General features: G+C 30.0%; 32 protein-coding genes and 7 long non-coding RNA genes across 125 annotated transcripts in view; 22 read left to right on the plus strand and 17 right to left on the minus strand.

Moving 5' to 3' along the window:
- Positions 1-297, plus strand: part of LOC105837097 (FAD synthase) — a 22418-nt gene extending 22121 nt beyond the window's left edge. For both annotated transcript variants that reach the window (XM_012681591.3, XM_036290397.1), the window contains one exon: positions 1-297. This exon is cut by the window's left edge and continues 1348 nt beyond it. The gene's annotated coding sequence lies outside the window, so the exon portion shown is untranslated.
- Positions 1-14653, plus strand: part of LOC105836233 (opsin, ultraviolet-sensitive) — a 14763-nt gene extending 110 nt beyond the window's left edge. Inside the window, exons 1-5 of the mRNA XM_036290399.1 lie at positions 1-1857; positions 3782-3997; positions 7588-7969; positions 12384-12568; positions 14201-14653. The exon at positions 1-1857 is cut by the window's left edge and continues 110 nt beyond it. Coding sequence (XP_036146292.1) covers positions 1634-1857; positions 3782-3997; positions 7588-7969; positions 12384-12568; positions 14201-14303 — 1110 coding nt within the window. The 5' untranslated portion in view covers positions 1-1633 and the 3' untranslated portion in view covers positions 14304-14653. The remainder of the gene's footprint in view (positions 1858-3781; positions 3998-7587; positions 7970-12383; positions 12569-14200) is intronic.
- Positions 1-102283, minus strand: part of LOC105837836 (potassium voltage-gated channel protein Shab) — a 113574-nt gene extending 11291 nt beyond the window's left edge. Inside the window, exons 1-11 of one of the 5 annotated variants that reach the window (XM_036290396.1) lie at positions 101825-101966; positions 101420-101510; positions 98096-99415; positions 73760-74606; positions 62628-62929; positions 35633-35716; positions 30591-30908; positions 27855-28070; positions 24813-25032; positions 17958-18353; positions 10946-11171 (exon numbers count right to left, since the gene is read on the minus strand). In XM_036290396.1, coding sequence (XP_036146289.1) covers positions 11164-11171; positions 17958-18353; positions 24813-25032; positions 27855-28070; positions 30591-30908; positions 35633-35716; positions 62628-62929; positions 73760-74606; positions 98096-99160 — 3456 coding nt within the window. In that variant the 5' untranslated portion in view covers positions 99161-99415; positions 101420-101510; positions 101825-101966 and the 3' untranslated portion in view covers positions 10946-11163. Of the gene's footprint in view, positions 1-10945; positions 11172-14898; positions 16613-17957; positions 18354-24812; positions 25033-27854; positions 28071-30590; positions 30909-35632; positions 35717-62627; positions 62930-73759; positions 74607-98095; positions 99416-101419; positions 101511-101824; positions 101967-102147 lie in introns of those variants that run through there. The other 4 variants (XM_036290393.1, XM_036290392.1, XM_036290395.1 and 1 more) reach the window with 4 other exon arrangements.
- LOC114254296 lies at positions 65595-68944 on the plus strand. Its single transcript, XR_003625668.2, has 2 exons — positions 65595-66959; positions 67260-68944. It is a non-coding gene; the product is annotated as an uncharacterized LOC114254296 (long non-coding RNA).
- LOC114255058 lies at positions 102258-117370 on the plus strand. 2 transcript variants are annotated; one of them, XR_004964210.1, is made up of 4 exons: positions 102258-102380; positions 102982-103233; positions 108140-108299; positions 116089-117370. It is a non-coding gene; the product is annotated as an uncharacterized LOC114255058 (long non-coding RNA). The 2 variants fall into 2 exon arrangements; XR_004964211.1 differs by lacking the exon at positions 108140-108299.
- Positions 109387-125151, minus strand: LOC105839605 (probable tRNA N6-adenosine threonylcarbamoyltransferase). The gene is made up of 4 exons (XM_012686038.3): positions 124650-125151; positions 119038-119479; positions 117572-117750; positions 109387-109674 (listed from the first exon to the last, which is right to left on the minus strand). Exons 1-4 carry the CDS (start codon positions 124762-124764, stop codon positions 109403-109405), a joined length of 1008 nt encoding a protein of 335 aa, XP_012541492.1. The 5' UTR covers positions 124765-125151; the 3' UTR covers positions 109387-109402.
- A 405-nt stretch (positions 125152-125556) lies between these two features.
- LOC105839604 (serine/arginine repetitive matrix protein 5) lies at positions 125557-141916 on the plus strand. 3 transcript variants are annotated; one of them, XM_012686037.3, is made up of 5 exons: positions 125557-125720; positions 127227-127445; positions 132039-132800; positions 136580-136734; positions 141353-141916. In XM_012686037.3, the coding sequence occupies exons 3-5, from the start codon at positions 132039-132041 to the stop codon at positions 141759-141761; spliced, it is 1326 nt and encodes a 441-aa protein (XP_012541491.1). In that variant the 5' UTR covers positions 125557-125720; positions 127227-127445; the 3' UTR covers positions 141762-141916. The 3 variants fall into 3 exon arrangements, with proteins under 3 accessions (XP_012541491.1, XP_028044610.1, XP_012541490.1); XM_012686036.3 differs by lacking the exon at positions 125557-125720 and adding an exon at positions 126085-127107; XM_028188809.2 differs by lacking the exon at positions 127227-127445.
- Positions 141917-150294: 8378 nt separating this feature from the next.
- On the minus strand, positions 150295-156624 carry LOC105828276 (60S acidic ribosomal protein P1). The gene is made up of 4 exons (XM_012666526.2): positions 156398-156624; positions 154389-154539; positions 151988-152089; positions 150295-150411 (listed from the first exon to the last, which is right to left on the minus strand). The coding sequence occupies exons 1-4, from the start codon at positions 156467-156469 to the stop codon at positions 150398-150400; spliced, it is 339 nt and encodes a 112-aa protein (XP_012521980.1). The 5' UTR covers positions 156470-156624; the 3' UTR covers positions 150295-150397.
- Positions 156625-157436: 812 nt separating this feature from the next.
- On the plus strand, positions 157437-165832 carry LOC105828275 (PRKCA-binding protein). 3 transcript variants are annotated; one of them, XM_012666521.3, is made up of 5 exons: positions 157437-157619; positions 157737-157800; positions 160627-160945; positions 163743-163938; positions 164201-165832. In XM_012666521.3, the coding sequence occupies exons 2-5, from the start codon at positions 157745-157747 to the stop codon at positions 164899-164901; spliced, it is 1272 nt and encodes a 423-aa protein (XP_012521975.1). In that variant the 5' UTR covers positions 157437-157619; positions 157737-157744; the 3' UTR covers positions 164902-165832. The 3 variants fall into 3 exon arrangements, with proteins under 3 accessions (XP_012521975.1, XP_028050948.1, XP_012521977.1); XM_028195147.1 differs by lacking the exon at positions 157437-157619 and adding an exon at positions 157884-158086 and having other exon boundaries at positions 164201-164901; XM_012666523.3 differs by lacking the exons at positions 157437-157619; positions 157737-157800 and adding an exon at positions 160339-160480 and having other exon boundaries at positions 164201-164901.
- A 4879-nt stretch (positions 165833-170711) lies between these two features.
- Positions 170712-212025, plus strand: LOC105834051 (DNA (cytosine-5)-methyltransferase PliMCI). 4 transcript variants are annotated; one of them, XM_036290229.1, is made up of 17 exons: positions 170712-170730; positions 171209-171286; positions 172792-173272; positions 178120-178498; positions 178586-178903; positions 179714-179869; positions 182816-183278; positions 186226-186419; positions 192385-192799; positions 198187-198519; positions 202060-202211; positions 202428-202762; positions 202845-202956; positions 203963-204112; positions 205501-205667; positions 208627-208867; positions 211281-212025. In XM_036290229.1, exons 2-17 carry the CDS (start codon positions 171226-171228, stop codon positions 211650-211652), a joined length of 4329 nt encoding a protein of 1442 aa, XP_036146122.1. In that variant the 5' UTR covers positions 170712-170730; positions 171209-171225; the 3' UTR covers positions 211653-212025. The 4 variants fall into 4 exon arrangements, with proteins under 4 accessions (XP_036146122.1, XP_036146121.1, XP_036146120.1 ...); XM_036290228.1 differs by lacking the exon at positions 170712-170730 and adding an exon at positions 170793-171055; XM_036290227.1 differs by lacking the exon at positions 170712-170730 and adding an exon at positions 170796-171006 and having other exon boundaries at positions 171080-171286.
- Positions 180579-196268, minus strand: LOC118646719. The gene is made up of 2 exons (XR_004964175.1): positions 193353-196268; positions 180579-180721 (listed from the first exon to the last, which is right to left on the minus strand). It is a non-coding gene; the product is annotated as an uncharacterized LOC118646719 (long non-coding RNA).
- A 2841-nt stretch (positions 212026-214866) lies between the features above and the next one.
- On the minus strand, positions 214867-246523 carry LOC105832220 (nose resistant to fluoxetine protein 6). 4 transcript variants are annotated; one of them, XM_012672960.3, is made up of 13 exons: positions 245568-246523; positions 240189-240433; positions 234729-234922; positions 234450-234550; positions 231433-231657; positions 227871-228084; positions 221790-221955; positions 221619-221698; positions 219304-219399; positions 219107-219236; positions 216349-216523; positions 215170-215312; positions 214867-215104 (listed from the first exon to the last, which is right to left on the minus strand). In XM_012672960.3, exons 1-13 carry the CDS (start codon positions 245794-245796, stop codon positions 214952-214954), a joined length of 2151 nt encoding a protein of 716 aa, XP_012528414.1. In that variant the 5' UTR covers positions 245797-246523; the 3' UTR covers positions 214867-214951. The 4 variants fall into 4 exon arrangements, 3 of the variants coding, with proteins under 3 accessions (XP_012528414.1, XP_012528415.1, XP_012528419.1); XM_012672961.3 differs by lacking the exon at positions 219304-219399; XR_001138723.3 differs by lacking the exon at positions 216349-216523 and having other exon boundaries at positions 214963-215104.
- Positions 246524-247080: 557 nt separating this feature from the next.
- Positions 247081-259395, minus strand: LOC118644070. Its single transcript, XM_036290231.1, has 4 exons — positions 258957-259395; positions 252379-252709; positions 251612-252172; positions 247081-250054 (listed from the first exon to the last, which is right to left on the minus strand). Exons 1-4 carry the CDS (start codon positions 259089-259091, stop codon positions 249354-249356), a joined length of 1728 nt encoding a protein of 575 aa, XP_036146124.1. The 5' UTR covers positions 259092-259395; the 3' UTR covers positions 247081-249353.
- Positions 253472-253851, minus strand: LOC118646720. Its single transcript, XR_004964176.1, has 2 exons — positions 253762-253851; positions 253472-253657 (listed from the first exon to the last, which is right to left on the minus strand). It is a non-coding gene; the product is annotated as an uncharacterized LOC118646720 (long non-coding RNA).
- A 2365-nt stretch (positions 259396-261760) lies between the features above and the next one.
- LOC105840166 lies at positions 261761-270585 on the minus strand. Of its 2 annotated transcripts, none has more exons than XM_012687028.3 (3): positions 270391-270585; positions 266876-267112; positions 261761-263498 (listed from the first exon to the last, which is right to left on the minus strand). In XM_012687028.3, exons 1-3 carry the CDS (start codon positions 270446-270448, stop codon positions 263278-263280), a joined length of 516 nt encoding a protein of 171 aa, XP_012542482.1. In that variant the 5' UTR covers positions 270449-270585; the 3' UTR covers positions 261761-263277. The 2 variants fall into 2 exon arrangements, with proteins under 2 accessions (XP_012542482.1, XP_036145394.1); XM_036289501.1 differs by lacking the exon at positions 270391-270585 and adding an exon at positions 267237-267384.
- A 5506-nt stretch (positions 270586-276091) lies between these two features.
- Positions 276092-282811, minus strand: LOC105840167 (U1 small nuclear ribonucleoprotein A). 3 transcript variants are annotated; one of them, XM_012687030.3, is made up of 4 exons: positions 282652-282811; positions 282224-282497; positions 276433-276891; positions 276092-276304 (listed from the first exon to the last, which is right to left on the minus strand). In XM_012687030.3, the coding sequence occupies exons 2-3, from the start codon at positions 282458-282460 to the stop codon at positions 276433-276435; spliced, it is 696 nt and encodes a 231-aa protein (XP_012542484.1). In that variant the 5' UTR covers positions 282461-282497; positions 282652-282811; the 3' UTR covers positions 276092-276304. The 3 variants fall into 3 exon arrangements, with proteins under 3 accessions (XP_012542484.1, XP_036145393.1, XP_036145392.1); XM_036289499.1 differs by having other exon boundaries at positions 276147-276891; positions 282652-282810; XM_036289500.1 differs by lacking the exon at positions 282652-282811 and having other exon boundaries at positions 276143-276891; positions 282224-282481.
- A 3876-nt stretch (positions 282812-286687) lies between these two features.
- LOC105839507 (transcriptional activator protein Pur-beta) lies at positions 286688-332014 on the plus strand. Of its 2 annotated transcripts, none has more exons than XM_012685860.3 (7): positions 286688-287453; positions 292124-292174; positions 314416-314534; positions 317064-317166; positions 319911-320041; positions 320320-320547; positions 325227-332014. In XM_012685860.3, exons 1-7 carry the CDS (start codon positions 287417-287419, stop codon positions 325470-325472), a joined length of 915 nt encoding a protein of 304 aa, XP_012541314.1. In that variant the 5' UTR covers positions 286688-287416; the 3' UTR covers positions 325473-332014. The 2 variants fall into 2 exon arrangements, with proteins under 2 accessions (XP_012541314.1, XP_012541315.1); XM_012685861.3 differs by having other exon boundaries at positions 286695-287453; positions 319911-320029.
- A 2570-nt stretch (positions 332015-334584) lies between these two features.
- Positions 334585-336507, plus strand: LOC105829609 (deoxynucleotidyltransferase terminal-interacting protein 2). Its single transcript, XM_012668614.3, has 2 exons — positions 334585-334871; positions 335782-336507. Exons 1-2 carry the CDS (start codon positions 334772-334774, stop codon positions 336450-336452), a joined length of 771 nt encoding a protein of 256 aa, XP_012524068.1. The 5' UTR covers positions 334585-334771; the 3' UTR covers positions 336453-336507.
- Positions 336508-338318: 1811 nt separating this feature from the next.
- Positions 338319-344798, plus strand: LOC105835328 (nucleolar protein 14 homolog). Its single transcript, XM_036290176.1, has 7 exons — positions 338319-338928; positions 339007-339984; positions 340067-340916; positions 340985-341114; positions 342227-342394; positions 342487-342989; positions 343224-344798. The coding sequence occupies exons 2-7, from the start codon at positions 339138-339140 to the stop codon at positions 343468-343470; spliced, it is 2745 nt and encodes a 914-aa protein (XP_036146069.1). The 5' UTR covers positions 338319-338928; positions 339007-339137; the 3' UTR covers positions 343471-344798.
- Positions 344799-347115: 2317 nt separating this feature from the next.
- LOC105835486 lies at positions 347116-349003 on the plus strand. 3 transcript variants are annotated; one of them, XR_004964170.1, is made up of 3 exons: positions 347116-347669; positions 347934-348009; positions 348095-349003. It is a non-coding gene; the product is annotated as an uncharacterized LOC105835486 (long non-coding RNA). The 3 variants fall into 3 exon arrangements; XR_003625260.2 differs by lacking the exon at positions 347116-347669 and having other exon boundaries at positions 347835-348009; positions 348095-348333; positions 348414-349003; XR_004964169.1 differs by lacking the exon at positions 347116-347669 and having other exon boundaries at positions 347834-348009.
- Positions 349004-350128: 1125 nt separating this feature from the next.
- Positions 350129-351736, minus strand: LOC105835493. Of its 11 annotated transcripts, none has more exons than XM_012678826.3 (3): positions 351581-351736; positions 351050-351227; positions 350129-350970 (listed from the first exon to the last, which is right to left on the minus strand). In XM_012678826.3, exons 1-3 carry the CDS (start codon positions 351637-351639, stop codon positions 350134-350136), a joined length of 1074 nt encoding a protein of 357 aa, XP_012534280.1. In that variant the 5' UTR covers positions 351640-351736; the 3' UTR covers positions 350129-350133. The 11 variants fall into 11 exon arrangements, with proteins under 11 accessions (XP_012534280.1, XP_012534281.1, XP_012534279.1 ...); XM_012678827.3 differs by having other exon boundaries at positions 351050-351221; positions 351581-351728; XM_012678825.2 differs by having other exon boundaries at positions 351050-351339; positions 351581-351719.
- Positions 351737-353468: 1732 nt separating this feature from the next.
- LOC105838585 (vinculin) lies at positions 353469-391927 on the plus strand. Of its 15 annotated transcripts, none has more exons than XM_036289982.1 (20): positions 353469-353896; positions 357145-357252; positions 357472-357617; positions 357698-357974; positions 358112-358312; positions 358399-358639; positions 358746-358978; positions 359160-359180; positions 361849-362215; positions 367270-367698; positions 369802-369893; positions 371897-371990; positions 374180-374218; positions 375543-375614; positions 378508-378534; positions 379026-379150; positions 379735-379974; positions 380916-381006; positions 381202-381237; positions 391714-391927. In XM_036289982.1, exons 1-20 carry the CDS (start codon positions 353840-353842, stop codon positions 391881-391883), a joined length of 3066 nt encoding a protein of 1021 aa, XP_036145875.1. In that variant the 5' UTR covers positions 353469-353839; the 3' UTR covers positions 391884-391927. The 15 variants fall into 15 exon arrangements, with proteins under 15 accessions (XP_036145875.1, XP_036145876.1, XP_036145878.1 ...); XM_036289983.1 differs by having other exon boundaries at positions 375546-375614; XM_036289985.1 differs by lacking the exon at positions 378508-378534 and having other exon boundaries at positions 353470-353896.
- A 2548-nt stretch (positions 391928-394475) lies between these two features.
- LOC105838582 (transcription initiation factor TFIID subunit 8) lies at positions 394476-400239 on the minus strand. Its single transcript, XM_012684247.3, has 6 exons — positions 400044-400239; positions 399677-399923; positions 395611-395897; positions 395066-395216; positions 394795-394938; positions 394476-394711 (listed from the first exon to the last, which is right to left on the minus strand). The coding sequence occupies exons 2-6, from the start codon at positions 399804-399806 to the stop codon at positions 394545-394547; spliced, it is 879 nt and encodes a 292-aa protein (XP_012539701.2). The 5' UTR covers positions 399807-399923; positions 400044-400239; the 3' UTR covers positions 394476-394544.
- Positions 400240-401448: 1209 nt separating this feature from the next.
- On the plus strand, positions 401449-406259 carry LOC105833737 (2-aminoethanethiol dioxygenase). Of its 3 annotated transcripts, none has more exons than XM_028194737.2 (3): positions 401449-401697; positions 401843-402204; positions 405503-405907. In XM_028194737.2, exons 2-3 carry the CDS (start codon positions 401920-401922, stop codon positions 405905-405907), a joined length of 690 nt encoding a protein of 229 aa, XP_028050538.1. In that variant the 5' UTR covers positions 401449-401697; positions 401843-401919. The 3 variants fall into 3 exon arrangements, with proteins under 3 accessions (XP_028050538.1, XP_012531145.1, XP_036145900.1); XM_012675691.3 differs by having other exon boundaries at positions 401452-401626; positions 405503-406259; XM_036290007.1 differs by lacking the exon at positions 401449-401697 and adding an exon at positions 401742-401760.
- Positions 405712-408295, minus strand: LOC118646640. Its single transcript, XR_004964148.1, has 2 exons — positions 408162-408295; positions 405712-405865 (listed from the first exon to the last, which is right to left on the minus strand). It is a non-coding gene; the product is annotated as an uncharacterized LOC118646640 (long non-coding RNA).
- Positions 408154-427283, plus strand: LOC105832562 (E3 ubiquitin-protein ligase MARCHF5). Of its 11 annotated transcripts, none has more exons than XM_036290003.1 (7): positions 408154-408302; positions 414228-414446; positions 414519-414687; positions 415441-415646; positions 420459-420777; positions 422759-422942; positions 426789-427283. In XM_036290003.1, the coding sequence occupies exons 1-7, from the start codon at positions 408227-408229 to the stop codon at positions 426942-426944; spliced, it is 1329 nt and encodes a 442-aa protein (XP_036145896.1). In that variant the 5' UTR covers positions 408154-408226; the 3' UTR covers positions 426945-427283. The 11 variants fall into 11 exon arrangements, with proteins under 11 accessions (XP_036145896.1, XP_036145898.1, XP_036145899.1 ...); XM_036290005.1 differs by having other exon boundaries at positions 414537-414687; positions 415438-415646; XM_036290006.1 differs by lacking the exon at positions 426789-427283 and adding an exon at positions 423251-424149 and having other exon boundaries at positions 415438-415646.
- A 7318-nt stretch (positions 427284-434601) lies between these two features.
- Positions 434602-452845, plus strand: LOC105831892 (glucose dehydrogenase [FAD, quinone]). Of its 4 annotated transcripts, none has more exons than XM_036289997.1 (11): positions 434602-434894; positions 436048-436247; positions 436323-436434; positions 438001-438135; positions 438204-438319; positions 438396-438563; positions 442304-442457; positions 448299-448456; positions 450207-450384; positions 451412-451616; positions 452589-452845. In XM_036289997.1, the coding sequence occupies exons 1-11, from the start codon at positions 434747-434749 to the stop codon at positions 452815-452817; spliced, it is 1803 nt and encodes a 600-aa protein (XP_036145890.1). In that variant the 5' UTR covers positions 434602-434746; the 3' UTR covers positions 452818-452845. The 4 variants fall into 4 exon arrangements, with proteins under 4 accessions (XP_036145890.1, XP_036145893.1, XP_036145891.1 ...); XM_036289998.1 differs by lacking the exon at positions 434602-434894 and adding an exon at positions 434960-435096; XM_036289999.1 differs by lacking the exon at positions 434602-434894 and adding an exon at positions 434966-435131.
- Positions 452846-454224: 1379 nt separating this feature from the next.
- LOC105831893 (RNA-binding protein 7) lies at positions 454225-457620 on the minus strand. The gene is made up of 2 exons (XM_012672348.3): positions 457359-457620; positions 454225-456782 (listed from the first exon to the last, which is right to left on the minus strand). Exons 1-2 carry the CDS (start codon positions 457440-457442, stop codon positions 456174-456176), a joined length of 693 nt encoding a protein of 230 aa, XP_012527802.1. The 5' UTR covers positions 457443-457620; the 3' UTR covers positions 454225-456173.
- Positions 457621-459417: 1797 nt separating this feature from the next.
- Positions 459418-461748, plus strand: LOC105840311 (28S ribosomal protein S18c, mitochondrial). Its single transcript, XM_012687216.3, has 3 exons — positions 459418-459618; positions 460151-460358; positions 461490-461748. The coding sequence occupies exons 1-3, from the start codon at positions 459484-459486 to the stop codon at positions 461579-461581; spliced, it is 435 nt and encodes a 144-aa protein (XP_012542670.1). The 5' UTR covers positions 459418-459483; the 3' UTR covers positions 461582-461748.
- A 1411-nt stretch (positions 461749-463159) lies between these two features.
- LOC105835988 (zinc finger protein 184) lies at positions 463160-475488 on the plus strand. Of its 3 annotated transcripts, none has more exons than XM_036290161.1 (7): positions 463160-463798; positions 467012-467780; positions 470185-470391; positions 472452-472676; positions 473154-473416; positions 473600-473993; positions 475034-475488. In XM_036290161.1, the coding sequence occupies exons 1-7, from the start codon at positions 463329-463331 to the stop codon at positions 475289-475291; spliced, it is 2586 nt and encodes an 861-aa protein (XP_036146054.1). In that variant the 5' UTR covers positions 463160-463328; the 3' UTR covers positions 475292-475488. The 3 variants fall into 3 exon arrangements, with proteins under 3 accessions (XP_036146054.1, XP_036146056.1, XP_036146055.1); XM_036290163.1 differs by lacking the exon at positions 463160-463798 and adding an exon at positions 463805-464088 and having other exon boundaries at positions 475034-475291; XM_036290162.1 differs by lacking the exon at positions 463160-463798 and adding an exon at positions 464126-464642 and having other exon boundaries at positions 475034-475291.
- LOC105835990 (bifunctional peptidase and (3S)-lysyl hydroxylase JMJD7) lies at positions 472590-482181 on the minus strand. Of its 5 annotated transcripts, none has more exons than XM_012679713.3 (5): positions 482004-482181; positions 479590-480069; positions 476035-476275; positions 475753-475946; positions 472590-472665 (listed from the first exon to the last, which is right to left on the minus strand). In XM_012679713.3, the coding sequence occupies exons 1-4, from the start codon at positions 482062-482064 to the stop codon at positions 475757-475759; spliced, it is 972 nt and encodes a 323-aa protein (XP_012535167.1). In that variant the 5' UTR covers positions 482065-482181; the 3' UTR covers positions 472590-472665; positions 475753-475756. The 5 variants fall into 5 exon arrangements, with proteins under 5 accessions (XP_012535167.1, XP_028051042.1, XP_012535166.1 ...); XM_028195241.2 differs by lacking the exon at positions 472590-472665 and adding an exon at positions 472957-473302; XM_012679712.3 differs by lacking the exon at positions 472590-472665 and adding an exon at positions 474270-475201.
- Positions 481937-503619, plus strand: LOC105835989 (solute carrier family 26 member 6). Of its 12 annotated transcripts, XM_036290167.1 has the most exons (13): positions 481938-482074; positions 482188-482303; positions 485208-485483; positions 485545-485744; positions 489733-490005; positions 492750-492925; positions 493019-493183; positions 493643-493747; positions 494359-494492; positions 496137-496299; positions 496379-496579; positions 498290-498538; positions 499652-500089. In XM_036290167.1, exons 4-13 carry the CDS (start codon positions 485642-485644, stop codon positions 500087-500089), a joined length of 2007 nt encoding a protein of 668 aa, XP_036146060.1. In that variant the 5' UTR covers positions 481938-482074; positions 482188-482303; positions 485208-485483; positions 485545-485641. The 12 variants fall into 12 exon arrangements, with proteins under 12 accessions (XP_012535161.1, XP_036146060.1, XP_036146058.1 ...); XM_036290165.1 differs by lacking the exon at positions 485208-485483; XM_028195234.1 differs by lacking the exons at positions 481938-482074; positions 482188-482303 and adding an exon at positions 484926-485056.
- On the minus strand, positions 484013-489543 carry LOC105835993. 2 transcript variants are annotated; one of them, XR_004964167.1, is made up of 3 exons: positions 484828-484969; positions 484249-484728; positions 484013-484153 (listed from the first exon to the last, which is right to left on the minus strand). It is a non-coding gene; the product is annotated as an uncharacterized LOC105835993 (long non-coding RNA). The 2 variants fall into 2 exon arrangements; XR_004964168.1 differs by adding an exon at positions 487402-489543 and having other exon boundaries at positions 484025-484728; positions 484828-485178.
- A 1094-nt stretch (positions 503620-504713) lies between the features above and the next one.
- On the minus strand, positions 504714-513805 carry LOC105835994 (phosphate carrier protein, mitochondrial). The gene is made up of 6 exons (XM_012679718.3): positions 513658-513805; positions 513386-513569; positions 509839-509999; positions 508500-508736; positions 505569-505865; positions 504714-505303 (listed from the first exon to the last, which is right to left on the minus strand). Exons 2-6 carry the CDS (start codon positions 513537-513539, stop codon positions 505076-505078), a joined length of 1077 nt encoding a protein of 358 aa, XP_012535172.1. The 5' UTR covers positions 513540-513569; positions 513658-513805; the 3' UTR covers positions 504714-505075.
- Positions 513806-516370: 2565 nt separating this feature from the next.
- On the plus strand, positions 516371-532541 carry LOC105829663 (protein cereblon). 4 transcript variants are annotated; one of them, XM_036290172.1, is made up of 8 exons: positions 516371-516576; positions 517138-517203; positions 520342-520433; positions 522335-522679; positions 525079-525331; positions 527656-527801; positions 529648-529844; positions 531612-532541. In XM_036290172.1, the coding sequence occupies exons 1-8, from the start codon at positions 516516-516518 to the stop codon at positions 531763-531765; spliced, it is 1314 nt and encodes a 437-aa protein (XP_036146065.1). In that variant the 5' UTR covers positions 516371-516515; the 3' UTR covers positions 531766-532541. The 4 variants fall into 4 exon arrangements, with proteins under 4 accessions (XP_036146065.1, XP_036146067.1, XP_036146068.1 ...); XM_036290174.1 differs by having other exon boundaries at positions 517138-517184; XM_036290175.1 differs by having other exon boundaries at positions 516371-516572; positions 517138-517184.
- Positions 532542-538135: 5594 nt separating this feature from the next.
- LOC105840886 (protein krasavietz) lies at positions 538136-545207 on the plus strand. The gene is made up of 8 exons (XM_012687970.3): positions 538136-538292; positions 538772-538843; positions 539717-539997; positions 540760-541064; positions 542320-542563; positions 542642-542861; positions 544598-544759; positions 544846-545207. The coding sequence occupies exons 2-7, from the start codon at positions 538783-538785 to the stop codon at positions 544747-544749; spliced, it is 1263 nt and encodes a 420-aa protein (XP_012543424.1). The 5' UTR covers positions 538136-538292; positions 538772-538782; the 3' UTR covers positions 544750-544759; positions 544846-545207.
- Positions 545208-547367: 2160 nt separating this feature from the next.
- LOC105840885 (putative U5 small nuclear ribonucleoprotein 200 kDa helicase) lies at positions 547368-564291 on the minus strand. 2 transcript variants are annotated; one of them, XM_012687968.3, is made up of 6 exons: positions 564097-564291; positions 563424-563587; positions 560636-561155; positions 558781-559027; positions 554883-555210; positions 547368-553465 (listed from the first exon to the last, which is right to left on the minus strand). In XM_012687968.3, exons 1-6 carry the CDS (start codon positions 564139-564141, stop codon positions 548368-548370), a joined length of 6402 nt encoding a protein of 2133 aa, XP_012543422.1. In that variant the 5' UTR covers positions 564142-564291; the 3' UTR covers positions 547368-548367. The 2 variants fall into 2 exon arrangements, with proteins under 2 accessions (XP_012543422.1, XP_012543423.1); XM_012687969.2 differs by lacking the exon at positions 564097-564291 and having other exon boundaries at positions 560636-561011; positions 561074-561155; positions 563424-563483.
- Positions 564292-565231: 940 nt separating this feature from the next.
- LOC105840275 (serine--tRNA ligase, mitochondrial) lies at positions 565232-574957 on the plus strand. Of its 4 annotated transcripts, none has more exons than XM_036290378.1 (5): positions 565232-565534; positions 566897-567630; positions 569357-569524; positions 572063-572179; positions 572561-574957. In XM_036290378.1, exons 1-5 carry the CDS (start codon positions 565469-565471, stop codon positions 572901-572903), a joined length of 1428 nt encoding a protein of 475 aa, XP_036146271.1. In that variant the 5' UTR covers positions 565232-565468; the 3' UTR covers positions 572904-574957. The 4 variants fall into 4 exon arrangements, with proteins under 4 accessions (XP_036146271.1, XP_036146273.1, XP_036146274.1 ...); XM_036290380.1 differs by having other exon boundaries at positions 572063-572208; positions 572561-572730; XM_036290381.1 differs by having other exon boundaries at positions 572063-572204; positions 572561-572730.
- A 1038-nt stretch (positions 574958-575995) lies between these two features.
- LOC105832902 overlaps positions 575996-576716 on the plus strand; it is a 25356-nt gene continuing 24635 nt past the window's right edge. The window contains exon 1 of the mRNA XM_036289336.1: positions 575996-576716. This exon is cut by the window's right edge and continues 474 nt beyond it. The gene's annotated coding sequence lies outside the window, so the exon portion shown is untranslated.

Below are 576716 nucleotides of genomic sequence, written 5' to 3' on the forward strand. Positions count from 1 at the left end.
AATAAGGAAGCGGTGTGTGTGTGTGTGTGTGTGTGTGTGTGTGTGTGTGTGTGTGTGTGTGTGTGTGTGTGTGTGTGTGTGTGTGTGTGTGTGTGTGCGTGCATGCGCGCGTGCATGCGGGCGTCGCGAGAACGAGATAACAAGAAAACGTGATCTTGAACTTCGCAGGCGACCCATGATATTTAATTTGTAAGTAGGCTAAGGTTTAGTTAGGTTAGAAGATAAGTATAGCGTTAAGGGTCATTTTTTGTAATAAAATTGTAATTCTAAGAGAAATCAATAAAGATTATACATACAGTATTGTCACCATAAACTTAAACAAATATCAATAAATTTGCAATAATACAATGTTGCTGTATTCATCTAGCATTGTTCCATACAAGAAATTTTATGTTTTATAGAAATGAATATATCACATTATATTTTAGTTAAATATTTTTATTTATAATTATTTCGTACGTTTGGTTATCGCCAATGCAATCTGAAAGAAAATTGGCATCTTTTATATTTAAATATTGTAAAAAATTATTTTATAGCATTTTATTATTAAAACATATGTGATTGTATGAATTATATTGTTACGCGCGAGCCCGCGGAAATGAAAGAAACACTTAAGAACTTTTAAATCGGGCAGCTTTATTCCGAGCAATTACAGAACGCGTCCGACAAGGCTCGAGACCGAGATTAGACTCCTTGTTGATAAGCGTTGCCAAGAGCGTGACAACTGACAACGCTCTCGGGAAAATCAATATATCGATCGGCTGCAGGACAGCTGAGTCGCAGTCGCGGAGTATACCGGGCGACGCTCGTAACAATATTATAAATATTTGATATGTATAAATATTATATACTTAATGATGAATATATTCATGAATGTATTATATATATTATAAATATTTTAACATAAAAGATTTTTATGATAATCGATTTCTGTTTGGATCATATTGGCTTTAATCAAATATACAAAATATTTAAGTGTAGTATATATAAAATTAATGTAATATATTTATTTCACTGTAAAACAAAAATAATTTTATATGCAACAGTATTATTGTTGCTGTTAAATTTATTATTGCTGTCAAATTGTAGCAACAATTGTAGCAACAATAAAATATTCATTTTTTTAGAAGATTGCAATGAAATATCATAGCAATAAATGTATCAAAGCTCCCAGTCCTGAATTGCAATGTTTGCAAAATGTCAGCACAACGCTATTTCGATACACGGCATTCATCCGGAAGCCTTTCATGATAAGAAAATCAATGCCTGTGAAAGTCTCAAAAGTAGTACATATTCTTATACTTATATGTAATTTTGTAAAATATATTATGTTTGACAGAATTCATTGAGTATTTTTTTTAATTCAAGAATGGAATCTCAAAAACTATCCAATCACTTGACGCTTCAATAAAGATTCTGCTACTGACAAATACACAGTGTAATAGTAACTGACACAGAATAGCAGCAGTACAGTGACTACCAGTAAATTGAGGATTATCTTCGTTTGATCTTATTGGAAGCCATTTAAGCCTGGATTTAGATGGATTAAAGTTCTGTGAATGTGAATCATTGCAATATATAAAGATCCAGTAATGTAAAAAAGTGAAGTAAAGCTAGAAACTGATAGTTCAAAATGTTCAACGGAAGCATTCGTTGGGAAGCGAGAGTTTTATCAGCGGGATTACCACGATTGCTGGGATGGAATGTTCCTGCTGAAGAATTGATCTATATACCGGAGCATTGGCTAATCTATCCTGAACCGAATCCCTCCCTTCACTATTTATTAGCCATTCTATACATACTTTTCACCTTTGTAGCATTACTCGGAAATGGGCTGGTTATTTGGATATTTTGTTCGTAAGTTTTGATTACAGCAGTTGACAAGTACTTGTTTAAGTATATATAAGTAATAATATTGCATTAATACAAATTTCAACAATAATCAAACTATATCAAAATATTTAAAAAATTAATAAAATTTATTTTTTATAATTGAAATAAAACTACAATATAAAAGACATGATTAAAATTGAAAGAAAACTAATGAATGGTCACAGAAAAATCTTGGTGAACAATAAAATATTTCTTATTACCCAGATAACAATTCGTGCGAGGTCATGTTACCTTCATAGCGTAATTATCACACAGTGCATGCACGAACGCATCATGCTCGCTTCACGGAGTGATTTGCGCGCATAGAAGGTCGCACTATGCCATCACATGTGATTACACGTGTGATGGTACGGTGACGCACACGTGATGGCATAGACACACACAATATTTAACCTTACCTAAAATTTAAAATTTTATAGAAGAAAAAAATATTAGCTCTTTTAAAGAAACGGAAAAATTTTAGATATTAGGTATATATATCCGCGCGCGATTTATTATATTATAATATTTAATAACAAAATGCCCGCATTGCAATTAAAATAGCATTTTTTTAAAGGATTAATAAGCGGTTTTCGATTGTAGAATAAAATGTGTCATTGGTGCAATCCATAGTATTTATCCATAGTATTTTTAATTACGTCAATTTAATACTTACTACTAAGTATTGAATATTTAAAAGGAATGTTATTTAAAAATATAATATACATATAGTCATGTATAGATCATTAAGACATACAAGTTAGTTTTTTTAGTATAACTAAATACCATATAGATTATTTCTCAAGACATTATATATGCATATATGTAGAAAATATATTCTTTAGTAACTAAATTTCAATAAGAGAAAGATTGGTACATTGTGTTTTTCAAATTACCGATTACGTACATAATTTTCATTATTTTCGATATAAAAAGTATATAAGATTACTAAATCTTTATCTCTGTAGTCTCGATCTGTATTGATAAATTAATATGGAAAAGCTTTTGTTGTTATAGGTTGAAAATTAAATAATAATATATTACAGTATATGTTAAAAGTTTTGTTAAATATTTTCTGTTGTACTAAGAAATGTTGTATTAACATATGATTAAGAGAATTAATTGAAAATGCAATAGCTACAATAACATTGTATAAATAATATTTTTAACAATTACATTTTGTTAAATAGTATAGAAAATACAAATATCTTTTCATAGTGTTGAAACTTGCATTATTTCTAGAAACATCTTTAGTTGTAGACGATATGTTTCGTATTTTATATGTGTAAATTTATAAAATTTTGAGTGTTTTTAATATAAGGATTATTTTCTTTATGATGTTTTGTATAAAAATAATGATAATATGCGCATTGTGTATTATGCAATAATACACTATGTCTTACATAATTCTAAAATTGTCATGTATATGATGGTTACTTTAAATGTCTTAAAAATGTCATGTTATGTCATGTTTTTTAATGTCTTTATGTTTATAAAATATATATATTGTTTTCTTTAATTTAACGTTCTTATAACTGCAATAATACATATTATATATATTAGAAAGTAGGGTACAAGGTGACAGCAATTGATGCCCATATGACCGCATGCATGTGGCAGTGGCACTCACGCATACAAGTCATGAGCATCAATTGGAGGACGCATCTGTCTAGCACCATGAGTTCACGCCGTACAAATTATCCGCACGACGTGCATGCATCGTGAGCTCACTTAGCGCGCATTTTGTTATCTGGGTAGTTTTCTTAGTTTTTCACTCTTAATAATCTTTTATTTATTTAAATGTTAAGTTATTATAATAAAGAAATTTTCAAAAGTTAGTATATTTTTATATATTGTAAATTATATTAACATTGTATATATTTCATATCAAAATATTTTTTTCCTGTAGAGCTAAATCGTTGAGAACACCATCGAATTTATTTGTGGTGAATCTGGCATTTTGCGACTTTTTCATGATGCTCAAGGCGCCTATATTTATATATAATTCCTTTAATACCGGATTTGCAACTGGTCATTTAGGATGTCAAATTTTTGCTTTTATTGGATCACTTAGTGGAATTGGGGCTGGTATGACAAATGCTGCTATTGCATATGACAGATACAGGTATTGCAGAATCTTCGTCAAATAAATAAATGTTTATTAATGTACAAGTTATAATTAAGATGTTTTGTACAATTGAAAGATATAAATTTTAATATTAAGTTTTAAACTATTTAAGTAATACAAATTTTAATATGAAATCTTAACCCAAGGAGCACACAATATTTTTTTAACGTTTTTTAAATATTTACTTTTTATTATTTCTACATTATTAGCGTTTATTGTATAAATAACATTTATTTAATATTTATTAAACATTTGTTTTACATTAATTATTTATTTCAAATAATGAATTAGGAAAAATATTTATAAAACGTTTATTTGATGTTTATTTAATATTTATAAATTATTAATTTTTTATTAAAAATAATAATTTAAGAAAATTATTTAAGTAATATTTATTTAATATTTATGTAATTTTTATTTTACATTCAAAAAATTATTTAAAATAATATTTTTAAAAATATTGATTTAACAGTGATTTAATATTTATGTTACAATAATTAATTATTTAAAATAATGATTTAGGACAAATATTTATATAATATTTAATTGATGTTTTTATAATATTAACTTAACGTTTTAATAAATTGTTTAAAATAATATTTATGTAACATTTATTTAATGTTTATGTAGTAATTATTTCACATTTAAAGTTTAAAATATTTCTTTTTTGACTCCTGGTTAGGAAGCGTTACTAATTATGGAGCATAAATCAAGTGTAAAGGAATCTATATAATGAGAGTGTTAAAAGCGTATAAATGAAACTTTTATAAGAGACACAAATTGAAACATCGAAACATAAAGAAAGAGAAGACAATATTATCAATATGGCATATTAACAATACTCAAAAATTATAAAAAATGACATCTATCCTTCATTTTTTTAACGAACACAACAAAAATAGATCTTTTCATAAGTAATTCCACATGTAGCTATTTCGCATATGTAAAAATTAGTAAAAAACTGTAAAACTGTATGTTTAATTATAAAAACATGAGTTAACTATACAGGTTTCATCCTTTTGACAACAGCTATTGAAATGATCTATAACTTAAATATGTATGAATAAACATAAAGTACTCATGGATCATCACAAAGTGTTAGGTTGCGTACGATCTTCGAACTCAAGCGACGTCGACGGTGGCTAACAAGTTGGATGAGTGACCGTTTTTTCGGATGTATAAATTAAACATGTTCTAACAGGTATGACTGTAGGTTGGCTGAAACATGTAGTCTTCTCCCCTAAGTTATCGTAAAAATTAAGCAATGCTGGACTGTGAGGTTACGTTAAATTTATCAAAATGATTGAATGATGCAAACAATTTTTTGCTCTTAAAACATTAAGCAAATGTTCAGTAAATATTAAAAAAAATTGTTTAAACGTTAAATGTTTATTAAATAATAACATATTTTTTTAATGTAAAATAAACATTTTTTTCAAAAGGGGACTTATCCCATTATTTACATGTTTTTTTAAATGTTTTTAAAAATGTTTCTCAAACATAAAAAAAATATTTTTCAAACATTATTGTGCTCATTGAGAAATTATTCAGACTGTGTTTGAGCCTAAAAATTTGAAACTTGAACAGTCCTCATCTATTAGAATCAATTTTAAAATGAATCAAATCAAAATTATTAATTTTTTATTTGTACTAAAACAAGACAAGATAATTGCAACATTATAGGCGCGCGCGCTATTTAGCTTCTTTTTTAATTTTCTGAAAATAAATTAGCATAATAATTATATAAATAACCATATATACAAATTATTTTTTGCTAACTCCGTAATAACAGCTTCTCACAAAATTATCGTAAAAATTATAGTAAAAGTACCAATAAGCATTGCGCACAAAATCGATGACATTTCAATAGATAACGACTATCGATTTCATTCCTTTTTTAATCCATTAAGTCCTAAGCGGACAGTTCTTTGTCTTTTTTCAGCGGTATTTTATATTATGAAAGAAAATTATCTAGCTCAAAAATTTCTAACCAACTTTCTTATGTAAAATTTCCTGAACTTTCAATATCCGTCATCACAATTTTTCGAAAATGCGATCTGGATAAGTTATGTTAATTTATTCCCCAAAAAGCTGATTTTTTACTGAAATTTTTTTTCAATCAATATTTACACATACAAAATAGACGGAAATATCTCTGAGAAGTGAAAATCTTGCGTTCATGGACCATGAACTTTCAAATGTACGTGTGAGTATATTTCAATTCAAGATGGCGACATCCAATGTGGTGGTTACCCAGATAGCACAGTTTCTTCTTAAAGATTTCATAAAGTATTCTTCCTTTCTGAACAGTAATTAGGAATTCATAGAAGAATGCTTTAAGAATAACTGTAGGAAGTTACATGCACCATGATTCGAATTCTTCAGAACTTCTCAAAGTATTCATGCAGAATTACTTGTTGGAATTCCTCAAAACTTTTTAAAGTATTCATCAGAACTTCTCCAAGTAGATATCTCAAACGATATCCAAAGGATGTCTAAGAAATTTCCTGAGATATCGTAATATACCCTGGTGAAAAAATTTGTCAGAATTTTTAAAAATTTTTTCAGGATTTCTGATAAATGTTCCGATTTTTTATAAGAATTAGAACGTTTCTCTGAAAAATTTAAAAAATGAAAAATTCTGATTAATTTAGAAAATTTTTAAATATTTCTAAGTATTTTTAAGAGTTTCTGAGTATTGAAAAAAACTTGAACAAAAAATAAAAAAGTTTAATTATTTCTACGGTAATTTTGTAAGAGAAAGGAGACTATACATGTTTTAGCCAAATCACACACACACACACACACACGCGCGCGCGCGCGCAATCTCTTCACAGTGCGCATCGAGAAATGCTAATGCTTACGACAGCCATAAACAGACTAAAATGCATAGGTAACTTTTATATATCATAACTCCGACAAAAAGTCGTACAGACTTTTCTTATTTGTAGAGAAAAATTTATATTTTACAATAATCCTTATAAAGTTTACGAGAAAAATTTATTGCACCCCGTGAAGCGCGTCAAAGTATAAAAATTTTTGAACTCAAAACACATTCTTAGTTTTAAAGAGATGCCGGAAAGGGAAAGAGAAAGGATCAAAATCTAACAAATGCTCTTTAAAATAGAGACATTAAGCTTCAAAAATGGAAAAAAAAAACTTTCCAATGCTATAAGTTTTCGCGAAGTTACGATTATTTAAAATTGAGTGAAATTTTGGTATAAATTTTTATTGCGTTAATTTTGTTGCTCAGTATACAAAGGACGTATTACTAATATTAAATAATGATATGATTTTAATAATGTGACATAATTACATGTGTGTATACAGGGTGAGTTTTAATGGCTGTCCCAACTTTTTATCATGGGAGATGGAATTACCGACTGCAATCTTAGTACACACATGTACGACATATGCATGTGCAAATGCCGTACATGTATGTACTAAGATTGCAGTTGGTAATTCCATCTCTTATGGTAAAAAGTTGGGACAGCCATTAAAACTCACCCTGTATATGTATATATATATATATATATATATATATATACACACACACACACACACACACACATAATGTTATTACTTAGTACTATAGCTCGACCACTCGAAGGAAAGCTATCTCGCGGTCAAGTGATGCTCTTTATCGTGCTTATTTGGACATACACGATTCCTTGGGCTTTAATGCCCCTCATGCACGTCTGGGGACGATTTGTACCTGAAGGCTTTTTAACGAGCTGCACTTTTGACTATTTGACGGACACACCAGAAATACGATACTTCGTAGCCACGATATTCACCTGTTCCTATTGCATACCAATGGTGCTCATCATATATTATTATAGCCAAATTGTCAGTCATGTTGTCAATCATGAGAAAGCTCTTCGTGAACAAGCAAAGAAGATGAATGTCGAAAGTTTGAGAAGCAATGCCAATACAAATGCTCAAACTGCGGAAATACGTATAGCCAAGGTATTTTTTATATACATTCAAATACTTTTTAGTAAATTAATGAATATTATCAATCAATAAAATGCTTTTTAATACCTGTAAAATAAGTTACATGTACGCTTAGTAATTTGCTGGTAGATTTAAATAGAATATTATAAGAGACTAGCTGAGCGTACGACCCAGAACATCCTGGGTTCGACCTCTGGCAAGACCAACTGCGCGGGTAGCGCTTGTCGGGTACCGTAACGAGTACCTTACAGTCCTCCGACCGACGAACCGGAGAAAAAATCATGATATAAAAATAATATCCTGTATATTGAATGTTTATACGTTTTACATACATGATATAGATGTACATCGTAATGTATAACATGTATATTCATTGATGTATTTTATGTATATATGTAGTACAATGTATGTCAAATGTACATACCTAATATGTATGTATTTTGTTGTAATATAACGTAATATAAAATACATTATTAAACTAAAAAAAATTATTAAAACATTAGTGATTTTTGCACATAGGAACGCACAAAGCACAGCCGTACCTCTTTTTCTATAACGATTGCCCGTCCACATGAATGTAAACACAAATGTCAGATTGAAGTATATAAACGTGCCCTATTTTTATTTTATTTCTGTACTGTTTGGAAACTAATGACGTTCCGACGCCAGCTAATGTCTCTCTCGATTTTTAAGACTTTAAATTGAATCTTGATCGGTGTTTGGAGTGGATCCTTTTATCTGCTAAATTAAGAGATAAGATCAAATTTGCGTTAGGCTACAAAAATTTCCAGTATGACCTTCTAGGGTTAACAAAATTTACTAAAGAGGGAAGAAAAGGTTGCGGTTATGGAACCTGTAGGAAGATATGGAATACTACCAACAAGAATAATACGATGAATAGGTCAATATATCGAGCCAAGACAAATTTTTCTAATACAATTAATATAATTTATTAAATAAACATTATATAATTATAAACGCGACTAAAAAACAGCTGTTAAAAAATATTAAATTTCGAAACGTTTCGACTATACTTAGTCCTCTTCAGTCATAATAAATTACTAATATGTATGAACTTAAACATGAATGAAATAACGCAAACAAAAATATAATTAAACAGTTAAAAAATGATGACCATTGAACAATCATAAAACAACGCATATCGTATCAAAATGTGTCATAACAAATAAAAACGTGAACCAATAAATAATACAATTAAATGAATAATAAAATAAATTTTTCCGTAAGTCGGTTTTCATATTAAAAGGACAGAATAGATAGTCAATAAGTCTTGTCGATAAATCTAAAAGATCAAAAACGATGGAATACGTGTTATAAATAACATAAACTGATATGCGTATTGTAAAAGACTATAAACTCATATATGTTGATCCCAGATATAAAACACAATATTAAAACGAACAACAAACACAGAGTATTCGACAAAGCGTTAAAAACAAGTGTAACATTTGGTAGTCAGAGGCAGAATCTACTGTATTAGGAAAATTTGTCTTGGCTCGATATATTGACCTATTTATCGTATTATTTTTGCTTAGCATTAACGAGCTCTTTATATTTGTTTGTTTTGTTGACTATCAACAAGTATCTTCAAAATTATTTTTACTTATACAAAATAGTAATTACGGTTTTTAGCGGATTTTGCACATTAGTGTCACAAAGGTATCACTAACGGGAGCGTCCCAGATGTAGTACACAGATCAAAACGAACACCAATCAGATTACTGCTTTAGTTAAAGTTAAGATAAATTTATAGAATTTGATTGGTGGTATCCGTTTCGATTTGTGTGCATTTGTGCTCACTCTTACTAACTTGTAGATGCTATCATTCAAAAGTATTAAAAATATATGTAAAAAATCTTTGGCTCTTACGACTTTGCGTAGAAATATTATAAAAGTATTACAATAAACATTATATAAATTAATAAGTACAATAGAAGTATAACCAAATTACATTAGAAGGGATTATGGGATTCACAAGTAAACCTACCCAAGTGTTACATTTCGATTTTAATGAGCTTTTAATATGTTATTTTCTAGCTCAAAAAAGGGGATACGTATTTTTTTATACGCGCCACATGCACTTCTAAGGGGTAAAACACCTCTTAAAAAATTTGGGTTTTCTCTTTCAAGGTGAATATCGATATAACTATAAAAAATAGACAAAAATTCTTTTAAAAAAAGTTAAATGGTTTTAAGAGTACTAGAAGACAATAAGAAAACAAATTTTTTTTAAATTTTTTTCAAAAAAATACTCCACCACTCGTCACTTTCTTAAAATTTTGAAAAATTTTTTAATCTTCAAATAATAGCTTTTTTAATTACAAATTTAAACAAGTAAAATAAAGTTACGTTTCGGAAAACCATTTTTGAGAATTAATTACAAACATTATATAATCTATTGCTCTATATACATACATATATATTTTTAAATTTTATTATACATATATAAAATTTTTTCTTGCTTTTTATTTTAATTTTTTTTTGTAGACTTTTACATAATTATTGTTTATAATAATTATTATATATACGTCATAATTATTAATGTCATTATAATTATTATATTTATTTTATATTTTATATATATATTATTTTATATATTATTAACATTTATTATTTTATTTTACTTTTATGTTGATTTTTGTGCTTTTTCATTCTTTTTTTGTAGGTTTTTCCGAAAACATTTTTTTACATATTGATTTAATTGTGTTTGTAACTCTTGAAAGTATGTATAATAATGAGGACGTCCAAAATTTTGTGAATAAAAAAAATGCTGTATACATTTTAATTTTGTGCACCAAGCATACTTAAAAATTGTAATGCCGTGATACAAATAGGATCACAATTTTTAAAGCAAAAATTCACAGGTGTCTCGCATTTAGGTGGTTTCTCTTCAATGTAACCACTCTTGTACTATGTGTACCTAAAAAGGTTTACAAATTTGGGAGATAAAAATTGATTGTAAATAAGAGATTGAATCTTCAGAATATTATTTCTTAAATGCAAATTTATATCACAATCATATAGTATAATTATGTCTGAAAGATGTTTCAAGAAATTCTTCCACGGCCTAAATGTATGAACATCCAATGGCTGAATCATACCGTCGTTCCGGCAGAGATCGTCAAAATATTTACCTCGTTTCCACGTTTATCAATAATGTTAAATTTTCTTTCGTTTTGCTCCAACTATGAGTCTAAACACAAGACAGATTTTTCATTAGTTTTGTGAGTGAGACAGAATCACTCCAACTTATATTATAATATTAAAATAGAAATATACTAAAATTAGAATAATCTACCAAACTCTTCAAGGAAGGTTGCATATTATTGCGAAATATCAAGTGATATCTCACCAACCATCGCACCGGTTAACGCACCAAGCATCACAAGGAATTCTACCGATCTCAGCTTAGCAACGATTACGCCACATTTCCACCGGAAATACAAGTTTGCAAAATGGGTAATTGTTACTAAGCTCGGCTCGCGATTATTTCTTGCGCGCCGGATCCATATATGATCATATTGAGGGCCCATTACCCCTCCAATATATATCTCGCGGTACGCACTACTACAGTACCGCGTGCCGTATCTTATGGCTACGCGTGTGAAGAAACACGACGCGGCATCTCCGACAACCGCGTGTGTTAAAAGCTGAATTGTACGCAAATAGAAATAAATATTTTTTTAAATAAAAACAAAAGTGTCTCAGTGATTAGTGGACCTGGTCTTCACTAATACTCCTTCCGCGAGTTCCTACTCCTTGGGCAGGAATGATCCCGAAAATATATTTGTTGTACCGAAAGATACAACAAAATTGGTGGCAGTTCATTAAAACCGGAGTATAACACTTAGGTAGGTTTACTTGTCAGACTCGCGACACTTGCAAATGATTTATAATGAACGCAGATAATATAACTTTACACGTCAAATATATGTACATATTACGTTAAACATTAAATTCAATTCATTTGAGAGCCATATTTAAGCTCTTCCAAATTACACTAAAGTTAAAAGATTAATACCCTACATATTTTTCAAAATGATGTAAAGAATACACCTTTGCAAAATTTTCGGCTATCTGTAATATTAAAATGCAACTTTTATGATAACACAATAAACATTCATGATCAGTGGCCATGTTATAACGTCTATATAATATGTAAAGAAGTAATTTAGATCCTCAAAATACAACACAAAGTATACAAAGTATTATGAATTCCATAACCCCAGGTCTAGTCCACAACCACCTTCTTTCCTTTATAGCATATTGTAAATACAAAAGTTACTATATAAGAACATGTGTAAAAACATAAAATTAGAAAAATATATTTCTATATTGTAAGTGTTTATCAAATTGAATACACTCAAACTAAAAGTGTACTTTATAATGGATCTTTTTTTTATAGGCGGCTATAACAATTTGCTTCCTCTTTGTTCTCTCATGGACTCCATATGGTGTTCTCGCAATGATTGGTGCTTTTGGAAATAAAACATTATTAACTCCTGGTATTACGATGATACCGGCATGCACGTGCAAATTTGTGGCTTGCTTAGATCCATATGTATATGCCATAAGTCATCCAAGATACAGGTAATTACATAAATGCAAACAATTTTGTTTTTTATCTGAACTTTTACAGTATGAAACTACAATCATTGTTATGACATTGTAGAAATATTATTTTGAAAGAGTAAAATATTTTACGAAATATTTTTCAATAATAATCTTATGTCTATTTTTGACAAAATTTTTGTAACACTGCATACCTGAAATATTTAAAAAAATATTGTAGATATTTATTATAGAATTTTATGCAATATTTAGAAAAGATAGTGAAATATTTCTTTTCATCTTATACATTACTAGCTGTTATAGCACAAACCTTTAAAAAACATTTAGTAAAGATTGTAAACTGCTTCCAGATTACTAATATATTCTATAATAATAATAATAATAATAATAATAATAATAATAATAATATACATACATATAACAAAAATAAATGTTTTAGTAATATTATGAATATTCATTGTTACGGTTGAATCATACTGAAGCTCGCGTTGCGCGACATTATATTCCTATATGTGAATACTGTTTATAAATATTAACGTTTCTACCTGTATATACCAAAGTTTTTCACTCAATTTCAAATAAACATAACTTCGCGAAATTTATCATACGTAAAAGCTTTTTTTCATTTTAAAGTTATTTTCTTTCGTCCAACTCATGACACACACACACACACACACACACACACGCGCGCGCACACACGCACGCACGCACACACGCACACACACACAATGCGTAAAATCTGATCGGCACCTCTTCTCGTGGTGCGCATCGGGTAATGCTAATGCTGGCAATAACAGCATAAACAAACTAAAATAAATAGCTTTGATATGTCATAACTCCGTCAAAAAAACCATATAGACTTCATTTTTTAAATTTGTTAGGAAAGGTTTATATTTTACGATAGTTCTTATAAAGTTTACGAAAAAAATTTAATGCACTCCATAGACCACATCAAAGTATATAAATTTTTGAAGACAAAACGGGAGCGTCCCAGATGCGCACAGTAACAAACGGACATCACCAATCAGATTGCTGGGTTAGGATTGGTTAGAGTTAGGATGAATTTATAGAATTTGATTGGTGGTGTCCGTTTGTTACTGTGCGCATCTGGGACTCACTCGACAAAACACGTTCTTACTTTTAAGAGATGCCGAAAAGGGAAAAAAGAGTATTAAAATCTGACAAACGCTCTTTAAAGTAGAGACTTCAAGCTTATGATTATTTGAAGTTGAGTGAAATTTTGGTATAAATTTTTGTTGCTCAGTGTATTATACTCACTTAACTTTTAAATTATCGCGAATATAACTAAATGGCAGACTTTTAATATTGTTTCAAAGAATCGATTAAAACTATTTTTTCAATTAGCAGCTCATATCGATTCACTAAAAGCGTTTACAATTATGTAAATGGAATTTATTTTGACATGTTTTGTATTTTTGTCATTGTCACTAATGTTAACAGAATCTAAACAAATTATTTAAAGAAAATTGCAAGGAGGAAGTCTAAAACAGTCCTATTGACTTTTCCTTTAAGGTCTTGTTTTGAATTTATGACAATTAAAATAATAAATTAACGGTTTATATATTAATATTATAGAATTCTGTATAATTAATAATAATATAATATTTTTATAATATTATTTTGTAACAGGTTAGAACTGCAAAAACGATTACCGTGGTTAGAATTGCAAGAGAAGCCTCCCTCCGACACGCAGAGCTCTACAACTGAAGCAGTGAATGTGTCATCATCTTAAATCTTATTCAATTTTATCCTTAATAATAATCAGTTAATTGCCAATATGATTATATAAAGTCAGTTGCTTTCTTGTCACAAAAATTATATTTTTCATTACTGCAGTATGTTAATTGTGCATATTCTATTTTCCATATTAACGTGTAAATAAGCAAGCAAATATTATAATTATAAAATTATAAATATGTAATGTAATGTAAGTTGGTAAACACAATATTCGTTCTACCTTGTATTTTTTAAATAGATTTGCCAATAATTACTGTGAAATATATTTTTGTTCTCCATATAAAGAGAAAAAGCTTTTAGATTATGTATAGTAAAATAAGCTAATAAATCAAATTCTTATTTATATGTGACAATCCTATTATTTTGCGACAACGTTACTTTCCGATTCCGCCGTAGATCATAGGGGCTTACTAAAATTGAATCGGACATGATAAGAATAGTGTAATAATTCTGTATCTTTAAAATCCCCCCAAAAATCACTGAGCGCTAAGTGCGATAATCCGCGCCACATAAAATATACGCACTTATTCATGATAATAACGCGCAATAGGTGATCGGGGCAAATCAAAATCGACTTGAAAGGTAAATAATACTTTATTTTAAAATAGGTGTGAATGTTGACAAAGAATTCCTACAAACTCTATAGGTAGTTGAATATGGCTATAAACGTCATTTTTTGTGCCTTTAAGTAAGGGTATCTTGAAAAACCAAAAGAAGGCGAGAAATGGGTCAGTCGGACATTGTAACACGATACTCTGTCTTGCGGAGTCGTGAACAGACGGTTACTCCGAGTGGAAGTCTGCTTTTGGTCACGACACTCAGCTTTACGTGGTCGTGAACCTGCACTATTCAGTGCTACGAACACGAAACTACAAACCTCTACTAAAATTGTACACAAGGACATAAATCAAGGAGGACATAATAAATCAAGTCTTCACTTCTATAAGTGTGGTGTGTGTGAAATAAGTGGCCTACACTTGGACACAATACAATTGGATATTGTTCATTTGGACACCGTTTACTGGACACCATTTATTTGAACACCGTTTATTTGAACACTTTTCAGTTGGACACGAAAAGAAACGGGAAAACACACACACACACACACACACACACACACACACACACACACACACACACACACACACACACACAGCGGGCGGTACCAGGAGAAGGCTTGACTGTGCGCAAAAGAACCATGTACAAACAAACTGTGCGCAAATGCACTATGTTCAATGTAACAAATGTTTAGTTAAGAAAGTTAATAACAAATTTCACACAAAAATATGTGTTGTGTCCAAAAGCAACTGTGCGCAAATGCAACGTGTCCAATCGAACGGTGTGCAACTTTATGTGTCCAATAGCATGGTGTGCAATTTTACTGTGTGTCATTGAACTATTCCTCTCTTAGATATTAATCTTTTTATTGAAGTCCTTTGGGGATTTAATTTTAAAAAGTATTTTGTCATTATTTAATTAAAACAAAGTTTAAAATCTAACAATGTTGTGTCTTTTATTCTATTTTGTATAATTTTTTTAATTACGAGAAATAAAATGCCGCCGCGTTCAGCTGTCGGTAATGCCACATGCTCCGTTATATCTGTAGGATATTATAATAATATATTTTTAAATCATATGCTACTACAATATAAGATAAATATTACATATTTTAGTAATTACGTAATATTTTAGTAATGTAGCTTCAATAATATGTTGTAATGTATTGCAATAATATTTTTGTAAGATTTCTGTAATATTTTATTGTAATATTACTACAATATTATTGATATACTATGTGCTATGTCAGCGCTATAACAAGGATCTAAAAATGTTGAAATGAATTTTAACATGTCTATTTCATGTATATACAATTAATTGACTAAGATTGCGGATGCAATCAATATTAAGACTACCGTAATTAGTAGGCACGCGCAATGAGCTATTACGATCTACAAGCTTTTACATTAATTGCGATCGTTGGATAATCAATAATGATGTAATTATCTGCAATACCTAATAGCAAAAGATTATTTAAATTGTAAAGAAGCAATTACGATGAGAAATTGTATTCCTGTGGAAAACAATTTCCGTCAGAATTTTTATAAACTGTGGAAGAGGTATGTCCACTTGATTTATTAGCTTTCCTTTTTTCTTCTGATGTTGATTTTTTCGCTTTATAGGGACGCAATATTAGCATAGTTTCTTTAGATTTCTCTTGTACACGTATCTTCGACTTCCATGACTGATCGTCTACTTCTTTATTATGATTCTCCACTACTGCTTCATCGCGAGCGTGTTTCTCCTCTATAATAAAATATTATAACATTTCTCTTGCTAATACATTGAAATAAACGTTGCTCGATTTATGGCTAGACTAATAAAAATTAGCAAATAAATAATAATCAAAAAGAGAAAGAATAAGAAAATGAAAAAATATTTGACATAAGCACTTTGCAAAAATCAATTTTGCAATTAATTATTATAAACAAATTAATAAAAATTGACTGTAAAAGATCTAATTACGCTAATTAAATCTACGAGAAAAATTACAGGAAAAAACAATTTGTTTTTCATTATTGCTTAACTAACAAAGGAAATGTCACAAGTATCCAATGCCAATTTGATTCTCCTTGAAATGTTGTCAAACACAAATCAAAGAGACATACATATATTTTTTTATGTGCAGAATTTTATGTTTAGAGGGTAAAACACCCATTTGATCATGAAAGAAATTTAGAAGTCGCCTAACGGTGTACTATTTCGAAATTTAGCTTAGTTACTGTGTCTTAAGTCTGACGAATCCTGTCGGCGCGCAGTTTAAAATAAAGCTAAGAAAATTAAATTTAATAAAAAAAGAATTATATCCATCACTAAGATGTAGACCGTTAGATAATTTACAACTCATTGATATGTTTAATATATCACGGTCGAAATAATGTACTAATAAATTTACAAGTATTATAAAAAATTTATTTGATCTGATCGAGCCAAAACTCGAATTTTGAACAGAAAAATTGCACAAAACGATTATTTTCCTATTAATGACTATTAAAAGCTCTAAAATAAAGTTTCCTACTGTATCAATATAAAAAATACGAATTATTTTAACAAGCTACATGGTTAAAAAATTTATTTTGTTCATAAAAGTCCATGATTATGCATTTCCATAATCTGTTCTCTGTAGAGAACATATAACCAAAGGGGTTAAAAAAGTATTAATTTTTTAAACAAAATTCATTTATTAAATTTAACATATACGAAAAAAAATTATAGACATGGCAATATAATTATTCTAATTAGGGCCATAAATAGACATATTAAAAAAACAGATATATATTTTAAAAAACTGAAAATACTTTAAATCTGCGATAATAAACAGTATCATCAACTTATCAAAATCAATAAATATTTTTCAATGAAGATTTCACATCTCAATTTCTTCAATATTTTTTAAAAATATTGAAAGTTTTTTTAGATTCAATAAAATAGAATATCTTCTAATCTAATAAGCTTTAACTAATGGTAAAATAATATCAATATTATAAATTCATATTCAGTAATATAAATGTAATATAGTACATGTCATGTAATAGTTACATTAAATGCGAAAAATTACAATTAATTTTTAGTTTTATTTGTTCCTACAAACCTGTGACATCATTAAATAATTTCTTCGACATCCTTGCAACTTTTTTATCCTCCTTATCGTTAAAATATTCCCTCTCAGCATTATTATTCGTGCGGAATATCGATTCAAGGACTTGTCGTGAAAGTAACGGTGACGTCGGACGTTTTTTCATACGTGTGATATTTATGTTAGCTGAAGTATCACATGAGCTCGTCTCATTATCACATATGCTTGCTGTAGATGTACTGTCTGTAATCAGTTTTTCAGTATCCGAATCACCAGCATTACTATAATAATTATTACCGCTATCGGATTTCTTAAGAATTGATTTTGATACTCGATGATGGTCTATAAATGGTATTCCATCGCTGTCTATCGAGTCTGCCGAGAGTGAAAGCTTATTCTCGATGCTTGTTTCTAAAACAGATTTCATTACATTTCATTACATTGCTTTGCGCATGGTGGAAGAATACAAAGGGTGCGTTCGGGGGGATGCTATTAGCGATATCAGCATCAGTTTATCCATGAAGTAAGAATAAGGAAACTTATCTACCTAACCTACATTCCAAAACGTCGTTTCCGAGGAAAATTTTACTCGAAATATATAGTACACGTAACGTATCCTATATTACATCGAGTAAAATTTTCCTCGGAAAGGACGTTTTGGAATGTAGCCATAGATTGAAAGTGGTCACGAAAAATGTTCCGTATGTGGCCAGCAGTGTTGCCAACCATTTATTATTAAAAAGCGCCAGTCACTTTTAAAAATCGCCTAAATCGCCTAATTTCCGAAGAATATAAGACTTATATTAAAACTTTTTTTTAGCTGTACTAGTGTAGAGTTTTATTTAAAATAAATATTATTTACAATATATGTTGGTATAAATTAAATAAATTAAAAAAAAGTTTCAATATATTTATATTTTCATACTGTTTTGCTTACAATAAAATATACACATTTAAAATTAAAAAAAAATTACGACAAAAATATATTAGAAACTACATTTAAAATTTTATTTGTTTATCATTATTATAAACATTTTCATTAAATGCTCGTTTGTGTTCATATATATTAATATTGAATCTGTTGTACATGTCTTTTGTAGGAATATAATTTTTACAACATAGATTTTTAACAAAGAAGTAACACTTAATTCTACATGTTCAGCAGAGCGGATCAGTGAGCGCTCAGTGATTCTCTAATATGATTGGATCTTGCCTTTAGTTCTCCGTTGGATTTAGAAGCAGAAACCAATCTATAGTAATAAAATAAAATTACTGAGCGCTTACTGATCCGTTCTGTCTGCTGAACGCGCCCAATTAGTTGATGGAAATTGTTAGAGCAAAATATGTTTTGATAAGTTGATTTTTAACAACTAAAATTATTTACTGATGCCTTTACTGATGCTGGTAGCGCTAATAGCGTTTTCCTGAACGCACCCAAGGTGTGCTCATACGCTTAGGCTGCGTTCGAAAACGTCAGCCGAGTGTTCTTGGGTATCATTCTATCCTTGTCTCACATTCAACAAACAACAATAATAGAATAATATCCGAAAGCACTCAGGTAATGTTTCCGAACATTCAGCCTTACACATATGCTTTTTAACAGCCAATGAAAAGTTGCTTCCAAATACTGCCATCTTGCCGCGGTATTTTCAATTCGTTATATCATAATAGTACCTCAATTCGGAAAAAAGCCTTATTCTAAATAATTACAAATTATTAGAGCTGAAAATAATTGAAGATGATAGTTGGAATAAAGATAAAGAGACTAACTTTTTCATAATAGGACCTAAACACAATGCCAACAGAAATAATGAAAGAAAGAGAAAAAGAATCTTCTTCTCTCTTTCTTTATTTCCTGTTCCTATTGCCTGGTGCCTGGCATTGTGTGATGGCCTTAATAGCTGTTGACATAAAGCGTCGTTCTAAACGTTTAAAAATAGCCGCATCTGGAATTTGCGCAGAACCGTACCGAAATTCGTCTTAAGTATGAACACACCTTGGGTGCGTTCCACTTAACGCCCGCAACGCTCATGAGCGTTACTTATCCTTGTTTAATATTTGATAACCAACAAGGATGAAATGATTCCACGGTCGTTGCGAGCTTTAAGTGGAACGCACCCCTTGTATTCTTCCACTATGGTCGTCATTATAGTACCGTGGCTAATGGCTTGCTCGCGCCATGCGTCAGTTTGCGTGTGTTGTGCAATGTAAGGTTATGTTGAGGTTATATTATAAATGATAGTTTTGTGAAGCATTATGAAGTAGTGCATTGGTCTAGTTTCCACCGTAGTCTTCAATCCGATCTTGTTCCGGTGCGAATCGAATTTAATATCGGTTTCCACTGGAAGTCAAGTAGAAGTGAGAAAAATTGATATTTCAGTAGAATCAACTTAACTTAGCTTGTTGAATATTAACAAACATAACCTTTGAATAGCCTACATACACTAAAGAGGTGCCAAATAACCTACAACGAAAGTTCGGTTGACGGCACGTTAAATAAATAAATAAATAAAAAAAAAAAAAAAAAAACCAACTAAAGTAAAAAAAACGAAAATTATACGTTTATTTTCCATTTTGATTACTAAGGTTATATTCTTTTTTGAGAAAATATGACCTAATAAACAGTAACTGTTATACTAAAAAGTAAAGGTTGGCTATCTATTTCAATCCTGGGCAGCAATCATGTAACTTTTTCCTTAGGGCGAAAACGTGAAGTGAAAAGTTTCGTGTAATTATCTCTTTCTATTAGTGTTGAATAGAAAGAGACAGTAACTTGAAATTTTTCACTTTTTACGTTTCCACCCTAGGGGAAAAATTACATGATCGATTCCCTGTTTCAACCGTTTTCACCGACTAATAGCGTTTTCTACTGGGAAAACTGGTGCAGCACCAACGCTGCGGTAGATTTCGATGAAAACTCCACTAGCGCAATAATAGTACAGATTTAGTGTGGTTCAGTGGAACACATCATTAGACAGGTTTACAAATTAAACAATTTCATTGTTATAAAGTTTACTAAAATAATGTAATAACATATACTTTAATGTAATACCTTAAAGCACGAACATAACATCTATTTAATTTGCACTGGCACCTTCCACCGTCTCGAAAGACGGTGGAGCAAAAGTTGCACTCGATGCAATTTTTTTGCATCAATTTTGTCAGTAGAACATTAAACACTGAAAATATGTGAACTGATTTTTACAGTGGAACAATAAAATTGCACTCAGTGCGCACCAGTGTTGCACTAATTTTCTCAGTAGAAAACACTATAAATTTGGTGTCAATTCGCTACCACTCCCACAAAGCGTGTGGATCGAATCGAAAGTGAAATGAGCGCAGTCAGTCACGTTTCCATCGATTTACATCTGGTTCTACGCCATACTAAGAGCGAATTAATGCATCGGTGGAAACTAGACCATTGTTATACCGTTTGATGTATCTTTCAACAATAATTTTAATTTTAACTAAATTGTGATAAATTTCGGGAGACATGATAGTGGTTCGCTGTAAGTGACGCGCAGCGTGAAGTTACAAGACAGTTTCATAAATTGTGCTTTATTATTATTGATAATCGTGTCAATGGTAAAACCTCGAGAGAGAAGGGGAGTGAGAGAAACAGAGAGAAAGAGAGAAAGAACGAAGAAAGCGAACAACAGAAAGAGCCGGGACGAGAAAGAGTGAAAAATACAATCATATATAAGGTACTCAAGCTTTTACACAATTTTATATGCTTTGCGTAATGTAAAAAACGTGTACGATAGCTCCAATACTGATTGTTTTGAATTATGTTTATTAATATAAGTGTAGTAATATAGTAAAGAAAAAGAAATCTTACATAATCATGAGATCAAAAGACACGGTAGTGACTCGCACCAAGTTACGACTATTCATACCAATTTTTTATTGATTATTCTTAGATTTTCATATTATAGATGTATCAAACAATTAACTGAGCTATGTTACTCTGTGATTCAACTTTATACTGGTGTCGATGAAATAGATGAGATGCTGTGTGATACAAAATTGTGTATTAGTTAAATGGTGCTGTAACTGTCAAGTAATTTTATTATATAAATTTTTTATAGATGTATTAAACATTCAATTAAGCTACGTTACTCTCACATTCAATTTTACACTGATGTCGATGATAGATGAGATGCTGTGTGATATAGAATTGTGCATCAATTAAATATTGCTGTAATTGTCAATCAATATTAACAACTATTAATTAGCTTTAATAAAACTTTAAATAAATATTTTAAATAATACTATTTTTTATTCTTTGCTTTACTAGTAACGTATATAATTGTTAGTGTCTTGGTGAAAAAGATGGTCCTTTTACCTATCTTTACAACATTATTAGTATTTAACCGATGCACAACTTTATACCCAGCTCAACATTACACCTTATCTTTTTTAATCATCAACATCAATGTAAAATTAATTAAACAGATAGTAACATAGCTCAGATTTTACAGTGGTGTTGATGAAATAGATGTTATACTTTACAGAGTAGTAATTATAACATATCTTAAGAAAAGCTTTAGTCTATTTTAAATATGAGAATTAAACATTAGTTAGAATAAATCTAAAAATCAAATATCATATCTGAGATAAAATTAATATGACTTTTTATCATCTTGGGGATATTTCAGAAACATTGAACTTAAAATATCTTGATAGTGACTATTGCTATGCAACGGATATTCTGACATATAGTTATGATCTTATTATTAAAATATTATGAGTACTTGATAATAAGATACTTCAAAATTGATTTAAAACTGGAAATACAAAAATATCTCATTATATATCTGACATATAATCAAATATTTTTGTATTTCCAGTTTTAAATCAATTTTAAAGTATCTTATTATCAATACTCATATTTTGCAGGACATTATTTGATACAACGTATTGTTTATCCTTTTACTCCTCCCGAATAACAAAAAAATATTTGATCTTATGTATTACTACAAATATGTCTACAAAAGGATATTTCTGGAACATTCGTTTTAAGTTTATTTTGAGATATCTTATAACCAATAAAATACAACATATTTTAAGATAAATTTTTGCCTATTTTAAGTATGAGAACTTAAGATTAGAATAAATATAAAAGCCAAATTTAACATAAAATTAATATGACTGTTTTATCATCTTGAAGATATTTCAGGAAAATTTTTAAAATATTTTACTGTCCTTATAACATTATCAATATTTAACCGATACACAACTCTACGTCACACTTCATCTATTTGATCAACAACACCAATGTCAAATTAAAAACAAAATTATCTTTTTTAAAAAAGGTAAAAAAAGCGCGCTAAATGTGTGGTTTTTCTTTAAGAAAAAAAATTACAAAATCCAAAATAATACTTTTGATCATATCAAATTTAACCTAAGCAATGTATAATTTGTAAATACTACAAAATGCATGATATCCAAATCAAATTACCCTTTTTAAAAAGGTAAAAAATCGCGCCAAGTGTATGATTTTCCTTTAAGGAAAAAAATCACAAAATCCAAGAATACTTTTAATAAATTCAACCTAAGTGATATTTTTTTATAACGAAAAAAATCACAAATTTATGATAAAACTTTTGATCAAATGCAGCCTAAATAATATATATTCCTGAAATAGTATAACTTTGATTATTAAAGTGACAATTATTTAAAAATAAAAAATTATTGTATATACACACATGCACACACGCGCGCGCGCGCGCACACACACACACACACACACACACACACAAATTTATTTCTCTACAAAAATAATGATATGTAAATATTTTGTCCCAATTAAGAATAAACACGACAAAATGAGTGTTAAGTTTTTTCTCTACAAAAATAGTGATATGAAGAAATATGCGCCAATCTATAAAAATCTAGATGTTTATAGATGTATATAGATGTTTATTCTTTGGCTGGCATTCATAGTTTGATTTTTCATAAGCTTGTATCAGACTAGAAATTGATATTGGGATTGAATTGAAATGTAACCAATTAGGAACAAAACCAATATTCTTTAACTTTGCTTTGAATGGTCAAATTCCAATTCAATCTCAATCTCAATTTTTAGTCTGATATGGCTTTAAGGTGCCTTTTCACGCTGACGCTTGACGCTCATTTTCAGCGTCAAAAGACATCACGTGACTAAAAATGACGAATGGGTATCTTTATTTTTAGTCACGTGATAGAAGGCACCTTTAAGATTGTCTTAAGTTTGTCTTTAGATCAAACTATAAATATCAGCCTTTTGTATTAAAATATTGGCTGTTGTGCGCCGATGTGAGGGTACTGCGCGCCTGTAAAAAAACAATTGTCAGGAAGCATCTTAGCAATAAATATTTTACTACAAAAACTTGGCGCCGCTAAACCGAATAATTTTCGAATAACGGTAGCTAGTTACTTTTTTGACTCGGTCATGAATAATGGTGACTAGTTATTTTTAAAAAGTAACTTTTTCATCCCCAATTACTAAGAGATTATGTCTGCAGTTCTATTATCACGTTTAGACTGCGCAGATAGTAGCAACGTTACCAAATCTCTGTTTCTCTTAAAGTGGGCTAATGTAACAAGTATATACATTTACACATAGAGCGACGTTATTTATGTTGGTGCGTACAGTCTTAAAAGTTATGGAGTTGAAAGAAGGATGGTACTGTACGGAGCGACAGTCAAACGTGTGTTGAATTTTTGGCTACGATTGTAATCAATAAACGTCCTTTACTAATGTTTAATTAATGTAAAAAAAACATTACATGCGCAATTTTCTTGTAGTGAAATTTGTCGAGCTTTTAATAGAAATTTAAGCAAAAACAACTATTGATTTTAATTTAAATTTGAAAGTCAACCATTTACCTTTATAATGCTTTGACGCACCGACAGATCCGAACATGTGATAATTGATTATGCGCGTAGCGGATGCCAAGCTATTTGTCGACACATGTGAGGAGGGTTTGCCACCACGTAATCCACCATAACGATTATTATTGTCTCCCAAAGCAGTATCTTCCTTTAAGATACTGCGTACTACTATACTCTCTTGATCGCAAACAAATTGTGTCCGTGGTTTTATATTCTGCAATCAAACAATTGAGATTACTCAGATTTCGATATCAATTTTTACAAATAGAAGAAACAAACTATCACGACTACTCCATATTTTTGTTATTATATATAAGATGCAAATTAATAAATGTCAAAAATATTTGTTGACGTGGCATATTCGAGCAAAAAGTTTGTTGACGTTTTTCAAAATACTTCTTAAACCAAATTAATTTTCGATATTTTAGCTAAAATATTCATTTTGATAATATTCTAAACATTAATTTTAAAAAATACATTATAATTGGTTGATTTAACTCCGAGATATAAGCGATTGAAAATTGCTCGGATAGCGCGATAGTGCAGGTAGTCTAGTAACAATACTAATAACGATAAATTTCGATAGGAACGGGATGACCTCAAATATTTAAAAATTTTAACCTGATAAAGCAATTTTACAGTCAAATTTGGATTCTGTACAAAAAATTACATACAAGAACACTGTCAAAAGTCCAACAACATTCAAGACCCATAATTTTGTAAGCCTGTGTAATTAAATAATTGATGACGTACTCTACTCGAAAACCAAGTACAAGGCTTGTTCAATAAATAAGATAATTTTCGCGTGATGGCGTCACAATAAATTTTGTAATATATAACCAGATAAATAGTAACACTCTTTAAACTATCCCATATCAAGTTGTTGAGATAGTAATGTCATTCCACATTAATAGCTAATCTATGGCGAAAATATTTTATTTTATGTATGTTGGCTAGACTGAGAGTTAGAGAGAGAGAAAAATAGATTGTACAGAGAGATTATTTTTCCGTCTAGCTGTAATAAGAAAATAAAAGATATTTTGTAACAAAATACATACAGTTAAAACATAAGCTATTGGAGTACTTAATTGTGCCTTGATAAAGCTGAGATAACAACACAAGTTTTAACCGAAAGCTTAGTTACGTTTGGTAGGCATTTGAAACAGTTGTTTTAAAAATGTAGAAAAACTAATTCCGTGCAGTCGCAATGACAAAATTGTATGAATTACGGTTCGAATTGCTGCATCGTCCACCTTGTAACTTTTTCCTATTCTTAAACCTCAAGATCTGGTTCGGAGAAAAAATTTTTGTCAGATGAGGATGTAATTGTGAATGAATATTTTCAAGGCTTAGAGACTTCCTACCTTTCCGCGAAGATAAAAAAATTGGAACACCACTATATTAAATGTGTAAAGCTCCAAAGAGATTACGTTAAGAAATAAAAAATAATTATGCGGAAAAAAGATGATTTTATTAACTTTTTACCTTACTTATAGAACGATCTACAAAGAACAAAGTTACAACATCACAATGATGTCATTATGATTTTATTTTCTCCTTATAAGTACATAAAAAATGCTCTCACGACATTATCATGATGGCAAGTGGCAAATGACATCATTGTGACATCACTGACTTTTGTGTTTTACCTTGGAGAGAACTTAAATGAAGGTCGAAACATTCAGAGTTTTTTAATTAGTAAACAATTTTGCCAGTTGAGCCAACTAATTAGTCAAAGCTGGACATTCTTTCATTATCAATACAACTGAAATTCGCTTTTTAATACCAACGTATAAAGTTGGTATTACATGAATGAGAAATATAAAAAGAATCTACAGTATCTAACTAGCCAACTCTGTACAAGTGTTTATAAATCACTGATTATGCAGAGTTTTTGTTTTGCCTGTATATTTTGATCTGAAATAATTACTAACACTAATCTGCTAAGAAAATCAATCAAGTTAGATTGGAAATAACCAGACATAAATGAAAATGGGTCGGACATTTTAAAGTGATCTGCAAAATGTGATCAAAACATTACCTTAACATTATTTCAACAGATCTCATAGGCATAGCAAATGAAATTTTATAATACACAGAAAAACTGTAATTTCTTTTTTTACATAAATAATTAGAATTAGAGGCATTTACAAGACAACAAATCAATAGAACGTCTTAAAGCAATAAGAAATAGATTAATCAAGTTGAAAATTGCGAACAGTAAAAGAACGTGACTGGAAATTAAAAAACTAGTCTTCAACAGAATTCGCTGACTATGATTTACACAAGCCCTAGGCATCACGGGGAGTAAACAAGATTTGTGTATATGTACGCGTGCGTGCATATATTAAAAAAAATTTTTTATAAGAATCGCTAAAAATCCTTTTAAGAGTTTTATCCCAAAATAAAGCATCCGATAAAATTTTATCGAAGTTGGAAGTAGATCATTTTCGGAATTCTACCTATCAATCAAATCTTTACGTCTCCCTTTTTCGTTTACCTTTCTTCTTTTCTCACTCTATTATATGTCTACAACGTGTCTTGTATGCGATTATAAATTATTTTAACCTTATATATACCGCACACGATGTGAATAAAATTTTTTCGTACAGAAAACTGAGGAATTTGTCTTTTTTGATATGAGTAATTATAATACTTCTTATTTATGTAAAAATATTGAAAACAATTTTTTATCAGTTTCATTAAGTTTGATAGAAATAAATTAATATATAATTTTTTATCTATTTTTTAATACATTTAATATAATTGCATTTGAAAAACTAAGCAATTAATTTACAAAATTAATGCATTATAAACAGCACTTTTAAAGTTTATCTATTATATAATAACTTGTTCAATAATTACGGATGTTTAAAAAATCTTTTTTTTTTCTTTTTAATCATAAAAATCATAAATAACTTTACGAAAAAGTAACCTTATGACAATATTTACAAGATAGTAAATTGAAGAAAAAAACTTACTTTTTAAAATCTAACAAGTTACAAAAATACATATACTGATTCCTAAAGAACTCACTTGTTGAATCCTAATTTTCCTATGTTTAGGAATCATATCATTCAAATTTGCTTTACTAGTCTCTTTCAGAGATTCAGTGCTAAACGACGTATCACTGATGATGTTTCGGCTAACCTCGCCAGAAATTGATTTCTTCATCTGAGTAGGTTCGCATTTTTCCGTTGCCTCTAAAGGATTTATGTAAAGATTGCTATCTGCCTCCTCAGTCAAATCACCCTGTAAAAACACAATGTTCGAACAAGAATTACTACATTTTAATTTTAAGACTTTGAACGTTGTCTTAGAAATGGCGTCATTGTATTTATACAATATTACAATAAATTATTTAATAATAATAATTCTACAAAGATAAAAAATACAAACCAAATACCTGATATAATATATTTAAATGTATGTCCGTCATTAACCTTAAAACGTCACGCCGGGTTTTGTACCTCAGCGCGAATTTGAATTTATCTCCTGAGGGCCCAGCAGAATAAGCATGTAAAATGTGTCCCCGTAGATATCGGATTCAAATTTATGCCATAAATTCACATCAATGTGACAAATTAAATAACTTGATATCTCGGTATATGACAACTCACAATTTTGAACATTTTTTATCGGTTTTTCATGGAAATTGATATACAGAATTTTGTTGCTGTTGTTTTTTTCAAGTAAAAAAACAATCAATCTTGCTATTTTAGATATGTATTTATTTTTTATAAAAGTTTATATATGCTTTCGGATAATAAACAACTAGAAATGTATTCCCCTATTTTATTCTTATTTATCTCAAGAATTTTATTGTGTGGTTGAAAATGTGAGGAAATTGTCCGATACTTACACGTTTTGTAACAATTTTAGATACACTTGATAAGAGTCAGAAATCGACTGGCCGAAACGTTGTGTTATTTGTTAATTCATTAATAAACAATTGTCAGATTTGTCATTACTAAAGATTTTATTATCATTAATAAAAAAATGTGTGCCGCAAAAGGTCAACGCCAAAGACATTTTTTTTAAATTAACTACATTATTCTCTGGAATCTTTAGCCAAGTAACCTTAATACAACTCAGTGAGTCAAATTCTTACAGGAAATACTGAAACGATAATTTCAACTAACTGATAGTTACTGCGATTGTGTATTGTTTATCTCATACAGACAAAGGGACAAATAAACATGTAGACTAACAAGAAAACCTCGCAAATCCGAAAATTCTTATTTTAATGAAACTTGGCATAAATGTAGAGGGGGTAAATACATAAATTTAGAAATGTTTCGTTGGTGCTCCTAAACGGTTTAAAAGGTTGAAACCACCATTTAGAAGTTGAGGGTTTTTTACTTTTCTCGATATATCTCGTAAACTAAACAAAACCGTTTTTGAGCACAAACGAAAAATATCTCCTCTATATTTATGCCAAGTTTCATGAAAATAAGAATTTTCGGGCTCACGAGGTTTCCTTGTAAAATACAATTATTGTAACGCGTGCAACAGTATTGAAACGCATTGCTCTCGATTTCGATGCGCTCGATCTCGAGTTCGCGGGCAGTCTATATCTGACAACGGAAGAAAATACATTTAAATAAATTGCTATTGCTATTGCCCACGGAAAAAATTTTATAGTAATAATTACTATGGTAAATAATGCGTGGACTAAGAAAGTAATTATGAAAATTTTTACTATGTTATTCATTAAATTATCATAGTGTTTGCACTACTTAACTGAAGTTTTTTTTTATGGTCCGTAAATACTATCGTACATAGTAATTTTTGCTATGAAATTATCTCCGTGCACGTCCATTAGAGAGAAGTTTCCAAATATCTATCTCACTGACTTTCTATAAAAGTTTATATACTCCTTTCAATTAATAAATTTTTAAAAATAAGCATAAGTTTATTGATGTAAAAAAACATTTATTGAAAAAAGTTAATTTTTTATTTTTATTTCAAAAATATTAAAATACAGAAAGTAATAAACTAGTTACGTGTTGTAACGATATACTTGCTTTGTCAGAACTACTTATTTATTCAAAATAAAAAGTTGTAATTAAATATTACATATTCTGATGAAGATTGTTAAAACATTATAACCACCAATATTACACGAAACAGCGTCACGCGTCAGCGCAGCGCTGGCCACAGCGGCACTGTCTGACAATGAGTCACAGTAACGCAACGTTTATGATTTTCATTTTTTTACCATGTTCCACCTCATCAAAAAATAAAAAAAAAATGTGTTAAAGTAGACAATTTGGAGATATTTCTGTAAAAATATGAAAGTGGTATCTCTAAAATATTACCCTAAAAAAAAATTTTAAAGAATTCAAAAAATTTTTAAGGGGTGTTCTTTTCTACTAAAAAATAAAAAAAAATTTAATAGTTTTCTCAGTCTAACATATTTTTTTCATCAAAATCGGTTATTTTCGAGAAAAATTACTTTGACTTAGCTTTCCCCTTCCATAACTCCTAAAAAATGCATTAAAAAAAAAAATTTATAAGAATGTTATATCACACTGATATCCACCCATGTGTTGGCATCGGAAGAAAAATATAATGTGTAGACAAAGGGTTAAAATGCTTTAATTCCTGACAATATTATATAAATATTACTGTAATACAATTGTAATGTATCACGATTATATTACTGTGCTATTTTTGTAATATTCCATACTTTGTAATATTGCTATTGCTATAATATTATTGTTACAATGTTACATGCTATATGAATTTATTCATAGCACTCTCACATACCTGTGAATGTGATGGATGTGTTTGACAGCTCGCATATGTGTCTGAACTATCAATGCTGCCTTGTTCGTTATATGTCTTTGCATAGTTATATCTCTGTTCATTATAAATCCTTGCAAAATTTAACATTTCCGATGGCTGAATAGGAGATATCTTTGATTCCATGAGTGATGAACCTAAATAATCTGTGCCGCTTCCACCTCCGCCACTACCGCTACCGCCAGTAAACTTAATGGATCTCATTTCTTGACACACTGGGTTACGAAAGTCGCTGGTAGCAAGGGGCATTATGTTCTCCGCGTCCCTGAAATCTTTGTATTCCTAAAAATATAAAGCAAATAAAAACTCTTGATTATATGAGAGATAAAAATATTTAAAAAGATATGTATAAATTCCACGCTCTACCTACTTCTTAAATATCTTCATTAAATCAAATTTTTTAAATATTTTATGTTTATATAAATTCTTCTGAATTTTTTTGGAACATTTAGAATCAGTTTCACTGATTTTAATCCTTTAAGGTCTAAGCATTAATTCTATTAAAGTTTTTTCTTCATAATTTGATCTTCCAATAAAGAATTTTATGAGTTGAATATAATTATCAAGAAACACAATTTTCTAAATGTACAATCAGCTACAAAAGTATTGCAATACTTTCCTTTAATGAGTTTTGAAATGCAGTCCTGTTCACCATTCATCGAGCGATTGATCGTAATTGGTTAGATCCAGTGGAGGATTCTGGGGGGGGGGGGGGAGGGTTAAACTCCCGCTTCCAAATAAAAAACAGTTTTACTAAATATATTTAAAAAAATAAAAATAAATTAAGTAAAATAATGCAGATCAATTAACGCGGGTGTCTATGGATTAAATTCTTATACATAGAATTCAATGTGTTCAAACTATCCGATGTCCGATATACGACGTTCAGCGAAAAATTGTATTGAAACCCCCTCTCCCATTATCGACGTCAAGATCCGCTAGTGATTAAATCTTTAAATAAAAACCAATCGCTCGGTGAACAGACTGCGTTTCGAAATTTATTTAAAAAAGTAATGCAACTTTTAGTAGCTGTACAATAATTATGTACATCCATGTTTACACAGGTACATACATGTTACACGTATGCAGCAACATAATTAAATACTTTCTATAACCATGATAATGATTATGAAGAAACTATCTTATACTTTAACCCTTTATGCGGCGCATTATTGTTTGAGCTTCACTTCTTTTTTTAATGTTATCTCTATATGTTTTTAGGTCGCTGATTACGAATTTGAAGTCAGATTTTCAAAATTCAAGATGGAGGATCTAATATGGCGGACGAAAATTCAAAAATTTGTTCAATTTAAACGAGAATCTGTAATAAAAGATTTTCAGAGTCGCTGATTACAAATCCGAAATCAAATTTTAAAAATTTAAGATGGCGGATTTAATATGGCGGACGAAAATTAAAAAATGCTTTTAATTTAAGCAAGAATCTGTAAAATGAAATTTTCGGAGTCGCTGATTACGAATCCGAAGTCAGATTTAAAAAATTTACAAAATTACAAAGTTTACGAATTTTTTAATTTTTGTCCGCCATATTGAATTCACTATCTTGAACTTTTTAAATTTAATTTCGGATTCGTAATCAGCGCCCCGAAAACCCCTTATTAGATTCTCGCTTAATTAAACACATTTTTGAATTTTTGTTCGCCATATTAAATGCGTCATCTTTAATTTTTAAACTCCGATTTCGGATTCGTATTCAGCGACCCCGAAAACCTTTTGTTACAGATTCTCGCTTAAATTACACAAATTTTTGTACTTTGTCCGCCGTATTAGATCCGCCATTTTGAATTTTAAAAATCCGACTCCAGATTTGAATTCTACGACCCAAAAAACATAAATTCATGTACATTTTAAATATATTTATGAGGCTTTTTTTTCACAATTGAATTATTTTACGTAAATTGTCATTTTTTTCAACTCATTTATTTAGTACAATAAAAATAATAAACATATTGATTCCTCAGTACCAAAATATCAATATTGGAACCTTTAGTCACTCAAAAAAGTAAAAAACCGCCTTCAGGATACGTAAAAAAGAATTAAATATTGAGAAAATCGATGATAAAAAGAGAAGACGTCCCACTAGCACAAAAAGGGTTAAGAAAGCATAGATGGGAAAAATTATCAATTACTTACCTGTTTTTGTAAATAATTAATTCGTGAATTGTCATAAAAATTAAATAGAATTAAATGTCAGTGAGTTTGTTTTGCAAATAGTTACAATAGTGACTTGTTTAGTGAAAACATTTTTGTATTTCAAATTAGAACAGAGAATCTATTTCCATCTAGGATGTATGTATGTATATCAAAAGTGTTGTACTGGTAGATTTTATCGACATAACATTTGGAAAGAGCTCAAAGTGTATTATTTAATCATGTAAACCTTAAGGGAATGGTGGACTTTCTCTCATACTTGGTTAGGATCGATAATGTAAAATTATTCATGCATAATTAGATTTTGTATATATTTCTTTTATAGATGTGGAAGTTTTTTTCCAGAATTAAAGTACACATATCCATCTGTGAATTGAACTTTATACCGATTTTTCTTTATATTCAAACTTTATATTCAAATCTATAAAAGAAACAAAATGATAATGCGAAACAAAAATTACTGTCTTTTTGTCGGTAATTCATATCCATAGACTGATAGACGACGAGAACAGTGTCAAGTTTTGAAAATTAGATTTTTATGTCTAATTGAGACGAAATTGCAAAACAAAAATTTAGGTTATACACGCGTAAAAAATTGATAAATAGAGCAGTATAAAAAAATTTTTTTATTCTCGATACAAAGTCCAATTCACAGATTGATATTAATATGTGTACTTTAATTCAGAAAAAGGATTTCTAAATCCATAAAAGAAATATGTACGAAATCTTATTAATAATGTGCACAAATGACTCTACAAACCTGATTAAGTTTGAAAAGCAGTACAGCATTCCCTTAAAGGGTTAGATTCTATTTCTTCGACAGCAGGAATATAAAAAAATATTAGAAAAACGTTTGAAATATATTAATATATTATTTGTTCACTTATATCTTGGATTATTTGATTTAAACGTAAAGATAAAGTTAAGATTGCCAATAGGCTATCTTAACTTTATCTTTATGTTTTAAACTTAAAGCTTTCACGGCCATTGACGTTGCTTTCAATAGAAAGGGCTTCCGGATACATGCCGTGTCCTGGTATAGCGTTGCGTTGACGTTTCACAAACGTTGCAGTTTGCATCATTAGCTGAGCTGTCTTGGATTGTAACCGTCCTTTATCCTTATATCTTTATCCAAATACAGTCTGCAGCAGATCTTACAAAGAGATGCTAATATCTACTAACTCTACTTTTAAATGAGCCACAGTGTATTCGAAAAGGGAGGTAAAAAAACAAAAACCGTGTTTTGGTTTTTGGGTAAATGTTTTTAGTTTCTGAGAAAATTGCATCTAAATATGTGCGCATTTTTGGCCAGTACGATAAGTACAATAGAAAACTACTTCTCGGCATAAAGCCCGGTAGTCGTGGGTGCTAGGCAAAGGAAACTCACGCTAATAAAACATCCCGATTCGTAAGAAACGAAGGGAACTTACGCTAATAAAACACCCCGATTCATAAGAGATGACGCACAGTGGGGCCAAACAACATTTCGTGTTCAAAAAAGGCTACAGTCTCTAAATTAATATTTAGCCGATTTTGATATACTTTTTATTTTAATATAACTTAATAAAATTTAAAACAACTTTGTGGAGTTAAATTTTTGTTTTTTGTTTTCTTATTTATTAAATTACATATAAAAAAGCAAAATTAGCCAAGTTTTACAGTTATACACAAAATAACTCGTTTCATTTTTTATCTAACTTAACATCATATTGGTATTGTTGCAATTAAATATTTAAATTCTATTAGCGTGAAAAAAGCTGATAAAACTTTACAAAATGTTACCTTAACCCTTTAATAACCAATAGGACATATATACGTCCCATCTACTTTAAAAAATCGTAATTTGCATGTACACATGCAGATTCGCAATTATGGTTATTAAAAATTAAGTGTCAGTCTATCGAGAAATGTGCTTGTCTCTAAACAAAGACCGGATCGCAATGTCGTTTTTTCCTATTCCAAGCGCGCGTTAGCGACCGAGCGCCGTCCGTAAGAAGCAATACGGCCGCATCAGTTTAGCGATTAGAAAATGTAGCAAAGAGCATTGTCATGTAAAGTACTAAAATACTTTTCCGTGTATATGTATGTTACGTACTTTAATATTATAGTAATATTTACATGCTGTAGAAGTAAGAAGGTTGTCTCAAATAAAAATTACAAATCTGCTTGTGTGTGTGTGTGTGTAGCGGTATGTGTTACGTGCAATCACATGCTTACGTAGGTGAAAAGAAAATGATGCGTGCACATATGTAGATAAATATGGGTGTTAATACATGTATCGCATGTAACTTCCTTATGGGCAATAAAATACAGTGTCTTGATTATAAAATGCTATATTTGTGTTACAAATACACAAATCATAAGGGAAGTAAGAAACATACTACGAATGCTTTACTAAAACTTTTGACTGAGCAAAATGTATTCTACGAGTGCAAAAGTTATGCTTCGCAAAGAAAAAGTGTGACAGGGGAGGCAGTGCATACACCCAGTGGACTATATAGTGTGCATATTGTAGGCATATAAACTTACGCAGAACATATATTTTGACTTCGAGATATTTTGAAAAACGGAGAAAAAGACGATAAAAAAGATCACATATCGTTATAAAGATCGGACAAATAAAAGTTCATGTCCGAATGATAGAGAAATATGCGAAGCAACAAGATACATATATGCGCACATATATTTGCGTACACATTAAAGATATAACAGAAATTAGTTTAGAATGTTTCAACGGCCACATATATTTGGTCCATAATCTCGATACTATGAACTCGCTGACAGCCCATTGGTGTATGTAGTGCCGCCTAGTGAAAAACATTAGTGATCGTAAATACCTTCGTAGTACAAAAGCAACACTCGAATTCACTAGGTAATTCATCAATTTTCTCGAATTTTCTGCTGTCTTTTTTCTCTTCATCCTACAAAAGGTCACATATTTCCTGTTTTATTTTTATGAATACATGGTTCTCGTTTTGAAAGCGATCGAAAGGTTTTATAACTATTATCCTTCTTTTTAATGTTTGCTTCTTTTCTCCTTTTTCTTTCTTTCGTGATGCTTTCAATTGAAATCTAGTGTTAGGCATACAATTCGATCGGTTCAAGAACGAGAAAAAATACTTAATATCAATATAAAAACGTCATATTAATATAATTACAGAGCCAAAAAATATTAGAATGCTGATATTACTAGACTAAAAATAAAATCTCTCGCAACGCTTGTAAAAGGAGAGATTGGATATACTTCTCTATGTTTATTAAATAATGTAATTGATAATATGTTTTGTGACGTGGCAGTGCCGCTGCCACGGAAATCAGTGTTTCTTCCCCGTCACAGGCTGCGGATTCGCGCCGGATGAGGAGCCGAGACAAAAGACGGAATCTCTAAGGGAAATCGTGACGGTAAATATATTTTAATATTTAGTTCAGTAACAAGTAACATTACTAATTGTAAATATTTTTCCTTTGTTCATGCGAACGGCCTTGTCGCGTGATCTGAGAAGAATTCGGAGGATTAGAACGATAGGAATGGAGAGAGGAACGAGGGCGAGGAATTTCGCCGGGCAAAATAGCAGCAATCGCGAGGGAGGAGCCACCGGGGAGGCGAGACGAGCGGGCAACGCGCGAGGGAACGCAACGCTGCCGGGAAAAGGCAAGGCCGGTAGGCGGAAAATCAGCATCTCAGCCGAATCTAGAAGGACGCGCAGAAAGCGGCAACGGCGGATTGAAGCGCGCACATTCCTGCATCCACAGGACTGCGCGCTCTGTCGTGATTGAGTCGCGCAATGCGCGAGGTCAATGCGCAACCCTTTAGAGACAACAGCCCACGTCCCGAGAGCCAAGAGAGTGCTATCCCGATGACAGAGGAGGCAACAGCAACCGTGGACGTTATTGGTAAATTGGTCCTTCGCATTTGCTGTAATTTTGTAAAACTACCGACTAGCGGGTCGGCCGCGTTCTCGTTCTGCGCTCTACTCGCGTTGGTGTTAGTGTTGCGTCAGCCGCGGGAAGACCACGTGATTTTGAATAAATTGTCGGGAAAGAGTGCAAACAAGAGGGGGCTGATCGCGCCGAATCCAGTGACCATGAAGGTGAGCGGATTCTGTTGAAAATTTCCTCTTGCAGTTAAGCGACCGCGTGCGCTGCAAAGCTCTCGCTCGTGCAAGTATTGCACCCGCGTAGAGAAAGTAGTCCCCGCGCATATCGTTTGTTAGCGTAAAACCGGTGGGTCTGGAGACGCAAGTACCTCGCCATTTGTGTGTTCCGCGTGTGTAGATTTGTACGTAGCAGGATCGGTGTCGTGCGTACCGCTCGGCACGAGCAAATTCTCGTGGTACACGTAACCGATCTACGGCAAACCCGCTCGAGGAGTGCGCATTTGCGATCGTTGCCATGATTGTCGGCATCTTGAGCTCGCCCAGAATATTTTATGCCCGGTTTATTGCATCATCTGGATTTCTTGTCACACGCTATGAGCTTGTAATTATTAGTTTCTTTCATTTGTGCTAATTACGTCACCTTACTATTTTTTTAACTGAATAAATTTTACTTATTACTTTAAATAAATCTTTGCTAATTGTTAAGAGAAGCGTCGTTTGAATTTCTTTCGTTCCTTTGTCGTTTTCCACTGATATTGATATCGCTGATTTGCGCACTCTTATCGTCGACAGTATTGCCAGATTTTGCCGGATTACCTGACACGTTATGCCGACGCATGCGCTTACGAGTTAAATACAGTAACGTATCACAAATTTGCGGACTCTTGTGACTACACACACAAGCGCGCGTAGGTAAGAGTAGAATGTTCAAATAATGATAAAAAATACACATTTTCTGTAATTAAGAAAAATATTTTATTTGGCAAAAATACTACTGAGATGTCCTCTCTATTACTAGGAGTACTGGGCCTGCCAAAATTAAACGTCCATGCCCTTCTATCATTAGAACGAGCTGGCCAACCTTCGCGCACGGATTGAGACTGCTCTTCGTGATTTTCGCGAATTGACGTGTTGTCGCACAAATCTGGCGCGCAACCTGTTGAGTCGGTGTGCAGCCGAAATTCTCCCGCAAAGTAACAGACATCTTGGTCCTTTTCTTTATTTTTGATTGCAGCCCTTCCGCCAGGAAAAGTCATGACAGTTTTTTGAATTCAATTAAATGCGTTCCAAAAAATTGTACCATTTAAATACTTTAATCAACTTTAATATAATTATAAATAATTACTAACATAAATATGAGACTTAGTTAGGAGGTGTGAGAGCGAATGGACGTGTGACGATAATAGTGGATAGCATAGCGTTAAGTAGGTATTTAAAGATTTAGGTTGAAAAAATAGAAGTGAATGGGAAGAGAGGAGAATAAAATGCCGGGGAATTGAGGGGAAAGCGATAGAAGTAGAAAGAGAGGATAGAAGACGGGCAGAAAAATCGCGGCTAGGGAAGTTAAGATGCATAAGCGAGTGCGGGAAAATGTATAAAAAAAGAGAAGAAAAAAGATAGGAGGATAGAAAAAGCCAGAGAATGCGGATAAGAGAATTAAGTAAGATAGAAAGGTGAGTTAAAGAAAACGGAGGAGAAAAAAGGATAAGGCTAGAGAATATAGAAGTAAGCAAGAGGTAGGTTATGTTCATAGAATTTAGGAAGATAATTAAACGAGAAAGAGAAGATACGAGAATATACGTAGATAAAAAAAGAGGTAATATAGTATAGATTATGTAAGACAGGTAAAATATATAATAGTAAATGAAATTGTATACGATTAAGGATTTTAGAGTAGAGGAAAAAGTAGACTCAGATCACAGTCCTAAGCCATGAAATTGAAAAGCAGAAAGAAGAAGAGAAGAAAAAGATTGCAGAAAGAAGATCAAGAATAGAAGAAGACGACGAAGCAGAGCGGATACAGGAAAAAAAGCGAAAAAAGCAAATGAATGGAGATCCGAAATAACGAGACAACAAAATTCTGACAGAAGTTATAGGATCCAGAAAACAACAATAAAGATAAATGTAAAAGAGAGAAAAGAAGTAAATAGATTAAAAGAGCTAGTAAAACAGGCTGTACAAGAGAAAAGAAAATGTAAAGGATTTTAAAGAGGCGAAAAAAAGAGTTGCGAGAGAGGATCAATAATATAGAAAAAAGAGTAAACTAAAGGGCTTTCTGGACCAGAAACAAGATAAACGAAATGAAGGAAGAAGAGAAAATAGATTGTGAAGTCTGCAAAAGCAATAGAATTGTGAAATACATAACTAGGAAAAGAAGAGGAAAAAAGCGAATAAGAAACAACATAGTTTAAGGAAGAAGGAAAATGTACTTGGTAAAACTATTGGATGGAACAGAGTTGTAGGAGAGAGGAGATAAGAGAGAATATCAAAGTCAAGGTAAAGGAGCAATGGACATTATTTAGTTTGATCCATACTGTGCAGAGAGGGAGAAAGAAATAAAAGATTTTTCATTCTTATGGATGAATTGAAAAACAGTGCATGATAACGTAAGAAGAGAAAAAAATTTAAGTTGTATACTAGAGGAATTAGGAAGTGTGAAACCAGACGAATAGAAGATTGAAAGAAGGTACAGGAATAGGACGAAAGGAGCAAAACGGTGCTGTAAGATAGGTCCTTTGGTTTTCAGCTTGTAGATAGCGAAATTAGATAGATACACGCAGAATAGAAGAACAGGAGATGTATAATTAGATTAAGAGAGGATAAGGTCACAAGAGGAGGTGTAGAGGTAAGAGAAGCCTTCATTTGTGCACAGTACAATTGGACACGTTGCAATTGCACACCGTGCTATTGGACACATAAAGTTGCAGCACACCTTTCGATTGGACACGTTGCATTTGCGCACAATTGCTTTTGAACACAACACATATTTTTGTAAAATTTTTAACACACACGCACACATGCATGTAAAATTTGTTATTAACTTTTGTTAACTAAATATTTGTTACATTGAACACAGTGCATACAGTTCTTTTACGCACAGTCAAGCGGATCTCATCTAGATATTCATAAATTATGACTATTGACACATCTAAAAAGCGGCAACTCGTTTTGCGTAGAAAGTCGCAAACCCATGTGGTGCAGAGAATGCTTCACGCGCACGCATGCACGCACACACACGCGCGCGCGCACACGCACGCACATACGTAGATTAGACCGCTACTATACCCACATCACATTCTGCATATTTATTCATATTATTAATTTTTTAAATTACTTTTTTTATTACTGTAACTTCAATTGTTAAGCATACTGGTACTTTAACAGATCTAACATACCTTCTTTTCAAAATTTTATCGAAATAGTTATTCAATAAATTATTTATATTTCTACTGCTAATCTATAGTTTATATGTACTATAGATTTTTAATACTGTACTCTATATACTGAAGATAATAAGTACCTACTATGCATTTATCCTGCAATGTTCTCCTTTTATTTTGATAAAATATATAACTTAAATTTTATAACAAAACGATTTTTTTAACAAAACTAATTTTTAAATCTATTGTTAGCTTTGTTTTGTTTTGATTTATCGTATAGTTAACTTAACATTTTTATAAATAACATCCTAAGTATTACACATTTTATAATTTCAATAATCTATTAAAATAACAATTATTGGCAAATGAAAATATTAATTATGTTTTCAAATTAAAATATTGATTATTAAAAAAATATTATACAAAATGTGAATTAAAGTTATCACTTTCTCTTCTACTAAAAAAATTAAAAAAGTATTAAATATTAATTACTTTTTTATTTAATAAATATTTCACGAATAAAGGAGGATGTCAAAAAAGAGCCAGTTTTGTTTTCCAAAAGTATAAGAAGATAATGTTTTTTTACAGATTTTAACTTCTTGAATAAGATAAAATTATTTAAAAATTCACGAACTTAGAGAACACTTTGAAAATTGAGGAAGAACATGATGTTTGATCAAGAAACATTGACATTTCTTTCATTATTGTGACTAAAATCGGACATCATATAATAGGTTGTTGCTCATACGTCATATTACTGTTACAGTACTTCGGGCATGCGCAATGTTTACCGTATATATACCGCATATATACTATTACCAACATTTTTCTATCTTACTCGCTGACGGAAGATGCAGACACTTCTAATTATGGTGCAATTGAAATTGAAAAATAAATCAATTTGAAGCATACAACGTAACAAGTTGACTTATTTTACAATTAATCAGAATGTAAAAACATGGGCCTGTGATATATATATCTTTTAAAATTTATTTTTTTAAAATTGTGTGGCTTTTTACTTTCTTTTACATGTAGCCTGTTTTTTTTAGCTGCACTGGTGCACTGGTGCAACAAATTAAAGTGAGACCAATATATTTTTTCTCATATTAACTTATTGTACCAGTGCATCAGTGCAGCTAAAAAAAACAGGCTACATGTAAAAGAAAGTAAAAAGCCACACAATTTTAAAAAAATAAATTTTAAAAGATATATATATATATATATATATATACTATAAAATGCAAAAAAAAAAACGGAACCAACATTTTATTATATTTTCATTGCGATTTCATGTTAGGGAAAGAAAGAGATTAATGAATAGTAAAATCTTTTTGGCATGGCATAATAATAAGAATCTAATGACTAACTAAATTGTTTTAACTGTTTTGTTGAGTAGCGTTATAAAATAATAATTTAAGTAATTAAATATTTAAGATCATATAATTAGTCGCATATACATATATCAAGGAGAGAAGAGGAAAAAAGAGAGAGAAGGAAGCACAAAACATAGATACATGATCATATATAGAAATATAAGAAATAGAAGAATTTTAATTGGGATTGGGGCCCTCGGAATTATTATATAATTAGAGCAAGGATCACTCTAGTTCTAAAAGCAAAAGCAGTCAGACATATGATAGTTTTTTTATAATTATTGGAAATATTGATTATTAAAAAATGTGTGAACATTAAAAATAAAAATAAAAGTTTTTTTTTGTATAGTATTATATATTGATTTTAAATATAAACTAAATAAGAAACACATATTATTGTACGTATATATATATATATATATATATATATATATAAAATAGAATACACATAAATATAAAATAATTTTTAAAAAACACCGCCGATGAAACATTTTAAACCCAGCCCGCTGGGTCTCCCATTATTACTAGTCGTGCACGTTTCCACTGCGCTATGTGATAATGGGCTTTTCTTCATGCCTTATAAATCATAATATCGATTGTTATAAAAAAAAGGCGCATTAGAAAAACTCGAACAACTTTTTTTAAATGTAGATTCACAATGTTAAAGCGCATCAAAATCGGAGAAGAGAAAATCAATTACATCTTTCTTACATATATAAAATTCTCATCCCCACTTTTATGCTCTCCAAAAAATATTTACACGGATGCGGTTCGTGATGGCTCCATCATTCGAATTTCTAAAATATATCATGTTATCGCTCAATTTTTGAAAGATTTTCTAAGCCCCACAAAATTTTTTAATTTTATTGTATTTAGGTGGTCAAAATCTACAAAAGAACAATATTTTTTCTATTTACATCCTTTGGAAGCCAAAATCGGCCCTTTTTTAATCTTTTTCTGTTTTAGTTTAGTTGTACATAGTTTATACTTACTAAATATTAAATTAATTATAATCATACTGTAATTAATTATATTATAATAATTAAATTAATTAAACAATAAGAAATATAAAAGTTCTAAACATTTTCATGATGCCTTTCCACCTAACATATATATTATATATTATCAGATAATATATATATACATATTATCATTGATAGAAAATGTTTAATAACTGATCATTTGAGTGTTAATAATTTATTTAATATTAGATGATTTATTCTGTACTCCCTTTCGAGGTCGACGGTGTTTTTTAGGGATGCACTCAACCTCTTGCAACTCTAGCACCTCTCCGTACATACAAAATAAACAACATACATTACATACAATATTCATGTTATACAATATCCTCAAAGTATCCTACACGACCTGGCCATTGGACAGCCTTACATACTATACCACCCTGTCTTCCTCGCCCCCTACAATCTTTTACCCTTTCCCCTTTTCCCCACTTTATTCCTCCTCCATTATCTCTTCATCCTTCCTCCCTCGATCTTCCTCCCTCCCTTTTGCCTCTTTTCCCATGTCTTCCGCCTTCTCCTCCAGTCTTCTTCCGGCCTCTCCTCCACCTCGCTCCTCCTCCGCATTGTCTCTCTTCTCTTCTCCTCCCACACATCCTCTTCCCTTTCTGCCAAACACCATTACTCTTCATCCCTCTTCAACGTCCTCTTCGTCTGTTTTTTCCTCTCATCCTCCTCCTCCCCTGTTCCTGTCTCTCCTCCCCTGCCAGCCTCCTCTCGGCTGATCTCCTTTGCTCTGCCATACCACCTTCGCCTCTCCTGCCTCTCTCTCACTTCTTTCTTCCACTGGCGCCCTCTTCTACATCCTTATATTTCTCCTCATCCTCCGCTCTTTCCCGCCTTTCTTCTCGCTTCCCACTCCTTCAAACATCTCTTTCCATTCCAGGATTCTCCCCTATCTCTCCATCCTTCTTACTCTTTCACGCTCTCCTCCCGCATTATCATGCGGCACTGCCCTCTTCCTGTCTATCTGCTCCTTCGCACTCTCAATCTTCTTACTTCTATATTCCCCTCCGTCTTCTCTATCTGCTTCCTCCTCTATTTGATCTTCTCTCCTCTCCCCCTCTCCGGCGCCTTCCCTGACCTCTCTCCTCTCTTTTCTTCACCTCCCACTTCCTCTTACCTATCCTGTCTGCTTCTTCGACACTTCTGCCATCTCTCCGTCTTCCTCACTCATTCCCTCGCTCTCCTCCCACGTCATCCTAGTTCTCTTCTCCCTGCTCCCGTTGATCTTTTCCGCTGCTACTGGCTTCCTCTTTTCTATCCGCTTCTTCGCCCTTTCCATCTTTTTACTTCCATATTTCACCTCCGTCTTCTCCATCTGCCTCCTTCTCTGTTCGACCTTCTTTTCACCTCTCTCCATCTCTGACACCTCCTCAACCTATCACCTCACTCTCCTTCACTTCCTCATACATTCCTCTTACCAATCATGTCAGCTCCTCTCTCATTCCTCTCTTTGGCTGTTTTCCAGCTAAGACACGCTACACTGTGTTTCCCTGTGTAACGTTCTTGTGGGAACAATTAAAACTCTAAACTTAGGTTTAGAAAACGTCACCAGAGTGTATTTGTATTCCATATTTTTACTGTCAGCCATCTATATTTACATATGATAGCAAAATTAGAAAATCTCTTACCATTTCAATTAAATTTAACTAACTACAATCTTTCTCGTTTTAATTTGAAGACATATGTTTCAACATTTATAACTTTTTAACGGTACAAGACTTAATTAAAATAGCAGTTAATATTAATGTCTCATTAGATTACACTAAAAAGATTTTTCACCAGACTATTTAAACTACGTACTTTGTCAAATTTAATAATGAAACATATTTATCCAAAAATAATACGATAAACAGGTTAATATATCAAGCCAAGACAAATTTGTCTTGGCTTGATATATTGACCTGTTTATCGTATTATTTTTGCTTAGCATTAATAAGCCCTTTATATTTGTTTGTATTGTTGAAACATATTTATGATCGGCAAGGATGGCTAAAACCTTAGCTTCCTATTTATAAGTGATCTAAAACTTTGGATTTGTTATTCCTTTTTTTTGTATCGTGTCTTTAGTGTGCCTTCAGCCTACACCATGGGTGCTTTCCAATAATGTACACAGTGTACGAACTAGTGCTTTCCAACTACAACACAAGTCAACACAATCGTACACAGCTAAAAAGCTAAGTTTGACTGTGTCGTCACTCCACGAATACAAACATTTTTACATTTTTACATTTGGTATCATTTATTTTTCTGTAGATAAAAATATGTAATGATAAAAATTTTTAATTGCAGTTAAACGGTTAGATTATTCCCATTAAATATTTCTGAAAAATATAATTTTCGAGTGATTATAATTCCAAATTGTTTTTATAAAATCTTTTTGTTAATAAAAAACGAAAATTAAAAAGATAAATAACACGATTTTATTAAAAAATGGTTTCTAAATAATGGAAGATATTTAATGCATACTTTATTTTATTATTTGTTACAACTATAAATATATATGATACAATAATCAATATATATTGATAAATTTACTATTAATTATTACTATCTTTTACACACGTTAATCATGTTAACTATTAATATTGAATATTACATTCTATTACAATTAAAAATTTACATAAATTTAATAATTATAATGATTATATAATTTCCCAATTACAGCAGTGGAATGATTTATTTGAAAACACTGCAGTGGATATATTATTTCAGCTTCCATTATTAACTATAAAATGTTAAACAAATAAAATAATTCATTGTAAAGCACTGTATCTCTTATTTAATAAGACTTATTAGAAAATGCTTAATTCATAAAAAAAATTTTTTTAATATTAACTTTCCAGCTACAACTCGATATTGTGTAACATTGTCACACAGTGACGACATAATGTTTCATAACTGGAATTCATCTCATATATTCTGGCTATTTGGACACTCTTTCTTATTCCTTTCTTTAATTTTGTTATGTTATTAGAATTGATATTAAAAATTAACATTGTTACTATAACATATATACATGTTAAATATAAAACTTCTTGAAAAGTTGATAACACTGACATATTTTATACGCTCGTACTCAGCTTTTTACCGTGTCGAGCAATGTAACACTGTGTCATAGTTGGAACACTTTATATTGGACACAGTGTTACACTGTGTCATCTGTGTACCTAGCCGGAAAACAGCCTTTATCTCCCTCAGTTCTTCCGTCTCCTGTCTTCTCATCTCTCTCTTTACCAACGGACCATATGTAAACGCAAGCTTTCCCAAAACACGCTATCGCCGTCTCCTCTCTCAGTATTGCAAACCTTCGCCTGCCACCGCACCAACCAATCGACCGTCCGCCTCTTTCGCCATTGGCCACTGCTTCGATCCCATGATCCGACTACCCTTCCACCATCTATTGTTTCCATTGTCTCCACCGGGTATACTCTCTTCTCCATATATCTCTACTCTTTCCTTCACTATCCCCTCTGCTCGATCTTAACCGTCGCTCCATTATCTGCCTTCTCATTCTCATTCCGGCTCCAAATTTTCATACCCCCATTGCTCTTCCTCTCCTTCCTTCCGCTACTTCCCTCCAATTCCACCTGTATCCCTCGACAACTTCATGTTTACCCTCCCAGCTCTCCTCTACTCCACCATTCTCCACTTTCAATCACAAACTCCGGAGCTCACAATCTCGTTTTCACACACTACGGCGCCATCTTCTATCCTCCTCAATTTATTTAATATTATATGGATATTATTAAATGTTAAAAAACGTTAGAAGTTTAATAAAAATGTGTTGTGTTCTAAAAATGACAAAATATCGTTTGATTAATTATTTAAATAAATAATGATATAAAAAACACTATACTATCGGATTATTAATAATATCCATATTTACATAGACATTTTATGATAAGCGAATTATTGTTTCTTTCTGTTGCCTTTGAGCATGAAACAACTAAGCCATATATAATTAAATATGTAAACCATAAAAACATGCTTATTTGAGAAATTTAATTGCTAAGTACAAGCACAATAGACATCATTAATGCAAAAATTTTCCCATTAAGAGGATGCTAAAGTGTTCGATCAAACTTGATCGAGGTTGATAATGTAGTCATTCATTTATCCTTATTCATGAAAATATTCGCTTTAAAATATAAGTTATGTAGCTTATACATACAAATGAATAGTATCCCGCAATTCGGAAAATTGAAGAATAAATCTATATTCGTCAAATTACGATTACAAGCCGTAAAAAAAGTTATTTGTATGATCAAATTTTATTTATCTAAGCGCTTTCATTACAGATTTCTAAACATTACAGATATCAAATAACTTTTTTTACGGCTTTTAATCGTAATTTGACGAATATAGTCTTATTTCTCAATCTATTCCTAACCGCGAGATACCATTCATTTGTACGTAAAAGCTACATAACTTGTATTTTCAAGCAAATATTTTTATGAACAAATAAACTTAAAAATTTTTTTGCATTCTTGGTCTTGATCTAATCGTTTGTTTGTATGTACGTACTTTAAATATGTAAAAAAATTTGTATGTAAATTCAATTTAAAACTAAATAATTGAACAGAATGTTAGTAAAACAGACAACTTTAGGATCCTCTTAACAATTTCCTTATATAAAAAATTATCGTGTAAAAGTAATTATAAATTTGATCTATTTCTGTGTGTGAAACATAAAAATTGAATACAAATATACAGAGAGAAATGTTTCTTTAGATTTAACAAATTTTCTTAAATCTGAAAAAAATGTATTAAAATAATCCAATCAAATTAATGTTTCTGTTAAAAATTGCTATTGTTTAATTTTTTAAATAATAGTATTTTTAAATAATAGTATTTTTTCCAAAGATTAACTTAACCTATAAATAAATATTCTTTAAATTAATTTCCTTGTTTTATGTAAATACATTTTATTTAATTGTATAAGCAATAAATGGTATATAGCTTCTATCCGGAAGCTTTTCCTGTTGATAATATCAGTGGTCGCAAAAGCCTTAAAATGAGCAATTATTATAAAAAACAATTTACTGAAAGTATTGTATTATTTTACTTAAATTGTAACTTTATTATATTAAATAATTTATTTTATTTAATTTGTTTTTATTTAAAAATTTTTGTTATTATATAATTAAATTCAATATATTTAGAAATAAAAAGTTATTAAATTGCGATTGAGTTATGGTTACTAAAACTAACGCTACGCAAATTTATATCCTATTTTTGCTGAATTTTGCATGCGAAATATTAGTTGTCATTTGGTAATGAGCAGTACAAACAGAAATCTCACGAGGAAATTGTTAGAATGTTATTTAAGCGAAGGAAATGTAAATGTTTTATTAAAAAATATTGCTTTAAACTCTTCTGTCAACTAATAATTTAACGTTTAAAATGTAACAGAACTAAAAAAATTATATTAAATAAATTTATTTAAAGTTGTTTTTGTAAAATACACACACACAGATAAAATTGTGTGTGTGTGTGTGTGTGTGTGTGTGTTTGTTAGAACGGAACGAAAAAATTGAAATTAAAATATTCAACATCAGATAATGCACAAAAATTATGTCTTAACTTTAATAATAAACGTGCAAATAAATTTCGTTGTGGATCAATATTTTCTGTTTCGGCGAGACACCTAAAGTTTCGCTTTTTAGATAAAATATATAAAAAAATTCTAATCTACTTACAATTACATTTGTACATTTTAAAGTGGTTCATTATGCCTGAGCACAGAAAATAAGATATTATGATAAGAAAGTGTATCAGAATAAAATATTTTTCAGCCTTCTTTTTAAAATTAAACGTGCAACTCTTCACTCGCCGTAAAGGCAACTTAGAATTCACTACGTAAAGGTGGTTACACATGAATTCCTCTCAAGCCCTTCTTTACTTCCTAATCGTTATGCATTAAGTTTTAAATTGGATTTTGCTTAAAAATGTTTATTGGCTAAAGTCCCGCTTTGTTTTAAATTCAGGCATAATATTTCGAAAAATTAATGTAACCTGTATATATTATACCTATTTCTTTTCTATCGTCCGAAAATTTTGCCAAATGTTTCAGTAACTAATTTGATTGTTCTTTCCACAGCCTGTGTATACGCTGGGAAAGCTTTAAAATTTCATATCTAGGAAACTTTATTTTCAAATTTTAGAAAATATTTTAATCGCTTGTCTGAAAAGTTCCTAAAAACGGAAGAACTTGATATTTGTGTAGATTGACCAATGAATCATGTCCTTGTAATGTTATTTGTAATATTTGTGGGCAAGTCAATGCATTAACTTTCGTGACATAATTGCCTATTAACTTAGTTTAGAATTAAAACACAACATCATCTTTAAAAGATGCGTCCAGAAATCTACATCTCTTCATTTGCAAATCTAGTTTCTGTTCAAAAAATATTTACAAATAATTGAGTCTGTCATTGCAAGAAATGCATTTTTTGCAAAAAATAAACAAAATATAACGAGCTCGTTAATGCTAAGCAAAAATAATAAGATAAACAGGTCAATATGTCGAGCTAATACCAATATAATTTATTAAATCAAAAATATATCATTATGAACGCTTTAAAAACAACTGTGTTAAAATTGTTAAATAAATTTCGAAACGTTTCGACTATACATAGTCCTCTTCAGTCGTGCCAAATTACCAATATTTATGAAATTAAACATGAGTAAAATAACGCAAACAAAAATATAATTAACCATTTAGAAAATGATGCCGATTGAATATCCATAAAAACAATGCATATCGTCTACAAAAATGTGTCATAATAATTAAAACGTGAACGAATAAATAATACAATAAAAAACAGTCCAAAATTATGGTCAAAAATCTTGTCAAAAAATGTAAAAGATCAAAACCGATGGTACGAAAACGTGTAATTTATGAACAATATAAATCAATATGCGTATTGTAAAAAAACTATAAACTACATATGTTGATTTCAGACAATATTAACACAAGCAAAAAAAGCCAGCAGTTTCTACAAAGCGTTAAAAACGACTGTAACGTTCAGTAGTCAGAGACAGAATCACTGTCTCTGACCGAGGTTGTGGATCTAAGTAATCATAAATATTTTCTATGCTTAGGTATAATAAGTCACTTTAAGATGTACAAATATAATTGTAAGTAGATCGGAATTTCTTCATTTTGGCAATTTCATCTAAAAAGCAAAACTTTAGCCGTCTTGCCGGAACAAAAGATATTGATTCACAGCAAAATTCTTTTGCACGTTTATTATTAAAATTGAAACACAACTTTTGCCCAATTTTGAGTATTTCAATTTTTTTTTCACATCACCCTAATAAGGGAGACTGAGGCTAACCCGATTCCTGGATAAATCCGACCCCCTTTATTAACCCCAAAAAGTAATTATATATAAAAAAAAAGGAAAATGGCATTAGAGGCATTGTTACTTAACAATATTTTGGTGACATACAATTAATGAGTTTGGTTTTGAAATGTTTGAGCTATAGCTAATATATTATTTTTGAGGCTTTTGATTATATTTTTTTCCTTTACAGAAATTCAGTTAAAGTTATTAGTGTAGACCTAGAGTTTAAAGCTAAGTGCTTTTTATTAATGATATACAATAAGGTTTCTTAGAGAAGAAAAAATTTATTGTATCTTTATTGTTAAAAGTTAAAATAAATCTTAAAGTAAAAAACATCGATCGAGGCTAAAATAAAACCTCAAAAAAAAAAAAACCAGAGTAAAACCGATCTCCCATTATGTTGCATTCCGTTTTTTGCATTTTTCGACATACAGAGACCCGGACCGAATCAAATTAAGATTCGGTTACGGTTACGGTTTAATAAAAAGATTTGAAAACCAGCTACAGTTTCAGTTCCTTGATAAATACAGAAACTCAAAACCGTTAAATTCCAGTTTTTCCGGTTTTTTCCGGTTACGATTCTGGTTCTTGATTTTAATAATATTTTTTAATAAGTAATTATGTAATAGTAATTATTAATATTTATATTTAATAATATTTAATAGTGTTTAATAATAATTTATAAAGAATTAAGTATGAAAGAAAGAATTAATTTGAATTGTGTTATTAATAAATCTATTGCTTAAAAAAAAGGGGGGGGGATTGAATTAAAGAAAAAAAAGGAAAAAACAAAAAAGTAGGAATAGTTAAACAACAATCCGCGAAATTGCAAATAAAGAGTAATAAGCAAAATGTGTACAATAATTCTTTATATCCAGAATATATATATAAAGAAACGTAAATATGTAACAAAAATAAAAGGTGCAGTCATTTAAAATATTACATTTAATTGTAAAATAATAGTATATAAGATATAAAAAACGTACTTTTCATATACGCTAATATACTATTGATTATGACATAACGTCTCCAAAATATAGTAAATTGCCAAACATATTTCAAGTTTATAATTATAACTTTTATTCATCCTTACAAAACAAAAAATAGTTATACATATAATAAAACAAACTTTGTGTTAATTTACTCTCTGTTAATTTACTAGAAGAATTACCAGTAAAATAATTCTTTAAAATCATGAAAACCCATAAAGCCAGCGACACATAAAATTATGCTCATTTGACGCGTTTTGCAAAATGAAAGAATGTCATTTTGCATAAACCGAAATGTTAATTGCTAAAGTTTTTGTTGTGAATTTAAGGTGTTACATCTGTTAGTGAATATCTCACATTTTTGAATGTATTAAATATTCTCAAAACCGATTTTAAAGTTATGCGTGAAAGAAAGTATACTATCAACGTGAAAATTCATTCAACCACATCCATGTGTTTTATCACGTACGAAGAAATTTTGCAGTTAAAACTTATTCATAAGTACTCAATTAACAAACGTAACAAACAGTTTTGTTAGAAAAACATTATTTTTATTTGTCGTTCAAATACCTGCAAATTTTGTAATGTTTACTAACAATTAATAAGCCTCGCTTCGCAAAACAGAGCGATGCTTTTTTCCTGCCAGATTTTTTCATTTCGTGCAAAAACGGATCGAATAAGCGTAATTTTATATTCAATATTTAACAATACAAACAATTATAAAGAGCTCGTTAATGCTAAGCAAAAATAATATGATAAACAGGTCAATGTATCGAGCTAAGACAAATTTTCTTAATGTTTTTGTTATGGTAATCTCTTCTATTTTGTTAATTGTGCTGGAATTTAAAAGTTCAAATAAAGATTAAGTTTTGTACAATAAATAAGCCTGATTCTCATTTCACGTAAAAAACCCTAAATTAGCAAAATAATTCGAAAATTAAAGTTAAATAATGAAAATAATGGGGAGTCGGATTTACTCTGACCAGAGGTCGGATTTACCCCGGGCGGTTGGATTTACCCGGAATTTTGAAGAGATTTTTATTATATCTCAGCATTTTAATTTTATCTCAGAACTAATAGATACTATACCGCTAATTATTTTATAAAAAGTTGCACCGGGCAATAAGCTATTTAATGGTACTTTATTTATTGCAATCCATTTTGTTTTAAACAAGATATGACTTAAAAATTTTAGGGGGGTTAGCTCCGGTCTCCCCCTCCCCCCACACACACATATATAATAAAGTATTAAATATAAAGAGACAGTTCTCTCTGTATAAAATATAAATTAGAAGTTCATGATTGATTTCATTATAGGAAACTAAATACATATTGACAACCTATACAACTTTTTACATTGCCATGAAAATAGTTCTTAGTTTATATCTGAACTCCTATGTCATGTCTTCAATTCGAACCGTCGATTAGCATTGACGCAACTCGCATATTTATATAAAAGTTTGTGATTTTCTCGTCCGGTTTCATGAACAATCCGACATGTATATTCATTTCATTGAAAAAAAGTAGATTGTTCGTACCCGGATGGAAGGAGTATACACATAGCGAAGAGAATCGGCGCACATTGTTGATTGGACGAGTTGATAGCGCTTAGCAAGGTCCGACATGTTAGAGCAGTAAATTTGCATATGAACGAGTGAATGTGTGACGAATGTATCTCTCGGTAGCTTCGCTCAACAATGCTGGTCAATGCGTGCTGTCGGACATTGCCTGCAACATAGCGACACCAAGTCTGTGAGAGAGACAGAGACAGCCGTCATCAGACGATTTGTAATTGAAATTATGACGCAATTTGCTATATTTATTGTGTGAACCGATTTCGTGAGCTTCAAAATCCCGCGAATTTCTTACATTAGTGGCGATTTTACTTTCAGTGTACCAATTAAAAATTAAACAAGAAAAAATAAAGTTTATTGAATAGAAGAAGATTATAAAATATTTTTTCTAAAGCTTTATATATAGGGGAGACCGGTTTACTAACTTTTTAGAATTTCAGTAATAAAATAGTTTTAAACATTTAAGGGGATCATAAAACCATCTGTTTTACCTACATTTTTTATTTTAACTATATTTTTAATTGGCTATATAAAATGTAAAATTCTTTTACAGAATAAAAATACGCACAAAAATACAAGGGTGAGAGGTTGAGTTCATATAAAAAATAAACAAAAACTTAATTTTAGTACGTTGCGGTCAATAAGTATTATCACTTTATAATAATATTTGCTTAATATACAAAATCTATGTGTACATGATGAAACTGGAATACCGTCCACTTATTCACGGAAGATAGAACGGTTAAGGTACACGTAAAAGTTTACCATTTTAAAGATATCTACAATAATATCTAACAATAAGATATTCATTTTTCAAGTTAAACGAATGAGAGCACACCAAGGGAAACACTTGCTGATGGGGGGAAGGAAGAGAAGCGTGCCGTGGCCCGTGCTTCGCCGCTCCCACGTCTTGCTTCACCGCGCCAATGCTTGATACAGTGAGCCGTACTATAGCTCAAGCAGTTCGAGCGCTTCCTTCGGCGCGCTCTCATTCGTATAATTTACAAAATTATTATCGGTTATTATTATTGATATCCCAAAACCATAGTAGATTTTTACATTCACCTCAATCCGTTCTATATTCCCATAAATAAGTAAACGGTATTCCGGTATATGTTGTTGTCCTATCCTCTCACTGATTACAGATAAAACACTTTTTGATAACGCTCAGACATTTATGTGGAAAGTTTAAAGTTTTTCATGCTTGTTATCTGCTTATTTGTTAAGGCAGTTTTAGCGAATGAGCGAGCGTGAGTGAAAGCATAAGACAACTGATTATTATGGTATATATTGCGAGTTCGAATCTTACAAAATTTTCTATTTTATTTTTGATAAAAATGCCGAATAGAGGACTCAGCCCCAATGACCTTGACCTTGACATATATTGTTAAGATCATGACCCTGAGTAATGTATAAAAGATTTTAGCCATCACTTATTGTTTATTAGAAAGTTATAAACACAAGAAGTTCATTCAGCATTTTATTTTATATGTAAAATTTTATTTAACATTTAATGCATTTAATGGATATATTGAACTCATTATATTGAAAAAGATGTCAATACGTTCATCATACTCATACATTCTCTTAAGAGGAGCGTCTACATTAGGAGGCCAAAAGCACTTTTTTATTATTTTTTTCTAATAAAACTAAGCAATGGATTTATTTGCGATTTTCATCACTTATTGTGCATGTCTTTAAGTATTCAAAACAATTTTTATTACAAAATATTATTTATTTAATTATAAGTTGTAAGCAAAAATGCACAATTGAAAAATTTCTTCCACACTGCGTGCATGATAACATCCAGTAGAATCGGCTGAAAAAAAAATTCAAGTTTTTTTGTAAAGTTTATGAGTATAGCTTCTAAGAGAATCTGAGAAAGCCATATATTTATTATAAAAAATTTATAAAATGGCGTTTTGAAAAAAATCGATTTTTTGTGAAAAATGTCTGACTTTAAATAACTTTTTTTTACATGACTTTTAATTTATATTTTAAGTTCACACAGAAGATAATTTAATAACCTTTAATTAAAAAAAAAAAAGAAGTGGATCCGTCGATTAGTTTTTTTTTAAATCAGGCACGCAGTTTCAAAAAAAGTGGTTTCGAGAAAAACGCGTTTAAAGTTTCCGATCAAAAAAGAAGATTGATAAAAGCTTGCTAATGATTGTTTATCCGTACTTTTCAATTAATCTGCTATCCTTGTTCCATATAAAATGTTCTTAGTGTCCTCATACAATTCATTCTTCTCTAATAGCCGTTGTTTGTCATAAGTACGCGTTTCCTGCGCAATAGATCTGCTACGACGATTTTGGCTAGTAGTGCGATTTTCATTTATTCTATCCGCAACATCTCTTTATACTGGTCCAATAACTATTTCCATGCGTGACATGATTCTTAGAACCGACAAATAGCCTTCATTGAAAATTCCAGCAGCTATGTAGGCAACAATTTCAATGATTTTGTGACCGCAATGGAGGTGTTTTGGGGCAAGTCGTTAATCGTCGCATTAAAACTTTCATTGGCATTTTGTGTACCCATCTAAACATCTCTCAATTAATTCTTTCCCAGCAGGCAGTTTACCTTTTCGAAAACCGTTAGGGATTTTTACTTGCCGTCCCGCTCGCGCACTGCACGTGCTCATTTTGGCCTGAGACAATTTGAATCTAGACTTGGGACTTCAGAAGCATGTTTTACGGATGAAATACTGTCGATTTAAGCAAGAAAAAAATCGATTTTTTTACTCTCTAATGTAAATGCCCCCCCTTAAATAAAAATTGCGCAAGATAATTTGTAAAATGATAATTACATATACCATAACGAGGAATATTTGTTCGCATTTCTCTCCATAATCTTTCTATATCTTGTGTGTGTCTCACTGGATCCACAAAATTAACAGAATAATTAACTGTTTTGTGTATATAATTATTGTATTGATCTAAAGTTTAGATCAATACAATAATTATATACACAAAACCATACTAATAAATTTTAATTTAGATTCTAAACCATCATATGCACGCCATTTATTGGTATGAATTATAGAATCAAATGCAACATATTTTTTGAATAAGTAATAACGTTTCAGAACATCGGTTTGGCACAGGTAATATAAATACTCTTATAGTGTCTCTTTCAATACCACCAAAAATCCACTGTTTTTTTTTCCAAAACTACATATTTATAAAAATTACGTTTTGCATGAAAAATCGTGAAGTTATATGGTATAGAGAACGTGATGGGCTGTACTCCCTTCCCGTAATTCTTTCTAACTCTAACTCAACCAATCTTATGTCGCTATTTGATTAATGCGAAGACATTGGAAACGAACAGTGTGAACCTTGTTTGGCGTGGAAAATTGCAAACCCATGTGGTACAGTACAAGCGTAGATGTCGTTTACTTTACGTAAAGCACTAATATCATGTATCGTAAACTTTTAGTCAAATAGGGTAGACATTGCTTTACAGGTTTATGTTTATGTTCGCAGAACAATGAGCGACGGCTAAAACCTTTTATACATTACTCAGGGTCATGATCTTGACAACGTATAAACCTGTGAACATAAACATAAACCTGTGAAGCAAGATCTACGCTTTTGATTAAAGTTTCATAAATACGATACATGATATCAGTGCTTTACATAAAGTAAACGATGCCCACGCTTGTACCGTACCACATGGGTTTGCGACTTTTCACGTCAAATAAGATCCACGCTGTTCGTTTCCAATGTTTTCGCATTAACCAAATAGCGATATAAAATTGGTTGGGTTAAAATTAGAAAAAATTACAAGAAAGGGATATAGGCTCCACTTCTCCCCCGTCCACGCGTTCTCTATATCAACATAACTTCACGACTTTTCATGTAAAACGTAATCTTTATAAACATGTAGTTTTTGAAAATTACATGTAATACATAAAATTTCTTGTGTTTATAGCTTTCTAATAAACGATGAGTGACGTCTAAAACTTTTTATACATTACTTCAAGGTCATGATCTTGAAATATGTCAAAATCAAGGTCATTTAGCTGGATCCCCTATTTGGTATTTTTATCTTATTTTTTTTATTCTTTTAAATTCCTATAATCAATATTCTAGATTGTGCAACAATATTTTTATAACAATGTATATAAAGTTCCTTAAAGTCGGAGGAAATCAATTCTGGTAATCCCCTTGCAAGGTCAAGGTACTATAAAAATGCATTGAGAATAAACGTAACTTTAGTGACGCTTTTATTATTTAATTTTTACTTTTAAAAGGCCTAAGGTAATAAGCATGTAAAAACTGTTCCCGCGCGTAACAAGTCTAAATTGGTGCCACAAATTGACATCTCCTGTGACGTGACAGCTGCGGGCTGTCATTCAACGCAAGCGCTGCAAGGACCCTAACGCGTTTTCACCACGCGGATCCTGCACCCTCCACAGCTCGGGAATAGGCGCGAGCGTAGCGCGTCCGTTTTCTGTCTGTGTGTCGTATGCTGTTTCTTTTACTTAATTAAAATTGTTTCAAGCGTTATATCGCGAGTGCAGCGGAAGTTGGCGACCGGGTAAGACCGATTATATATTATTTTGACGTCTCATCCCGCCGAAAGACGCCCAGAAGAGCAACAAAGCAGTGGAAGAGAACGAGCTGACGCCGAGGGATCGCCGAGACCTTGAAAGCGGGGGCACGCAAGTCATTCCGCCCTTTTGCTTTGCCTTAAAACTACTATCAATTGTGAGACTGTCAAAGTTGCTGTAGAATTGTATTACAGGATCCAAGGAGGCACGGCCTTAATGGCGCAGAGATGGAACGGCATCCAAACGGGCTCCACGTAAATCTTGACGAGGACCGCAGAGACAGGAAATGTATTTCCCACTGAACCACAAATTATGAGTCGAGAACGGTATCTCGGAAAATGAGGATGCACTCACTTGAAAAGCACGGAGCCGTCGCCGGCAAAATCATAAGGAATCTTGTCGGGCAGGACACTGAGATTCAATTCTTGTACCGAGAATCTACGAGTGCGTAGCGTACGTAACGCATCGCACGTGAATCGGGCCACGGGATCGTCAATAGCCCGACCTACTTAGGCAAAGTCGGCACGTAGATGGAGCCAAGCAGCTCACGGAAGAAGTCCCTGGCCGCTGAACGCGACAAGGATTCTAGAGTTTCCCACAGAAAGAGAGAAGCGAAAGTTAAGAAGTCTCATAAGACGTATAGAACGCACGGTAAAAAACAGTAGTTCGGGAAAGCACCAAAGGACGGAAGCCAAGAAGCCGAAGAGTCCTGTTCAAGAACCTCCACCCGCAGTAGACGAGAACAACAACGATTCGGACTACTGGATGACCAAAGCATTACCACTCTTGCGGTGGAAACCACGGTGTTAGACAACGAACAAACAACTCTTATCAGGGCCAAATTTCATTAAAATTAGAATTTTCGAGTTTGCAAGGTTTTCTTGTCAGATAACTCAATCTTTCTGACCAGCGTACCTCTGCAACAGCGAGCGTGCAAATCCGTCTTAAGCATTGAAAAACGCGCGACCAATCACACCTCGACTACATATATATCGTCACAATAATCTCTAATAACGTATTTTCTTATGATAAGCAATATTCGTTTAAAATATTTTCATATATGGTTACCTCTATCAAAAGATTATTGCTATTTCACTATCCCGTGAGAAATGACCCATTGAATCGACGTCGATTCGACGTCGAAGTTATCAATATTTCATCGAATCGAAATAGTGCTCGAAATGGCAGTTCATTTCGATGAGTTTTTTAATATAAAGGTTTTTAAAGATACACATCATTTACAATAAATATTTGTTATCGAGCAGCAACGGTATCTGCATTAAACTCGTGTTTTTCTTGTATAATCTGCTGATATAATTTAAGCTAATCTAATGATAGATTAATGAAAGATTCTACTTGATTTCTGCTACCAATTTGCATAAAAATAGTAAAGTGCATAAAGAGTTGCTTTGTTTCTGTCACAAATTTTCTACTAATATAAGTGCTGCATATGAATAGTTCCATTATATTTCTAATAACATGCTGTCGTCAATATTTAATAACATGATTATATTATAGTTAGATTATAGCTGTCCATATGATAGCTATACTTGCTAGGTTGGGACTATGTAAGTCATTTCCAGAGACTGATTCCCATCACTTTTTTATGTGAATAACCAAAAAGTAAAATTATTATTCTGTTGATGCAACTTTAATTTTTTCTTTGTGTAATTTTCAGAAATAACATTTCAAAATGACAATTTCTACTTTAAAAATTTAAAATAATTTTAATTATAAAAATCTATATTACAAGACCCAATATAAGACATAAAAACATCTGTTTAATAGGCACAAAATTGAATAACTTTATTTAAAGTAATTTTCAAAGATATTTGGCAATACAATTACTTATTACAAAACATTTTTAATGACAAAAAGATATAACTTATGTTTGACTTAATTTAATTTGTGTGTGTTTGTATGTATTTATAAAAAAATAAAGTATAAAATATAAAACATAATGTTCAACATTACTTCTATGCTGATCTCAAGAAATAAAGATAAACATTTACATTACGGGACTTCCGATGATCTCGACTTTGATGCATGTTACACGGGTGAAAATATTAATTAACTTTTCTTAAAGACATGCACAATAAGTGATAAAAATCGCAAAAAGATCCATTGCTTAGTTTCATTAGAAAAAAATAATTAAAAAGTGTTTAATTTTGGCCTCCTAATGTAGACGCCCCCCTTAAAAATATTAATTTTCATTCAAATTAATAAACATTTATTATAATTTTAATCTAGATATATCTTATCAAAGTTATCACCTTGAGTAGTTTTCGAAAATTTTACTTGGCAACTATTTATTGTGGGAGTGTATAATGAACCTTGCTTTGCGTGAAAAATAAAACTCGTAGAACAATACAATTATAAATCTCGTCGCGGGCCATAAGCACTGAAGGCTGTGGAGTGGATGTCGCTTCGCGTAGAAAGTCGAGAATTCATGTGGAACAAACTAATTATTCATCTCGTCGAAGGCCATAAATACCGGATGTGATTAAGATCTTCAAATTGTATACAAGTATATCTTAAAAAGTATATGCGACCACCAATTAATTTATAAAAAAAGTTAATCAGTATTCTCACCTGTATAATCAATATCAAGTTTGAAATAGTCTATGTCTTCTAATGTAAACAAATAACTAAATAAAATTAAGAATTTGTTTTCCTTATTCTTTTATAGTTAAGTAATTTTAACTTTCAAGTAATAAATCATTGACGCTTGGACGAAGTCCAATAACATATAATATAGTAACATACAATATATGATTTTCCATTGCACCTCGAATATTTCAAAAATGACATTGTAACAAATGTTATAGGCAAATGTTGTATAATCTGTACGGAGACAAATAATAGTAAAATAAATTTCAAAAAATTCGAAAAATTTCACTTTTTTATAATGCATGAAAGTTACTGCTATTTCTAAAATGGAATTATATAATTTTTTTACATAATATGATTCTTCTAATTATTTCACTACACATATAACAGTATTGAAATAGAATTATATCGAAGTCAGCACATGCCCACAAAAAATAAAAAATACCTTGCGCCAGATTAGATTATTCCCATATATTTTAACCCGCTAAAAGCGAATCTGATGTCAGCTTTGCTCCATCAGATCTTAGTTTTTTCTAATCTAAAAAAAAAAACCCTTAAAAACCATAAAACCGACGATTTCTGACTTTTACTCAATAAATGTCCCATGACCCGATAACCCATTAATAAACCCCATTACTTCATAACCCCGGAAATTCGATGCAGACGACAAAAAAAATTATAATACACTGCACTGGCGCAAAAAAAATTCTGACCGAATTTTTAGGCAAACTTCAAAGTAACGTAACTTTGCGAAAAATCATCCAAATTACATAAACTTTTTTTTAAATTAAAAAGCAAAGACTACTTTAAGAATTCCTTAAAATCTTGCTAAAATTAATCCGGATTCTTAAAGTTCTTTTTTCTCAATTAAAAAAAATACATGTCGATACGATGTTTTTTGTTGATTTTATACAAGTTTGAAATTTGCACTGCATTTTAGAGTATTTTAGCGAATAAATACTCTACAGTATTTATATTATTAATACAGTATTTTTTAGATACCATAAAACGGTATTGCATATGATATTGCACATTGATTTTATTTGTGTTTAACTCAATCATACCGCCGTTATCAAAGTGACTCAATGTGCACCACGTGGAGATTAACGGTCGGATTTTGCACATCAAAAGAGCCGTTTTTTTAAGTAAAATTTAAATTTAAATTTTTTATGTATGAGTATGTGTATATATGTTTATGTGTGGATTTATGAGTGTAGATGAATATGACCTTCTGTTAACTTTAATGAAATTAACGCGTCAGCTATCCGTTATATTCAGATCAGTAAGTGAAAATTTCCATTGATGAATTTCAGAGCCACATGAAGTGCAAAATCCGACCGTCAATATACATTGACCTTCACATAGTGTATTGGATCACTCTGATGGCGGCGGTATAATTGAATTAAACACAAATAAAATCAATATTTATACCGTTTTATGATATCCAAAAAATAATTGTATTTATTCGCTAAAATACTTTAAAATACATTCTAAATTTCAAACTCGTGTATAATCCACAAAAAACTTCGCATCAACATGTATTTTTTTTTTAATTGCTTGGAAAAGAGTAAGCTTTAAAATTCTGGATTAATATTAGCAAGATTTTAAGACACTTGTAAAAAATGATAATAAACTTAATTTTTTTCTATGAAAAACTCAGATATGCGGTATTTTTAATATAACCGAATCAGATAACCGATATATGTAAAAATGTCAATTGTTGCCAATATCATTCAAAATTAGTTTTTTATCGTAACTTTTTTTGTTATTTTTTCAAAGTAATACTTTGGCACAATGTTAGCACAACCCAGCACAACTTAGCACAATTAAGAAAATTGCGAAGAATTGAAAGTGGGGAACTAATCTAAAAAATTGTTTTTTTTTTTATTGTATGTTTTATATTACGGTTTTAAGAGACGAGCACCCTGTAGCACAAACTTAGCACAATTCAGCACAATTGTCAAAATATGTTAATTTAAAAAATAGGGGGCTAACTTCTAATAGGTTAGGATAAAACGACATCCTAGGAAATTCTCAATACAGGATGCCTTTTACTTTAAGAAATCAAAGATTTCTCGATACAATAAATGTTGAAAAACGAGCTGCATAGTTTTAAAAAGTAGTCGAAAACTTCTTGGATAATTACAGAAGTGAAGAATATAGACTTAGTAGCTGATATGGTAAAAAATTTCCATGCATTAGGATGTTTAATGAATTTCAAGCTGCACTTTCTCCATTCATATCTCAATTACTTCCCACAAAGTCTTGAAGATTACAGTGAAGAACAGCGAGAACAATTCCATCAGACATTAGAAAAATGGAACGTCGTTACCAAGGCAAATGGGACAAAAATATGATGGCTGACTTCTGTTGGATGTTAAAAAAAGAAAAAGTTGTGACAAATAAAAAGCATAAAGAAAATCCACTTTATAAGTTATTCGACGATAAAAAAAGTACGCAATCATGAGTTATACTCTAAAGTTTAGAGTCTAAACATATGGAGTTGAAAAGGGATTATAGGGTTTTGCTACTAAAGAATATCGGGTTAAGAGTTATGGGGTTCGTTTTGGGCGGGTTATAAAAAAATAATTAGACATTTAAAAGTTCATGTAGTTATTGAATTTGTAATGCAAAAGTTACAGTATCATGTTGGAACTTTTCTCGTCGTTTGCATCGAATCTCCGGAATTATGGGGTTTGCTATTAATGGGTTATCAAGTCATGGGGCAATTATTGAAGGGTTCTAAGATTATAAATGGTTAGTTATAATATATTGGATCACAAAGTTTAATGTTTCTAGAAGTAAAAGTCAGAAATCCCCGTTTCATGACTTTTTAAGGCGTTTTTTAACGTTAGAAAAAAAACTGGGATGTAGTAGAACAAAATTGACATCAGATTCGTTTTTAACGAATCAAAATACATGGGAATAATCTGGTCTGGATCAAGGCGCAGGGTACTTTTTATTTTTGGTAAGCTTGTGTAATTTATAAGAAAGAACTGGGGCATTGTATATATTTTTGTATACAAAATATATATATATATACATATACATATATATGTAAATAATTAGTTTATAATCAATATTTAAACTTACGCTAGATGTTATGTTCCCCTGGTTGACATGCTGTGCCGGAACTTCATCTTGATAATATTCGTCGTTCTGGACGCCCGGTACATTCTGGACAAAGTCGAGAAGTCGACGATTCGGACTATCCGGCGTGATAGGCAGGTCATTAGGCAAATTCGGGAAGCAAGCATTGGACATGCTGCGTCGATGCCGCGATAAACTATAATGTTCATAATTGCGGTAACAACCGGGTCCAGTCTGAGCAGGTCCACGGCCACATGCAGAGTCTCCCTCTGTGCTGTTACCATCCACCACAGACATGTTATGACCTTGAAACAAGTGTGAGATCTGTGTTGTTTTCAGAATAAAAAAATAAATCATTAAAAAATTAACCTTTAGAGGACCGGCTCTTTTTTGAACAACTTTTTGAGTTTTAGTGCTAGAACATTTTTATCCTTGTCAGTGAGTTAAAGGGAGCGTTTTAGATGCGCACAATGTAAAATGGACACCACCAATCAGATTACTGCTTTAGGTAAAATTAGGATTCTAATAATTTACATATATATATAACATATGTAAATTTATAGAACTTAATTGATGGTGTCCGTTTTACACTGTGCGCATCTGGGACTCACTCGAATTGAACTACAAAAAAGATGACATAGCTCCAGCACCTCAATTAAGCTTCCGGTCCAGAAAAAAATTAATGGTATTTTTTGCTGTATTTAAACTTTATGTTATTGACTGCATTTAGCAGAAAAGGCAGCTTTGTAACTTGTTGTAAATTTTTCAATACAATTGGTTGTTGCCCTTAGTTCCATTAAATTTAAGTGCATAAACCAATCAAAAGAAATTTACAGTAATTACAAAGCTGTTTTTTCTGTATAAAGGCTGAACGCAGCCATTGTTTATTGTTAAAATAATTGTTTAACGTCATTTGCAATAAAAATGTATTGAAAAATATGTATAAAAATATAATCATATCGCACTTTTTGAGGTATAAAGCAGTAAAATGTCATTATACAAAATAACATTAATTTATTTTGAAATAAATGCACATATTTTAATAAAAAAAGTAATTTTAGTTAAACGCATGTTTTTAATAAATCTAATTATAAGCTTGATATTAGGTTTCCAGTCCCGGAAAGGTTAATAAATGAATACTATCCAGCAAATCAATTTAACTACTATTTTGACATAAATGTATACCATAATATTTATATATGTTATATGACAGGTATATTTATCTATTTAATGGAATATCATTTAAATGTGAACTATTACTTAAATATTACTGTATTTATCCAATAACTTAACAAATAACAACTAATGGACATATAATATTACATTTATATTGTTAAATGTAATATTATACATGTTGCATAGTTATAGTAGAATGTGAAATTGTACCATTAATGTTATGTTAAATAGTGCTGTCAAATGATAATAAACGTATACTGTAAAAAATTTTTATTTATAGATTTATTATTAAAAAGGAAAGAAAAAAAAAGAGATATAGAGAATATGAAGAAGGAAAAGAGAAAGAGAGGAAAGAGAAAAAACTTATAACATTCTAAATATTAAAAATTATACTTTAAAAAACTAGAAACAAATACAATTAAAATTACTACAAATATTAGAATTTACTCAATGATACGTGTGTGTGTGTGTGTGTGTGTGTGTGTGTGTGTGTGTGTGTGTGTGTGTGTGTGTGTGTGTGGTGTGTGTCTAGTAAAATATTTGTAAATAAGGTATAGTGTGTCCTAAAAATCCTGGACGGATCAAATATTTCAAACATAAAGCATTATCGAAAAAAATGTTTCAAGCAAATATATGGTTTAAGAGACAAATAACAATAAAATAAATATTGGAAGTCTATTTTTTTAAATCATCACCATGTTTTAATAAAATTATATAATTTTTCAAAAATTAATTATGCATCTTATTTTATTCATGTACAAAAAGATCAATTGGTTTGACTCCGCAAATTCATAGTATACTTAACATACTTAAAAAATAAAGTGTACATATGTAACGACGATAAGCTTTTTTTTCTACCTCAGTCGTGAATTGGAACTACTTTATACTTAGCATACTTAAAAAATAAATTGTATATATATAACGACCATTTCTTAAGTTGTCCTTGGAATTAGTTTCGTATAAAAAATATTATTTATTATACTGCACAGTGTATAATGTTGATTATAAAGATTAATTGATTTTGTTATACTATCCAAATGTCAACAATTGTTATAATGTTGATTTATAATGTTTTTTAGCTTTATAATGCAGATCTGTTATTAAACTTGTGTCTAAAAATACATATGAACCATATTTATCTTGTAATATTACTGTTGCATTGATTGCACGTAATTACACAATCTTCATTATTAAATTTTGTATCATCAATCACTTCTTGTACAGTTTCTAGAGCTTTTGTTATCAACATACCAATATTAATATGTAAAGCTGGAAAATGTCTGGATTGAATATTATGACAATTACAAGTTTTAATTCGCGTTACAGTTGATATTTCATAAAAAAGAATATCAATTAGACGGTTTACATTGCACTTGGCATTTACGCACTGAAAGTGTCTTGTACTTGATATGTTACAAATATTTGTGTATCTAAAAGTATTTTAGCTCGAGTAACATAATCTGCAGCGATAAGTTTTCCTCTATTAAGTTACTTACAGTTAATTTAATTAAAGGATAATCAAGATATTGCACGTGTTCTTTATACTGGGATTCTTTTCTGAGAGCATGCATAATTAATTGTATAAGAGAGTCAAAAGCACATGTTTCTTTTAGTACAACAAGTAATTCTCCTATTTGCATGCTTTCGCAAATATTACCATTAAAAAAAATAGGTATTACAATTGTTTTATGTGATTGCACATAATCCCAATTTGGGCAAACATCTAAATAATTTGACTTTTTTTACAATCAGAATTATTTGAAACTCTAAAAAAAATTTAGATTGTAACATACTGTGACGTCGTGGACCACAGCGGTGGATTTGGCGCCATCGATTGCGTCGAAATCACGATCGTTTTTTCTACACATCGAACAATTATCAATCTCGGATTTCTACTCGCGACTTTGTTCCCCGCGACATTCGCGAATCGTCGGTATACAACGTGGGTGATGCCGCACCGATACACATGCGTCCGACACATCGCGTTCCACGGCCAAGTCGCTACGCGAACGAGCGGTGAGCGGTAAGCGGTAATGGCGAGTAGTAGCGCGGTGTAAGTGGAGGAAGGGGGTAGTCACCGGCACTCGCTGCTTGCTTTTTGGCCGGGCTCAGCCGCCGCTCGCCGAGTTCAGCCGAGCAGCGAGTGCTCACAGTGCTGTTCGCTACCCCCACCACTTACACCGCCGCTAGTCGCCACTACGCATTACTGTCCGCCGCTCATTTGCGTAGTAACCTTGCCGTGGAACGCGACGTGCCGGACGCATGTGTATCGGTGCGGCATCACCCCCGTTGTATACCGACAAATCGCGAATGTCGCGGGGATTAAAATCGCGAGTAGAGATCCGGGATTGATAATTGCTCGATGTGTAAAGAAAACGATCGTAATTTCGACGCATTCGATGGCGCCAAGCCCACCGCTGTGGTCTACGATGTCACAGTACGTTACATTTGCTCGACCAATAGGAACAAAGAATTTTCAAATAGAAAAGTGGCATCCAATCACAGGATGTTTCAGTGCATCTGTAGTGTAACTTTCGCGGGTCGCGGCATCACGACTCTCCCGTCTCTCTCGTGAAGATCGAGTAAAGGTAATGATAATTGCCACGAATTGCCCGATATAGAGAATGTGTGATTGCGTTTCGATGAGTAACGTTACAGCGATACGCTTGGATCGCTCGCCCGAGTCTCATCCTCCAATCACAGAATGTTTCAATGTATTTATAGTGTAACCATCACTGCATATCGGCATCACCCCGTCATTTCATATACCGATGAATCGTGAATGTCGCGAGTAAAGATACGGGATTGATAATTGCTCGGTGTGTAGAGAAACGATCGTGATTTCGTAATCGCTGGCGCCAACCGAGTCCGCGGCTGTAAAATTCGAGATTGATGGCATTAATGAGAAAGCGGTGTGGATGAGCGATTAGATTCGAGCCGGTGAATTGAGCGACATGTCGTTAATTGGCATAAATGTAATCGTGTAATCAATCTCGATTTTAATATGGGATAAAAAATTTTATCCGAGTTCGACGTGCGTGGATCGTGTACATCGGTAACCTGTTACCGTCGCGAGTGAATTTTGTGCGAGTGCGGAATTCTAACCTGAGAGAGGGAGGCCGGCTGATAATCACTGGGCAACGGTGGAGCAACTTTGAGGTGAGTAACTTATTATTTTATCTTTTGCTCGTAAAATCAATTGTTTCACACGCGTGATAATTACTCTTTGTCATAAATAATGGGTGCGTTTAAACAGCAGATCACTGAGCGGCCAGTGATTCTTTATTGTGATTTTTCATTTCCTTATTAGCTCCAATTTCTAAAACCAGCGAAGAATTAAAGGCAAGAATTAATCATATTAATAAATTACTGAATGCTAACTGATCTGCTTTATTTGCTGAATGAGCCCAACTGCTTGAATACTTGAATAATTAATTTGAGTACATTTGTATTTTTTAGTTCGTGATACACGCAACTCCACTGCAAGGCATCGGTGTTGGTAAGTCATTATCTTTTTTTTGTAATCATTTCCGGTAATAAATCAGTGAAAATTGGATATTAGATATTAGAGATGTAAATAAATAAATAATTAAATTTATGTGTTTGTGTGTATCAGATTAAAAACACAAAACAATAATAAATTAAATAAATAAACTGAATAAATAAAATAATTTCATAGACCTATTATCTTAAGAAATTGGATTGGAATAAATATTGATATTGAATCCAAAATCACTACAAACAACGATTCTGAATCGAGTCCCGCAAGTGGATTTGAGCTATCTTTAAAATTAAAAAATTTGCTATCTATAAATTGTTTAAATAATTGTACCGCGCGAATGGTTCAACTACAAACGGAAATAATTGTACTACAATCCACTACAAACGATTTTTTATAAGAAACAGTCGTTAAAATTGATTTATTTCAAAGTCAGGGATGACATTTTTTAAATTCCGATATTTTTTTTTCTATGCTACTACAAACAAAATAAATGTTACTACATTCAACTACATACGAAAATCTTTCGAAAAAAAATTAAGAAAAAAAATCGCTTCAAGCCGAGTTTACAAAGCCAGTGGTGTTGATGAGATAAATGTTATACTTCACAGAGTAGTAATTATAACATATATTAAGAAAAACTTTAATCTTTTAAATATGAGAATTAAACATTAGTTAGAATAAATCTAAAAATCAAACATCATATTTGAGATAAAATTTTATCTCAGATAAAATTAATATAACTTTTTATCATCTTGGGGATATTTCAGAAACATTGAACTTAAAATATCTTGATAGTGACTATTGCTACGCAACAGATATTCTGATATATAGATATCTTTAAGATATTTCTGTGATATATTTTGCTGCATTGAAATGTTTTCTTTGTCTGTTGTAAAAGTTTGTAAATATTGTCCATACAGTAAAATACATTTGAGATATAATAATCAGATATTTTTGTATTTCCAGTTTTAAATCAATTTTAAAGTATCTTATTATCAAGTACTCATAATATTTTGCAGAACATTATTTGATACAACGTATTGTTTATCCTTCTATTCGTCCTGAATAATAAAAAAATATTTGATATCACGTATTGTCTACAAAAGGATATTTCTGGAACATTCGTTTTAAGTTTATTTTGAGATATTTTGTAACCAATAAGACACAACATAGTTTAAAATAAACTTTTGCCTATTTTAAATATGAGAATTTAAGATTAGAATAAATATAAAAGCCAAATTTAAGATAAAATTAATATGACTGATATTATCTTTTTGAAGATATTTCATACAACAGATATTTTGACATATAAATATCTTCAATATATTCTTAAAATATTTGGGTACTGACTGTTGCCATGCAACAGCAATTCTGATATATAGATATCTTCAAGATATTTCTGATACATTTTGCTGTATAGAATATTTTTAAGACATTTCTGTGATATATTTTGCCATGCGGAAACGTTCTCTTCTACTTTCTTGTAATTTTGTATGTACATTTGTGTATCTTTATGCAAAGAATATATTTTGAGAATAAAAATTGTTACTAAGTTTTATCTTGGTATTAGGAAAAATGATAATAATTTATAACTGTATGACCTAGTACATGTTCATTAATGTTATTATAAAAAATAATTCAGTTTTAAAAATTACTTAATAATTTCAAAAATAAAAATATATCTTTGATTTTGTATTTTTATTAGTTATTGCATCGACTTTGATATCAAAATGATTGTCTAATTATGTGCTCTTAAAATATCCTGATCTCGAATTTCATGCTCAATATTTAAACTCAATTGATAAGGTGGTGGTGTTGACGCATACACAAGACTAAGATATCTTTAAAAAATTAGTTGCTGCATCGACTTTGGTATTAAAATGATTTATTTATGTGCTCTTAAAATATCTTGCTCTCGAATTTCTATAGTTAATTTTAAGAGTATATTTCGGTAAATTTTAAGGATTTTTAAAGTTATAACTTTTTGAGTTATTATTTTGCGAGCTAAATTTTTTTTTATACCATTATGGTACGAGGGTTCTGAGTATCGGTACTTTGAAATCTGTTTGCAGTATCTTAAAGTTCAAAGTCAGAAGAAAATTTTGATATATTTCTTTATGCAATGTTTCAGTAGAAAATTTTGTTATATTCTTTTTATGTAATGTTTTTTATTAGTTTTCTATGAATAGATAAAAGCAAAAAATTCGGGACCAGAACAAAAATTTGCACATAATTAGTAATTAGTAGATAACTATGCTGTATGTACGAAGTTTTTAGTAGTATGCTAGGTTTAGTGAACTCTTTATTTCGCTCTATCGAGAAAATAGATTAATGATGCAGCTGAAGTTTATGAGCTCGGAGGATTTTTGATCCAATTTAAGCCAATTCTTTAAAAAACGTTTTTTACACAAGAATTTTTTTAGGCCTTTTTCTTAAACCTGAAATGATCTTTATATATTTTATTTTAAGTTTTCAATAATATATGTCCTTAAAATGTTTGTATTACATCCATGGACATTTGAATAAAATGAATATCAAAATTGTGTGCTGTTTGGGTACTGCATAGTTTTCATTAATACATTTATTAGCAGTTATTTTATTTTAAATACGATTTAAACAGAAATTTATGTTAAAATATTTATTATATATATATATATTTACATATGAAATATGTTTATAACAATTGATTTATGGATTATATGTAATCGATTAATTACATATTATAATAAAATGTGCAATATTTTGAATTTATTATAATTGTATTATATAATTTTGATTTTGTGTGCAATATTTTTTGTTAAACATTAATTATTTATTTTTACATTACTTGATAAATACAGCAAATTATTATTATAAAATTTATTGTATTGCAATATTGCTATAATATACCATTGCAGTTTTTGAAAAAGTGAACATTTTATTGTTGTTGCAATCTAGGAACAATGATGTATTATTTTGCAAAATAATTGCAAAATATTGCATAATGCAAGCAATTAAAATGGAAATTATTACAATGTAGATGCAATTTGCTTTAGGAGTTAGGTTGTTTTATTTCTATTTTGTGCAATTTTTTCTTTTTTTTTGTAGGATTTTTATTTTTGCGATTTAGGAGAAAAATTTAACTTAAGTAGTCTATAAACACTACAAAATGCGTGATATCCAAATAAAATTACTTTTTTAAAAAGAGGTTAAAAAAGGCGCCAAGTGTGTGGTCTTCTTTTAAGGAAAAAAATTACAAATTCAAGATAATATTTTTGATTTAAATTCAACCTAAATGATATTTTTCTTTATAAAAAAATCAGAAATTGAAGATAAAACTTTTGATCGAATTCAACCTAAATGATACATACCTTTGGATGGTTCAACCTAAGTAATATATACTAAGTGTATCAAATTCAACTTAAGTAATATATATACATACATACATATATATATACTAAGTGTGTCAAATTCAATCTAAGTAATATATATTTCTGAAATGGTTAAAGTTTATACTCACACACACAAATTAACTTCTTTATAAAAATAACGATCTAAATATTTTGCGCCAATTATAAGAATAAATATTTTTATAGGAACTAAAACATTATTACTATTCTTTAGCCAGTTTTTATAATACAAAACAATTTAGACTTGATACTATAAAATAAGAATATTAAGTTTTTTCCCCACAAAAGTAATGATACTACAAAAAGTAATGATATATTAGCGATAAACTTAAGAACATTCTTAAATATAAGATTAAGCTTTAAATATGAGTCTTTCGTATTAAATTATTGACTACTGTGCACCGATACGAAGCTGCTGTGCGCCTGCAAAAAACAATTGTCAGGAAACATATTGGCAAGAAATAAAGAAGATAATATTGAACTGGCAAATAAGTTTTAATACAAATAAATTATAATACAAATTTAATACAAATAAATAATACAAATAAATATTTTACTATAAAAACTTGGCGCTGCTAAACCGAATAATTTGCCAGCTCTATCTTTTTCTCTTAGGTGTGAATCTGAATGTGTATGTATGTGGTGTGTGTGTGTGTGTGTGTATTTTCTCTCCTTTCTTTTTCCCTCTCTTTGCTAAGTAATGCTATCCTTTTTTTTTATGTAATATAGTTCTAATTAAGAATTCCAATATTAAAGAAATGTAATTCCACATAGCATGAAATACTATAGGAATATCGCAGTAAAATTGCAATATATCAACAATATTACATATTACAGTAAAATATTACAGAAATATTATCAATAATATTACATATTACAATAAAATATTACAGAAATATTAACATATTAAAAGTTTATAAATAACATTGAAATATTTACAGCATATTTATTATACAGGGTGTTAATGAACCTCCGCATAATATTCATACTATTGTGTAGTCCACGAAAATCGAAGACGAAAAACTCTCTAAATATTTTGATTCCATGCGTACAGCTCTTATAATTATTGTCGGAAAATAGTGAAATACGGTCAATGTACGCACGACTATAACGGAAACACGCGATTGGAAAAAAGATGACCGTCGTTGGGCATGAGGGGAGATATTCGCGCCCTCGCTCGCAAGTCGAGCCGCTGCAAGTTGCGAGGCGATGAGAGTGCAAACAAAATTCATTGCTATTCACAATGCAATGCTGTTCGTAGCGGTTGGCAATGTGGACTAAATGCTTGACAATAGCTTATAATTAAAATTTACATAGACTTTTAAACTGTACTACATAAATTGCAAAGTTAAAAAAATATTAAAAGTTGATTAAAAATTTATCCTCTCCTTTTCCCTTTTCGGCATCTCTTTAAAAGTAAGAACGTGTTTTGTGTTCAAAAATTTTCATACTTTGACGCGCTCCACGAAGTGCAATAAATTTACAAAAATTATCTTAAATATGAACTTTTCCCTACAAATTAAAAAAATTGAAGTTTGTACGATTTTTTTAGCGGCATTATGACATATCAAAATTACTTATGCATTTTAGTTTGTTTATGCTTATTACCGCCAGCATAAACCTTCTTTCACGGCCAAATATCTAATTTCAACTCCCGTCACTCACCCCATACGCCAGAAAAAAAGCATTTTTGGTCTGTTAGAAAAAATCATTTTGCTATCATACCTTCGTTTCCAGAAGGGCTGCATTCCGATATTACTGCCAGTACTGAAAATCTATAGTATACGTAACGGAAACTATAGATTTTCAGTACTGGCAGTCATATCGGAACACAGCCACAAACTTTGTTGATGCGATCAACTAAATTGCTGAATGCAAAACTGTAGAAAATGCAACACTATTGCAGAATATTGGCGCTACATCGGGAAAAAATTGGCCAATGCATACCTAAGAAAACCAATATTTAACCAATATTTGCCAATATTTCGCCAATGTATTTTGCTACTAGGGTAGCTTTTTCGTTGTATTATTTAAATAAAGCATTTCTAACTATTTCATCATATCGTCTTTCGTCATCTTACATTTGACGTAAGATTTTCGTTGCGAAGAGGAAGACAATCACCGAGAATAAGTTTTGAAAAGTTTATCACATTCTACGAAAATTTATAATGAAACTTGCGCCAAGAAATATTGACAATGGATAAACACTTTTTCTATTTGAAACATTAACTTTTTCCATTTTTAGACTGACATATTGAATCCGTCATTTTGAATTTTGCAAATCTGATAGCAGATTTTCTTTTATTTTCTCTTATTTGAAAGATTTATTATGTGTAAAAAAGCGAAAAAATAGAAGAATACAAACGTGCCTAATCAATAAACAGATAATTCTTCATCATTTTTTTATTATTACAGTAAAAAATCCTGTTGAATAAAAATTATTTTTTTAATATAAAAACCTCACATTGTTACAGAAAATAAACAAAAAAAACTATCAGAAAGTATGCATGTATATGCATTGCTTTACTCAAAAAATGAGTTGATAACTTACAATTAATATTATTTACGGAAAGTTAGTATTATTTACAGGAAAAAAGGACACTTAGTATTCATACAATTACATGCTGATACACGATGCCCTTCAATTTGCTTCCGCGCTGAGTCTTAAATTTAAGTGTGTATCAGAATCGAAAGATTCTTAATTCTGATTCTGTAACAATGATAATACTCTGTACTAATAAAAATATAATAAAATATTATAATAAAATAAAAAATTGTAGAGCATGATAAGTCCTCGAGGATTGATTAAAGTATCGTAACATAGAATTAGATTACATAGGTACCCATTTTAAAATATAAATGTTATTAATAAGATTGAAGGGAAAAAGAAAAGACAATTATAAAAATATAATATTAAGACATAGGGAAGTAATATCGTTTTAAAAAATTGATTAAAATAGATCATCAGGGATGGTCATTTCTTGGCTTAAAATTGGTTTCGTTAAACGCAAATGCGGAACAGATCATAGATTGTGCCCTTTGCGTACACATATTCGTCCCTCGCTTACCAGTATCGACAATGACGTCGATGAGGTCCATACTCTTGGCAAAAGCGTCTCTTAAGTTGATGTGATGAAAAGACACGATGCTGCCCTCTCGCTTAGCTCTCTCAAGGGCCTCTCGTCTCTTGATGGCTTTCTCCCGTCTCATCTGATTCTTGTAGAATTCGGCGAAATTGTTAACGATAATGGGAATGGGCAACGCGATTACCAGGACACCACATATACAACATACACTGCCGATCACTTTGCCGAGCGGGGTCGTGGGGTAGATGTCGCCGTATCCGACGGTGGTCATTGTGATGCCTGCCCACCAGAAGGTTTCTGGAATGCTTATGAATTTGGTCCCGGGTTCCTCCTTCTCGGCGAAATAGGCGAGACTCGAGAATATGAGGACACCCATCGCTAAGAAAAGCATCAGTAGCCCTAACTCTTTGTACGAGTTACGTAATGTAAAACCGAGGCTCTGTAGCCCGGTTGAGTGGCGGGCCAATTTCAGGATCCTTAGGATCCGCATTATACGGAAAATTTGCACTACCCTGCGCACGTCTTGGAACTGGTCGTTCGCATTTTTGTTGGTTTCGACCAGGAATAAAGATACAAAATATGGTAGTATCGCCAGCAAATCGATCACATTAAGACCGCCCTTGAAAAACTTCCATTTGTCCGGCGAGGCACTGAACCTAAGCAAGTATTCGAGAGTGAACCACGAGATGCACACAGCTTCCACCATAGCAAGCTGCGGATTGTCTTGGAAGTTTCCCTTCTCATCATTTACTTGCATACTAGGAATGGTGTTGAGAGTTAGTGCTATCGTTGAAAGCACAATAAAGAGTATTGATATCACAGCTATCACCTGAAAAAGCGATGGATCAACTGGTAAAACAAAGTTAATCGCGAGCTATATGCAAAACAATTCTTCTCTTCTTAATATATTTTTCTTTATTTGTTTTTAATAAAATTGAATGAGTAAGAGAAAGAAAGGGAGAGTGAGAGAGAGGGGGAAGAGGAAAAGAAAAAGAAAAAAATAGAAGAGAAGAGTAGAAGAGAGGGACGGAACAAGAAACTCCTTCTCTTACTTTTTCTCATTCCATACCTTTTTTTTTTAATTTACTTTTTTCTCTCTTCGCATTTATCTTCTTTAAACATACATTTTTACACATGTCCCTTTTTCCTTTTTTTTTTCTTTTTTGTCTCATCTTCTTTCCCTTCCCACTCTCCCTCCCTACCGCTTTCTCCCACCTTTCCTTCCTCCCCTCCCTTTCTATGTTCACGCATGTATATGTGTGATTATATGTAGGTATGTAAAATAAAAAAAATATATATGTATATATATATATATATATGTGTGTATATATATATATATATATATATATATATATATATAAAAAAGCTTTGTTATATCCTCATCATCTATGCCTGAACAACATAATGACAAGTAATTGAACTTTGTTTAATTCTTCACAATTAAAGCAGACTACCATATATAACAAGTGATTGATTGCCAATTCTACAAAAATATGTAAAATTCAAATACAATTCGCCCTAAAAGAGGGGGAGGGGAGTAAAAGAGAGCATACTTTTTTATTATCTGAAACATTTCTGTCGATTTATTTGTTTTTCGAGATATTCAACTATTTCATAGTAAAATTTATATATCTCAAACATTACACTTTTCTGAACCAATGTTTGTGTAACCTTTTTTTAATGTTAATCAAAATCGGAATACATCCATAATATATTTTAGGTATATTTATTTTCCAATCATTACATTATACTCCGTACATTATATTCGCATTTTCATCAAATCTTGATAATTAAAAAATAAATTTTTGTCAGAACTTTTTTTGTAATTATTCAGTTTAAGGGACACCGCATCAATAACTTTAATATTAATATATGTTGTCGAGTCATGGGTCTAAGCAAACTCCGAAACCCCTAACTTTTGCCTAAAAAAATATAACCTAAGCTGAACTAAGTTTGAGTTTCGACTGAAATGGTTTCACGTGAAAAATTGGAAACCTATGTAGAACAATACAAATATAGAGTCGTTTTGACTTGTAAACAGCAAGAAATGTGAAGTGGAACTTACTTCCCATGAAAGTTGAAAACCTAAGTAAAACAATTGTAGATCTCGTTTTACCTTGTAAACAAGAAGTGGAATACATCTCATTTTGTGTCAAAAATAAAAAACTTATGTAGAAGGGGCACAAAGGACTTTCTAGATGCCACGGAGCTGGACCAAGTTTTAATTTCTATTTGGTATAAATCCTAAACTTAATCCTATGTAAAATAGTATAATTACACAAGTCTATAAACAATAATTTGCCATAAATCTAAGACCAGACCTTGTTCCTTATAGATTTTTTAGGTCGCTAAATCTAAATCTGTTACCAGTTTTGCTCCATCACGTTAGGATTTTTAGATATAATCAAGTAACTGAGCTCATTCCGCATGAAACAATATCCGTATTTTGTAGCAATAAAGCTAAAACTGTCGAAACCCATGAAACTCATAAATACGTACAAACTATTGTACGTACAGTTTTTAAGTTTTATGAGTTTGGAAAGTTTTAGGTTTACTGCTACAAAGGATATTGTTTCATGAGAAATAAACTCAGTTACTTGATTATATCTGAAAATCTTGACGTGATGGAGTAAAACCGATAGCAAATTTGGATTCAGCGACCTCAAAAACCTATAAGGAACAAGGTCCGGTCTTAGATTTATGGCAAATAATTGTTTATGGACTTGTGTAATTATACTATTTTACATAGGATTAAGTTTAGGATTTATACCAAATAGGAAGTGAAACTTGGTCCAGCTCCGTGGCATCTAGGAAGTCCTTTGTGTCCCTTCTACATAAGTTTTTTATTTTTAACGCAAAATGAGATGTATTCCACTTCTTGTTTACAACTGTTTATGGATTTGTGTTATCGACCTCGTTTCGCTCTAAGTGAGTAGATTTCGTTGTAAATAATAGGTAAGATTAATTTCACTTGACGAAAAATTAAAAGCCATTCTATGTAAAAGTCTGTAATTATATTTTTCTTTGTAGATTTTTTACTTTTCTTGCAAACCTTACTTCTTGCTTACAGGACAAAATAAGATTTATAATTGTTATACTATTCCACATGAGTTTTTATCTTTTTATACGAAAGCAAGGTCCACTCCGCGCTTCTCTTTCTTTTCTTTCTCGTTTATGAGGCAAAATGAGGTTTATAATAGTACTAAAATAGTACTAATATAAAAAATTATTAGCAAATTACTTTTTTTAGTACTGATAAACTAATATATTTCTTAAACATCTTCAAATAATAACTACCGACTAAAACTTTTTGAAGATTATTGAAGCTCAAAGTCATTAGTGCGATCATTAGTCTCCTAAACGAAATAATTATTCTTTTTTTAGCTCTATTTTAAAAGTGTCTAATAAAATATAAAGCTGATAATGACATAAAATGTTTTTTCAGTGATAGAATGGAAGCAAATATACATATTAAATAATATATGATTTTTGGCGTATTTGCGATATATGTACAATAAGCAAGCAAATATGCAGAAAATAATTTTTTAATAAAATATTTTTCCCTTTCTACCCACACACACACACACACACACACACACACACACACACACACACATATATATATATATATATCATACAGAACTTTATTTTACTTAAATATTTTAAAAAAGTATTACCGCCCTTTTTTTCTCTCTCCTCCCACTTTTTATAAGCATAGATTATTTTTAAAATCAGTACAGTTGCTGAAGAATAATACTGATCAATGAATGCCCAATATCGTTAAAGAATTATGTCAAGTAATTCTTTATCTTCAAATATAAATCCGCACTCTTCTACGTGCTCATGTAAGATAAGAATGCTTAGCTAAGCAACGAAATCCAGCAAATATAGATATAACTATTATATTATGTAAATTTTACGTTTGTGTAAATAAACATAAAACATACGTATATATTGTATAGCAGTTATACAACTGCTATACAATATATACATATATTTTGTTTCTTACATCGTAGTTATATTCATGATTTCCTGGAAAGGTTGGACATATAAAATACAAAGGGAGAAAGGCTGTTGAAGAAGCAACATAACTCTGATCAAGAGAGCCATCACAAATGGAAAGGAGGACATGATATAACTTCAACAAACAGATGCTTCTGAGGAATTGAAGAATATGCTGACTCAATAGAGAATTGATAGTGTTTACGCTCAGAAAAAAGTGTGTAATAGGTTCATCACCAAAGAGTATCTCGTCGTTTAAACGCAGTCTGCCCGACGTCGCTCGACTCACACAAATTTCATTGCGTTGTTCGGCAAGCGTATAAAAATCTATACATTCTTTCAAAACCCCGCTCCCTCGTCCCATTAAAATTTTATGTCAACTTGTTTTTCTTTTCTTTTTTTTGTTAAAAAATTACTAAGCCATCTCCTCCTTCTCCTGCCTCTCTTCCTATTACTATATTCTTTAATGCAATCGCTACAATGCGAAATCAATTCGTCATTTCGACAGACTCAGCGAAATCATAACACATCAACAATTATGCAAAATTAAATTGTTAAACATAAAATGGTATTAAGTTTGCAACATTTAAATCGCAAGTAAATAAGGAAAGTGCGTACATTCGATAGCAAATAAAGCAGCAGGTTTATTGTTCCATACTGCAGAATCTTACAATTACATTGCAATCTCACATACAATGCGATGTCTCAGAAACATTATTAAAATATAAATGCGATTATATGATACACATACACGCGCACACACACACACGCGCGCGCGCGCGCAATTTTAATAATGTTGCATCAATATTTTAAACACATAAAAATAACATGCTAAAATTTTATGTAGAAATAGTTGTATATGTGCATATTATCATGAAGCCTCTAATTAATTTTATACAAGAGTCTTATATAACATTTAAATACCGAGTCTATCATAATTATCAATCGTGTAGAATTATTTCTAAAAATTCTTGATAACAATTTTTGTAATTAAAAACTTTTGTTCGAATTAAAATATAATTCAATTTTATAATATTTTACAGCAAAGTCTAGTATACTATTATATTTTTATTCATTATTTAATATTATTCTCTTGTTCTCTTTCTAAGACATTCTAAAACAACAATTACAACTTAAAATTATATTTAAATAAAAAACAATCTAGAATATGTTATGTATCTATAAATACAACAAAATATAATTATGATATATGTTTACAATTTAATATAATATATGTTTACAATATAAATTAATAAAATTATACAAAATGTAAATTAATAAGTGTTAAATGTTTTAAAGACGTATTTTAAACAACCAAACTTTTTAAAAAATTTTTATAAACATAAGTCTAGAAATGTTTAGTTTCTTAAAGAAATTTTATTGTAAAAAATAGTGAGAAGGAAATAATTTGAAAACGAAGCAATTAGAAAAATTTTTTGACACAAAATGTATGGCCGGAAAAGAGGGAGAATAAATAATGATAGAATTTTTTAAAAGAATCAATTTTTTAAAATTGTATAAAGATTTTATTTTTGATAAAATTACATATTTTTTATATATAAAATAAAATTTGTCTAGCTATTCATATAAAAGTACTAAAGTAGAGTTATAAAGAAGGTAACAATTTTTATGAAGTATTTTATATTTTATTTTATCTTAACATGTTAATGACTTTGTTTTCAAAATGTTTTACTATTTTATAATGAAATTTTTCGTATTACAGAAACTAAGCCGATATTCTAGACTTATATTTATATGAACTCTTTTTAACTCTTTGTCACTCTTGTTTAACAAATACATTTTCAAAACCTTTAATAAAACTAGTATGAAACACAATTGAATCAAATATATTCTAGAAGGTTATATATATGTATACCATATGATGTATACACATCAGGGTCTAATTACATGTAACACCTAATAATAAACAAGTAGAACGGACTAAATAAACAAAATCGAAAAATTCTGTAGTATTTTGCAATTTTTGCAATGAATAAGTTATTAATTTATAAAGAAAGCAGAATTTGCCCGGCTCATCGAGTAATTATATAGGGTCCAAAAATATTTGAAAATGTTTTCTATGCACCGTGTATCTGCCAGTATCACAATACATTGGTATTACATTGGATAATTAAACATGATTATATTGGAAGTGCATTTATCAATATTTTTCATATGTAACGTCAATATTGATAATAAAATATTGGTTTCAAATTAGGATGCAATTAATGTCTAGTATAAAAAATTGAATGAATATTATTATCTAACGTGGGCTTAACATTGAACCAATATTGCTACATGAACAAATCAGTTAAATGAGGCGAAGCATCCATTTTATAATATTGGACAATACTGGAAATATTGCATTTATATTACTTTCCACTATTGCATCAATGTTTTGTATTACGGTCTAATTCTTTGTAAATAATAACTCTCGACTATCTTTAGTCAAATTAATAACTCATTATATAACTGTGCAAAATGCTAAAGAACTTTTCAACTCAGTTTATTCCGCTCAGTTTACTCTGCTCACAAGCCATATTACACACTCAATGTCAGACATTCTGTAATTAATACATTTTAATAAAATCAGAATTAACTTTTTTTTTAATAATCACTATAATTATCTATTACTTTTCCTTCAGCAATGGATTCACACCACCGTCATTTTAAAATTTTGGTAAACCTTAACAAAAGAAGACCCAGCCCTGATCTCAATAACCTTGACCTTGTCATATGTTATCAAAGTTACCAAAGTACCCCCCTGAGTAATATTTAGGAGATTTTAACCGTCGCTCGTGATTTGTTATAAAAAGTTATTAACAAAAAAAGTTTCATAAATACGATACATGATATCTCCACTTTACTTAAAGCATGCAATAAATCGACATATTTTTATTAAATCTAAATAAGTTTTGTGAAACCAAATGTTGTCTAACATGCTAATTTTAAAATTACATGTTATGCTTTGTCTTTTGTTTACTTTTAATTTTATAACATTTAACAGTGCAATGTACAGTATAATTATTAAATACATTTGTGTATGTTAGAACATTATCACATCGTGGACACTTAACACTGTTACGAATAACTTGTTTTTCAATAAAATAATGTATCACAGCATTATTATCGTATATTAAGTGTAAAAATTCATGTAGATGCATTTTATTATATTTACGTAGTCACTGGTAGGGAATATGGTAATTGTACATATACTTCAAACGTCAAAACCAAACTGAAGTAGAATATAGAGAATATTATACCATATAGAGAATAGAACAAATAGGACAAACAAAAGCCATGTATACTTCTGTGAGCGAGCGAACGAGTTAAAATCTTTTCAACATCACTTCAATTATTCAATAAAGCACATATTTTTGTGTGCTTTAAAATAAGAGAATAAGAAAAAAAAAATTTTATGAGAAAAAATTTATTAATTTATTATTACTAATCTTTTATGCAAAGTCATAAACTCATGTGGTGCAGAAAACGCGTGGGCTGGGTGCAAGGAAAGAGTTTCACCCTCCCCCTATATCCCCGCATTAATTTTTATACGCATTTGTGTGTGCTTTAAAATAAGAAAAATCTATTAATTTATGCGTGACATTCTGCTTCATTGAGTTTGCGACTTTAAGTAAAACAGAGATATTATGTATTGTATTTATGATACTTTTTTTGTTAATAACTTTTTAATGAATCACGAGCGGCGGCTAAAATCTCTTGAACATTACTCAGGAGGATGATCTTGATAATATATGTCAAGCTCAAAATCATTGGGGCTAGGTCTCCTTTTGTTAAAGTTTACCAAATATTTAATACAAATACTTGTTATTTTATTTCTAAAGTAAAATATAGAAAAGTTTTTAAAATATTATTAACATTATTACTACTTTTGCGTTATTAACATCAATTTTTTTTCTCGCGTGAACTGAGTACAGCCATATACAGCGCATCTTTCAAAAAGCTTTCTGAAAGATATCTGACAATGTGCTGTGTGGAAAATCAGTAAAAAACTGTAAAACTATTTATTTATAAAAATATAAGTTAACTATACGTTTTATCTTTTTGACAACATCTATTGAAATAATCTATAACAAATATACGTATACATAAACATGAAATATTCGTGGATCATCACTATGTGTTTAGGTTACGTACTATCTTTGAAGTTAAGCAACGTCGACGATGGCTAATACTTGGATGGATGACCATTTTTACACAACACCGAAAGATTTCAGAAAGTTTTCAGAAAGCTGTCAATGAAATTTTATCTTTGTTTTTATTTATGTAAATTTGTATCTTTTAATATAAATAAAAATAACTTCTAAATCTTTATGTTTTAATTTCTTCATTCAGGTGCACATAAAACATATATGTGTATACACACATATTATTGAATTGAATTCGTCAGTAGCGAAACTAGTAATGACGTTAGGGAGCGGTGTCGAGAGAGAATCAACGTGATACCTGGTAATCGCATATAAAACTCCCATTATCATCAGTGATTGATTATACAATATGTTTATTCTTGAAGTAAATGCAGATTATGGGTTAAAAGCTAGATTGATAATAATACAAATAGAGAAAAAGACACATTAGTATGATGTTGAATAACATTACCTAGAAGTAAAAATATAAAATATTTAAATACATGTACATATAATAAACATAAAAAATATATATATGTATATTATGTAAATTTATATATAAATTTATACAAAAATATATATTTCTTGTAATATATATATATATATATATATTACAGGAAATGTATGTATATAACATATAACTCATTCCACTTCAAAGTTTACTATTTTTGTCTAAAACTATATTTAATTACATATAACTTGTAGAGTAAAAAAATTTAGATTATAATGCTTTTAATTTTCAATACTGTACAGCAATTTTTAAAAATGTCAAATAATGACCGAGTAATTTTATCCGTCGAGTAGAGAAAAAGAATTTTTTCCTAAACATTTCCTTATTCAAATTTCTACTGTTTCTTGTAAATGAAATATAATAATCAATTTTAATGTAACTTTGAATACTGAATCTAAATTTGAATTAAATATAATCAATTATTATATTGGTGTGAAAAATAATTAAAATGAGAAAGATTGCTATTTTTCGCCATAATTATATTTTTTACAAATAAACGTGTAATTTTTATCAATATCCACTTTTGGAAAACAAAAACTTTTATTATTTTTTAAATATTTTTTTGTTACATATGCGTCGAAAGTTGTGTCACTTTTTGTACGTAAAGTCGCCGATTTCAGTATCTTTTGACACGCATGTAATAACTCTCACAAATTTCCAAGGTAGCACGAGTAAAAAGATACAACTGTATGCGAATAATATTTGACAATTTTTCATGCATAGTGAATTAAATGAAGACGCTATCTATTTTTCGCTACATTTGTGTTCTTATTTTAATTCTTGCACGATGAATTCATCAATAAATGTCTGCCAAAAGCATTCTACATGCATCCTACTAGGATGCATTGTCAAATATTATTCGCATACAGTTGTATCTTTTTACTCGTGCTACCTTGGTAGAGTAACATTTCCAAAATTCACTGTCAGTACTGAAAATCTATAGTCCACGTTACACATACTATAAATTTTCAGTACTGGCAGTGAATTTTGGAACACAGCCTTAGTAGTCTTTTGAATTCAGATTCAGATTAATAAATTTTGATTCAGCATACTTACATTAAAAATGATTACTATATTTTATGTAGAAAAAATGGGGAGTAAGAAAATTTAAGGTCATTACTTGAAGGTCAATATTAAAAATCACCATACGGCATTGAAAGAAACTTTAACCAAAATTTTGATACCCAACAAAGTGCACATTTAATTAAATACAATTTTAGACAAAGGTGGTCAAGTTAGTGTGTGTGTGTGTGTGTGTGTGTGTGTGTGTGTGTGTGTGTGTGTGTGTGTGTGTGTGTGTGTGTGTGTGTGTGCATGTGCGTGTGCGTGTGTGTGTGTTACAAAGATATTATATTACAGAGATAAGTGTCAAAAAATTTATTAATTATATCTCTCTATGCATACTTACACTAAAATGAGAATAAATATGTTATACGTAATATTAGATTAACTAAATTGAAGTAAAATCAACCAAAATATTAAAATACCAGTGATGTTAATCATTCGGAATTAAATAAAATAAATTGCTATCTAGTTTATGACCCAACACTTGATTAAATAAAATATGCTGCGATCCAGTTTATGACTCAGCAAGACTCGATCAATTCACGCAAATTCGATTTTGCTGCATAGTCATAAATATTATTTTCTTATGATTAGACATCGGATTTTATGTAATTACATGTTTTTTTTTTTTTTTTTTTTTTAAGACAGATTAGAAAGTAAAATTAAAATAGGTATTTGTTTTATGAAGAAAGCGTTCTAAAAATGCTCATTTAATTCCACATATTGTGCATACTTGTATATTGTTTGTATATCATCATCATATATAGTTCGCGGACGTCTGCATGTATGTTCGGGGAATATTCTGTCATTTGTGGTCCAATTCTCATGCCACAGGTCTCAAAATTTTCCACTTTTAACGGAGTTTGCTGCTATGTGTTTGGATTTTTCATATACAGGTTGTTTCATAAATGATCGGTTTCTTTTTTTTTTTTTTTTTTTCTTGAAAAACCCTGTATATTGAAAATCCAAACCCATAGCAGCCTTCCCCGTTAAATTATGAAAATTTTGAGACCAGTTGCATGAGGATTGGATCACAAATGCCCGAGTTTTTCGCTAAATTAATGGTCCCTTATTATAATATTTGAGATTTGACACTTACTGTAAAAATATTTGTACAATATAATAAAAAATTGTATATTTATATATTTCAATATTACTGCCAATACTAAAAATATAAAATAATAATGAGATACAAGACTAATTTTAAATAAATCAATTAATAAGTAAATTGCCATTTTCAATCTATAAGTCAGATTTTGATAACTTAACCACAAAAATTAGTGAATTGTTGAAAGGAAATAATGTTGAAGAGCCTCCTGAAACTTTATCACGTTATTGGAGTAAATTCAAATACGCTTCTATTTCATCTTGCGACTTGGAACGTTCATTTTCTGCATATAAAATGATTTTCTTACACAAGCTTACACAAGCGTCACAAATTTACAATTTCCAATTTTGAAAAAGTATTGATTACACATTATGATTTAAATTATAATTTTTAAATAACATTTACAAGAAAACATTTTTATATATATCTTGCATATATAATGCATATTACTTTACATATATATATTGCATAGAAAATACATATTAGTATGTTGCAATAAAAATATGTAGAATATTATAAATGAATCTAAATTTTTGTTATTAATTTTTTTTTCAACAATAAATTTCTGCATTAAAAAATCCGATGTCTATGATGAATATTTAGCTTTGTTATCTATCATCATTCTGGCTGATAAATAATATTTTGATTTTTTTAATGAAAAAGACAGTATATTAACGCAAAAATATATTAGATTAACTCACATATAAACTATTTTGTTTCTTACTGATTAGACTATTTAGGTAGATGGTTGTTTAAACTTTTAAGCTCTAAAAGATCTGAAACTTTAATGTATTCTTAACATTTGTATTATACAACTTATATTATACAATTATATGATCCGAAACTTTTTTTACTTTTTTTTGTGCATGTTCGAATTTAAGGCAGAATCAGTAAAATGGGAAAAATTATCTGAATCAGTTGACCTAAATTAATCTGCAAAAATATATTTAAAATGAGTGATACTTTAAAAAGAATTGGCATATGTAAAATTGCAATAAATCACATAAATAATTTCAATATAATTTTTAAAAAAGAGGATGCTAAAGTTGTCCTGTTTTATCGATAATTTTCTGGCTCATCAATCTTTTAATTTGTCATTTTAATTTGCCATTACAGAATTAAAAATCCTTCTCCAGGATTAAAGTATAGACGATAACAAAGACGATCATACCAATTTTGTAGGAAAAACGACAAAAAATTTTAAAATTGCTTCTAGCATCAACTTGTAATAAAATATGTCTGATGTAAAAATTTTATATTTTGTACGCACAAATCAAGCCTAGGCCTAATACGAGTGAACATTTAGGAACAATGCTACGCTTTCAGATAGAGCGTAGACGTTCCAATAAAAAAGATTGTCTAGTCAGGAAATTTCGTGTCTAAAAAGAGCAATATGCAAATTTTTTTTTAATTTTGGTATGAAATTCAATTTATAAACTGATATTAGTACATAAACTTCAATTCTGGAAAAGGATTTCCAAATATATAAAAGAAATACATACAAAATTTTGTTAATAATGTGTACAAATGTCTCTACATTATCGGCCTCGATCAAGTTTGATGAGCAGTTTAGCACCGTCTTAATTTAAATATATTTTGTGGAAACTTAAACAGATTAAATTTTATTTCAAATTTTATATTGCAGTCATTAATCTAGGTGATTGAATCAGACGATTTTTTCAATTTTGCCGCTTCTAAGTGAAATTCGAATATGAACAAAAAAGTAATAAAGTATCAATTCATATAAATTATATAATCCTAAATGTTAAAAGTATATTGGAAATTTTTCAGACTGTTAAAATCCAAAACTTCTTTGAAATATAACCAATTAATAATTTTTGCTGGCTAAAAAATAAGCTAAAAAAGTAATATTCGTTTCGCCAGTGGATGTGAAATCACAACAAGATTGATTATTAGTTTCGACCTGACTGGCCACATGTATATTTAACAATGCACAACGTTTCGACCGTAGATTTCGGTCCTTATCAAGTGCATAAAATAAGCTACTTTGCGAAGAGTTAATCCCATATCGTACAAACCTTTTAAAACTTCTAGAGAATATTTTGAGAATATTATCGCGTTTTTAAAACAATTTTGTCGCTCTTACGTCCTTTCCAAAATATCTTTTTAATATAGTAGAATTATAAAGATCATACTTCAATTTTCATATATCCAATGTTAATATAAACTTTATTTATCTCTTATATATTTTACTCTTCTGTGACAAGTGCTTTAATAAATATTATTGTTAAGAAGTTATGAAGAATTGAACAGAAATGTACAATTTTAAGTAATCCATAATTTTTATTAAATAATTATGATATTTATTCACAACAACAAAATACAAATAAATATTTCAAAAAGCTAGCAAAATCGATTGCGATTTGCTGATCGAGCATTTCATGAAACAGTCTAAAATGAGTTAAAGACTATACGTTTTTTCTAATCTGTTCAGTTATATACTATTTCAATTGATACTGATATTGATTTAACAAATACTTGTACTCATATAAAGGCTCTGGTAAAAACTGCAAGCGTAAATACACAAATGGATTAATGTACAAAGAAAATAAAAAAGTATGTTAAAAAATATTGATGTAAATAAAAATTCAAATATAATTTGGCGATCAAACAATTCGACTCGTATCCAAAATACTTCAATTTGTATCCATACGAAGTTACTGAATGTTTTGACTTTATCGATCACTTTTGGTACAAATGCTCGCATAAAAAGCCAGCAATAAGTACATAATAAATATTAGTAATCCTAATTAGCCGAAAAAGATATGATTATTAATACGAGTTTCTTTATAAGAATAAAGAAAGTTATACAATATAAGCAAAGGAAACGTCGCGAATCATCTATGTATCCATGTAGTATGTCACATAATATGACAAGAAAGTCCACACTATTTTATATATGCATATATGTATACATATGTTTAAAAAACTTAATTAAAAACCTGTTACACCAACACCATTCGGTTTAATTCTCTTACAGACTATAATGTATTGTGTTAATAAATTATTGGAAATTTAATTAAAATTGTATGTTAATATATATTAAAAATATATTAACTGTAACTGTAACAAATTAAAGTTTCTATTAATCCAATTTTCCTATTTACAATTTTATACAAATAATATGAATAATTATAAACATATAAAATTACATACAGTTGCGATAATAATAAGTAATTTTTCAATAAAAAATCCAACAAACATTAAATATTTTATAACAATCATATAACATAAAACATATGTATTTTGGTACATATTTTCACTGACATAGCAAGTATGTCAGTAATATTGCAGTTAATATTACAAATTACATGAAATATTGGATCCTTAAAATTGGACTCTAAAAAATATTGCATTGTATATATCTCAATTTATTATTGCAATTGTATTATTTCCTAGTTTTGTAATACACAGTATAACATATGATTTTGAAATATCACTATGTAATATAATATCGTAAAAATATGATAAATAGCAAAGCATATATCGTGACCACCAACAAATGAACGCAATAACATTTTATTTCTCATAACCCACTAAAACCTAAAAAACCTACATAGAAGATTACACGGATAAAATAAAAGATATAATACAATAAAATTGCCAATCGTGTTCTAAAATAATGCTTTTTGAAGGCTAGGCTTTAAAATTGTGTGCTTCGAAATAAAAGTAAAAAGATGATATATTATAATACAACTGCAATACATTTTTAATGTAAAAATATCTAAATAATTCGATTATTCTTACTATATAAATATTATATATTATAGTATTTATTTACAAATATTACAGTAATGTAATCAGTACATTACAGTAATATTACAGTAATATAATATCATCATTATATTACTTTAATTTATTTTAAGAGTTTTAATATTATTATGACATATTTATAAACACATATTTATACCCTATGTCTCATTGCAATAGTGTTGTGATATTGCTATTACTTACATTACATGCTATATGGGTAAATAGCAATATAATACATCTATGTTTACTAGGTAAGATGCAAATTAACATTATTAACAAAATATAAAATACGTAACACAAAAATGCTTACAAATAAATCATTATCGATAAATAATGTAAATAAAAAATGCGTATATTTTTTTATAATATATAATAAATAAAGTATTTTCTAAAAATATGTATGTAAAGATATTACTTTTTTTGACAATATAATAAAATAATGGCAACATCGGGTATCCATGAGAAATTCATACATTTCAAAATATCTAAATTTTGAAATAATTGAAAACATTCTTATTTTGTATTTCTAATGAAATATTAACGTAAAATATAAAAGGGGATTTAATTCCACCAATTTCGAATTTAAAGTTAATTTTAAATTTGAATTTTTTAAATCGGGATCCTAAGTAAGATTTAATAGAATATATTTTACTTATTTATTATTAACTTTATCATAAATAATGACCAATAGTTTTTAAAAATTATTTAGAATTATAACTGTGATAATATATGTCATAGTTAAAATTGGAATTAAATCCTCTCTTTCTTATAGCTTTATAAAATATACTGACTTTTCAAAAAATGATCAACTACAGCAATTTTGTTAAATACATACATTTCACAATTTATAAAGGTACGTTATTATATAAAATTTAAAAAAATATACATATATTTATGACAAAATAATACATATTATATACTTGAATAAGTTTCTGCTGTATTAGGTTAAAATTTAAGACTATTGGAATAGAAAAATAAACAATGCCTTATTCAAAATGTTTGCCATTGTTAGCTATAACATTTTGCCACTTTTTAGGTAATAAGTAAATTTTGCGATTAAAAAATTGTCATCAAGCCAATTTTTTATATACTCTTAAGAAGTGAAGTGCTGCTCCGAAAGTCCATGTTGCATCGATCAAAAAAGATGGTAGTCCGACGGAGCAAGGTCTGGTGAATATGGCGGGTAAGGTAACATATTCCATTCGAGCAGTTCTAGCGTTTCTTTAAAAACTCCCACAAATGCTGTTTTGTCAGTACAATATTTAACATGTTCAATGCAATAGAAAAATTTGTTGTTAACACTGCACTCAAATGGCATATATTGAATTTTAAAGCTTGCTTATAGTACTTGTATATACAGAGGGAGTCTGCAAATTTTCGACATTGCGCTTGCATATAGATAGAACGGATCAAACTGAATAGAAAAATCCTCATTTTACAATTGTAATAGTTAACGAGTTATTAATTAAGGAAGAATCGCCATTTTGCCCGGCTTACTGCCGCACGTCTCGCTGAGCGGTCTTATTTTGTCTTGCATTGCCGCGTGCTTGCCGATATTCGGCGGTAGACCGGGCAAAATGGCGATTCTTTCTTAATTAATAACCCGTTAATTATTATAATAATTGCAAAATGGTAGGGGACTTTTCTACTCAGTTTGGTTTGTTTGATCTCTATATAAGCGCTACGTCGAAAATTTGCAGACTCCCTGAATATGCGTTACCATCTTGAAATACATGCACACAGTACTGGTAATGGCATCTATTAGTAAGCGGCGGAGACTTATTCAAGTACCTAAATAAAAATATAAACACACTCACAGACACATGTAAAGAGAGTTGAGGAAGGAAAGAAAAGGGAAAAGAAAAGAAAAATTTATTTTAATTTAATTAGATAATTTTTTGAGAAATTATTATTGATTTCTTGAAAAAATGTTTTGAACAAAAAATTTATTATGCAATTTCCAAAGAGAAATAATAGGTATCTTTTGTATCTTTTGTTTAGTGACACAAACTCATTTTATCAGTCATTCTATCTTTCTTATCATTCAATAAATAACAGAAAATTAGGTATAATCATATTCAAGATAAATTTAATTCTGCGCAGATATTCCTCCTCCAAACATGGCTAAATATTCTAATGTTTATTTACAATTTTTATTTTATATTATTTATTTATTTATATAATACAATGTTTAAATCAATATCATTATATTTTTTATATTTATGTAAACAATATTAATATAAATATATCAAAAATGTCCATACGAATAAATGTTGTAATTTTCAATAATAAAGTAACTTTACACATGTAAACATTCAGTGTTAGTTTGTATTGATATTTATTGTATGTTTCTGATTTTTATTTTAATTAAGTTTCAATCAACTTGGTTAACAACGGAAGACATTTGACAAGAGCTTTTTATCAAAATTTGTTACTTTAAAAAATTAATTATAGTATCTGTTGTTTAACGCTCATAGTGGTTTATTAAAAAAAATATTTAAATAATTTTGCATCTATTTAATGTTTAAAACATTCTATGAAATGTAATAATGTGTATTGTTTAAATGTCTGTAAAATTCAATGCTAAAAAAAATAAATATATAAAGCATAGCTAAAATATGTATACCGTTTAATTTATATGAGATTAATTTAAATTTTATAAGTAAATTATTTTAGCTCGTTTGTTATAATCCTTTTTTATTGTTTGGAAATCTTGTCTTTGTATGTCATGAATTTTCTTTTTATTTTCTGAAATAATTAGCCATTGCAAAAAAATAAATTTATAAATTACACCACCAATCATAATTTTGCACCTGCATAATCTGCACCTGTCCTTTCCAATATCGATCACCAGAAAAAAAGGGCATATAAAGATATCTGTAAAATAAATGTTGCTATGCGGTTGCATCGTTATCTCTGCTTGTATTACTCACGTGCGTCGAACGCATAGAAAAAAATATCCTAGATAAACTTATAAGATGCATTTAATAAGTAATGATATTTTACTATATGAAATTTAGTTGCTATAAACAAATATAATAATAATAACAAAATTATAATACTAATGGTAAAATGTTTGATAATAATTATAAACATTTTGTTAAAATCACATTACTTTGTAATTATCCTATGTTTAGTTGAAACTGTTTTACCAAAGTCTTTGATAAAATGATATAAAACAATGCAAACAAAATAAAACAACATAAAAGTAATTTCTGAAATAAAATAATATTCGGTTTACTGTCTAAGAATATTATCATTGTATGATTTTTTACAATTTTCAATTTACACAAACTGCGGACCGATTATTTGTTATTATATTAAAATATTATTCTAAACATAATATAGACAATATACTTTTTAAAATTGATTCATTCTTTATACATATAAAATTTGATATTTCTTACAACTTTGTACTGTAAGTATACATAATTTAATAAAAGCAAAAAAATAAATAAAACAATAATGGTATAACATTAAATTCAAATTATTGCGACGATATAACAATATCTGGCATCAATTCCTCATTAGCTATAAGAAATATAAGACCACACCTAGTTTTCTTACATCATAGACAGAATGACATTTGTATTGTCATGTGTCACTGGAAACCACCTAATATATAATATATATATAGTAATCTTAATGCCCTTAGATAAAATTATTAAGATTATGACTACAATATCAAATACAATAGTTTTTAAAATGAAAACCTTCAGATTTTATTATGTACATTTTTGTAGTTGACATCAAGATATTTGTTTAAAGTATCTTTAAATTTCATATCTATTCAGATATTTTATAATTGAAATTATTTAATATTATTTTTTTATTATTATGCTTTCTTTATCTCATGTTTTATTTTTGAGAAAATAGAAATACATTTTTCTCGTATTGATCTGGTACGGATACCATTTTTGTCCTTATTTTGAGAATATTTTTTTCTAACATGGAAGCTATAAACGTAACATATTTATTCTTTGATATTTGAATGTTTTTTATAAATTTTTTCAAACATTACAAAAAATACTTGTGTTAATTGCTATAAATTGGGTTTGGGCAAAAAAATATTGTCTCGTTGTTGCTGTCATGTTTCAAGATACAAAAATTACAAAAAATAGAAAATTCAAAAATATTTTTAATCATAAATTTAGTAAATTGCTATAAATATAGTAAATTAAAATAAAAAATTTATTTTTATAAATATGCAAAAATGGCAAATAAAAAAAATTTTTTTTCTTACTAACAAGGGTTACTTTTCTTACTAACAAGGGTACGGTCGGAAGTATTCTTCACTGATTTTAATGAGCTTTGGATATGTTGTAGAGCATAAAAAAAATAAACCCATATTTTTTAGCGGTACATCTCGAGGGGTTGAAACCATCCCTTGATAATAAAGGATTATTTTGACGAATATCTTTGAAAATATTAAGTTTATAAAAAAATATTCTATACAATAGTTTTATACTATTTTATACTCTTTACAATGATATATTTAAGATTAATATTTTAAAAAACTTTTAATTTTTTAATTTACCACCTTCTCACCTCTTATTTTACAAAATTTTTTTAATTTTGTAAGGACAAAAATTAAAAAGTATTAAAAACCAAATTTATTCACATGTAATAATATGGGTTCCACCATTCAATTTTGGAGATAACGAGATGATAATTTCATGCTATAGACGCTGCGCCATCATAATTACAGTAGAAGTAATGTTTCGTTATTTCTTTAATTGCACCATGTTCAATAACTGTTTTTTCTGCATATATTCTTATATTAAAACATAAAAATGGATTAATATTAATGACATAATACGCAACGTATTACACGATATAAAGCATAAATGCATATGTAACAAAAGTAATATATGTAGATACATGTAGGGTATTGTAAGCAGAATTAAAATAGTGCCGTGATGCATAATATAAAAATAGAGATAATTTTATCTTTGCAGGCGCAAGTGCGCACATACTCTTTTCGTATCAATTTAAGCAATAAAAGTATATTTAAAAGGTAATTATTTCCGAGGTGATGTTTGCACAAAGATCAATCGATTTAATCAGTGTTAAAAATAGTGCAAAAAATAGTTCTGATGTATATCAAAGCATATAATTCATTTTAATATATATTCTGCATAGTAAATTTATTTGCCCATGTGCTAAATGTATATAAATGTCTGTAACAACGGGAAGCTGTCTTTTCAACTCGTAGTTCGATAATATAAATAAGTATGTTAGATAGTTGATTGTCACAAGTATTGTGCTGTTGTGAACAATCTGTTTTTAATTTGTATTATCTTTTTACTCTCTTGTCCTTCTTTAATATTATTGAAATTATAAAAGTACATCAAATCATTATTAGAATAATGCACCATAGTAATGTATGAAAAACAGGAACGAATGAAGCAAGAATTAAAAGGCCAATTATATTAAGGATGTATCGAACATACAATCTTAGACAAAAGTGCATGAAATTTGAAATACTTAAATATCTACGCCTAACGCATTGTAAATCTAGATGTAAGAAACTTGAACGATAGTTGGAGTCTTATTTTTACTCTTACAAAGGTATTTTTTACGTATTTGCGATTTTTTTCACTTATGAGTTTAAACTTTTGACAGTGAACACAATTATCTCAAGTTATATTTTATTTCTTTAAAACAGTGTAGTGTAGACAATTGAAACTTGGCAGATATTTTCATCTATTCAGATACTAGATTCACAAAAAAATTCAAAACATTGGTACTATTTCTTCTATATTTTTTTAGCTGTTTTATCCATCAAGATCGTTCTTTTCCATAAGATAGAAAAGGATACCATGTAAAATCAGTGAAAATTAAAATAGTTATAACTCAGCAACCGTTTAGTGGATGCGTTTTTGCAGTACATTAGGGAAAGTAAAAGAACAATTTCACAAATTTTTAGCAACTTTGTACCATTTTGAACTTCAGTCCGATACATCCTTAAGATAGATCAGTTCTTTAATTTTAAAGAATTAATAATAACAAGATTAATAATAAACAAATGTATAGTGTCGTTTAATTCTGCCATCATCATTCATTTATGACATCGCTCGATAGGCTTCTCGAGCACAAGAAGAAGAAAATGCGAAATAATTCAAAGCTTCAGAGATATGGATAAAAAGATTCAATAAGGCATATAAAATTGTCTAGAAAAATAAATTTTGTTACAAAAAAAAACTTCTATTATTAAAATCTGATTCAGAAGATAAATGCGATACACTTATTACAAAAATAAAAACATAAATATTAATGGAATGGAAAATATTTATAATTCAGATCAGAGTGGATTATAATTAGAATTTCATTTTAATTGTACTTTAGCTCAAAAAGGTATTAAAAAAGTTGAATCTGTAGTACACTCTATTTCAACAACGCTATATCACGCATAGCTATACGATTCAACCGATTATTTCGACTGATAGTAGATTATTATCACCTCTTTTCATATTATTAAAACAAATTACAGGAACATTTGGTCCGAAACTACAAAAAACATTATTCAATGTGCCTAATATCTTTGTTACGTCTTCAACATTAGGCAAATTAACATCAAATCATGTAAATCATGTAAAAACTTGGCTAAAGGAAGTTTTTTTTTCGAATATCAGACCACAATCAGTATTGTTATTAGATTCATGAGTGAACATTACCCTAACATAATTTAAAAAACTAGAATGTTGTAAAATACTAGAATATAAAAATTTATGCAGAAGAGGGAATTATTGAATGTGGCGACTAAAGAAATAATACAACATTACTTCTAGCGCAGCGCTTATAGCACGAAAACATCATTTTTCCAAAAATTGAATGGTGGAACCTATATATTATTTTATATATAATTTTTAAAAAGCTGTTTTTTTTAAATCGCTGGAAAAAATCAAAAAACCGGGTTTTTTCGAAAAATTGGTTTTTTGGAAAAAATTACTGTATATATGCGAACAGAAATGCCTGGCTGAACTAACTACACTAATTCCGAGAGGTTTCTGAGTGTATCTTTTTCTTTCCACATGTTTGCGTATTAGAAAAAAAGACACACTCTGAACTAGCGCAGTTAGTGTAGTCAGACGTTATTGTTTGCGAGTGTACGTTACGCAAAGAATACAATAGCATCTCAAATATATATATCAGTAAATTTTATGTTGACTACAAAATAAAACGCGCGCGCGCGTATTGTATTTATAATACTAGGTTTATAAAAACATTAATTCTTAGAACTGCGAGAAAGGTTAAGTATTTTTAAAAAATTATAATTTATTTTATTTAAAAAATTATATAATTTGTTTTAATCTGCTTAAAACATGTAAATGCTTTTATTTTTATTTCATAAAGTTTATATATAATACGCTTTTTGTTTAAATTATAATTTAATTTAAAAATAAAATATATTTTAGTAAAAAGATGAATTACTTAAAAATATATTAATTTTGTTTTTATTTATTGTGATTTGATGTTTCCCTTGTAACTAAAAAGTACTTTAAAAACAGAAAATATATGACCAACTTCAAACTAACTTTACTATATTAAAAATACAAAAATAAATGTCAATTTTATGAAAAACATGCCAATTTTTCAATGAATTTTTCTACCCTTGTGAAAAAATCCGCGGAAAAAATGAAAAAAAAAAGGTTTTTTTTCCAAGTCTTTAAAACTTAATTATATATATACATTATATATATATGGATTTGGCTTTCAATGGTCTTTAATTTTTATCTTTACAAATCTTATTTTGCAAAATAAGAGAAGTGGGAGTAAATTAAAAAGATTAAAATTTTTGCAAAACAAATATACTACTGTAAAAAGTATAAAATATAAAACTTTTGTATAGAACATTTTTTTATAAACTTTATATTTTTAAAATTATCCGCCCAAAATGAAATAATTCATTGTTTTTAAGAGATAATTTCAACCCGTAAACATCGCCGCTAAAAAAATAAAAACCTAATTTATTTTTTATGCTCTATAATATATCAAAAGCTCATTAAAATTGGTGAGTCACATTTTCGATCGTTCCCTTATAAGAAAATCAAAATGAAATTTTCATTTTATTACAGTTTAAACAAGAGAAGAAAATACTGTAAATATATCAAAAATATTGAATTAAGCAAATTAAAGACTGTAAATATCTCATAAAAATGTTGAATTAACCAAATTAAAGTTAGACTTATCTATAAATCTTTAACTTTTTATTTGTTTTCTCCTTCATATAAAATTTAATTACTAAAAAATATATGAAAAATATTAATCAATTTTTCTGATCAAAATCTAAAAACAAGAATATAAAAATACAAATTTTTTCTTTAAAATATAAACAATAAATATATAAAATTTGGTAAATATGAATAATAAAAATGTAAATATTAAAAAAAATTATTCAACTTTAAATAATTCAAATGTTACCAGTACAATAACTTTATGAAATCTAAGAATTATAAAACTTCCTTTGTGACTTAGTATTATACATAAAAACTCGACATGTTAAAATCATATTTTTTCACTGTTTATTTTACTCTTACCACATATAAATTTCAAATTTTTAATGTTTTTATTATTTAAAAAATACAATTTTTATTGTTAAATATTTTTAATAATAATTGTTCCCAAAAATTATCTAATTGTATTAGAACATTATTTTCTCTCTATATGCGTGTGCGTATGCATGTGCATAAAGATAAGCGTGGTAATGGATATGTGTGTACATATACATATATATTACATGTCATGTGTATGTGTATGTACATACACAAATATACATAAATGTAGATCATAAGTTTAAATACTAAAAAGAAATCAATAAAATATAAATATGAAACTTATGTAACAATAATTGTCACACAATACATTATTTGTCACACAATACATTTATTGATAATTTAATATAGCAAATTATCAATTTGTTACTTATCATCAGATAACGCTAAATAACGAAACATAACTCATTGTGTACAAAATTCAAATACGTATTCATATACGTATAATTCATAATTTTATTTTTAAATTTTTAATATTTCTCAGATAAAAATAGAAATATATTGAGTAAAATTTGGTCACGAGAACGACTTAGGTAGTAATATAAAAACACATTAATAAATTCTCGTGCAAAAACTAGTGGCTTTTTATTAAAAATCAACATTTAAATAGTCACCAAACTAATTTCAAAACTTTAATGGTACTTTTGAATGTATTTTTAATCATTAACAAGCCACTTGTATTTATCGCAAAAATATTTTGATAACATCTCGAATAATGTAAAATAATTTGTCTTGTTTTGATAATTTCATTGAACTTAAATTCAACAATTATGTTCCTATACACGAAGAAAATTTTATATCAAAAATTAGTATGTACAATGGTAGCTACGAACCATGAGAAGAAAATTTAAAGAATTACCTCATAAGTAGTGTAAATACTGTGGCAGTTTGAGGAAAAACATAATAAAAATTTTTATAATTCCTTCCTTGGTCCGTTCTTACCGTTATCATAGTAATTTTTACTATAAACCTTTCTCTGTGTTGTAAATTAGAATTTGATAGAATAATATACTACTCTTTCTCGTTTTTTCTGGGATTTTCTATCTAGTGTATACACAGCAGATGGTGACGATGCGCGACGTTTCTCGTATACTTTGTCTTCTATTGCATGAACGCATACGCGCGAGTCACTTTTCAAGTCACGATGCGACTCACCCGTGCCGCAATGGAGGTGGTTGGTTTCTCCAAAAGATCCCACAACCATTTCTGGTACTGGGCGCACTTTCCATCACCGAACTCCTCTTCCTCACGCTGTCGAAGTGATTCCGCTTCCTTGCGCATTTCCTCGTGTACGTGCTCTTTGCGCTGATGATACTTGTGTTGACAACAACTTTCGAGATAGAGTTCATCGACACCCCAATAAGCGAGATCATCACTAAATGCCAACACGCACATTTCGTCTACTAAATGAAGCTTACCGGTACGATAGAAGTTAAGAATCGAACTGAACGATTTAGGATGCCGATCAAAAAAGTACTCATTGTCAATTAGGGAGTAATCGTCGCAGAGTTCGGTTATTGCTTCGTGAGTATTGCAATCCCTCAATCGACCTAGGCGCGTATGTGGTAATCGCTCGAGGGTACGCCAGAGTACTTCGTGCTTTACGCCACCGACGTTAATTGAAACGCGCCGATTTAACGCTTTCGAACGCATAATCATAAATGGCTCCGGCGGTAGAGACGTCATGGACTTCGAAAAGGCCCGCTGCTGCTGCACTTGCAGCGGCAAAGGCGGCGGCGGCGGTGGTGGTGGCGGTAGCGGTGGCGGCGGCGGTGCCGGTAGAGACTGCAAGTTTACTGGAGTTACGGTACCGATTGGGCCAACCGACGACGCGAATGGAGCGTAACGAACTTCTTTATTCAAGTTTCCACTCCCTTCTCCCCCTCCTCCTCCACCCATTCCTACAATGCCCACAGCTCCTCCAGTACTGATTTTACCGAGTCCTATCCCGCCACTTAGTCCACTTTCTGATTCTCCTACTGACGTTCCGAATCCGAGATCTCCTCTGCCACCAATATAATCACTGTTTCCGCGACTGTCTGCACCAAGTTGCTGCAATGTCGACATGTTGCTACCTTTAAACACGTAGCCTTGATCGGTGTTGATGTAGGGCACCGTACGCGACGATGATGAGAGCATTGGACCAGTACCCACGGTACTATCATTACGTTCCCCGTCTGTTAATGTGTTGTCCACTTCGAGTTGTCTTTCGTTCAACATTGGACACGCCAAATAATTACAAATCGTTCAAGTCGTTGACTATCAACACGATTATAAAGCGATTGTCCTTCACGGAAATGATGTCGATACTCTTGTTTCGTTTCTCTGATGTCGAATAGCGGAACGCCAGCTATCTTGTTTTTTTTTTTCTTATTCGTTTTCCTTGACCTTGGCTGAGGTATTTCTTTTCAACTTCATCCATAAATCTGTCTGGATTCTTTCGTTGACCTAGTAGTTCGATTTGGGTGTAATTATCTGGAAAAAGAATAGAAAAATATATCAGATACACATAATATTATCATACTATATAGTATATACTATATAGTATAAAGAAAAAATTAAAATTGATTCTTTATACTTTTATACAAATAACTGAAATTCTCTATAATTTTTTCACGCCAAATGCAGCGCAGCAAAGTCCCATTAAAAATTTTTATTTTAATAGATCAAGCTCATCATTGAGCCACGTTGATAAAAAAAAAAAAGATAACTGAAATCGCCAAAAAACGTTTGAAAGAAGTTTTGAAGCTTTAAAACGCTTTTTAAATTTTGTTTCTGCAATGATTTTTTTTGCTAAGTTCCAGCAGTTTAAAAATATTTTAAATCTTTGGTATACGAAGTGTTCCCTATTTTTCTTTTTAGTAATGTAGAATAATAGTGTTCCTATTTAAGCATATTTTTAAATATTATCATCAAAATAAAAATAAGATTTAGGAACATAGTATTGCGTGTCTTAGAATAAAATTGGTATTTGATATATTTACAATATTTAAGAATTCTAAATCTTGTCCTAATTTCCATTGTCCACATTTCTCTAAATATTTGTTATGTTAATAAATATAATCAAATTTTGAATTAAATAAAACATTGATAAACATATTTAATTAAATTTGTCATTTGATGAAATTTTAAAGCTCTATATTTCATTAAACATCTAATTTAACTAAGTATTTTTATCAATACATTTACACATAATATAAATTATTAATTTAAGTATTTATTATATTCTAAAATTCAAAGTTTAAATGCAATTGTTACTTATTGAATTAAAAAAAAAATTTATAATCCGACCGGGTAACAAGTCTATCCAAATTGTAACAAAAGTGGCCGAATACCGGGTATCCAGTACATCCCTTTATTATCATAGCGCTATCACATGATATATTTTTCTAATATCATAACATATTCGCGTCCTAAGCAGCACAAATGCACGATTTTGTATGCATTTTTGTGATCATATTAACAGATAAATGCATACTGACCACATCATGACATAACTTTTGTTTCTGAAATAATTCGGTTTGTTAAATTCGAACAAAGAAATAAAATTTAATTCTATTTCGATTTTTAAAAACTTTGATAAATAAATATATACATACAGGATATAAATTATATCAAATATTTTAGGGAAGTATTCTTATCGACCAAAAATTTGCGTGTACGTGTGTGCGTGTAATGGAAACTAAATAATAATAAAATCAATTTTTTAAAGTCATATAAGAATTCTATTTTTTAAATTATATGTCTCTTAATATGATTTGTCTAATTAATATACAGAAAAGTATTAAAATGGAGATATCAAAAAATTAATAGTTTATAAGATATTTTACATTTTATTTTGACATATTTCAACATAAATTCAATTGCTTTGTATCTCACTGTTTCATAATACAAAATTCCGCTCATCTTAGAAGCATATTTAGATCAATATTTATATAAACTTTTTTAAATATTTAATTAAATAAAAAGAAAATGTTCCTTGAATATTTTACAATATGTACTTACATTTTGTAGATGGATATATTAATAAATAGATAAATGTTTTTATGGGTAAATTGTTCTTTTGCAATTATTAAAAAATCTTATGTTTATTTTTCATTAATTAAAAAGCTTTATTTTTATATTACAGTTTAGATAATAATGTGACAGAGAAACAGGGAAAACATTGAATCAAAATTATTTTTAATTAATAAAATTAAATTTTGAAAACCAAATTTGGGATGCATCTTAATGAATCTATGAGTAATAGAAGAAAGACGACCTAAAAATCCGGACAATATATAAATCTCAAGTAATTGTCTAAATCTCGAGGTTAGGAAATATTCTCGACAATTTTGACGATGACAATGTTGGCCGTGAATATTATAACTACTATACGAAAATAGATGAATGGTGTACGCAACAAACAAGATAGCTACACATTTAAAGTTTTGTAGTCTCCATATTATATTTATATCTTTTTATCTCCCTATTACTTACCTTTTTCTTCATTTAACTTCCAGTAAAACCGTTGTTCAATTGAAGAACACGTGTATTGCATTGAAAATGCTGCATCCCGTCAAGGCGACGTCTACGATAATAACAATGATGAACAATGATAAACAATAATGATGACTACAAAAATGTCTGTGACGATAATAATTACAATGACGATGACGATGACGATGACGATGACGATGACAATAATGATACCGATGACAATAACGATGACAATAATGACAACAATGACAACAACAAAAATGACGATGGTAACGACAACGATGTTAACGATAATGATGAGATAATGATGACAATATTGATAACAACAACGACAATAACGATAATAACAATGACGACAATGACAATGACAATGACAGTTATGCTGACGATAACACTAGCACTAACCACCACTTTTTTCACCGAGCGCTGCAATCGACGCCTTGCACATTTATCGATTAAGCGCTACGGCATAATCACGCGTGTAAGGGTACTAAGGTACACGATGTTCTATTCCTCGGATATTTCGTATCTGAATTCGTACACTTAAAAAGAATGTTTGCTAAGGAGGACGAAAGAATCTATGAAGATACAATAAACACCCACTGGTTGGCTAACAAACAATCGCGTCGTCACGTTATTAATATTAGCACGATCAGAACGACAAAAAAAAAAGAGAAAACCGTATAATTGAAAAACATTCGACCACCGTATTTTTACTACCGTCGTACTTTTGATAATAGTGAAGATGAATGGTACAGTCTCTGCCACTATACTGTCTGTTGGTGCCGACAGAGGCACTACTACTTGGATACAAGCCACCGGTGCGCCTGCCTGAGCGATTATCCCGAGCTACCCTGCGCTTCGAGTCGTGCGTCGTCTCCCGCACACTCCACTCCAGTGACGAAGTAGTGCTTTTCAAGTAAAAGCGAACTTTGCGTGCAGGAAAACTCAGAATCATTGGGTTGGTATTTTTCCCCAAATTTGGATTGTGTTAGTCTGGAAAATTTGTTTTAGAAAATAAAAATATTATCAATCTTTATTCTCCTTTCCTAAAACTTTTTAATAAAGCCCAAATTTGAAAAAAAAATCCTTTAATACTTATCACGAGTAATTTTAAATATTAATATTTTAATTGTTTCTTATAGCCAGTTAATTAAGTACATAAAATTAGAACATTAAAATTTAACATCGTTTAAAGATTATTAACAGTATTTATAAACATTATATTAATAAGAATGTATTATAATACATATTCATAATTAATGAAATTAATCAAATAAATCATCACTAATTATTTATAATTTTTCATCACAATTATTCATTTGCTCTTTATATAAAAATCTATACGTAACATATGTTTAACTTATTTATAAATTTTATAACAGTATACAGTTCTGTGTATAAAAAAATTAAAACATTAAAATTTAACATTGTTCAATTCAACATTAACATTGTTTCTGTATGAACATTTATATATTACATATTAATTAGAATATATTATATTACATATTAATAAGAATGTAGTATAGGTCTACAATTTTATCAACAATTCGCTTATATAGTGTTCCACGAAGAACCACCCAAGTACCTGATTGACGTTTACATCTGTGTTTCTCCCCTACTGAAACTTTCTGGCTCAGACGATTTCATCACCTAGGCATCAAAATGTATTTTCTACATTCGCAAACTTCGCAGTTGGATATCTTTTCTGCCAACGCGTTGCCATTTCTTATGAGGATCAAATCGATAAAACATAGTATATGCTAAGAAAATGTTTCGTATATAATTAATAGACCGATCGATATAGAATCAAGGTCAGTATTGAAACTCAAATAAGGTTTAGTAGAAAACACGTAAAAGTAGACAATGCTTACCATCGGTTATTCCTTCATAAGTTATTCCTTCAATAAAAAACTTATTCAATTATTTTATTTCTCGTAAAACCAAATTATATTTTTCGCTGAGTTTTGTTCACAATGGTTCACGAAGAGATATATTCAGGAATAGCACGAAGGTTGCTACAAATAATACACGGCGATCAATTCTTAGCAACGGTATTCGCTATATATAATCATTTGCAATTAAGACCAGACTTTTAACTCTAATTCGCACATCTAAAATACACGATAAAATTATAAATTGTAACTTATACAATCATGTAACTTGTAGTGAAACTAATAAAACTAATAAAACTTTACTTAAAATTAATGTAATCAAACCTTTTCTTAAACCTAATCAAACCTAATAAATTAATAAATATTTATACGAAAAAACTTTATAAATAAAATTTAATAAAATAAAATTTAAAAAGACGATTATTACTTTGGCAGAATAGTGCGATAAATTTAGAATTTAATATAAGGTTTATTAATAAATAATAAATATTATTTATTTAATCAAAAAATGGTAACTCCGATTTGGTGGATTTGACCCAATTGGCAATTTTATTATAGATTAAATTGTTAAGTACAACGTTTCGACTTTGATTAGGTCCTTTTCAGTCAGTACAAATTGATAAAAATTTCTAAAGAAACATTGCGGTCAATGCACTTGTGGCCACAAGTCACAGATCATACACTACGTAAATGGACAAACAATTGAATAATAATTAAATAACTGAATAAAATATAATAAGTTTGAAACTAAGTAAAAAACAATTAAAAACTTACTTGTTTCGTACATCGGATGTTAACAACTTAAAATATGAAAAACAATGTGTTAAAACTCGAGTCGTTATAAATTATGAATGTAAAAAAAACGAATATGATAAGTCATATAAAGTACAACGTAGAAGAACTGGAATTAATATAAATTATTATAAAAGTATAAAGAAAAGAAAAAAATATACTGATAAGTCTGCACAGTTCTAGATACAAAAAGAGACTAAGATGTAGCGGGCCCAGGAGGGTAAATAGACTATGAATGATTATACAGATTTTATAATAATGTTATTGTATATGGGATTCAAGTTCACTGTATTTTTTTTGTAAGTTAAGAATGTTAGTATTCTGTTTAATGAACAACATTTCCGTTATTTTGTGTTTCTTGTTATGCAAGATCTTTGGAAAAGACTAATTAAAATCATGCTTTTTGGAATTAGTCTTCTCTAAAGATCTTACATAACGAGAAACGCACAAAAAAACGTGAAATAGCGGAAATGTTTTTTATTAAACAGAATACTAACGGTCTTACAAGTTACAGAGAACTTAAATTCCATGTACAATAACTTTATGAAATCTATATAATCATTCTTGGTCTATTTACCCTTCACGGGCCCGCTACATCTCAGTTTCTTTTTGTACCTAGAACTGTGCAGACGGCATTGATCATATTCTACACAAATATATTGTACACAAAAAAATGTACGTGAAAAAACTGTGCACAAGAATTATCCTTGAATTAAAAATAGCACATTGATATATGGACAGTTTTTCTACGCACAATATATCCGTATGCAATTTTTAATTCCGGGATAATTTTTGTACAGTTTTTCCAAATACAATTTTTTTGTGTTCAATATATTTGTGTAGAATATTCTGATTGTGTACAATTATTTTGTGTACAATATGATCAGTGCCGTGCAGACCTATCAGTATATTTTTTCTTTTTTTTTACACTTTTAATTTATATTGATTCCAGTTCTTATACATTAAACTTTATATAATAACTATCATCATATTTGTTTCTTTTTACATTTGTAATTTATACTGACTCGAGTTTTCACACGTTCTATTTTTTATATTTTGAGTTGTTAACATCCACTGTACGAAACATATAAGTTTTTAATTGTTCTTTACTTAATTTCAGATTTATTATATTTTATATTCAGTTATTCATTTATTATTCAATTGTTTGTCCATTTACGTATTGTATGATCCGTGACTTGCGGCCACAAGTGCATTGACTGCAATGTTTGGAAATTTTTATCAATTTGTATTTGAGACTTAATCGAAATCAAAATGTTGTACTTAACAATTTAATCTATAATAAAATTGCCAGTTGGGTCGAATCCACCAAAACGGAGTTATCATTTTTTGATTATTCATTACTGGCGACAAATTTTAACTCTATTGTTGTTAACTATTTATTTATATTATTTATATTTTAATCATATAACTTTGAATTTAATTAATGTATTAATAACATTGTAGAAATCCGAAAAATAAGATTATGTAACTTAAAGGGAACCTGGAGTGCCTTTGGTGCTCGAAAAAAGAATTTATACTTCAAAAAACATTACAAAATTTTATTGATTAAAATCGAAATAACAACCAAATAAATTTTTTTATCTTTATATTCTTAATTAAAAATTAAATAACTAGGAAATTTATATTTTTAATAAAATTAATCCAAGAGAAAATGATTATTCTTTAGCTCGCGATTGTATGTACACACACAAACATACAATTACATACTAAAAGTTTCTTGACTTAAATAAATATTTTTTATAAGCTTTCAAACATTTTATAAATTCATATATTCGTAAATCTACACGGAGAAAATTTTATAGAAAAATTATGTATGATTTATTATTTACAATGGTAACCACGAACTGTGAGAAGAAATTTCAGAGAATTATATCATATGTGTGGTGTAAATACTATCGTAATTTGATGAAAAACATAATAAAAATTTCGATAATGCTTCCTTGGTTCGTGTTTACCACTTACTATAAAAATTATCACAGGGATTAATTTTAATAAAAATATAAATTTCTTAGTTATTTAATTTTTAATTAAGAATATGAAGACAAAACAAAAATTTTATTTGGTTGTTATTTTGATTTTAATCGATAAAATTTTGTAATGTTTTTTGAAGAAGTATAAATTTTTTTTTCGAGCACATAACAAATTTTTTTTTTAATTTATAATAATAATTTACAACGTTTAAGACTATGATAAAAAAATATATTTTTTATTAAATATAATCGTTATTTATTTAAAAAAAAATCTATTTAGTAATCGCTTCTTTAAGCATTAAGATTGATATTTTTCGGTACACATGTATGTACACATACACACCTACTTTCTGTTGTTAGAAAATATTTTCATTTAAAAAAAAGCAAGAAACTATCATAACTCAAAAGGAGAATCCAGGGTTACGCGTCGCCATTGTTGCTTGTTGTAACAACCTCAAGGCTCAAGGACGGGGGGTAGCCGCATCTCGCCGCGCGCTCACTCGGCACGCTTGCGGTAGGCTGGGCTAATATAGCAAATTTTATAAGTCAATAACTCGTTAACTATTGCGAAAATGGAAAAACGGTAAAGGATTTTTTGCTCAGTTTAATGCGCTCTACCTGCTCAAACATAAATGTTCCATAAATTTTTATCAGATACCCTGCATAATTTTATTAATACAACAGAAAATATTTACACACTGTAATAAGAAATTCTTAAATGTATAAGTTAAAAACATAGTCTACTTGTATTCATAAAAACAAAATTTTTCGAATTTTTTTCTTCTTATAACAACATTATAATTATTACTCATTATAAAATCTAATACAAAGAGTATTACACGAGAGCATATTCAACTCTTTTTACTGCTTGCCAAGCAGTTACCGACGTTAAAACAATCACATACAGATCTAAACAAAATAACAATAAATAATAATGATAATACATTACAGTAATATATATATATATATATATATATATATATAAACAAAACTACATTAGTATTAATATTATATTTTATATAAATAATTATATTTTACTGATAAGAATTTGGCGTTGCAAGTGTCCATAGTTATTAATAACTGTTTTCCTGGATTGATAATATTTCGTCTTGGCCTTTGATCATTATCACGTACTTATTTAGAATTATGGCTTTATAATATTTCACAGAAAGTTAAATGCCTCTTAACATTCTGTACAAAAAGAAAGGTTGTATTCAATTCTTTTTTAATTATATAATTAATAATTAAAATATATTCAATCATTAATTACTTTAATATCTTACCTAAAGTGTTTTTTATATCCTTTATCTGAAAGGAAAGCTATTACATTTTCAACATAATTTTTTATACTAGATTTTAATATTATCGGTTCTCCTTTTAGGACTTTCAAAATATTTAATACTTCTTCATCTGAAGACGAATTTTCATAATAATTTTCAATAAAATTAGCAATACTTTGTGCAATAATTACAATTGTATTTAAGTTTTTCATAATTTTAATATCACTTTCACAAGTTTTACAACTTTTAATTGTACTGAGAAAGAGTTGCCAACATTTATAATACTGCAAATGTGTTCGAATTTCAATTTCGGAACGGCTAAAATTTGATTTCTGCAACAGTACTGTCAGCGCATTTCGGAAGACAGCCAGTATGTGTGCATATATATTGTCTCGTTTGTTTTTGATGAATAATTACAATTGTATTTAAGTTTTTCATAATTTTAATATCACTTTCACAAGTTTTACAACTTTTAATTGTACTGAGAAAGAGTTGCCAACATTTATAATACTGCAAATGTGTTCGAATTTCAATTTCGGAACGGCTAAAATTTGATTTCTGCAACAGTACTGTCAGTACTTTCAGCGCATTTCGGAAGACAGCCAGTATGTGTGCATATATATTGTCTCGTTTGTTTTACTCCATTAAAAGGCAAAAATTAATCATTGTTAAGGCAAAACTAACCCAGATAAATCAGTACGATTAGATTCTTCGCAATAATCACACTTTTATCTGTTTTAGTTCTTTTTCTCGCATTTTCAGACAAAAAAATATCATCATGCGATTATTCGCAACAAATGATATAACGCGGATTTTAGCGATCATTATACTTGAACTTAGTTTTGACATGTTCGGGCAAAATGAATATCACCACGTTATTCTACCAAAAAACCAAAAGAATTCTGCCTCTGACTACCGAACGGTACACTTTAGCGCTTTATCAAATACTTTGTGTGTTGTTCGTTTTAACGTTGTGTTTTTAGGATCTGTGATCAACATATATAAGTTTTTTACAATACGCATATCAGTTTATGTTATTCAAAACACGTTTTCCATCATTTTTGATCTTACAGTTTTATTTTAAGATGAAAATCGACTCACCAAAAAATTTTATTATTTTTCATTTTATTATTCATTTAATTGTATTATTTATTGGTTCATATTTTTACTTATGATGACACATTTAATACGAAATGCGCTGTTTTATGGTCATTGTTTTTAACTGTTTAATTATATTTTCGTGTCCATTATTTCATTTATGTTTAAGTTCATACATATTAGCAATTTATTATGACTGGAGAGGACTAAGTATAGTCGAAACGTTTGAACATTTTTTAACACAGTGTTATTAGTCGTGTTTATAATTATATAATGGTTATTTAATAAATTATAATGTATTAGGAAAATTTGTCTTGGCTCGATATAGTGACCTGTTTATCGTATTATTTTTGTTTATAAATAATATATAATATAATAAATATTTTATAATTTTGAATTTAAAAATGAACAACACTTTGATGAATATAATCGTGAAGTTTCAACTCAAAATATTGATTATTAACCAAGTGATTGTATAAAATGTAAATGGGTGGTCATATTACCATTTTCTTTTCTAGTATTGATGCTAAGATTCAGGAGCAATAAATATTCAGCGCGCAATTAGTATAAACTGAAAAATTATAAAATTCACGCCAAATTATTATTAAACACTTCTGCTTTGATCAAAAATAGCATTCTCTTTGTTTATGTTTAACATTTTCATGGATCGATTTCTACTTAAAAAGTATTGTTTAAACTAAAATATTTTAATATAAAAAATAAACTAAATTCTATATTTTGTTCAGCAATATAATCGGAACACGCATAAGCAGGTAAAATAGAGAAAATTGATGCACCATTAATAAATACTCTCCGATTATATTCTTTCGTTGAACAGAATATAAAACAATATTTCACATAATATCCGATCAAAATATTGATAATGAAAATGTAAATATTTCAATAAAACATTTTCTTAAAAATAGTTTATTTTCTCCAAGGTATATACACATTATCCGTTCGATATCTTTGAACACAAGTGGTTTGCATCCAAGGAGTATTACCCTTGCATTTGTATTGAAGCAATCCGGCAATCGCAATCATAACACCATTATCTATGCAGAACCGCTCGTCCGTTGCATAAAGAGTCGCATTCCTTTCCTTACACATGACACCCATCATTTCTTGTAATCTTTTGTTACATCCTACACCGCCTACAATCAACACCTCGTTTGATCCCACATGTGCCGTTGCCCGTTCTGCAATATTATTCAATGTAAATACAAAAGACGAAAAAACGTGAGAATTATATATCTATTTTCCACACTATCTTGCAGTACTTTGCTACATTGTAACAATTTTCCATACTCCAGAAATTAATTATAAGACGCCAGTCATAAATTCGAGAATTCCATCAATCATAGAAACACTCTTTTAAACAATCTTATACAATTATATAATAAAATTCAACTTCTGATGTTCTTAGTTTACTGTTTAAAATTGTCATAAAAAACAAAGTTTTATGAATTAATAACAGTTACACTAAAATTGTATATCAACATATCAAGTTAGGAGTTAGGTTTCAGTGTATGGACGGATGAAAGAGTGAATGTAATAGAAGTATTATGTAAACCAAGTCCCCTTCTTGGCATGTAATTTGCTGAAGTAAATAAATATTATTTATTATTATTATTATATCAACATATCCAACGGGCCGACATCTATGTGAGCAAAAAAGTCTGGCATACTAAGGTTAAGATATGTATATATACAATATAATTTTAATAATGTTGCAACAATACTTTGAACACATACGAAATTTACGAAAACTATTTTTCATAGATAGATATTTGTATACGCGTGCACATTTTCTGATTCATCAACAATCATTACTTGTAAACAATTTTATACAAATCTTGTATTACATTTAAGCACATAAAATATGAAAGTACTAAAAGGTAAAGCTTTTACAAAATTAATAATTATTAATTAATGCGAGATATTTTATATTTTATTTTGAAACAATTTCGATATGAAATTAATTGGTCGATTTTTAAATTTATATATGGGACGTTTTACGTGAACCGTATCACCTGTGTACCCAAAAATTGACGCAACAAAAAGAGGACGTTTAAGGTCTCAAATTATTCATATATAAAATGTACTTTTTGAGGCAGTAGAAAGGCTGGGAAATATCTGCTTGTAAATCTAAGAAATCACCGATTACTAATCAGTGCTTTTTTGGGTCATCTTTAGAGAAATAGAAATGTCTCTTTATACATAACCGCCATATTTAATCCGCCATTTTGAATTCGTGTTAAACTCAAATTCTTACTATAAATTTTTAATCATTAGACTAAAAAATCCATGGGTAAACTTCTTTAATTCTGTTTAGTTAATTATTAAATTCAAAATTCGTCTTTAAATATATGACCGTCATATTAAATCAGCTATTTTAATTTTTAAATTTTAATCACAAATTGCTATAGAAATCTACAACCTTCAAAACTACTTCAAATCACTGAATAATCGATTGCATTTAAGTCCATTAGAGTTATTTTAAGTCGGAATAAGCCGCTTCACACGTCTGTAATTTTGAATCCGCCATCTTGAGTTACTGAATACTAATTTGTAATAATCAATCTAAAAAACCGCCAAAAATCATTCTAGGGCAATTCAAGTCATCTCGACATAAGTAGAAATGTGTCCGTTCATGTTGACCGCCATATTAAATCCGCCATTTTGAAATTTGCGTTTTATATAAATGGCAACCTAAAAACTTAAGAATACACGATTTGGTTCAATTGCAAGCGATTTCTAAATTTTTATTCACGATATACTAGGGTGACTCGTGATTTTTGTTATATTGAACGACCATATTGGCGCCGTCATAGTGACTTTGAAGTTCTGCCACGCTGCCTCAAAAAGTACTTTTATAGACAAATGATTTGAGACCTTGAACGTTTATTTCTGTTGCGTCAATTTTTGGGCACACGGGTGATCCGTTTGATGTGGAACGTCTTACATATATAAAAAATAATAACTTAGACTCGGTAAATTCGACCTAATTGGCAATTTTATTATAATTTAAAGTATTAAGAAATGTATTTATGGGATTTCCTTCTTGTGGGGCCAAGATACGCAAGTGTCAAAAATGGACGATTAGGCAGAAATAGGTTAAGGATTGAGCCAAATTCATGATCCCAAAGAACTAAAAATAAAAATGTATCGGATTCCATTAAAAATTCATATAAGATTTTTGAGGTACTGATTATGAATTTCATGTGAAAATTGCGGAATTAAAAATGGCGGATGCAATGTGACGAATTGAATCACGATAATATTCGTATTAAAAAAAATACTGGCTAGTAAAAAGACGTACATTTTCAATAAGTGTATTAGTAAATGTCAAAGATGAAAATGATTTAGCATGTTTATTTGGGTAAATTTCCTTAAAAAATTTTCAACGTAAAGATACGTTTGCGTTTCTTTCAAAATAATTTGGATGCCGCCATATTAGATCAACCATTTCAAATTTTGAAATCTTGATATCAAATTCGTATTTAGTACAAAAACCATATCGGAAATGGTTATTTTCTGATTTTTTGGGCTCCAAATTGGTTATGTTTCATGACAAAGGTTCACCAAAAATTGAAAACAATTTATTTTTTGAGTTATCGGATTTCATTTAAAATGTGAAAAATGGAAAAACTGACTATGGGATTGCGTTCAGCGAGTCTTAAAACATTTAGAAAAACCCTTGTTCGTTATTTGGAACGCAACTAAACTTGAGTATAGTAAAATGTTTCATGACAAATATTTGTCTTTTTCTGGTTCTTTGGGCCAAGTCCTAAATGACAACGATTTTTGCCATTGGTTTTTAAGGGATTAAATGTTGAAATGTATCTTAAAAAAGTTACTAAATTCTCAAAAGTAAAAATCCCTTATAAAAAATGTTTACTGTTGTGTTTTGTCATATTAGCGTCACTATATGTATAATGGCAGGCTACTAAACAAATAATATCATAAATAATTATTAGAATTCCTTAGCTAATAACGAAGATAATATGAGTGACCATATTATCATCTTCTCTATTATTTGTATAAACTCTTCTTTGAAAAATATATAATGCATCTATAAAACTCTTTTTGATTATAACTTTTTAATAAATTGCGAGTGACGGCTAAAACCTTTTGAGAATGACTAAGAGTGAAGGTAACTTACTCAGAAGCGAGACCTTGATAATATACGTCAAGATCAAAGTTATTGGTGAGGCCTCCCATATTCTATATTTTTATCTACAATTTCTTCTATCTCAGAAACTAAGCGTTTTTAGACCCGTGTTTGAAATAAACATCTCAATGATCTAGTACTTATATCCGGATACTTACCAACTTATTATTATTAATATCACACAAATACCTATTTTTTTATTATAATATTTAAAGGAAGAGGGCCGATAAGCCACGATTTCGGCCCTCTTTGGATTTTATTGTAAATTATCCAAAATAATTTCTTAATACATAAAACACTAAATTAAGCTGTCTTCAGCCTACGGACATGTCTAACGTGATCGTTATCTTGTTTAAATATAGAAATTCGTATTTGTGTGGGTATTTTGTGCAGTACACAACTCGCTCGAAAACCATGGATATTATATTGGAAAATCAGAAATATCGTAATATAAAATTATTTTTGTACGTAAAATTGACGATGATAATGAAATAAGTTTTGCAGTCAGATAGCACACACATACGACACATATGATTGCAAAACCGTGAAAACTGATCGCCTTTTATCGTACTGAATCTGAGGTAAAAAGAATGATCCAAATGAAAATCTCTAAGTTGCCAGCGATTGAAAAATATACAAATGGCAATTTAATAACAATTCTGGCAATTTTATTTCAAAAGTTAAAAAGTTACGTTTTGGTCAGATGATTTTTGGACGTCTATCAAGCTGGAAGAACAAGGTCGTCGAAAATGAAAAACAATAGCATGAGAATTAGGTGCTTTTTAGGTGCTCCATTCCAAAATTAGGTGCTCTTCCCGTTTTTCCGGAAATTAAAATTATGCGTTGTACTGTCAGCTTGGCGTAAGCTAGCAGCGCACCCAACTAATATCACTAAAAGAAGAGCCCTAAAAAAATCGAAAGGGTTCCATAATTAGGTGCTTTTTAAGTGCTTTTGAATGGTCAAGCTCGCGGAGTCGTATCACTACCCTTTCGCCCAAAAACACCCCCTTAACAATATAGATATCAAGAAAAAATGTTATAAATGATTGGAATAAAAAATAAATTTATATAGAAAATAGGTTTTATACAAAAATAAATTTATACAGAAAATAGGTTTTAATTAAGTGCCTTATTAATGTACCACCAGCGAATTAAGTGATCCACCCCTTAGTTAGCAGCGCACCCAACTAATGTCACTGAAGGAAGATTCCTAAATAAACCAAAAAGCTTTAACAATTGGGTGTACTTTTTAGGTGCTTTTGAATAATCAAGCTCGCGGAATCGTATCTCTACCTCTTAGTCCAAAAACACCCCCTTAACATCAGTATTAATAGAAAAATGCTATAAATAATTAAAATAAAAAATTGAGTGCCTTATTAATGTACCACCAGCGAAATAAGTGATCTACCCCTTAGTCAAAAAATCCACTCCCTACAATATGCCGCTCTTAATACTAGCTTACAAAATTAATATAATTAAACTATTTTCATCTATCAAATCTGAAAGTACTTTATACAAATATACATACAGGGGGGTTTAATGACAAGAAATTATAAGCTTTCAAATATTCTGTATCTCATTTTTGACATACATTATTAAATGTGGAGATTTTTTTTTTGTTATTTAGTTTTTTAGGTGATTTGGCCATATCGTCATATTCTAAAAGCGACATACTGTAGGGGGTGAATTTTTGGACTAAGGGGTGAACATTTAATTCGCTGGTGGTACATTAATAAGGCACTCAATTAAAACCTATTTTCTGTATATAAATTAATTTTTTATTTTAATTATTTATAGCATTTTTCTCTTGATACCGATGTTTAAGAGGATGCTAAACTGTTCGTCAAACTTGATCGAGGTCGATAATGTAGAGTCATTTGGGCACGTTATTAACAAAATTTTGTATGTATTTCTTTTATAGATTTCGAAATCCTTTTCCAGAATTAATTGTGGAGAATTTTTAATTCTGTAAATGCAATAAAAAGTTGTACATTGGAACAAATTGTACAATTCTGACGATAAAACAGATAGGATCCTCTTAAACACCGAAAACTTTTTTTCTAAAGTTCCTAGGCTCATTCTAAAAGCACAGTATTGTTCTTTGCTGAAATGCCAAGTGCGCTCCAGGCTTATTTTATACGTACAAAGTCTAAAACTTTTATACGCAGCCAATGTTTTCACGAGTCGACTACTGAAGTCGATAACAAAACTATAATTTTTTAACTTTCTTTCGTTTTTCGTATGAAATTGATCGCAGCGCACCGCGTTATTATCTTTATTTTAATTTTGGAGAAGGATTTTCAATTCCATGCAATCAATAAAAAGATTTCGGTGTCCGAAAATTAATGATAAAACAGAGCAGTTTAGTATCCCCTTAAGGAGGTGTTTTTGGACGAAGGGGTAGAGATACGACTCCGAGAGCTTGACCATTCAAAAGCACTTAAAAAGCACCTAATTATGGAACCCGTTCGATTTTTTTAGGGCTTTTCTTTTAGTGATATTAGTTGGGTGCGCTGCTAGCTTACGTCAAGCTGGCAGTACAACGCATAATTTTAATTTCCGAAAAAACGAGAAGTGCACCTAATTTTTGAATAGAGCACCTAAATAGCATCTAAAAAGCACCTAATTCTCATACTATTGTTTTTCATTTTCGACGACCTTGTTCTTCCAGCTTGATAGACGTGATTTTTGGTCCTTATCAAGTGTATCTACAATTTACAAAAGACGTATAAGTCACAGAACAATTCACAAAACTGCGATCACAAAATAAGAGATTTTAATTAATATCAATACCTGCTTGTATAAATTACGTTGATTACATTGAATATTTATCTATTATAAATTTGCAAAAGCACATTAAGTGTTGTTTCGGGATACATATTGGAAAGCACGTCTGTACGTCCACAACCTTTGTTATTGGAAAGAGAGGATCATTGAAAGTGAGAATGTCAAGTTTAACAACATAAATAATAAGATAAACAGGTTAATATGTCGAGCTAATACCAATTTTCACAATATAATATAATTTATTAAATTAAAAATATATCATTATAAACGCTATTAAAAACAACTGTTAAAATTGTTAAACAAATTTCGAAACGTTTCGACTATACATAGTTCTCTTCAATCGTGCCAAATTACCAATATTTATGAAATTAAATATGAGTAAAATAACGCAAACGAAAATATAATTAACCATTTAGAAAATGATGCCGATTGAATATCCATAAAAACCATGCATATCGTCTACAAAACTGTGTCATAATAATTAAAGCGTGAACGAATAAATAATACAATCAAAAACAGTCCAAAATTATGGTCAAAAATCTTGTCGAGAAATGTAAAAGATCAAAACCGATGGAAAACGTGTAATTTATGAACAATATAAATCGATATGCGTATTGTAAAAAAAACTATAAACTACATATGTTGATTTCAGACAATATTAACACAAGCAAAAAAAGCCAGCAGTTTCTACAAAGCGTTAAAACCGACTGTAACGTGCAGTAGTCAGAGACAGAATCACTGCCTCTGACCGAGGTTTGTGGATGTTCGGTAAGTAATCTGTAGCATCTTGGTAAGTTACCGTTGGTGCAATTCAAAAACCTGTAAGTACCACCCTCATCAATAATCCCGTTCGTATGCCACGATTTAATTAGATTATTGGGCTTATTAGTGATAATCTTAATAACATCAATTTGCAAAAAGATACTTAAAATCTTAATGCTATGTACGACATATTTATAAGAATTGTGTAATTACTTCTGACTAGTTATTTTTAACCATATCTTTAATTTATGTTATTGTATTAATGTTGTTAAACTTGACATTCTCACTTTCAACGATCCTCTTTCCAATGACAAAAGTTGTGGAGTACAGACATACTTTCCAACACGTATCCCAAAACAACACTTAATGTACTTTTGCGAATTTGTAATAGATTAATATTCGATGTGATCAACGTAATTTATACAAGCAAGTATTGATATTAATTAAAATCTCTTATTTTGTAATGACAGTTTTGTGAATTATTCCGTGATTTATACGTTTTTTGTAAATTGTAGATACACTTAATAAGGGCCAGAAATCGGCCGAAATATTGTGTAACTTTTCAACATTTGAAATAAAATTGCCAGAATTGTCATTAAATTGCCATTCAAAAAAAAAAGACTTTGTTGCCCTAAAAGATTATGTATTATATATTGAATTAGGCTCTAATAATCGGAAATGTAGCTGATGCTCTTCCTCTTCTCTTTCCACCGCTCCCATTCTCTTTATTCCTCTTTCCTGTTTCCATTCCGTTTAAGTAAGATAAGTAATTGGACACTCGAAAGTAGTTGGATGAAATGTTTTTACGTTCGTTTCACTGTCATCAATCTTACGTACATAAATAATTTGATATTATAAAGTTCATGATTTTCTAATATAATATCCACAATTTTCAGGCGAATTGTGTACTGCGAAATGTGTAGTACTGCACAAAATGTAGTAGTACCTACAAATATTAATTTCTATGTTTAAAGATAATGACCACATTAAACATATCCGCTTAGGCTTAATTTAGTGTTTCGTATTAAGGAATTGTTTTTGATACTTTACAATACAATCCAGAGGGAGCCGAAATCGTGGCTTATCGATTCTCCTTTTTAAATTATATCTTCAATATTTAAAGATTACAATAAATTTATGTTATTCTTTGAACAGTCTAAAACTACACCTAATTATAGAAAATAAAATTAAATAAAATTTCGCTGAGGTGTCACATACCCCCCCCCCCCAGTATGTATGTTGAAAGTTAAAATCCCTAAAGCGATAAACATTACCCTAAATCAGAAAGCAATTCACCGTTGTTGCAATATTACAATAAAATTCTTCTGTGATATTTTTGCAGTTTTTCTGTGTTAAAATTCTGAATGAGTTACCTGTAATCTCGACGAGCATGGCAAATATAGTCTCTTGCAAGGAGAAACATAAATCTTCAATAGTAAATTCTTTTCTATCGAGCCAATCAGAAAGGCGTTCTTCTATGTAGCTTAAAACACCAGAGAACGATACATCCATTCCTTTTACGACGTATGGTAATGACGCCAGTTTCTCCCCACTTTACATTCATAAAATTTTAATTGAATCCAGTGTATAAGATTCATTAAGGGTTAACAGGAATGACATTTTTAAAAATATTCTAATAACAAATATTATCTCCTGCTCCTTACTCACAGTACAGATGTAATTGTGATTAAACATATATTTTGTAAAAGCAATATTTTGCCATAAGCAAATTGTCTTTTTTGTTTATGTTTTATGAAGCTGCAAAACTTTCTAAAGAGCCAGATTTTGCAATTTAATCCCTAAACATTATAAATAAATAGATGTGCAGTTCAACTACGCTTTAATACAAATTGAGTGAGATGTGAGAATAAATTTTTTGTCCTTTTAAAAAAAACTGTTTAGAAAAATTCAGGCAATTTTCCTAATTATAAATATCGCAATTATGCGATTTTTGCAGTAGTTTTAACTGTAATCTATTATAATAAAAATTTATCTCCAATAAATGTCTTTATGATTTCTCCTGTCAACCCTTGAGCATAAATCACCGAAATATAATAACACTAGAACGCGCATTGAAGCTTGTATTGAAATCCAACAAAGATTTTATCTTTGTCTCTTTTAGTGTAATTTGATTTCATTATTAATGAGATTCTCAAGTATATAGATTTAACTTTTATATATTTTTAACCATATATACTTTTCACAAGATCATCCCTATTATTATCTATCACGAATGTATAATACAGTTTAAACAAAGATAAAAATACTATTTAAAATACTCTATCTCAATCACTTTTTAACAATTCATATGCATTATATGACCGTACACATTTCAATAATATCATATTTCACTGACATAAAATTTATGATTAACATTCATCAGAATTGAATAAGTAAATATTTCTTTTACTAGCTTATAACATTAATTTACATATGTTACAAACTACAAACGAAAAACTGTTAAAATTAGAAAATGTAATCTTTACATAAGATACTGTAAACAACAAAACAATTACATCATAAATCATAAAATAAATTTAATATTTTATATGTAAGTTTATATAAAATATTGTTGTTTATATATAGGAACATATCTTTTTACAAAAATGTTTAATGTAGGAAAAATATCAGTAAGTTAAAGCTTATATATTTCAACAATAGTTATAGTAAAAATTATTTTAAAATTAACTACTGTAAGTTAATTTAAAAGTTACTAATTTTTTAACTTTATTATTTAATTTTTCAATTATTGACCAGTTTCAATCATTACTACCCAACCTCATGATATTTATGTTTGAAATAAAAAACAGTGATTGAATAAAAACTTATTTTTACTTGCCTTTTTGCTAACTGCTCTATGTTATATCCAGGGGAAGGATTATTCGAAAGCTTTAGCAGTCGTGCAAATCTGTCGAGGCAATTTCCAACCGCTATATCGATTGTCTCACCAAAAATACGATATCTTTGTTGAGAATACGCAATGATTTGAGTGTTTCCACCAGAAACGTACAAAACGGTAGGATTTTCACTACCGGTGATCAAACGTCCCATTTCAATATGACCAATGCAATGATTAACCGCAACCATAGGTTTGTTGTATAATTGGGCGATAGTCCTAGCTACTAATGCAGCGACTGTCAATGGTGCCCCCATTCCTGGCCCCTTTGTGTAACAAATAACATCCACATCTTTCAGATTGATCTTTGCATCGTCCAAGGCCTTTTGCAAGACATCTAATATATGTTTTCTGTGATGTTGGGCTGTCTCTCGAGGCAAAAAACCTGAAATAAAAATTACTTATCTAGATTACAATAAATAAAAATCGTGGTTCGTAAGCCAAGTGCAGTAAATAGTGCGCAATGTATCTAATAAAGTATTTCAAGTATTTAATAAAGTACATCATGTTAACAAATAAATGATGGTCGTGAAATTTAACATTACAATTTACAAAATGCCGCAATAAAATTCCCCGTTTTTTTACTAATTGTATTTTGAACATTGTGAGTCCGAAACATTCTTCACAATTTTTTACTTATATCTGGATTATACAATAAATGTAGGAGAAATGAAAGGAGAGGGTGGTATTGCACTTTGATGCTTACAAAGACCCTCCACAAGACATATGTAATATTGCAATAATATACCAAAATTGCTGTAATATTACATAACAATACATCAATAATACTGCATAAATATAATATTACTATAATATTAAATCCCGTAAAACCATAAATTCATTGCACAAATATTCAAATTTATCAGTAGAGTTTAGTAGAACGTTTATACGAATATTTGATATAGTGGGTATGATAACTGAATGATTTTTAATTTATAAACTAAAAATAATGTATTTCTTATATTAACCCTAATTCTTCCAACATTTTTTCCGCAACTTAATCCCTCTAATTAGGGTATTTCATGTCCAGTGCATTTTTACTGTTGTTAATAGTTTCGAAAAGATTTATTTTCACAAAAATGTTTATAATTTCTTTATATCTTCGACTAAAAATCAATGTAAAAATAATTTAGAAATCACTTGTTTAAATATTTTTTATAACAATTTGTTGTGAGTGAAACATTCACTCCAACTTATACAAAATTACGCAAAGTATTAGGTGACACGTGCCTCGTGCGCTGCCGGCCGGCCATCGCACCAGTCAATGCACCAGGCATGACCCGTAATTCCATCAACCTCAGCTTAGCAACGATCATGCCACATTTCAATTGTTGCAATTTGGCAATTGTTGCTAAGCTCGCGAATATTGTCCGCACGCCGGATGTGAGCAATTATGACCATATATGGTCTGATCAAGGACCCATTGCCCCTCCAATATGCATATTTCGCGATATTATTTAAGTGACTGCCTATTAGCGAGCGGCGGATCAGTCAGTAATAAATCACACGTGCCACGCATGTAAATAACCCGCGTCAATTAATAATAATTCACGGTATTGCCTGTATTTTTAGGTCAGTCTTAATAAGCGAATTAGCCAAAATATAAATTATGGTGTTAGGCGTTCTTGTGCATCAGTGCATACTTAATGGCTCAGATAAAAATTAAAACGCGGAGGTGTCTCGGAACTTTACGAATTATTAAAACAAATATTGAACAAGCGATCGAAAAATGCGTCAGCTCAATGCCACCGTATCTTATCGTACCTATCTACGCGGGAAACGCGACACGGCATCTCCGACAGCCGCGTGTATTAAAATCTGTATACCAAAGTTGTACTTAAACGGAAATAAACATTTTTTATTAAACAAGTGTCTCAGTGACTTGTAGACCCGGTTTTCTCCAGCACTCCTTTCGTGAGTTCCAACTCTTTGGGCAGGAACGATCCCAAAAATATCTTTGTTGCACAAAAAAGTACAACAAATTATTTGTTGACAAATGTATATTACCACTTGTGTTTTTTAAAATATTATAACTCACGAACCAATAGATGAAATTTAAAATTCGAAAACGCAAATTAAAGCTAAATATAGCACAAATTAAAAAAAATAATAGTGCTTAATTAAATAGAAATACTTAATTTCGCGGCATCAATTTAGTATTTTTAGATGATACAGTAAAAATTGCAGGTTACCAGAAACAAATCCCTAAATAACAAAGGACGAATTTGTATTCTTAAAATTATTTTTGAACAAAAGCTCGAGAAAAGCTCGAAAAAGCTTCTCGAAATTTTCTTTGCCGCCATTTGCGTCATCATTTATCTCTATACAATGTCAAATTGTTTTTTTACAATAAAAACATTTTAAATACGTTTGAATTATACATAAAAATACATTTTTATTAAAAAAATTTTATTTATTTATTTACACAACACTAACATAGACCTCCAATCAGGGTCTCTTAGTTTCGCATGCGATTTCAATGTCTTGTCGTTTTAAGACTAAATAAGCTAGGGCTCTAGAATTTCTACCTCAAGTTCCCTACCACAAGACTTTTTTTAGTTAGGAGTGGAAAGAATTATTCCACGACTGGTTTTTCGTAATAATTAACAACCAACAATTTCTACTATTTTAAATTTACTGCCTTATAAATTTATAAATTTTTATCCATTAATATATACTAATAAATAAATTTATAAACTAGATCGTACAAAAAACAGTTTTTGAGAAAAGATTCATGGAGAAATTTTAAAAAATCGACGATTTTCACATATTTTTGATCGCCATATTAAATCCATCATATTAAAAATTGGATATTTGATCAAAAATGAACTGTGAATATATCAATCTTATTATTTTCAGGGTAATTCTTCCAAACCACGGTTCTACCTCCAAATGGGCTGAAATGTTTTGTAGTGGCTTCTTATGGTTAAAAAGTAATGTAAATAATTTTTAGTCGGGGGAAATCCAAACAAAGTTATTAACAAAAAAGATTTAAAAATGTGCCATTGTTTTCTGAATAATGTAGAATGAAATTAAGTTAAATTTTTTAAAGGTAAAAAAACCTATTAATCCGATTATTATTATATCTAATTTTTGTAAAATTAGATAATAAGAATAGAAATTTAAATATGCAAACCACATGGATTTTGGTGTCATGCAAATGTGAAAAAAATCTTTTTTAACATCTAAAAAATTAAACGTAATTCTTCTAAAATAAATTTTAAACGTGGAAAATAAAAATTAAACGTGTTGTAGTACTGTGGAAAATCCATGTCGCAAGTATTATATCTGAGATAAAACATGGGTATAAACGTTAGATTATTGACATTAATTTTATACACAACTCGAAAACAAAACTAAAAATAAGGCGAGATTCTTCACTATTTTTTTACCCAATAAGATAAATTCAAAAATATTTCAGTAATATGTATATGTATAGTTTAAACTAAATATCAGACTAAATAAATTACATAAGTCAATTATAAGTACAAAAAGACACATTCTCTAATAATTCACATTCCAATGTAGTTTACAAGATAAACTGTAATGATTTTAATCCTTCATATGTAAGATAAATGAGCAAATTTTTGCAAACTAAAATTAACGCACACAGAAAATATACACAGAAATTCTAATCAAAATTTCGTCATAACAGAGCACAGAATCAATTTCTCACACTAGTTTAATTGGAATAATGTAGAAATTTTAGATAAAGAAAAAAATTTTAATAAACGTCTTATATCAAAAATGATTCATATTTACAAATAAAAACAAATTCTTAATTTGTGACACAATTCCTCTTGATTCTTTTATTCCAACTTTTTAGAAAAAATAACGTTTTATTTTCTTTTATTGTAATTAAATCTGTACGACATGTTTGATTACACAGAATACAACATTAATCTGTTTATATCCAATGTTAACTTTTAGCTGTTTTAATTTTGATATTATAATTTAATTATGACACATTTTAAAATTATATTCAAATATTCTAATCTACATTTGGTATGACATAATATCTTTATTATTCGACCACAGCTATTATACTACATGCATGCTATAATAGTTGATCTGTTCTTTATGGATAAACTGCTGCACTGGTGCAGTAAGTTAAAATAAGATAAATATTTTTTTTTATTCTAACTTAGAGCACTAGTGCAGCAGTACAGCAGTGCAACAGTGCAGCAACAAAGAACAGGCCTAGTATCAACCATGCTTAGGGCTGATTGTTTCAAACTTTTTGGTAATTTTATTTATCAGGTAAATGTGTAACCATTTTTCTTTCTAAATAAATAAAGACAAATAAAGACCTGTCAAGTAATTTTCCTAATGAATTGGAACAATCAATACTTAATGTAGTTGCAATATCAGAACTGCTATATCAAAACTGTGGGATAAATTTCTTGGCATGTTGTGGATAGTATACTGCTATTTTGCCGAGATAGTTCATACAAAAATACAACTTAAGAGGATACTAAACTGCTCGTCAAACTTGATCGAGGTCGATAATGTAAAAACATTTGTACACATTATTAACAAAATTTTGTACGTATTTCTTTTATATTATATATTCGGAAATCTTTTCCAGAATTGAAGTTTATGTACTAATATCAGTTTATGGATTGAATTTCATACCAAAAATTAAAAAAAATTTTTCAGATTGCTCTTTTTAGATACAAAATTTTCTAGCTAGACTATCTTTTTTATTAGAACGCCTATGCTCAATCTGAAAGTGTAGCGTTGTTCCTAAATGTTCACTCGTACTATTGGGCCCAGGCTTGATTTATGCGTACAAGGTCTAAAATTTTTACATCAGGCACATTTTGTTACAAGTCGACACTAGAAGCAGACAATTTTAAAAATTTTTGTCGTTTTTCCTACAAAGTTGTTACGACCTGTCTTTGTTATCGTCTATTCTTTAATCCTGGAGAAGGATTTTTAATTCTGTAAATGCAATTAAAAGATTGATGAGCCAGAAAATTATCGGTAAAACAAGACAACTTTAGCATCCTCTTAAGGCATTAATATATAATATAATTTATTTAACTTTTTTTTCATTTTCAAACTTATTGTAAAAGTATAATTAATTGGAATTTATTTAGAATATGGACATGTAATGTTACAAATTAAAATAAAAATAAATAATCTCTTGAGAAACATCTTACATTAATAAATATGAAACTTATGCATGGTCTACAATAATGTCAGCAGGAGTAATGGAGTAGGAGTAAGAAAGAAGTAAGAAATATGATGCGGGGTCTACAATGGCAGCAGGAATAATGGGGTAGGAGTAAGAAGTAAGAAATATAAAATGAGATTTGCTCATTTCGTTTACTCCCGATTTTTAATTGGTCAATTGTTACTCTTACTCCTTACTCCATTACTACTGCTGCCATTGTAGACCCCGCATTAAATGAGATTGCCCATTTCGTTTACTCTCGGTTTTTAATTGGTCAATTGTTACTCTTACTCCTTACTCCATTACTCCTGCTGACATTAAAGACCTTGCATTATATATACAAATGCGTATTTACAAAATATTACTTTGAGGTTACCTTCTCCTGGTGAGGTAATGTAAGTATGTCGCACATTCGATACTATGTGTTGATCGCGAATTATTCCTATACCCAATTTATTTGCGCTACCTTCAAATCCAATAGCTATGACCATTTTTTACAATTTTCTTATTTTGTAGGACAAGTGATAAGTACAAATTTTTAGCGTTTTCGACCGGCCTGGGTTAATCACTTTGGGTCTGTTCGCGTCACATGCCCCAACATGCTCCTATTCAGGGTGTAAGGGTGCGTTCAGATTGGTTCAGATTCCTCACCCGAGTGTCCTCAGGTGTAGTTTTATCCTTGTTTAACATTTAGGCCGGAATTCATAGTCGAATCTTATTCAAGTTCCAGCTTAAGCACGATCTTGAGACGTCAATGCTGTTATTTCATAGGTTAAGTAAATCTCAAGTCGGCTCCAAGCTAGACTTAAGGCCGGAATTCATAGTCGAATCTTATTCAAGTTCCAGCTTAAGCACGATCTTGAGACGTCAATGCTGTTATTTCATTGGTTAAGTAAGTCTCAAGTCGGCTCGAAGCTAGACTTAAGACAATGCTTGAGCTTAAGATCGGTCTATGAATCCCGTCCTAAGACAATTCTTGAACTTTAGATCGGTCTATGAATTCCGTCCTTAGTATATATATAACAAGAATAAAATGATACCTGGAAACACTCGGGTGGAATCTGAACGCAGCCTAAGGTCGAAATCACATGGTGCGGAATAGAACGTGCGTCATAAAAGCAGCCAATCAGAGCTTTGCCACATCAGAATGCGTTGATGCGGCAAAGCTCTGATTGGCTGCTTCTATGACGCACGTTCTATTCCGCACCATGTGATTTCGACCTAATACAAGCTCTATGTCTTTAGTGAATCTCTCTAGAGTATCGAGTTTGCCATCTATTTCATGTTCGCATCCAATGATTAGTAACTGAAATCAACTAAAATGACGGAGAACCTCTCCTTACTCTGCTATAAATGTCCATTGTGAACATATTCGACGTCACGCGAGAGCGAATCGCCGGGATACGTACCAGAAAATGCAAGTAATCGGGTCGTCGCGTTGAGAAATGTGAGTGTTCGTTCGTCCCGTGTGATAGACGCGGGGCTTCCGATTAAAGAAGTATCTCGTGTCGGGAAACGAGTCTAGTCACGCGCGAGGCGTACTAGATTTGGGCGATTGATTTTTAGTGTTACTGCGCGCAATGCCGGACGCGAGTTTGTAACAAACGGCAGTCGCTTGTACGTGCAAGGAAAAAAAACTGACGTATTCAAATTTCGTAGTTTGCTAGTAATCGAAGTTCTGTGCAAGAGATACCAGCAGGAGAGAGTGTTGAGAGAGAGAGAGAGAGAGAGAGAGAGAGAGAGAGAGAGAGAGAGAGCGAGTGTGTGTGTGTGTGTGTGTGTGTGTGGTGAGGGTGGGAGGGGGAGGAGAGAATAGTGCGCGAACGCAGCAGGAGAGGGAGCGTGTGTATGTGCGCGTGCGAGTGTAATGAGTGAGAAAGAAAAGGCGTGCGTAAAAAGGGAGAAAGGAAACGAGCAACGAGAAAGAGGTATCATCTCATTCTTATAACATGGAACGAAGAGAGCCGTCGCGGGTGAGCGGGCGCACGCGCTTTATTAAATACAAGCTCTCTCTTCTCTCGAATGAGCGAGTCTCTTTCGAGATATCCTGCCGCGACAGGGGCTCCCGTCGTAGCGTCGCCCGGTTGACGCCCCCTCGAGCATGGTGCCGCCGCCGTGTGGCACATAAACGCGTCGCGATTGTCATGTCTCCGATCTTCCGAGAACATAAGGACTTTGACATATGCAGCACTGTGTGGCGTTACTGTCTCGGCGCCTCAAACGAGGAAAGAATATCATCGCTTCGCGCAAAAAAGAAAAAAAAACAAGTGTTTAAAGAAGTGTCCCGCTAATAAAGGGACAAACATCTGTAGAAGAGATCAAGGTAGAAAAAATCTTCGCGTCGCGAGTGACCGATAAATCGATCAGCGATGTGCCCCGCTTTCCGTCGCCGTCACGAAGACGATGCCTGCCGCGAAGATGACATTTATTTACGTGACCGAAGTCTGATCGATCGCCGTCGGTTACCGATCGACCGAACGTCGCCTGTTGCGACCGACGCGTACGTGATAAGCGTTGCGATCGTTTTACATCGCGACGCTCGGATTTCAGCGATTCGCGTGGCCTCGGGTGGTCAACGGTGTATCGTTCCGCGTACGTATGCGCGCGCGATAATCCACGAGAGCTTAGCGGTAAGCTCTGACCGCGTGCACGGTTTAACTCGCGTGCAGACATGTCCGCGCGGACACGCATGGATCTCTATCTCATGGACATACGCGATGAGTGACACCGATGGTAAAGCATCGCGATAATCCGGCGATGTGCTGCGCTTTTCAACGAAGAATATATCCATGCACACATGTATTTGTGGACTGTCGGAAAAAAATCGGATTCACGTGAGAAAAAGAAAGATCTCCCCTCAAAAATGCACCTTTAAGAATGCTAACTTTTTAACGTCTTTCGACTTAATGGCATATCTGATATAAATTTGTGACATGTAGAATTTTTCACTTAGGCCACGAGATCCTAAAGACGAGTGCTTCTGAGACTTCCAACGGTCTTTTGGCACAATTGCGGCAGTTTGGAGCATTATCCTTATAGATGCAACTTTGTTGTCTCCATAAAGGATTAATATTATTAATACCTACATTATTGCATTGGATTGTGTCTGGATTGACAAAATATTTTTGTGCTGTATCTTCGTCTTCCAGCTTTACTATACTTTTACTATAAGGTACATATGGTTTTAGTTCATAATTTTGTAACACGTAGAGAGAAAAGTTGCTGAATTGCATACCACTTAGGCTTACTTGCGCCAATGTAGTTTAACTTAAAATTTGTTTTAATCCTTTGAGGCCCATGGCTAAACCAACAGAGTTACCTAAACAATAACAATCAGAAAGAGGACAAGAACATGAAAAACATTTCTGATACAAAAATGTCTGCAAAAATTAATTTTACAACTAATTTAGCTAAAATTGATTTGATTGTAGACAGGAACAAATTTCAATAACTTATTTTTTTTTATAAATAAAGTATGGCTTTAAAAAGTTTTACATGTTTTTTAGTTTTTTTTTCCCCTTGTAGAATTGACTGGGGTAATCAATTTTTCTCCATGATTAATTTTTAATAATTTGTTTACAATTATTGCAAGATTAATTTTTGTAAAGTACTTTTTTAAATACAGTTCTCTTGTATTGGGGAGATATGAAGTGGTTTTCATTCTCAATTCCTTGCATACATTTTTCTGCTGAATGTATTTTGCTGAATTTAATACATGAAAGTTTTTAAAATTGTTAATTGCACATCTAAAGTCAAAATTAAACAAAAATAACGAATTTAAGGGAGTTCCGCTGCTAAATCAAAATGAACAGATTTTCACGAAACTTTGTAGACAAGTTCAAATTAGTATATATAAATTGTCAAAATTTCAGAAAGCTGAACTAGCTAGTTATTTATATATTAAATATTTTATTAACATGGGCTCTTATGATGAATTTTCAGAATTTTTTAGTTTTTATTGTATTAAATGTAGGAGTAATGAACAGATGTTAGTGAAATTTTATAACGATACATCTTAGCTGTCTAGAAAAGTACTGTTAAATTTTCAAAACGATGCACTTGCTCGTTTGCGTGAAATAATTGATAAGATAAAAAAAGTTTACAATAATCCAAGTAATACAGCACGTAAAGTGTGGTAAATGTGTGCTAGTGATGTAACATGAATTTCAAATTGTATTTAGTTATTCAAGGGTGGCATAATAGTGAAAAATGTTTATTCTTAATTTAAAAAAATTTTTTTCAGTAATGAAGGTAGTACTTCATAGCCGAAATTTTTCTTATATTCACCATTATTAACTTCAGACCATATACAGCAAAAAAGAAGGCAACAAAATGGTCATTTGAATATATATATATATATATATATATATATATATATATATTCATATATATTTTTTTTTTAACTTGAACTTCTGTGCTACTTGTGCCAGGTCTGAGCAGAGAAACTCCTTTAATAATCCACCAAAAAAAATTAACCCTAATCTCTTCCCCTCTCTCCATTTCTGACGGTTGTTACCTCCGAAAAAATATGTTATAAATTTGTAAAAAATATTTATACCAATTATTTCAAAATTTTCTTTATATTGATTTTTAGTCGAGGGTATAAAGAGATTATAAACATTTTTGTTAATTTTTCTGAAGCTATTAACTTCAAAAATATGGTGAAAACCACACCGAACATTAAAATATGAAATACTCTGGTTGAAGGGATTAATTACGTCAGTGAACCTAGCAGAGTCCCACCACTAAATAAGAAATTCGGATCTACTGTATAATTTTTTGCTAATTATCTGCCAATTTTCTGCCCTAGTCCCAAATTTTTTGCTCCTACCCGTTTGCAGAAAATTAAGATCAAAAGTGGGGGTGCTAGCTTCATGTGTGACGCTAGCATTCCCATAATAAAAAAAAAAACAAAAAATTAAATATCAGAATTTTTTGCTCATTTTAGGCTTTAAGAAACTGTAAACAAATATCAAAAATATTGAACGATTATCCAAGTACTGGTACTCAGAAACATTATACCACAACATTATAAGAGAAAATGGTTAAAAACGAAAAAGCTACCAGGACAACTTTAAGTTTTTCTTCAATCAAATACTCGTACAATATACAATTTGAAAATTTTTAATTTGCAAAATAAATTTAAAAAGTCTATAATTCACAAAAATACAGGAATAAAGTACCATTAAAAAATTATTTGCTGCATCGACTGTGGTATCAAAATATTCCCCTACTTTTCTGCTCTTAAAATATCAAGGTCCCGAATTTTTTGCTCAACATATAACTTGTGCAACTCAGTTGTTATTCCGCGCACGCAGGAGTAAACTACCTTAAAAAATTATTTGCTGCATTAACTGTTATCAAATTGTTCCTCTACTTTTCTGCTCTTAAAATATTAAGGTCCCGAATTTTTTGCTCAACATATAACTTTTGCGTGCGCATCAGCACTCCCACCTTAACAATTGAGTTACACAAGTTGAATTTTGAGCAAAAAATTCGGGACTTGATATTTTGTGAACAGATAAATAGAGGAACATTTTGATACCACAGTTCGATGCAGCAAATAATTTTTTAATGGTACTTTACTCTTGTATTTTTGTGGATTTTAGACTTTTTAAATTTATTTTGCAAATTAAAATTTTTTTAATTGTATATTATACGAGTATTTGATTGAAGTAAAACTTTTAAAGTTGTCCTGGTAGCTTGTTGTTTTTAATCATTTTCTCTCATAATGTTGTAGTATAATGTTTCTGAGTACCGGTACTTGGATAATCGTTATATTTTGGGTATTTGTTTACAGTTTTTTAAAGCCTAAAATAAGCAGAAAATTCTGATATATTTGATTTTTTGTTTGTTTTTTTATTAGTGGGGGTGCTAGCGTCACGTTTTGATCTTAAATTCCTGCAAACGGGTAGGAGTAAAAAATTCGGGACTAAGACAGAAAATTATACGGTAGGTCCGAATTTTTTATTTAATGGTAGGGGTGCTAGGTTTACTGACATGATTAACTTGTGGTAAAAACGTTAGGTATTAAAGACCCTCACACATGAATTGACATAACCGTAACAGTAAGGTTTCGATCAATCACGTACTTGAATTAGCCGGTTACGGCAGGTTACGGTTATGGTCGGCCAATCCGACGCGTCAAAACCTTACGTTATGGTTATGTCAATTCATGTGTGAGGGCCTTAAGGTTAACTATGGCTTATTTACATATAATATTTTATATAAGAGTTTTTCAGATTTCAAATTAGAAGTTAAAATATAAAAATACAAAATGGCGAATTTATATATTTTGCAATTAGGTATAACTTTGGAGCCAATTTCTGATGAAAAGCCAAACTGATTAAAGGGTTGCAATTCAATAATATACATATTTTGCAAGCTTAAAATTGGTCAATAATATTTAATTATAAAATATTTCCTTCATTTTATGTAAGTTTTCTTTTGTGCCTGGAGGATATGGAATGATCAATTTTAAAGGGATTACGACCCAATAATCAAAATGTGTATTTTAAGAATTTATTTTTATAACTTTGTACTCCACAGTTCCAATATGATACATCATTATAATACTTTTTTAAACATTTTTCTTGACTTGCATCAATTAAAGATTTAGGGATTAAAAAGATAAGTTGAAAAATCGGAACTATTGATTTGAAAGCTCACAAATAGCTTGTAATTGTGCATTATTTATTTTATTTTTATTTTTTCAAGATAGGACAGGTATTTTTTTCATCACTTGCTTAAAAATTTAATATTTAAGATTTAAGTAGTTTCTTTGAAGTTATATGACTAAGAAACATTAAATGGTATAATAATAGTATATTGTGTAACAAGTGCGAGAAGTCAACCACAAGTGGATCCACAAGTCTTCGGCTTGTGCATTTACTCGCACAAACGAAGAAAACTTATAAAACTTGAATAAAATTACTGTATTCATATTTCTGTCAGTAAATGTTGTTTATGTTAAGTAAAAATTTAATTATTAAGGTGTGACTGATTCAGATATGCATTCAACAACTCTCTACTATAAATTTTATGTTCAATAAATTATTAGGATGTTTACTATTTGGGAAAAATTCAGGAATTTTTATTTGAAAAAAATTTTTTTAACTTTTTCTAACTAAGGTATATAATAACAGCCACACAGAATTAAAAAAGAAATTTATACCATGAACCGACTATGATATTCTTATGTATTTTGAGCCTGAATACAAATCCAGTGTCAGAATTGTTCTATCACCCACCATTTTTTGTATGCAGAGGAATTATTGCAATTTTTAGGGTTTTTAGGCCATTTTTCCGATTTAAAAAAATAGTGGGTCATGGAGCAATTTTTACATCAGATTTGTGTTCAATGGCTCAAAATATTTAAGGATATCATGGCCTGGTCCATTGTACAGACTACTTTTAATTTTGTGTGATTGTAAAATCAGAATGTAATATACGTACCTTGTGCTTTATCAGTATTTATTAAAAAATTTAATTATTTTGAAATTATATTTAAAACATTCAGAATTTTTTAATACAAGATTTAAATAAACATTTATTGTTTCTAAAATTATTATATTGTACATTAAAATATTTAATTAACAACACTTTATATTATTTTGTAAAAAATATAAACCTTATTTTAATATAATTGTATAATATATATTTTATATTTTTTTTTTTTTATTATACAATTAAATCTTTTAAAGATGTCCCGATTAAATTATATAATATATATTTTATTTTGATTAAATAATTAAATTTTTTAAAGATGTCGTCCCGAGATTATGATAGAAGAAGAGGTGGCAGTAGCAGCAATTCAAGCAGACTGCGTATGGACACGAGCGTCTCACAATCTAGATCACACGGCGAGAGTTCCAGCAAGCGGAAGGAGATAGACAATGTAATGCGAAAGGCGCGTGAATCGCAATCGAGCTATTGGAACAAGAAGTTGTTGGAAGCAGAGGAGCGAGATCCAAACAGATGGCGTCATAGCGGATATAAGGAGCTATATGTCGGTGGCGGTAGCGAATCCAGTAGCAGGGGACATCCTAAAAGTCCAAGAAGCCCGCGATCCCGCAGTCCCCATAGTCCTCGACCTCGCAGCCCCCGAATGAGAAGTCCACGATCGCCGCGCGAACGCCCTTCTCGCGAACACAACAAAAAATCAGCTGCTCGTAACTCTAGCACCGGCAGCACATGTTCCGACAGATCGTGTTCCGTTTGTTCGCCCAAAGAACGACGACGCCTCGCGCCACCGTCTCGCTCACACTCGAGATCAATCAGTCCAATACGAACCAGAGCACATCCCAAAGAAGTGATCGCATCCAGTTCACGGGCCTTACAGCCGCGCACGAGACCGCGATCGCCGCCTCTGCCGCGGCCTCGAACACCACCGCCGGCTCCGCAACCGCCACTGCGCCATCAAAAAGATTACAAAAACCTCAAGGAAAAAGAATCTAAGGCTCGTCGTAAAGAGAAACATCACAGCAGATTGCCAGAGGATCCACGAATACCAGATCCTATCTCATTGGTAAACCGTTTATTCTTATCATTGTTTTTTTACGTTTATTTTGTAAGATTGTAATTAACACATATATTACGATGAAATTAAAATGAAACAGAAATAAACTGTTAATCCTCAAGTGGAGCACTGGGTTACGCATACCCGAGCTACATTGAATAGTGTTAAGCATTCACAAACCATAAGGAATGGTGAAAGCTGAAGGGGGGGTAAAAAATATTTTACATTTCTACCATTAATCTTCTATCGTAAGTCTGAAAGATCGAAGTTTTTCACAGTCATAGGAATTCAGTGCACGGGTACACCCAGTGCTTTGAAATCTTAAAAATGATTATTTTCAGTGTGTTTAAATTTATTGTTAATAAGTGAAAATAAGTAGATTTTTAGCATTTCTTTATTTTGTGTTATTTTAAAGAAATTCGTAACAATTAAAGTTTAAATTATTGGTCAGTCTAAATAGTTGTGCAGTTTTCATATTTGAAATTACTTGTTAAATTATTTATCCATCACTTTACTGCTGTCTGATGCCTTTTAGGCCGGTATTCACGGGTCTTATATTTAAGATCGTTTTAAGTACTGCCTTAAGATGTCATTAACCAATCACGAAGCCGTATTACTATCTTAAGACATTGCTTCAGACGGATCTTAAAATAAGACTCGACTATGAATACCGGCGTTAGATCCCTTCTTCCTCCTCTTCCAACCTCTTTCTCTCCTCATCTCTCCTTCACTCCCCCCCTTCCCCCCCTTCTCTCTTTACTCCTTTTTTCTCTTTATTTTTCCCACCGAAAAAAATTATTTTTGAAAATAATCAGACGAAAAATATTCTTGTCTTGAAGTACCGATTACCTTTTAAAATTTATTGGAAGAATTTCTTTGTTTTTCTGTTGAAACTGCAAATAAAAAAACCGATGTTAATTTTCTTTTTCTTTTGAATATTTTAAATATTTACCAATTTTTCAGCTGTTGGATCCATAAATTTTTTTTCTTAAACGTTTATCGCATAAATTGAAAAAAAAGAATGAAATTTGAAGTATTGCACAAAGATATATGCAATTGAAGAATGTCGGATACTAAACATCTAGTGCTCCAGAATCTCGAAGCAAACATAGTGTTCTTCCCGAGGGTTATCCAAACAAAAATAATGAAACTAAGAGAGAAACTAGGGTCGTCGATGTGTATGAAAAAAAAACTAATGAATATAGTCGTCTATGTAGCAAACGTGTTAACCAATCCTATGGACAAAGATCAAAGCTGCTAGCGAAACTAGAAGAAGGAAATCAAATCATTATACGGATTGTTTAACAAGTTTAATAATTTTTTTATGAAATGGCGTTACCATTCTTTTATTGATGTAACGTTTAGAAAGTTCCGCTCTTTGAACTCCTTTGACCCAGTTTTAGCAAAAAATTGACCCATTGTTTATGTTTGATAATCATTTGAAGCGAGCGGTTTAGTAGTAGACAAAAAAAATTTCGATTATTGCAAATTTATACAAACTGGGATTTGAATTGATCAAGACACGATAGTGGCTCGCGCTAGGTGAACGTGACCGACCGTGTTCTTTACGCGAATACGCAACTTGCGAGCATTGGAGATTATCAGATTTCAAAAACGGTTAAACCGATCGAGTTCTAACTAGGTTCAATCGCAAGCTTGAGGTCAATTTATATAAGAAAACTTTATTTTTCCTCTACATGCCCTATGAATGAAAATATCGCGACGCAAAGTTTGAAATGTCAAAATTTTATTTAAGATACGTCGTCGTCATTGTCAACCTTGTAGGTATCTTTACGGAGATGAGTTGGAGATGAAGTTTTTAATAAATTAATAAATTAAGAGTTTGAGTCAATAGACAGTCAAGTCGAGTAAAATGTATAAGTTAACGTTTTGAAATAGATGTTGTCAGATTGAGAGTCGGAGATAAGACTCAAACTCTTAATTTATTAATTTATTGGTGATAAAAACTTAATCTCTGGTTTTCCCAAAAACAATGTAAAAATGCGAACACGTTTCTGTTAATTCTGACTTCCTGTGGAAAAAGGACCGAAACACATCACTCGGCTATGCAATCGCAGTGCTTGACACCGATTTAATCATATTGACAAACTTCGATCCTCACCACCGGAACATTTTTTAACACTGTTAAAAAATGTTCAATTTCGAAACGTTTCGACTATACTTAGTTTTTTTTAGTTATAATAAATTATTAATATGTATGAACTTAAACATAAATGAAATAATGGACACGAAAATATAATTAAATAGTTAAAAGAGATGACCATAAAACAGCGCATTTCGTATTAAATGTGTCATAACGTGAACCAATAAATAATACAAAATAAATGAATCATAAAATGAAATTCTGCCTCTGACTACTGAACGTTACACTGGTCTTTAGCGCTTTGTCAAATACTTTATGTGTTGTTGCTCGTTTTAATATTATGTTTTTAAGATCTGTGATCAACATATATAAGTTTACAGTTTTCTACAATACGCATATTAGTTTAAGTTATTCATAACACGTTTTCCACCGTTTTTGATCTTATAGATTTATTTTGAGATGAAAACCGAATCACGAAAAAATATCATTATTTTTTCATTTTATGATTTATTTAATTGTATTATTTATTGGTTCACGTTTTTACTTATTATGACACATTTAATACGAAATGTGCTGTTTTATGGTCATCTTTTTTAACTGTTTAATTATATTTCGTGTCCATTATTTCATTTATGTTTAAGTTCATACATATAATTTATTATGACTGAAGAAGGCTAAATATAGTCGAAACGTTTCGAAATTGAACATTTTTTAACACAGTGTTATTAGTCGCGTTTATAATTATATAATGTTTATTTAATAAATTATAATGTATTAGGAAAAATTGGTCTTGCCTCGATATATTGACCTGTTTATCGTATTATTTTTGCTTAGCATTAACGAGCCCTTTATATTTGGTTGTATTGTTGATAACAAAAAATGTTATATTTTATATTAACAAATTAATATTTTATTGAAGTTATAATTTTTCATGTAATTTTGATAAAATCACTGATCAAAATATTTTAAAATAAACATAACTCTTAGCCGACATTTTATCAGAATCCCATGGCTGGCACACTGGGACGTTTAAGACCCCAACTACTAAAATGGTTGCTGATTGTTCGAAGGGGTTATCGACTTTTGTGCCTTAAAAAATCCGATTCTATTCTAATATTGTTTTAAGAAATACCATAAGTTTTTTAGATTAAAAGAAATTTTAAGTCTGGAAAAAAAAGTTTGAGAACGAACCCATCGTTGGGTGGATTAAACGTTGGAGGCTAAACGAGGCTGAAGCTTTTGCCCTTATGGAAAAATATTGGATTCGCGAAAAAACTATTGAAAATTATTGGAAAATCTTCAATATTTACTATTAATATCAATAATTTTTTCGCAAATCCAATAGTATTTTTTTATAAGGGTGGTACCCCACAGTACCAACTAAGGGATAAAATTTAAAATGTCATTAAACTTTTAATACAGTTTTATTTCCTATAATATTTTGCTTCTAAAATACATAAAATTATATAAAATGTTGATATTTTCCAATATCTTGTATTTAACTTTAACATGAAATGAAAAAAAAACTTCAAGTGTGCTAAAACTTTCGAATAGTAGTGTATATTGATAGTTTTTCAAACTTAGATATGTTATGTAATAATAGTGTGTTTCTTTGTAATTACTGTTTATACTAGAAATATTAGAAGTATTATATGTTAGAAATACTTCTGTTGAAATTGTGCAGATACGTAAACCGGTAAAAGTAGAAAAAACACACACAAGTCATGGGGCATCACAAATAATGCGGCCACCACCACCAGAATCTTCACCTAGTGACGATAGTGACAGTTCTTCAACTACATCCCACGTTGGACCACCAAAAATGACATTATCTGAACGGTACTAAATGATATTCAGTTTTATAACAATAAAATTTAATTAACAAGGAAAGATCTTCAACTTAAAAATTCAAAAAGATACAAAATTTTAGCAATAAATTTTTAATTAAATTACTCAAATTTATAGATATTCCAGGATCATAATATTTTATTGAAATTAATGAATGACTTGATGAAATCATTGGTCAAAATAAATATACAAATTAACTTATAGAAGAGTATCTAATAAATCTTAAAAAATCTTAAAAAAATACATTTTTTTAATAAAATTCTATTCTATCTTTTATCAGTGAATAAGTTAACAAAAACGAAAAATAGATAATTTTTAGGAATTAAGTTTAATTGATACAAATCATATAGCTCTAAACTAAGATTCCGAATTTTTTTACGTACTGCTCACAAAACGTTCGCAGATTGTTTCATGTTTGGCGATAAATGAAAATAGCGTGCGGATTAGTTTGCGGTTGGTAAAAAGTGACAGTCGTTGCACACGGACTATTCCGCACTCAGTGATAAATGACAGTCATCGTGCGTGAATTATTCCGCTTGCGGATGCAAATAGGTTAAAAGCTCGGACACATAATAAATATTTTTGCACGTTAAAAAATTAACCAAATAGAGGCTTTTATTTCTCTCCCCAGTAGGCCTATTCTGTAGCTCTTTAATGACAGTTCAGTATCGTTAAGAGTTACAGAATACGCCTACAGGATAGAAATAAAGGCCTTTGATTATGTGTTATGCAAAAATTTGTGTCCAGATTCTTGGAGCGGCAGTACTAGAGGTGGAGAACTATCGATTATTAACGATGGTTTATTATTATTATTATTATTGTTTTAATTATCAAACATTGATACAACCACCGATAGTTTTCAATAGTTTGTTTTTTTATTGTATTATAAACGAATCTTAATAAAAGTTTTTTTATAACTGCTCACTGAACGTTAAGTAAAACACAAAATGTGATTGATCTTAACATTTAGATCCAACCATCATTACTCTGCAAAGCATTGAAATGAAGACTGGAAAAGGCACTGTAATGCCAAGTCTGTATTCTAAAAATGGGTAGGAATACACAGATTTTGATCTATCGCTCTTTCTGTCACTGCAGATGCGCAAAACACCAGTGCAAGCAAATTAAAGTTTAGAAGTAAAAAACTAAAGTTTTAGTTAGTTTGTGTAGGAATTTAGTTAGCTTGTGTAGTAACACAAAATGTTACCGTAAGTGAATACTTTTAAGTGTTATATATGTGCTATACGACGAAGACAGGTTGCTCTCAAAATCGTTCTTCTCTATCGTATTGCCGTAGGCAAGGACAGTGCTTTTTCCAGTTTTCCTTCATTTCAATGAATCAGGTGCTCAATGAACCATTGCAGTATTTTTATTAAAATTTTTTATCTTAGATATAAAATTTTTTGTAAAATATTAAATTATATATTTTTATTTTAATTATTCATTTTTTAAAATTTTTTAAAAATTTTATTAATTTTCTTAGAGCTCACAAATTTATATTTAAACTTTTATATTCTTAATCAATCCTTCGCTGTCACACTTTTTTTTAACGTAAATGTCACACAGGATTCCACTTAGCTTCGACTTTAGACCGCTGTAAATTTTAAAATAATGGAAATATAGATATAATAAAAATTATGAAAAACTTTAATCTTTTAAAAATATAATGATAAAGTTCTGAGGTCAAAATTTTAAATTTATCATACTTAAAACAATTCCTGCCTATCTCTAATATCCAAAAGGTACTACCCACCAAACTTAATATATGAGAGGCTGCCACACCCAGTATGACAGCGAAGTATTAATTTTGTATTTACATGTATAATTAACTTGAACGATTTTAACGTTAAACTATCAGTAATTATTGACAATTATTAATAGCTGTACATCAAACTCGATAATATATAATTAGCAATAGTTCTTCACCTCTAGGAAGAATAGATTTTTCTGCTACATATGCATCGAAAGTAGTCCTTTCATGGCCCTCTATTGGTTGCAAAGTTGCCGATTGTACACAGACACTTTTCTCGCAGAAGTAACTTATTCCTCAACCGATCAAGCGTGCGGAAAAGTGCAGAAATTATTTCCGTATGACTATTTCCCCTTGGGGGATTTATCCCGTACGCTGGATCACTTTTTCACACGTTTCCCTTTATTCTGACGTCATACCATAAGCACGTTATCTTGCGACACGTATAGGGTACATAGGGTAACATTTTGCAAATGTTATTGATATTTTATTGCCATCTCGCGACACGTACATGATAACTTTCGACGTTTCTTCGCTTTCGCAAACTTAACCCTAGTCATAACCCTGTCAATTCACACTGAAGGACCACACTTTGATGTACATGTAGGTAACAAAAAATATTGTGTGTTATATGTGCGGATTGCTTATCTCCTCACTTGTAACATAAATATCTATTGCATAACACATAAGAGAATTAATCAATCAGATGTCTTTATTTCTAGTTTGAGGAGGCAAATACAAGTTTCTGATTGATTTTTATGCGTTATGCAAAAGACTGTGTCCGGGCTCTAAGGACATGAGCATAAATTTTTGTATAATGCAGAATGCATAACGCATAAAAGACTTAATTAAAATCGTCTATTTCCTTCCATGGAATAGAAATAAAGACTTTTAATTGGTTTATTTTCTTATGTATTATGTGAAAATCTATGTCAGGCCCTAATTCTTTGGGGTGAATTCTGGCAGCAAAAAAATGTTATTGTATATCAGGATACATTTTGTCGAGTGAGAAAACATAAATGGAGCAGACGAGTTTTCGTCTGACTCGCACAGAAATAATCTTCATCACATCATCTTATTACTCGTGCTCCTTACCAATACCAATAACAGATAAGGCGAGACCACCAGAATATTGATAGTTATTAAAATATATCTGTCGAACAGATTGATTTCGCGTAATAAGTGCATTTTTTCACCACTATTTACATTTTTATAGTTTTATGATGGTAAAAATCTAAGAGTATTACCTAGAATATTATTATTACTATTATTATTATTATTATGTTTGGAAGCACTGTTCTTCGAAGAAAAACAAATAAAATCAAGGGTATTATTTTTTACACAATTACCGATAGTTGTTGGTTTGGTAAGTTACGCACGACAACAATTATCGAATCGACTATCGATAGTCGCGCACAGAATAGTACTCCAGGTAGATAATAATAAATAAATATTGGCTGCTTTTTTTTAGAAGACAAATTACAGGTTGTCGTACTCGAGCACAATTTGCTACAGTTGAATAGAATACGATATATATGTTTACGAGATCAAATCTGACAATGGGATAGTAGTCGTAAGCTCGAACGCGCCATATGTATCAAATAAAGTTATGTTTTTTTCCACTCTGTCCTATTTATGCGCGCTTTGTTTATGTTCTCTTGCTGGACAAAGTATAGTTTTTACTAAAATCTTATAATTTTTTGAATTGTCAAATTGGGATCTTTCTTTGTAAATTTAAAACATTCAAATTTATTAAAGTTTATTTTAACTTACGAAAAAATATTTTATTAGAATTTAGCCTCAAAGTCATGATAAATCGCTGGATAAAATGGATTTTGAATAATTTTGTGCCTTTAGAAAAATTTAATAAAATTCAGTTAAAGTTTATTAAATTTTTATATAATTTTAACTAAAAGACTTCGTGATCTGAATAATAGGAGGATGGATGGATGGAAGGATGAATGGATAGTTTTTGTTTGTAAACCAAGTCCCCTTCTTGGCACTATGTAAATTGCTGAAGAGTAATAAATTATAATATAATAATATAATTTTAACTAACAAGGAGATGCTAACATCTGCTACACTTACTTTCGAATGAGCCATAGTGCATTCGAAAGGAGAGGTGGAAAAACAAAAACCGTGTTTTGGCTTTTGTGTAAATGGATCCCAATTTCTGAAAAAATTGCATTTAAATATATGCATTTTCGGCCGGTAGGGTAAGTACATTTGGAAAGCCTATTTTTGGCATGAAGTACGGTGGCCGTGGGTGCTAAGTGCGCGCTTACTGTTTTGCTATCCGTGCGAGCTAGGTTCGAGACCAGTTCTAATTTTTTTTAGTCTATATGCTAATTAAATTTATTTTCTTTATTATTTACAATAAAATTTTGCGGTTTTAATAAATATCAATTTCTATAACTTTATTATAATAAAAAATAATACATTTTTATTTATTATAAAATTCTGACATTTTTGTACAATGTTGTGGGTGGAAATTTACATAAAAACATTGGAACGTAAATGTTCTCGCACCATAAACATATTATAAATGTGCTTACTGGCCGAAAATGCACATATTTAAATGTAATTTTCTCAGAAACTTGAGCCTATTAACCTAAAAGCTAAAACACGGTTTCTGTTTTTCACCTCCCCCTTTGAATGCACTATGGCTTATTCGAAATTAGGCGTAGCAAATGTTAGCATCTTCTTGTAAATGTAATTAAATTTTATTCTACTAAAATGTAGTAATAGTAATACTTCGAAATTTATATTAACTTATGATTGCCATAATTTCGAGAGTCAAAAGAAATTTTTTTTGTAGTATATTTTAATAAATAATGACAATACTATATTTTTTTATAGATTCGGTAAAATGGCGCAGTGGAGCGTGGATCGTAGGGATATGGAGAATATGCGCATCACGAAAGATGGCGAGAACGCAATGAAGGTTGTTATAGAAGGCGAGGAAAGAATCGCGCGCCTAGGTTATGATTCGCCGCCTCCCGGCCATTATCCTGAGTCACTTTTGGCACAGGGACCGAGAGGCTTCGAGTGCTGGGACGACGTACGCGTCCGATATGATTATTACAAAGCGAGAGGATACCTTCGTGACCTTACTCTCGATGATTATATTAAATGGGAAGAATGGTGGTACAAATACCAGGAATGGCTTGAAGCTGAACGTTTCTACGAACAATGGGCCTCGTCAAATCGTCCGTCTGGTGGCGGCAGTCGCAAAAGACGTGGGCGGCGCAATAATGCTACTCATTAAAGATATACAACACAAATCTCTGTTACGATTTATGCTCGACTTTATTGACAAAATATGCAGTGATACCAATATGCTTAGTATACAAAAATATGTATGTATGTATGTATAAGTTGTGCATCGTAATAATAAAAAAGCTAATTGTGTAAAACAAAAAATCGTATGATTTAACTGACGATTTCAAGAAATGGTGTATCTTAATTTGGCTGATATTAATGTTTAAATATTAAAAATTTATGACTTCTTACACACAAGGACTGCGGTTTGTTTGAAACATTGATTTAAAGCATTTATTAACTAGTCAAAACAAAAAATTTTTGAATTGATCATTAAAAAAATACTTTTAAGGTCAACATAAAATATTCTCTTTAATTTTGCATTACTTGTTTGTAGTGTTACATTGAAAACAACAATACAAAATATAATTATTTTGAAACTGCTTGCAGAAAAACAAAAGTAGACGAAATAAAGAATAGTCGTTAAAAAAAAATTTTATGTATTCAAGTTAATATGAATTGCTACAGATCTCTGATACAATACAATATTCATATGGATATTGTCGAGGTTTACAGAAGGGAAATAATTTTATTTGTGCGAAAACTATTGAGTTAATATATTAAAATGTATCCGGATTTAAGCACTAACGCAAACTATACCACAGTCTAACCATACCCAGTTACGACAGTGAGCCGTTTGATCTGTAATCAAATTTTAGTGCGCATGTGCGAATGCGTACATCTAACATGGCTGCGCCCACGATATTTTAAATAACTTTAATCTGCCTTAATCTCTATTTTAATTCTATAGTGTGATATTATGTGTGATAAAATGAAGAGCGGTGTGATTATAATTGTGTTCTAAAAGATTGTTAAAATATTTCTGGGCGTACATCTAGTCTCAGCTTTTTTCGTTTTCCAAAAGATCCCCCCCCTCAAAAAGTTTCTTATTAGCAGATTTGTTAATTATTAAATTACATATTAAATATTTTTTATTAATATTTCAAATGTCTTAGAGCAAAATTGTGGATGGAAAAATCGTGAAATAAAAACAGTAATAAATTTATATAAAAATTATAAAGTTTATGGTGATCATTTTCCATTATCGATTTTCAAACGATTAAAAAAATAGATTGCAACCGCATGCAATTCCGGTACTTACAACAAATAATAATCAAGCTATTGACGAGTCAAATAAAAACAATGCAATTTTTAATTTGAACGAATCTGAAGAAAATACATTATCAAGTAAATATTTTGGAGTTGTTACAAATATAAAAAATTTTGTAAATATAATTGTATTTTAATTGAATGCAGAGACGTAACGTTTGAATGTGATAAACAACTTGAAACCGCATTTTTCGCAAACGTTGCAGTTTGCATCATTAGGGCTAGGAGCTCCGATACTGAGCTCTCTTTGATTGTAACCGTTCTTATATACCCCTTGTCCTGGTGGTAGTAATGGGGGTGAGAGAAGGGGACGGAGTTCGTCCAATAGTAGCACAGTTCATTGATCTACTATTGGTCAATATTGTTGGCCAATCTTGATACAATATTGGCTTACTATTTGCCAATTAATGCTATTCGAAAATGTTTCTAATTGATCAATTAAAAAATTTATTATTTATTTTATGAACAAAAAATTAATTTTATATAATTTTTAATTTGGTTACTGAACAAATTTTTTTATTAATAATGTTTTATTCCAAATTTTGTTATATTAATACTATCAAATTTTTTAACTAAATTGTATTGTGTTAAGTAAAACATGTATATTTACTCGTATTCAAATAAAGAAAATTTTTAATAACTGATTAATCAAATTTCGTTTAATAATTCTCAATGTAGTATATAAAAACATATATAAATATATTTAAAATATATGTATATTAGTCTCCTTTCTTTTGAAAAAGAATAGTAAGAAAATTAGTAATAATTAACATAAATATTGTAAAAAATATCGTTTGAGACTTATATAATTTGCAATTATTGACACATTGACATGGAATTTTCTTACCAAATGTACACGTTTTTTTCCACTCTCTTAAATACAATAACAGATAAAAAACATTGCTTATGTCGCAATATTACTAAATGCACAAATGATTTTGTATAATGGTTTTCTGAAATTACTTTGTTCATTCAGTTATCGAATTGACTTTTCACATTATTTCGATTTACTTAATCATCAAATGTGAATGAGTTGAATCATACTTTTCTTTTTTACTGAAAAACATTGAAATGATTTACACACAAGTGGTTACTGAAAAAAATTCATATTAAGAATCGAAACTTTTGCTATTAATTGTAATAACTTGTAATATATGTTGATATGTAAAGGATGTTTGTAAATTTGTATTAAAAATATATCGATTTTAGTTTAAATTTGAAATTTGCAGTATCGTTTCTTATTGCTTAAGCCGCAATAACTTATATCGGCAAATTCTTTATATTGTTTGATATATTTTTTTATAGTTTAGCTTGCCTAGAATACTTTTGCCAGAAAATGAATTAAAAGAAATAAGAGGGATTTGTTGACAGGTATTAAACATAATTGGAATGAATATATTCGAACACACATTTATTAAAAAAACTTCGCTAATTTTTCTAATGATAATATGAAACTTGAAAAATAATCTTCAAAGTACTATTTTTTTTAATTGAAAAATGTTTATATTTACCTTCTACATTGTACTGATTTAATCCTTTAACTGTAAAAAGCCAGCAGTACACAATACTAGTTATCGTGCTAGATTGCTTGTTGAAATAGAAATACGTATTCTGTTCTGATTGGGTCATTTCTAAAGATGGATGAAAATGCACCAATCAAAACAGAGTATTTCATCTAGCAAGTAATCTTGTACGAAAACAAGCATTGTGTTGGCTTAAGCTTGTGTTGGTTTAATTTGTATTCACACTAATTTTTCAGAACTTCACATTACAAAACGTGTCCCCACCTGGATTAAAAATTGCCTATAAATAGCGCGATAACAGCTTCATTATGGAATTCCCGTAAGTGTATACGAAGCATAACATTGTACGCAAGTAGATCAGTCAGTTGTATCACTCGTCGATCTCTTCAACGTCAAATCGCAAAAATTGCAAAATTCATAAGCAAGAAGAAAACTCATCGACGATATCATGTATTGGCTGCCGTTATTGTTCTCAAATCTCTATTTAGGATTGAATACACCCTTCAATCCGATGGATCTTTCTACTTTCGGTATAATAAATTTTAGATCGCAAGAATTAGCCTCTTGCAACCCTGATCGTATGCCTCCGATTCCTTTTAATTATGGAATAATGGATTTCTACTACCAATCGTGGACAATTGACCCTGGACAGATTAGCATTGGACATACTGACACGGGATATGCTGATGCGGGACAGGCTGGAGTGGAATATGCTGGTGTGAGACAAGCTAGTGTGAGACGGACTGACATTGCACAGGCTGGCGTAGAAGTGGCTACTATGGAATATGGAACAGGCTGGCGTGAGACAGACTAGCGCTGGACAGGTTAGCACAGAAATGGCTGGCGCGAGAATGGTTGAGATAGGACAGACCCACGCGTCCGAAACGACCATTGAGAAGGCGGAAAAAAACCAATTTGAAAATAGCTGAGTCTGCAACGCAGAAGATCAACAATCGAGATTCAAGAAACAATAAATTAAATTATAATCTTATCTGATTATATCTGAAACATAATTTTACGCTTAACAAATTCTATATTTTTCACTACTGGCTATAATATATTTTTTATTGTATTGCTGTTACGTTATTATTGGATATATATTAAGATTTTATTCCTTAAGAATTCATTCTTGAGAGAAATCTATTCTTTTACTTACAATTATATTCCAAATTTTTGTCGTATGTCACATGTTGATCGTAAGTTGAATAACAACAGGGTTGGGTAAGTTACATTTTTTTAAACTAAATTAAATTAATGGTTTATGATTATCTATAAATCAATTACATTAAAAAATGTGCGAATTTGCATGAATAAAAAATGTATTTAAAAGTGACGTAAAAATTAAATTATTTAAGTTAAATTAAAAGTTAATTTTGAGAAGCATTATTTATATTAAATTAGAACAATGTAATTTTTTAAAATTAAATTAAAATCACTCTTACAAAAATAATTACGGTATAAGTATTTAAATAAATTTAATATATTTTGTAAATTAAATTTATATAAAATAAAAAACACTAGTTTTATGTATGGCATGTATTTTTTATCTATCTAAATGTTTAACTTATAAAAGTTAATAGGTTAAATTATTGTTTTAAAAATAATTAGTTGAAATTGCATTTGTAATTAATTTAAGTTAGAAGTTAATAAATCAAAAGTTTTACCTTAAAAGAATTCAAGTTTAATTTTATTATTTAATTTTTACATAACTTTTTTAACTAGTGTATGTTTCTACTCAATCCGGAATAACAAAATACATTGTTAAATACATTGAATTCCTCGGTTACATTATTTATAAACTGATATTTTGCATAAATAAAAATGTTAAAAAATTACTTTATTATTAAAAGTAATTATACATTTTAATTTAAAAAATGTTAAAACTGTTTTAAAAAGCTATATACAAAGTTTTTTAAAACTGAATTTTCTTGGGTTTGTTTAAATCTACAGTAAGAAAGAGAATGTTAAAAGTTAATATCCCTTTCTTACTTAATATTTTTCTTTCAAAATTAAAAAAAAATGTTTGCCTAAATTAAAGTTGATTTTAATATAAATTCAATCATTGTATAATAAAGTTTTTTCCGACATATCATTAAAAAATTATACAAACATTCGTTCATGCGCTTTACATTGAAACGGATTCTTCTTATACTACTGTAGTCTGCGTGAGATAGTTTTAAAGGCAAATTAGTACGGCAATAAATATTGAAATAAAAATTTTTTTAAATAATAATGATAGTCAATAACAATAATGTTTATTAAATTATTAAAACAGTTCAATATCTTTGTCAATATTTCAAAACAAGTAGATAAACATGGATAATTAAGAAAAAGTTCTAAATAAATAATTTTTTTTAAGACTAAGCACCACAGACGCGCGTGCTATTTGACTTTTTATTTTTTACTTTTAAAAAATTGATTACAACAATAACCATCTATACAAATTTGACAGCTCAAAATACAATCGCAATGACAGTTATTCTCGCAACACAAAGTAAGCGCAGCGAGAGAACCAATCAGCATCGCGGAAAAGAAGCTTCATTACATGCTCTTTTTAAGATAGGACTAGAACATTACAGGCGCGCGCTGCGCGCGCGCTATTTAACTTTTTACTTTAAAAATAATAATAATTGCAATTTGATTTTCTCTATCTTTCGTTTACATTAATCAAACGTTTTCTGCAATTTTGACTAAAAAAATGTAAAGTTTAATTATACATACATACATACTTATCTACATACATACATACCCACATACATACCTACTTGCATACTTACTGCTATCTAACTACCAAGCTACCTAGCTACATATTTATCTAGTTACGCTCGCTCGTTTGCTTCCTCCCTCCCTCCCTTTTTCACTCACTCACTCACTCCCCACTCACTCATTCACTCACTCCTCACTCACTCACTCACTCCTCACTTACTCTCACTCACTCACTCACTCCTCACTTATTCTCACTCACTCACTCATGCACGCACCCCATCCAAGTCGCTAACTCATGTGCACATTGCAAACAAAGTAAAGTTCACATGTGTTTGCAGGTTTCCAATACAATGTGTGGTAACGGTATTAACACTTACTCATTTTACAAGTACACCCATAAAAAATATAAACAAAGACATTGCTTCGCTGTGGTCACACACACACATTTAAATTTTTGTCTACAAATTATGGATTTCCTACTTACCGACATTAAGAAAAAATTTTTTCGAGTCGCTAAAAATCCTTGCATGTTTTTTTTCACTAAAAGAAATTTCCAAAATTTGAACTATGGAGATTGGTTGTTTTCGGAAGCCAAATATTTTGTACATATTTTTATGTCCGAGTTTGTCAGGTATAAAAAAAATTATGATAAACATTTATAAAAATATCTAAAATAAATATTTATACCATTATTATCAAAGAATATAAAAAATATTTCAAGTTTATATACCACTAGACACCACAGACGCGCGCGCTACTTAACTTTTTATTTTTTTACCTTTTAAAAATAAATTACAACAATAAATGTATAGATAATATTTATACAAATTTGACAGCTGTCAAAATTCAATTGCAATGACAGCTACTCTTGTAACATGAAGTAAGCGCAGCGAGAGAACCAATCGGCATCGCGGAAAAGCGACAATAAACTTCGAGAAATGCGAGCAATCGACTTTACATACCTTTTTTTAGATAGGAGGATAATGTTAATTTTTTATCGTAGAACAGCTAATTAAATTTGTATAATGTTCGAATATATTTTATTGATCAAGATTTTTGAAGGAGACAACTCGAAAGAAAAGGAGACAGCAGATAGTCCAGCGCTGTCGAGCAAACTGTTCGCTATCCCCTCCACTTACAGCACGCTGCTTTAAAAAGATTCGAGATTGGAAGCACTAGTATCCCTTGAATATAAGGTTTGTTTTTTATTCCTGCACTGCTGCAATAAGTTAAAATAAGATAAATATATTTTTTCTCATTCTAACTTATTGCACTAGTGCAGCAGTGCAGGAATAAAAAACAAACCTATAGTCTGGTCAGTTCCCTTAAAATGACGTCTTTGTGGTGGGGATGATATGTCATTTATGACTGTAAAGTTATGTCATACGAATAAGAAAAATAAACAAAATGCCTTCCTGCTGTGTGTCAAAGTGTTCTCACAATTTATCATTAAAAATTATGAACCGTTTCATTGTATGTAAAATGCGCATTTCATGTAAAAAAGAAGTTAAAACAAAAAGATTATAGTAGCAAGACTATGACCATGCATTCTGTATTTAAATAAAATTTTATTATTAAATCATTCTTTTGAATAATTATTTTCACCTTTCTCAATATACAATATGCATATATACATACACATACATACGTGCTTACTTATATACATGCTTATTTCTTTTCAAATTTATATACGATCTCTTTGCACTTGTGATTGGTTCCGCCATATTAAGGGATTGAAAGTTTGAACCAATAAAAAAAAGATACGATGTGTGGCCAGACTTTATATTCAAGGGACACTAGGAAGCACTGGTTTGGTGTGCTTCGGCTGGCGTTCGGATTTGGATGCCGGGGCACGTGAGTCATTGCGTCTGGCGATTGGATAGCAGCGATCGTAGATTGCGGCCCAGGGTATCGATCATGTAATTTTTCCTCTAGGACGGAAACGTGAAAAGTTTCATGTAACTATCTCTTTCTATTGGTGTTGAATAGAAAGACAGTAACTTGAAACTTTTCACTTTTCACGTTTCCGCCTTAAGGAAAAAGTTACGTGATTGCTGCCCTGGGAGCATACGGTCGCATGAGAAGGGGATATTAAAAATATCAGTCGACAAACATTACATTTGAAATTCGCATTTGATGTAAATAAATATTTCATATTTAGAAAATAAAATAAACAAAATTCCGAATTATGGTCATACATACCGGTTGATCTGGAACACCCTGCATATGCGTAGGGAAACATAGGACAGAATGGGTTAGCGGGGTAAAATGAGACAGTAGTATTATTTTCAATGCATGGTGCCGCAACCGTGAAAATTCGTGAACTGCTTCAACAGATCGTGATAAGACGGAGGCAACTTTGTTGATTGTAACAGATTTTCTGCACGGTTGCGGCACCATGCAATAAAAATAATAATACTGTCCCATTTTACCTCGCTATCCCATTCTGCCATGGGTTCCCTATACACGCACACGCACACACATTTTTTTTAATTTTAGAAAAAAATTTATAATTCAGGAATAAAATATCACAAAAACGAAAGACAAATTCAAAATTCTTTCTTCTTTGAAATACATTTTTAAAAATATGATTTTTTTTTTAATCAAAATATTCCATTTTTGTGACTCGGGTTGAATATTTCAATTTAAAAAATCTAATAAATTTTCAAAAATATATTTTTTTAAAAGTTTGAACCTGTTTGTTTCTGTGATATTTTATTCCTAAATTATAAATTTTCTTCCTAAAATTAAAAATAATTTTTAAAAATACTTTTGAACCATTGAATCAATATATAAAACATCATTGTACAAAAAATAACAAAAATATTTTAAAATAATTTTCTAAGTTATTACACGATTTTAAAAATCTGTTTAAAAAATAATGTAATAATTTCTTACAATGATATTGAATTTTTTGTGTAACACATTTCTTATAAAATGCTTTTTAATTTTTAAACTAAAAAATTTTGATATGCTTGATTTGCATTTTTTCAAAAAGTTTTTAAAATTTTTTACATTTTTAAGATGCTAGAAAAGTTTAAGCATACCTTTTGAGCGACGATATATATAAAAGAAAAAGCAGTAAAAAGATCCTTATTATTTGTAATTTCTTTTCTATGGATGGGGAAAAAATATAGACAATTTTCTTATAAATGAAAATGTTTCATTGTTTACGTTATGTGTACACTGTGATTGCTGTACATATATAAAAAGAAGTGGACCAACACGATTCTAATCTCTGAACCTAATCGAATAAACCTGTAACCAGATAGTATATTTTAATTAAAATAGAGTTAGTTATGTCCAATGGAACCATTAATTTATTGTATTTTCATTTTTTTAATATTGTCATCATGTATAAATTCTGTAGCTAATACATGCTATATTATAATCACTAAATATTTATCATGTTGTTCTTTTAATTATCTTTTTAAAATTTAAATACACGTATCCCTCTACTTACGACTATCTGAACTTACAAATTTTTTCACGACTAGCATACTATTGATTAAAAATAAACCAATAAAGCTAACAAAATTAAAACATATATTAGACCATGAATTAAATTAAATTTTAAAGGACAATATTGCAAATGGGTAAAACTTGTTTCATACGATTTTTAGACCCATATATAATGCGAAAATACAGCTTAGAAAGTGAAAAACCCTGGAAAAAACTCACAAAATAACTGCAGTTTAGTTTATTTAAGAGGCTGTTTTTGTAGCAAATTATGGACATTTTTTATTAGAAAATATCTTTAAATTGGTTTGACAGAATTCAAATTCTGTTATAGAATCAAAGCATACACAAAAATGACGAGGACAAAACATGATTTTTATGTTAATACTAAAACAACTGATATTAAATGTATTTCCACCATTCCTTTTTGTTTTTATTTTTAACTTCTTTACACATTTGTTATTATTTTTAATTTCTTTAATATTTAAATAATCAATCTAACTAAAACTTAAAAATTCGACAAAAATTTTATAAATCATAATCAGCATCAAGATCTAGCGACCGTTTAGGCCTTTTGAACTTTATCGATATGTTTAAAAATTATCTTAGTTTTTTGTAATTTAACCTTTCGTTAATATACCTTTTTTCGATCAATTTTGACATATTGGATGGCTCATACCCAGAACAATTTTTTAACAACTGCCATTCTTATTTACAGCATTCAATCATTACAAAAAAAATCATAGATCAATTTCAAGGTTTCTAGAATGTATTGCAATACTTTTTTTAATAAAATTTTATCAGTATCTTATTAGTTTTTGAGAGAAAATGAGATAAGAAAAATCTTTGAAAAAAATTGTAATTTTCACAGAATTGTAACTTTCAATATTAAAAGTTAAAAGTTAAAAATTTACAGAATTGTTGATATATTTAAAAAAAAAAATTTTTTTTTAGTGAGCTCTAAAAAAATATTTATTTTGCATATGGAAGATAGGGTGTTTCGATAAATAAAGAAAAGGAAAAGGAACAGAGCGTCAAAGAAAAGAAAAAGTACAAAGTGTCAAGGTTACCATAGGTGATTCATACCCAGATCAACAAAGAATTAATTTACTTAAAAAATCCGAAACTCGTCAAAATGATAGGTTTGATTCTAGTGTTAATAAATGTAAAAAAATTATTTATAATCTTTAATAATTTTTTATGTATCCATGATTAAAAAATGTCGATAATTTGCTTCAGAATCCCATTAATATTACATAACTTTTTTTACTTTTAATTAATTTATTAATTAATTTAATGTACAACTGAAATTCCGGAACATTATTCTGTCGTAAGTAAAGAGGTACTTGCATTATAAATTTAATGTATAACTTACCAAAACCCATGTCATCATCTGATTCTTCCTCTGGTTCTTCTTTTTTCTTTTCCTCTTTGGCTGGGGCAGCTTCAGTACTAGCAGGTGCTGCAGCGACCGGAGCTTAAAAAAAACCATGTTTTTCAGAAAGAAATAAAGTTAAAATATTTTTAAAATAATTACATAACAATTAGTATTAAAAAACATTAAATAATATTAAATATAAAATAGTTTACAAAATATGTTTTATGGGATAAATATCGCTAAAAAATATAAATTACTTTACATTTCAATATATTATAACTGCCTTCCAAATTCACTGTTACTACTGAAAATCTCTAGTTCACGTTACATATACTATAGATTTTCAATACTGACAATTATATCAGAATACAGCCTATATATAGTATTCTAGTGAAAATTACATTTTTCTATTTTTTTTTTGTTGTCAACAAAACCTTAAGATTGTATCCTCATTGATAAAATCAAAAAGTTTGTTATCAGTTTCTTTTACCTCTTTTACTGACCAAACTAGCAATTTCAATATTCTAGATCGGTGGATGAAGAGGATAAAATAAGAAGTTTGTAAGTTTTTCGCAATAAAACTTAAATAACTTTCTTTCAAATTCATTTCACATCATATGTAGTTATATGTTTGTTATACTATACAAACTTATACAAATTTTGCATTTTTTTTATTTTAAGAAGATTCTCAAGTCTTCTTATACGATGTACACAACTTGATTAAATTTAAAAAAATTTATAATAGACATTTATATACCAAAATTTTTTACTGTATAATTTTTTGGAAAACTAGATACATAAAAGAAAATAAAGTTCCAAACATTTTTGAATTAAAATAAAAGTAAAAATTTTCACCATTTTTTTTTCGTATAAGAGTATAACAAATTCATGTATTATACAATTCTTTAAATATGATGTAATTTTAATAAAAATTTGACATAATGCCTGTTGTTGCATTTATATCTATTTTTCCATATCAATATTTGTTAACATTACAAAGAAAATATTTTTGAATAACAAATTATAATTGTTTTAAACATATAGATAAAGTTAATATTGCTTTTGATCTGCAGGGAATCTTGGTGCTGAATGATATAATTTTTCTATTAATTTAATATTCTTAGCTCATCTAAACTGTGCACCGACATCTTTGTCAGTCTTAAAACACAGTTATTAAACTAAATATCAAAGCTCAGAAAAATCTTTAAAATCGCCTTACCCCCCCCCCCCAAAAAACTGTAAATAATTTATTGGGAAAAATAATACCTCAGCCAGAACTATTCCGTGAGAGTGTTTTAAACTTTAAACAGTTCAACCGCTGAGGCATATTCTTTACAATAATATTATTCTTTGCGATAACCAATATACCTAAAAAGCGTCATTTTTCAGACGACGTGTATATACAATAATAGAAGTTAATTCTCCGACCAATATTATTTTTTGCAGTAAATTATTTATAGTTTTTCCGGGTAAGGGGAGATTTTAAAGATGCTTCTGAGCATTGATATTTAGCTTACAAGAAAAATAATAAAATATATAAAATACAAAAAACCAAAATGGGAATAAACTCTTGCCACCTCCTCGTCGGTTATTCCTGGATTCAGCAAAGAGCAAAAGAAGATTGTTGTAATTTACACAATATGGTAATGCCATATTGGATTCACCATTTTGAATTCAATAATTTTTACATTAAACTTCAGACGCTTTCAGTGACGAAAACTCGCTTATTATGTCGAAAATTCAGAAATAGTTTCAATACCGTGAGGTTAAATGCAATAAATCAATTAGTTGCACTTATGGTATAAAAAGTAATTTCACTCTTACAATTGCACCATTGACAATATGAAAAAAATGTATAATTATTTTTAGCTAATCTATAAATATACTGACAATAAGTTTCGTTAAAATCGACGAGTCACACAAAAACAGGGTTACTTGTTAGCAACTACGTTTCAAGGCTGAAACATGACAAAATTGTCAGCATGCAGTTTAAATAAAAAATATTAAATTAATAGAAAAATTATATTCAGCACAAAGATCTGCTACGAATCAAATAAGTACTCTTAACTTTATCTATATGTTTAAAACATTTATCAGTCAGAGAACTTAATATTAAATTATAATCGTTTTTTATTACTCAAATTTTATTATTTATTATATTAAAGATGATAATGTCAAAAGATACTGTATTAAAAGACATGCATGAATGTAAAACCTCCAGTTTTTTAAGTTAGTGATGTGATAAATTTACATTACCAGCTTATTTATATTATCAAATAAAATAAACCATTTAAGTGTTCACCACTTAATCTTGTTATATTTTACAAAAAATGTTATAGAAAAAAATGTGATTGCATTACAATTAAAGTTTGCAAATAGCTTATAAATAGAAAAATACCTGCTCCTACAGGTGCTGCTCCAACGCCAGAACCGATGTTGGTAATTAATTCCTTAACATTTATACCTTCTAAGGCTTTAGCAAACAGTCCAGGCCAATAAGATTCAACGTTTACGTTTGCTGCTTTCAAAATTGTTTGTATTTTCTCACCCTGGAAAATGGAGGTATATAATTCAACAAAATATATTGCACTTCTTGCTGTTATTTTGCATAAAATCAGATTTGGAAGACCATATATTATTTTCATGAAATCCAATAATATCATTAATAATTAACTTTCTACAACAATAAAATCAAATTAGAAGAACTAACCATTGTAAATTTCACAAAAGGATTGCTCTAATTTAATTGTATAGATACAATTCTTTTTTTTTTTAAGTGTAGAGAAAAGGATTAAAAAATAATCTTTAGAGCCTTAACAAAATTATTATATATAATAGTGTCAATACAGATTAAAGTACATAAAAGGTAACATCTCAACAATTTTCTCTTTTTGAAATGTTATAAAGAATGAAATTCTACGTAACGTTTTTCTATACATCTATATGGGGGTCGCATATAATTTTGGAGATATTTGACTTTAAAGTTTTAAAAATATACATGTTATGAGTGAACTTTGCTCCATTTTTAAATAGACAAACTATACTTATATTAAATAAATAAACATACCTCTAAATATGTTTAAAAAAAATTAGTTTTAATGTGTAGGTAGATAATGTTTTGTCATAACATCAAGAAATGCTTGTATTCAATATATGAGAATTTTCATTTAAATAGAAATTCTACAATGTAACTCATATTTATTTGCAAGATTAGATGCATGCCATTTTTCCATATTGTTAGGTGCCAGATAAATGTTATAATTAATTATGCGGGAATGTAGAGAAAGGGATAAAGCCCTAACCTTCTCCCTGCATCCTGCCTTTTTTGCATCACTGGATTTGACTTTCCACATGAAACCGATTGCCAATCAATTGCCATTTATAACAAGTATGTGCATTTTCAGAACTTTAAAATTGAATATTTCTGAAACTACATGTCACTCCCCCATATAGTTGTATAGAAATAAGTTACTTAGAATTTCATTCTTTATAACATATTTCAAAAAGAAATTGATAATGTTACCATTATACATTTTTATTTACACAAATAATCATGAACTAATGAAAAAACTATTAAATAATTCTATTTTGTAAATTTTGTATTTAGTTCTAAATTTCAGTAAGGCATTATTTTGTTCTAAACAAAGATACTATTCTTTCTTTAAGATTAAAATATAGGGTTTGTTCAAGTCACATGCTGCAACATACTACTGTACTCCAACACGTTCGTTGATTAATCGCATTAATCAGTTGGAGAATGCAATGAAAACAAATGTATAAAGGAACAAATTTTAATATGTAATCTTTATAGTTTTAACAAAAAATTCATACAAATTATTATAAATTGATTTTAAAAATTAATTAAACCATTTGATAAATTTTATACTCGACAACATATAAACTACATATTAAAAAATTATACAAATTGTGTTGCTTGTAATAAATATTATATTGTTACTAGTATAATTTCTACATAGAATATAAGTATAAACTATACAAAATTATATAAGACAATATAATAAAAATTAAATTTATGATATACTTTATCTTTGGAGATTATATAAAAATATAATATTACCATTAAAATTAAATTTAAATTTTTAGTAGAATATTTCAAAGTAGATAATCTTTATAGACTAAATAAATAAAGGCTTATATAAATTATTATAAGTCAACTTATTAAAACTTTTGTCACATGAATGAACACGTGTATCCCATCCAATGAGATAAAAGGTTAGAAAATAAGATTCATTAAATAGAAAATATTTTGTTAAAACAAGATATATCGTATAGACATAATGCAATTATAATGTTAATAGATATGAAAAACACTAATAAAATACATAAACCGCTAATAAAATCTGATAAACCAATAAAATAGATAAAAATAACCGTGACAATACTTACAGTTACGGCGATATCATCATCAACGAGAATCAAAGCAGAGTAAACGCACGCAAGCTCGGCCTCGGTCGTCATTTTTTGAACTTGGATTTGATTACTACAGAATGGATGGAACTTAAAACCGGTGTAAGTCGTCAGATACGACCTTAGCCCCACAAGAGAGAACAAACACCAAAATTCACCACGATACGAAAAAACGGAAAGCAACGGAAAGAGTGGGAAAGAGATCTTCGTACCGGATGCAGTGCTGCCAGATCCCCCTCCACGCCAAGCTTAGAGTCCCTATAATAAGAAAAAGGTTAAGTTGGTAGTATTGAGGCTACGGTCCACTTGACGCTACAAACGTTTCAAAGCATTCTTTGATTGGTCAATTTGTAAAAATCTTTGTTTCGATTGGTCAATCAAACGCTTCGAAGCATTTGTAGCGCAGCCGAAGACTAAGGCCGGTATTCATAGTCGGGTCTTATATTTAAGATCATCTTAAGTACTGTCTTAAGATGCCATCAACCAATCACAGAGCCGTATTAGCATTTTAAGACATTGCTTGAGACAATCTTGAAATAAGATTTGACTATGAATACCGGCCTAAGGACGGGATTCATTGGCCGGTATTCATAGTCGGGTCTTATATTTAAGATCATCTTAAGTACTGTTTTAAGATGCCATCAACCAATCACAGAGCCGTATTAGCATCTTAAGACATTGCTTGAGACGATCTTAAAATAAGATTTGACTATGAATACCGGCCATTGCTCTATGGTTTGTTCGCGTCGCCATGCTCCGACATGCTCCTACTCACTCCAACGCATTCTAATAGGTTGGCGTCATCGGAATCAACGTATTGGAGTGCGTTGGGGTGAATAGGAGCATGTTGGGGCATGTGACGCGAACAGATCCTCAATGGGTGCTTTCCATTTAGTAACACAAGTCGACACAAGCATTGTTCTATCTTTTTTTATGTTTAATGAGTAACAAAGATAGAACGACACTTATGTCGACTTGTGTCATTAAATGGAAAGCACCCAATGTCTGCTGTAGGCTGTAAACAGTAAAGCAATACGAAGTGGAGACATTTTCTACGACTACTGCTACGGCCTACGACTCTCCATTGTAGATGGCCCTTTAGCATAAAACTTTAGCATAAAACAGTGTGAAAACATAGAAAACGTATGACTCGTACGAGAAGTATCGACTTCTTACAATTTGTCATCAATATAATAACGAAGTAATAACTCTTTTACAGATATTATATCTATTTCTTTATTTTTTAACATTAATGTCAAATAAATTAGGCATTATAAAAGGAACTGAATACTGAATATAACGATTGCTAATATTTCAGATCTTAGCATGACTGGCCTTAGCATGGACTTCGAGGATGATTTCTTCTTTGAGGAGGATAAAATGTAGGTTATGTAAAAGATTAGGAATATTTTTATTGTTTATCAGTTATACTTTGTTACACTACATTCATTATGCTGTATTGCAGTTTAATATATTTTTTTCCATCGTAAAATGCATGATTGCCACGGTGTGGTAGAACAGTTTGACAAGCTCAATTATTCCAACTGTATTTGTCAGTAGAACGCTTCAAGTTTGAACGGATCGAGATTGAATAAAGCTTCTGTTGCTTTAATATGTGCCATTGGTTAACATGGAGATACATCAGTTGACTATATTGGAAGATCGCATGTACGCATTATTCTTATGTTATATTGATTTACATATTTCTCCCCATACAGTTCACAAATGTTTGAGTCAACATTTTAGAAATGTTCAATTAAATGTTGGTCAAACATTTCAATATGTAGATTCTATATTAAAAAGACATTGTAGAAGTGTCCAATATTTATTGAATTAATGTCTATAGAACATTACTGCTTTTCTTTTATGGAACATAGTCAACACTTGACACAAGTTGACACATATTGCTTTCCATTTAGAATTTGATACAAATTTAATAGATACACTTTGACTTGGGAGGAGTTGAAGTATACTTTGATCAAAACATGTATCTACTTTCAATATTTTGCTAGAATTTAAGTACTTATGTATGTTAAAACTTGTTTGTATAATAGAAAGTTACAATGTTAACCATTACTATAATTATAACAATTTATTATTTACATTAAGATTTATACATTTGGTAATTGTTCACTATAGTATCCTCACCACCAAGATTGATGAGTATAGCAAAATGTTTTTCCAAAAAATGAAAGAATCTGGCAGAGAAAAGTGTTGCTTTGCTCCATGAAGCGAGTATTGCAAAGTTTGAGCAAAATTAGAGGCAGGGGCTCTCCCTAGTTTTACCGTATTTAAATATAATAAATTATATTTTATAATTATTTTGTTTATTCTTGTTTATATATTAAAAATCTAAATTATATCTTTTAAAAACTGTATATTAGTGACTAAACACATGCGCATGTTGTCATAGAACATGCATACAGGAGCATACTCATGTTGCAATGTTTCGTCAATATGACAGATTTTCTAACTTGAAGAGTAGTCAATCTTAACCATTGATATCTTGCTTTGTGGGACAGAGCGATATTTTTCTTTGCCAGATGCTTTTATTTTGTGCAAAAACACGTTGAATAAGCCTACGCTCGTTGATTTTAGTGGTGAGGATACTAAACTGAACAATTACCTAAGGAAGTCTTGAATATAAGATTTCACTATGAATACTTGCATAAGTATTGCATTGTATATACATTATGTATATCGTATTCTATTTAACTATGACAAACTGTGCTTGAATGTGTTAATCTATGTCGTTTGTGTCTCCTAAAAGGAAAGCAATTTGTGTCACAAACTGCGAGTCAGAAACATTGTTCAATCGTGATTTATTTAATGTTTATGCAATTTAGATTTTATTTATATTATACACATTATATTGCTAAAAATATTGAACAAATTATATATGTAAAAATTGGTTTAAAACCAATTTTACACATTTAATTTGTTTAACATTTTTAGACATATAAGATAGAAAGTCAGAAGATTTTAAGTAATAATTTTAAGTAATAAAAATCAATATTTTCAAGTTTAAACTGTCAATAAAAACCAATTTTAAATATACACACAAACTGCAATTGTATAAAGAAAAGATCATGTGTTCATACATACATATGTATACATTTTGCAATTTGTTCTTTGTTTTAATGTATTAAAAATACATAATTTTACATGACATTACAAGACATTTTTTCTAAAATAATAGATCATTATTTTTAGACCGTCACAGAAATTAAAAAAAATTGACAAACTTTAACGTCGTCATCTTACCCCCTTTCCCCTACTTACCTTGTTAGTTATAAAAAATGGAATAGAGGAGACGATATTTTGTTAAACAAAAAAAAATTTTTTTATTTTTTATAATTTCGAAGGTATTTGTCTGGAAAAGAAAAAAACGATTTTTTAAAGGAATGTTTCATCCCTTGAGAGAATTTTATCCTCTTAAAATGTAATTTTGCAAAAATAAAAATAGTTTTATGTTAGGAAAGCATTAGTCTACTCTTCTTGCAACCATTGGTGCACAAAATAGTTGTACTTTAAGGATATTTTTCAAATTTGTTAAAATTTTTTATTGAAAAATGGCGGTTAAATCGCAAAAATTTACGAATTGTATTTTTTCCACAATAATTCATAAATTTCGGGTAACTAACAGCTTATTATCGGGAACGTTCCAAATGCGCACGGTGTAAAACGGACACCACCTATCAGATTGCTGAGTTTCGGAAGAATGGGTAAGAGTAAAAGAGATAGTAAGTGTTAGGATCGGATAACAATTATAGATTTACTAGAATAGACTGCTTACGAAGATAGTGGGGATATCCGTCACTGAGAAAAGAATAACTGTCGTTAATATGAGTTTCTATCTCTTTCTAATGCAGAATAATGGGGAAGCATACTGACCAATAACGTGTCAAATGTTGTCATAGTATGCATAGCGTGCACACTCTGACACCGTTATTGGTCGCTATGCTTTCCCACTATTTTGCATTAAAAAGAGATAGAAACTCATATTAAAAACAGTTATTCTTTTCTCAGTGATAGATACCCGCACACCCGTTTTTTCACCTTGTAAGCATTCTATTCTAATAAGTCTATTGGCGTTTTCGACCAGTGTTGGGTTAACCCGTCTTAGGTTCTTTTCCTCTAGAACTGGCCAATTACAGGTTGTAATCACGAGTTACAGATTATATTATATATATATTTTTTTGTTTCAGGGGCATGACAATTACGTCAGGGAACATTGTAATAAAGAAAGATAGCAGTAATCTAATCGGTATAAGCATTGGCGGCGGTGCACCACTTTGCCCTTGTCTTTACATTGTACAAATTTTTGACAATACGCCTGTCGCTTTAGATGGTACTCTTCAAGCAGGCGACGAACTCGTTGCAGTGAACGGAACATCAGTAAAGGGCAAAACTAAAGTTGAAGTTGCAAAAATGATACAGTCCTGCGATTCACAAGTCAGCATTAATTATAACAAGTTACATGCCGATCCAAAACAAGGCCGCACTCTCGATATCGCTCTCAAGAAGGTGTGTATACGTAATCACCCTGTAAAAAAATTTTTATAATGATTAATAATATTTTGAAAGATTTTTAAATATATTTTAAATTTATGAAAAAATTTTTTTTAATATCTTAATTTTTTTCAGTTTTTAAGATTTTCTTTAAATATTATAGAATATAAAGTTTTAAAATATATCAAAATTTGTATATGTGAACATTTCTAGAAAGGATAAAAATTTTCTCTCTCAAAATGAAATGAACTAAATATAAAAGCACAGTTAAAACAATGTGGGTCAATGCTCGTAAAAAGGTAGAAGGGAGATGAACAAAAAGATCTACCATTTTGCGATATTTACAAAAATTATTGAATCATTAAATGTTAAGTTCATACTAATAAGAGCGCGCAGAGAGACAGGCTCAGGCCGCCTAAGTTGTAGCACAGCTTAGTTAGGTCTAACTAAACTCTCTGTGCTACAATTTAGGCGGCCCGAGCCTGGCTCTGCGCGCTCTTAGTATAAACTTAACATTTAATGACTCAATAATTTTTGCATAAATATCGCAAAATGGTAGAAGATTTTTTTGTTCATTTCGATCTCTTCTACCTTTTTACGAGCGTTGATCCACATGTTTTAGAACACCTTGTATACATAACTTGTTTATTTCTTATGCCTTTCGGTTTTTGAAAGGCAGTATGACATAGTATGATTACATAATTACATAGGATTTTAAATGATTATTTACGCTTTTTTGTGTCATTTCTCTAATACATTTTTCATCTATTTTGTATTTATCTCTGATAACATTTTCCTAATAGAGAAATTTTGTTTTTGCAATTCTGTAAATTTTCCTAATAAGTGTTCTAAAGTCTCTACTTTTAAATTGCATAGCCTACACTCGTTTGCCTCTTCTTTTTTCTAATATTTATTCCCTAATGCCTCGTTTCCGCATCTAAATCTAACTATCATTGACTGATCCCCACCTTTAACCCTGCTAAAATATATAAATTTTCATCTGTTTTTATTTCTCTGTACAGTCTATTATATTTTGTCCACATTATTTTTCACATCACTTTGAATTTCTTGACAATCTTTAAAATTATAACTACAAGAGATGTAATAAGTAATATAAAAAGAGATGTCAAGATAAAATTACATATGAAAATATATAAAATATAAATTACTTAATAAAAAAGCATACTTCTTGTATTATTACATACAAAAAATACACACGCACACATACACACGCGCGCGCGCGCGCGCTTATATGCATATACGTACATATATAAAAACTATTACGCAATGTTATTCCCTATTTTGTTATTACCTAATATGACTCCTTATTTCTTCTTTCTTATTTTTTTCTTTTTTCTCTCTTCTTTTTCTCTTCGTCTTTCTATTTTTTCTATCAATTCTTTTTGTGTTCTTTTCTTTTTCTTTCTCTTGTTGTAGTTAAATTTTTCTTTATAATCTTCGTTTTTTCTATCAAAAAATTCATATTATATTCTATCTATAATATTCATACTGCCAAATATAAATTTTCCAAGTTGTATAAGAATTTGACAATAACAACTTTTTAAATATTTTCTTAGATACCGAATTATTTATTTACACATTAATTATAATTTATGTACATTTATCTAACTTTATTTTACTCTTCCTTTTTTTTATTTCTTGACTATCTTTAATTTTTATTTTCTCTCTTTTTCTTCTTTCTTTTTTTCTGCTTTTTATACAGTTTAATTAAAATTATGTTTAAAATTATACAAAGTGAAATAAATCACAAAGCACAAATTTGACAACCCAAAACTAATTAGTATCGCGAAAAAATAATGACAAATCATTAACGTGCCTTTTTTCAAAATTAAATTATTGCTCTTCTAAAATTTTTGTAATTTTCTTCCAATAATTTAATCTCATGACATACTTTTATAAATCAGACAGTACAAGTGTGCATTTCGCGCTATTTATTAAACCTTTTGTTCTCAATTTCTTGTATCTATCTTATTTTTACAATTAATATCTTATAATGATTAAGTTATTAATAATATGGTAAATTAATATCTTACATGTATAAAATTGTTTAATTCGTTTATTAGAAAAAAAATGTGCATGCCTAACATAAATATTGTATACAAATAACACAGCCTATTAGAAGTTAGCCCTTCATTTTTTAAATTAACATATTTTTATAATTGCTGAATTGCGCTAAGTTTGTGCTACATTGTGCTTGTCTCTTAATAAGTATTACTTTGAAAAAATAACAAAAAAATTTATGATAGAAAACTAATTTTGAGTGATAGCTTTAGCACTTTAGCACAATGTGAACACAACTTAGCACAACTTAGCACAATTGAGAAAATTGCGAGAAACCGAAAATACAGAACTGACCTAAAAAATCGTTTTTTCTTCATTTTATATTGTATGTTTTATATTATGGTTTTAAGAAACGAACACAATGTAGCACAAACTTAGCAAAATTTAGCACAATTGTCAAAATATATTAATTTAAAAAATGGGAGCTAACTTCTAATAAACCACACATTTGGCGTCTTTTTACATTTTTAAGAAATTATAAATACTAGTATCTCACTACTTATGATGAGGTTACATTCTGAGAGTTTGGTTGTAAATCGAAAAGGAATGTAATATTAAGTGCGTTAAACTTTCTTATAATATTTCAGAAATTTAAAAAGTTTAGAAATTTAAAAAATTACATAAATTCTGAGAAGAATTTTTATGTGTGAAAAATGTAATATAACTTTTTCTACAAAAATTATATAATAATTTCTAAATTGTAAATAATTGTAAATTTTTGGATTTACAGGTAAAGCATAGGCTAGTTGAAGGAATGGGTAGTACTACGGCTGATGCACTTGGACTATCGCGAGCCATTCTTTGTAACGATGCTCTTGTACAACGATTGATGATGTTGAAACGCACAGAAAATTTCTACAGAGGTCTGGTCACACATGCCAAAGCTACATTACATGCTTTCTTTGATCTGACACAAATTTATAAAGGTACAAAAGTTTCAAATAACCTATCCTATAGCATAGAAATATTGAAAGAACATTACTGAGAGGATCCCTTAATACACGCGCTATTTTTATATCTCTATGATTCTGACGCGTTTATTCAATATATGTATATTTAATATATCTTTTATATGTGTTATTTTAACATTGCTTCTACGTTTTGAAATGTTTATTTTAACATATTACATGTATATGAACTACATGAAATTATGACATACTATTTATCCATTCTATGATTTCTTTTTAGTATTTGGAGATGCTTTTGCTGCTATAGGAGTGCGAGAGCCACAACCACGCGCCAGCGAAGCTTTCAGACAATTTGGCGAGCAGCATAGGCAAATGGAAAAGTTTGGCATGATAATGTTGAAGACTTTGAAACCAATATTGAATGACTTAGGAACGTATCTTAACAAGGCGATACCAGATACACGATTGACTATTAGTAAATACGCCGACGCAAAATTTGAGTATTTGTCTTACTGTTTGAAGGTAAAGGAATTGGACGATGAGGAACAGAGTTGCGCCGCGCTGCAAGAACCTCTTTATCGCGTGGAAACAGGTAATTACGAGTATCGTCTAGTACTAAGATGTCGGCAGGAGGCTCGTGCAAAATTTGCGAAGCTTCGCTCAGACGTGTTGGTGAAGCTTGAACTGTTGGACAACAAGCACGTTCAAGACGTCGTATGGCAGCTGCACAAGTTTGCGGCAGGTTTGGCCAAATATCACGCCAACACGCAGGATCTGTTGTCGACAGTGACGTTATTCCCAGTTGAAGTTGACCTATCGCATTCCGCATTTCAATATAAATCTACCGGGCCACAAACCTTGACAGATTCAAGCGAGGACATCGAGGAGTATGAATCAATGAAAGAAGAAAAGCAGAGCATAAATGAGGAACTTCTTATCGATACATCAAATTTTTCATCAGATTCAAACGATAATACATAGCAGTATCTATTAAGTTTCTAAAAAATAAATTTCGAGAGAAATGAGATTTTTTGTTACAATCTGCATCTACGCGTATATAAGGGCTTTTTAATATAATTTCTTTTAGTGTAACTATGATTATAAAATTATAAATTAAGATGCGTATTAGCGCATGATGTACATACACATAAAAAAATTTTTTATCTAAAATGCAAAGAATTTGCCTATTTCTGAAAAATTATTTGAAAACTGCTGTATATATTTTTCTACATTTTTATACATGTACTTATATGTATATAATAAATATCTACAAAGTAGCAAGGTTTTACTTTTAGTGAGGTTAAATGTTTATTAAATGTTTAGTCTATATTCTTTTTCACACTATAAATTAACTTATATACATGTTAAATTTTACCAATTTTGTTAAAAAATTAATACTTGTTCTTTAAAATTGCTATTTTTATAACTTACAATATTATTTATTGATTCTCATTAATGCGATTAACAGACATGTATTTTATATGTACGCAAAAATTGAAATTCAATTATTTCTGAGAAATCGTGTCAACCATGTTGAAAAATATTTTTTTAATTTATATAATATAATAATTGAACATTTAACCGCATCAAAATTTGTAGATATTTAAATGTGTACAAGACATGTAAAACCGTAGAACACGTGTAATAGTTTATTTTAAAGAAATTTCTATAAATATGCTATTATGCACCACAGTATTCCTTTAATGTATATTTATGAAAACAAAATTATTACCAAAGCTATTATTTAAAATAAGATATGAAAATAGTGATTACTTTTTTATCCAGTGATTAAATTTTGTCAATATAAAGGCAAATATGTAATAGCTTTTAATATTTATATAAAAGATGTATAAGATATTCAGCAACATGTGTGGAAATAAATTTAGAGTTTTTTCTCAAAAATAATGCTAAATCTAGAATAACAAATTGCGATTGAAACTTTATTTTTTCATTATAAATTTTAAGAATTTATGTGTTTTGGATGTTTTTTAAATGGATGTTTGAATATTCAGATTTATATATTAAAAAAAAATTGTAACAAAGGCTTTATTTTTTAGTTATAAGTGTTTAATTATTTACATGTTTTAAACATTTACGGAAATATTTAAGTATTTATAATCAAAACTTAACCACAATTTTATTATTTTTGATTTTTACTTTATATTGCCTAAAATTTTTTATTACTTATTTTTGAACATTCTTTACATTGTGTCAAATTTATGTGTTATATAACATAATTTAAAATTAATATAAAGCATAACTTAAAATTAATATAATTATAAAGTTAGCCGTAGCCTTCCGATTCCGTCAAAAATTACTCCATGGGGAGCCCCATGGTTGAAAATCGGAACGGAAAATATAGACTTCAAGCTTTAAAATGAAAAAAAGAACTTTCGAATAGGATAAGTTTTCGCGAAGTTACGATAATTTAAATTTGAGTGAAATTTTGGTAAAAATTTTTGTTGCGTTAATTTTGTTGCTTAGGGCCAGTTTCACAAACGTCGGTTAACTGCTAACGGGAGGTTAATCGACTACCTATCTTTCTCTATATTATTATCTAAGGAGAGACAGAAAATCTATTAACCTCCCGTTAGCAGTTAACCGACGTTTGTGAAACTGGCCCTTAGGCTGGTATTCATAGTCAAGTCTTATATTTAAGATCGTCTTAAGTACGGTCTTAAGATGCTATCAACCAATCACAGAGCCGTATTAACATCTTAAGACATTACTTGAGACGATCTTAAAATAAGATTCGACTATGAATACCGGCCTTAGTGTATAACCAGGGGCTCGATTCTTGAAGTCATTCGCAAGAGAAACGTATACGCAAATACTCGCTCTAACAGAAAGTTGTAAGTTTATTGGTTAATAGTCATACGATAGCCAATAAATTTCTAACTTTTCTGTAAGAACAGAATTTGCGAATACGTTTCTCTTGCAAATGAATTCAAGAATCGAGCCCCAGATGTGTATAACTAAAGACCTAGGGTGCGTTCCGTTTCACGCATGAAGCGTATGGAAAACTTGAAGAACGTTCCGTTTCACTCCATGCGCAATTCATGCGCGCATGGGAATGGTCTCCCGCGCCCCATCACACAGCGCAAGAGAACGCATGTGGTTTGTTCGCGTCGCCATGCTCCGACATGCTCCTACTCACTCCAACGCATTCTAATAGGTTGGCGTCATCGGAATCAACGTATTGGAGTGCGTTGGGGTAAATAGGAGCATGTTGGGACATGTGACGCGAACAGACCCATGGACTGCCTCAGCTCTCGAGGTGAGGCAGCTCATGCGATGTCTATGCGCGACAGCCATTTTGGTTTTGCGCATAGAGAAACGGAACGGACTCATGCGCTCATGCGATGCGTTGTCATCTCATGCGGTTTAAGCTGGTCACACACACTTTCCGTAGAACGTAACAGTAAGATTTCGACATGTTGGATTGGGCGACCGTAACAGTAAGCGACTAAATCAAGTACGTGATTGGTCAAAACCTTACTGTTACGTTCTACGGAAAGTGTGTGTGACCCGCTTTATGCGTGAAACGGAACGCACCCCTATAATCAAAAATGCGCCAATGGCCCCCCACCATGACTGCTATCCACCATCTTGTACACAGACTTCTATAATATACTAGACTGCTAGGCTTGTTATATATTCTCCATTTAATGGGTGCGTTCGGGGAGCTCACTATTAGCGCTACGTAGCACTACCGCTGTTCGCGGAGACGCTGGATAGCGCTATCAAAATTATGATGACGTCACTGTCCGTAGCGTTTGACGTCATAAACGCGCGCTATCCATGCTACTGCTTCAGAGGTAGTGCATGGATAGCGTTTGGCTCAATCCCCACCATTGTCTGTTTAAACATCACCTGCTATCTCTCTTTTAAGGTTAGAGAAAATTTATGCGTGATCTTGAAAGAAGAAAATAAGAAATTGTTTATATGTCCTAATGAAAATATTTAATTAAAAATCTCTCTTCATTGAGAGAGAGAGAGAGAGAGAGAGATCTGTTTCATTAAAATTTATTAAATTTATTAAAATATATATTAAAATTCCTTAATATATGCTCACTTAAATTTGTTAAAATTTTTTAAAATTCATAAAATTTATTTTATTACATTGTTATTTATTATATAAATAAATTTTATAAATTTTATTAAATGTTAAATATTAATTTTTTATAAATTTTAATAAATTTTAATGAATTTTAATGCATTTTAATAAATCTTAATAAATAATAAAAAGGGATCAAATAAAAAAGTTTCTGTGAAATATTTTATTAATATATTTCTATCAAGGTGATCAAGACTGGATCTTTGAATTTAATATTATTTTTCATCAAAATATGTATATAATAATATATACTATTTTGATTCATTACACTGCATGTACTGTTTGTCTTAAAATGCAATCCTTTTCTGTACCAATTGCAAATATGTAAACGACTTAAGTATCATTATTATCAATTAAATTGATAACGTAATCATATATTATTTTAAAATTTTAGTTTATATAATTAATGCAATTCAAGAGCGACAGTATACGACATAGTGCAAAAGAACATAAATTTACATTAAAAAATTATATTAGGCATAAGCTTCAAACATAATATTATGTAAAATAAATATAAATTAATAATTAATTAATTTGATTTTGAATTGAGATAGAAAAATGAAACAAAATAAAAATTTATAGGAAATTGTTTAAATTATTTTATTTTATTACATATAAAATAATTTTAATTAAAGAGTAATATATAGGACTTATTAATTATTATTTAATTTATTTAAAAATTAAAAAATTTATTTAATAAGATCGTAAATAACTTTACTAATTTTTATTTGGTGAACTTCAATAATTTCAATTTCCATTGAAAAATTTAATTGTTTAATAATCATTTTATAATTATTAAAATATTGAATATAAAATAAATGTAAACAAATAAGTATCATATATATATAAAAAAAAATAATAATAAATATACTAAGTAACATTGTTAACATAAATAATTATTAATATATATATAAACATTTTGTTAATATTGCTGGCAGTGGCTAATCAACTGCCCAACAGTGTTTGCTACGCTATAGCTGTTCACGGAACTCGCTATCACTAGAGATACTATAACAGAGATTCGCCAATGCGTTAACAATTTCTGATTGGCTCCCGTCGCTTGGGGTATAACCGGAAGTATGAGAGAGAAAAATAGATATAACTGACAGAGAAAGCCTAGCCGATCTAACCTGTCACCTGTCACCTGTCAAAAGAAAACAGAGTAAACCGCCATCGAAAACGTCATATCCGATATCCGGTTTTACCCCAAGACGGCACATTGGCGAATCTATGTTACAGTATCTCTAGCTATCACTACCGCGCTATTGGCTCCACGAACAGTTCAGATAGCGTTAGCGTTTGTAGCGTTAATAGTGTCTCCCCGAACGCACCCAGTGTGTACCCGAAAAGTATGTACAAATAGGAGCTCATAGGCGGCAGACTGAATTACCGATTGGAATGTGGCTAATATTTTATAGTCCTACGACTATGGATTACTAGAGGAGTGAGTGAGATGTATGATACAATATATACATATATTATGTGATTATGAGAGCGTTCTCCTTGGACGCTTATGCGTACTTATGCGTTAAACGTATCATTCTTTTGCTCTTGTAATATAAAAGAAAAAGATAAAATGACAATAACCAAGGTATGTGATAAAAGGCTGCCCAAATATATATAAGAAAGCGGTATACATTTCTTTTCGTTTAAGTATTAAAACTAAAGGACAAATAATATAACCTCATTTTAAGAGCATTTTTGTATAAAATAACCTAATATTAATAATATTTATTAGTATTATTAAGTATCATTCTTTAAATATATATATATAAACATTTTAAAAATGTCAACAAATTACTCGTAGCAATTATATGTGACATTTATTGGCATATATATATGTACATATACATTCCACTTGACGAACAATGTACATACATAGTAGATGACACATTCCGATCGGTTATTCAGTCATGTACAACATGTACATTATATACTGGTACGCCTAGGGAATTAAGGTTAGCAGTCTAGTATATTATAGAAGTCTGTGATCTTGTACCCATACGGCGACTGGATGGGGGCTGGGGTCTGGGGCTGGGATCTGGAGTAATGGAGATAGTAAACAATGCGAGCCTGCTCCAAGTTGTACGCAGCCATATAACAGATGCTAATTTAATTTTTCTTGTTCTTCCTGAGTGTATCGTCATAATATAGTGACCCTAGAGTGCAGAGATTGAATTACCTTATAATTTCTGACACATATTCCTTTAACCTATACTGCTCAACACAGAGCACTCTCCCCTCTTCCTCGCCCAGCGTGGGTACGCAATGGCGGATAAACAATGTGACTCAAGTGACCAATCAAAATTGTGTTTGCCATTGGCGAATCTTTAGGTCTGTTCGCGTCACATGCCCCAACATGCTCCTATTCACCCCAACGCACTCCAATACGTTGATTCCGATGACGCCAACCTATTAGAATGCGTTGGAGTGAGTAGGAGCATGTCGGGGCATGGCGACGCGAACAAACTATTTGATTATAGGTCTTTAGTGTATAACCAGTGTATAATCAGATACCACCAAGGTTGACGACCACGTATCTTAAACTAATAATATAATTGGTCTAAATTTTGAGTTCTAACAGTAAGGACCAATAATCACCGCTCACCGATCCTTTGTGTTTTCTGAATGCAACCATGGAGAATGAAAACTCAAGATGTGAGCCACTTGATACAAACTAAGGCACTATAAAAGTAAGTATTCTCACGTCCGCCATTTTTCTTCTAACTAGCATGAAAAATTAGGTATGTTTTGTATATATATATACGTTAATAATCTTTGGAAGCACGGGGCATGTGACGCGTATAGACCCCTATTGTAGATCCGGCCAAACATCCTCGTGCAACATTTTTCGTGAATCTTTGACGTTGTATGTTCACCAACTAACCTGCTAATCGAAGTTAAGTACATTCCGTATTCGACATTATCGACATATCTCCTAACGTTGATACGCATTAAAATAGACAGTGGTAAGCTTCTCGAGAGATCTTGTATTGCTGGAAGATTTGCCAAATGCAGGTTAATAACTTCATTTTTGTTTAGGCGCGAAAAATTACTGCATGCTGTCTCTTTCTCTTTCATTTTCCAACGTTGGCGGGAACGTATTAGAAAGGCGGGAAACGTGAGCTTGTGATCTATTCGATCGGTAAACGAACGAGTTTTCCTTCACAGATTCCGTCATCCTCGTGATGACTCGTAAACATTACTTGAAGCGTAACGTTACCCGGCGAATGAAAGATGAAACGCACGGTGAGTATTCAGAATTTTCTGATTATTTACACGTTTACATTATTTTTACACGAGTCAGGCCTGATCTACAATAGCTGGAGTAAGCATGGAGTAAGAAGTAAGAGTAAGGTAATTTCCTTCTGGGTTGTGATTTATGAAAGGTCTACAATGTCAGCAGGAGTAAGGAATAAGAGTAGCAATTGACCAATTAAAAACCGGAGTAAACAAAATGGGCAAATCTCATTTCATATTTCTTACTTCTTACTCCTACTCAATTACTCCTGTTGACATTGTATGCAAGGTCTACAATGTCAGCAGGAGTAATGAAGTAGGAGTAAAAAGTAAGAAATATGAAATGAGATTTGCCCATTTTGTTTACTCCTGGTTTTCAATTGTTACTCTTACTTCTTACTCCATTACTCTTGCTGACATTGTAGACCTTGCATTACCGAGCGTTAAGAAAAGCAGGAGTAGGAGTAAAATGAAATAAAAATAATTTATTTTGCTTACGCCCTTACGCCAGCTTTCTTACACTGGATTAACCCTTTTATACCTAGTCTTCTTACTTCATGCTTACGCCAGTTATTGTATACCAGACCTTAATGTTAATACTGTATGCAGTGTAAATTAATATTAATTGCATTTATATTATATAAATTGAATAACACTGCAAAAAAAATAAGTTTTAAGATTATAATTTAAACAAAAACAAAATAAATAAACAGGCTCTTAATATTTTAATAAAATCTTATGATTAAATAAAGTGCTAATAGAGCCGATGCAAGTTGTAATTTGCATGTAAAGATTATTGCATTTTAGATGCATTTTAAGATTATATTTAACTGTATTGATAAAATAATATATAAAGTAAACATTTTTTTTTACAAACCTTATTTCTAAATAAATCATATATTTTTATTTATATTCAGTTTCTCTTAATCCAGATTTTAAAAAATATGTAATTAAATCAGTTAAAATATACAGACCTTAATAATAACATTTTCTGCATAAAATATTTATTCAAAAATACTTTTCTTAAAACATTTCTAGATGAATTCTTAATAATTTTGCTTATGCTTAACTTATTATACAATTGACTTATTATGTACACAATATTTTAACAACATTAAAAAGAGAATATAATAAAATATATTTTATAATATAATAAAATATATATAATAATAATAAATATAATAAAATATATAGTACACACTATTTTTTATTACGAGTACGTAGAAAGTTGCGGAGGCGAGATAAGATTTAGAGAAAAAAGCGAAAATTTATTTGTGGTGGTGCTCCCTACAAATAAAACTTTAGAAAAACTAAACTTTAAACTTAAACTTAAACTTAAAATTTTCTATTAGTAGATGTTGACTTAAAATAACTGCTTTGAAATGACATGCAATCATTATAAATACATATAATTAGAAACACATCTTTAAACTTAACTTTATATATAAAATTGAATGATAAATACCAGATATTTATTTTTTAGTATTATTTTTAAGCCTATGCTATTTCGATAGAGAACGAACCAGGTTCCAGCAGGAAAAAAATACATCAACGCAGCAAGAAAAGCACAGAATTTGATGGAGCAGCAGAGCAAGACGGTGAACTAGATTCAACAATTAAATCAGATTCAACTGAAATAAAAATGGAAATACAAAAGGAAAATATTACTCGAGAATTCGACAAAGAAAATTATGATCCAGAAACGAATCAAGAAGAAACGAAGGAAAATCCAGAAAAAAAAATAAAAACGGAAAATAATACAAAAACAATTGAATTAAGAGTTCAAAATAACAAGAAGACATCTGTTGCGGTAGAACGATGTCAATACTGTAGACATGTTTTAAATAATGATATAGAACTGTATCAAGGACATCCAAATGGAGCAGTCGAAGAACAGATAGCTTTAACGGATCCTAAGCTGTGTTTATTTACTGGAAACGAATCTTTTATAGACGAGAACGATGAGAGGCCGCAAAATAAATTAACTCATTTTAAGTGAGTCTTTGTAATTTGTACTTACGTTTTCTGAACGATATGTTTATTCATTTTTAACCTTTTAAGTGTGCATGGCGGCTATAGCCGCAAAATCGAAAAAAGCTTTGAGTATTACATGATGGTTATAGCCAAATAAAATTATTTATTGTATCTTTTAGCAAATATTGTCAAAATTGTTCAAAAATGGAACTTAAGAGGATCCTGGAGTGCCTTTGAAATTTGATCGAGATTGATAATGTAGAGTCATTCATGCATGTCATTAATGAGAAAATTTGAATTTTGAGGGCTAGACGGGAAATGCTAAACGAATATCGACAGTTCTATTTATTTTAACGCAGTTTTCATATATTTCTGGACGCGTACAATAGTTTTTTAAAAAGTTACGATGTTATGATTAATTAAAACATTTTTTAAACAATTATTTTGTCGGGAAAACTTGAATTTTGAAGGCTAGACGTGAAATTCAAATCGAATATCGGCAGTTCTATTTCTTTTAACGCAGTTCTCATACAGATACGGACGCGTACAATAATTTTCTAAAAAGTTCCGGTGATATAATTATTTAAAACATTGTTTAAACAATTATTTTGCTCGGAAAACTTGAATTTTGAGGGCTAGAGGTGAAATGCTGATCGAATATCGACAGTTCTATTTATTTTAACGCAGTTCTCATATAGTTCTGGACGCGTACAATAGTTTTTTAAAAAGTTACGGTGTTATAATTAATTAAAACATTTTTTAAACAATTATTTTGCCCGAAAAACTTGAATTTTGAAGGCTTGACGTGAAGTGCTAATCAAATATCGACAGATTTATTTATTTTAACGCAGTTTTTATATAGTTCCGGACGCGTATTATAATTTTCTAAAAAGTTCCGGTGATATAATTAATTAAAACATTTTTTAAACAATTATTATGCCCGGAAAACTTGAATTTTTAGGGCTAGACGTGAAATGCTAATCGAATATCGACAGTTCTATTTATTTTAACGCAGTTCTCATATAGTTCCGGACACGTACACTAATTTTCTATAGAATTTAGGTGATATATCTAATTAAAACATTGTTTAAACAATTATTTTGGCCGGAAAACTTGAATTTTGAGGGCTAGACGTGAAATGCTAATCGAATATCGACAGATCTATTTATTTTAACGCAGTTTTCATATAGTTCCGAACGCGTACAATAAGTTTGTAAAAAGTTTCGGTGATATAATTAATTAAAACATTTTTTAAACAATTATTATGCCCGGAAAACTTGAATTTTTAGGGCTAGACGTGAAATGCTAATCGAATATCGACAGTTCTATTTATTTTAACGCAGTTCTCATATAGTTCCGGACACGTACACTAATTTTCTATAGAATTTAGGTGATATATCTAATTAAAACATTGTTTAAACAATTATTTTGGCCGGAAAACTTGAATTTTGAGGGCTAGACGTGAAATGCTAATCGAATATCGACAGATCTATTTATTTTAACGCAGTTTTCATATAGTTCCGAACGCGTACAATAAGTTTGTAAAAAGTTTCGGTGATATAATTAATTAAAACATTTTTTAAACAATTATTATGCCCGGAAAACTTGAATTTTGAGGGCTAGACGTGAAATGCTAATTGAATATCGACAGTTCTATTTATTTTAACGCAGTTCTCATATAGTTCCGGACACGTACACTAATTTTCTATAGAATTTAGGTGATATAATTAATTAAAACATTGTTTAAACAATTATTTTTGCCGGAAAACTTGAATTTTGAGGGCTAGACGTGAAATGCTAATCGAATACCGACAGTTTTATTTATTTTAACGCAGTTCTCATATAGTTCCGGATGCGTACAATAGTTTTTTAAAAAGTTACAGTGTTATAATTAATTAAAACATTTTTTGAACAATTATTTTGCCCGGAAAACTTGAATTTTGAAGGCTAGACGTGAAGTGCTAATCGAATATCGACAGTTTTATTTATTTTAACGCAGTTCTCATATAGTTCCGGACGCGTACAATAGTTTTTTAAAAAGTTACGGTGTTATAATTAATTAAAACATTTTTTAAACAATTATTTTGCCCGGAAAACTTGAATTTTGAAGGCTAGACGTGAAGTGCTAATCGAATATCGACAGATTTATCTATTTTAACGCAGTTTTCATATAGTTCCGGACGCGTATTATAATTTTCTAAAAAGTTCCGGTGATATAATTAATTAAAACATTTTTTAAACAATTATTATGCCCGGAAAACTTGAATTTTTAGGGCTAGACGTGAAATGCTAATCGAATATCGACAGTTCTATTTATTTTAACGCAGTTCTCATATAGTTCCGGACACGTACACTAATTTTCTATAGAATTTAGGTGATATAATTAATTAAAACATTGTTTAAACAATTATTTTGGACGGAAAACTTGAATTTTGAGGGCTGGACGTGAAATTCAAATCGAATATCGGCAGTTCTATTTCTTTTAACGCAGTTCTCATACAGATACGGACGCGTACAATAATTTTCTAAAAAGTTCCGGTGATATAATTATTTAAAACATTGTTTAAACAATTATTTTGCTCGGAAAACTTGAATTTTGAGGGCTAGAGGTGAAATGCTGATCGAATATCGACAGTTCTATTTATTTTAACGCAGTTCTCATATAGTTCCGGACGCGTACAATAGTTTTTTAAAAAGTTACGGTGTTATAATTAATTAAAACATTATTTAAACAATTATTTTGCCCGGAAAACTTGAATTTTGAGGGCTAGAGGTGACATGCTGGTCGAATATCGACATTTCTATTTTTTTTAATCCAGTTCTCATATAGTTCCGGACGCGTACAATAAGTTTCTAAAGAGTTCCGGTGATATAATTAATTGAAACATTTTTTAAACATATTGTGGTCGTATATTCGAAATACGGTGAGATGCTATTATGTGATTTTGGAAGTTAGCATCTCATTTATAAAAATTTATTTAAAATACGTAATTCAACGTAACTATTGTTGAAACTTATCAAGATCTGTAGAACTATGCTGGATGCAAGTAATTCTGCAGTATTTTTTGAGATGCTAAACTTTGAGATGCTAACTTCACACACATTTAATCGGCATCGCGGAAAAGCGACAACAATACTTCGAGAGATGCGAGTATCGATGCCATACCCTTTTTTAGAAAGGATAATTATTGCAATTGTTATTTTTAAAAAGTAAAGAACTAAATAGCGCGCGCCTGTGTTGTTCTAGTACCTTAAAAAAATTAATTGCTGCATTGACTATGCCATAGTCACTATGGTATCAAAATGATCCTGTATTTATTTGCTCTTAAAATATACAGGTTCCGAATTTTTTGTTCAATATTTAATTTGTGAAACTTATTTGTTAATGCGCGCACGCAAGAGTAAAGTACTTTTAAAAAATTAATTGTGACATGGACTATAATATCAAAATAATCGTTTATTCATTTGCACTTAAAATATCCAAGTTTAAACATTTTTACTTGATTTTTAACTTGTGCAATTCACTTGTTAATGTCCGCACGTAAGAGTAAAGTACCTTAAAAAATATTCTGCTGCATTGGTATCAAAATGATCGTCTATTTATCTGCTCTTGAAATATATAGCTCCTGAACTTTTTGCTCAATACTTAACTTGTCCAACTCAATTGTTAATATGCGCACGCAAGACTAAAACCTCAAAAAAATAGATTGCTTTATCGATATCAAAAAATTTGGACTAGTGCAGAAAATTAGTAGATAATTAGCAAAAAATTATGCGGTATGTCCAAATTTTTTTAAATAATGAGGTTGCTAGGTTTACTGACGTAAAATTCTTCGGACCAAAACATAGCACTTATATTTTGACAACATCTCTAATTACAATGGCGCGATAGCACGTAAACATTGCAACGTGACCACTAAAATTTTTTCCGTCAAAACATTAATCGCTTACATATCGACAACAAAAAAATGTCGATGCTTGAAAAAACATTGTATATATAAAGAGAGGATAAAATATAAGAAATAAGTAGAAAAAGTGTAAAAGAGTGGAAGGCCAATACTTTTCAATTTGTCTGCTTCTCTTATTTCGTATCACACTTTCAGTATGTGTTTTAACGATTTCCACCATTTGTACAGAAAATCGACTTCCTATCCCCAGCACTTTAGAGGTAGCTATTTGGACCATGATAGATATTTTGTTTGGTAGGCTCATTACATTGTTACACAAAATGAATTTGATTGCAATTTGACCATTTTTGGCTGTTTTATAATTTTTATAAAAAGCTCAAATTTGATTAAATTTTTTGAACTTTAAACTTCAGATCATGCGCGAGCTAAATATATTGTCTGATTAAAAAAAAATTTTTTTTGTGATTGTCTTGAAACGTAGCAACTTTTTTGCACTATTACGTTTTGATTTAAACACTTGTATGTACTAAACAATGTATGTACTATGTATATTTTTGTTTTGTGAGTGACTAAAAAAATTGCAGCATTTTTTAAGTTTATAATATGTGATTAACGTCTCATCATAAGATATTGTTTGGCATACAATTTAATCCCGAAATCAAGGGCTGCGAAAGGGGCAAAAAAATAGCCCATTTTGCGGTCATTCTTTATATGATAAACTAAAGTTATGCAGATGGGCCAAAAATTTGGGCCTTTTTGAATATTTTTTTTCTTTAGATTTTAAGATTTTAACCTCTTAAAAAATTTTATATTTTTGCTTTTATACATGTGAAGCAATAATGGTTAATTTAATACTATTTTTTTCTGTGTACTAAAAGCGAGAATTCTCTGTTAAAATTGTAGAATAGAGTAATATTAATGTTTGAAAAAATGAAACTAATAGAAAATTAATTTTTTTAGTGTTTATGACATAAACGGACATTTATGTCCTTTCGACACGGGGCTTATAGAAAAAAACGTCTTATTATATTTTTCCGGGTACATGAAAGCTATTTACGAAGAAGATCCTTCTCCTGAAGGAGGTATTCCGACAAAAGATATGGGACCGATAAATGAGTGGTATATTACTGGTTACGATGGAGGCGAAATGGCATTAATCGGTTTCTCTACTGCATTTGCGGAATACATTTTGATGGAACCATCTGAAGCTTATGCGCCGTTGATGGATGCCGTTAAAGAGAAGATATATATGAGCAAAATGGTTATAGAATTTTTGATACATTCTTATACATTTCTTGAAATTGAACCAGAGTACGAGGATCTGTTAAACAAACTTCAAGTAAGCTTGTTATTTTCTGTTTTTTAATACGTTTCTAGGTATTGTTACACTTTTTTTGAATGTTTTATTACTTTTACGTTATTTTAGACGACGGTACCGCCCAAAGAAACGATGAGATTTACGGAGGATACGCTGTTACGACATGCGCAATTTATTTGCGATCAAGTTTCATCATCAGATAATAGTGCCGGTCCTGACGACACTCTTCTCATCACAGCACCATGTATGCGATCTCTTATGCATCTTTCTGGCGTTACTTTAGGTGGAAAATCAGCTATCCGTCGAACAAAACGTGAGCGAAAGATTAAACAGCCCTCCTGGTCAATGGCAACTACGACAAAATTAGTTAACAATATGTTCGAAAATATATTTGCTGGCCAATTAGCTAAACATGATAATCGTAAGGTATATATCACCACATATTACAACAATTGTAACTGTTCTTAAACTGGGTGTATACATTTAACAAATAACGGAAGCAAACTCGATTATTTTTGGTGTTTGTTATGTTTAAAATTTTTGTAACATTTGTATTATACGTTAAAAAAGAATTTAAAATATTAATTGATATTTAGATAGATTATAATTAGAATTATGCAGCAAACACGCACTTGCGGATTCTGACGTCGATAATGAGGGGGGGGGGGGTTAATAAAATTTTTTGCTGAACATTGTATATTAGACATCAGATAGTTTGAACACAGCGAATCTTAGGCATAAGAATTTGATTCACAGGCGTCTGCGTTAATCGGCCTACATCATTTTACTTACTTTTTTTAAACGAATCGAGTAAGACTAATTTTTTTAATTTAGAAGGGTGGTTACCCTCCCTTCTTCCTAGAATCCGTCAGTGAACAGTAGAAATAAATTATTACATTATTCTGATTTTATATTACGTATTGTGTTAAAAAGATGGATTATATTATTTAAATATAATTAATCCATCCAATATTTTAATGTTGTTGTTACTTTAATAATACAATGCTTGCACGGACTGTTTAATCTGCGTGCGTATGCGCACGTGCGAATTGTCTTTCATACCGCCATAAGAGAATTAAGCTGAACGTGAATTGAACGTTCTTATGTCCTTTAGTGTATATTATACATTTGCTGAATATAATAACGAAGTCCGTGCTTGCTGTTTGTTCTGTATTCATTTGCTAAGTGTATATCTAACTTTACTTGTATCATTAAACATTTCCTTTTTTTTGTTAGGTAGGACCTAAGAGAAGGCGTTGCGGTGTTTGTGAGAACTGTCAGCAGCCTGAGTGTGGCATTTGCCATGCTTGTAAAGACATGCTAAAATTTGGAGGCAAAGGAATTTATAAACAAGCATGCATTAACAGAAGGTGTCCAAATTTGGCGATTCAGGTACAATTGGATTTGAGTATTCATAATTGGCTAAACTTATATATAGTCATTACACTAATTAAGGAAAAAAATCATTTTTTTATTGATATGATACAAGAAACAATTGAACATTTAAAAAACATTAAATTACAATATTACCAAGATTGAATCAACGTTTCAAAATATAAAATCCACATTGAAAAAACATTGTAAAAATGTTTAATATCTGCGTCTTATTGTTCAATGAATTCAATATTTGTTTAATTTATATGCAATAGAAATTTTACACATACTCAACATATATTTCCATCGCTTTTAATTGAAGTATAGCTTTACCAAGAACATTTGTTATCTGTGTTTGTCTTTGGCAAGATGTTTTATTTGATTCCATAATCCATGATTTTTCGGTTTGCTTTGAACACCGTTTCGAACGAATAAAAAAAGATTTCTACAATATGTATTAGGATATATGTATATATCGATTATTTCGGAACTAAAAAATTTTTTTATACATTATAAATGTCGAATAATAATACTGTACAGTTTTAAAACATTTGGTGTAATACATTTTTTTTTAATTCCTAAAAAATTGTCTATTGGCCGTTTACAGAGAATGCTCTTCTTAAGAAATATAAGAATACAATTAACTACAAAAAAGAAGGCATTTTTTATGAATATTTTTCAGAGTCAAGAGACAAACTATAAAAAAGGGACTTTTTGCATAATAAAATACATCTTTTGTGATTCTTATACCAATTTTATTACAACGATTTTGTTGAAAAATTTCCCCCTCTTTTCTCCCTCCACCGTCATGTAGTCGTGTATGATTCAGCCGTTGCATGCGGTTACAATAATTTCTCTTTGCCTGTTTATCTGAAACACAAAAATTTGACGGTATCTTAAAGAAGAGTAAATTTCCTTGTATTTGATTTTTAAAATTCGAATTTTAAACAAAATAGCGGTTCTTTAAAATTAGAGTGCCGATTTTCGGAAAAAATTTTATTTTTGTAAAAATATTCGAATTTTAAAAATCGGATACAACAACGACAAGGAAATTTATTGTTTAAGATGCCGTTTGGTTTTTGTATTTTGACATCGATCATGTAACTTTTTCCTAGAGTGGAAAGTGAAAAGTTACATGAACTCATGATATCATGCAAGTTAACGTAGAAATATGAAATTTTTTATATGAATTTTTCTACCAACGAATGTTGGCGGAAAAAATGAAAATTTAGTGATAAAACTGGTTTTGTAAATTGTTAAGCCATGAAAAGTTAACATAAAATGAATAGAGTGAAAAGTGAAAAATTTCACATGAAATTACACGATTGCCTAAAGAAGAAGAAATTATTGGGTGCATTCAGCAGTAGTGCCAACAGGTAAGTAGCAATCAAACATGATTGCTTCTATAAGTCAGAACTAATGTTCGATTGCTACTTAGCTGCTGAGTCTGTTGAATGCGCCCAATATAACCGCGAAATCATGCATGGCTGACTGACGGTGAAGAAAGATTTTTCAACAAAAGCATTGCAATAAAATTTGTATGAGTACTACAAAAAGTACTTTATTATGCTAAAAGTCCCATTTTTATAGTTTGTTTTTTGGTTCTAAAAAGAAATTCATGAAAAAGATCTTTTTTGCGGGTCTAAAGGTATATGCCGCCTTAAGAACTCCACCGATTCTGTACACTTTGGTTCTTATTTTTATATCTTTGTAAAAAATTTTTTGTAAAGTTATTTTATGAACACGGACTTATAAATCAGTGTTTTTACATCGAAAGAGCGAGACCAAAAATTGCCTCTTTCTTTGACCACCCTTGAATCCCGACTTGAATTTGGTGTTGAACATAGTTATATATAAGACATTAATCCCCTAGAAGTCTCAGATTGAGTCCACGCTTTATCTTCAAGATATGAAAGGTCAAAGTTTGCATTCAGCAACGCTACACAGGCACAAAAAAAGAAAGTAGTCTGTCTCTGGGATCCCACTAGTCAATCTTTATGTATTTTGACGTGCTGAATACGAATCTGGTGTCAGAATTCCTCCAACACCTACTCTTCTTTTAAATTAAAAAAATGATCTAAAAATTTGAAAATAGTAATAATTTCGCTGCACGCGGAAAATAATGGGATGGGGCAATTCTGACACCAGATTTGTATTCAGCAGCTCAAAATAAAGATATGGTCTGATCCGTGATACAAACCATTTTTTTGTGGGTGGCTGTGCTGCACTGCCGCACCAAAAAAAATTGACCTGCATAATTTATTCTAGATTCTGCCTAATATCTTGTATATATAATGTTAAATTTCCATCTTTTTTAAATCATGCACATATTTAAAAAAGATAGAAACATTATATATATATATATATATATATATATATATATATATATTAGGTAGAATCTAGAATAAATTATACAGGTATCAATTTTTTTGGTGCGGTAGTGCAGCACAGCCACCCATAAAATTTATGTTTATTTCTTACTCATGCCATTTCCATGACTATTTCCTTTTTTGTTTACTAATTATAAGGAGATCATTAGATTCCTATGAAATCAGACCATTTAGAAAAACATGTTTTCCTGCTTTTTAAAAATATGCTGTATATTTAAATATGTAAATACACTTAGTAAGAGAAAAAATTAATAAGATTCAATTTACCAAAAGTTAATTATTTTTTAAATTTGAATTTTTTTTCGACAAATTAGAAACATTTTATACATCATATTTCTTTTATTTTTTAAATTTAAGTTATTTAAAATATTTTTACAAAATTAAGAATTTTGTATTTTTGTGTAAGGTTGAATTGTTGACAAATTAAATTTGTAAGTTATTTTTATTCAGAATTACATATTTAATTATATAAACGATAAAACACATGATACTTAAAAATAGAATCAACATTTTTTCAAATTTTAGAAAATTATGCATTATAATATTTTTTCAAATTTAGTATATTTGTATACAGGAAGCAGATGATTCTGATGAAGAACAATATGAAAATGAAGAGCAATATGGTAGTTTAAAAGATAAAACTATACAAGAAAAAAAAAATGAAGATTTTAAAGATCTTAAGAAAGCTGCAATATGGGAAGGAAAGGATAAAATTGTTAACAAGCATAAAACATTTTATAAATCAGTTATAGTTGGCGGCGAAAAAATCGAAATAAATGATTATGTTTTGTTGGAACCTAAAAATCCAACAATTTCTGCACAAATTTACAAAGTTATGTATATGTGGGGTACCAAAACTGGAGAGAAACGGTTTCACGGAATTCATTTTCGTAGAGGTACTGATACTGTACTTGGAGAAACATCAGATCCTATGGAATTGTTTTTAACTGACCAATGCATTGAGGCATCATTTACTTCTGTTAGAGCAAAGGCAACTGTTATCTATAAAAAAATGCTTGATAATTGGGCTGAATTAGGTAAGAAGAGGATTTATGAAAAGGAATAAAAATCACTCTTAAATTGAGTTTTTTTTTTCCTAGAAAATAGTGAATCAATAAAAAGAAAGTTTTCTTTATTAAATATGATTCACTTTTATCTATATTAGAATTTTTTATACTGATTTATTATTAATGATTGTTAAAGTAGCAATTATTTTTCTTACAATATACTTTACGGATTATCATAACTTTTTGAAAAATGTTTTGAAAGCAAACTTTGTGAATTTTTAAAAGAAATTTTAAGTCTTGTGGTTTCCACGTAGAACTTTTGGGTTTTAAAAAATTATTTTTAAAAAACGTTTAAAACGCAATAGTTTAAAACAAAAACATGATTTTTATTCAAAATTTATTATTTTTAGCCAAGGAATGAGTAGGATAGTAATCGACAAACTGGCAATATTTTATTGTAAATTACAGTCTCACAATGTTTTGACCATAGGATTTGGTCCTTTTCAAGTGCATTAATTAATTACAAAAATAGAATATTCGTAGGATAACAACTATTCATAAACTCGTGTCAATGAATTTATAAAGATTCTATAAAGTAACAAAGGAAAAAAAAATTAGATATATATTATATACATGTATAAGTAAAAACCTGATGATGAATCTGTGAATCATTTACGTGTCTTATTATCAGAAAACCGAGTAAATATATAAATAAGGCATACAAGTCAGTAAAATAATTTAAAAAGATGTTACAGACGTAATTTAAAAATGTAACTTAAGAAAAGTGTCAAGCACAGTCAAAGGTAACAGAAAGACTAAACTTTTTTTTTTATTGGGATGATGAAAATTGCCAAAAAAGTAAACATTATAATAGCCTTGATAACACCGTTATAAATGGTGTTTAAATTTCCTATATCTTTTTGCAGATTGATAGCATTTTTATTTCTTTTTATGAAAAATATTTGGCAATCTTTTTTGTCTATTCTTTTTGCAATGTAAGATACAGGGGGATTGCCAATCGAAGTCATGCTTTTTTGTCATGCGGTGTTTACTGACTACAGAATAACCACTTTCATTGCTTTTCATTCTTTTTTATATTATTTTTATGTTCTCTTATTCGTGTTTCCAAATGGCGTTCAGTTAGCCCAATGTAGAAAGCATTGCATGAGGCACAATTTATGCAGTATACCACGTCAGTTCTCTTTGAACAGTCCGTTTTATCTTTATCTTTTTTAATAATACAGTCAAGTTTCTTTGGGACAGAAAATAATGTGTTAAGTCCAAATTTATTTAAGTGATGGCTGATACCATTGCTCGCACTTTTTATGTAGGGTAAAGATATATACACTTTCTGATATCGAATCTTACGCTTTCATTTGTCACATTATTATTTTTGTCACTAATAAAGCTATTACTTTCAATTTCATGTGTGAATTTAATTCTTGCGTGATAATTGTTAAAAATTGAAAGCACATAATTTTATTTTTTGATAGAATAGTGATGATATCCACGTATCTATGGAAAAACGAAACGTCAAATTTAAGTTTTTGCAGGCAATTAGTTTCTAAGTCGTCCGGTACAATGTCCGCTAAAATTGACGATTACGAAGACCCCATAGGATTGCCAAATACTTGTTCATAATTTTCACCGTTAAATTTAAAGCTTGTAGAGTTTAATATCAATTTAACAGCATGTATGAATTGCTGTATCTGTAATTTTGTGAACGGCGAGATCTCAGCCTATCATTTTTAATTGTTTTAACAAACAAGTTCTTTAGGAATGTTTGTGAATGACGCAGTGATGTCAAGTGATACTAAAAGTTGTTCACTGTTAATATTAACATTTTTTATCTTATTTACAAAAGATCAATTGTCGTTTATGTGCGATCGCGGTTTCGAAATGAATGTTGTAAGATGTCATGTAAGTAACGCGCAATATTATACAAAGGGTTATCGATTGCTGAGACTATAACACGTAAACCTTTCTTATGTAATTTTGGCAATCCATAACATCGCGGAAGGTTTCCGTTAGTACAATTCAAAGATCTATACGTCTGTTTATTAATGATATCGTTGTCACGTCAAACTTTAATTAGTTGATTAATTTTTGAAGTCAACTTTTTAATTGAATCGTTTATTTTTTTTGTACGTGGAGTTATTATTGAGTATGTTAAGCATTTTTTCAATATATTCTTTCCTATCCATGATGATCGTCCCTTATCAGCTTTTGTGACAAAAACATCATTGTTCGCCCGAAAAAATTTTCTACATTTGACCAACTGATTAAGAAAGAAGTTTTCAATCTCATTAGAATGTATCTTGTGATAATTTGTTTCAACATTTTTTATTCAACTACAGAACACACGATTTTTTTTGTCATCTTGGTGAATAGGTAAACCAAATTTTTCTCCTAGGCAATGAGGCACGTAAGGTCACGGATTCATTATCAGGTTTTTACTTCTATTATATGTATATATATATATATATATATATATATTTTTTTTTTTTTTCGTCACTTTGTAGAACCTTTATGAATTCGTTGACGTGAGCTTATGAATATTTGTTGTCCTGCGAATATTCTATCTCTGTAATTAATTAATGCACTTGAGAAGGACCAAATCCTATGGTCGAAATATTGTGAGATTGTTATTTACAATAAAATATTGCCAGTTTGTCGACTACTATCCACTCGTTCCTTGGCTATAATTACTGGCGATATTAGACTATTTCAATTTTTGTTTATTATTTTTAGTTAATAAAGAAACTAAATGTTTTTAATCAAAATATCTTATGTAAATAGAACTTTACAACAAATTAAAATTCTTAAAACTTTATTTAAAATTTTAAAAACTTTATGATAAAAATTGTTTTTTAATGATAATTATTTTATTTTTTTAAATTAAATTTAATGGGCCTTATTGTTTATTTTGTCATTGTATTTACATTATTGTGTTTACATAATTTATTATATTGTACAGGTAATATAGACGTGGATGACGATATAAAAGATACGGATGGCAGGACGTTTTTTTATCAAAAGAGATATGATCATGACAGTGCTCGATTTGAAGATCCACCACCAAATCCAGAATGTCCGAAAAATCACGATAGTTATCGATTTTGTCCGGCTTGTATCCAATTAGCCATGATAATGCAAAGTAATATACCCAAGGTATGAAATATTTGATTAACATTCTGTATGTAATATCTTTTTTTCTTTTGGGATTTTCAAAGTTAATTCTGTAAAGAGTATAATAATTTTTAACAAATTATATCAAGAGATGCGGCAGTGTCTTGTGCTAAGTGAACGCGTAGCGTGAGATCGCTTGTGTATCTATATTCGAGTACGTAACTTGCGAGCATGCGAGATTATCATATCTCAATAACGGTTGAACCGATCAAGTTTTAACTAGACTCAATCGAAATCTTGGGTTTGATTTGTATAAGAAAAATATTTTTTTACATATCCTACAAGAGAAAATATTGCAATGCAAAGTCCAAAATGCAAAAATTTTATGTAAGGGACGTCATCACCTTCAAAAATTTGTCCAGTGCCTGAATTTAGCACTAGATGGTTCTTATGACTTTTAGGTCGTTCTTTTTAGTTGCACTGCTGCACTAGTGCAATGCAGGGTTGCACTGGTACAATATTAGATCTGTTCTTTGTCGCTACACTGCTGCACTGGTGCAATAAGTTAGAATAAGACAAATATATTTTTTCTTATTTTAATTCATTGCACCAGTACAGCAGTGCAGCGATAAAAAACAATAATAGTTAATATGATAGTTAACCCTAAATATTTAATTAAAATATGAAATTCATACATATACTTTATAACTTTTTATCATATAAAAACTTTATAAACACATACTTATTATATATATTACTGCAAAATTATAATTCTTTTCACACAGTTATCATCTCTATGAATAATTAAACTAAGATGATAACATTAAAATTACAGTTAAAAATTGAGCATAATTAATCCTCTGCCTACATACTGGGTTAAGGTAATTCAAGCCAATTTTGAAATCCCTGCTACTTAAAAATAGTTAGCAAGAGGGCCCTGGGACTGGAGGGAGAAAAAAGTTAGAATTGTGCTCTACTTACTAAATAACACTAAACTAACTACGCGATTTATAGCATTGGTGGAAAAAGTTACCCGTGTTTTTTCTTTCTGCAAAATTAATTATTTAAACAAATTTTTAAAAATGTCATTTTTGTCATTTTGGAAAAATTGAAAGTGCTATTCTATTCCACGTCGAAAAAAAGAAACTTTTGTATTTGTAATTTTTTGATCTGAGGATTTGTTTACACATAAAATTGTTATAAACAATTAGCGCATATCAGCTAATTAGCAAGGTCTGCTTCTGCCCATGCTTTAAATAATGCTAAAATATAAAAACTAATTACAGGGTTTATAGAATAGGTGAAAAAAAATTTACCCGTGTTTTTTCTTTTTGCAAAATTGAATTGTTTAAACAAATTGTTAAAAAGTTATATTTAAATTGAAAGTGTTATTCTATTCTATGTTAAAAGATAAGAAACTTTTGTATTTGTAATTTTTTGATTCGATGCTATGTTTACGCGTAAATTTATTATAAACAAATCGTCGGCGGTGCCACGCTTTTTATTGCTAATTTGACATTTCGACAGATCTGCTGGCATCAATCTGTCACGTACCTTGACGCACAAACGCTGTTGCATTTCTACGGGCAACATTGATGACATTGTTTGCACTTTGGTGTTTGTCGTCAATCAGTCATCAATACTTTCAATAAATCTGCTCAAAGTTCACTATTATTTTGTCATGTATTTTGATGACAGATGTTGCTTAATATTTGCTGAATATTAGTGCTAACAGTGCTTGCAATGACAAGATGTGTTTCTCATCTCACAGAATCTGTTGCCAACATTTGTCACAGCAGAATGGTTATATTATTAGTGCCTTACTCTTAATTACTTAAATTTTAATAATAGTGATACGAATTCCCATAAAAGTAGCGGCTTTAATAGCATCTCGTTGTTGGTAATCTTCACATCTAACTGAAGTAATATTAATAATGGAATTTGGAGTCAATAATCAGTTGCATATCATTTATATGGAATTACTATTAATGTAGGTACTCATATTTAATTAAAAAAATCTTTTATTGTTTTTTAAATAGATTTTATATATTAAATTTTATATTAATGTTTAAAAATTTTTAATGTTTATATCTTAAGAGGTTAGGCCACTTTGAAAATTTTTTGATTTGTTTATTAGTTTAATCGATAGTTCTTAATCTTAGAATGATAATTTCTGAATGTTAATTTAAATATCGAACTATGCTTTTTTATGTTTTGAATCGATTTAGTGAAGTGTTGGATTATGTAATACATATAATTCGTATAATACGGTTGAAGCGGTTATGAGCATTTGTTCTTGTAAAAAAGAAGAAGAGCTTAGACATGATATTTTGTACAACGATTTAATGATTGTTAATAACAACAATTAGTTCGACCTGACAATCTGTAGATGATATACTTGTTGTCTGTTGAAGTACATTTGTTGAAAAACAATTGTTAGATGGCTGTTACCGTTATCAAGATTTTTTTTAAATAATGGACGCTACAAAAAACTATAGTATGTACGACAAATAAGGCTCCAGGAGTATGATTATGAAACCTGGAAATCGAGAATTTTGGGCAAATGCTCGATAAATCGTTTTTGTTAAAGAAAAACAAACGAATGTAAGCACTTTTGTAAAAACATGGAAAATGTGTGAAAGTGATTGTGAATTTGATGTAAATGAATCGTTTGGATATTAAATTATGGATTATTTTATACTGTTTTCTGCAATTTTATAACTCGTAGTGTGTAAATAATGTGGATCAGATGTTACCTTCAGCGAAGTAAGTAAGCGCGATTTAGGTTTCAAAGTCGTCATTACGTGTGCAAATTGTGAACCAAGTGTGTGCTAATCCACTTATTAATCACGCATATGATATTAACCGTTGAATTACATTCGTTATGCGATTATTTGGCATTGGTTTACAATGTTTACATGGTATTATTAAATTTGACGCTATTATGGAGCTACCACGTTCAATATTTTACTCATTTTAAGACAAGTTTCTTTGTTATTTGTTGCTACGGTAGCTGTTTGTCTAAAATCTATGCCGAAAGCACTTAATTAAGAGAAAAAAACGTACTGATACAAGAAAGAATAGTAATAGTTTAACAGTATCAGGCGACGGATTATGGAGAAAACGGCAATTTTTATCATTTTTTAGGTTAATTTTATTAATCGGCTGGTATATTAGTAAGTTGTTGACATATTAGTGAAATCGAAATATTGCAAAAATTGCAAATTTTAGGGAAGAAAAAGAAATTGCAGAGTATGAAGAGAGGGTGTAATTGCATAAAGAAATATGCCAAGCTAATCATACAGGTTTGGCTGGCAAAATGGAACCGGCTGGCAAATTGATGTCGTTGAGATGTTCCATTGTTCAGAGAGTTTACATAAAGTTAAATATGCTTAGTACATCGGTAATGATAACACGACTTTTAAAGGAATCTTCGATGTTTATCCTTATGACAATTTTGTCATTTGTAAAAGAGAATGCATTGATTAAATGCGCATGGGTACATGATTTTGTGCTTTTAAAAAATATGAAGGTTCTTAGCATATGATCTTAAAAAATATGAAGGTTCTTAGAAAAGAAAAACTAACCGGCAAATTAATAAATTAATTTATCATGGTCTTATTGTACGTCGATTATGTAGAAAAAATAAAAAGAAATTTAGGCGACGTTATATCATAAAATTTCTACAAACGACAATCTGCAACAGACAGATGCTTGATCGGTGAGACGTCATGGTATTCGTAGCAAAAGGCAAAAGCTTTGAATAAACTAGCCAATTATAAACAAATTACCGACGAATTACACTGTTTTTGATGCTGTTATTATATATTAAACTTGTGTATGAAGAACTGAGTAAGGATGATTTATTGAGTCGTTGTTTAGGAGGCTACACTCAAAACAATAATGAATTTTTCAACTTAGTTGTGTGGTCGATAGTATATGAAACATCTTCTAGCGGAAAATTACTATAGATTTGCAGCTGATATCGCTATATGCTTATTTAATGATGGTCTTAACATTCTTATACATGTTATGAAATATCTGAATCTACAAATTAGCCAATTATGTTATACTTTTTCGTGGAAACAGACACGAACCGTATAAAGGCGAAGCGCGCGATGTCTGAAAAACCTAAAGAAGCTTGAAAAAGCTTTAGAAGCTTCCAAAAAGATGCTAAAGAAGCTAATCTTAATATGGAAGGGCAGCTGTATGGTGCAAGAATCGCAGAATAAAGATAAACTTGCTTTTTATTTTATTTATAAAATAATGGTACGTATAATTTTAAACAGTTTTTCTTAAAACAGCTTTTTGGAATTAGTGTTCAGCATAACTTTTACAATTTTTAACCAATTTATTTAAAACTTTCAGGAAATCTTGTATAAATAATCTAGAGAAGTACATAATTTTGTGACATGTTAAGGTGGTTCTTGCAGTACTTTGAAGTCACAAAGGCAACTATTGTTATTAGTGAAAAATATGAATTAGTATGTAAAAATCAGCATACATTTAAATTAATTATTTCGCAAGATTTTTTCTCATTAAACCGTTGCTATAAATATCAAAGCGGTATCAAAGTTGGAACCATTGGTTTGGCAACGTCGCGATTTGGTTGCCGGAGCGTCTGATGCATGGTGAAAGAACATACGGTCTTCCACCATGGTCTGGTGTATCGTCATAACCAAACTGTTAGTGTAAACATGAGCTTCGACGCAAAGGTCATTCCGAAACGAAACGAAGAATGGTAGGACATGTGCGTCAGTTGATGCGTGCGATTTTGCCAAGCAGCCCTTCAAAAAGTTTATCATGACTCTCGTGACGTGTCAAAAGTTGCCTAAAGTTTGTCAATTTTGCTTTATTTATATACGGTACGGTTAATCAGTTCAGTGTTGCGTCAGTATCTTTAGAAATTTTTATTACATCGATTAAACAGTTTTTTATTCATCTAGTGGAGAAGTATGAACATATTCCATGAATGTGCAATTTGATTCCTCTTTCTTTATTATCACCATGTAAAATTAGCAAAATTTTCGGACATGTATCTTTGAAATCAAACGGTAAAAAAGTCTGAAAATTTGCAAATACATTCTGGAATCGTTAACCTTTCATTTAATGTTTTTTTGGGGGCTATCTATATTTGACCTAAATGCAAGAACCACTTTAACTTTTTGTAATTAATATTTTTGCATGAAATTTTTTGGAAAAAAAAAATTTTTTTAAGTGTTTACTATTTTTACAAAAATAAATATTTCTAAATATCCATATGTACTTTTTTAATTTCTAGTATCTAGATAATAAAAAATTTTGATTTTTTGTTTTAGATCTAATATTGCAGCCATGGGACTGAACACCGCTCGAAAGAGTCGGATGAAAAACGGCTTCTACAGAGTTTAGCGCTGTCATTTTAGTTAAAAAATAAATATTTCTTCTTTAAAGAATTGCTAAATAAATGCTTTATTTTTTAAATTTTATTTTTTGTTTTTAAAAAAATTCCCGAAAATGCTAATGACTTTTGCTTGTTCAAAGTAGCCGAATCCCGTAATTAGTTTATATTTTAATTATGTAATTATTTTAAAGCACGATTTTACTTAAGATTTGTATATTTTTAAATAAAATAATTAAGGATCTATTCAGAAACACTATTTTGTTAAAAAAAAAAATTATTTTTGAAAAACCCAAATAATTTCTCAAAATAATTTTATCAAAATCTTGATAAATACTTTAATTTATTTAATGTACATGTATTCTTTTAAATCTGAATTAAGAGAAGCTTAGTATAAAAATATTTTTTAGATAGAAATTGCTACGTTTATAGTTTTTTGTTTAATTGTTTCCCTTCTTGCTTTATTAAATATAATGTTTATTTACCATTATCTGCTATTTCTGCATACAAATAGTCAAGTATATTGTAATATTTGCAAGTGTGCGTATGTGCATACACTTTATCTCTATTAAAATTTATTATTGGACTTGGGAGTTATATATGATAAATTTGTTTTTATCTTTCCAGGTCTACAATCTAATAGAAAAAAGAAGCAGCAAGGAAATAATTTATGAATTAATAAGATATAAAGGTGAAGAGTATAGAGTCGGTACTGCAGTATTCTTGCATCCAGATGCTTTTACATTCAAACATAAACGAAAATATCAAGAATCGAAAAAGCCACAAATAAAAGATGTAAATGAAGATATGTATCCAGAATTATATAGAAAGCTGGATGAAAGACCAATATTGTCAAACTCTGACACACCTGAACCTTTTCATATTGGTTATATTAACATGATATATGCTACAACGACTTCATTACCGCTGCCCTCTGATATTTTTATTAAAGTAAACAAAATGTACAGACCGGAAAATACTCACCGAGATTTAGCCTTAATGGAGCAATCGGACATTAATATGATATATTGGAGCAATGAGAGTAAGTGACACTAATTTAAAAGCCATAATTTTCTTGTCATTGTTTAAATATATAATTTTAACAGTCTTAGGAGAAATAATTTATTTTTTGAGTAAACAATTTACTAAAAAATTGTGTGTGTGTGTAACTTTTTAACGAATCACGAGCGACGGCTAAAATCTTGAAGGTTACTCAGGAGGGTGACTTTTATAACATATGTCAAGGTTAAGGTCATGGGGGCGTTCTCTTCTGTTCGAAATATTTACTCTCATCCGCCTTCCTTCTCTATACTCTAACCTTTCACTGAGTGGTCGACTCTTTTCCTCGCTCCTTTTGACTCACTACATCAGATCAATATATATATATTGATCTATCCATCGATAAATCGACCTTCCGCTTTCTAACCGCTCTCTCTCTCTCTCTCTCTCTCTCTCTCTCTCTCTCTCTCTCTCTCTCTCTCTCTCTCTCTCTCTCCCTCCCCCCCTCCCTCCCTCTCCCCCTCCCTCTCCCTCCCTCTCTCTCTCTCTCTCTCTCTCTCTCTCTCTCTCTCTCTCTCTCTCTCTCTCTCTCTCACCGCTATCTATCCGTATCTTTCCTTCGCTTATCCATCTGCCGTCCATTGGTGTTTCTCTCTTCTTCTGCACGGCTCCATCTCGATACGGTCCCTCTCTTCTCTTGTCCATGCGCTCTGCTCCATCTCGACGCATCGATCACTCGATTTCCTTCACTCAGCCGCCTACTGCCATTTATTGCCCTCCTCCGACTCACTCTCTTCTCTTCGTTTCTGTCCTGTTCTTTCTTGTCTCCTGGCCATCTCTCTGTAAACCGCTTGGTCCACATCTTCATGACAATTCTTCCTGTCGCCATCTCTCCTTTTGTGCCTTACTCCGATTTTTTTCTTACTCTTAAAGGTGCAAATTCATGAGACGCTGAAAGCCAGCGTTGAGCGTCATCACATGACGTCACTTTGACGCTAGCGTCAAGAGGAAGAAGTTGAATCATACCAACTTCAAGCGTCAAGCAGCGTCGAGCAATGTTATAATAAATTTTCAAATTGGGTAGAAGACATACGAAAATGATTTCTAAATCTACTTTCTTCCAATACGATGACGGGAAATATGGCATGATAAAATCCATGCGTATCGCGTTCTTAGAATATTAGCTCTATCCAATATCGTTTTTTACGATAATTTTTCCGTTTTTGTAGTTTATAAATATATATTGCAGCTAAAGCTGCTTTACGTTGTTTATCCCTTTCATATAATTTTATAGTACACTCACTTAAACAAGTACCCCGATAGGAAGATTTTGCAAACATTGCACAATAATGGCATTAAAGATTGTACTAAGATGATTCGCCATAATAACAGTTTTGTCAGAATATAATTCTTAAATAATATTTGTTAAAGATTAGACAAATATTGAAACATAAATATTTTGCAATTATTTCAGCATTTAAAATTATTACATTATAATCTTCAATGTTTTCACAATATAACGCAGCAATAATGCAACAATAATAATGTGCAATATTTACAACATTTAATCTTCAATATTTAATTCAAAATTAATATCAAAAGGTATTACAATGAATTTAACAAATATCGCTTATTCACTAGACATATTTAACAAAGATTAAAAAAGAGGCACCTTGTCTGACATTAGTTGCGTCCGTTGGAGAGTTAAATATCTCATTGATAGTAATAGCAGACAGAAACTCTTAAATCATTCCTATATTATAATGCAATGTTACACTGTGTAATATTATAATGCAAATATTACACATTCCATGTTTCAATATTTGTGCATCATAATTTAGGAATAATTGGGGCATAATTTGAGTCTTTTGTGCACAATTACGTTTCTAAATATTTTAAACATGTTACGACTGAAATATTTTTCTCAATTATTGCACAATTTATTTCTAAATTTAATTGCAAATGTGTTGTTAAGATGATTCGCCATATTGCTATTGTTATGACAACATATCATTTCAAGTTTAATAGCGCAAACATTCATTAATGTTTTATAAAAGGTTAATGTTTCTACATCTATTTTCTCAACTATGCCCTCATAATGACGGATTATAAATCTTTTACAATTCTTTTGTCATACAATTTTATAAATATTTTACTATCGGGGTATGGTATTTATTTCGGAATGACGTATTTAATATACACATACACTATATATATACTACTAAATATATGAATAAAATTTCACGCTACACTCCTTTTCATGCGCTTTTCGCTATCCAGTGTCAACTTTGATCACGTGATCTATCTTGACGCTGAAAAAGAGCGTCGAGCGTCAGCATGAAATCTCTCTTCTCCTTTCCTCCAATGTCCGGCTTTTTTTTCACTTCGTGCTTTCTCTCAATCTACCTAACTAATGTCTTCGGTCACTTATTCCCCTCATTCTCACCAAAAAAGTCCGCAAAAAGTTCCACTTGTCTACTACTGGCTGCCACTTTGTCCTCCTCCTCAACTCCTATATGTATAAATGGGGGTATTTACATGGACATATCATATTATCTCCCACTTGTTTTTCTTTTATTTTTATATTATAAAAATTGTTTCGGGATTCTAATGATAATGCTTCATTTTTCTTGTACAGAAATACTTAGTTTATCTGTTTTTAAAGTTTTTTTTCACCCAATTGTTTCTTAGTGATTGTTTATAACAATTTAAGTGTTAAAAGATCACATTTTTCAGAAAAAAATTTAAAAAATATGTATGGGCGGAAAAATGTTTTGATTTATGAAGAGCTAAAAGATGTAATCTAATCCAAACTTAATTTTAGTTTTAAATCAGAAATTCCGATGGGGTTAATCAGGATTAAAAAATGAGTTTAGGTTAGATTATATCTTTTGAACATAATGGCTGCATTCAGCAGAAAAAACAGCTTTGGAACTGTTATAAAACTCTTTTATGATTGATATACACATTTAGATCTGATAGGAACTAAAGGCACAAGAACCAATTGTCTTAAAAAATTTTCCGACAGTTGCAAAGCTGCTTTTGAACGCAGTCATAGTCTCTCATAGAGTTGACAGATCCTTATTTTAAAGTCCGTAGGTAGACCAAGGCGTAAGATAAAGTCTTTTCACGATCGCTATTTTTGATTCAGTGAGTTTGCATTAGTGCACGTCGTAACGTGGTCGTAACTATATTTATTAATACGTGCGGACGTACGAATTATAATTTTTGAACAGCTATGTCGCCGAATTTAATTTAAATTATTTGAAGTGGATGAGAAGATCTCATTTTGCGTCTTCGTCTATTTATGGACCTTGCCTTCGCTCACTTACTTCACAAATTTACAAATTTACACATGATTTTTATATAAAGATATTTTTAGCTCTTTTTGAACATATTTGCTTTTATTATCCAAATGTCTCAATTAATAGACAGATCTATTATATACATATCTCAAATAGCACAAAAATTTATAAAATATTTATAAAAAGGAAAAATATTTATGATAAATATTTTGTACATATTTTTATGTCCGAGTTTGTCAGGTATAAAAAAAATTATGATAAACATTTATGAAAATATTTAAAATAAATATTTATACCATTATTATCAAAGAATATAAAAAATATTTCAAGTTCATATATCATAAATATTTTTCAGTACATTTTAAAAATATATTCTATATATTTTTGATAATAATTTTTGCATCATTTCTAAATGGTTTATGGAAATAATTATATAATCTTAATATTTTTTGAAAATAAATTTGTAAAATATTTATAAATATTTATGATAATATTTTGTGTTATCTGGGATATATATAATTTAATAAAATTCTCATAATGTACATACATTCTTAATTTATAATAATAACCATACTTCTTTTTTATATATTGGTATTATATTGTCTTTTGAATTCTATATGTTTGATAGATTCTTGTACGTGTCATTACATGCTATTTGGCGCGCACACACATACATACACACACACACACACACACACACACACTTGTATTTAATATTTAAAATTAAGTTTTTTTTAATTATTATATGAATAAGTAAAAGAAAAGCACGCATAATAAAATTAATTTATTTTAGTTATATTAACCAGTGATGCCATATGGCGTCATAACTTTAATTTGAAATTATTCGAAAAAAACCCACTAAAAGTTACAGCGAACAAGGATTTTTGAAATTACTAATTATGAATCTGATATCAGATTTAAATACAAAATGGCAGATTCAATATGGCAAACAAAAGCAGTGAAATTTTTAAAAATAAATTTACTTCAAAATCTTATTCTAAAGGTTTTCTAAGGCAGTATTGTTGATTATAAATTTGCTATCAAATTGCTGTTAAATTATATTTAATGTGGCGGATAAAAAAAACAAACATTAATATTTTTAAATCGCTTTTAAAATATTGTCTTTCTAGGTTTTCGGAATTGCAAAATATAAACTGTAATTAAAATTTTAAAATTAAAAATGGCGGGTTTAATATGACAGAAAAATAGCAAATTAAAAATCCGTATACCACAATTCCACATGCTCTTTACTTATTTCATAATAAGAAGTCGCTCTCGGTTAAAAATGGAGTCCCAGAAATGTGGAAATGTGGGAACTTATTCTTTTTTTGTGTTTTTATTTTATTTTAAATTTTAACAATAAATTAATATAGTTTAGCGATTAATATGTTTAAACTTTTCAGCAATTAACATCTCTAAGTTGTAAAGTCTTTTATTATTTTATTTTTTGATCATTTTTATTTTTACAGTAATTTATTAATTTCTCACAAACACATTTGGCGACATTTTTTATTACATTTTATTTTTTGATGAGGTCACTTGCAAGCATGAGAATAGGCGAGCACTTGGTTTTTCATTTTAAATCTTATTGTTTTATGTCAAATTTTTCCCAATAATAATTTATTGTCTCAATAAATTGAGACTATAAATAGTAGGTGTATTAACAGGCTTGGATTATAGGGAATCAGTAGTTCTCGCCTAACCGTTGACCACTAAATTTTTTTGCTCGGCCTATACATGTTTTTTTTTACACATAATCCATAAATATAATTACTCTCGTTGAAAATAATTTGAATTGCAATTCAAGTTTTTGGTCGTTTAAATTTATATTCTTAAATTTATGTATTAAAAATTATTTTTTCAAGAAGATATATTAATAACCATATTTGACACATATAACCCTTAAAAACTTTATATTTCTTGAGTTTTCTTAAGTAAAAGGTGTATTTCTTAATTTTTAAAATAACTTAATAAAATTTTAGATTATATCAAAAAATAGTTACAAATTTCGAAACTTAAAATATATCAAAATTTATTTATTTATTTATTTTTTTTTTTTTTACTATACTGGATTCATTATTTTAAATTTTGGAAATAATTTAACTAACCCCTGTTTATCTTGCAGTATGCACAGTAAATATTTCTATGATCGCTGGTAAATGCTATCTGGCCTACTTTAGAAACATGAGTGAATCTATTGAAGAATGGTCAATTGGCGGTCCAAACAGATTCTATTTTACTGAATCTTACAATCCTAAAGAAATGACATTCGACGAACCACCTTATGATATTATTAATACGAGTAAATATGGGAAGGGAAAAGGCAAAGGAAAGGGAAAAGGAAAATTAGCAAAGAAAATGGAAGAAACTGAAGAAAAAGAGATTTTTGAGAAACCCATAGACTATATTACTATACCAAGAAAATTACAGATGTTGGACATATTTGCTGGATGTGGAGGTAATATATTATGTTTTAATATTTAACTTATGTTGTTCCCCTTGTATTCTCTATATCGCACATAAATATTGAATCAATGTTTTAAAATGTAGATTTAAAAAATATTACAGAAATGTCTCATGTCCGTTGAATATTATATAAACGTTTCAGATTAACATTCAAGAGCATTTTTTGATTGATTCAATATTTATTCCAGTATATGCAAAATGTAGATTTTATATGTGTATGCGCATGCATGCGTGCATGCGCGCGTTTTTTATGTACATTATATCATTCAAAATGTTAAATAAAATAAATATTGAATAAATTTGGTTTTGTTTGAAAAAATCCGATTTAAAACGCTGCATTATATTATTTTTATTACTTAAAATTGATTCTTCCGATTTCTTAAAATATATTTTACATCTAGGTATACAGAGTTTTGCTGTAATTGGCCAGTTTTTATTTTGTGAATTAAAAGAGATAAACTTAACAAATAATATATGAAATTAAATGGTTTGTGTTGAACTTTATTATGATTATTTATAAAAATTATCTATGTTACAGATCGAAGGAACATAATTTTTTTATGGTAACATGAATATTTTAATATACTAAAAATTATATAATTTAAGAAATACAATAATATATGATATAAACTTATTTTACAAATTGTACAACTTTCGGTTTAATTTAAAGTTTCAAGGGCAACTACTATCTTTTTATTTTCAGCTGTGCGATGTGACCAATTTCTGATTGTCACATCAATGATTGATATATAACATGTTGTTTGGTCATATAAGACTTGAGTTTAAAACTGGTCACACCACAGGATTGAAAATAAAAAATTGCTCTCAAAATTTTTAATCGACAAAATTTGTATAATTTATAAAATAATTGTGTTACATTATATATTGTTATATTTTTTAGGAAAAGCACTACAACTTTTACTATGCTGATAATAAATATGTACTTTACTATAAAAAAATTATGCATGCCCCTCCATTCTCTAACATACATAATTTTATACATTATATATACACACAATATAAATGATATAACATGCTTAATTTGTGTATGCGCGCGCGTGCGCGCGTGTGGTGTTTAATCTGGCAGATAAAGTGAATTTGTTTTATCCCACCTTTCAGAGAAGTTTAAATTTTGCATTAATTTAGTAACAAGAAAAAATGGCTACCTTGTGGACTTAATTTTTAAAGAAATCAATGTAAGATTCCGTAATTAAATGATTTTAAAAAATCATTTAATTACGGAATATCATCTACGTATAAAAAGAATTCAAATAGCTTGGACATTTGTGAATCAAACGAGAAGAAATATTGGTAATTATTTAAATTAGCGATTTCTCACCGATTTTGATGACCTTCAAATATGTTATCAGGGTCATTATTTTGAACAACTTTTCTCTATACATGTTACCGTTGCTCGGTCATAGTTTTTGAGTTATATACCAAAAGTTATTAAGAAAAAAAGTTTAATAAATACGATATGACACTTCTTCGCTGTGGCTACATACACATCTGACATTAAATTCATAATCAGCGACCAAAAAATACGATTCCTGAATACAAAGTTTTATTGAAATTGGTGAGCAAAAATAATTTGTGGCTCGAAGGGTTATCGCCTTTTGAAGAATTCTGTCCACAAACATTAATGATTAATTTTTTAATAATTTTTATTGTCCTAAGTATACGTGCAAATTCGAATTTTGATGAGACACTACTAATTTTTTTCGAGTTCTGGACATTTTAAAATCTTTTTCAAGTGGTTTTGATCGGGTTTAAGCGCTTTTTGAAAAGTTCTGTCTGTGAATATTAATTTTTTAATAATTTTTATGGGCCATAAAAATGCGACAATCTTCTTGTAATAAAGATAATTTAAAAACAAAAAATTCCAATCAGTACATCTTTATAAAATTATAATTTGAATGCATTTAGGGCTATATGATAATTATCGAACTCATAAAACTATACGATCGAAACGAAAAATATTTTATAGCAGCGTCTCACCAAAATGTACGTTTGCACGTATACTTGGGGTGATAAAAATTATTAAAAAATTAATTAATAACACAGGACCACTAAATTTTTGGGGAAGTTTACCCAGACCAGACTAAGTATTTCTTATGGATTTTAAATTGCTGAAACCGAATCCGAAGCCTGTTTAACTCCATCACGTCAAGATTTTTTATTTATCCGAGAAAAAACCAAAATCAAGGATAAACAGCAAGTAACAACTTGTAATCACCTGAAACACTGTTCGTTACTCATGAATTCATAAACCCACTTGTTAGTTCTGAACTCATAAATCCTAGATCCACGAGTTTTGAACCCATAAACTTATTAACCTATTCAAATTATTTGATGTTTTATCTCCAATTTTTGTTTTTCTCGAATACAAAACCTAACGGGGATTAGGACAGGCTTCAGATTTGGTTTCAGCGACCTAAAATCCGTAAGAAATATCTGGTCTGGTCTGAGTAAACTTTAGAAAAAATTTTGTGATCCTTTGTAATGTCTACGAGCAGAACTTTTCGGAGGGCGCTTAAACATTTAGAACTATCCAAAAATATAACATAATGCATAGAATTCCTGAATGTCAATCAGTGTTTTACAAGGATGTCTTTTGGGGCAAGAAAATTATTTAAAAATTACAGAAGTAGTTTTGCCACAACTCTTTCTAGAACTCATATAGAACTTTAAGTCTATTGAAGTACTGCAAGATATGTTATAAACATTTTTGCGAGCATAGTAATCTGCTGTATGAACCTGGCAAATCACTTTATACTAATGCGTTTTTTTGCTTCGATGAGCAGAAACCTGTGTTTGATCTATGAGGACCTTTAGAACTATTAAAAATAAAACTCTTAATAGTTTATAACTTTCACACATTATTATAACCAAGAAGTGGTGTCACGCGCCGCCAGCGCCAGCCACAGCGGCATTGCCTGAGTCACAGTGACGCAACGTCTATGATTTTTACTTTTTTAAACCATGTTCCACCACATTAAAAAATTTGAAAAAAATGTGTTAAAGCAGACAATTCTGTAAAAATATGGTATCTCTAAAATATTACCCCGAAAAAAAGATTTTTTAATTAAAAAATTTTTTTAGGTGTTTTTTCCACCAAAAAATTAAAAAAATGTATTCTTATCAATCTACATAACATATATTTTTGTTATTAAAATCGAATCAGTCGTTTTCGAGAAAAATTACATTTTTTATTTCACTATCCCTCCTCCATAACTCCTATAAAAGAATACATTTTTTAAAATAAAATTTATAGGAATGTTATATCACACTGATAACAACTTATGACATCAATTTCAGTTTGATTCGTGCGGGGGCAGATTTTGCGTACTAAGCCTTTTATTTTTTATTTAATAAAGAAGCATATATACATTTTTTTTTAAACGATAATTTTTTCATATGTGCGCGCGCCTATACACACATATACACAAAATCATGTTTCAACGTTGCAGCATTACTTATTATGTTACTTATATTTTACTTATATATTACAAATATATTACTTATTTGATAGGATTATCCGAAGGAATGCATCAAGCGGGTATAGCAGAGAGTTTGTGGGCAATTGAGAGAGAGGAGACCGCAGCAAATGCGTTTCGGTTGAACAATCCGAAGGCTACAGTTTTTTCGGATGATTGCAACAAGTTGTTACGAAAAGTGATGAATGTAGGTTTTTGTTACGCCATGTTACATTTTATTCATGTTCTAAAAAAATGATTTGCCAATAATAAATTATTATATTATAAGATTATTATCAAATAATTCAGTACAATAGATCTGTTGCATCTCTTAATAGTTTCTTCTTTAAACTATAACACTATTTGTCATTATGTATAAGAAAGCTACATTTTTATTATTTTTTGGTATAATTAAACTTTTTAGGGTGATCAAGTAGATGATAAAGGTCAAAAACTTCCTCAGAAAGGAGAGGTTGAACTTATATGTGGCGGCCCACCATGTCAGGGTTTCAGCGGCATGAATCGCTTTAATTCACGACAGTATTCATTATTTAAAAATTCTCTCATTGTCTCATTTCTATCTTACTGTGACTATTATAGACCGAAATTTTTTGTAATGGAAAACGTACGAAATTTCGTATCTTGCAAAAAAGGAATGGTGTTAAAATTAACTTTAAGATGTCTCCTTCGTATGGGCTATCAGTGTACCTTTGGTATTCTTCAAGCCGGAAGTTATGGCGTGCCGCAAACGCGAAAAAGGTTTTTTCCATTTTTCTTTGTAACCGAAATTGTGATAATATACCTGGTTTTATTTTATGAATGATAATTTACTTATTTATAGGATGATACTTATAGCTGCTGCACCTGGAGAGATACTTCCAAAGTATCCAGAACCGACGCATGTGTTCAGTAAACATTGCTGCTCCTCGACTGTATTGGTGGATAACGAGAAGGTAAATTTATTTTATATGATTTTATATGATTTATGTTATGTGTAATGTGTGCGTGCGTGCGTGCGTATGTACAGAGTGTTCGATAAAAAATTTAAAGAGCGTCTAGATGATAAAATGAAAATCAAGACTAATAAATTAAGACTTTATTTCTTAATTATAAATGTTTAAATATTTGCTAAAAATACACACACACACACACATAAACACACACGTACAAATCAATTCATTATAACTAAAATCGTGATTCTCATTTGGTGTATGCTTTTACATGCTTCATAATTATTTTGGCAAAGGTATTTTCGGTAATTTATCATTATCTTCCAAGAGATAGTGATCAATTAAAAATCTGATATGTTCTGGATAGGTTTAAACTGGATCTTTGACACAAAGAGCAGATATACAATTTATTCCATGATTACCACAAAAATTACTTAAATTACTTTAATATTTAGATACAATTGAAAAACAAAGCTTTTATTGAAGTTTTGTTATTCTTGATTTTATAATTTTAATTATTAAAATTTTTATATAAAAAGTATTTAAAAAGATTTAAGCATTTATAAAAACGAAATCTTAATTACAATTTGGTGTTCTTGATTTTTATTTTATTTTACCATCTGCAATCACTCCTCAAATTTTCTATTTTTTTGTTATTTGTTTGTTGCTTCTACATATATAAATAATTAATATTTTGCAATCAAAATCAAATCAATGTAGTAATAATTATACATTACAATGCATAAAAGACGTATACTGGAATTTTATAATAAAACCAAATTATTGGTTTGGGATTCAGCTATAATGAAGTAATTCTTCATTTTATTTAAAAAAAAACTTGAAAAAATTTTCTAATCACATTGTATCCCCACTCAAGCTATTCACGTGTGTTGAACGTATATAGAGGAGACATTTGGCATGCTATTTCAAAGTATCCTGTTACAAGATTTCAGTGAAGTGACGTCTCTTATGCCTTTTTTGCTATACTAATAAAGTTTATATATTTTAGTACGAAATAAAATTTGAACGAAAGGATTCTGCTCCATATAGAAATATTACTGTCAAAGATGCCTTATATGATCTACCACCAATTAGAAGTGGTTCGAACGAAGAAGAGATGTCTTATAATACGGAACCAATAACGCATTTCCAAAGAAAGGTAATTTATAAAAATCAATATATAATGAGACCATATTTAATGTCTGACCGAAGGTTCGATTTCGGTTTTGGCTAGTTTCGGCCCAAAACAAGATTTTCGACTACATTTTGGTTTCGGCCAAAAAATGGCCGAACCTTCGACTGCCGCCGAAACTATATTCGGCACATCTCAGAGTACTTAGCATATAACATTAGATTATTCAATTTTGATTATTAACAAATAATGTAAACAAAATAATTTTAAGTCATATTGTCAGCAATCTATGACCAATATTGTTAATTATTACTGAGAAATTATTGCAAAATATTTATATTCCGTTAATTATGTCTTGTGCAAATGAAAATAGAAATAAGATAAAATGAATTTTGTTTAAAGAAATTTATTTTTTGTATTAGTTTTTAAAAAAGAGTTTATTTTTTTGTTTAATTTTTGAAGAATATTTTATTTTTATTTGATAAGATTTTATGTAACTGTAAAAGTGTTAATTTTATTAATAAATAATTAATATGTATTTTGTTTCATAATTTAATTATTAATTATGTGTAACTACACTAAAAAAAATTATGTTTCGGTGACAAAACCTAAATTTTTTTAAAGCTAGAAGTATAAATGTGAACATAGTAAAAAGTATTCATTAATTTTGTTCTGCATTTACATAATTGTCCACCAAGTTTTATGTCAATTAAGAGAGTGTTTTCCAATTTTTTTAGTTATATAAAATCCGTAATTAGGAACCGATTAACATAAAAAAACTATAAATTGGTTTTTTTATTGTCAAATGTTAAATGATAAATGTGAACTAATTCTGTATTCGTAAGAATTTTTTAATTTTACTATCATGTTTTCGTTAAAAATTAATCTAAAATTTAACAATATATATCTTCAAAGTTTTAAAAATGTTTTATATATTAATTTGAATTAAGGTGCTAGTATACTACAGTATTGCCAGTCATACTACAAACTACTAAATGTTTTTAATATTTATAATATAAACATAGAAGGTTGCTAGAAAATGGAAATATTCCAATTCATTTATTGAATTTTTATGTGATTTTCTTATATTCTCTCTTCAAATGCGTTGATTAGAGAATCATGAGAAAACCACCTTAAAAAAATATTTAAAAAATTATTGAATGATTTTTATTATGTTGATTTTGTTTTTTACCATAATGATAGGATAATTTATTGATAAAAAATATTTGTTTTGCATTAAGTTAAATATACTTTGTTTTTACATATTAATTATTTATAGTATTTATACAAATTAAAAATCGGAACTTATCATGGTTTTCAGTTACTGGACTTTCGGCGAACCATGAAATTTGATTATAATCTATGAGCCCATGTAACCCTGACATTGAAATTCTTACTTAATTTATGTATTACAGATGAGAAGTAAACCGCACCGATCAGTATTGACGGATCATATATGTAAAGAGATGAGTCCACTTGTAGAAGCGCGAATGAGCTATATACCAACGACGATTGGTTCTGACTGGCGCGATTTGCCGAATATTGTGGTGCGACTGAGCGACGGTACTTTTACCAACAAATTGTATGTACACAATCTAGCGAATCAAGTTTATTTTTGTTTCAAATTGTTTCAAGTTATAAATTTGTTAAATTTGTAAAGTGAGATATTTTTTCAGTCGAGAGTCTCGACTGAATATACAGAGGACAGAAAAAATAACGTGAACACGTGGACAATACGCAACTTTTTTTATTAATAAAAAATGTATCTACTATTTGTCTTTAATATACATTTTATTCTTGTTTGGAATAAGGTCAATACTTGAATAATTATTCAAATGAAAATCGTAAAGTTGCCAGCGATTGAAAAATATACAAATAGCAACTTAATGACAATTCTGGCAATTTTTATTTCAAATGTTGAAAGTCTACACAACATTTCGGCCCGACGATTTCTGGCCTTTATCAAGTGTGTTTACAATTTACGAAAGACGTATAAGTCATGGAACAGTTCACAAAATTGCGATCACAAAATAAGAAATTTTAATTAATATCAATACCTGCCTGTATAAATTACGTTAATTACACGTTGAATATTACGTTGAATATTAATCCATTGTAAATTCGCAAGAGTACATTAAGTGTTGTTTTGGGATACGTGTTGTTCGGGATACGTTGGAAAGCACATATGTACTCTACAACCTTTGTCATTGAAAAGAGAGAATCGTCGAAAGTGAGAATGTCAAATTTAACAACATAAATTAGAGATATGGTTAAAAATAACTAGTCAGAAGTAACTACACAATTCTTATAATTCTGTCGTATAGCATTGAGATTTTTAGTGTCTTTTTGCAAATTGATATTATTATCGAATTTTTTGATAAAAAACATTTCAGCGATTTCTTTCTTTCTTTTATGTTTTCTTTATGTAGAATATTAGGTTTAACCAGTCAAATTCGTGACTTATCGATAATCGATGATTGGTGACAACCGTGTGGTTAGCTGACGAGCTTTTTATGTTTTGCTGGTGTTCTTTTATTCTAGTCTCTAAATATCGTTTTGTCTATTCTATGTAAGTTGTTGAATCACAGTCGCAACAATTAATTTTGTAAACAAATTTGGTCATTCTACAATCTTTTACTTTGTCTTTCCTTCTTTTTATCAAACTCTCTAGTTTTTTAGATACCATATACCGTACATTTGTAAATTTTTGGAGTATACGAAGTTCACATCTTTGCTAAAATTCTTAACATAACAGCAATGCTATTCTTTTACCAAAATCTAATTTTTTGCTAAACAAATTGTCATCCACAGTATTTACATTTTCCTGATTCATTAAAAAATTGAGTCGTCTTTTAATATGTTTGTTAATTATTTTTGTTGGATAACAATTATTCAGCAAAAGTTTTAACAATCTCGATCTGTGGAATTCTGTCTGTGAAAACGCTTGTTTGACAATAGAATTGCTTGGTCGGTGAGATTTACAATCGTATTGATTTTATAGTCGTTTGGGTGAAACTAAAAGTAATTAATATTGGCCAGAAAATGTGCGTTTCCTGTACCAATTAATTATAAGATTTGGATCTTCTCTAAACATGGATTTTAATTATTAAAAATATCTTGAATAATTTATCAATAAAATATTTGTTTAGTAAAATACTTTTTTAATTGACTATATAAGAGATGTTGGTAAAGTTTACTTCCAACATTTTTTATTTTTTATTTTTATTTTTTTAAGTACTTTTTGCGTACGCGCGCGCGTTCCTTAAAACTTCAATGTTCTTCCTGATAACTGCTTGATTTGAATAGAATTGAATAATTATGAGTTTTGAGTGGTAAAGTGAAAACTGATTTTCTTCTCCGATATCTCTTAAAAAATTACTTTTATTTTTTAAATAATAAAAAACTATGAAAAAATTACCGATTGTTCTATTTCTATACTGTTGTGTATGATTAAGGAATTTCCATATAGATAGCACAGTAGTATGAAGTAAAGCAAAAATTATCTTTATTCAGAAATATGCGAGTGGCGCGTTTGCGTGTTGTATAGCAACTGACTACCCGTACAATCCTGCCTGCGCCGTGTCTCTAGGCGAGGTCCTTTGTTTACATGCTCGCTGATATCGAACCTCCAGATATTACGTGAATCGTGCGGAGCCTTTTTATTTTTATATTATACTTTAACACTCGAGACTTCACACGATAGTAACAATAGTTAAAAATTTTTTTGTTAATTACACATCAACTTTTTATTCCCTAATCCTAATTCTAAACGCATAGACTTAACCCTTAAAAGGCACACTATCTGCATGAGACATAAAGAGCACACTGGATCAAATTAACCCGAGTAACTTTAATTGCTTCTCAGAAGGTTATAATTTTATTTTTTATGTACAAAAAATTTGGTATATCCTTTAATTATTTAAAAACAAGATTCAATTATTGCAAATATCAAAAAGAATTTTTTTATTATAGAAAAAAATTGAAATATGGAAAGACATTAAAAATTGAATTTTCTTAAAATTAAATAACTTTTTTATTTTTTAATATTTATACCTAAAAATTTAACTCTATAATCTTGAAACCATGCACTTTAAGACAGAATCAATTGTGATGGTGGTTTTAAAAAAGGTATTTATTTGAGCACATAAATGCTTTTTTCGAGAAAAAACAACAGGGAATACTTACTACTGACAATGTATTTCTAAAAGTTTATTATCATATTATTTTACAAAAAACACCTTACAGAATAATAAAAATATCTAAAAAATGGTACCGTGCAATTCCCCCTACCGCATCCACCCCGTCGGTAGGGGTGCCCTGAATAGAAATGCGCATAAGTACGGTGCTTTGTTGATAAATTATGAGTTAATTGACATAGTTATTTTCCACCAGTTCCAGTACCCTCTTGCTAAATACTTTTAAGTAGTGGATATTTCAAAATTGGCCTGGGTTACCGGAACCCAATGTGTAGGCAGGGATTTAATTATAATGCGATTGATTAGCTAAATTTGAAATAAAAATTAATTTTTTTTCTTTTTTAGAGAATATTTATATGATGATCCGAAGGTTGGGAGAAACTCACAGAATGGATTTCGCGGAGTATGCAGTTGCTGTAGTGGTCAATCATGCGATCCCACTGATAGGCAATGTAATACTCTGATTCCATGGTGCTTACCACATACCTCGAACCGACATAATAATTGGAAGGGTTTATACGGAAGACTTGATTGGAATGGATTTTTTAGTACGACTATTACCAATCCGGAACCGATGGGTAAACAGGTACGTGATATATACTGAAAGATACATATTATAAGTTACATGAATTAAGAAAATTAAACAACGTGGCAGCAGCAATAATTTGAATTAAATAAAGATAAATTTTTAAGAAATGATTATTTTTCTAAAGACTAAAAACAAAATTTTTATATTCAAATGTTGTTCTTAAATTATTCATAAACATTGTTTACAATTTCTACAAATTAAATTATATCCATAAAATACATAAAATATTTGCCAAAATTAATGAAAAACTTAAAAAAACTTCTAAAATATTATATAGATAATAAATTAAGCAAAGATAATAAAAAGATGATTTAATGAAAATGACGATTATTCAGATTAGGATATCTATTATACCGACGAAATATAACGATGTCAGCAGATGTAGGCATGCGCAGCAGCCACATGCGCATGCTCTCTAGTCACATGCCATGCGAATAGTGCACGAATTTGAAATGTGTGTGTACAGATATCAGCAGGAATAATGTCCCTTGCCAAATTTTACACAGTTCTCAGCGTAATCAGAATATTGCATTAGCAAAGAAAGAAAGTAAAGTTTGGCATATAATAATAAGCAGACAAATAAATTATTTTATTACAACTGAATGTTTCATTACAAATAAATATTTTTTCACAAAATTTGGCGCTTAAACCCTCCGAATATATATATTAATTGTCATTATATCGATCTCCCCCTCTCCCTCTCCTCCCCCTTTCTCTCTTCCTCTATCTCCTTCGTGTGTGTGTGTGTGTGTACAGTGTGTATTTGATTTAGCAGCGCCTAATTTTTTAAACAAATATTTATAATAAAATATTTAGGTAGTATAATAAAATATTTATTACAACTTCTACTTTACATTATTATTGTTCTTTATTCCATCTTTGTATTGGAGCAGCTAATGTCTTAATTATAAATACTGGCTAAAATATAGAATAGATGTTTTAGTTCATATAAATATCCATTATTATAATTGACGCAAAATATTTTGATATCATTTTTGTAGAGAAAGTTAATGTGTATTACTTAGGTGAATCTTATCCAAAGTATCATATTAGATTTTTGTAATATATGTTGTCATGACTTTTCCTTGCGGAAAAGTCGCGATTAAAAAACCAAGTAAACCAAAAGGGCCTGAATGCTTGTTATTTCGCGCGAGAATATTGATTGCACGAACAAATCAAAGTTGGACGCCAGATATCATGTTCGACGATATGTTGACTCACGTGAATCACGTAAAGCAGCTTCTATTCACACGCGAAAGTCGGTTAGATCGTCTTATACCGCGGCGAACGACACAGAAACGAAATAAACTGGTACAACACGGCGCGTAACAAATAATAGGAATTTATTCAAATAATAAAGAAAAGAAAGGTAGAAGAATTAACAAAACGAAAGTCGTACGCGCAAACGAAAGAGCAATAATAATGATAATCTAATAGCGCGCGGCCAAGAAATTAACACTGAGTAATAGACGGCACAAATTATTCCGGGCGCTCGAGACGTGTCGACAATTCCGGCAGCGATAGACCGCAAACGCGCACTCCGCGAGAGGGATTCGCCATAGAACGGCCATGCGTATTACGATAATTTACTTTTCGTCGAAATTTTCAAACGGTGAAGTACTCGCAGCCTCGCGTTTTCTAGGTCTATCAGTGTTTCGCAGGTGAACGATATTCGCGGGGACTATTTTACAAACTGATCGCGAACAGGAAGGACCATCTCGCCGATAACGTCCCGGGCGATTGTTCTCTCTTCCGTCATTAAGGTCTCTCAGGAGCAGATCTTAGGGTGCCAAGCCATCTCGCCGACAAACGATAATTTGTGCTGTACGCTCGGGTCATCAAAACGCATTAAAGGCCATCTACAATGGAGAGTCGTAGACCGTAGCAGTCATAGAAAATATCTCCATTTCGTACTGCCTTACTGCTTACGGCCTACAGCAGACATTGAGCCAATTCAGTGCGTGCTTACGATGAGCGTTCAAGCGTTCGGGATTAGTTTTTGGTCGCTTTTCTATGATAGCCGGCTTGTATGTTACTGCTACGTCGTCTGTATTATAGATAGCATCGCCGTAGATTTAGCGCTGTTATCGCGGCTTAATTACATCTACTGTCTATCCTCCTTGCCCTCATAAGCTAGTCTGTGCAAGGGAATGGATCGTTACAAATTCCATCTCAATCTCGAATTTATAGACTTTAAAGGAATTTGAAGTAATAAAATTATTGATATTATAAAACTTTTCGAATTTGAAGAATTTTGTACCTTATAATGTCTATAATTTCGTTATTTTGGAATTCCCTTAAAATATTACAAATTAATATTTTTATTCTACATTTTTACTGCTATAATATATATTCAATTTGAATGTAGAAACTTAATCAGCCTGTGGTATTCAAATGTAACAATTTTCAGGGTCGAGTCTTGCATCCAGTACAAAGTCGAGTTGTCAGCGTGAGGGAGTGCGCGAGATCCCAAGGTTTTACCGATTCCTATCGCTTCTTCGGTACAATACTCGATAAATATCGACAAATCGGTAATGCTGTACCACCACCATTGGCAGCTGCTATTGGCCACGAAATAAGAAAGTGCATCCGTAATGTGACATTGAATACATCTAAGTCTATAAACGATTATAGTGCTGAAGCGACAACAAGTTTTAATAATAGTCTGAACGAAAGTCTTAATAAAAATCACAATAAAAGTCTCAACAAAGGTCTTGATGAAAATGAAGACGATGTTTCTGACACGGCAATAGCTGACGATAACAATAATGAAAATCGATGATGTTTTGTTTTATTAATGAAGCGAGAAAAATTATTAAACAAAATAGTATAATGTTGGTTTTACATTTTATTTTAATTTAATATTAAGTAGTAAATAATATTTCTGTATACATTATACTTTGATGTCTGATGTTGAATATATATTGACAAGGATAAACTTGTTATAAGTATTGTATTTCATACAAGCTTTTTTATTTTAAAATTGTTCGATTAAGCTATACTTGCATTCTTTGATTTTTCAAAAATACCATTCTTCTTTTAACACCATTTTTCACTTTACATACTCACATATTAATAATTATAATACAAAACATATTTCATACTTGCCTCCTTGTTCAATGCACATAAATAAAGGCAGAGAGTGGATAAAAAAATGGCGATTTTTGCTCATTAATGATTGTAGGCAAAGATTTTTTCTAACAATTATGTCGGATAAGTCTTGTATCTGTATGTTTTGGATCATTCTGAAACCGAATCCGAAGTCAAAATTTAAAAGTTTTTAAAATGGCAGATTCAATGTGATGCATGTCAAACATAAAAATTCAAAATTCGGGGATTAAAAAATTATAGCCGTATTCTACACAAAATTTGTAACAAAAAAGGTCCCATTTAGTTTTTTGCTAAAGTGCATAGTTTTTGGAAAAAAAATCCTGAAATGATATTTTTGAAATCCTTTTATTTCATATTTTGTAGCCGCTATTTTGAATTTTATATTTTTCAGGTTATTTTTATAATTAACAATAATCCAAATAATCATTTAGTACAAAATTCTACACAATTGACTTATAAATTAAGTGAATAAATCATTTTTGTATGCCGAAAATAACATTTTTACAGTATACTTTGTTGAATAAAAAATAATAACAATATACTTTCTGCAACTTCAATGACTTAATATGACTTAGTTCGTTATCTCTAGAATCTAAAATTATGATCTGGAAGTTTACATTCAAAGGGCTTCTAGAACGAATTTATCGTAAAAAAAGAGCATTTTTTGTCATTGTTTATTTGTTGATTGCAAAATGCATGATTGATACAAAACTAGTGCATAGTAGTGCATAGTTCTAACATTAACAAATATAGAACAGTTTATTTCACAATCATACGATGTAACAGACCTCAGTTATATTTAAAAAAACCAAAGAAAATGAGGTGGGAAGACAGTTTCCTCCGCTCCTGGGGTGCTATTCCGTAACCACTTACCGACAACTATTGATGTCGTTAAGTGTTGTTACGTATATTTTTTCATATATCAAAATACGTGCACAAAGACACTCAACGATAGTTGTCGGTAAGTGGTTATGGAATAATAGCCCTGAAAGGGTTAACCAGCGTCTAAAATTCATAGGCTTACACATGGCTATCAGGAAAAAGCCTAAACTCACAAATTCTACTAGCAACAATTTCCACACGACAACGATGATTTTTCCAAACATACTTATCGCCATATTGAATCGGTCATTTTGAATGAGTCGTGGAAATTTATACTACGCTTAGAATGACCAATCAAGTAACAATTCCGTAAAGACAGTTAAATTACCTATTTTGAGAATACCATAAAATATTTGAAAAATACAGCGTAACATCGTACTTTATTTTTAATCTCGCCAAGTTTCTATTGGTTTTTAGATACTCCAAAAAATATTTTTGCATCCTGCTGGGCACTAGTAATAATAATGTATATGAATTTTAGACGCTGATTGATGGCTCAAAATCGCCACTTTTTACTGGCCCTCCTTTCAAAATAGAAAGACTTTTAATTATTTATCAGTCATAATGAAAATTTTGACCTGTATAATTTGTGAATGATCCGTTAAACCTGACATAACACACACAAAAAGAAACTTTCTTGAAATTTGATGTGTATACAGAAAGAGTATTTCCATATAATTTACATAATTTACTTGCATGAGGAAATTTGTTGTAGTTTTATCAAGAAAAATATATTCTTATTAATAATAATTTTCATGCAGAGAAAATATATCGAAAAAGTATCTTTAAAATTAAAATTAAAATTTTATTATTATTATCAAAATAATCATTATGCTTTAAATGATTATTATAATGAATTAAAAATAATACAAACAATTATAAAGGGCTCGTTAATGCTAAGCAAAAATAATATGATAACCAGGTCAATGTATCAAGCCAAGACAAATTTTCTTAATACATTATAATTAATTAGATAAACATTATATAATTATAAACGCGACTAATAACACTGTGTTAAAGATTGTTGAAACGTTTCGACTATACTTAGTTCTCTTCAGTCATAATACATTACCAATATGTATAAACTTAAAACATGAATGAAATGATGAACACGAAAATATAATTAAACAGTTAAAAAAGATGACTATTGAACAACCATAAAACAGCTCATTACATATCAAATTATGTCATAATAAATAAAAACGTAAACCAATCAATAATACAATTGAATAATAAAATGAAAAATAATGAAATTTTTTCGTAAGTCGGTTTTCATATTAAAATAAATTTATAAGATCAAAAACGATGGATAACGTGTTATGAATAACATAAACTGGTATGCGTATTATGGAAAACTGTAAACTTATATATGTTAATCGCAGATCTTAAAACACAATATTAAAAAAAAGCAACAACACACAGAGTATTCAACAAAGCGCTAGAGACAAGTGTAACGTTCGGTAGTCAGAGGTAGATTCTACTTCTTTTTTAACTGTTTAATTATATTTTCGTGTCCATCATTTCATTCATGTTTTAAATTCATACATATTGATAATGTATTATGAATGAAGAGGACTAAGTATAGTCGAAACGTTTCAACAATCTTTAACACAGTGTTATTAGTCGCGTTTATAATTATGTAATGTTTACCTAATTAATTATAATATATTAAGAAAATTTGTCTTGGCTCGATACATTGACTTGATTATCATATTATTTTTAAATTAAAAATATAAAAATATATATTTTGTATATATATATATATATACAAATTTCAAGATGGCGACGAAATGGTCCAAGTTATTCTATTCGGCAAATCTAGCCACATACTGAACATTTTTCGTGACCACTTTCAAGCTACATAGATAAGTCTTCTTACTCTTACTTCGTAGTATGGACATTATATATTAATGTGCAACTTCTTTTTGCCAAGTTTCAAAGAAATAGGAATGAAGAAATATGAATTTTAAAGGTATTACACATATGTATTACATATATTGAGCTTTGGATAGTTAAAAATTTATTTTATTTTATTTAAAACGTAATCTCCAGACATGAGTAATTAATTAAGATATTTATATCAATATATTACAATTTTTCACTGTTACGCCACTTGTACTTTCTTCTGCTGCGAGTTTGCATGATTTTTCGCATCAGTAGGCTATATGGTGTTTCAACTATTAATGACAATATATAAGAGGAAAAATAAATAATTATAAAGTGTCCTATAAACAAGACAGTCTGAAAATAAAAAAATTGTAAGAATAATACTGTTCTTTTCAGTAGAATTTTAGGTTCTTACTTACCAAAGACGATAAGCTGAAATGAACAGACGTTTCGCTTTGCAGCCTAAGTGAGTGTATGATTATAGGATTTAAGAGATAAGCGCAATATGATAATCTACTAAAAGGAGCCCAACCTTTGAATGATAAGAACCGGCAAACGATACCTATAATAAAATTATACATTTGATGATTAATCTAACATTTATGTAAAGGAATATTACGTATAAGGATATTATAGTAAAGAAAAGACATCAATAACGGCAAACCACTTTGTTTTTAAACTATATTTCTTAAAGAAACGCTAAAAATAAAACTTTAAAAACATAAGTACAAATTAGAAAATTTTTTATTTAAAATTTACTAAAAATGAATTCAATAGCGAAAACGGAACGGGATGCAAAAATCGTCATTTTCTGTCCTTAATGGAAACCTGTAAAACATCTGCTACTTTATTTAAGGTTGAAATAAAAAGGACATAAAGTTTATTTATCCAGGAAACTGGGTAATATTTTAGAATCGATAATGTAATGTTTTTAAATGTCTGTCAAAATAGCTGTTTGAACGGTTTAGTAAAAGTTTCAAAACAAGTGATACATTTCCATTTAATAAGTTTTATACTGTGAGACTATAAAGAAGCATAATATAGTATGTACACATGCACAATTACATATAGTAAACTAATACAATATCTTCCATGGGTATATTACTGTGTACATTAGTTTGCTGTATATAAGCTAAATAATAAGGTATGGCTGCGTTCTTCTAGTACTAAAAGTTTATAGTCTATATGACGTAAACTATAAATTTGTAATACAGATAAATATCGGAATGTAGCTTGGCAATGATGATCTACTGCAGAAAATCGTTTCAATAAAACTTAATTTTTTTATTATTAATTATTTTTTAGAAAAATTTGATTACATTTTTATTAAATTCACATTAAAAATCTTATCTTTTTTTATTACATTCAGAATCTTTTTTACAATATATAATTAAAATTTCGTTGCATATTTATTGAAATTTTATTAAAAATTTTTTACTAGGATTATGGTATTACATCACAATATTATTTATTATAACAAAATTGCTTTTGCCGTAAATTAAAAGCAAATCGCATGTGAATCATGATTTTATTACGCAACCATTAATTTTATGCAGATCTAATAAGTAATCACTAAAAAAATTATTAAATGCACTAACCGCCATGTTCAGTAAGACACGCCATTACGATCCATGCTATACCTAGGGCCCAAATGCCTCTATGCAATGCAATATAAATAGCGGTAGGTAGAACAGGTATGTGTCGCTTATAAATGCCAAATAATACGACAATGTTACAAGCACTACCAAGGCACCAACATAAAATCACAGTTCTCTAAAAGTTGTAATTTAAACATAATATGACAAGGATAATTCAGAACTGTCTTCGAAGCACACAATATTTATAAAAGTTTAATAAATTATTTATAATAATTATTGGATAAAATTCCGAAAAGCGAATCCAATTTTTTTAAAACTTTGAAACTGTATACTTACGTATTTTGACGTGCTGATTACAAATATGATAATGAAAATATGCGCAAAACTTGAAAAAATCCCTGTGTTATGAACTTTATTTAAATAAAATTAAAACATTTTCGATCCGTTATATTAAATCCACCATTTTTAATTTTGAAATTCTGATATTCTAGATTCGTAATCAGCGACCCCAAAAACCTATCTATATGATATTATAGTGTTTGTATTTCATGACCCAGATAATCAAACCTGCAAAATTAGAATCCCACAGCAAATCCATAGCCTACTGTGTCCGCATTAAGCTCGTGTTCTATGGACAAAGACTGCATTCGACTGATCTGCTCCTTTTCTGCCGCCAATATGCTGTCAGATTTTGTCCAGCAGATTCTGTCTACAAAACACAAGCTTAATGTGGACACAGTAGGCTATGGATCTGCTGTGTGAGATTCTGCTTTTGCAGGTTTGGTTATCTGGGGAGTGTGTCTGTAAAATTTTGACATTTAAAGGATTAATAACTTTCCAACGATCACGAACGATGGTTAAAATTTTTTTAAGGTCACTTAGGAGGGTGACCTTAACAACATATGTTAAGTTCAAGCTGCCTCCCCTAAACTGAATAATTACCCCGAAAATACATTAATAAATATAATTGATAATAAGTAATTAATAATAAATATTTATGAATATTTTTATTACAAATATTGTGTGCTATCTAAACTGCGTATTATCTAATTATTTTGAAAGCTACAATGTATGTATTTAATTCTTCGTGACACTAACTGAAATAAAATATAACTTGAGATAATTGTGCATTTTCACTGTCAAAAGTTTAAACTCATAAGAACTCACTGAAAAAAATTGCAAATACGTGAAAAATACCTTTGTGAGAGTAAAAATAAGACTCCAACTATCGTTCAAGTTTCTTACATCTAGATTTACTATGCGTTAGACAGATATTTAAGTATTTCAAATTTCATGCACTTTTGTCTAAGATTGTATGTCCGATACATCCTTAAAAGGATTGAATTCAATCTAGTATTTCGTGGTTAGAGAATACTCCACTAGATTTTAAAACATCTTGAGACTGTATATCAAAGAAAAATCTTCTAGAATTAAATACACTAAACAGCGGAATATTTTTAAAAATGTAAAATATTTTTTTAATCACTTTTAGAAATATTGCAATGCAATGTTGTAGCAATATTATAATAATATGTGTTTTGATGTTTCTTACAATATGCCAATTTCAGATGCCATTATATTAAGGAGTTATATATAGTCATGAGATAAAAAAACGCTACTTTTTGAGAATTAAAAAAAGTATATATATATATATATATATATAGATTTATTCATAACTTATGATTTATGAAAAAGTATTGAAGAATCTTTAGGAATTTTGTTAAGTAAAAATGTGAAATTTATAACGAGATACAGCACTTTTTTTTAAATGACTCGAAAAAACTTGAATCGCAGTGACCACGATTTTTCGAAAACTATTGCACCGATCTTTTTGAAATTTTTAGGGGTTCTTAACAACATAAAAAACTAGTTTTTGATCAAAGGATTTTTATAAAATATTGATTTTTAACAAAATGGCAGATGTACAAAGTCAAAGTTTTAATTTTTGCGAAAAAAATCGGCCGTGGACCATAAAAACTATGCAATAAAAAACAAAATTTTTCGATCAAAAACTAGTTTTCTGTGTTATTAAAAAGGCCTGGAAATTTCAGAAAAATTGATGCAATAGTTTTCGAGAAATCATGGGTTACCGACTTTAAAAACGTTGTTTTGAAAAAAGCGTGTTTAACGTTTCAAAGGTAAATTACATGTAGGAATTTTTAACTTACACAGAGTTATCAATTCCAGCTCCACACAAAAGACTTTCCACTGCACTTGGTGCTTCTAAAACGCCGATTTGACATATGTCTACTGAACTGACTGTATATAACGCCTTAATAAATTTTAAAGCAACATATAACTTCCATAAATATGAACCTGAATTGATTTTTATACAAAATACTAAAAGTTTATTATTATAAGTTTATTATCAAAAGTCTCAATTATTATTTACTTCTAACTGAATTTTGAAGACTCGTCTTTTCAAGGAAATTATTTCATTAAAATATGAGTGAAAAATATTACAAGAATGCACCTTTTATTTTATCTTGGATTATTTTATAGTTACAAGAAGTAAAACTTTGTCGCGTCCATTTAATGATGACAGCGCATTATTGTTTGCAGATCAAGCAGAAGAAATTATTTTTCCCAATATTTTTGAAACATTGTTGGAGCATTACTAAAGTAATATTACAAAAAAATCTTTGCAATGTTTTTGTAATATTCTACTACAATATTATGTTGCAGCAATGTTGTTGCAAGCGTCTATGCGTGGTAAGTAAATTGATATAAAATATAAAAATACAAATCAAACTTTTACCCGTTTTAAAACCAACTTTCCGTTTAATTGCGTTAAAACATAACCAGTAATCATTCCGACAATGTATGGACTTATTCTAGTCCATGATGGGAAGTATAATACATCTATAAGCCTATATTGTTCATCTAATCTGTAATAATAAAAAAATATTTTGTAATTTAATTAATCTTTTGATAAACAATATGTTAATAACTTACGTCGGGACGTATTCATAAATATATGAAAGATAACCGCTAAGGACAATTGAACCTATTAAAAGTGCACTCAATATAGCTGCAGCTATATAAAAATAACTGAAATTTAACAAAAATATTAATATATAAATATATTGGCTTATATAAAAATTAACAAATGAGTGAAAATATAAAGTCAATAAAACAAGCAAGAATTGGATAATACGTACAATTTTTTGCTTATTCTTAGTCTCCCAGAAAATACATGAGATTTATGCTCATACAACATTAAAAATTTTCAGAGATATTTTATAAACATCTACATGATTTTTATTTCTGGTGCGTAAGATAAGGGCACGTTGAATAAGGTGCAATTTTTGTGAGGTGGAATAGAGGAATTAGAAGAGGATGGTAAAGGTGAGAGTGAGTGAGTGAGTGAGTGAGTGAGTGAGTGAGTGAGTGAGTGATTGAGAGAGAGAGAGAGAGAGGGGGGAGTGAGAGTGAGAGGGTGAGAGTAAGAGGAAGGGTGAAGAGTACACGCGTGGAGGTATATAGGGAGGAAAAAAGTCGGGATTAAGGGCCTAAACACAATGCCAGGCAACAGGAAATAGGAACAGAAATAATGAAAGAGAGAAAGGATCTTCTCTCTTTCTTTATTTCTGTTCCTATTGCCTGTTGCCTGGCATTGTATTTAGGCCCTTAATCCCGACTTTTTTCCTCCCTATATACCTCCACGCGTGTACTCTTCACCCTTCCTCTCACTCTCACCCTCTCACCCTCTCACTCTCACTCCCCCCCCCCTCTCTCTCTCTCTCTTACTCACTCACTCACTCACTCACTCACTCACTCACTCACTCACTCTCACATTGTGTGATGGCCTTAAGAGTGTATAATGGTCTGAGAAAAAGCGAAGTATAGAAAGGAACAGCGTGAGAATACTTACACGGGAAAGCATAGGATACATAGAGACAAAATAGGAAGCAGAGAAAGAGGAAAGATAAAGGGAGGAACGATGAATGTAGGAAGAAGAAATGAGAGGTAAAGATAGGTTTGAAGAGGTGGGGAAAAAATAGGGAACAAGGAGACGAATATTGAAGGAAAGGAATAGAATATAAAAACATGTGCGAGGAAAAGAAAAGGGAAGAAAGTGAGATATGGGAGGAACTGGCAATGGAGATTAGAAGAGAGGAGGATGTTTGAAAAGAGTAAATAAGGAGATATAAAGATAGAAGAGTGGAAGGTGCATTTTATGAAATTGTTAGAAGGGGTGGAAGGAAGAGTAATTATATACATATATGGGAGGGAAAAGAAATGGAGGATCAAATACGGAAGAGAATGTGGGTAGGGAGGAATTCAAGGGAGTATTTAAAAAGTTGAAGGGAAGGAAAGCATCTGAGATGGATGGGATACCAAATAAGATTTGGAAATACAGAGGGGAAAGATTGGAAAAGTGAGCAAGGAAATTCTGCAATAGGATTTAGAAGGGGGAGGTTTGAGCGGATGACTGGAGGGAGGGCATCATAGTACCTGTGATGTCAGCAAACTGTTGCCAGAAATGTAACAAAATCTGTTTATATTCTATGAGCGGACTTGTAGTAGAAATCGAGTAGAATTTGCTGACGAGACTTGACATTAAATTGGCAACAAAAGATGAGCAGAACGTGTGATAATAATCTGACAATAAATTGACAAAAGAAATGCAGCAGCCTCTGCTGTGTTTTACAGCAGAATCTGTTTGACTTCTGCTGCGTTCGCTGTAAAATAAAAAATGTCAATAAGTTTTGTCAACAGAACGCTATTTCAATGGGATCTTTGATGTATTTAGTCTGTCAACATTTTCTAATATTCTTTTGCCAGTTTGCTGGCAACATTCTGTTAATATTTTGGATGCTGTTAAAATGATTTTTCTCTTTTTTAACCTTCTATGCATGCGTACAATAGTCAAAACTACATATTATATACACACGAAAGATAAATATTTAGTTATTTTTCAATTTTACAAAATGACGAACTCAATATGGCGTCTAAAAGCAAAAAAGTCAGAGTCAGAAAAATATACTACGATAAGTAACTTCCATAATTTTTATTTTCAGAGTGCCGTTAGATTGTGTCCTGCTCGCTTTTTACCGTCAATCAGACTCTCTAACAGCTCAATTTCTGCTACCAATTTGCTGACATAGAATGTCTATAGATTCTGTCAACAGAACATTAGCAAGATGCATTACAGATGAGCTTAGTCTGTTAACATTTTTTATTAAATCTATTACCAGTTTGCTGACATTCTGCTAACATTTTCCTGACTGAATATGTTGTACGACTGTAGTCAATAATTGACTTACATTGTTGACAAAATTAACAGAGCCACAGCGATCATAAAAAATTGCATATCGGCGGACAGGTACCAACTCCAACTCATACACTTTAAAGGAAAGAAAAGAAGATTTAAGATTGAAGATATTCTCTACGTGTACTTTTAAGTTAAATTTGTGCTAAACTGAATGTATTTGTACCATTTCTTTTAAACCGAACAGATTATTTATGTAGATAAGATTTCTCCACCAGTACTTAGAGCAAGTTTCATGTGGCCTTTCATATATATAAAATAGTGAAGTCTTATCGAACCAAGTCGATATTAATTGTGATATTGCTAATACCGCCATATAAGCCGGAGTCAGCCTGAAAATAAAATTTTTAATAAGATAAATAGTTCAATTATACAGTGTCCCGAACATTAAAAATTTTTCTAAATATATAAATTATACAACTGTATTTAATTTTATTTAAATTATAAAGGAGTCTACTTATGATAACAACTTGAGTATAAACCTCAACTTGAGAATTAACTTCACTATTACCCATATGATATAGATTATTGCAGCTACATTGCGTTAATGTTGCAAAGTTGCAAGATTACAGTGCAACGTTATACAAAGATTACAGAGATGCAAATCCGCAATATTTGTATTGCCAGTATACTAGCATACTTGTAGCAACATGACATGTTTTGGAAACATAACAACATTACAGAATTTCATAATTTAATATAATAATAAAATAATTTATTGTAATAATGCATTTTAATAATAAAATACTTAAATAAAATAATATTTTACAATATTTTAGGATAATAGATGTTAACGATAATCGATTTCTATTTAGATCATATTGGTGAACAATGCGAAATTTTTTAGTATTTTTATTATATATAATTCTGTAATTACGTATAATTATATATATGTGTATACATATAAAAAATTTGTATCGGGTAATGATAACCAATTTTTGTTTGAATCGTATTAATAGATCATATTAATAATAATCAAATGTACAAAATAATTGCAAATAATTTAATTAAAATATAATTAATAAAAATATACTGTGATATAAATATTCACTAATATTTCTATAAAAGAAAATTATACTTATATAATATATAACATTATTCGTTAAATTTCAGTAACATTGTATTATGGTAAATTTGTTGCGCTGTAATATCGCTATGATGTTTTATTTTGTACCTTTTCGAAAAGCATCTGCAATTCACCAACAATTGTACATTAACATTTCGTAATTACAATATTGCATCATTGCGGTGGAAGATTGTTGCAATGTGGATGCAATTTTTCAGTGTTTGAACCTTTTACAGTTTTAATTTAAACATTATTTTTAACTTTAGAGTAACATTTGTAACTCTTAAATTGAGAATAAGGGTGCAGTCACATGGGGCCAGCGTACAGCGTACCAGCGTATGGCGTAAAGGAATTAGACCAATCACAAAGTTTACGCTCGTTTTAGCACAGACATTGGTCTAATTTCTTTACGTCATACGCCGGTACGCTGTACGCTGGCCCCATGTGACTGCACCCTAAGAATTAATAACCAACTCGCTACACAGTTCAATGAATAAACAACATTTTCAGCACTAATTTACACTCTAAAATAAAGTATTAATTTAAAGTATTTTTTAATAGTTACAATGAATAATACACTATAACCATTTTTGTTAACAAATTGTTCGTTGTGATTATTAATTACTTTTTAATTAAAAAGATAGTACTTTTTACTACTATTACTTTTATGACATATATATTATTTTCTTATAAATATTTCCCAATATTTTCATTCTTAAGCTTACATAATCTTTTTTCTATTAATACAAATAATTATTGTAGAGCATTGTAACAGACATATTAGCGTTAAAAAAACATTTATTTCTTCCTAGGTTATTTTATATAAAAAATATTTAAAATATGTTCTTTACTTTTAAAAACAAATTTAATTAAATTGCAATGATAATGCTTTACAATAGTATTTACTTTAACCCAGATAACCAAGCGTGATGTAGCATTTTGAGCAAACTAATGCATTGCAGGTGTTGTTATAGATTTGGTATACATTTGTTGACATCGAAATAAAATACACTACGAATTCAGCAACATGATTACTCATACATGCAATCGGTTGAGGATATTTAAAAAAGGAAACAATCAGCAAAAATGATACGTACATTATATTGTTTGCAATAACAGCAACATGGCAACAACAAATGATTGATAACAAATTAATGCTGACATGTTGCTATCAATTTGCCATTGTTAAAAATAGAATTCATATGAGTTCAACCTAACAGACATAATGCTATCTCACCTTGTTCCGAGTCTAAATTAGTTACTGCACGATTGTTGGCAACATAACTGCAACATCAAGACATTTGGCTATCTGGGAAATGTAATTATTTATAAGCCCATAAAAAACCGTATATATAATTAAATATACTGCCATACATAACCAGTTATAATTCATATATGATATACATATAAATCATAATGCATATATGATTCCTATATTTGAGTTATACAGGATGTCCTGCATAAGGTATGAAAGTCTTCAGGGAAAAATAGATGGAATCAAGGTGAACAAAAAAGGCTACTATAGTTTTTGGATCTCCAATGACAGCTGATATTAATTTTTAAAACTGTACGAATAAAAACGCGCCGAAGGAAGTGCCGAGCCGCTCGAGCTATAGGACGACCCACTGTGTCAAGCATTGGCTGTCAGTGCTGAGGGGAAAGAAGGAGGAGTGCGGCAAAGCACGAGCAACGGCGCGCTTCTGGTGTACATTGGGTCATTCTGATGATGGCGATATAATTAAGTTAAACAATAAAATTAATGTGCAATATAATATTGATATCGTTTCATTCAAAGAATACTGTATTTATTCTTTAAAATACCCTAAAATGCAATACAAACTTGCGTATAATCAACAAAAAAACATCGTATCGCATGTTCTTTTTTTCAAATTGCTTAGAAAAGAATAAACTTTAAGAATCTGGATTAATATTAACAAGATTTTAACGAGAAACTTGTGAAAAATGATAAACTTTGACTTTTTTCAATGAAAAAAACATGTTTGGTTTTCATGCAATACAAAAGGATCAAACTTAATGAATCAAACTTTCGCCTAGGGATTCTTAAAGTAGAGTCTTTGCCCTTTAATTTAAAAAAAGTTTACGTAATTTGGATGATTTTTCGTAAAGTTGCATCACTTTGAACATTGCCTAAAAATTTAGTCAAAATTTTTGTCTTGTTTTTTGTTGCGCCAGTGTATATAAATATATATAAATCATGTATAAATTATATATAGTGCACATATATAATTTATATATGATAATTTATATATGATACTAGTATATATAGATCATATATAATTGTATATGACGTCATATATATGATTATATTTAAATCACTTTTTTCATGGGAATGCTCAAATATTTGTTCATATTCAATATTTCAACGTTAATTATACTCAATTGTGAAAATTTACACTCCAGTGACTCTTGAGAGTAGTTCAACCTTGATAATAACACTTAAAAGTTTAGAGTTTACTTGTCTGTTGAGTATCATACCCAAGTATTGAAAGTAAACTTTTAAATATTCAATGTTTATGCTCAAATGTGAATGTAAACGTTCATTCATTAGGTGTACACACTCAAATGTTTTATTGTAACTCAATTTTCAGTGTAAATACTCAAAGTTGAAGTGTACTGTACATTCCTAAATTTGAAAATAAACTCATAAAAATGTTAACATTTAAATTTCGGTATAAACTTTCGATATAAACTCAATTTGAGTAGTTTTTTTTACCACAAGTTGAACCAATTAAATAGCAACATAAACAATTGGCTCCCACTCTAAAAATAGATTTTCAAAACTTTGTGAAAACGCAACAACCCGTTACTTTAATTAAGAGTAATCCGTCATTTTTATAAAGTAATGTTCCCTGATTGATTTTTTTTTTTTTTTTGATAGCACAATATCTACAATCGAGCCATGAGACAACATTAAAATATTTTTTGTCATATTTTTAAAAAGTGCCTAAAAAATGTCTAAAGAATCTTCAAGAAGTCTTATATTTCGACTTTGGACATTGGCTTTCTAGGTTATTATTGATTTTTACATTAATTACTAACTTTTTTCAATTTGTCTGCGTTTTTATTTTGTTTATTATTATAATATTTATTAGGGTTGAGAAGTAACGCGTTATTTGTAACGCCGTTACCGTTACAGTTACTTCTTTTTGATAACGGATTGGTAACGACGTTACTTTTTTTTTATAACTGTAAAGGCCATTGCACGTACATTTCCATAACCCTTCGAAGTCACACTGGGTGGTTAGGTTACCACCCATCGCTTAAATTCAACACATTATATCTTTCCGATTTAAGAAAAAATGATACTAGTAACGCCATTTAATTGTAATTCAAGGTTTCATCTATGCTATTGTACTATTCTCTAACTGAAAGTCGCGTTGGTTTGTTTTTGGCAGTCGTCCAAAGACAAGGTAGGGTGGTAGCCACCCCTGTGTGACCTCCGTATAAGTTTTTTGTGTTTTTTAGTGGTTTGAATTTTTGTGTTTTTTGTGGTCTAAGAAGTGTAAAAGTATGATATAATACAGATTCTTATGCCCAGAATTTTTTAAAAATCTTTATGTTAATTTATTCTTCGAAAATATGCAGCATAATGGTCTATAATTTACGACAGCAACCGATGTAAAATACAATTTTTACAAAATGATGAACGTAATGATTTCAACAATGTTAATTTGGATGTCGAGAAAAATCATATTCAAACGATTCAGAGCAATCTGTGGACAAGATGGACAGTGATCTTGAAAATGTAACGTTAGATTAACGCATTCTAACATTGCGTGCACGCGGTAGAACGCAATCTATTTTGTGAGGAAAAAATGGTTTTGCGTGACAAACAAAAAAGTGACGCTCAAGTAAATACTATCGTAACATGACTTTTCTATGAAAATACCTGTTTTTTAGTATACTAAAATACTCGATGTTTAGTATGCAAAATAAATACTCTTTTTCAATAAAATAAAAGTCAAAGACATATTTTTTTCCTTAAAGTACAAGACATGAACAATAAAAGTCTAAATTTTTAGTTAAAAATATTGAAAATTAAAAAAGTTATGATTTATTTTGTAAAAACTTTTTTTTCTAATGTTGGAAAATTAAAAAATTTTTTTAGGTACTAAGGGTTTTAGATTTTTGCTTAAATAATATCAGAATACATTTTTCAAACATTCAAGTTTATCCATGAATTTTTTTGTTAGCATATCTTTTATAATTACATAAATACAGCATTTAAAAGATGACGATGGGTGGTAACCACCCAGTGTGACCTCGAAGGGTTAATCGTAATCGTAAGATTTCGACCAATCACATTGCTCAAATTAGTCATAACCGACTGAATTAACCAATCGTATTGCTCAATTTCTTACGATTACGATTAAGAAAATGTACGTGCAATGGCCTTAACGGTAACGTAGTTACATTTTTTTAGTAATGCTAACAAATTTGACAGTTACTGTTACTTATTATGGTTTGAATTTTCTACTTATGACATATCATAATTTTTGCATTTCCAATCTTTATTCAACCGATATTTACAGTCAAAATCATCTTATAAAAACAGTTTTAAGATATCATGAATCATCAATGAGCGCGTTTAGCAGACGGAGCAAATCAATAAGCGCTCAGTAATTCTTTAACTTTACTATGATTGATTTCTGTTTCTAAATCCAACGAAGAACTAAAGGCAAGAACCAATCATATTAGAGAATCACTGAGCGCTCACTGATCTGCTGAACGCGCCCAATTACAGAGCCGTAGCTCTTATAAACAAATATTTATAAATATCGACCTTTAAATTTATTGCAAGACTGCCCGGAACTAAAAGGCTATTCATTAAATTCAATACGACTTTACCAAGCGCAGCTGTTGAAAAAATATTTAGTGTTAATAATACTGTTTCATCACCTTGCAGAGGTAATCTAAACGATGATATAATGAAATATTAACTTTTATTAAAAATTAGTAAAAATTATCAATACAATTTAACGAATTTATATTTTGTAGAATAATTGATAATCCTATATCCTAATCCAAATAATTCTTGTAATTTTAAACATTTAAAGTTACTTTTGAGAATCTCAGTAACGAGTAACGATAGGTACTTTTAAAAAGTAACTTTCCCTGATATTTATCGCCTTTTTGTTGTCAAGATAAAAAGAAACGTACCGAATAAATCTTCTTGTTACAAGGATGATGAATTCATTTATCTTTGCTCTGTAAGTGAATGGTTGTATTCGATCTTTATCCAATTTATCCTTTATATAAAAATAGGCCACTAAAAATCCACTTAAGAAGAAATAGGTGTCGACTCCTAAAGTTGCGTTGCTTAATATTTGAGGGCCAAAACCAGAGCTTATTTTCCAGCCTACTATTTTATTGTCTGCGTACGGAAAACAGTTCTCGTTATGTATACTAAACAAGAATTGGATCATACCGAAAAACATTTATAAAATTATATGTATAATGTAATCTTGTATAAAAGTTATCATCTGGAATTATATAGATGCATTTATAAAAATAATGTATTGAATACAAGTATTGAATATTTAAGTACTTTTATAAAAGTTAATCTTTTGAGTGTGCATGACGTCTATACTCACAAAAGGCATACCAGAGATGCCTCCCTCCAATTTTGCTGAATTTTATATATGTTGTAGTTTTACCCTCTCTTTATTTTATGTTAAGGTAACGATGCGCTTCTCAAACGTTTTCAAGAAAAATGAGTTAAAAAATTTGCATGTTCTTTATATATCTGGTTGTAAGAACTGATTTGCAACTAACGGCGTAGCTCAGTCAGTAAAGCGCTTGGGAACTACACTATATGTTGCAGGTTTAAATCTCTTCCCTCGCTTTTTTTTAAATACTGTGAAATGTGTTATTATTGTTTCACAAAAAACTATGTTTTATGAATAAAAATAATAAAATTTATTATATTTAAAACCTGCTTCATATTTATGTAATAAAAATTATATAGTTTTATATAGAAAAAGGCGAAGGAAAAAGGACAGAGTAGAACAAGGGAGAAGAAGAGATGAACAAGAAGGTGCAAAGGAAGAAAGGTGAAGAAAAAAGATGGAAAAAAGAGAAGAGAGAAAGAAGTAGGAGAAAAGGAAACGGAGAAGGAGAGTGAGGAAAGAAGAAAACGGGAGAAGGAGAAGATAAAGAAACAAAAAGGAGGAGGAAGTAAGGAAGAATATGGAGGTAGAGGAAGAGTTGAAGAAAGAGAAGCAAGAGGGTTAAAAGGCGGAAGAAAGAAGACAGAGGAGAACAAGGGAGGAGAAGTGAATAAAAAAGTGCAAAAGAAAAAGGAGAAAAGAACAGATGAAAAAAGGAGAGATAGAAAGAAGAGAGAAGGAAACAGAAGGAGAATAAAGAAAGGAAAAAACGAGAGAAGAGGAAGATAGAAAAAAGGAAGAAAAAGAAAAAAGGGAAAAAAGAAAAGATGAAAAAGAAAACTGAGGCTGGTAGAAGAAACGGTGAAGAAGATTAAGGAAAAAAGAGGCCTGGAAGAAGTGGTGAAAGGGACGGAAAGAAGTGCAAGAAGGAAGAGGAAAGAAGCTGGCTTCGGAAAGGGAAAACAGGAAGAAAAATCGATAAAAAGGGGGAAATTATATTGTATATTATATTGTATGGGGGTTTGATACTGTTTTGACGATATAAAGGATTTGGTGCACCTTTTGAAAACACCCCAGCAATCCTGAGGGGAGTCCGGAACAAAAATTTATTTATCTATGCATATAATTTTACATTTATATAATTTTATTTTTACAAATTGTGCTATGCAATTTATAATAAACATTTTACAATTTATAACATTTTATAACAAAAAAGGAAATGTAAGAAAGTAAAGATAAATGTTTGAAAAGATCTATTTTATTAATTAATAAGGCATACAATATATATCAAAATGAGTTTTCAAGTAGCCCACATATATACATATAGCGCAATAAAAGATATCCTTACTAACACAAGAAAAGCTTTCTGTGTAAATAAAAAATAATTTTAAATGTATCATAACATAACTTGTAAAAATAATATAAAATTACATAATTAAATAAAAAGTATAAAGCAATTTTTAAATATAATAAAATTTATTTATTTTATTAATAAAACTGTTTTTTGTGAAAAAATAATATCATATTTCACTATATTAAAAAAAGAGAGGGAGAGAGATTTGAACCAGCAACATACAGTAGTCAAGCGACTGGGTTACACTGCTAGTTGCAAAAAATTCATGCACAAAAATATGCAATATTTTATGCAGTAATTTTTGCATAATTTTTTCCTATGGAAAACTTCCAAGGCTCTATTGAATGTTTCTTTCATGGCGGAAGTTAGACATCTATTAAGGATCTATAAAACTTCCATCCCACCAAACACCAAGTTACATATAACGTTCCTGTTATAGTTGTAATTTCCCACTCAACAATGTAATTGTAATATAACACACGTGTTATATTACAATTACATTTTTGAGTGGGAAATTACAACTAACAAGCACGTTACATGTAACTTTGTGTTTGCTGGGATAGTTCTATGGAATATTTACTTCAACAGTGGCAGTCAGATAGATAATCCATCTTACTATAATAGATCTGTCATCTTGAAAAATATTCATTAGACATTACGCGAATCATTAATAGAGACTTCATGCAGCCTCGATGGACGACTAATCAACATTTCGTAGACGATTAATAGAGGCTTCACGGATTTTTGAGACGACTAATCGAGACTTCGTGAAACCTCTACCAATGAACCACGAAACGTCTGTTAATCATCCATCGAGGCTCCGTGAAACCTTCACTTACCCAACGCTACGTAATGTGTTTCTTAAAAAAGATCCATTGAAGATTTTATCTTTACGTGGGAAAAAACATACAAATTTAGAAACTCGTTTTTCTCGAGAACGTTTGAGAAGCGCATCGTATTACTTTAACATGAAATAAAAAAAGGGTAGGACTACAACATATATAAAACTCAGCAAAATCGGAAGGAAACATCTTTGGTGTTCCCTTTGTTAGTAAACAATTTGTTATCAAATTGTCGTCGAATTGGTTACAAATTAACTCAAAATTTGATAATAAAACTAGCATTTACAATCAGCTTGTTTGCAAAGTTTGCGTCATAATTTAACAGCAAATTATCGTCAAAAAGCGAGCAAGGTCTACACAATTTAGTTTGATGCTAAATTGTTTTTTAACAGCAATTTAAACAGCATGTTAAATTGAGTTACGCATGCGAGACCTTGCTCGCTTTTTGATAACAATTTGGCAATCAATATATTATTAAGTCTTGCTCAATATTTGGCGATTATTTATTGGCAAAGTTTATAATACATTTTATTATCATTCTATTGACAATTTGTCGATATTATCTTGTATATAACACAATTTTTGTCCAATTTGATTGCCATATTAAAAAACTTTCTAGCAAGAATTTATGTATTATTTGTAAAATCACCAAATTTACAAATATTGTATTGATAATCGATTATGATTATTGTTTGTTTTAATAACTTAAATCTACGTCTATACAAATTGCATGAATTTAAAATTAGGACTATTCTAAATTTGATTTTAAAAATAGCGCACTTATGTTTAGAAAATGACATATTTATATTTAAAACAAAATAAAATTTTAATATAAAACAAAAAATCTTACGATATAGATTTTTACAATTTGTTTATTGGGCTACTGATCTGTTGAATCATTTTATCGAATTACTTACCGATGTAGTCTATTATATAAGTTGCGGTATGGGCCATGATTAACCAACACATACTCAGAAATTTTAAGCTGTGAATAACGGGCACAGTGTCGGGATGCGATTTTGTGTTAAATATCACTTTTGTGTTTGCGTAAACGGAGAAACACATTAAGATTTTTCCAATTCTACTTTCCTGCAAAGACAAATCCGCTTCCATTTCCATTATCTGAATTGTGTTTTTCCCATCTAATAAAACATTAAATAATAGACAGCATACAATACTCCGGTAAATTGACAAAAATCTTAACTTTAAAAATGTTTATACGAATGATGAATAATAACAAACAATAAACGAATTGTTACATATTATAGATAGAATAGTTGTGAAAAAAATGTATTATTAAACTTTATTAAAATATAACATGAACTTTAATTAATCAGGGATGACATCATTCTATGTATAATAAAATATGATTATACAGGATGTTTTCGGCAACAAAAAGAAAAAGATATTTAAGAATGATTATAAACAATAAAATAAGACAAAAATAAAAAATAATAAAATCGCAATGAAGACTTTGTTTTTAATTATAAGTGTTAAAGGTTCAGATGCATTTTCTACGAAAATATTTAAAAGGATATATGTGTAAACGGATCAAAACAAAACTAACTTTACGAATTTTTTGTAGAAAAACAAAAAGAGAAATCATGTCTGTTCTATTGTCAATTATCTGTATTTGTCATTTAAATTTTATTAAAAAATTATATAAAATAACGTTGATAAAATGTTTCTAAATCATATTATCAATTCTTTGAAGCTTTCTAATATAAATACTATTTCAAAACTACAGTTTTTTAATAATTTTTTAGTCGCTCTTTATGATCTTATCATCTAAATTTTAAAATTTGTTATCTATTATAGCAGATTCAATATGACGGATTTAATTTTCAAATAATACAATTTGCTTGAAACTTACTTTATATTGCTTTTTGAGGTCATTAAATTCGAATATAACTTTAACATTGCAAAATTCAAAATGGCAGATCTGTTTCCAACAAAATTCGACTTGTTTCACATATACTCAAGCACAAATAATGTCAGAAAAATTATTTGTTCTTGCGATGTTAACTTGTGCATCAAACAAAACTGTTTCCAAATCAATTTATCATATATAGAAAGGTTATCTACTATTTTACCATTCGTACATTTTGTATAAATTATAATTTGTTTTTGTAAATATTGTGTAAATATTTTGTATACATTTTTAGTATACAATATTATTAGTTATTTTTATACACTGTCCAAAAGTTCCGCGACTTCGTTTCTCTCTCTCTCTATAAATCTTTTGTCTATACTCGCGCGTAGGAAAAAATTATGCAAAAATTACTGTACAAAAAATTGCATATTTTTGTGCATGAATTTCTGCAGTTTTTACAAATTTTTGTACAAAGTTTTCGCCTTTAGAATTTTTCTGCAAAATATTTTGCAGAAGTGTATGTAATGTTTTTTTTTTAAGTTTTTTGCCTTCAGAAAAATTATATAAAATTCTGCAAAATATTCTACAGAAAAATTCTGAAGGCAAAAACTTTATACAAAATCTGTAAAAATTCATGCACAAAAATATGCAATTTTTTGTGCAGTAATTTTTACATAATTTTTTCTTACGGGCGGTAATGGCGCTGCTCACAGTAATAACGCCACGACTTTTCTTTCTCATTATCTTTCATGGTTTCTTCACTTTCGTCATACGTGTCTGTAGTACGCGGTTCTTTTTTATCTCAAGTGTACACGTGTTTTAATAAAATGTCCAGTTCATAACTTTAACCAATTACATTTCGTCATCCACGACCTGCCCGTCTTAATAAAAAATAATACATACATATATATTGTATATTAAACACATGTGTGCTTGCTTACATTTACACTGTACATATTATACTTATTATACATATTATACTTTATTATAATAGTTTATTTTTACACACATTCACATTCATGTAATGCAGTTATTTATATTTACATATGATGTTAATAAATTTCCTCATAATATTCATATCATTAGCCCACGAAAATCGAAGACGAAAAACTCTTTAACATTTTTCGATTGCATGCGTACAGCTCTTATAATTATTGTCGGAAAGTAGTGAAAATATGGAAATACGGCCAATAAACGCACGGTATAACAGAGCGATGCGAGCGCAATGGAGACGTAATCGTCGCTGCGCGTGAGGAGAAATATCCCCTCGTTATACCCGTGCATTTATTGGCCATATTTCAATATCTTCCAACAATAATTATAAAACCTGTACGCATGGAATCGAAAAATATTAAAGTTTTTCGTCTTCGATTTTCATGGACTACATGATGGTATGAATATTATGCGCAAGTTTATTAACATCCTGCTTTTAGGACTTACAATTTCCAGAAAATCAAGTTCTTAAATTAATTTTACATAAAATTAAATAAAATTATACTAAGAAAGTATTTTTTGTTTTATAATTTGTTCAAAATTAATTAAAGAACTTGATTTCCCTGGAATTATATGTTCTAATATATATAAAACTGCACTATAATTATTTTCATAACAGCTACATAACAATAAAATATTTTATATTACAATTATATAACATTTTAGTTTATATAATCGTTATACAATAGTTAGATTATTATATTGCAGTTATATAATACTTCAGTTTTGTGTTACATTCATGTTATGTAACTGTAGCATCCTATGAGTGGAGAAATTACAATTAACATGACTGTTACATTAACGTTCATGTTATATTATCTATTATATTCCGTTTTATTGTAACAAGTATACATTATATAGTGTTTGTTGAATATTATTAAGAATACGTTTATTACGTTGATTTAAACGTGTAAACCTGTTATGTTCCTTCTTTCATATGATAGATCGCACCAACAACATATTAAATCTTTTACTTGTTGCCGAATACTTTGTGTGTATATACGTATGTATGTGCACAAGAATATTGTTAAAATTTAAAAAATTTGAAGTGTTTTTAGTGATACTTACTAGTGTCGATTTTATTCTTCTTATTTAAATATTTCTGACTTATGAGTATATCATACAACGTTCCAATTATCACCATAAAAATTGAAAGCACTAAAATAACGCTGTAAGTATAAAATTAATAAATAAATATGCGGTACATATATATATCCAATATCTTCAATATTATTCAAAATTAATTACTTTTAAATTTATTTTTAATGTATAACATGTAAATATACTATTTTATTTATATTATTAATTATATATATATTTATTATATTTTACAATTTTTTGACATACCAAATAACAAGTATGGCTCCACTAATGAACCATTTATAATTGTTTTTTAAATCTTTAACCTGAATCAGCTCAAAGTCTATGGAATATAGGTCATTAATTAGAAGAACTCTATCGCGGAATATCCTTTTTAGAATTAAACTTATATCATTCACAGAGCATGATGCTGGTAAACAGAGTCCAAGTGTTATCACATTCTAAAATAAAAATAATACATTTTAGTAGTAAATACATAGTGCCACTGTGTAAAATTATGGCTTGTGTTCAGTAATAATAATAATAAAATTAGATAAAAATACATATGACCTTGATGTATTTTATACAGGTGAAAGTACTGATCAATTTTCCGTTATAAATTAATTGGCAGTCTGATCGTACAATTTTCGAAATAAACTTATATAAAATTTAAAATATAAATTCTCATTTAAATTAATGAACATTTTTTATAATTTTATATATTTTATCAAAGTTATTACTTTAAGTAACTTTTAAAAATTTTACTTGACAACTATTGTATTTATGGTATGGGAGTGTCTGGGTAACTCTCGTTTTGCGTGAAAAATCAAAAACCCATGTAAAACAAAACAATTATTGATCTCGCCGGCTCTAAGCACCATGGAGATTTCACTTTATCGATAACACTAGGAAATTTATGAATAATAATACTGACAGCAAATAAAGCACGACTAATGACTGATAAATGAAATCAATGGTATAACCAAAACAAAAATACTACTTTGGAATAATTCTGAATATTGTGTGTGTGTGTGTGTGTGGGCGCGCGCGCGCACGCACACACACATACACACAGTGTTATATAGAAAAAAATAAAATTTTAAAAATAAGAAATTTATTTAAGTATTTCTCAAAAGCTATACCAAATCATCGATTAATGTATAAAGAAAAATTAATTAATATTCAAACTGTGCAACATATCAAGATCAAGGTTATAAGAAATTTACTAATTTAAGGGGATGCTAGAGTCGTCTGTTTTACTGATTAAACTAATTATTTTCTAATTATTTTCAGATATGCTTTGCTCTTAATTAATTTCATAGAATTGTAAATCCTTCTCCAGAAATAAAGTATAGACAATAACAAAGGATAATTACAATTTCATGTAAAAAACGAAAAAAATTAGAAAATTATACTTTTGTGCAGTCGCCTCGTGACTTTAATCTGCAACACTAAGTTTTCAAAATTCTATATGTACAAAATAACTGTTATGCATCCTTGTCATTATAGGAAAGAATAATAATGTGCTTTCAGAAATGAGCTAGAAGCTTTTGGTATAAAAGAATAATGTATCTGAATATTTCATATGTATGTGTGAGTGCGGATTCGGAAGAAGTCGATAAATAGAGTAATATAAAAAAAAATTTTTCATTCTCGATATAAAATCCAATTCATAGATTGATATATTAATATGTGTACTTTAACTCTAAAAACTCCTCTGTCTTTGTCTAATGACGCATGCGCAGTCTGTGAACAAGCTGTAAGTGCGCTTATTTCATAGCGTTAGAGTACAATATTAATTTGAGTTTTTTATGAGAAATTGAAATTATGAAGATAATAAGAAATCGTAGAATACTAAAAAATTATTATTATTTATAAAAATAAATAAGAACTTTAAATTCCTTGAGGCACAACTTAAATATTTTGATAATATAATATTGATACACATACGTGATGGCAACGTTAGCAATGCATTTGGTTTTTAACTTGTATAGGTACGGGGGAATCGCGCTTAACTTTCTAACTAAGGAAATTTTTATTTTTTATAACATAAAAAATTAAATATAAAGAAATTTTATATAACTATACATTAAAAATAAGCATAAAAAATATATATAGCCATTAAAATAAATAATAAACGTTGAATTCTAGAATTATAATTATATTTTATTTTGCTACAAAAAGTGTAACAATACAAAATTTTGAAGAATATAACATAGTATAATTAAACTTATTATTAAATTAAATATATAGAGAAATAGATATTACTGTCCCTTAAAAATCGTCAATTTATTATTCTGCATAACGTATCATCGCATAACGTATCATCGCATAACATATCACGCGCATAGACGTATATAGACGCGTTTTCTAGATTTCCTTTGTTGTGCATGGTCAAACTTTAGAAAGAGTGAGTCTCTGTTCATGGTAGTCACCTCTCTGTCTAACAACATATAGTGGGGGAATCATAGATATAGTAAGTATAGACCGAGCATCCCGTTGTATAAGCGTAATGCATACGAAAAGAAAGAGAAAAGATATATGAAGAATCTCTTTCTCTTTTTAATGCGGGAGAAGTGGGGAGCACTTCTCCTCATCTTCTCGCGTCGATCCATCATTTCCCCTGTCAGGCTCTCCCTACTACGATGATGTCAGAGAGAGAGAGAGAGAGAGAGAGAGAGAGAGAGAGAGAGAGAGAGAGAGAGATTCTTCATATATCTTTTCTCTTTTCGTAAGCATCAACGCTTACAGCGGAATGCTCGGTCTATACTTACTATGTCTATGGGGGGAATAAAGCTTTCATTGATTCGTTGCCATAGTAAATTTTTGCCCTACTCTAAGTATTGATAGACAGAGAAAGGTACACCATGAAAGCATGCTGTTGTCTTCTAAAGTTTGTACAGTTTTCTAGCCAAACGCGAGGTCTATATATCCTACGTCTATGATCACGCGATGCATGAACGCTCTCGGCAGACTTCAAAACAGTACTCTTGCGCATGCACGATTATACAAAGATATAGAAGTCTTTATTTAGCGCTCTCTTTCTAATTCTCTATCGCTTTTTCGACTGCTTACGTACATATATGTAATACTACTACATATATGCTTACGTACTCTATTCTTATATCTCTATGGCCACTACTGGTTATACTGTGGTCTAGGCATCAATGAATAGCAGTGTACATAATGTGGAATTAGTGTCCTATGATTAGTCACTTACATAAAAATGACGTTATTATGCTAACAGTATTTTTATGTAAGTGACCAATCATAGTACTAGATACCGTTCCACATTACGTACCTCTCTCTTTGAACAATAGCACGCTTATTCCAAATGTTAATTAATTAAGTTAAGAGAGAAAGAGTGGAAGGGTTATTAATTTTTTAACTTTAATATTAAATTTTAAAATTTTCAATCAATTATTATCAAATCCTAATCAAAAAATTTTATTTATAATATAATATAAATATAATACTAAAACATTATTTCAAACGTTACAAAACATTTTTTAAATATTAAAATACTCTTTTCAATAAAAAAGATTTTGGCTTATTATTTTTAATATTTTAAAAAATACTTAAAAAAATTTTTGTTTTTTATGATGTTCTGATTCGGATATTAGCTTTTTTTTTAAATTTTATTTATTTTTATTTCAAATTTATTTATTTTTTATTAATTTTTTACTATTAAATAGAAAATAATCTTTTTAGTAATTCCCAGACAACACACAATATTATATTTGTTCTCCTAGTGGGATTACGTATACGCAATAAATTGCGTATACGTAATCCACATAATGCGTCTTTTAGGAGCTATTTTTCATATTCTAATTGCGATGAGGAATATTTATGATAATAGTCCTTGCGAAGAAAGATTAATTACCTGACCTTTTCCGCTGATGATATTCTTTAACATCATTATAATATTTGGAAATTATGACTGACATGTGTGTGATAGATTGAATTTCTGTGACATATTAAAGAATCGACTTTGTTAAATGTCGAATCGTTATTTTTGTCAACCTTCGATACATTTTGTATGTTATAATTTTATGTGTGTTGTTTTTCTATGATATATTAAGTATATATCTTTGAATTTATTTACTTTTGAATTTTATTTTATTTTACAGAAATATATTAAGTTTTTTAAATTCTTGTCAATAAATGAAAGTCAATAAATATCATAATCAAGACAGTACAATTTTTATTATAAGTATTTATTATTTATTTTATAAAAATATTATACAAATATTTTTTTAATATATTACATACATATACATATTTTTTAACACATAAAAAATTATTAAATCTTTAATCAACATATTATTAAAATTGAAACAAAATATTTTATACAATATTTATAAACATTAATAAAAATACTTGTAGTAATATTTTAATAAATATTTTTAAAATATTCAAATAATTATTATAAACATGTAAATTATGAATTATAAGTATGTAATGTGTAACTCCTTTACAAATATTGCATGTTATCTGAGAACAGTAATAATTAAAAAATAATATCAAATGTAACAAAATTAACACTGCCGACAAGTTTCAAAATCAGCCCACTCCTGTTATTACTAGTCGTGCACGCTTCCATTGAGCACTGCATGACAACGGGCTTTTCTTTATGTTTTATAAACTACATTAACAATTGTTATAAAATAAAATTTTCTAAGGCGCATTGGGCAGAAACCTCGAACACAGAACAACTTTTTTCAATGTAGATTCAACATGTTTATCAAAAACAGAGAAGAATCAATTGCGATCTTCTCAAAAAATCAATAGAATATATCCCAGCAAACACAAAGTTACATGTAACGTGCCTGTTAGTTATAATTTCCCACTCAACAATGTAATTGTAATATAACACGTGTGTTATATTACAATTACATTGTTGAGTGAGAAATTATAACTAACAGGCACGTTACATGTAACTTTGTGTTTGCTGGGTATATAAGGACTAAACCAGCCACGCTAGATCATGGGTATTATAAATAAAAATATTAATGAAAATATTAATGAAAATATGAAATAAAAATAAAAATGAAAATATAAAAACCAAAATATATATACAAAGTCATACATTTTGATGCTAAGTTATTCATTTTCAGTCAACATAATGATATAATATATTGACATAAATCAACAGAAACAAAAAGAATGTAGTTTAAATTATAAACATAGTAAATAATTAACCGAAATTATAAGAATCAAAGTTTTTGCAATTCTTCATGGAGATTAGTACTTACTCATCGTTTGCAAGCAAAGATATCGTTTTTGCCAGATATAATAAAATAAAACATTGCAATTATATTTATATATTGAAAAATGGATTAGCTTTTAAATTTAAAAAAAAAATAAATTTATTAATAAAATCACTAAATATGATAAATTTATAGATATAATTTCATATATATATATATATATATATATATATATATATGAATATATATATACTTTATGTTTTATTTAATATTTTTTATTTACTTTTAATTGCTTATAAAATATTAATAACATTAAACGCCCTCAATTCTTGTTATTTTATTTATTATCAAAAGTCCTCATTTTATTTTGATTAACAATATTCTGCATGTATAAAATGTTTTCTCTCATTGTCGTGGTTTGTGGATTCAGATAAATTCTCTATTTTACATCTTTACTGTAAATAAGTTTATAACTTCGTATATATTTTTTCATATATATCAAGATATATAAACTTACTTCGTTAGGCAGATTTATGTGGTACTGAAGAGTACTATTGTGTTTAAAGTGGGCAGCAAAGTAATTCACTTTGAAAGGCGGAAATTCTTTTTGCGGGTCCCGATACAACGTATTGTTTAATAAAAGTCGCTCTGAAAGTTGTAGAGGAGTAATATTCATTGTATCAAAGCACTGGCTTTGACTCCCTAGCCAATAAGTGTTTCCACCAAGAAAACCTGATTGAAATTCGCCGCTGGAATCCAACACTTAAAAATAAAAAATAGATAATCATTATTTACAAAGATTAGAAAAAAATTAAATTTATTATTTATTATTAATTATAACAAAAAAATATTTTTTATATTAAGTAAATATATTTTAATATTATTTTAATATTATTTATTTGTGTTTAAATAAATGTGCACTTATTTAAACACAAAAAATGGTATTGGCATGTATAATTTCTTTATAAACTTAGAAAATATTTTTTTTTAACAAAGAAGTAATATTAAGATAAATATATATTTATTTATTAATTTTTATGTTTAATTCAATATTCAATATTCAATATTCAATTGCCTGCCCTAAATATTTTAAGAATATATTACACCTATTTTCAAGAATATGAAAGTTATTAAAAAATTACAAATTATATAGAGTCACTATGTCAGTCAAATATCCAATGTATATTATGAATTACAGTGCATAAACAAATCAGATTAAAATAAAAAAGATTGATGTCATATTCGTTATATTCTATAGTCGAAACTTTTTATTCTGGAGCGAGTCAATTTATCTTTTTTTCTTTCCACATCTGCCATCCATATCAAAGCCATAGATTAGTCAATCAATATTTTAATTCGGCTTGGTTTATTAAAAAAAATACTAACAAAATATTAATAGCTGAATATTTATTCTTTAAAAATATCATGTGTTATAAAAAAAAAGTTTTGATTAAACAAGTAAAAACATGCAAAAAATAAATATAAATAAACGGTGAGCTAATTAATGAGTGATATGTAAATGGCACGCTTGCGTAAAAAAAAAAACATAATAAATATTTTAATTTACAAATTTGTAACAGTAATAACTATTTTTTTAAAAAGTACTAAAAAAAATTAAAGAATAGTAAAAACTATGTAAATATAGATACATGAATATCACAATAAGATAAATCGGGGACAAAATTAACAATCTGAATTAAAGATTTTATAGCGGTTAACATATAATATTTATATAAAAAAGATTATACTCTTAAATGTTAATGCTTACATAATTACAAGATGATTACGTAATACAGGAATTCTTTAACGTAATTTTACAAAAAGTCATATGCCACTTAAAAATAATATAAGAAAGTGTTACAACCATCCTAATCCCCAGGATAATTGTAACAGTTAAAGAGGACAATTATATAACACTATTTATAAAATAAATAATTTAGTAATTAATTTTAGTAATCAATAATATACATACTTTATAAAAATTTAACTTTGACTATAAAATAACTTTTAAGCACAATAACAAAAACAAATATTTTATTACATTAGTCCTTTAATGCCTGAATGGACACTTTTTTCCATAATTTTCAGTGCTATATATCAAGATCAAAAACTGTTTTAAAAAATTCTGCTAGAATCACTCCTTATACTTTAGGGGTCGCTCTTTCAAATGCCGTAGCGTTAATTGATAAGAAATTTAATCCAGAAAAGTTATAAGTAAATTTTTAAAAAATTAGAATTTTTTGGTTTCAAATTTTGTAAATCTATTATTTTTGAACGAATAAACCTTCAGAGAAGTAAAAATTTTGCGTCAAAAATGTCTGAACTTTCAGACAGTAATTTTAATTTATCGAAAATTCAAGATGGCGACTCTAAAATGGCTACCAAAATTAATTGCAGTTATCAATATTTCACAAAAAGTGAATATTTTACATATATCTATATCTTCAGAATATTTGTTTAATTGAACATGTCTCGTTAATTCCATCATGGTTTCTTCCGTGTATATATAGGGTGAGTTACTGAAAATGTTACAGACTTATATCTCAAAAACAAAATATTTTAGAGGAAAATGTTTCAAACAAAAGTTGTTGAGTTCGAAAGGCGATGTATAGTGTGGTACCATCGGTTTAACCTTAAATAATTGCTTGAAGGTTACGTTAATTTTTTGTATATATTTTTAATATATTTTTAAAAATTTTCAGAAATATTTTAGATACATTTCTTTTAGATACATTTTAAATACATTTTTTTTAGATACATTTTAAATACATTTTTTTTTCAAAAAAATATAAATATATTTTTGAAACTTTATAGAAATATTTTAGATACACTTCTGACATTACATGAAAGCGTACATTTTGTGTGTAAAATATATTTGAAACATGTCCAAAATATCTTTTTGAAATATTTCATATTTCATTGACAGCTTTCTGAAATCTTTCAGTGCTATGTAATATCGGTCATTCATCCAAATGTCACCCACTCAGCATGTAATATTTCTAAAACATTTTGAAATATTACACTTCTACAGCAATATCACAGATGTTTCCGTTTCTGCAACATTTCTGCAATGTTTCAATGTCCGTGATCATTTCAAATGCAATTTTGCTGAAAGATTTCTGCAATATTTCGGTAATATATCTGAAACATATCAATGTAAAATATTACAGAAACATTTTAGAAAATATTTCGGATACATGTCTCGTCTACCTTATACCCACATTGCACAAATCTTCCACAGCAATGTGCATTACACATATCGCGACTACTTAAACCATAATTACATCTATTATAGCTTAATTTCTACATCGGAAAAACGGTCACCCAATCAATTGTTAGCCATCGTTGACGTTGCTTGATCTCGAAGATCGTACGCGGACTAACACTTTCGTGATGATCTATGATGAGTACTTTATGTTTACGGATACATATTTGTTAAAGATCAGTTCAATAGATGTCAGAAACATGAAACATGTGTAGTTAAATAATAGATTTATAAATAAATATAAATTTAGTTTTTTACTAATTTTTACGTATGCGAAATAATATATAGGATAATTTATAAAAATATATGTTTTTGCCTGTTCTTGTGATGAAGCTAGTTAAAATTATGTTACATGATTGGAACACATAAAAAATTAAGTTTTAAGCTGGAAAACGCGTTGCAATTATTTTTGAAACAGATTACTAATATCTGTCAAAGATACATATGTAATGTTTTGACAAAAGTATAGAACATCTTATAAAAATATTATTTAATAACAAAAATATCAAATACAATACAATTTTCGTATAGTAGTTATTTTAAATGTAATTTAATTTTTTATTACTTATGCAATTCTTCAGAAACTTATTAGAAATATTTTAAATACAATATTACGTTTAGTATTTTATGAAAATATTATTTGTGCGATGTAAATATAATGTTACTTTTATAATGTCTTAGAAATACTTCTGAAATATTATATTTGCCATTTTTCTTTTGTAATATTACAGAAACATTCAAATATGAAAGCAAACTTTGTTATAGTTTTTAAAAGATATCAGAAATATTACATTTGCAATTTTATAAAAACAAATACATTTCTGAAATATTTCGGATGTAAAGTTATAATTAAAATGTTAATGAAATTTAATGGAATTTCTATACCATTTTCGAACGTTACAATATTTCAGCAATGTTAGATGCCGTGTTAGCAGTCATCGTCAATGTTGCTTGACTTCGAAGATCATACGCAACCTAACGCATAGTGATGATCCACGAATACTTCATATTTATGCATACATATGTTATAGATCATTTCAAAATAAATGTTGCCAGAAGGATGAAACAAGTAGAATTAACTTAAATATTTATAAATAAATATAAGATTTTACAGTTTTTTTACTGATTTCCCATACAGCACACCGCCAGATATCTTTCAGAAAACTTTTTCAAAGATATGCTGTATGGGGCTGTACTCAACTCATGTCGACGCGAGAAAAAAAATTAATGTCAATAATTCAAAAGTAGTAATGTTAATAATATTTTAGAAATGTTTTTAATTTTTAAATTTAGAAATCAAATAAGAAACATTTATATTAAATATTTCAATAACATTCAAAATTATTTCAATGTTGGCTGTCATATTAAATATAACATTTTTGAAAACTTTCAATGGTATTTTAGACATTAGATACGAAATATTTTTTTAATATTTCAAAATATTTTTGAACTATTTCATTAAAAAACTCGAAGTGATTTTAATGTTTCACAAATTCTGAACAATTACAATATTATATTTTAATATTAATTTCCAAGCTATCTTTCAGAAAGCTTTTACCCGGGAAAAAATGTTTTATATAAAAACATATATAAATATATATAAAATATATCCATATATGTTTATATTAGTTTCCTTTCTTTTGTAAAATGTTTGATATAAAAAAATAATAGTCATACTGAAAAGAAACTAATAAAAAAAAAATTTTTGCATTGCTTCTTTTAAAAAAGCTAAGTTTAAAAAATTGTTTATATATAATCATATATATTCCGGAATATATATTCTACTATAATAAAATACAATGTAAAAGTCTTTTTTAAAAACATTTTTGAACACAACTTAACATTTCTAGTGTCTGTGGTTCCAGTGATGATCTGACGCCGATCAGATTTCATCTGGGCTTTATAAAAGATCGAGTGTTGTCAATTGCACCCACAAATTGATAATATGAAAGGTACAACTGTCGGTCGAGCTTGCACTGAAGTGACACCAGAAATGTTAAGTTACGTCCGAGAATGTTTTCATTACATTGTATTTTAGTAGAGAGTCATTATTTTGAACATACGATAGAATAGGTATTTTTTTATTTCATCTTTTATTCACACACACACACACACACACACACACACACACACACACACACACACACACACACACACACACACACACACACACACACACACACACACACACACACACACACACAAAGAGGTATAAATCCAACCGTGCACCCTCCACGTGGTACACCTTAGATAATGATAATGCCGACGGTATTGTAACATTCAGAGTATTGTAACCTTAGCCTCTCGAGATAAGCTATAAACATATATGTAATGAAAAATAGGGTACTTCATTTAAGAAATTAAAGATAACCTTAACGTGACTGATTGCTTCAAGCAATTATTCAAGGTTAAACCGATAATACCACTTTATGTCTCCCTTCAAACTCAACAACTTTTGTCTGAAACATTTTCCTCTAAAATACTTTGTTTCCAAGATATAAGTCTGTAACACTGTTAAGTGACTCACTTGTATACATATATTAACAGATTTGTAAAAATGGGTGTAATACATCCTTAAATAAAATTATAGAATTATAAATTATAGATTAAATATATCGGAACCTTACATACTTCTCAAACTCCAGAGTACTCGTTGGTCGACAGCATCCCGGAAATTTAACAATTCCTTTTCACATAACGTTGAGTTAAGAAGGCCCAAAGCTACTGCAGCAACAGCATAACCAGGCAGCATATAATTATTCTTGCTGTTGTCATTATTCCATTTATGAATTTGTGCGGAAAGTAACGTGGTAAAGTTTACGCAGACACACAAAATAAATGTAAGTTGCCGTTGCGACATAATGCGATATTTTAGTACATAATACAATCGTTTACTTTCTTATTATAAGTTAGCAGCAAACATTTAATATATCAATTATAAAATTAATTTTGAGTTGTAGAAAAGATGTTTTATTTGTATAATAAATTTTATTATAGCGTAAGTTTGAATTATTCTCTTGTAATAAAAGAGTAATTTTATCATTAAAACTTATGAAAACTGTGCTACTAACAATGAAAAAACTAAATAATTCCAAAAAAAGAATTTTTTTTATTGCTTGTTATCACTTGACTATTATCATTACAAATTTGTATAAATTGTGCAAAATTCGTAGTTTTATAAATGGATATTCATCTCAAGCACAAGAATACTGCACAAATAATCAATGAAATTCGACGGATAAAAGAACACTGATATATAGACAAATGTTAACGTGAATTTATAGTGCAGACTGAAGCAGCTTTCGTCGATTTCTTCTACATCGATGGCGTAATCATGTCGTTTCGACATTATTTATATTCAAAATATTCAGTCATATCGTTACTAATATATAAAATAAATGATAAAAACATGTATTCACACAATTTCAGATATTGATATATTATATAAAAATGTCGCCAATACCAATATAAGTTTCCTAAAGGTAAATTCTTGTTCCTTGCAAACTAAACATTGCATTTTATTAATACTCTGATAAAAACATCAGCGATATGCAAAATGTATGTCTAAATCCACTTGAAATAGAAAATGAAAAATATTTAGAACCATTTTATTTGAAAAAACAAAATACAAAATAGCTTTTAAACACCCATTTAAAATAGAAAATAAGTATTAAAAAAATAGTTTTTTAAATATTACATATTTGTTTTACATTCTTATTTTTTATTAATTATTTCTCTACTAATATTTTTGTTCTATAGTTAAATTTTTATTATTTAAATTTTTACTTTTTGATATATATTATTATACTTTCTATATATTTCAAAATAAATTTAAATATGTAAACTTAAAATTAAAAAAACGTTTTTAAATATTTAGTTACTTTATATTTATTTACTTTTTTAAATTGCAATGTTCCTTGGAACATAATGCTGCAAGAAGACCATTCTATTTTCAAAAATAGAATCTCCTATTTGCTTTCTATGAGATCTTATAATTAATCCACATCCACACACACACACAAACACACACACACGCACGCACGCACACACACACCACGTATTCTATACAATACACACATACATACACCTACACATCTACACACAAAGCATACATTCCAAAGAAACGTTGATAAATGTTATCTAAATATGATTTAAAATTTTTATTTTATGTGGTAAGACACAAATTTCAACAATGTTACATTAAGACAAATAAACAATAAATTGCAGGGACACATTAATAAAATTATAATTAAGATTTGTATAATGCATTAAACACATATTTATTGAAGACCACACTTAGTATATTTAGGTTGAATTAGGTTGAATTTAACCAAATTCAATCTAAATGATCTATGAACACTACAAAATGTGTGATATCCAAACAAAATTACCTTTTTAAAAAAGGTGAAAAAAATGTTAAGGCCGGTATTCATAGTCGATTCTTATGTTTAAGATCATCTTAAGTACAGTCTTAAGATGCCATCAACCAATCATAGTCGTATTAGCATCTTAAGATATTACTTGAGACGATCTTAAAATAAGATTCGACTATGAATACCGACCTAAGTGTGTGATTTTTCTTTAAGCAAAAAATCACAAAATCCAAAATAATACTTTTCATTAAATTTAACCTAAGTGATATCTTCCTGTAAGGAAAAAATCACAAATTCAAGATAATACTTTTCATCAAATTTAATCTAAGTGATATTTTCCTTTAAAGAAAAAAATCACAAATCCAACATAATACTTTTCATCAAATTCAACTTCTCTACAAAAATAATATCTAAATATTTTGTGCTAATTATAAGAATAAATATTATTATACAAACTAAAACATTATTACTATTCTTTAGTGACTTGTAATACATTTAACACTATTAAATGAGAGTATTAATATTTTTCTTAGGTATAAATTATTTGTGCTGTTGTATTTCATATTACAATCTTTGTTGTGGTCGTGCAGATACATTTGAACTTCACATATCGCGTTCGCGTTTATCTTATTCACTACGTGTGTCGATTTGTATGCGTTTTGTATTTATTACATTACATTTTCGCGTGTCGTTTTCGCTCATGGTGACATACATTTGCTTTTCCGGGTTTATTGTTAGGTATTCGATGTTTATTTTTACAGAGGAGAATATGTTGTTATAGTTGTGTACGGGTAACGGTCGCATTAATTTGTATATTGGTAAACTCGCTAGCGGAAATTTTAGTATAGTATAGTATACATGTTAGTTTGGTCGCAGTACGCGTTAACACTTATGAGTTTTTCTATTTTCAATCATTCGTAATTTCGCACGGCTGTCAGAAGATAGAGTCCTTGCGGTCTAATTGAAGTAGCTTCACGGAGTATCGCCATTACGTAGTCTATTTACGCAAGTTTAGGGTGTTATGTGTTTTTTTAAAAATATGTTGGGTATTCGAGGATTTCGGTTGAATCTCATAGTACGTTTGTTAGTGACTTCAGTCATTGACTGGAATTCCCCTCCATTTTTTTTTACTTAGTAGTGTACAAGGTGTGTAAATGAACGACGGGGGGGGGAGGTCTTCGCATGAGCGCCATTTTGTGGCCATAAAGTGTATGTGTAATGTTTATTGTACGAGAAGAGTGAATGAGTAGTAGTAAAAGTTGAATGTGGGGAAGGTGGAATTTATACATCGTATTGGCCCCAGCTATTTTGGGGCCAAATGACTAAATATGAGTGGGAAAACCTTTTTTCCCCTCCCGTCGTTCGTCTACAGACCTTGATAGTGTAGTAGTGCATAGTTTTAAGTAGTATAGTGATTTTGTGTAGTAATAGTAATCTAGTGTAGTTTTTTGTGTGCCATGGATTATTCTTTTGGGATAAGGCTTGGAGCTGTTTTTTGACGAGTTATTTTATATCTCAATAACTACTTTTAAGCAATTTGCGTGTACGCAAATATAGTTTTCCGTCCCGCTTTTATAGTGTAATTAACATCGTTACGTTTTTCTATTATTTTGTACGGACCGATCCATGAGGTATATATCACTAGATTAAATTTGATGAAAAGTATTATCTTGGATTTTGTGATTTTTTCTTAAAAAAAAAAAACACTTGGGACCTTTCTTACCTTTTTCCTCTTCAAATACTAAGCGTTTATATATATGGTTACATTAACTCTTGTTTGATCGATAGGAAAACGTTCCTAAAATATAGAACATACGTGACATTTTAATTTATATTCTAAAGAACATTTAAAAGAAGTTAGTAAAATTTATATCTCTCTTGAATAAATTGATTAATAATTAATTTAATATTCTATTTGTAAAAACATTTGTCACAAATTATCTTTTATCCAATAATTTATAATCGTAGACTAACCTATCATTAAGTAATGGAATACAAATATAATTACATTTTGAACATTAAACATAAAAATTTTACGATAAAACTAAACATTTCCGCGTATTAAACTGTACATTACAGAATCCAGCTTTATAACTTGTACCTTTGATATTAATGTTTTCATTGAATCTGTATTACATGAAGACCAATAACTTATCAGTTCGGGAAAGTCATTATTATTGATATATTTGACTTTGATGGAAGTAAATTGTTTTCGCAAATTTAAATTTGGTTGACAGTTAAATTTAGAACACAATTGTATTACATTATATTGACTAGCATTAATAGTATGAATATCTGTGTAATTCACAAAAACGATAAGAACTCTTTCTACAAATATTTGTTCCGTAACACTTGCTTCTTCCATGCGTTTAGATGGCAAATCCATCCACTGCCAGAACTTAATGGCAAATCCAGAAGCGTAAGATTTACTTGAAGCCACAAAGAATTCTGGCTTCGATGCAAATGTGTTTAAACTCACATAATCCCATATTATTATCGATTTATTTGTTAATGTCTGCAATGTTAAATTTATATTAGTGCGGCAAAATTGTCCTGGACATATTCCTTCATTTTCCATAGTTAAATGATGATAAGGTGTAAGCTTCCAACTATATTTATCATCATATGGTTTGATTATTTTAAATAATCGAGGTAATGCCGCTGATTCTATGGCAAATTTCTTATTTGTTTGTGTTATCTTTAAATTATGAAACAATTCTTTTAAAGACATGAATCTTGTTACATCTGCAACAAGTAAATATTCTGTCTTAATGATATAAATAAAAAATTTTAAAACTATCCACACAGCATATAATTTGGTAGTACATGTAATTAAAAAGACATATGTGTCTTACACCAATAATTCGCAAAGCGAGATATTGTCCCGTGTATATATGCGAGACAGCTTGCAAGTAAAAATTATGAGATCTCGATTGAATCAATCAGTTCTAAAAAAAAAAAAGACTATAATCATAGAAGCGCCAACTGTCCCCTTTCATTACTCTCGTTCACCATCTTCCACCACTGTGACGTCATCATGTTAACGTATATAATTGTAGTAGAATCCAGAGCAGTAGAGCCCTGTAGGATTTTTGTTATATCTATTTTGTTATGTCTATGGTTGTGCATCGGTTGTGTTAATGATATTGCAACAAAGACAAAGTCTCTTACTGCCTAGGTACTGGCAATTATATATGTTGCTAGTATGGTAAAGAATAAAAATTAATATTATCAGAAAGTTATTAAAAAATTTTATTAATAAAGCTAACTAATAGTTATTAATATTGATTGACAATTACATTTTAAATTTTAATTACATTATTAGAAAAAAATGGCAAGTAAAAATTAAAGAGTATAATAATAGAGTAGAAAAAAATCTTTTGATAATAAAGTAGGAAAAATCTCTCTCCCTCGTGCGTGTATATTCGATTTAGCAGCACCAAAAGTTTTTTGAAAAAGTATTTATTTATAATAAAACATTTAGTTGTAATATTTATTTGTCTGCTTTACATTAGTATTTTTCTTTATTCCATTTTTGTATGGACGCAAAGCAGGCAATATCTTAATTATGAATACTGGCCAAAGAATAATAATACAGTAGATGTTCACTTCATATAAAATCTATTATTAGCGCAAAATATTTTGATATCATTATTTTTGTATAAAAGTTTAGGTTAATGTGTGTGTGTAATTCTTTTTTAAAATAATTGTTAGTTTAATCATTAAAGTTACATTTTGGTTAAAATAAGATCTGTGATATTACTTAGGTTAAATTAGATAAAGTTTTATCTTAGGTATAAGATGTGTTTTTTTAGAGCAGCACACACACACACACACACACACACACACACACACACACACACACACACACACACACACACACACACACACACTCTTTTTTACCTTTTTAAAGAGTTAATTTTGTTTGAATATCATGCATTTTGTAATCATTTTGTAATACTATATCATGTGATATATTATCTAATAATAAACTAAAAACAATCTTAATGTACATTCATTGTTAGTAACACAGCGACACTTGCATAGTCAAGTTCGCGTCACACGGCACGATATTTTTACAGACTCGTCGCGCCGCCACTGCATTGATTAATATGTTACTACAATATTACATTATTTAATATTAATATTAATATAGCATCACTGAAACATTTATACTATAAACCTATCACTGCATTTAATACTGTAGCGATCTATACAATATTAGTGATATGTTGTCATGAAATATTGTTGTAATATTATATGCTGTGTGGGTAAAACATGAAAAAGTATTTAATAACATACGTTTTTCATTGTCATCGTAACATTCATAAGATATATTGCCATTAGAAACAAGATTATATATGTCAATAGAGATACAATTATTAATTGTATGACGCTTCAATAATTGACCAGTCTTGCCAGACAGAAAAACAAGGGATGATATATTTGCATCATTTACTCCTATACTTAACAAATCTTCAATATTATCCGCATCAATGTCTGGTATAATAACAGGTAATTTGGAAACTGTGCGAGTTATGGAGCTCCAATGAATTGTTCCAGCAATCGGTTCTATACTAATAAGCAGCCCTTGTTTACCAACAACAATACAATCGGGTTTTCCAGATTGATCGATATCAATACTAGTACAATCTATAATAGTAGGTAATCGTTTTAATGGAACCAGCCATAATGGTAATCCATTACTTCCTTGCATTGATATGACTCCTCCTCCTTCTGGAGGTATTTGTCTCTGATGAATTATTCCCTTTCTTGTATCATTTTTTGTATATTGTTCACCATGAAGAAGAAATATTAGATTATATGGAGATCCAGATACTACAGTAATGGGTCCATATATTTCTATATTTAATAAAAAGTTATAAAAGATAATATAGTAATATTATTATTACAACAAATAGTTTTAAAATATTTAAATAAATAATTAATATTAATGTAAATGTTATAAAGTAAATTATTTATTTTCATATTTATTTTATTCTAAAATAAAAATAAATAATAACAATAGGTAATGTGTAAACTTGTTATTATTGTAATAGTAAACTCACCTACATCTTGCAAAGTTTTATCCCACGATATAGATGAATGTGGTTCAATAATTGATGAACAAACTATTGAACTGTCACAAGGTAATACATACAAAAAAATTACTATTATAATAATGCATAATAATATGGATACAAATAAGCAAAAACGCTTCATTGGCGACGTATCTTTTCTTTTCCAAAAATCATTTTGCTCGTTTCCTTCCATTACCATTATTGGTATATCATCCCGATAATATTTGATTATATTTTGTCTGTTTCTTGTGTTATTATCTAGATTTTGTGTTTCATCCAGTGGATAAAATATGCCATTTTCACAAACTGAATGTAATTCCTGAATTTGAAAAATGGGAAATTAAATTTGACTAAACATTGGTAAATAATAATTAATAAAATATCAAGAAATTATTTACATTAGGGATTCCTCACCGATTTTAATAACTTTCAAATATGTTGTCAAGTTCATTATTCTGAACAACTTGTCCCTATACATGTTACTGCCGCTTGGTTTTATTTTTTGAGATATTTGCAAAAATATTTTTGTGAAGCGACTTCTACTCCTCTCTCTCTCTCTCTTCTGTTTTTACCCCTCCTCCTACATCCCTGCATTAACATTTATAACATATATTACCTCCGTGGCGTAGAACAATGTGGAAACAAACAGCATGCACTTCGTTTCGCGTGGAAAGTAAAAAACTCATAGTATAGTACAAGCGTGGACTTAACTTCGTCCCAAAAGAAGAGAGGATAGTAGAGTAAAAGTCGCTTCACGTGGAAAAGCGAAAACTAAACGTGAAACCACGAAAACCGTGAAACTAAATATTTTTAGAATGATTTTAAATAAAAAATATTTTTAGAATGATTTTAAATGAAAAATATTTTTACAAATATCTCAAAAACTAAGACCGAACGGTGGTAACATATAGGGAAAAGTTGTTCAGAATAATGAGCTTGATAACATATTTGAAGTTCATCAAAATCGATGAGAAATCCCTAATGTAAATAATTATGGAATATCAAAAACACAACACGTATACAGAACGACCCAGGTCTCCTTGCAATGACATTCCTGAGTTAATTTTGAAACGATTTTTCCTTTACGAAAATTTTTTCCAAAGCTTACTTCTTGACTGTTATCGACACCAAAAGTTAGAGCACTTACACAATATTACTGATTTGACTAAAATCCAGCTGTTTCTCTTTTGTTTTATTACCTCCGTTTTGAGAAGAAGATAAATCTTCCATAATATCAAAACAAACAAATATAAAGAGCTCGTTAATGCTAAGCAAAAATAATATGATAAACAGGTCAATATATCGAGCCAAGACAAACCCTCCCAATACAATACAATTTATTAAACAAACATTATATAATTATAAACGCACCAAAAAACAGCTGTGTTAAAAAATGTTAAACTTCGAAATCTTCCATAATATAACGGAACATACAATGTAACTCTTTACTCCACTGTCATTGCGTTTAAATCGCACTGAAGAGGACGCAAGTTGTGAGTCGAAACGTTTGCGTGCTTTATGTATACTATGCATTAATCGAAATTATGTACAATTGTTTCATGTTACAACGATAGAACCACTCTTAAAATACAATATTGCACAAACACACGCAGTGCAGGCTCTTATTGGCAATAATTAAATAAAATATATAATTAAATTCGGAAAAAAATAACCTTTAATTTGGTGTAAATAAAAATTTAAAAATTAAAAAATGGGTCTTTGTAATAAAATGTGAGTATTTTGTTGTTAAACAAAAACAAATAAGTTTTTTGTTTATAACATTAAAAATTTTTTCTATCTTTTATAGTAGTATTTTATAGTAGTATAGTAGTATTCTATCTTTTTCTATATTTTCTTTTGTAGATATTTACCTGGAAAGAAAAAATCTGATTTTTTTCAAAGGGATGTTTTATCTCCTCAAAGTGAAACTTTGCAAAAATAACAAATAATTTCGTGTTAGAAAAAAAAACTATTCTTACACACAATTTTTCAAAATTTTCTAAATTTTCGGATTACCTAACCTCCTTTGTTAGTATAAATTTGATAATTTGTTAACATTATATTTGATTATTTATGATACATTATTTATTGTTATAAGCATTCTAAATAACAAATTTCTTCTGTATTACACATTTACAAATTCTGTTGCATAGTAATTTTACGAATCATAAACCAAATAGAAAATATTAAAACAAGACTATATGTTCCTCTTTCATGTTGATTTAACAGTTTTTTCTGTCGTTTTTCATTCATTAATTCTCACTAGATTATCTTCCTATTCATCTACACATTCCTTATGACATTTTTTAATTACAACTGTATTTTGTTTCAAAACATTCATAAAATGTTTTGTATACTAAAAAAAGATCACGTCACAAAATTACATAACAAAATTACGTAACCAATCACGTAATTAATGACGACCAAACATGTAACAAAATGTTTCAAATTGCTATCTGATTTTTAAAAATCATGTGATTGGAAAAATTACATGATTTAAAAAAATGTAACTTTGTATTATGTAATTTTGAAGAAGAACGTTATTTGAAAAGTTATGTCATTTCGAAAAGTTACATAATGTTTTGGAAATTATGATTCTGTCCACAAGAAATAATAAAGAATTTAACTTATTTTTACTACTTTTTTTACAAAATCATAATTCTCAAAACATTATACGACTTTTCGAAATAATATAATTTTTCAAATAACGGACTTCTTCAAAATTACATAATTTTCTTTAAAATCTTAAAATCTTAAAATCATGTAATTTTCTTTAAAATATTAAAATTATGTAATTTTTCAAATCACATAATTTTTAAAAATCAGGTAACAATTTGAAACATTTTGTTACGTGTTTGGTCGTTATTGATTACGTAATTTGTTACGTAATTTCGTTGTGATTTTGTGACGTGATTTTTTTCAGTAGAAATAGGTTATACTTAATTTCAAATGTTTCCAAAACTTTTTCTATTTCTTTTCTATGATTGTTTAGGTGCTACCATAAATCGTTTCAAAAATTAATCCTTGCAAAGTACTAAAAACTAAAATTAAAAATTAATTTAAACAAAATAAAGTTTAAAAAATTGCAAAAATGAGTTCTTTTAAAAACTCTATCTTCTCGTCAATTTTTAACAAATTTAAAAACCCGAACAGTTTTGAAAAAATAAAAGATAAGTATCTAGAACCGGAATAAAATGGATTTTAGGTATTGTTTTAAAAAATTATAATTATTATAAAGTATAATTATTTAAAAATATAATTATTTTGACAAATAAAAGTTGAGAAAAACAATAGCTTAAGAAAAAAAATGAATAGACACAATCAGTCTCTTTTTAAGGAGGCTCGATACTTTTACGAAATAACTCAGATGGTCCTAATACTTGCACACATTGTTATCGGTGTTAAAATACGTATGTACACGAAATTTCAGACCACATTGCCAATTAAATATTTGGAAAAAATACAATCAATTGTAGATTTTACATTGCTAATTAACATTGCTTTTATGGAAATCGTAAGATTTTTCACCGGAAGTAGTGTATTTTCTCGCTAAAAATACTTGCAAGAGTGACAAAATTTAGAGAGTAGAAAGATGGAATCATAATTTTTTCATTCATGACAAGAATAATGTTAATAAGCAACATTTTTTAGATATTTATCATTAAAATGTCAAGTAGGTGGATTATATTTGATGTGGAATCGCAGAGATCGTGTGCGCGTAATTCAAATCCTACGTATAAGTGCATAAACAATACTAAGATTGAAATTTGATTAAAGAAAATAAATTTTATTATTATCAAGATGCTGGTGTCATTATTGATGAATATTTAACTTTTGCTTCGGCAAACTGACCTTTCTTTTTCCATCGAGCCTGTCTCATGTTATGGTAGGACATTTTGACAGGGAGAATTTTCGTCTAATTATACTTTAGAAAACCGACATGAATGCGCATGATGCAACGTCTGTAGCGATCTACTTAGATAATTATTTTGAAGTATTTACATTACATTACATTTGTAATTCATAAATAAATAAAAATATTCGACATTGTTATCGTTAAAATAAAAGTTAAAAAATTTATTTTTTTATTCAAATTTTTGTTCAAATTTATACGGAATTAAGAACATTTTAATGCAATACTCTTTATTGACTAAGGATGAAGGTAGAAGTCTCCTTAATTTATTGTAAAATTGTAAAAAATGTTTATTTTTTATATGAAATTCATTATTAATATAAAAAAAGTTATTAAATATTTTCATAACTCCAAGCAGCACTCGCCACACTGTGGTCTCCACACATAGAAATGTTGCAGGTCGCGCAAATGCAGTCGTAGTATTTCTTTCTATAGCAAATGCCCGTCCAAACAAAATGCAAACACAAATGTCAGATTGGGGTATAAACGTGCCCCATTTTCAATTTTTCACTTTATATCCATACTGCTTGAAAGCTTGTGATGTTCCAACCCCAGCTAATGTCTCTCTCAATTTTTAAGGCAGGATTCTGGTTTAGAAGTCCGAAAAAATGTATAATTTATAGAAATTTTTTTAAGTATATAAAATAAAAGCAATTACTGTCACACTTTTTGGATATATTATTGTATATTTAAAGTACAAAAAAATTTTTTAGTGTAGAAATATGACCGTTAAGCTGACGAAAAAAGAAAATGCTTATAGCGTCTCGCCATCTATTGTGTACATTCTAGAGAGCGTAAATCTTGGTTGAAACAAATGATGCAATGTTTTTTATTAATTTCACATAATTTTCATCTATGTAACCTAAAAAAACGAAAAAATAACAAACAATGAAAAATTGACACGATTAAATAAAATTTTTATTTTTCATAAAAAAATTTTTTTTAGAACATTGCATCGTTTGTTTCAGCCAAGATTTCTCTCTAGAATGTTGTACACAATGGATAGCAAGACGCTACAAGCATCTTTTTTTTTCATCAGCTTAACGGCCATACTTCTACACTAAAAAATTTTTTTTATACTTTAAATATACAATAATATATCTAAAAAGTGTGACAGTAATTGCTTTTATTTTATATACTTAAAAAAATTCCTATAAATTATGCATTTTTTTCGAACTTCTAAACCAGAATCCTCCCTTGAGACTTTGAATTGAATTATGGTCGGTGTTCCAAGTTAATTCCTTTATCTGTTAAATTAGGAGATAAAATCAAATTTAGCCACAAAACTATTCCGATATGACGTTCTAGGATTAACAAAATATATAGTTTTATCTTTCATATAATTACATATGAGATCCTATATAATTGTGTATGAATGTATAGTATATACATACATATTTTTATTGCTAATATAGCATCTGGAATGATTTTTCTATATATATATATATATATATATATATATATATATATATATATCATTCCAGATGCTAAATTTCATATATTTGAAAAATTTAGTAAAAATTTTTATACACAAATATGTTTGAACTACCCAATAGTTACCACATGAAGACTATTGCGTTTAATATGTCAATATTAGATATAGTATTATAAAATATTTTATATATTTTTATCTAATGTAAAACATTACATTCTGTATCATCAGTACATATAACGTAGCAACGTGTTTCATGAATAACTATGAATAACTACATTTTCCTGATTTAAAAACAATTTTAGGTTGCCATCATGTAACAAACTTTAAATAGCTTTATTTACTTTTTCTCATCTTAAAAACTATAGAAAATAAAACCTATTTTTATCTTGAACACAGCAAAAACAAATCTTTTCACAAGTTGTTTCACATGCTATTTTGTATATGTAATAATCACTAAAATACTGTAAATATATATATTTATTTATGAAAATATAATTTTACTATATATGTTTTATCTTTCTGACATTATTAAACTGATTTGTAACAAATATATATAAACATCAAATTCACAAATCATTACAAAGTGTAACTTCCATATAATTTTCCAAGCAACGTTAAATAATAAATTAATAGATAACTGCTTTTCTAATTGCAGAAACTTAAGTGATGATACAATAGATGTGACTATGGCTTGGGTGATTGCTTACAGGATTACAAAAATTACAATTATTACAAAAATTAAGCAATACCAGATTATGAGTTTGGATGATACCTCCCTACAAGAGGAATTTGCGAATTGTTTTCAATTTTTTCTTATCAATATATATAATTCTGCATAATTATGTAAGAACATATTTCATATATAAGTGTATTTACATATAATTGTATATGAAATTTCTTCCAAACATTAATAAAAATGTTACAACTTTTACCACATCAAAATATTCACATTATTATGGAAAAATTACACATGCTCGTCCGTTCTCGAATATAGATAATTTTTTTAAGTGATCGTTATGCTAATAATGAGAATAGAGTTAAATTCAAATTGTTTGATATATTATTTGTTTGTCTTTCAATTCATGAAAACAGAAGTAATTATTTATAAAAGGACACCCTGTATAATTCTAATAATTCTAATATATATTTTCTATAATACGTCAGTAGAATTATATAATATATAGTAGTAGTTATAATCATAAAACAATAGTATCTTACCACTATCGCAGTATTGTCAACCTTATAAGCAGCATCGTTAAATTGAGTTAAATGTTCCTCTTCATCTTCGGTATCAGTATTACTTATACTTTGTGGAAGAGGAGTGTAACCTTTCCCGCTATGATCAATCGACATGTCGAACAAATATCACGTTTTTGTAATATAACTATTCTCTCATTCTATGACAACCATAGCAATATGCTAATGGACTTGGAATTGACTGATTTTGAGACTTTGAATCCTGTCTACAGGAGGTCGATTCTGTATTTCTGAAGAAAATGAAAATATGAAAAATGAGGAGCATTGTCTGCACTGATTGGTGTATACTTTTAGAATTAACAATATATACCAATCACTGTTACTGACTTTTCACATTTTCACTTCTTTAGAAATACAGAATTGACCCCCCGTCGCAAGCAGCCAGTTGCAACTTGCGCGACAGCCCACAGCCAATGACTTTCGAGCAGTATTGCCAGAACAAAATTTTATTCCGTACTAGATGGTGCGATATAAAGGGCCATCTACAATGGAGTGTTTTAGTCGTAACAACGCTAAGGACCGATTTCACCAACTCCGGTTACCTTAACCGGCCGGTTATTCCATTAGAATTGACCAATCGTATTTGTCGTTAAACGAAATTAACAAATGCGATTGGTCAATTCCAATGGAATAACCGACTGGTTAAGGTAACCGGAGTTAGTGAAATCGGCCCTAAATCTACGACCATGCTGTCAATGCTCTAGTTTACACCGAGCACTTGGTACGTGTATCAAGTAGTGAATTTAAGCTGATCAGCCAATGATTAAACACATTCACTAGTTATTTACTATTTACGCATACCAAGTGCTCGGTGTAAACTAGATCAATAATATAAACGACGTAGCAATAATATACAAGCCGGCCATCAAAGAAAGGCGACCAAAAAAACCAATCCGAATGCCCCAACGCTCATCGTAAGCACGCAATGAATTGGCTCAATGACCTAGTTTACACCGAGCACTGGGGCTCGATTCTTGAATTTATTTGCAAGAGAAACGTATTCGCAAATTCTGTTCTTACAGAAAAGTTAAAAATTTATTGGTTATCGTATGATTTTTAACCAATAAACTTGCAATTTTTCTGTTAGAGCGGGTATTTGCGCATACGTTTTCTTGCGAATGAATTCAAGAATCGAGCCCCTGGAGCTGCGGTCCACTTGACGCTACAAATGCTTCGAAGCGTTTGATTGACCAATCGAAACAAAGATTTTTACGAATTGACCAATCAAAGAATGCTTCGAAACGTTTGTAGCGTCAAGTGGACCGTAGCCTTGGTACGCGTATCAAATAGTAAATAACTAGTGAATGTGTTTAATAATTGGCTGATCAGCTTAAATTCACTACTTGATACGCGTACCAAGTGCTCGGTGTAAACTAGAGCAATGTCTGCTGTAGGCTGTAAACAGTAAAGCAATACGAAGTGGAGACATTTTCTACGACTACTGCTACGGCCTACGACTGTCCATTGTAGATGGCCCTTTAGGCCAAAATCACATGGTGCGGAATAGAGCTGCGGAATAGAACGTGTGTCATAGAAACAGCCAATCAGAGCTTTGCCGCATCAACACATTCTAATGCGGCAAAGCTCTGATTGGCTGTTTCTATGACGCATGTTCTATTCCGCAGCTCTATAGTGTGTAAAGCGCGGCATCGTGCGTTTGCCTTCGGTTTCGAGTGAAGTGTTCACGTGCGCGTTCGAGCAAAGTATTTTCTCGAAAGATACGTTCAGTAGAATATCACGAGTGCCAATTAAGTGAAGTGTTATTAGTCGTCGTGCGAGCATACGAAATAGAAAATTCTTGAAACGAATTTGTCTCCGTTCGTTGTATCTCGGCGCATAATTTTCATTCAAACGGTTTCCTCAGCCTGCGTTTCCACGAAGTTACGTGACGTCACGCCATTTTCGTGCCGTGTTGATTTTCGTTCCGAGCAAAGTTTTCGTGTGCGCGTATTCGCTCGAGGAGGATACGCAACCCATTCGGTAGAATGTCAATCGTGAATAATGAAACTTTACTATTCGGGTTTCGTTTTGTGATGTCACGCATCATACCACTTTTCTGCCACATTTTCTTTTTTGATTCGCCACCAATCAGACGAGTCGTCCTTTTCACGTATTTTTTCAAATGTAACGGTCGCGCCAAGTGAAATTCTCGCGCGCGATCTACGTTTTATTCGTGTGTGATATATTATCTATAATATCGGGATTGTCGAATAAAGTATCGGGCGATCGTTATTAATGTGCGGTTCGATTCGAAATAGCAGGATGTCAGCAGAAAGCGGCATCCATGGAGCCACTCGGTATTAAATATACTATTTTTTCAAGTGATACATTTCTTTATCTGCTTTTGTGTTTGAGTTTAGGAATAATATTTATCACATTTTCAGAATCAAAACGGAAAAGGAATGTAGTAGCAGCAAGAGCAGCGACAGCAATCGGTAAGTAAATTTTTATCAAATCAATTATTTGAATTTATATCATATATGTATATGTGGAACAAAATGATATGTGATAAACGTGATGCGAGATAAAATATTGCTCTATTTTAAAAGGAAATTATCACCAAATTGATTGATTAATTAAATACTTGGTTTTTCATTAATATTCGTAACGCCTTAAATAAAAAGAATTGCAGTAGCATATTAGAATCTTTTAATACTGAAACAAGAAATAAGAAATTAATTCCAATGATAAGGCGTATTTTTCTAATGCTGAATAGATGTCGTAGATAGCAATAATTTCATAATGTAAAGAAAAGTAAAAGCTTATATTTTGAAATTTTATATTTCGAATACCAAATATCCAATACATTTTGCTCTTATAATTACAATGCAAAACTTAGAAAACTTTAACATTCTGATAGTAAACAATGTGTAATTTAAATCGAAAGTAGGGATAGTTTTACCTAAATACGATAGATATTTTAAACAATATGATTTAGAAAAATTGCTGTTATTCAAAAATAAAATCATACTAATTAAAAGACATATATTTATGCTGTCATTTACGCAATAAATTAATGAGAGAGTGATTCAATAAAATTTATCGTATTTTATACCAAAAGTATTTGCAACAGCTTACAAATACTTCATATATATGATTTATTGATTGTTAAAATGGGTAGGTTAAATATGAGTAATAAAAGTATCGATTAACATATGATAATTCGTAAAGTATGCTGCTATAAATTATATGTATATGGGAGTAACACATATATATCATCACGTAAACTGTATTTTAGTCTCTGACTAAAAATTCTTTATCCTGAGTTTGGCATCTCGATTAAGAGTTTTACTCGAAATTATGTGAATTTAACAAATTTACAATCTACAGTCATATAAATAATAAAACAATTTTGTTTTTTGTAAACTGAATTTTAGATTTGAATACACATGTCTATCTCAATTTGCATTATATTATATTATAGCTGAGGTACAGATAAATTTTATTTATTACAATGTTTTAAAGAACAAATTGCAAAAGCTGTTTTTTTAGTAAGGGTTATGGCTTCATAAAACGCCAAAAAAGTCATAGCAAAATTTGCTTCTATAAAATACAATGTTTGAATACAATTTACATCTATAACTAGTAAGGATGAGATAGTATTTATTAAAATACTTTAAAAATTGAAATTGCAAAATTTGACTCTTTAGAAGCTTTTTTTTAGTTTCATAAGAAATAAGTTTAAGAATGTTTAATATAAGTAAAATTTCTAACAAGACAATCGCAGAAAAGATGCTTCATTACGTGTCTTTTTTAAGATAGAATAGATCTCAATATTTCATACATCAACAACGCTGATTCAGAACAGTATTTTGTCGCAATAATTCTTAATTTATAGTTTAATTTATTGTGAAATATAGTCCTCTAATTACATGTATACATACGTTCAAATATGATAAATAAAATTTTTTAAAATAAAATTTTATTCAAAATAAATAAAAAACAGATTCTTCAATAAATTAACGATTAATAGTTAACGAATGTAAAGTCATGTTTTATTGGTCTGTATTAATAAGATGTACAGAATTAATTAGCTAAAGATTAAACAAATTATAAACTTTTTGAGGTTTAATTTAAAGTAATGAAACTTAAAGACTGATTCTGTAAATTATCTGGGATGTCGAGTTGTGTCCATTTATAAGTGTAATATCTACTAGTTATGTAGAAGTCTAACTTCCATTATTGAGCTAAAATTATAAAATAGATAAATATTATATTTAATGAGTATTATTCATTATACAGTAAATCTTTTCAGAATCTTTTCTTATAAAATAATAAATATTTAACGATAAAAAGTAAAAAGAGTGCAAAAGAATGATAAGAAAATATAAAAAATTTCGGGAGATAAGAACATTGTGCTATTGCAGGCGTCTCTGTTACAAAGTGCGCATTGCATTCTGTTCGATAAATCATCCTTTAGTTTTTCTTCCATCTTCTTACATGAATCAATGTGTTCTGTTTTAGTTGTTTGGCACGTTCTTACAATAACATCTTGTTTTGCAACTGGAAAAATAAATTACATTTAACCCATTAACGCCCAAGCAGACGCATTTTTAACATAATTTTCAGTAACTTTATTTGCAATGGTAAAAAGTCTATAAAAAAATTGGAAAGTATCATTTTTTACATAAAATTTTACGATTTTTCAGAATCTATCGTTACAATTTGTGTAAAATAAAGTCCAACAAAGTTATGGCAACTTTTAAGTAGAAAAATGCGAAGAAATCACAAACCTTTTTTTCAATATTTTTTTTTATATCGAAATAGTATGAAATTCCAACCATTTTCGCAACCATCGGTGCACAAAATATTTACTTTTAGAGTATAAGAGAAAGGGGGGTAAGATGACGAATCACTCCTAGATAATAGTATCTATTTTAGTTTGGTTTCAATCGATCCATAAAAGTGGATAATATAATAAGAAATGTGTTTTAGGTACACCGATGCGTAACTTTTTGGCACTTGTTTATAGGGAATGACATAATTATAACGCGTACTCGCGTAAAGAGCACGGTCGGGCTCGCGCTGCGCGTTCACTTGGCGCGAGCCACTACCATGTCTTTTAATAAATACTTTCGGTTTTTAAATAAAATCATGATATAGTATAGTTAAAAACGCACATATTAATGTATTCATATTTGTTATTTTTTGCAGTATAACCTTTTTATTAAATAAATAAGTGAATACTACGATTGCGAGTAAGATGACTGATGATGCCAGAAGCCGCATTTATATACTTGCAGATTATGTTCTACAACGAACGTAATTGCGTTAGTGTTATGTAAATTAAGTTTAGAATTTGTGATACTGGTTATACTAGTAATCTGTAAGTAAATTTTATATGCAGTTTATTGATTTCGTTACTTTAAAAAAATAAATAGTTGTACAATCAATATAATATATTGTTAAATAAATAAAAAAATTGGTGTTTATACAGATAAACAATAGATAGGTTACAATAATTTGTCACTTAATTTGACTCTTTTTACTACTGAAAGTCATGTTATCCACATAGGAGGGCAAGATGACGAAATTGACACGTTTTTAAAAAATCAAAATTTCCTAAAATTCTAATTTATTTAACAACTTTTAATTTTTATAGTAGATCCAAAAGGCTTTAATAAATCTAAAAAAAAATAGATCATTATTTTTACACTATCATAAAAATTAGGAAAATTTAACAAATCTTAAGGTCGTCATCTTACCTCCGTTCCCCTGTTTTTTAAATTTGTCGAAATTGTTATTTTTATTTAAAAATCGCAAAAATTTACAAATTGTATTCTTTCCATAATAATTTATAAATTTCGGATAATTAACAACTTATTATTACTGAAAATAATGGAACTGATATTTGTAGTTTATTTTCAAACAAATACACAATTTTTAACACGGCGGATTCAATATAGCGACCAAAAAGTTGCAAAAATCATCGATTTTTCTACATTTTTCCTAATTTTTCCATAAATCCTTTCTCGAAAACTGTTTTATGCACAATCCACTATCAGTTTATGAATTTATTAATTAATATATATCAATGGACATAAATTTATACAGTTATAAGACAGTAAATTTAAAATAGTAGGAATTGTTGACTATTGATCCTAAGCATACTTTTTTCTTGCATGCGTTTTTTATAGAATTTCGTACACATGGGTTTTTGAGATCATTGAATTTAAGTCTGGAGTCAGAATTTTAAAATTTTCAAAATTTAAGATGGCGGATATGGTGGGCGAAATTAATGAATGATGAGCCAATTTATTTCAATTTAAGTATCGATCTGGAGGTTTTTAGAGTTGTTAATTATAAATCTGAAAAATAAAAATTTTTATGGCGGACCCAATTTGGTAAATCAAGTTTTTGAAAAGTGGGCTAATTTAATTCAATTCAGGTATCTACAAGTTTTGAGGTCACCGATTATGAATCTGAACTCGAAATAAAAAAAATTAGTAATAATGGATTCAATATGGCGACTAAAGTTTTTGAAAAAAAGGGCTAATTTATTTTGAATTTAAGCATTAAAGGTTTTAGTGATTGTTAATTACGAATCTAAAGTCAAAAATTGTCTGTACAGATTGAACAAATCGATACTGTAGTATTGCAAAGCTATTGCTTTACAATGTTACTTGTATGAAAGGAAGAAACATCCCAGCAAACACAGAACATTGCAGCAATATTGCAACAATTGTCATATTGCTGTAAGATTGCTACTATATTCTGTGTTTGCTGGGATAGTTTTTTTTTCTAAGTGATATACAAAGAAAGTTCGCAAATTTTACAAATCTACTTTGAAAAAAAATCAAATACCCAAATATCCCAAAAATTCAAATACATATCTAATTATAAATAAATCCGATTTTAAAAAATCTTTTTTTGCCATATTAAATATGCCATTTTTTATTTTTTAATTCCAATTTCAGATTTGTAATCAGCGATCTCAAAACATCCTAGATACTCAAATTGAAATAAATTAGCCTACTATTATATATATTTATTAATTTTGTCCATCATATAGAATCCGTCATCTTCAATTTTGAAAATTTTCCAATTCTGGCTCTAGATTCGTAATCAGCGATCTCAAAAACACATGTATACAAAATTCCATAAAAAACGCATCTAAGAAAAAATGTATGCTCCAAAGAATTAATTAATAGTTAACAATTTCTATTATTTTACTGCCTTATAACTTCATAAATAATTTATGTCCATTAATATATGATATATGTTAATAAATATAAATTCATAAACTGATAGTAGATTGTGCATAAAACAGTTTTTAAGAAAGGATTCATGAAAAAATTTAGGAAAAATGTAGAAAAATCGACAATTTTTGTATCTTTTTGGTCGCCATATTAAATCTGCCACAAAAAGTGTATTAATCAAAAATAAACTGCAAATATTAATCTCATTATTTTCAATGATAATATTATAAGCTGTTAGTTATCTAAAATTTAAGAATTATTGTGGAAAAAGTACGACAATTCGTAAATTTTTGCAATTTAGCCGTCATTTTTTAATAAAAATAACAATTTTGACAAATCTGAAAAATATATCCTTATAGTACAACTATTTTGTGCACTGATGGCTGCAAACAGTTGGAGTTTCATACTATTTAAATGTGAAAAAAATATTGAAAAAAAAGTTGCGATTTTTTCGCATTTTTCTACTTTTTTAATTTTATTTTACGCAAATTTTGATGATACTTTTCAAATTTTATAGACCTTTAACATTGCAAATAAAGTTGTTGAAAATTATGTTAAAAATGCGTCTGCTTGGGCATTAATAGGTTAATACATAAATGTTAATATATTGTTGTTTTGAATATATATTCTATATCGATCATGATTATATTTTGTGCTTTGTGAACATCTGCTACTACTTACTATTAAGAATCACTTTAGCGCAAACCATAGGAGTGCCACGAGGATAATTATGTCCCATTACATCAATTGCGAAAATATGCGCAACCGATTTGAGAACATTATGTTGTTGGATGCTTCGTTGCCATTCATCTATTTTGTTACCGGTGCATTCCACTGGTTGCAATGAAGTCGTTGTCATATCATAACTACATCCTTCATTTGATAATGAAGTGCACATGTAGCATTTTAGCACATTTTCTATAAAAAATATAGATAATAAAATGTTTTTTACTTATTTCAAAATGTTTATACATATAACATCCTAGTAAATTTAATTGGTCCAAATTTACAGATCTAACAGTAAGGACCAATAATCACTGACCGCTCACTGATCACTTGTGTTTTCTGAACGTAACCAATCTAATCGGTCGGTTAACTTTCAGAAATGCCAACTGCCGAACATAAAACTGATCTGTATTAACCTATATGAACGATCGACTTAGAGCCGGTTGTTCCAACTTCTTGGTAAATTTACCTATCAGGTAAGCATGTGTCTATCTCTATTTCTTTTCTGAAATAAATAAAGACGAATATATATTTATCTGATAGGTAAGTTTACCAAGAAGTTGGAACAACTGACCCTTAACAACGTTCGTTTTTTAAGTTTTGCTATTGGCAATTCTGGTGACAAATTTAATCGCCCGATTAGATTAATTCGCGTTGGTGAAACCGGGCCTTAAGGCCGGTTTTTAACTTTAGAAAAAGAAATACTAAAAAGTCTGTTTCTCTCTCGTACGTCTTCTGGACACCGTTTTCTGTACACAAACTGTAGGCAATTGTTGGTCCATATCTATAAGGTCTATATATGTTTGCTTCACTCTAACTTATTGCACCAGTGTGCAACGAAAAAGAATAGACCATCTGTCATTGTATACATACATATATGTATACAACGAACGCACGCATATATACATGGTTCTCTTCTATGAGTAACTCTTTATTTTCTATTTTTCTCTATTTTCTCTCTCTCTCTCTCTCTCTCTCTTATTTTCTCTTTTTCTTTGATTGACTTTCTATTCTTAAATCCTTTTCTCCTTTTTTTTCTAAAAAAAGACGTGTTATTTATTTATCGAATGTATCGAAGTCATTTCGAAAGTCTCGAAGAATTGTTGCCTTTAATCCGCGATGCTGATTGGTTCTTTCGCTGATCATTGAGCCGCATGCTTCGTAGTGTTTGACAGTTGTGTTTTATGTAAATTTATAAATAATTACATAAAAGCGCTCTCTCTCTCTCTCTCTCTCTCTCTCTCTCTCTCTCTCTCTCTATATATATATATATATATATATATATATATATATATATATATATATATATATATAGAGAGAGAGAGAGAGAGAGAGAGAGAGGGGGGGGGGGATATATATATATATATAATTATAACATGTTTTTCTATAGATGGTTATCTATCTATATAATCATCGTTGCAATTTATTTTTAATGTTAAAGATTTTGCATAAATATTTCAAATTATTAAAAATTAATAGCTTTTAAAAAATAATAACATTAGCAAAAGTTATTTAAAAGATAAAAGATAAAAAGATTGATGTTTGCTGTTATGCGTTGATTATTGTTATGTCGATATTTCACGCACACATAGAATTCCATTAAATAAAATACGCGCAAAATGTTAACATATTGGCAAAAGTTACTAATAAATTGGCTACCACTATTTCAGCTGTACGTTTATATTTTGTCAGCAAAATCTGCTTACAATATCTGATAGCAGATTAATGGCAGAAATCGATGCGCGAACAATCTGATAGATTGGCAATAAAAATTGAGCAGAAATCTTAATCGATTACTGCCTCTAATTTGTTATCACGGAAAAAAATATTTAGTTGGATCAATCAGAAATCTGGATATATTAACCAGATCGTCTGGTAAACTATGGACGATCCGTACTGTTGTTTAAGTTAACCAGATAAATTTATAGCTTTTTTGCTAACACCGATTAAGGGAATGCTAAAGCTGTCTTACCGATTATTTTGATTATTTTTAATTCGCTAATCTTTTAATTGTATTTACAGAATTAAAAATCCTTTTCCACAGTTAAAGTACAGACGATGACATAATGCGCACGTAAGAATTTTATACAAAAAACGAAAAAAGTTTTAATTTAATTTAGAAATTAAAATTTTTTTCGTTTTATATAAAATTCTTATGTATGCATTATGTTACCGTTTTTAACTGTGGAAAAGGATTTTTAATTCTGTAAATACAATTAAAAGATTAACGAATTGAAAATAATCAAAATAATCGGTAATTTCTTTTAACAGACTTGATTATCTGAATTAATTCGGTCAGTAAAACTAACGTTGCTACGTTGTCAGCATCTCTGCAAACTTATGAACTCCGTTATCAATACTAATAGCTTAAAGAGAGTCGAGTCGTGAACTTGAAGTAAAAACTATTAAAATATACAATTTTCACAAAATTGCACTTCATTAACTGCACTGCACTCTCACTAGTCTGTTTTAATCAATACTATTGCAGTATATTAAGTTAGTAGTAATCCCTTTTACTTCTTGACTTTTTCTAGTGACAGTTCGGTAAATTGTTTATAAATTGTTTAATAATTATAAGTTGTACAAAAATTATATTGTTATTATATATTGAAATTATAATTACGTATATTATTATGTGTATTATTTTGTATATTATTAAATATAAGTTGTAATGTTATGAATATATTAATTATATATAAATACGTATGATTTTATCATTATTCTCCCATTACGGCGGTATACTATTAAAATAACAAGGATTTTATTTTTTTACAATTATAATTTATATTAAAATTACAAGAGTATTAATTGCAGTTTGAAATCAAATAAAATATATTGAAACCAAACAATGGAGTATTTTTTAGAGAATAAAATTTTTACAATTAATAAATAATTATTTTATTTAATTTTTGCTTTAGGTGTTGCCTTTCTTTAATTTTACATTAAATTTATAAATAACGGATAATAAAATTTATCAAATTTTCACTATAATATTGACCATATCAAAGTATAATATATGGTTATTACATGGTTATTATATCGTCTATAACAGATATTTAATTTTGTGATTTTATATATATATATATATATATATATATATAATATGTATTTTTATGTATATCTAATTATTTACATATAATTTTTCAAAGTTTTTTTATGCATGTAAAATAAATATTAAGACAAGATGAAATTTTTTCTGTTAAAAAATTTTATTTAAGTATCGTATTTTATGATAAATATTTTGATGTATAAAATGTCTGATATTATAAATGTAAGGTATTATTTCTATTTATCTTTTAATATTATTCTTTGTTTTTCGAAAATTGTATGTGTGAAATATTTTTGTATTCTTTAAGTATACATATGTAATTTAAACAAAGATTATTTTTATTTGTTTAATTAAAGCATGAAAGTTTGTAAATGTTTTCATTTTCAGTATTTGTATTATTCTACAGACAAATTAATATTACCTGAATAAACTGTTATGATGAAGGTTAAAGCGAGAAACGATATCGCAATATGAAGCATCTTGCTTCCTTATTCAAATAACTTTCAGCCTTTCGATGATAAAGATATATGAATTGCACGTTCAAAGCGCTCTTCGAGAGAGGGTTGTTGTCTTATAGACAGTCTGATCACGAATACGGGAGTTTCCGTTATACACCCTGTGTTACTTGCCGCCCACTGTTTTCTCCTACCCCAGATCTTCCCCGACATTTTAATCTTTACTGTTCGCCAAGATTTTTCATAACGCGTAAATCGGATTGTTTTCGTTTTTTTTTTCTTGTAAGGCGTGGACACTTCTTTCCAATAATTCGTGCACATGTGCACGATTATTCGATGATATTTTTATTACAAGAATATTTTTTTAATTTAACTACTTACAAGATTTTTTTCCAAAAAAGTATAAAAAGAGATAATTTGAAGAAACCATATTAAATATTATTTTTCTATTATCTGTATTTCTCACAAGAAAAGATTGTCAACTTAAAAATTTAAAAAATTTAGTTTGACAATATACAAAGGATATCTAATACATAATGAATCTTTTTGCTATTTAAATTCACTTTGAAAAAATAAAATTAACCTCCGAAAATTGATTGATGATTTTTTGTTTTTGTTTTATTATTAAATAATTACGTTTTCATAAGTTTTCTAAACGACAAAGCTAAAGAAATAAATTTTTTAGACTGAAATTTCATTCTTTTTGTTTAGTACTTCCTTTTGTGAGTGTGTGATAAAAGTGAAATAATGAAATAATAAAGAACAAAAAAATAAGCCAACTTTGGGGAATTGGAAGATTATCTCTTGCTTCAAAGTGAATCTGGAAGCAAAAAGTTTATTACGTATATTATAATATCCTTTATATATTGTCAAAGTTTCATGTTTTAAATTTCTGAGTTGAGAACCCTCCCTTGTCAGATCAATGTAATTCTCAGTGCTGTATGAAGACATGAGCTGAATGAGATATAACATAGGGCGGCAAAATTTTAAGTGATAAATTTTAGAAAGAGTTCTTTTCAATTAAACGTTAAAAAGTATATAAAACATTAGGAAACTTAAAAAAAATCATATCCACAAAAAATAAACTTGACATAGATAAAATATTTTTTAAGACAAGGTCTTCGAGAAAACAAATTTTTTAATTATAAATTTTGTAAAATTTTGATGATATTGATTAAAAGTTAGGTTAGGTTTATAAAATACATAAATGTTTGTATTAATTTTGATAATATAATTCTTTAAAAAAAATTTATACAAGTGGTATCAAATTTTATAAAAGAGCTTTCGTGAAATATTTTAATTTTGTAAATTAGGTGCAAATTTTAATAATTTTTTTAAATTTTAATAAGTTAATGAATTGGATTCAATACAGAAACAATATCAACAATCTATAGACTTCATAGAAAGTAGCAAATTAGGTTTTTTTGTATCAGGAATTTATGTATAAAAATCTCACCTTTTTCTTGTTAACCATTAAAAAATCTTTACAAACTACTTCAATTAAAATGTGACTTAATTAGCTTTATTTTCTTATGATCAGATCATAATCCTTTTGTAATTAGCAATAAATTGCTAAAATGCACGTAACTAGACGCGCACTATTTTGTTTCAAAATTGGTTATACAATTCCATAAGGATATTTACCTAAGTATTAATGTTTCTTGAAATTTAAAAAGAAACGAAATTTGTATTAATAATATTATAAAAATTGAAAAGGGAAATAATTTCAATAAAAAGAGAGCAGAAGGTATACTTAGAAATATTTCAATATAGTATATTATAATATACTAGATATTATAATAGTATAGCATTTAATATAATTTTACGCACAATTTCAATATAATATTCCACAAATAAACACACAGAGAAATATTAATTTTATCATATTCCTAATTTGATCGTCTTAAAGTGTATGACATGCCGTTATACTTTTATAACTTGTTAAGATTTACTCCCCACTACTATCTCAGATTGTGATGTTAAAAACGGGAAAATATATAAATTCTTGTAAATACTTGAGTAACTAAATATAGTTATAAACTTTATAAAATTTATAATCTTAAAAAATAATTTTCACAAAACATTTTTTTAAAGAAATTTTTTATTTATATTAAATTTTTAAATAAAGGTGTTCGAAAAAACTTTTAAAGTCTTCTAATTTCTTAAGTATTTCTCAATGTTTAGCTAAAATATTCTTTAAAAAATTTTTTGCCTTAAAAAATTTATCATTTTGAGTTATGACCCATTCAATTCATGACTTAGTACGACACTGTTTAAATTACCCTATGGGAATGAGTCATGCAATTGGAATGAGTTACAGATTTTATTTTGTTGAAGATAGAAAAAAGGTAGAAGAAAAAGTTATGTGAAAAATAAAAGATATACTTTCCTACAAAACTTTTTTTAAATTCAAAACTGTAGTGAAAAATTAGAATTACTTCAAAAAATAGAATTAAGTATTTTTAAATAAATTGATGATTTTCAAATTTAAATAAAGTAATGTGTACAATTTCTTTGTAAAAATATGAAGAAAATCTCATCTAAAGATATTTTATAAAATATTTTATATTCTAACATTTTGATGAAAGAATACAAAATGTCATGCGCGTGCAAATGCTCAGATAACAAAATGTTAGCAATTTGCACACAAATTGATGTCAAATTCGATCAAAAATATCTAACAAATTGGCATCAACTGTGTCCGCATTAGGCTTATATTTTGGCGACAAAACTTGTTGATATAACCTGACAGCAAATTGTCAGTAAAAACCGAATAAAATTTGCAGACATAACGTGACAGCAAATTATCACCAAAAATGAAACAAAATCCGGATGATGTCAACAAACTTTTCGGTTTTCGACAATTTGTTGTTGAATTTTATCAACAAGGTTTGCAGACAATTGGTTGTTAAGTTTTTTGCAAATTTTGCATGGACTTTGTTATGAATTTGTCGTCAGATTGTCAGCAAATTATTTTGTATATTTGTCATTAATTTATTGACATTATTGAATATAATAAAATTTGTATCAAGTTTGGTGCTTTTTTTGTCAACAAAATTTGTAGCAAAATTTTACAAGATCTGTTTTCAACAGACTTGGCTGTCTGGGTGTGTACGTGTATGTATAAAACTTTCAGATAATTTATCTTAAGATATTTATGAATTGACCAATAAAATAAAACATACCTAATATAAAAAATATATTGTTACTTAAAAAAATATATACAATTTGTTGTATGTGTACAATTGTACATATTTTTTGCAATTATGCTTGTTTTTATATTAATTAATTAATTTTATTGTTTTAAGTCTCTAAAGCACTGAGATAGTATATAGTAAATATCAAATGTTCCAAACGTTGGAAATTCAATCTTATATCATTTTTTAATTAAAAAATTTCAGTTTTTACTTTTGTAATGTTATAAAAATAAGTATACTATTTAAAAAGACTTAAATAAAATTAAATACAATTTTGTGTAATAATGTTTTTATATTATATTTATTTTTATATTAAAAAAAACATTTAGATTGAAATTGTAATATTTGAAACACTGTTAATATTTGAACTATTTATCTTATATCTAAAAATAAATTACACACGATTTATTAAAATTGATATAATTTTCATTTTTATGTGCCAGTAGATATGAATGTGAGGTTTTAAGATTTTAAATTACCAGTATCTTAAAACAAAAAAGAAAATTATCTTTATGAGTATCTTAAAACAGAAAAGAAAAATAATCGACAAAATTTTTCTTATTTTACTACGATAATTTCCATATATAAAAGAAAATTATAGTAAAAATTATCTTAAAATATTATTTTAAAATAAAAGTATTTCTTAATGTAGAATTAAGCAAAAATTTTTAATATCATCTATCTTTTTAAAGTTATAAGATATTTATAGAATATTTATAAAATACTCATCAAGAAAATTGTTCGAGTTGATAATTTGAAGAAAAATTTTAGAATTTTAGAGTAATATAAAAATCTAATCTCTGACATAAAACGTTTATGAATTTGTGCAATTCTCAAAAACCATTGTTAATCGTAATCGATTCGTATACGAATTGAATGAGATATATGACATAAAATGGCTAGGGGGAAGAATGAAAGCGAGAGACGCCCGACGTCGTGGCGCCTGTCCAAGTCGTTGTCGGCGTCATGGTGACGCCAGTGACGCCGTCTATTTAATCGGCAATTCTGAGCTTAACAATTCTGAGCTTGCGAAGAGATTTTCATGAAAAAAATATCTCAACATATTTTTGCTTCTCTTCCAATTTCTTCTTTTTACATTTATATTTTTAATCAATGACTTATTGTCTTGTTATTGCTCCTGTATGTTTTCACCTTATTTTTTATCTAATACAACAGTCACCAATCGTCATTCCGTTCTACCTTTAATTGTTATGTAACACAACTTGCAAGTTTATTTAGACAACGTTTACGACAACTTTCTTCCTTACAATATCGCTTACGAAAAACGTCACGATAGATGTAAATTAAACTTTATATAATTCCCTAATAACCATTTCTGCTGTTAATGTTGGCAATAGATTCTGTTGTCAAAAAGGCAGCAAATGAGAAATATATCTTGTCATTGCAAAACACTGTTAGCAGATATTCGGCAAATAGCTATATCACGAGTTTTCGTTTTCTTCTTTGCAAAGCTATTTCCCACTTGTCGTCAGTACTTGATGAACTATCCGATTCGTATTTTCTTCGGCGCATAAACAATAAGTAATAGATTATGAATATAGATGCCTGTTTGGGGAAACAACGTAAATTTCCAAACTTTTTAAAAGTTTTTATAATTATGTATAATTATATATGTACACAGAAAAAAAATGTAATATAGTCAATAACATATGTGATTGCGGGCTGCCAACTACATAAAATACTCAATACAATAATGTTTGCTATTAATGCAAGTACAATGTTGATACTGCAATAGCATATATTATTGTATTGAGTATATCTGTAATTGGCAGCCCGCAATAACATATCTTATTGAATATATTACTTTTTTTTTCAGTGTATATATATATCTTTCTAATTTATCAAAAAAATTTATTTAATCATTCAACATTTTTTTAAGGTTGTAACAAAATTAACAATCAATAAACAAAAATCAACATAGATTCAACATTGAGAAATATTTGTATTTTAGCATTCAACATTGTAATCTTTAATATTCCGATGCTTTATGTTCATCCTTCTTGCATATATACAGATGCATATATGCAAAATACAGAAAATGCAGGAAAGTTTAATTCTGAAATTTCTTAATGGAATTATATGAAATCATTACAAAAGTGAATTCACTCAAAATTTTATTGTAACATATATTTAAAATAAGACATACTGATAATAATTATATGCAAATATATATGATAAATAAATAATATAATGCTAAAATCAATACTATTATACGAATATCTAATTAAAATTTGTCTTTAAAAGAAATCAATCTTGTATAAACTTAATACTATATTTCTTAAATAATAATTTATAAATGTTCTCCCTACAAAAAATTTTATAGATTTATAAAATTAACTTATTGGAAAATACACATTAGTTGTGAAAATATAATAAATAGAAACTTTGAAGGAAAAAAACCAAATGTATATTATTATAGCACACACAATTTAATCTTTTAAATTATTTATTTTTGCATAAGAATTTAAATGAAATACAATTTTTTCCAAATAAGTTGTATAATTTCTACATATAATTTTAAACTGAAATATCTCAATATATTATATAGCATAACTTATCGCATAGATGTATATGCCATAATATAGTAAATTACATTGCAATGCCATTGTGTTTATTAAATCCATTGCAAAATAATGCTGGACATTAAGTAAAATACTATAGCCTGAGCAAAGTTAGAAATAAAATAATCTGGATCAGTATCAAAGATTATATTTATTTTTGCACAAATGTAGTTTATTTTATACCTTATTTCGATTTTCATAGTTTAAAGAATACAAAAAGATTACAAACCTATTTCTTTGCAAATGATATTTTCATTGCATGCGAAGGTGTAATTTTAAAACCTTGAAGAGCATCTTTTGCCGCTCCAGACTGAACTTCATTTTCAAATTCAACAAATGCGATATCATGTCGATTGGGTACTAATCGTACCTCTTTAAAGCCTGGGAATTGATTAAACAACATTGATAACATCATTTCACTTGTTTCATCTGGTAGATTTGTTAAGAACAATATCTGATTAGGTGGTTGTTCGGGAACAGCAGCATTAACAAGTCCTGGGTGCTGAGGTACACTGGCATGATAACCAATTTGTTGTGAATGTTTTGCTTGCTCTTTTGCACGTTTCTTAGCACGTTTAGCTTCTTCATCTGCTACTGGAATAACTCGCTTTGGTTTCTTTGGACGTTCTGCAAACGTACCTTTCATTTTGGCAATTATATCGCTATCAGTTTTAGCATATTGTATTCTCTACAAAAACCATAAATTTTAAAGAAATTATTTTTATACTTTTATGCATATACAGGTAACATAAGCTTACTTACTTCACAATTTATAATAAGCAAACAAATGTTATATAGGCATACATATATACTGGTCAACAAGACTATCGCATACATAAATTTGTGTCAAAATAATTTAAAATAAGTATAACACCGCAAAAAATCATCGCATTTTTATTTTTCAAAAAGATTTTAACAATTTTTTAACCTTTTAAAGTCAGTTTTCTTGTTTTCTGATAGTTTGGGATACCTTAAGATATGTTTAAAAAATATATATGACCACAAATTTGTATTTATTTGCTATAAATAAACAAATGTCCAACATTGCTGCTTTTTTGAAAGAAACTAATTTTCTCTCAGAAAAGAGCGTCAATTTTTACAAAACTCTACATCTGGAGCCATTTCATGGGCGTCAGTTGACGCGCGTCAAGACGATTTGTGACGTCATGTTAGTTTCTGCGTCGACGCTGAAGAAGTTCGAATTTTCTAACTTCTATAGCGTCAAACCAACGTCCAATCGTCGCGCGCGATAGACAACGCGAATTACAAAACTGACGCGTGAAAACTTTTGTGAAGAATTAGTCATAATAGGTCAGAATATTGGCGTCAACTGACGCCCATGAGAAAGCACCTTGAGGGTTTTTGAGATCGCTAATTACGAATCCGTTGTTGGATTTTCGAAAATGGCGGATCTAATATGGCGAACACAATATTAAAAATTCAATCAATTTCCATGAAACTTAGTATCTAAAGGTTCTTTTGGGATGTTGATTATGAGCCCATTATCAGAATTTTAAAATTCAAAATGGTGGATTCAATATGTCGGTCATAAAACTACAAATTCAATTAATTTCCGTAAAACATACCATCTAGCAGTTTTGTCATATTGGATCCATTTTAAATTTTGAAAATCTGACAACGGATTCGTAATCAGCATTCAGAAAAACCCTTAGATATTAAATTTCACAGGATTTGGTTTAATTTTTAGTTTTACGTCCGCTATATTAAATCCGCCATTTTAAATTTAAAAAATTTGACATTAAACTCATAATCAACGACCTAAAAAACCTCTGGATATAGTTTTATAGAAATTGGTAAGAATAATTCGTGGCTCAAAGGGTTAATATTAGTCCTTTGCATATACACTTATTTTTTCAACCTTTACATACACACTGGATGGTTGCCACCCATGGCAATTTTCAAACAGCTATATCTTTTAAAATATTTATGTTAAAATTTTGAAAAAATTCATGGATTAACTTAATGTTTATAAAAAGTATTTACATACTTTTGGTATTAAAATATAAGAAATTTCATATTTTCAGAAATTATTATATTTCACAATTTTAAAAAAATTAGTTTTTTCCAGTTTTTGCAGTTTTTTTTTCATTTATTATGGTACTTAAAAGATATAGCGCTAAATTTTTATTTATAGGTGGTAACCACCCAGTGTGTATGCAAAGGGTTAATATTAATATAGATATATACTTTTCTAATTGCACGTATCAATAATATTACATTAATATCAATCTAATGACAAAAGTCTTTTAATACTCATATGCAATCTAACATGTAAAAAAGTAAAAAGCGTCATAAACATCAGACTTTAGAACACGTTCCGACCTTGACAAAAATAATTAAAAAATAAAAACAGAAACCAATCAAAATTCGTATTAATAATAAGTAGTAGAAAACTTTCTGTTGTATAACTTATTACTAGCGCAAGTTCTAATTGATTTCTGCCTTTCTGCTTTTTATTTTTCTATCAATGTCTGAATGTGTTTTTTTTATTTTATCTAAAGCTACTGAATAAAGATATAACTAAAGTAAGGATTAAATTCGTTACCATTAAGGCTGAATAAAGATATAACTAAAGTAAGGATTAAATTCGTTATCGTTACTGAAACGATGTTACCGTTACATTACAGATAGAAAAAAGTATAAAATTAAAATAAAATTTCTATCTCTTCCTAATTAATTGGTGCATGTTTCTTTTTTTAATCAATGACCTATAGCTTATTTATTTGTTCTAATCTATTTTGGCTTATATTTACATTTTATTTAATTTATTAGCCCATTGTTTTTATAAGTAGTCTTCAAGTATTAACTGACTACTTAATTTTAATTTTTAACTTAGGATTTATTTATTTATGTATATTTCTGTTTTTCTCTTTATTTTTTATTTTTCTTATTTTTCTGTTTCTTCTCCTTTTATTTTGTTGAATAAGATATTTATTCAATTTACAATACAAACAATTATAAAGGGCTCATTAGTGCTAAGCAAAAATAATACAATAAACAGGTCAATATATCGAGCCAAGACAAAATTTCCCTAATACGTTATAATTTATTAAATAAACATTATATAATTATAAACGCGACTAATAACACTGTGTTGAAAAATGTTCAATTTTGAAACGTTTCGACTATACTTAGTTCTCTTCAATCATAATAAATTACCAATATGTGTGAACTTGAACATAAATGAAATAATGGACACAAAAAAGGGAATTTTGTCTTGGCTCGATATATTGACCTGTTTATTGTATTATTTTTATTCAATTTACTTTTATTATATTTATTGATAATTCTAATTTCTAACATATTTACTTTAAATCAGTGACTGAATATTGGATAATGACTTGCATTAATTGAGAAAAGAATCAGGCTCCCATAACTAGAATGTTGAAACTATTTCCATAATAGATATTGATGGCTAACTTTATTTATTAATATACAATTAAAGATTGTTGGCTCTAATGTTTTATTTTTTAGTCTTAACTCCTTAACTCCGATTTAGTCATATTGGAAAATGAGAAAACATATAATCATATTGGAAAATAAAAACAAATAACAACAATGCACAACAAAATATCATATTTGTAGGGATCGACTTCCTATGTCATTAATGGAGTAAGAAATTATACACTGAGGATGGCCAAAACAAACGGCCAAAACACGCGACAAACAATCAACAATCAGCTTTGGCTTTATCAGCATTTATCCTGTTAATTTATATTGTTTTAATATTAAAAGCCATTTATATATATATATATAAAAATTTAAACAATAATTGTATATATATATATATATATATATATACAATTATTGTTTAAATTTTTAAAATTACTGAAAGGTTTAGCTTATATAAAAATAAAATATTATAAAAAAAGAAAATAAACAGTCCGTTATAATTAAACGTGTGTTGCATTGAAAAATCAACTTTCACTCCTACATTTAATTTCATTTGTATAGATGACATCGCTTTAGCTGCTTCTCATAAAGAACTAAATAAATTACTTAATATATTTAACCACTATCATCATTTAAAATTTTCTTATGGAGGAAAGAAGTGATAGGCTTAGTTTTTAGATCTCATGTTTATTAAGTCAAATACTAGGCTTATCCATAACTGATATCAGGAACCTACTTTTTTAGGCAGGTAATTAAATTACACATCATTCTTTCTGTCAAAAAAAAAAAGAAAGAAATGATATTAGGATTGCTTGATCGAGTTATGCATCTGTCATATTTTGCACTTCACAAAGTAAACTTTATTACTATTATTATATTATATTAGAATTTATTATTATACAAATATCTTATTGAAAAATGGATATCCATTAGAGTTAATTTTTACATACATTAAAAAAGGGGTACAAAGAAATATCCATAAATTTAATGTTGTTACAACAAAAAAATTGTTATCAGAAAAAGAAACACCTGAGGAAAAGTCCATCTAATTTACAATACCATATATATACAAAATTTCCGATAAGATTAGACGTTGCCTTATTGGCATATTATTTAACATTTGAGTAGCTTTTATTAACCTAAATAAATTAAATAAATATATTTAAAACATACAAATTCAACACGTACTACTTCACAATACAAAGTAGTATATAAAATCAATTGTAAAAATTGCAAAGCCTTGTATGTAGGCCAGACAAGTAGATTATTAAAGATAAAATTATCTGAACATCGAAATTACAATAGAAACTCCATGCAGACTTCAATTATGACAGATCATAAAGTTAATCACTCGCATGATTTCAAACATGTTTAAATACTAGACAAAAAAAGAGGATTAACCAAGATGTTAATTTCAGAAATGATTATTAGTTAAAACACAAGTCTCGCTTCTTATCTACTACATAAGAATAAACAGCATTACAATTCAAAATATCAATTGTTTGACACCAAGAAAGTCACACTAATTATACCTCACACTAATTATAATAGACAGTTAATTTTCTCTTTCCATGTTTTGATGTAAGTTGAACTTTTCAGTAATTCGTTTATAATTATTAAAAATTTTTTTCTAAATAATTTTTTAAATCTCTACGTTTAGTTTAACGACCATTGTTTCCTGACTGACCTGATTGATGAGTGACAGTTTTTACATTTTTGCTTTGACATTTGTTTTTACACCTTTACAAGATAATGTAATTTGCGACTACAGATAATCTTGCGTTTTTATACTTGAACTCGAAATGTATATCAAAATGTTTACATACTCAATGTACATATTTTCAATTGCAACGTTCACGTTGCAATGTGTTTAATATCATCTAAAAAAGTTTTTGCAGACGAATCTAATGCTGGCTCTTATTGGCAATAATCTTCTTGACATATTATATGAATTATTAGAGCTCTATTAACCATTTTCAATTTGTACACACACAGACACACACACACACGTGCGCACGCGCGTGTGTTTATAGAATGTACAAGTTTAACAATAAAGATAGAAGAAATTTTTTTAAATTCTGTATCATAAAATTTAAAAAATCAATAATCACAAAATTGTAATAAAGATTTTGTTTATTATAAATATTTAATTATGTAAAATAATTCTAGAATAAGTTCTAGGCAAATGTCTATAAATATTTAAATATTATATTATATAATTAATATCATATAATATAATATCATATAATTAAAAATAAAGCTTTGCTATGAAAATTCTATTATTCTGGTTTTGTAATTCTGAATATTTCAATGCTCACATAAAAAGTACCTAAACCAAGTAAATACAACATTCATTTATAATTAAAAAACGCTTTAATCATAGTTTTTTTATATTTAATTTTCATCTTATTTTCTCTCTCTCTCTCTCACACAACTAAAATCATTTTCTTAAGTTATTTTCTATATATCTATATTTTCTTATTCTGTATATATTTCTTATTCTGTATACACATATATAAATGTTAAAAATTTTTAATAAAAAATACAAAGTATATTATATAGAAATAAAATGCAACATGCAAGCACAAAAAACATGTAATTCTTACCATTGGTTTATCATAAAATGGGAACCCTTGCATTGACCTCAAGGCATTTGTAGCACTTGCTATTTCCTTGAAAATAACAAATGCCTGTCCACGCATCTTCAATGTTTTTAAAGCCACAATATCCAAAATTTGACCAAATTGAGAGAAAATAGCATACAATGATTTTTTTAACTCTTCTTTCTTAATCTTTTCATTTAAATTATTGATATAAATAGTGTTGTTTGGACGAATATCCATTTTCACTAAAAATTGATGATAGGTCTATTTCTACCTTCTGTAAATAAAAGTAGCACATAAAATAAACATTAAAGTTTACATTTAAAAAATATAAATGTACATACACAACAAAACACATAAATTATTATTACAATATATTATACAATATATTATTAATATAATAAAACAAGCGATATATTTAAAAATCTTACGTATTTAAATAGATGTATTAATTTTGTAAGATGAAATTTTACAAAATATATGTATATGTGCATATATATGTGTGTAAGTTACTTTATATAGGTTATGCGTCAGTTCAACCACGATCACGGCATACCGCCGCGTACCAAGCATTGATTTAATAAGGTATATAGATGTAGGGTCTGTCCGCGTCATATGCCCCGACATGCTCCTATCATATGGCGTTTTCGACCGGCCTGGGGTCTGTTCGCGTCACATGCCCCAACATGCTCCTATTCACCCCAACGCACTCCAATACGTTGATTCCGATGACGCCAACCTATTAGAATGCGTTGGAGTGAGTAGGAGCATGTCGGAGCATGGCGACGCGAACAAACCACTAGATTAGCCCGGATCTACAATAGGGGTCTGTTCGCGTCACATGCCTCAACATGCTCCTATTCACCCCAACGCACTCTCATACGTTGATTCCGATGACGCCAACCTATTAGAATGCGTTGGAGTGAGTAGGAGCATGTCGGAGCATGGCAACGCGAACAAACCATAGATGTAGTAAGCCTTAAGAAACTGACCAATTATAATCGAATGTGAAAAGAATAAACGAATATAATTGGTTAATTCCTTAGGGCTTAAGGCTTACTACACTTAAGGTGGAAGCACATAAATGGTTTGTTCGCGTCGCCATGCCCCGACATGATCCTACTCACTCCAACGCATTCTAATAGGTTGGCGTCATCGGAATCAACGTATTGGAGTGCGTTGGGGTGAATAGGAGCATGTCGGAGCATGTGACGCGAACAGACCCAAAATTACAGGAGCCATAAGGCAGAATGCAGAAACCATAGCGCATGCGCTATAGTATTACATTTTGCCATGGACAGATAAAGTAATATTATAGCGCATGTGTTATGGCTTCTGCATTTTGCCTTATGGCTTCTGTAATTTTATGTGCTTCCACCTTTATTGTAAATCCGGCCTAAGGCCAGATCTACAATAGGTGTAGTAAGCCTTAAGCTTCGTCTACAGAAGTCTCAAGAGCCATCTACAATGGAGTGTTTTAGTCGTAACAACGCTAATGCCCAGTCTACAATGAGTCGTTGGTCGTTGGTCGTAAGAAATTTAACCAATTATGTTCGGTTATTCTTCTCTAAGATCAACTGTGATTGGTTAAATTTTTTACGACCAACGACCAACGACTCATTGTAGACTGGGCATAAATCTACGACCATACTGTCAATAATATAAACGACGTAGCAATAATATACAAGCCGGCTATCATAGAGAGGTGATTAAAAACTAACCCCGAACACCTGAACGCTCATCGTAAGCACACACTGAATTGGCTCAATGGCCGGTATTCATAGTCGGGTCTTATATTTAAGATCATCTTAAGTACTGTCTTAAGATGCCATCAACTAATCACAGAACCGTATTAGCATCTTAAGACATTGTTTGAGACGATCTTGAAATAAGATTTGACTATGAATACCGGCCAATGTCTGTTGTAGGCCGTAATCAGTAAAACAGTACGTAATGAAAATATTGTCTACGGTCGGTATTCATAGTCGAATCTTATTTTAAGATCGTCTCAAGTAATGTCTTAAGATGCTAATACGGCTCTGTGATTGGTTGATGGCATCTTAAGGCTGTACTTAAGATGATCTTAAATATAAGAATCGACTATGAATACCGGCCTACGACTACTGCTACGGCCTACAACTCTCCATTGTAGATGGCCCTTAAGATCATTTTAAGTACTGTCTTCAGATGCCATCAGCCAATTACAGAGCTATATTAGCATCTTAAGATATTGCTTGAGACGATCTTGAAATAAGATTCGACTATGAATACCAGCCATAGGACGGGATTCATAGACCGATCTTAAGCTCAAGCATTGTCTTAAGTCTAGCTTCGAGCCGACTTGAGACTTACTTAACCAATGAAATAACAGCATTGACGTCTCAAGATCGTGCTTAAGCTGGAACTTAAATAAGATTCGACTATGAATTCCGGCCATAGAGCCAGTTTCACCATCTTTAATTATCTTAATTGGCCGATTATTCTATCGGAATTGACCAATCGCATTTGTCATGGTATATCCACAAACTTGCATAAGCATATACATAAAAAAATTGATTGGTCTACAAGCACTTACATAAAAAAATAGACCAATCGAATTTCTTATGCATATGCTTACGCGCTTATGCAAGTTTGTGTGGATATACCATTAATTTTGCTTAATGACAAATGCAGTTGGTCAATTCCAATGGAATAATCGGTCGGTTAAGATAATCAGAGAAGGTAAAACTGGCTCAGGGAGCGTTCCCACCGAGCGCGTCACGCGTCGCGTCGTCCTTTGCGCCCAATCAAAACGTCTATTATATTTTATCATAATAAAATGGGACGTTTTGATTGGACGCGAAGGACGACGCGACGCGTGACGCGCTCGGTGGAAACGCTCCCTCAATACTTTGATCGTATGCGGCTTCCAAACTTCTCAGTTGGGGTGCGTTCGAGGAGACGCTATTAGCGCTATCAGGGCTACATTCCAAAACGTCCTTTTCGAGGAAAATTTTACTCGAAATATATAGTACACGTAATGTATCCTATAATACATCGAGTAAAATTTTCCTCGGAAAAGACGTTTTGGAATGTAGCCCAGAAGTGCGTTTCGTTTCACGCATGATGCGCATAGATAGCTCATAAGATCGTTCCGTTTCACTCCATGCGCAATTCATGGGAACGGTCTCCCGCGCCTCACCACACAGCGCATGAGAACCTTTGAGTATATATACATGGAGGAATTGCTATGGTTTCATGTAGACCGAAAGTGTGTCCAAGATCTGTGCGAGAGAGAAAGGTATATCATGATACTTGCTTTCTCTGCGCATGCGTTAATATCATTATCTGCACCGCAGTTTCAACAATTCTTGTGCACTTCTTGTGCACTTTTGTACTTATTTACGGATTGTATGTGTGTGTAAAACATACAATGCCAGCCATTGTACATATAGCGTTTGACGCATGCGCAGAGAGAGCAGGTATCATGATATACCTTTCTCTCTCGCACATATCTTGGACACACTTTCAGTGCTGGCATTCCTCCTCCATGTATATATACTCAAAGATGAGAACGCATGAACTGCCTCAGCTCTCGAGGTGAGACACCGTGAGACAGCTCATGCGGTGTCTATTCTATGCGCGACAGCCATTTTGGTTTTGCGCATAGAGAAACGAAACGGACTCATGCGCTCATGCGATGCGTTGTCGTTTCATGCGGTCTATGCGTGAAACGGAACGCACCCTAGCATCAGTCCATCTTCATTACTCATTAAAAGTAGAACAAGGATAAACTGATGCTGATAGCGCTAATAGCGTCTCCTCGAACACACCCTTCGTCAGATGCCCTTTTTAACATGTGTCACGAAAACATTAATTATAAATAAAAAAATAGTATTATAAAAATTACTATTTTATTTGATAAAAGATACTTTCTAATTAAAATTCGCGTTTTTTACCATTATTTAAAAAATATAGTCCAAAAACGAAGTGGTGTTCTAAATTCGGCGTCTTTACTTTACACCAAGAAGCTGAAACAACCGGCCCTATTTGCAAAAAAGATAAACGTTGATATATAAGAAACAAATATTCATATAACCATGACCTAGTTTACATCGTGCATTTGATACGCGTATCAAATAGTAAATAACTAGTGAATGTGTTTAATCATTGGCTGATCAGCTTAAATTCACTACTTGATACGCGTATCAAATGCACGATGTAAACTAGGTCCATAAATAATCATACTATAGGCTCTTGTTCTTTGTCATTGCACTGCTACACTATTGCAATAAGTTAGAAAATATATTTTTTCTCATTCTATTGCACCAGGCAGCAGTGCAGCAACAAAGAACAGGCTTCATGATTTTGATAGTATTTATATACGTGTACGCATTCGGCAAATTTATATGTGAAACCGGGTGTATATACATAATGTGTATGTGTGTGTATATATGTACATACTTAGCAAAGCCATACATGGCCCTCACTTTACACACGTGCATGCATTTATCTCTTTCTCTCTCTCTCTCTCTCTCTCGTTTTCTTGCTCGCTCGTTCGCTTTTCTCGCTCTTCCTCACATATAAGAAGGGAGAGGGGATTGAAGTGGAGGAGCGAGAGCGAAAGACGAAGACGAGCAAAGGCAAGTCGGAAAGCAGCGCGAACGTGCGGAAGAGTGGCAGTGAGTGTCGGCGTAGAGCGAACGAGCGAACGAGCGACGAGCTAGGCGAGCGTGTGCGGTGGTGGTGGTTGGCGACTGGTGCCGTGGACGGACGGACGGACGGTCGGTCGGTCGGTCGGTCGGTCGTTCGTTCGGTCGGTCGGTCGGTCGTTCGGTCGGTCGGTTGGCGGTCGGACTGTGATTGTGTGCAAGAATAGAAGGAAAAACGGAAGAGGAAGTGCAAAATTTGCGGAGTGCACTGTGCTGGCTACGGTGTGACAGACGAAAGAAGTTAGGTTTTTGTGTGGAGTTCAGCTTGTCGACGGCTCGTCTGAAAAGGGAGATTATCGTCATCGCCGTCATATCTAAGGGATCTCGCGCGCGCCTACGCGGACCGAAATATCGAGGAATATCTCCCCCCTCCCCCGTGTATATTTTATCTTCTCTTTTTCTTATTCTAATCACGAGAAACCCATTGTGCGAAAGACGAGTTAAGGGACGACGACGACGACGCGTGGAAATCTAACCAAAAGAGGAACGTGTCACGAAAGGCACAATGTCCGACCGAGAGAGCCTGGACGATCAGCCACAAAGTAAGAACAACGACATGAAGCACTATGACTGAGCCTTCTCTATGTACCATATCCCTTTCCCCCTTTTTCTTTTTTGCCTGCTGTTGGAGCGATTCTTGTTCGATTGCCGTTGTGCCTTGGTAACGTTGTAACGAATGAATGAAAACGGAGCATAGATCGCTCCACAAACCGACATTTTTTTTTCCATTATCTCCGGCTATGTTTCGATGTTTCTTGCATGACACGGTTCGTTCACGTGCACGCTAAACTCGAAGAAGAACGAACGAGCTCATCTTGTAGTTTAACGGACAGTGCAAATTTGCGTCTTCGGTCTGCTTGCGTCCGCGAGAGCTCCGGTTGGGCAGAACGACGTACTCCAATTGCGCGTGAACGCGGCCTGCAACGAAATCTATTACATCCGCGTGCATCCACGAGCATCGCCTCTCGTATCTTTACGGCCGGTTCTGTCAAGCGCCACGCGAAAGGAATTGCTATTTTTCAACGGCACCCAGGATTCAAGATGGCTGGCTGCATGTCGGTCGAGAAGAGCCCCTTTCGTCCCCTATGTGCTCTGCTCTCTCGCTCCTTTCGGCCCCGCGAGCCTCTCACTTCCTCTTCGCTCTTGACACGACGCGCGCACGCACGCGCACACATAGGCACACATATACCGCATTAACCTGTTTTGCGCCTATGGGCTGAATTATTTGAAGCGACTTTTTATGAGACGTCATCTAGATAACTTTTTTTTTAATTATACTAAATTACCAAAAATGGTTAAATCATCATTACTATTATTTAACAATTCCAATTTCTCGTCGTACAAGCTCTCATCAAAATTTTACAAAATATATAATTTAAAAATGAATTTTTGTGAAATCTTGTTTTAAGAAATTCTTCATTTACATTAAATTCAATTTTGTTGGGGGTATACTATTTTTTTAATGGTTTCTAATTTTTTTAATATTTTTCAATACTAAACTCTGAAAAAATTTATTTCTAAAATTACCATCTAGGCATAGTGCCTCAATTTGTGCTTTAATATAGTATTGTATATAACCGCTAGCGTGAGCGATCGATGTATTTTCTTCATTAGAGCTTGAATACAGACACACTTTTGTATAACTCATAAGAAAATTAATCAATTAGAGGCCTTTATTTCTAACCTGGAAAGGGAAATAAACGATTCTGGTTGATCGATTCTCTTATGCGTTATGCAAAAGTCTGTGCTCCCGCCCTTACTCCTACGTGTCGATATTTGCAACTTTTGACATTACCTTGCGTCGTAATGCCGGTTTTCTATGCGGTGTGAACTCAAGTTTTTCTTTTATAAGTCGGTAATGAGTCAAACCAAAAGTCTCGTATCGATTGTATCTAGACAACACAAAGTCCAAAATCGAATCATTAATCTTTTGTCTTTAAAACATTTTAGACATCTTATGGTTCAATTTGTGGATTCTGTCTAAAGGCCATTGCACGTACATTTCTTTAACCATTATTGTAAGAAGTTGAGCAATATGATTGGTCAATTCGGTCAGGTACGGCTTATTTGAGCGATATGATTGGTTGAAATATTATGCTGTTTTACCGATTGAACGCTAATTATTTTCGGATACGCTTGGCTTTTAATTGATTTCATAGAATTGTAAATTCTTCTCCAGAATTAAAGTATAGACAATAACAAAGGGTGGATAATTACAATTTCGTGTGAAAAATGGAAAAAATTAGAAAATTATACTTTTGTGCAATCGTCTCGTGACTTTAATCTGTAGCATTAAGTTTTAAAGATTCTACACGTACAAAATAACTGTTATGCACCCTTGTCATTACAGGAAAGAATAATAATGTGCTTTTAAAAATGAGTTAAAAGCTTTTGGTATAAGAGAATAATGTAAGAATAATCTGAATATTTCATATGTATGTATGAGTGCGAATTCGGAAGAAGTCGATAAGTAGAATAATATAAAAAAAATTTTTTGTTTTCGATATAGAATCCAATTCATAGATTGATATTAATATGTGTACTTTAATTGTGGAAAAGAATTTCCAAAACTATAAAAGAAATATATATAAAATCTTATTAATGATGTACACGAATGACTCTACATTATCGACCCTTTTAAGTTTGAGATTAAGATCCGATTAAGTTTGAGAGGCCGTCTAGCATCCCCTTAAAAGTCATCCCAACCAAGGATTTCTCTTTCTCTCTCTCTCTCTCTCTCTCTTTCTCTCTCTCTCTTTCTCTCTCTCTCTCTCTTCTCTTTCTCTGTTAATATTCTTCTTTTTCGATTTCTACAGCTACATGCGTACGTCTTTTATAATCTCTTGCCGCCGTAACATTAACACTATTATCTCTATCTTATTTTGTTCTATTCTATTCAGATAGATTTAGTATTTCAAAACTAATGAGCATTCGCGAAGATTATTCGTGATTTAATTTCGATACTGTAGTCAATTCCTATTTAATGAATGTCTTAACTATGTTTTTGTGATAAAAAAAAATGCAGAGTTCCATAGTGTTGTAATTTTAAGTTTTCAAATCCCATTAATATTATTAGATATAGAATAAAAAATACGACATTTTTATATAGAAATATTTCCACATTAAAATTGTATATTATAAAAATTTATAATTAAATTACATACACACCTGATGTAACGTGTCTCATTTTTTATTAATTATATAATTAAATTGAATCAATAATAATTAAATTAATTAAATTATTTCTGATTTCAATGTTCGTACTCTACTACATTATTGTTTTTTTACATTTTATAATAGTTTGTTACAGGCATATATTTACAATATCACACTTTTAATGTTACAGATAAACTATTAAAAAAACTTTTTTGTCAGAAATATTTTTAAATTTTAGCAATACCCTCCGTCACTTAGAAATACTAAATCAATCTTTGCGGAAAAATGAACTGTTAAACTATTATTTATAAACTATAAGCTTTCAAGCTAATATAGTTTCAATTTTTGAGCTCATCCCTTTAATCCCTAAACAAACCTTCAATAGATGCAACTCGAGAGAAAAAAGAACTGAATTATCATATTAAGAATGAAGAGATATTCTAGAGATAAAATCTCTATCAAAATTTCTATCAAAGAGATCAAAATTCTAGAGATAAAATCTTAAAATACACATTTCTTTAATAAATAATTAAATACTCTTCCAATATATTGCAATATATTGCAGCTTAGAAATTAAAAGTATATAAAATGTTAGTTATAATAATAGTTATAAAATGAACATAATTTGTGTCAAATAAAAATAAAATAAAACAGAAACTTTTTCAAAATAAAATCTAGAAACAAGAAATTAAAGAATAAAATTTTAGAATAATAAAGAAGAGAAGTAAACAAATTTCTCATATTAATTCTTTATTTTTTAAAATAAAAATTAGATTATTAACAAAAACAATATAGATTAATTTTTTTATATATATTATATAACGATTAATAATTCCTACATTGTCAAAACTGATGTTTATATACATGTATATATGTAGTAATTTTTTCATTATTTATAAATTTTTTATAATTTTATATTTGACTTTTTAAATTTTATATAAGATTTTATTATTTAGAGGTTTTATTCATGTATTTTTGGATTATGCAAATTTTCTCATTTTATATTACAACGAAAATAGTATGTTATCTTATATTTACATGCTTTACATTTCTCATTGTGCATACATTTTGAAAACAGTAATTTTGTGTCATCAATCTTTGTCTCATAAAAACATGTGTATGCATATATTGTACAGTATATTTTATTATAACTTAGAATTTATTTAGAATTACTGCGTATTTTGAAACAAGTCAAATTTGAAGAAATATTAGTAACATTTATATAACCTTATGCTTTTAAAATGCATAAATCTATATGTCATCTATATAAAATCTGTGTATATAACTATATATATTTAATTTAACTTTGAAAGATACAAAGTGTATATTTTTATATTTATGTGAATTCATTTCTATTTAGTATTTTTTTATCTGTAAGTTCTATCTGATGAATGCAGAAAAACATATATTTATTTGTCACCTTAAAAAAGTGAAATTCAAGAATATTGAATAACATTTTATCAGTAAACTTAATAAATCTTAAATTAAACTTACACGGGAAACTTGTGAAAGTAAAAATTACTATGCTAAATTGTAATAAACGCAGACTAAGAAAGGAATTATGAAATTTTTTCTTATGTTTTTCATCAAATTGCCATAGTATTTACACTACTTATGGTAAAATTTTTTGCAATTTTTTTTATGGTTCATGGTTACTATCATACATCGTCATTTTTGCGCAGACGTTTCGACTTCCGATTTGAGTCCTCTTCAATGCTAATACGTATTTTACAGTTATCTCTGATTAATATTATGTCATTTTAACGGTGTGGAGTTGTCAATATTATAAATGGTTTATCGCAGTCAAGTGAGATAGAGTTTTTTCAATTTTTCGAAATGAAAAGTAATGAGATATGGATAATGTGTTGGCTAGTGGTAACCGTATCCCTTATTTTTATTGCACAATACAATTTTTATTTAAACATTTATTTTGTGAAAAGTAAAATTTAATAACATTAATATTTTTTGAATAATTTTCTTACAAATTCACATTAATTGCTACTTTAAACGCTTTAATATTTTCTATTGTTAATAATCATGTTCTTTATTTTACTAGAGTATGGGAATCCAGGCGGATTGGATGCTGGAGGTGCTGACTTTGATTCTGGTGAGTAATCCATTGTGCATAATAATTGAAGGGGTAAGCAAACTTTGAATGAATATGTACTAGTTATATAAAAAATTCAAGCTGTATCTATATTTAATGCAAATCAATTTAGTTATATTCTAAGTTATATACGGCTGTTAAATTAAGTTTAACATTATATTTATTCAAAATTTAATGTAGAAATATTACTTTCTAAAATTAAATAAAAATATATAATTGTGTATACAAAATAGGCTTGGCTTATAATTAAATAATTTAATAATTGTATAAAATTTATAAAATAAGAAAACAAAAGAACTCATTTATTTGTAACTTTGTTAAGTAATCTGTTAGAATGCATTTTATGGAAATTATAAACTTACACAAACACACACACAAACACACAATTTAGACTAAAAAATTCATTTAAATAGAATTTCTTATAAACCTTGAGAGGTATATGCTTTAAAAAAGTTACACGGGATTTATTTTAAAAAGCACACATAAAAATATATTTACATATTACAATTTAACATACTCCAAGAATCATTTTTTTGCAATTTTTTTACAAGAATTAATAGATATGATCTACTTGATACTATAATTAAATACTTTGAAGCATTTGATTGATCAATTAGAACAAAAAAATGTTATAAATTGACCAATAAAAAAATGTTTTGAAATATTTGTAGCTTAAGTGAATCGCTTCTAATATCACGGGTCAATTCTGTATTTCTGAAGAAAGTAAAAATGTAAAATGAAAAGTGACTGTCTCCACTGATTAGTGTATACTTTTAGGATTAAACGATATACACCAGTCACTGTTGCTCACTTTTCACATTTTTACTCCTTCAGAAATACAGAATTGACCCCCAGTTTAATTTCATTAAGTCCATATTTATAGAGCGCATAAAAAATAATTCTTACACTGAAAAAAAGTCTTATTAAATTAATTAGAAATCTAGTTTAATCAGAATCTGGTTGAACCTACTATATTTTTAATTAATTCAACAAGACTTTTTAGTGTACACTTACGTGTCAAAAAAGTGCGATGTTTGACATAAAATTTTACGTAAATATATGTACAAAATAAATTTTTACGTATATATTATGCATATACATATAGGGAATTATAAATTTGTCGAAATTATGGGCGCGGTCCAACTCACGCTCAAAGCACTATTGGCATCATTCTATCTTTATTGTTTTATCTTAATAAACAAAGATAGAATGGTGCCAATAGCGCTTTGAATCGGACTTTAGAGTCCGATTACGATTCCCCTTTGCCTTCTTTTGTTCCTGCTGAATAAAGTACTATTTTAAATAATATATCGATAATTTCAATCGTCGAGTTCAACTTATTGCATCTAGTAGTGAAATATAATAGAAACAGAGGAAGGCGATAATCCTCTGAAATAAACGTTTATGGATATATATGCGTGGTTTGAAATATAAAGTAGAAATATAAAGTGGAAATGTAGCGGCTGGAAACAAAATGCAACGTGCGCGCGGCAACAAACCGGCACCAGAGCGCAGTCAGCTGGTTGTGACGTCATGCACCATATCGTCGATAGGTATGAGCGACATGGTGGGAGAGAATTCCGTCTCGCGCGCGCGCGACTTGTGATTTAAAACGCGTCGAGTCACGTGGCAGGCATATCGGTCAACGAGCGCGGATTGGTTTGCGCTCAGCTCGCTGCCACCATGATGCGCGCATTCCATTGGCATGACAACGGGCTCCGTGAATGACCGGCGTATCATTCGCGCATAATTTCTCTAGTCTCAGTAACCTCTTTTACTCTTTCCGTCATCGTCATCGGTCACCAACAACGGGAATGACGATCATCTTACGTCTATGCTATTCTCGCTAATAGAACGTGTGACTACAACGCGCGCAATCGGCGCCGAGTTCTTTCACGCGATGTGTCAATGGTTATGTTCAGAAAACACAAGTGATCAGTGAGCGGTCAGTGATTATTGGTCCTTGCTGTTAGATCTCTAAATTTAGACCAATTATATTAGCAAATTACTCAACTTGTGCAACGGTTGTGTTTTCTGAACGTAGCCATTACTAAAGAGCTTACTATAGCTTAGTTTACACCGAGTACTTGATACGCGTACCAAGCACCATATTCGTACTAAATCGCTTAATGCGCACGGTGTAAACGTTCATGGACTATTTTAGTACGCTCTGGTCTGGTATTCCTGAAATACGAGTATCAGACCAAGTTGGTACGCGTATCAAAAGATTTTAGCACGCTGTAAACACTTGGTCCGTTTGGTTCATTTGATCGTATATGGACTGCGTTCCGATATTCACTGCCAGTATTGAAAATCTATAGTTTACGTTATATATACTGTAGATTTTCAGTACTGACAGTAAATTATCTCGGAATGCAGCCATGGTATAAACAGAGATGTACCAGCGTTTAGTCCGTACCAACTTGGTACGGGTACACCGATTTAACGGTGTAAACTAGAGCAATGAAGACTAGAACCAGGAGACCGAACTAAGCCTGATTTCGCCTCCAAAAGTGAGGCGAAAATCTGTCAGAAATGTAGTACCAAATGGTGGCGCTGACGATAGTGATTTACCGGAAACAATATGGAGTATAACGACAAGCATTTGACAATAAATGCAAATTTATAATAAAAATCTTAGCAATTTTACATTTAGAGTACTTATCTCAGTTTTCTTATACCAAACATACAACTGCGTACAGCCTAGCACCACTAGCACGGCTGACTACGATAAACTTAGACTAGACAATTATATCTAGAGTTGGAATATATTCCGGTTTATCCCGGTGTATCAGCATCGTAAGCGCCACTATTTGGTACTACATTTCTGACAGATTTTCGCCTCACTCAAAACCACAGAGCTCTAGTTTACACCGATCACTTGGTATGCGTATCAAGTAGTGAATTTAAGCTGATCAGCCAATGATTAAATACATTTACTAGTTATTTACTATTTGATACGCGTACCAAGTGCTCGGTGTAAACTAGAGCAGAGATCGGTCTTCTGGTTCTAGTCTTCATAGAGCTTACAATCAAAGAGCCGCAAACTGGTTTCGCGCTTCTGATTGGCTACATAGCATGTCGTCATGATTTGCGATTAAAAATCCGTTCACTAATCAGCCTATCTAGTAAGAAGGTTATATTTGTACCAAGAAAGCAGAAAAAATAAGTAGCAAGTGCATTTATCATAGAAAACGTGGATTTTAAATCTTTTAGAACATGTAATTTAATGTAAATTCTTAAGCAAATTTGGATATTATGAATTTTTGCTGATGCTAATATTTACTTTTTTTCTGACTGATAAGTCAGAAAAAGCCTTTTTGTTAATAGACTTAAGTTTTTTCAATTTTTTGCTTATTGTATGTTATTTATTTTAATTAAACAACCACAGTTTACTTCCAGTTACAATCAGATTACAATACATCAATATCACAAAATTTTATCTGGACGAAAAAAAAATTATAAAATAAAAATACATTTCTGCATTAAAACAATATTTTTTGTTATTTTATATAATTAATATTATAACTTTAATATTATAACTAATATTATAATTAATATTATATAACTTATTTACAAACAAAATATAAAATATATTTAATGCTCGACACTGTATATTATTAATTGGCAATTGAATTTAAATAAATTATATGGCTTTTTAATTTAATATAAAGCCTTCTTAAAATTAACTTTTATTTTAACTTGAGTTAATTTAATCTTAACGTAACTTTAACTGAGTTAATTTTTTATTTGTATATTATTTTAATTTAATTAATTTTATAATCCATTAACTTTAACTTAATTTAGTTTAAAAAATATATTAACTTAATTACTCAATCCTGCTAAACTTATACAAGATCACAAAGGATCAAACATTAGTATCACATGAAAATAAACAGTAATATCACATAAGATTAAGCTAAAAAATAAATACAATAATGATATATTCTCTAAATAACAAATATATGAAAAGAATTTTTTTTCTTTAGAATTATATTACATTTTTGTTCTGTATCATATAATTTTTGTCTTACTTTAATTATTCTGTTACAGTTACTCAACAGTAACGATAAGCAATAATTTTTACAATAAAAATTTTTTACGCTTTATATATATGTAAAAAAATATATATATATCCCACACAGTACATCCGTCCTGTGGACGTCATACGGATATTTAGATATCCCAGAGACATCCCCAGGATGTTCGCGAAACGAGTGTGGCGCATGGGAATAGAATATAAATATTGTAAAATTTCTTTAATTTAAAAACCGGTTCTACTTTTACATTTTTATTTAGCTTTTAATAAATTTATTTTGAAAATGCCGGTTATTTAATTACTCTACTGTTTGCGCTACCTCCAAACTGTACAGCTAGTTCAGTGAACTTATGCATAAGTTTTCCTGCACTGGTACAACGAACGGTATCGGTTACATCAGTTCTGGAATAATGAACACTTTAGTATACACTTTTTGAACTAGTGCAGCCAGTGCAGGAATAAAAAACCTATTGACTACAACGGTTACTCGATATTGTCGGCACTTTTCCCTCGTTTTTTGCCGATTTTGCAGTGCATTGTGTGTTCGTTTTCACGAACACTTATGCGAGATCTTTCTTGTAGTATACCAATTTTGTGAATTTTCTGACTGAAATTTCGGCTCGGAAATAGCCGTCAGTTTAACTAAGCATTTGAGAAAACATGCCTTGTGTAATTTTCAACTTTTAAGTTTGCAATAATTTTTTTATTACTATCATATTTCGGTGAGTGCTCAGACTTAAATGTTATGCGACAGTGATTTTAGTTTGTTCAGTCGTTATTGTAAAGTGCAATGATTCCACAAAGCTCTTACTTCGCTATTTTTAAGCTGTTTTCTCATTATGTTAGCTTAAAACATTCAAAGCAGTAGAAAACAAGAGAGAACTTTATATAAAAAAAGAAACACATGGAGCAAAAATGTAAGATATATCGCTAGTATTGTAGGCTGTATCAACTAATTACTTAGAGTGTATTTTTGCGCAATAGTGAATTCACTAAATGTATACAAGTTTTAATAATTGTTTTATTATTAAATATCGTGAAAATCGCATAACACGATTGGTTTTAAGAAAAAATCACATTTATTTATGTTACAAATAAATCCAAAATAATACTTTTCATCAAATTGAACATAAGTAATACACATTAACTTTCTCTACAAAAATATTGATATTAAAATATTTTGCGTCAATTATTAAAAATGAATGTTTATATGAACTAAAACATCTACTTTATTACTATTCTTTGGCCAGTATTTATAATACTCCAACACAAATGTAACTCTAATTATTAAATTAACAATTTTAAATAAAGAATTATATCATACACACACACAATTAACCTTCTTTACAAAAATAATGATATCAAAATATCAAGATGAACTTAAGACTGATGAATGCTCAGAAGTAAATAAAGATCAGTAACCATAACTTTGTTTTATATAGCGATATAAAAGTGCCAATTTATTGTCTTTGTGTCTACATTTACTCTCTTACTTACAGAGCGAAACGACGTCCACTCTTGTACTGTACCACATGAGTTTGCGACTTTCCACGCGTAATGAGGTCCACTCACTGTCTTTATTATCCTCTTCAATATTTTATTTTTTTTGGGGTAGTTTAAGTAAGCATTAAAATTAACTAATAAAACTTGATGTGTGTTAGATGAATTATATGAAGTTTTAAACATTTAACGTCATTTTTCTCAAAAACTATTGTCTTTATGGCAAAAATCAAATGTGTATTTTGATGAGATCTATAACTTTTATATTTTTCGAAATTCCCATTATTTACGGAAATAAATGGAAAAAAACCATGATTTTATTAAAAGTTAAATATTTTGAAAACTAGCTACTTTCGTATATTCGCTTTTGTGGCATTTGACTACATTTAGTAAATACTACATGCCTATAAAATTTCATCAAAATCAGAGGGGGGTCGGATACGGAAGTCTTACCACTGACTAAATTGTTATTTACATTACTCTCTAAGCATAAGAAGTCATTACAAAAAAATTTCAGTCCATTTGGAGGTAGAGCCGTGGTTCGGAATAATTACCATTATTAAATATAATAATTTTTATTCATAATTTTTTATTTTTAATAGCGTAATTATATAAAATATTATTAATCAGTATTATTAAATGTTAATTAAATTTATAATTAAATTATTAGATGAGTATTTTGGGAAATAACAATTAATAAATATTATTCAACGTTATTAAATGTAATTAAATAAATAAAAATTTTTGAAAATGATATGAATAATCATAAAAATACTGATCTTTATTTGTCACTATATTAGCGAAAACCCAAAATTATGGTTTGTATCAAGGACGAACACGAAAATTCTTACAACGTCAATAATATATTAAATATATTATTGACCGATTATATTTGATACACATATCCACTATATACAGTAACTTATCCATTCATGTTATCTCATCGTCATTACGAATACAATTGTGTACATTAATAATAAAATCCTGTATAAACAATCATAAGAAAATTTACACAGGCAGAAAAACTTATTCTAAAGATCGATAATAATTGATAAAGAAAGATTGTAAAAGATTGATAAAGAAGCCAACAAAATTGATTTTGACTAGCCTTTTTTATAGAAGTATTATCTTATAAAGTATTTTAATAATATTTACTAATATCTTACAGAAGTTTTTTATAAAAGATAATGAATATCTCGACTTACCAATAATCTTCTGTCAGTACTAATATCAAATTCGTCATTACTTTCTCGACACAATTTTTGACATCCCTTATATACGTTTACTTTTCTTTATTGTTTGTTTACGAACGTAAAGAAAACGTGACTTATTATCATGATATTAAAAAGACATTTTCCAACGGAATCCGTAGGAGTGTTAATTTTTAACATCAGTCAGCGAAAGCTACAAAAAAAGTTGGAACTATTACACCCCATCCAAATCCCATAAAGTCAGTTGAAACTCGCCATAAAGTAGTACTTTGTTCTTATGGTGCGGTGCCAGCAGTTAAATTAAAAACTTGTTTAAAAATGCCTAAAGACCGGAACTGTTTGCGAAACCTACAAAAAGTGTTGCAACTATTGTAGAACTAGTCGAAAATGCCATAAAGTCAACTGAAACTTACCATAAAATGGTACATTACTCTTGTGGTGCGGTGTCAGCATCCAAATTAAAAAAATTGTTTAAATATATTTAATGTACGGAACTATTGCTAAAATTTATTAGAAACTGTAGAACTACTTGCGGGTGTAAGTAGAACTACTGATAGGACTTTGATTTTTTACTAATGAGATGCTAGGGAAAGTTAACACTTCATATGTTCAAATTTTATTTTTTAACTAAATCAACGGAACTATTTCTGAAATTTATCAGGAACTCTAGAACTATTCGTGTAAATAGAATTGTCATAAAACTTGCGGTGCCAACTTTACAGTAACCGACATTCGGCAGAAAAAGGATTATGACAATTTCCGACATTATTGGCGACAGTTATAAATTTTTCAGTGTTTTTTTTTTAATGTAAACAAATAAATATATTTTGAAAAATTAAAAAAAATGTTCTGCCTTATAAACATTTTTAACTTATCCCATTATTTTAACATTCGACAGAAAAATGTCGTGCTAATGAAATATTAATAATATTTCCAGCACTTTTCGCCGAGTGTGTGCCGTGCTATTATGAATATTTAAAATTGTACAGAATTGTTAATTATGAAAATTTTGCACTTAAATTGTATATAATTATAGAATATTATCTAACTTATATATCTGTTTAAAACATGTTCAAATTATGTATTTCTGTTTTAAATGTTTTTTTAAATACTGTTTAAAATATTTTAAATAAGAAAACACATTAATTTATTAAAAAAAAAACATTTTTATTAATTTTATCTGCGTTGTTTCGCGTTTCTGATCTGAACAGCGATATATATTCTGCAGAGGAGAGAAGATAGTTGGAAAGAGAGGACACGGCACAACATGGTCGAGGAGTCGACATTGAGATTCGAGTTGAGGCAGGTCGACGCGGAGCGCCACAAGTCGTGCTTCGGGCGCAGAGATCAATGCATTTGCGATCGTCTCCATTCACAGTGGCTACCGTCACTGTCGCCTCCTTTGCTTTCGTCGAACTCCGTTATCCTTTTTTAGATAATCAAGTGACATGTCAAATCTCGGATCCACGTGTACATGCGAATGTAACAGCAAAAAACCAGAAGCAGAACTAGCGGCAGTTGCGATAAAGAAGCATTCTCATACAGCTTTGTACACGACGAGCATGGATGAAAGGAGTAATCGAAAAGGAAAGAGTGGCATGACTGAAGTCTGTTATTGACCGAACATGATGACAACGATGATCGTCATGTTGTGTCCGCGAAATGGTGATGCACCCGATGTTCACGGCTTGTGCAAATGTGCAGTAAAATGTGGCATAATGTCGATACGAGTCGACAAGCGAGAAGTAAAGTGGACGTTTCTGTACAACTGCCACGTCAGCCATTAGTTACAAAAATTGTTTATTAAAGTGAACAAGTGAATGATAAAGAGTAGAATTGTAGAGAGAATCGCTGATAATTGTATGACATACCAATTTCGAGGGAATAATTTAAGAAAGTTTTTTATCAGAAACTTTACAAGAGATTCTTAATTGTACTAACAAATGAATAAATAAAATGAATGAGAGTTGTATTATAAAATTGTTAATTGAACGATTATAGAAACTTCCTTTACATTTGTTAAATTTACAACCAATCGATGCAACATAGGTGACATATGTTACCCTTATCAGAAGAAAGCGAAGAAAGGAGAACGCGGAAAGAGAAAATCTGTTCTCGATTTTTTTTTTTTTTTTTTTTTTTTTTTTTTTTTTTAAGAAAAATCTTCCAAATATTAAGAAAAATCCAATAAAAACAATATTAGCCGAAAAGAATATTTTCCGAAAAACAATGTTCATTGTTGACGGGAAAATGAAAACTTTTGTAATTATATTTTAACAACATTGTTTTAATTTTTGCTAAAAACTGTTCTCATGTCGCGAATGATGGCATTCTTCGCATTTTTCTTTAAGACTATTATTTTCAATCGAAAGCTTCAATAAGAAGTAGCGAATTTCTCATTAATAAACGGTAAGCTGAAACAGAAAAATATATATGAATGGAGTCTGGAAAAAATAGCAAGTAGAAAGGAAAGTGAAAAACAAAAGAAGGAAAGAAGTCAAGAAAATTAAGAGAAAATAAAAACCATGCAGAAAGATGATATACGAGTATGCTAACTTTACTGTCTGATTTTATTATTTTATATAGACATATTTTACCATTATATCAAGCACTTAAGCAACAAAATACCCTTCTTCATTGTTATTTATATCATTTTCGAAAAATACAAAAAATGAAAAAATAAGCATGATAAAAATAAAAAATAAATTGGTATTTACAAAATGCAATATAATGTAGAAATTTAATCAAAATAGAATATAAAGTAACAGTAAATTAATTCTTCGACCGATAAATGTTTTAAACAATTGATAAAGTTGAGTTGTTTATACGGTATATATCAAATTATGATATGAGAATATATACACATAGTTACATGAAAAGAGAAGAAAGTGTCAAATTCGTTCTAATCATTAAAAGCACGAATAAGCAGAAGAGTTCTAAGTAGGGAAATAGAAATCGGATTTGACACAGATTAGTATAACGTAGCAGTTAAACATTGATAGATTATGATTCGGAAATTCTAATTATAGAGCATCTTATACGTGCAAAAGGATAGAGGAAACTAGTAATGCAACAGCTTATTACAGAAATTTCTCTAGAAAATAAAGCAATGGTAGAAGGTGTACATCCGTAAAATTCACGTTTATTCTTCGCAAATCATAAAAAGCAAAAATACATAAATGGAGTATCGAGAAAGAAGATGAATGTCAAAAGATAAAGAATTAGAAGATGCTCTCTTGCTCGCCGATATGATGATAAATTTGTTGATTGATTCGTTTTTCGCGCGAGAAGACTAGTGGATAAAAGTTCATCCACAAATATATCATTACAGTAATACAGAATTTAAAAGTGTTTGAGAAAGATCTGCACGACTTATTCAAAATAGAAAAATAATATCTTTTCCAAATGGGGATATAAACAAGGAATCCTATGATTCTAAATATTTGGAGAAGAACATGCTTTTATGAATAATTTCATGAATATAATTTTATTTCGTAAACTTTTTTAAAACAAAGAATTTCGCACAAAATTTATTATACTTAAAAAGATTATTAATAGAAAAAAAGAGAAATAAACGAAAGTGACAAATAAATATTTGCTAATTAATTTTTATATAATAAATTCAATAAGCTTGAAGCTATGAGCTTTAATGATGTAACGTGATTCTTAACTAAACGGATAAAAAGAGAGAGAAAAGGAGATGCTGTGTACAGATGTACAGATTATCACAGTACAGATAACATGTTCAAGAGCAGGATTTTTTAGGGTAATCTTAGCCCTGTTCCAATTCCAGGAGGCTTGCAACAATTCAGTACGTAACAATATGCATGAATAGCTACATTACATCGAGCGTTTAATCGTTCAGCTTTAACACAAATTAATAACTTTTTTGTATGATTGATTAATAAAATTCTTAATCATTATTATCTTTTTGAGATATGATATATCACAATCACAACCTATTATTTATACATTTTTTTGGCAAAAATGACATTTTAACTAAGAAAGAGAAATTTGAAATTAAATTAGTAAAAAAATACTTGCAATGATTGTAGTGAATGCACGACACGTTTTAGTTAATACTACTTAATTTAATCAATATAATTAGTATAAGGGTTATATAAGTACGCGTGTTCACATGGCGGAAGAAAAAGAGCAGAGAGCACAAATAGAAAAAAGGAACAAAACTCGAACGAAAGCATAAAAAGAAAAGGGTTAGATGAGCTAACAAAATTATAGAAATATGTGCTTAGATGCCACTAACGCTTTTGTCACTAAACTAGTTATTCTAAGATACGCACTCCAAGATCTTATTTCCAACACCGTTCCTATCGTAGAGTACGTCTAAAACATAAGACAAATGTACGATATAAACACAAATGCAGACATTAATTCCAATTTAACATAGTAACACATCTTTCGTAATTAATCTTTGGCAAAGGTTTCGTAAATATATCAACTAACATTTAATCTGTTCTTAGATATGTTACTACAATTTTTTCTACTCTCTTGTAAAATGGAAATTTATATTTATATGCTTACTTGTTTTATGCAGAACTGAATTTTTTGATAACTCAATCGCGCTTTGATTATCGCAAGATACATTTATAGGAGATTCCACATATTTCTTAAAGTCCATAATTTAACAATCTTTTTAAATATACTACTTCTTCGCAGATTTATGCTAATGCGGCGTATTCATCTTCCATAGCTGATAAAGCTACCGATGCCTACTTCTTAGATTGTCAACTTATAGGTCTGCCTGTCAACATAATACATTCCCTGTACATGATTTTCTATCGTCTATGTCACCAGTCGGAATTGGCAAACGCTTGAAGTTCGTCTTCATTTTTCGTGTATGTAATTTCATAATGTGAGGTATTTTTTAAATATCTCAAAATTCTTCGCAAGAAGTCAATGTGTCCAGGATCTGTACAGAATCGGCTTAGTGCATTGGCGGCAAAGGCAATATCTGATCGGGTTGCATTAATCAAATAAATCAAGCTACTAATTAGTTTGCGGTATGGTTTTTTCTTCATTTCCAAACGTTCTTTTTGAATGTAAGCGGAAACAACATGCAAGGACTTCTTCATAATTTATCTCTTTTTGTTGCGTGTGTCCTTGAGCTACTAACCTTGCTTTATATTTTTTTATTTCTCCGTTTTGAGTTTGCTTTATTTTAAAGACCCATCGCCTGATAAGTATTTTCTTTTTTTTTAGTCTTAGTACCAACGTCCACGTATTATTTTCTTAAATTTAATATTCATTGCTTCTAATCATTCTGATCGATTACTTCGATTCATAGTTTCTCTCACATTCATTGGATCATGATCTTTATAATTGCTTCATTGATAAATCTTTTTAGGTCTTTCTGGCTTACCAGTTTTCAATAGTTTAGGATATTCTCGACATTGCTGTAAACTGTTGATTTTTTTCATTGTTGTCAGACGCTCTGTTTATCTCGTTTTCTGAATAATCATCTTCAAGTTGATTATCTTTATTTGTTGTTTCTTCGTTATCTTCCGTGTCGTAAAGAGCTATTGATAAAGGTATTTGTTTATTTCTAGACATACCTTTTTTATTTGACTTGCTTGAATTGTTCGGAACTTTAGCTAAGTTAGTTCAATTATCGTTACATGAGTAAAGTTGTTTATAGAATTTGACATCACCTGATTTTATTATGGTCTTCGTTCCTGGTTTCCATAATCTGTACGCCTTGGCTTCTTTAGAATATCCAACTAAAAGTATTTTTCTCCCTTTCGAAAAAATTTGCCACGTTTAGGATTTTTGTTTAAAGCAATTACTTTATTTTCAAAAAGAAAACCCACATACCGTTTTTTATTTGTCCAGCCTTCAATCGGGGTTTTATCGTTCAAACACTTTGTAAGACATCTATTTCTTATAAACGTTGCGCTGTTTACCACTTCACCCCATAGAGATTGTGGTAATTTTGATTGTTGTAGCATACATCTTGCCATTTCAACGATCATCCTATTCGCGCGTTTTGTGATTCCTTTTTGTTGAGGTGTAGATTCCATTGATAGTTGTGTTATGCCTTATTCCTCCAAGAATCTCGTAAAATTGTTGAGCAAATATTCTTTTTTATTATCCGTGCGCAGTTTCTTAATCGTTCGCCCTGTTTGATCTTCTACTTTTCTCTTGTAATTTCTGAAAGCTTGTCGAACATCAGATCATTTGAGAAACATGAATATCTCGGTCAGTATATCTCGGGAAATCATCAATAAATGTAACGAAATATCTTGATTCTCCTGATCGAGTGATTCAGCGTTTATAGGGCCGCAAATATCGGAGTGTACCAAATTTAGTACTCTAATCTCTCTTTTATTTGACGTCTAAAATGGTTGCGCGTACATTTTATTTTGATCACAAATTTCACTTTGAAATCGCCCATTTTTGTTATAAACTCAAAGCCTTTGACGTCTTTTATTTTTAGATTTTTTAGATCAAAAATATTTAAGTGTCCATATTTCTGATGCCAACGAGTCATTTTGTCGTCACTGGAATTGCTTGTAGTCGTCGCATAGTTCTTCGCTTCATCTACTACGTATAAGTTATTCTTCGTTGCTGTTAAAGCTGTATATCTGTTTCTGCGCTTTATCGTTGCACGGTATAAATACCACGGTGTACCGTGGTATATACTCTCTAAAATTTTTCGAGTGAAAACTTGACTCTTAATTTGAGTGAATGTACAATCAACTCTTAACAGAGTGATTTTACACTTCTTTTCGCTCGAGGCGAGTGAAATCTGTGACTTGAACTCTACGAATGAAAATATCCTTAATTATTTTCTCGAAGTGTTGGAGTGAATTTTGGCACTTTGGCTTCGAACAGCTCGAATCGAGGGAAAATTCATTTGAACGGAGTGAATAGCCGCGCAAGAGACGTGACGTGTTATACTACGTGAGTTATCATCACGTTCTGAAAAAATAACGACAATATACATGGAAGTACGTAGGTAGAATTTTATTTGTAAAATTTATAACAATTTTTTCTTTTATATTAAATTTACTTTAGAACATTTGTGAGCGCGCGAGTAATTGTATTACATTTAGTATGTGCACAGACGCGAGTTTGATTACGTATTATAGGATATGGCGTCAAATTGCTTGTCGGAGCATGTTGGAGCTGTTTTGTTGGAGGAAGAAGCCAGGCGCTCATATTTGTATGTCTGCCTAAATAAGAATTGTGAATATTATATATATAGTGAATATTGGATTGTGAATATCGCTATAAAACATTTTCTGAGGTAAGTATAATCTCACTACACGGCATTTCTATGTTATTTTAAAGCGTTAGTTAGATTAATTTCTAAAAGAATGTTCAGACAAATAGTATTTCTCAGTAGTTTTATGTTTGAAGAATTATCAAGATCTGTTATCTTTTTGTTACATATAGGCTTCAGAGTAAATTTTTACTATTAAAAAGAAAATGTGAAGACATTCTGTCTTTATTCTTCTACACAAATCACTTAGTTTGTTTCAGATATGGGCATTATTAAATTTGATTAAAATTAGTTAGTATTTGATAAAAGTTAGTTGTTCTAATGGAAATAAAAAATGTGGCACCTCATTTGCTAGAGGAATTTACTGACTTTGACAGTGAGTAGTGAGTGCAAAATATTTTTTATCATAAACTTTTTTTAAAATTTAATTAATGAGAATCTTGTTTCTAGTTAATTTTAAAGCAATTGTAATCTTGCCTGAGTGACCTTGCTACCTCCTCCCAACTATTCAAAGGCTAGAAAAGCACAGGTATGTATTATTTTCTTCCTTTTAATTAATAATTACCAGAAACATTATACTTTATTATATATTCTTAATTACTTTCCAGAACAAAGCTAAGACAAAGCGAAGCCAAGTGGCAACACCTGCTCGTACCTCAGTTCCACATCCAAGTCTTTTACAGTTTATACCTGTAAATATTAACAGATTGAAATAATGTGTTTATTACTTAATTCTGAATATTTCCTGATTTTTTTCAGGCAAATAAAGATATAAATGCTAAAATCGTTGAGAGAGGCTCTCTGCAAAAACAGCCATTTTTATTATGTTGCACAAACAATGGCCAAAGGAAAGGTCCATTTTTTATCCAAATTGAAACTTATTTTGTTTCCTGTGGGAAACAATCTTTTACGTGCCTTTGACAGGCTCTTTAAATTGCACTGTATGTTTGATATACATTATACAGCCTCTCTTCAGAATTTCTATAACTTTTTTTAATCCATTGTCTACAGTGAATATTCTCAAAAACTGCTGCGACAGTTTAAATTCTATTTTAAGTGTGATAGAAATTTAGCCAGAATCAGATGAAACCATGTGTGAGCAAGTTTTCATAATTGCTTCAATTATTCATGTATTTAATTTTCCATTTTAAGAAAATACTAAAACATCTCATTTTATACTTTGTCTTTTTAGCTCTGATTCAGAATTAGAGTCCTCGAATTAAAATGGGTTGAACAATCCCAATGTTGAAGCTTTGTATTCATTTACTTCTTAACATGCTCAATGCAAAGTACTTACAAGTTTGTGTCCGTAAGATACTTTTAAGTTTTTTTTGTACAACATTAATTTTAAGATTTACTTTTTAACTTTAATAGTTTTTGAAAATCCTTTTTAAAATCGTTTTTGTATGTATCTTTGTTTATTTTTTAATTTGACTTTATATTACCATTATTTTCGTTCAAGTAGTTATGATCCCTATAGTTTACTTAATAATAATTCAGTATTTGTCAGTCAAGATTAAGTTTCTTTTTTCTACTTTTGATGTTATTATCTAATAAGGCTGAATTTGTGAATTGAAAATTAATAAAGTTCAAAGTCAAGTGGAGGCTGTAATCTATAACTATAGCCTTTTCTGTCATTATCAGTAAATGAAAATTTTTGTTCAAAGTACCATGTCATTTATTTTATTTATAAATTTGATTAATATAATAACATTACTTTATAATGTTTTTCTACTTTCTTTATATAATCCTTTTCTACTATTTTTTTAATTCAGAGATTATAGTTTTATGATTTGTGCAATATTTTTTATTATTTTCTTTTTACAGTTTAATAATGAATTATACCGTTAAGGTATATCCATACAAACTTGCATAGGCGCATAAGCATGTGCATAAGAAATAGGCATAAATTCGATGCATATTTCTAATGCACATACTTATGCGCCTATGCAAGTTTGTGTAGATACCCTAAGAAATAACTATGCTGCACACTCAAACAAGAGTAAAACTTCTCTCTAAGAAGGAGCGAACAGTAAAAGTTGACATCTGAAGAAGTTACTCTAATTAGAGTGCAAATTCACTCAAATACACGAGTCACATTTTACTCGAACGCACGAGCGATCTAATCACTCGAAATATCGAGTCAATATTTATTCGATAAGATATGTTTGATTTTCACTTTTTGCTCAAGTGAATTTTCACTCGAAAAACTTTAGAGGATACTCACTTTCTATAATTGTAGGAACTGACATGAGATTATTTCGTAATGCTGGAACAAACAGTGTCTTTTAATTTTGTGGTATTTTTTTAGTTGATTCTTTATCTTTAGGTTAATTTCTCTGACACTTGACGAACTTATACAGTATTCTGCCGCTGTAAATAATATTTTTGTTTGTTTTGTATCGTTTAAAGTAATATAATTATTTAAACATAACTGCGTGAAAAGAGTCAGAAAGTATAAGCACACGACACCGTAAGATCCGTGAGTCGTTTGGTCATAGTAGAAACAAGCGCTCTGTGTGGCTGCATTGCTAGCGTCTTTTGTCAAGCATGTGCACGCACCGGCAGGAATGATGTCCCTCCGTGCGCGATCACCCACACACGAAGCGTTGTATACGTTACTGGGTACGCGGAGGAGGCGGACGGGGAGGACCGAAAAAAAATGAGGATCGCGCGATGAGAGAAAAGACGTGATGCCGATTCATCGGTGTCACATATTAGTTATTTTAGTTTTTGCTAGTTTATTCCACTTAGATAAAGTCCGGGACGGTAAAAACCGGAATTTACCATGGTTTTTTTCACTCACTGGAATTTTCCAGTCAACCCTGGCCTTTGGCCATTTTTTTATAACTCAAAAAATGGCGGAAGTGTCATTTTTGCCTGATACTGAAAAATTAAAAACGCGTAATTCTGAACCGGTTGAGATACAAACGAAATGAAAAGTTGTACAAACAGGTATAAACGATTCTCTTATAAATGGCATTAATGAAATTAAAATTTCTTAAAATGGGGTTCTGGTCATTCTTTAACCACTTTTATTTGTTTATCCTTTGAGGTATAAACGAAATAAAAGGTACAAACAAAGTATGAACGAATTATGTTATTAATTTTTAATTTTTATAAAGTCGGATTTCAGGTTTACATAGCTCAAACGAATTATTTGTGCAGTAGGCTAAAGTTTCACAGATAAGCCAAAAATCGTACTTTTTTTCATCCTTCTTAAATAGTGACGTAAATTTCCTTGACGACATTACGCAGTGATCACATGGCGCAATAGTTGTACATCTACTTTCTGTGTCGAGTTCAGAATATAATTATCTAATTTTTATTCGATCGCTACCTCTTGCCCAGAAAATCACTTTAATTACACCGTTCGAAACCGACATTAAATTATAAATCATGTATATCTGTAAATACACGGAGAGAAAAATTAGCTAATTTTATATAGAAAATTCGTCAAAAATTACCGTGATTTATAGGAATGTGGGTGCAATTATCTTGAAGAGGAAAAGGTTTTTTAATTTGCTTAATTTTTAGAAAGTAAAGGATAACAATTATGATTTATGTCTTACTAAAAAATAGACAAGATCACTAAGTATAAATTGTCGCTTCCGAATAAAAGGGTGTTAACTCAAGAAGCCGTTTGAAAAGGGCATTAATTCGGAAGCCGATTGAAAAGGGCGTTAACTTGGAAGTCGATTGAAAATGGCGTTAACTCGGAAGCCGGTTGGAAAAGGCGTTAACTCGCGCACTCAAATTTTTCGCTTGAATTTAAGTTTTTACAGCATTGCCGAAATAATTTTAGTGCTCTACCTAACCTATATGTGCATATTCATTTTCGTTTCAATATGTTTATGTTTTAAATCAAGCACCAAAATTATTTTGGCAGTGCTGCGAAACTAAAATAAAGTGAAAAATTTTAGCAGGCAAATTAACGTCTTTTTCAATCGGTTTTCCAGTTAACGCCTTTTTCAACCAGCTTCCGAATTAATGTTCTTTTCAATCGGCTTCCGAGTTAATGCCTTTTTCAACCGATTTTCGAGTTAACGCCCTTTTTAATCGGCTTCCGAGTTAACGCCCTTTTCAAACGGCTTTTGAGTTAACATCCTTTTATTCGGAAGCGACGAAATTATCCCGCTACGCACGATAAAATTTACCGTGCCTCCTATACTTTTTTCAATTTAATACAAACTATAAGCACATCTAGCATTGCTTAAACTTATGCGAGAAAAACAGTCACCTAATCGTGAATCGCCGCCAACGTTGCTTCACTTCGAAAACCCTACGGGAACTAACACTTTGTGATGATCTATAAACACTCGATGTTTATGGATACATATTTATGATTACATGTGTGATAGATTAATAATTATTGTAGAATTGTTCAAAGTATTGTTATAAAAACATGAAGCATATATAAGTAAAAAATTGATATAAGAGATCTTCAGCAAAAAAATATATTCAGAAAGATTTATTTGAGAAAGTAATTGTAATTTGTGATTATTTTTTTAATTTCTACAAAAAGTTTGATATTTATATAAAACATTAAAAATTACTACAAATTTTGACTTTTAATAAATATTTTTACATTTATAGAAATTTTTTTCTGCCAGGAATCAATATGTATTGAAATATATTGAAATAAAATTTACTGAAATTCACTATATTGAAATTTATCTTTAATTGATCGAAGGCCACCAAATGATGCAATACGTAATATTATTTGTTTCTTTGTCACTTAAATACATGATCAAAACGATATGAAACTCGATGGTAGCCGAACAAGATAAAAAGTTCTCAGAAATAGCAGAGTAAAATTTTTTAAACTAATTTTTAAGTATTCTTTAGCGTAAAAGAAAAATTTACAAAGAGCACGATGAAACTTAAAAAAACTTTTATATTTAATTATACGCAACCATTAATTTTTTGCCAAAATCAAGTAAAAATTGTTTTTTATATACATTTTACTGTACTAAATTAGAAATTTTATCCTGATTTTTTCAAAAATTGATCCATTTGTTTCAAATTGTTTATAACAAATAGTAATTTTTCTCTTGTTCCCTCATAAATTTACATTACAAAACATGTTTGCATTCGGTTTATAGTCTCGAGCGCGGTAATTTTTCTATAATTTTTTTCTCCGTCTAAAGGACACATTCCATAAAAATACACTAAAAAATCGCCTATGATCGTTACGGTTATGGCACTATAAAAAGACAGGTATTACACTCATATTATCATTTGCAATCTGGATTTCACGTTTATCATTTAAACAACGCATCTATATTTATAATTGTCCGCGTCCGTACTTGTAGACATCAATTTTGTCTATAATTCATCTTTGTAATTAAATTCACATTATAATAAACTGTCTATTCGCGTTCTATTTGTAAACCGCCTCATACTATTTTTCTCTCTTTCGCTTGAACTATTTTAAACCTTCTCGACGAGTTGATCCAAGCAAAAGACATGTTGTTTTAACTTTAATTATAAGTAAAAATTATGTTTTAACGCGTGTGGAAGAGTTAATTAAGTATTATAAAATAATTAGCGAAATCTAATGTAAAACTTTAAACTTTAATTGCGAGCTCTCTGTACAGCTCTCTGGTGCGTGTCTTGGAGCCGACTCTACGTTCCTCAATCACATCCTTTTTACCATATTTTTCTCCGGAAAACGTAAATTTGAAGTTTTATTGTTTACCGTATATTTTTCTCTCTCTCATTTATATTTAAAATATTTATTTGAGCTTGCGCAAGCAAGAAGCCGCTTTTTCGATCACTCTACATGCAAGAACAGTAATAATATCACTGCTCAATCTATAAGAATTAATGCTAAACCAATCCACGATTACACATTTACAATCCGATTACAATCCACTTTATACACATCTCATTATGTATGTTCCGTTATGTATATTCAAAATAAATGTGTTATAATATTTCGCGTAAGTGTACATTATAATTGTGTAACCCTGTAATGTTATATTGATTTATTTGTGTACATTGATTTTTTCTATGAATTTTAACATACATATTTTTTTCAACGTTTTACTAGAGTATTTATTTTTCCTTTCCACAAAAAAAGTTGTGCATTATCTATCGATAATATGCTACCACATTACATAATAGTATAATATCTATCGATATTAATATAAAAATGTTTACGAGACAAATAAGTCTGGTGAGGCATATGAATTTTATTTTGATAAATCACACGTCATAATACCTCACTATTGATTATCTCAATTAAGCGTATGTTATGCATAGATAGATTCCGTGTACACTAGAACCCCGCATTAATAGACTGTTCAGAGCTGAAAGTCTACTAATGCGAGGTGATCTATTGCTGGGTTTTATTCCCATTCCGTGAAATTCAGGGAACGGTATTGTCATCTAGTCAGTTTATGATTACGCTTAAAAACTAAATGTGCTCGGCACTTAATTTATAAAATTGAAAAATGCATTTAAAATTTATAAATATAAAATAATAGACAAAGTCTAGCTTTGATTGCAATCGACGTTCTCTTATTTATATGATACTTAAGCGATTTACTTTAAATTATTGTTGACTATTTTATTGACATTTGCGTAAATTTTTAAAATAAAAAACATATTTTTTATTTATATTACAAAAATATTATTTTTAAACTATTTTGATGCACTTATAATTTGGTTTTTATTTTTTATGATGCGATATAAATATGCTTTCGAAATTTCATATATTTTCAAAATTTTATCGTATAATTTTTCCTTTTGAATCATATCTTTCAAAATAGAAATTTTATTTTTATATGTTAAGCATATTCATTTTTGTTTTTCTAAAATATTAGCCTTTTTTAATGAATTGATTAGGTTCTCATACAAATCTTAATTTACATAAACATGTCATTTTCGAACTCCGAAAACTGCTTACTACGCGATTGCATTGCTATTTCTTATTTACACTATACTCATGTGCACCGAGTGCATATGGAGGGAATAGTTTCTACTAACGCGGAGTTTTACTGTAGAAGCAAAAATAATTTCACGATAAAAATATTGCATATTTATAAAAAAATCTCAATATTGTTAAAGAAATCCAATTCGTAGTATTATTTTTACTACTTATCGTAACATCATCCCTGAGCACGCGAAATATTAATTCTACAATCCGTGAATTTTGATTGCTAATAATTTAAATTTAATTGATTGTAGCCTCGACATATTAAAGAGTTTTGTTTTAGAATATTGCTAAGAGTCCGTTATTTAAAAACATCATGGAAATTTTAAGATATTCTTATAATCATAAATGATTTAAATTTTTATCCAACATATTTTTTAAAGTTTAATTAAAGTCTTATGGCTTTTTTTAATTTAGTCAAATTTACTTATACGCACTCAAAACATATCAAAACTACAACAGACGCTTGATTGTAAGTACTATACAGTAATTTCCAATATCAAATTCTCAACTAAGATAGAAGATAATTATAAATTAAATAAAAAAGCTAATAAAGATTAAAAATTTGAAATTAATACATAAAATTGTTACTACTTGCATATATGTATATATATATGTATATATATATATATATATATATATATATATATATATATATATATATATATAATCGATATTTAGTTTCTGTACAAAATAACAAATTGCGAATGGATGAAAAATTATTTTAATTAATACGATATAATTATATGTGTATATATATATATATATGTTACATATTTATATAAATGATCAGATTAATATATAAAAATTAAATATAAATTTGATGAATATATATCAATGAAAGTATAATAATAGAATATATTATGCTACCAATTTTTGCTATTATAAGAATAAAGACACAGTTTTTTAAATTATAATAGTTACATAAAAAAATAATTTAAAAAATAATTTTTATTTACATTAGCTTTTGTATATTGACTTTTTTATATTTATAATATTTTATTTTAACCTTACATCTTTTGCTTAATTTGGTAATTTATATATCTGGAAAAGGATTTATATCAAATTAAAATGAAAGTCAACCATGTTTATATATTGTTTATTAAATTAAACGTTATTTATTATCAGAATGTTTTAAGAAAAAGTGTAATGTCGATAAAACGAAAACGATAGTATAAAATAATAATCTTGCAAAATAATTTACTTTTTAATGTAATTTGATATTGAGTTTAAATTTGCTAGTGAAAAACTGTATGACATCCAACAAGCTACGGCATTAATAAATTAATATGTTTGTCTTTATTACAGGTCAACAAGGTCAGCAGAGTGAACAGGAACTGGCAACGAAAATGTTACAAATTCAAAGTAAAAGATTCTACCTTGACGTAAAACAAAACAGACGTGGAAGATTTATCAAAGTTGCCGAGGTATCGTTTTAACTTTTAATTTAATTCTCGACATATACAAAGACGCGCGCGCGCATATAGAGGGGAGAAGGAGAGGATTACGAACCACCATTTTGTTTTATTTAAATACTCAGTAAAAATTTGTGTGACACAATTCTTGTCGATACAAGTTTATTACCCATAGAGTTTTACAAATCATGTTATAAGCAGAAGTTCTTCGCTGTAGGAGAATATGCGTTACCAACGAACATTTCCAAAATTATTTTTACAAAATGAAAAATTAATGCTCTTTGACGGATCTTACATATTAGTATCATAAAAGTATCAATATCTTGTGCGTAGTATCACACAAAAGAATTAAGAAATATAAATAATGTAAAAATCTCTTTCGACTTTGCGTATTTTAGAAATACTATAAAAGTAACAAACAATATTAGCTAAATATCGTAAAAATATTGTAAAAAATATTACGAGAGAAGAGATTAAGGGACTCAGGCTTGCGACAATTGCAACGGTTCATAACCTGAATGCAAGCATGCAGTATAATTTTATATGTTAAATGCATTACACACATTACGTCAAATATTAAATTCAATTACGTTGAATATTATATTCAAGCCCTTCAAATTACACTAATAAAATTAATACTTGATATATTTCTCAAAATGAGGTAAAGAATAGACACCTTATAGAACTTTCGGCTACTTGCAATACTGAAATGCAGCTTTAACGACAACAAAACAAACATTAATGACCAGTAGTTATGTTATAACGTCTAAACAGTATGTAAAGAAGTAATTCGGATAGTTGTTCCAAGAATTCAACATAAAGTATACGAGATATCGCAAATTCCATAATCCACGTTGAGTCCGTAACCGCCTTCTTTCCTTTATATTAATAATATGTACATAGAAGTACATATAATAAATAAACAAATATCTTTTAAACTAATAATTTTTTAATAACTTTTAATAATTTTACTTTCATATTTTAACGTGAAATACTTATAATAATTATACTTTAAAAAATATATAATTCTATTTATATTAAAAAAATAGCGATAATCTTCATGTGACCTTAAAAAAACAATTTTTCGAAAATAGATTTTATTGTTATTTGTCTCCCTTTAAACTAGACAACTTTTACCCAAAACATTTTCCACGATAACGCGTTGTTTACAAAAAGTTCGAGGTGAGCAATTAAAATAGAACACTATGTATACGAAAATAAAATGCAGTATAAATTTTTTTAAATTTCTTAGTTTTAATTTTTAATAATTCAATTTTATTAAATTATTTCAAATCTATGATAAAATGTGAAAATTCTAAAACTTAATAAAAATTTATAATTATATTATAATTTAAAGAAGTTTATATAATATTTTTAGATATTTTTTGATAAATATATTGATTTCATTATGTAATCAACAGAGCCGGGACTAGACATTTCGGCGCTCGAGGCAAAAAAAAATTGCGCCCTTTGTATTAACAAAAAACATTTCTTTTACAGCGTGTAAAATATAATAAAAAATAATATTAATTAGTGGTATTTAATATATTAATATTAATTTAATTGGGGCATATAATTACGTATACAGGTATACATTACAAACATACAGATTACGTGTACTTGTATGTAGGTATACATTACAAACAAACAAAACATAGTTACTAAAATCACAGTAAAATCACAGTATGTGTTTGTAAAGTATACATTTTACATTTATATAAATATAATATCAATTCTTGTAAAAAATCACAGAAAATGTATTTTTCTTTTAAAGTAATACTTTTCGTGCTTTGACAGCTGCAAAATCGTCAATTATTTTATCAAAATTTATATCCTTACATATTCTAGCATGCTATTGGTGCTTTACATAACTCATTGTCTCTGCATCAAGTCAATTATGAGAGGTTCTACTGTACACAGAGAGCGTTCAACGGCGTGTGATTATACTCACCGTTAGTAGCGAATGAATTAAAATAATATATAATAATAAGTGTATATCGATCGATAAATGAATAATACAAAATAAGCGAAGGAGAGAGCTTATTCGGTCAAAGCGAATCTTGGTGTCTATTATAATAATATTTTGCCTGAATTTTACCATTTCCAGTTCAAATAAACTGCGCGCCGATTATTTGTCAGTCTTAAATCACAGTCTAAAACTGAAGCTAAAGTACGTAATATCACAAATTAAATTTACGAGCAATTTAATAATACTGATGCTAATAAGCATTTTAAAACACTGTAAAAAATTTATTGCAACAAAAAATATTACCCCAGCCAAGGTTCAAACCTGGACCTCCCTACATTTCGGTACGGACGTCTCTACTAATTCGACTTTAAAATATATAGAAATTTTCATTGCCATTTTTGCGCCCCTTCAAATATTTACATGAGGCAAGTGCCTCGTTCGCCACACCCTAGTCCCGGCTCTGGTAATTAAACAATAACAATTATGCAAAATGTTGTCTACTGTTATATCAACGTATGCAAAATGCTGTAGTATAATAATAATTTATTTATGCAATTACTTTTTTATTTTAGATTGGAGCGGATGGGAGAAGAAGCCAAATTTATCTGGCACTCAGTACAGCATCCGAATTTCGGGACCATCTGTCGACATTTAGCGATTTTTATGCATCTTTAGGTATATGCACTGTAGCATTCATATCAATTGAAATCAAAAGAATATAATTATAATTATATTAGCTGTATCTAACATATGAAGCACAATTCAACTCATGATGCAAATTGAAAAAGAATTAATCATGTAAAAATTAATTTAAAATTGGAAATAATCTCTTTTGTATGTGGCTTTGTATATTTAGAAAATCGATTTTAAAAATCAAATTATGTGTACGATTGAAAATTTACTTTTATTAATTTTATTTACTTATTAAAAAAGGAGGAAAGCCGATTTTTGGGCCAAAATGTCGCACTTTCTTGATTAAATACTCGTATAGTTGAGATTGAAAACTTTCCGAAACGTCTTATAAAAACTTTATTACGTAGAAAAATTGATGGTCCCAAGCCTATATGCAAAAAAGGGGGGGTAAAATGTAAAATGTATGCACATATTTGTATATGATCATGCATTTGCACACACAGATGTACAAACACATATAAATGCAATAAAAATAGTTTGTTTAGTTCTTATAAACAAGCAAATATTACATCGTCCATTCTGTGACCCTTATTACTCAAACTTTAAAGGCTAATTATAGTTTTCCTCTACGTAATGAAGGTTTTATAGGGCGAAAAGTTTTCAACCTCAACTATATGAATATTTCATCAAAAAAGTGCGACATTTTAGCTCAAAAATCGGTCTTATTAACCCTCCCTTTTTGTATATTTTAACGACATGATGCGAATTTGTTTATTATGCAATCTATGACAAACAAATATCTCATATTGATATCTGGAACAATATCAAATACTAATTTAGGAAGTGGTATTTGTACTTCAGAGAACTGCTTGTTTAACAGATTATTTACTGAAAAACGGAAAGGAAAAACTATAAGAAATTCTGAAAATTATCAGGAAATTTCTTGGTTGCATTTGAGAATCATATATTTGTTTCATATTTTATTAACTAAGTTTTTTGAATTTTAAGGAAATTTTTGAAATTTTCTTTTTATATTTATTTGTCTGTAACAAAATTGTTTTTTTGATTATTTTTTTTATAATGGAAATCAACAATTAACATTAACAATAAATATATCGACAATCAACATTAACAAATATATATTTATATACATTTATATCTATATATTATATTTTATATACATTCATGTACATTATAACTAATAACTTAATATTAAAAGATATTTTAGTTCTATAATACTATTAAAAAATTCTAAACTTCTTAGGTTTCTATTTTATTAGGTTTTTTATTTCTTTTTTTAATCGACAATTTTTAACCAATTAAGTGAATCCAAAAAACTTTTGCACGGATAATACAATTTTATTAATATACAAAATTTTATTTAATCCATAACTAGTGCTATTACTTCATCAAATTTGCAAATTTGTACTACAAAACACGATCACATAAAAAAATCAAGAGCAAACCAAAAATTACAAGGTTTATAAGATTTATAAAGCTTTAGAAGGTTTATATCAGTACTGGCCATCTTCCTCTAACATAAGAAATTCATGTTTAAATTTTACAGAAATATTCAAACATAATAACAGAACAATCTATAAAATGTTTAAATTTTTTGTGATACTTTGTATGTGACACATACATTCGTAATCTCTTGCGTAGTTTACATTATGCACATCGTTTAATCTATGTATCAATTTCATCTACATTGTGTATGTACATATATAATTCATAATAATAATTTTATTATTCTAAATTAGCATTGTGCGTTTTATCTTTTTGAATTATGTTCCAGCAACCTACATATTGATCAGATGCTATCAGAACGATATAAATATATACGATCAGACAGATCGTATATATTTATATCATTCGTTTTAATACTTATCATTTCTTATTATCATTTCAAGTACTTTTTCAAATTTATATTCAAAGTTCAAATGGCTTTTCTTTGTGATTGTATGATTAAAGAAGGAACTCGTATATAATAAATTTACTTTAAAAACTGTGTTTTTAAAATGTTATAATTTTGTCTGGAATTTTAAACGTAACTTCTGGAAAATTCGAGAAGTGTCAAATTCTTTTACAAAATTTGAAGAAACATCCTATAACAAAAGAAGCAGTTCTCTAAGTTTTTGCATTCTTTTGTTGATATATCGATACATTTATTGACAATGACCACGATTTTTATATAATATAAAAAATGAATTTTAATTAACGTTAGCTCCGCTGTTTGTATAATTATTGTTTCATTGATGACTAGAAAATCATTTTATATATCTATACGAAAATATCTACTCATAACATAAGTAATACATCAGTATATCTTACTATTGTGCTATTATATTATGATAACTTGATTATTATGAGAAATTGAGAGAAATAAACTAAATAAGCTAATAGTAAATGAATAAAATATAAATTGTATCACTGCCAATGCTTACAACATTAACACGAAAATATAATGAAATGAATATCATATCATACTCAACTATACACGTTTCTAAATTTTTTAAGTAGATTTTCTTGAAAACAAAGCTTTGTGTGGAGAAATTTATTTATTTTTATTAATTTTTACATAAAAAGTGTGATCTTTCGATTATATCGCAAATTATTCTTGTATAAAATATTAAAGCTTTAATTTGATATCTGACAAAAAAAATGTTTCAATATCTAAACTTTTTTCTTTGTCCTATTTCTATATATAGTAATTATTATCAATTATTGAATTTTTAAATATTCTATATGAAAAAGATGATTAACGTTTTCGCTTACTGGATAATCAGGTCCACCAAATCCGGAAAATGTGCCAGATGATGGAAAACTCAAATCAGAAATGATGGTGAAGGATAATAGACGATATTACTTGGACCTCAAGGAGAATTCTCGCGGCCGTTTCCTGCGGGTGAGTCACCCTGTATGTACCAGCCAATGTACTTACTTTCTACGCTAAGTCATAAGAAGATGTCGACTTTCGTCTCAAGAGGTCTGCTCTTATCTGAAAAAATGAAAAGATGAATAGTTTTTCTAGAATTATTGTAACATTAATAATGATAAAGGTAAAGAAAGAAATATTATTTAAAAGAAAGCTGTAACTGATGTAATGATATTATTGCTTTATAAATCCAAACGATACAACGTTATATTATAATTGAAACAGAATATCTTGTATAATATTTGTGTTGTTCTTTCTAGGTATCACAAACGATAACGCGGGGTGGACCTAGAACTCAAATTGCAATACCAGCGCAAGGTATGATAGAGTTTCGTGACGCACTAACAGATCTTCTTGAAGAATTTGGGACAGATGATGGTGGCTTCAAAGGCGATTTGCCGGAGGGTCGTTATATGCGCGTGGATAGCAAGAATTTCTATTTTGATATTGGCCAGAACAATCGTGGCATCTACATGAGAATTTCTGAGGTACACAAATTTTATAATATAATTTGCATAAGAAACAAATGCCAACAAATCAGTCATTTAAGTTATTGCCAGTTTTTTTTTTGTTTTGTATTTTTCATCTTTACAATAGATGTTTATGCAACTAGTGCAGTGAATCGGCTAATTGCCCGGGTAAGTGCGAAATATAAACACACAAGCTGAAGGCGAATCCGTAGAACGGACTAAACTGTAAATAGAAACTTTAAATAGAAAAATCCGCCTGTGTGAAGTACTTTCAGATAAAATTTAAACGATATTTTTTTCTGTTGCGACCTCACGAAAAGTTAGCACCTCAGATTTTCAAATTTCCATTTATTTCTTTAAGTATTTTGTCGGTGTTTTTGCTAATATCTATTAGAAACTCTAGTACTCTTCGGAGTGCAAATAGTACTCTTGATAAAACTTAATTTTTGAAAATGTGCTGAAAGTACTCGAAAAGTACTAGAGTACCTGATACATTTTAACAATAGTACTAACCATCTAATATTTTTAACAATTTGCGGATGGCACTACAAAAAAATATTGTTTTAATAATCCTTCCTGAAAGTACTCAAAGAGTACTTAATACATTTTAATAATAGTAGCACCTATTAAATACTAAAAGAATTTTTTTTAACCTTACAGCTGCACCTCATCTTTCGATAAAAATGGCCGTAACTCTTTTGTCTTAAGTTTCACAGTTTGTACCTTAATAACTTTCGAAAGTATTCTTCGGGGTGCCAAAAGTACTGTAATTAAAACGCCGGAATTACGAAAAAATTTTACCTCTCGGGAACTGACTGTATACTCTAAAAGTAGCCATCTTTGTCTTAGATTACACAGCTTTGTGCCTTAATAAATTTTGAAAGTACTCGCTGGGGTACCAAAAATTGCAAAAAAATATTTCATCTTAAGAGCAAAAAAATTACGGCCATTTTTAGGTATGTTAAGTCCTGAGCGAGAGGAAATTATTTTTGCAATTCCGCCGTTTTAACTGGAGTACTTTTGGCGAGTACTTTCGAAAGTTATTAAAGCACAAAATTGTTAAACTTAAGACAAAGGAGTTATGGCCACTTTTATCAAAAGATAAGATGCCAACTGTAAGCTTTAAAAAATTTTTAGTATTTAACAGATTGTACTATTATTAAAATGTATCAGGTACTCTAAATACTCTTCTAGTACTTTTAGATAGGATCATTAAAACAATATTTTTTTCATGTTGCGGTGTCACAGAAAGTTAAGAAACTTTATATTTTCAAACTGCTATTATTTTGAGTATTTCATTGATATTCTTACTAATATCTATTAGGAACTTTAGTACTTTTTGAAGTGCAAATAGTACTTTTGATAAAATTTCCAATTTTTTAAGATGCGGTGCCGACTCGACACAGGCGAAAAATACTTCACCATTTTGCGATTTTCATAATAGTTAATGAGCTATTAATTTAAGATAGTCAAATTTATCTGACCTACTACTAAATGCAAGCGTGTGAGATAGGACCATCCGGCGGGATACGTGTTAAGTTATAAATATAACAAATATAAATATAAAAATTGGGAAAATATAAAAATTGGCCAATTAAAAAAATATTTTTTTAATAAACATTTTGAAAGGATCCCGCACAAAACATGTGGAAAAGTGGATAGAATTGAAATTTTAGTATGATGAAGTTTTAACTGTCCTAATCGAAAGTCTCAATAACCGAAATTCAAAAAAGTCTAGTTTTCGAGATATTGGTATCAAAGTTGTGTCGGTAGACATTTCTGAAAAGATATGTACAATTGGGCGTATCCAAGCCTTCTGTATGCATGATATATGAATGTGTAGATAGAGATGTAAATGCATGTACATCTTCAAACTGAAATGCTGACGATCCTAAAACTGTCTAATACATATAGGCTATGTTTCAAAATTGCTGTCAGAGCTGGCAGCACTGCTAATACCATTCCAAAATCTTTGAGTATATATACATGGAGGAGGAATTGCTATGGTTTCATGTAGACCGAAAGTGTGTCCAAGATTTGTGCGAGAAAGAAAGGTATATCATGATACTCACTTTCTCTGCGTATGCGTTAATATCATTATCTGCACTGCAGTTTCAACACTTCTTGTGCACTTCTTGTGCACTTTTGTACTTAATTACGAATTGTATGTGTGTGTGTGTGAAACATACAATGCCAGCCATTGTACATATAACGTTTGACGCAGAGAGAGCAAGTATCATGATATACCTTTCTCTCTCGCACAGATCTTGGACACACTTTCAGTGCTGGCATTCCTCCTCCATGTATATACTCAAAGTCCAAAATGCATCATAGCACGCTGCGGCAGTACTGTTGAAGAGTAGTGACGTCATCGATTTTGTCGTCTTTTGCTGCCGCTACAGACGTGAGGCATCTACAGCATTTTAATGGCGACTACCATGGCGAACAAACAACTGATATATTAATTGGCGTTATAAATAACTCATAACTTTAATCAGTTTAATTTATAAGAATTAGGAGTTCTCATCATTCATATCTCCAATAATAATGTTTTTTTTTTTAAGGCATGATGTACTTACCATACTACCATACTACCAGATTTTTTTAAATAAATGTGGACTTAATAATTCCAACAAAAATCGAAATGTTAGTCAACTGAGACTGTGCAAAGTGTTAACATTAGGATGAGCAAGAATATTGGATTTGTATTATAAAATATCTCGAAAACAAGACTCTAGAATTATAAATTAAAATTTTTTACATTTTATAATTTTACTACAAAAATAATTTTGTATACAAAAATATTAAAGTATAATAGTTATCGAACATTTAATAGTTTATAAATCAATAGCTTATTTTATACTTTATGTCAAAATATGCTAGAATAAAATATAAAAAACTATGTATAATTGCTTTTGTAACTGTATCTTACAATTTTTTTACAATAATTAAAGAAATCATATAAAAAATGTTATGTAATGTAATTTAAAAAAATAGTACATTTTTATATAACTTTTTTTTTAAATTACATAAAGAGATTTTATAATTGAATATAAATTTTATTTTTAATTTTATTCAATAATTTTTATAATTATTGCCAAACGTCTACATAACTTTACAATAAATTTTTAGTTCTTGGAATTTGCTCGTAATAATTGTATATTATTACCATCAAATCTGAATTACTAGACTCATTAGAATCAAGTGCTAATTTTTTCTATTTTTAAATAAGAATCTTTTTCACATGCCTCTTCATTTCGAGATTAGGTCAATTATACTGTTATGCTATTTATTTCTGCTCTACTGTCAGCGCTGAAGATAACGTTCCAAATTGAAATTCAGATTTGCAGTTGCACCTATAGCATACTTACTGAAATTGGAACACAGTTAGCATCTTTTTATGACGTTGTGTTTGTAGCGCTAGCAGCAATTTTGAAACACATTCAAAACAAAACCTTCAAACGTGTTACAAAGCTCTAAAAATAGGGCTTTTTCATTCATGAGTCGTCATCGACGATTTCAACTTTGACATCAAATATTTCAGAAACTAGGCATTGTCTGAATTTCGATTATTGAGACTTTTGATCAGGACCATAGAGGAATGAAGTAACAGGAGGGAGTGTTAGGGCGAGAGGGGTAATACAACTGTGAGAGGCGAGATAAAGAACCTTGGCTGCCCTATTCTGATACTCTATGACATCAAACACAATATCCAACATATACCTTTATATATATATATATATATATATATATATATATATATAAAGGTATATGTTGGATATTGTGTTTGATGTCATAGAGTATCAGAATAGGGCAGCCAAGGTTCTTTATCTCGCCTCTCACAGTTGTATTACCCCTCTCGCCCTAACACTCCCTCCTGTTACTTCATTCCTCTATGGTCCTGATCAAAAGTCTCAATAATCGAAATTCAGACAATGCCTAGTTTCTGAAATATTTGATGTCAAAGTTGAAATCGTCGATGACGACTCATGAATGAAAATAGGGCGAGGGGTATTGGCAGCGGACGGAATGGAGGAGTGATCCAACAGTCAAGTCTAAAAGTTTAAGTGTATATATATATATATATATATATATATATATATATATATATATACACTTAAACTTTTAGACTTGACTGTTGGATCACTCCTCCATTCCGTCCGCTGCCAATACCCCTCGCCCTATCACACTCTCTCCTGTTATTTTATTCCTCCATGATCAGAACAGTCAAGACTTTATTATATTCATATTTCAGCCAATTCTATCCGAGAACACTTTTCCACGTGTTTTGTGTGAGGTCGTTTAATTGTTTATAACAATTGTTAAACTTTAAATTAAAAATGTTTTTAATTAGCTTAACAATCGATAAAGAATTTTATTACACTATACATAATAACGACATAAATTTTCATCAAAAAATATTTTTATTAAAAGTTGTTCGAGTTATCATGCCGACATTAATGAAAAACGTAATGATTTCGAGTATACATGCACTTATATTGTTTATAACTTTGTTATTTTTGTGACTTTTGCATTGATTCTTTTTGTTATTCTTTTTCGTTATTCTTAAGAAATGGTTTTAAACAAAATAAATTTGTTGAAAGTAAGAACCTTTAGTTCTTATCTGTAGTTCTTTAAAGAAATTAATGTTGTACATTTAACAATATATAATGCAAAATTGGACTACATTCTTACAGGTAAAAACGAACTTTAGGACAGCCATCACTGTACCAGAAAAATCCTGGGCTCGTTTTCGTGATATTTTCGCAGATTATTGCGAGAAGATGAAGGAAGGCGGCGGTGGTGTCAGCAGCAGCAGCAGTGGTGGTGGAGGAGGAAACGTATTGTCCGAGGGGAAAGGCTCGGTGGCGCAGGTACCATCGCCATCCTCGAATACGCAGCCTAATCCCAATCCAAATTTAGATTCTCCCCTAATCAAGTGAAAAAGGCTTTAACTTAACTCGAACATTTGGGAATTATAACTCGTAAACTCGTTTTCAAGTCATTAAGCGAAGTAACGGAACTTGTCAAAGTCTATGCCATCGTCGTCATCGGCTATGACATCGACAGTCGGTCATCGGCATTACCGGTATAATCATCGTTACGTCGTCATCGAGACCATTTATCGCCATTATCACCGTCGGCAAATCATTGCCATCGTCACACGTCGCATCATCACACTTGCCACTAAGCGCAAACACCAAAATTCGCCTGAAATATGATCATTGTATCGCAGAGAATATCAACCGATTGTTGAGTATATTCATACAATCAGATTTGATAAAAGAAAAAAAAAAGACAAAACCGGATGCGTGACATGGTTATTAATATAAAATTGTTAGAACGTAAAGACAAGGAAGACAGGAAAAGAAAGGGGCTAAATGATGATGACGATACGTGTGTGTATGTGTGTACGTATGCGTGTGCGCGCGTACGTGTTGCATGTATCTGCGTGTGTGTACGCGTGTACGTGCGCGTGCGGAGGGAAAATGGTTCACTGCCGCTCGTGCGACTAACACAGAATAGATAATACACATTTTAAAAAAAGAGAAAGAAACAAAAAATGCAACGGAAAATCGAGAGTATGATTATCGAGCGATTATCTTTTTAGGCGAACACGAGTTGCCATTGATTAACGTTATGAGTACTACCGTTCATTTCCTGTCTCCATATAGACGCATATTTGTTTGGTTTCACTAATTTTCGTATTGTACATTATTCTTTTAATCTTGAGCGTTTAGACACGCACACGCATTCTGCATTTTACGTGTATGAGTTGGACGGATGAGAATTTTAAACGGGAAATGAACTGTAGTGTAGATCACGTTGCAATTGAATTTGATCGTTCAGAATTTATGAATAAATAGTTGTTATATTAACGATTATATCACGAGTAAGTGTAAAGGAGAAATTGTGTGAGTTGTCGCGAGAGAAAAAAAGGTAGAAACAAAGATCTATTGTATCTATGTAGGCAGTATGTGTGTAAGTCTCTTTCTTCGATTTAATCGAGGAAAGATCTCAAGGTCGCTGGTAGCTTTGGCGAATATTTGTCGAGAAAATGTCGCAAATTGGATATAAATAAAATGTTGCTAAGTGCGATTTCATTACTTTTGTTTGACGGTGCGATTTATTACTGTAATAAATTATTAAGTTGAACAAAAAAAGTATATATACATAAGAAGAAGCAAAAGAATAAAAATAAAGATCGCATCTTTTATTCTAATATTTATATTACTGTCTGCATCACACGATATCGTACATTTATTTGAAATCTGAACATCTCTATTAAAAATAAACCTCACACACACACACACACACACACACACACACAAAACATGGGTGAAAAAGAATGAAAAGATGCTAAACGAGAAAATACGAAATCATTAATACATATTAATATGTATATTACACAAAATTCATTATATATTGCGGTTTCTTTTGTGAATTTGTATGAAAAGTACGCATACAATCATACATACATAAAAGCTTTCAGAAAATGCAAGAAGCGCACACACACACACACACACACACACACACACACACACAACATAAGTACACTTAGAGAAAAGTATTCTGTAACTATAATTGAATATAAGAAATAATTGTAGTTTGAAAATCTTATTTTAAAGTTATCACTACTATAATGTTAATTATAGCAGTAATAATAATGTACAATGTATTACACTGACTTAAAAGATGATTGTAATTACCATTTTATGTATGTGGAGTTGGCATCAAAAATGATTAATTTATAATCATTTTTTGTGCCAATTGTATTTATATTATGGTAATTACAACCATTCTTTTTTCGTAATATTGTATGTTACTAACATTGAACTAGTAATAATTGTAAGAATGGATTTCTAACTTTAATTATTTTACTCGTTCAATTATAATCACAAATACCAATATTTTTCTCTCAGTGTGCATACAATATTTGTATACAAACTTGAATGACAAACATGCAATTTCGGCACTTTCCACTGAAAATCCACAAAATAACGGTAATCGTATTTCACCATGAAAATTGTATAATTCCATCGTAAAGAATGAACGATACAAGAAATGGTGTGTACGTGTATGTTATTAAGTTACATAAAAATTCACATGCGATGATCAACTTCTAATACAATTGCATATTAGGTATGTATTATATGAATGCATAGTAGGTATTTATATAGAATCTATGTAGCTGTATAATTGTAATGAAATGCCAATGTCCGCGGACCTAGGCAGCTGTGCGAATCCGACGATGTATGATTAATTAAATTGGGAATCATGTTGTTAGACCTACAATTGCTTAGGCCCCTCCTGCCGGACACAGGAAGAAAGATAAAGTTATATCGAACGATATACAAAAAAGGAGAAGTAATATTTCAAAACAGTCGAGACTGAGAGAACAAGGAAGTAGAATAACACAATCGAGTTATCTTCCAAAAAAAGGGAATCTTAACATGTTTCAGTTCTGCAACGTTATACTAATGTCAATAATGATAAATATACAATATCCTTTCGCTTTTGTTTCTCTTCCAAATAAACAAATTGATCGAAATCTATACATTATTCGCACTGGTGCGAATAAATAACAAGCAACGTGTATAAAAAAAGAAAAAAGCACATAGATACATATTAAAAAGAAAACCTAATTGGAAATAAGCATATTTAATTGAATTGAGTGCATAATCATTTTCGAGAGAGAATATATGAATAAAATTTTATTTATTTTATAGCGATAAACTTATTTCGATTTAAAAAGTTATTTTTTATTTGCATTTTTTTTCTAAAATTGCGATTTCGGCTGGTCTGAATTTAATTAGCATGTAAGTTTCGATGAATATATTAAATATAAATTATACAATAACAAATTTTCAAACACGCACGAGTGGATAAAACATTAAAACAAAAACTTCGAAGTTTTATCCGTTATAATTTATATTTTTTCAATTTAATTTTCGTTCTAGCATCTTTTAAACATTACTGTGATTCACACACACACACACACACACACATACACACACACACACACATACACACACGCATGCATATGGAATGAATAGATTGAAATTATCCAATCTCCAATAAATCCTAAAAGATATGAATGTCTTACTAAAATGTTTCAGATTAAATTTACTTAATTTTAAGTATAAATCTATGATATCAACATAATATTGCGTTAGATAAAAGCAGAATATTTCGAGGTTTTTCTAAATTATTGATATTTTTAAAAATAAATTATATCTATATATTTTTTAAATATAAATATCAAAACTATCAAAAAATAAAATTATTAATATAAATAATTATCAATAATTTTATCCTATACATTTTAATCAAGAGAGAGTAGTATTTTATACCAACTAAACGCGCAGCGTAAGAATTTATTACTCCCTATATAAAACATGAAATATCTCGTAAACCATTTATTTTTTAATAACTTTATCTGAATAATTTTGTATAATGATGAATGTAAAATTACGAAAAGTATCGATTGATATTAAAAATAATGTAATAAAATAATTACATTTTTAATAAAAGTACATTTGCTTATTGCACTTGCATTGTACCTGCAAAAAATAAGATCATTAACTGAGTTTTGTTATTCTATGTGTAAAATACAAAATATTAAGCTAAAGATATTGAAAAATAACGACTTTATGAGATGTTTTAACTTTGCATTAGAATACATATTGAGGTGAAAATAAATATTTTGTATTCATTTTTCAATAATTTAATATCTCTACGCATGACTAATAAGAAGAATCCGATTTATATACACGCGATTTTTATATAAAACGCGATTTAATTTCAAACAACTGAGATACTCTTCGTATCTGGAACAAAATTGTTCTAACTACAAAATTGTTTCCTTTGAAGTTAGCAAATTTTATCAAATACTTATTTTATATTATTTTAATTCATATTTTATAAGGATTTATTGGTAATGATAATTTCTAGTAACTCACCCTGTGTGTACATGTGTGTACATCTAACATATGTTGACAATCTTTTTTACATGATCATACTTTATATTCATTTTTTATCACCAAATTTAATTGATTTTTTTTTTCAAGGGTGGAATGGGATCAGAATTATTTGTGCAGAAATATTGTACAGTATTCAAAGGAACGTTGTAAAAACAAGAATGGCAAAGAAAAGTCATAAGAAAATCGTTCAAGATGGCACAGATGGTATGATATTGTGATCTATACAAGTTACAAATCACAAAGCATCCATAAGTAGTAAATATTTAAGATATAAATATATACATAGACACACACACACACACACACACACACACATATATCCTTCTATGGTGACTAGAGAAAGGTGAAGACACTGTCTTATTAAATGAATACGCGCAATAGCGCGTACGAAACACAAATGTGTTATTAACAAGTGAGGACAACTACAAACGTACCTAACTAAAGCAGAAAAATAAAATACAGAGAAAGAAAAAACAAATATAAAGAAAAACGTAAATGAAGAGATACCGTCTCATGTGTGTAAGAATAAACAAAGTAATATAAAATAAATGAAAGAAGAAAAAACATGATGCTCCTGCCACGCAGCGAGTCTTTAGACAGCTTTAAGAGAATAATTATAAATAATAAAACAATTATTAAATAATTACGATGAACTTTCTATATGTTGAATCGTGTCTAGTGAGAGAAGTACTATCAAAGTAAAGCAACACAAAAAAATATGAATACTACTATTGCCACACGTAAATTAAATGCATTTTATATGACTATTGATTAGTTATTTCTGTCGGATGTTCTTTTGTTTTCTTTTGTTTTCCTTTTTTATTTTCTTTGGTAATACATGTAACAAAGAGAGGATAGTTACGGAGTAGCTTTTAGTGTTTCGTTTACTGTTTTACAAACATTTTATGAACATTGCGCAATTGGAGAACGAAGGATCTTTTTTGCCGGGGTGTTATAACGCGTCTGCAAGGAAATGCCAGAGTTCCATATACTTTGTGTTTTTATATATTTGATTACATACACCACCACTGTTATCCATTGTCACGCGCTATTATTGTCACGTAGAATTTTTATAGGTATGATGCGTAGCGGGCGACAGTTATGTGTAGCGACCAACACACCAACATTTGCGCTCTAAATAGGATTGCGATCTATGTCTTTTGTTGCGGGACGACTCGTCAATCGCGATATCTTTCTCGCTGCGCGAAGTTATGATTTGTATCGTAAAAAAAATTAAGAATGAAAACCGCATCGTTGCTGCGATTATTCTTATTCTTATTGTCATTATTATTATTACGATTATATTGTCATTATTCTTAATATTACGATTATTCTTCTTATATTATCACTATGATTAACTATTAATACTTTATTATCAGAACACTAGTTGTGTACTGATATCATTAATTATAGTGAGTTATGATGAATCGATCTTAGAGTGGACCGATTCTTTTTTGTTTCTTCCTTTAACATTTATTATGAAAATGTTTAGTTGAGTTTGAAATTCAATAGCTTCTTTCCGTTCATCTTCTTATTTTTCTCATTCTCAACTTGGATTTCAATCACAAATCTTCCTTCTCTCTTCTCGTCTGTATTAAAGTAAAAAGATTTCCTTTCCCATTTTTTTTGACTTGCATTCCGTTCATTTTGAGTAGTTTGAAATTCTGGTCTTTAGAATTGAGTATTATGTCACAAAAGAGAAAAGAGGGAAACGCGTAATATTGATAAATGTGCGAACTGAAAAGAAAAATAAAGAGAAAAGGAGAGAACCATTTCGACATCGTTAAATTAGACATTACTTAGATTCAGCAATTGAGCATATCGAGCAGAGTTAATTATCTTTCGGCGCGTTGCGTTTTCCTTTTTTTTCTCCTCCTGGCACGCTCTCGCGTGTGTGCATGCGTGCGTGAATGTTAAATTTGTGTACATGTGTAAGCTCGACAATCGAAAACGAGCGAGCTATTCTTTGTAAGGCGAGACAAGAGATTGAGAAAAAGGAAAGCCAATCGCAAGGACGATGCGCCGTTGAACATGTCAACCCTGCGATCCATAAGGAAATTATATCGCAGATATAATACGTGTCCTTGCGAATTATTACATTAAATCAATAGGGTATGAGAATCAAAGTTTGTTGTTGCAGAAAAACAATGAGAATTACTGCGATTGGCCTTTGTATGTCATTTGATTTATTAAAGGTAACAATCTGTTGCAAACTTTCAAACTTTTTCATCTTCCCACATGCACGACACGAGTTCTTTTCAAGCGTCCGTCACGTGGTGCATCCGATTAAAATGAAATCTCATCATTCTGTTATTTCGCAACACATCGCGTAAAACATTTTCTTATGTTGTAAGATGAAATTGCCGTCGTAAAGTATGATTTAAAATTCGATAAAATCTTTACATTAAGCGCAAAAACACATGCATTTGCGGTGCATCGTCCTCGGTATAAAGAACTGTTATGCAAACAGATACTAAAGAACATTTAACGTGGGAAGAGAAGAAATAAACATGAAAAGTATTAATTTCCTTCCTAAAAATAACTGTAGGACTAGGAAATTCAATGAACTCAACAAAAGAATGTAAAATCTGATTGATTAAAGATACCAAGATTTCGGGAGATTTAGATTTTATAATCTCACAAGCTTAAATATATTAAAGGATTTGAATATTTCACAATTTTGTAGATTTAAATTTTTGTTGCACAATTTTTTAAACATATTTTGCTGAATTTTAGTACTTTATAATATGAAAGTTTTGGGTTACAAAATTTAAATTTTAGAAGTCCAAACATTTGGATTTACTATTTCAATATGAAATTTTAAATATTAATCTGTGGCTTATAAGAGGTTTGTTTTTATTCCTGCACTGCTGCACTAGTGCAATAAGTTAGAATGAGAAAAAATATATTTGTCTTATTCTAACCAGAGAGGAACCTGAGAGCAGCCACCGCGGTCTTTTTCGTGCGACCGATATTTGACTAGCATCAGCGCCAAACGTGGATGTAAAGTCTGTTTTACATTAATCGCAAGCAGCTAGTTGCGACTTGACATCCAATAGGCGCTTAGTTTCTAGTTAAAGCTCGACATTTATTAGGTGTTGCAAATTGCAACTGGCGACTGCAATTAATGTAGAACGGGCTTTACATCCACGTTTGGCGCTGATGCTAGTCAAATATTGGTCGCACGAAAAAAGCCGCGGTGGCCGCTCTCAGGTTCTCTCTGTTCTAACTTATTGCACCAAGCAGCAGTGCAGAAATAAAAAACAGACCCAAGATGCATTTCTTCAGTAGTGCGATTCTGGCTGCGGTCCACTTGACGCTACAAATGCTTTGAAGCGTTTAATTGATCAATCGAAACAAAGATTTTTACAAATTGACCAATCAAAGAATGCTTCGAAACGTTTGTAGCGTCAAGTGGACCGTAGCCTGTGTAACTCGTTAAGAAGTATCGGTACCGTTAAGGTGCCTTTTCACATTGACGCTTCACGCTCATTTTCAGTTAAAAAACATCACGTGACTATAAATGACGAATGGGTATCTTTAGGGAGTGTTCCCACTGAGCGCGTCACGCGTCGCGTCGTCCTTCGCGTCCAATCTAAACGTTTATTATATTTTATCATAATAAAATGGGACGTTTTGATTGGACGCGAAGGACGACGCGCTCGGTGAGAACGCTCCCTTAGGGTATCATTACATTTGTCCAATTTTGAGTGTGTTCGAGGAGACGCTATTAGCGCTATCAGCATCAGTTTATCCTTGTTCTACTTTTAATGAGTAATGAAGACTGCTGCTGGTAGCACTAAGGCCTGGTCTACAATAGACGTCGTAAGTCGTATCGTAAAAAATTTAACCAATCATATTCGCTTTTCTTCTCTCTTTCTTCTCTAAGATCAACTATGATTGGCTAGATTTCTTACGACATGACTTACAACATCCATTGTAGACCAGGCCTAATAGCGTTTCTCCGAACGCACTCTTTGGCTAATATTATTAGGCCCGTATTCAGAACGCGCTAACAAAAATGTTAGCGCGTTGTTATCCAATAGAAAAATCTTTTTTATAATACAGATTCTTCTATTGGATAACAACGCGCTAACATTTTTGTTAGCGCGTTCTGAATACGGACCTTAGCCTTTGTCGTATGACGAGTTTATCGGACGTAGCGATTGGCTGCCAATAAGTAGCCAAGTGGGGAGACTTTATTGGCAGCCAATCGCTACGTTCAACAAAATCAGACAAATGTAATGGTACCCTTAAGGGCCATCTACAATGGAGTGTTTTAGTCGTAACAACGCTAAATCTACGACCATGTTGTCAATAATATAAACGACGTAGCAATAATATACAAGCCGGCTATCATAGAGAGGTGACTAAAAACTAAGGCCTGGTCTACAATAGATGTTGTAAGTCGTGTCGTAAGAAATCTAGCCAATTATAGTTGATCTTAGAGAAGAAAGAGAGAAGAAAAGCAAACATGATTGGTTAAATTTCCTACGATACGACTTGCGACATCCATTGTAGACTAGGCCTAACCCCGAACACCTGAACGCTCATCGTGAGCACCCACTGAATTGGCTCAATGTCTGTTGTAGGCCGTAATTAGTAAAACAGTACGTAATGAAAATATTGTCTACGACTACTGCTACGGCCTACAACTCTCTATTGTAGATGGCCCTTTACGTTATGGTTACGTCAATTCATGGGTACGTTCCGTTTCACGCATGATACGCATGATGCATCGTTCATCCTTGTTGTTTGTCAAATGTTAAATAAGGATGAACACTGCATTATGCGTATCATGCGTTGAAACGGAACGCAGCCCATGTGTCAGGGCCTTAAGCAACGCTGCTTTTTATTGGATGGAGAAGGGGATAAAAACACTTTAGGTCTGTTCGCGTCACATGCCCCAACATGCTCCTATTCACCCCAACGCACTCCAATACGTTGATTCCGATGACGCCAACCTATTATATATGCGTTGGAGTGAGTAGGAGCATGTCGGAGCATGGCGACGCGAACAAACCATTTGCTTCGCTCGCATGAAATTGCACTTTTAGAGTGCAAACCTCGAGTGCAGCTAAAACGAACAGGCCATATGTATGTGACATGAGACCTGTCCACGCCTATATACAGAGATTATAATTATTTGATTTGTCTTTATAAAAACACGTGATTGAATTATTTTCCGTTTAGATTGGAAACGTGTATACTACCAATATACGAGACAAAGAAGAAAACTAGAAAAAATAATATTCGAAATGGACATAATAATTGATACGAGAGGTAATTCCGGACTAACAAACAAAGACCGATTAATAGACAGTGATGATGATGACGATGTGGAAATTAAAACCACCGGTAATTATGTCTGCATTATTTTTTTTCTATGAATTTAAGATTTTATATAGAGATTATTTTGTTAATTAAGATTATTATTATATTATTTTTGATAAAATAAATGTTTACTGTAACCTGCTCAGTTTAAATATCGTTACAAATACAATATTTAATCGATGTGTTCTTGCATTAAAAAAATTTCAAAAGAAAAAAGTGTCGCTCTGCCCCAAAAAGCAAGATATTAATCATTAAAGTTGACAACTCTTCAGGATACCGACGAAATATAACGACATAAGTACTCTCTGTGGTCACATGCGCATACATTTTATTTACTTACCACTGGAAACAGTGTACAAAATTTAAAATGTTTGAATTAAAAGTTATATTAATATGTAATGAATGTCTATTACTATACTTTATATTAAAGTCGTGAATTTTTAGTATTGCTTTACTTTATATTATAAAATATATACAGATGATGGAGGATGCAGCTCTCCTATAGAAAGGGTGGAAGTCTGCATCGTATATACTTTACAATGCGAAGCAAAATAAACTGCCTTTGTCTAATAAGGTTTTAATTGTCTAGTATTATATATATAAATTTTTTATGCATTTTAGTAAAGACACTAAAATAGGACATATTCATGTCCTATTTTGATATAATGGATATTCTAATGGTATGACGGATAATTTGAATAGTCATTAACTTTAAAGATTAATATCTTGATTTTGGTCAGAGTGACAATTTTTTCTTATAAAACTTTTCTTTTAAGCAAATCAATTATGTGTATTTAACAATAATTAAATTAAGCAATATTTATGCATTCCATTCTGGAGCAAAAAGTTAGACTAATATAATGTCATTTGTTGCACAATTTATCAATTGCACAGTAAATTGAATGTCATCAAAGAATTTTTTTATTACATGTAGATCTAACAAGGATATATGATATGGATTTTCTGGGCACTAAGAGAAAAGAACTAAAAAGAAACAAAATTATTTCTAGTAAAGACTTTGATCTTGAAAAATTTGAAACTGATATGGGTTGGAAATTTACAAAAGAAACTTTTAAACTAACGGAAGAATTAACAGATGTAACAAAAGAGGTCAATCCATTGGACAGGATTTTAGAAAAGAGTGTTATCAAATCTGATTTTGAACAGTTGCATGTAGTACCTCCTTATGAGTTTAGTAAACATCAATTGGAATTACAGAAACAACGTGAGAAACGAAAGATGGGAACTGGCTCGGGATGGTTTAATATGCGTGCACCTCAAATAACACCAGAGATTAGACATGATCTTGAAGTACTGAGAATGAGATCAGTGTTAAACCCAAAACACTTCTACAAGAAGAATGACATGAAATCATTACCAAAACACTTTCAAATTGGCAAAGTCATTGATTCTCCAATGGATTTCTATTCTTCACGTCTTGTAAAGAAGGAACGCAAGAGGACAATCGTTGATGAACTCATAGCAAATGCAGAATTCACAAAATACAACAAGCGTAAATATAAGGAGATTATTGAAGAAAAACAAAAAACGCATTATAAAGCGCACAAACATGCGAGAAGACTTAAAGGGAAAAAGAAGAAATAATATATTTACAGAATTATTTAAAATATTTCTTTTTTGTTCTTCAGTATAAAAAATGTCAATATTATGTATTTCTTGAAGATATATGTGTATATATATATATATATATATATATATATATATATATAATTGCAAATAATTGATAATAGAGAAATCTTTGGATCCCCTATCTTTATTTTGATAAGTTCGCACAATTAGGGAAACATTTAAGTTAAAATTTAAGATATTAGATCAATTGTGTTAAATATTTTATATTGATGTAAATATTGAATATCTAAATTTTTATTAACTTTTAACAAAAATTGTAAGATTTTCTAAATCAAAATATAATGATAAATATTACATTAGTAAATTGTTTATATATTTAAATGTTGTTTTTTGCAATTATTTAAGCCTTTAACACAATTTATACAATATTGATTATACAGGACCAAATTTTTTTTCATTTACAAGAACCAGAGGAGGTCCTCTATATTTTTTTGTAAATCACAAAAATATGTGATTTACGCCCGATTTCTTCACTTCCCGATAAAGTTATCCGGAGGATAAATCTCAAGTTTAACCAATCACGTTCATGGATCTGGTAGTTTATCTCCTGGATAATGTTAACTGCAAGATGACGACATGAAGAAATGAGCATAAACCTGTTTAAGGGTGTCGTGTAACATGTGGTCTGTTCTTTCTAGCTGCACTGTTGCACCGGTGCAATAAGTTAAAGTAAGACAAGTATATTTTTTCTCATTCTAACTTATTGCAACAGTGCAGATAGAAAGAACAGACCAAGTATCTCTAATTGCACCAGTGCAACAGTGTAGATAGAAAGAACCAGGGGCTCGATTCTTGAATTCATTCGCAAGAAAACGTATGCGCAAATACCCGCTCTAACAGAAAAGTTGCAAGTTTATTGGTTGAAAGTCATACGATAGCCAATAAATTTTCAACTTTTCTGTAAGAACAGAATTTGCGAATACGTTTCTCTTGCGAATGAATTCAAGAATCGGGGCCCAGTAGTTAATTGCATGTGGTTTGTTCGCGTCGCCATGCTCCGACATGCTCCTACTCACTCCAACGCATTCTAATAGGTTGGCGTCATCGGAATCAACGTATTGGAGTGCGTTGGGGTGAATAGGAGCATGTTGGGGCATGTGACGCGAACAGACCCATGGAAATCATGGGTCTAGTTTCCACCGATGCATTAATTCGCTCCTAGTACGGCGTAGAACCAGATGTAAATCGATGGAAACGTGACTGACTGCGCTCATTTCACTCTCGATTCGATCTACACGCTTTGTGGGAGTGATAGCGAATTGACACCAAATTTATTTGGTGGAAACGGTTGAAACAGGATCGAAGTAAATAGTGCCAACCTTTACTTTTTAGTATAATAGTTACCATTTATTAGGTTATATTTTCTCAAAAAGAAATCTAACCTTAGTAATCGAAATGGAAAATAAACGAGATATAATTTTCGTTTTTTTGACACTTTAATGTATGTAGGCTATTCAAAGGTTATGTTTGTTAATATTCAACAAGCTAAGTTAAGTTGGTTCTACTGAAATATCAATTTTTCTCACTTCTACTTGACTTCCAGTGGAAACCGACATTAAATTCGATTCGCACCGGAACAAGATCAGGGCCCCTATTCTTGAATTCATTCGCAAGAAAACGTATGCGCAAATACCCGCTCTAACAGAAAAGTTGCAAGTTTATTGGTTGAAAGCCATATGATAGCCAATAAATTTTTAACTTTTCTGTAAGAACAGAATTTGCGAATACGTTTCTCTTGCGAATGAATTCAAGAATAGGGGCCCGGATTGAAGACTACGGTGGAAACTAGACCATGGTTGGGTTCGGAGAGCACGCTTTTGGCGCTGTGAGCGTGCTCTTTTTTTCGACATTCACTGAGCAACAAGGACTACGTTTACACGTCGGGTTTAACAACATCGGAGTTATAAAACTGGCCAACTACAGCCATTCCTCGGAAGAATGAAATGGTTATGATTGGACAGCTCTAGAAGTATTGATGTTATTAAACCTGTTTAAAGGTGTGTAAACGTAGTCAAGGATAGAATGATACTTTTAGCGCTAATAGCGTCTCCCCGAACTTAGCTTATGTATCACGTTGCCAAAAATGTTTATTTCTTTCACCGCTGCAACCATAGACCATCGACATAAAGCATGGACTGCGCATTTCCTGAAAGGCCCTTGAAAAGTGCCCAGCAGACACTTATTAGAAAGACAGAGACGTGATCTGGGTTAATTTCTTTCTCTGTTTAGACAGAAACAGCGCTTCACCCAGACCAGTTGCTATCTCTCTCTTTTAGTCGGACATGTTTTCTCTGCCATCGCGCAATCCATGCCACATGCCATCACATGCTTTATGTCGATAGGTTTGAGCACGTGTATAGAATTGTTGCAAAAAGATTTAATGTTTTATATATATATATATATATATTTATTATAAAAGTTAATAATATTAGTAAGTACCAAAATACGTATAACAGAATTACTTATAAAAATTTTATAACGATGAAGTAATTTGTTATTTTATGTTCAGTGCGGAATTGATGGTTTTGGTAAATGCAACACTTGAAAAATAATATTAAAACGTGAATTATACAAAATTAGATTATCTTGCTTTGATTTTTTTATGGTAAATGATATTATTACGCAAAGCTGTTGCACAAAATGGTTAAGACAAAAAAAAAGAACTTGTCCGAAACTGTAAAACAGAAAAACAAAAAACGGTTAAATCCGTTCGAGGTGCACATTAATAGAGATAAACAGAAAGTGCTAGGTCGAAAAAGTAAAAATGATCATGGACTGCCAGGAATTTCACGAGCGAAAGTAATTAATAGGCGTAAGCAGAGCCTTCTCCAAGAATATAAATTGCAAAATAAAGACAATGTTTTCTTAGATAAACGTATTGGCGAAAAACACTATGCTATGAGCACAGAAGACAAAGCGATAGCGAGGTTTGCTACAGAGCGCATGAGAGCATATAAAAAAGAGAATATTTTTAATTTAAATGATGAAGTACTAACACACAGAGGACAAACTCTCGAGGAGATCGAAAAGTTTGATGATCCTAGGAGTGATGATGAATTTAGTGATAATGACACTATTAGTGGCAAGCTGAACAAAAATTTTGTAGAAAACGCTCATTTTGGTGGTGGCACCTTATCGAAAGCAGATTCCACATTATCTAAGAAGAATCTAATTGACCAACTCATTGTGGAATCGAAGAAACGAAAGGCGGAGAAACAAAAGATGCACGAAGAAACAATCAATCTCACAGAGAAGCTCGATTCTGAATGGAAAGACCTCTTACCCTTTATGTCCAAAAAGCTAACGGAGGATATTGACGAGATCACAAAACCTGACGCCTATGATATCGCTGTACGGCAATTAAAATTTGAAGCCAGAGGTAATCCATCTGAGAAACTGAAATCAGAGGAGGTGATTATTCAGGAGGAGAAAGAGAGATTAGAGAGACTTGAAAGCGATAGATTGGCAAGAATGAAGGGATTTATAGGTGATATAGTTAATAATTATAGTTATAAATATTTATAAATAATATTCATATATGTATATATATATATATATATTATTTATAGGTGATATCAGTAATCAATGTTGGCATAAATCTGCGGATGATCTTGAGGATGATTTTGTAATGGAAACCATTGAAGATAACGATGACATTAGTTTAATACCTTCTGACGTCAGTAATATCAGTAATGAGGAAAATAGCGATAAAAATGATGTTAGTGATGATGAGCAGCAGGAAAATCAATTAGAATACGTTGCTGCTAAGGAAACAATTAAAAACACAAAAATTAAGAAGAGTATACATTCAGAATTATCTGAGGCTAACAATGAATCTAATGCATATCAAAATGATAAAGATTTAGAGATTGAAAATTCAGATGATGAGAAAGAGTCCAACGACGATCTTTCAGATCTAAAAATGTCTGAATTATCTAGTGAGGATGAAATTGAAACGCAAGTGTTTGTGAAGAAACGTGAGAAACGTGTTATGTTTGTTAATGATCTGATAAAAGATATTAAACGAATAGATCAGTCAGATAAAATTTGTCTTACATCAATATTGAAACAGAGCAATAGTGCACATATACAAAATTTATCTGACAAAAATAAAAAGCAGCAAATCAAAAGTGATCTCTTGAAGCGTAAAGAGATTATGGAACAGGCACGAAAAGAATTACCATACACATACAATGCTCCAGAAAATTTTGAAGAATTGGAAAAATTGTTGAGTTGTCACAATGTGGATTATCAATCAGTGATCGTAGATCGTATAATAAAATGCAATCATTGGACATTAGATAACAGAAACAGAGAAAAAATGTCAAATTTATTTGTATACTTGTTACAATACATAAACAACTGCACTTTTACAGAGAGCGCTGACGATTTAGTTAAATGTTTCCAAATTTTTAATAGGTACTGATTACACTTACTAGTCTTATAAAAATATATATTGCTTATTAATATGTATAACTTTATTTCAGATTATGTCCTTATCTTTATGACTTAGCACATATGTACCCAGAAAATGCGAAAACCTGTATGCAACAAGTAATTAAGGAGAAACATAATAAATTTGAAAAAAATAAGACAAGATATCCTGACATGGATACGGTAAGTTTGTATGTGTGTATGTTCTACATTGATTTACATAAAATTCAGAGTTTAGAAATAACTCGTTACTTGTAATACAGTTACAATTAGGATTACTTTAATTTATTAATTGTAATTTAACTGTTTCTTTTTTCTATCTATAATTGTAACTTAGTTACATTTTTTAAATAACTAGGAACTAAATTAATAGTTTCTTTAATAGTTATTTTATATATTTCAATCACGTGTTTATTCGCGCCATTGCGCTAGTTTGTGGCGCAGACATTCTGACAAAATAATTTCTTTGTCAACTTGTACTTTTTACTGAAAAATTTTCATAGTAAGCTTTAATAGACAATGTCTTTAAATATGAGAATATATCTTAATAAGATAAATAAAGGAGAGAAGAGGTTATAAATGATCCTTCTTACCATTTTGTTTTATTTAAATAACTCAGTAAATATTTACATAATATAAATGTATATTAATGGCAAATTAGTATGGAACATTTATACATACAAATATAGTTAATGATAAATCATCCAACAAAATATTATTGATATTACCTTTTCAGAAATACATACTTAGTTTTTCTTAATTTTAAAAGACATATTCCTTTTCAATGACTAATTCTTAAAACACAATATGATTATCTTTTGTTCACAGAGAAATAATTTGTATTAGCAATAAATCTCTATTTATCTTTTGAGATATCACGATGTTCCATATTACATGCATTATACATATATACATTGTGATATCTCGAATAATAGAACGTTCAACTCACAAAGCATATTATTATTTACATTTGTCTTTATTTTCAAATGAACAAGCGAGTAAGAAGCGCACACCTGAGTGTCAGATAAAAACACTTATTCGTTAATTTTAATCTGCTTTCCTGCGAAAACTATCCGATATCAGATTTTGCTAAATGCAATTTTGCTAAATGGAAACAGTTATTTTAATATCACGTCTTATACTCCAAATGCGCGAATTTTCAAACATCTTATATAAAGATATATATAAATAAAAAAACTTTTTGCAAGAGATAGAATTGTAACATAATTTTAAGTAATGCCTATATTACTATTTTTCTCTATGCATATAAGATTTATAAATTTATTATTTTTCAGCTGATATTTTTTAAATTAGTATCCTTGTTGTTTCCGACATCTGACTTTAGGCATCCTGTTGTTACTCCTTGTTTAGTATTTATGTCACAAATATTATTAAAAGCTCACATCAAGAAATATCGAAGTGATATTTCAAAAGGTCTCTTTATATGTACTCTCATATTAGAAGTGAGTAATCTATTTTACTTAAATTTTAAGATAAAATTAAGAAAATACATGTTCTTTTTACATTAAAATGCATTAATTTTTTTTTATTACAGTATACGGTATTAAGCAAGCGATTTGCACCATCTGTGATTAATTTTTTACGAGGCATTATCTATATAGCGACGCCTGCAGAATTGACACAAAAAATAAAAATTATCTCACCATTTAAAGTTATGTGTAAAGCTTTGGTGATCAACAAGACAGAAATTATTCCAGACACAATTGATCCAAACAGCGCACATATGTTTGCAAGTGATTTAATTGATGAGGAATTAAATAACGAATTTAGAATAAGAGCTTTACTGATTACAATCAATTTGATTAATGAATTTAAAAATCATCTTCAAGAATTAGAAGCGGTATATCCGATATTTGAACATATTTTTCAATTATTAAAAATAAATAAATTTAAACAATATTCAGCAAATGTAAGAAATCTTATAAAAGAATTGTGTAAGAAACTCGGATTCCTACGAAACAAGAAATTGGAATACATTGTGCTCGAAAAGAAAAGACCAAAACCTTTAAAAACATATGAGCCAAAAATAATGACAGTGTAACTATTATATATTTTTTTATTTAACTTACAATATTTTTTTTATAGTGTTTTAATTTACAACAAATTTAAAGCTTTTTGTAGATTTTTATATAATCAATTTTTTTATTTATGTGTATGCATGCATGTGTGCGTGCGTATGTGCGTATATGAATGTGCATGACAGCGTATGATTTATTATAAAAATATTAATAGTACAATGATACAATGCTATTTAAAATTTATTTTTTACAGATATGATGGAAAACGACATAAATCTATGTCAAGAGAAAAAATAGAAAAAGATAAATTATTGCATAAGTATAAGAGGGAGTTTAAAGGTGCAATTCGTGAAATGAGAAGAGATCGTGACTTTTTAGCTAAAGTACAAATTGGACAGCAAATTAAGAGCGATGTTGAACGCAAACGTAAAGTGAAAGAAATTTTCAGTGAGGCTGCCATACAACAAAACGAGCTTAAAAAAATGAAAAAGAAAAAGTAAAAGTCCAGAAAAGTATAAATAATCAAAAATTTTATAATAGATATTTGTGTTACAAGTGAAGAAAATCTGCTATTTTCTTCAAGTGCAAGGAATGAATCTGCGAATCAAAAATGAATACATTCACAAACATAAGTAAGGAAATAGTCGATCCGCACATGTAACATAATAATTCTTGTTACCTTTGCGTCGAAGTATAGTCCGTGAGTGTGAATTGATATGTTATGACTAGGGTTCGGTTAGGTTTGCGAAAGCGATGAAGCATCGAGAATAACCATTTGCATATCGCGAGATGGCGATAAAATATCGGTAAAATTTGCAAGAGTTAGCATATACGTGTCATGAGATGACGTGCCCATAATACGACGCAAGTGTCAGAATGAAGGGAGAGATGTAAAATGTGCGGAATTTGATAGTCGTGCGAAAATTATTTCTGCACGACTTTTCCACACGCTTGATTGGTGGTGGAATAAGTTGCTTGTACTTGTGAGAAAAATGTTCATGTACAATCGGTTACTTGGCGGTCAGTAGGCCATGAAAAGGAACATTTTCGACGCATATGTAACAAAAATGTTTTTTAATGTATAGTGTGTACGTAGTGTATATGCGTTTCACACACTTCATATATTTATTATTTTTTAAGGATATGACGAATTCGGTTGGGTGCACCAGTGCGCCCTCATTTATAACGTTTTCTACTGGGAAAACCGGTGCAGCACCAGCGCTGTGGTAGGTTTCGATGAAAACTCCACTAGCACAATAATAGTGCAGGTTTAGTGTGGTTCAGTGGAACACATCATTAGACAGGTTTAAAAACTAAACAATTTCATTGTTATAAAGTTTACTAAAATAATGTAATAACATATACTTTAATGTAATACCTTAAAGCACGAACATATCTATTTTAATTTGCACTGGCATCTTCCAACGTCTCGAAAGCCGGTAGAGCAAAAGTTGCACTCGGTGCAATTTGTTTGCATCAATTTTGTCAGTAGAACATTAAACACTGAAAATATGTGAACTGATTTTTACAGTGGAACAATAAAATTGCACTCAGTGCGCACCAGTGTTGCACTAGTTTTCCCAGTAGAAAACGCTATTAGTGTTTCGTATTCTGTTGGCTTGTATTCAGAATGGGAAAAACTAAACTGCACTAGTGCGCACTGGTGCACCCAACCGAATTTGCCAAGATTTTTGATTATTTAAAAAATAAATTTTTTTTAGAGAAATTCCAAAATAATTTATAAGTTCCAAGCAATTAAAACACTTCAAATATAAAATGTATTCTTTATTGCATCCCCTCAGGATTTACAATCTTACAAAAAAAAAAACAATCATTTACTAACTATAAAGACTAGAACCAGCAGTGTGATTCTGTAACTCGTTAAGAGGTACCGGTATCGTTATACAGTTGTTGCGCAGATATTTTATATGGTAAAAAAGCTGCGCAACGACAGTATAACGAAACCGATACCTCTTAACGAGTTACAGAATAGGCCTACTGGGGTGCTATTCCGTAACCACTTACCGACAACTATCGTTAAGTATCGTTAAGTATCTTTGCGCACGTATTTTGATATCCTTTCCTTTCCTTTCCTTTCTAAAAAAGGGCATGGCATCGATACTCGCATCTCTCGAAGTATTGTTGTCGCTTTTCCGCGATGCCGATTAAACGTGTGTGAAGTTAGCATCTCAAAGTTTAGCATCTCATAAAAATACTGCAGAATTACTTGCATAGTTTTACAGTTCTTGATAGGTTTCAACAATAGTTCCGTTGAATTATCTATTTTAATTAAATTTTTATAAATGAGATGCTAACTTCCAAAATCACATAATAGCATCTCACCGTATTTCGAATATACGACCACAGAGAAGACTAAATCTATAGAGTTCTATCGTTTAGAGACGTCCTATCAATAGTTCTGATGATTAAATTAATGAAAAAATAATTTTTTGTTACAAAACATACGTATATATGCGTGTACGTCTGCGCACGTGGATTTGGTGTAACTGGCATCTCAGACAAAATTAATTAATTTAAAAATTTTAAAAGTACTTTTCAACAACTATCTAAATGGACAACTTACATTTATAGGTCTAGACATGAGATGCTAGTTGAATATCGACAGTTCTATTTCTTTTAACGCAGTTCCCATATAGATACGAACGCGTACAATAATTTTCTAAAGAGTTTCGGTAATATAAATAATTAAAACATTTTTTAAATAATTATTTTGCCCAGAAAACTTGAATTTTGAGGGCTAGACGTGAAGTGCTAATCGAATATCGACAGATCTATTTCTTTTAACGCAGTTCTCATATAGTTCCGGACGCGTACAATAAGTTTCTAAAGAGTTCCGGTGATATAATTAATTGAAACTTTGTTTAAACAATTATTTTGCCCGAAAAACTTGAATTTTGAGAGCTAAATGTGAAATGCTGTTCAAATATCGACAGTTGTATTTATTTTAACGCAGTTCTCATATAGTTCCGGACGCGTACAATAGTTTTCTAAAAAGTTACGGTAATATAATTAATTAGAACATTTTTTAAACAATTATTTTGCCCGAAAAACTTGAATTTTGAAGGCTAGACGTGAAGTGCTAATCGAATATCGACAGATTTATTTATTTTAACGCAATTTTCATATAGTTCCGGACGCGTACAATAATTTTCTAAAGAGTTCCGGTGATTTAATTAATTGAAACATTGTTTAAACAATTATTTTGCCCGAAAAACTTGAATTTTAAGGGCTAAATGTGAAATGCTGTTCAAATATCGACAGTTGTATTTACTTTAACGCAGTTCTCATACAGTTCTAGACGCGTACAATAGTTTTCTGAAAAGTTACGGTGATATAATTAATTAGAACATTTTTTAAACAATTATTTTGCCCGGGAAACTTGAATTTTGAAGGCTAGACGTGAAGTGCTAATTGAATATAGACAGATTTATATATTATAACGCAATTTTCATATAGTTCTGGACGCGTACAATAATTTTCTAAAGAGTTCCGGTGATATGAATAATTAAAACATTGTTTAAACAATTATTTTGCCCGAAAAACTTGAATTTTGAGGGCTAAACGTGAGATGCTGTTCAAATATCGACAGTTCTATTTACTTTAACGCAGTTCTCATATAGTTTCAGACGCGTACAATAGTTTTCTAAAAAGTTACGGTAATATAATTAATTAGAACATTTTTTAAACAATTATTTTGCCCGATAAACTTGAATTTTGAAGGCTAGACGTGAAGTGCTAATCGAATATCGACAGATATATTTATTTTAACGCATTTTTCATATAGTTCCGGACGCGTACAATAATTTTCTAAAGAGTTCCGGTGATATAATTAATTGAAACATTTTTTAAACATATTGTGGTCGTATATTCGAAATACGGTGAGATGCTATTATGTAATTTTGGAAGTTAGCATCTCATTTATAAAAATTTATTTAAAATACGTAATTCAACGTAACTGTTGTTGAAACTTATCAAGAACTGTAGAACTATGCTGGATGCAAGTAATTCTGCAGTATTTTTTGAGATGCTAAACTTTGAGATGCTAACTTCACACACGTTTAATCGGCATCGCGGAAAAGCGACAACAATACTTCGAGAGATGCGAGTATCAATGCCATGCCCTTTTTTAGAAAGGATAATTATTATTGCAATTGTTGTTTTTAAAAAGTAAAAAACTAAATAGCGCGCGCGTAGCGCGCGCCTGTGTTGTTCTAGTATGAAAAAATATGCGCAACGATACTTAACGACATCGATAGTTGTCGGTAAGTGATTACGGAATAGCGATCCACGAGACCGAACTAAGTTTGATTTTGCCTCCAAAAGTGAGGCAAAAATCTGTTAGAAATGTAATTGTGTTTGCTGGATTATTTATAAATCTATTATTTAACTATACATATTTCATTTTTCTGACATCATTGAACTGATCTATAACTTAAATATGTATTCGTAAACATAATTAAAATATTCATCATGAATCATCACAAAATGTTAGTCCACGTACGATCTTCGAGGTCAAGCAACGTCAACGGCGGTTAACAATTGAATGGGCGACCGTTTTTTCAATTGTAGAAATAAGCTATAATAGCTTAACTAAGATACGACGACTGTAGCTTAATTGATTGAAACATGTATAGTCTACTCTCCTAAATTATCGTAGAAATTAAGCGATTCTAGACTGGTGAGTTGAATTTATGAAAATTATTGAATAATGCAACCATAATTTTTTGCTTTCAAAACCTTAAGCAAATGTTTAGTAAATATTTAAAAAAGAATTTATTTAAACGTTAAATAAATGTTTATTAAATAATAAAAGAATTTTTTTTTAATGTAAAATAAACATTTTTTTTCATAAGAAAAAGGGGATTTATTTTATTATTTAAATGCTTTTTAAAATGTTTTAAAAAATGTTTCTTAAACATTTTAAAAAATATTTTTTAAACAGCATTGTACTCATTGGGTATGGTCTGAGTGGTCGCCAGATTTGTGTAAGCACAATTGCAGTGGAAGATTTGTGCAATGTGAGTATAAGCTAGACGAGACATATACTCGAAATATTTTCTAAAATGTTTTTGTAATATAATATTTTACATTGGTATGTTTCAGAAATATTGCAGAAATCTTTGAGCAACGATTACATTTGAAATGATCACGGACATTGAAACATTGCAGAAATGTTGCAGAAACGGTCATGAAATATTTCTGTGATGTTGCAGTAAAAGTGTAATATTTCAAATAAAATGTTTTAGAAATATTACATGCTGAGTGAGTTAATTCCATGTCACCGGTGCAGAATTTATGCCACTTTCCCAGAAGTTCTTCTCCAATGCATCTTAGTAGATACGGTCTTTTATTCTTATTCTATAATCATCTTATTGATTCTTCCAAACTTTATTTCTATATAAACCATTAATCGATCTTGCAGAGGCGGTTTTGGACAAAGAGTAGCAACTAGATCATATAACAACATGGCATATAACAGATTGGCATACGACGGATATTGAAGTACGTTTTGTAACTCATGACGATCCTGCGCTCGCTGGACAACAATATAAGCTGCAGTCATCTGAGGAATTTTTAACGCATGGTACTGTGACCCTTCATTAGGTCGGAAATCCAGAAGGGGCCTTTTAATCTGAGGAATTTCAGTAAATGATTGTGTATCGTTTCTGATTTAGTTAATATATTGCAAAATCAAATTATATATGCGATATTTTATATGCATCTTTTTGATTTCATTTTTTTCTAAGAATGATACATATTTATTTGTTAAGGCGGTTATGGTGATATATACATTTATCTACCTCCTGAAGATCGAGTTGTAAACCTAATATGTAATCAACTAGGGTCTGTGGTACCGTCACGTGACAAAATCGAGTTAATGATTCTAGGTGAAGACCGTGAAGTTGTGGCTTCTGGAAAATTTATACTTCTTTCATCATTTTTTTACTTTTGTTGAATAAATATCGTAAGAATAATTGTTTAAATAAAAAATTAAGTTAATATTTCACTTAACTTGTGTGGAAACATTTTTACCATAATTTATGTGGTTGGAATACAAAAAATGCATTATTTGTTTTTATATCAATTTATTTTACAAACAAGATGAATATTTGGAATACATAATAATTGTGGTACAAAAACACATAAAAATGTTTTATTTTGGCAAAAAATTCAGAACACATTGTAATACACTAGCGTTCTTCTGCGTAATTGGGACTGCGTTCCGTTTCAACGCATGATGCGCATAATGCATTATTCATCCTTGTTTAACGTTTGACAAACAACAAAGATGAACGATGCATCATGCGTACCATGCGTGAAACGGAACGTACCCTGGATCGGTTGGCCTTAGCGTCGATTTCGTTGCCACTCCCCTCCCATCCCCACCCCCACGCTCTAACTATTCACCGATCACGTACCGACATAAAGAACATTCATTATAATATTCATTATTAAGTTAGTTGAAATTAGAAAACTATAAAATTGACTGAAATAGTTCAAAGCTAAAGTGACTTCTGGTTTTGTAAGGATTAATAACAATATTCTCTTCATGTTCATTAGCAATATTAAATTGTTTGTCAATTAAGTTTACAGTTCTATTCGTTCTAATAAGAATATTGCATAGTAGGACACAATATAATGTCGATATACCCTAGCACACAGTCATAGTACATACAGTAATACGATAATATAGAGTACTTATACAATGGATATTTTTCTTTGATTTGTGAACCATTTGATAGTTTGTATTTTGCTTATACATAATGTCACATTAGGAAATATTTCTTTTTATTTGTAATATTAGAGACTATACACATATGAAAGATTTTTTCTTTAAAGAATTATTTTAAATGTTATCCGGTTTTTGAAATATTCAAAATATGGTAATGTACATCATGTTTTCAACATTCGAGATAAATATATAATTTATTTTAGAAATATAAGTAATTATTTTTAGTGTAAATTTAATGAATTAATCAAAATATCAATATATATCATTTTTCTGTTCAGCTAAAGCATTTTAACATTTTGTAACACAATACAATAAATATCTCTTATATACTTTTATGATAAAAAAATAAGACTTATTATTTTAAAATATTAAATATTTCTGCAATTAGCATAATTTTTAATCACTATTATTATTGTAAAATTTCTAGTTTTTGCACATTATTGGTGATGTAAGATGCAAAATATTCTAACCATTCAAGAAAGTGGGACATTAAAATTAAAAAAACATTCTTATTTTTATTGTAGATTTGTTTCATCATTTGCAATGTATATTTCCGTGTGTGCATTGTATGGTATTTGGGTTTTATCTTTAATAAAATTATACAAGAATGCAGCTTCCTGGGATAAAGATCTAATATATTCTTATCGTGATTTTCACAACAAATAGATACTCGCTTTAACATTAAATCTATGAAATCTAAGACTACAGATGCATATTGTAGTTCAACTAATAGTTCTTTTAAAAAATTAAACATTAATTGAAAAATATATGCAGATTTGGCGCTAAGTTCTAATAATTTATTTAACATCTCATTATTTAGGTCACCTACATGATTCTCCTTTTTCAAATTAGGAAACATGCACATAAAATTGTTGAGCAAAGGTTCTTCTATTAATTTAAATTTTTGTAAAGCATACATCTCTTCCTTCGTGGTTAGTTTAAAATGCAAACTTGAACATAGAGCATTGTGTAACAACCTATCAACTTTATCATTTGCTTCCAGTTGTAAAAATGTTATAAACAATCGATCTACATAACGCATCAAAATTGTATTCTTAATTGACAACTGCATTACAGAAACGATTAAACTTATCAAAGTATCTTTCATGTAGTACTTATTCAAAATGTCATTTGTGAGATATTTGTCTAAAAGAATACTCATAAATCTCAAGCTATTTTCTTTATATGTAAATATCTTTAAATGTTTAAAATTGTTCACCATACTGCACCAATTCCGTAAGACATCCTGTAACATAATCATACTAAAATATCAATTATAAAATAACTTAAGAGATATATTAATTCATATTTTAATGAATAATTACAATTATCAATAATCGAACTGAATAGCGTTGATAAGCTTCCTTGGATATTTTATAACATAAAAGATTGCTCAATGATGTACATAAAGTATTCAGTATTGTGTCAGATTGTATGCAAAGTAAAGTTTCCTTTGACACATTTTCGTAATTCTCAGATTGAATATTTTCTGCATTACTGTAACTTTTTAATATCGCTCTTAATATCTCTGCATCCATATTATAACTTGTGACATAAAAGAGTACAAACATATATTATAAGTTATAATAAATTGTCAATTCATTATAAAATTAACCTATAAATAAAAACAATATTATTAGTAAAAATAATTTACATATAATTCTTACATGATAAAGAAAAATCAATAAGAAACATTTATCCATGCAATATTTTTAATAAATGTTAATAAATACGTTTAGATCCTGTACCTTACACTTAAATGCAACATTTAAAAAACTTGTCAATTCAAAAATGTAAATTAAAAAATAACAATATTAATAAAATCAAAGTAATCTTTCAAGAATCCATTTTTATACCAAATAATTTTCACAAAAGGCAGTACGCAGTCCAATAGTATATGGTGGTATATGGTCATAGAGCTTGTATTAATGCTCTAGTTTACACCGAGCACTTGGTACACGCGTATCAAGTAGTAAATTTAAGCTGATCAGCCAATGATTAAACACATTCACTAGTTATTTACTATTTGATACGTGTACCAAATGCTCGGTGTAAACTAGAGACCTGGGGCTCGATTCTTGAATTCATTTGCAAGAGAAACGTATGCGCAAATACCCGCTCTAACAGAAAAGTTGCAAGTTTATTGGTTAAAAGTCATACGATAGCCAATAAATTTCCAACTTTTCTGTAAGAACAGAATTTGCGAATATGTTTCTCTTGTGAATGAATTCAAGAATCGAGCCCCTGTTCTTTTTAGCTGCACTGGTGCAATAAGTTAAAATGAGAAAAAATATATTTGTCTCACTTTAACTTGTTGCACTAGTGCACCAGTGCAGCTAAAAAGAACAGGGGCTCGATTCTTGAATTCATTCGCAAGAAAACGTATGCGCAAATACTCGCTCTAACAGAAAAGTTGCAAGTTTATTGGTTGAAAGCCATACGATAGCCAATAAATTTTCAACTTTTCTGTAAGAACAGAATTTGCAAATACGTTTCTCTTGCGAATGAATTCAAGAATCGGGGCCCAGGCCATAGGTCATAAGGGCTCTGGTAGACCAGCGCGATTTCCGTCTCGCGCGACGCGCGATATCCAATGGGCGTACAGAGATGAGCGGAAAGGCGGTCGCTCATTGGACATCGCGTGTCGCGCGCGACAAAATCGCGCTGGTCTGCTGGAGCCCTAAGGGTGCGTTCAGGGAGACGCTATTAGCACTACCAGCATCAGTCCATCTTCATTACTCATTAAGGTCCGGTTCCACAACTCACGGTAAAATTAACTGGCCGATTATTCCATTGGAATTGACCAATCGTATTTGTTAATTTTGCTTAACGACAAATACGATTGGTCAATTCCAATGGAATAATCGGTCAGTTAATTTAACCGTGAGTTGTGGAACCGGGCCTTAAAGTAGAACAAGGATAAACTAATGCTGATAGCGCTAATAGTGTCTCCCTGAACGCACCTTAAGGGCTCTGGCAGACCAGCGCGATTTCCGTCGCGCGTGACGCGCGATATCCAATGGGCATGCAGAGATGAATGGAAAGGCGGTCGCTCATTGGACATCGCGCGTCGCGCGCAACAGAATCGCGCTGGTCTGCTGGAGCCTTAAGGGCCATCTACAATGGAGAGTCGTAGGCCGTAGCAGTAGTCGTAGAAAATGTCTCCATTTCATATTGCTTTACTGTTTACAGCCTACAACAGACATTGAGCCAATTCATTGCGTGCTTACGATGAGCGTTGGGCCATTCGGGATTAGTTTTTGGTCGCCTTTCTTTGATGGCCGGCTTGTATGTTATTGCTACGTCGTTTTTATTCTAGACAGCATTGCCGTAGTTTTAGTGCTGTTACGGCTAAAACACTCCATTGTAGATGGCCCTTAATAGGTTGATCCGATGATGCCAACCTATTAGAGTGCATTGAAGTGAGTAGGAGCATGTCGGGGCATAGCGGCTACGGTCCACTTGACTCTACAAACGTTTCGAAGCATTCTTTGATTGGTCAATTCGTAAAAATTTTTGTTTCGATTAGTCAATCAAACGCTTCGAAACATTTGTAGCGTTAAGTGGACCGCAGGCATAGACGCAAACAAACCACTTGTCTCTCTCTCTATTCGCCCGGCTTCCTTTCCACTGCGTCAAGCAGTCCATTCTACATGTCGATGGTCTGGACCAGCGATCGCAGATTGCTCAGATTCCGGCTCCGGTAGCATATCGTCGCATGGGGAAGGGATGAAGACTAAGGGCAAAAACCAATCATATACTAAACACTTACTTATTCTTTAATATGATTGGTCCTTGCCCTTAGTCTTTATCACCTCCCCATGCGACCGTATGCTACCGGGCCACCGGGGCCGCAATCTGCGATCGGTCCGGATCCGGATCCGTAGTAGTGGAGATCTGGAGATCGCTTCGATCACTTGACACTGGGTAAAACCGTGTGCGGTGGACGGTTCAAAACAGATCGTACAGAATCGGAATGGGTGTCATATAATCTTGTCCTAGCAAATCTTGTTGAGTTCACTTGTGATCTCGTGTCGCGTAAGATCTCGTATAAAGAACTCTTTATTTCTCTTTCTCTCTCTTGTCGTAAAATCATATTTGAGAATCTAGCCAAAATGCCTGTCTTCCATACCAAGACTATCGAGAGTATTCTCGAGCCAGTAGCTCAGCAGGTAATTAAAGTGTGAGGACTTATTTGTTCTCACTATCATTGAGACGCCAATGAGTTATCTCGTTTCTCGTACAATTTACCAAAATTTTCTCGAAATTTCGAGGACTGTTAATGATGCACTACGAAAATACAACTTGCAAATAAAAAAGATTCAGACAAATGACATGATTTTTGAATGGATAAACTGCAGGACAGACTAATATTTTCCATATGACCTGCATTTCTCACTTTACACTAATGCTTATTGCAGCAACATCGTAATATGTTCCTTGCTTGTTCATTGTAAAAGTTGCATTAATGTCAGTAGGTGAAAAAATGACAATTTTCAGTAAGGCAAATGTGTAGGACAGCTATGTAATGCGTTCATATATTTTGACATAAGTTGAGCTTACAAAGCATAATCCTGTTGTCTCGTCTAAAATGCTTTTTATAAAACTATGACATCATATCCTATATATAGAACAAGGCTACTATATCCATCTTTCAGATGGATTGCACAATTTCTAAAAGAAACTTAATCTCTCTGACCGAGAAGAAAATTTTCCCTGTGTATTACTAATTCCACCTGTCCAAATAAGGACATGTTGGTGGCACACAGTGTTATATCATCCCACGCGTTTGCATATTAGAATATTAATAAACCAACTCATTTCATGTTTTGATAATACCTGAAATTAAATATGTGTCTACTAAAAAGAACATACATAATGGTTTAATCAAATTAAATGAATCAATTTAATTACATTAAAAGTTACATAAACTAACTTAAAAAGTTAACTTAAAAATTAGCTAAAAATTAGATTAAGATTCAATTAATTTAAGTTAAATTAATTTTGAAAAGCATTATTTATATTAAATTAGAAAGTTATGATTTATTAAAGTTTAATTAAAACAATTATATTATCAATATAATAATAGATATAGATATTATCAATATAATAGATATAATAGATATTATAAATATAATAGATTATCAAATATATTTAATATTTTATTTCTAAATTAAATTTATATGGAGTAACAAAGAAATATTGTTTTTTATGTGGGAATATATATATTTTTATAATTTTTCCTTTTGGACAGATAAATTTTTAAATTAGGAAAAAATTAATGTTACTGTTTATTTAAAATAAATATAAATAATGTTTATGTAATGAAAAATAACTTATAATAAAATTATTAATTTTTTAACTAATATTTAATAACTTAAGTTATTAAATTTTTTAACTAATTTATACACACAACTAGTATATGAATATATGCATACATGTTTTTTTCTTGTATAATTTCTGTGCTTATGTATATACAAAATGAAAATAAAAATGTTTATTGTTTATAATAATAATTTTTTATTATAAAAAATCTAATTTTAAAATATATAAAATATATAATTTAATGTTTTATGAATCTTTTTTAAAAAAAGGTAGAAAAAAGCGCCAAGTATAATAATAAATATATATAATAAAAAAGTAGATGTTGTAATTCGTACAAACATCAATTTTTATAGTTGGCGCATTTTCTTTGTACCGTTACTTTTGTAGAAAAAAAACTTAATACTTTCATTTTGTAGTATCAAATCTAAGTTGTTTTGTACAAGAATACATTTTTGAGAGCGTTTTTGCGCGCGTATACTTGTCTACGGTTCTTTTTTGTATCTTTTTTTTTTAAGGGTAATTTTGTTGTGATTCACTCATTTTGTAATGTCAGCTATCTCATTTCTTTTTATAATACATATGGAGAGTCTTAAAACAATTTTAAAACCTGTTTCAAATTAAAAATTGAGATTGAGTTAATCTTGTCGATGTCATTCAAAGTCAAGTCCATATCTTCATTATATTTTCTTAATATTCTACAAACTTGGACTGAAACGTTTTTATCTTAGTGAAACTAGGTTTTTATCTTAGTGAACCTAGCATCCCCCCTCAAAAAAAAGTTTGGACATACGGCATAATTTTCTGCTAATTATCTGCTAATTTTTTGCTCTAGTCTCGAATTTTTTGCTCCTGCCACTCATTTGCAAAAAATTAAAAGGAGGGAGGAGTGTTAGATTCACGTGATGCTAGTACCTCCACTAATAAGAAAAAGCATAAACAAAAAACCAGAATTTTCTAGCCATTTTGTGCTTTAAGATATTATAAATATATATTTAAAATATTGAATGGTTATCAAAGTACTGGTACTCAGAACCGTCGTACTGTAACGGTATAATAAGCGAAAATGGTTAAAAATATAAAGCTAACGATATACGACAAGCTTGAAAGTACTTCTTCGATCAAATACTCGTAAAATATACAATTAAAATTTTAAACTTGCAAAATAACTTAAAAAATTCTTAAAATTTACAAAAATATAAGAATAAAATACTCTCAAAAAATTAGTTATTTAGTTGCTGCATTGACCTTGATATCAGACTGATTATCACTTTATCTGTTTTAAAAATATTCTGGTCTTGAATTTTTTGTTCAATATTTAACTTTTGCAACTCAATTGTTAAGGTGACTGTGTTGCCACACTCACAAGAGTAAAGTATCTTAACAAAATTAATTGCTGCATCGACTTTGGTATCAAAATAATTGTCTATTTACTTGCTCTTAAAATATTCTGGTCCCGAATTTTTTGTCTGCGCGTCAGCACTTCCAACTTAACAATTGAGTTACACAAATTAGATATTGAGAAAAAAAAATTGTAACCAGAATATTTTAAGTGCAGATTATTAAACAATTATTTTTATGGATATTTTAAAAGCAGGTAAATAAGCAATCATTTTTATACCGAAGGCAATGCAGCAATAATTAATTTTTTTAAGGTACTTTACTCGTGTATGTGAGCACCCAACCTTAACAATTGAGTTACACGAGTTAAATATTAAGAAAAAAATTCTGGACCAGTAATGTCTACATATACATATGTATATACATATAAGCATGTATGTACATATATATGCATGCGTGTGTATTCTCTCTTTTTCTCAAAGTAATTTTCCCATCTCTGCATACACACATACATATATATGCAATTTTATACAAATTTATTTACAATAATATTATTTATAAAACTAATGTTGGGTTTGGAGAGCACACTTTGGCGCTGTGAACGTGCTTTATCTTTGACATTCCCTGAGCAACAAAGATATAATGATACTTTTAGCGCTAATAGCGTCTCCCCGAATCTAGCCTAATAAATTTGTATCTGTAAATTATTTGAACGAATGTTTATTCTCAAAACTTTGATAAATATTGTTTGTTGTAGGTATCGAGACTTGTTATCTTGCATGAAGAAGCTGAAGATGGAAATGCAATGCCTGACTTGGAAAGGCCTGTACAGGCTGTTAGTATGGCTGTTACCAATCTTGTGAAAGTAAGTGTTCATTACTGAAATATATAATTTAATTAAATATAAATATTTAAATATTGAAAATATGTTTTAAATATATTACATTTTATTATTTGATATTATTTTATATAAAATATTTTATATATAATATTTAAATAATTATACATATTTTTTAAATATATCTAGAATCTTAATTTCTCATTTTATTAAATTGTGTCTTACTATATTTATTTTAATTTGTAGGTTGGAAAAGAAACAATAAATTCATCTGATGATGCTTTACTTAAGCAAGACATGCCAACAGCATTGCAACGTGTTGAAGGTGCTTCTCGTCTTCTGGAAGAAGCATCGGCTATGTTGAAAGAAGATCCATATTCCGGACCTGCTAGGTGAAACTTTATAAAATTTTTAGAAACTGAATTATCAAATATCATTAGCTTATGCCATCTTTGTTTTTATTCCTTTTTAGAAAAAAGCTTATAGAAGGCTCACGCGGCATTTTACAAGGCACCAGTTCCTTACTTCTTTGTTTTGACGAAAGCGAGGTGCGAAAGATCATACGAGAATGCAAACGTGTATTAGATTATTTGGCTGTTACCGAAGTAATCGAAACAATGGAAGATCTAGTACATTTTCTTAAAAATTTAAGTCCTTGCCTTAGCAAAGTATCGAGAGAAGTGAGTGCTCGTGAAAAAGAATTAACGCATCAAGTACATCGGGAGATATTGGTGCGCTGCTTAGAGCAGGTGAATATTAGAAAACTATATTTAGATTAATTTGTTACTCAATTTGTGTATAAATAATTTTATTATGTAAATTAATGCTACAGTAATGCGAAATGTGAAGTATATGCTTAAAGACTCAAGTTAGTAACTGCTTGCAGGTGAAAACTCTCGCTCCAATTCTAATTTGTTCCATGAAGATTTTTATCCACATTATTTCTCAAGGTGGGAAGGGTGCAGATGAGGCAGCAGAAAATCGCAATTATTTATCTGGGAGAATGTCTGACGAGTTGAATGAGATTATTCGAGTGTTACAATTGACGACATACGACGAAGAAGAATGGGATGCTGATCAATTAACTGTAAGTTTTGTGCTTGGGTTGATTGGCAGTCTTAAGACTTAAATAATAAAGGATAAAAATGTTATATTTTTAATTTTATTATATAGGTACTGAAGAAAGCTCAAAGCGCTATAGAATCTAGGATACGAGCGGCTTACGATTGGCTGGATGACGGGTTGGCGCTAAGGGGTGGCGTTGGTGAGAAAAGTCTGCGCCAAATAATAGAACAAGCATTACGTTTGGCGGAACGTTACTTGCCTCCGTCGCAAGCAGAACCCATATCTAAATTGGCCTCTCAAATTATGACTATGACTGACGCTCTTTGCGAATTGCGTCAAAACGAAAAAGGTAACTTATACTTTGCGTCTAGAATTTTACATTATGTCGATTCTTATTATAAGAAAGTTACATATATGTGTTTAGTTTAAATAATCGTATACGTATCTCTACAAAGGCACTACACCCCAAGCGGAAGGCTTAGCACGCAGTATTAAAGAGAAATTGAATGAACTCCGTGGCTTGATAGCGACTGCTTTGGTAGCAGCCGATAAATCGGGAACTACACAAACGGCACACACGGTAGCAGGTCGACTAGAACAAGCGAATAAATGGCTTCTGAATCCACAGAACGATGACAAGGGACTCGGTAAAAGGGCTATAGCTTTAATAATACACGAGGGAAAAAAGGTATGATGTAATCATCTCCTGTCGTAGCAATCTTTTCGGTCGATTATTAAATTAAATACTTATTGCATACATGATACAAATATAGTAGCACATTTGTATATTATTGTTTTTTTATATGGTATTTCAAATCAGTCATATTTACTCTATAATACTTAATATCTTCAATGCTGCACATAGAAAGAATGAGCAACCTATAGCAAATGTGAGTCTGTAAATACATTTTGTTATTTTTCCAACATATAATATTTATTATTAATGTTATTACTAAGAATTACATGGAGTATTCCAAGCATCGCGAATTTTATACAACAATTTGACTGTGATAACAGTATGTCTAATTGATTTGAAAAATTGAGAACTAACAGAACTTTTAAATTGAGTTTAGCATATTGAGTTTAGCAGAGCTTTTAAATTCTGCTATTTTATAAACAAAAATTTGTTGAGGACGTATATTATATATATTTTTAAATTAAGAAAACATGAAAAAAATTGCATTGAGAAGCATTACGAAAATAGATTATTCTATATTGTGTTTGAAAGTAATACTGGATCAACAATAATTTTAATAAAAAGTAAAAATATACTGGAAATGTAATTTAACTCATTATCGCCCAATCGACCACGATCTGTGGACACTTATGTCTCCTGCTTTTACAATTGATTCGATAATTTGTTTTAAAAATACTATTTTAGAAGTATTTTTTATTACTGTTTTGATTTCCAAGGCTATATAGTTTTCATCTATACTTCTCAAGAAATTAAATATGGTCGCTAAAAGAGAAGTTTAAAGATTATCAAGCGACACGGTAGCGACGCGATGCCAAGTACATAAAGAATCCTGCTGCATGATGCAAATGACGCAAACTTCACTGCTCAAATATCACGCCGCTACTAAGCTTTATTTGGAATTTAGCTGTCAAATTCACTTTCAGTTAAAATATCTCGGAAACTAAAATCATAATCAAAAATCTAATGGCAATTTTGTTATATAATATTGATGTGAGCTTTCGATTGCGACCACTCCGAGTAAAATTGGTACACTCATTTCTGAGATCTCGTAATCTCTTGCGCGAAAAAACTCACTTGGATTATTTTTCTTATTCACATGTACACACACACGCAAAGCCAGTTTGTCGTTTAAGGGGCTTCACAATGTGCCTACATATAATTTTATAAAACTAAAATAAAAATTACGGGCTTGATGATTAAATGATTAAAATCAACCAACGGGATTATAGTAAAGCAAAAACTTGGCGTGCCCGGCTTAAAACGCCCGACTTAAAATGACCCATCAATGTTATACAATATAAAAATTATTTGTACGAATAAAATAATAAAAAAATAACCTATGAAAAACTTCACAAAGTTAAAAAAGATGTCAAGCATATAAACGCATTCAAAAATTATTTGAAAAATGGGAATATAAGTAATAACATATAATAAAGCAGAAACTGACAGATAGTAAAGTAATATCCGAGTCACATTAATTGCATTCTTGCAAAAAAATAACTTATAAAAAACTTCACAAAGTTAAAAAAGATATGTCAATATCCGAGTCACATTAATTGCATTCTTGTATATACAGGATCATTCAGAACAACATTCGGTCCGTAAAATGATGCATTCCTGACGCAATTCTAAGACGATTTTTCCTTTACCAAAATTTTATTTGAAGCGTAGTTTTTGAGTTATAAGCCAAAATAGTTAACAAATTACACGTCGAGTACAGAAGGCAGGCAGGGGCGGCGCGCCACGAGCGTAACGCGGGCGCGGCTGACTATCCGCGTCAGCTGACGGGTGATTACCACCGCGTAAGTCGCTAACTATTTTATCTTATAACATAAAATTATGCTTTAAATAAAATTTTGGTAAAGAATTAAAAGATTATCTTGGAATTATGTTAGGAATACGCGTTTCTTAAAATCACTGTAACAACCAAAAGTTGTTCCGGATCGCCGGCCGTCGGACGCTGCAACCAGCTGATTGCTACACGCGACGTGTGTATGCCGGGTTTATGTGTGAGAGAGAGAGAGAGAGAGAGAGAGAGAGAGAGAGAGAGAGAGAGAGAGAGAGAGAGAGAGAGAGAGAGAGAGAGAAAGAGAGAGAGAGAGAAAGAAAGTGTATGCGTGCGTGTGTATAAACGTTTTTCCCACCCCACCACCACCACCCCCTCTCTCTTTCTCTCTCTCTCTCTCTTTCTTTCTCTCTCTCTCTCTCTCCCTCTCTCTCTCTCTCTCTCCCCCTTTTACACAAACACGGCATACACACACGTCACGTGTAGCAATCAGCTGGTTGCAGCGTCCGATGGCCGGCGATTCGGAACAACTTTTGGTTGTTACAGTGATTTTAAGAAACGCGTATTCCTAATAATTCCAAGACAATCTTTTAATTCTTTACCAAAATTTTATTTAAAGCATAATTTTATGTTATAAGATAAAATAGTTAGCGACTTAGGGGGTGGTAATCACCCGTCAGCTGACGCGGATAGTCAGCCGCGCCCGCGTTACGCTCGTGGCGCACCGCTCCTGCCTGCCTTCTGTACTCGACGCGTAATTTGTTAACTATTTTGGCTTATAACTCAAAAACTACGCTTCAAATAAAATTTTGGTAAAGGAAAAATTGTCTTAGAATTGCGTCAGGAATGCGTCATTTTACGGACCGAATGTTGTTCTGAATGACGCTGTATATGTATATATATTACATGTATATATTTATATACATGAATACATATGCACATTAACAAGCTACTGTCTAAATTATCAAAAATTTTATCGAGAGAAAAATTGCGATGCTTGCGCTCTATGTATTAATTATTTATCTGAAAAAATTTTTTCTTTGTTAACTTTAATAAACTTTGTTTTGGAAAATAGGTAGCCGAGGGCTTGCCAGGTATACACAAAGCGGAGATTTTACAATTGTGCGACGAAGTAGATAACTTGTCTCATCAGCTCGCTGACCTCTGCGCCCATGGCCAAGGCAACACCCCACGGGCTCAGGACATTGCACGGCAGCTATCTCACAAGCTCTACGAGTTAAAGAACAGAATACAACAGGCTGTTGTGTCTCGCGTTGTCGAGGACTTTATTGATATCACTACACCTTTAAAACAATTTACGGACGCTGTTTTAACTCCCGTGGGCACGCCTGGACGGGATCAAAACTTCAATGACAAGACGTGCGTGCTGCAGACATTTTCAAACAGAGCGGCGAAGACTGCTAGAATGGTTGCAGCTGGCGGTACGTAATACGAAAAATTTATAATTATTTTATTAGAATAAAGGTATCTATGTGCGTATGTATCCTTTCTAAAAAAGCGCATGGCATCGATACTCGCATCTCTCGAAGTATTGTTGTCGTTTTTCCGCGATGCCGATTAAACGTGTGTGAAGTTAGCATCTCAAAGTTTAGCATCTCGTAAACAATTATTTTGCTCGGAAAACTTGAATTTTGAGGGCTAGACGTGAAATGCTAATCGAATATCGACAGTTTTAATTATTTTAACGCAGTTCTCATATAGTTCCGGACGCGTACAATAAGTTTCTAAGGAGTTCCGGTGATATAATTAATTGAAACATTTTTTAAACAATTATTTTGCCTGGAAAACTTGAATTTTGAGGGCGTGAGATGCTGTTCAAATATCGACAGTTGTATTTACTTTAACGCAGTTCTCATATAGTTCCGGATGCGTACAATAGTTTTCTAAAAAGTTACGGTGATATAATTAATTAAAACATTTTTTAAACAATTATTTTGCCCGAAAAACTTGAATTTTGAAGGCTAGACGTGAAGTGCTAATTGAATATAGACAGATTTATTTATTATAACGCAATTTTCATATAGTTCTGGACGCGTACAATAATTTTCTAAAGAGTTCCGGTGATATGAATAATTAAAACATTGTTTAAACAATTATTTTGTCCGAAAAACTTGAATTTTGAGGGCTAAATGTGAAATGCTGTTCAAATATCGACAATTGCATTTACTTTAACGCAGTTCTCATATAGTTCCGGACGCGTACAATAGTTTTCTGAAAAGTTACGGTGATATAATTAATTAGAACATTTTTTAAACAATTATTTTGCCCGGAAAACTTGAATTTTGAAGGCTAGACGTGAAGTGCTAATTGAATATAGACAGATTTATTTATTATAACGCAATTTTCATATAGTTCTGGACGCGTACAATAATTTTCTAAAGAGTTCCGGTGATATGAATAATTAAAACATTGTTTAAACAATTATTTTGTCCGAAAAACTTGAATTTTGAGGGCTAAATGTGAAATGCTGTTCAAATATCGACAATTGAATTTACTTTAACGCAGTTCTCATATAGTTCCGGACGCGTACAATAGTTTTCTAAGAAGTTACGGTGATATAATTAATTAAAACATTGTTTAAACAATTATTTTGCCCGAAAAACTTGAATTTTGAGGGCTAAATGTGAAATGCTGTTCAAATATCGACAGTTGCATTTACTTTAACGCAGTTCTCATATAGTTCCGGACGCGTACAATAGTTTTCTAAAAAGTTACGGTGATATAATTAATTAGAACATTTTTTTAACCATTATTTTGCCCGAAAAACTTGAATTTTGAAGGCTAGACGTGAGATGCTAATCGAATATCGACAGTTGTATTTATTTTAACGCAGTTCTGATATAGTTCCGGATGCGTACAATAAGTTTATAAAAAGTTCCGATGATATAATTAATAAAAATATTTTTTAAACAATTATTTTGCCCGGAAAACTTGAATTTTGAGGGCTAGACGTGAAATGCTAATCGAATATCGACAGTTTTATTTATTTTAACGCAATTTTCATATAGTTCCGGACGCGTACAATAATTTTCTAAAGAGTTCTGGTGATACAATTATTTAAAACATTGTTTAAACAATTATTTTGCCCGAAAAACTTGAATTTTAAGGGCTAAATGTGAAATGCTGTTCAAATATCGACAGTTGTATTTACTTTAACGCAGTTCTCATATAGTTCCGGACGCGTACAATAGTTTTCTAAAAAGTTACGGTGATATAATTAATTAAAACATTTTTCAAACAATTATATTGCCCGGAAAACTTGAATTTTGAAGGCTAGACGTGAAATGCTAATCGAATATCGACAGATCTATTTATTTTAACGCAGTTTTCATATAGTTCCGAACGCGTACAATAAGTTTTTAAAAAGTTCCGATGATATAATTAATTAAAACAATTTTTAAACAATTATTTTGCCCGAAAAACTTGAATTTTGTGGACTAAACGTGAAATGCTGTTCAAATATCGACAGTTCTATTTATTTTAACGCAGTTCTCATATAGTTCCGGACGCGTACAATAGTTTTCTAAAAAGTTCTGGTAATTTAATTAATTAAAACATTTTTTACACAATTATTTTGCCCGAAAAACTTGAATTTTGAGGGCTTGACGTGAGATGCTAATCGAATATCGACAGTTCTATTTATTTTAATGCAGTTCTCATATAGTTCCGGACGCGTGCAATAATTTTTTAAAAAGTTCCGGTGATATAATTAATTAAAACATTTTTTAAACAATTATTTTGCTCGAAAAACTTGAATTTTGAGGGCTAGACGTGAAATGCTAATCGAATATCGACAGTTTTATTTATTCTAACGCAGTTCTCATACACTTTCGGACGCGTACAATAAGTTTCTAAAGAGTTCCGGTGATATAATTAATTGAAACATTTTTTAAACAATTATTTTGCCCAAAAAACTTGAATTTTGAGGACTAGACGTGAGATGCTGTTCAAATATCGACAGTTCTATTTATTTTAACGCAGTTCTTATATAGTTTCGGACGCGTACAATAGTTTTCTAAAAAGTTCCGGTGATATAATTAATTGAAACATTATTTAAACAATTATTTTGCCCGGAAAACTTGAATTTTGAGGGGTAGACGTGAGATGCTGGTCGAATATCGACATTTCTATTTTTTTTAACGCAGTTCTCATATAGTTCTGGACGCGTACAATAAGTTTCTAAAGAGTTCCGGTGATATAATTAATTGAAACATTTTTTAAACATATTGTGGTCGTATATTCGAAATACGGTGAGATGCTATTATGTGATTTTGGAAGTTAGCATTTCATTTATAAAAATATATTTAAAATACGTAATTCAATGTAACTATTTTTGAAAATTATCAAGAACTGTAGAACTATACTGGATGCAAGTAATTCTGCAGTATTTTTTGAGATGCTAAACTTTGAGATGCTAACTTCACACACGTTTAATCGGCATCGCGGAAAAGCGGCAACAATACTTCGAGAGATGCGAGTATCGATGCCATGCCTTTTTTTAGAAAGGATAATTATTATTGCAATTGTTATTTTTAAAAAGTAAAAAAATAAATAGCGCGCGCCTGTGTTGTTCTAGTATTTTTAAATAATATAAAAATTATGAAAGAATTGAATGTTAAATTGTTCTATGCTGCATATGAAAGTAATACAAAAATTTGACCATGATTTTTTATCTGGATTAAAAATTACTTGAACAAGAAGTAGATATTAATAAATCCCCGCATAATATTTATACCATTGTGTAGCCCAAGAAGATCGAAGACAAAAAACTCTCTAAATTTTTTCGTACTTCGATTCCATGCGTACAGCTCTTATAATTATTGTCGGAAAAGGTTACACTTAACAAATCAAACTTTCGCCTAGGGATTCTTAAAGTAGAGTCTTTGCTTTTTAATTTAAGAAAAAGTTCATGTAATCATTTGGATGATTTATCGCAAAATATCTTTTAATTTCTGTAGCAGATTTTCTATCGTTTCTTTTGTTATTTGGACGATGTCTGGAGATATAAGTTTGTTGTCACTTTCACGAGTTTCAGGTATTATGAATGTTTTAGTATTTATTTTTGCACTCACTATGTTCGACTTTTACGCAATCTTGATATAATGATATGATGTGTGATGCAAAATTGACAGGATAGATTCGCGAAAGTGACGAAGCGTCGGTAATTCTGCAAGAGTATACGTCAGTTCTGCAAAAGTGACTGTATGCGTGTCGCAAGACGTGCATACGAGTGTGGTAACGAAGACAAAAGTATAAAAAGTGCTCAAATTTGTATAAAAGTCGTGCTGGAAAGTTTTTTATCACAAAATGTTTAATAATGTCAGCACGATTTAGCAACTTTATGCGCAAAAAAAATAACACGAAAAATACCATTTTCGATGCAACAAAAACATTTTTTGTCATCTTTTTTGTATCACTTTTTCACGCAAAAAGTTGCTGACGCTTTGTTGTTTTTACGAATCTAGCCTTGGCTAACCTGTCAATTCGTGTCATTTCGATACTTTTAACAAAAAATACTATGCAATACGTGCAGACTTTTTCCCACTCACGCAGTTAAACGCACTCTTGTTGAAAGAGACTTTCCGCATTTGTTACACAACGTACTACTATTTTTTGTTATGTGTGCGTGGAAATTTTTGTGTCATTTTTTTCTTTAGAAAGTTACCGATTTCCCATAACAGTTTTCTTACACAAGTAATTTATTATTTCACGGTGTGTTCTTTCAAGTGACATGGCCGTGCAGAAATACTTTTCTGCACGTTGACCTTGTTTTTTACATGTTTGCTACACTTGTATGCGCGCGATACGCATACGGCAACGTATTTTCGCAAAATTACCAACGACATCAGATTAGACATTGTTTTATATTAAGACTGCGTAAAAAAAGTTGAAGTCATATCAATAATAACATGGTTAGAAGTCGATATGTGGTTTTAACCACTATAGTATCAATAAAGAGAAATACAAAAAATCTGAATACCAAAACATTATCCAAAAGTTACACTGTATCTCCAGAGATTGTCTAAATTGCGAAAGAGACCACAAAGAATTTACTTAAAACTATATAGAAATAATGCCGCCTCGCATGTAATCTTACATTAAAAATAACAAATGTAAACTTACACGGGATATGCGTGATATGACGACTTAATGATCTGTCAAAAAGTAGAAACATTAATCAGGAAGTAGAAACGAGTTTGCATCTCTCTGTTTTTAAGGACTTTAGAGAGGATTGGCTATTGCTCATTTGTGCGAATAAACGCATAGAAAATAATCGACTTTCCACACTTGTTGCTACAATTTCGTTGTACTATTTCGTTCTTGGTATAAAATTTAATTCACAGACTGATATTAATACGTGTATTTTTATTCTGGTAAAGGATGAAATAAGAAATAGTCTTTTTTTTGTTGGAAAAAAACATCTTTTTTTATTTTTCTCTTTTTCTAGAAAATTAAATTGTTTGTGTTGTTTTAGGAAGTGGAGGAAATAAGAAGTTAGCCGAAGCTTTAGCCGCTAGTGCTTCGCAAGTGGAATCCTTGACACCGCAACTGATCAATGCCGGAAGAATTCGTATGACTTATCCAGATAGTAAAGCCGCGGATGAGCATTTCGAAAATTTGCGGCAGCAGTACGCAGAGACGATGCAACGGACACGAGCATTGTGCGACGAGGCGACCAATAGCGGCGATTTTATCAGAACGTCCGAAGAACAGATGCAGAAGCATACGTTTCTTTGCGAGGAAGCGATTGCTAAAGCTCTACCGCAAAAGATGGTCGATAACACAGCGTCTATCGCACGTCTTGCGAATCGAGTCATACTCGTAGCGAAACAAGAAAGTGACAACAGCGAAGATCCTGCCTTTATACAACGAGTAAATCATGCTACTGATGTTCTTCAAAATAGTACGTATACTTATATACACGGAGAGAATTTTTTGTTATATTTTACTGTAAAATTCACTACAAATTTTAACATGTTTGATAATGGGAGTGGGACAACTAGGCAACCTACTAAATATTATTGATAATGATAGGAATTTGTGAAATATACAACATTTTATATATTACATAATAAAAATTATCAAATAGATTGTAAAATTCTAAGACAACATTCTTACAATGCTCTTTGTAAAATTTACATATTATGTCGATAAATATCTAACGCCGCCTTTATTCTGCGAGGGATGCTTAGAAACGAATTGTCGGTCAAGTAGTGCACCTACCTACATTTTAGAGCATGCTTAATTTGTTCACCCGAAAAACGGTCACCCATCCAACTGTCAGCCACCCACAATGTTGCTTGACTTCGAAGATCGTACGCAACTTAACACTTTGTGATGATTTATGAATACTTCATATTTTTGCACTTATTTGGTATAGATCTTTTCAACAGATGTAGTCAGAAGAATGAAACGTGTTAATTTATATTTTTATAAATAAATATAAAGTTTTACAATTTTTTACTGATTTTTATATATTCAAAATAGCATATGGAATAATTTATGAAAAGATTTGTTCTTGCTTTGTTTGTGAAAAAATAAAAAATATATGTCATTTTCAAGATAATGTTTGAGTATTGTTAACCCTAGAACGGTATACCTATATTTTTCGACTTCAAACGTTTTACTGGATTAAAAATGTATCCTATTTCTTTCAAAATGTACTGCATTGAACAGATGAACTGAAATCAATCATTGTGCTACATGAATTTCTCCGTCTTTTTGATGAAAACGATGGTGTAATCCCCAATAATATTAATTATCATTAAACACGTGAAACATTAATTTAAACAAAATAAGGTTAGAAAAAAATCACAAAAATGACTTCTTTTTGAAAATCCATCGTATTTTCGTCAATTTTTAATTAATTTTAAAAAACCCAACAGTTTTGGAAAGGTAAGATCTTTTAGATTATTATTCTAAAAGATAGATGTAAAACCGAGATAGAATAGATTTTAGGTATTATTTAAAAAGTATAATTATTTTGACAGTTGGAAAAACGATATGTTGAAGAAAAATGAAAAAATAAAATTGGAAGATATTTTGTCAGTGAATAAATAAATAAAGTCTCTTTACGTCGACCCAACTGGCCAGTTTATTAAACAATTAATAATTACACGACGTTTCGATCCTTGGTTCGGGTTCTTATCAAGTGAAATCTACAACAATTACATCCGTGTCTTTTTTCTTTGCGAATTTACTCACAGTGTTATGATATGCCTGCACACATCATCATAGCATGGTCCTTGCACAATGCCAAATATAACTAAAATTATTCTCACAATTTCTATGTAGACTAAGATACTCATTTTTATTCTTATATTATTTTATACGCCCACGACTATTGCATTCCTCCCATTTCCCTGACACGGATGTAATTGTTGTAGATTTTACTTGATAAGAACCCGAACCAAGGGTCAAAACGTCGTGTAATTATTAATTGTTTAATAAACTGGCCAGTTGGGTCGACGTAAAGAGACTACTTTAAAAATAAAAAAATCGTTTAACTTTTGTTTAAAAAATTTTTTTCTATTTTTTATAGTTTCGAAGATATTTGCTTGAAAAGGAAAAAACCAATTTTTTTAAAGAGGTGTTTTACACCCTCAAAATGTAACTTTGCAGAAATAAAAAATGTTTTATGTTAGAAAAAAATTATTTGCACACATTTTTTCAAAATTTTCTATGTTTTTGGGTTGCCTAACCTTCATGATAAGAACTTTATTAATGATAATCAATTAATTTATATTTTGATGAACACAGACATTGGGAAAATAATGAGGAATATATTTCAGAAATAAAAAGTTAATATTAAACATACGTTGATTTGATTTTGGAGAATCCAATCAATGTGAGAGAAAATAAAAAAAGTTTGAATTTAAAATCGGTAAAACTTAATATAAAATTTAAAAAAAGTATTATTTACAATTTTTTGTAATTATTATTTAATTATTAATTATTATATTTTATATTAATTATTATATTGTATATATTATTCTATTATATCTAGGCGTTGCTCCAATGGTTCAAGATGCAAAACTGGTAGCAATGAATATTCATGATAATACTGCGGTATCACGCTGGAGAGAAAATAATCGCGCAGTATGTATTTCTTATTTTGATAGCATATTCTACTACATATTATAAAAATTAACCCTCTGCCTACACATGGAATTACGGTAACCACAGTCGATTTTGAAATGCCTGCTACTTAAAAGTATTATATTTAGCAAGGGGACGCTGGGATTAAGGAGGGAAAAAAGTTTGAATTGTGCTTTACTTATTCCTCTTTGGGCGTTGTCAATGTTCTGAAAACAACAGAAGTAGGAGCGTCAAAAGTGTGTGTTGGGGTTATAGTTATCCCGTGTGTAGGAAACGTAACAAAAAATGGAAAAGTTTCAAATTTGAAAGATAAGTAAAAGTTATTTTCATTACGTATTATTTATGCATACAATACTTATATATATTACCAATATCGCGATCACTTTGCGAAAATATGCTGCAATTGTAGTATTACAAATTAAAAATTTTTTCTATAACAAAAAATCTTTTGTAATAAATATTTTTTGTATTAATAATTATATTTTTGTGTATTAATAATTATGTTTTTTAAATAAATATTACTATTTTCTTTTATTATTGTGTTTGAACTGCATTCATTTTTTAATAATTCACATTACGAAATAAATATATTTTTTAAACAGAATCAAAAAACTGACGATAGATTCTTAAAGTACAACTCTTCCTCTTTCCATTGATCACCATTTTAATTACTTTATCTGTTTTTTTTTTTTTTTTTTTCCTAATAAATACGGGCGTTTGAAAAAAAAGCAAATTTTTACAAAAAATTTTCGTTCCTTTCTCATTCTTTTAAAAAAATATCTTTTTTTTAATATCTTCGATTTTTCAGCCAAGACCATTATAATTCTGAGATTTTTTCTTTCGATTAAAAAAAAGAAGTTAAAATTGATTAAATACATTTGGAGATATAAGTCAACGAAATTTTGGGATTAGCGTAACCCCTGTGTGTAGGAATCGGGAGAAAAATAAGGTGTGTAGGCAGAGGGTTAACATACATATTTGTATTTTATATATATATATATATATATATATATATATATATCAGATATATATAAATATGTAGAGGAAAGGCACCAAATTTGAAACAGTTTCCTAAATTGGAACTCCCTTATTTCTCGGAAACTAAACATCGCACCGTACGAATACCAATAAAAACATGATCCGCTTGATTAATTAAAAAAATAACCCGTATAAAATATTTTATACATTCATGCTCTTTTCTATGTAAAATCTACTAAAAACAAATTCGTCAAAAGCGAGAGTTTTATTTGCATAATTTTCTCTTACAAATTGCACAGTTTAAACAAGAGTGAGTGTATTATCAATAACATTACCATTATTTCACATGTTTCCTAAAACTTTTTTTCTCTTTTATATTTATTTTGTAGTGCAGTTGTAAACATAAAGTTGTCGTGTGTGAGTAAATTGGAACACTCCGTGAGATCACAAGTCTAGTAATGATAACTGTTACTACGCCATGATTGTAGTATAGCTAGGCTGTGATCGTAATTTTAATATATAACGTATATGTATAATAACCTAAATGTTTTGAGGCGAGATTTCACGAGAAACAATAGACGAGTCGAAAAAAGCGTGCCTGTTAAAAAATTCTTAGGCGAATCTAACGGAATAACGTAGAGAACTACATAATTTAGGTAAGATGTATAAATCAATAAAATGTAATATTAATACTTCGATCGTATATGGGTTCCAAATTAGGCGCCCATTTCGTCAGATGCCCTTTTTGACATGTATCACAAAAACAATAATTATTTAAAAAATACGAATCAGTATTATAAAAATTACTATATTGTTTGATAGAAGATACTTTTTAATTTAAATTAGTATTTTCAAAAGTGTTTTTCTAACCATTATTTAAAAAATATAGTCCAAAAACGAAGTGGTGTTCCAAATTCGGTGCCTTTCCTCTATAATAGAAAATGTATATATATCAAATATTGTGCATATTAATTTTTGTATATAAATGTTATATTTGTATATATTTATTATGATTATGTTTGTAGTTGTTAGCTAATGTTGGACAAGTTCGTAAAGCTATTATAGTCCAGCCAGATTTGGTGCCACCTCTAGAAATGTCACAGTTACATGTTAATGATGGTAAGTTTATTTTTTGATTTTAATACATGAAAATGATATATAAAAAAGTTCCTGATAAACCTTTTTTAACCTTTCATAGTCACACCTCCAAAAAGTTCCACATTGGTCACACTAAGGTATAACGTATCCCAGTCCATGTTCTTATTTGTCATATTGACAGTTTTTATTATTTTGACAATAAGAAAATACTAAACAAACTTGAAATATTGTTCTAAAATACTATTTAGTAGCGAATTAAAAAATTTGATTTTAACATGAGAAAAAAGTCTAATTTTCAAATAATAAGAAATATATTTAATATCACCGCTATGAGCCAACAGTAGATTTATGTGTATAATTAATTGTTTGAGCAAATACTGAACAAAGTTAGAGGAACAAAAGTTTGAAATAGCGCCAAATTTGTAAAAGTTGAGCAAAAAAATTTGAATTTTTGATATGATGTAGCCCGAAGTGTTGACTTGATTCCTACGAAGTCTTCCCACTGTGGGTTCAGTAGTTTCGGAGTTACGCGCCTCGAAGTAACCCCCTCCCCCGTCAAAAAGAAAAGTTGTAAGATTGCGTTGGGAAGGTACAGGACAATCTTCCAAACTGCAACCTTGCAACTTTTGTTTTTTGACAAGGCGTAACTTTGAAACTACCGCACTCACAGCGGGGAGACTTCGCAGGGGTCAAGTCAACACTTCGGGCTATATCATATAAAAAATTCAGATTTTTTGCTCAACTTTTACAAACTTAGCGTTATTTCAAACTATTGTTCTTCTAATTTTGTCCAGTAGTTTATTATCAACCGACAGCTCGCTGTACCTAAAGCAAGTCATTTTAACATGTTAAAAAACTTTTTTGTTATTAAAATGAAATCGATTGTTATTCTCTTTATTTTTGTGCATACTTTCATTATGTAAAAGATTTTTAAATTCTGTAAAGCCAATTTAAAGATATTTTCTAATAAAAAATGTCGTTGATTTGCTTTACTTCAAGATCTCCTTAAGGGGATGCTGAACTACTCGTCAAACTTGATCGAGGTCGATAATGTAGAGTTATTCGTGTACATTATTAAGAAAATTTTGTATGTATTTCTTTTACAGATTTAGAAATCCTTTTCTAGAATTAAAATTTATGTATTAATATCAGTTTATGAATTGAATTTCATACCGAGAATTTAAAAAAATTTTCAGATTGCTCTTTTTAGACACAAAATTTTCGCAATGCTGCAACTTTTTTATTAAGACGCCTACGCTTAATCTCAAAACATGGTATTGTTCTTTAATGTTTACTCGAGTGCAGATTTGGCTTGATTTATACGTACAAGATGCAAAACTTTTACATCATGCACATTTTGTTACGAGTCCACGCCAGAAGCCGACAATTAAAATTTTTTGTTTTTTGTACAAAATTGTTACGTCTGTATACTGTTATCATCTATACTTTAATTGTGGAAAAGGATTTTTAATTCTGTAAATGCAATTCAAAGCTGGAGCACTGCGAAAATTATCGGTAAAACAGACGACTTTAGGATCCCGTTAAGGAATTTTAAGTAATGACTCACAATCGGATACAAAGCGCCAAACTTTTTTGAGGTTTACTAGACCCTAGGTGATCATGAAGGGTTAATAGAAATCAAAACAAAATTGTTTTAAATAATTATCTTTTATGTTAAATAATTATAATTGATATAATTTTTAATTTAATTAATTGACACTATTTGGAAGGAAAATAATTAATTTTTGTTAATTTCTTTAATAATTTATTATATAACAAATATAATAAAACCTTATATAGAATTCTATAATTTAAAGATAATAAAATAAAAAGTATATTAAACTTATTATTTAATTAATAATTTATAGCTATTTTTACATATTAAGCAACTAGTACTGGTAAATGTAAATATGAATATAGATCATATAAAATAATATTTTATATTAATTACCAAATTTAATATTTGCTAAATAAAATATTGTTTCATACATTACAATTTTTACAAAATCGTTATTAACGTCAATTCTTATGAATAATATAAAAATAAATTTTTACAATAAAAATATATACGCATGTATATATATATAATTAGTGTATATATTATTTAGATAACAACATAAGTAAAATATGTACAATGTCACATTGAGAAATAAAATAACAATTTTAATCTAATATTAATAACATAAGTTAGTTGAATATATCTTTTACAGATCAATTACCAATCCGATATAATTATTCTAAAATTAAAGGTATCTGTTTTACGTAAATACGATTTATGCATGATTGTGTGCAATACAATTTTAGAGACGCATTTTATCTTTCAAGCTTAATTGATAAACTGAATTATATATACAATATGTATGTGTTTAATATTTGTGTGTTGTGTGTGCACAACTACAAATACATATACATATTTGTCATAACAACATTCTACTATGCTACTGTGATAAAAAATAAAATAAATTTTTCATTTAAACTTCGCGGGTACTATAAAATTATGAAATTATTTTTTTGTGGGTTGGTAGTACTGCGTCATCTACTTTGACATCTATGCAGTTTCATATCAATATATTCAATTGCTGCAGAGCTACACGTGTTTTTGTAAATATATAAAAGTGAGTTTTTTTATTTTTACTATGTCTGATTTTGTTAAGCAAAGAATTTGCATTAAATTTTGTTTGCGGAATGAATATTCTGCCGCGGAAACGTTGAGGATGTTGTAGAAGGCCTTTGGTGATAAGGCTATGTCGCAAAAAAAGTTTACAAGTGGTACAACGACTTGAAAGAAGGCCGAGGACGAGTTTAAGACGAACAGCGCCCCGGATGAAATTGAGTGTTTTTGGAACCAATCGAGATTTGACGCGTTTGAGGCACAAAACATCTTTTAAAATGGTTTGGATTGATCCAAATGAAATGCCCGCAGCATCAGCAAGGTCTTTAATTGTCAATTGACGATTTTCGAACACCAAATCTTTGATTTCCTTAATGTAGCATCGGTAGATGTTGATGATCGTCCGGAGCGCTATTCGTCTTGAACTCGTTCTCGGCCTTCTTTCAAGTCTTTGTACCACTCGTAAACATTTTTTTGCGATATAACTTTATTACCAAAGGCCTTCTGCAACATCTTCAACGTTTCCGCGGCAGAATATTCATTCCGCAAACAAAATTTAATGCAAATTCTTTGCTCAACAAAATCAGACATAGTAAAAATCGAAAAACTTACTTTTGTATGTTTACAAAAACACGTGTAGCTCTGCAGCAATTGAATATATTGACATGAAACTCTGCATAGATGTCAAAGACAGTACTACCAACCCACAAAAAAATAATTTCATGATTTTATAGTACCCGCGAAGTTTAAATAAAAAATTTACCTTATTTTTTTATCACAATATTTCATTGTATTCAATAAAATTGCTTTAATATCATTTTGCATTAACATTATTGCATTGATATTCTCTCGCATTCATTTTTATATGTAAAATGCAGATCAGAAAATAATAATTGAAAATTTATATTTATATTGATATATTGATAAATTATTGTAATATTAATTCTATTTACCTTGATTAGTAGAGAATCCCGATATTTTGTATCAAGAATTGGCTTCTGACAACGAATTAGACAAATCGATTCATGACGGAGGTAATTTATAACATTTGTTCCGTAAATAATCAAGTTTTATGTTTCAATGTTTTTAATGTTTTTTTCCTCGATAAAAAGCATGTAACAGTTGAATATTAAACTCACATTATATTTAAGCAAAAACGTTATGCATATAATTATAATTTTATGAAATATGCAGATGCAAAAGGAACAAGAATGTGATATACTTATTGTTTTTAAATAAAATGATTATGACACATTTTATTATATAATTGCATTTTAAGATTAAAATTTGACATAAATTTCTATTCTATATTGAGTAAATCAAACTGCATTTTGCTATTAATTTCACATACGATTTTTATAATATTTCATGATCATTATAATTTTGTAGATAATATTAACATTTTCGTTAATTTCTTGTTTATTATATACACTTATGTAATTATGAATATTATAAGTATAATATTTAGAAAAATTAGATAATGATAATTCATTGGCCTAATTCTAATTAGAAAAGTAGTTAGATCCGCTTGTGATGGTTTTTATCTAAGAAGCAGGCTTAGCTGCTTTGCCGGCTTCAACTTCATTGAGATATGAAGCATTTTTTCGATTATATTTTCAAATAGTTATTTATTTTTAGCAGCATTCAAGCAGCATAATGCTAACATAATATACAAAATATAACTACATGCATGTAAGAACATTCCCAGCAAACACCAATATATAATTGTTACATTGTTGTAATAGAACACTATAACAGGTAATAACATCAACATTATATCTAAACTTCATGTTAATTGTAATTTTTTATTTATCGAATGTTGCAGTTATGTAATATAAATGTAATACAAAACTGAAGTATTATGTAACTATAATATAGTAATCTAACCATTGTGTAGCAGTTACATAAATTAGTAAAATGTTACATAATTGTAATAAATTTTTATATTATATAGTTATAAAAATAATTAGTGTAATTTTACGTTTTTTAGCACATACAATTCCTAGGAAATCAAGTTCTTCAATTAATTTTATGAAACATAACAATTATATAAAACAATTTTTTTTACTAAAAATTTCAACTTACAAGGGAATCTCGCAAATCCGAAAATTTTAATTTTAATAAAACTTAGCATAAATATGGAGGGGATAAATACATGAATTTAGACATTTTTCTTTTGGGCTTATAAACAGTTTAAAGTTTAAAGGGTTGAAATCACCCTTCAACAGTTGAAAGTTTTTGTTATTTCTCGATATATCTTGTAAATCAAACGAGATATCAAAAAATATTTTATACAAAAGTATTACAGTATAATTACTTCTATTTAACTATGCTATTTATTTTTTGAAAAAAAAAATTTTTTTTGTTTACTTTTCATTTTTTTCGACGCTTTTTCATCTATCCATATTTCCGTTAGACCTAAAACATCGAAGTCTTCCAACTAATCCCAAGTCTCCTCATACTTATTCTCTAATCCTGCAACGTTCTAAAAACAGATTTTTACTCCTCTCCTCATTCTTCGCTTTTTTTTTCCTAAACCACCTTTACTTCGTGTTTTTTCCTCTTCTCTCTTCTTTAACTTCTCGTCCCGTTCATTCCATCTGTACCATTTCTCTTTCATATAAATCTTCTTGTATCCAATCTTAATACTTTTATCTCCTTTCTTTTTTCCTTTTTTCGCTATTTTTTACAACTCCTGCCCATATTTCTTTTTTAATTAAATCGTTCAATAAAAACTTACTCTTAATAAAAAATATTCTTCCTCAGGTCTTCCTTTCTTTTCATGATCTCATATACTTACACTCCCAGTTATCTAGCTGTAATACTTTTATTCTTATCTAGCTTAATCTTATTTGCCTTCCTGATTTTAACTTCAATTGCCAAATTCTCTTTTAAAAACTATTACTGCTTGTTCTAATCTTTCCTTTTTCCAATTCACATCTCTAACTACTATGTTATTTTTTCCGTCCGCTCTCTCTTTTTTCATTAATCCACTCCAAATCTGCATCTTCAATTTTTCTTTTTTTCATCCATCTTCTCTCTTTTTTTTCTTCCACTCGATTCTATTTCTCTGCCCATTTTTCGTTGATCTTATGTACTTCCTTTACATCTCTCCATAGTTCTTTCATTTCCAATAAATTTTCTCTAAATTCTTGTTTCATATTTCCTCTTTCTTTTACATATTTCTCTAATACATTCTCTTCTCCCTTGGTTTAATTCTTACTTGCCGCCAATTTTTCCTGTTGGCGCCATCGACCATTACACCTTCTTGTCCTCCTTCTATACTTCTGTTCTTTCCCGGCGCCGCCTAATCTTCTCACCTACCTTTTCCTTTCGATCTTCCTGGTTTTTAAATTTCTTCAACTTTCTTCCTATCTTTTTTTCCCTTTACGCCTCACTACTTTCCAGACTCTTTCGCCTGCCTCACTCTGCCTTTTACCGTATATACCCGTAAATTCTAATACTTTCTGACACAACCTTTCTCGATGCTGTCTCTTCGTCGCTTGCCCAACCAGAAGTGACTGATCTGTTTTATCAAGTTCAATAGCACGAGTTTATTACACGAAGTTAGAATCCCGCAAAATCAAAATTATATAATTCATATAACATGAAAATGGTAATTATTATGTAACACGCGATATTACAGTTATACTACTGTTTGTTTATTGCAACATATAAATAATAAAATAATGGTGTATATTGTATAACTGTTATAGTTTTATAACAGTTATATTGTATATATAACTTAGTATATGAAGTAAAGTTTTATACTTATAATACAATAATAAATAGTGTTACATCTGTTATATTACATGTTACTCCCATGTTATACTGCATTTATATTTTGTATTTGCTGGGCTTTCTATAAAATTTGTCTTATATTTTAATGTAGTGTATTTTCATTTTTAATGCTACACGGATTGCCAGTTTACTATAATTATAATATTGATGATGGTAATTATTTAAATATTTGTGCGGTTTCTTACAACATAATTTATTTATTCTTTCATATTTTCCTTTTTATTAATGTGCTGTATGAAGCATTTATGTAAAATAATTTATTTCAAGCTTATAATAAAAATAGTAAATATAGTTATATTATATTTAAAGATTGTAAATCTTGTATTTACAATATGAGTTTATTTGCTTGCAATTGTTTAAAAAAACCTATTTTATTAATGACAGCTGATCAAAGCAGTTTTTTATAAAATCTTATTTGTTGTTTGTAACGGATGATTTTATATTTTCATGTAAATTTTAAAATTTTTTCCACACAACAAAAAATGATTATATTTAAAAATTAACATTAACATTTTTTAAATATATTGATTATATGTATGTATGTATGTATATATATATATATATATATATATATATATATATATATATATATATAGAAGTTGCCATTAACATTTTTCAAATATATTTATTGACTATATATATAGAAGTGGCACCACCTCGTCCACCTTTGCCTGGAAGCAATATCCCACCTCCGAGACCTCCACCTCCTGAGACAGATGATGAGGAAGAAATGTTTATGCATGCTCCTCAACCTAATCAACCAATAATGGTAAGAGAAATGTTATTTAACGTATTTATATCTAAAAATTATAAAGTTTTCGGCAATAGATTGGAGAAAATTTAGGTAATTCTAGATTATAAAATAAGAATGAATAATAAAAAATCAAAAATAACAAAATTGTGATTAAAGCTTCGTGTTTTAAATATTTAATTACAAATATTTAAATAAAAGTTCCTAAACACGTGAATATTCAAATATATAATATAATAAAAATATATAATAAAATGTATAAAATAATTAATAAACGAAACCTTAATTACTATTTTATTATTTTTTATTTTTATTTTATTTTATCATTTAGGCCGGTATTAATAGTCGCGTCTTATATTTAAGATCATCTTAAGTACTGTCTTAAGATGCCATCAACTAATCACAGAGCCGTATTAGCATTGTTGCTTAAGACATTGTTTGAGACGATCTTGAAATAAAATTTGGCTATGAATGCCGGCCTTAGAATTAATTCCTTCTTAAATTTTCTTCTGTTGTCGAACAATCCTTGTATAATTTTATAAAGTTGTGTAATAAAAATGTGTATTATGAACAAGAGTTACATTACAAAATTTGGGATACAGATGGCTGCTCACGGCTTACATCAAGAAGTACGACAATGGTCTAGCAAGGACAATGAAATTATCGCCGCAGCAAAGAAAATGGCTATTTTAATGGCCAGACTATCAGGACTAGTTAGAGGTGAAGGTGGTAACAAACGAGATCTCATTGCATGTGCCAAAGCTATTGCTGAAGCTTCTCAGGAAGTTACTCGTCTCGCTAAAGAACTCGCTAGGGAATGTACTGATAAACGCATTCGAACGGTTCGTACATGCTGATTATGTCAATATCGTATTTAATCCTTGCTTGACAGAGTGGAGTCCTTAGAGAACCTCAACAATAAATGCCTATAAATCGGTCAGTTTTTATGCAATTAACGTTAAGATTTGCAAACAAGAATTTTAAGAATTGCGAATATCAAATCTGATGCCGAAAATGCAAAATAAAAAATGGCGGACCTAAAGTATTTATATCGTAAACTAAGGTAGACGGAGCATTAGCTGCTGCTGAGAATGTGGGGGGGGGGTGAAATTTGCGGTAAAGGGATAGTCCGGATAGTCATCGTAGTTCGATCAAATCACGCCCGATAATCTTCGATTAATGGTCGGTCGTATTTGGTCACGCTCGATAATATTCAACTAATGATTCGGCTATTGTTTGACTCATTTGCGACATCGTGACGCAGTTGCGACGGAATCAGCTACTATCGAACTACGGTTATTCCCCTTTTACCGCGGTTTTCACGCCCCTCTTTAATTTTTTATTTTTATAGTGTTTTATTAATTTTTTATTATTTTTTAATTTTTTAAATAATTTTTTTTAATCTTGACATTTGACGAGTAAATTTGTAATTAATGACCCTTTAGATAAATGTTTTCATGTATAATTTTTACATTTTGTAATTTTACGTTAATATGGATACTTAAGATTCGCCATTTTGGATCCGCCATTTTTAATTTTGCATTTTTGACATCAGATTCGAAGCCAACGATTCTTAAAACCCTTATATGCAAATTTTGACGTTAAATGCATAAAAGCGGTTTAATTTATAGACATTTATCGTTGAGGTCCTCTGAGGACCCCACTCTGTCAACGACGTGACAAAATAAATCTCCGTCAAGCGAAGGTTAAATAATATTTATGATTTATATTTAAAATATCTGTGTAATTCTAATACTTCTGATACTTGTAATAATTATTTCAGAATCTTCTTCAAGTTTGTGAGCGTATACCTACTATTGGAACTCAATTGAAGATACTGTCTACAGTAAAAGCCACTATGCTTGGCGCTCAAGGTACAGTACTGCATTCTTTTTTGTATATATTTACAATGTATTGATTATATTCAATAACAAATTACAATCGCTGGTATAATTAACTATTAAAGAATATTTATTAATAACGATAATATAATCTGTCTATAAAACATTGATTAATAAAAATAAGAATCATCGTATAATTAACGAAAGAATTAAATTATTTGTATATAGAGATACTTCCGACCTGGGAAGAGCTGATGCTTTATGGTAAACAAGTTGGAAACTTGCTTGATGTTATCTTTATATTCTTCCTTTTCGATGTTGGTTCTTTTGCTTTATTTCAAACTTGATATTTCTTGATTTTTATGCAATATACACAGCATTTGAAACACGCTTTCTACTTTTTTCTCGGAAAGGAATACAAGACAATGAAATACTCTATCATCCAATATATATCGACGCTATGTCGATAATTTTGAGACTCCTTGTGTGTGTGTGTGTGTGTGTGTGTGCGTGTGTGCGTGCGTGCGTGCGTGCGTGCGTGCGTGCGTGCGTGCGTGCGTGCGTGCGTGCGTGTGCACATACATACATACATACACAGGGAATCTCAAAATTGTCGACATAGAGGTAGAACGAATCAAATTAAGCAGAAAAATCCTCTACCATTTTGCAATTGTTGCAATAGTTAACGAGTTATTGCTTAAGAAAGAATAACCATTTTGCCCGGCCTACTGCCGAATACCGGCAACCGCGCGGCAGCACGAGACAAGATAAGACAGCCCAGCGAGACGCGCGTCCGCAGTCGCGAGAAAGTTGTTTATATTAAATGGACAAATTACACACAACACACACACACACACACACACACTTTAATATACTTCATTAATCTAGCGATCTATAAAACTAACTTTATTCCTTCATGATATTAATGACTAATTTTCAGGGTTGGCTAGTAACTAGTTAAAAAGTTAAAAGTTAATAATAAAGTTAAAAAATCAATAACTTTTAATTTAATTTAGTTAATTTTAAATTTAATTTAATTTTTAATTTTATTTTAATTTTAAATTTAATTTAATTTTTAACTTTAACTAGTTATTTTTGAAATATATTAACTTTAATTTATTTATAACTTTTTCCTAAAATTTTTATCTGGGCGAAAGAAAAAAATTATAAAATAAAAATGCATTCCTGTATGAATTCAATATTTTTTGTTATTTTATGTAACTAATATTGTAATTTAATATACAAATAAAATATTAAATATATTTGATGATCGATACTATAATTATGTTGATAATTTGAATTAAATAAATTATATAATTATAGCTTTTTAATTTAATATAAATTAAGCTTTTCAAAATTAACTTTTATTTTAACTTAAGTTAAATTAATCTTAACGTAACTTTAACTGACTTAATATTTTATTTATTTAACTTTTAACTTAACTGAATTAATTTTATAATCCATTAATTTAATTTAGTTAAAAAAATATATTAACTTATCCAACCCTGCTAATTTTATGGTTCAATGATACAATTAAAGGTGTTGACTCTAATTTTTATCCTTCATATTCTTGTTAGTTATATTTGAAAATGAGGAGGCAATAACAACAAACAATAACAGTGTACAACGAAACATCACACTTACAAGGATTGACTACCTAATTATGTATTAAACCGAGTGAAAAATTATACATAAGGATGTACACTAAAGACCGAATGACCGAAACTAATATGCCGAAACATTTGTATAGAAAATATTTTTAAGATAAAATACAACTAGCAAGCAACACCCAGCTTTGGCTCTATAAAAAATGGAACATTTTCCTTTTTTCTTTTTTCTATAAACCTCCATATAATTTAAAGAAAATAACCCAAAATCAGAGTTTTTACTCCTGTTTTGCGATCTGCAAATTTTTGCAGTTGAATTGCATATCAAATAATATCTTACGAGATATTATTTAAAAAATTTTAAGTTGAGCATAGGAACGATTTCAGAAATGTGAGAGGTCCAAGTGTTCGAAAATCAATTAATACATCAGCATCATATTCCTTGCTGTACTTTTTGCATCTATCAATTATTTTTGTTAATATATCGTATCCTAGAGTTTTTAGGTCGAAGATGAATTCGAACAGAGATTTTCACAGTTCAAAATGGCTGACTTAATATAGCCGAAAGTGAGTCTTTGTTTCCATCAACTTTTTGATAACTGAAAATATAAGATACATAGATCAATATATCCTCGTTTGGCACTAATGTTATATCAAATCGGTCCCATGAAAAAACCGGCCGCACTCAGTTTTCTCTCTAATAGTAACACAGTAGTGTATTCTATTATTATAAAAGAATGCACATCTCTCACAAAGTTAAACAATGATTATTATTAAAATGGTAAAATAAAACGAGAAATATAATATTAATAAAATAACAGTTTACACAAGTGATTATTATTACAATTAATAATAGATAAGTATAAGGAACGAAAAGTATAAGGAACATAAGGCTGATGCGTTAATTGATTTCGAACACTAAGGGAGAATTCATACTTTGGCAGAAAAACAGAAAGCAGAAAAGCAAAAAACCAATCAGAATTTGCGTTAGTAATCAACAGTTTCTGAAGCAAAAAAGCAGAATGTACTGTTTGCTACCAGCACGAGCTTTAATTGGCTTCTACTTTTCTGCTAAGGTATAAATTCTCCCTTAGACTCCTCATATCTTTAAATCCATGCTCCCATGCTCAACTTAAATTTTTTTGATTAATGTCCCATTATAGGATATCATTTAACATACAATTTGATTAAAAATTTGCGGACCACAAAACTGACGATTTTTGATCACTCTTTAAAACTTAAAAACCAAAGTTAAAAAATATTTTGTAGAAAATAAATTTTTACACGACAAATTTAATATTATTAGAAATATCAATTTATATAAATTAAAAAAATTATTTTAACATTTAGAAAATCGACTTAAAATATATTTTTTTGTTAATTTTTGTTCAATGTTACTTTATCAAGTTATAACGATTAAATGTAAAAAATTAAAAAAATATTAATTTTCAAGTTTATATAATTTAAAAATAAAATAACATAGAGATGAAATTAAAAGACATATTCAAATTTAGTTTTTTCCTCTATAACATTTCTGAAAAATCTCAAGCATACTAAAAAATTTTTTAACGATAGAGTATTAAAATGTATTTTAATGAAATATAAAGCATTTTACAAATGCTTTTTTTTTTCTTTTTTTTTTCCCCAATAATCTTATTGTCATGGTTTTTTCATGTATGTATACTACGGATTTATTTTTGCAAAAAAAATGTTATAATAGAAAATTATATTATACTTATTATTTAACTTATTTTTTTAATCATTTTTTGTCACTTGTGAGATACTTTTCGTTTAAATTTTTTAAATTACTTTGTACGTATAAAAAAAATACATATATATATTTCATTTTAGTATATATTTCGCCATTATCAATTAGTGTAACATATTTTATGACTTGAATATATTAAAGTACAGACGAATTCACATTTGAAATTTAAACAAATCATAGAGAAGAGAAGGCGATTATAGACTAGATTTGGAGTGATTAAATTTATGATACAGAGCCAAAGATTTTTGACATGTATTTTTGATATTTTTATCAAAAATACATGTAAAATACATCATATTTTTGTACATGATACCATGTACAATATGTAAAGATCATGGCACAATGAATTGTGTGTCTACTTTCTGTGTTCAAACTCCGATCTCATTTTTATTCGATTTCTATCTTTCGGAATACTGATATGCAAGATCCAAAGAACGTTAATTTTTTTATTTTTTAGACAAAAAAATTACTTTGAGAATATTTGTTGGTAGTATTCTATATTCCCGTATAGATTACATAATCACAATCTTTTGTCTGTCTTCAGTAAATTGTTAATTATATCCCAGATAGTACAGAAAATTTATCATAAATATTCATAAATATTTTACAAATTTATTTTCAAAAAATATTTTTTAAAAATTATATAATTATTTTTCATAAACCATTTAGAAATGATACAAAAATTATCATCAACAATATATAGAATATATTTTTAAAAAGTACTGAAAAATATTTATGATATATGAACTCGAAATATTTTTTATATTCTTTGATAATAATAGTATAAATATTTATTTTAAATATTTTTATAAATATTTATCATAAATACTTTTCCTTATAAATATTTCATAATACTTCGTGCTATCTGGGATGTATATTTAGTAAATGTTAATTATATTCGTTATGTATATTCGAATAAATTCTGCCCTTAACAACTACTTATAATATGATAAACCTTTATGATTAAGAAACTTGTATCGACAAAAATTATGTCACAAATATTTACGGAGTTATTTACATGAGACAAAATGGTGGTTCATAATTCCTTCTCTTCTCTATTATTTCCTTTCAATAACCATCTCATTTTTATCCTTTATTGCGAAATAGTGATTAATTACTTTATGCATGCATTTGTACGTAATTACTACAATTGGCATGTTCAATCACTAAAGTCAAGTAGATTTTTGGAAATTTTCGATTTATAAAACTTGAATTTTGAAGATATATCTTCGTATTACTATTTTGAAGATATATCTTTCGTATTGCTATATACAGCAATACGAAATCACTTATGTAGAATTATATGAATATTAAATATAGTCTAAATATCTATTTACATATAATTTTCTTTATTTGATTAAATGATTGTATAATGCACGTAACTATCTATCTCAGTAAGCAAGAAACATTGATCAACGTTTTTGTAATGTTAATTTCAGAGAAATTTTCTTAACATCATAACTTAATGTTTTATAAATATTTTTAAAATGTTACTTAATAATATTGCTGTCATAATATTATTAAAATATTTTAAAAACATTTATTAATATGTTTTGTAAATGTTATTAAACGTTATGACATAACTTCTGATAAACATTTAAAAAATATTACTTAATAATATTACTGTTCTAATATTATAAAATATACTAAAAACATGTGGCACATGTGTTTTAAATGTTATTAAACGTTATAACATAATTTTATAATATTTTTTAAATATTTAATAATATCTAATATTTCTAAATAATTTGACAGACATATAAATTAAAATATTTTTTATGTGTTTATAATATGATTTGTTATCATATAAATTATTCAATTTTTATATTTTGCTCGTACATATTATTTATATTTATGTGTTATATACGCATATATTGATCGATAATTACGTCTTTACTCTTTGCGCGTTAAAAAAAAAATGATTTCGGTTCTTTGTCTTCGTCTACTAATCATGTGTTTTGTGTTGCAATTTTTATATAATTAATAATGTTACACTAACTTTGTTATTAATTTAATGTTATGAATAACACCCTGGCGGAAAAAAAAATTCTATGAATATCTAAAAATATTTACTGAAAGTAAAAATTTGTAGGATTTTTTATTGTTTTATATAAATATTATTTTTTATAGAAATTTAAAAAAACCACAAATTACTATTTTCTATTAATATTTTATAATTATATAGTTTTATTTTTATCAGAAGAACAGAGCAAAAACATGTTTTTATTTCATTTCACATGTTAAAATAACATTGTGAAAAATGAGCTAGTTCTCAATCACTATATTCTTTTACTTAAAAAAATATATTTATAAATAAATATAAATTTACAATTCTTTTACTAATTTACGAAAAATTTATATTTTATAAAAATAAAAAAAGCTAAATTTATATTTATTTATAAATATAAATTTTTTTTAAGTAAAAAATATAGTGATTAAAAACTAGCCCATTTGAAAAAAAAATTATTTAACTACAAGTTTAATTTTTCTAGCATCTATTAAACTGATCTATAACAAATATGTATTCATGAGCATCAAGTGTTCATGGATCATCATAAAGTGTTAGGTTGTGTAAGATTTTCGAAGTCAAGCAACATCGACCATTCACAGTTGGATAGGTGATCATTTTTCTGATCGCAGAAATTAAGCAATGCCAAATGTGACTATGGTGGGGTAACCGTGCTTGTTCAGAAACAACGTAAATTTAATTTTTTTCTTACATTGTAATTATTATTTAAACATTTTCACAATGTTATTTTAACATTTTCGCAATGTTAAAAAATATAAACGCAATATTGTATACAACGTTAAAAACTACATACTTGGAAACGTTACTATGTTAGTAAACATTATAATAACATTATAATAACGTTGCAGCAATATTTTTACTTACTGGGTTACATATGTATGTTATTGTAAATAAAATACTTTTCACTTGGCAATTACAAGAAAATGTTCCGTTAGTAGTTTAGAATAAAATTATATTTGTATTAGTCTATATTATTCTTTCATCCAGCCCATCTGACATGATTGTCATTTGATACTTTGAATGAAACATTATTATCTCAGTTACATATTACAAATATAATTTTATAATCACATGATTGTAACAATGTATTAGTTTAAAAAATCTGTGTAAAAAATATATGCTGTATATGCTGTATACTGATATGCATATAATACACATGTTAAGTCCACAGATCAAAAATGCTCTAAACGAAAAAACCGACCAAATGCGTTCTGGCTTCTCAGATTCAGCCACAACGCAAAATTTATGTTGTTGCACTTCTAAAAACGCATAACGCATTTTGACATTCGGAACATATTATAAATCACCCGCAAAAGCATCATAGCACATGCTTGTAGGATCTTTCTTGCTCTTCTCAGTATTTGTTTCTGTGTAATCGATTAATACCGATATTATTCAAAAATTGCTTTTTATTTCTATAATAAACACTATATAATAGTGTCTTTCATTGGAAAAAAAACTTGCTGGCACTAGCAGCACTGTAGATATTTCATTGGTAATAGTAATGAGTGATTTCTGAATGTTGAATGTTTCATTGGGAGTGCAAAAGAATACAGTTCCGAAAAGCCAATACCTCCGATTATTGGGAGAAAGACTACGTATTTTAACACACTCATTATGATAGTGAAAATTAGCGCAAATTTGATTCTCAAAACTTAAAAAACTGACCTTGAAAAATTGATGTTTTCTTGATTATTTTGATAAATATTGAAAATTTCAAAAAATTTTTCAGACAAAAGTTGTAGATCTTTTCGAAATATACATTTTATGTTTTATTTAACTGTAAAGCCATTTTATTTAACTGTACGACTGATAATTTTCTAAAAAATCGAAGTTAAAGATATATCTTGTCGCATCACGACGAGATATATCTTTAACTTTGATTTTCTAGAAAAACTATTACTTAGTAATTGATCAATTAAAACATTTCCTTTTTAATTTACTAGAACAACACAGGCGCGCACTACGCGCGCGCTATTTAATTTTTTACTTTTTAAAAATAACAATTGCAATAATAATTAATCCTTTCTAAAAAAGGGCATGGCATCGATACTCGCATCTCTCGAAGTATTGTTGTCGCTTTTCCGCGATGCCGATTAAACGTGTGTGAAGTTAGCATCTCAAAGTTTAGCATCTCAAAAAATACTGCAGAATTACTTGCATCCAGTATAGTTCTACAGTTCTTGATAAGTTTCAACAATAGTTACGTTGAATTACGTATTTTAAATAAATTTTTATAAATGAGATGCTAACTTCCAAAATCACATAATAACATCTCACCGTATTTCGAATATACGACCACAATATGTTTAAAAAATGTTTCAATTAATTATATCACCGGAACTCTTTAGAAACTTATTGTACGCATCTGGAACTATATGAGAACTGCGTTAAAAGAAATAGAACTGTCGATATTCGACCAGCATCTCACGTTTAGTCTTCAAAATTCAAGTTTTCCGGGCAAAATAATTGTTTAGAAAATGTTTTAATTAATTATATCACCGGAACTTTTTAAAAAACTATTGTACGCGTCCAGAACTATATGAAAACTGCGTTAAAATAAATGGAACTGTCGATATTCAATTAGCATTTCACGTCTAGCCCTCAAAATTCAAGTTTTTCGGGAAATATAATTGTTTAAAAAATGTTTTAATTAATTATAACACTGTAACTTTTTAGAAAATTATTGTACGCGTCCGGAACTATATGAGAAATGCGTTAAAATTAATAGAACTGTCGATATTTGAACAGCATTTGACGTCTAACCCTCAAAATTCAAGTTTTCCGGGCAAAATAATAGTTTAAAAAATGTTTTAATTAATTATATCATTGGAACTTTCTAGAAAACTATTGTACGCGTCCGGAACTATATGAGAACTGCGTTAAAATAAATAGAACTGTCGATATTTGAACAGCATTTCACGTTTAGTCCTCAAAATTCAAGTTTTTCGGGCAAAATAATTGTTTAAAAAATGTTTTAATTAATTATATCATTGGAACTTTTTAGAAAACTATTGTACGCGTCCGGAACTATATGAGAACTGCGTTAAAATAAATAGAACTGTCGATATTCGACCAGCATCTCACGTCTAGCCCTCAAAATTCAAGTTTTCCAGGCAAAATAATTGTTTAAAAAATGTTTTAATTATTTATATTACCGAAACTCTTTAGAAAATTATTGTACGCGTCCGTATCTATATGGGAACTGCGTTAAAAGAAATAGAACTGTCGATATTCAACCAGCATCTCATGTCTAGACCTATAAATATAAGTTTTCCATCTAGATAGTTGTTGAAAAATACTTTTAAAATTTTTTAATTAATTAATTTTGTCTATCTGAGATAGCCAGTTACACCAAATCCACGTGCGCAGACGTACACGCATATATACGTATGTTTTGTAACAAAAAATTATTTTTTCATTAATTTAATCATCAGAACTATTGATAGGACGTTTCTAAACGATAGAACTTTATAGATTTAGTCTGCTTTGTGGTCGTATATTCCAAATACGGTGAGATGTTATTATGTGATTTTGGAAGTTAGCATCTCATTTATAAAAATTTAATTAAAATATGTAATTCAACGGAACTATTGTTGAAACCTATCAAGAACTGTAGAACTATGCTGAATGCAAGTAATTCTGCAGTATTTTCATGAGATGCTAAACTTTGAGATGCTAACTTCACACACGTTTAATCGGCATCGCGGAAAAGCGACAACAATACTTCGAGAGATGCGAGTATCGATGCCATGCCCTTTTTTAGAAAGGAATTAAAACATTTCGAGCAGCACATATTAACTGACAAATAGTTAGCCAATATTGTATTAAGATTGGCCAACAGTTGATCAATGTTAGGCTAATGAACTGTGCTACTATTGGACAAACAGCTCCGTCCCTTCTCCTCACCCCTATCCCTACCACCAGGACAAGAGATATACAAGGACGGTCACAATCTAAGAGAGCTCAGTAACGGAGCTCCTAGCGCTGATGATTGAGTTAAAGAAAAAGAATTCGATGCAGTATGAAAAAAGAACATTGCATCCACGTGGATAATTTGTGGTAAAACATGCATCCACGTAATTCATGTAAATAACATAGGTTTCACGTAGATGTCACGTAACTGTTTTATTGGGATATGGGATAAATGGTAGCACTATTAAAATCAAAATAAAATAGAGATCTTGCTCCAAAGTTTGCGATTACAGAGTCTCAGGTTATAGGCTATAGTTTAAAGTGTTCTTTTATTTTTTGACGTTAAGGAGGAACCTGATAGGGCAAATCTGACATAGGATTCAGCGACCTCAAGAACATAAGGTTAACCATTTTTTACAAACAATTTCAGTTGTCAAAATTAAAGTTTAATCATGAAAAGTGCTAGTTCTCTTTTTTTTTAAGTTATGTAAAAATGTGACCTGATAGTAAATCAGATTCAGATTCAGCGACCTCAAAAACATAAGGATATGATGGTCTAATCTGGTAGACAAAACTTTTTTCGTACAGCTATGTTATTATTTATCTCTTATAACTCTTACAAATTAAAAAGAATGAATAACATTTGTGATAGAATCTTTGTTATCAATTTTTTATATAATTTTTTAATATGACAAGTGAACTGTATTAATTAAAAAATTGACGTTATTGTTAAAATGCGTTCTGATCAAATATTTAAAAAACCACAACAGAAATTTCGTTTCGAGGATTCTTTAAAATTGCCAAAACGCGTTATAAGCGTTTTTAAAAATACCAAAATATGAATTTTGGTTGAATCTGAGAAGCTAGAACGTATTATGGTTTTTTGCTCAGTGGGCGTTTTTGTTCTTTGAGCCTGATACAGTGGAATCCTGTTTAGACGGGCCGTTTTTCTCGCGCATGCGCGTCAAATATAACATTACTGAGGTAGAATAAAAATCTGATTTATATAGGTTTTTTAGTTCTATTTTGATTATATATTTAAATATTATATAAAATTTTTTAAAAAATCAAGATTGTATAAAATCAAAATAATTGATAATTATATTGCGAATTCTCGAGCATGCGAGAAAAAGTGACCCGTCTAACAACACTGGTGAAACCCCACGTTAGTTAACTCCGCGTTAGTAGATACTATCCCCTCAATATGCACTCGGTGCAGGCGAGTAGCGTAAGTGAGGGCTAGATGACAATGCCGCTAAGCCTGAATTTCACGAAATGGGAATTAAACCCAGAAATAGAAGATCACCCAGCGTTAATAGATTAGAGCCCCAAACAGTCTACTAACGCGGGGTTGTAGTGTATATACATCAAAAAGCCATTTATCCAATTTAATTTGATAATTGTTTTTAATGTGACCGTAGGCACGGAAGAAGATCAAGAAGCAACAGACATGCTTGTCGGAAATGCTCAAAACCTCATGCAAAGCGTGAAAGAGACAGTACGTGCAGCGGAATGTGCTAGCATAAAGATTCGTACGGCTTCCGGTATGAAACTGCGCTGGGTACGTCGTCAACCGTGGTATCAATATTAAATACAAGAAAAATGTATCTTTTCTGAAAAGGATGACATATACGATTTTGCATAATATTTATACATATACAGGGTGATTCTTAATGACTGTCCCAATTTTTTACCATGGGAGATGGATTACCGACTGTAACCTTAGTACACATATGCATACCTATGTATGTGTCGTACACGTGTGTATTAAGGTTACAGTCGGTAATCCATCTCCCTTAGTAAAAAACTGAGACAGTTATTAAGAATCATCCTGTATATTAGCGGAAGTTTCTCTATATAATTTTAAAATAATAGGCATAAATTAATGATTATAGATTTATATAAAAATTGCAAGTACTAACTATACATGCTATATACATGTATTATGTTTAATATATTTTTTTATTTATTTATTTGTACGGTTGATTTAATTTTTTTCGTTTTAACTTAGATTTTTCATACAAAATTAAGTTAAAACGAAAAAAATTAAATCAAAACACACATACGCGCGCGCGTATTCTGGATTGTACAGTCCTTTTTAGATAAATAATAATAACCAGTAACAACAGATTTTTTTAATTTATAATTTTGATAACATTTTATGGATTTATCACAATTTATCACAAATATATAAAACTAACCTTTGATTTCGTAATTAGACAGAAAATCTTCAGTTTAAGATATTATGTTAAAAATACTTATAATAATAATAACTTTACTTAACATGTATGTGTATTAACTTCGAAAATAACAAATATATAATTACATAGCTTATTTTACGAATACATATACATACACACATACATCTTTTAATTTCTTTTCCTAGTTGTAATAAAATATGTACTGTTCAAACAAGACTTGAATAAATTTTTTAAAAATATAATTAAGCGATATATGTTTTCAATCCATATATTTTTAATATTTTTATCTGTTTTGTATACAATATTATCACATGGAACAAGAAACGTCATATTTTTACAAAATAAGTACAAATATAATCATGTAATTGCTATACATATATTAAATAGTCATTTACATATAGCTATAATCATAAATTATAAAATATTTTGATAGGATTGTTTAAATTTGTAACACCGAGTCATTTTTGATATTTATTGCAACACAAATATATTCAAAAAGCAACTTAAATTTAGAAAATAGCATATTAAATTTATATTATTTTTCATTCTTTATTATACTATAATTGAAAAAAATGAATTTTGTTTAAAGAAAATATGTTTAAACTTAAAATGTTTGCTATTATAAATTATATTAATACAATATATTTAATTAAGATATTAAAAAATATACAGGGTGTTACAAAAGCATCGGATTTGCTTAACACCATGCGATAGAGAATGAAAATCTAAGAAGAAATGTCTAATACTATTTTTCGATGCGGTAAATAGTTTCGCCTTAATTCATCATTGTAATAAGTCAATAAACGCGGAGGTACAAGAGAAAGTCAGTGACGGAGAATGCGTGAAGTTGACTCCTTGTTATTAATTCATAAATATATTTTTTTAATAGATACGAAAAGCTGACCATAGATTCTGAAAATAAAACTTCACAGCTTTCTATTGAAACCAAATTTACTACTTTATCTATTTTTTTTTAATACAGGCGTTTGAAAAAAATATTTTGCAAAAATTTTTCATTGTTTCTTCACTTTTTTCAAATAATCTTTTTTTACCTATGATATTTTAACATCAATTGAGATCTTTTCCTTTTGATTAAAAAAAAATGTTAAAATGATTAAATACATTTGGAGATATGAGTTAACGAAATTTGTAGGTAGCGTAACCCATGTGTGTAGGAATCGGGAGAAAAATATAGTGTGTAGGCAGAGGGTTAATTAAATTATTTATTTATTTACTTAAATATAACATTGTTAAATGTACAAAATATAATGTCGAATAGAATGAAGGCTGTGTAGCACTTCCGTTTTAATTTTTTTTTTTCAAATATGTTTAAAATTTGCGGTAAAATTTTGCTACATAATATGGCGAATGGAGACAACCAATTAAAAATCGTCACCACATTGTCTTAACACTTATTTTAGGAAACTCTATTGGCCACTTTTTAAAATAAAAATCCTATTTTTTAAGCTATTATTACTCGACGTTGTATCTATTGATGATTTTCTATCTCACTGACGTCACAACAGCGTACTACAAAATGAAAGTGTGGTGTCGACAAATTGCGAAAGATGACGCAGCAGGGAAACTTGAACTTCTTCGTATGAGAGACGAAGTAAGATGCTTCTTAACAAATTTTTTCTCCAAGAGAGGGCGAACTCGTGTATAGAGATTTGGTTTAAGATGTTTAAGTTAGGCACGACTATAGCTGGAGAACATCCTTAATTTTAAATATTAAACTCATAACATGGGATGTTATGATATGTATGAATTTTCAATGATAAATGTACTTCGATATAGTTTTATGTAACTACATTATAATAAAATATAACTTTATAATCATGAATTTTATTTTGATTCTGATTTATATTTAAAAAATTGAATATAAAGTGTGTGTGTGTGTGTGTGTGTGTGTGTGTGTGTGTGTGTGTGTGTGTGTGTGTGTGTGTGTGTGTGTGTGCAAACTTATAAAATTTCTATTTATAATTTATAAGCATCATGAATAGAAATTTTTTAATCTTATTTTGTAAATTAATATTATTGTATTGTGATATTTAAGAGTCAAATACTTCTTTTTTAACGGAATGCTGACCAGATATCGTCATACTTGGTATTTTATTTTTAGGAATCTTTCCAGGTCTTAAATATGGATTATCTATAATATCTTGCTGAGTAGTTGTTTCACCATTCTGTTCCATATTTTCATTTTGTGTTTCATTATCTGCAAGCAAAGTCAAGTTAATTAATTGAATTAAATTGTACATACTATTTAAATGTTTCTTTACGAATATATTAAATGTTTACTTTCTTCCGTTTTTTCACTTTGTTTCTCTTTTTTCTTTTTTACTGGATTTGAGTCAAACTGAAAGTCTGGCTCTGGCTCGAATATTTGGTCTTGAGGTAGAAGAGCAGAGATATAACAGGGAAATTGTGGTTTACAAGATATTACTAAAAGCAAAACAGATATATCGTTAATGAATTTTTCACTGTATCTTTCATTGTATTTTATTTAATTGAAATGCATTAAGATAAATTAATACAAATGATACAATATTCAAATTATAAAATATTTTACATGGAAATATGCTGTTATCTTCTGTGAGAAATAAACTATGTGTCTCTCCTGTTTTGGCAATAAACCTTGTTAAAGCTCTTTCGATATCTCGTTTTTGCGTTGCTACTTTTTCTCTAATTGCTTCGTATTCAGTTACTGGTTGCTTATGTGTCTATAATATTTGTTGAATTAGTTTCAAGTAAATTATGCAATATTTTACCACAATATAAAAATCTATGCACAATGGAGGACAAATATTAGAAATAAATATTGATTAAATTTTAAAAACCAAAATTAGGAATAGAAATTAAATGTAAACGCAACGGATACGAACAAGATATAAGACGAACAAGATATAAATGTGTCATACAAGAAACAACGTAACTTATTATTTATTTTAATATTTACTGAAGGAACTGATTATAAAACTCTAATTCTTCTATTCCTAAGTATCTAATATTCCTTCATTGTGCGCAGGACCTAAAATATAAAATGCGCACGTATACATATATATCTGTATAATCATGTATGTATATGTAATTTCATCAAATAATATCATTATTTACTGGAGTTCTGATATACGCATGTGGATCAGGAAAGGCTGGTAAATAACTTGGTATATGAGACGGATGGCTTTGCTTAACTCCAGCCTGTAAGATATTCAATTGTTTCGCTTGTGTTTGTTGTTGAAGACTCGGCAAGACTGTTCTATTTTGTCGCTTTGCATAAATTTCTAGATTATCTAATTTCATCCCCATATTAATCAATGCCAATATAACATCCGCTATGAGAGGCTCCGTTCTCCCAGAAAGTTCACAATAATTTCTACTTGAGGCGCCAATCTCCACAATAACTATAATTCATTCATGGATAATTTACATTAGATAAAAAAAGCTTGAAAACATTTCTAAAGTCTAATTAAAGAATTGAAGAAAATATATATCAGTGAAAGCGCAGCGTTATTCTCATATGCAAATTTTTTTCGTACTAGTTCAAGAATCGCGCTGCATTCTGATATAGATTGTCAGTACTGAAAATCTCTATTTCACATTACGTATTTTTAGTATTACTAGTGAATTTCAGAACGCAGCCACTGTTGTTCACTGAGTTTTTTTAGTACAGCCAGTGTATAAGTTGTCAATCAAAACAATTCACTAAGCTATTGTTAGCATTTAATTTCCTGAAATTACTGACTGTCTTCCAACAAGGTACTGTAACTCTTCTTGATTAAGGGTTTGATTAAGGAACTGTAATTTCACATTTACAGTTAGACCAATAGTCCAAAAGTTATTTGGGCAGCCAAATAGATGTGAATATGAATGTCCTTGTCATCCTTAATGTCCAAGTATTCACATCTTCTTCTGATTTATAATACTCACCTCCTCTTTAGGGGTGACACATTAACAAAAATAAATATTTTTCCGACCAGTAACATATAAGATTCACTTTAAAAAAAGAGATTACCAAATGTATTGTTGCCGCTTTTCCGCGATGCTGATTGATACTCTCACTGTGCTTACTTGCGAGAGTAATTCATTACGATTAAATTGTGACAGCTGTCAAATTTGTATAGATGGTTTCATTGTAATTTATTTTTAAAAAGTAAAAAATAAAAAGTCAAATAGTGCCCACGAAGCGCGTATGTGTTATGCCTAGTGTATATAAATGTTATGTGCAAAATTTGGTTTTAATCAAATTTTGCTTTGATGTGCGCAAAATTTTATTATATTTTATTAACATAAATATTATATAAAATTTTATTTTCAAACAAAATACGTGAATAAATGTATCAATTTAATATTTAATTTTATTCTATAATTGATTCATTCTATAATTGATATAACCTCATAACACATTTAAATTTCCTGGGTTTTTGGTAGTGCTGAAAAAGTAGGGCTGCTAGCAGTCCATACTTATATAGTCAAAGATCTAACTGTGATTGGTGAAATTGATCTTAATATTCAAAGTCGAAAAAACTCATCTCAATGAAACATAATATAATCAACATAAGCTTCTAACAATAAGTCAGAGACTTATAAGCAATTGGAATAGAAATAAGAACAGTTACAGCCGTCACAGTGAGAAAGCTATGAAACCAAGGATCCCGAGTTCAAATCTACCTAATGTCTTCTAAATTTTTCCGTTGCTTACAGATGACTTAGGGCCACTTTGACCATAGATTAACAGATAGTCCTGGTTAAGGCAAAACCAGTATTTCCATACTTTTATTGTTTATACTCAACAGACTTCGCCCCTAGATTCGAATCCAAGCTATTTGACCATAAAACAAGTAAAGTCCTTAGTTTAACTAGAACTTAATTAACATTGTCCAATGGGAGAATTTGTTTTATATAAAACAAATTCATTTATTGAACATGATTAGTTAAACTCCACTAACAAGAGAACCTCGCGAACTCCTAAAATTCAGATTTTAATGAAACTTGGCATAAATGTATAGGGGGTAAATACATGAATTTATAAATCTTTCGTTGGTGCTCAAAAATGGTTTAAAGGGTTGAAACCATCCTTCAAAAGTTGAGGGTTTTTGCCTTTTCTCGATATACTAAACAAAATATCAAAACCAACGAAAAATTTCTAAATTCATGTATTTACCCCCTTTACATTTATGGTAAGTTTCATTAAAATCAGAATTTGATAGAACTATTGATATAAACTATCAGGAACTGTAGAACTATTGTAAAACAAGTTAGAACTTCTAAGAAATAGTAGATTTTTACGATTCGGTGCGTTGCGTGAACTTAGCGTGAACATATCTTTAAATTCAATTTTTTAATATTTAATCAACGGAACTCTTGAAATTTCTTACAGAGAACTCTAGGGCCAGTATTCATAGATCTTATATTTAAGATCATCTTAAGTACTGTCTTAAGATGCCATCAGCCAATCACAGAGCTGTATTAGCATCTTAAGATATTGCTTGAGACGATCTTGAAATAAGATTCGACTATGAATACCAGCCTACAACTAATCAAAAGAATACTAAAACTCTAAAGAAATTTTGGCTTTTTAAATATGGTGTGCCAAGTTCATGGAAGTCCAAAATAGTGCACCATAGTGCAGAATTATTAGAGCGATTTTTATTTTTTTTTTCACTATGTTGTACTACCTAAAAAAATTCAACAAAAATATATGTTACAGAGAATATTCTAGAGAATATTTATATTAAATATGATTGGTGTGAATCAAAACCATAACCTCCAAAAAATTTTTTTAATCCCTATTTTTGTCAAAAATTTATTTTAATTTTTTTGGAAAATTATTTTATTGATATTTATAATATATATTTTTTTCATTAAAATCGATTAAACCGTTTTCGAGAAAATTAATTTTAAAACATTTTTTCCCCTCCATATCTCCTAAAACAATAGAAATATCAAGTTACTATTTAAGGATATTTTATATTACATTGATGTCAACTTATGGCATAAATTTGAACCTGATATCTGCAGGGCGGATTTTATATGCTTACTTCGCTAGCCCCTTTTTACTATGAAATTTTCTTTGGAATCCAAATGAATGCATACACAAATGTTAGATTGGGGTATAAGCGTACTCTTTTTTTACTTTATATTCGTACTGCTCGAAAGTTAATGTTTCGACACTAGCTAATACCGACCTAGTTTACACCGAGCACTTGGTACGTGTATCAAGTACTATATACACCCAATGTAAACTTGAGAAAGAGCTGTTAAGTGAATAAAGGAAAGTAATCTTTCTTTCCTTAAATTTCTCTTGCAAATTTCACAACTCCCTCAACTGTTGGAGTACTTCATACTGTATCCATTGATTCTTTGATGTATGGTTAATAATTATCTTGCCAAATACAATTGATTATATTAAATTATTTTATCATGTTAGCAACTCTTTAATCAATGATTAAAGTTAAAATTGGCTGAAGTGGCTCGCAATGTAACACAATGTGTCCAATATAAATTATTCCAATTGTGACGCTGTGTTACAATGCTCAACATTGTAAATAGCAGAGTATGAGCATGTAAAATATATACCAATTTTCAAGAAATTTTATATTTAACATGTAATCTTAATAGTAATTTCTAATATATAAATTTTAATAACAATATTCTTTTGATACTCATTAGGATTATTATTATTAAATTGCTTTTTAATATTTAATTTTAATATTAATATTATTAATATTATTAAATTGCTCAACTAAATCTAGAATTCTAAACGTTTCAACAAGGACATTACATAGGGGAAAACAGTATAACGTCAGTATGTTCTAGCTAGAAAACAGCCACTGTAATTTCTGCATTCTACATTCAAAAGATATATTAATAGTCTATATATTCTTAATCAAATTTACCTTATTAAATAATTTTATATAATTTTAGCTTTAAACTTAAGTCTACAACATTTAATTTAAACATTAAAATTAGTACTTTTGACTACTTGTTACTTTTTGTAAATGTAAATTTAGCCATTCAAAAATAAATTAATACTTTTAAAAACTTATGTTGTTACTAAATTGCGTATTACAATATAACTATTACTGTATTATAATAATGTTGGATCAAAGAACAAAAGTTTAAAAAGTGCAATTTAGAAGATTTTAGATTAATTGCTTAGAAGTATAAATTTAATCCTTACATGCCTGTAACATTTCTGTGAACGTTTCCAATACTTGTTTTTCACATGTATCATAACCACTTTCTACTAAAATGCTCGAAATTACTTGACTTAATATCTTTCTTCGAGTATTTACTGTTTGCATATCCATAATTCTTCTTTGAATAAATTTGAAGATCTCTATTTGTAAGGCTTGAAATCTTCAAAAATTTTTGCACCTCGTACAAAATATATATTCGAGTGTTGAAGGAAAAAACAAAGATTTTAACTGCAAAAATATTAAAACTTTAAGGGTCGGTTTTTTCATCTTCTTGGTGAACTTATCTACCTAAGCATGTGTCTATTTTCTTTTCCTTTCTTAAATAAATAAAGACAAACATATATTTACCTGATAGGTAAATTTACCAAGAAGTTGGAACAATCAACTCTTAAACTCAAAAAACTCTTCCACTTCACTTTAAACTGTGAATCACTGTGAATTACTATGAAAACTCACAGATACCGAAACAACAAATATATAATATACCTCCTGCACACTAGAGAGTCATTAGATGCGGAGACGCTTAAGGCCGGATCTACAATAGGTGTAGTAACTAGTAAGTCTTAGGCCGGATCTACAATAGGCGCAGTAAGGCCGAAATCACATGGTGCGGAATAGAGCTGCGGAATAGAACGTGCGTCATAGCTCTAGTTTACACCAAGCACTTGGTACGCGTATCAAATAGTAAATGCTCTAGTTTACACCGAGCACTTGGTACGCGTATCAAGTAGTGAATTTAAGCTGATCAGCCAATGATTAAACACATTCACTAGTTATTTACTATTTGATACGCGTACCAAGTGCTCGGTGTAAACTAGTAGATTGTAGATGGCCCTTAAAGGGCTATCTACAATGGAGTGTTTTAGTCGTAACAGCGCTAATGGCTCTCACACATGAATTGACATAACCGTAACAGTAAGGTTTCGACCAATCACGTACTTGAATTAGCCGGTTACGGCAGGTTACGGTTATGGTCGCCCAATCCGACGCGTTAAAACCTCACGTTATGGTTATGTCAATTCATATGTGAGGGCCTTAAAGCGGGTCACACACACTTTCCGTAGAACGTAACAGTAAGGTTTTGACCAATCACGTACTTGATTTAGTCGCTTACTGTTACGGTCGTCCAATCCAACATGTCGAAACCTTACTGTTACGTTCTACGGAAAGTGTGTGTAACCAGCTTAAAGGGCCATCTACAATGGAGTGTTTTAGCCGTAACAGCACTAAAACTACGGCAATGCTGTCTAGAATAAAAACGACGTAGCAATAACATACAAGCCATTCAAACTTGAATTAGCCGGTTACGGCAGGTTACGGTTATGGTCGCCCAATCCGACGCGTTAAAACCTTACATTATGGTTATGTCATTTCATGTGTGAGGGCCTTTAATCTACGGCAATGCTGTCTACAATACAGACGACGTAGCAGTAATATACAAGCCAATTATCATAGAGAGGCAACCAAAAACTAATCCAGAACGTCCGAACGCTCATCGTAAACACGCACCGAATTGGCTCAATGTCTGCTGTAGGCCGTAAGCAGTAAGGCAGTACGAAATAAAAATATTTTCTACGACTACTGCTACGGCCTACGACTCTCCATTGTAGATGGCCCTTTAATGGTATATCCACACAACTTGCATAAGCGCATAAGCATATACATAAGAAAATTGATTGGTCTACAAGCACTGACAAGCACTTACATAAGAAAGTAGACCAATCGAATTCCTTATGCATGTGCTTATGCAAGTGTGTGTGGATATACCATAAGGGCCGCGACAAACCACTAGTTTCGCGGTGTGACAAGTTTTATAACCTGAATAGCCGTCTTTAATATATCGCTTCGTGAAGTAGAGTGGCGTTTATGTTTGCTAAAGTCTTTCGTTTCGTGCAAAAACATATCGGATCAGCATATTATTTAACATTGTGGTAATGGATTTTAACTGTAACAAATTTTGTAATAACCTATACAACACAACCGTTATTCGACATTTTTTTAAGTTAGTTTAATTTTCATGCAACATTTAATTGAGTTGGTTTTTTGTTCATACAACTCTTTTAACGTAATTACATTAATTTTGTAAGCCACTAACTTTAACTTAATTAACAAATATTAATTGATAGTGACTATAATATCTTTTTTAGATATATATTTCGTTACTTGTCACAGACTCAGATGATTAAAGATTTAAGAAAACGATGATATATTAAAACATCCAATCATGGCATCAGCTATCGAAGTTTTGGGAAAACAGGCAATGAAAACTTTCAGCGATCACCGGTTTTGTCAAAAAAACTTTGACAAACTATTGAGTCTAATAAACAAGATAACTGCTGAGGATGTAAAGTTGGATAAGAACATTCTCGATTATGTTAGTAGACAACCAGCACCTATGTGTGTGATGGATATATTTGAGAACAAAGACATAACAATCGCTATTTTTATATTGAAACATGGAGTCAGGATGCCTATGCATAATCATCCTGAAATGCATGGTTTATTAAAGGTAAAATATTTATATGCTGTTGTTTTCACCACAAAATAAAAATATTGCAGAAATACTTTATTACAAGGTAAAATTATTCTATTTGTGTCTCTTACTATTTAAATTTTATTAGGCAAAAACAAAAATGGGAAAAAAGGCTAATTTTTGTCTGAAAAGTATAAAATTATTTAACAATAATATGATTCTTTGAATAAATTGAATTAATAAAATGCCATATGAGCCATTGTTATAGCATAGATAGGTAAATTGAGTAAGCTAAATTACAGTAAATTTATCAAAATTTAATATTTCTTTAAACATTTGGATCTTTTTCACAAAAGCAGGAGTTAATTTGGAATTAAAATAGTTAGGTGTGATCTCTTCTTACGTGCAGTTCAATAGTTTTATCTTCTTAATGAGTAGTTTAAGTTATTTCATCGTGTGCCACGAGTCTAATTAATATTAACTAATAAAATATAGGAGATAAAATTTAACCCTTTCACTGCCAGTTGGAAGTATACTTTCTATTTGTTTTCTTTTTATTTTTATATTATAAAAATTGTTTTCCGATACTAATGTTGATGTTTGACTTTTCCAATATGGAAATACTTAATTTACATGTTTTCAAAGCTTTGCATCCAATTGTCTCTTAGTGATTGTTTACAACAATTTAAATATGAAAAGAGCGATTTCTTAAGAAAAAATTAATTTCTCCCAAAATTTTATCTTAAATTTGACCATTTTTGGGTATAAAAGTTTTCTTGAGTCATTGATTACTAATGTGAAAAATCTGAAAAATTAAAAATGGCAGATCCAACATGATGGATGATAATATTATGGGAGCGTCCAGAATGGCCATGTTCGGATTGCCATTCACAGATGATTGCTGCTATAGCTTTTTTCTTGTATTCACCAATTAGAACATTGTATTTTAAAAATTTAAACTATTCAATCGATAGATGTGGCCATTCTGGTGTCACTCTAATATTATAAACTGAAAATTTTAAGTTCAGAAAAATATAGCTGTATTTTACACATTTACAATGGTCTTTTGTAATATTTCGCTTAAATGTTTCGTTTTGACATAGAAATTCATGAATATGGATAATGCTAAGAGAAAGTGAGGGACATTTGTTAGGCACCCATATGTATATGACATTTTGAATTTTGATATTATCTTTATCGTTCAATCTTCCCAGTAAGAAACATTGATCAATGTTTTTAAAATCGTGATATCTCCTTTCATAGGTTACGTAGAGGATAAATAAAAATAGTTTTCTTATACAAATCGACCTCAAGCTTTCGATTGAGCCTAGTTAAAACTCGATCGGTTTAGCCGTTTCTGAGATCTCATAATCTCGGTGCTCACAAGTCGCGTACTCGCGTAGAGAGCTCGTACTGCGCGTTCACTTGGCACTATCGTGTCTCTTAATGTTAATTTTAGATAAATTTTCTAAACATTGTAAATTAATGTTTCTTAAATATTTTAAAAATATCACTTGATAGTATTGCTGTCCTAATATTATTAAAATATTTTTTAAACATTTATTAAATGTTTTTTAAATGTTATTAAACATTATGTCATAACGTTTGATAAATATTTTTTAAATATTACCTAATTGTCCTAATATTATTAAAATATTTTAAAAACATTAACATATTTTTTAAATGTTATTAAACGTTATGACGTAACGTCTAATAATAATTTTAAAAATATACAAGTCAAAAAATTACCGCATACAAAAATTTGTGTCAAAATTTTGCATAATTTCAAATAAGTATAACACCGCGAAAAATCATCGCATTTTTATTTTGTAAAAATTTTACTCGAACTCTCTACTTTCAGATGAATTTTGACGATTTCAATTATCTTTTTTTTTCATGAAACGACACAATGATAAAGCTTGATCCGTCAAAATAAAAATTTTTATGTAATTTTGCTGCATTGCACCTGGGGCTCGATTCTTGAATTCATTTGCAAGAGAAACGTATTCGCAAATTCTGTTCTTACAGAAAAGTTGAAAATTTATTGGCTATCGTATGGCTTTTAACCAATAAACTTGCAACTTTTCTGTTAGAGCGGGTATTTGCGCATACGTTTTCTCGCGAATGAATTCAAGAATCGAGCCCCTGCTATGAAAAAAATTGCTAAGACTTTCTGCTACTCGCATCTTACAGCGGGATCTTTTCTTTTTATTTTGAGTAGTTGCTTAGGCCTGGTCTATAATGGATGTCGTAAGACGTGTCGAATGTCGGGAGCAGTCGGGAGCATGCGCACTACTATGGCTTTTAGTCGTGACGACTAATGTTAAGGCTAATGTATACGAGCCTGCTAGATGGTTGTGTTGTTATAAATATTAATAAACGATAATTAATAATAAGTGAATAAATTAATCTAATTGTACAGATTTTATTATATGTTTCAACATGTATAACTATGGCACTATATTCTGTAACACTGTATGAGTATGGCATCTCTGTATGCTAACAATGTCTTATAAACGTAAAATTTAAGATTTTGTATTTTATTGTTATTCTTTTAATTTTATAATTTAATTGTATATTAAATTTCATGGAAGATAAAATTTGAAAGTCGAAACGTCTGACATTGTTTTTGTATATTTAAGTTTATCGTTTATTCATAATAATACGATTTAACGTTTGTTTTCTCTTTTTATTTTTTAAATAAATATTTAAGGTATTGTAACAATTCAAAAAATGTACAAGTTTTTTGAAAACAATTTTGTAAGAAATTATTTATATATACATTATATAAATATATTTATATAGTTTTAAAAACTTTTAAATTTTAAGTTGTATTTTTTATTATAATCCAAGCATTACTATAATCCAACGTGTTTATCTGGATGGGATATTCCAACATATAGTGTTCGAAAATAGATGGGGAGAAGATTTTAAAGAGTGATTCTAAATGATAAAATAAGACGAAAAATGCGATTAAGGTTTTTTAATTGTAAATGTTTAAATATTTACATAAAAAATGTCTAAAGCACGTAAGTATTTAGATATTAATAAATTAAAAATTATAAAAAACTAAGCTCAAGAGTTTATTATTTGTGATTTTGTAATTTTAAATATTTAAATATTTACGCAAAAAGTGTGTGAATAAAGCACATGAATATATTTAAACATATATGATTAAAAAACAAAGCCTTAATGTCAATTTTATTATCAATTTTTTGGTTTATTTTATCACATTTACAATCTTCTTAAATTTTTTTTTCGGTTGCCGGACACTGTTTTAAAATATGTATCAATATAATAAAAATAATAATATAATCTCTTTCACGTAATATAGGTAATCAGTGGTACAATAGAATTAAATAGCTGCAGTTTGAAGACAAAGAGTGATCATGTAATTAAAGCGAAGGAGGAAATTATGGGACTTAGGCATCGACCTATCCGTCTTCATAGCAATTCGTCCGCTTGTACTTTTACACCTACCGAGAAAAATCTTCATGAAATTCTGTGTGTGGAGGGTCCTGCGGCTTTTTTGGATATACTCAGTCCACCATACGACGTTGACGAGTTCGGCAAGGGAACAAGACCGTGTACGTTCTTCAAGATGGTCAAATCCAAGTTGTGTACAGAAGCGACAGATATAATCGAGGAAGTTCAATTGTCGGTTGTAGAAAATTTGCCAGACTTTTACTCTTCAAGTCTAAAATATAGGGGACCTCCTTTGAAAAACCATTGTAATTAAGATAATATTTTTCTTTGATTTGTGAATTTTGTATTTGTAATTACATAATCGTATTAATATTGATTTTTACGTGATCACTACATATAAGTATATTTAAGATTAAGTTTTACGTATGCTTAGTAGATATAAATTAAATATTTATATTGTAAACTTGTGAAACTATTCTGTAAATTTAATCCCAATCTTTAAGTTGATTCTACAATCAATGTTATTGTTGGATATTAAATATATAGACATAATATATAGCGAATTTAAACACTTGTCTTATCCTATTTGCTTATTGATGCATATCAAAAATTTATTTATAAAAAAATGTATATTTTTACTAATAAAACATCTAATATATTCTCAATATAGTCGTTCTTTGCTAAAAATTTTGTGTGGTAATCCATATAAATGTGTGCACCGCTTCCTTCTTCATCACTGGTTTATTGCCATGTCGAGCTTCTTTTAATCATACAAGACTATAGTCTATATAAGATTAGATTTGGGAAAAGTTGAAATTTTAATTGTTATGTTCGATTTAATGTTACAGTATCAATAGTTGTCACTATGGATAATATCATGGAACAGAAGTATCTTTCAATGAAAAATTAATTTAGTCTTGATATCTTTGCTTCTTCCGATTTCTAATTGTTTGAATTATTATAAGAAGCTGTGCATGTGCACTAGTGGTATCCGTGACGAAGAAACTAAAAGAATGGTGACTTCAAGAGCAATCAAATTCTTTGGACAGAATTAAAAACTTTTAGATTGTATATTGTGAGGAACAAATAATATATTTTACTTTCTGATTTCATTATCATATTTTTAATGGAATGCGTATTGGATATTTTATTGATAAATATGATATTGTTTTTGTATTTAGATATTTTCAAATAGTCTTTAAAAACTGGAATAGAGAATGCTTGCCGAATTCACAAAATAGATTGAATGATTTCTATAACTAATAAATTTTTAATGGGGAAACCTTAATAAATACAAAATTGCTTTGTCTTTTTCTTCTTATTGGTAATTATTATATCGCCATTAGATTACGCACAAATGAAAGCGATATATTATGTGTGTGTTACACTGTGTCTTGCTGGAAAGCTAAGCTTTCGCTAACTATTTTTTTAGTTACAAAGTTGGTACCCTTTAACTAACTTTCTTTTGTTTCGTTATGAATCAGCTGATTCAGTTGAATTTATCGTATTTATTAATAAGCAATGAATATTGCTGTATTAAACGAAGCCTTTTCAAGTGATAAAAGTGTTGAAAATAAAAACCGCTGCACACATAAAAACCAAGAGTTGCAAATTTTATTGAAACTGTTGTTTATATGTATAACAAAATGAAAAATTTCGAGAATCTTTTAGGTATATAATTATATGTAATAGAATATAAAATATTTTTACAAAAAAATTGAAAATTAATAAATAATAAAAATTATAATTTTTATTATTAGAATGAGACGCTCGACTTTTAATTACCTATTATTGTTATTAAGAGACGATTTAGAGGGTGAAAAAAATTGTGGCAGAATGTCCATTTCTGCAGAAAGCAGTTGTACACAGCCCTATATGTATTAGGCACATCAGATTCATATAGGTAACTACTTTGATAAGGCTTCGTTTAATACAGCAATATTCATTTTTGCTTATTAATAAATAGGGCCAAAGCACAAAACATGGCGTAATGATTAAGACAGCCGTAGTCGTAGACGTAGACAACGCACAAGCTTTAGCCTCGTCTACAATGAGTCGTTAGTCGTTGGTCATAAGAAGTTTAACCAATCATGTTCGCTTATTCTTCTCTAAGTTTAACTGTGATTGACTAGATTCTTACACCAACGACTATCGACTCATTGTAGACGAGGCATTTGCCTGTCTACGACTACGACTGTCTTAGGACGGAATTCATAGACCGATCTTAAGGGCCATCTACAATGGAGAGTTGTAGGCCGTAGCAGTAGTCGTAGACAATATTTTCATTACGTACTGTTTTACTGATTACGGCCTACAACAGACATTGAGCCAATTCAGTGGGTGCTTACGATGAGCGTTCAGGTGTTCGGGGTTAGTTTTTAGTCACCTCTCTATGATAGCCGGCTTGTATATTATTGCTACGTCGTTTATATTAGTGACAGCATGGTCGTAGATTTAGCGTTGTTACGACTAAAACACTCCATTGTAGATGGCCCTTTAAGCTCAAGAATTGTCTTAAGTCTAGCTTCGAGCCGACTTACTTACTTAACTAATGAAATGAGACTTACTTAACTAATGAAATAACAGCATTGACGTCTCAAGATCGTGCTTAAGATGCATAGAACTTGTATTAATGGAGAGGCCTTGGTGCATCGCGCGCGGGGAGAATCAACAGAGGTGGATACATGTCATTTTTCGTGTGGGAACAGGTTAGTAACTATACAATCTGAGGCCCGATTCTCGAACTCGTACGAAAAAAAATTGCTTACAAAGATAACACTGTATGCATTCATTAAATGGTATATAATTTAGAATCTAAAAGATGCATGCCAATCAATGAATGCACAGTATTACTTTCGTATGTAAACATTTTTTGTACTAATTGTAACAGCCCAAGGCCCAAGTAGGCACCAAATAGGTAGGCTCGTACCTGTCGTACCGCTCGTATGTGCCCATGGTGTTATAAGACAGAGGTTTGTTCTTGGTAGCTGCACTGCTGTACTGGTGCAATAAGTTAGAATGAGAAAAAATATATTTGTCTTATTCTAAAGCCAGAGATACACGATGCTTGTTTTCGTGCTGGTTTGTTTGCTGGATGGAAATACTCTGTCTTGATTGGTGCATATACATCTATCTTTAGAAATGCACCAATCAGGACAGAGTATTTCCATCCAGCAAACAAACCAGCACGAAAACAAGCATCGTGTATCGCAGGCTTAACTTGTTGCACCAGTTCAGTAGTGCAGCGACAAAGAACAGGCCTCAGGTGTAACAGTTTCGAGGATGCGCAGTTGTCAATTTCCTTTGACTAATCAGAATTTTATCCAAGATGTCAAAAGCAATATGGCTCCTCCCATATATTGTAAAGTATAGTTAAAGATTATGTTGTGTTTAGATATTAAATATTCTATTTTTGCGGAGAAGCTATGTCAACGTGCTGTGTAAAAAATTGTAAGAATCGTACGAATCATAATGGAACGAAAAGAATTAAGTATTTTACTTTTCTAAAGAAACGTCTGTTCGTCAGCAATGGCTTAATGCCTGCCAAAGAAAAGAAAAACTGATATGAAAGTTAATTCGGGTAAGTTAATGTAAAGAAAATGATAATTAAGTTAATGTTTTAACTTCCAACTTAATATAATGTCATTATTACGTGTGTTATATTATTATGCTGCATTTAAATGTGGTGCCACATTTTGGATAAACATTTGATTGGCTGTCCTATTCTCCGGCTGCCATTGTGCGCAATGTTACACCTGTCTTCTAATACCATGAACTAGAGCATTGCTCTAGTTTACACCGAGCACTTGGTACGCGTATCAAATAGTAAATAACTAGTGAATGTGTTTAATCATTGGCTGATCAGCTTAAATTCACTATTTGATACGCGTACCAAGTGCTCGGTGTAAACTAGAGCATTGACCTAGTTTACACCGAGCACTTGGTACGCGTATCAAATAGTAAATAACTAGTGAATGTGTTTAATCATTGGCTGATCAGCTTAAATTCACTACTTGATACGCGTACCAAGTGCTCGGTGTAAACTAGAGCTATGATTAAACACATTCACTAGTTATTTACTATTTGATACGCGTACCAAATGCTCGGTGTAAACTAGGGGTCACAGAGGTTTTCATTGGTACCAACCATATCCTCTCTACTTTTCGGGAAATTGTCGCCACCCGAAATGTTACAAATGTTACTAGAGGTTGTTTTTTTCTACTTGTGAGAGCATCAGACATGGAGCTGATGACTGATGAGGCGTCAGTTACCATCAGTTACTTTTGCATCGTATCTCGACGTGTAAGTGTTGCGTGGTTGATCGTATTTGAAAGAATCATATCGTTGATTGATGTGAAATTGTAGTAAAACGCATAATTTTTCCATGCTTTGCGGTTACAATCTTAATAATCTTAATTCGTGCTGTGTGCGATACGTGATTACCTTGGATCGCTTACGACAATTTATCCGATTGCTCGCACATACGGCCCCATTCATCACGCTTACGTACGTTATGTTGCTTATCAATCGTAATTTTCCTCCTCAAGAAATCTAGAAAAATTTGACGTACCGTCATCTCTTCATTATGGTTTGATCAGATTTGTATGTCTATTTGTATATCTTTTGACATTGCGCGAGATTCATAAATGTGAGCAATCAACATCTCGATAAAGCAATCGCGTGATTTGTGAAGTTATTGTTGCGTAATTCGTCTTACATAGTGTGTAAAAAAAATTATTCGCATAACATTCACACGCGAATTGTGTAATGGAATGTTGAAAGCGTAACTCGTACGACAGAATTTTCTGCTAATATAACCTATTATAACCTCTCTGTATTCGGGTGTCAAAATTGTACGTAGAATAGTGTGTACAGGGAAGGAAAAATTGAAAATATTGAAAGCCATGTTTCATTTTGTTATAAGAACAAAAAATTATTTAGCAGAATCTAGATAAAATTTGCATATTGCATATGTAACTTTTATAATTGGAAGTACCTGGCCAAAGGAAAAAAACCAGCCTGTCAAAACTATTAAAAAATGATAAAGTTTATTCACTAAAAGTAATTTTAGTGAATAGATTTGTGTAAGTCTTTTATGTAGTTAAAAACAGGATTTTACATGTACATGTAAAATAATTCTAAAAAATCTATATTACGTGTAGATAATGTAAACTATATAAATTATAAGGAGAATTACAAAAATTTTTTAACAATTTGCTGGAAAAACTTGTATTTTAGAATTTAGATGTGAGATGATTATATTTCGACAGTTCTGTTAATTTTAAAAGAATTTTTGTATAGTTCTGCATGTGTACATGTTTTTCTAAAGAGTTCTCATAATAAAAACAAAATTTTTTATTATTTTTCCCGAAAAACTTGAATTTTTGAAGATAGATATGACATGCTAGTATTTTGACATAAATAATAGATTGAGCATTGTAAATTGTAATAGATAAATGCTCGCTATAAAAAGAGATACTACATACGAGCCTATGTTTGTCTTTTTTCTAGCACCTAATTTGTTATTTTATCTTTTTTATATCAAGGATGAGAATCAAAATAAGCAATAAGATGCTAGAAAAGAGACAAATATAGACCTTATACAGGGTGATTCTTAATAGCTGTCCCTAATTTTTACCATGGGAGATGGATTATCGACTGCAACCTTAATACACACAAGTACTGCTTGTGCGCATATGTATCTTGTACATGCGTGTACTAAGGTTGTAATTGGTAATCCATCTCCCATGGTAAAAAATTTAGACAGCCATTAAGAATTGCCCTGTATGTAGTACCTCTCATTCTATAGTGAGCGCCACTCTGTGTATCACAATGTTCAGTTCATTCTTTATTCCAATGATTTTGACAGTTTGAAGTTAATTTGAAAGAGTTCTTGAATATTCTGGATGCGTACATTGTTTTTCTAAAGAGTTCTGTTAATAGGAATTCTGGATTAATAGGAAAGGATTCTGTTAATAGGAAGCAATTTTTTAACAAGAATATTTTATTAGGAATATGTAAAACTTTCTAAACTAACAAAACTATTAAAATTCAATCAGCATTTTACATCTAGATTCGAAAATACAAGTTTCCAGTAAAATAATTGCTTAAGAAATTTTTTAATTGTCCCTATTATTGTAACTTTTTAGAAAAACAATCTATGCATCCAGAACTCTTGAAATGCGACCAGTATTTTACATCTGGCCTCACAAATACGGGGCAAAATAATAGAAATATTTTTTGACCTTATTATGAGAACTTTTCAGAGAAACAATGTACATATTCAAAACTATACGAGAAATCTTTCAAAATTAACAAAATTGTCGAAGTACAACCAACATCTCACATCTAGATTTGAAACTACAAATTTTTCTAGCAACATAATTGTTTAACAAATGTTGTAATTGTCCCTAATTAATGAATTTTTTTTACATGAGATGGTAATTACACACACAGATACAAACAGAGCACACACACACACACGTGTGTGCGCGCGCGCACACACACGCACACATTTTGTAATACCTAATAATAGTAATAATAAATTTTTTTAATGTAGTTTAATTATCAGAATTATTGACATGATGTGTTTGAGCTGAGTGATTGAACTCCGCGGTTTTTTACTCCTTTGTGATCATATATTCAAAATACGATAAGATTGCTATCATTTTGGAAGTTTAAGTTAACATCTCATTTATAAAAATGTAATTAAAGTAATTAATTTGATAGAACTGTTATTGAAACTTCAGAAACCACTCAGTACCACTATCCTGAATATAAATAATCTGAAGTTTTTTTTTATGAAATGCTGACTCGAGATGCTAACTTCACACCTTCATACACGTGAACTCTGCACTAGTCAATTCCGCATTAGTAGAAACTGACCCCTCCATATACACTGCGCATGTGAGTAGCATAAGTGGGGGATAATAATGTAGTCACGTAGTAAGCACGATTGCTTTAGTTACGATATGTTCGTGCAGATTAAGTGCGAGATTGTGATCTAATTAATTTATTTAAGAAATGGTATAATTTTTTTCTTGAATCTCTTTTAAATTTTAAATAGAAATTTTATCTTTATATGTTAAGTATATTCTTTTTGTTTTCCTAAAATCTTAGAAACAAAGGGAGAAAAAAATCATATGTTGATATTTTGAAAATATACAAAGTAGATTATTAGGAATTGCAGCAACGAAAGTATGAATTGAATCTTTATTTATGTGATAAATTTATGTGATAAATTCGTATGATAAATTCATATGATTGATAACGTATATATTTATTTTTTTCCAATTTTTTTAAGTATATACTTATGAAAATTTTTATTTTACAAAGTTCTAATATATTGTAATTTATTAATATAATCTAATATAATATATTTAGTATAATTGAACTTATTTAAATAAATATTTAGTGTAAATAAAAGAATAAAAATTAAACTTTTTTGTTTACCTCTGTAAATATAACTTTTCGTAATTTAAGAATTTATATTTTGTCCATATGTTATAAAAAATTGTCTCAACAAAATCATCTAAAAACAGTATTTTTGTAATATAAATAGAAAATATATTTTTGTATAATAAATTTTTTATTTAAAAAATTTACGCAAACGAAAATAAAATAAATAATAATAATTTACATAATACATGTTAATAATAATTTAAATACAACTAACAATAATTTAAACAACTTAAGTAATTTAAATTGTTTTAGTGTAATCACACAAATAAAGAAACGCCAATTGTAATCGAGGCTGTATCTTATCTAATAATATTTTATATTTCTAAATTTTAAATATATTTTTTAGTTTTATAAATTAAGTATCAAATACAGTTAGTCGTGAAACGTAATCGTAAACTGGTCATAATTCTGCTACGTCCCTGAATTTCATGGAGTAAGAATGAAATCCAACAATCCTATGATGATAGACTCAGAGCTCTGAACAATCTACTAGTTCAAGTGTATTGGCAGATTCAATAACACTTGCATAGTTTTCAAATCTTGTTCCCATGGAACAAGCTTTGAAGATAAAAGTAAGCTTTAAAGATAAAAATAAAGGTTTGAAGATAAAAATAAAAATTTGAAAATGATGAATCATCTGATTATGGAAACAAAATAGAGTATAAGAGTTGGCATATGTGCTCTCATTCCATGATCATAAGACTAAACAGAGAATTTGTAGAAAAATAACATGTAACTGAAACATGTATCTTTGTTGAGTGTGAATTTTATTTATGTTGAATAAATAGTTTTTAATTTAAAAAAATATAGGGCATTACTTTTTGAACAATTCTAGTAGTTTGTTGCACCAACATTAACAGTGAAAAAAAAAGATTTGATAGATGTTAGAAAAACGTTTTTTGTTAGAAAAACACTGACACTTTAACATTCAACATTGTTATGTCTCAGGTTTTTAATTTTTTATGCACTATAATTACTTTATTCTGTTATCCAATTTACAATAATTTACATTATTTGTATTGTTTACATTAAAAAAATTAGAACCAAAACAATATATAACATAATTTTATAGTTTATGGCATAATTTTGATTAAAGGTACCTGCAATTCATATTGAGAGAGCAATAATTTATACCAATAAAAGAAATATTATTTTAACAATGTGTTCTTAAGATGGTGATGAATCTATGAGCATTTTGCTCCATATAAACACGATGTCGGACGATAACATGCCGCATATCTCTTATGGACTTGATAGTCGCGGAAGGATAGTGCGTATCGAATCGGGTATAACCAGGGCTAATATCAGACGTCTTCCGAGCATAGAGGAGGCTTTAAGAAGGCTTAGCACAAATTTAAGATCCGATAGACAAACAACTGACTCTAACAATGGTAATATACAAGTGGAAGTTTTTGTTTAAACAAAAAGAAATTATAAGCTATTTATGTTTCTTTTTATAACAGAAATATCTGATTCTCAAGCTACAGCACAAGTAGCATCGCTGGAAGAGGATAGTTCCCAAAACGCATGGGATGACATAACGGATCATGAATTATCTGTTGATATTACTGATGGGGCATCTTCACCAAATCAAATTACATCTAGTGTACCATCATTGACTCCAGAAGAAGAGTAAGCTCATTCTTATTGGATATTATGCTTATTGTATATTTACATTTATATTTAAAAAAATGACTTTTTTCTTCATCCTTAGCTTCTTATCAGGGAGCATGATAATTCTTCAATGTGTTTCTGTGCGTTTTTTTACAATTTACACAGATATATACAACTTAGAATATCGATTCTGATAACCTTTAGAGTCTCATGACAAGATAATCTCGATTATCTTTAAAAAAAAAGTAATGACTGAATAAAAATTTGTTTTTGTTTGGATTTGAACTTGGGTTCTTGGTATAGAAAATAGACGTACTCTGCGCCATCTGATAGATTTCAAAAACTAAAAATAGGCTGATAAAAAACAAGGAAAAACTTATTTTTTCTAATAAAAACCAAAAATATATATGTACACATATTGTTTCTTTTCCATAAAAAAATATTTTGTTTTAAGACAATTGTATTGGGGAAAATTTCGGAAAATCTGGAATTTTTATGGATTTTATTTTTAACCTCGAAAATTATAGATTTTTATGGGATTTTATTAATATTCAGGAAAAATTTTAAAATTTTACTCATAAATTTATTTATTTTTTTTTTTGATATTAAAAAAATCCAAACTGATTAGCAATAAATGTGGCATGTATATGCGCGCACACACGCACACACCTTTACCTTTTATTTTATATAAAAACCTGTAGCATATTTTACATCGCTTATTGTTTGATATATTTTACACGAATTTATAATGTTGATCTTTTTATCTAGCAGGCGATACTGTTGGGTATGTTTTGCAACTGATGAAGATGATGCAACTGCAGCATGGGTTAAACCATGTCATTGCCGAGGCACTACAAAATGGGTTCATCAGGGTTGTATTCAGAGATGGGTTGATGAAAAGCAAAAGGGTCATGCTGGACATGCTGTAGCATGCCCTCAGTGTAATACAGAATATATTATAGTTTATCCAAACATGGGTAAATATATATTTTGTATGTGTATAAGTGTGCATGTTAGATTGTAAACTTTTTAGAAATACAGGGTGATTTAGAACGACCCATGTGTCTTTGCAAGAACGTTATTCCTGAGTTAATTCTGAGACAATTTTGTCACTACGAAAATTTTATCCAAAGCTTACTTTTTGAATTATGAAATAAAATAGTTACCGATTTACCGGGAGACATACAGAAGGTAGGCGGGAACGGCGCGATTAACCATCCAACACGGGTGATTATAAATTTGATGTCTTCATGTTTGACGGATGAATAATTTTACTAGGAATAAACACTTTACATGTAACAAACCCATAAGTATCGATAAATCATAAGTTTTTTCTTTCTTAGACAATACGCATCGAATTTACTCATGCACTTGATCACATATCAATGCTTTTGCAGATTTCCACACACTTACACACGAACAAGTCTATGAAGACATTGAATTTGTAATCATTCATGTTGGATGGTGAGTTGTGCCGCCCCTGCCCACCTTCTTTTTACAGTTAAGGGATTAATCAGAAATTATTTTGTAAGAAATAAAAATGTGTTCCAGTGGAAACAATTACAAAATAATATAAAATCTATATTTTTTAAATATAAATATTTAAAATACTTAGAATTAAACTCAGAATTGCAATAAAAAGGGGATCAATAAGTGTGTTTTTGTGCTTTCTCAGAATTATCAAAAAAACCATTTTTTTTAATTATATGATCATTGAAATGTCAAAAATTAGATAAGAAAGAAACTCGATCATAAAACCAAAATTAATTATTATTGGTCTAAATATATACTATGATACCAAAGTTTTTTTTATTATTAATAAATGACTTAATAAAATATTTTTGCTCATTATACTACCTTGCTATCATTAAACTTGTTAACTTTTATAAAGGATAATACAGGCTGGTTGAAAAATTCACATTTTTTTAATTATCCTGATATGAGTACTCAACAAATAGATAATCATTATTGATTGTGTACACTTAAGTCTGTACCATGTCAAATGATTATTTAGAGGTTTTATTTTTTAAGTGCTATTATTTTTTTATCATGTACTTTTTCTACAGTTTTTAAATTTTTTATTATATGTTTAGATTTTTAATTGGCTTTTTCAAAAATATTATATTGAGTTACTTATTAATTACAAAAACAGCTTAAATTAATTTTTATTTTATGGACGAAGTTTTTTTTTATTTAATCTTATCTATATTTTTGACGTCTCCACTGGTCATGCAATAACAAAATTGTTTTTTGAAAATCTTGAGGAGGCACAAAATATGTTTATTAACTTTGCTCCTTTTGTATAAATTAACTTGAAAATTTAACCTATTAACGTCCAAATAACAAAATTTTTTTCTAACTTTAAGAAAACAGATTTTAATGAAATCTTGATTAATTTATTTTGGAATTAATTTTTCTAGATGTTTTTGGGTCCGCTCTTTACGATGCGACCACTTAGAAAAGTAAAAAATACCAATTTTTATTGTTTTTAGACAAATTTAAACAAAAAGTCACGTTTTTTAGTGTTTTTTTTAATGACCGATTTCTTAGCGAAAAAATGCTTTTTATATTGGAAACTGAATAAAACGTGCTATTAACACTTGTAAAAGTGTCCAAAATTGCAAATTTTTTAAATACCTACTTTTGGCCTTTTTTTTATAATATTAAAATATTCATGGAAATTGGTATATTTGGAAAGGATCCTTGGGGTCGCTGCCCTGGCAGAAAGTTTTACAAAATTCTTAAAAAAAACTACAAAAATTTACAAAAGTGTTCCAATTCTAGCATTTTTCTAAGAAAAATTGAAAAAAATTATTAAATTTTTTTATTTTTTGGTTTTTGTTTTATTTTTAAATTTTCTTTTTATTTTTAAAATTTTATCTTTGTCTTTTTTTAATTTTTTGACATGATTTTCGTTCAAGTAGGAGTTGCAAAAATACAATTTTCAATTTTTACAAAATATATAAGTTCTTTAAATGATTTGAATAAAATTTATGGAAATAATACTATGAAAAAGATTTGTGATTTTCTACGAGTAATGAAACTTGTTCCAAGAAATATTGATAAGGGATTAACTTTTTTTTTTTATTTGAAATGTCAACTTTTTCTATTTTTAGACTGTTATATTGAATCCGCTATTTTGAATTTTGCAAATCTGACAGCAGTTTCATAATCAACGATCTTAAAAACCTTTGTATACCAATTTACAGGAAAAATTGAACAATTTTCAAAAATTTGTCCTCTATATTAAATCTGCTATTTTAAATTTTGCAAGGTTGACAGCAGATTTGCAATCAACGATCACAAAAATCACTATACTAATTTCTATAAAAAATTGAATAATTTCCAGAAATTTGTTCGCCGTATGGATCCGCCATTTTGATTTTTACAAATCTGACAGCAGATTCGTAATTGGCCCCAAAAACCTTTGTGTACCAAATTTCACGAATATTTTAGTATTATAAACTAAGAAAACGTCGAACAAATTAGGTATAAAAGAAAATTTACAATTTTGGACGTTTTTAGTCACATTAAAAAATTTTTTTTAAATAATACTACATATTTTCAAAGTACAAGTGTTAATAACACGTTTTGTGCAGTTTTCAATATAAAAACAGCATTTGTTTCGCTAAGAAATTGATTATTTTCTTAAAAAACAGACTAAAAGATGTCTTTTTGTTTAAATTTGTCTAAAAACAATAAAAATTGATACTTTTGACTTTTCTAAGTGGTCGCATCATAAAGAGCGGACCCGAGAACATCTAGAAAAATTAATTCTAAAATGAATTAATCAAGATTTCCTTAAAATCTGTTGGCCTAAAGTTAGAAAAAAATTTTGTGTTATTTGAGCGGTAATCAATTAAAGTAGCCAAAAAATTGAGGCATTTGTTATTATATTTTAAAGAGCAAAAATCGCCCATTTCGTGGACATCGAGTTTTGATGGTAAATGGTTGTATATCATCAAACATTCATCCCCTAAAAATTTCGAATTGAGCATACCTTTTATTGCTAAGATGAAGGGTTAAAATTGATATTCACAAACTTGAAAACTATACATTTAATAAAAAAAAATCACATAATACTACTTTTGTTAACAATTTTTCGTAGCTCAATAACAATTACCTAATTTGTAAAATATCTCGGTGAAAAAGCTACCATTACTAAAACTATTAGAAAAATCATAGCAAATACCACAGTATTTCAGAAATCGATAGTACCTATATTTGAAATATTGTTATAAGGTTATTGGATTTATAAAATATAAGGCAAGATAAAACCATGTTGACATAAAATAATGTTAATAAAATACTCTCATGTATACATGTACTCATTCAGAGACCACAGAGATAGGTATCCGACATCAGTTAAAAAACATTTGAAAATAAGTAAATTAAATGACATTCACAATTCTGACTTAAGCGTCGATTTGAGGTCACAATAAATTAGTCTTCTAACAGATAAACAAATCTTATTTGAAACATTTTTTTTATATGAGAAATAACCTCAAGGTTTTTTGTGTTGAACGGATAAAATGGCATACTCTTCATTGGTGTATAGTGACCAATTTAACCCCTCATATCTCAGTAATAAAAGGCTCAATCTGAAATTTTCAGAGAATTGATGTTCTATGATTTAAAATTATTTACCGCCAAAATTGACTCAAACTTCGATGTCCACGAAACGGGTGATTTTAGGCCTGTTTTTGTGGTTGCTCTTTGGATATATGCATTAAAAATTGAAGATAATCTTTATATGTCCTTTACAAATGACTATTTAGGATCATATAAATGACACCATCTTGTATCTCCTTCAAAACTGTATAACTTTTGTCTGAGTTTTTCTTGAAAATGTTTTTAAAAAAAGATCTACGTGTGATTCTCTCCCCCCCCCCCGTTACACACACACACACACACACACACACACATACACACACACACACATACACACACAAAATATAGCATGCATGTGAGATCACCTGTACACTCCTTTTCTAAAAAAAATTTTAATATTTTAAAGAAAGACGTCTCAAACAAAAGTTATATACTTTTGAAGGGATATAAAATGATGTCATTAGTATAACCCTAAATAGTCATTTGAAGAATATGTGAAGAGGTCATCTTAATTTTTTTAAATAAAGAATCTATTTTTTATTGCATATTTTTGTAGTTTACTTTGAAAGCTTTTTAAAACATTAAAATTAAATTTTTTTATTAAGTACTTTTTCAGTTATGAGACTTGTAAGTCCCCCAATCAAGCTCAAATTGTGAGAAGCAAAGGGATTCACGTTAATTAAGCATTCCGAATTGTGAGAAGGAAAGAAAATAAATATGCAACAAAATATTATATCAAAATATTGGAACTTTTAAGCCTTATAACTTTCGAGATAAACTACAAAAACATGCAATAAAAAATAGGTATTTTATTTAAAAAATTGAAGATAATTTTTTTGTTACCTTTAAATGACTATTTAAGTCAAATGACACTATCTTATGTCTCTTTCAAAATCATACAACTTTTGTCTGAAACGTTTTTCTCTAAAATGCCTTGATTTTGAAAGAAAAGAAGTGTATGGACTCCTTCAGACACCCTGTATATATTTCAAAATTTTTCTAATCTTACCTGGAATTTTAATAAATAAAATTTTTGAAAAATCCAAGAATTATCAGAAATTTTTAAATAAAATTTGAGTAAACACCTTGGTCCAGTTTATTATTATTGTTTTATTACTGATACATTATAATTATATTCTTTGCACATGTAGTATATTATACATGCAAACTAATTGTAGGTCCATTAGTGGTAGTACTCGACACGATTGACGCAGTTATCTTCCGAGTATGTCCCTTCATTGCTGCTGGTATAGTAGTTGGATCCATATATTGGACAGCTGTGACTTATGGCGCGGTTACTGTTATGCAAGTGGTGGGTCATAAGGATGGCCTTACCATGATGGAACAGGCCGATCCTTTAGTCCTGTTGGTTGGGTTGCCAACCATTCCAATTATGTTAGTTTTGGGAAAAATGCTTCGTTGGGAAGATCAAGCTCTGAGTTTTTTAAGGCGACACGCATCCAAAGTTCCTATTTTAAGGCATTTTCTACCGAGCAGGTTTGTAATATTATTTTGAATAGTATTATTTTCAACAAATAAATATTTTCGATAAATTTCACTCGTTCATTAAAAAGCTTTAAACATTATATTACATAATAAATTTGGAAAAGAGCATGCCCGGCACTGGATTTTTATGTATAATTTCAGTAACTTTATTTAATTAAATGATTGAAAAAGACATTTCTTTAAAACACTAGAATGCATGATACAATTAAAAGTGCGAACTTATATAATTCTCGCGTTTAACTTTTTGCAAAGCGCCATTACATCATTATTAGGAATACCGTAATCGATTACATGTAGTGAATTTTCGTAATAATTAATGAGTAAAATTAGTCAAATATGTCTACCATTACAAAATCTATTACATCTAAAATCGGATTAAAACTTTGAATAAAAATTAATTTAAAATATAGATCGAAAAATATACGAGATTATATATGCTGTAACATATAACATTGAAATCGACTTATATTAATTTTTGAATGATAAATTAGATCCAGGTCAATTGTCAATTATTATCATATACCGATATTATACTTCAAATGTAAATGGTCCTGTAATAAGTATGAATATAAATAACATCCCTTCTATTTGCTGAAATAAACAAAAAAAATGTAACATTTTTTTAAATTAAAAAAATATAAACAATTTAGCAATTTTATATCTGCATATTTTATTTTTGCGTTCGTCTTTTTATTATCTCAGATATTAATTGTTTTTTAAATGAATTTTTGTAAATGTAGAACATATTTTCAATCAAATTTAGGTGCAAAGTTTAATCTGTGTTCTGTAATAACTGTAATTTGGTTGGTATTCCTCTTAAAAGGTTTTTGTATTTTTGAAAAATCCTTATTTTAAGTTATCTATTAGTTTTGCTCACATAAGATGCTTCACAATTAACCCAATTTTAAAAACTAAACTGTCCCCACTCGATAGCAAATAAAAAAAAAGGTTGCTTATATATTTATATTATATTCATTTATATTGAATATATTTGTACACATTGTATTTATATACATCACACTCGTTCTACTTTATCAGATTTGAAAGAAAAACTTGCTTTTAAGAATTTTTGAAAGAAAAATATCGAGTGCAATTTTTTTTAGAAATATTAATTTTTGTAATGTATAAATAGCATTAAATTGCAGATTATAGATCTCTAGGAAAAGAATTGAGATCTGAAACATAAAGAAAAATTTTCTCAATTCATATGAGTTCGTGTATTGACAGCTAGAATCAATATTAAAAACTGAAAATTGAATAAATGATATCTTTTAAAATATTATTTCTAATCTATTTTATAATCTGAAAGATTTTATTTTTATCTTATTTTAATCTATGCTGGACATTTAGTAATATTCGATAATAAAAAATATCTTTGTAAGTAAAAATCAATAAATATTTCTGCAAAAGTTGCATTTTAAGTGTTTCTGTTCTTAAAAATAGACTTTCAGCTCAATAAAATTGAATAGAACATGATCAACGTGATTTTGTTCTAGGTAAATTAAAAAATTGTAAATCAATCTTTTTTTTTCTAAATACAAGCGTATAAAGATAAAATAAAAAATAAATGGCAATTTGCAAAATACATCATATTTTATCTTTACATTTTATTTAAAACATTCATTTTTTTTTACTTTAACTTAATATCTTCATGTATAGAATGAGAATAATTTTATAACTTAATAAGAATAATTATGTTTTTTATGTGTAAAAAAGGATTGTCACAGTAAAAAATACTGATTTTGGAATTTTGAAAGTACTTTCATAGCTTTTTATAAAATAACTTTTTGAGAAAAATAAATAATTTAATTTTTTAAAGTTTATTGAATACAGTAATTTCTCGTGATTTATCTTATATAAATTTTTTCTGAAAGTTATTTGTGATTTAACAATTTTTATTTTTTATGGGAAAACAGAATAATAATAAAAAATTGTGAAAAGTATATTTAATTAAAAAAATAATATTTTTAAGTTACAATTGTTTCAGTTATATTGACGAAGAAACAAGTATACAATCTGAGGATATACCACCAATGAACGATCCAGTATCTGCAACACGTGTTCTTTGTGGTGCACTTTTATTACCAACTATTGCTAGTTTATGTGGAAGAATATTTTTCGAAAGTATAAATTCCAATTTTCAAAGAACATTGTTGGTATGTATTAATTTTTGAAGTTATAAAAACAAAATATAAAAATAATATTTTTATTCTTGAATATATGTATATAAGATATCTATACAACACAGAAACTCTTGCAGCAACATTTCTGCAATGTTGCAATATTATGTTATATATGTACGTAAAAGTATATTTTAAAAAAGACTTAAAGAATAAACATTTAAAAATTATTTTTGAAAAATGGAAATGTTATCAACGCAATTACCTAACAATTATATGCAATAAACATTCCAAATTTAATACATTTATTGTCTTTTTATATAAATTCTAAATTGCTTAAACAGGTTTGGTGATTAAATGATTAAAATCAACCAACAGGATTATAGTGAAGTAAAAACTTGGTGTGCCCAGCTCGCATTTTTTCCAAGACTATGTTATTAATAAATTACATTTTTAAAAAAGGTAAAAAAAGGCACCAAGTGTATAGTTTTTCTTTAATGAAAAAAATCACAAATCCAAGATAATACTTTTGATCAAATTCAACATAAGGGATATATATTTTTATGTATATTGGAAAAAATCACATTTATTTATGTATCAAATCTAAGATAATAAATCCAAGATAGAGAAAAGGTATCGAATTTGAAACACCACTTTGTTTTTGGATTATATTTTTTAAATAATAGTTACAAAAACGCTTTTGAAAATACTAATTTAAATTAGAAAGTCTCTTCTATCAAATAATATAGTAATTTTTACAACACTGTTTCTTATTTTTTTTAATAATTATTGTTCTTTTAATACATGTCAAAAAGGGCATCTGACGAAATGGGCGCCTAATTTGGAATCCATATACAATTGAAGTATTAATGTTACATTATTGAATTATACATTACATAAATTACGTAATTCTATAGACTGTGTTATTCCGTTAGGTTAGGTTAGGTGAGGTTAGATTAGGTTAGTCTAAGAAGCATATTTTTTAACAGGCACGTTTTTTCGACTCGTCTATTGTTTCCCGTAAAATCTCACCTCGAAACGTTAGGTTATGATAGGTTATATAATAAAATTACGATCACGGTGCAGCTATACTGCGGTCGCTGCATAGTAACAATAGTTATCATTACTAGGCCCCTGATCTTACGGAGTGTTCCAATTTACGCACACACAATAACTTTATGTTTACACCTGCATTACAAAATAAATATAAAAGAGAAAAATAAAAACAAACAGTTTTAGGAAATTACAAACATGTGAAATAATGGTAATGTTATTGATAATACACTCACTATTGTTTAAATTGTGCAATTTGCTAGAGAAAATTGTGCAAATAAAACTCGCTTTTGACGAAGCTTTTTGTTAGCAGATTTTACGTAGAAAAGGGCATGAACGCATGAATGTATGAAATATGGGTTTTTATGTTTTTAATTAACCAAGCGAATCATGTTTTTATCGTATTCGTACGGTGCGATGTTTAGTTTTCGAGAAATAATCGGGTTCTAATTTAGTAAATTGTTCCAAATTTGATGCCTTTCCTCTACGTTTATTCTTTATCGTTCCTAATACTATTAATAGTATTACAGACATAAATTGAAAAATGACCGTAATATTAGTATTTGTCAGGGTTGGATAGTAACTAACACAGGCACACAAAAAAGAAAAGTGGTCTGGGACCCCATTGGTCAATCTCTATTTTTTTTTATATGCTGAACACGAATTAGGTGTCAGAATTATTTCATCACCCTTTTTTTAATCAAAAATGGCCTAAAAAACCTTTATAATCGTAATAATTTCGCTGCATGCGGAAAATGGTGGCTGATGTGGCAATTCTGATACCAGATTTGTATTCAGCAGCTTAAAATACATAAAGATATTATAGTCTGGTCCATGATACAGATTCTTTTTTTTTGTGCGACAGTGCAACACAACCATCCACTAAAAAAATGGTTTGTATCACGGACCAGACCATATCTTTATGTATTTTGAACCGCTGAACACAAATCCGGTGTCAAAATTATCTTATCACTCACCATTTCCCGCGTGCAGAGCAATTATTGCAATTTTTAAAATTTTTTAATAATTGATAAAAATAATTATTTGAATCTAAAATTTTTTTTTCATTAAAAGAAGTGTTATATTGGTCAAAAGAAAACGAAATAAAGAAAAGTTAAAGAAAAAATATCAAAACTTCTGAGCAGTAGAAAAAATATCAAAATGTTATTAACATTATTTTAACATTTTAGATCATTTTTTAAATGTTTATATGTCGTCTCCCTAGCTTTCTCCTTTTGGCTGAGTGCTGCTTTTTGCCTTAACCTATCGGCGCTGTCGGTTTTACTTAATTCTGTCTCTTTTATTTTTTCCCCTTCAATGTCTCGTGTTTCTTTTTTTTCTTTCTTTTCCTTTTGGCATTTGCTATACCTGTTTTTGGCCTTCTGTTCTCGCTTAATTTTTGCGACGCTATACTATTTAATCATACATGCTCTTTTACCACCCAACCAAAAGTCCATAATTTTTTTATGTAAAAAATTTAATTTAGTTTTTCGGGGAATTTAAGATGCTCTCGAGTATCGAAATTTAGCTTATTAACTGTGTCTTAAGTCTGACGAATCCTGTCGGCGCGCAGTTTAAAATAAAAACTAAGAAAATTAAATTTAACAAAAAAAATTATGTCCATTACTAAGATTCGATGTTTGACCGTATAGGCGATTTACAACTCATTAATAAAAATTAATTTCTAAAAATCAATTTTGTATTTAATATGACTTTTTAACATTAGGTTTATGGGAAGCGTCATTTTGACGCTTTTTGAATTTCACTTATGCTAACTTTTAGCTATTTAACGAGACAAATATATATCAAAATTTATTTTTTTCAAAGCCTTCTATAAAATAAGTTGGTTTTTAAGGAAAAAGTGCGGTTTTGTTCACACGTCAAATTGACGCGTATCCGTAGATATGTAAAGTTGGTAAACGGAATGTTAATATAATATAAATATATAAATATTATTTAATATAATATTGGCAGTAATGTGGTCATATAATTGCTAGTATTAGGAACAATACTATTTGTGTTCGCCAGTATTAGGTGCATTAGATACATCCATTATCATATTAGTTGAGATGTAAAAAATAAATTTTATCTAACTTTTTTATTTTGTTCTTAAATTTTATATACTAAAAAAATTAAATTGAAACACTACAATATCATTAGTCGTATACATTTAATCAAATATGACCAAACACCTAATATCTTAATACTGCCAATTTGGTCTTTCACCTTACATTTCAAAGATCGAAAATTTTGATGCGTAGTTTGACAAACTTTGAAAGATATATAAAATTATACAAAAAATATTAGCATAAAGACTTGCTTTTATTAGATTTTATTTATCGATTTATATTCTTTTAATATTATAATTTTAATTAATTAAACAATTATATTAAATTTAACTATTTTTATTAAAATGATATAAATTTTGCATATTAAACATTATTGAATTAGGTTTTAAATTAGAGTTATGCTGAGTTCAATTTTCGAGTATATACATATTCTATAAGAGTGCAATATATTTCTCTATTATGAATACATATAATATATTAATTCTTATATCATAAAGTATGTACAGTCAATTGCATTTTTTATCAGTAAATTTTCCAAACAAGAGGAATGTTGTAAGAAATGATTTGCATTAGGATTGATGTAACTAAACCTTTGTAGTAAATTTTCTATTTATTTTTCAGCTATTTACACACAGAGAACGAAGATTCTATATACATATAGCTTTCTCTCTCGCGCATTTTGAATATATTTTTGGGCATGCTATTCCTACTTTATTTATACCACATCTATAAGTTCTAAACATATTTCTTATATTCACAGGGTGGAGCAGCTTTTATAACAATAAAAGGTGCATTCAAGATTTATCATAAACAACAACAATACAAAAGGCAATGTCAACGTCGCGTAATGGACTATACAGAGAGCAATGTAGCATTATATAAAAGGCAACAAGAGTCTGAGAGTGACCGAAGTTAAATAAAATGTCAACAAATATTTAAATATTGATTGTGAACATAATTTCTTAAATGTAAAGTAGATCAGCTAGTTTTAGGCTAGTATTATATTTGTTGTATGACAAATTTTTCAAGCATATTGACTGCAAAATAGAGAAGTTCTTCAGAAATTATCTATTTTGTCATCACTTAGTAAGTCAACACATTTGAAAAATATTGTATGACAAATATAATGGTGGTACCTTTACGGTAACTATTTATATACGTAAATAGTCTGACACACAGATATAATGTTATATATCCACGGTGATCATCATACAGATGTGAAATAAAAAGGTAATTGTACATAAGTATACAAAAATAAGGATTGTATTTGAGTGAGGTCAATGAATTATTTAACCCTTTTAGGGGCACATTTTTTTAGTAATTATGTCGAATATAGGTTGGTAGATAGGTCTTGTATCTGTTTTGGATCATGCTGAAACCGAATCCGAGATCAAAATTTAAAAATTTAAGATGGATTCAATATGGCGGACATTGAACATAAAAATTCCGAAATTTAAAAAATATAGCCGTATTCTACATAAAATTTGCAATAAAAAAAAGCCTCTTTTAGTTTTTCGCTAAAATTCAGTTTTCGAGAAAGAATTCCTGGAATGATATTTTTGAAACTATTTTGTTCAATATTTTGTAGCCGTCATTTTAAATTTTATATTTTTTAAGTTATTTTTATAATCAGCAATCCAAATAATTATTAAGTAAAAAATTCTATACAACTTATAAATTAAGCGAATAAATTATTTTTATCTGCCAAAAATAGCATTTTTGCAATATATTTTGTTGAATAAAAAATAATAACAGTATATTCCTGCAACTTCAACTTAATATGACTTAGTTTGTCATCTCTAGAATCTAAAATTATGGTCTGGAAGTTTATTTAAATTCACGAGGCTTCTAGAACAAATTTATTGTGAAAAAACAGCATTTTTCGTCATTAATAATTGCAAAGTGCATGAATGATGCAAAACTCGTATAGTAGTGCATAGTTCTAACATTAACAAGTATAGAACAGTTCATTTCACGATTATACGTTGTAATTAATAGGTGTTAGTTATATTTTTAAAAAACTGAAGAAAATGAGGTGGGAAGTATACTTCCCACCTCCCCTGAAAGAGTTCAGGTAGTATTTTTCAGAAAGGTGTTGGGCAATGTAAAAATCACCTTTAAATTAACATTTAGAGGAACAGTTTTTAATTATAACTAGACGCTACAGACGCGCGCTTCGCGCGCGCTATTTAGCTTTTTGTTTTTACCTTTTAAAAATAAACTAACAATAATAGTAACTATCAAAATTGATAGTTTGATAGCTGGAAATGACAGCTAGAAGTGAAGCAAGTCACAACGCACTTGACAACGAGATAACGAGACAACCAATTAGCATCTTGGAAAAGCGACAACGATATCAATAACATCTCCTTTTTACAAAGTAGATTATATTACACAGATAATACTTTCTACAATTTCTTTGTAGGATAAAAAAATTAAGAAAACCTGAATAGTTACATAACTTTTTCCTTTATGTTATTAGTTTATTTTCCAACTTGAATTAATCTATTAAAGAACATTTCTTGAATTTTATATTATAGTAAACTAAAAAATCTGAAGTGCTATTGTGGAGAAAAGAATTAATGTATCAAATTACTATGACAACATTTGTTATGTAAAACTTTACTGTGACTTTAGATACGTTTACAAAAGATGGCATCTATATATAAATTTTGTGTGTGTGTGTGTTTTATGTATGCTTGTGTGTGTGTGAATATATATATATCAGGGACCCGGACCGCACCGAAACCGAAACCGATAACCGGTTCATAACCGGTTTTTTAGCCGGACCGAAACCGTAAACCAGAACCAAATTCTGCTAAATTTACAGCACCGGAACCATAACTGGAACCGATTAAATATTTTTAGGTTTACGGTTTTTTCGGTATATTTTTCTGGTTTTTTAAATTTACTTTTACATAATATTTTTATATTTTTAATTTAAATTTTTTGTCGTTTCTATTATTTTTACTTAATACTACTTCGAGTCTAATTGAATATTACTGCTTCCTATATCTAATTGGTTCTTAATGTGACATCTTTGAACTGAGATTGCAATTATGAAATTGCAACAATCGTATGTGACATGAACATAATGTTTTTTTAAAACTTTTTTTAGTTTAAGATGTACATACTTTTTAAGATGTACATAGTTTTATTACCACTGCATTTAGTCTTATTACTACATAGTTGTATTTTTTATATATAGGGTATCCCGCATCAGATATGCAATATCTCATGGAAAGATAGACGGGATCAAAGTGAACATAAAAGTCCACTATAGTTTTTGGATATCTCCAATGATAGCCGAGATATAAATTTTTCAAATTGTACAAATGAGAACACGCCGAGGAAAGCGCTGAGTCGCTCGAACTGCCGCCGGCAGCTACTGATTGACACAGTAGTGCTATAGTTCGAGCGGCTCAGCACGCTCTCATTCGTACAATTTGAAAAATTAATATCTCGGCTATCATTGGAGATATCCAAAAACTATAGTGGACTTTTTATGTTCACCTTGATCCCGTCTATCTTTCCATAAAGTATTGCATACCTGATGTGGGACACCCTGTATATATTCTGAATTAAAAAAATTATTGTACACATTTTGCTTATTACTTTTTATTTGCAACTTTGCGGATTCTTGTCTATCTACTTATACTTTTTTTGCTTTTTCCTCTTATTTCTCTTATTTAATCTTTTTTTGAAGCAATAAATTTATTGGTAGCACAATTCAAATTGATTCCTTTTTTCATACGTAAATATTTTTTATAAATTATTATTAAACATTATTAAATGTTATTAAATATTATAATACTTAATAATATGTTAAATATTATATATTATTAAATATAAATAGGAATTATGTAATAATTACTATTACATAATAATTACTTCTTAAATAATAATATTAGAAGAACCGGAACCGTAACCGAAAAAAACCGTAATTAAACGGTTTTGGGTTTTTGTATTTGCCAAGAAACCGAAACTGAAACCGTAACCGGTTTTCAAATCTTTTTATTAAACCGTAACCGTAACCGAACCTTAATTTCATTCGGTCCGGGTCCCTGATATATATATATATATATATATATATATATATATAATGTATATACAATATACAGCTATACATAAATATGCTATATTAGAATTAAGGCTCATAAATAATTTTGTAATCTAATCTAATCTAAAAATACACTCACCGATTGCTGTTGCTGCTCCTGCTGCTGATGCTACTGTTACATTCCTTTTTCAGAATACCGAGTCGCTCCATGGACGCCGCTTTCTGCTGACATCCTGCTATTCTCGAACCGCACATTAATAACGATCGCCCCCGATACTTTATTCGGCACTCCCGATATTACAGATAATATATCACACACGAGTAAAACGTAAACCGCGCGCGAGAATTTCACTTGGCGCGACCGTTACATTTGAAAAAATACGTGAATGCGTACTCTCCTCGAGCGAATACGCGTACACGAAAACTTTGCCCGGAACGAAAATCCTTATGGCACGAAAGTGGCGTGACGTCACGTAACTTGGAAACGCAGGCCGAGGAAAACCGTTTGAATGAAAATTACGCGCCAAGATACAACGAACGGAGACAAATTCGAGAATTTCGTATGCTCGCACGACGACTAGTAACACTTCACTTAATTGGCACTCGGGATATTCTATCGAACGTATCCCCTTCGAGAAAACATTTTGCTCGAACGCGCACGCGAACACTTCACTCGAAACCGAAGGCAAACGCACGATGCCGCGATTTGCACATGAATTGAACGACCTCTGTTGCGTACGATCTCATATGCCTCGCGCGACGGCATTCTCAACACAACACCGTACCTGCGCACAATGAATTCTGAACACGCGAGACACGCACAGAATCGACAGAACGTTCAACCGGCGCTGGAGCGCGGAGCAACATGGCGTACGTGACCGCTGGCGCGCTGGCAGACAGACTGGCGGTACTCGGCGTTGCTAGGCGGTTGACTCGCCGCGCCGTTGCCTTCACGTTGCTCCGCGCTCCAGTCACGTATGCCACTCCAGCGCCGGTCGGACGCTCTGTCGACTCCGTGCGTATCTCGCGTGTTCAGAATTGAATTGTGCGGTATTGTGCAGGTACGGTGTTGCGTTGAGAGTGCCCCGTCGTGCTAGCAAACGATACGCGAGCCATGTGAGATCATACGTAGTGATACGTAGGGTGCTTTCCATTTAGTAACACAAGTCGACACAAGCATCGTTCTATCTTTTTTTTTATATTCAATGAGTAACAAAGATAGAACGACACTTGTGTCGACTTGTGTCATTAAATGGAAAGCACCCGTAGCAGAGGTCGTTGTAGCAGAGGTCATGTGTAAAGCGCGGCATCGTGCGTTTGCCTTTCGAGTAAAGTGTTCGCGTGTGTGTTCGAGCCAAGTGTTTGCTTGAAGAGGATACGTTCGCTAACCAGAATATCGCTAGTGCCAATTAAGTGAAGTGCTACTAGTCGTCGTGCGAGCATACGAAATAGAAAATTCTCAAAACGAATTTGCCTCCGTTGTATCTCGGCGTGTGATTTTCATTCAAACGGTTTTCTCAGCCTGCGTTTCCACGAAGTTACGTGACGTCACGCCACTTTCGTGCCATGTTGATTTTCGTTCCGGGCACAGCCCAGAGAACATTATGACGTCTTAAAGACGTCTAAAAGACGTCTTATATTTCTATAAGACGTCTTATAAAACTATCAGAAAGACGTCTTTTAGACGACTTTAAGACGTCTTATGACCCGATTTAAGACGTTTTTAAGACGTCTAAAAGACGTCTAATTTTTTTTATTTATGACGTTTTTGAGACGTCTTATATAAAAATTATTTTAGACATCCCTGGCGAAAAAATTTCTACAAAATTCTAAAAAACTACAAAAATTTACAAAAATATTCCAATTCTGGCATTTTTTTGTAGTTTTTACAGAAAAATGCTAAATTTGAAACACACTTTTGTAAATTTTTGTAGTTTTTTAGAATTTTGTAGAAAATTTTTCCACCAAGGATTCCAAAAGCTAGGTTTATTATTTTTTATTTTTTATTATTTTAAACAAAATACTTTATATTTATATTTCATTATTTTTATTTTATTATTAAGATAATTTTTTTTATAAATAAAAAATTTTATATTATATATTTCAATTTTATTTCATGTTTTCGTGATTGGAAATTACAGAATTTTACAGAGATACTGGATTCAGTCACATATTTTACAGCAACTTAAGCGCAACACTATTATCGTCCGGTTTATTAATTGTCAAAAACTGTTGTCAGAAATGTTCCCAGAGAACATTATGACGTCTTAAAGACGTCTAAAAGACGTCTTATATTTCTATAAGACGTCTTATAAAACTATCAGAAAGACGTCTTTTAGACGTCTTTAAGACGTCTTATGACCCGATTTAAGACGTTTTTAAGACGTCTCAAAGACGTCTAATTTTTTTTATTTATGACGTTTTTGAGACGTCTTATATAAAAATTATTTTAGACATCCCTGGCGAAAAAATTTCTACAAAATTCTAAAAAACTACAAAAATTTACAAAAGTGTTCCAATTCTGGCATTTTTTTGTAGTTTTTACAGAAAAATGCTAAATTTGAAACACACTTTTGTAAATTTTTGTAGTTTTTTAGAATTTTGTAGAAAATTTTTCCGCCAAGGATTCCAAAAGCTAGGTTTATTATTTTTTATTTTTTATTATTTTAAACAAAATACTTTATATTTATATTTCCTTATTTTTATTTTATTATTAAGATAAGTTTTTTTTATAAATACAAAATTTTATATTATATATTTCAATTTTATTTCATGTTTTTGTGATTGGAAATTACAGAATTTTACAGAGATACTGGATTCAGTCACATATTTTACAGCAACTTAAGCGCAACACTATTATCGTCCGGTTTATTAATTGTCAAAAACTGTTGTCAGAAAGGTTAATTATTTCCAATAACAGCCTACACACGCGATACGTACGAGAGTTAAAAAGTTGTGTTGTATTAACGTATCCACACTCGGCTGCGTTACACAGCAAACTAGGACAAAACGTCCCAACACACACGCGATACGTGCAAGAGTTCAAAAATTGATACGGGATAAGCACGTCGATCGACTTGATCGCATCACACGGCAGATTTGGTTATGTGCGTCATTCGACGTCTTAAAAACGTCTTTCTCAGACGTCGTAAAGACGTCTAAATGGCGTCTCAAAGAATGTCTTAAAAAAGACGTATTTTAGACGTCTTAAGAGAGACGTCTAAAATAAGATGATTTTAAGACGTCATAAAGACGTCTTTTGGTAAAGTCTCAAAGACGTCTCTTTTAAGACGTCTTAAAGATGTCTTTTAGACATGCGTGTTGTCTGGGTTGTCAGAAAGGTTAATTATTTCCAATAACAGCCTACACACGCGATACGTACGAGAGTTAAAAAGTTGTGTTGTATTAACGTATCCACACTCGGCTGCGTTACACAGCAAACCGGGACAAAACGTCCCAACACACACGCGATACGTGCAAGAGTTCAAAAATTGATACGGGATAAGCACGTCGATCGACTTGATCGCATCACACGGCAGATTTGGTTATGTGCGTCATTCGACGTCTTAAAAACGTCTTTCTCAGACGTCGTAAAGACGTCTAAATGGCGTCTCAAAGAATATGTCTTAAAAAGACGTATTTTAGACGTCTTAAGAGAGACGTCTAAAATAAGACGATTTTAAGACGTCATAAAGACGTCTTTTAATAAAGTCTCAAAGACGTCTCTTTTAAGACGTCTTAAAGATGTCTTTTAGACATGCGTGTTGTCTGGGAGTTTTCATGTGCGCGTATTCGCTCGAGGAGGGTACGCAATCCATTCGGTAGAATGTCGATCGTGTCAATAATGAAACTTTACTAGTCGTCGCGCAATCATACAGAGATACAAAATTCTAGGAGCAAATTGATTTAATTCTGTTCAGTGTGTCTTGACGTGCCGTACTTTTCACGTATTTTTTCAAATGTAACGGTCGCGTCAAGTGTGAAATTCTCGCGTGCGATTTACGTTTTACTCGTGTGTGATATATTATCCGTAATATCGGGAGTGCCGATAAAGTATCGGGCGATCGTTATTAATGTGCGGTTCGAGAACAGCAGGATGATGTCAGCAGAAAGCGGCATCCATGGATGAGCGACTCGGTATTCCGGAAAAGGAATGTAGCAGTAGCAGCAGCAGCATCAGCAGCAGGAGCAATCGGTGAGTGTATTTTTATCAAATTAATTAATTGAATTTATATCATGTGTATGTGATATTGCACATTTATAGAACACGATTATGCACATTTGCATAAAACAGATTTAAAATATGAATGCATATAATTGTAAAATTTACGGGTATAACATGAAACAGAACCAAATAAACGTAGACATAGCATAGAAGAGACCCAAAAAGTCATATACATTACCTACGGGATCATAGATATTTGACTACATAGTTCAATGTGTACATTTTGTGCACATAGAGGCGCTGATAGATGAAAACACCTTAAAACGACGCGATAACCAGCGATAACCGCTCTCAGGTTTCCTCTCAGGAGGCACAGTAACGCTTTTTTCTGTCGGATTCTTTTGCTTCGTACAAAACTCATCGAATGAGTATAGTTTCATTCATATTTGCACTAGTGTAGCTAAAATAAATAATTACTAACGTTTACCACGAAATGTTTATTTTGAAATCGCTATTTGTACTTATCGGTATATTTACAACGCTATTTTTTTTTTATATTCGTTTAGCATTTATATTGGATTTTTATTTTGAATGGTTCTTCAACGATGTTCAAGATATGCAGCAGTATGATTATATTATTGGTAAAAAAATACATTTACCTAAAATATACTTTGTTCAGTGAGAGAACATTTAGGATCTATCAAACCTGCATAATTACATAACCACATGCACATGAAAATTATCCAATTTCTGTTACAAGAATGTGTAAATTGTGTTTGAATAATTTTAATATATAGTTATGCAAGATCTCAATGGAAGTGGATGAAGACTTGTCCACTTTGTGTAAGAAAGCTCCCTTCAAATGCCATGTTTTCTAGGTATTTAACAATAGGCGATTTTTGGCGATTGTTTGGTACATGTACCAAGGTTGATATTGGTAGGGGTGGAGCTTATCCTGGTACGATGTATCACTACCGAGGCGATTTTTGGCGATCGTTTGGTACATGTACCAAAATGTACCAATATGTACCAGAGCGTTTTCGCGTGTTTGGTACTTTTTGGTTAAGGCGTGACTAACCATTTTGGTACATTTCTGGTTGATACCAGCTATACCTTGCAACGAAGTAGGGTAGTTTTTTCCAAATCTGTGGTATGAGAAAAGAGAAAAGAACCAGTCCATTTTAGCATTCATAATTACATGGTAGTGGTACATTGTACCAGGATAAGCTTCAACCCTACCAATATCAACCTTGGTACATGTACCAAACAATCGCCAAAAATTGCCTTTTGTTGCAAGGTATAGCTGGTATCAACCAGAAATGTACCAAAATGGTTAACCACGCCTTAACCAAAAAGTACCAAACACGCAAAAACGCTCTGGTACATATTGATACATTTTGGTACATGTACCAAACGATCGCCAAAAATCGCCTAATATGATGCATTATGGTTTCTCCATTCTGCCTTTATGTGTGCTCCAATTATGTTTTCTCACTGAACAAAATATAAAAGCTAATCATATAATAAGCAAATATCAAAATTTATATTTTTTTCTACTTTAATTTTTTCAAATTTTATAGCTTTTTTTCATAATAAAACAATTTTTAATATGAAATGTAAATACTCCTATATTAAATATACAACTCTTTCAGTAAGTAATTAAAAATAATTATCAGTATTTTTCTTTAATTTTTTTAATTGCTAAAATTGATTTAATTTAAATAAATTATTTTGTTACTTTATTCATTTTGTTTTCAACGTAACATTTATTTTGTATTTTATTTCCAATTATAGTTGGTGCTGGTAGCGCTGGTGCAATTTTGACAGCACATTTAGCAGAGGACAAACATAGCATATTATTATTAGAAGCAGGTGGTACTGCCCCATACTTTCTTGACATACCACTATTAACACCAATCATTCAAAAGACTGTTTATGATTGGCAATATGTCACTATACCTCAAGAACATGCTTGCAAGGGTTTAATCAATAATGTAATTGCACTCACATGTTTATTAAGAATCTTTTAATATATATATATATATATTGTTATAAAGATTTTTTTATAGCAAAGTAGATGGCCCAGAGGTAAGATTCTTGGAGGTACAAGCCGTCTAAATTACATGGCTCATGTATTAGGACATCAGCTAGACTATGAAAATTGGTTTCCAGATTTTACTGGTATGTAAGATCTATATGCTAATAGTATACTAATTTAAAATAAAATATTCCATACTGCCTATTAATGAAAAATCAATATTTCCAAACATTAATTTATTATTGAAATGATTACAGAAATGTCTAATGTTCATTGAAAAAATTATTGTCTATTACATATCTTACAAATACTGCAATTCGACATTCAGGAATATTCTTCAATATTGATTGAACATTTATTCAATGTTGATGGATTAGATAATATAATACTAAGTTAAATAACAAATCTGCTATGTTTTAATTTTATATTTTTTATTTAGAAAAGTTTATTTTGAGTTTTTTAAAAAAAACTTTCTTTTAAAAGTTAATAACAAATATTGTGTATTGGAACACTAGTGTCATTGCATAACGGTAGAGTACTAAAATAAATTATTTCATAAATAATCATATGAGTTTGTTATCTAATAACGGTTATTGGCACTAATATACCAATACTTACACCACATTTGTCATAAGATATTATTTTTAAACATTTCAAAACTTAAAGTGTTTAAATACATTTTAGAATTCTAAAAAAATATATACACATATTTTTGAATTTAATTGATTTTTGAATTAATACTTCTTTATTCTTTATATATCAATTTGGGCGTGTTACATAAATATATATGTACACTTAAATGTTTCTTTATTATTTGACATTTTATCCGATTGTACAATTTTGGAGTTATGCAAAATTAAACCAAGCATGGATTTTGTTAATGTAGCTCATTTATCCAGTCATGACCATGACTTTTTTTTAGAAGAAATGAGTTATATCAATTAAAATAATTCTAAAAGTTTTTGAGATTGCCGATTACAAATCTGAAGTCAACATTTTAGAAAATTAGAAGAATTGATTTAACATAATAAAAATTAATATTTTATATTTTTAATATATTCTTTCTGTCAATTTAGAAATATGTTTTATACGTTTATTTTTTAATTTTTTTAATATATAAAAATAATTACTGTTTTAAATCTTCCTGATCTCAAGAATCTCATATTTTTATACAATTAAAGCTTGTTTCATTAACAACTTAAATTTGAATATTTTTTATTAAAAAATTTTTAATTATAGCATATACTATATACATACACATGATTATAAATTAAATAGATAATATAATATTAGTAATTTAAAATGTCTAAATGTAAAAATGACATATCGCTATGTAAAAAACTATAGAAATATATTTTTTGAATGTTGTATTCTAATACATTTCTTTTTTATTTAATAAAATATATTTATATATTGTTTTTTAATTTTTACGAAAGATAAATTGCTAACAATACCTTGTTGTTTTAATGTAGCAGCAACATGTAAACGTTATTAATATTAATTAAACAATCAATGACAACACTCAATTAACAATCAAAGAATAGTATAAATTTAATACTGAAAAAATATTTTTATTTTAACGTTTAACATTGCTACGTTTTAACAACGTTCTTTGAATATTCTGTGCTATATTTTTATAAAATATATTTTTAAAGGTACTCTAGCTATTTTTTAATATAAATATTTAATACTAATTGTGAATATCTTAGAAATGGCTGCACAAAATGATAAATCAATAAGTATCAGTGATTTAAGATGGACCACTGATTTTGCTAATATAATGTTAAAAGCAGTAGAGGAACTAAATCACAATGTAAGCAATACAAATTTATATTTGGACATAGGTATCTAATTTTTATACAAATTTTTATTGTACATTATTTTCGTGTATCTGAAATAATATTTGTTGTAGGTTTTAGCAAAGCTCAGTTGACAATGGAGAATGGCAAACGATGGAGTTCGGACAAGATGCTGTATCAAAAATTTAATTCTGGTTTAACTGTACTTACTTATGCTCATGCCACTAAAGTAAGTTTGTCTAAATCAAGCGTGTAAGATAAGTGTAAGATATTATACTTTAGATTATTCTATTTTACTATTGAAGATATTAGTGGACTTGGATAAAGCTGAAGGAGTTGAATTTGTTAGATTTGGTAATAAATACACAGCAACAGCAAAAAAAGAAGTTATTTTAAGCGCTGGTGCAATCGAGAGTCCAAAACTGTTAATGTTATCTGGAATTGGACCAAGAAAGCATTTGGAGCAATTAGATGTAAGTAATCTTTGATAATTAACTTTTATATTCCAATAAAAAAATTTTAATGAAAAAACGATAAATAAAATGAGCTGATTTTGAAGTGGCAAGTAAAATATTTTTTTATAATTCTTGAGTTGCTGAATCTGATTTTATCTTAAAAAAAATTATAATTTATCAGAAAAATATGAAAATGAGTATAGTATGAAACTATTAAATATCTAGTATCGTAAATTATTATTGAGCTTTATAAACATATTTTTGTAAACAATAACTACTAAACTTAGGATCAACAAAAATGTTAAACGTAAAGAAAAAAATGAATATTGCTTATATTGGTCAGTAGACCGAACAGTAGATCTTGTACCTGATAATGATTTGTATGAATTTTTTATTATTTTTGATCCAACTGCGCCTAGCATTTTTTTACCGGTCTTAAAACATAGTCCCTATGTAAAGCTAGAATGCGTAATTTAACAAATTTAATTGATGAACAATTATAGTATTGAAACATATAAGAGCTTTTCGAAAAAATACAAAAAATTACAGAAAACAAACTTTAAATCTATGAAGTTAAGATTGCCTTTTGGTGTACAGCGGATCTTGATGTTGAATATAATTTTTCTATTTAATATTTTTAACTTATATAAACTGCACGTCGACAATTTTGTCCTGAAAACAATTATTAAGTAGATATCGATGCTTAGAAGTTTTAAGATTCTTCCTTTTTCAAAAAGATGAATAATTTATTGCGTAATGATGAGAGATCCGGATTTGAATCTTGGCTTTAAAAAAAGCAATTTTAAACTTTCAAGTTTTTATTTTAATTTTCTTTTTGAAAAAGTTTTTCCATAGCATTTGTTTATGAATTGCTGATTTTAAATGAAAAGTTGTCATTTCTGTAGCATTTTCTTGAAAACGATGTAACTCTGTTAAAAAAAATCATAGAAAAATGTTTCAAAGATGGATTTGTTAGGAAATGAATGAGCTCATCCAATCATTAAAAACTCATACATTTTTAAACCAGGGGGTTGTGTTCCTTGAGCTACGTAACGATTAAAAAAAAATTTTTTTCTCTATTTTTTAAGCACTATCTTCAACGTCCGCCATTTTATAAAACGTTTGTCGTAACCATAGAACTTATATTAATGGAAGGGGAAAAGAAGCCGTAAAAGTGTGTCCAAGAAGTGAGACAGAAAACTATAGTTCTGTCTCATTTTATAACTTTTCCTCATAATGCGCATGAGCCGAAACGAGATTGTATTTGCAGGTTGTGTATGTACGTATATGTGCATTTTTGTTTGTGTATACGAGTTCGGTGCCATGCAAGCATCAAGTTTTTATTTATGCATGAATAACGTATCACTATCGTTATTGTTTTTCTTATTATATAGAATTATTATTATAATAGTTGTGCTTGCTATTTAATGTTCTTATTGTTTCATGGAATATTTATATAACAGAGTAATATAAATATTATAAGTACAATAATACATATTTTAGTAATATTTACTATATATTAATGTAAAAATTAAAAAACATTGTTACATTCATTCTTATATTTTTATTTTATTCTCAATATGTATGTCCTTTATAGAAATAATATATAAAGTGCTCACATACATACATACATACATACATATATATATATATATATATATATATATATATATATATATATATATATATTATGAGCATTCGCCAACGATTTAGCGCGTGCGTATAGCGAACCAAAGTCATGTTCTATCCATGGTGAAAGAAAAGTAAGGTGTGCTATTCCGCATATTTCTGACTAGCCAATGAAATTTTGTTCCAGTGGCCGCCATTTTTTAGTGGCAAAGTTAAATGACGTATCATAGTACAAACCTAAACATCCGAAATTAAGATTAAGTGCTCTGATATAAACACAAGAGGTTTGTTTTTTATTTCTGCACTGGTGCAATAAGTTAGAATAATATATTTTTTCTCATTCTAACTTATTGCACTAGTGCAGCAGTGCAGGAATAAAAAACAAATCTAAGAATTTAAAAATGGAGGCCGCTGGTACAATGCGCAGAACGATACAAAAACGCGTCTTCAGTATGAGTATGTACACCTTACTTTCCTTCCACCATGGTTCTACCTATTCTTGTCGCACAGATGTTGGACGCAGTTTCGGCATACGGATAGTATACGCTATTCCCCTTCCATTAGTGTAAGTTCTATGGTCGTAACTTAATTACGGTTTATATGGTTTTCAAGAGGAAAGTTTAAGCTTTAATTTGAGATTTGGTTCATCTCGATACGATAGTTTTTGGCGGAGTTATCTTTATGGAAAGATATTAAAAAATTTGAGAAAAATTAAGTGGTTTTTTTTTATCGGTGAATGTATTTTCTGTTTGATTATTGCTAGAATCTGCTTTTTTAAAATAGATTTATTTAATTTTTATATTCTATTATAATACAATACATAAGTGTATATGCTGGACTGTCTTTCAAACTTAATCGAGGTCGATAATGTAGATCAGTCATTCGTGCACATCATTAATGAGATTTTATATATATTTCTTTTATAGATTTGAAAATTCTTTTCTAGAATTAAAGTACACATATTAATATCAATCTGTGAATTGGATTTTATATCGAGAACAAAAAAAAATTTTTTTATATTACTTTACTTATTGACTTCTTCCGAATCCGCACTCACACATACATTGTGTTAAAAAACAAGAAAAAATTAAAACATACTTTTGTGCAGTCGTCTCGTAATTTTCATCCGCAGCACTAAGTTTTAAAGACTTTTTACATACAAAATAACTATTATGCAGGGTTGTCACTATAGGAAAAAATAATAATGTGCTTTTAGAACAGTTAGAAGCTTTTGGTATAAGAGAAAAATGCTATGAAAATTTCATGTATGTGTGAGTGCGGATTCGGAAGAAGTCGATACATAGAGCAATAAAAAAAAAATTGTTTTGTTCTTGATGTAAAATCTAATTCACAGATTGATATTAATATATGTATTCTAATTCTGAAAAAGAATTTCCAAATCTATAAAAGAAATATATACGAAATCTCATTAATAATGTACACGAATGACTACATTATCGACCTCGATCAAGTTTGAGAGGCAGTCCAGCATCCCCTTAAGGGGATTCTAAAGTGCCCGACAAACTTAATTGATTATTGTCGATAATGTTGAGTCATTCGTGCATACCATAAACAAGATTTCGTCGTGTATTTCTTTTACAGATTCGAAAATCCTTTTCCAGAATTAAAGTATACGTTTTTCTTATTTAAAGATCGTCTCAAGCAATGTCTTAAGATGCTAATACGGCTCTGTGATTGGTTGATGGCATCTTAAGACAGTACTTAAGATGATCTTAAATATAAGATCCGACTATGAATACCGACCTTAGTTTGAATTACACGATATTGTTTGTACATGTTATCCCTAGAGGAATACGGTTTAATTTTGTACATATGTATCATAGATTTTATATACTAAGCAAATATTGTCATCAAGTGACAGCTCTACGTACCAAAAATAAAATTTTTTTTGTTTTTGATACTAAATCGACTGTATTCCCCTAGATTTTGGTACGTACTTTAATTCTGTAAAAGAGTTTTGCAATTCTATAAAGCCAATTATAAGATTAGTTTAATGAAAAAATGTCGGTAAAACAGACGGCTTTAGGATCTCCTTAAGTTAATTTTTAAAATAACATAAATGCATTAATTTTTTTCTTTAATCAAACAACTCTATTATTGTTATTTAGATTAATGTAATCAATGATCTACCAGTTGGTAAAAATTTGATGGATCACATATTAACCGGTTTTGGTTTGATTACGCTTAATACGAGTCTTGGATTAAATCTTTTTGAAATCTTTAATCCTGTGTCAGCCTACAATTACTTCTTTTTTGGAGAGGGTAAAATAATACATTAATATAGTTGTACAGAGCTATGCGTGTAAATATAAGATATTATAATTATTTAAAAGTAATACCTATTTGTTTTTGTATTATTGAGTAACTCCCTTGATAGGCAAATTGTACAAATATTGCACAATAATGCCATCATAAATTAACAAAAATTTTGTAATAATTGTGCTACGATGATAACACAGTAGTCTGTAAAATTTCTCAACAATATGACAAATTTAAATTTTAAATACTTTACAATTATTTTAAAACTTGTTTAATTTTTTATTAAAATATTTACTATGCTAAATTTGTAATATTTTGTATTGTAATATTTTTACATTATAATTTAAGAATAATTATTTTTGTAAGCATGTATTGAATAAAAAAAACTGAAAATTTTAAGCAGAACATGCTACCATTTTTTTAAATAACAGAAAGACAATAAATTGCACAGACAGTCTGATGATATTTGCAAACTGATGTCAAAATTGACAAAGTCTGCTGTATTCCAGTGATTTAAAAATGTTGATTTTATATGTGTATTTTTGAATATTTTAAAATAATATTATATAAATATCAAGAATTATTTGATAAATGATTTTTTTCGAATATAGTTGAAATGTTTTAAAAATGTTATCTTTAAGTCATAATAAAAGTTTATTCATATTATATATTTATGTGTAAAAACGTTACATGTTATAGAATAATATCTAGCGGTATTTCTATGCTTTTTGGAATGTTATGCCTGCAGAAATCAAACAAAGTCTATCTAATTGGTTGAAGTAATTTAGCTATAGATTGGCAACAAAAATTGAACAGAATTTGCGCATTGAAATCTGATTGTCTATGTTGTCACTGACAAGTGACTGCAAGAAATTTGTCTATGTTGTCACTGAATAAAATCATTGTAGGATTACCGTTAAGTAATATCATTTTTTGTATATAAAAGTTAACTTTTTAAAGGTCAAAGTACAGAGGAAAGGTACCGAATTTGGAACAGTTTTCTAAATTGGAATCCCCTTATTTCTCGGAAACTAAACATCGCACCGTACGAATACCGATAAAAACATGATTCCCTTGGTTAATTAAAGAAATAAAAACCTATATTTTATACATTTATACCCTTTTCTACATAAAATTTGCTAAAATCGAATTCGTCAAAAGCTAGAGTTTTATTTGCACAAGTTTCTCTTGCAAATTGCACTGTTTAAACAATAATGAGTATATTATCAATAACATTACCATCATTTTACATGTTTGTAGTTTCCTAAAACTTTTTTTTCTCTTTTATATTTAGTTTGTAGTGCAGTTGTAAACATATATAAATTAGAAAAAATTTTTTTAACTAATCGACAATACTGGCCAAAGTAATGTTTATTAGTAATTGCTCATAACGTTTCGGCCATCAGTTTAGGTCCTTATCCGTCACGTAACACAATAAGTTAGTTGAGTTTTTATAATAAGACATAATAAGGCCAAAACGTTATGAGCAATTACTAATAAACATTAGCCTTATGCCTATACTTTGGCCAGTACTGTCGATTAGTTAAGAAATTAGTTTCCAATTTGTCATTATTCACTGGCGGATTGAAAGGTGTCCTATTATAAACATAAAGTTGTCGTGTGTGCGTAAATTGGAACACTCCGTGAGATCTAGTAATCGTCGCTTCCGAATAAAAGGGCGTTAACTTAAAAACCGCTTGAAAAGGGCGTTAACTCAGAAATTGATTGAAAAGAGCGCTAATTCGGAAGCCGGTTGAAAAAGGTGTTAACTGGGAAACCGGTGGAAAAAGGTATTAATTTGCCTGCTAAAATTTATTTTGAGTTGGCAGCACTGCCGAAATAATTTTGATGCTTGATTTAAAACAAACATTGAAACGGAAATAAATATGCACATATAGGTAGAGCACCAAAATTATTTCGGCAGTGCTACCAAAACTCAAATTGGAGCGAAAATTTTTAACGCGCGAGTTAACGCCTTTTCAACCGGCTTCCCAGTTAACGCTTTTTCCAACCGGCTTCCCAATTAACATCTTTTTCAACCGGCTTTCGAATTAACGCTTTTTTCAACTGGCTTCCGAGTTAACGCCTTTTTCAATCGGATTACGAATTAACGCCCTTTTCAGACAACTTTTGAGTTAATGTCTTTTTATTCGGAAACGACGTAATGATAACTGTTACTACGCCGTGACTGTAGTACAGCTAGGCCGTGATCGTAACTTTAATATATACTGGCGCAGAAAAAATGAGACAGAAATTTTGACCGTATTTTTAGGCAATCTTCAAAGTGACGTAACTTTGCGGAAAATGATCCAAATTACATGAACTTTTTTTAAATTAAACGCGCAAAGACTCTATTGCTAAGAAAGTTTAATTTGTTAAATGTGTGACTTTTTTATATTGCATGAAAAGCAAACATGTTGTTTTTCATTAAAAAAATTAAAAATTTGTTATCATTTTTTACAAATTTTTCGTTAGAATCTTGTTAATATTAATCCAGATTTTTAAAGCTTACTCTTTTTTAAGCAATTTTTAAAAAATACATGTCGATACGATGTTTTTTGTTGATTATACACTGCATTTTAGGATATTTTAGCGAATAAATACAGTATTTTCTGGATACCATGAAACAGTATCAATATAATATTGCACATTGTTTTTATTTGCGTTTAATTCAATTATATCGTCGTCATCAGAGTGACTTCTCAATGTGCACCACATGGATTACAAATAATTATACTTTTTACAACTGACACATATAGGATAATATTTTCTGAAGTCATACCTTAATCTAAAAATCCTCAAAAGAATTTTTCTTAATAATAATTTGTTATTAAGTTATTATATTTTTTTACAAAAATCTGTTTCTTCTCTCTGTTAATCTCGGGAAATTTAAATTGTAAAAAATTTTAAATAAATGACCAAAATAATTATCAAAATTTAAAATGTAGTTACTTAAAAGTAATTAGGAATTTTTTCAGATTTTTTGGATGTATTTAACATTTAGAAAAGGGGGTCAATGTACAGACTGTGTTAGTGAAAATAAGTGTACATACGGAGGGTTATTGTAGATTACTAATAGCAAATAATGTCTTTTTACAATAATTTTTATTTTAAGATTTATATTAATAAATAAAAAATAAATTTTATAAATAAATATTGATTTTTTAATGTCAGGTGAATTATGAGAAAGCTTTATTATTTTTGTTAATATTAACTATTAAAAAATGTTATTTTTGTATTAATTTATATTTTAATGCTTTTGTCGCAATTAACATATTTTTTATTTTATTTAAAATAAAAAAGCAGTATTAGGATTTGAATTAGGATCAGCGCACAATGTCTTGATAAGCAAAGGGACTAGACTATAATATTCTTATGTTTTTGGAATTCGAATTCGAAGCTCGTTTTGGTCCATTAGTCAGGATTCTTTACTAACTTTAAAAAAAAACCCACTAAAGTGACAATTTTTGAACTAAACTATAATTTGGATCTATTTTTATATTTTTGGGTTGCTGAATTTGATTCTTACATTAGATTTACCCCATAAGGTTTGACATTTAACAGAAATCAGCCATCATGTTTACAAAATGTAAACCAAGACAATAAACTTCCAAACCTACATAACTCAGGGGAAGAAGGGAAGGAGTAAGAGATCTACTCAAGGCCTAAATCAAGCATAAAAAGATTAGAAAATCAGATTTATTTTTTTCTGTGATAACGTACGTTTGAGAGTCTACTGTCCTGGTTTACACTTGGTAAACATGATGGCTGATTTCTGTTGAATGTCGAACCTCGATCATGGGATAAATCTAATGTTAGAATCAAATTTAACAAAAATATAAGAATACTCTTTCTCCCTAATAGTTTCAGACGTTAAGATTATAGTTTAGTCTGACTAGTGTCACTTTAGCGGTTATTTTTTGATTTTTTGATTTGGTTAGGGAACAACTCTGACTTAATGGGCTAAAACAGGCTTCGGATTCGGATTCAGCGATCCTAAAAACATAAGAAAACCATGGTCTTGCCCACCATAAGTTTTTTGTGTGCTTTTGCTATTAAAGTTTGATTACGAATTCTTATTAGTAAAAGAGTTAGTAAACGTAGATCAAAAATTTATTTATTTTGAGATATAAACAATTTTATATGTTGATGTAATGTTTGATTTGTGGGCTGCGTATTGCACTTATTAAATGTATGTATATAGTATAGTTAAAGTAACTACTTATTAAGTGCAAGAATTGTAAACATTTTATTATTTCATTAATGTTTTAGAAATATTGCAGGCATATATTGCAACTATGAAATAGTTTAATTAAAATTCAGTTTTTTTGTTATTTAAATTTCTGAAATACCTTTAAAAATTTTTGGTACTGTATGGATTACGTCAGCAGACTGTTCAATTTATACTATCAATTTTCTGACAGGTACTTAGTCAATAAATTTGCCAACAGATTCTAAGCAAATGATTGAACAAATATTTATGTATCTGCAGTTAGTGGTCTATGCATTTACATTTAATCAAAAATTTGTTGCCAATCTAACAGCAAATAACTAGCATTTTCTGATTGATTGTGTAACTTTTTCCCTAGAGTGGAAAGTGAAAAGTGAAAAATTTCACGTAAACTCGTGATTATGTAACGCAATGAAATATGAGACTTTTCACGTGAACTTTTCTCCCATCAATTATGTTGGCGGAAAAATGAAAACCTAGTGACATAACTAATTCTGTAAATTGTTACTTAGTTATGAAAACGTTCAGAAATGTAGAGTAAAAATGAAAAGTGAAAAGTGAAAATTTTCACATGAAATTACATGATTGCCCTGAATATATTTTTAAAAGTTTTATGCATTATTCTATAGCTAAAATTTTTTTTTCAATTATTGAACAATATTGTTTCAAATTTAATTTTGCAATATACCACCAAAACAATTCGTTATGTCATTATAATTTTGCCAAAATATTCCGAAATTAATTGCGCAAACAATTAGCAATATTTCATAAAAGTTTAATACTTCTACATATATTGATTGTAGATATATTTAATTGCAGATTATAATTTTTATGCAAAATTTTATTATTTAATTTAATAATATTGTCCTATCGAGGTATTAGATATGGAATAGTAAAGGAAGATCACTAATACTGGCGTAAGTCTTCTGAAGAAGAGTATCTCCTTACTTCTAAGAAACTAAACATTCCACTGTATTAATTTGGATAAATGATATGCTTATATAATTAAAAAAATAATGATCTATGGTTTATACGTTTACATAATTAAAGAAATAACTCATAGTTTGTACATTCATGGCTTTTTCTATATAAAATCTAGTAAAAAATCTAATCTTATTATATACAAATAGACTCATTATATATTGTGACTATCTTGCAGAACCGTATGAGGTATTTGTTTTATTGATAAAAAATGTTTTACGTCAAAGTGAAAGGTTTCTACGGATCCTTATATATATTAACTTATAAATATTCTATACAAATAATTAATGTTAAAGAGAAAGAACATATAATCTATGCCAATTTTGGGACCCAATTTTTAGATACTTATGTTTAGTTACGTTGCGAAAACGTTAATTATTACAAAATATGAAACAGTATTATAAAAAGTATTATACTATTTAATAAAAGACATTTTTTAATTCATATTTGTTTTCAAAGTTTTATTATTAGTTTTTGTTAGAGAAATACTATTCAGAAACAATTAAAATGATATGCAGTATTAGTGACTTTTCTCTAATATAATTACAAATAATTTTGACAAATATGTCTACATTGTTATTAAATCTTAATAATTGTCATTGCAGAAATAATTTATTAACTTATTTAATTAGGACCATGGACATCATCGGGAATAGAAGTGTTAGGGACCTTTCATAGCTCCTTACATACAAACGAAACAATACCAGATTTGCAGTTAATGATATTACCTTTCAGTGCATCGACGGATAATGGCTTTATTACCAAAGGAGCAATGGGAATTTCTGACGAGGTATAATGAATATATAGCTGAATAACAATAAAAATGATATAAATTTTATTATAAATTAAAGATAAAAAGAATTCACATGTTTATGTATATACATATATTTTTATATATAAGCATATTAATTTTTTTAATTCTTAATTTAAACTCAAGTTTTGATTAGGACAGACTTTAGATTTTTTTGAAACTGTGTATTCTTATGTATTTTAGCACGCTGATTACGAATATGATAGTGAAAATTGGCGCAAATTTGATTTTGATGGCAAAAACTCCAAAAATGATAACAATCATAATTTTTTCTATTTACTTCCGTAAATAATTTCGAAAAATATTTCAAATAAAAGTTGTAGATATCATCGAAATACACATTTCATGTCTCATTAATTTTTGCCATAAGGATATCAATTTTTGAGAAAAACAACCTTAAGTGTTTAAAACTTCATATTGTTGCTTCCGAATAAAGGGGCGTTAACTCAGAAGCCGATTGAAAAGAGCGTTAATTCGGAAGCCAATTGAAAAGGACGTTAACTTGGAAGCCGGTTAGAAAAAACGTTAACTGGGAAGCCGGTTGAAAAAGGCGTTAACTCACGTGCTCAAATTTTTCGTTTCAATTTAAGTTTTAACAGCACTGTCGAAATAATTTTGGTGCTGTACCTGTATATGCATATCCATTTTTGTTTTAATATCTTTATAAAAAACGACAGTGTAATTATTAATTTCGATCTGACTGGCCTTAATGTACTTAATCAATCAGTACACTTTTTAATATCTTTATGTTTTAAATCAAGCACTAAAATTATTTTGGCGGTGTTGCCAACTTAAAATAAAACGAAAAATTTTAGCAGGCGAATAACGCTTTTTTAACCGGTTTTCCAGTTAACCGACTTCCGAGTTAACGCCCTTTTTAATCGGCTTCCGAATTAACGTCCTTTTCAATCGACTTCTGAGTTAAAGCTTTTTTATTCGGTAACGACGGTATATAATCCATTCAATATGATACATGATATCCTCCTTTATTCCGTCCACGCATTTTCTATGCCACATGGGTTTGCAACTTTCCACACCTTCCTCGTGCTTACAGAGCGAAACAACGTCCACGCTTATACTGCACCACATGCTGGCCCAGATTAAGTGCAGGGCTAAGGGGGACTATAATCCTGAGTCTCGTTTGTTAGAGGGCCTCATCCGAGCTATTCAAGAATATTTTTCATTTTCATCAAAAGGCCTCCATGGAGTCAACAGTCTCGGGCCTCAAAATACTTTAATCCTGACCACATGGGTTTGCGACTTTCCATGCGAGATTCATTCACCCTTACTTACCCTCTTCAATATTTTATTTTTTAGAGATAGTTGAATAAACGTTAAAATTAACTAATAAAATTTGATTTGTGTTGGATGGGTTATATGAACATTTAACATTGTTTTTTTCAAAAACTATTATCTTTATGGCAAAAATTAATGAAACATAAAATGCACATTTCGATGAGATCTACAACTTTTATCTAAAATATTTTTTTTTTTTCATTATTTGTGGAAATAAATGGAAAAAACTATGATTTTTATAATTTTTTATGGTTTCCGCCAAGAAAATAGAATTTGCGCTATTTTTCATTATTATATTCATAATCAACGCGCCAAAATACGTAAGAATACATAGTTCCAAACAAATCGGAGATCCGACCTAATTGAAACTTTATCCTTAATTTATGATATAATTTATTTCATATTTATTTTTATTGAACTATGTTTTTTCTAGATTTATAATGAATATTTTGCTCCACTTTCGTATCAAAATACAATAACAATTGCACCTGTTTTATTACATCCTAAAAGTAGTGGAGAATTACGATTACAGAGCAACAATGCCTTTCAAGAACCGCTAATAGATCCAAAATATTTATCAAATGAAGATGATATCGACACTCTTATAGAAGGTACTTAAAATGCAAATAATAGGTGTTTTCTCCAACGTGAGTATTTAGAGTGTCTTTATTGCTTTTAACAAAAAAACATTTTTTTAAAGTGTTGTGAAGGAATAAATCTTTCGATTAAGACTCAGAAGCACGTGCGATATTCCACTCTACTTGAATTATGTTATTCACATATACGTCTTATTTATATTGTTTAAATTTTTAAACATTTATACAGCACAAAATATTGAAAAAATGTTGCTAAGATTTAACAGTGTTAAATATTAAAGTATAAATATTTTTTCGATATTAACATTATACTTTTTTCATTGATTGTTAATGTCATTGTAATATTTAAAAAATATGCAGTTTTTGTTGATAAAATTAATCTTAATTGCATAAACATAAAATATTTTTAATTACATAAACATGAAATAGTCCGAATTTTGTGAAGATTTAAAACTATAATTACTTTTATACTGTTAAAAAATTGAACAATTAATTTAAATAGTATTAGGCATTTTTTAAACGTTTCTATGTTGAATTTGTTTTGAAATGTTGATTTTATTTCACAACGTTGTAATTCATCGTTTTTGAAATGTTGATTCAATATTTATGAGCTGTAAAAATTACGTTTTTATAAATTGTTAATTAAAATTTTTACCTTTATTTAAATATTGTAGAATTTTTAAGAATTTGAAATTTTATTTTATTTTTTATTTATTTTTATTGTGATTATTTTTTTTGTTTTTACTCAGTGCTTCTTTCAGACTTTAATTAAGACATTTTTCCAAAAAAAAAACTGAAAAATCAAGGAACAATTTTTTTCTTACTAAGCCTATTAATAAAAGCATCAAGATAGAGTATTAAAATAGAGTAATTAAAAAATTGTTAGCTTATGATATTTTATATCTTATAATATTTTATATTTTATTCTGCATTTTATTTATTAAAAAAATAACATATTCTCACGTTAGAGGAAATATTCTATATATTAAGTATCTATACAAATAAGAATATTCTATGTAATGGAGAAAATGTGAACTTTTAGGTTTATATTTTGTAAAGACACTCTTGAACACGACTATTTTGAGAGCATATGGTGCATCTCTCAATAGAAAATCTTTTCCTGGTTGCGAGAACTATATATTTGACACCAGGGAGTATTGGAAATGTTATATACAACATTTAACTATGACATCTTACCATCCAGCCGGTACATGTCGTATTGGCGACGTTGTTGATACATCATTTAAGTAAGTATGAAACTAATTATGAAATGCGAAAAAATTAAGAAAAACAAGCAATAGATATAAATTGAATGTAATAGATACAATAAGAATGTATACTTTATTAAACAAAAATTGAGTAGCCAGGAATTTTTTAACTACTATATTTTTATTTGAAAATTTTTAGATTAAAAAACTTATGTCTTTGATAATCTTATAGCTTGGACAATTATTTATTTAAAAATCTATAAAGAATTTTAATCAAGAAAAACGAAAGCAAAATTATTACAAACTACAAATGATTCTGAATCGATCTCCGCAAGCGGATTTAAGATATCTTAAAAATTAACAATTATCACTTATAAGGCATTTGTTTATTTAATTATACCGCTCGAACGGTTCAACTACAAACGAAAGCAAAATTACTACAAACAATTACAAACGATTCTGAACCGATCCCCGCAAGCAATTTAAAATATTTTAAAAATTAACAAAAATAATACAATAAACAGGTCAATATATCGAGCCAAGACAAATTTTCCTAATACATTATAATTTATTAAATAAACATTGTATAATTATAAACGCGACTAAAAACCAGCTGTGTTAAAAAATGTTAAATTTCGGTTTGACTATACTAAGTCCTCTTCAGTCATAATAAATTACCAATATGTATGAAATTAAACATATGAATGAAATAAATAACGGACACGAAAATATAATTAAACAGTTAAAAAATGATGACCATTCTGTCATTTCGTATTCAATGGGTGCTAAACAGACACTGATACTTCCCTCCTTCAAGCAAATCTTGTCTCTATCTCTAATAGATATCTGAAATTGATTTTAGAAGGTGTCACAAGTTTACATTTTCAAGTGCGTCGAAAAATATCTTATAAGTCATGGTAACCTTGTGCGACAGCCTAGAATTAAAATTAATTTTAGGAGCACTTTAGCTTTTTTTTCATATATATATTACTTTTGTATCCATTATTACAGAGTTTACAATATGAGAAATTTATATGTAGTGGATGCATCAGTTCTTCCATCGCTACCAAGTGGGAATATCAATGCACCTGTGATTACTTTGGCACAAAAGGCTGCCCGTATTTTTAAAAGTAGAAAAATAGAAGAAAAAAATATATTAGTCCAATCAAGTCAGCCCAAATCATATTATGCTTGTTACGTATTTTACATTTGTATACGTGAAATTTGTATAAATATGTAAATAAAAATCTTATAAATTGAAGAAATTTCATTGATGTTTTAATGTAAACAAAAAAGGTGATTATCATCGATTTAATAATACGTTCATCACGATAAAAAAATTCTGACATTGTAATATAACGTATATAATATCAATAGTGATAATACGTAAATCTTTAACCCTTTGCGTCACTTAGATCACTGAGTGACCCCTCAAGGTCTCTCTAGTTTTTAATTATTTGAACGATTTTTTAACCTTTTAAAATCGGTTTTACACTTTCTAATAGTTCGGGATACCTATGTTTAAAAAATATATACGACCACAAATTTATATTTATTTACTTGCTATAAGTAAACAAATACAAAAAATTGCTGTTTCTTTTAAAAGAATTCATTTTTTCTCAGAAGAACGCCAATTTCTACATTTGAAGCCAAGATTGTTGAATTCATTCGTAAGAGAAACGTATGTACAAACGTATGTACCCGCTCTAACAGAAAAGTTGCAAGTTTATTGATTAAAAGCCATACGATAGCCAATAAATTTCCAACTTGTAAGAACAGAATTTTCGAATACGTTTCTCTCGCGAATGAATTCAAGAATCGAGCCCCTGGGTTCCTCAGACTGAGGTTTCTGAGGTCGCTGAAAGAGCGACCCATTTGACCACGTTGCAAATGACCACAGCCATTCACAGGCGATTGCTGCTAAAGTTTTTCTCTTGTATCTACCAATTAGAATATTTTATTTTTAATTGGTTTTGCTGACGAGATCACTCGAATCACTCGTTGATTACGAATCCGTTGTCAAATTTTCGAATATAGCAGACACAATATTATAAATTCAACTAATTTTCATAAAACTTAGTATCTAGGGGTTTTTTGAGATGCTATAATTACGAATTCATTTTCAAAATTCAAAATAATGGATCCAATATGGCGGGCATAGAATTAAAAATTTAACTAATTTCCGTGAAACTTTAGTATCTAGAAATTTTGTCTTATTGGATCCACCATTTTGAATTTTGAAAATCTGACTGCGAATTTGTAATTAGCACTAAAAAAAAACCCAAATTATAAGTTTCACAGAATAATTGGTTTAATTTTTAGTTTTACGTCCGTGATTTTTAATTTTAAAAATCAGACATTAAATTCGTAATCAACAACCCAAAAACCCCTTGATACAGAGTTTTATCGAAATTGGTAAGTAAAAATAATTCATGGCTCAAAAGGGTTAATAATTTTGTAATACATTCATGTATCATCAACTAATAGCAACATGAATATTTCACACTCAACAATATAAATGTATATAATGTATGTACACATACTGTACATAATAGTTATATAAAATTATAACGTGTCAGTTGCACAAAGTATAATTATTTGCAACTGAAAATATTTTTCGGGTAATGAGAATATAATAAAATGATAATTTTCACACAAATCTTTTTATTATAAAAAATTATAGTATATTATCATAAAAAACTTAGGTATATACAATGTAGAATGATCAAAATTGAAGAAATAATAATATTAACTATGTTTTTGTGCGTAATCTAAACAGAAAATCGTGCGATGATCATCGCAAATTGGCTCGCCACATACACCACACAAAACCACGTTTTTTTATTATCTGCGGACAGACATACAGAACATTTTTTTCGTTTGTTCATTTTTGTATTAGGATTAAAAGCCTGAATAGAGTCATCGCCATTACTTAAAATTCCTCGAATTGTATGGCGCGAATAGCTTAATATTTTTATTTCTAAACGACATTGCAAATGTGGCTTTACTAAATTGAAAGCAAAGTCTTTCAAAAAGTCACGCCGATTTAAAAATAGATTTTCTTGTCGTAAATAGTATAAAATTGACGAATTTATGCCAACATGATCAAGCATGCCATAGAATATATGTAAGAGCCAGCGATCAGACGTGTCGAAGAGGCCACTATAATTAAACTGTCTTTACCGACTAAAAAAAAAACAGATTATGCTTGTAACTCAAGTAAAAACATCATAAAAATAACAAAATAATTAAGAAAAGTACAAAAATTAAATATTTCTTACTGTCGAAATACTAACACGGTCTGTACACTGGGTCTTTTTGGGAACACTTGAAAAGTTTACATGCTGCAGTTTTAACAAGTGCCGGATCGAAGCGTCCTTTCGGGTATGAGTACCTATTATTACTAAGTTTTTTTAGTGAGGGAAGCCAAGCTTTGTCTATCACCAATTTTGTTGCTACACACGTGAAAAATTTCGCTTGTTCGCTTGTTTATGTTTTGGGGTCAGTGTACAGACGGAAGGTTAATTTCAATATGCAAAAGATTGTTCGCTAAATTCAAATAAGGCGATTTCAAATTCAAAGATAAACCACACTCTAGACAATCCTTCTGTGTTGATAACAACGTAATTTTTTAAATACAAATTTCGACAAAAAGTCGCTGATATATTAAACACTGACAGATGAATCACTTTTCGACATTAAAAAAAACAACGCTTTATTACACTATTCAAAATACATCTATTTCAAAACTTTTTATTTAATATATGTGTATATAATAGTAAAAGCCTTAACCTGGGTCTATGTTTGATTATTTTCACATTCAACTATAATCGATCAATTTCTTTCAGCTTAAGACTTACCACACCTATTGTAAACCCGGCCTTAGTAGAATGACTGACTTGCAATCATGACTTAAATTTTTAAGTAACGCACAATAACTATCTTGTGTTTCAAGTCTCAAGCTAAAAAGCAAGTTTGTTGGTGATTTAAGACTTGAGACACAAGACACTTGTGCGTTACTAAAGATTAAAATCCTAAATTGTTTTGAAATTCTAAATCACCCGTTTTGTTAAGGCCCTAAGAATAATTTTCAAAAAATCGTGTCATGAATGATGCATTCTTTTTCACATGTTTTTTTTATTTTCATTGTTCTACATTATTATCAATGCAAAATAAAAACCCTTCCTTCGTGCGTGCGCATTATCGATCTTATTGATCTTGCAGGTAAATTAAGTTAGATTAATTAGAAAAAACGTAAGATTAAATCATAAATGGGCAGTATTAAAAATTTTTTCAATGTTTTAAACAATTTTTGAGATATTAACTTACAATTATCTAACTTTCTTTCGTCTTGTAAATATATAATTGTCTATATATACATAATACAAAACATATAAATATATGTAGTTCTTATTTAATTATATATAAGAGTATAATTGTGAAAATTATAATCAATTGCTAACGAAATAGTAATATTGATGTACAGTTATTGTAGAATAAACAAAGAAAAAAAAATACAAGGATAATGAAATTTGTTCATATTTCGTGTAATTTAAAAATCAATCGAAAGTTCAACTGTTCGCAAAATAATTGTTATCAATGATAAGTCCATCTTTTTCTATCGTTATGTCGAAAATAGCCATTGGAACGATAATCATTATCTCTGTTATAATACGATCTTTCATCTCTGTAATCACTGTAATTTCGTTCTCTGTTTCTTCCCTTCTCCTTCTCCCTTTCTCTGTCTCTATTTCTCTCCCGATTTCTGTCCCTTTCTTGATTCCTATCTCTGTCTCTGTCTTGTTTTCTATCTCTATTCCTCTGATAAGGATGAATTCTAATCCTATCATCATTCCCAGAATTTGTATCTAACTGCCTTGGATACGTTGGGCCTTCTTGCGAAATATTTGTACCAAATATGACACCACTACCACCAATGTGCAGTGGATAATTTCCCAGGATCATTTGCTGACCCAGCTCCAACATATGATTCATATTGCGAACGGGATTCGAAAATTGTTCAGCTTGCTGCGACTCTGTGTTATTCCTCAGTTTCATATTGAGAGTACGATTATAAAGCAATGTACCGTCAAATAAGTGCAAAGCATACTCTACAGACTTTGTGTGCTTGTATGTGATAAATCCAAATGATCTTTGCTTGCCGTCACGATCTTTGGGAATGGTTATTTTTTGTACAGGACCTCCCTAGAACAAAAACAGTATTAAATATGAGCATCAAATCAAATTATATTCTATTTAACAATTATTTTTTCACAAGTATAAGCAAAAAATTATATTTTAAGAGAATCAATACATTTATACATATAATAATAAATATAAATCCCCTTGTTAAATATGTAACTGTTGTATTTACAAAATTTATAAAGACTGCATTTTTGTAACCTGTTCTATCTTTGATAAACTGACTATTAGAATAAGTGTACCTATTAGTGTGTCTGTACTTATTAATGCCTTTATATTTAAAGAAATTACAAAAAAATTTGCATAATTAAAAATAGAACATTTTCTTTTGTATTACATACATAAATAGTTAAACTAAATTTTAAAAAATTTATTCTTTCTATTTAATTGTGATTTTTTTTATAACTTCTTTAAATACAAAGGCACACAAATAGGAACAGGCATACTAATAGGGACACTTACCTTATGTAAAACATTCAAAGTTGTAAGATACACAAATGCTAGTTATTGTAGATATCTATATTATAACTTATATCAATTTCTACTAACTACTAAGTAAAATATATTAATTGTACTAACTTGTAGAAATAATTCGTAAAGAATATCCTCTGTAACTTTTTCACTTAGATTTCCACAATAAAGTGTGCGTGCATCTTCATCCATTTTTAACAAAATTATGCTATTTTTGTTTCTGTTATGAATTTGCTTTTTTTATAAAACGCGCAGGGCCACTTTATTATCACTTTTCTTTTCTCTTTATATCAGTAGAAAAACTTTTAAAACTACGGTAGTAAATAATATTTTAAGTAATTTACGTCCTGTTTAGGTTTAGGTTAATCAAGATAAGAAAAAAGCTCTAATCGAGCTTTAAGTCTTGTCTACAGAAATCGCAAATAGCCAGTAGCGACTTGCGACAGCCAATGAGCGCCTAGTTTCTAATTAAAGCTCGACACTCATTGGCTGTCGCAAGCAGCCAGTTGCGACTTGCGACAGCCAATGATTGTTGAGTTTTAACTAGAAACTAGGCGCTCATTGGCTGTCGCAAGTCGCAATTGGCTGCTTGCGACTTCTGTAGACGAGGCTTTAAGGGCCATCTACAATGGAGAGTCGTAAGCCGTAGCAGTAGTCGTAGAAAATGTCTCCACTTCGTATTGCTTTAGGCCTGGTCTACAATGGATGTTGTAAGTCGTGTCGTAAGAAATCTAGCCAATCATAGTTGATCTTAGAGAAGAAAGAGAGAAGAAAAGCGAACATGATTGGTTAAATTTCTTACGATACGACTTACGACGTCCATTGTAGACCAGGTCTTAAGGGCCATCTACAATGGAGAGTTGTAGGCCGTAGCAGTAGTCATAGACAATATTTTCATTACGTACTGTTTTACGGATTACGGCCTACAATAAACATTGAGCCAATTCAGTGGGTGCTTACGATGAGCGTTCAGGTGTTCGGGGTTAGTTTTTAGTCACCTCTTTATGATAGGCGGCTTGTATATTATTATTACGTCATTTATATTATTGACAGCATGGTCGTAGATTTAGCGTTGTTACGACTAAAACACTCCATTGGGTGCTTTCCATTTAATGACACAAGTCGACACAAGTGTCGTTCTATCTTTGTGTGCTTTCCAGCAGGACACAGTGTAACACAATGTCCATTAGTGTGAGAAAGAACATATCAGTGTGTCTCACTCACACTAATGGACACTGTGTTACATTGCGTCTTGCTGGAAAGCACACTTTGTTACTCATTGAACATAAAAAAAGATAGAACGATGCTTGTGTCGACTTGTGTTACTAAATGGAAAACACCCATTGTAGATGGCCCTTTATAGACGAGACTAATGGTTTGTTCGCGTCGCCATGCTCCGACATGCTCCTACTCACTCCAACGCATTCTAATAGGTTGACGTCATCGGAATCAACGTATTGGAGTGCGTTGGGGTGAATAGGAGCATGTTGGGGCATGTGACGCGACAAACCAATAATCTGCATATGCATACATAAGGCCAGATCTACAATAGGTGTAGTAAGCCTTAAGCCCTAAGGAATTAACCAATTATATTCGTTTATTCTTCTCACATTCAATTATAATTGGTCAGTTTCTTATGGCATAAGGCTTACTACACCTATTGTAGATCCGAGCTAAGAGCTCTAGGCCAATAAGCATCTTATGTATATGGGAACTGATTGACTCAACGGTCTTATGCTATGCTTAAGGGCCATCTACAATGGAGTGTTTTAGCCGTAATGCCCAGTCTACAATGAGTCGTTGGTCGTTGGTCGTAAGAAATTTAACCAATCACAGTTGATCTTAGAGAAGAATAACCGAACATAATTGGTTAAATTTCTTACGACCAACGATCAACGACTCATTGTAGACTGGGCATAACAGCACTAAAACTACGGCAATGCTGTCTAGAATAAAAACGACGTAGCAATAACATACAAGCCGGCCATCAAGGAAAGGCGACCAAAAACTAATCCCGAATGCCCCAACGCTCATCGTAAGCACGCAATGAATTGGATCAATGTCTGCTGTAGGCTGTAAACAGTAAAGCAATACGAAGTGGAGACATTTTCTACGACTACTGCTACGGCCTACGACTCTCCATTGTAGATGGCCCTTTATGCAGCTTATGTCATTTTGTGTGTGGTAGTCCATAGGCAGCACTGCTTTGTAATATATAAGTATATAACGCGAGATGATTTCTGCTTCTGCTTTGCGAAAAGTTGTAGCGACGTTTGTCACAAACAAATTTTATAAATCATGTTTTCAAACTACAAATAAAAATTCTTTTAACAAGTTTACAGAAGTTAATGTGATGGAAAATGACATGGTAAGGGTGTATTTCCAGCTTTTTGGGGGAAAGGAATGGGTTATGTTTAACATGCCGTTAACCAAGCAAGAGCTTTTTCGATTATCGGGCAAAATGTATTTCGAGATGTACTGACAGTACTAACAATCTAATAACATTAGACATGGTAAGGGTGTATTTCCAGCTTTTTGAGGGGAAGGAATGGGTTATGTTTAACGTGCCGTTAACCAAGCAAGAGCTTTTTCGATTATCGGGCAAAATGTATTTCGAGATGTACTGACAGTACTAACAATGACAGTACTAACAAACCATTTAGTAAAACTTACAGATTTTATTACAAACTTAATTATATATTTTATTATAAATACAATTATAGATTTGTAAAACAACGTTATTTTATTATATTTTGAAACTAATTTAAACTATAAATTAAATTATTTTGTATATTTAAAAACAAATTTATTTTTACTTATTACATTGCATTGTATTGTAGCATTTTATTTTTATCTGGAGTGTCTTTTAATGATAAATTTATATTTTTTTATATTTGCAGCCTATTCAAATAGAAAATCCCTATGTAAAAGAAAAGAGACAATGTATTTTGTGTAGATTGGGTATTGAACCAGATTACAAGAATATAAGGTTACTTTCACAGTTTCAAAGTCGATATACAGGCAGGATATATGGAAGGCATATAACTGGATTATGCAAGCATAAACAGATGAAATTGGAACAAGAAATTATGAAAGCTCAAAGTGCAGGTGCATATAAGTAAATATATATATATATATATATATATATATATATATATGAGGTATTTGACATTAACCATCAGTCTACTGCCAAATATAAATACGCAACTCAATACAATATTCTAGCAGTTATTCTTGCTAAGAATGTAGAAAAAATTATTTAAATTAGCATTGATTAGAAACAGTGCATAACTAATTGTGCACTATGTGCATTGAAAAGTTGCTACATAAAGCAACTGTAAATATTTTTCTGTTCATCATTTGTTAGATGTTCCCTTTCCTGTATATACAGGTGTATTCACAGATACGCACTTGCTTTACTTTTTCTACTTTTAATGCGCACCTACAGAATATTCAGAAATAGATGAGAACAAATTTGAATATGGAATATGGAATAACTTAGATTATATGATGAAATTATAATAAAATTATTAAAATTTTGTTTTTTTAATTATTAATGTTTAATTAATATTTAAAAAGTGCTTAAAGCACATAAATATTTAAACATTATAATTAAAAAGTAAAATTTTACCAAAATTTTAATCTTAAATTTATAATTCTGTATTTTTAAATATTTAGATGAAAAGTATTTAAAGCAGATGAGTATTTAAATATTTATGGTTAAGTAACAAAATCTTAATCACCATTTTATTTTTTATTTTTATCTTATTTATTACCTAGAATTATTCCTTAATTTTTCTCTTACCTATTGTGTTACTACATCCTACACACACACACACACACACACACGCGCGCGCGCGCGCGCGCGCTAAAAACACATAAGCTAAATGTCGATGCTTACTGGCATCTTAGAATTCCTCTCCCCTTTTATCCAGAAAATTTGAAAATAATTTAGTGTGTAAAATAATACCTCAGCTAGGGTTTAAATCTGAATCTCCCATCATTCTGTAAGGGCGTCCTAGCTAATTCGACCATTGAAGCATATGGTATTGCTCTTCGCAATAACCAATTAAAGAACGTCCTTTTACCGGCGACGTGTATAAACAATAAATTCTTAGACCGATAAATGTTTAAACATATCGATAAAGTTGAGAAAGCCTAAACAGTCACAGTTAGATCTTGGTGCTGATTATAATTTTATATATATTTGCTGATTATGATTGATTTTTTGTATTGCAGGTTTAATGGGTTACTGGACCAAAGAATCGAAATATATTAAAGACCCAAAACTCTTTGATCCAAATCATCCATTTAGGCCACATAAATACTAGATAAGTAACATAGTTACTATATGTTATGCATGCATGCATACGCACTCATGTGTGTAGTGCATGTGTATACACGTATGTTTATACATAAAACATTGACAAAAAATGAGGCAATTATAATTGTATAAGCATTAACAAACTGCTTTATTCAAATAAAAAATGTGTTACATTAAAAATATTTGTTAAATGAAATTTTTATGTACCTAGTAGATGTAATTATAATGAACAAGTTATTCTATGATGCCAGTTAAAAAAAAGCAACTAAATATTGAAATAATTTTGTTAGTAATTCTATGGAACATAAGAATGAATCATTAAAATGTTTAGAGAAAACTTTGAAAGTAAGAAGGAAAACAACTATGTAGTCAACTAAATTCGTTTATTAAATCAAATAATTACGACGGTTCGTGAGATTTGGTCCTTCTTAAGTGATTACAAATAAATTAATTTTGAGACTACAAGTCTTACCATAAGCTAAAGACCCCCGCACACACTTTTGCATAACGCATAACATAAATGCATAAGAAATTCGATTGGTTAAATTTCTTATACACTTTGCTTATGGACCAATCAATTTACTTATGTACATACGTTATGCGTTATGCAAAAGTGTGTGCGGAGGCCTTAAGGGCCATCTACAATGGAGTGTTTTAGCCGTAACAGCACTAAAACTACGGCAATGCTGTCTAGAATAAAAACGACGTAGCATTAACATACAAGCCGGCCATCAAAGAAAGGCGCCCAAAAACTAATTCCGAATGCCCCAACGCTCATCGTAAGCACGCAATGAATTGGCTCAATGTCTGTTGTAGGCTTTAAACAGTAAAGCAATACGAAGTGGAGACATTTTCTACGACTACTGCTACTGCCTACGACTCTCCATTGTAGATGGCCCTTAAAAGGCCAAAGCACAAAACATGGCATAATGATTAGGGCCGGTATTCATAGTTAGGTCTTATATTTAAGATCATCTTAAGTACTGTCTTAAGATGCCATCAACCAATCACAGAGCCGTATTAGCATCTTAAGACATTGCTTGAGACGATCTTGAAATAAGATTTGACTATGCTCTAGTTTACACCGAGCACTTGGTACGCGTATCAAGTAGTGAATTTAAGCTGATCAGCCAATGATTAAACACATTCACTAGTTATTTACTATTTGATACGCGTACCAAGTGCTCGGTGTAAACTAGAGTATAGTTTACTAAAATAATGTAATAACATATACTTTAATGTAATACCTTAAAGCACAAATATAATATCTATTTAATTTGCACTGACACCTCTTCCACCGTTTCGAAAGACGGTGGAGCAAAAGTTGCACTCGGTGCAATTTTTTTGCATCAATTTTGTCAGTAGAACATTAAACACTGAAAATATGTGAACTGATTTTTACAGTGGAACAATAAAATTGCACTCAGTGCGCACCAGTGTTGCACTAGTTTTCCCAGTAGAAAACGCTATTATTCTGACTTATTGCACCAGTGCAACAGTGCAGCTAGAAAGAACAGACCAATTGTGTCTCGCGAGGGACAGAAAACCATTGAATGATACTTTTAGCGCCAATAGCGTCTCCCCGCAGTGCTGCCAGACCCCCCGCCATGGGTCAAGCCGCGCATGTGTAATGGATGGCAAATACAGTTATGTGTATTATGGGCGCTTAATTTTGGCGGGCCCAGTACTCTCAGTACAGAGGATATCTCAGTAGTATTTTTGCCAAATAAAATATTTTTCTTAATTACAGAAAAATGTGTACTTTTTATCATTATGTGAACATTCTACTCTCTACTTATCCACGCACACCTGAGTGTGTAGTCACAAGAGTCTACAGATTTGTGATACGTTACTGTATTTCAACTCGTAAGCGCATGCGTCGGCCTACCGTGCCGGGCAACCCGGCAAAATCTGGCAGCTCTGTCTCCCCGTACCCAGCCACTGTGCCTTGCTGGAAAGCACACGTAAACACCCTCTATTGGTCGATATATCCCGTCGATACGCTTAGCGCAGTTGCGTGTCAAGCTTCCGGTCGCGCGTGCGCGCCGGTGCTGCGAACTCCCGCGCGGACCCTGGCACATTACTCGCTGTTGCTCGCTCGCTTGGTGGAGAAGAGGAGACATTTCGGCGACAATCAGCGTATCGACCGAGCACACTCATCGAACCTTTGTCATCCTGGTGTCGTGCGGCGTGTCGTCCGCGATCTCTCGCGGAGTTACGACAGGTACCGTGCAATAGTGTTCGACGAATGGCGATCCGTTGTCAAACGCGCGATATTTCCCTCGTGTTTCTCGCCGCGTCGCAATTCCACATGATAAACGCTTTCTTGCTATATCTCTCCCTCCTTCCTCCCCCCCCCCCAACCCGTAGTTGGCCATATTGTTAACCGTTGATAAATTCACGGTATTTTCGTACCGACTGGTGAGCGAGCTCTCAGCGTCGCGCGAAACGTCACGATGACGCATTTTTTATCCAGTCCGTTCATCGTTTCGACACGGATGGAAAGCCGAAAAATTAAGTGCAGTAGAGAGAGAGAGAGAGAGAGAGAGAGAGAGAGAGAGAGAGAAAGAGGAGAGAGAGAGAGAGAGAGAAGAGAGAGAGAGAGAGAGAGAGAGAGAAAGAGAGAGAGAGAGAGAGGAATCTGAGCAAGGCGAGCGTTCGGTCGCTTCAACTAACGTTTTACTCTCCCGAGGTGCAACGCGCGTCCATTTCTCGTGGAAATGGGTCTCTCTTGAAATCTCGTATTCCCGTACTCTCGTTTCCTCGGTGCTTCCGCTCCCCCCCCCCCCCCCCCCCCGCACAATGTCGCACAAGTCTGACGCGAGAAATAGTCACGCGGAAGCGATATCTGTCGGCATGTAAAATATACAGATTTTTTTTTTAGCATTGATCAACAATTCCCACATGTACATGACATGATAACGCGCCGATAATTCTGCCGGTTCTTACATCACATTTAGCTTTTTGACATGCGTTAGCTAGAGCAAAAAATGTTACCGAGAATGAGAAGAGAGACTACCACTCAGGTTTAGAAAATGCGCCCTGTGTTGCGGATACAGACACAAGAGGTCTATTATCTTATCACTGAGTTAATTACCAAGATCAATGAAGAAATCGATGCTACCAAAGGTTTAATTTCGTTGAATTAAAACAGAAAACGGCTGGTTAAAATTTTTCAAAAGATAAAAAACAACGTACCTAGGTTTATTAATTTTTTCAATTTTATTAGTTGAATTGAAAGTAAAATATTTTTATTATAAATAAATGGTAACTTTATTTATTTAAACTAGAGACATTTCAGACTTGTCTGTATGTGGATTATTTACATATTATGTTTACACAAATCTTTCATGATAATGAAATAGATAATGCAAACAATATAAATTTTATAATAATAAAACAACAGAAAAGTAATTAAATTTTAATACTATTAACATTTGGTGCAGAGTCGATTATGCTTTTTGTTCAGTCAGTGGAGAATGCTCAGTGGATGTTGGGACATGTATAAACAAAAGATAATGCGGTGACATTTTTGTTCCATTCTCTATTTATACTATAAGGAGAAGGGATACAGCCAATGCATAAACAACAGAAATATGAACAAAAATAAGATTGGGAATAAAAAAGCTATGACCAAGGAATGATTTATTGTAGGCAAAACAATGAAAGAGCAAAATCATTATTTGAGAGCATATATGTTTAGAATGTTTCAATAAACTACATTAAAAAAGTATAAAAATTTTTTTTAATTATATGTATTATCAAATTTATTTTATAAGTTTGATACTGTTGGTTCTCAGGAACTCATACCAGCTAAATAAAAAGTACAATGTCAGTTTCCAGGGACTGATATCACACCAAACGTGTTAATATATCTTTAGTATTAATAAAATAAAAATAAAATATTAAAAATTTTTTAATGTAACTTCCATTATTTCTAAATCAATAATCCATAGAGCATTGTTTATATAAGTATAAACATAATTTACTTAATAATAAATAAGATAAGATTGATATTATTATAACTTGAAATTATTAAAATTTTTTACACTTGAAATGAAACAAATATATTTGAAGAAAAAAAGAGAAAACAAAATTGAGTGCAAGTACAAGCAATACAACTAGATTTACAATGAACATGAAAACCAAGAAATGATCAGAGAAACAATCGTGCAGAATTTTAGTGCTTAATGATATTTCTTGTGTGATTTTATACACATACATTTTCTATTTATTTTTAAACTGCGCTTAATCTTCAAGCATAATTTTTAAATTGAACAGAATTGTAATATTACACTATTAAATTGAAAACTTAATATTGCTAATAAGCTTTAAAGTTATTACAATAAGTAAAGATTTTATTGCAAATAACATTACATAGGCTTATTTCTACCAATGTAGATTAACTTTAAATAGCCAGAGTGTTATTTTAAATCTTAGAATAATTTATGTAATTTGCATTGTGTACATGTAATGTAAACATAACGTAAATAATTTATATTTTCCATGTAAACATGTAACCCTGGGAATTACTGATATCATTTTTGGAATGCTGCATAGAACACATCTTACCATTATGATATTTCTTGTTCATTTTCCGATACATTTCTAATATTGGAGACTAGATTGCTGAACTATTGCTACTAATATAATCTGCAATTTATATAATTTGCAATATATGTTCTTAACAAATGGTTTGGCTGAGTAGTAATGTCAAAGTATTTTTTATCGAAGTATTTCTTATTTCTTGTAGTATTGGCTAGTAACTAGTTAAAGAGTTAAAAGTAATAATAAAGTTAAAAGATTAATAACTTAATTTAGTTAATTTTATATATCAATTTTTAGTTTCAACTAGTTACTTTTTTAAATACATAAACTTATTAATTTTTTTCCCTAAGTTAAAAATGTATCTTTATAAAAAAATGATAAAAGAAATATACATTCTTATAAAAAACAATATTTCTTTATTACATTATAATATATTTTGTTTGTTCATATAAACTTAATTTACAAATAAAATATTAAATATATTTGATGATCTGTATTATAATTGCGTCTTTGATAATCTAACTTAAATAAATTATGATTTTTTAATGTAATATAAATAATGGTTTTTAAAATTAACTTTTAATTTAACTTGAGTTAATTTAATCTTAATGTAACTTTTAACTGAGTTAGTTTTTTGTCTATATAATGAAATTATCTCATTGGCTCATCGGCTATGTTTTGACATCCAATGTATTGCAGAAGCAGCCTTAAAAAAATATATTAATTTATCTAACTCTAATTTTTTGTCATCACTTTGATATAATTCGGTTATTTGTGAGTCATAATAATCTTTGGTAACATAGAATTAATATGCTCATTTAACTAATTTTATAGCATAGGATATTTCAAACATTTGTGTATTTATTTTTCAATCTTGCAATCTTTGCAGATTAAAAATGGAATTATCATCAGAGATATTGGACCGCTTGGTTATCGATAACAAGGACGTCATGGAGGTATTAAAAGACGGAAATGTTACAGAAGAAGATATCATATTTGAGTCTGAAGATGTCAACGAAGATGCCGAGGAAATAGAAGAAATTATAGAGATAATTGAAGAAGTTGAAGAAGAAATCGACGAGACGCCTCCAAATGACGATGTCTTGGACAGGTCGACGGATGCGAAAGATACTGAAACAGTTGAAAAGAGAAATGGCAAGACAACAAGTAAAAATATAGAGATTTACAGTTTTGATGAGGAAAATTCAATGTTTACCTCTCAATTCGACAAAGAATCGATCAAGAATGTAAAAAATAGTACACAGAAAACCGCTAAGAAGCAAGTTATAAATTACGATGTTGATGAGGATTGGCAGGACGAGGAGCCGGAACGCACGGATGGATTAGATTCCGAATCGGATAGTCGTGTGAGCTCTGTACGGACGCAGGCTGATAAGAAGAATGTAAATAATCAAACTATTCTACTTCAATCAAACAGATTAGATTTAAAGATCCACGTGGACTCTGCGGGAAGCAGAGTGGATAAATCTCGAAATGATGGTGGAAATAAAGCAAATAGTATTGAAGATGACAATGAGATGACTCAAGAGATAGTGAAAAATACGGAGAATAATCTGTTGTACACTGTGCTTGGGACAAAGAAGCAAGATTCTTCCACTAAGCAACAACAAGCAAAACTTAATGATCATTATGTTAAAGTTAGTATTTTCAATTGTTCAATTGTTATGTGTTGATTTTTTAAAAAATTTCTTTAAAAAAAAATATTAATAAATTAAAAATTCAAATATTTTAATTAGAACACTTGCATCTAACGTTGCAGCCACAATTTTTTATTTTACTCAAATATACAATATTTATTTAACTTTACAAGATAAATATGAATTTGCTTACCTTCAAAAGCAAAAGTTGGGGTAAATATGGTACCCAAAACTTTTCGAGTGTCTCAATTTTCTCTATCAACAGTAAATTAATAATTAAGTAATGCATTTCTTTCATTTTTTAATGAGAAAAACGATTTTGTATATAAACATATTCTATATTAGGAAAATATTGAAAAACCTACTTAAAGCCAAAGAAATGAAAAAAAGGCAAAAATAACTTTAATTTCTTAACAAATAAAGTAAAATTAATCATTTAAACGCTGTTTTAAGAAGAATAAATACGTTTTAACGTCATGTAAGGCATTTTAACATTTTTTGAAAGTTTATTTACTTAAAGAAATAAAGGTTGCAAATTTTCAAAAAGTAATAAGTACGAAATACAATCAAAAAAATAAAATTTACATTTAAATTATATTTTAATGAACTTGCGTTGACAAAAAAACGACTTATTAATAACGAAACAAATGGTATAAAAGAAAAAAGTTTAATTTGTGAAAAAATTTAAAAGTTTGGACTGATATCGCGAAGACATCTTATTCTCTAAATTGGAATGAAATTGGAATGAGATTGTACGAACAAAATTTTTTCTCACTTTATTTAAAACCTTTAATAATATCGTATAAGCAAATTTCTTCATTTGACTCATTTTTACTTAAAATACTACAATTTACTAACCATATAATTTTTAACTTACAAAATAAAAGCGTAGTGACGTGGAATATCAAATTCTTTTTTGTACTGCTTCTCACTTATGAGACATGCTCTGGTTAAAACAGATTGGCTGCCAGAATTGAGTTACAGTATGGGTATCGAAAATCCATCTAGCTACTTAGGAGCATAGTTTAAATTTTGTTTAGGGTACCAAAAAATCTTTTCTTTGTCTTCTAGGGATAAAAAAATATTTTTTGTCTTTGACTTTCAAAAAGCAAGCTTTAAAAGTTGCGTTGCAAAATTTACTGTAAGTATTGAAAATCTACAGTTAATATACTTAACATGAACTATAGATTTTTAATACTCAGTGAATTTCAGAACGCAGTCAAGATATTTCGACGATAATCGCAACTGTTCTAATTAAAATGTTTAACCCTCGGAGAACACCTATTTTTTTTATCACGAAGAACACTGTGGGTCAATCTGACCCTACACACACTTTGATCGTCCATCATTTTAAATTGACGAGTGCGATCAGCTTGAAAAAATTTCCAGATGTACTTGGAACATTATTAAATCAATTGATATAAATAAAAATTGCTGTTGGAATTATTTACATATTTTAAAAAATTCACAAAAAATTATTTTTTTGAAAAAAAACAATTTACGAAAAAAATGTATTTTTAATTTTATTACTTCTAGCTAAAAATTTACGTGTGTATTCTTGAAATGTAATAGAATCAAAAAAAATTTGTACTTTAGTGTACCTTAGAAAAAAAAAGGTATTTTGTTAGGCAATGAAAGTGGTTTTTAAGATTAAAAAAATCGAACATTTTTGTGAAAAAATTTTAGAAAAATTTATTTCTTATTACATATATGTGAATACTTAATTATTTAAATGACTTGTGATAAAACTTAACTTATTTATCGTCGGCGACGGCTTCACTATAATCTGAATACGACGTGTCAGTGTTTGACTGTACTGACACATTATCCTCCTCAGAAGAACTGTTACTATCGAAACATTCTTGCTCAACACGTACTAAGGCATTCTGAATACGTGGCCGCAAACTATATGCCATCGTGCTCACTATTGAAAAACCGACGCTTAGTACACAACGGGGTCAGAATGACCCTGCACCGACTTCGAATAATGCCCAACACCTATTAGGTGTTGTGCTGTACAAAAGGAGCATCTTAATAGTTAATACCTCAAACTACAGGTAGAAGGCCTCAGGCCCGTCAATTTTCAAAATGCTTTCAAGATATTTACGATCAAATTCGAGGTAATGGTCAAATTGACCCTATGTGTTCTCTGAGGGTTAAGTTTTGAATTCCTGTCTAGGTATTGGGAAATCCGAAATCATAGTCATTAATGCAGATGTCAAATAAATTTATTGATAATAAATCACTCATTTTTTTATTTTAAAAAGTAGGAAATAAAATTTTTTAATTTTAATGAAAGCCAAAAAATAATTTTGAAAATGTTCACTATTTTAAAAAGTCTTAAAAAATCAGTGAACAAGATAGAAAACCCATTTAATGTTAACGAGCAATTGTATTATTTTAGATGGAACGACTTGAGGCAAATACTATACCAGTTGAAGGTACTATTTACTACGAAGGAGATAACATGGAGACACTGTACGTAGCGCAAGCCGTCGACGACAATGAGCAATATCAGTATGATAATGCGACGATGGAGCAAGATGAGCAAATGTCCTGGGAAGTCGCGAATCCTGAGACCAATCAAAATCAAGAGGAAGATAGCTCTCAAGTATACAATTTAATATTTTCATTCGAAAAGTCTATTACAGAAAACTATTACAGAAGGTTATTTAGTAAAAAAAGTTTCACTCTATCCGGTGCGAGACCATAAACGGAACGAATTTTTGTCCAATTCATAAGGAGTATCCCCTATCTTATCGTATTATTCATTACTTGTGCTGCTCTCCAGTACCAGCAACAGATAATGCGAGGCCATCAGAATATTGATAGTTATTGAAATACATGTCGAATGGCTCGGTTTTGTGTTACGAGTGTAAATGTTTTTTCACTAGTATTCATAAATTTTTACAGTTTTATATGACAGAAACCTAGAATATTGCCGTTCGGAATCACCTTTATCTTCTTTCAAGAAAAACAAGACCAGGTAGAAAATAAATATTGGTTGCTTTCTTTTTAGGAGAGACAGGTTGTCATACTTGAGCAAAATTTGCTATAGTTAAGGGAGTTCTGATGCTAAGTCAAAATGAACAGATTTTCAGGAAATTTTGTAGAAAAGTTCAAATTAATGATATAAATAGACTGTCAAAATTTTAGAAAGCTGAACTAGTTAGTTATTTAGATATTAAATATTTTATTAACATGGACTCTTATGGGAATCAATGAATTTTCAGGATTTTTCAGTTTTTACTGTGGTATTAAACATAGAAGTAATGAACAGATGTTAGTGAAACTTTACAATACATCTTAACTGTCCAGAAAAGTACTGTTAAATTTTTGAAACAATGCACTTGTTCGTTTGAGTCAAATAATGGATAAGATAAAAAAAGTTTACAATAATCGAAGTAATACAGCACGTAAGTGTGATAAATGTGTGCTAGTGATATAACATGAATTTCAAATTGTTGTATTTAGTTATCTAAGGGTGGTATAATAGTGAAAAATGTTTATTCTCAATTAAAAAAAAAAATTATTTCAGTAATGAAGGTAGTACATTATAGCCGAATTTTTCTTATATTCGCCATAATTAACTTTAGACCATATACAGCAAAAAAAAAGACAACAAAATGGTCATTTGAATATTTTTCTTTACTTAAACCCCTGTGCCACTTGTTGTGCCGAACAGAGGAACTCCCTTAAATAAAATTTGAATAAAATTACTTTTTTAAAAAAAGGTTAAAAAAGGTGCTAAATGTATGCTTTTTCTTTAAGGAAAAAATCACATCCAAGATAGTACTTTTGATTAAATTCAATCTAAGTGATATATTATGGTTGGAAAAAATCACATTTATTTATGTATTAAATAAATCCAAGATAATACTTTTCATCAAATTTAACCAAAATGATACATATATAAGTAATAATAAATAAATATATATATATATATATATATATATATATATATATATATTCTGTCTGATAGGTTTATGTTATGTTTTTTCTCTAGTGCAATAAAATACTTTTTGCATTACTATTTTTGTATTAACTAACTTGTAATTACTTTTGTATTGCTGTGAAAGAAGCAAACCAAAGAAAGAAATGTGCAATTCAAGTTTCTATTTATTTTTGTATGTACATTTGATAAAATTTATTAATAAAAATTGTGTTTTAAACATTTTTTTTAAATTTTTATTTATAAAATATATTACGAAAACTTGATTTGTAATAACTAGCCCTGGTAACAACTTACCCTGCATATGAGGAGGTTAGTTGTTACAAGTGTAGTCATCTCATATTTTTTATTAACGCGTTTAAATTAGTAATATTTAATTTAAAAAATTATTTTCATTTAGTTTAAAGATGTAGCTATTTAAAATGCTTTTGCGATTCGCATTCCAGTTGTTAGTTTTGTGTAAAAAAAATTACAACTACAACTAGCCTCGGTCTTCCCTATATAAAATTATAATTTAATAACAAAATTTAATTAAGATTTTTGGGAGTTTTTCATCAAGTAACAAATCGATGCAGCAATATTTATTTTTATTTGATATTCAGTGAGAGACAAAGACAAAATTCCTGTCGATTTATGTCTCTTACTGAAAAGCTTTCTATATCATAAAAGACTGAAAAATTATCTTAAAATGTTACAAATATACTTTCTTTTTTTTTCAGGATCAAATATTTTTGCATGAGGATGAGGATGGTCAATTGTATTTCAAAGATGCTAATGGAATTTTACAACCTGTATACTTAACTGAGGATGGAAATTACGCAATTGCTGAAAGTGGCAATGATAACACCAATAAAGAATCGCAATCAAAGTCTCATCAGAACAGCAGCACAATTGACGAGGAAACCTTTATTTTGCCTGATTTAGACCCCAAATCTAATAAACAGGTATTATTTGTTATACATCAATAAGTTTTATATAACTTTGTATAAAAGAATATTGTACATAACATATATTGAACAATATATTAATTATAAATTAATGTTATGAAAATCAAGAATAAAACATTGTAATAAGACATTTTTTAATTATAAATGATTAAACATTTCTGCAAAAAGTGCATGAATATTTGGAGATCATTACAAAACAAAACCACTATCAAAATTTTATTATTCTTGATTTTGAATATTTAAATATGTACAATTTAAAAATAAAACTTTAATCGCATTTTTTTATTCTTAATTTTTATCTTAATTTATTATCTATAATCAGTCAACAAATTTTCTTACCTATTGCCATACACTTTATATACATATAACATTTTAATTACACACACACACACACGCATATTATACATATTATATACCTATACATATTAAACGAGTAAATAAGTGTTTCTTTTCTATATGTTTATAATTCACTAGACAATTAGTAATACGGTATCATCGTCGCTTCAAGATTTCGATAATGAGGACAATACTGTAACGATATCCTTGATAATATCAGAAGACGAGAATGGACAAAAGAGAACTCAAGTCATAATACCAACGACGGACAATTTGAAATGTGACATCTGTAACAGAAGTTTTAAAACATCTTTCCAATTACTCAGGCATAACAGACTCAAGCATGCTCGAGAAGAAGACATAACTACAAGAAACTTTCCTTGTGACTCATGTCCTAAAAGGTTAGTTTAAAAAATTTAGTTTGCGCGCATATACACAGAGAAAGAGAAAAGGGAGAACGAAAGACTATAATTTTATGTTCTATCTTTTTTATTATCTATTATTATATATTTTTTATATATCAATATATATATTATTGAAATTCTTAATTGGAATTGCTTATGAAAGTCTTCATTTTTCACCAGGTATCCAGATCAAGGTTCGCTTGCCCGCCATCGAAAGACTCATACCGGTGATCGACCGTTCCAATGCTTGGAATGCCACAAAAATTTCCCCACGTCTACAGCGCTACGCCGTCATTTGACATTGCACAATTCTCAATCACGACCGCTTCCTTGCATTTACTGCGGTCGGCGGTTCATGGACAAGTCCAGTTTAGCGAAACATGAAGAGTCACACATGCCTAACGATCAACGCAAGTACACATGCGATATATGTCAAAAGACTTTTCATCATATGACTGACCTAAGTATGCACAAAAAGCATCATGATCCTGACAAGAAATTCGATTGCGAGGTATGCGGTCGCGAGTTCAATAGATTGAACAATCTACAAAGACATATGCTGGTGCATCAACAAGTATGTATAATTATTTTAATCATATCCTTTCTCTTTTTCTTATAGATTCCCCGTACTGTTCATTAATGATTACTAGTAAATATTTAAGAGACCTTTTACACTCTTAACGACAGTGTTGATAGTATCCGTTAAGCAGACATTTTATATCAAAAATCTACGCAATAGCATTGATATGCTGTCTTCAAGAATTGCAAAATAATCTTTAAGAAAAATATTAAATGAACTCAAATATCTTTTCTTCGCTAGTACGTGGATAAAAAACAACACAGGTAGTTATTAGATTTGACCTAACTGACCAGATATAATTTAAAATTAACGTACTACGTTTCGACATAGGTTTCGGTCTTTTTCAAGTGTATATATACATAAATTACATTGTGCACATTAAGAACTATGACATATGTCCAGATATGTTATCTAAAAGACGGGATTACAAATTATATAATAGTACAAATTCTATCACGTTATTAAAAACAATAATTACGTTACTTACAGAGAAAAAACATTTTTAAAAATATATTTTTTTTTTACCTCGATTGGTGGACCTAATCTAAGACCTAACCCAAGACAATATTGGAATTTTATGTTCATCTCGATTCCTTCTACCTTTTTACGAGTGTTGACCCACATGTTTTGGGACACCCTACATGGATATTTTAGGTCCGCTATTTTGGATTTGGTCTGCCATTTTGAATTCTGCATTTCCGACATCATATTTGAAATCAGTTAAATGCATAAAAACTATTCAATTTACAGACATTTATCGTTGGCGTTCTCTTAGGACCTCATTCCGTTAAGCGAGAGTTAACATGTCTTTTATGCAATTTTTGCCTTAATGAGTTATACTAAGTTTTTATAATATTTATTCATTGATAACTTTAATTTCTTAACTCTAATGTTTATTGATTGGTACCTATGGCCCTAGTATATAAAAAACTATACTGAATATTTGAATAATTTTATATTATTTTTTTGCACGTTTATACAATCTTTTTATTTAGATTTGTGGAATTGTAAACCATTTTCTTTTTAACAAATAGCAGCAGGGAGGAAATGAGGAAATACTTTCTTGCGATGTGTGTGGAATTACGTACAAATTCATGAGTTCATTAACGAGGCATATGGTGACCACGCATATGAATCCTGAGAAACTGCGACAGCAGGCAGAAGAGCAGCGGAGGAAACGCGAAAACAATTACCGAAAGTATCTAGAAAATCGAAAGATGTATGAAACTCAGAATTATGGTACAAAACGTAAATATAATTTACTCGCTGGAGACAACGACGAAACAGCCTGATTTAAATTTTTTTGTAGTCTCGTGGCAGTTTCGTAAAGTACATATAATTTATGTGAAAATAATGTATGTTATTAATCTTTATATCATTGATGTAATGATAAGATATGCATTTAATTTAATAAGTAATTCAGCGACATATAATTGCAAAATATGTGTAGAAGTTTCAATTAGCACATAATTATATATTATATAGTATATAAATGTAGTAATGTATTATATAAGGTACAAATTATATACACAAGCGCGCGCGCGCGCGCGCGCGCACACACACACACACACACACACACACAGAGAGAGAGAGAGAGAGAGAGAGAGAGAGAGAGAGAGAGAGAGAGAGAGAGAGACAGAAAACTAAATTCAGATATATAACATTTCTTTACTTTCTTGCATGCACAAATGACTTAAAATAAAATAGTATCTATACACACACACATGTTTAAAGCGTGCCTTAAATCACTTACTCGTTCATTTGCACAGTGTCTCGAGTGCTCTGAAGTAGGCATACTTAATATCGAATTCCATATCGTACCAATAATTGATGGATACACAAGCATGAGACTGTGTGACGTGATGGAACCACAAGGACGGCAGGTATAAAACGTCTCCAGCTCTGAGTGTAACTTTCAAACTGTGTGTATTACGATATTCCGGATATCTATAAGTGAACTTTTGGTTTATTTTTAATTTTTAAAATAAATGTCATTTTAAAATAAAACTATTAATGTATGTGTGTAGAACTAAACTTTTCATAATCCGGATTTAGGGGATCTACGCATATCCACGGCGTGAAATTTGTGATTCCTTCTGAATCAGGTATTTCATTAATTATCGAATCGATGATCCATTTTCCAGAATCATATTCCTTGTAAACAGCAGATGGATAATTTCGATACGGAATCCATGGTAAATCCGTGGGGGGATGTAAGATAAAGTTTTTTTCACCGGACACGACACAATATATATTTTCATAAGGATCTTTGTGCACTGCAAATTATAAAAATAAGTAGTTTAATCCAAATATCTTTAGAATTAACTATATACACTTCCCATATAGTACGTAATATAAGAGTAATGTTATAGGAATATCATTATAGGAATAATATAGATGTTACACAAATTTTCTAGAAATATTACATAGCGATATAGTCACAGTAATATGTTTGTAATATTTATATTACAATATAATTTTAAAACATTGCAATATTATATAAATATTAAAATAATAAAAGGCACGGTGGTTATCGGTAGATTATCGGATCTTAATAAAAGCTAAATCAATTAATTTTTTAATAAACTTAATGGATAGCTTAGATCCGATTAGTATAATAAAAGTGTTTTCATTTTTTTGCTACGTGACTTACGAAGATATTGCGATTTAAAGTTTCGCATTAAGAGTAAAATATTTTAAGAAACGTCTTTATTATTATTATCGTCGTCGTCGTCGTCCGGGACAGATGGTGGGGATTTGTAATGTTGCTTTCCGCGCGATAGATAGCTTACGAGTTGACATGGGCACGAGAATTGACAAAAAGTGCGTGTTCGTGTGCCAATCAAAAAGTCTAATTAACTTGTTGTACGACACATGAAATATTAGCCTTAGTCGACCCCAAAATGACCAATACGATGTATCAATTCCATCTTCTTCACATTCCACTTTTACTACTACTCACTCATTCTTCTCGTACAAACAGTATACATACACTTTATGGACCCAAAATGGCGCTCATGCGAAAACCTTCTTTTCCTTCCCGTCATTCATCTACAGACAGACCTTGATAATAACTAGGCCCATTACATCAAGCTATTCATGCATCATGATTGTTGGTCTAAAAATATATTATTTCCAAATGGTGTGTGCACGCACGTTTTTATTAGCTTTAAATGCACTTTGCAAAATACTGTATCATGTTAAAAAATAAATAATTTATGCTAATTTAATATATATATAATCTAAGTTGTATATATTATTATAAATATAAGTAGATTAAAATAATACGGAGAGAAGGAGAAAAATAGAATAAATTATATTATTAATATAATCTAGCTCTCCATAATATATAAAATAAATACAAGGTTTTATTTTAATTTTTTATCCGTATTTCATATAAATAATATTTTATACATACAAACTCTAATTATAATATTAACTTGTATTACTATTAACGTGTTAATTACTAAATAATAATAATAACGTAAATAACTTATAAACTTTATCTTAACTTTAACTTATTTTCTTCGCTAGTGGATGCGAAAAAACTTTAACCAATTTTTCATCAGCATCTCACTGTAATTTCCGAAATTATAAAATCACTGTTGTGTAAAACTGTTGCAGTAGCATTGAAAGGATTTTCGTCAACTGATTCAACAATATTTTTGTTCTGCAGTTTTTTTTATCTTGTATTGATCTGTAGTTTTTCTTGTTTTTTCGGTAAACTTTTAAAGTTTTCAAGCCTCTTGCTCGATATTTTGAAATTCATCTATTCATTATGCGTTTACCACACATTTTTTGTCTCCTTATTTTTTCTTATTCTTTGTATTTAACTTTTAGTAAAAGAAACAGTACAAAAATTATCTTTTTTTAATAATTAGTTTCCGTCATTTCAGTATAATTATTATTTTATACCAAATAAAAATTAAAAAAAAATTAATATAGAAATATGGACATATTTCGTATTAATTATATATATATATTTTGTATAAAAAATTTTTATTTGGTCTTTTTATAATTTATATCTTTGTATGATTTTAATCTTCTTTTTTAAATAATATACTGCTTAAATTATATGTACAAAATTAGCCTAAATTATTTATCTTTTAACTACATGATATAATATTTTGCAAAGTGCATTTAAAGATGTCGAGAAGGGTGGCACTTAATTAGACACGATGCATTTGCACACGGTGCTTTTGGACGATATTTTGCGCACCGTTCAGTTGGATACGAAAAGAAATGGACGCGCGCGCGCGCGTACACACACACACACGCAGGGGAGGTGCAAGGGGATCTTCGGCTCTCCTCCCGCATCCACCCCATCGGTAGGGTGCCCTCAGCATAGTTATTTTTCACTTTGTCCAAGTGAACGGTGTGCAAATGAACAGTGCGCAAAATATCGTATCCAAAAGCACCGATGTGCAAATGCACCGCTCTTGGTTGCGCACACTTTGATTACATATAAAAATATTATAATATTTATCATATTAAAGTTTTATTGCTTTTGCATTTTCACAATTAAATAAGACTTTAAATATATAATTATCATCATTTTAATAAAATTTCGACACAATATACGTTTATTTTTTACTATTAAAAAATTAGATTTTTCATAAAGTTTACATGACTATACACATTTTATTGAAAATATAACATTTCAAAGTATACAATGATTTATACATGTAACTTGAACTTTCCCTTTTAAAACAAAGATAGATGTCGATAGAACTATTAGTTTAAGAGTTATGATGATTTTTATAAATGATACATATTTTATTGCAATTTATTTTAGGTATTTTGTACTATTGTGATAGCTTTGTAATATTCTATATAGGAATATCCATGCCATTTGATTATAATATTGTTATGAAAAAATAATATTGCAATATTATTATGATATTACGTGATATATGGGTTATAATCATATGTAAGTAGAAATACGTTTAGAAAAAATCTTGAAATTATAAGAATAAAATTTATATTTCATTTTATATCGTTTAGATATGAGGTATCGATTTTGACATATTTATGTTACTAACAAGGGAACTTCACAAACCCGAAAATTCTGATTTTAATGAAACTTGGCATAAATGTACAGGGGATAAATGCATAAATTTAGACATTTTTTGTGTTCAAAAATGATGTAAAGAGTTGAAACCACTCTTCAAAGGTAAAGACATTTTTGCTTTTTCTCGATACATCTCGTAAATCAAACAAGATATCGAAAAATATTTTATACAAAAGCTTTACAGTATAAATACCTCTATTTAAAAAAAATTTTTGTCCAAAAAAACAATATTTTTTTCTCCTAAAAAATGAATAGCATAGTCAAATAGAGATATTTATGCTGTAAAATTTCTGTATAAAACATTTTGCAATATTTTGGTTAGTTTACGAGATATATCGAGAAAAGGCAAAAACTCAACTTTTGAAGGATGGTTTTAACTCTTTAAACCGTTTTTGAGCACCAACAGAAATTTTCTAAATTCATGTATATTTACCCCCTCTACATTTATGCTAAGTTTTATTAAAATTAGAATTTTCAGGTTCGCGAGATTCCCTTGTAAGTAAAAAAATAAAATTTTACTCGAAGTTATAGCTCTTTCGTCTCCCATCCAAAAGTTTACAGCGTCAGGTTGTTTTCCGAAAGCTTCACTGGCCCATGATATCTCGACTTCTGTGTCCGGCCATAATTTACAAAAGCTGTGCCTAAAATTCGAATTTTGTTTTTGTATGTAAAATACACCATCCTTTTTCGTATTCTCTAACGTGTCGAGAAATGCTGATATTGTGAGTAAACGTTCCTCGGGCATTACAAAAAATTCTTTTGCATCACTATCTCTTTTAGCTATTGCATCCGCATAGCCATTTGGTGTTACAGCGACCGAGACCTTTTCGTCGCCAAGCACTTCACGAAAATATGGTATAGACCATTTGTTTACGGCAGGCCAACGTTTAATCCCACCTCGTATGATTAATGGTACGTTTTTCGAAACATACTCTCGGTAGAAGATGAGTGGCGCAATTGAGTGATTTACTTCTGCAACTTCGCTTTCTAAGTACAACTCTACAATATAAGAAATTGTAATAAAATTATACACAAGTATATAACATTTATTAAAAATTTTGTACTATTATTTAAGAGATTGTAAAAAAATTACACTATTCCTTGACACAGGATAAATTATTGTCATTATTATAAATCATTATTATTTTAAAAAGAAATTTTTTGTGTTTTAAGATAAGACATTTTTGTAGTCAGAAAGCTTCTTTAAATTATTAGACATATTAGATGAATGGTACAATTTATTGGTCCCTTTTATTTACAAAAAAATAATATATATCTAGAGCTTCTAAGGTCTTGCGCACGATAGAAGAATATTAGATAGATATTAGAAACAGGTATTAGAATTTTAGAATTAGAATGACAGATATTAGAATTTTAAAATTTTTCTCTTGAATACTATAGATAAATACGTTATGTTGTATTTTGTACAACACATTTGATTCATTGCCTTATATTTTATTCGTATCTACCATGGGTTACACTTAATATTCATTAAGCTCTAAAATTTTTATTCCTATTCCTAATATATCTAATATTCCTTTATCGTGCATAGAACTTATGAGAGTCATGTAAATTATGATGGATTATCTATGATAGGATTACATGTTAAGGGTGTATCGAACATACAATCTTAGACAAAAGTGCATGAAATTTGAAATACTTAAATATCTATGCCTAATGCATAGTAAATCTAGATGTAAGAAATTTGAACGATAGTTGGAGTCTTATTTTTACTCTTCAAAGGTATTTTTCACGTATTTGCGATTTTTTTCACTTATGAGTTTAAACTTTTGACAGTGAAAATGCACAATTATCTCAAGTTATATTTTATTTCTTTAAAACGGTGTAGTGAAGACAATTGAAACTTGGCAGATATTTTCATCTATTTATATACTAGATGTACAAAAAAATTCAAAACACTGGTACTATAGTACTATTTCTTCTATATTTTTTTAGCTGTTTCATCCATCAAGATCGGCTTTTTCCATAAGATAGAAAGGGATACCATGTAAAATCAATGAAAATTAAAATAGTTATAATTCAGCAACCGTTTAGTGGATGCGTTTTCAATTTTTTGCAGTACATTAGGGAAACTAAAAGAACAATTTCACAAATTTTTAGCAACTTGTATCATTTTGAACTTCAGTCCGATACATCCTTCATTATACAGAATACAAGAATATAAGCTATGCTTTATTTCGATGTATTAATGTTAATTTTATATAAAATGACGTTATATTAGATTGATTGTTGTAATATTAATTTATTAACTGCATTTTTATTTTTTTATTGCAATTAAAAAAAGATTTGTCAAAGTTAAAACTATTTTCGTGCTACATATACACATATTGTATTACAATATAATATGAATGCATTATTTAGATTGTTTAGAAATAGTTCATCCACATAAATGCGAGGTTGTTACATCCGTGTTGAATATTTTTGTCACTCGTGCGTCGATGTGTGGTCGCTTAAGTGCGAGTTCTCGCAAATTGACAAGTTAACCAAGATTAGATTCGCGAATATGACGGTTGTGTTGTGTAGTGTCTACGAGAGTTGCATGTCGCGAGATAAGGCATCTATGCGTGCCGAAATGATCTACTGTGCTGAAAAGGTGCTGAAAAGGTGCTGAAAAGTTTTTGAAGCAAAATCGCGTCGAATAAGCATAATTACATCGATATTTGAGGACGAGTGGTTAAACTGAATAATTACCAAATTTCGTTTCATAATCTTTGAAATTTCATAAAATTCAATAAAATATGTAGTAATAATCAAAATTTTATTTAAAATGTTTTTACCATGTTACAGATATATATGTACATGCAACACACACATCGGTTGACATCGGTAAAGAGTCGATGCGTTCGGTTTTAGATTAATTGAATGTAAAATTAGTTCAACCGTTCAACGTGCTAGGAAATCAAAACACAAACCTTTTGCCTCTTGCGACAAAACATGGAACGCCTCTTGGAGTCTAATTTCAGCACTGGGCATTTTATTCGAGGTAAAAGGACTCTCGGAACATTTTTAACAATTTTACAATTAGTTACGCCGATGACGATGGTCATAGGCAGATGTAGGTTAGGAACTCTCAATACTTGATATATGTGTACACAGCCAATGAATGCGTCCGGATCTAATGGACCCTCTTGATTAATAGTCACGCGCTATTAAAAGTCCTATTGTCTCTTTGCTAAGGATTACAAAGAAGGAATATACTTTAATATGTAAATGTAAGTTTACCCATTAAATACTCAACATGGACAAAATAATGCCGATTATAGGTTACAAAATGTTTCTAATTTCAATCTAACATAAGTTTTATAAATGTGTTTTATAACAATATACATTACATAACACCAGAACTAACTTATTTATACATTCAGTATATTTGACCAATATATTGTATTGCAAAATTTATTAGTTATTAGTTATATATGCATCTTTTACTGAATTATTATATGTTTAATTATAAAAATTTAAATAGGGCCAGGAGGACAAAAGAATCATAATATGGTGATGTAGAAGTCATTTTAGGAAAAATTATGTATCTAAAAAGAGACACCTAGTGTGTATTAGTGAGTGTGTTCTTTTTGTGTGTGCTTCTTTAAGGAAAGTACAATAAATAAAAGAAAAAATTTGTTTTTTCTACAAAAATAATGATATGATGTAAATGTGCCAACTATAAGAACAAATATTTATATAAAATTTATTTATTATTACTTTTTAATATTAAAATGTTATATTCAATAATATGGTTTTGTATATATTGTTAAATAATATCTATTTTTAGAATGATAAAGCGTTTCGATTAACATATTAACATTACATAGAAACCAAAAAAGCATAATAAAGATAAACATTTTATTTAAAAAAAACTTGGCACTGCTATAAAGAAATAATGAAAATGGTTTATTGTAATATCAATTAATAATGAATTGTTCATAAATGTTAACATTTTATAATTATTGTTACTAATATTTTAGTACTGTCTAAATTGCAATCAATGTATTATAACTGATTGCAATTTAAAGAGTGCAATTACTAATGTACAGTGGCATATTTATAGCTGTAATAATTAATCAATATTCACTGTCTTTTAGTGATTTTTACTTCAGAATTAGTGTATAAGCAGTATAAGCATTGAAAGATCAGTATATTTATTTCACTGATTGCCAATTATATTATTGAAAATCAGTGTATTTTTATTGATTTTATTGAATTTTCTCTGTAATTTAGAGAGTATTTTCTATATCAGTGCCAAGTTTTTTTAAAATAAAACATTTATATTTATTATGCTCTTTTGGTTTCTATAATGTCAGTATGTTAATCGAAATGATTTACCATTATAATAATATATATTAATAATATATACAGAACCATATTATTGAATAAAACATTTTAATATTAAAAAGTAACCATAAATAAATTTTGTATAAATATTTGTTCTTATAGTTGGCGCATTGACTTCATATTATTATTTTTGTAAAAAAAAAAACAAATTTTTTATCCTTTTATTTATGGTACTTTCCTTAAAAAAGCACACACTTACCACACATTTGGTGCCCTTTTTAACTTTAAAAAAAAAAAGTAATTTTGTTTGGATATCACATTTTATAATGCTAAGCATCTTTTTTACAGAGTTCATATATATATATTTTTAAATAAAAGTTTTTATGAGGATGCTTTTTATTCTTTCTATGTCTCTCTCGCTTTTGATTATTCTATGACTTTCTTGCTTTAAAAGTAATAATATTAATTTATACTTAATATTACATTTCTTTAAGAGAATTCTTAATTAGAACTATATATTACATAAGAAAAAAAAAAGAGGATAGCATACTTACAGAGAGAGAGGGGGAAGAGAGAGAATACTTTATGAAATCTTTTAAAATAAACTGCTATCTGAGAAGTCAATTAATGAAAAGGCTTGTGCAATAAATAAAAACAAAAGTTTTTATAAATAACCATAGTAACAATTATATATTCATTACATTCTATACACTTTGTCATGATTATAGTGTGCTCATCACGCACTGATTTTTGACATTCTGAACAAGATTTTCGTGTTTTTATAATTTGTCTGTAACATAAATGACTCAGTAAATATTTTTCTGTTTTTATTATCCCTTCTTTGTCCAGATCTAGAAGAAAGTTTAATGAGATTTATTAGCCTACCGAGAATAGTCTTCATTGTCAGTTTTACATTATAATGTCTCATTTGTAAATTTTGCGATTAATCCTCAATTATTGGAACAGCAAGCTCGTAACTTAATTGTCTCATGAATATTCTTTTATTTGTTTTTTCTTTAACATTTTATTATTTTTATAATAAATAATGTAAAGTACAAGAGTTGCAATGTCTGTGATGTTATAGAAAAGACTGAGCGGCCATCTCAGAGTACGCCACTGGCTTGTGTATCTTCCAGTATTTGATCCATTGCGTCCACTCCACTTTTGTATTTACTATAGTAAAGATCAATTTCTGATTTCTTTTTGGCGTCATCTAGCACTACTATATTAGTAGCTACTTGTTTTGAGGCGCGCTCTTGCTGAAGCAACTAGTCTTTGTCATCACTATCCAACTCCATGTAATTTTCTGCATTTGAATCGTCTAATACTTGTTTTAAATACAGATCTTGTTCTTTAGTACTCAATCTATAAAACAAATATGTGATGCAAAAAAATGCAAATCAGATCCTGCTACGTGTTCTTATAGATAGAAAATATTGTAAAAAAATTTAATTATTATCTTACCTAGCAAACTCAGCTCTCGATAATTCTTCATTTCTTCTTTGGTTAGTTTCACAACGAATAGAACAGTATGTTACTCAGTTTACGAAAACGTACTCAAAAATATAATACACCTCGTACGTCAATGCGCATAAGTCACTAGTTGCGAGAAGTCTCAAGTCGCTCTAAACGAACGTGCAAAGGCCGACATACTGAACTAATATTGCTTGTCACGTTCATTCGCATCTACAGTGTACGTATGCAAACTTCCCCCTTTTGCCTCATTGTAAATTTTGAACGATCATAGTACGTTAGGGCGGTTAGCTGACTAATTCTATTTAAAACCCTTTTTGTGAGTCAGAACGGGCTATATACCTGAAAAGGATTTTTACCTTTTTTTATAGTTTATCACAACAGTCGAATATCATTCCGATAGCAAACTTTCCATGCTATGGACGATTTACAGACGAAATTCCGACAATGGGTACCCGGGTATCTTGGTTATGGAATAATATAGATAAATTTGGTCATGGACACAAGGATTAAAAAGTTTTAAAGTCTATGAGGAGAAAGAGTGGTATTTCAATCCGTGCAATAAAATATATAACGTTAAAAACTTAACACTATTTTAAGCAAAATATTATGTAATCACGAGCGATAAAAAAAATTGAATTCTACAGGTACTTTATCTAGATTTAAAGATATTATATCAATTGTAAGTATGTGATATTTTGATTGCAGATATGGTACAAAGAAGATAACCACAGTTCTTACGTTGAGCCTAGAAAGAATACAGTTCTTAAAATTAAGCGCGTTCGCGCAATTGTGAATCATAGCTATGAACAAGGACAATACTTTATTGCAAATACGCTTGGAAAGACCTGTTTACGATCACGAAACATTGAATCAGAATTATGATTACGAGAAACCAAAATCATCCCGTAAGTTATAACGAGACACTGACCGTCTCACAACACGTGTTGCTTGACAAACACAATTTTAGTAGAAAATTTTTTATGTTTGATAAAATTTTAATAAATATGCAACAAAATTTTATGTGTACTTCGTTAAAAAGAAAATTTTCTGTATTTAAATTAATAAAAAATAAACAGGTGATTTGACTTAAAAAAGTTGTTAAAATCATATTATAAAAGAAATTTATATATTTAAACGGAATTGATGTTTAAAGGGTTAATGAAAATTCAATAAAAAATAATAATAGAGGATCTATTTTTTCTCCCTTTTCATTAAACAATTTTTTTTTCACTTTTTGATAGTTTTAAGAAAGATATCTTAGAAATATAAAATTGCAAGAAGTATTAATAAGAAAATTCATCTATCATCTTATATATTTTTTAAATTGTATTTTACATATCTGTATTCTTTATTATTATTTAAAAGAAATTGTTTAATGGAAATTGGAAGGGAAAGAAACGGTCTTATTGGTCTTCCTATTTTCAATAAAAATTATTAACTATAATATTTAATGAAAAAATAAGGAAATTTTATTAAAATTGTAATAAACTTTTTATTATACAATTACAACAAAAAAAATGTAAGTACTGTTATTTAAAAGGTTGTCAGAAATCAAATCAGTTCGTAATATTAAGTGGAAATGCTGAAGTGACAGTCAAAACTTAATTAGGGTCGATAATGTAAAATCATAGTATGCAGTGCACATCATTAAGATTTTGTATGTATTTCTTTTTCTACTCAGTATGAAGTTTAGTTTACAGAGTGATATTAATACGTATATGAATTTTTACAAAATCTATAAAATTTTACAAAATTTTTGTAAATCTATAAAAGAAATATATACGAAATTTTGTTATGAAGGTTATTGCTTAATTGGTAAAGCAAACTGCCTCCAGTATTACCCACATAGCACAAAAATTGCAATTACATTGTAGCAATATTGCTGCAAGATTACAATGTTGTTGCAACATTTCTGTGATGTAACTGCAATTTTTGTGTTACGTGGGTAATTCTCTTAAACAAATGCCAATTACAGGCCTGGGAAGTAACGCGTTACTTAATTGTAACGTCGTTACCGTTATAGTTACTTTTTCAGTAATAGTAACGGCATTACAATTGTTTGTAACGAAAAAAGTAACTTCGTTACATTTTGCGGTAACGAATTTAATAGTTACTTTTATTGTTACTTTTTACGAATTTACTCGGTGTAATTTTATTTCAAGGGAAAGTGTTGGAATGCAGCATCACATATATAAATGTTCAGCATTGGTGAATCCATATTAACATCACAAAGAGGACATGATACTACTGAACAACAAATTCTTTTAAAAATTAATAAAGAATTTCAATAAAAGGACGAGGGTTTATAAAAGCCAAAAATGGTCTATGTGAATAACCAACTGAATTTTATTTACATGAAAGGGTGATGAATATGCATCATATTTTTACAACTATTGTATCGAAAAATGCTTGTGCTTATTATGAAAATCAAAGATTTTTTTAATAATTTTGCATGCAATATTCCTGTAAAGGTCGATCTTACCATGATTTTTATAATTGTTCTTAAACTAATTTAGAACTAAATTTAAACAAGATCATGCAATATTTAATGAAATAACTCACAAGAACTTTGATTGAAAATCAGATATTTTACTAGGTGCGTATATAGCATAGATGATCTGTAAGATACCTATACGAATATTAGAATTTTTATATAAATGTAGCTAATATTGACGCGTGGCCAATATTGACGTAGGCAGTATTACGCGTGGCCATTATTGACGTGGCCAATATTGACGCATGGGCAATATTAACGTGGCCAATCCGTCCCGTGATCAATCGGGACCGTGGCCAATATTGATGGGCAAACGGATGCCACTCTTTTTATTGATCCAAACTCATTATCTTCCGTTTAGACTTTTTATACTTGTGTATTGGTTAAACCTTTTTGGTCTAAACTTTTATTATTGCAGAATTATGCGTTTTTAAACCAGTTGATTTTTTTTAATTAACACGTATTCCAGTTTATAACCTTCTTACTAGATAAGTTAGTAAACAGATTTTTAATCGCAAATCATGACGTCACGCCATATAGTCAATCAGAAGCGCGGAACCAGTTTGCGGCTCTTTGATTGTAGGCTCTTTAGGTAAAACGGACAATGGATTCGGATTCAGCGATCCCCAAAACATAGATATGGTGGTATAGTTTAGTGAACAAGTAACTTTTTTTTGGTGGATAACTGTATTATCGATAATTCGGACTTAAACTCTTCTACATAATAAAAACAATATAATGAGCTCGGTAATGCAAAGCAACAAAATATATGAAGAATCAGGTCAATACATCGAGGTAATACAATATTTTTAGTAAAAGTATGATTTATTAACTGATATGAGTAAAAAAATCATGAATAAAAGAAATCTAATATGCATTATAAATTAAAGAAACGTTTCGACTCTACGGAGTTCCCATCAGTTTGTATTATAAATTATATAATATTAAATTAAGTACTGTCCTAACGTTAACGATGAATAAAACAATAGATATGAAGCATTACAATATCTTCGGAAAAACCAGTCGTAAAGTCTAAAAAAATAAAATAGTAATTCTGGTCAATGGTATTAAATATTAGTGTAGTCAATGGAAATGTGTCAAATTTTAAAAGCTGGAAAAAGTAATAATAATAGAGTATATGATATACGAAAAATAAAGTATATAAAATGACCAAACATACTTGCGAAAATTATAGTTGTCAAATCAGAGTAAAAGACCATTATAGGAACCGATCTACAAAATCTGCTGCCTTAATTGTCTTCTACATAATATCCATAATATATGTTACATTTTTATCTGTATTAAATGGAAAGAAGTAATATAAAGAAGTAAAGTGCTATTCACATCAAAAGCAGTATTAAATAGTAAGGTATCTGATTTTTAATTAATTGAGTTTTTTTATTAAACATTTTATTAAATATTGCATAATTTTGTTTTAATTTAGTTTAATCTAAATGCTTTTAAGAACAATTATAAAAATCATGGTAGATAAGATCAACCCTTACAAGAACAATTGCACGTGTAAAATTACATGCAAAATTACTTGAAATATATATCTTTGATTTTTATAATAAGCGCAAGCATTTTTCAAAATAATACTTGTAAAAATATGATGTATATTTATATCTTTTTATGTAAATAAAATTTAATTGGTTATATAGGCTGTAGTTGATTACAAGCCATTTTTTAGCCTTATAGGCCTTCGTCCTTTAACAATGTTTTTATTTATTTTAAAATAAATCCTGTAATATTTAATAAATATATTTAAAATTAAAAACTAACGGAAATTATAATGACAAGCGTTATTTTTGAGTAACGGTAACAGTAACGAGTTACTTTTGAAAATTGGTAACGAGTAATGATAACACGTTAATTTTTAGAAAAAGAACAGTAACGATAACGAGTTACTTTTAAAAAGTAACTTTCTCAATTTTGACTAATTAGCACGTGGATGTGACTTCTACAGCTGCGTTCCGTTTCACGCATAATGCGTATAATGCATCGTTTATCTTTGTTGTTTGTCGGACGTTAAACAAAGATGAACAATGCATTACGCGCATCATGCGCGAAACGGCACGCAGTCTACGTAGTTCTTTTTGTGTTTGTGATGTTGCAACAACCCATTTCTGATAACACTGTTCTAACGAATTAATGACATTTTATTGAAATTAGAACACATTTTTATTGTTAAATACAAATACAGATACAGATAAAGATATTTAACAATATTTTATTAATGAATTAACAATATTAAATTAATGAATTTTTTAATAAAATTTTGATGAAAATACTAGTCGAAATGTTCCAAAATAAATGTAAAGTTCAACAAAATATCACCAAAATTTTATTATTTTTTTTTACCAAGATAAACTTGTAAATTGCAAATCATCTGTTTGCAGTGATGCGGAATGCGATAAATGATGTTAAATCGAAGAACTGGCAGTTTTGTATAGCGTCGACAGTCCCAGTGGTACAATGGCTCAGTCAATACAATTGGAGAAAAAACATGTTGTCTGATATCATTTCAGGTCTAACCGTGGCAATTATGCATATACCGCAAGGTATGGCCTATGCGCTTCTGGGAAATCTGCCACCAGTGGTCGGCATATACATGGCCTTTTTTCCTGTTTTTGTGTACTTCTTTTTCGGCACGTCCAAGCATGTGTCTATAGGTAAGAATACGAAGTAATAAGATAAATCTTGGCGAAAATTTTTTTTTTATAATTCTTTATGCAATTTTTTAAAATATACAAATTTTATAACTTCTTTAGAAAGTTTCAGATTACATAGTATGAATTAAAACATGTTTCAGAAATATAAGAAAATAAGTTTAAAAATTCTAAATGTGTTTTCAGGTTTTTTCAAATTAACATAATATGTAAAATATTCAAATATTTAGACTAATATAAACTATTAGTATGTTATTGTAATTGTTCACACTATTTCATAACACTACTTTTATTTCGAAATTCAATTTTAGGACTCATTTCTAAAACATTATCTCATCATTATTTCATTAAAACATAATTGAGGAATCTTATAATCCTGCGTTTTTATTCTATTTTGTATCATTTTTTTTTAATCATAAGAGAGATAGAGATCTGCCACAGTTATTAACAATATATTACTTTCTCAATTAAAATAATTAAAAGACTTGTTTAAAAAAAGTTACAGAAAAATGTCAAGTCTATTTTAGAAATTTTGTTTAGAAATCTGAATATATGTAAGTTCTGATATATACTAATTGTAAGAATTTCTTATTTTATAATTTCTGAAGTTTTAATTAATTAACTAGTCAATTAACCTTTAGAGGACATTTTTTATAAAAATTTCGAATTTATTTCGATAAAATTTATCAAGAGGCACAGTAGTGCCTCGCGCCAAGTGTACACGCGCGAGACAGTAGTGTGTCTCTTTTACGCGAGATACCATTTGCGAAGTTTTGTAGTTATTGGATTCTCAATAACGGCTGAATCAATTGATTTTTAAATAGGTTTAATGGATAGCTTGAATCCGATTTATATTACAAAATTGTTTTCATTTTTCCGCTATGTGATTTACGAGCGGAGGTATTGCGTTTTAAAGTTTTCGCTCAAGATTAAATCTGATTAAAGAACGTCATTATTGTCATCGTCGTTATTGCTCGACGCCCAGGACAAATGGTGGAGGTTTATACTGTTGCTTTTCGCGCGATAGGTGACTTACGAACGTGACACGGACACGAGATTGACAAAAAGTGCATGTTTATGTCCGTGGAAGAACAGAACGAGAAGTTATGTGTCTTAATTGGCGGTTGAGTATGTATATCGGAATAACGGTTAAAGTATACAGCTTGCAATGTCACCCAGCTGGCCTGTCGATGACGTGGTCACAAGCTATAATATCGGAAATATGTTTATATGTATTCCAAGGATCATCTGTATGTCTTATTATTAGTCTACTTGTTGTTAAAGCTATGGCAGAGTAATTCTGCCCTAATTTTTTGCTTTTCCAAATATCAGCACTCCCACATTTAGTTTATAATAGAGGTAGAAAACAATAATTAAATCCTCATTTCAATTATATTGCTTAAAAAGAATAAAGATGGCACGCTAGATAACTAGACCTATCGAAAATCAATACACTCTGATCGATATCTTCATATCATTTTCTATCATCTTTTGCAAAAAAAATTGGTCATCGGTTTACTGAGCTCTTACAATTTTTGAATTTTAAATTTTGCTGAAATTAGAATTTTAATCAAGTTTTGAAAAATGAGTAACGGCAAAGATAATCGAATAAACAATCTAAAGATTGAAGAATAAACTTGTCTCAAAAATACCGAAACATCGGAAGAAGAAAAATAAGAGGAAAAAATGGTTGTTTTTCTGTATCTTTAAAAATGCATTAACAGAATTTTGAGGAAATACAATAACAAAGTTATTTTCAAATCCCAAAGAAAAATTTCTCAGTTACTCTCTAACTCTTAGTTACCCTAGAGAACAGAGACCACGCCTGGAAACAATAAGTGGATACAAGATTCCTTGCTCATGCGGAAAAATGTATAAGAGAAAGTGGAAAGATTAGTACACGGATCAAAACACAGCGGTATACAAAGTACAACTGATTTTCTCAGACTGCCTTACTTTAACACTGGATGGAGATTGGGCACTACGTGCAGTATGACAAAGCTGTCTTTATGCTGGTCTTTTTACGAAGCTATTTTACCAGAAAATATCGTGAAGGTTAATATAAAAGTTTAACAAAAAATTACGATCAAATTTGTCCCTGGTAATTTCTTTATTGGATCTAAAGCCCATATTTAAAGTCTAAGTATCTGATGACCTCTTTTGAACTTTATTTGAAATGTTTTTTTCCGAAAATGCAAGAACTGCAATCATTTTTGCTATTACAGAGTCATTTTAGAAAATGTTGCAGACATAGAGAAATGTTGCAGACATATTTCACAACTTTAAAGAAATGTTTTAACTTTTTAATTGAAGTATTTCTAAGATATCTTTGAAAAATTTCAGTACTACATGGAATATGTCAATTATGATATATTGTAAAATTTTTTATTCTATAATTTTTGAAAAAAGAACTTAAAAATTAAAAAATTTTAAGGTATTTTTAAAGAAATCTCCACAAATATGAAAGATTTGGGAAAATATATTAGGAAGTATCATGAAGAAAATTTCCGCCAAGAAAGTTAATATAATATATAATAAAAATGATAATAGGAATGATTTAGGAATTACGTCAGAGATAATGTGGAATTAACAAAGTCACAAAGATATATATCTTTTACAGTTTGTGATTCTCTAGGTTAATACATTTACTTAATTGACTTCCGTTACAGAAAAGTTAGAAATAATACATCTTAATATGAATCTTATTCAACAACCTTGAACAATCAAACATTCTTGGCACTCATCAGGAACTTTTGCTGTGGTTTGCCTAATGACTGGGAAAATAGTAACGTTTTACTCGAGTCCAGACACGGAACACACGTTTGCGAATATTACGGATACTATTTCACAAAATCACGGGGATGTCGTATATACGCCTATGCAGGTAGCAACAGCCGTGACATTAATGGTCGGAATACTTCAGGTAAATGTCTATCTTTGGAAATATATTTTTTAATACATTGAAAATTTTTTCAAAATCGAAAAGATGGAAAATAAATTTTTGTTATGGTTTTAGATAATAATGTATACATTCCGATTAGGCATTGTGACGACATTGCTTAGTGAAACTTTGGTGAACAGCTTTACAACAGCAGCTGCTGTTTATGTTTTAATATCTCAGATCAAGGATCTTTTTGGCTTAAAACTGCCAAAGCAAAAAGGTTACTTTAAACTGATTTTTGTAAGTAAACATAAATTATATCTCGTATGTGAAATTGTGAATTTTGAAGGTAGTATTTTCGCTTTTAGGTTTCAAAAGCCAATTATTTCTTTATTTATTAATTACTTTTAAGCATTTTTGTATAGTTTAAAGTTTAAGTAATTTGTATTAATACTTATTTTAATATTTCTGACATTACATGCTATGTGGATACTTGCATCTTAATTTATGTTTAAAAAAATATCGGCAACAGTGAGCCAGTCTTTTTTAAACACATAGATTTGCAAAAATTAGTTTTTGTAAAATTTGAACAAATTGTAAAGAATATTCAAATGTCCAAGAATAAATGTAACAAATTTATATTTTCCCAAAAATTTCTAAAAGAAAAACAAATGATACCAAAAACGAAAATATCCTCTTAATGTACTCATTAAATTATGAATAAAAACAGAGGATTTTATTTTTTTCTTGTAATTTCAGACTGTTATAGATATAATTAAAGAAATAAAAAATACTAATATAGCTGCTGCGATCGTATCGACTGTATCAATTATTATTCTTGTTTTTAACAATGAATTTTTAAAGGTAAGTAGCGTAAACTTAATTGGACATTTATACAGAGTTGGTTAACTTAATTTATAATTTTTAATATATTTTTTTTATTAAATTAAATTAAAGTTAATGGATTATAAAATTAATTCAATTAAGTTAAAAGTTACATAAATAAAAAACTAACGCGGTTAAAGTTACGTTAATTTAACTCAAGTTAAAATAAAAGTTAATTTTGAGAACCTTTATTTGTATTAAATTAAAAAGCCATATAATTTATTTAATTTAGATTACCAACATAATTACAGTATCGATCACCAAATATATTTAATATTTTATTTGTAAATTAAGTTATAATATTAATTATATGAAATGACAAAAAAATATTGTTTTCAGGAATGTATTTTTATTTTATTATTTTTTTTTCTTTTGCTCAGATAAAATTTTTAATTTAGGAAAAAAGTTAAAGTTTATACGTTTCAAAAATTACTAGTTAAAATTAAAAATAAACTCATTTAAAATTAACTTAAATTAAATTAAAAGTTATTAACTTTTTAACTTTGCTGTTAACTTTCAACTTTTTAACTAGTGATTATCCCTGCGTTTATAAAAGCTAAAAATATGACATGTGATTTACATTCCATTAGCCAAGAGCGAGCAAAAAGTGCAACATACCAATACCCATTGAACTTATTGTAGTGGTTGGTGGGACATTAGTCTCTCGGTATTGTGACTTACCAAATATTTATAGTATTGAAACCGTTGGGCACATTCCTACGGGGTATGTAAATAAAGTTTTATCTTTTATTTTAACATTGGCAACATTCTATTATTTTTTGGTGAAAAATTTTAAGAAAGTTTTAATGAAATTTCAATGACATTTAATTGAATATTTAACTTGAACTATTTTAGTGTTTTTATCAAAGATTCATTAATTTAAAAAAAAAGTCATTGGTTCGTTATTACAAAATATCTACAATTAATTGTAGTTTCATTAAAAGTTTATTACATTTTATTAAAATTTTCTTACATATTTTTATTAAACAGTAATAATTTTATATAATTTATAAATAAATTTTGTAACATTCTTTACTTTACTTATTAGTGAAGAGTCTCAATTTCTCTGCCAAGACAGTTTTTACTATTAGAAAAGGTGAGGTGGGAAAGACGTTCATACACACGCACGCATACACTTTCTCTCTCTCTCTTTCTCTCTCCCTCTCTCTCTCTCTCTCTCTCTCTCTCTCTCTCTCTCTCTCTTTTACACAAACACGGCATACACACACATCGCGTGTAGCAATTAGCTGGTTGCAGCGTCAGACGGCCGGTGATTCGGAACTTTTGGTTATTACAGTGATTTTAAGGAACACGTGTTTCTAACATAATTTCAAGACAATCTTTTCTTTACCAAAATTTTATTTAAAGCATAATTTTATGTTAAAATTAAATAGTTAGCGACTTACGCGGTGATAATCACCTGTCAGCTGACGCGGATAGTCAGCCGCGCCCGCCTTACGCTCGTGGCGCGCCGCTCCTGCCTGCCTTCTGTACTTGACGCGTGATTTGTTAACTATTTTGGCTTATAACTCAAAAACTGGGCTTCAAATAAAATTTTGGTAAAGGAAAAATTGTCTTAGAATTGCATCAGGAATGCGTCATTTTACGAACCTAAAGTTCTGAATGACCCTGTATATATTACGTAATTTATAAAAATAGAACATGAAATTTATATCAAATTTTTGTATTTAGTATTAAAACAATTAATTTCTTTAAAATTATAAAATAATTTTTTTTTAATTGGGGAGGACTCCGTCTCCCGCAGGTCACCCTCTGCCTTAAACCTTCCATCTTTCGCTTTGAACCACTTCTCGCCTCTACCATTTCTTACATACTTGTAACAAAAAATAAAATGTGTTACTAGTGCGGATCGGTTGTTTCCACTCGTGCGAGTAAACGAATTTGCCTACGACTCGTGTGTCCATTCCCTGCACTCGTGGGAAATAGCGACTTTCCGAACTGCGCATCGCATATTTGTTGCTCTTGAAACATATTTCTTAAGAAGGAAAAAGAACATTTTTATGAAAGAAAAATGATATCTCGGCTAAGATATTTTTCGTAATAATTTCTTTAGTTTTTTCAAAGAAAGGAGATCTTATAGATGCTTGTTAGCTATCAAAACTATTAAATCGTCAATTTAATTTGTAATTTAATTATTCCGTTTTCATGTAAGGATTGTGATTTAAGACTAACGAGCATGCGACGTGCAATTCGTATGAACTATATAGAGGTTGTAAAAATTCGCGTAAAAATTATTATTAGGTACCAAGAACTGCCTTGACCGAGAAATCACTTTTCTTATTTTTTGTACTAATTTCATATCGGTCAAATATTCAATTTATTATTATATTTTTGTGTTTTTATATAGATTGCCTAAACCAGAAGTGCCAAGTTTCCAACTGTTACCGTTAGTATTGATCGATAGTATTGCGATAACCATGGTTTCATATACCATCACTATATCAATGGCGTTGATATTTGCACAAAAACTTAATTACAAAATAGATTCAAATCAGGAACTTCTTGCGATGGTGAGACATTAATTGTTGTATTGATTTTTTGTGATTATATTTAATTAATAATGTTTGACAAGTTATTTTAATTGTACAGGGCTTTAGCAATATAATGGGTTCCTTCTTCTCATGTATGCCAATATCGGCTTCTTTAAGCAGATCTCTTATTCAGCAAACCGTCGGAGGACGCACGCAGATAGCGAGCATCGTATCCTGTTTATTATTACTCATTATACTTTTGTGGATCGGGCCTTTTTTTGAGCTTCTACCGAGATGTATCTTGGCTTCTATAATAGTTGTACGTCTACAATTGTATTATTAAATATACTGCATATTCTAGTGAAAATTGTTCTTGTACTCATAGACAAATTGTAAACAGAGCATTTACGAGGGATAGGTGATAATCGCGGTAAGGGGAATGCTTGTGCCAAATTGGCCATTTTCGTCACCGATCGGAAATGTTTGGCTTTCTCTTCTTGGCTGTTAGCTCTCTGGATGCGTCGAGCTCTTCTCTTTTTTCTCACACACACAAAAGTACGAATATTAATCCTCAAATCGATGTACATAAAAAAATGTACCAATTTTAAACCATTTTTTTCAATTGACAGTTTGAAATTTAAAGAAAAAAAAATTTTACAAGGAGATGCTAACATCTGCTAACTCTACTTTCGAATGAGTCATAGTGCATTCGAAAGGGGAGGTGAAAAAACAAAAACCGTGTTTTGGCTTTTGGGTGAATGGGCCTTAGTCTCTGAAAAAATTGCATTGAAATATGTGCAATTTTGGCCAGTACGGTAATGGAAAACCACTTTTTGGCATGAAGTGCAGTGGCCGCGGATGCTAAATGCGCACTTACTGTTTTGCTATCCGTGCGAGCCGTTTGAGACCAGTTGTAAGAATTTTTATCTATATGCCAATTAAATTTTTTTTATTATTTAAAATAAAATTTTGGCGGTTTTAATAAATATAAATTTCTAAAATTTTATCATAACAAAAAGTATATATAAAATTCTGACATTCTTGTAGAATGTTGTGGGTGAAAATTTACATAAAAACATTGGAAACAAATATTTCTTGCACCATGAACATATTATAAATGCAACTTGCGTGTTGCAAATACATTTTTTGTTATGTATACATTGGGTGAAAAACAACTGATTAACATTATAGAACATGTCACATTCATTTAATAACTTTGACACGTACCAAGTAAATTTGATCGTGTTAAAAAAATGAACGCGGCATTGTACAAGAATGTCAGAATTTTATAATAAATAAAAATGTATTATTTTTTATTATAATAAAATTATAGAAATTTATATTGATTAAAACCGCCAAAATTTTATGTTAAATAATAAAGGAAGTAAATTTAATTGGCATATAGACTAAAAAAAATTCTTACAACTGGTCTCGAACCCAACTCGCATGGATACCAAAACAGTAGGTGTGCACTTAGCATCCACGGCCACCGCACTTCATGCCAAAAAGTGGTTTTCCATTACTGGCCAAAAATGCACATATTTCAATGCAATTTTTTCAGAGACTAAGGCCTATTCACTCAAAAGCCAAAACACGGTTTTTATTTTTTTACCTCCTCTTTCGAATGCACTATGGCTCATTCAAAAGTAGAGTTAGCAGATGTTAGCATCTCCTTATTAGTTAAAAAGTCAAAGAAGTTAAAGCACAAGAAATATTTTGCAAAAACTAAAAGTAAGTTGGTTGAAATGCCGCAACTTCGAAAATTTATTTAGGTTACGCTGACCCAGTGTGCCGTTTGAGGTTTAATAATATTAATTAAGAATCTGAAAAACATTTTTTTAAATTATATTTTTAGTTTTTGGAGTATTTTAGTTAGTACAAATAAATTTGATAAATTAAAAAAATTTGAGAAATTAAAAAAATTAGGAAATTTAGAGAAAGTTTAAGAAATTATGTAAAGAATTTTGAGAAAAATTTTCATCAGGATAGCTATTAAAAAACGTATAATTTTTAAAGATTTTTCATACAGGTAGCATTAAAAGGGATGTTTCAACAAGCCAATCAGCTCGTTAAATTTTGGAAACTGAGCAAAGCCGATGTTATAATATGGATCGTAACATTTCTCGTTGTGACACTGATAAACATTGATGTCGGATTGCTCGCGGGATTGTCCGTGTCATTAGTCACAATTTTACTACAAACTATTCGGCCATACACATGTTTGCTGGGTCACATACCGCATACAGATCTGTATTTGGACATAGGCAGATACAAAGCGGTAAGACTTATCAAATAAATCAGAAAATAAGTTATTTATTCAAAAGAGTGTGTTAAAAAGTGACCAATTTTTTGACCGATAAAATTTGTATGCCATTATTATATTTCAATTTTAATATTAACAATTGAAATCACAATATAGTGTACTAATATAACATAAAGGCACACAATAGAGATTGGGTGTAAATTACTTTATTATCTCCTTGTATTTTGATGATTTATGCAGTATAAATATACGAAATTACCTTATTCCTTTATTTTATTATATATATTTTTTTATTGTCTAATCACAAAGAAAATTCTAATTAAGTTTTGAATATTATATTTGATAAAGTACTAAAAAAATAATATAAACTAAATAACACATAATGATAGGTCTGCAATACATAGAGTACCATGACCAAAAGTACAGAATTCAAAATATGATTCAATGCTAATTAACAATGAAATATTGTTTCCTACTATCGCTAACTTTTAATACAAATTCGTGTCACACAAGAATGTACATAATATACGTAGATATGTATGTCATATTTATTGCTAATTAATAGATTGTTGATATTTGGCATTATTTAAAAAAAAAGATTAAAGAAATAGTTTTGTCGGGAAGAGAGAGATGGAATTTTAATTTAAAAATAAACTTAAAAGTAAAATTTCCAAAATTTTCTTGAACATTAATAAAGTTGCTTTAAAATCTAACTTTGCTTTTAAATTGATAAAGTGCAAGAAAAAAACTCTGAAAATTTAGATTTCTTTAGTTTCCTGGTAGTATTTAGTAAGCAAAATATCATTAACACATTATTTTATAATGATATTTTATAACACATACGTTTTCAAATATGTAATTTTTAATGTTCTTTGCTGCACACGTTATTATAAAAACTGTTTGAGTAAATCAGTAAAACATTAAAAATAAGATTTCTACACTGTAATTATAATATTTAGAAATATTACGTTATAAAGTAACAATTCAAAAACATTTATAAAATATTATATCATGTTTATAAAATCCACATAAAAAAATATTTTACAAAATCAATTGAATATTCCTTGCTTATGGAGTACACATCCTGTCGAGTTATTAAACAGTTTTTATATTAATTCTCGTTTTTAGGCGATGGAGATATGCGGAGTAAAATTATTTCACTATTGCGGGAGTTTGAATTTTGCCAATAATAATTATTTCAAGTCTACCGTACACAGACTGGTAGGAACAAGTCCACAACAAGTTATGAAACATAGAAAAAAGTTGGCCGAGGAAGGTCACATCTTAGACGAGAAAAATCCCAGAGAGACATGCGAATTGCATTGTATAATCATGGACATGAGTGCATTGAGTTATATCGATCCCAGTAGCGTTCAGGTACTGCATGCAGTCGTAGAAGAGTTCGCGCAGGTAGATATCGATTTTTGCTTTGTCAATTGTCCTAGTCCTATTTTCGAGACAATCAAGAAATGTGATTTGTATATATACGGGATGATGTCATTGAAAATCTTTGCAACTATACAAGATGCTATTGTTTATTTTCAAAATGAAACAACCTCAAGATAATGAAAAAAAGTTTTTTATTATACTGTGTAGTTGTGAATGTGTGTGTATCCCGAATTTAAATGTTAAAGCGGGAGTGTATGAAGGAATTGGTAAACTGAAAAAAGGTTCTTAAAGATTGGTTCGCGTTTTTTAGGAAAAATCGCAAAATTTTCATTTCTTTACTTATTTACACTGAACCTATATATGTATATGATGTTTCTATTAACAATTGCTTTCCTCATAAATGTAGCTTTACTCTTCAAATTGTATATGAGCTTGATGAATCAAAAAATATATGTACATAAATATTTAGAAAATTTTAACAATTTGTTTTTATAATATATTTGTAAAATATTACTGCATTATTATAGTCATATTGCAGATTTTAATAATGTTTTTGAAACATTGCATTGCAATATACAAAAATATTGCAATGTTGCTGCAAAGTTGATTGCAAAGTCCTGTATCGAGGCCAACATTTGAAAGAATACCTTCGTTAAGGAAGTGTCAACATGAATAAATAAGTGTTTAAATAAATGTTTAAATGTGAATTAAATAAGTAAATAAATGAGAAAATAAAAATTTTTTTGTTTTTGCGATTTTTTCCAAAATGAAGCGAAAACGAGCAAATCACTAAAGGACTTTTTTTCTTAATTCATCGATTCGTCGTATGTTCCGAAATTTTAAATACGTTACATACAATACATAAATAGAATACATATATTTTTTGTTATAGCTCTTGTTATAACTATATTAATAATTATATTAATGTATGATGAAAGAATGTATGTACAGTTGCATTTTGCATATTTATTTTAACAATTGCGTATTTACTGTTATTTTTCTCTATGATATATCTTTGCAAGATAGTTTGTGAAATTATATAAATAAGACAGTTATAATTAATTTTTTACTCCCGACTGCTGCCAATCGAAGGATAGCACAAGAGAGGGAGTATGCGTTTTTATTTATATTGTTAATTTTCTTTACAATACAGCATAAAATGCAGCATTGTATAATATAAAACCAGCCGAAAGTTTAAAAACGCTTATGATTTTCTCGCATCTTAAGAAAAATTAAATATCTCAGTAAAAGAAAATCGTAGAGAAGTTTTTAAAAATGCATTTTAAAGCTTCTGACCTCTCGCTGCAACTATATTGTGATGTCGGCGAGAAATCACACATTAACAACCCAATTTTTTCTATGCCATTTGCAAATAAAAATAAATTTGCAATATGAGATAAACTTTATTGTCGCTAGTAATAGAGAGATTCAATAAAAAAAAAATTTAGCATAACTGGCAATTTATTAATAAACTTGATTACACAATTTCTATCTTATATTCAGATCCTTATTAAGTGATATTGAATAAAGAAAAATAAATTAGAATGAAATAACACATGACATAACTTTAATACTTCTAACATATACTTGTAACATAACTTCTAACATGTGACGAACGCTATCGTTTTTCCTTGATAATCAATACATAAAATACATAAATACGTAAAATAAATATGATATAGAACTATTTTTTCTTATTATAAGAAGAAAATGTTTCTTTTATATATATATAATAATACTAAGTATTCATATTTTGAACGTCTCATAAGTAACAAGTTATAGCATCAGATGCAATGATTATTGATTGAATGAAGAATAATTATGATATTGTACGGACGAAAAAATCGTATTGTCAACGTGTCATTTTTCGCATCGTAAAAATATAGCACCAAAGCAAATATGAGGGGAAAAATTTTTACTATGTTAGAGTTTTGTTTTATTCTTATATTTTATCCTTTTATTCTAAATTACATTAAACTAAAAAATGCTACTTTTTTCTTTTATTCTGAAACACTTGATAAATGTGCGGCTTGATAAAACATCATTGGATAAAAATTAACGAAAAAAAATTTTAAAATATGCTTTTAAATGCTTTTTTGATGTAATAATTTCTCGTCATAATATTAAATTCTTTCTGTAAAACTTGATTTTAAATAAAATGTTTATTAATTTTAAAACTAAGGTTTACAGAAAAAAATGTTAGTTAAAATAAAAAATGTACTTGATTTTCACAATTTTTGTTAAAAAATTTTTAAATTTATAAGATTATACTTTTTGTGAAATGTGTTCTCGTGATTTTCTAATCATAAGTGTTTTTGAACTTGACTAATAGTATATACATATGTCGGAATCAGATTACAAAATCTGTCTTATAAAAGTTTAAGTGTTTTATAAAGTACCCCCCGCCATATTTTCAAATCATAGTTAAATATGAAATATTTTATAATCTAAATTTTAGGTTTGTTATAAAATATATTAACCCTTAAAGATGGCACACTTGGGACTAACATAGCTGGCATATTGGGATACTATTCCGTAATCACTTACCGACAATTATCAATATTGTTAGATGTCTTTCCGCACGTATTTTGATATATGAAAAAATATGCGCAACGACACTTAACGATATTGATAATTGTCGGTAAGTAGTTACGGAATAGCGGTACTGGACCGTTTGAGACCCCAACCATTCAAACGCTTGCAACGACAACTTTTGAGTTTTTTTACTTATTAAAATTCCTAGATACTCTTCAATTATCAACTTAAATGAAAAATTATGTCGTTTTCATGAAATGTTATATTAAGTTATGTTAAAAAAAATATATATATAAACTTGAAAAATGACTTTTTTTACTTAAAAATTAATAACTTTTCCATTTTTCAATATTAAGAGCTAAAATTTTACCTGGATACTCTGGAAATATAGCACTTTAAAGAAAAAAATAATAAAATAGTGGTTCTTTCAAAAAAGGTATTTATTTTGAGAATTGTGACGAATTTTGACCAATTAATAAATGCTTTTTTTCTCATTATAAATTTATTTATTCAGTGAATGTGACTAAATATTACATCTTAAATGAAGAAAAATGCCATCTTTGTTCTTAAGTTTCGAGCTCGGTCGGCTACGAATCGCGTGACTCCAAAAGATGCTGTTTTAAAGTGGCATTTTTCAAATCAACGTCCATTTCAAATTCTTCTACAAATTTTGAATAATCAGAACTCTGTATAGATTGAGTCTCACTACTGTCTGGATCATTTGTATGATCCTCTTCGAGTAGTTGGCGTATAGGTCGAGACCGTAATTATATGCTATCTAATATACCAGAATAACATGTTATAACTTCAAAATAAAAATTAAAAACTTTGAAAATGTACTCATCTTTTTCAACGTCTTGATGAAAAATCCCATAAAAACAAAATTCACAAAAAAATTCCCCCCAAAAACAACTGGTACACTGGGGTCTCTGACGGTACTACCCCGATTCGTTCGACTGCCACAGTCGAACCGATGCGGTTGGGATTACGCGAAATATACCACGTGAAAGTGTTCTTTCAACTAATAATAGATGATAGCAAAAATGCCATCTCCGCGCTTTAAGGGGGAGAAAATTGGAAGTGAACTAGGTTGTGGCGTCTGGTACCCCACAGTGCCAGCTAAGGGTTAATAAACAAGCCGCCAAATGCAATTTGTATATCATTGCACGATGTAAGAAGGTAAATAAAAGAAATAGTACAGTTAAGTCCACATTGTTAAGTGCACAGAATTATTAGGATATGATATATTTTATGCGAAAACGCAAGGGGAGAAGCGTAGCTCTTGTAAAATATTTCACAATTTGAAATATGGCCGCACTTTATAAAACAACTAGACATATTGTAAACAGACGGATTTTTTTATTTGGCTATGACATATATACAATTAATACAGAGATTTTGAAAGAAAGGCAATATAAATGTACTTTGCAACAGATGCTTTACTTAACATTGTACTTAGAAATGAGAAATCGAAAATTTTTTCTTGCATATATGTGGACATTATTTTTTTTCCATATGCCATCACATTAATTTGAATATATTGATAGAATGTGTCGATAGAATATATCGATAGAATGTATCCAAATTATTCTTTTTTACTCTGCATTAATAAATACTTATATAACTTGTATCTTAAATTATAACAGAAAAATTATTAAGAGTATGATTATTTAAAGAAGTTTCTCCAGAAGTTAATAAATTGTAGAAGAATCGATTTTTATTCATATATATCTTATAACAAAGAAACTTTTAATATTCTCATCTTTAAAATATTAAATAATAAACCAAATTTAATAAAAACGATTTGTTTTAGAATATTTCTTTAAAATATCGAAATATAGATGTTTAAAGATTTGCGAAAATTTTTAAAGAAAATTATACGATTAAAAAATTGAAAAAATACAAGATTGTTTATATATTATCATAATCATAAGTTTATTTTCAAAACTTGATCAAACTTAGACTGGAGAACCACCTTAATTCACCGACCGAGAAAAGTTTTGGTATGATTTATGGATCTACATTGCTCTGAAGCGCGAAGACCTAAGAAAATATTAGTTTATTTCAATGTGTACATTATATGAAATAAATTCACATGATTTCCGATATCATAATTCAATATAATTGCAATAAGCAAGCGAAAACTTTATTAAATCATCGATATATCTTGTAAAATATTACATGCGTCGTATGTTCGATTCGATTGTTGTATTGTTAATTGTATTATTGTTATATTTTGGAAAAAGGGAAAATATTAAACAATATGATTGAGTAATCGGCCTGTTTATTTGTAGCGATCACCTTATGTACAACATGGCAGCTTACGGATTACACTGGATAAACCGTTGCTATTATGAATTAAATTTACTATGCTTCTGACAATTACGAAACTAATACAATTAGCATTCTATATTTTCTATTTGTAAGACACAATTGTTTTTTCTAATCTTGCGGCAGTGTTGCCCGTTGATGCTTGTTGTATAATGCTGAAGAATAAATATTATCACCAAAATAAAATGAGACATCGTGCATTAATAATGCACGATATAAAGATCAAATTGAAACTGATTTATGCGCGTCTCTTTTTCTAACCGACAATCCGGTCGGCCCATTTCGTTTACGCTACGCTTATGTCAGACCATGTTTCTTCTTGAGAGATTCCGGCATCTCAGGTGGTGGTGGACGGGGCATACGTAACCAAACCTTGACGGCATCATAGATGAACCACTGTGCCCCAGTCAGGGTACCAATCATAACGATCCTCGGTCCGAGGCCTTTCCACATACCGGCGAAGCCAAGCTTTTTCAAAACTTCGCCTGCAGATGCCCCCTTTTCCTGGTTCAATTTTGACACCACCTGGACCAGACATTTATATTGTGTGGATTCAAAATGTTTCATATTAGTATAAGAAAATAAATAAATTTTTCTATCGTAGAGCGAACTTGCTCTTTAAAACATACATAATCCTACTATATTACTCCAAAGAAATTTATGAATGTTTAAAATATCAACATGTAACACGTATTGAGACAATAAAAGATTAATAGCTGAAATTTAATTTATTTATTTTTGCCTTATTTGCTCTTTTTAAATGTATGAATGGATCTATTATAAAACTTACCGTATCAGCGGGATGAGATACAATAGCGCAGAATACACCAGCAATGTATCCAGCTGCAAATGTGACCACTAGCTGCTCGCCTTTACTGCAGTCTGACCGAGGTTTGGGTACTACGTGTTTATATAGAAGTTCGAGAGTACGCTCGAAGCAAGCAAATTTCATCATCGTATATGGGATTTGACGCAGCCATAACGGCACCAAACCCTTGTAGAAACTGGTAAGGCCTTCATCTGCATACATCTTTGGTAGTGCTTGTCGTAAAGTATTAGCATACCCTGGCTGTGTTTGTATCCTGACCTGTAATTTGAAATCCAATTTTCCAGATAAAAGAGAATAAAACGTTAAAAGAAAATTTGTTATAATTAGAGTGTTTATTTAAATTTTCTAAAAGAATTTTAAGAATTTCTCGAATTTTCCACGATTTTTATTCAAAATTCCAAGTAAGATTTACAGAATTTTTAAATTTTGTAAAGCTCTAATAAATTAAAATAAATTTATTTTAAAAATAAAATATTAACAAGCTCGCAATAAGCATACGCAAAATATATACAATAGAAACGGTCAAAGATGAGCAAAGTTTTTGTTCGCAAAAATAGTTGATCAATTTATTCTCAAACCATACAACTCCTCAATAGAGAACTCTAAGACAAACTAGGACGTTTCGGACCCACTTGTCCTTCTTCAGTCTGATCATATAAAACTAAGTTAACTTGAAATTTTAAACATGATTGAATCGATGTCAAATCTAAAATATTAATTCGTCAATATGGACCAGAAATCTAACAATATGGACATGGTCGACTTTAATTGAAGTGCATCTCATTTTTATTCAGATATATTTTCGCTGGAATTCAATTCAATTTCTCACTTGTCTTTGTAAGGAGAATTGGAAACGCTGTTTTTTTCATCTTTGAACCGCGGGAATTTATTTTTTACGTCAATTCTCAACTCCTTAGCAGTATGTCCAATGTTTATTCAGTGTTGTTTAAAATTACTTTTTCTCAAATTCCAGCAAACATCATAAACAGAAACTAAGCAGAAACAATAGTTAATAATATAAAGAATATTTAATATTAAATGTCGCAAAAATAAATAAACTTACTGTAATAATTTGACGGCAATTATTTTACAATTTCAATAAAAATTATCGTCAAAGAGCAATGCTGATGTCGTCTTTCATGTGCAGTAACGGATTAATGACTGGTATAAAAGAATTCGAAAACCAATAAATAAGTGATGAAGAATAACTATTGTAGGTGATAATAAGAAATAATGAATCTTTGACCCTTTTTGTAATAAAAAGAGGTAAATTTTGAACTTGGCGACCATTTTATGACTTTGTAACAACCTATTTTCCAAGCGCAGATAAGCTTGTCGGAAATTCGGGGTCGAAAGTAGTTCGAGCAAGAGGGAGAAAATAACAAGAACGCTTTGATTGTAGCGAATATACGAACGATATATCACATTTTAAGAACATTGAGATATTTACAATAATCGCGGGTTTTTACATTAACTACGACCGAGTATAACAAGAACGTCTACGATTTTTCTCATAACGTACAATGAACCAACAAGCAGTTTTGAGTATAATATAAAAATAAACTAGCCAACGGTTTCGATTATAATATACAATGAGTTGCAACGCGGGGAATCTGTATGTGCTTGTCGCGGGCGCGGAGCTTCGCGGTGGTTCGCGGAGCGGTGCCAGCTCCCAGGCAAGTCGGTGCGCGAGCGTGCGCCGGCACAGGAGTGATCGGAGACGCAAGAATCGCGAGGTGCGAAGACATTCTTATCGCGGTATCAGGGACGGAGGGTGGATAGCCAGGATGGTGCGACAGCCGAGAATTCTCAGGATTGGCGGAGGCCAAGACACTTGATCTCGATTATACATCGTGCTGCTATTAGATATGTGCGAAGAACCAGTTAGCCAAGAACGCTTGGCGGGAGCCGAGATGCTCGATCCTGTATGTGCCGTTCTACAGAAGCGGATTGCAGACTACGAGAGGTTGGCGGCCGGGAACTCGGCGAAGACGCTTTATTCCATTTGCTAGGGCCGTAGACCAGGGGATCTGGTGCAGGTCTTGACTCCAAGTGAAGTGGAGTTTCCTGATAAGATTCGCCTTTTTATTATACTCGTTTTTTTGCGAATTTGGATCGTCTCGAGGCTCGTCGGAAAGTCTCGCCGGTGGTATCCTCACGTTCGGGGTTTGTACGGCGCATGCATACCGTCTTAGCGGATGCGCAGGTTTGGTTCGGTACGTCATGGCGGGACTTAGGGCCGAACACAAAATATGGCTAATGATTAAGACAGTCGTAGTCGTAGACGTAGACAAAGCTTGTGCGTTATCTACGTCTTAATCATTACGTCATGTTTTGTGCTTCGGCCCTTAGTCTCAATTACAACGCCGTGTTTTACATGTGGAACAATTCATAAGGCGCTATGCGCCTTCGCTCACTGGCTGACTGGTCGAACACCGCGGATGATTGTCGGGGAGGGGTCGCATTGATACAACTTTTAATCAGAACACCGAACTACAGAATATTACGGTTCCAGCCAATTCCACCGAAAGCCTACATAAAGGTAATGGCGGGGTCCTTTATAAGTCATACAAAAATGTAAATACCATATTTATTGCTAATCAATTGTCGACATTATCAAGAAAAAATGATCAAAGAATGTTATCAGAGAGATTTTATCCACATTCATATTCAATTACATTGTCAAGAAAAAATGATCAAAGAAACTGTTATCAGAAAGTAAGGGCTAAAGTTTAAATTTAAAAGTAAAATTCGCAAAATTTCCTTGAGTATCAATAAAATCCCATAAAATTTGCGATTTTCAAGAACAAAAAAATTCCTTGAAAATTGTTGATTTTTTACCAATTGTAAACATATCTTGTTAATAATATAAAAATATTGCTAATCAATTACCTTGGCGGCTTCAAATGGCGCTAAGCCAATATCTGCAAAGAATTCAGCTGAAGCTGACGATATCAAATACAAACTGGTTCTGTATTCATAGGAAAGTTCTTCACCGGCCAATGCCGAGTAATAAACTTTGAAAACCTCATAAAGACCAAATTTGAACATTCCCTGAATCGAATATCCGAAGAAAGTAGGCGCCCAGCCTTTCACTAATCCTCGAGGGCCATCTTCGGCGTAAGTCACCTATAATAAATTTGCAATATACATATACAGGGTGATTTAGAATGACCCAGGTGTCCTTGCAATGACATATTCCTGAGTTAATTCTGAGATGTTTTTCCTTTACAAAAATTTTATTCAAAGCTTCATCCAATACGTGTGATTACAAACTCGATGTCTTCATACTGTTTGACGGATAAATAATTTTACCGAGAATAAACAACACTTCACGTTTAACAAATTCATACCGATAAGTCATACGCGCCATCTGTCATTACTTCTCCATCCTTGCTCCTTCCTCCTCTTCGTGTATCACTTCCTCCATACCTTTTCCATCTTTCATCTCTCCAATCTTCCTGTAATGCCTTACTCTAATATTCAACTTGCTCTCCTGCTTTTCGTCTTTCCTTCACTTTCCTTCCTCTGGGCTTACTCTCACATCTCACTGTGCCTCCACTTTCCAACTCTCCTTAGCCAGTATTTCACTTCCTCTTCCCACTCCGGGACTGAAGATCCTACCTGTTTACCACTAGCCGCCATATACTGTATACTTGCGAGATTTAAATGTGTATCAGTCTTTATTTATTTAAAAATATTGTGTCAAGAAAAAAAAAACTTATGACTCGATATGAATTTGTTACATGTGAAGTGTTGTTTATTTCTGGTAAAATTATTCATCCATTAAGCAGTATGAAGACATTGAATATGTAATCACTTGTGTTGGATAGTGAATCGCGCCACCCCTGCCTACTTTCTGTATGCCTCTCGTGATTCGGTAATTATTTTATTTAATAATTCAAAAGTAAGTTTTGGATAAAATTTTCGTAAAGAAAAAATTGTCTCAAAATTAATTCGAGAATATGTCAATGGTTATGTTCAGAAAACACAAGTGATCAGTAAGCAGTCAATGATTATTGGTCCTTACTGTTAGATCTCTAAATTTAGATCAATTATATTAGCAAATTACTGAACTGTTGTGCAACGATTGTGTTTTCTGAACGTAGCCATTGTAAGGACATCTTGGTTGTTCTGAATCACTCTGTATATCTTTATATCTATTATATAATATTATGTCTATACGCAGATATCTAAAATAAAAAAATAAATAATTAGCAATAATGGTTACTCGAAATCCACTGAACACTGATTTGTATTTTTGAGGATCCACTTGAATTCGGCATTTGACTAAATCCAAGGGGGTGATTCCGGTGTGAGTGATGCCACATGACAAAATTCCTCCAATACCACATAAGATAAAATACTGATTCGATCCAAATTCGCAGCTATCTGCAAATACACAAAACAACATCGTATTAATTTAAATAAATTTAATACATTCACATATAATTATAATTACCAAATAATAGTACAAATAAAATTATACTTGTATAATTATTGTGTTTTTAGTTAAAACAAATTCTCGAAAATTTTAAGGAAAAAATAAGATAAATATTTTTTGTTACACTATAAAATATAAAAGAATAGTACATTGTGTAAGAATGCGGAAAGTCTGCTATTGCCCATAAGTGTGAAAATATGCACGAGCCGGAGGAGACAAAGCATTGGTAATTCTGCGAATTTATATAAGTTACCATATGCATGTCGCGAGTAGCGCACATGTGTAAATGTAATATCTAGAGTCACTGAATTTATAAATCTAATGTAATAACAAAGGCAGATAAAAAAGATATAAAGGTAAAAAGATATAAAGGTAAAAAAGATATAAGCCAAAGGATGCGTTCGGGGAGATGCTATTAGCGCTACCAGCATCAGTCCATCTTCATTACTCATTAAAAGTAGAACAAGGATAAACTGATGCTGATAGCGCTAATAGCGTCTCCCCGAACGCACCCAAAGAGATAAGCGTGCAGAAAAGTATTGCTACACTGTCACGCCATCTATTGGGAGAACAAAAACGATGAAATTATAAATTATTTATATGAGGAAACTGTTCCGTGAAAAATCGACAATTTTTTTAATGAAAAAGGGCGCGTAAAGGACAACTTTTCTTGATTCTACATTATCGACCCTGATCAAGTTTGAGAGGCAGTCCAGCGTCTCCTTAAGGGGATCCTGTAGTGCCTTTGAAATTTGATCGAGGTCGATAATGTAGAGTCATTCATGCACATCATTAATGAGATTTCATATGTATTTCTTGTATAGATTTAGAAATTCTTTTCTAGAATTAAAGTACACATATTAAGGGTGTATCGAACATACAATCTTAGACAAAAGTGCATGAAATTTGAAATACTTAAATATCTACGCCTAACGCATAGTAAATCTAGATGTAAGAAACTTGAACAATAGTTGGAGTCTTATTTTTACTCTTACAAAGATATTTTTCACGTATTTGCGATTTTTTTCACTTATGAGTTTAAACTTTTGACAGTGAAAATGCACAATTATCTCAAGTTATATTTTATTTCTTTAAAACGGTGTAGTGAAGACAATTGAAACTTGGTAGATATTTTCATCTATTCATATACTAGATGTACAAAAAAATTCAAAACACTGATACTATTTCTTCTATATTTTTTTAGCTGTTTCATCCGTCAAAATCGTCTTTTTCCATAAGATAGAAAAGGATACCATGTAAAATCAGTGAAAATTAAAATAGTTATAACTCAGCAACCGTTTAGTGGATGCGTTTTCAATTTTTTGCAGTACATTAGGGAAACTAAAAGAACAATTTCACAAATTTTTAGCAACTTCGTACCATTTTGAACTTCAGTCCGATACATCTTTAATATCAACCTATAAATTAAATTTTATATTGAGAACGAAAAAATTTTTTCTCATATTGCTCTACTTATCAACTTTTTACGTGTACATAATCTAAATTTTCGTTTTTTATTTTTCAATTTGCGGAATGCGAATCTTTTTTTCTAGCTTTCTAATCTTATTTCTAATAGCACGATATTATTCTTGAGTTTTTTCTAGGGGGCGACGTAATTATTTTATACATATAAACTCTAGATTTTTCGTATAAAGCAAATATTGTCGTTAGGTGACTAATAAATAACAATTTTTTTTATTTATCAGAACAAATCATACATCGCCCCCTTCATTTTTGTATATTTATATGTTGTGCGTACTTTAATCATGTAAAAGGATTTTGCATTCTGTTATTCCAATTCGAAAATCCAAGTTCCCCAAAAAATGTTGGTAACTCTGTCACTCCAATTGGAATAACAGAATGCAAAATCCTTTTACAGGATTAAAGTACGCACAAAAATGAAGGGGGCGACGTACGATTTGTTCTGATAAATAAAAAAAATTGTTATCTATTAGTCATCTAACGACAATATTTGCTTTATACGAAAAATCTAGAGTTTATATGTATAAAATAATCACGTCGCCCCCTAGAAAAAACTCTCAGGAATAATATCGTGCAATTAGAAATAAGATTAGAAGCCTAGAAAAAGATTCGCATTCCGTAAATTGGAAAATGAAAAAATAAAAATCTAGGTTATGTACATGTAAAAAGTCGATAAGTAGAACAATATGAGAAAAATTTTTTTCGTTCTCAATATAAAATTAAATTGATAGATTGATATTAATATATGTACTTTAATTCTCAAAAAGAATTTCTAAATCTATACAGAAAATATATATGAAATCTCATTAATGATGTGTATGAATGACTCTACATTATCGACCTTAATCAAATTTCAAAGACACTCCAGGATCCCCTAGTTGATACGCTCGTAACTTTTAATCATGATTTTCTCGCAAATGCTGATATAATGACCTATCGATACAATAATTTTCATCAAAATCGATTATTATCACGTCGTGATTTCCTCTTGTTAGAATGTGTGGAGAATAAAATTGAAGCATATCTATAATATCTATTCAAAATAATACCATATGTAAACGCTTCTATTATTTGCAATGATTTTTTATGACATTTGTTCTTAGCTAGAGCTACCAAAGTCAATTATTATCTCCATGTACACAATGTTATTTCTTAGGAACATTCTTAACCAAATATCAATTAATATTCCAGAGCTAACCATAACGTTTGAGATTCAATTTTTCCATTTTGCTAATTCTGTTAAATTTGAATATATACAAAGAAATAAAAAATGTTTCAGGTCATATACATCAATTGATCTAAGCAATGGATAGATTGGTCTATGAAAATGTAATTTAATTGTAAATTAAATGGAATTAATTTATCAATTAATATTATAAGATGAAAATTTTATTTCAAATGTTGATTGAGTTAATAAAGTTAAACCAGAATTTCAGCAAAGTTACCTTAAATTGTATCAGTATTGTTCAATTTTAGGTAGTTGAGAAATGGGAAATATTCACGAGCGATCTTCGATAGAGCAAGAGAATAACTCAAATGCGAGTTTGACAATGAAATGACATTCGATCACGTTTCAGGTGACGTTTGGTCACATTTCAGATTATATAACGCGACTATCATGTGAAATATGGCGTGCGGATCTTATCGCATTAAGGGAATATTTCAGCATAAATGCGGAAAATCCTTGGGACGTATCGACAGCTGTTCTAGTATTACGAGTGAGATCCATCTCACATAGCGTAGAACATCGTGAAGTTGCGCGGAAGCCATATAACCTCTCATCCGAGAGATATCGTTCGATAACTCGTTCTATACACGATTATTAAATTAAAAACATTCGATCTTTACTGACCACCTTCCTCGGCGGCGGCGGCAGCAGGGCGATTCGGAAGCGGCCGAACGGCAGCTAAATCTCCAGATTTTTTTTCCAGTGCCTGACACTTAGCTGTTGTAAACGGCGACGAGAACGGATTCATTTTCACTGCCTCCTGCATCCAGGACAACATCGTAGTAACTGTCGCAACTTCCGTTTACGCCTGGTAAAAGCGTTCGTTCAATTCGACTATCTGAATTAAGTCGCAAGGATTCGTCCTTAGTATTGCATGAAAATGACTGATACAACACCTGCTTTGGAAGATGACCCGTCACTCGAGAAGTCGCGGAAAGAGTGACAGAGTGACCAAGGTCCAAGAGTGATGGAACTGACGAAACGCAGAGGTTACCGCAGTGAACTTCAAGAGTAAGGGTGCAGTCCCATGGAGCGGATTATGCGGAAGCGGAACGAGCGGATCACCAATCACAGGATCGTTTCGACGGAATCTTTGAAAGAGTTCTATCAGAATGATCCCGCGATTGGTGATCCGCTCGTTCCGCTTCTGCATAATCCGCTTCATGGGACCGCACCCTAAGAAATCACATTGGCCTAGTTTACATCGTGCATTTGATACGCGTATCAAGTAGTGAATTTAAGCTGATCAGCCAATGATTAAACACATTCACTAGTTATTTACTATTTGATACGCGTATCAAATGCACGATGTAAACTAGGCCATTGTGCGGAATAGAGCTGCGGAATAGAACGTGCGTCATAGAAGCAGCCAATCAGAGCTTTGCCGCATCAACGCATTCTGATGTGATAAAGCTCTGATTTCTCTTGGCTGCTTCTATGACGCACGTTCTATTCCGCAGCTCTATTCCGCACCATGTGATTTCGGCCTAAAGGCCCTCATACATGAATTGACATAACCATAACGTAAGATTTTGACGCGTCGGATTGGGCGACCATAACCGTAACCGGCTAATTCAAGTACGTGATTGGTCGAAACCTAAAGGCCCTCACACATGAATTGACATAACCGTAACAGTAAAGGGCCATCTACAATGGAGAGTCGTAGGCCGTAGCAGTAGTCGTAGAAAATGTCTCCACTTCGTATTGCTTTACTGTTTACAGCCTACAGCAGACATTGAGCCAATTCATTGCGTGCTTACAATGAGCGTTGGGGCATTCGGGATTAGTTTTTGGTCGCCTTTCTTTGATGGCCGGCTTGTATGTTATTGCTACGTCGTTTTTATTCTAGACAGCATTGCCGTAGTTTTAGTGCTGTTACGGCTAAAACACTCCATTGTAGATGGCCCTTAAGGTTTCGATCAATCACGTACTTGAATTAGCCGATTACGGCTAAAGACCTATAATCAAAGATTCGCCAATGGCGAACACAATTTTGATTGGTCACTTGAATCACATGGTTTATCCGCCATTGCGTACCCACGCTGGGCGAGAAAGAGGGGAAAGTGCTCTGTGTTGAGCAGTATAGGTTAAAGGAATATGTATCAGAAATTATAAGGTAATTCAATCTCTGCACTCTCGAGAGTCACTATATTTTGACGGTACACTCAGGAAGAACAAGAAAAATTAAATTTGCATCTGTTATATGGCTGCGTACAACTTGGAGCAGGTTTGCATTGTTTACTATCTCCATTACTCCAGACCCCAGCCCCAGACCCCAGCCCCCGGCCCCAGCCCCCAACTAGTCACCCATCGACATATAGAATGGACTGAGCATTGCGATAGGCAAGCGCGCGCCTGCTTTAGAGTGAGAGGTACTACACCTGAGGCCTATGTTTGTCTCTCTTGCAAGCTTCTGATTTGTTATTTCGTCCTCCTCCGTGAATGGAGGGGGACGAAATAACAAATCAGAAGCTTGCAAAAGAGACAAACATAGGCCTCAGGTGTAGTACCTCTCACTCTAAAGCAGGCGCGCGCTAACCTATCGCAATGCTCAGTCCATTCTATATGTCGATGTAGTCACCGTATGGGTACAAGATGGTGGATAGCAGTCATGGTGGGGGGCCATTGGCGCATCTTTGATTATGGGTCTATTCGCGTCACATGCTCCGACATGCTCCTATTCACCCCAACGCACTCCAATACGTTGATTCCGATGACGCCAACCTATTAGAATGCATTGGAGTGAGTAGGATCATGTCGGGGCATGGCGACGCGAACAAACCATATAGGTCTTTAGGGTCTGTTCGCGTCACATGCCCCAACATGCTCCTATTCACCCCAACGCACTCCAATACGTTGATTCCGATGACGCCAACCTATTAGAATGCGTTGGAGTGAGTAGGAGCATGTCGGAGCATGGCGACGCGAACAAACCATTAGTTACGGCAGGTTACGGTTATGGTCACCCAATCCGACGCGTCAAAACCTTAAGGGCCATCTACAATGGAGTGTTTTAGCCGTAACAGCACTAAAACTACGGCAATGCTGTCTAGAATAAAAACGACGTAGCAATAACATACAAGCCGGCCATCAAAGAAAGGCGCCCAAAAACTAATTCCAAATGCCCCAACGCTCATCGTAAGCACGCAATGAATTGGCTCAATGTCTGCTGTAGGCTTTAAACAGTAAAGCAATACGAAGTGGAGACATTTTCTACGACTACTGCTACGGCCTACGACTCTCCATTGTAGATGGCCCTTTATGTTATGGTCCAATGAGAGCTCTACATTTTCGAACATTTCATCGCCATGTTGGAAAAAGCAGAACTCTTATTGGATATCGCTCATCGCTCGTCGCTTATCGCGTCTAGTGTGCGAGAGCCATCATGCGCTCATGCGATGCGTTGTCTCATGCGGTCTATGCGTGAAATGGAACGCACCCAATATCGCATACGACATCTGTGGTTTGTTCGCGTCGCCATGCCCCGACATGCTCCTACTCACTCCAACGCATTCTAATAGGTTGGCGTCATCGGAATCAACGTATTGGAGTGCGTTGGGGTGAATAGGAGCATGTTGGGGCATGTGTGACGCGAACAGACCTCTAGGGTCCTCGTTTCAAGAATAGACCCCCTGACGTCAGAAAACAATGTAACATCTCAAAATACATACGTGTTAGTACATGTCCCACTGTGTCACACGGTTGTGTATTTACGAATAGAACGGATTATTGTACCCTAATTTAATAAGTAATAATGGACATTGATGAGGATTACGACACCGAACAAAGTGATTACGGCGATATACCTATAGTAGGTACGTTTTTGAAATCGAGTTATTTGACACAATACAAAATATACATAAAGTTACAAAAGGTATATACGTGTATAGGATAAGGTAAAATTTAAATTGATATGTAAATAACAATTAAGAAGGAAAGAAAATATTATTTTCCGATCAAAGCGGATTAATCTTGATGCTCAATAATATTTCAAATATTACTTCTGAAATATATTAAATATTTCTTATAAGTGTATGTTAATATGGATTGTCAGACTTTAAGCACAATCGTAAACCAAAATGATAAATAATACTATCAATTAAATTGATTGTAATGATGCATATACATACACACACGTGTGCATGTGTATATGTACATGCTTATAAATCTAAGTGTATAAGTTTGTTTATAATTTCAAAAATTTTAAATGTATAAATATTATCTTACACAAAATTGTACTGACAATTCTAGTTTGCAATAATTTGTTTGATTTATAGATAATAACATTTGTGACATATATAAATATAAAAAAATGGTATTGGCATACTTGTGTTTTACTGTTTAAGTATCCAGTGTTGAAATTAAACTGTTTGCAGAATCTCCGCACAGTGGCTTAGATGAGGATCATGAAAACTGGTCGGATGTAAGCACAGTTGAATTAGGTATATTTCCTGATATATTTTACATCTTACAAGGAGATGCCAATCTACATCTGCTAACTCTACTTTTGAATAAGCCATAGTACATTCAAAAGGGAAGGTGTAAAAACAGAAACCATGTTTTGGTTTTTGGGTGAATGGGCTTTCGTTTCTGAGAAAATTACATCTAATGGCTTGTTCTTTTTTGCTGCATCGCTGCACTAGTGCAACAGGTTAGAGTAAGACAAATATATTTTTTCTCACTCTAACTTATTGCAACAGTGCAGCGAAAAAGAACAGGCCACATATATGTGCATTTTTGGCTAGTAAGGTAAGTACAATGAAAAGCTACTTCTCGGCATGAATTGCAGTGTTTAAAAAATAAACACGACATTGTACAAGAATGTCAGAATTTTATAATAAAAATGTATTATTTTTTATTATATTTAATAACAAAAATTTGTTAATACTGCAAAAAAAGTTTTTATTTCAAAAAATAAAAGAAATAAACTTAATTTGGATACAGACTAAAAAAATTTATCACAACTGGTTTCAAATGCAGCTCGCACGGATAGCAACGAAACAGGCGTGCACTTAGCACCCACGGCCACTGCGCTTTATGCTAAGAAGTAGCTTTCCATTGTATTTACTGGCCGAAAATGCACATATTTAAATGCAATTTTCACAGAAACTAAGGCCCATTCACCCAAAACTCAAAACATGGTTTTTGCTTTTCACCTCTCTTTTCAAATGCACTATAGCTCATTTAAAAGTAGAGTTAGCAGATGTTGGGATATCCTTGTTAGAGGATTTTTTGTTTCTATAATAATAGTAGAAACAAATTACTGAAAAAAATGGTTAAGAGTAATTGAAATAAAAACATGGAAATGGATAATTATTGATAAGAGAAATTATTGAATATATAACGAAATATTGTTGAATATATTTTAGTACAAATTATACTTATAGCAAAATATTACGTGAATTGTAAGAGATTAATTATTAAAAATGATTAAAAATTAGTAAAAAGTAAAGTATTATATTTTTCTATAAATATTTTTAAGATAAATATATTTTTTTATAGATTTATAACGTCAGTGAACGTAGCACCTCTACCACAAAAAAAGTTTGGAAATACCGCATAATTTTTTGCTAATTATCTGCTAATTTTCTGTCCTAGTTCCGAATTTTTTGCTTAGACCCGTTTGCAGGTGATTAAGATCAAAAGTGGGGGTGCTAAGTTCACGTGACGGTAGCACACCACTAATAAAAAAAAGCATAAACAAACATATCAAAAATATTGAACAGTTATCAAACTATCAGTACTTAAAACCATCGTACCGCAACGATATAAGAAAAAATGGTTAAAAATAAGAAGCTAACAATATCACGACAACTTGTAAAGTATTTCTTCAATCAAATACTCGTAAAATAAACAATTTTAAAATATTTAGCTTGCATAATACCTTCAAAAAGCCTTAAAATTTACAAAAATACAAGAGCAAAGTACCCTCCAAAAATTAACTGCTACATCGACTATGGTATCAAAATGATCGTCTATTTATCTAGTATTAAAATATCCTGGTCCCACATTTTTAGCTTAAGTTAGCTACTTTTAAGAGAGTTTTTCTGCTCAGGCCCGGCACAACAAATGGCACAGGGGTGAAGAAAAATATTCAAATGACCATTTTATTGCTTTCTTTTTTTTTGCTGTATATGATCTAAAGTTAATAATGGTAAATATAAGAAAAAATTTGGCTATAAAGTACTACTTTCATTACTGAAATAATTTTTTTTTAAAATTGAGAATAAACATTTTTTACTATTATACCACCCTAGATAACTAAATACAACAATTTGAAATTTATGTTATATTACTAGCACACATTTACCACACGTGCTGTATTACTTTGATTATTGTAAACTTTTTTTATCTTATTATTTCACTCAAATGAGCGAATTTCAAAAATTTAACAGTACTTTTCCGGACATTTAAGATGTATTGTTATAAAGCTTTACTAACATTTGTTTATTACTTCTATGTTTAATACTACAATAAAAACTGAAAAATCCAGAAAATTCATCGATTCCCATGTTAATAAAATATTTAATATCTAAATAATTAGCTAGTTCAGCTTTCTAAAATTTTGACAGTCAATTTATATTACTAATTAACTTGTCTACAAAATTTCATGAAAATCTGTTCATTTTGATTTAGCAGCGGAACTCCCTTAATATTTAACTTGTGCAACTCAATTGATAATGCGCTCACGCAAGAGTAAATTAGCTTAAAAAAAATAAATTACATTGAGTATGGTGTCAAAATAATCGCCCATTTATCTGCTCTTAAAATATCCTGGTCCCGAATTTATTGCTCAATATTTAACTTGAACAACTTAATTCTTAATGCGCGCACGCAAGAGTAAACTACGTTAAAGAAATAAATTGCTACATCGACTATGGTATTAAATACTCCTCTATTTATTTATTTTTAAAATATTCAAGTTTCGAATTTTTTGCTCAACATTTATTTTTTAAGATAGTTTACTCTTACGTGCGCGTATTAATAATTGATAAATGAGTTGCACAAGTTAAATATTGAACAAAAAATTTGGGACGTGAATATTTTAAGAGCATATTTATAGATAAATAGACGATTATTTTGATGATTGACTATAGTTGATGCAGCAGTTAATTTTGTATGGGTACTCTTGTATTTTGTGCATTTTGAGGCTTTTTAAAAGTATTGGTGAAACGTTGGACTTGCAAAAAATGAAGTCGTACAATTTTTAAAGTACGATTTTTTACATAATATGACTCTCCTAATTATTCTACATACTTTGAAGTAATATTTTATATTACTTTAATATAACATACAAAGTATCTTTAGTTATTTATTTAAATTATTTTTTGATAACTAACTTAATATTTTTTATGCTTATAACTAACTTATATATATATATATATATATATATATATATATATATATATGTGTGTGTGTGTGTGTGTATGTATGAGTCATTTCACGGAATCCACATATGAAATTTGAGATCATCTTTATCTATATATATATAATCGTTTAGTATACATTATTTGATATATCATTAACATTATTTAATAAAAAAGATATAATGTATATAATGAATTATAATACATTCACAGACTTATCGAGTAATAGATTAGAAGCTAACATGGAAGACATACCAGTGCCCTCAGAAAACACATTTGATGTGACATTACCAGCAGCACATTCTGTAAGTATATATTTTCTAATCCTTTCTAAAAAAGGGGGGCATGGCATCGATACTCGCATCTCTCGAAGTATTGTTGTCGCTTTTCCGCGATGCCGATTAAACGTGTGTGAAGTTAGCATCTCAAAGTTTAGCATCTCATAAAAATACTGCAGAATTACTTGCATCCAGCATAGTTTTACAGTTTTTGATAGGTTTCAACAATAGTTCCGTTGAATTATCTATTTTAATTAAATTTTTATAAATGAGATGCTAACTTCCAAAATCACATAATAGCATCTCACCGTATTTCGAATATACGACCACAGAGAAGACTAAATCTATAGAGTTCTATCGTTTAGAGACGTCCTATCAATAGTTCTGATGATTAAATTAATGAAAAAATAATTTTTTGTTACAAAACATACGTATATATGCGTGTACGTCTGCGCACGTGGATTTGGTGTAACTGGCATCTCAGATAGACAAAATTAATTAATTAAAAAATTTTAAAAGTATTTTTCAACAACTATCTAAATGGAAAACTTATATTTATAGGTCTAGACATGAGATGCTGGTTGAATATCGACAGTTTTATTTCTTTTAACGCAATTCCCATATAGATGCGGACGCGTACAATAATTTTCTAAAGAGTTTCGGTAATATAAATAATTAAAACAGTTTTTAAACAATTATTTTGCCCGGAAAACTTGAATTTTGAGGGCTAGACGTGAGATGCTGGTCGAATATCGACAGTTCTATTTATTTTAACGCTGTTCTCATATTGTTCCGGACGCGTACAATAATTTTCTAAAGAGTTCCGGTGGTATAATTAATTAAAACAGTTTTTAAACAATTATTTTGCCCGGAAAACTTGAATTTTGAGGGCTAGACGTGAGATGCTGGTCGAATATCGACAGTTCTATTTATTTTAACGCAGTTTTCATATAGTTCCGGACGCGTATAATAATTTTCTAAAGAGTTCCGGCGATATAATTAATTGAAACATTTTTTAAACATATTATGGTCGTATGTGTGTCGTATATTCGAAATACGGTGAGATGCTATTATGTGATTTTGGAAGTTAGCATCTCATTTATAAAAATTTATTTAAAATACGTAATTCAACGTAACTATTGTTGAAACTTATCAAGAACTGTAGAACTATGCTGGATGCAAGTAATTCTGCAGTATTTTTTGAGATGCTAAATTTTGAGATGCTAACTTCACACACGTTTAATCGGCATTGCGGAAAAGCGACAACAATACTTCGAGAGATGCGAGTATCGATGCCATGCCCTTTTTTAGAAAGGATAATTATTATTGCAATTGTTACTTTTAAAAAGTAAAAAACTAAATAGCGCGCGCGTAGCGCGCGCCTGTGTTGTTCTAGTGTTTTAAAAATAACATTGTTTTTTTAGCCCAGGAATATTTTCTGAAATTTTGGGGAAAAAGCTTTGCTAGCCATATTGTTATTTTAAAAATATCAAAATAATATTGTCCTTTATATCAATCAATTTTACGTTTTTTAAAATTTAAAATTTCTAATAAGTAAATAATTCATCAATAAAGTTTATTGTCACTACCAATTGTATTTTTAGAATAAAGACAGAATAAAAAGGTTTTTCAATTATATTTTTTAAAAAAATTAAGAACGCACATCAGTTATCTTATTACAGTCGTATATTTTTTGGAAAAAGGTGGAAACCTCAGTTGTTTCTTTATTCTATTTTTCTAAAATTATTAATATTAATACTTATATATTACAATTATATTTTTCTGTACTTTTAGGATAAAAGTGAAAAAACAAGTTCTTAAAAATTTATTTGAAAAATTAAGAATACTAATAACATTTTAATGCAATTTTTTAGTAATACTAATTTGTAACGTAAAGTCTATAAAATAATCGAGTATATTTTGTGTAGTATTTAGGACAAAATTTAGAGGAAGTGAGAGGAAGAACTATACTGGATGATGGCATTTATATGAATCTACCATTATTAGTTAAACAGTCTGTGTTATTTCCCGGACAAACATTGCCCATGACAGTTTTTGGCACACAGACTATAGAGATGTTACAGAATTGTATACAAAACGATCGCACTTTTGGTGTCGTATGTTACGGTTATCCAGAAATGGAACGAATAGGAACAACTGCCGAGATTTATGAATACACGGATGGAGGTATATGGTTGGATCAGGGTCGACGAGAGTTTCGTTTAAAAGCAAAGGGCAGGCAACGTTTTAAAATATTACGTATTATTTCACAGGTTAGTCTTTTTATATAAAACATATTTATTTCACTTTTAAATTATACATTGACTTATTGAAAAAGTTTGAAACAGTTGGAATAATAACAATAAAAGTTGTTATTTTTGAAACAATTTAATTACCTAAAAATAAATAAGTTTGGGTCACTTTTTGTTTTGATGGGATATCCCGTCATTAATAGTCGAGTAAGATTAATGGCATTCCACAGGCAAATCTTAATTTGTTTGTTTGAGGTCAACATTTTAGTTACGTTATAAAATTAGCTACTTTGATAAAAGCTTGTAATTTATCAAATCTTTACATTCCGCTAATTTAACATTGAGATTTCTAACAATTGATAGCATGTTTTTAATGTTTATCAATTAATTCAATTTGCGAATTTTAGTAATTAAAGAATTAAAAAATAAATCATAAAAATCATGTTATCTAATGCTTTATAATAACTAGCATTATTATCATGAGAATATTTGAATGCATAAGTTTGGTTAGCATGAGATAAGCTAAATGATTCAGCAGCTTTAAAATTTTTGAAAGGCAACAGAAAAGAACCCATAAGAAGGTGATTTGCCAATGTTGGTATTTGACTTTTTTATGTCTAAATTATCCAGATAAGCATAAGCATGCATTTTGGAAGTTTTTTTATTGGGGTATTGTTTGTCAAAAAACTTAATAAATGATGGGTAACCAATAAAGCTTGCCGGATGATCACCAAAGCAATTACGGTACTTGGCTGGTATATCTATAGTCTTGTTATATTCGGTGGTAAGATGTCCTTATACACTTAACGCACTTAGGGAATTAGTAACAATTAAATAAGGTATGCCCGAATTCTTGACAACGAAAACATTGTAAAGCAGGCTTATTATTAATAAATTTTTCTTAGTAGACACATAAATTAAATAAAAATTGTATTTTCCTAAGTTGAGTAAGAGTATATTTAGCACTTAAATTTATTTTGTAGAGCGCTTAATGGATAGAATTTTGATTTAGTTATGAGCATGAATTAATTTGAAAATCTAATGAATTTAATTCTTCCTGTATTGTATTAGTTGAAATAAGAGGTAGTCCTTTTAGAACACACACAACAGTAATATTTTTATCTTCCGGGAGGAAGTAAGTATGAAATTTATAATTCTTATTTTTTATTGATCGCAAATTTTTTTAAATCAAAATTTTTTACAAATTTAAATTGAATTTTTACTTAATTGCCAAGAAATTTTAGATAGAAATTATTCCAATGCTATTCTTAAGCTGCTTAGCGAAAGCAGAATAATCGTTAATTTTTTATGCTGAGTAAATTGATGGCGTTTTGTTTTACGGTGATTGAGATTTTGAATATGACATTGACTGTGAAATATTGTTGTCATGCTCATGCTCATCGAAAATTTTAGAAGCGTCACTTCTATGTACTTACATGTTCTATGTTGTATCTACAATAATGGAATTCTTTAGCCAAGTTCAGGTTTTGCGCTAGGTCAAAATTAATATAGTCAAAACAATTATATGATGCGAATTTTCCCATTAAAAATTGCACAGCTCAAGCGCCACCGAGAGAATCCTCCCATGCTTGTGTGTGTTGGCTCGTCGCCGTTTATATACATTTTTCGGCCGCTTTCGCCGACCAATCTCTGTTACGTCTTTATCTTATTTGCCGGACTTTTCTGGGGTTGCTCGCGATTCGTTAGGGCAGACAGGAAGTCGCGCATTTTGCGATTCTTTTTCGCTAACCGATATTCATGTTTTGACATGTCAGCGTGCTCGGCTTATACTACGCTACTGTTACATAGACCCGGTATCTGAGCAGGATTACAGAAGACCCCTACAATTATAATATATAATATGAACTTGTTTAATTAATATTTTTTTACTAGAACAAACAAAAATTTTAAATGTGCAAACGATGAGGAATCGGATGAATTATAGAAAGTTATTTTTTTCTATGAAATGATTTCACCCAGGTATTAATATCAATTTTTTGGGGCATTTTTTAGTTACATAGCATACATTATTCAATTCAAGTATAAATATTATTGAAATACTAACTACGTGCTACTCTTTCAAATTCGATTGTCCTGTACTTTTGGTGAGCTTGCAGCCAGTTGTATATTATTTAGTTTATATTATTTTATTTTCTTATATAATTTAATATTTGAAGTGGGTTTTTTTGTATGATGAATTGCATTGAATGTATGAAGAAACATTAAAAAGTCTATATAATATAACAAACTTATTTTAAAGCTACATTAAAAATTTTTTAAATCTTATCTGGAATTTTGAATAAAACTCCTAAAAAATCCAAAAATTTTTAGAAAATTTTTAGAAAATCTGTGTAAATATCTTAACATTTTATGATATACTATATTCATTATAATTTGATATTTTAATTATTTATAATCAGGACAACAATAAAATTTCGGCCAATGTTAAAGTATTACCAGAAATAACGCTTGAACCACCATTTTTGGACCAACGATTAACTTCATTGGATCATTTAAGAATTTCTATTGAGTCCGAAGAAGACTTGAAAAAGCAAGAGAGAATAGAAAACTTGGATGCTGCTCTAACTGCTTGGCCAGCTTGGGTTTATAGACAATATGATCCTATAAGGCTCTCCTTTAGAATACGTCAGCATTTACAATTTCTTGAAACTAGTAAGTATTGAAAATTTATATATAAAATTCTAATATCTTAGTATTTATTACAATTTTATTTAATCTTTTATTACATAGTGTACCCATTATACATGAATAGGATCTAAAGAAAAAGTTGAAATGTCGTAAATGTAATTTTTTACAATTAATTTGCTAGTTGTGATCGATAAAAAAATTAACGTTATCAATTATAGTTTTCGAAACTTAATTGTCAATAACTTACAATCCACAGTTTATATTTTTACATATTTTATAAGGTTGTGTAACATATTTAATATTATTATATTTCCTAAGGTTTATATTTATACTTGAATAACGTGAATATACATTGAAAAAATTAGTTGAATTAATTTGAAATAAAGGTATAATAATCTGACTTTTTCTTTGAAACAATCTATTATGATCGAATGATGTATGTATGAATAATTTATAATTTTTATAAAACTAACGAGACAAAAGACAATACCCAAAATATAGGGAACAAAAGGTCTTTTCTGTGGACAGCAATCAAACCTTTGCCAAATCATATCACTTCAATCTGTAATTTTATTGTGGCCACTTTTCCTAGTATTTGAAAGCAGATATACAGGATGTTTCATTGTAATGCTTATCTCGAATATCTTATAAATAACACATTTTCGTAAAAAATGTTTCACAAAAGTTGTGTTTTCAATAGAAATGGTTTCCGGATACATGCTGCGTTTTGGTACACCATTGTACTTTTCTGTACAATGTAGATCAAAATAAAATAATATCCATTGCTCCTTTATTTCGATATTTCATCTTGTCTCCTGTCTCCTACAACTCTTCCATCTAATAGTTTTACCAAGTAAATTTTCCTTCTTTACTTATATTGTTTCTTATTCGTTCTTTTCTTTCTCTTTCTAGTTATGTGTTTCCACAATTCCATTGTGTTTTTAGGCTTTAAAAATCTATTTTCTCTCCTTCCTTTCTTTTCTTTATCTTCACGTCACGAGAATATTTTAAATGTGAAATTAATGTTTTTCATAAAGAAATACTGATTTTTTTCGGCAGTTTTTCCGTTTGAAGCGCGACACTGAATTTCTTCGTTGACAAAATAAAATTCTGACAACGGAATCTTGAAGAGCGACCTCAAAACCTATAGGAAACTATTCTCATTAAAATATTTCATCTTTTCATGTTTGAAAATTGACCTTGAAAACAAGAAAAATGAAATGGCCATTTGGGCGTTAACGGGTTAACTACGAGGAAGCTTCTTTACACTTTTGATATCTATTTTTACACCATTAAAGATGACGTAACTTCAATCACAGATATTATTGAATTTAAATATTATTACACTGAAGAGAACTCGAATTGTGAGTCGAAACGTATGCGTATTCAATGTACATAATATTATCTGCTTTCGTGTTGCAACGTCTTTAACATCATCCCCAATAAATTCTTGCATACTCATCCAGTTGCTGGCTTTTGGAATTTTTTTCCCCCTCAACGTTTTATTTTAAACTGTAACTCATTGAAAATTGTATTAAGTCACATGGATCCATGTGATAGTCCGGTTCGAAAAAAGAGGTGTGATAACCTAGTGTTAAATTTTATAGATGTAATATTTATCTACACTAATTCTATAATAAAGCTGTAGGATCTACTATTTATTCTTGAAAAAGTGGATAATAGTGTAACAAGTGTGGAAGATCGACTATTCTCCGAGTGCGTTCACCCGCACGAGTGAAAATAGCTGATCCATATATGTTGCACACGCTATTTTTTGTTATCTGCACTGAAGTGTGGTCCTTGAATGCCTTGGGTCCTCACAAATTGACAGGTTAGCTAAAACTAGATTCGTATAAGTGATGAATCGTCAGTATGCAAGTTCTGCGAGTTATCATATGCGTATCACGAGATGATATGCATGTGATATGGTGCGAGTGTAGTAATAAAGGCAAAGATGTGAAAATGATCAGCGTGCGGAAATAGTTGTGCGAAAACAATTCTTGTACGACTTTTCCCGCATAAAATTACCTTTATGATTATTTTTTAAATATAATTATTTTTATAATATATGGAATGATTTATTTGGCTTTTTTTGTTATATTTAAAAAATTGCTTGAGATATAAAGTAGTTTTTAATAAAGTTTTATAATAAAAATATATTTTACCAATAACATTTTAGAATTTAGAAAAATTATTTTTAATTTTTTTAAATTTTGTTAATATATATAGAATTCGATTTGATTACGACTTTAGATTTTTGCAATCAGTGATGCTAAAAAATCTCTATTTATTATAATTGCACAATTTATTCAACAAAAGGTTAAGTTACAATTATATTTATATTTTAGGAGGTGGTAGTGTACCTAAAGATCCAATAGATTTGTCTTTCTGGGTTGCACAAAATATTCTAATGGATCACAATGAGAGACTCATGTTGTTAACGTATGATTGTGCTATTTCTCGATTGCAAAGAGAAATAAAATATCTTGTAGAGGTATGTGTAAAATAGTACACAGAATAAAAAAATTTTGTGTCAAATTTAATTTATTTTGCACAATTCACACAAATTGATTGAATTAATACAAGATGAATATGTATATATAGAAAGTAAATATAGTATGAACGATTAACATAAAAAATATAACACGTTGATACAATTTATTGAAAACAAAAGCATATTTCTTCACTTTGAAATTGACATTTAAAACATATTAACGCGCGCGCGCGCGCGCGCACGCACACACACACACACGCGCGCGCGCGCGCACGCACACACACACACACGCGCGCGCGCGCACGAATATTTGAAAGCTAATAGTGAAAATAAAAAAAGTTAATATTTCTAAAATGTATCAACTTTATTTTAAAGTCAAAATTCAGACACTTATGTGGAACAGAACAATTATAAACTTCTACTTGAGTCGTAAACATGGGGAGTATGAGATGGATCCTTGCTTCGCGGAGAAAGTTGTAACCCATGTATAATAAAGCAGAACAAATATAGACCTCGTCTTGGGCTGTAAGCATCGGGAGATGTAGGATGAATCTCACTTTGGGTGGAAAATCGAAAATCTGCATGGAATAGAACAATTATAGTCGTGGGCTATAAACAACGGGAAAATGGAAGTAAACCTTGCTTTGTACGGAAAGTCGGGAATGTGGAACAGAATAATTAGACCTGTCTTCTACACGAAGTGTTCTATATTGTGTTTACAAAATAAAATAAGGTCTATAATTGTTCTGCATGGGTTTATGACTTTTTACATAAAATTTTGTCAAAAATTTAGATCGTATTTATGAATCACTTATTGTTAATAATGGATAATGAACGACGGCTAATACTTCTATTAGGTCATGACCTTGATAATATACATCAAAGTCAATTGGAGGTGGCTTTTTTATACTAAATAATTATTGTTTTAATGTATTTTTTGGACCCACAATGGCAATCAAAAGATTAAAAAAAAATTTATAGTTTGTACATTCATAAATTTTGTTTTTTTTCTATATAAAATCTATTAAAAACAAGTCTAATTTAATCTAATTTTTGTATATAGTCGTGCTACATGTTATTGTCTTGCGGCAGTGTAAGATATTGTATTATTGATAAAAAATGTTTTACATTGAAATGAAAGGCCTTTAGATATTTTCCTTTTGTAGGCTAATCCAGAGATGATATGGAATTCCAAATTAAAAACCCGAGATGTTAGAACTAATAGATATATTTAATAATTTATTATCAGATATATTTAATAATTTAATTACAAAATAGGACGGATCGCGGAAATTAATATTTTCGTAGCTCGTCGCAAATGCTAGCCTGCGCGTCTTCTCCTTGCTCGCGACCTTCTTTCTGTTGTTTCGCTAGTCTTCGATCTCTTCGCGTATGAAACTGGGTTTGAAATCGTAAACAATAATACACAAGCACAATAGATATTTGTTAAGCTTATATATTGGAATGATGGAAAATGGTTTGACCATCTCGTCTTTACAATATACATTAATTTAATAAATATTTTGTATAAATAACTTATATTAAACAAAAAATCAAGGTCAAGGTTATTGGAGCTGATTTCCTTATTCGGCATTTTTACCATTTTAAATATTATAAAGATATAAGAACATATGAGTTCTTATTTATTTCATTACTCAGACAAATAGCTCATGTTTTTATTGATATTAATATAGTGTATATATGTGATGTTTAATTTCTGATAAATAGAAAAATGTTATTTATAGGAGATCTACATCAGTATCCGCCATTTTTTTATCATGCTATATAATGATCAGATTATACATTTTGGCATACGGTCTTTAATATCAATATCTGTTATTTATAGGATAAAATATATGTATGTGTTAATTGCGAATCCTTTATTGGGCGACAGTCACACATGTTTCCAATGAATAAAGAAGGCCCGCAGGGTACTTACGTCAATCCCGGTGGTGTTATACATGAAACTATAACTTTTTATCATGTTCAAGGAGTTGTACTTAACAATTCGGATCCTTCAACAGAGTATAGTTGGTTTCCAGGGTAAAATGCAACATGACTAGTATGTCTCATATGGCACAGTATTTTGTAGATATACTGCATCAACATTGCAATTTTGCACATTGCAATGTAATGTTTTAGAAACATAGTTAAAATGTAAATATGTAATATATGATTTGAAATAATGTTGCAATAGTATTTTAAATACATTTTAGAAATAAACTAAAATTATATGTATGAATAAAATAGAAATTTATTTATGCGTGTACATCTTCTGATTTATCAAACAATTTTAAACAAGAGTCTTATATTATATTTGATACGCATCTAGTAATTTTATATTTTTGTTGCATTTAAGCAAAAGTCTACCATTCTTAATCATGTAAAGCTTTTTTTTTTAATACTTGGTGGTAACAATTTCTGCAATTAAACAATTTGTTTATTTAAAATACAATTTAATTTTATAATTTTGTATTCACAGCAGTGAATGACACTAAATTTTAATTTCAAGTTAATGTAACTTCAAGACTTTCTGAAATTATGATTAAAAAATATTTAAATCATGAACTATTTATAGGACATATATGCAAATGTCAAAAATGATAAAACAATTTGCAGTTGCACTATTAATAATATATTAATATGTATTATATTGTTGAATACATATAATAGTACAATATTATTACATTTGTAACTATTTTTCGCAGTTTTGTACTCGCGATACTCTTTGACACATCCTTTTTTTGCTCGAAAAAAAGGAAACACCATTGTAAAGAAAATTGAACATGTTTATTGAAGAACAAGAGTAAATATGAACACAAGAAAAATGTTTCCATGAATTTGCAAATTTTGTTTGTTTACAAGCATAAACTCATTGACAAAAAAAAGCTCTTAATTCAGAAAATATCACATTACTTTATGCCACTAATGCGAAACTGCGTGAATCTAAACTTGAAGTACAACATAACGCGTATTACATTATTACATTATATATACAAGGTGGCTGAAATTTTTTTACATAGCGCTTGTATAGAGATAGAACGGATCAAACTGAGTAGAAAAGTCCTCTACCATTTTGCAATTTTCGTAATAGTTAACAAATCATTAATTTAAAAAAATAGCCGATTTGGCTAGCCCACCGCTAAATACCAGCAAGTGCGCGGCAGCGCGAGGCGAGATAAGATCGCCTAGCGAGACGTGCATCCACGGTCGCTAGGAAGCTTCTTAAATAATTTTCTAGCAATCGCGGACGCACATCTCGCTGAGCGGTTTTATCTCGTCTCACGCTGCCGCGTACTTGCCGGTATTTGGAGGTGGGTCAGGCAAATCGACTATTTTTCAAAAATTAAAGACTAACTATTACGAAAATTGCAAAATGGTAGAGAACTTTTTTACTCATTGTCAGTTTGGTCCGTTCTATCTCTATTTTGTAGCAGTATATAAAAAATTTCGGCCATCCTGTATGATAGTGCACATTGTATATAATACGTATTACAATAATGCGTTACTAATAGCAATATTGCACATTTATATACGTGTGTGTGTGTGTGGTGTGGTGTGGTGTGTGTGGGGGGGGGGGGTGCGTGCGTGCGTGCGTGCGTGCATGCAAGCGTGTGTGTACACATACATTTTATCGTTTCTACAATGTTACAGCAATATTGCAGTTATATTTTGCAGTATTTTGAAGATGTTGCAATGTTATAACATTGTCTGAAATATTTCTGCAATGTTTCTGCAATCTTTTGTGCTATATGGGATTGGATATTACACGCAAATTTTCTTTGATTTCTAATACGTATATTATTTCAGATATGCTTGGACAATAGCTATCTGTAAGGGATGCCGTCATCACGTCGGTTGGAAGTTTACAGCGGTGCAAAATAATTTAAGGCCCAAAGAATTTTGGGGTCTAACACGCAGGAGTTTGAAAAATAAAGACTTGAAAGTTAAGAAGAAAAAATAAGAGCAAAATATTGATATACATTAAGCGTCATAAATGTTTATTTGGCAGTCAAGTTAAATGGATATTTTTCAAAATAGTCATTGATATCTTGTATATTTTGGTGCTTTTTACTTAGTAACACAAGTCGACACAAGCATCGTTCTATCTTTTTTTTATGTACAATGAGTAACAAAGATAGAATGATACTTGTGTCGATTGTCACTAAATGGAAAGTACTCATTGATAACTGATAGACAAAATGACTGTAAATGATAAGACAAAAATCTTAAGAATAATAAAATTGGAATTAAAACTTGTTTTTTTAATAATTATAAATGTTTAAATATTCATGAATGTTTTAGGCATTTTTATTCAGAATAACAAAATTTTTGTGATGGTTTTGTTTTTAAGTTATAATACTTAAATATTTATGTGCCCCAGGCACTTTCTACAACATTATTTAAACATTTATAAGACAGCCTTTATTTTGATTTTGTTAGTCTTAATTTTTATTTTATTTTATGCAGATTTATTTCTAAAATTTTCTGCCATATGTCGAAATGTAATTGGTATTATTTTAAAACATGTTAATTGATAATTCGCCAAAAGATTACATTTTATGAATGATTTTTTTATAAAAGAAAAATCACACTTATTTGAAAAAACTATTTAGTATAGTTTTGTAAAAGTGCAGGTTAGAATTTTTTAAAATACGAGACATAATACAAGATACTAGTCTGTTTAGTTAGTTCAAACTTTTATATTTTTAATCCATTGAAATAAAATATGTTCAATCTTGACTTCTTTTAGCTTTGAATAGCATATAAGCAGAAAAAATCGTAATGTGTACTGTTTTCTTAAAAATTTTTTTTTTTAATTTCTCTTAAAAATTTATTTAACATAATATAAAAATATAAAGAAACATTTATGACGTTTTATACACTGGCGCAAAAAAAAACGAGACAAAAATTTTGACCGATTTTTAGGCAATCTTCAAAGTGATGCAACTGCGAAAAATCATCCAAATTACATGCATTTTTTTTTAATTAAAGGGCAAAGACTCTACTTTGAGAATCCCTAGGCGAAAGTTTGATTTGTTCAGTGCGAACCTTTTGTATCGCATGAAAACCAAACATGTTCTTTTTTAATTGAAAAAAGTAAAAGTTTGTTATTATTTTTCACAAGTTTCTTGTTAAAATCTGGCTAACATTAATCCAGATTCTTAAAGTTCATTCTTTTCTAAGCAATTTAAAAAAAAAACTTGTTGATACGATGTTTTTTGTTGATTGCACACGAGTTTAAAAGTTGCACTGCATTTTAGGGTATTTTAGCGAATAAATACGGTATTTTTTTGAATATCATAAATTTTGAGTATCAATATGATATTGCACATTGATTTTATTCGTGTTTAACTCAATCATACCGCCGTCATCAAAGTGACCCGATGTGCATCATGTGGAGAATGACGGTCGGATTTTGTACATCATATGGCCCTGAAAAGGCTGATTTTTTTAAATAAAATTTGAACTTTTATTTTTTATGGTATGATTATGTGTATATGTATGTTTACGTGTATGTATGGGTTTATGAGTATAGAGGAATGTGATTTTCTGTTGACTTCAGTGAAATTGGTGCGTCCGCTATCCGTTATATTCAGATCAGTAAGTACAAATTTCTACGGATGAATTTCAGAACCACATGATGTACAAAATCCGATCGTCATTCTCCACGTAGTGCACATCGGGTCACTTTGATGACGGCGGTATAATTAAGTTAAACACGAATAAAATCAATGTGCAATATCATATTGATACTCAAAGGGAGCGTTCCCACCGAGCGCGTCACGCGTCGCGTCGTCCTTCGCGTTCAATCAAAACATCCCATTTTATTATGATAAAATATAATAGACGTTTTGATTGGGCGCAAAGGACGACGCGACGCGTGACGCGCTCAGTGGGAACGCTCCCAAAATTCATGATATTAAAAAAATACCGTATTTATTCGCTAAAATGTCCTAAAATGCAGTGCAAATTTCAAACTCGTGTGCAATCAACAAAAAACATCGTATCGACATGTATTTTTTTTTTAAATTGCTTAGAAAAGAATGAACTTTAAGAATCTGGATTAATATTAGTCAGATTTTAACGAGAAACTTGTGAAAAATGATAACAAACTTTTACTTTTTTCAGTTAAAAAAAATATGTTTGGTTTTCATGCGATACAAAAGGTTTGCACTTAACAAATCAAACTTTTGCCTAGGGATTCTCAAAGTAGAGTCTTTGCCCTTTAATTAAAAAAAAAATGCATGTAATTTGGATGATTTTTTCGCAAAGTTGTATCACTTTGAAGATTGCCTAAAAATCGGTCAAAATTTTTGTCTTGTTTTTTTTTTGCGCCAGTATATATAAACCATGCATGAGTTTTATTTATAACTTAATTAGCTATGCTTAAACAATAGTGATTTGTAAACGATACCTTGTACATGCAAAGAATAGTTGTTACATTGGTAGCAGTATAAATTACAATAGAAACGAATTTGAGATGAAAGTTGCTCTAAATTGATCAGTTAATTTTGCTGTTTATTAATCAAACTGTATGTAAATTTTTTTTCTTTTAAAATATTGTAAATTAAATAACAAAAATTAAAAAATACATAATATTCTTTTATATGATCTTAACACTTAATGCAAGAAAAATAGTAAAATTATTTAATACATGTTAAATTAAAAATGCTATTAAAAATTGCAGCGCTGCGCGCGCGCACGCTCGTGTGTGTGTGGTGTGTGTGAGATAAGATCGGATAATATAATACAATTTAGCTCTATGTTATAAAAATATATATGTATACATATACAAAATTGTTTTTACAATTATATATACATTTTCGCATGTTTCTATGTGCTAGTGTATATATAATATATATGATAGTCTTATACATTTACTTTATAATACATACAGTATTTATGTATGTATAAACATATGTATAAATATCTGTGGTGGAATTTCATTACAATTATTTATTAAAAATTTTATTGTAATCTATTTAAAATTTAGATTTAAGAATAAAAATGTATAAAAATAAAATCTATATAAATTTTATATAAGAATTTAATACAAAATTTAATATAATATATAATTTAAAATATATAATACAAAAAAATTAAATTATAGAATATGTACATTATTGGTAAGTACAGTGAATTAAATATATTTGATCAATAAATGTTACTTATAAGGTAAAGATAAAATTACTTATTCTGCAATGTATTTTTGTATTGAATATAATTTTTCTGTGAATTTAATATTTCTAGCTCAAGTTACGCGCCAACATTTGTCTTAAAATGCGTGGCCTGTTCTTTTTTGCTACATTGTTGGTGCGAAGTTAGAATGAGAAAAAATCTTTGAGTATATATACGTGGAGGAGGAATGCCAGCGCTGAAAGTGAGTCCAAGATCTGTGCGAGAGAGAAAGGTATATCATGATACTTGCCCTCTCTGCGCATGCTCAAATGTATTATGGACGCTATGGCCGGAATTCATAGGCTGGTATTCATAGTCGGATCTTATATTTAAGATCATCTTAAGTACTGTCTTAAGATGCCATCAACCAATCACAGAGCCGTATTAGCATCTTAAGACATTGCTTGAGACGATCTTGAAATAAGATTTGACTATGAATACCGGCCATAGTCGAATCTTATTCAAGTTCCAGCTTAAGCACGATCTTGAGACGTCAATGCTGTTATTTCATTGGTTAAGTAAGTCTCAAGTCGGCTTGAAACTAAACTTAAGACAATGCTTGAGCTTAAGATCGGTCTATGAATCCCGTTCTATGGCCGGTATTCATAGTCGGATCTTATATTTAAGATCATCTTAAGTACTGTCTTAAGATGCCATCAACCAATCACAGAGCCGTATTAGCATCTTAAGACATTGCTTGAGACGATCTTGAAATAAGATTTGACTATAAATACCGGCCTATAACAGAGATTCGCCAATGCGTTAACGATTTCTGATTGGCTCCTGTCGCTTGGGGTATAACCGGAGAGAGAAAGATAGATATAACTGACAGAGAAAGCCTAGCCGACCTAACCTGTCACCTGTCAAAAGAAAACAGAGTGTCTACGTGTCTACCAAATAGAATATAAAATCAGAGAGAAACCTGAGGTTGCACATATTTTTCTACGAGTCTAAATACAATGCTTAAATTATATTTATAATACATAATATGTATTTATATATAATAATATATAATTTCTTAATAATCAATTTATATTACTTAACCTTACGTGGGAAAATTAATAAAATATGCCTAAACCTTTTTTTTAAATATATTGTGTTTTAATATTTATTTTGTTCACGATTATTAAATATCAATAACTACAAATAAAAAAATATATATATATTGTATTCTTGCATTTACAATCAAAATAAACCGCCATCGAAAACGTCATATCCGATATCCGGTTTTACCCCAAGACGGCACATTGGCGAATCTCTGTTATAGTATCTCTAGAAACTACCGAAAGTTTAACGGAAAATGGCGGAGCCAATCACAATCGAGAGCGGTATTGGCACAACTTTCCTTATAGAAACTTTAGGGGTGCGTTCGGGGAGACGCTATTAGCGCTACCAGCATCAGTCCATCTTCATTACTCATTAAAAGTAGAACAAGGATAAACTGATGCTGATAGCGCTAATAGCGTCTCCCCGAACGCACCCTAGGCATTACCTGTTCGCAACGACTCTCGTGGCGACTTAGTAAATTATAAAAGTGGCTTCAATGCTCTAGTTTACACCGAACACTTGGTACGCGTATCAAGTAGTGAATTTAAGCTGATCAGCCAATGATTAAACACATTCACTAGTTATTTACTATTTGATACGCGTACTAAGTACTTGGTGTAAACTAGAGCAATAAGGCCCGGTTCCACAACTCACGGTTAAATTAACTGGCCGATTATTCCATTGGAATTGACCAATCGTATTTGTTAATTTTGCTTAATGACAAATACGATTGGTCAATTCCAATGGAATAATCGGCCAGTTAATTTAACCGTGAGTTGTGGAACCGGGCCTAAGAGACCTACCTCCACCACTGAAAATTGAACGAGTTTCCAGACCTGTAAGATCGTAGTTAAATCTTATTCAAGACCCATCTTAAGCACGATCTTGAGACGTCAATGCTGTTATTTCATTGGTTAAGTAAGTCTCAAGTCTGCTAAACTAGACTTAAGACAATTCTTGAACTTAAGATCGGTCTATGAATCTTGTCCTAAGAGCAAGAATCAATCGTGTTGAAGAATTTTACAACAGTTGCAAAGCTGCTTTTTCTGCTGAACGCAGCCATTGGTTACGTTCAGAAAACACAAGTGATCAGTGAGCGGTCAGTGATTATTGGTCCTTATTGTTAGATCTCAAAATTTAGACCAATTATATTAGCGAATTACTCAACTGTTGTGCAACGGTTGTGTTTTTTGAACGTAATCATTCTTCCACCATAAGGCTGAAATCACATGGTGCGGAATAGAGCTGCGGAATAGAACGTGCGTCATAGACCTAGTAAAGACTTATAATCAAAGGACGGGATTCATAGACCGATCTTAAGCTCAAGCATTGTCTTAAGTCTAGCTTCGAACCGACTTGAGACTTACTTAACCAATGAAATAACAGCATTGGCCTAGTTTACATCGTGCATTTGATACGCGTATCAAGTAGTGAATTTAAGCTGATCAGCCAATGATTAAACACATTCACTAGTTATTTACTATTTGATACGCGTATCAAATGCACGATGTAAACTAGGCCATTGACGTCTCAAGATCGTGCTTAAGCTGGAACTTGAATAAGATTCGACTATGAATTCCGGCCAAAGATTCGCCAATGGCGAACACAATTTTGATTGGTCACTTGAGTCACATGGTTTATCTGCCATTGCGTACCCACGATTCAGCCTAAGGCTAAAATCACATGGTGCAGAATAGAGCTCTGCGGAATAGAACGTGCGTTATAGAAGCAGCCAATCAGAGCTTTGCCGCATCAACGCATTCTGATGTGGCAAAGCTCTGGGGCTCTATTCTTGAATTCATTCGCAAGAGAAACGTATTCGCAAATTCTGATCTTACAGAAAAGTTGGAAATTTATTGGCTATCGTATGGTTATTAACCAATAAACTTACAACTTTCTGTTAGAGCGAGTATTTGCGTATACGTTTCTCTTGCGAATGACTTCAAAAATCGGGCTCCTGATTGGCTGCTTCTATGACGCACGTTCTATTCCGCAGTTCTATTCCGCACCATGTGATTTCAGCCTAATTGGACCGATGCGAGGAAAGTTTCTCCTTTCTTCCATACGACGCGCAGACAGAAAAATTGACCAGTCAGTTTCTTATCTATAGTCCGTCAACCATCGCTTCTTCTCTATCGAATTCTCTTTGGTTCCGCTGACCTCGAGTGTTAGAGTCAGTTAGAGTTTTCGTTGTAACATCCAATATCGGTTAGATACGCCTGGAGTAGAAGAGATTGTTCTACGATTTCTACGTGCTTCGAAGTAAGTTAAATGCGACGAGCGGGGAACATTGGTCGATCACGAGTCGGTGAATTCGTTGCGCGCCTTTCGCTGGATTTCCTCGAGTTATATTTAATAGCTTCGGCCATCATCACGCGCGGGATCTTAACCTCTGAATCAACCGTATTTCTATCATTACATATCGTGATCCGCTGGCCTGTACGTCACGGACCTATTCGATAATAATACGTAGACGATTCCTGTTACCGCCATTTGCTGAGGATTACACTCGATGATCCCGAAATTAAATATGTTGCTACATGATACGATACTGCCATGCATGCGACTTTACATTTTTGCAATTTTACAATAATAATTTCATGGTTGGAATTGCACAGCGATTCGAGCGTTTGTATGAATTCCTAAAAAAAAAGCTTAAAGTATTTTTTTGCAACTTTGTAGTTTATTTTTGGAAAGATAATTTTATTAAATTGCATATTGATCTGTGTGTTCTTTTTCAGAAGAGTATTGTATGAGTCAAAAAATAGAAAAACCGATATTATCAGGTCAACGCATAAAGACCCGAAAAAGAGGTAAGGAATAAATATTATTTATATAACTTTAGAATTCACTAGGTGATTTTTCAGGTACTATACTTATTTGAGTTTAATATAGTTGATTGTTAAAATTTTGTTTAAAATGTTTAATGAGATTTTTTATGTAAAATTTTTTTATATAAAATAGTATTGATTCAGTTATTTTAATATCTTGTGATCTGTAAAGTAGAAAGTATGTAAAAGAATGCTTAAGGGGATGCTGAACCTGTTCTGTTTTACTAATTATTTTGATTATTTTCAATTCATTAATCTTTTAATTGTATTTACAGGATTAAAAATCCTTTTCCAGAATTAAAGTACAGACAATAATCTAACATAATGCGCACTTAAGAATTTTATACAAAAAAAAAAAAACATTTTTTATTTGTAAATTAAATTAAAATTTTTTTTGTTTTTTGTATAAAATTTTTACATGCACGTTATGTTATTGTCTGTACTTTAATTATGGACAAGGATTTTTAATTATGTAAATACAATTAAAAGATTAATTGGAAATAATGAAAATAATTGGTAAAACAGGACAAGTTCAGCATCCCCTTAATTACTTTGGTAAGTTTTCATCCAAGTGCTATAATAATTCAAGTTTAATGGTTTTTATTATTAAACATTTATTAAGTTAAAATAATATTTAATAAGATTTTTTACATCAAAATAATGTTAATTTAGTTATTCTAGCACTTTGTAACCTGTTCAGTAGAAAAAAGTATAAAAACAATTCTTAATTAGAGCTTCATAGATAAATTTTTAATTGGAGCATTAATATAAGAAAGATGGTAACATTCTAGAGTTAAATAAAATTAAGAAAGCAAAGATCGAAGGTGTTACATTGAGAAAACTTTTTCTTTACAGATGAGAGAGAAAAATATGACCCAACTGGATTTCGAGATGCGGTTCTGCTTGGTTTGGAGAAAGCTGGTAACGACTTAGAAGCAATTTCTAAATTTTTGGACGCGGCTGGTTCTAAGTTAGACTATCGTCGGTATGGGGAGGCACTGTTTGATATCATGATAGCTGGAGGCCTTCTAGTTCCTGGTGGTTCCATTGCTCAAGATGGTGACAAACCGGTTAAAACCAGTGCATGTGTTTTTGAGCAGCCAGAGGATATGGAGTCTATGCGAAATTTTGAACAGGTAAAATGTGAACGAGATTAGAATTCTTATAGTTATTATATGAAAGATGTGGAGGTGAACTCTTTGCATAATAAGTAGCTTTATTGTTTTAAGAGGAGGTTCCTTTAAAAAAGTAAGGAGAGTTAACTTTTCATTCATATATTTTTTTTCAAATAAATATATTATTTATAATAAATTTTATAATAAATTTTTTTATTTTTAAAATATTTAATTTTGACATTTGACGAATTCGTAATTAGCAACCTTTTAAACAAATGTTTTTATGTATAATTTCTACATTTAATGATTTTACGTTAATATGGATTTGAAGGTCCGCCATTTTGAATCCGCTATTTTAAATTTTTCATTTCCGACATCAGATTTGAAGTCAGCGATCCTTAAAATTCTTGTATGCAAATCTTGACGTTAAATGCATAAAACCTGTCTAATTTAGAGGCGTTTATCATTTGGGTCCTCTGAGGATCCCACTCTGTCAACGACGTGACAAAATAGGTTTCAAGCGAAGGTTAACTGTGTATCCTTATTAGTTTATTTTAACTTCTTCTCATAGGATTTTTAATAGTATTTTAAAGTTATTTAAAACGAACTATACTTAAGTTAAAGTTAAACTATAGTTTAAAATATTCAAAAATGACATAATGCTTATAATTATAAACTTCTCAAAATTTTATCATATTATATAAAAAGACTAGAGAATCTTTTCAAATGGAATATGTAAAGTGCATTAAATATCTTTAAATTAAATATTTTCTGAATGAACAGGTCTTTATCAAGCTGATGCGACGTTACAAATATTTGGAGAAGATGTTTGAGGAGGAAATGAAGAAGGTGTTGGTTTTCATGAAAGGATTTTCACCTAAAGAAAGAATCAAGCTAGCCAGGATGACAGCATTGTGGATTTCAAATGGTTCAGTACCACCTACAGTTCTCTCAGTTTTGATCAACGAGCATCTTGTTAAGGACAATTTGGCATTAGACTTCCTACTGGAAGTCTTTGTTACTTGGAAACAAGAAAAAGGTTTATCTAGTTTAATGACGGCTCTGAAAAAAGGAGGTATTGAAGGAAGGTAAAGTTAAAATTTATATTAATTATACAGAGTTATGAAATGAGGATTATAAAACATAGTGTTTATTACTGAAAAAAATCTGGAATCTTCCAGGAATTTTTTTTTATCTTTGGTCTTATCCAATATTTGAAATAAAATTTTTAGAAATTTTAAAAAAATTTTATAAAAATTTGAATAAACATCCTGTGAAAGAACTTTTTTTAGCAACTTCAATTTTTTGTCACATTTTGTGTTATAATTTTGAGAAAAATGGCATCGTGATTTGCTTTCTTGGTAAAGTTGATATATTGAAAAAAGTTGTAATTGTTAAAAAAGTTTTTATGAATTTCAAGAGTGTAATTCTTGGGTTTATCTACCTTGTCAAGTTAAAATTTTCACATTTTTTTGCGTACTTTGATAGCCCTAAGTGTGTAGAATATATCTGATTAGTTATAACCAAAATATAAAGCTTTATATCAATGAAAACTGAATTTGACACTTTAAACGTGTTTTTTTCAAAACTTTTTTGAGGTGGCAAAAGTAATACAGCATATAATATTCGACAAATCACCCCCAATCTTTTTTTTTAATGTAAAGCAATGTTTTCTCCATGGAATAAACTACAATCACTTCAATATCTCTGAGTTTTTTAGTTACAAAAACTATTAAAAAATTGAGACATAAAAATTGATTTTTTAAAATAAAGGCTGCTATTTTGTCAATTTGTACCCGAATTAATTCCTTGCAGTCTACTCTAAAATGACATTCATATTACTCAAGAATGTTTTTTTCGATTGTTTCAAACGACTTTTACGATCTTTAAGACGTTTGTCATGAGATCATGTTCTGCATACAGTTTTTAACTGTTTGACTTTTCTCCATAATCAATGTACAAAATTGTTTTTTTTAATTTTTAAATATACATTAAAGTGTAATAAATAAAATACAAAAACAAAGTAGTGCCTATTTTTTAAGTTTTTTTCAAAAAAAGTTTTTAAAAATTGCCTTTTTTGAGGCTACAAGATAGAATGGACCTTTAATAATAGTATCGGTTATATTATCATTGAGCAGCTTTTTACCATACAAAATATAACTGCGCAATAACAGAATAAAGATACTAACATTGTCATTAATAAGAGATACAGAATAGAGGTCTAAATTTCACAGACTTGTATTGTTTATTACATAATTTAGAACTTCATTTTTTATCAATATTTCGGTCGATTAGTTCACTCATCTTTCTTTACGTCTCTTACGATTTCTTTTATACATTTAGATTGATGGAATTTGTACCACCAAATAAACGAACGGAGGAGCATTTCCGGTCTGTATTTGAAACGGTAGGTCTAGCGGATATCGTAAAGCTGCACAAAGCTCAGGCCAGTCAAGAGGCCAAACGGGATCTGCAGCAACTTCTCTTGGATGAATTAGCGGAAAATAGGCCAATGAAGGATATTACATTAGATCTCAAAGAAATGGCGCAGAGGAGTGGCATTCCCGAACATGAAGTGATTGGATTGGTAATGGTTTTTCTCATACACTCTTGATTGAGATATGCGGAAACAGATGTTAGAGATATCATTCTTTATCTTTTATAGATTTGGGTTGTCGTAATGGGCCAAGCCGAGTGGAACAAGAAAGAAGAATTAGTTGCTGAACAAGCACTGAAGCATCTGAAAACATTTACTCCTCTGTTCGGTGCTTTCACAAACACTGCCAGATCTGAGCTCGCACTCATCCTTAAGGTTCAGGAGTTCTGTTATGAGAACATGAATTTTATGAAAGTCTTCCAGAAGATTGTTTTACTCTTTTATAAAAGTATGTATCTAATATATACATATTATATACATAAAAATAACAAAACTAGGCCTCTATAAACACGGTGTTTCTTTTAACTTGTGTATTTAGAATTTTTATTGTTTTTAATGTCTCGAAAACAATATTGTATGTTTGTTTGATGACGATCGTGAACTTTAACTTCTCAAAATGGAAATTGTTTTAGCGAGAAACATGGAAAAAATAATTTTAAAAATCTCTGACTAATATTAAAAGAAGTAACAATGACAAACGGAGAAATAAAAAGATTTTTGCGCGAAAAGTCGAAAACTTGTAGAACAAAACAATCATAGACCTCATTTTGAGCTGTAAACAGAGAAATGTAGAGTAGATCTTGCTTTGCGTGAAGAGTCGAAAACCATTGTGGAACAAATAATTTATGAGCGATGCGCGACGCCTCTCCCACTACATCCTTATAATAAAATTATAACATCCAAACGTGACACATTAATATATACGAATATGGACTTGATTTCTCAATTGCTCTGTTCTACATAGATTTTCGACTTTATACACACTATAATTTTTAGAAATTTTTTTATTAATCTTTTCGACGACGCACACAATTTTTTTGTTTGTGCCCGTGTAGGCAAAAATGTGATCGGAGTTATCAATTCCATCAATCCCCCCCCCCCCCCTATAGTCACATTGTGTGATATAGCTACTTTGTATTCCTTATTTTAATTTCATATTCAGTGGCTTAAAAAAACTTAAGTATCAATTTTTATATGAAAACAAAATGTAAGCTATATAGTGTCAATGCCATGGAAGGAATTAATAACTTTTAAACAAACAATGCGAGACTGCTAAATCCTCTGTGACATTACTCCAAGTAATCTTGGGAATATGTATGTATATCAATATGAAGCTGACTTTGGAGCAGATTTTATCAAATTTATCTTTCTTTTCAATATCGCTTTCTATTGTTTTTTCTGATTTCGAAAATTGATTAGAATTTTTTTTACTATTTTTCCCATATTTCTCATTATAAAAATGCCTCTAAGGCCGGTATTCATAGTCGAATCTTATTCAAAATCCATCTTAAGCACGATCTTGACACGTCAATGCTGTTATTTCATTGGTTAAGTAAGTCTCAAGTCGGCTCGAAGCTAGACTCAAGACAATTCTTGAACTTAAGATTGGTCTATGAATTCCGTTCTAAAAGCAATTTTTATTTTGAGAGGTAAAGTTATCGGAATCGCCTCGTTCAAAGGATCAAATATTATAAGCAAAATGTTTTTGTAAAAGATTATCTTTTTTGAGATTTTCAAGTCATTGCTAGTTTTTAAAATAAAATTATATATTATTTTTTTATATAATTCTCCTAATTATTTTTTATGTAAAAATATTGATGTAGAATTATTAACAAATCAATATTTCGTGTAAAAATATGCCAAAAAATATCTCGAACTATTGATTTTTCGACAATTTTACTATAGCTATACTATTTTTATATGCAGAACATTTAGAAGAATTATATTATATAAAACTTATAATTACATTTTGAAAAGGCAATAATTTTGAAATCTCAGAGAAGATAATTTTGAGAAAAAATTTTTGATTATCTTAACATTTGCTTTAAAATAATTTTTTATGTCAAAATAACAATAGAAATATGTTAAATACTTAAGTTAAAGAAAATACTCTGTAAATTTGTCTATATAATTAAATATTGCTGTAAATATTACCACGAATAAAATCAAATGTTTTACTTTCAGCGGAAGTTGTTTCGGAAGATGTAATACTGAAGTGGTACAAAGAAGGACATTCGGTGAAAGGAAAAATGCTCTTTCTAGACCAAATGAAAAAATTCGTAGAGTGGCTACAAAATGCTGAAGAGGAATCCGAATCAGGAGAAGAAGAGGATTAGGGACATTCGAGTAATTTTTTTACAAAATTTAATACAAAATGCACGAAAAATTACTATATCTCTTATAATTGTATTAAAAAATTTTTTTTTATACAGGAGATCGCATCATTGCCAGTGACAAGAAATGGTAAAAGGTAAATGTTCCAGTGATCGGACATTTAAGAGCTAATCCTTATAGAAAACATGATTTTTTTTATCAAAATGTTTTTTCGTATCTTTTTATATAGAAAAGATTACACTTTAAATAAAAGAAATAAAACAAAATAAACGGTTATTAATTTGTAATTTATTAAATATTTGCAAACGTGTTTGTACATATATATACCAATGTCTGGAGTTTAGGTGTCCCAAAATCCGAACACAACTTGTCTCGATATCCGACCGCAATGTCACGATCAGTTTACTGACATGTATTTAGAAAATATACTGATAAAATGAATAAATTTACTTCTATTAAAGTGTGAACTCTTTAATGTATAAATAGCCAAATAATAGAATATAAAAATCTGTATATTAATAATACAATATAAAAAATTAAAACATTAAAATCTCTTCATTAACATTTTAAATTGTAAATTACAGAATTTATTTAAAATTTTAATCAGTTTTTTAAACACAAAGAACATACAAATAATATTTATATACATTATTTTAAAGTTAAAATAATTTCTAATTGTATCACAATAATTATTTAATACTATAAAGGTAATATATTATAGATACTAATAATTCATTAATTGTCAACAAAGAAATAATTGATTAATTATATTAATGAAAAATTTTTGAGATATTTTGAATAAATATTAAAAGTAACAATAGTAACGAATATTACTCAAAACATAATCTTGTTGATAATAAATTCAGACAGTTAAACATGGACGGACATTGGGATAACCCTAAGTTTATTTGGTACTAGTAACTGTGAACATTAAAATATAAAAAATATTTATATATAAAATTAATTGAGAAAAATAAATGTATAAAATATATTTAAAAAAATCATTTTTTAATATTTCTTTGACAGAAAACATTTCTGTCATAAGTAAATTAAATTTTTTTTTCTGCCTTACAAAGATCACTTGCTCTTAGTAAAATGATTGATATTTAAAGTTAATCATATAATATACCTCAGTTCATTCTATTATTTAACTAAATTAAACTATAAACTTGTTATATCTAGTATATACAAATATATCAATGATTTTTTAAAAATATTTCAGATTTATATTTATATATATTTAATAATGATTGTTTCTTAATATAAAATTGTTTCTTTAATATAAAATGATAAAAAATGGCACATATTTGGTTACTGGGACATTTACCTTGGGTCATAATTTCGAGATAATTCAAGAACAATTCAATATCAGTCGCAAAAAACCACACAGCTCTCGAAAAATATACAATATAAATAAAACTTAAGTCAATGTTAAGTACACTCCAAGATGAATCAAGTATTCAAAAGAATAGAAAAGTTTTTAAATTGTCAATAAAAACTGAACATCCAAATCATTGTGGAGGAACTATACATTTGCAACATCTTTGAATTGTATTGTATTGAATTACTTTAAGAAAAAAATATTTTGTGTTACATTTTTATAATTCCGCTATCAAATATATACAAAATCACAAGAAATTGTAAGAAAATCTCCTTGTGTACGTACAATTTTCGGATCCCCATCTTTCTTTGTATAATAATATTGTACTAGTTTATAGGAAATATATTGACAGGTGGTGTTTAATATTTTGAAGTTTTAATGATAATTTCTGATACTTCCTTCCTATACAGAAACATAAAAAGTTTGCAACTCTCTTCAGCGAGAGAATAGAATCGGAACGCGCATAAAGAGATGGAGTGGGAAGCGGAACGTACTGTATTGATAAATATGTAGTAAATATAGTATGAAAGAGAGCTTTTTTGTCCAAACGAAACGAGTTTTTGTCCGTTTCGAGATTGGAAGCAACTATTATATAGATTCAGGATTATAATAGTGTATTTAAATTACTAAAAATAAAATCATTAGACGAAATTAATAAATATTGCATACTTAACGAACAGATGAAATATCGTTAAAAAAGCATTAATTTTATTTTTAATAACGCGAGACAAAATTATAGGTTTCGAAGAAACATTTTCTTTCAGATAAATCTTCATTGTTACCTGCACAAAATGCAGCAGTTGTGATGGCTAGGAATATCTGTCAATCATGGAAATAACCCTTAAGCTACTTTTTTTCATATTTTACAATAAAAATGCATATTCTACAATGCGGGTTCCAAATTTAGCACATTTCGTCAAATGCCCTTTTCGATATGTCGCGAAAACATTAATTTAAAAATTATAAAATAGTAATAAAAGAATAAAAACTATCATACTATTTAATAGAACACATTTCAGTTTATATTCATATACTTATTTTTTAGCTGTTATTTAAGAAATATAATCCAAAAATAAAGTGGTGTTCCAAATTCGGTTTCTTTCTTCTATTTAAAAGGAACATTTTCTTTATTTATGACAGACAAAAATCGATCTCTTATCATATTTTAGTTATGTATTGACTATCAAGAAAAAAGGATAGCATTTGTCTTATTTTAGAAGAATATGAAGTCTCACATTATTTTTTCTAAATATAATTTTATTTGCAAGTGGTACAAACACAAAAATTGGGTTATGAATGTGCCATTTCTCACCTCAACGTCACAAATTGGTTGCGACAAAAAACCAAGAACTAAGATAGTTTGCAAATAACAATCGACTATGAATATCAATCTATAATGCTCATTAGTATTGCTGCGCCCGTTAGATCAGTCAGCTGTCCTGGCCAATCGATATATTGATTTTTGAGAAGAGCATTGTCAGTTGTCATGAGCTTGACCACGCAAATAAACGAATTAAAGCTCGGTTTCGCGCTAAGTCCGACGTATTTTTGACACGCTTGTAAAGTTCAATAAAATTCGTGGTTTTCCCAGTGAAGTGTGCGAGTGTTATGAATTTTCTTTCTTTACCTACCGTGATCGTGATAGTACCGTGCGTAATATGTAGTATCAATACTATCAAATCACTTATCAATTTATGATATTATATATTTCATATAACTTCAGTTTAGGAACGTGTTTCAAAACTAACAAATGTGCAATAATATTAAAAAATAATACATTGCTTTTCACATTTAAATATAAAAATTTTATTCTATTTTTACATACATTTTATTGTAACATTAATCATTCAAACTATCATGTTGCTTAAATACTATAGGATGTTTTTTTTACACTAGTTTTTATATTCTAAGTATTTTTTGAAATTTCTTCCTTTATACTCTCTATCTCTTTCTCTCCACCTCTCTCTTTTACTTTCAAATTACTTAGAATTGTCATATAACCACAAAGAATACATATTTTTATTCTCTACATACATGCTATTGAAATAAGAGTAAAAAGGAATTTTTTAACATTTGAAGTAGAATATTGTAATAAAATAGTAATTAATACGCTTCACAATAAAAATTACTTTAAGTATTTTAACAAATTAAAAAAAATTTAAAAATGATGTCGCAAGTTTTAATTTAGGTACATTCGGTACAAAAAAATAGTAAATAATGGGACATAAATTTAATAATTTTAATCAGAGTCAGAACCGGAACTGGCATCTGATTCATATTCTCCAACGTTTATGGTGAACTTGTATTCTTGATCACAACCAAGATAAGCGTCACTCATAAAGTACAGGGTATAGGAATGCTGACCAGGCGCCGGAGCGACAAAATCTAACTTGATTTTCGCTTTCTGTTGTAATGTCAAACGCTTAATAGAAAGTAAGGAATTACTCTTTGGATCGCCGATCACTACCCACCAGCCTTCCTCACGTTTTTGCGGGAAAAATGGCGCGACTACTGGCCCAATCACCTCATCTTCCCGTTCTAGTTGTACGATCACGTTCACTGTACCGCCGCTATGCAACTTGTCCTTCTCCTGCACCTCGTAAGACATCTCAATATTAGGATAACGATTGCAGAACTTAGCCACATCTGCCATCTGCGCATCGGTTAATTGTAATAGTCGATTTCGATCGTCATCCTCAAGCTCCATCACGTCGAACACGGTCTCTACACCCTTGTCAGTGCAGCGCTTGATAGTTTCTGCAGTAAAATGCGGCAATTGTTTCAAATAAGAGTCTTTGGACCACATCGCTTGCGTTACCATCTGCGCGAGTTCCATAGCGGCGACGGCGGGAGCCAACCATCCAGAGGAACTCAGCACATCGACACAAGCTTGTATCAACCTCACAGCTTTTCCTAGTACTAGTTCGGTGTCCTTTTGCAATTCCGGACCTAGTTGTATCCTCGACAGGTGTGCTTGCAGAAGAAGCTGCGCTTTTACGTGAGGATCGGCCATTCTGGCTGCCTGTGGAGCGTGAGGTAAACGCGCGGCTAAACTTCTTAGTAAATTTTCTTCTCTTTGTCGTACTGGAACACTTTCATACTCAGCAGCCGCTGAAATAATCTCCAGCAAGCCTCTAATCTTCGTCTTGTTATTAAGAGACAGACTGAACAATTCAATAGTGGCGTAATTGATGTAATAATAAGCGGCAATCATTCCCAGATTGAGTGGCAAAGTATCCATCTCATCTTCTACGGCGACACATTTAGCCTGTTCCAAGTCGGTCAATGTACTCTCGACCAGCTCAGACAGATGATCTGAAAGATGCCGATGCGTAACGCCTTGCAAGCCGTAGTAATTAGGATTTTGAGTAAGTCGTCGATAGAGAAAAGTCCACGTAAGATAATCGACCGCGTCTTGCTTGTTCTCAATCGTTTTTGTTACAATTTCTGCGTTAAAGTGATCGTGCAGTCGACGATCCAAGTGACTCTCCACCGGTAGCGGTTCGTTCAAAAACTTCTTGAAAAAGTCCTTTTTTGAGCTTTGACACAAGAGTACACACTTGGCATCTTCGTCTTCAAGCGGACGATTAGCTCGCGCCACCATCTGCAGAACATCCGTAATCGGGTAATCTTCGTAGGCATGTGTCTTGCCGTTGTAGCATTGCGTGTCCATGACTACCACAAGATGGGAGTTGATAGATAAACCCCAACAAAGATCCCTTGTGGCAACTGCCACTTGGATAGCTCCACTGTCAAACAGTTGTTCAACTAATCGACGATCGTCAGTTGATAAACCTTCATGAAGATAAGCTACACCTTGCGACAAAGTTTCTTTCAGTGTCTTATCGGCCATTCGATCAAGAAATGGTTTAATATCTGCCTCTTCTGCGTGAAAGAATCTCGAAGGTTGACCTTCAGCCGCCGTGAATGTCAACAAATCAATGGCCGTTAATCTCGCCTGCCGACGAGTCGGTACAAATACAATAACAGGTTTGTGCGCGGCATGTCGAAGGATTGCATTATATACCGGTTTTGCCATGGCGGCTAATCTTGACGCATTGTGAGTAATGTTAATACCTTGTACGTGCAGTTCCAAAGGTACAGGTCGCACAGAGGGATGAAAATTGAAGGTTGCCGCTGCTGGTGCGCCCAACCACTGTGCAGCATCTTTGGCGTCGGCTAACGAGGCCGATAACGCTATTATCCTAGTAGGTTTGTCGAGTTGAGAGGAAATGTAACGTGCTCGCGAACACGCAACTTCTAGCACAGGGCCCTCTTCGCCACCGATCAGCTGCAATTCATCTACAATAAACAGCTGAATATTTTGCACATTCTTCCGTTGCTTCCACCTACGTGACAACACATCCCATTTATCCGCTGTAGTAATAATAATTTGTCCTTTCGCTAGCAGCTTCAAGTCCGTTCCCGTTTCACCGCTCAGTAAAACAACTTTTCTTCCCAGCTGTTGACCAAATTTCACTGCCCAGTCAGCGTAAACCAATTCAGCTAAAGCTTCTTTGCTCACCATATAAACGCATCGTCCTTCCGGATTCTGCGTTAATAATCGTAGCACTGCGAATTCCGCGATGGTCGTCTTTCCTGAACCTGTAGGCGCTCCAACAAACACATTATCGTCGGAATTGTAGATTGCATTAAATACCTGTGTTTGAATGGGATTAAACTGTGGAAAATCGGAATAAAGATTCTCGAATTTGGCATTTCGTAACGCCGTTATTGGTAATGCTTGCAAATCCAGTAGTTCCGTAGGCGGTAAGTTCTTTTCAGGTAATATCAGATGTCGAAAGCTCACGGGTAATTGCGTTTCTGCGCCGATCCATCGATCGGATACCACACGCAGAAAGTATTGCGGCGGCAGAGGTTCAAAGACTGGTACGAAAAACTTAATTACGTGTTCGTCGGCTGAATATTTGGCTTTCAGCAAGAAATACTCGTGATGCAATATCACTTCCGAGTCTACATCTTCGACCAGGATCCAAAATGCTTCCGACATACCATGAATCTTCTCATCCCATTGGAAATCCGGCGTGATAGTCAATACGACTCTTAAAGTGGAACGTGTGATCGGTTGGATATGCGTGGACAGACCCAGCTTTGGAAATTGATGAACGTACTTGTGTATAGTCTTACCTAGCTTCGGTACGCGAATCAATTCACCAATCTCGTTAGGTCCCAGATCATATAATCTTTCCCATGGAAAGTTTTTCTTCTCTATCTTCTTCACAATTTCTTCCGGCATTTTACGAAACTGTCTGAGCGGCGACATGGATTGCCACATTCTACGATCTATCATCTTGCAGATGGATAAGCATTTGTCTGCCAATTGTGCCCAGCCACGGAACAGAACTATCTCAAAGATAGCTCTCATAAGACGTGAGGCAGACTGTGTTACAAACACCATATCAGACATGAGGGCAAATCCCTCAAGTTTCAATTGCGATATATATGCCTGCAATAACACATTTACCTTCGCACTTGGCTCCTCAATGCTTTCCTTCACTGGTATCGGCACTCTCTCCATCAATTTTTGCAGCTCCAGCTTTTCTTCTTCTCTAACATTTATATTCTTGAACTCGCTCGACAGTGAAAACACCCGGAATAATTCTATTTCGCTCAACGTGCGTTTTAACAACTGATTGTATGTAGACATAGTTTCGTGAGTGCAATAATAATGAGACGCTATTCTGCCCAATTCGGTCGCTTGGAAATTGCCAGACTTGCGGTCATACTTGATCAAGCCACTGCGATCCAGTCCAATTGCGGCGGAATGAATCAAATCAGCTCTATGCAGTTCCAATAAAGAATCCTGCTTCAACTTATCGTGACTTATTCCATATAAATTCGGGCAACGAAGCATTCTAATATAAAGATAGGTATAGCCAAGCCAGGTGACTGCATCTCTGATATTCTGGATCGTACCTAGTACCACTTCTGCGTTTAGCATATCGGACATCTTGCTGATTAATTGAGATTCAATGGGTAACTGTTGATTCAAAAGCGATAGATAATATTGCAGCTCGCTGTGATTTGTAATGAGGATACCCTCACCTTTGGTATCATACTGCGGTCGACCGGCTCGTCCTAACATTTGCAGCACATCTAAAGCGCCCAGTTCCACCCACCTACCCTTCTCTGGATTGTATACCTGAGTACCTTTGATAATAACTGTATGAGCGGGCAAGTTAACACCCCAAGCTAGAGTCGCTGTAGATACGAGAACTTGTATATGTCTGTCGGCGAAAAGATCCTCCACCAGTGTACGGTCCACGCGAGTCATACCGGCGTGATGAATCGCAAAACCATACGGCAGCAAATCCTTGAGCTCCTGATTTTTTACTTGCTCCGCTTCCGTTCTCAAAACTTCCATCGACGCGGAACCTTCTCTAAGGAATTGACCCAAAGTATCTTTCTCTAGGCACATATCTCGAATAGCGCGTGCCGTTTTTCCAGTTTCCTTACGCGAATGCACGAATATCAGTACCTGATTCCTGCCAGCATGTTCCATGGTTTTCTCATAAACAATCTCGTTCATCACTTGAAAGCGTTTTAGCGCTTTCTTTTCGGTGACGCCAATGTATTGCTGTTCCAAGGCTACAGGCCGAAAACTATTGTCGAAATAGAACAGTCCCGTTTCTGGCTTAATGCGTAAAAATGCTGCGACATCTTGATAATTGGGTAATGTAGCCGACAAGCCGATAAGACGCACATCTTCTTGAGTAGTTTCGATATTTCGAATCGTTCTTGCTACCAATGCCTCTAGAACAGGACCTCTCTCATCGTGTAACAAATGAATCTCATCAATAATAATCAATCGTACTAATGATGTGAAAGTCTTTTCACCACCCTTTCTCGTTATAATGTCCCATTTTTCCGGGGTGCACACTATCACTTGAGTAGCGGCGATTTGCTCTCGCGTTAATTGATGATCACCTGTCAATTCGGAGACAGTCAAATTGTACGTTGACAATCGCTTGCGGAAATTGCCAACCATTTCCTGTACTAGCGAACGCATCGGGGCAACGTAAATTACTTTAAATTCATCTGCGTTGATTGTACCATCGGCGTTTATGTGCTTGCCAATTTCCCGCATCATGCACAGCAGGGCTACATTTGTTTTGCCGGCTCCTGTTGGAGCGCACAGCAGCAGATTCTCATCACTTTCCAATGCTGTCTGATATAAGCGACTTTGTATACGATTTAGCGTTTTAAAACCCTCGAAAGCGGGTTGAACGTATTTAGGCAATTGCTCAATTGGATGTAATTTTTCATTCTCTGCAAACGGTTTTGGCTTCAGAGCAGGAACATGAACTTCCTCGTATCTATAAAGATTATTATATTATCATATGATCAAGTATGTGACAGACAGTATATATTTACAAAATATATTATTATCAAGTGACATGGCAGTAACCCATGTCAATAACACAAAGTAATAAAAAAATCAATCTTTTTTTGTCTAATCTTTTTTGTCCAATTTTTGCCTAATTTTGTAGATTTTCTCTAAAATTACTACTATGAATCTAAGCGTAAAATCTGTCTGGATTTTAAGATTTCTCAACTATATTTTAATACAATAATAAAATAATGTTTTAAAGGTAGACCCGCAAATTTTGTTCCAAAATAAAAGTAAATAAAGTGACATAAATACTTGTTTCTAATATTTCATCTTGATCTAAATCTTTATTTAAGTGTTTTAGATATGAAACGCTGAAAATACAAGTGCAGTTTCAAAGAAATTTGGATCAAATACATCTCAAAATCCTTTTGTTTAACTTTAACTTTCATTTATCAGAAACATAAATTGTGTGATTTGGTCTATTTATATTTTCATGTGCTTTATAAGGGAACTTGAGGCATAATGAGGAGAATGGCAGTATCTGTTTACTACACGTAATAAAATATGTTGATACAATTGATACATAATAATTTCTATTAATTAGTTATAACAAAATAGTAATAACAAAATTTTTTGCAGATACAGAACTTATGTAAAAAAAGCGAGAAAGAAAGAATTATGGAATAAGTCAAATTTATACAAATAATATTGTATAAATGTTGGATATGTGTAATCATTGAAGGGAAAAATAAGTTATTATATAATTTCAATTAAATTGAAATTTGTCCCTAAAACGATTTTAGAATGATATTCAGAAAAAGAAGCTCATAAAAAGAACAATTGTGACACAATTGTAAGGTAATTCTATTATGTCGCATAAAAAGCATAATTAACTTACTTTTTACTCTTTGATGAGAAATTTTGTTCATTGAAATTATTATTTTACAATAAAACTTGTGTTTTTTGAAGAGGATATTCGAAAGAATATTTTAGTGGTAAATCGTCTTATTTATTTTTAATAAGTTGAAAAATTAATAAGTTATTTAACCTTAAGGTTTCTATTAACATCTAAAAAATATTCAAATTTTTTAAATTATTTTCTTAGTATTTTTACAAAATAATCCACTTTGTATAAAAATCTGATAAAACTGCTAAAATTTATATATAAATTCTAAAAAATTATTAAAAGTATTAAAATATAAAATATTTTGAACAAAATTTTTACAAAGATATCAAAAAATACCAAAACTACGCTTCTTAACAACTTTTGTAGCAATTTCTCTAAATCCAAATATAATATTCATTCTGCGCCCAGATTCAAAAATGTTTAGTAAAAATACATAATAAACGACTTATTAAATTTCAAGACAATTACTCAGAAAATGACTTGTTAAACTTACCCTTTTCGCTGTTTTCGAAAACTTCCATCAGGTAATTGACAACGTTTGTTAGCCATAAAGTGACTTCCCTGAGCAAATATTAAGTCTTCCAAATCTATTAAATTTCTTGTACCTTCAACCTGTCCTCCGGGCCCTCCCGTATCTTCGTTCTCTTCTCGCCTCTTGCGCTGCGATCTCGCTTCCATTGTCTCGTCGGCGTCGTCTTCACCTTTACCTGTATCTAACTGTCGCAAGATTTTGGCAAGCATCGGATCATCGTTCATTTTGTTACGAATTTTTTGTCTCTGCGACTCAGACTGCGACGAGGCTAACAACGTACAATATGCAACTGCAAATTTTACCAATAGTTTATTTATATTCATTTCCTTTAAGAGAACATACGCTGGCGCAAAAAAAACGAGACAAATTTTGATCAAATTTTTAGGCAATTTTCAAAGTGATGTAACTTTGCGAAAAATCATCTAAATAACATGAACTTTTTCTTAAATTAAAAGGCAAAGACTTTATTTTAAGAATCCTTAGGCAAAAGTTTCATTTGTTAAGTGTGACCTTTTTATATTGCATGAAAACCAAACATGTTTTTTTTTATTAAAAAAAGTAAAAGTTTGTTATCATTTTTCACAAGTTTCTCGTTAAAATCTTACTAATATTAATCCAGATTATTAAAGCTCACTCTTTTCTAAGCAAATAAAAAAAATGTCAATACAATGTTTCTTGTTGATTATACACGAGTTTGAAATTTGCACTACATTTTAGCGTATTTTAGCGAATAAATACAGTATTTTTTGGATACCATGAAATGGTATCAATATAATATTGCACATTGATTTTATTCATCTTTAACTCAATCATACCGCCGTCAGAGTGACCCAATGTGCACCACGTGAAGCTTAACGGTCGAATTTTGCACATCATATGGCCCTGAAAAGACCGATGTTTGTTTAAATAAAATTTGAATTTGAATTTTTTGACTTCAGTGAAATTGGTGCGTTAGCTATCCGCTATATTCAGATCAATAAGTACAAATTTCCACCGATAAATTTCTGAGCTACATAAAGTGCAAAATCCGACCGTCAACCTCTATGTGGTGCACATTGAGTCACTCTGATGAAGACGGTATAATTGAGTTAAACACAAATAAAATCAAGGAAAAAGTAAAATGTTAGTCGACAAATAAAATCAATGTGCATTATCATATTGATACTGTTTCATGGTATTCGAAAATATTGTATTTACTCGCTAAAATACCTTAAAATGCAGTGAAAATTTCAAACTCATGTATAATCTGTGTATAATCAACAAAAAACATCGTATCGACATGTTTTTTTTAAATTGTTTAGAAAAGAATAAACTTTAAGAATCTAGATTAATATTGGCAACATTTAACGAGAAACTTGTAAAAAATGACAATAAACTTTTACTTTTTTCAATGAAAAAAAAACATCTTTGGTTTTCATGTGATATAAAAGGGTCACACTTAACAAATTAAACTTTCGCTTAGGGATTCTTAAAGTAGAGTCTTTGCCCTTTAATTAAAAAAAAAATTCATATAATTTGGATGATTTTTCACAAAGTTACACACACACACACGTCATTTTGAAGATTGCCTAAAAATTCGACCAAAATTTTTGTCTCGTTTTTTTGCGCCAGTGTATATACCCAAATAGGTCAAAATAATGCACAACTTGGCAATTTTTTTTTTGTAAAAAAAGATAAAGAAGTCGTGTTTATTGCAATGTAAGATCATACTTTTCTCTATTCGTTATTTAAATTTTATTAATCAGTACATGTATCAAATGCATTGTACTTAATAAAATACTAATAAACTAAGATAATAAACCAAGCTAAATCCTAGTGGCATTATAAATGAAATTCACAGAGAAAAGTCGTGGATACTGGCAATAAACTTTTTAAAGCAACACTCCCTTATTTCTAAGAAACTAAACATTGAATTGTATTAATAAAAAGATAGTGCGTTTAGATAATTGAAAAAATAAAAACTTATAATTTATACTTTTTTTAATATAAAGTCTATTAAAACAAATCTAACCTTTAGACATATATAGTCGCACTACACGATGCATCTTGCGGAACAGTATAAAATATTCATGCAATCGATAAAAAATGTTTTACATTAAAGTACAAAACTTCTATCCTCATAAATGTTAACTTGTAAATATTTTGTACAAATAACTCATGTTAAAGGAAAAGAAAAGGAAAATATAGTTACACTATTTTAGTTTTAGTCCCCAATTTCTCAGACGTTCATTTTTTACATTTTTTAAAAACATTAATTATTTAAAATAAAACAATTTTGTAAAAACTGTTATATGCATCTGATAAAAGACATTTTCCAGTTTACATTTGTTTCCAAAGTTTTATTTTTAGCTTTTATTTAAAAAAATACTATTCAAAAACAAAATGTACCAGTATTTTGGTGACTTTCCTTTACGGAATATTCTCTGTAAAATACACTTTTTATAAAAGAACTGATAACAAATTCTTTTTAGCTTCAAATTATACCCATTATTGTCTTTTTCTATTAGTATTTTGATTTTTTGAACATTACAGCCATTTTGAATGATCAAAATGGCTGTAATATGATTAAGTTTTAGAAAAAAGGCTTGATTCTCTTCATTTAAATGTGATAAAATATTTATTTTTATCTAAATTATAGTATTGGTTTAAAAATATTTTTTTAGGAGACACAAATGACACACAGGTTGTCATACTCGAGCACAGTAAATGGAATAAGATATATAGCGTGTATACGATATCTAACGTGGCAATGAGAAAGTAGCTGTGAAGCCAAGCGTATGTGTACAGATGGTATCAAACAAGGCATAAAGATAAAGATTAAATCGTCTATTCAGTCGGTAGGTCTTAGCGAGTCTGATTAATAATTTTATTGTGAATTTTAATTTTCCTAGCTCATATAAACTGCGCGCCGATATTTTTTGTCAGTTTTGAAACAATTATTAGCTAGATTCCAATGTTAAGAAACACCCTATAAAATCTTTCTCTTTCTCTCGAAAAATTAAGGAGCTCTCCTCGTTCTGCTCTATTTATGCGCGCTCCATTTATGCCCTCTTGTCGAGCAGAGTATAGATGCAATTTCTGAGCTGATTTCTAATGTAACACTTACTATCTTTCTACTTGCTCGTTTCCTTCCTTAATGTTCCATAAAAGAATGGTTTTAAATTAATTAATTTTACTAAATATATATAAATAAAGTAATTTTTCGGAACAAAGTTTTGCAAAGAGGTAAATTCTAATTCCAATTTTAATAAAATTTTACATATATATAAAAAATCAAATAGATAAATTTAGAATTAGTGATAAATAAAAAAGAAATAGGGAATTATACATTTATGTTATTTATATCAATATACAAGTCTCAGGAACATAGTGATATCAAATATGTTACATAAATTAATTGTAAATACATAAAAACTGTGAAGAATTGGGGAGTTAATAATTGGTCCACTATGCAACAAAAAATTAATATTGGGTTGTATTTGTAGTAAAATTAAACATATGTTTGTACAATTCAACATTAAAATTTATATTTTTATTAGGAATGTCATTATTTTTAGATTAAGAAATCTGAATTTTTCCTGTTTTTTTTTTCTTAAAGCTATAAATTGGATCTCTGCTATTTTTATTTTTAAAAATACCAAAAAATAAAGATAGACTTATATATCTTTAATCCAACACTATACTTTAGATTAAAATAAATATTTTATCACATATTTTAAATAAAAAAAATTTTTTTTTACTGTTTTTCTAAAACCCATATTAGATTTTTTATAAAATTATATATCGTAGAAATTAGCACTTATAAAATAAATATTTTAAATCTAACGATTTCCTATTACATGTACAATCTTTTTCTTACCTGTATGTCTATACTTTTTAAGCTGTTTAATGAAGTCAAAGCAATCATAGCCTAATAAAAGCACAAGCTGATTTTCACATTCGCGATCATCCGCATCATTTTTCAAAACATCTAGTACCTCAGCAGCTTTCTCTTGAGATACCATGGCGTCATCATATATTCTACTTAATCTTCTTTGCAACCAATATGCATCTATGTCTAACGGATGTAACGGTTTTTCTTTCTTCATTTCTTCTGTTCCACCCAACTAAAAAATATGTATTAGTTCATAACTATTCAATATTCAAAACTCAATACTCAATATTACATTTTTAATACATACACATTTAATATTCTAATAAATTACTGCTAAGAACAGGATTGTTAGCAAAGTAGAAAATAATAAATTGTGTAACAAGTGCAAAAGTCGCCTTCGGCTAGTGCGTCCACTCCTCACACTCGAGAAATAGCCGATCCACATAAGCACATACTATTTTTTGTTACAAGTGTATAGAAAATGGCGGAGACGAAAAGGGATTCAAAGCAATTGTGGGTTCCCCCACAAATAAAAAAACTTTATTTCTATATAATTTTAACCCTCGTGTGCAAATCACAAAAAGTAACGATAAAAGTAACTATTAAATTCGTTACCGTTATTCAAAAAAACTATGTTACACAAAATAACGTCGTTACCAATCCGTTACCGAAAAAAGTAACTGTAACGGTAACGGCGTTATAAGTAACGCGTTACTTCCCAACCCTGCGTAATCGGCCGGGCAAAAAATATTAAGAATCCAAAAAATTTCTGAGTATTTTTTAACCTTTCAAAAAATAATCCAATGGTTTTCAAAGAAAGATTTTAATTTTAACATAGTCAAAAAAATTATTAAATAATTAATAATTAAGGAATTATTATTGAGCCCAGACTTTTGCTGGAGTGTCGTACACCTCGGATTGGCACACAAGAGTTAAATAAATTAAGTTCTCTGCAGTCTTTCTTTCACAGTTTGGACAATCTTTGTGAGTTTGCTGTTATTTTGAGTAGTGTTTCGTTATTAGGATTTTTGGATATTTATCTTTACTGACACTAATCACCACGTATCGACTTCTCATCATGTTATTACTGATACTGGCTACTTTCCTGTTAGGAGACATAAATTAACAGGTTAACACACCCAAACATAATTCGCTCTGGTTAAATGGAACATGATATACACAATATGTATATATTATGACCTTATCTTACAAAATTTATTGTAAAATTTCTCAAACAATGTGTTTTTAAATTTTGTAAATGTTTCAATAAAATTTATAAATTTTAATGTAAAATATAAATTGTTATTTATGATTACAGAGTACGTAACGCTTAATATTGCAACTTTCTATTATACAAAACAACAATTTTACTATATATATAGATATGTACTCAAAGATTCTATCGCAATACTGGAAGTAGATACATTCTTTCATCAAAAACACTTTGACTTTCCTACCAACTAGAGTCGAAGTATATCGATTAAGTTTGCATTAAATTCTGGAAAGCGACGAGTGTCAACTTGTGTCATAAGTGTTGACTGTGTTCTATAAAAAAAAAGCAGCCACTATCACGTTTGATTTCTTGTATGTAGTCTTGATATAACGCAATGTCTAACTTTAGATGAAAATGATAATTATTAAAAACCACGAGTATATTAATTTTATTTTTTGATAAAATAATAAAAATATTATCCGCATATAAAAGATTAAAACCTCGAATTTTAATTTTTGCAGACAATCGGTCTCCAAATCATCTAAAACAATATCTGGCATAGAATAAATAAGAGACCTTATAGGAATAAAGAATATAAAAGAACAAATTCAGTAAAAAAAAACTCACGTTTTCCGCATGAATAGCTCTGTCGTCATTAGCTTCTTCACCTTCATCTCCCTCATCATCATTTTCTCGAACTTCTCCATATACATCTTCATCATCCTCCTCACTACTTTCTTCAAATTGTACATTGATTCCATACGTTTCGTCGATATTATCACCATTTGTTGTACCCTTCTCATCGCTGCCAAAATCCGTGATCTTCTTACCAAGATTTACAAGCAGCGCGAATCTTTCCTCTGCTAATGGACCGAGTAAAGATTCCGTTTCTTTTTTCTTTTCTTTCTCTTTTGTACGGTCATTTTTTAACACAAGTAATACTTCATCAGCTGCACCGCAAAGAATATCGCGTGGTTGATCGCCCAAAGCTTCTTGTATGAAACTAAGCAATACCTCATAAGTTTGACGCGTCTCTTGTGTTTTTGGACGATATGTAATACCAACCATTTCATCCACACCTTCAGATAACAGTGTTGCTCCTTTCATACGTGTAAAGTCATACTGCGCTTCATCACGTTTCTGTCGTCTGTAAAACACCAAAGATATTAATTTTGTATAATTTCTGTATAAAATTTTTCTTTTAAACATATCTCTGCTGTTTTTAATTACATAAAAAAAATATTAAAGAAAAAGATTGTTTCAGGGAGCAAATATTAAAATAAGCAAAAAATTTTTCTCAAGATCATGTTTTTTCAAAATTATCGCTTTTTTACGTAATACAATTGGCTATATGCAGCAGAAAAAGCACTTTTGTAACTGTTGTAAAATTCTTCAAAACGATTAGTTCTTGCTTAGTTCCTGTTAGAGTCCTGTATTAAAGGAGAAGTGAAATTAACTGCCATCTTGAGCCCATTGTGAGATTTGATAATGCTGTATTGCAGTAGAGTCCTATATAGGACTTTACATTGCAGCACATGTTTATAGTGGAGCACAATACGTTGTCATACATAATCTGTCTAAGATTTAGAAGTTACTCCAAATTGTTTTAAGATAATTTATGCAGAAGAAAACCTTTTGTAAGGTAAGTGTTTAAAGTGAAATACTGTTTCCATTTAATTTATTTAATAATTTCTTATTTATTTTGTTAAATTAACAGCTTCTCAATGTTTGAAATCCCGCTAACTTACGGGTTCAACATGGCATCAATGCATTAAACCAATCAGAAATTCCGACGTTGATTTCGTTTCACTCTTAATACAAAACTTTAGTTCCTGTCGGATCTATACCTGATTCAATGAGAAACGTTGCTTAGAGTAGACGAGCTGATAGTTAAATATCGTCAAACGGCTCAGTTTCATATTACAAGTATATTTTTATTCTAATCCCTCTCTAAAAAAGGCATGTTAACTGACAAAGAGAGTTCGGGTGACGCGGACTTCGAGTCACCAATTTAAAAAAAGTTTATACGTAGTATAGTATTCTACCAGAAGAGTACTCGAGCAAAGGGATAGGATGCAATTTTTTTTTAAGTTAATTCAATCAACAATTTTGTTTTCTATCTTTAAAATATGCACTTTCAAAAGGTAATTTTTTTTAATCTACTCATCAAACTGGACATAATTTTTATTCAACTCACGACAACTTATTTTATACATTCTACCTAATATAAAATAAAATAAATGCAACACCACTATTTGAACATAATTATATGATTTAAAAAATTACAAATGCAAAAAAAAATGTTACGCCAAAACTCATTCATCCTGGTCATCACTATTATATATAGTATACATTATATATAGTAAATATTATATGTAGTATATATATTTATAGTGGCGTTACATTAATTTCATCTTATATCATAGAATGTATAAAATAATCAATTGTTGAGTTGAATAAAAATTGTCCAGTTTTATAAATAAATTGAAAAAAATTACCTTTTGAAAGTGCACATTTTAAAGAAAGAAAACAAAATTGTTAATTAAATTAACTTAAAAAAAAATTTGGAGAACAGGAATTGAACCCTGGTCCGCTCCTTGGTAGCCACGAACTTAATACCCAAACTACGCCACCTTCTCAGAAATCAATCTAACAGAGAGGAATGTAAGGAAAGCCATAATTTTTAAATTTTTTCTCGGAAATGGCCGAGTGTTGCATCCTATCCCTTTGCTCAAGTACTCTTCTAGTAGAGTACTATACTACATATAAATCTTTTTCAAATCGGTGACCCGAAGTCCGCGTCCTCCTCTTGTGAGTAAATTTCGTTCGTATCGATGCCTTGAGGCCTCTTTTCTACGACGCTGATTGATTCTCTTGCTTACCTCTCTTTGTGTTGCGATAGTAACTGTCAGCGCAATTAAATTTTACAATTGTGAAGTTTAATTTTGACACATTGTGTAACAGTTCATTAAGAGAAAGTTTTAACAGTTTGCGTACCTCACATATGTAACTGAGTTTCATTATTTTTAGCTTTAATCATGATTCGCTGACACAAATCACAAATTTATACGTGATTTTACATTTACTTCAAAGCAGGAGCCAAAACTGTTACATTTTCAATAAATTCTGCCAGTTGTGTTGTCTTAGAAAAATTGTCTCATTTATTGTAAATCATTACTGGCGATTTTTAAATTATCACCATTAACTTTGTTAAACAGTTTTTTATATTTGTCAAGAATTGAAACCATTACACCAAAATTGAACTCATACAGTTTTCAAATATTTTATTAAACCATAACTGAAACTTTCTGAAATAAACCATAACTGAAATCACAATTTTATTTCGATCCAGGTCCCTGGTGTAAATACAAAATCTAGTGAAAGTTGTACATAAATAATCTGGTGATAAACTTACTTGACTTTTCTCTCCTCTGCCTTCCCAGGTTTGCTACGTTGGGCCCTATCGCCCATACGCGTCCCATCTAATTTTCCCACAAGGGACATAACTTCACCGGTAGCCTCATCGCGACTGCGTCTTTCTATTAGCCGGACATCAGCTTGTAAAACAAGATTGGAATTCTGCAAATATTAGTACAATATAATGCAACAAAATCATGCCGTAATAAAACGTAAATACGCTTTTTTTAAGGGGATTATTTATGTGCTTCCGCCTACTCCAGTATAATGGCTGTTTTGGCACGCCATTTTTTTTTAAATTCATGTCTATGCTTAGATACGCGTTTTCAACTTGCCCAGTAGTGCGATTCTGTAACTCGTTAAAAGGTATCGGTATCGTTATTGCAGTTGTTGCGCGGATATTTTATATGGTAAAAAAGCTACGCAACGACAGTATAATGATACTGACTCTTAACGAGTTACAGAATCACGACCCAAGTTAGGCAATGTGGTCATTCGACGCAGAGTAAACGCCATAATGTTCTATAGGTTATAAACTTTAAAAACGTAATGTTATAAAATGTCGCATAAGAGTAAAATTGTAAATTATAGAATATTAATATGTCAAAATAATTATAAACAAATGTTGCATCATTATTAAAAAACAAATTTAAAAAATAAATAATACAAACCGCTTTATATTCGTATTGCAATTGACGTGCAGCAGCATCCGCCATGATTCCGTCGTCTTTTTCAGATGCGTCGTTTGCGTGCGTTCCGAATAATCCGAATAAGCTTTCGCTATGAGTGCGTTCGGGGAGACGCTATTAGCACTACATCAGAGCAGCAGCGATCGTGGGTGCGTTCGAAAATAGTTTTCGCTGGTGCTGGGAGAAAAAGTTAAGTTGGTAGTATATATCAGAGAGAAACCTGTGGTTTGTTCGCGTCGCCATGCTCCAACATGCTCCTACTCACTCCAACGCATTCTAATAGGTTGGCGTCATCGGAATCAACGTATTGGAGTGCGTTAGGGTGAATAGGAGCATGTTGGGGCATGTGACGCGAACAGACCCCTGGGGAGCGGCCACCGCGGCCTTTTTCGTGCGACCGATTTGACTAGCATCAGCGCCAAACATGAATGTAAAGTCTGTTTTACATTAATCGCAAGCAGCTAGTTGCAACTTGCGACATCCAATAGGCGCTTAGTTTCTAGTTAAAGCTCGACATTTATTAGGTGTTGCAAATTGCAACTGGCAACTGCAATTAATGTAGAACGGGCTTTACATCCACGTTTGGCGCTGTGCTAGTCAAATATTGTTCTAGTGGCCTAGTTTACATCGTGCATTTGATACGCGTATCAAATAGTAAATAACTAATGAATGTGTTTAATCATTGGCTGATCAGCTTAAATTCACTACTTGATACGCGTATCAAATGCACGATGTAAACTAGGCCAGTTTACACCGAGCACTTGGTACGCGTATCAAATAGTAAATAACTAGTGAATGTGTTTAATCATTGGCTGATCAGCTTAAATTCACTACTTGATACGCGTACCAAGTGCTCGGTGTAAATTAGGGCTGCGGTCCACTTGACGCTACAAATGCTTTGAAGCGTTTAATTGACCAATCGAAACAAAGATTTTTACAAATTGACCAATCAAAGACTGCTTCGAAACGTTTGTAGCGTCAAGTGGACAGTAGCCTAGGTCTATAGATCCGGGCTAATGGGTGTTTTGATTGGACGCGAAGGATGACGCGCGCGTGACGCGCTCGGTGGGAACGCACCTTAACTAATCTACGCGCGTCGAATGACCGCCAATGACCGCAACACCGACCACCGACGGCACTGGACGGCACCGACCACCGACCACTGACGGCACCGACCACCGACCACCGATCTGGTTTCCTGTTCGGGTCAATCCAGGTTGGTCCAGGTCTGGGTAGGTCCGGCAAAAGTTTGTGGGGGGGGGGGGCCCTAAGATTCAATCGCTTCGTGCAAAACTGCGTTGAATCACGTTGAATGAATACAATTTTGGTTTAGAGATAGCTAAAGTGAATAATTATGAGATTTAATCTTCAACAAAGTTTTAAGTTCTGTAGATTGCGGCATTTCTGGCTACACACATTGGTATGTAGTATTATTATTTGTAATTTTTTAAATACATTATCTTATACTTTAATCATCTCAATATACAATGATGTTATTCGTATTTTGCGCATTTGTTTTCTTTGAAGAGTATTGTATAACAGTTACATACTTTTTTAATAAATAACCATAGAAATGCTTTTTAGAGATATTAAATTATTGCGTAAGAATCACTGAAGAATTTTTTTATACGTGTAAAAATAATCGAAAATAAACACGAACGATCATATGGAGCTGTCGAAAAACGTATATTTAGAGGATTAATAATAACATTCAAAGTAATATTGTTTAATAATAATAATAATCCTCGATTTTTGAGAATTAACTTCACTGTTATTCTCAACGTAAAAGTTAGTTTGAGCGTATTCTTGAGTTGGGAGTAACATTTCAGTGACACAATTTGTTACTATAAATTCGTTAATTTAAAGGTAATACTTTATATAACAAATATTTCATGAAATCTATATCACAGTTGCTTCTACCTATTGCTTTCTATTACATATTTTGAGTATAATATAAATATGCGAATATAATATATTATTTATATTATATGTATGTGAGCAATGCTTCAATATGTAGCTAATATTGCAATTTGATATTGTAGCTATGTTTGGAACATCATCCGAATGCTCTTGGATATCATTCAATCCTTGTTTTACATTTAACAAACAACAAGAATAGAATGATAACTGAGAGCACTTCTGTGTATTAAATACATATTAATTGAAATTAAATTTTTTAATATTTGTTTTTTTATGTACTAAACACTATAAAGATGAATTTTGTGTGCGTTATTTAACAATTTATTTTTTACTTTTTGAAAATAAACTACAACTGTAATTGATAATTGTATAGATAACCATCTCTACAAATTTGCAAGTTGTCAAAATTTAATTGCAATAACAGTTACTTTCACAACACAAAGTAAGCGCAGCTTTGGAGAGAACCAATTAGTATTCATTACATGCCTTTTTAAAGATAGAAGGATGTATATATTGGGGTCATAAGTGTTGTATTGTTGATCAGAATTTAATTGTTTTTGTTAAAAAAAAGCATAAAAATAATTTATATCTACCAAAATTAGATCAATGCCAATATTCAAAAAAATATATTAGAATCTTTAGACACCAAAAAATAAAACTGTGTAATAGAAGATAATATAAACGTTTTGACTTTTATCAGGCTATTTACAGCATTATATTTAAAGACAATAGTGAATTAAATATAATGGCATGTTTACATATATATTTAAAACCCTTGTCATATTTTTTAAATTTATGATTGTTTTATATTAATATTTAATCTAATTGAGCCTTGGTTTAATAATAATAATGTTTGTAATAGCCGACAGAAGCATTGAAGGACAATGCAACAATTGATACAAGATTACTTCTGCCAGAACCAGAATACAACACTAACTTTTTATGTAATCCTGCAAACCGTGACATTATTTTTAACAATATTAAAAGGCGAAAGGGCGTCGGAGACATTGACAAAGTCCTCGAGTATTCCAACAATCCTGAAAAACAAGAGTTGTTTCTGCAAGAATTGAGCAAAATACCAAACTGCACCCACCCTGCAGTGGTTGAATATGGTAACGAGCCGAGGTTGCTGAAGGAGTGCGGCAGGAAGCCAGAATTTGTCTTCGAGCCAAAAGAATTTGGCGAACTGGCCAGCAATTTGAAAGCGATAAGAACAAACACGCTAGGTCCCATCACTGGACAAAGAAGTTACATACTTTTAGGTGATTTGGCAGAATTGGAGGAAGCATTAATTCAGTATTCACTCAAAAGATTAATGGAGCATGGATTTAAGTTGTTGACGGTACCTGACATCATCCTTACTAAGATTATCGAAAAATGCGGTTTAATAGTGGATGATGGTCGAACCTTGGTATATAATTTAAATCCTTATTATGGAGGCAACTACAGTCTGTCTGGAACTGCGGAGATGTCATTAGCTAGTAAATTAATGAATACTGTGCTTTCCTATGACATGTTGCCGATGAAGTTAGCCGCTGTCAGTCGATGCTATCGCGCAGAAGGTTCGGGTACTCTAGATGAAAGAGGAATCTATAGGTACGACAGAAAAAAAAACATTGTTATTAACATTAACTTATTAAAGTAGTTCTATCACCAAACAAAAGTTCTAAAAAAATTTTCTATTTTTTAAATAATATTGTCTAAACAGTATTTATTTGTTTTTAAAAGTTTAAAAAATTTGAAAGTCAGATTATTTTGATAAAAAAAATTAATTAAATATAGGTTATTAAATGCATCTCTACAGCGCCATCTCCGCACACCTCTTCTTCATTGTCACCACCAGACCACTCTATCTTCTCCTCTGCCTTCCTTCCTCACTGCTCTAATTCTTTATCACCTTTAAACTACCCTTAAACTTCAACCACCACTTTCCCTCCAATGACCGGATCTCCTTACCCTATCCACCTTCTCTCAACGCACCTCTCACTTCACCCTGACCAATCTAACATTTGGCTCTACCGAACAATCTCCGAGACTATGTTCCCACCTGTTCCCTGGCCGTCATCTTATTCCCTCCTGTTATTTCTTATAATATTTCATTTTTAATCAAGAAAATAAAATACTTGACGTGAACTTTATGGCAATTTTAAACATGGCTTTATTGGAAATCGAAGTTTCGATATATGATATAAAAAAATATACTTGACGACCATTTGACCATTAAGTAATTACAGTATAGAGTTATGACATGCTATGACATGACATAATATAAACGCCAGAAAATCGAGTCAAATTAATATGAAGGACTATTAATTGTTTATAAAATATATGTACTAAAATAATACTGTGTGTATCTGAAAACATTTTATATATTTCTAATAAGATTTATCAAACATTAAAAACGTATTTTAGAACCTATTTAAAAACATGTTTAGTAAGCATCGACGAAACCTTAAATGAATTTTTCACGACTTTGCTGACAGAAATCATGTTTATATACATAATTGTTTTTCTTTAAAAAACAAAGAAAATGCACTATTTAATTATTAATTTATTGCTGATAGAAAGGATTAAGGGGATACTAAACTGCTCTGTTTTATCATTAATTTTTGGACACCGAAATCTTTTTATTGATTGCATGGAATTGAAAATCCTTCTCCAAAATTAAAGTACAGATAATAACGTGGTGCGCTGCGATCGATTTCATACGAAAAAACGAAAGAAAGTTAGAAAATTATAGTTTTGTTATCGACTTCTGTAGTCGACTCGTGAAAACATTGGCTGCGTATAAAAGTTTTAGACTTTGTACGTATAAAATAAGCATGGAGCGCACTTGGCATTTCAGCAAAGAACAATACTGTGCTTTTAGAATGAGCCTAGGAACCTTAGAAAAAAAGTTTTCGGTGTTTAAGAGGATCCTATCTGTTTTATCGTCAGAATTGTATAATTTGTTCCAATGTACAACTTTTTATTGCATTTACAGAATTAAAAATTCTCCACAATTAATTCTGGAAAAGGATTTCTAAATCTATAAAAGAAATACATACAAAATTTTGTTAATAACGTGCCCAAATGACTCTACATTATCGGCCTCGATCAAGTTTGACGAGCAGTTTAGCATCCCCTTAAGACACTAAAAGTTTATGATGACATATCAGACAACCACTTTTATCTTTGAAGGCAAATTTATAAGTTCTTCTAAGGTTAATTATAAACTTATTCTCAAAATTTGATATTTTTTGAAATTTTATATTATGTGAAAAACTGCAGAAGTATCTTAAATTTCTTAAATTGATATTAATTCTTGATTATATTTAAACAGGGTTCATCAATTCACCAAAGTGGAGATGTTTGTTTGTTCTGAGCCAAACCAATCCGAAGAGGTGTTTCAAGATCTTCAAAAGATACAGGAGGAACTTTTCTCTTCGTTAGGATTACATTTTCGAATAATGGATATGCCATCAATTGATTTAGGTTCACCAGCTTATAGGTAATGCATTCGAACAATTAAAAAATTTTCTACAAAAATAATACAAGTTAAATAAATAAAATTTTCAAGATTGTACGAATGAAAGCGCGCTGAGGGAAGTGCCGTGCTGCTCGAGCTATAGCACGGTCCACTGTGTCAAACATTGGCTGTCGGCGCTAGGGGAGAAGAAGGAAAAGCGCAGCGAAGCACGAGTAACGGCGCGCTTCTCCTTCTTCCCTCGCCGCCGGCCAATGCTTGACACAATGGGTCGTGCTATAGCTCGAGCGGCTCGGCACTTCCCTCGGCGCATGTTTTCATTTGTACAATTTGAAAAATTAATATCTCTGTTATTATTGGAGATATCTAAAAACTATGGTAGACTTTTATGTTCACCTTGATCCCGTCTATCTTTCCATGAAGACTTTCAAGCAAGGTCTACAATACACGGAGTAAGCATAGAGTAAGGCGTAAGAGTAGGAGTAACGATTTTGTCGTAAGATGCTTACAACAGTCTTGTCTAGAACGATAAAGTAAGCGTAAGAAATACGGCCAATTACCAATGTCAAAGATAGGAAACAAACTGCTCTGATTGGTTGAGCGTAAGCGTAAGAGTAAGAGTAAGAGTAGGATATAAAATAAATTTATTTTGCTGACGCCGTTACGCCAGCTCTCTTACGACGGAAGTGACGTTCTTACGTCTGCTTAAACCTACTCTTACGCCTTACTCTATGCTTACTTCGTGTGTTGTAGACCTCGCTTTAGACCTGGTCTACAATAGCTGGAGTAAGCATGGAGTAAAAAGTAAGACTATGCGTAAAAGGATTAATCCAGTGTAAAAAAGCTGGCGTAAGGGCGTAAGCGAAATAAATTATTTTCATTTTGTCTTATTCCTACTCCTGCTTTTCTTAACGCTCGGTCAATCACAGCGCAGAAGGAAATTACCTTATTCTTACTTTTTACTCCATACTTACTGTAGCTATTGTAGACCAGGCCTTAAATGTCCGCAGTTATTAGCAAGAGGATATGTCAAAACGTGCCAACGCAGCACTTAGCAACGTTTAGTTCTTCGAGGGAGCTTTCTATGAGACGCATGAGAAGGCACTATATATTTCTTTTTCTTTACTCGGCAACAATCTGCACAAAATCGAGGCGATCCAATAGTATATGGTCTAAAGGGATAACTTAGTCAATGGTCTGTTTTTTTTTATAACTGCACTACTAAACTGCACAAATTAACTCTTGTGACCACGATTGGATATCTGGGTATTCACTTGACTATTTTTTTTGAAAACTTTTTGTTTCTGTTAAAATTTTTTAAATCACGTCTGGATCGTTGTGATTTGATCATTTTCACTATCAAAATATGCTTTTACTTTAATTTTTTAAAAGCTGGAATTAAAAAATATATTGCATTAAAGTTCATATACATCTGGGCCACAACCAGGGTACCTGGGTACCACTTGTAGAACTATATTATTTATGTGCAGTTATCGAGTCAATTAATGAAAAGACTTGTGAAATAAATAAAAACAAAGGTTTTTATAAAGAAACACATTAATAATTATTTATTTATTACATTCTACACACTTTGTAATGGTTATAGCATCACACATCAGTTTTTAGTATTCTGAATAAGATTTTCATATTTTTCTGCGTTTTTAATAGTTTGTAGCATAGATGACACTATTCACAAAATAAATATTTTTCTGCCTTTATTATCCCTTCTTTGTTCAGACCCAGAAGAAAATTCAATGGGATTTATTGGCCTATTGAGGATAGTCTTCACTGCCAGTTTTACATCATAATGTCTCATTATTTGTAAATTTTGCAATTGATCCTTGATTATAGAAAGAGCAAGCTTGTGATTTAATTGTCTTGTGATTTTTTTTGCGTTTATTTGTTTTTTTTTGTTTAATATTTTATTATATTTATAATAAATATAATAATATAAATTTCAGAATTACAATGTTTGTGATGTTATAAAAAATAGTAACTGGTCATCTCAGAGTATGTCGCTGACTTGTACCTTCCAATCATTTGATCCATTGCGTCAATTCCAGCTTTGTATTTATTATAGTAACGATTAATTTCTGGTTTCTTCTTGGCGTCATCTGACACTATTATATTAATAGCTGCTTGTTTTGAGCCGTGTTTTTGTTGAGGCAACTATTCTTCGTCATCACTATTGAACTCCACATAACTCTGCATTTAAGTTATCCAATGGTTGTTTTAAACAAACAAAAATTGGTATTTTACAACAAATGAAACAGTATGTTATTCAGTTTACGAAAACACTAAAAAATATAATACATCTCGCACATCAATATGTATAATAGTTGCAAAAAGTCTCAAGTTGCTCCAAACGTGTATTTATCTGTGCAAAAGTCGATATGCACTGAGCTAATATTTCTCGACTCGTTTCTCGTTCTTTCGAACCTACAGTGTATGTACGCAAACTTTTCTCTTTTGCCTCATTTCAAATTTCAAACGACTGTAGTACATTAGTGCAGCGCAGTTAGCTGACTAATTCTATTTAAAACCCCTTCTTGTATGAGTCAGAGTGAGCTATACACCTGAAAAATCTCTGCTCTTCTTGAATACATCGCAGCTGTCGAATATCATCCCACCAGAGCAAACTTTCCATGCTATGAAGCATTTACGGACAAAACTCCGACAGTGGGTACCTTGGTTATGGAATAACGTAGGTAAATTTGGTTATGGACACAAGAGTTAAAATAAAAAATAAAAGATATACTCGTCTTATTTTAACTCATTGCACCAATTCAATAGTGCAGCTATAAAGAACAAACTACATGTTAGCGAGTACCTTTAAAATTCGTGGCTTGCATTAATGCATGCATCTATTGATTGAAATAGCGAACGGCTATCTATTATGCGCAATGTGTTACTTTTATAATTACACTATGACAGGCTCTTTTGTTCAGCAAGTCATAAGTTATAATATCTAAAACCAACTGATTTGACCGAGATTCAATTTTATATGATTAGTGTAGTTTTTTACATTTTCTTATACAAATGCAATTATTTTTGTTTTAGAAAATGCGACATGGAAGGCTGGATGCCCGGAAGAAAGTTGTATGGTGAATTGTCCAGTTGTAGTAATTGTACGGATTATCAATCGAGACGTCTCAATATTAGATATAAGATGAAAGACGGAAACATAACTCACGTGCACACGCTCAATGGCACTGCGTGTGCAATACCTCGTATGTTAATAGCGTTGTGCGAAACTTATCAAACGAAACACCATCGTATCGCCGTGCCAATTGAATTGATACCTCTAATGAAGGGCAAAACGCTCATTAAGAAGCAATCAATTGCAGATATGAGACCTTATAAATATAAACAAAAATTAAATATAAAACAAAAATCTGAATAAAGTGTAAATATAAGAAACTATTCCAACTATGTTGCGCGACGAATGCTATGATCATAATTGAATCAATTTTCTTCTAATATAGTCTCTAAAAAAAGACATCTTCCAAGAATTACTTTAAGATGTAAAAAATTTCTTTAAAAATTTTATTTATTTGACAACCCTATGTTGTATATTTGCTTATTCTATATACAGCCGTATGACATAAAACATTGCCTTACAGCTGTATTTTAATAATATTACAATACAGTCGTACATATTACAACATTTTATCAACATTATTAAAGTACAGATATATAATATGATAATAATATTGCAACAATACTTGAGCATATAAAAATAAATTGTTTAAATTTAAGTATGTACATACGCGTGCACTTTATTGATTTATTAAGCTTATAAACAGTTTTGTACGTTAATTTTAAAAGTCTTGCATTTAAACTTAACATGATAGTCACGTGGAACTTTTTATAAATGTTGAGTAGTAATAATTTTTGCAATTAAAAAAATTTTGAATTAAAATACAATTAATTTTGTAATTTGGTATTTATAGCAAAATGTTTTATAGCAAAATTTCAACGTGGTCTAAAGCTAAAAATTACAACATTATTTAAATCGTGACCCATCACATTAAGCTATTCATGCTTCATGATTGTTGTCTAAAAGGATATAATGGGATATAACAACAAGGATATAACAAACAGTCATAATGCACGAATAGCTTGATGCGTTTACTGGCCCCGAATGCGGCAAAGTTCAAATTAAAGCGCGACAGAAAAAACAATTCATATTAAAAAAAATAATTTACGGCTTGCAATTCTGTACTTGTGTTCATTAAATACAAATTAAATTCAAATTAAAACAGTGCACAATTATTAATATTATGAAAAATTATTGTTACGTATCGAACTTTTGATTCTCAATTATTAATATAATCTTTGTATAATTAATATTTTCCAGAAGAAAAGGAGCCTTATAAAATTAAATTTGTGTAAAATTGTATACGTGATTCTATTTCTAACGTTGTAATTTATCAAGGTAAAACCAAATGAAAAAAATCTATTATTATTATTAATTTTATGCAAATAATAAGTTATGCTTATCTTAATGTTTCTCTGCCGATACTTTTCCCAGGCCTGCATCTTCTCCTCTTCTTTCACAGGACACTCACGAACAACATTTTAATTCACTTAAAAAAGAAAAAAAACGAATACCGAAAATTGAATAAATAATCGCTTTCCATTAATGCTATGTGTTTTGTAATTATCAAGAGATTATTAAAAAAAGAGCTAAGTATTCTATGCGCGGGTCAGCAAACTGCTAAGAAGAATAATATAAAAATAAGTTAATTCCAAGAAACAATTATTAGTTTTTAAATAACATTAATCTGATTAATCCGTTTTAATAATAAAATCTATAACTAACTTTTAATTTTAAATAAAGGTTATACGGAAATTTATGTTTATAATAATAATCTGAATAATAAAATAATATATTTAGTTAACATTAATCAGTTGAAAAGTCAAATTCATTTAAACTGAGACGTTATAACAGGATTAAACTTGTCTGAATACTTTTGTACACAGGAACATTAATGCTAGAAATAAACATGGCCTTTATTACTGTGTTATAGACACTGTCTAAATTCTTGGCATCTTTTTTTAAATTTATGGTATTGGTATTCTTTATGAAGAATATTTCGGCAATCTCTCTTTTTCTTCTATTATTTCCGTAATATAAAATGTACGGAAATTGCCAATCGAACTCGTGGTTCATTGTCAAGCGATGTGTACTAATTACTGAGTGGCCACTTCCATGTTTCTTTATATCATGTTTTTTTATATCATTCATGTATCTTTATATCTTTCATGTTTTTTTAATATCATTTTTGTAGCGTCTTTTAAATATATACTTTTGTAATTTTAGAATTGTTTGTAAATTCGCTGCTGCGGACTGCTTAACGATTGTCGTCTCGCAATCTACGTGTAATCACTTGACAAGGACCATGATTGAAACGTCGTAAATGTTTAACTTAATAAAGGAAATTAACCAGTCAATCGACTATATAATTGTCTATTCTTTTAATTACTGACGACAATAAGCAATTCCTGTTGGTTTTGATTTTTTACTTTAACATTAAAATATAATAAGGAGAAAAAACGACTTTTATAAAAAGAAGGAACAGAAAGAGAGTAAAAAAGAGAAAGAAAAGAGTGTAAGAAAAAAATAAGGAGAAATAGGAGGTAATAATTAAACCAAAAATAATATTGTACAATAATATTTGTATATGTACTCTTATATGTGGATTTAAAAAAAAAGGATGTTTATATGAACGAGAATATCTACTTTTATAAATAATTATTTGTACAAATATTACAAAGAAATATTTTAATATAAATAAATATTTTACTACAAAAACTTGGCGCTGCTAAACCGAATTTGTTTTAATACGAAATCGCTTTTTTTACTATCTAATTTACGTACACTACAATAATAATTACTTAAAATTACAATTTTTCTTACAACATTTAGATCCACACAAAAAAGAAAAAGAAAGAGAGTTGGCAAATTATTCGATTTAGCGGCGCCAAATTTTTGTAGTAAAATAGCCAGCCAAAATATAGTATAATAATAAAAAGATAGATGTTCTAATAGTTCGTAGAAACATTCATTCTTATAGTTGGCGCATTTACTTCACATCATTATTTTTGTATTATAGAGAAAAAACTTAATACTCTCATGTTGTAGTGTCAAATCTAAATTGTTTTGTACAAGAATAGGTTTTTTGCGCGCGTATACTTGGTGCTTTTTGGTATCTTTTTTTTAAATTGTATATATTATAATAAAAATAACAAATACAATAAAGTTTTCATATAGTCGATATTTTATTATAATTCAATTTTTTTACATTTTATACAATCTTTCAGAAATATTTTAAATACATTGTTGCGTTTAATAAGTTATAGAAATATTATTTGTGTAATGTAAATATAATATTACTGTTATAATGTCTTGGAAATAAAATATTTTATTTTTCACATTTCTTTTGTAATATTACAGAAACATTTAAATAAAAGCAAATTTTTTTGTTTTTAAAAGATTTCAAAATATTGCATTTATAATATTATAAAAAATATGAAGCAATTTCTGAAATATTTTGGATGCAAAGTTACAATTAAAATGTTAATGAAATATTTTTGTACCATTTTCGATACTTACAGCAATGTTACCGTGTGGATATCGTGGGATACTATTACTCCCAGTACTAGAATACTAATTACTTCAGAGTAATGATTTCCTGTACTATTTTTCCGTAAGGGTTGTACAATTGTATCATGTAAAAATTCAGCTAAATTAGCACTGATGTTTTAATAAACATTGACATGTAATTGAACTATAAGTTGCTCGATCTTGAAACAAAAGCTGTCGTTCATATCGTACTTGCTGCAAAAGTTTTTAGAATTTTCTACATAATTTCTTCAGACTTCTAAATAATGGCTTAAACGTTGAAATGCAATATCTGCAAAACATTCAACGAACATTAATTCAAAGAACATTAAATAAGTCTGCAATATTTTTTCCACATTTAACCTATTTTTTGTTAATTCAATAATTAATAATGTTAATTCAATAATTACAAGGTTTTTGAAATGATTTAAAAGAATTAAACGTTGATTTAACGTTTATGTACTGTCTGGGATTCCTAAAAACAATAGGAAAATTATTGTGCAATAATTTTTTATTTTTTTTACAGTAGATAAATGAGTTTCATGAATTTTATACATATATAATACTGAGAAATATATTTTATTATGT

The sequence above is a fragment of the Monomorium pharaonis genome, chromosome 7 (genome assembly GCF_013373865.1).
Source record: "Monomorium pharaonis isolate MP-MQ-018 chromosome 7, ASM1337386v2, whole genome shotgun sequence".
NCBI lineage: Eukaryota > Metazoa > Arthropoda > Insecta > Hymenoptera > Formicidae > Monomorium > Monomorium pharaonis.

Coding starts and splice junctions, on each gene's coding strand:
- LOC105839605 (XM_012686038.3), bottom strand. CDS start 124,764: ATGGTCATAGCTATTGGATTTGAAGGTAGCGCAAATAAATTGGGTATA. Junction 119,480..124,649: donor CATTACCTCACCAGGAGAAG/GTAACCTCAAAG, acceptor TTTTTATTTCAG/GTTTTTTGCCTCGAGAGACA. Junction 109,675..117,571: donor CATGCTCGTCGAGATTACAG/GTAACTCATTCA, acceptor ATAATATTGCAG/AACGGGCAACGGCACATGTG.
- LOC105839604 (XM_012686037.3), top strand. CDS start 132,039: ATGTCGTCCCGAGATTATGATAGAAGAAGAGGTGGCAGTAGCAGCAAT. Junction 132,801..136,579: donor TACCAGATCCTATCTCATTG/GTAAACCGTTTA, acceptor GAAATTGTGCAG/ATACGTAAACCGGTAAAAGT. Junction 136,735..141,352: donor AAAATGACATTATCTGAACG/GTACTAAATGAT, acceptor ATTTTTTTATAG/ATTCGGTAAAATGGCGCAGT.
- LOC105828276 (XM_012666526.2), bottom strand. CDS start 156,469: ATGACGACCGAGGCCGAGCTTGCGTGCGTTTACTCTGCTTTGATTCTC. Junction 154,540..156,397: donor ATGATGATATCGCCGTAACT/GTAAGTATTGTC, acceptor TCCATTTTCCAG/GGTGAGAAAATACAAACAAT. Junction 152,090..154,388: donor AGCAGCACCTGTAGGAGCAG/GTATTTTTCTAT, acceptor GTTTTTTTTAAG/CTCCGGTCGCTGCAGCACCT.
- LOC105828275 (XM_012666521.3), top strand. CDS start 157,745: ATGACTGGCCTTAGCATGGACTTCGAGGATGATTTCTTCTTTGAGGAG. Junction 157,801..160,626: donor TTCTTTGAGGAGGATAAAAT/GTAGGTTATGTA, acceptor TTTTTGTTTCAG/GGGCATGACAATTACGTCAG. Junction 163,939..164,200: donor TCTGACACAAATTTATAAAG/GTACAAAAGTTT, acceptor ATTTCTTTTTAG/TATTTGGAGATGCTTTTGCT.
- LOC105834051 (XM_036290229.1), top strand. CDS start 171,226: ATGACTCGTAAACATTACTTGAAGCGTAACGTTACCCGGCGAATGAAA. Junction 173,273..178,119: donor AATAAATTAACTCATTTTAA/GTGAGTCTTTGT, acceptor TAATTTTTTTAG/TGTTTATGACATAAACGGAC. Junction 202,763..202,844: donor GTGCCGCAAACGCGAAAAAG/GTTTTTTCCATT, acceptor ACTTATTTATAG/GATGATACTTATAGCTGCTG.
- LOC105832220 (XM_012672960.3), bottom strand. CDS start 245,796: ATGTCGCAACGGCAACTTACATTTATTTTGTGTGTCTGCGTAAACTTT. Junction 221,699..221,789: donor TGTTCGGTTTAAAAGAAATG/GTACAAATACAT, acceptor TTTCCTTTAAAG/TGTATGAGTTGGAGTTGGTA. Junction 216,524..219,106: donor GAAAGTTGGTTTTAAAACGG/GTAAAAGTTTGA, acceptor TACAACTTTTAG/AGAACTGTGATTTTATGTTG.
- LOC118644070 (XM_036290231.1), bottom strand. CDS start 259,091: ATGTCGATTGATCATAGCGGGAAAGGTTACACTCCTCTTCCACAAAGT. Junction 252,710..258,956: donor TTGACAATACTGCGATAGTG/GTAAGATACTAT, acceptor TTTCAAATTCAG/GAATTACATTCAGTTTGTGA. Junction 250,055..251,611: donor TTACGATGACAATGAAAAAC/GTATGTTATTAA, acceptor TACTTGTTGCAG/ATGTAACAAGATTCATGTCT.
- LOC105840166 (XM_012687028.3), bottom strand. CDS start 270,448: ATGCTTCATATTGCGATATCGTTTCTCGCTTTAACCTTCATCATAACA. Junction 267,113..270,390: donor CATCATAACAGTTTATTCAG/GTAATATTAATT, acceptor TATTTTTTATAG/AAAATGTGCTAAAATGCTAC. Junction 263,499..266,875: donor CGCTAAAGTGATTCTTAATA/GTAAGTAGTAGC, acceptor TTATTTTTCCAG/TTGCAAAACAAGATGTTATT.
- LOC105840167 (XM_012687030.3), bottom strand. CDS start 282,460: ATGGATATTCGTCCAAACAACACTATTTATATCAATAATTTAAATGAA. Junction 276,892..282,223: donor CATTTTATGATAAACCAATG/GTAAGAATTACA, acceptor TGGTTTTTGTAG/AGAATACAATATGCTAAAAC.
- LOC105839507 (XM_012685860.3), top strand. CDS start 287,417: ATGTCCGACCGAGAGAGCCTGGACGATCAGCCACAAA. Junction 287,454..292,123: donor CCTGGACGATCAGCCACAAA/GTAAGAACAACG, acceptor TTATTTTACTAG/AGTATGGGAATCCAGGCGGA. Junction 320,548..325,226: donor TCTACATGAGAATTTCTGAG/GTACACAAATTT, acceptor ACATTCTTACAG/GTAAAAACGAACTTTAGGAC.
- LOC105829609 (XM_012668614.3), top strand. CDS start 334,772: ATGGACATAATAATTGATACGAGAGGTAATTCCGGACTAACAAACAAA. Junction 334,872..335,781: donor TGTGGAAATTAAAACCACCG/GTAATTATGTCT, acceptor TATTACATGTAG/ATCTAACAAGGATATATGAT.
- LOC105835328 (XM_036290176.1), top strand. CDS start 339,138: ATGGTTAAGACAAAAAAAAAGAACTTGTCCGAAACTGTAAAACAGAAA. Junction 339,985..340,066: donor AAGAATGAAGGGATTTATAG/GTGATATAGTTA, acceptor TATTATTTATAG/GTGATATCAGTAATCAATGT. Junction 341,115..342,226: donor GATATCCTGACATGGATACG/GTAAGTTTGTAT, acceptor ATTATTTTTCAG/CTGATATTTTTTAAATTAGT.
- LOC105835493 (XM_012678823.3), bottom strand. CDS start 351,639: ATGACCATATACCACCATATACTATTGGACTGCGTACTGCCTTTTGTG. Junction 351,270..351,580: donor CCTTTTGTGAAAATTATTTG/GTATAAAAATGG, acceptor TTATGTCACAAG/TTATAATATGGATGCAGAGA. Junction 350,971..351,049: donor CAGTTCGATTATTGATAATT/GTAATTATTCAT, acceptor ATTATGTTACAG/GATGTCTTACGGAATTGGTG.
- LOC105838585 (XM_036289982.1), top strand. CDS start 353,840: ATGCCTGTCTTCCATACCAAGACTATCGAGAGTATTCTCGAGCCAGTA. Junction 374,219..375,542: donor TAATTATTCTAAAATTAAAG/GTATCTGTTTTA, acceptor TACCTTGATTAG/TAGAGAATCCCGATATTTTG. Junction 379,975..380,915: donor CTGATAAACGCATTCGAACG/GTTCGTACATGC, acceptor TAATTATTTCAG/AATCTTCTTCAAGTTTGTGA.
- LOC105838582 (XM_012684247.3), bottom strand. CDS start 399,806: ATGGATATGCAAACAGTAAATACTCGAAGAAAGATATTAAGTCAAGTA. Junction 395,217..395,610: donor ATGCGTATATCAGAACTCCA/GTAAATAATGAT, acceptor CAAATATTATAG/ACACATAAGCAACCAGTAAC. Junction 394,939..395,065: donor AGATAACAGCATATTTCCAT/GTAAAATATTTT, acceptor TTTTGCTTTTAG/TAATATCTTGTAAACCACAA.
- LOC105833737 (XM_028194737.2), top strand. CDS start 401,920: ATGGCATCAGCTATCGAAGTTTTGGGAAAACAGGCAATGAAAACTTTC. Junction 402,205..405,502: donor AAATGCATGGTTTATTAAAG/GTAAAATATTTA, acceptor CACGTAATATAG/GTAATCAGTGGTACAATAGA.
- LOC105832562 (XM_036290001.1), top strand. CDS start 408,227: ATGGAGAGGCCTTGGTGCATCGCGCGCGGGGAGAATCAACAGAGGTGG. Junction 408,303..414,227: donor CATTTTTCGTGTGGGAACAG/GTTAGTAACTAT, acceptor TGTGTTCTTAAG/ATGGTGATGAATCTATGAGC. Junction 414,447..414,518: donor AACAACTGACTCTAACAATG/GTAATATACAAG, acceptor TTTTTATAACAG/AAATATCTGATTCTCAAGCT.
- LOC105831892 (XM_036289997.1), top strand. CDS start 434,747: ATGTTTATTTTGAAATCGCTATTTGTACTTATCGGTATATTTACAACG. Junction 436,435..438,000: donor TTGGTTTCCAGATTTTACTG/GTATGTAAGATC, acceptor TGAATATCTTAG/AAATGGCTGCACAAAATGAT. Junction 438,320..438,395: donor CTTATGCTCATGCCACTAAA/GTAAGTTTGTCT, acceptor TTACTATTGAAG/ATATTAGTGGACTTGGATAA.
- LOC105831893 (XM_012672348.3), bottom strand. CDS start 457,442: ATGGATGAAGATGCACGCACACTTTATTGTGGAAATCTAAGTGAAAAA. Junction 456,783..457,358: donor TTTACGAATTATTTCTACAA/GTTAGTACAATT, acceptor TTTTTGTTCTAG/GGAGGTCCTGTACAAAAAAT.
- LOC105840311 (XM_012687216.3), top strand. CDS start 459,484: ATGATTTCTGCTTCTGCTTTGCGAAAAGTTGTAGCGACGTTTGTCACA. Junction 459,619..460,150: donor ATGTGATGGAAAATGACATG/GTAAGGGTGTAT, acceptor TTATATTTGCAG/CCTATTCAAATAGAAAATCC. Junction 460,359..461,489: donor TATGAAAGCTCAAAGTGCAG/GTGCATATAAGT, acceptor TTTGTATTGCAG/GTTTAATGGGTTACTGGACC.
- LOC105835988 (XM_036290161.1), top strand. CDS start 463,329: ATGTGTACTTTTTATCATTATGTGAACATTCTACTCTCTACTTATCCA. Junction 470,392..472,451: donor AAGAGGAAGATAGCTCTCAA/GTATACAATTTA, acceptor TTTTTTTTTCAG/GATCAAATATTTTTGCATGA. Junction 473,417..473,599: donor TGTGACTCATGTCCTAAAAG/GTTAGTTTAAAA, acceptor ATTTTTCACCAG/GTATCCAGATCAAGGTTCGC.
- LOC105835990 (XM_012679713.3), bottom strand. CDS start 482,064: ATGCCCAGTGCTGAAATTAGACTCCAAGAGGCGTTCCATGTTTTGTCG. Junction 480,070..482,003: donor TTTGTCGCAAGAGGCAAAAG/GTTTGTGTTTTG, acceptor CTTATATTGTAG/AGTTGTACTTAGAAAGCGAA. Junction 475,947..476,034: donor CTAAATCCGGATTATGAAAA/GTTTAGTTCTAC, acceptor GTTCACTTATAG/ATATCCGGAATATCGTAATA.
- LOC105835989 (XM_012679707.2), top strand. CDS start 485,642: ATGAACAAGGACAATACTTTATTGCAAATACGCTTGGAAAGACCTGTT. Junction 492,926..493,018: donor TAATGGTCGGAATACTTCAG/GTAAATGTCTAT, acceptor TTATGGTTTTAG/ATAATAATGTATACATTCCG. Junction 498,539..499,651: donor ACATAGGCAGATACAAAGCG/GTAAGACTTATC, acceptor TCTCGTTTTTAG/GCGATGGAGATATGCGGAGT.
- LOC105835994 (XM_012679718.3), bottom strand. CDS start 513,539: ATGTTGTCCTGGATGCAGGAGGCAGTGAAAATGAATCCGTTCTCGTCG. Junction 510,000..513,385: donor CGCCGCCGCCGAGGAAGGTG/GTCAGTAAAGAT, acceptor GTGTATTTGCAG/ATAGCTGCGAATTTGGATCG. Junction 505,304..505,568: donor TATCTCATCCCGCTGATACG/GTAAGTTTTATA, acceptor TGTCTGGTCCAG/GTGGTGTCAAAATTGAACCA.
- LOC105829663 (XM_036290172.1), top strand. CDS start 516,516: ATGGACATTGATGAGGATTACGACACCGAACAAAGTGATTACGGCGAT. Junction 517,204..520,341: donor TGTAAGCACAGTTGAATTAG/GTATATTTCCTG, acceptor ATACATTCACAG/ACTTATCGAGTAATAGATTA. Junction 527,802..529,647: donor AAATAAAATATCTTGTAGAG/GTATGTGTAAAA, acceptor TGTTATTTATAG/GATAAAATATATGTATGTGT.
- LOC105840886 (XM_012687970.3), top strand. CDS start 538,783: ATGAGTCAAAAAATAGAAAAACCGATATTATCAGGTCAACGCATAAAG. Junction 539,998..540,759: donor CTATGCGAAATTTTGAACAG/GTAAAATGTGAA, acceptor CTGAATGAACAG/GTCTTTATCAAGCTGATGCG. Junction 542,862..544,597: donor TGTTTTACTCTTTTATAAAA/GTATGTATCTAA, acceptor TTTTACTTTCAG/CGGAAGTTGTTTCGGAAGAT.
- LOC105840885 (XM_012687968.3), bottom strand. CDS start 564,141: ATGGCGGATGCTGCTGCACGTCAATTGCAATACGAATATAAAGCG. Junction 563,588..564,096: donor TGCAATACGAATATAAAGCG/GTTTGTATTATT, acceptor TAATATTTGCAG/AATTCCAATCTTGTTTTACA. Junction 559,028..560,635: donor GAGCTATTCATGCGGAAAAC/GTGAGTTTTTTT, acceptor CATATTTTTTAG/TTGGGTGGAACAGAAGAAAT.
- LOC105840275 (XM_036290378.1), top strand. CDS start 565,469: ATGAGATTTAATCTTCAACAAAGTTTTAAGTTCTGTAGATTGCGGCAT. Junction 567,631..569,356: donor GATGAAAGAGGAATCTATAG/GTACGACAGAAA, acceptor ATATTTAAACAG/GGTTCATCAATTCACCAAAG. Junction 569,525..572,062: donor TTAGGTTCACCAGCTTATAG/GTAATGCATTCG, acceptor TGTATGAGTCAG/AGTGAGCTATACACCTGAAA.